The sequence below is a fragment of the Mytilus californianus genome, unplaced genomic scaffold (genome assembly GCF_021869535.1).
Source record: "Mytilus californianus isolate M0D057914Y unplaced genomic scaffold, xbMytCali1.0.p SCAF_6, whole genome shotgun sequence".
Lineage (NCBI taxonomy): Eukaryota > Metazoa > Mollusca > Bivalvia > Mytilida > Mytilidae > Mytilus > Mytilus californianus.
The window spans coordinates 94614971-95191686 of record NW_026262712.1 but is presented as its reverse complement, the minus strand read 5'-3'; the positions used below and the strand labels follow the sequence as shown (position 1 = coordinate 95191686).

Here is a 576716-nt window from a genome sequence, read left to right as displayed (position 1 = left end):
TGTCGGTTTTTGAGGGCGTTAGCCTGAATGGCTGTATCTGAATGAATGAATATTTTATTGCAGAAGCAAGCATAATGCTATAGCAAAATAACATAATATATAATGACAATAATGACAGTAAACAGAGAACAACACAATAAAGTCATAGCAAGCACAGAACTACAACTGTTATGCAATTATAATTTGTAATCTTAACTTCCATGCCGCATTAAGAAATTTACACAATTTGTCGGTTAAATTCTTTGAGCTAGCTTGCAAACGAAATGCAAGCTTTATATTATTTGGTCATGAACAATTATACTTAGGTAAAAAATTGTAGCCTCAATGATCTAACGACAGGACATGCTAATATAAAATGATACTCATTTTCTATACAATTCATATAACAACATGTACATATACGATTTACTCTTGCAATATTGTCAAAACGACCAACTTATATATTCAGTTTTAATGTTTCGTAGTTTAGTGAGTAAATTACTATTAAAATCATAATTTAAGCCGTAATCCTCTACACAAAAATCAGTTTTCAATGTTCTATATAAACACAGTTTTCACAATCGTTCAAAATAGCAAACCAGTTCTGGTAGTATATTGATCGTTTAAACGACATTTCATATATTCAAATGTTACATTAATGTTCTCTTGATCAATCCATACATTGTTTAGACTAATCTAAAAAGTAAATCGCGCACATTTGAAACCCAGTAGGAGGTTATAAATATCATATACAATATTAGGTTCATCATATATTATATGCAACCAAAACTTTATAATTCTATGTTTCCTTAAAATGAACATAGGTAAACGACCAAGTTCACAACATAAAAAAATGCGATTGGTACATTTTGACCAAGCTTTAATACAAAACGACAGAAACGATTATGAACGATGAAATCCCCAAATTTCAGACGCATAGTAAAGTATAGAGGCCACCATGCTGTTAAACAAAAAAAATGCTTAACTATGTTTAATATAAACTCGCTCGAGAGTGCCGAATAAGAAAGAAAGTGCCCTTGCTCCTTGCTGAGAAATCCTCTTCTGTGAGTGCAAGAACTTTCCATTGAAATGTAGCAACATGACTAACTATACATATGAATTTACAATTTCTAGCTCCTGGTTGTCAAAGAAAAAGCGGTTAATAACTAATTTACACCATGATATTATTAATTGTAACTGCAGAATGATAGTTTTCGATAATTTAGGAGGAGGTATTTCAGTAATTTGACCCTATGCTATTGAAAAGCATGATAAATGCAAGGTGTCCAATTTCATTTAACAAAATCATGGTGTAAATAGACTTGCGAGTTTTAAAAGTCATCTGTATCAGTGTGGCGCATTGTAAGAAGGGGATGACCATTTGATACTCTGGGAGGACAGATTTTTTTGCCGATTGAATATTTATTTTCAATTATTGTTGTTTGGACAAAAATATCAAACGAAATTAGAACAAAATACTTCACTTTGTCAAAATCTATTAAAATTACAGATTTGCACCATCTTTTAAACTGATCATATAGTTAAATCCTTAGAAATACACAAAATTTGTTACAAACATGAACCGTGATCCAATGAATTTTAGTAAAGATGGGGAAACTGTTAACAAATGTCCTAACGTGAAATAAATTTAAGTAAACATTGTATATCCCTTTCTGTATTTACTAAATATAATAACATATCGGCTTTCCAGTCGCACTCCCGAAATTTGACTCCCGTCATCACTTGCGACTACATTGCAGTCATTACAGTTAGATTTGTTCTCGTGCTGAATATTCAAGTATTATTTGCCAATCGACGTTTAAGCAACTAACCAGTCAATTATGTTTAAAAGTATAAGATCATGATTGCCATACGACCTTCAACAATGAGCAAAATAGTCAGCTATAAAAGACCCCGTCGTGACAAAATGTGATCCCATCAACAAAGAAACCATTGTTCTGACTTATAACAAAATAAAATGCAAAAAACAATGTAATGCAGGCAACAACCATGACAACCACTGAATAACAGGATCCTGATTTAGAATAGACTGGTCTAAACAGTACAATTCAATTTTTTATTACTTTGAACAGTACAGTTCATTAGTATAGTATGCATAAATATACAATTGACAAGTTAACAAAAAAAATAGTGAGTTCAAAAAACATATGATACATATGTCTTAAATATTTTTTCAACACTTACTCATTAAATAAGTACTTTTCAAAATTACAAAGTTCCTTATTGTTTTCAACAGAAAGTAATTGTACAGTATTAATATTTCCTTATTAACTTCTTACGTATATCAGTATATTTTTTGACATCGTAAAATAAAATGAAATTCTTCCTCTACTAAATTTAGATCACACATAATACACATTCTTCTATTTCTACTAATTCTATAAAAAACGATAAGTTTCTATACATAGATTGTGTGAGGACAGACGAATTTTCGTCACCCATCAAGCAGACATTAAAGGAATACATTTTCGTAAATAAAATTTTAATTTGACACAACCTATACTTATATATTCTATACTTTGACGTTGGTCATATAACGTTGTTTGGTTAATTGTAACTATCCAAACTAAGAAACCATTGGTTATCCCAGTAATCATTCATACCAAGATCATATAACAGTTGTTTGATACAATTTGCCCAATAAGTACATTTTTTTACTATTTTCTACTAATTCTTTGAAGCACGACTTCATAATACAAGTTACACTGCCATGAATTTTAAACCATAATTAGAGCATCCTAAAACTTTGTTTATATCACAATGGAAGTCTTCCTTATTCATAACATACCATTACATAAGCAGTCGGCCTCTTAAATCCTAGTAATGTTTTACAATAGTCCAAGTCAACCTTTTCTTCATTTGGTGCTCCTTTTTCTTTTCTTTTTTTTTTCATTAAACTGGACATAATTATAAATCACTTTGTTGGCTTGGATGACATAATCATCTACTAAATAGAACTGATTCACAATCATTAAATTGTTTGACATAATTAATTAGCGTCACTCATTTAACTAATTATCTTAGAAGTGTTAATTGTAATCGACTGGATTCAAATCAGTGAAGCGTGGGTTGCCTTTGAATGACAGTCACTGATTCCACAAGCTGACCACTGAATTGTTTTGATAAGAACCGTTATGGCTCATTATGAGTAATCACCTTGAGTAGGTATAAAACAGACAAACTGACTAGAGCAGCTCATTGTCAAAGTGTCTTCCAGCAGTTAACTACTAATATACACAAATGGCTTATCGACAGAACGTACCATCCAAGATGTCTTTCAGCATTGAAGAACTGTCAAAGAGTAGCAGGGTCATGAATCCCGTCCGCACTGATGCAGTTGTCAATCATATTCACGATATAAATCTACCAAACAACAGCCAGTCATGTACAGCAGATATGATGCTTTCACTTACCAATTCTGTTCAGCGTACTCAATGCAAGAGGAAACGACAAGACTCATTACATTCTGATGACAACAGCTTTAGCTCTACAGACTCTACATCAAGAGATTGTACTTCACCTGGTTCATGCTCAGATAACTCTGATAAGTCCGACCAACAAACAAAGAGAGCCAGAACTACCTACACAAACTCACAACTGGATGAATTAGAACAATACTACAGTAACAGCAAATACCTCCAGATTCGACCAGTGCTTGCCAAGAAACTCAAACTCAGTCAACATAAGATTAAATGGTGGTTCCAGAATCGAAGAATGAAAGAAAAGCGTCACATCAAGAGTACAGGCTACAACGGTTCACCAGAGTTGTCACAATTCGTTGGTGTAGGTAAACCTGGTTCCCGAATGATCACAACAATGGAATCCAATGGTTACAATAGTCAGCAGTTATACTCACCCTTCACTATGTTCTCGCCGTATATGAGTGGTATGTCACCGTTTATGTATCCTGGTTATAGTCAGCAGTTCTACAGCAGTGTATTACCACAGTCAGTGCAACATAACAGGACTTGAGGACTTGAAATTAGCTTTTGACACAATATGTGCTTCAACTTTGTTAAAAATATGTATTTGTATTTGCTTGTTACATTTGTTTTGTTAACGATGTAAATAAATGTAAAATAGTTTATTTATTGCTTATCTTGTCTTATTTTTGTTTGTTTTGTCAAGGAAATAATGGAAATAAATATGTCCTTAATTTTCTGATTAAAACATGAAAATGTAGTTACCTCTTTTCAGTACTGAAGCATGCTTGGAGGTGCAATTATGGTGACTTTTTGTTTGCTAAAAGAAGTTAAAAGGTTATTAGATATAAAAAGGAGATATATTTTGTATCCTTCAACAAAACAGCAACCCAAATCAAATAACAACCAGTGGCGTAGCTAGGCCATTTTTATGTGTACGCCCGAATTTCATCAAGGGGCTTGAGGTCTGGGACAGAAGATCTCCTGGTAGGGAACGAAACCCCCCCCCCTGGACGTTCACGCGTTATTGAGAAAGAGATATTGGTCAATATCTGTTATTAAAAACCCATCAATAGCAACATACTTGGTCGGTTAAGAACAAAACTTTACGACAAAGGAGATGATTTCAGCCTCAAATTGTGAACTTTTCTTTTCTATGTAGCAACATTCCAGCAGCACCTGCATATGGAGTATATACCTGCCAGTTGATAAGATATTCAAGAGCTTGCATTTCCTATCATCATTTCCTTGATAAATAGTTGCTGCTTACAAGGAAGCTACTGAACCAAGAGTTCCAAGTGGTGAAGTTGAAATCATCCCTTCGAAAATTTTACGGTCGGCATAACGATCTTTTCCTCTAATGTCATCTACCGAATTAGACTGATCACTGATTCATCACAGGGTTTGCACACGTGGAGCAGAATTTGCTTAGCCTTCCGGAGCACCTGAGATCACCACGAGTTTTTGGTGGGGTCCGTGTTGTTAAGTCTTATGTTTCTTTATGTTGTGTTTTGTATACTGGTGTTTGCCTTTTCGTAGTTTTTCGTTTTTTGCCATGGTATTGTCAGTTTGTTTTCAACTAATGAGTTTGAATATCCCTATGGTATCTTTCGCGTCTCTTTTAGAGTCTAATCTGGGTTTTTTTTAAAGTTATATTAACTCGCATGCTCGTATCTTAAGAGTATAACGAAATCAGAGATATATATTTAATTAGATTGGTTTAAAAGGAGGTGTGGGGTAAACAATCAATCGACAAAAAATCAAAACTTTATAGAGATAGTAAAAAAGCAAGTCTCCATTTCAATGTTGTCGTTCTATTAATTTGTTTTACCTTGTCTAGTTTACTCACCTTTTTACACTCAAATTTCATTAATGAACACATGTCTTATTAATTTTCATATATGGTCAGGTGTAACGTTAAAATAAATATTGAACTGTAACATAAAAATGCAAGCCACATCGTATCTCAGCAGATAATGAATTGCTTTAAACAATAGTAAACTGAGTAGAATTCACAGTAGATTCAGATTTTGACAAAAAATGAAAAAATATTTAATATAAAATATGAAAACAACACGTTATTAATTTCATGCGTTCGAAGCGCTTTTCTGGATTTACCTTCATCAGGAACGCTCAAAGCCGAATATTTCAAAGCCGAGGATGTATAAGAACCGAAACAGTTGCAGAGCTACATGTATATGACCTAAAAGTACATAAAAATAATATGATACCATTTGATTAAAAAGTATATTTCGTCACTTTGTCTTTTATCTCCAATTACAAGTCATTGAAGAAAAAAAATTCAAGGCTCGTGTGCTTTTAATTAGTTCTTATAATTTATTTGGGTTCAAATATTTTTTTTCTTTAAAATTTATGTGCACGCCCGGGCGTTTTGACGTAAACGTAGCTACGCGCATGACAACAACTAACATCTAGAGGTCAATATACAGTCTTCAACACTAGGTGTTTTCACAATATGTCAATCTCCAAATTTCATACAGCAACATCACAGACAGTACAAAAATCCCCATATTGTGCAATCCTCAGAAAAAAACCAAGAAGAAACATATTATTCTTGTATCAAATTATAAATTATTGAATTGGCTTACATTTGAAAATAATCATGATTTTAAAAATAACGGATTGAGCAATAGCAGCACTTAATTTATTACATTTATCAGTCAGTCTTTTAAGTCAAAAGATGTGATTTAAAGGACAACTCTTAAACTTGTTAGCTTTTTAAATTATATTTCCATTAAATTGATTTATTTAATGTTTGCTTTAGGTCCCGTGGCAAATATTTCATGTATGTTCTGCATGGTCGAGAGCAAATTAACAATCAATATATAATAAGTAGGTCCTGCAATAGCGATTGACCGGGATGAAAGGTTGAAAAGTTGAAATGCTACTGTAAAAAGAGGGTATATTGGATAGAGAAAGACATTTAGCTTTGCGACAGGCCACCTTCATCCTGTCAAATAGTTGTTGCAAAGGTTCTTAACGTACAATAGATAATGAGTCAGTCCTTTTATACGTGGCATCATATTTAACGCCTCCATTCTGATCGGACGTTGCACAGCCAAACGGACGTCCCAGTTTGACAAGTGGTATATTTATACTGACAGTCGGAAGAAGACCAAGGGATGACCATATTTCTATATCCCAGTCAACCCTTGAAGTTTATTTCCATCAAAAGCTGTATTGATAATACTTTAAGGTGAAATTATACTACCACAATTATATCACTATTATTCTGATTCAATCTACTACAACCCAAAATCCTCCTAATACAAATTGAAATTCCAATATCTACAAGTAGAACTTAGAATTTTGATTTATGCTAATTAAAATCCAGTACAAATCAGAATACCAATATCAACTAATAGACATTGGGATATTTAGGTTTGTACTAGGAGGATTCTGTGTTGTACTATATTCCTAGTAGGATACAGGATGTTACTAAAAACAAAAAGTGAGTTTGAATCTGGAATCTACTAGATTTTTTGTTTCGCCTTGACGGAGTCAAAACAGCGAGACTTAGGTATCAACAATTTGTTCAAGTTTGTGATTAGGTCTGTTTAAGGGGAAACACTTTTAAAAGTTAAGTCAATGATATTTGGTATGCAGTTGTATAAGCATTGGTACATCTCATTTCCATGGAGATTATTTGGCCCTGCCTCCTCAGTCATGGTCTATTGACTTTGAAACTTTTGCATAGTTAATTACAAGTTAAAATTTGTGATTAGGCCAGTTTAAGGGAAATCACTTATGATAAGTCAACGATTTGGTATGCAGTTGTATAAGCATTGGTTCATCTCATTTCCATGGAGTTTATTTGGCCCCGTCCCTTCAGTCGTGGCATATTTCATAGTTTACATGTTAAAGTCTATGATTAGGTCAGTTTAAGGGAAACGAAGTCAATAATATTTTGTTTGCAGTTGTTTCAGCATTGGCATATCTTATATCCCAGAAATTATTTGGCCCTTTTCCATCAGTCATGGTTCATTGACTTTAAGTATTTTGCATAATTTACATATTAGAGTATTGCTATTTTAATTTCAACATTTGCATTTTACTATTAAAAGAGAGGCGAAAGATAAAAAGACCAACAGACAAACAACAATACACAAAACACAACACAGAAAACTAAAGACTGAGCAACACGAACCCCACCATAAATTGGGGGTGATCTCATGTGCTTCGCAAGGGTAGGCAGATTCTGCTTCACATGTGGCACCCGTCGTGTTGCTCATGTTAGTACAGACCCGGTAATAAGTCTAATTCGGTAGGTCTCATTCGGAGAAAGGGAGACGGGATTGTAATTACTACAATTGGAACATATCCGCTATCTTCTGTTGAATTATATACAGACGAGACATATCTCTGTGTCTACAGTTTATTTTTATTGCTTTTTATGTTAACTGATACACATTTGATATTAAATGAAAAAAAAACATAGATATTAATACAATGCCATTTTCAATACTTTATTACAAACAAAAATACATAAATTTTCGTAAAATTCTTTTTTATCTATGATTTTCAATAAACAAATTGACTGCATGCGAGAACGAGGTAATACACATAAGAGAAGTGATCTCAAGAGAACTATGCCATTACTTTAAAAAATAATAGAAGAGCAAACAACTCAAGTATTGGGGACTTTTTACAGACGGCACACAACAAGAGAGAACAACTATGTTGATAAGATAAAAAAGAAAGTTCATGGCGTAATAATCATGACCCAAAATCACTACACGAACATGAAAAAACAAAACAAAGCAAACCGGCTTGAAAAGCTGTTCTTCGTCTCAAAGCCACAATGAGGCTTTCGGCTTGGTGCAAAAATTCTCACCCCATTGCAATATAAAAAATAAATAAAACTGATATGATTTGCAATGTGACAAATATCCATATAGATCAAAGGACAAATATGTGAAGAATTACTGATCAATCTAAGTAAAAAAATGAGAAGATGTGGTATGATTGTTAGTGATACAACTCTCCATCAGAAACCAAATGACATAGAAGTTAACTATGGCCTATAAGATCGTTAATTATTCATAACGATACAGGAACAATTCTGCTATAACAGGCCCGATACCACAGTCATATTGTAGTGAATTTCTCTGTAACAATTAATGCTAAAAGTTCAGTTAGATTTTTGCAAAAATATTTTGGGTGTCAAACAATGTACCACGAATGTAATGATGTATTATGAGCTCGGTAGATATCCTTTGATATATCTTAGATTGTATAATATTATAAAATACTGGTTTAAACTTTTATCAACGAATAATTGTATTCTTAAAAATTGTTATCAAGAACAGGTACGGAATCAATGTAGCAACTAACAGAAATAGATGGATTCATCAACTGAGGTATTTATTGTTTAATTTGGATCTAAATGACTTTTGGTATAACCCGACATACTTACGAGTGTCATTTACAACATAATTTAGTTGTAAATGACACTCGTAAGTATTTTACCAAAACTAGAATATTTGATCAGGCTAAACAATATTTGAATAATTATTGGACAGCTCGCCAAAGTGGTTTGTATCAATTCTGTGTTTTACCTTACTAAACATGTGAATTTTAGAGTGTATCTAACGAGAATAAGATTGTCTTCACATCATTTATTTGTTGAAACAGGCCGATACCACGGTGTTAATAGATCATCAAGAAAATGCACTCTCTGTACTTTAAAAACAATAGAAGACGAATTTCATTTCATTCTACAGTGTGATTGTTATAATGCAATGAGGAGACAGTACATTAAGCCATATTATTATATGCGTCCATCGTCATTTAAGCTTGTACTGTTGTTGAGCATAGAAAATGTAAAAGACATATGTAACCTTTGTAAATTTGTAGAAAATGTAAAAGACATATGTAACCTTTGTAAATTTCTTTTCCATGCATTTCTCGTTTTTTATATAGATTAGACCGTTGGTTTTCTTGTTTGAATTGTGTAACACTAGTCATTTTGGGGCCCTTTATAGCTTGCTGTTCGGTGTGAGCCAAGGCTCCGTGTTGAAGGCCGTACTACTTTGACCTATAATTGTTTACTTTTTACACATTGTGACTTGGATGGAGAGTTGTCTCATTGGCACTCATACCACATCTTCGTATTTATATTTAAACTTAGAACAGACTTGTTAGTATCCAATACTTCATATAGGTCATTATTCTTCTCGGATGTATTCATTTGTCAGTTATGTATGCATAAGGTATTTATTCGTCAGTTATTGTATTTGCATATACATATATATTACATGTCATTGTGTCGATGAGCATTGTTTGCTTAAAGTAATAAAAGAATTGACATAATTAATAAACAAAATTCTCAATGAGATTTTTACAGTCTAGTGTGAAATTATTTTAGAACAAATTTTATAAAAATTATAGTAAGATCTACAAGCTCCAACTCAAAATATGAAAATTTTATGATAAGGGGGTCTTCAAATCAGTCGGATAGCTTTGCAATTTAATCAGTCTACTTAATATTTTATGCATAAAATCTATTTTTTTCAACATCTTTTATTCTTTTTTAATATATCGATAGAAACAGAAACATTTATACAAACTTATAAATCACTGTTTTGGCTTGGATAAAATAATCATCTATTTAATAGAATGATTTAAAGTCGTAAAATTGTTTGACATAATTAATCAGTGTCACTAATTAAACAAATTAACTTGGAATTGTTAACTGAATGAATGGATTTAAATCAGTGAAGCGTGGGTTCCCTTTGAATGCATATAAGCTTGCCACTGAACTGTTTTGATAAGAACCGTCATGGCTCATTGTGAGTCATCAACTCGAGAGAGTATAAAACAGGCAAAATGACTAGAGCTGCACATTGTCAAAGCGTCTTCAAAGAGTTAACTACTAGAGTGAGTAGATTTTCACCTGGACGGACGTGTTTGCTATATGTCCTGTAGACCAAGGTGAATAAAATGTCGAATACTTAAATCATAAACTGATGAGTTGAGAATGGAAACTTCCGACCAACTACCAGAGGAGATTACTGCAGTTCTATCACTCGTAGAGAATCAACCCGCCGATTGGACTTTAACTAAACGGAATGGAAGATACTCCATGCAGATAAAACGGCGACAAACATCACAAACGCCTACAATCACGAAAAAGATGTCATCAAAAGCGCGTCAAGACAGGAATCGCCGTCGACGACAAGCCTTCCTCCTTCGAAAACAACAGGAGTCTGGTGAACCGACAATAAACACCGAGGAGCAGGTACATACCGCACCACCCCCAGTTGTCGAGACAAAGGAGTTACCTACACCAGCCATCAATGATGATATGGATACCGGTACACCTATCTCGCAAATAGACAGTAATCTATCAGCAAAACAGACTATAGCTGAAGAGAAAAAGAAAAGAACGACTACAGAAGTAGATCCCGCCCGACAGGGTGTCGAGGGTCGATCTGAAGTGGATAAAACTCTACAGAAAGAGAAAAAAAAGAGACAACTAGACGCTCGAAGCTACACCAAAGGACTAAAGGTGAAGAAAGTATGCTTGGATCTTCCACAAACTATGTATGTGATGGATATTGTCGACAACGACTTGTATCTGCTCGTCAATAGCGTTACTTTGGAGTTGCACGACTTCATCTACAAAGACCAGAACAAAGACACGTACCAATACATCAAAAGAAGTTTTGACACTTGGCTTGATGTTAGGAACAGCAAGAACTTTCTATTCAGTCAAGAAAGGATGCAAGCAATAGTGACAATTGAAGGTCTTTCCACCCATAAAGATCTATTTTGATATAAAAATATTAAAATTCGGTTTAAAATATTATTTCCAGCGTCAAATGATAGCTTATTGTACACTGATTCCAAAAATATATGGTTTCTATACATTTTTTTTTAAATAAGGGAGATAATTTGTTACTTCCGGTTTGAAAAATGTTACTTTTGGTATAATTTGAATGTTTACTTGACACTGATTCCAAAAATATATGGTTCTATATACTTTTATATTAAATAAGTACAAACAATAGCTACTTCCGGTTTACACAAGGTCACTTCCGGTTGGATTTTTCAAGGTCAAATGGCTTGTAACCTAATGCAAAGAGTCCCATGGCTTTATCATGTATACATATGAGGTAAAAGCAAAGGTCAAAATCTAGAACGTCAAATTTACCTATGACCTTGAGCTCAATTTCAAGGTCATAAACCAAGGACCTCAAATCAAAAGACCCTAGGTCTTACTTATATATGGTTAATAAGTTATATCACCATACGCGTATTTTTAAATACAAGAGGGGAGAAAACTCTAATTTAATGTTAGCGCACCCTTTAACCAAAATGTATGTGTTACGACATGTCGCAACTAACAATTTAGTAATAATATGTTGCCGATATCTTATACGGAGTGAAAATAAGCCAAAATCAAAATTCAGAATATGACCTTGACCTTTGACCTTGACCAAATTTTCTTTTTTTTTTTTGGACCAAGGACCTCAAATCAAAAGACCCTAGGTCTCAATCACTTATGGTTTACCAGTTAGAAATGCATATCACTTATATCAAATGCATAAGGGGAAATAACTCTCATATGGAGTCTCCGGAACGCTTCGGTGAAAACCAAACTCAACATCCTGAAGATATAGTGAGCAATTTGGTAAAATAAATTTGTCGTAATCTTTTACGGTTGCGAAGGAGTAGTGGCCACAAGAAAAACAGTGTTTGGGGAGATAACTCTTACAACGTAAAGTATTCGGTTAAGCGGTTGTCAGTTTCAAAAGCGTATAAACTGTTCGATATCACATACCAAATATCTAAGCGACATCTTATGAAACAACAATACTACGCAAGAAAAAAAATAGGCGGAAGAAAAAAAAAAAATAATAATAATCAGAACAAAATCAATAGGTCTTTCCACGGAAAAGTGGAAAGACCTAATTAGTTTAGAATAAAGGGCGAGATAAGCCCCAAGACCTGTTAAATTCCCGTTTGTTATACTTTGTGTTAAAGGGGCGAAATAAGCTCAATCCCCTTTTTTGCCCTAAAAAAAGAAAAAAAAAAAAAAGTTAACTACTAATGAACTGATGAAATTAATCATTTGACTAATCGAATACTAATAGTTAAATATGTCAGGAAACTCTCATAATGTCTGATGATGGCAGTGAAACACACCAACAACAGCCCGTATTATCTGGTGATATCTTTACCATTTCGCATTTGTTAGAACACCAAACCGCCGACTGGGTTTTATCAGCTCGGAATGGAAGTTACAAACTTATAGTAAAATGGACACCCGGGAAGATAGCGGAAAGAGAGGGGTCGACATTACCACCAAAAAAGAAGTCATCAAAGTCCCGTTCTGAAAGGAATAACCGCAAACTGAGGGCATTTTTGGCCAAAAAGTCCGAGTCAACTGCAGAGATTGGAAATCCAGCTCTATTTTTAGACACAGACTTCTCAAAACCTGATGAGCTAGGCATTACCGCTCAACCAATAGAGACAGATTCAGCAACGGACGCACAGATTGAGTCAGTTTCTAAGAAAGATGAAGCTCCTCCACCACCAACAGCCACATCATCGCCAAAAGGTCCCGCTTCCTCTGGAGGTGCCGAGGGTCAATCGACAACTGGTAGAGAAAGAAAGGAACGCCGCAAACACAAAAAGGGGGAGATAAGAATACAACACATCACACTAGACCTTCCACAAAAGACTTACTTACTTGAAGTGGAAGGAGAAACAACGATACTAAAAGCCAATTGTGACACCTTAAAAGAACAAGGGCTGATAGAGAAACACGAGAATGAAGCCTTTTACAAGGAGGTCAAGAGAAGCCATGACCATTGGTTAGATGTCAGAGATAAGAGGAACTTTCTCTACTCAGAACAGCGAGTGAAAGACATCGAAAAGATAGCAGAACAGAATAATTTGTATCTGTATTTATTTAAATAAAGGGCGAGATAAGCCCAGGCCCTATTAGATTGTTATACATTTTTTTGTTAAGGGGGCAACAAATGCCTACCCCCCCCCCCCCCCACCCCCCCCCCCCCCCCCCCAAAAAAAAGAAAAAAAAAAGTTAACTACTAATGAACACAAATGGCTTATCGACCGAACGTTACAACCAAAATGTCCTTCAGCATTGAAGAACTATCAAAGAGCAGCAGGATTCTGTAACCGTCTGTACTGAGGTAATTGTTAACAATATCCACGACAAATATCTACCAAACAGAAGTCAGTCATTAACAGCCCACATGATCCTTCCACTTACCATCTCAACTCAACGTCCGCAATACAAGAGGAAACTACTAGACGACTCATTGCATTCTGATGACAACAGCTTTAGTTCTACAGACTCGACATTAAGAGATTGTACTTCATCTGGTTCATGTTCAGACGACTCAGCCAAGTCCGACCAACAAACGAAGAGAACCAGAACTGCCTACACAAACTCTCAATTGAATGAACTAGAACAATACTACAGTAACAGCAAATACCTCCAAATTGAAGATCGTCAAGTGCTCGCCAAGAAACTCAAACTCAGTCAACATAAGATTAAATGGTGGTTCCAGAATCGAAGAACGAAAGAAAAGCGTCACATCAAGAGTACATGCTATAACGGTTCACCAGAGTTGTCACAGTTCGTTGGTGTAGGTAAACCTGGTTCCCGAATGATAACAACAATGGAATCCAATGGTTACAATAGTCAGCAGTTACACCCACCATTCCCTATGTTCTCGCTGTATATGTGTGGTATGTCACCGTTTATGTATCCTGGTTATAGTCAGCAGTTCTACAGCAGTGTTTAACCACAGGCAGTGCAACATAACATAACTTGATGATTTGAAATCAGCATTAACACTACATGTGCTGCAACTTAGTTAGAAAAGATTTATTTTGTTTGTTATATTTGTTTTGTTAATGATGTAAATAAATGTACAATAATTTGTCTATTGCCTAACTTGTCTTGTTTATGTTTATTTTATCAAGGAAATTGTGGAAACAAAATGATTAGGCTGTTTTGCTTCTCCGATGTATTATGTCATGTTGTGTTATAAAAAATGTATTTGTATTTATTGCACTGATAAGCATAATGTGCTTAAAGTAATAAAGAATTGTATTCAAATTCCTTTATATGTCCCCAACATACAGCTAGAGTTCAATAAACGGTCTTCAAACAATATGTCAAGCTCCAACTCGCACCCGAGTTTAAAACGTAAATGAAATTTAGAAAGACAGTAAATATCTGCTTCACTCAAAATTCTAATACAAAAAAAGAAAGAGAAAATATAATAAAAGCCCACAAATGACTAAGGACAGGCACATGGACAATTTCTTTTCTTTTTCTTGTTTTATTTTGTTGATCTCGGAACTCTACACTTAATCTCGATTACTTGGATAAGTAAATGTAAATAAAATAATGAACAGATAAAGCAATTATTTTTATTTTAAATAAGTATATATACTTTGAAAAAAAAAAATGAAAATATTGTATATAATAATTCTTGTAAAATGATGTTACATAAAAATACTGAACAACAACGAGAAAAATAGTTTATTGTGAATTGTATGAAATGCCTAGATTTATGAATGACAGATCATTTACATCAAAGAATGAAACGTCAGATTTTGATAAATAATATATCTGTACCTAAATGAATACAAGGCTCGTTCGAAAGCACGGTTGAGCCAGAAAGCAAGCCTTATGATTTTTGGGTCGACTTGAACTAGAAGGTCTAAAATTGAAGCCAAAATGTATTGCCTTAAATTTGTATATAGTGGACAAGATAACAGAAAGTACGAATAAGTTTTTTAGTCACCACAACTTTTAATCTTTAATGCTCCTATGTACTTTTGAAATCTAGCTTAACATAAAAGGGGTTGAAGTTACATAGAGGACATTCAAATTCATAAGTCGAAGAGAAATGATAACGCCATGGCAAAAAACCGACCAACAAGTCCACAAAACACAACATAGAAAACTAAAGACTGAGAAACATGAACCTCACGAAAAAACCCGAGGACGATCTCAGGTGCTCCGGAAGGGAAGGCAAATATAGTTCTACATATGACAGCCGCCGTGTTGCTCCTGATTCGGTAATACATCTCACTTGTAAATGTCTCAATCGAGTAGTCCGAGATTACTCTGACGTCCAACGGCTGTTTTGTCAGACAAGCTGGGGCCGTGGGACCACGGCCCCAGCTTGTCTGGCAAAACAGCCGTTGGACGCCAGAGTAATCTCGGACTACAATCGAGGGACTTCTAGAAGTATGATTCACCCAACTGGGATCGTACAGAATATTTAGAATAAAATACATCAATTTCTGTTTATAATTTCACTTATCTATTTTGGTTTTTAAGATAACAATCAGAAAAAAAAATAATGTGTATAAAATCTTATATGGTGTGGATTAATAGATTTTGACATGTTTAACCTTTGTAGATCTTGTTTATTGGTCATTTTTACTAATAACATTTGTCATGGTCTATTTATTATACTATTCAAGATAAAAACTAAATATGGGAAAATTATCATTTAAGAGAAATTTTGCGTTGATGGTTATTTTTTGCTGTTAAAAGTTTCAGTCTTTTTATTATGGATAACAAGTTATATAAGTAAAGACACTGGAAAACTGTTAAACAAACCATAATTTGAGGCAATAACTTCTATAAGCAGCATACTGATGATTCTCTCTATCTACTATAGTTTTTGTCAAAAACGTGGCAACTGATTTTTGTTTTGTTTTGTTAAATTGTCTAGCGGATCATTTTTGCTGTTTAATTCGACTGATGATTTTGGTCGTTTGGCTTAATGTCGATCTGATTTTGCTGATATTTTTTGCTGGTAACAAATTCTTTCTATCTGCTATAGTTTCTGTCCAAAATACAAAATTGGGTAAAATTTGTATTAAAGGAGTCAATGATGTTTTAAGATATTTACATTATTTGTAGGTTATAATCAAAACACAAAAAAAATATTTCACCATTTAAGGGAAATTACTGATATAAGGAGTAGTCTGACAATTTAATCAAAATAGACCTTAAGCAGATCTTGACATTTTACCATTTGTGCCCTGTCAAATTTTCTGTCTATAACAGTTTTCAAGATATTAGACAATACTTGCATTTTAACCCTTCTGTTCTATTCTTAACCGTGAAAGTCAATGCTGACTATGCGGTATGGGCTTTGCTCATTGTTGAAGGCCTTATGGTGACCTATAGTTGTTAATTTCTGTGTCATTTGGTCTCTTGTGGAGAGTTGTCTCATTGGCAACCATACCACATCTTCTTTTTTATATCAAAGATCAGCTATCAACATCCATTTGACACAAATATTAAAATACAGTAAAAGACAATCATTATTACTTTGGACTGACACAGTCATGAACATATGGCGGGCTTTAACTTGGTATTGCACGTTTATATGCCGAGCAGTGGGGTAACAGAATGTAAATTAGAGAACACACAAGAGACATCAGTCCAATAAAAATACTTATCACTATAATAACGGTGTACTAGTAATTCATGTTAAAATACAAGAATGTGAAAAAATAATTATGTACACGCTATACCGGTGCTGCAAGCAACTGCTTCTAGAGAAATATTCTATTGTCTTCAAGTCCATCAAACTCATTACAGAATGGTACTGAAAAAATGAAAACATACCAGTGACAATATATTACGATATTTTGTTCTTCCTAAATTCAAAAAGGGGCTTTTTGTATACTAGTATCTTATCTGAAGCTTCTCTTAAACCATCTACACAAGAATAGAATTTTCAACATAAAAAAAAAGTGTAGAATTTTGATAACTGTTTTCATATATAATGGAATTGGGTACATGGTTCCAAATAAAAAAAAAATCTCAGATTTTCCCTAATGTTTATCGCACCAAAAACATTGATTTCAGACATACAATTTTTTTTATTCTCGTTCTGCATGAAATTGGTTGTCAATTTTTTCATCATTTTCCACAAAATATATTTGATCCCTTTTTTCAATACAAAAGGCATTTTCTCTTTTTCCGACTTGGTCAGTTATATTTAATCATATTCACTTGCTTTTATTCGTTATATTTGTTGACTAGTATATATATATTGATCACATTTACTGTTGTGATGGTGGTGGCTGTTTGACGTCAAGAGGCAAATGCGATGCAAATTTAGAACGAGAACATGTAAATGCCTGTTTTGTACTAGACATACACACTCAGTCGGATTTTTAACGTGCTGGTTCAATATGAATTAGTCCGTAATAAGATATGGCAACCTAACTGGACAATTATTCTGACTCTGTGCCAACCAGCCATTGTTCTTAATTCTTAATGCTGTAGCAGAACAGCATGGATCAAACTCACGACCTCTCACTTTCAAGGCGAGCACGCTACTACGAGACAACCATGTCGAATACATTTACTTTTGAGTGTCAGATTCCTACCTGAAACACACTCTTTTTAGGCTGGTAGGTATTACAGTGCATTATTTGTCACCTTGATTAGTGTTTGTCCTTTGCTAATTCGTTTTCAGTAATATCTAATTAATTAAATTTTCAAGCGATTCAAGAATTAGCGGGAAACATTAATTTTGTATTAACGATGCGAATGATCTAATTTAGTTGCTTGAATATTTTCATGTGCGGGGAAATATTTTGAAAGACATCACTTTCTATCCAACAGTCGTAATGTCAAGTGTCTTTTTACATTTTTTTAAAAAGATATGAAATGTTTTTTGCATATTCTCAAGTATTTTGTTTGAATCATTATAGATTTATTTACATACTGGCCGAAGTGTACCTCCCCAGTGAAACAGTCTTACGAGCATTGGATTTTGGACACAGGTTTTCAACTTTTCAGCAATATATATTCAGTTTTTATTGTAGTTTGACCGAGATAACTCGTTTTAGTTGATTGCTCCTGGCTGACAGGATCGTCAATTATAGAGATTTTGTCATTAGATGGTATTTGACTTAAAATACAGTATACAGTATACGAGCATTAATTATGATAATATATTATTGTTATGATTTATTGTACGTAAATATGCGTTGTATTCATGTATATTGTTTAAATCATTTATAAAATCCGGCGTCCTTCTAGCTGTTTGGGTAATCGGCAATATGAGTATATATATTAGACTCGTATGGGATTGCTACGTTCAAACTTCATTGTTCAACATGCAAGTTATTGTTCAGGTACTTTTCAATTTTATGTGAATCTTGAGGGTACAAAGTCACTTATCATAAATTTAATGTTACCTACCATGTACTATCCTTATCAGAAATCTGTTTTCTGATATCATCACGGACTTTCTCTAATTTTTTCTCGTATTCTTTTTTCATTTCCTTAAGTTCTGTTTCCCTTTCCTTTCGCATCTGATCTTCCAGTTGCATTTTCGTCGTTTTCTCGAATTCTGCTTGCTTTTCCATGTATTCTTGTTGGATTTTAAATTCGATTTCCCTTTCTCGTACCTGTATTCTTTCTTCTGCTTTCATAAATAGAGCATCAGAGTAATATGCTAATTCGTTAGATCTTTTAAGTGCTTCGATCATTGTTAAAAGACCATTAATTTGCTCATAGCTCTCTTCTTTATCGAATTCATTGTTGAAAAGTATAACACGGTTTTGACAGTCTTCCAGGAAAATTTGGAGACCCATTGGAGATTTTTGTAGATGGTCTTCAAGCTTTAACCCTTTTTTCTGTAATTTATCACCATGAGTGAAAACAACAATCACTCGGTCCTTCATTTCACCTTCGAAAAATCTCAGAAAAGCCTTTATTGCGTTTGTATCTTCGTCTCTAAATCTACCTATTTCCATTACATAAAGAACAGCATGTAAACCTGGCGCCCCAATATGGACGCATCTTTTTATTTCATTTTCAACGCCAGTTGGATCAGTTTCTGTGTCAAATATACCCGGAGTGTCAATAATTAAAACATCTCTTCCAAGTATCCTAGCCTTCTTTTGTTGACATATTTGTGTCAAACTGACAGCTTGCACACCAGATTCGAAAAATTCTTCCCCGCACAAGGTATTTGCAGTTGCACTTTTTCCAACGCCCGTTTTCCCCACTAAAGCAATCCGCAGCTCAGTTTCTAAAAGTATAGATTTTTCCTGATGTTATTTACAGTTGAAATATATGCTTAAATCCACTTTGGGTTCTAATGGACCATTGTCTTTTTGTTGTACATAAAGACTATCAAAATGGGACGTTTACCGAACTGTTTTAGATTTCATTTAACGTAATTTAGGGAAAGCTGATAAATTATTAAGTCAGGGATTTCGTTACCACAAATTAATTAAACCATTTACCAAATTCTTTCATAGATACAAAGATTTGGTTAGGAGGTTTGGCTGTACATATCGCATCCTATTTTTTACGGCGTTGTTGTTTATAAATTCTAAATATTTTTTTTGTCATGCATCCGATTTCACCTTGAGAGATGCACACGCCTGATGAAGCTAGTTTGTCTAGAGAAATATTGCGTATGTCTATTCAAAATCTAATAGAACTTTTTAATGTATCAATTAGCGTGTTTAAGTTATATTCTTAGACATATATATTTGTTGTTTGCATTTTTTCTTTCGAAACAACTTGTACTGATAGAAGAAACCAACTTGAATGACAGTCCATGCTGGTTAGTAAATCTTATACAACTGAGGTAACCAAAAAATACATGTGGCTTTATTAGCGTCGGATTAGTTGCTGAACTTACAGAAAAAAAAACATTTCCTTTTTTGCTGTAATTATTGTTTTTTTATTATTATTGTTGCAGGTGAAAAAATTCGGCTAAGGCAATCTTTGTCTGGGGTACAATATGCAACGTCGACTACATAAAACTACAAAGCTTGGGTTCGCAATGTTGATTGTACCATTAGAATTCTTATTCAAAATCTCTAAGTAAAATAAGGAGATGTTGTATGATTACCAATGAGACAACTATTCAGCACAGTCCAAATGAAGCGGTTTGAGCAAATATCGGTCACCATATACGGCCTTTAACAACTTAGAAAGACTCAAGCCGTAAAGTCAGCTATAAAAGGCCACGACATGACTAAAAAGGAAACAATTCAAACTAAAAAACAATAGCTTATTAATGACAAAATGATAAACGAAAAACAAATATAACAGACAGCAACCAACGACAACCATTGATTTGCAGGCTCCTGACATGGGACAGGCACATATTGAATGTGGCATGGTTAAACATGTTTATGACCGCTCAATCCTCTCCCTAAGAACGAACTATAAAAAAACAGTTGGAAATTGCTGGACTCATCAGATTGGTACGAAACATATAAAACAACTTACATAAAGACAAAAGACCCAAAGTATCTATTAAAGAGTACTCGCAGATACCGAAAGCTAGTTCAAAGCCAATAACAACTAAAAATAATGTTATCCCAGACTAACGTATCAATCAGTAAACGCCCATGGATTAAGTGTAAAGATGTCATAAACAGTCAATGAAAAGCATGACCTTGTACAATCCCAAAATATAAGTGCATAATATCGACAGGATTTTGGACCATAAGTATTCATAAATGTATAGCAATTTCTATTTAGTTATGCTTGAATATATCAAAATCAATTTTAGTACCAATAAAAACAATATTCAAAGATCTCACTTCGGTGTTAAATTTATATCCTTTAAGAATAAATTTATAACCTAAATTATGGGGCTTTATAAACAACCATACCTTCAAGATTAGGACGTGATATTATCGAATGCTAGTTCAAGGCCAATAACAACTAAGAAATAAACCACGTGCTCCTAGTCTAAAGTGCCAACCAATACACATCCAACGGATTTAGTGTAAAGATGTCATAAACATTTCTTATGGATGTTCGCTCCTCTTGTTTTTTAATTTTTGTCAGATATTCAGAATCCTCTGGTTTTATCCATGTAGTGCCAATAAAAAATTTTCTCGCTTACCTCTACTTTTCTTTGCTTTTCATTATTTTATTACATATAGTTTGAAAAGCAATATTTCAAAATCTTATAAAATCCTTGTTATTTTTTTATTAGTTTTTGAAAGAAAAAAGGTGTCAATGCTAAACGTATGAAAAATCTAAAGAGAATCATTTTCAATGACTTATATCTCGAAAACAAGGACATGGACCCGTCATTTTTTTCTGCTTATTTCCTTCCATTATTTACATACTATCAATTTATAACAGTCTTTTCAAAATCTTGTTATTTTGAAAAAGAGGAGCGAACATCCTTAAACATTAAAATTTGAAATAAAATAAAAATGATTTGTTTATGCAATATGTTGAAGAAAAACATAAAGGAAACATTGGAAAGAATAGTTGTGTTTCATTAGTTTAGGTAAATGATATTTTGCAAATAATTCCTTAACACAGCCTAAACCTTTATGAACCATTCAACTATATACCAAAATACATATATTCAAACACATAATTTAAGGTTTGCCGGTTCGCATTAAAAAAAACGGACTCGATCGAAGCATTTTTTTTTTCAAAATCGGAATAATTGCTTTCTTTTTTAATATAGTTTCTGTTGTATTTCACAGGCGATTGATTTGGATAATTTTGCACTGAATATTCAATTTTCTATTTTTACACCACATACGGAACACTACTAAGATTGCCTTTCCTTGTTTCGGACGAATTTATCCACTCTGAAAATATTCCTTATTTTACTATCTAAACTAGTGTAATTACATTATTATTTAGGGGCCAGTTGAAGCAGATACTTATAAAATGCATTTGATAGATATCTTTCTAACTTTTTTATTTAAAGTATAATATATCGTAAAAATTGTTTAGTAAGATTTCCAGGTTTGATGATGACTTAAATTGCTTAAATACAACACAGGCGCTTGGGTACAATATTTAAATATCTTTTTTTCATTGTTTGCACTGAGTATTCAATTTTCTAATTTTCAACAACATACTGAACACTATCAATCTTGCCTTAACTTGTTTTGGACACATTTATCCATTCTAAAAATATTCCTTATTTTACTATCCATACTAAAAGACAAGTTGTTTTTTTAATAGAATAGAGAATGGAAACAAGGAATGTGTCAAAGAGACAACAAACCGTCCAAATAGCATAACACAGCCAAAGACCATCAATTGGTCTTCAATGCAGCGAGAAAATCTCTCATCCGGAAGGGGGCTTTAGCTGGCATAAATAATAATGTAAAACTTATATATTTCATTTGTGTATACGGAATACAGTTAAGTTTTAAGAAATGTCAATGCAGCAATTTTAAAACTTTTATTGCTTTTCAATTTTTAGTTATATATCTATATATATATATCACTATTTACGTATTATTAAGAAACTGAGGTTCTACTCCGTTAGGCAAAGTTGACCTTAGACGCATTTGACTATTCTCTTTATGTCTTTTGTTTATACAGTTCCGTATTATCCGTATGATCCTACGTAATTATACATACCTGACTATCATATGTTGAGATTTGAGCGTTGCTGTTGAAGGTTAACCAAGAAAGGCGCTTTAATAAGCAAAATATTCTCAAGAGTCTGAAATATCTCAACCTACACGTCTATTTATGCATTTGTACTCCAAAATAATGCAGTTTATATAATTTTTTTGACAAGCTTTTAACCTAAGAAGTACCTGTTGAATGTTGTGGCAGAGCAGTGCAGTTACATAAGGATAAACAATACTATTGTCTACTCAATAAAGTGTAGAATGAATACTATTAGAACGAGATACTTAAAACAGCTCTGAATATCTTGTGTTTTATGCTTTACGTGTTTTGATTAATTAAACAAAAATGAAACGAGATAGACATAAGAAAGAGTGAATAAACAATTCTTGTTTAACAAAAGTCAGTTGTCAAACAATAAAAAGTACGAATCATTCTTTTATTTGTTAGGTGACGTATATCCCACAGGCACATTCCCTTTTATGCATAGCAATTGGATGCTTTTTATGTAAATGTTGCTGTTCAGTTAATATGTTAACAATTAACATAAAAATTAAAAAATATAGATATATAAATATTCATCAATAAACAATAAGGAAAAGAAGTGTACATTGTCAATGATACATGAATACTTAAGATTGAAGAATTAAAAATATAGGATATGAAATATATATATGAGGTTTTAGTGAATTATCTATTTTTCCATATTTATTTTGTTACCTTTGGGTAATTTCTGTTAGTCTTGATTCAGTTGGATGAGTTGACATATAATTATACTAATACATAATTTAAAATCATATAACCTACCGATCGCAAATTTGCTTTTCTGTTTAGCCTTTACAGCTTCCAGAGGCCCCAGTACAACCTGGGCACCATACATTATCAATTTCAATCACCAACGCTTTAACTTGACAGTACAGGTATATCAAGAAAATCCCTATTTGGAAGAAAAATCGATTTAAGAATTGTATTGATAAGTTGTTATAGCTGGATATACTTCAGACAGGAAACGAAATATATTGTCAGGAAACTCGGGATAAGAAAAGTAACAAGTTGGAAAATAATTTAGAAAGAAAACAAATATAAATCTAAATACGAAGACAATTATTCAAACAAAATTCCTCTAATATTCCTCTAAATTTTATTTACACTTCTTTTGTCTCTGATTTAAAAACCAATATTTCATAATATTAATTATATCAGAGACATATAATACAATATTGTATTATATGTCTCTGATTATATACACAGAAATTTGCATTACAATCTGAAATATTTTTACACGCTTGGTTTTAAACTGCCAGATCAATCAATAGAATACAAAAATAAAATTGAATGCGCAGAGCTCACAACAGTCTAATAATCATGAGTGGAAGTCATCCACTCATAAATTTTCTCAGCCATACCCTTAAATTTTCTCTTCCACCCTTGGGGTTTTCAGCCACACTCTTAAATTGTCTCCTCCACTCTTGAGTTTCTCATCCACACTCTTAAATTTTCTCCCCCACCCTTGAGTTTCTCATCCACACTCTTAAATTTTCTCCTCCACCCTTGAATTTCTCATCCAGACTCTTAGATTTTCTCTATCAGTATTATGCAGATAACCTGGGACAATGGTGCAACGAAACAACACAAGAACAAACTATTCAAAACAAAACAAATATGAGAAACAGTAATAAACGACAACCTGTTATCAGATTGACCCATTTAATTATATTCTTATCCTTTTTTGAAGATTTTCATTGATATAACTAACCCCTTTACATCTGATAGGACATCATTTTAAATAAGATTGATGTTTTATTTTAGTTGTGATGCTTACAGCAAGATTAAACATTTTTTTCAAGAATGTGAATATAAATATCTATTCATAGTCGTAAATGATTTCTATATATTAAACAAAAAATGTAAAAACCGTATGAGAACTTTACAGACAGAAAATCATCCAGGTAAATGAGAAAACGAAAATAGCATTCACAAAATTACCAAGTTAAGTTAACATTAACTAGAGAAATAAGTTTTCAAAATGATAAAAGTATCTGCCTTATATCGTTTGAAGAAACGACGGACCGATAAAAACATACCTCATATGATAGATAGTTCGACTGATATGCTTTTACTTCCCTGTCTTCTTCTTCTTTAAGTAAACCCCTCCAGCGTTGGAGCACACGCAGCTAGCTGTGTTTCCTTAACGGATCAGTTTAAAAAATGTTCAATGTTCAATGTTCTATATTTATCGTCCAATCAAATATTAAAAATCCTGCAAGTTTCTCAACTGTTTCATAACAGTGGGAAATCTGCAGACCATTTGATTTGGTGAATGTTTCTTGGTGTACAAGTATGTAAATTCTTGTATGTAGTTTAAAATCGTCGAACAAGCAGTACTACTTCTTTAACTGGAAATAAATTGAGTTATTAATAAGTTAATAAAACAATCATTTTAAAAAACCTGACAAATTTTGTTAAGGACCCATTCATACCAAATTTACTTTGCAATAGTGATACATTTGTTTGATCCCCATGAAGTATCCGACATGGCTAAATGTAAAACGTAACTTACTTACATTTAATTAAGGAATGACTGTAATATTTTTTCTGTCTATTCGAAATAACATCAAAAATGTGGTGCACACTGAATAACAAGCTTAGCGGGTTATTTTAAAGTGTGCACCGCATTTTTTATGTTATTTCGAATAGACAGAAAAAATATTACAGTCATTTCTTATAATTTAATTCTAAATTCCATTTAAACCGTAGTAAACCATGAAAAAAACGTTGATGACGTCACGGTCACATGACAAAGTTATGTCTATGAGCTGATGAACAAAACAACGTCAGCCAATCAGAAGACGCGTTACATCCAAAATTAAATTATAAAGAAATGAAAAAAAATCATTTAAAAGATCGGTAATGGGCTAATTTTATTAGATAACTTAGGAGAATGTATGATCCTCTTTACGAATCTCACAGTTATAGTCCCAGACATATATGGCGCAGCTTACTGGCTTAGTGCTTCTAATAAACATTCTTCTAAAACAATTTATGATTAATGTGGTGGAAACTTACCAGACTTTAGCGACATCATTATATCAGAGACTTTTCGCTTCAAATCGAACGCAAAACAAACAAACAAACAAACAAATACTTTATTAGAGTCTCACCTGTTTAAAACATTTGATATAAAACATGATATAATGATAACAGATCAATTGATAAAATAACCACTCTAAAAAGAGTTAGGAGAGACTGTAAAACACACATTAAAAATACATTTATATTACATATATAACATATATCAATATATCTTAGCATAAAACACTATAATATTAAAAAGCAATTCTTTTATAATCCTAATCAGAAGATAAAAAAAACAAAACACCATATACAGTTATTACGAGTATAAAATACACTTTCTCTTAAAAAAGTACTTCATGGCAAATTTTGGCTGTGAAATAGCAATTCTGTCGTTGTGAAACATAAATACAAACTATTCCTCATTACACAAATCATTAAAACTACTTTCTATAATACATACATTGTTAAAAGGTCGTTCGCAAATCTGCGTATTCTAGGCATTCTAACAACACATGTTTTTCATCTTCAATCACATCTAAATCATTTTTTCTACAATTCAAACAAAACCTTGCATTTACACCTATACTTTCAGATCTGCCAGTTTCCATTCTAATTGGAGCAACACCTGCTCTAAATTTAGCATATGCAAACCATATAATAAAATAAATTATTATGACCTAGATTCTGCGCCATAGTATCCAATACAGTGAAGGATGATCCAGTCCTTCATCTTCTGTTGAAATTCCAAAGGCACATAGAACATACCTATGATTATTCAGGATTTTCTTATTGGTAAGTGTCGTGGAAGTATATGTTAAGTTCCAAGTGAATTATCAATACCTAATTCCCTTATGAAGCAGTTTATGTAATGTGATTTACACATAAAAACGGAGACTATAACAATATTCTAGATATACTTACTGAAGGTATGAAAAGATGATTGAAGCTTTTATTTTTCTCTTGACAACATTTATTTACAATACAGTGTATCAAGGTGTATATAGTTTGTAGGTATTCCTATGGGCACCAATTGCGCCCCTGTAATAGCAGATTTGTTCTTGTACTGTTATGAATCACAGTTTATGGACAAACTCAGTAAAGACCCCTCTAAATTGCATTCAATTGATAGATCCAACAACACTTATCGTTATCTTGATGATATATTTCGTTAAATAATCAAGAATTTTCTAAATACACTGCCAAAATATTACCCAAAAGGAACTTACTTTAAATAAATCTAATATAAACGGTAATAACTGTACTTTCCTTGTTTTATATATTTCAGTTTTACACGGGAAATTCTACACAAAAATTCACGACAAAAGGGACGATTTTTCTTTCCCTATTGTTAATATTCCTTTTTGTCGAGCCTTCGACTTTTGTCGAAAAAGCGAGACATAGCGATCCTACATTCCGTCGTCGTCGTCGGCGGCGTCCACAAATATTCACTCTGTGGTTAAAGTTTTTGAAATTTTAATAACTTTCTTAAACTATCCTGGATTTCTACCAAACTTGGACAGAAGCTTGTTTATGATCATAAGATAATATTCAAAAGCAAATTTTGTAAAAAAAAAATTCCATTTTTTCCGTATTTTACTTATAAATGGACTTAGTTTTTCTGCCAGGAAACATTACATTCACTCTGTGGTTAAAAGTTTTTGAAATTTTAATAACTTTCTTAAACTATCCTGGATTTGTACCAAACTTGGACAGAAGCTTGTTTATGATCATAAGATAGTATCCAGAAGTAAATTTTGTAAAATAAAAAAATCCATTTTTTCCGTATTTTACTTATAAACGGACTTAGTTTTTTCTGCCAGTTAACATTACATTCACTCTGTGGTTAGAGTTTTTAAAATTTTAACAACTTTTTTAAACTATCCAGGATTTGTACCAAACTTGGACAGAAGCTTGTTTATGATTAAAAGCTAGTATCTAGAAGGAAATTTTGTTAAAATTTTGTTCCATTTTTTCTGTATTTTACTTATAAATGGACTTAGTTTTTCTTCCAGTTAACATTACATACAGTCTGCAGTTTAAGTTTTTAAAACATTTATTAGATTCATAAACTATCCTGGATTTTTACCAAACTTGGACAGAAGCTACTTACAATCAAAAGATAGTATAGAGAGGAATATTTTTATTATTTTTTTTCGTCATTTTTGTTGAGACTGCGATTAACAGCAAAAGTAAGCGAGACACTGGGTTCCGCGGAACCCTTACGAATTTTTTATGGTGATGTTCCTTTGGCACCATCTAACGGTGTTTATATATCACAACTCGTTCGCTATGCCCGTGTCTGTAGTGACGTTTGGATTTCAGTGAACATAATCTATGTATTACTGGTAAATTAATTCAGGGAATGCGTTACCACAAAGTACTTGGAACCTTTACTGAATTCTTATTTCAAACGGGAGAGCACATCCTAATTTTTACGGAAATGTTTTTTACCGAGCCCGGAAATTTAGATACGATCCAGGTTAATTTATCGATCCTTTAAATAAACTTATTCTAAAAAGTTACCAATTCAACACTGTAATTGGATCTTTCAATATTGTTTTCATTGGTATAAATATTGATTTTATTATCAGTAAATTAAAACCAAACTAATGTTATTCTTATATGCATATACATATTCACATTGACGGTTCTGCATTCTGTCGATACCTTGATTTTGGCATTGCACAAAATCAGGTGTTCTCGGATTGTTAATGGCGTCTTTACACTAAATCCATTGGATGTTCGATGTGTATTTGTAAGCGTACTTTCATTCCGCCGTGTATTTATTCCGGGTAACTGTTTTTCACTAGAGAATATTGGATGTAAATAGTGTGAAAGCGTCGATCTTGATATTGTTGTTTTGTTTATATTAGACCGGTTTATTGTTTACATAAATAAATGGGTTAAAATTAAAATAATTTTCAAGGAACCAGTTTAATTAATCTGAGTCAATCTAGTTAATAATATTGATGATTACGAGGAGGATATTTTTATAACTCAAAATACTTTATCAATGATCAGGACATTGAACTTGATATAAACCAAATTTAAAGAGCAGATTTGTTCTTACATAAAGTTTCAATTATAGAAGCATCCTTTGATATTGACAAAGAAGATATGATTTTATATCCAAGTCGACCGAAGAGCAAATACACAGAAAAACTTCGGCAATCCAATAAATATAAATATTACAATTAGTGACAATTTAAAAGCATATGCTTTTATAGATTTGCATAGAAAAATTATTTAAATCTTATTCGTTAATAAGCATTATTGTGTTATCGTATGTTCAAAATGAGTACTAATCACTTCATCAATGTATGGATCTAAAGCACTAGTGTAATTAATCCCGGTATAAAATAACTAGTGTAATCATTCCTGGTTTAAAAACGCTAGTGTGAACATTCCTTGGATGAAAACTCTCCACTTTTTATATAAATCAGCTATGCAAGTTTCAAATACACTAAAAACTATTAAGCCACGTTTTATATATATTTCCACTTCAAAAAACCTTTTTTAGAACCTTATAATGACTGGTGGATGTTTTACACTGGACCCGGATAGAAAAACCTAGTGAATTTTTGTTGGAGGATAAAAATCACTGGGGATTTTCTTCCTCAGGGTAAAGTACACTGGCGGAATCAAACCACTGTTACATATTCATTGATATTTTAGTCTAAGATACATGCTTTTTTATTAGTTGTTAGTTGCTTTGAACTAGCTGTCAGTATCTGCGAGTATTCTCAGATCTGTATTTAGTGTCTTTTTTTGTTGTTGTGGGGATGTATAAACACCCTGTCACGTCCGGTCTGTGTTTTTTGTTTCTTTGTTTCTGCTTTGTATCGATTTGATGAGTTAAGCCCTTTTCAACTGATTTTTATAGTTTGTTCATATGTTGTGCTGTCACACCACTGTCCCAGGTTAGGGGGAGGGTTGGACGCCTGCAAACATGTTAAACCCCGCACATTATGTATGTGTCTGTCCCAAGTCGGGAGCCAGTAATTCAGTGGTTGTCGTTTGTTGTTGTATATCGTAAATCAATTGTTTTTCGTTCTGACATTGTTGTGTACATTAATCAGGCCGTTAGTTTTCTAGTTTGAATTGTTTTACATTTGTCTTTTCTGGGCCTTTTATAGCCGACTATACGGTATGGTTTTGCTAATTGTTGAAGGCCGTACGGTGTCTCTGGTCTCTGGTCGAGAGTAGTCCCATTGGCAATCATACCACATTTTATTATTTATATTTATTTTTATATTGTCATGGAGGTAGGAAAAGTGCTTAGCAACATTTCGGTCAGGCAATTACAGATAATTTTAAGGGAAATATTACGAAGTCAATTCCATTCTTTATAATATACTTCCAAGAAAATTGGATATGCAAAAAACAATATTCGCGGATTAGTCCATTGGCCATTAAGGATTGAAGAGGTATGGTTGTTAATTCTAGATCATTTTTAGCAATAAAGCTATTACTTTTATTGTCAGATCAATAGTTTAATCATAGAATTAAAAAGACTATGAATTATTTAGTGTTTAATCAAATAGTGAGGTCTACTTCATGGTGTAAATTTAATAAACTATTGTCATCGATAAAGACACATGCATATTAAAATGAAAGGGACGTCCCCTTGTCAATCTAAATATAAGGTAACATTGACTTATAATGCATGTTCCATGGATATTATGGTAAACCTTAAAATCTAGAAGAGTTTGGTAATAAGAATTTTAACCATTTAATGCCTTAGTACTTGATATGACGTATAACGCACTTATCAATATAATTTATACTGGCATACGATGGATGTCACACGTGGAAGAGGAACCGCAAAATCTTCCGAAGCACTTTAGATCACGCAATGTTTTAGAATGGGTTCGTGTTTCTCAAGCTGATGTGTGTTATTTCTTCCTTTTTGTTATGAGTTTGTCCGTCTATCTTTTATGAGTTTTGATTCTTCCGTTGGTGTCTTCTGCCTTTTTGCAAAGCATTGTCGGATGTGGCGCTACGGATTTCCTCTGCAGACCAACAGTATACATTTGCTTGTATGTCATTTTGTTTCTGGTGGGGAGTTTTCCCTTCGGCAATCATACCACATCTTTTAAGTTTAATATGGACTTCAGGAGCCTGTAGTTCAGTGGTTGTCGTTGGTTCATGTCTGTCATATTTGTTTTTCATTAATTGTTTTGTTATAAATTAGGCCGTTAGTTTTCTCAATTGAATTGTTTCATATTTTTTATGTCGGGGCCTTTTATAGCCGACTATACGGTATGGGTTTTTCTCATTGTTGAAGGCCGTACGGTTGCCTATAATTGCTTACAGCCACTTTATTTGAACTTTGGTGGATAGTTGTCTCATTGCAGAGCTCCAGATAAGAATTCACAAATTGGGGTTTTTACCCACCATTTTGTTTATGTAATTGGGTGATAAAGTTTTTAAATTGCATTATCAATTCCAATTCACCCCTCAAGCAAATATCAAATTGGGTTTTTCACCACCAAGCTCCTTAATGTATTGGGTTTTTCATCAACACAATATTGAATATTTAGGCATGTTATAATCACATTATATCAACCCCAGATAGGTTTCCATCTTAAATGTGTTTCTTTCTTTGTAGAATATGTGCTAGCTGTTTTATTTGGTTTATTCACTGACGAGCAATTGTACATTTAATTTGTGTACCGTTTTAAACGTTCTGTCAGTTTTGTATTTTCTCAAAACTTATGTAAACTGCAGCTGGTGTCACTAGTTGGACAGGAACTAATTGCCTTTCTAGATCCCATATGATCACCCTACAGTTTAATTATAGTTGGGGTAGGTGTGACTAAGTGTTTAGATTTTTGTGTAATATAAGCGAAATTTAGGTGCTGTAAGAAAGTTTTGCCAGTCCTTTCACCTATTTGCCAGATCTACTTTTTAATAAAAATGAAAAGTAGTTTCCAGATTTAAGATATACCCCCAAAACCTTGAGGTTTATAGGGTGGTTTATATAATGACGGGAGACCACATTCAACTTAAATTTACAAATAATTCTGCAACATCAAGTAAATAAATGACAATGTTATACTGCACTTGCCAATAAGACAACTATCTTAAGCATCTAGAACAATAAGACCAAAAACAAAGAAAGTGTCAAGCTGCATTGACGTAAAAAACGGATATGTGTATTCACTCATCAACTAAAATGAAAAAAATAATATATAAACTGTTTTCGTTTAATTCAATTTACATAAATCTGAGTTAAGTTGTCCCTTATCAGAACTTGTGGTTTCCGATGCTTTCAAACTACATATCATGTCATAATTGATTTGGCCTTTCACTTTTTCCAACTGATTTCTTTTTTGACGGAACCCCGTGTTTATCGCTCTAGCAATGTTCTCGTTATGGTACGCAAACACGCCCGTGCGTTCAATTGCCGCTTCCTAAAATCACTAGCTGAGTCTTGTTATCATCATAACTTTCCCTCAGCTATCAAAAAGAAGCCGAAAACATGCTTCTATTCAATATTTTCACCGGACATTTACTTTCGTTTTAATTCATTGTATGTTATGATAATGCCCGAGCAATTCGAAAAAATATGACAGCATGTCATACGCTAATTGGATAAACGCCGAGAAGATCGAAATGTTTTCATAAACACGTGTACCTTTTGAGCAACGGAAAATTCCAACAGGGACCCATTACAGCTACTTGATGCAGGGCTCTATTTTTAGAACGAAAGGACATTTCCAATTATAAATATTATAAAAATAGATTTACGCGACGACTGTAATCAAGTAAGGGTAAATAACGCAAACGATAGCGAATAAAAACGTTAAGAACCCATGTTTTTGGCATATAATTGGGTTTTCCTTTGAATTAATTGGGTTATTGAACCCTGCAATTGGCAATTGCATTGGGTTTTTAATTATTTTTATTGCGTGATTACGCAAATACGCTGCTTATCTGGAGCTCTGCTCATTGGCAATCATACCTCAAGCAATGTTAAATTAGTAAAAAAGATCAAATGGAAAGTATGATTTCTTTTAAAAAGCTAAAGGGAAAGCCAGTCCCTATTTTTTCCTAGCTACTTCGCAGTCAATTTAAGCAACAAAAAAAAATTAAATTATTCCATCTATTTACTTGATATACGAAAAGCCTCTTGATGTTCAAACAGAGTTAATACTATTTATTTTCTTTTAACAGTACAACCATCTTTGGCACTGTTGTGGTAAAATCCTCTATTTCTTATTACATGTTCCATCCCCTTTTCATTTTGTATATATACTACTTTATTCTACTTACTTTTTTTTCTCAGTCATCCACATCCTACTATTTTTATCAGTTGTTGACAGTCACTGTTGCCTCCCACACACATCATGTTAATAGCCATTATTATATTATGAGCCCTCTTAGTCCCCAAAGCGTGTCCTATATTACACAAAGTAGCTACTTTAATAATACCGTTATGTCAAACGTTCACCTAAATACATATAGGGCACGCGTTGGGTCAAATTACTCGCGATCTACTCGATTGCCTAAGCATCTACGCCTAACTCTAGATCAACTTGTAGTAATACTGATTATAACAAATTATGAATCTCTTGGTGTACATTTATATGTCTTATGTCGAATAATATGCAATATTGAAATTGCAAAGTTATTTCATGCTTTACTGAATGTAAGATTGAACTATTACTCAAAACAAGAACATAAACGTGATGATTTTCAGAACATGAATTTGAGCGTATTGTCGTTGTTGGTGATTTTACTGACCATCACAAAGGCAATCAATATTGCCACGTGCTTATGGTTATTTAATCTTATATATAGAGCTGGTGATATATAAAAAAATCCCGGTCCAACTGTAAATTCTACAAGTAGTTGTAGTAGCTGTTCAACACATACCGACTCCTTGCTCACTGGTAGTCAGTTTCTAACCTTTACATGTTTAAATACACAAAGTTTCCAAGCGAAACGAGACATAATTCAAGCTGAGTTTAGCGACAGAGATATTTTATTATTTAACGAAACCTGGTTCAATCAACATACTGATGACAGCGATATTAAATTGGAATCTTTTAATAAACCATACAGAACTGATAGAAATCATAAAGTAGGAGGGGGTGTGGCTATTTATGTGAAAGAAAATATTTTTAGTGAAGTAAAACCTGAATTTAAAATAAACGGATTGGAATGTGTATGGGTCAAAATTCATGTTAAAGGAATAGATATATTGTTTGGGAATTTTTATAGACCGCCAGATTCAGATAACCAAATCTGGGGAAAAATAAATTATTCAATAGATCTCGCCATAAATTCGAATGCAGATAAAATTATAATTTGCGGTGATTTTAACGATGACCAACTTAATCATAGCAAACAAAAGTTAAGAGAAATATGTAACCAAAATAGCTTATATCAAATAATAACTGATGCTACATATGTTTGTGAAAGGTCAGTGTCGTTACTAGATCTAATTATGGTAAATGATCCGGATATAATACTGTACTCAGAAGTTGGTGAAAACATCCTTGAAAATTCTGTACGCTATCATTGTCCTAGAAGTGCAGTAATAAATATCGAAAAACAATTAACAAAATCCTTTAAAAGGAAAATTTGGCAATATCACTTAGGCGATTATGATTTGTTTAAAAACGAACTCCTTAAAATTAACTGGGATACTCTAATTGATAATCAAAACATAAATACCGCGGCAGTAAATATTACGGAAAAAATTCTTGAAGCGGCAGAAAAATCAATCCCAAACAAACTGGTTCAGGTTAGGAAACATGATCCACCTTGGATGAATTCGAATATAAGAAAAATGATTCAAAAGCGTAAGAGATTACATAAAAAAGCAAAAATAACAAACAATGAAATTGATTGGACAAATTTTCGACGAATAAGAAATAAATGCATAAGCTACGTTCGATCAAGTAAAACAATTCTTGGAAAGCAAGTCAATAAAGTTGATAGTATACACACAATAAGCACAAAACAATGGTGGAAAACCATTAAAAATTTGATCGGGCTACCAAATAAAAAATCAGTCTATCCTACTTTAATTTTCAATAACCAATATATAGAAAGTGATTACGACAAAGCTAATTATTTTAACGATTATTTCTGCGCACAGTCTTCTGTTGATGATTCAAATACTGTATTACCAATATTAGAATATGATGAAATTAAAAAACTAGAGGAACTATAACTATAAGTGTTGAAGATATGCTTGTAAATCTTGATATTTCAAAAGCTACAGGGCCTGATTTAATCAGTCCAAGACTCCTGAGGTCGGCAGCAACTGTCTTGAACTATCCGTTTACAAAACTTTTTATTTTATCCCTTCTAACAGGGAGATTTCCAGATGTGTGGAAACTAGCAAATGTTATCCCTGTCTATAAAAACAAAGGTGGCCCAGAATTTTTACTTAATTATAGACCAATATCTTTGCTGTCTAACATTGGTAAGACAATAGAGAGATGCATTTTTAAATACCTTTTTAACTTTATTATTACAAATTCTTTATTAACAAAATTCCAGTCTGGTTTTATTCCTGGTGATTCGACGGTAAACCAACTGCTATGTATAATTAACGATTTTGGTAAAGCATTAGATGCAGGGAAAGAGGTAAGGGTAATTTTCTGTGACATAAGACGAGCTTTCGACCGAGTCTGGCATAAAGGCTTACTCAGTAAGCTTAAAAAAAAAGGAATTAATGGAAAATTGCTACTTTGGTTTGAAAGCTATTTAAACTCAAGAAGGCAATAGGTTGTCATTTGAGGAGAAACGTCCAACAACGAGCATGTCTCAGCTGGGGTACCCCAAAGTTTCTTGGGTCCTATTTTATTTCTTATTTATATAAATGACATAGTTAATGATATAGAATGTGATATTAAACTTTCTGCTGACGACACTTCAATTTATATAGTGGTTGATAACGAATATGAAGCGGCAGAAAAGCTAAATAAAGATATTGAGAAGATACATAATTGGTCTAAGCAATGGCTTGTCAATTTCAACCCAAACAAAACAGAAATAATGACCATTTAAAAAAAGCACCATGCATAAACCTCATCACCCACCAGTGTATATGAATAATAATATCATAAAAGAAGTTGAGTCGCATGTAAGCATTTAGGGGTTATTATAAATGAAGATGGAAGCTGGAATAATCATGTAAAAATGATTATTGATAAAGCTATTCCAAGATTAGCATTATTCCGAAAGCTAAAGTTTAAACTTAAAAGGAAAAATTTAGAAACTATTTATTTATCTTTTATACGCCCAGTCTTAGAATATGGGGACATTGTCTGGGATAACATACCTGATTATTTAAAAATATCTCTGGAAAACTTACAAAAAGAAGCAACAAGAATTGTTACAGGTGGTACTAAGATAACATCGAGACAGTTGCTGTACGATGAAACCGTTTGGAAAACTCTCCAGTCTCGGCGTAATAAACATAAGTTATTAAAATTCCACCAAATGTTTCACGGAGATTGTCCTGGTTATCTTTCTGTATTAGTTCCAAACCAGAGCTAGATCTACACGACCACAGGACTAGGGGGTCTTCAAATTTACAAACTATATTATGCAGAACAAGCTATTACCAAAAGTCATTTCTACCAGCCGTTATAAACCTTTGGAATGATATTCCAGACGACATTCGTTTAAATCAATCAAAATCGGGTTTTAAGACGTATCTCTCTCAAAATATTAATAAAATACCTTTGTATTTTCACTTAGGCTGTAGAAGAGAACAGATATGTTTAGCAAGACTCAGACTCCAGAGTAGTGTTCTAGGGGACCATCTATTTAAAAAAAAATCTTATCAAAAACGCACTGTGTTCCTGTGGTCGTGTAGAAACTACCTCTCATTACTTCCTCAAATGTCCAAAATATAATGAAATTCGAAGGGGTACTATCGGGACGGTCTCTTGTTTTAATCTTAAGATTATCTTATATGGGGACTGTTTAAAGTCTGACGAGGACAATATGCAAATATTTCATAAATTTTTTGAATACATAAATAAAACAAAACGTTTTGAAAGTTGATCTTGTATATGTATATAAAAAAACGATGTAAAATCGAGTGGATTGTCCGTCGTAAATGACTATAGTCGGACATGTGTGTTGGTTTCAGTGACTGTCTATCAAGAAAGTAAAGTAGAGTTGACTGTTTCACATTTTGGAGCAGAGATACATAAATGTTCCTAATATTATAAATGTGTTATAGACTCAGGCTTTTATAAGTTCTAGGCTACATTGCAGAAATATTCTAGTTCCAAAACATTAAAAAAAGTTATTTATTTATTTAATTTTTATACACATATATATAGTCTTTCTAGACAATGACTAAAATTATATTCCAAATTAACATTGACGAATGTAGAAAATGAGGGCTTAAACTTGGGAACATAGCTAACTAAACCTCTCTAAGCTTCTTGAAACTAATTTATGAACTAAACAATTGACAAACGGATGAAAAATGTTTGACATCACTTGTATGAGCATGTATTATGACAGTGATAATAACCCCTGTTGATAGATGCGCATTTTCTTCATTCAGTGATTTGTCCGTTACCAGTATATTTTTTGTCATTCATTTCCGTCTTGTTTGTTCGGCGGTTCAAAAATCTTTTGATCGAAATTAAATTCTGTCATTTTCTTCATTTGTACGTTTTTGTCCTGTTCCTTGTATCTGCTTCATCTTAATTCCAAATGTACGACTGTGTAACGGATTCGTGTCTTTTGCATCGGTATCTCTGTATCTGTTTTCCTGTGTAGAGTTCACTTATATCTAATGGAAATAGCATTTAATAACATTTGTGCGTCCAAAGCGCCCATATATCGCAATTTCTGGTTCCTTGTGCCAGATTTATTCCAATCTTATTCGTACGACAGTTTCCTGTTTTATGTTTCTAATTACTTTCTATTTCTTTTGTTCTGCTCAGTGTTTCCAGCTCCGTCTACTACTATCTGATTGACTTCTCTCTCATATGCACAGCAGTTAAACATTTTTTTGAAAAGCAAAATGATTTCGTTCCTCAGTTTGGTTGACATTACGACATAGATAAAGAAGTTTGACATACATCCTACAATTGTAAGAAGTTTTATACTTTCGACGAGGAAAACAAGGACGGTCAATCTATAGTCCTCATCACCACTGACCATATCTGTATATACTATCAGTAACCATGGCATCATGCCCTCATAACGTCGTACCAACCACACATTAAGAGACCCACCACAATTATAGAAATTACATGCGATGAAATTGTAACACCACCACAAGTACAGATTTACTTTTGGAACTTCTGTGATGAGGAATACGACCAAAATTATAATAACCATTATAACCGATCTTCTTTCCTGTTTTCTTTGTTCTGTCATCCGTCCCCGGAACTTGTTAGTGAGTAACTTGTAGATAATAAATGCTGAAGACATCAGCATGACAAGGCAACAACATGTCATCATAACAGTCTGGATTATCAGGTAATATAAAGAGGAATACTCTAGTAATCCTTTATCTTTGATAGAACCATAACATACATGTGGGTTCCTTTCATTATTTGATTGCTCAAGCTGATAGCTAAAATGTCGTGGAATGCTGATTGTAATGGACAATAGAAAGCACATTGTACAACACATTACGGATTTCTTGTTGGTCAGTTGAAATTTTGTCCAGATTGGAAACCTGATGGCTATGACTTTCTGTATCCCGAGACATGTAGTGATCATGTATGATACATTGTGGAATGTGAAGGACAATATCGACAGATGATGAGACAGAGAGCAATATGGATATGGTAAAGAACATAACGGTACAATTATTTTCCTGCAATGATATTGTGACTGGAACAATGGTTCAAGTCCGTAGGTTGAAAACGCCGTCAGAAAGTCAGCTGTAGCTAGACCTTGCATCAGTATTGTTGCAGGTGAAAGCAACATTTTACGGCACATTAAACCAAATACGACAATGTTCATTAGCATTGATATATAAGATATAATAGAACCTGCTGTGCCAACATATAGTAAATATTTATCTTTGTCAATAATAATGAAATCATAAAACGACATCGTAATTTATATCACGTCACTTTGGCTTCAAATCGGTCCATAAACATACGGGAATGTAGTAATTATCACCGCTATCAGCTTTATCTTCCAAACGTTTTGTGGAATTTAATTGCACATTTATCAATAATGATGGAAAAGTAAATTATCTAACTTCTAAACTATTTAAATCCTAATTATTCAGCCTGACGTGGTTCTCAGGGAAAAGTGCAAAAGTTCAGACATGTGACTTCTAGACTCATGTAATCCTGATAATTCAGGACTTGTGTAGTTATCGTGGAAAGTCAGTTTTGTAACTCCTAAATCCGCTTAATCTTGACTATTCAAGACTTGCGTGATTCTCATGGAAAAGCAAGATATATAATTCCTATACTCATTATATCCGTATTTGTACTTACTGGTGTGGTTTTCTACATGAATGAACTCACAGAAAACTGAAACGTGGATCTATACTTAGTATTCCAACTTGTTTAATATCATTATTGCTACATATACATATGTAATGGAGAGAGCATATAATATTTTATTGTCCTATCAAGGGCACCCGGGGCATACAACATAGCTGATCGTCATAACTGGAATACAATAAAGTTTATTAAACGATAGAAATGTTAATGATAAATAGAAATTTATGGTATTTTCGTTTACCAGTTTCATCAGTCATTTTAAAGGTTGCCAATGAGAAGTAGAAACTATGGATGGATAGTGAAACGTAAGCGACCATGTAATAATTCCCAGATAAACTACTATACCATATGAAGTTCAAGATTTATCATTATTTCTACTTATGTACGCTGATGACATGATTTATCTGATTCAGTTATTATATACTTGTAAATGGGGTCTAACTGTAAATCTTTCCCAAAACAAAAATTATGTTATTTAGAAACGGAGAATCCTCAGAGACATTTGGCTGAGCAAGGTAGAAAAGTCGTATTTGGTTTAAATGGTTTCATCATTGTATTTAAATGTTTTTATATATTTGAATTTGTTTGATACTTATGAGAGTAGCATATTATGTTATGGAAGTGAAATATGGGGCTTTCATAAAGCTCCAAATATTGAAAAAATACAACTAGATTTTTGCAAAAAGATTGTAGGTGTCAGTGTACAACAAATGTAAGGTCTGTTATGAACTTGGTCGATATCCTTAAATTTGATATATTCTAGAGTGAATAAAATAGTGGAGTACTGGTTTAATTATTATCTACAAGCAACTGTATTCTTAAAACTGCTATAGGGAACAACTGCATAACTTTTATAACAATAGGAGCAGTTAGATTTATCAACATCAACAATTATTATTCAACTTAAGTTTAAATGAGTTTCGGTATAATCACGACATTTTGATTATAAGATGCAGACATCTTATACGTTCAGGTATCCAATCTTTTATGGTAATATTCTTTACATGCAAACCACAAAAATATCTACATTCACCTCAAAAGCTAACCAAACCTTTAAACAGACTTATTCAGAAGGGATATAGTTACGATACTTTTGTCAGGTCATTAAAGATGGCATATTTTGGTATTAATATTGATTCACTCATAGGGTCTTTGTATCGGAAATGGACACATTTATTCCAAAACCAGTTGTTGGCATGATACGGGTTATGTTCTTCTCATATATTTTATGATGGTATGATACTAAACCCCTAACGGGAGGGATTATGCTTGATTTTCATATGATCAAGACATAATCTTTCAATCAGTTTAATTGAGGTCTTGAGCTGGCATGTCATTTACTGCTAGTAGTCCTTTGTTAATTTATGTATCATTGTCATTTTGCTTAGTTTCTTTTGTTACCTATTCAGACATCGGACTCGGACTTCTTTTAAACTGAGTTTTACTGTGCGTATTGCTGTGTGTTTGTTTTTTCTACATTGGCTAGAGGTATAGCGGGAGGGTTGAGATCTCACTAAACATGTTTAACCCCGCCACATTTTTGCGCCTGTCCCAAGTCAGGAGCCTCTGGCATTTGTTAGTCTTGTATGTTTTTTAATTTTAGCTCATTTATATGTTTTGGAGTTTAGTATGGCATCCATTATCACTGAACTAGTACACATTTTCGTTTAGGGGCCAGCTGAAGCCCGCCGCCGGGTGCGGGATTTTCTCGCTGTGTTGAAGAGCCGTTGGTGGCCTTCGGCTGTTTTCTGCTCTTTTGTCGGGTTTTTGTCTCTTTGACACATTCCCCATTTCCATTCTCAATTTTATTGATAGAAATGTATTATTGATTGTAAAAACAAGAATATATGATCAAGCAAAACATGCAAACTTTAAATGATCAAAAGAACAGTTCATCTAAGTGTAATTTATATAAATATATTGTCAATATGTAAGCTTACAGAATTATCTCACTAAACATATGAATTTCAGAGTGTATTTATCTCGTCTGAGCTTGTCCTCTCATAATTTGTTTGTTGAAGTAGGACGTTATCATGGAGTAAAAAGATTTGACAGAAAATGTGTTTTATGTACTTTGAATACCATTGAAGATGAATTTCATTCTGTATTACAATGTAAATGCTATAGAGATTAAAGGAGTCAGTTTATTAAAACTTATTATTATAGGCGTCAATCGTCGTTCAAATTGTTCATTTTATCGGCACTGAAAATGTTAAAGATTTGCGTAATTTGTGAAAATTCTCATATAACGCACTTAATCATAGGAATGAACTGTTAGTGGACAAATATATAAAAGTAATAAAGAATTGAATTATACCAATACGAGCACAGCAAGGGTTTTATCATTAGTAATCCACTTGAGATACTGTAAAACAGACATCATGACAAGAGCAGCTTATTGTCAACGAGTTTCAAACAGTACACTACTGATATACTGTATCAAATAGCTTATCAACAGAACTCACCAACCAAGATGTCCTACAGCACCGAAGAACTGTCAAAGAGCAGCAGAATTGCAGAGTCCATCTGTATTGACGCAGTTGTCTACCACATCCACGACATATATCTACCAAATAGCAGCCAGTCGTGTGCAACAGATATTATGTAATCACTGACCAACTCAGCTCAACGTACCAAGGAAACGGTTAGACGACTCATTGCATTCTGATGACAACAGCTTCAGCTCTACAGACTCTACATCAAGAAATTGTACTTCACCTCGTTCCGGCTCCGAAGAGATTGTACTTCACCTCGTTCCTGCTCCGACGACTCGGTCACGCCCGATCAACCAATTCAGAGTCATAAAACTAGCTCACAACTGCTGGAATTAGAACGATACTACAGTTGCAGCCAATACCCCGAGCTTGAAAATCGTTAATTGCTCGCCAAGAAACTCAAACTCAGTCAACATGAGATTAAATAATGGTTCCAGAATAAGTGAATGAAAGATAAGCGTTACATCAACAACAGTCAAAGCTACAACATTCGTTGGTGTAGGTAGACCTGGTACCCGAATATTTAAAACAAAGTAATTCATTGGCAATATCATCAGCAGCTATACTCAAAAATGTTCGCTGTTTGTGTATCCTAGTTTTAACCAGCAGTTCTTCGGCAGTGTATCATCTTAGACAGTGTAACACAAAATGTCAGGACTTGAAATAAGATTTTGACAATATATGCATGTGCTTCAACTTTGCTAAAAGTTGTTTGTTTTTGAATTCTTTCCTTGTTTGTTTAGTTATTGATGTAATTAGAAATATAAAAAAAAAACAATGTATATTTTAATACTGCATTTACGTGTGTCTTGCCCATGCAGTTTTTGTTTTGTTTATTCGGAGAATAATGTAAATCAACTATTGATACAAAGATATGTCTTGCCTGTCGCCAGAACAGTCAGAAAAAGACAATCCGATGGACAGCAATATTGATAATTACTAGTAAATTGCTGAAATGTTAAGTGAATCTGAAACTATGAAAGTCTATTAGTAACAGGAATTACCTTTACAAAGAATATGTAGAATCATCATGACAAGCTGAGGTGTACTGACAGTAATACAACTTTGTAGAAAATAGAATTGTCTATTGTAAGTAGTTCCTATCAAACTAACTTTTAAAAGCAGAAAATTTAACATTGAAAATTGGTAATTAATTGAAAGTCACTGGACTATGACCTAGGGGACAGGGCCTCGAAAAGAGTCGTCAAACTTATATGTACTGATAGTAAGGCAACTCTATATAAAATATTATAGATCCATCACAAGTAGTTCCTATCAAACTAACTTAAGCAGAAAACTTAACAATTGTTGACGCCGCCGCCAGAAAACCAACCCATGTGTCTCGCCTCCCGCGACTTTCGTCGCTAGCGAGACAAAAAGGGAGTAATTAATCAGTGTTCAGTTATTACGTGTTTTAATTAAATCAAATATTATATTTTAGTGTATCCGTACCGATTCCTTGTAGTGGTAAAGAGAGATATCAATTCGATGCCTTCTTGTGTCTAAAATGAATAGTTTTGTTGTGCTTCAGAGAGGTAGGACAGTTTCCTCTCTGAATATTTTTTTGTAGTACAGAGAGGTAGGACAGTTTCCTCTTGGAATTTTCTTGTTGTTCGGAGAGGCATGTCACACAACAATAACATATAAAACGAGGAGATATGGTATGATTGCCAATGAGACAACTATCCACCAGAGTTGAAATAAAGAGGCAGTAAGCAATTACTAACCACCGTACGACCTTGAACAATGAGAAATCCCCATACCGTATAGTCACTTTATTATCATCACCGTAAACATTAGGATGTGATATCCCGTTATTCCGTTTTAAATACGAATTCAACTGTACAGCCAAACCTTCTAACAAAATCTTATAAGCTCTTTGAAAATGTAAAAGGTGCTGCCCAATAGTTTTACTTCTTTTTCAAATTTTTGTTTTAGTTTTGTTCATTTATCCAAAAGGATATTACCAAAAAAATGGACTAAACAGTAAAGGTTAATAATTTACAAAGACAAATAGAAGACAATAATATATGATTAAACTTATATTTTCTAAATTGAACTGTCATTATTTTGATGAAAACTCTTTGATAGTTTTTTCATCCGACCTTTTTATCTTTGATTGAGGTTTCATCATTTTAAGAGTTGTTCCGTTAGTACTCTGTTGTTTTTATCTTGGTATACATACACGTTGTTATATATCTCAGATTACGGGCATTTCTCTAACATTTCTTTATTTTCTTATGTTCTGTCATCTGTGGTATATATATTTGATATGAGAAAAAGAATAACAAAAGAAATGTTTAACTGTTTATTTATTTACATTAAATATCATTAACAAACAAACAAAATAACAAAGGTTTCAATACTTTAAACTTAATAACTTTTTAAGGACAATAAATTGTCTATGAACAGAATGGTATCCGTTATATAATACTGACTTGTATACCACTGTTGGTGACGAAAAAGACGGGAACATTGAGAATGTCGAGTACTACTGACTGTAGAGCTGATTACTGTAACCCAATGTTGGCGACGGGACCACTGAGAAGGAGTACTTCTGGTGTTGGAATCCTGTTGTGGTTGTTCTTGGACAAGGTTTACCTACACCAACAAACTGTGTCAAGTCAGACGAACTGTTATAGCTTGTACTCTTGATGTGACGCTTTTCTTTCATTCTTCGATTCTGGAACCACCATTTAACTTTATGTTGGCTGAGTTTCAGTTTCTTGGCAAGCATTGGACGATGTTCAATCTGGAGGTATTTACTGTTACTATAGTATCGTTCTAATTCCAACAGTTGCGAGTTTGTAAAGGTAGTTCTGGCTTTCTTCTTTGGCGGGTTAATAGACGTCTCGGAATCATCGGAGCACGAACCCGATGAATTACAGTCTCTAGATGTTGAGTTAGAAGAGCTTATGCTCTCATCCGAGAAAACTGAGTCGTCGAGCCATTTTCTCTTATTCTGTGTACGTTGGCCAACAGTATATTTTGGCATTGATAGTCGGAGAGTTATATCTTCTGTCGGTGATTGGCTGTTGTATGGTAGAACCACTTCGTGAATGTGGCTGACAATGGCATTGGTATGGAGAGATTCGGGTAACCTGCTACTCTTGGCTAGTTCTTCGATGCTAAAGGACATCTTAGTTTGTGCGTTTTGCTGGGTAATTTCCATCGCAGTTGGGCTAGTAGTTTAGTTGTTTGAAGACAATGTGACAATGAGCTAATTTTTCCATCTGGAAGCTTTATACTTTCTTATCGTGATTACTCGTAACGAGTCAAAACTATCCTTATCAAAACAGTTCACTCTTCAGCTTATGATTTCAATAGCTGCCAATCAGCTCAATCATACAAGCTAATTAGATTAGAACAAAACTAATCTAAATTCACTATTAAGTTATAAATACAATGATTATAAAACAAAGACGACCAACGACTATTCTGGATGTCACATGATTACTGGAACAAAGCTTTTATGGCACAATTAATAATAATAATAATAATAATAATAATAATAATAATAATAATAATAATAATAATAATAATAAAAATAATAATAATAATAATAATAATAATAATTTCCATTAAGGTCTTTAACAGCAAAATACAACATACATATAAAGTAAATTCATACATCAAAATACAACATACATACAGATAAGTCATTCATACATCAAAATAGCAACAATAATTCAAGTTTTTATATCCTAACCAAAAAAGTAATTTAGTATCATTTGATCATTACAGGGACTTAGTTATAGAAAGTCCCTGATCATTATTTGACCTACATAGTATTTCCAAAAAATATTTGTAAACTGAATTCTACATTACGACAATGTTTTTTTTATTGTTAATAGTTAATCATTACATACCTTGATTGCAAAATAATGAAAAGATTTCTTATAAAAATTAGTATAATTTGGTCTCGGAACAAATAGATCGTTATTAGAGACGGATCGTAAGTTTGATGAACGTTGATAAAAGAAGTCATTTTGTACCTTTTTTTGCTTAATTTTATCTGGGATTATTATACTTCAATATATTAGGTACCAGATTTTATTTATAATTCTTTTATGCATTGGTTTCCCCTTCCAGACTATGGTGATGCAATCACACGAAATAGTTGTCCGTTTCAGTAATCTGCTTTATACGAGGAATGAGTCGGTAATCGGATAGAAATTTTACATTCGGTACATCTTCGTTTGTTTTACTATACGTATGGAGAACTCTAGACAATCCCTGTGACCGGAAGTTGTTAAATATATGTGAACGTTTTGACTAGTGGAAAAGTGATTTGAATGTATTCGCACCCTTTTCATGGTTTACAACATCAAATGAACGAAAATTGATAACTTTATTTCACGGTATGAATATATTAAAAGAAGAATAATGAATCTACTTCAAACACGTAGGGATAATTTCTGTTGTGCTCGATTCGGCCAGCGAAAAACACCAGATATAATTTCACCAATTCACTACAATATCAAACATCAGCACCACAACAGATTACTTTACGTACAGCTTTTTTCCCTTTCACAGTTGTACTGTGGAATTCACTTCCACAAAACATCATCAGCGTTAAATCTTTGAATCAGTTTAAAATACTGATCCAAAGTTCGTACATTTAGCAGTACATTTCGTCTTTAATATTACAAACTAAACCTTTAAAACAAGCATGCTTAAACAAAGCAGCTATTATGTAAAACACCTGAGAACTGCATAACCAAAGCAAATCATTACAGTTACATGAAAAAGTTGATTTTGTTATATATAGTAGTAGTTTGTTTATATTCGAGTTTGAAACAATGGAAGTGGTTGAAGAAGTAGCAGACAGGGACACGTTTTTATAGCAAGTAGACCTGAAAATCATGATTTTCTCAGAGAAATATTTCTAAATGATAAATCGGATGAAGAATTTTTAGGTTTTGATGAGGGTGATCTAGAAAATGATTGAATAATTAGGGCTGTTTTAGTGTTTAAGATACGTGGAAACCTGGATACATGTGGTCTTGCTTTTGATGCTGAAAAGATATTAAATTCTGATGTTTGAAAAAATCCAGAGATGATAGATTTCTTTCGTTTAATTATTAATTAAGATTTCATAATTAAAAAAGTTGAAGAAACAAACCAATACACACCAGACTTTTTATTTGAACCACTTACTATCGTACAGAACTGAAGAAAAAAAGGTGTCATATGCAAGGAAACAGGTACAACAATTATTGTAAAGTGCTTTTTGTCAAGCCTGCGACTTTTGTCACAAAAACAAGACATAGCGATCCTTCCTTTTGTCGTTGTCGGCGGCGGCTTCCACAAATATATTCACTCTGTGGTTAAAGTTTTTGAAATTTTAATAACTTTCTTAAACTATCGTCGATTTGTACCAAACTTGGACAGAAGCTTGTTTATGATCATAAGATAGTATCCAGAAGTAAATTTTGTAAAAAAAAAATCATGTTTATCCGTATTTTACTTATAAATGGACTTAGTTTTTTCTGCCAGTTAACATTACATTCACTCTGTGGTTAAAGTTTTAAAAATTTTGATAACTTTCTTAAACTATCCTGGATTTGTACCAAACTTGGACAGAAGCTTGTTTATGATCAAAAGCTAGTATCTAGAAGGAAATTTTGTAAAAATTTATTTCCTGTTTTTCCGTATATTACTTATATTAATATAAATGGACTTAGTTTTTCTTCCAGTTAACATTACATACAATCTGCAGTTAAAGTTTTTAAAACATTTATTAGATTCATAAACCATCCTGGATTTTTACCAATCTTGGACAGAAGCTTCTTACAATCAAAAGATAGTATCTAGAGGAACATTTTTGATAACTTTTCCCCCATTCAATAAATTTATGTTTCAACTCTTTTATAAATCTATAGATTTGATTGCATACTGTATTCATTTTTTACAAGCATAACTTTTTTCATACATTAAACTCCGTTTGGTGAACCAACGCCTGTGTGAATCATTTCGATAGATTTCACTTTTCATTGTTTCTCTCACCATGACAACGTCAAATTCAATGTACCACTTTGAGTACTTCAGTAATTAATTTCTGTATGAAAATTGTCCTGATGACGCCTGCCCTGCAGGTGAAACATGTAGACCATAGCAAATAAAATTGCAGACCATTTGAAGTGTTGTTGTCAATTTTGAGTAGTATTTTTTCATACATTTCAAACATTTTATTTCATTAACTGTAAATCTATTATGTGCATTCCCCTATCACACAGAAAACATAGAAAGCAGCAAAAGTAGGCAAGACACTGGGTTTCGTGGAACCCTTACAAATTTTTATACAGGTTTAGTGAACTCTTTATAATGGACTTCAACTTTTATGTACATAGCTCATTACATTTCACTTCCTTCAAACAGGCCGTTAGACCAGGACCATAACTACAACACATTTTGCACATTTTTGTCGAGCCTGCGACTTTTGTCGCAAAAGCTAGACATAGCAATCCTACATTCTGTCATCGTCGGTGGCGGCATCCACAAATATTCACTCTGTGGTCAAAGTTTTTGAAATTTTAATAAAAAAAAGATTTTTACAGTGTTGTGTACTACTTTTGGGACAAATTATATCAAAATTATAGAAAAGTCTATCTGTTCTAACTCAAAATATGGATAATTTTATGTTAAGGAGGTCTGTAATTCAGTTTGACAGCTTCAGACATACTAATTTTTGATCTTTTCAAACTGGAACAAATCACTAGTTTACCTAAAAATTCATGCCCCAAATGTTTTTTATGCCCCGCCGTAGCGGAGGAGGCATTTTGAAAGTTTTACCCTTGTCCGTCCGTACGTCCAAAAAATTGGTTTCCATTCTCTAACTTTAGTTTGCCTCAACCAAATGATATGAAACCTATACACAATGCTTATTACCACAAAACACAGATCAAGTTTTAATTCGGGTTGCGTCACTTTTACCGTTCTAGAGTTATGACTTTTACAAATGGAAAAATTGCTGAATTTTTCGTTTCCGTTCTCTAACTTTAGTTTGCCTCCACCAAACTTTATGAAACTTATACACAATGCTTATTACCACAAAACAGATCAAGTTTGAATTTTGGTGGCGTCTCTTTTACCATTCTAGAGTTATGCCCCTTAACAGATCGAAAAATTGCTGAATTTTTCATTTCCGTTCTCTAACTTTAGTTTGCCGCAACCAAATGTTATAAAACTTATACACAATGCTTATTACCACAAAACACAGATCAGGTTTGATTTTTTCTTGCGTCACTTGAACCGTTCTAGAGTTTTGCCCCTTTACAAATGGAAAAATTGCTGAATTTTTCGTTTCCATTCTCTAACTTCAGTTTACCTCAACTAAATGTTATGAAAAGTATACACAATGCTTATTACCACAAAACTCAGATCAAGTACAAATTCGGTAGCGTCACTTTTACAGTTCTTGAGTTATGTCCCTTTATAACATTTTATGCTAGCTGGGGCATCATCTGTGTCCCATGGACACATTCCCCATTTATTTACATGTAATTTCATCCCCCTACTTACTATTTTAGGCATAAAATTTAAAGAAATTTTTATGCCACACTGTGGTGGAGGTGGCATTAAGTGTTACCTTTGTATGTACGTCGCAAAATTAGTTTCCCTTCTCTTACTTTAGTTTGCCTCAACCAAATGTTATGAAACTTATTCACAATGCTTATTGCCATAAAACACTGATCAAGTTCGAATTTGGGTGTTGTCACTTTTACACTTCTCTAGTTACATGTGTTATGTCCCTTCAAAACGTTATATGCAAGTGGGGGCATCATCTGTGTGACATGAATTAATTCACAATAATGACCAGGTATTGTTATTTAATTTATAAGTGCATGAGATGATTTTTATACGACCGCAAAAAAATTTTTGTGGTCATATATTGGTATGACGTTGGCGTCGTTGTCGTCGTCTGAAGACACATTAGTTTTCGCACTCTAACTTTAGTTTAAGTGAATGGATCTCAATGAAATTTTACCATAAGGTTCAATACCTCAAAAGGAAGGTGGGGATTGATTTTGGCGGTTATGGTACCCACAGTTAAAGAATTAGGGGCCAAAAAGGGGCCAAAAATAAGCATTTTTGTAACTTCCAGACATAACTTGTGTGTAAGTGTATGGATCTCTCTGACATTGTACCACAAGGTTCCATATCACAAAGGGAATGCTGGGATTGATTTTGGGGGTAATTGCCTCCAAACTTAAGGAATAAGGGGCCAAAAAGGGGCAAAAAACAAGCGTTTTTCTAGTTTCATGACAATAACTTGTGTGTAAGTGTATGGATCTCTCTGACATTGTATCACAAGGTTCCATATCATAAAGGGAATGCTGGGATTGATTTTGGGGGTAATTGCCTCCAAATTTTAGGAATTAGGGGCCAAAAAGGGGAAAAAAACAAGCATTTTTCTAGTTTCCAGACAATAACTTGTGTTCAAATGTATGGATCTCTCTGAAATTGTACTGCAAGGTACCATACCACAAAGGGAAGGCTGGGATTGATTTTGGGGGTAATTCCTTCAAAATTTTAGTAATTAAGGGCCATAAAAGGGCAAAAAAACAAGCGTTTTCCTAGTTTCAGGACAATAACTTGTGTGTAAGTGTATGGATCTTTATGAAATTGTACTGCAAGGTTCCATATCACAAAGGGAAAGCTGGGTTTGAGTTAGGGGGTAATTGCCCTAAATGTTTAGGAATTAGGGGCCAAAAAGGGGCCAAAAAACAAGCATTTTTCTAGTTTCCAGACAATAACTTGTGTTCAAGTGTATGGATATCTCTGAAATTGTACTGCAAGGTACATTACCACAAAGGGAAAGCTGGGATTGAGTTTGGGGGTGATGAATCATAAGGGGGTTAAAAAAATTGGGGGGGATTTTTTTTTCCTTTTTTTTCTTTAAAATTTTCCATTTTAAATTGGTTATTTCTGATTTATATATAAAAGCAAATAATAATGATATGGTTTGAATAGGTAAATTAAAATTTTTTAAGTTCTTAGACCACTTTCATTCTGTGTGAGAAACCTATGCTGTGTCAAATATTTAATTACAATCCAAATTCAGTGCTGTATCAAGCTTGAATGTTGTGTCCATACTTGCCCCAACTGTTCAGGGTTCGACCTCTGCGGTCGTATCAAGCTGCGCCCCAGCGGAGCATTTTATTTACAGATGATAATGTACATATTTTCAGATTTTAAGAGATAAATGGCAACCAGAAGATCTAGAATTCAGATTAAACCAAATATTGGTGGCAAAACCTCTTCTGGTTTAAAACGTGGACAGGCTAATGAAGAGAAGGGAACCAGTGTTCAAATAAGTGCTGAGCTTGCAGCAGGAGCTGCAACAGCTGTTGGTTTAAAAAAAAGTATCAGTCCAACAAAAGACCTAGAAAGGTTAACAGAAGTTCCTCGAAGTTCAACAGGCAAAGTTGGTATAGTGGTATCATCTCCAAGTAGAAAGGGAGATAACAAAGGAAACACAAATCAAGAGGATAACAAAAACTCTGCACAAAGAACAACTTCTGGTGTGACAAAAGCAGCCTTTACAAGACTGAAAACTCTAGGATTGAATGTAGGATCACGTGATATTGTACACAGGCGTGAATCTAAAGAGGATGCAAATGACAGCTCAGCTGAAAGTACAGATGTTAGGCCAAAGATAGTTGTAAACAGTCCTTCAACCAATCAAGTCATAAATATTTCTGAGCAAAATAAGGATAAAAGTGCAAGTATTAAAAGTTCACAAAGCTCTGTACTAAGTAAACCTGGTACTTTTACAAAGAACAGTAATGTCCCTAGACCTAAAACACAATTACCATGTTCTAGTCCTCCTGTACAGAACATAAATCACAATAAAAGTTTGATCCTTTCCTCACACATAGAAACATCAGTTCAAGATAAAATTGTTGAGAAAAAGATAGTTGATCCTCAGGAGCCAGAGAAAAATATAGAAAATGTTAACAACCATATCCAAGATGGTTTAGAATCTAGTCCAAAACCTTCAGTCATACAACGCCTGCCTTTTAGATCAAGATTTCCTAAAGCAAAACCAAACATTGAAGCTCTCAAACTTAGAAAGTAAGTATACTATGACATTTTTTATCCACCTTTTGACTGGACAGGATTGGCATGTGCATCTGTCCATTCTTATGTCTCATTGTCCATCTGTTTATCATATATAGACATGTTAAGCAATGGCTTAGATATACCTTGTTCGACTTACTTCATTATTATGATAAGATGATCCAACGGTTCAGAATAATTTGCTATTGCAATATTAGTGTCATTGGAAGTTAATGCTAGGAATGTTTCACAGATAGGTTGAATAATTCAGCATTGATACATGTATATTTGTAAATATTGTAGAAATACATATCGATTTCATTTAAATGACTGCAGCGTTTGTGTAGAATTATGAGAGTTTATTACATGAATATTCGAATGTAAAATATTATAAATGATCAAGATACTGTAAATTCAGAAATTATTACGTGAATTTATTATTGCGATTTTTTTAAAGAATGAACAAAAATGCGAGATTAATATTGTGATTTCATGAAATTTGCATGTTGAAAAATGTATCAGATATCAAAATGCGAGTTCCTATTATTGGGATTCTCACCCAGTCGCATTTCTCACATTAATAAAAATCTTGCAATAATTTCTGAATTTACAGAATATGATATATGATAATACTCCAACTTTCAGGAATATTAGTTTTTGAAAATAATGCATAAAAAAGAAAGACTTCTCAAGATATTTTCCCTTTATTTTCTTTATTTTCATGACAGCTTGGAGATTTTTTATTTCTAGTGAGCCTTGATGTCTTCTAAATTTAATTTGCCATATTCATGTTTGATTTTCACAATCATCAATTTAACATCTAACTTCTATTACCAATAACCCCACTAACCATCTATTGAAATAGAAAAAATCAAACTCAGTTATTCACTTGCAAGTTAAATTAGACAAATGATATTATTGAAATCTATATTTGTTTCAGTAAAAATATAAATCTGTCTGGAAGTAAAGAAGATATCTCAACTAGACCCTCATCACCACTTAAATCACCAAGACTGGGAAAAGGGTAAGTTAACACATTTGTAAACTTGAATATTGGTAGATATTATTTATGTGTTTGTTCTAATTTAGAATGCCAAGAATTAATATGAATATATATTTTTTTATATTTAAATATCACAAGAGTTGAGGTTGGAAACCTGTTGATACATGCACCAATGCTATTATAGTCATTTCATTTTTTTTTCTATTCCCTTGGGATCTATTGCCGAACTTGAACTAATGAGATGCTTTCACAGGAAAAAATTGTTATGCTGCCCCAATCTCAAAGCTTAATTTTGGTTTTATAAATAGTTAATTAGTATGTGCAAAAATCATTATTATAAAAGTTAAAACAAAAATAAAAGAGCAGATTTAAGAAGAGAGTTGAGATGAAAGAAGTGTAAAAAAATAAGGGTCGTTAATATGATTTATTCAATACCATAAATATCAAATTTGATGTACAAAGCTTCTTTACTTGTTTAAAAAAGTAATTGATTAGCCAGGCAGTATCAGAAATTTTACACTAAATTGAGTGAAGACATTATATGCATGGTACCTATGGAAGACTAAAAGCAACTATTGAACCAACAAGAACTACTGAATGACAGGCTCCTGACTTGGGACAGACTCATAAAGAATGTGAAAGGTTAAAACATATTAGTGTGTGTCAACCCTCCCTCTACGCTCAGCCTCTAACAGAGGACAGTGGTGTCACAGCGCAACATAAGAACAAACTGTAAAAATTAGTTAGAAATGGCTTGACTTGTCAGATTAACACAAAGCACAAAAACACCTAGCATAAAGACAAAAAACACAAAGTAATTACTTAAAGCAAGTTCAGATCCAATAACAACCAATGAAAAATTCATGTTCTCCCAGACTAAATTATCAGTCAGTACATATCCAACAGATTTAGTGTAAAATCATCATAAACAGTCTGAGAAAAGCACATCATAATGTAAATATGAGCATTAATGTAATGATTTTATTTCAGTATGCCTCAGATTAAGTTTATAAATCACCATGCTCAGAAACCAGTCAGTCCTGTTGAAGTAGACAGATCTCAGGATACCAGTCCAGAAACCAGTGTTCATTCAGATGGAGCTACAGAGGCTAGGAAAAGACATTATAGTAACAGTTCTATCAGTACTGTACACAGTGACCAACAGGTTTGTTAGTATAGATCATCAGGTTTTATACTCAGTAAAATACTAGCCACAATCACCAAATGAATGCTCTACTAGAAAGTATAGTAAGGTGTCATGAAACATCACATCTGACAGGATGATTTGTCAATATTATCTAATTTTATAAATTTTCAAGTTTTCAAAAATCACATTAAAGAAAAATAATCATTCAATTTCAATGGATTCTAACATCATTTATCTACAATTACATTGAAGATTTAGCAGATTCTATAGAGAAAATAAAGAAAGAATGATTTTATCCCCCAATTTATAGTTAACTTAACCATTCACTTAAATTTTAATCCAATTTATCTGACAGGGATCATTGAAGAATAACAAACAGAAGAATGGATATACTGATGAGGATGCACCAATAAATAAAAATACTATGACTATGGGAGATCTGATATACTGGAATCCTGCCAAAAATCCTATGGCGTAAGTAAAAGTTATAAAAAATGCTACGACTGGGGGATCTCATATACTGTACTCCTGCCAAAAGTCCTATGGGGTAAGTAACAAGACTGACTGAGCTTTATTAACATTATCCAATCAAAAACATTGCAGGAGAAAAAAACAGGGGATCAAGAACACGTAAATCTGATAACATCTTTTTAAGTTATTTAAAAAAACTGTATCTGTGTGCTTTAAATTAAAATGATTATTTTAGTATGCCATTTTTATGCAAGGATATCACAGAATTATTTCAGCAGTAAAAGAGAGGCGAAAGATACCAAAGGGACATTCAAACTCATAAGTCAAAAACAAACTGAAACGCCAAGACAAAAAACGAAAAACAACCAAAAGAGTAACAATAGTATACAATTCACAACATAGAAAACTAAAGAGTGAGCAACATGAGAGCCACAAAAAAAAAGGGGAGGTCTCAGGTGCTCTGGAAAGGTAAGCAGATACTGCTTCACATGTGGCACCTATCGTGTTGCTCAAGTTATTACAAAGCTGGTGGTATGTCTCATTTGAGGAAACGAAGACAGATTGTGGTTGCGACAATTGAAACATATTCGTCATCATCTGTGACACAGATATTACAATACACTGTCAACCAACTCATGATGGTGTTCGTAAAATATTCATAGGGATAATTTCAACTTCACAACTTCCTTGTGAGCAGAAAAACCCTCTATCAAGGAAATCATGATAGGAAATGCAAGCTCTGGCCCTGGAATATTGTATTAACAGGGAGATATATACTCCATATGCAGGTGATGCTGGAATGTTGCTACATAGAAATAGAAAGTTCGCAATCGGGAAGCTAAAAACATCTCTTATGTCGTATAGTTTTTTTCTCAAGTTTTTGTCTCTCCTTGACAAAGCAGTGGCAGGAACAATGTATTAGTTTGTGATTAGGTCAGTTTATGGGAAACCGCTAGTGGTAGGTCAATGATATTTGGTATGCAGTTGTATTAGCATTGGCACATCTCATTTCCATGGAAATTATTTTCCCCCCTTCTCCACCCAGTCATGGTCTATTGACTTTGAAACTTTTGCTGATTTTACATGTATAAGTTTGGGATTATGTCAGTTTAAGGGGAACCACTTGGTAGGTCAATGATATTTGGTATGCAGTTGTATTAGCATTGGCACATCTCAATACCATGAAAATTATTTGCCCCCCTTTTCCACCCAGTCATGGTCTATTGACTTTGAAACTTTTGCTAAGTATACATGTATAAGTTTGTGATTAGTTCAGTTCAAGGACAACCACTACTGGTAGGTCAATGATATTTGGTATGCAGTTGTACAGTTAACTCTCGTTGTCTCGAACTCGGTTGACTCGAAATTTAGGATGAGTCAAAGTTTTCCCGTGGTCCCAAACTTTGTTCCATATAAATATATGTATTTCGACTCCTGATGAGTCGAAATTGGATGAGTCGCAATTTCGGTTGACTCGAACTAAATTTATGATCCCAAGGTTAACAAAACCATTCAAAATTCATTATTTATCTCGAACCAAAACACATATGTCTAAACATGACCTCGGGGATTTAAATGGATTGAAGAGTTAATCTGACAATACACGATTTATGGCATGCTTTTTCCACAAGTGTTTACCTAACATTCTTTGATCACCATGATAAATAATTAGTGATACATTGTTATAGTTTATGAAAAATTATTTTTAATGTTTTAAAAACAATTAATCGTAATCATACACTAATGAGCTTGGCTGTGTATAAAGTGGGGATTAAGACTTCCGTTGGTGATCAACTAAAAACTACTCAATCGGCATCTTTATTTTTTTTTTGTATTTTCTCTTGCAGAAAAATATTTCAATGAAAGAAAATTAAAAGAAATCTAAATTTTCTAAAATCTCTTGTATACAAGAATGAACAATTTTGTCAACTTTAAATAACGCTAAGATCGATTGGAAATGACTCTCGGCTAAAAGCCACAGGAACAAATTGTAACTGTACAAAGAAATAAATAAGAGACATAAAATGTTATTACAATAATAAAAGACCATAACATACAAAAACATCGATCTGAGTCCAGAATATCGATCCCCTTCCCATCTGGATTTATTTTAGCCTTACCAAGCTAAGCAAGAGTTATGTCCTTTGGACTGTCAAACTTCCGGTTTTCGTTTGAGTCGAACTATGGGTTTCTCGAAATATTTCTCTGGTCCGGATGACTTCGAGATAACGAGAGTCGACTGTATTAGCATTGGCACATTTCATTTCCATGGAGATTGTTTGGCCCTGTACCTTCAGTCATGGTTCATTGACTTTGGATATTTTGCATAAATTACATGTTAAAGTATTGCTATTTTGATTTCAACATTTGCATTTTACTATCAAAATAACAAAAAAGGTGAGACATACAAAAGGTGAGACATACCTCTGTGTTAACAGTTCATGCTTTTATCAGTTATTTCTTTTAAAGAATTATAACATGGGGATACTAGATCTAAAGAAAAGTTTGAATAATAGAAGTTCCTCTTAACATGGTGATACTAGATCTAAAGAAAGGTTTGAATAATAGAAGTTCCTCATAACATGGGTATACTAGATCTAAAGAAAAGTTTGAATAATAGAAGTTCCTCTTAACATGGTGATACTAGATCTAAAGAATTATAACATGGGTATACTAGATCTAAAGAATTATAACATGGGGATATTAGATCTAAAGAAAAGTTTGAATAATAGAAGTTCCTCATAACATGGGGATACTAGATCTAAAGAAAGGTTTGAATAATAGAAGTTCCTCATAACATGGGTATACTAGATCTAAAGAAAAGTTTGAATAATAGAAGTTCCTCATAACATGGGTATACTAGATCTAAAGAAAAGTTTGAATAATAGAAGTTCCTCATAACATGGGTATACTAGATCTAAAGAAAAGTTTGAATAATAGAAGTTCCTCATAACATGGGGATACTAGATCTAAAGAAAAGTTTGAATAATAGAAGTTTCTCATAACATGGGTATACTAGATCTAAAGAAAGGTTTGAATAATAGAAGTTCCTCATAACATGGGTATACTAGATCTAAAGAAAAGTTTGAATAATAGAAAGTCCTCATAACATGGGTATACTAGATCTAAAGAAAGGTTTGAATAATAGAAGTTCCTCATAACATGGGTATACTAGATCTAAAGAAAAGTTTGAATAATAGAAGTTCCTCATAACATGGGGATACTAGATCTAAAGAAAAGTTTGAATAATAGAAGTTCCTCATAACATGGGTATACTAGATCTAAAGAAAGGTTTGAATAATAGAAGTTCTTCATAACATGGGTATACTAGATCTAAACAAAAGTTTGAATAATAGAAGTTCCTCATAACATGGGGATACTAGATCTAAAGAAAGGTTTGAATAATAGAAGTTCCTCATAACATGGGTATACTAGATCTAAAGAAAGGTTTGAATAATAGAAGTTCCTCATAACATGGGGATACTAGATCTAAAGAAAAGTTTGAATAATAGAAGTTCCTCATAACATGGGTATACTAGATCTAAAGAAAAGTTTGAATAATAGAAGTCCCTCATAACATGGGGATACTAGATCTAAAGAAAAGTTTGAATAATAGAAGTTCCTCATAACATGGGGATACTAGATCTAAAGAAAAGTTTGAATAATAGAAGTTCCTCATAACATGGGTATACTAGATCTAAAGAAAGGTTTGAATAATAGAAGTTCCTCATAACATGGGGATACTAGATCTAAAGAAAAGTTTGAATAAGAGAAGTTCCTCTTAACATGGTGATACTAGATCTAAAGAAAGGTTTGAATAATAGAAGTTCCTCATAACATGGGTATACTAGATCTAAAGAAAAGTTTGAATAATAGAAGTTCCTCTTAACATGGTGATACTAGATCTAAAGAATTATAACATGGGTATACTAGATCTAAAGAATTATAACATGGGGATACTAGATCTAAAGAAAAGTTTGAATAATAGAAGTTCCTCATAACATGGGGATACTAGATCTAGAGAAAGGTTTGAATAATAGAAGTTCCTCATAACATGGGTATACTAGATCTAAAGAAGAGTTTGAATAATAGAAGTTCCTCATAACATGGGGATACTAGATCTAAAGAAAAGTTTGAATAATAGAAGTTCCTCATAACATGGGTATACTAGATCTAAAGAAAGGTTTGAATAATAGAAGTTCCTCATAACATGGGTATACTAGATCTAAAGAAAAGTTTGAATAATAGAAGTTCCTCATAACATGGGTATACTAGATCTAAAGAAAGGTTTGAATAATAGAAGTTCCTCATAACATGGATATACTAGATCTAAAGAAAAGTTTGAATAATAGAAGTTCCTCATAACATGGGGATACTAGATCTAAAGAAAAGTTTGAATAATAGAAGTTCCTCATAACATGGGTATACTAGATCTAAAGAAAGGTTTGAATAATAGAAGTTCCTCATAACATGGGTATACTAGATCTAAACAAAAGTTTGAATAATAGAAGTTCCTCATAACATGGGGATACTAGATCTAAAGAAAGGTTTGAATAATAGAAGTTCCTCATAACATGGGTATACTAGATCTAAAGAAAGGTTTGAATAATAGAAGTTCCTCATAACATGGGGATACTAGATCTAAAGAAAAGTTTGAATAATAGAAGTTCCTCATAACATGGGGATACTAGATCTAAAGAAAGGTTTGAATAATAGAAGTTCCTCATAACTTGAATAATAGAAGTTCCTCATAACATGGGTATACTAGATCTAAAGAAAGGTTTGAATAATAGAAGTTCCTCATAACATGGGTATACTAGATCTAAAGAAAAGTTTGAATAATAGAAGTTTCTCATAACATGGGGATACTAGATCTAAAGAAAAGTTTGAATAATAGAAGTTCCTCATAACATGGGGATACTAGATCTAAAGAAAAGTTTGAATAATAGAAGTTCCTCATAACATGGGGATACTAGATCTAAAGAAAGGTTTGAATAATAGAAGTTCCTCATAACATGGGGATACTAGATCTAAAGAAAAGTTTGAATAATAGAAGTTCCTCATAACATGGGTATACTAGATCTAAAGAAAGGTTTGAATAATAGAAGTTCCTCATAACATGGGTATACTAGATCTAAAGAAAGGTTTGAATAATAGAAGTTCCTCATAACATGGGTATACTAGATCTAAAGAAAGGTTTGAATAATAGAAGTTCCTCATAACATGGGTATACTAGATCTAAAGAAAAGTTTGAATAATAGAAGTTCCTCATAACATGGGGATACTAGATCTAAAGAAAAGTTTGAGTAATAGAAGTTCCTCATAACATGGGTATACTAGATCTAAAGAAAGGTTTGAATAATAGAAGTTCCTCATAACATGGGTATACTAGATCTAAAGAAAAGTTTGAATAATAGAAGTTCCTCATAACATGGGGATACTAGATCTAAAGAAAGGTTTGAATAATAGAAGTTCCTCATAACATGGGGATACTAGATCTAAAGAAAGGTTTGAATAATAGAAGTTCCTCATAACATGGGGATACTAGATCAAAAGAAAAGTTTGAATAATAGAAGTTCCTCATAACATGGGTATACTAGATCTAAAGAAAGGTTTGAATAATAGAAGTTCCTCATAACATGGGGATACTAGATCTAAAGAAAAGTTTGAATAATAGAAGTTCCTCATAACATGGGTATACTAGATCTAAAGAAAAGTTTGAATAATAGAAGTTCCTCATAACACGGGTATACTAGATCTAAAGAAAAGTTTGAATAATAGAAGTTCCTCTTACTTCTAAATTCCATTCAGGCAAGTATTCAAAATTTATATCAGTAGTTTTGTCTTACTGTTGGATTTCCATGCATGATTGTATGTCAAGTCAGTTTTCTCAAGTTAATTGACCCTTACTCAATACAATATGTCTCGGTATAATTGACTTTAAAACATATAAAATTGTATATACTATCAAGTGTTTATTTTCTTCATAGAACCATTATTGAAACACCAAAGAAGAAAGCAAAAGTAATAATAGAGAAAGAAAATGTCAATATTGAAGAAGAAGAAACTCAAGAATTACAAGAAACTGATGTCACAGATAGTAAAGACCCTGATATGCCTGTACCTCAAGTGAAGATAGGACCTGATGGCAGCATTATAATAAATGAAGAAAGGTATCAATCAATTTGACTTTTTGTACAGTTTTGTGATAAGATTGAAAAACACCCAATAATATAACAGTACCATCAGGTAATTGACTCTTACAAATTAGGAACAGCATAACTAAAGTACAATATTTTCCATGAGAAACATATTCTTAAGAAAATATATTCAAAGAAAATAATAGATTTTTAGAAAAGATATTCTAAGAACTAAATTCTTTATGTCTTAATTTGTTATGTAGAATGTTTAAATAATTGTGCTAGTTTAGGAGAGTGACAGAGAAATAGTGAATTTGACAATTAGAACACTGACCTGACCTACATGTTGCCCGTGCTACATTCAAAAGAGGAGGACAATAAGCCTGTTTAAAAAAAATCTGACTCAAATTTAATTAAAAAAATAAAAGTAAAGTATGACAGATACCATTTAGTGCAATGCCAGCACTAATTAGAAATAAGAAATAGTCCTTGAAAGTCTATGCCAATAGTGATAGTAATAGGGCACTGGTATAATGATGTTATTACTAATAAAGCCATACATATATGTAAAATGATGCTATTAATAAAAATACCATGCATATGTAAAATGATGCTATTAATAAAAATACCATGCATATGTAAAATGATGCTATAAATAAAATACCCATAAATACAATATCCCTTTTTCTAAGGGGATGTTTTTAAATGGAATAGCAATAGTAACACAATTTAAAAACAATACAGAAATTACACACAATTAATGTTGTATTACTTTCAGTTTAATTATAAAGAAAAAAGATGAATCACCTGTGTCTGAAGTGATTGAAGAAACTGGGAGTACAGCTACATATCGTAGCTTCAGAAAACCGCTCAGCAGAATTGCCTGGTCTGAATGGGGTATGTCTAAATTATCTCTACATCTACATATGGTAGCTTCAGAAAACCCTTTGTATAACTCCTTGGTCTTATAAGGGTACAATAATGTATTTATACATGTATGTACAGTTATTATTGCTTCTGGAAAAGCCACTCAGTAGTATTGTCGTCTGACTTTGATAAAAAAAAACAAAAAGTTGGAAGATAGCAAGGAGACATTCAAAAGTTAAAAAGAAATTGACAATACAATTTCAAAAATAAGAAAAACATAACTGACTTCATAAAACACTACATCACGAACCACTTCATAAAAAAACTGGGTGTGATCTCAGATGCTCCAGGAGGGTAAGCAGATCCAGCTCCACATATGGCACCTGTCATATTGCTCAATTGGTGATAAGTTTCATTCTTACGATCATTACTTACCTATCTGTCAAACTGAATTTTGTAGCTTGAGAAAACTACTCAAGTGGCTCCTTAATTGGCAATGTTTAACTTGTTTATTTGTAAAGCTACATTTGATAACTTTGGAAAATCATGTAGTTGAATTGTTTGGTCTTATTAGCGTACAGTAACATATTTATATGTACATCTTTTACTTCTGGAACATTGAGACGGACTACAATGTATTTTTAAAGGAAAGCTAAGATGTGAGACAAACTTCAACTTGAGAGAACCAGTTTGTGGAATTGCTTTGGTTATGTTTTGAACTAGATCTAAGCAATTACACATCATAGAGGAATAATCTTTTGATAGCTGTCATTTATAACTGCTCCATTTCTTCATTTAGGGTTTTATTATATTATTTGTGCTTTACAAAATAACAAATAGGCGAGACATATCTCTGTGATAACAGTTTATATTATATTATTTGATGTATTAAGAGCCTTCCATATTTAAAGTCAAGTAACAATAATTATTTATGTTTTATGCAACTATTGATTTGTTTAACAGAGACAGAGAAGTTTTATAGAGCATTGAGTTATATAGGGACAGATTTCTCATTGATGGTCAAACTTTTCAAAAGAAGAACAAGATATGACATCAAGGTGACTTATATGTTAATTCTGAGAATGATAATAATGAAAATCTTTATTACATAACCATACACAGTCAATGCTTTACCATTCAAAACATGTCTACATAAATAAGAGATATAGTGTAGTTCCAAATTATACAGCCATCTACTTAACGCCACTGGAAAGTAATTCCATTTAATTTATTTTAGTTTATTTCATTAATAACATAAGTAATAAAAGTTATATTTAAAGAATGTTTTGATATGTCAACTCAGCCTTTCACTTACATACTTAACATAATGTACTTTGTTTAGTTTGTGATTGAAACTGCTCCTTCAAACTAACCTTTTGTTACTGTTCCCTATGTTACAGACCAAGTTTAAAAGAGAAGATAAGCTAAACAGAAACAAAGTGGAAATGGCTCTCAGTAAGTAGAAATTATAGTAAATTGTTAGATGATTGATTGTTGTTTGCTGAATGTCCAGTGGCAAATATTTCATGCATGTTCAGAACAGGGCTTCCAAACAAAATTTGAGCCAGTAGGACTTTTTTTTCAATCCCATTTTTAGCTCACCTGGCCCAAAGGGCCAAGTGAGCTTTTCTCATCACTTGGCGTCCGTTGTCGTCCGTCGTCGTCCGTTAACTTTTACAAAAATCTTCTGCTCTGAAACTACTTGGCCAAATTTAACCAAACTTGGCCACAATCATTATTGGGGTATCTAGTTTAAAAAATGTGTCCGGTGACTCGGCCAATCAACCAAGATGGTCGCCATGGCTAAAAATAGAACATAGGGGTAAAATGTAGATTTTGGCTTATATCTCTGAAACCAAAGCATTTAGAGCAAATCTGACATGGGGTAAAATGGTTTATCAGGTCAAGATCTATCTGCCCTGAAATTTTCAGATGAATCGGAAAACCCTTTGTTGGGTTGCTGCCCCTGAATTGGTAATTTAAAGGAAATTTTGCCTTTTCTGGTTATTATCTTGAATATTATTATAGATAGAGATAAACTGTAAACAGCAATAATGTTCAGCAAAGTAAGATCTACAAATAAGTCAACTTGACCAAAATGGTCAGTTGACCCCTTAAGGAGTTATTGCCTTTTATAGTCAATTTTTAACCATTTTTCATAAATTTTTGTAATCTTTTACAAAAATCTTCTACTCTGAAACTACTTGGCCAAATTTAACCAAACTTGGCCACAATCATCATTGGGTTATGTAGTTTAAAAAATATGTCCGATGACCCAGCCAACCAACCAAGATGGCTGCCATGGCTAAAAATAGAACATAGGGGTAAAATGTAGATTTTGGCTTATATCTCTGAAACCAAAGCATTTAGAGCAAATGTTAAAGAGGTAAAATTGTTTATCAAGTCAAGATCTATCTGCCCTGAAATTTTCAGATGAATCGGAAAACCCTTTGTTGGGTTGCTGCCCCTGAATTGGTAATTTAAAGGAAATTTTGCCTTTTCTGGTTATTATCTTGAATATTATTATAGATAGAGATAAACTGTAAACAGCAATAATGTTCAGCAAAGTAAGATCTACAAATAAGTCAACTTGACCAAAATGGTCAGTTGACCCCTTAAGGAGTTATTGCCTTTTATAGTCAATTTCTAACCATTTTTCATAAATTTTTGTAATCTTTTACAAAAATCTTCTACTCTGAAACTACTTGGCCAAATTTAACCAAACTTGGCCACAATCATCATTGGGTTATGTAGTTTAAAAAATATGTCCGATGACCCAGCCAACCAACCAAGATGGCTGCCATGGCTAAAAATAGAACATAGGGGTAAAATGTAGATTTTGGCTTATATCTCTGAAACCAAAGCATTTAGAGCAAATCTTAAAGAGGTAAAATTGTTTATCAAGTCAAGATCTATCTGCCCTGAAATTTTCAGATGAATCGGACAACCCGTTGTTGGGTTGCTGCCCTTGAATTGGTAATTTTAAGGAAATTTTGCCGTTTTTGGTTATTATCTTGAATATTATTATAGATAGAGATAAACTGTAAACAGCAATAATGTTCAGCAAAGTAAGATCTACAAATAAGTCAATTGACCCCTTAAGGAGTTATTGCCCTTTATTGTCAATTTTTCAACCATTTTTCGTAAATTTTTGTAATCTTTTACAAAAATCTTCTCCTCTGAAACTACTAACACAAATTTAACCAAACGTTGTCCACAATCATCATTAGGGTATCTAGTTTAAAAAATGTGTCCGATGACCCCGCCCGCGAACCAAGATGGACGACATGGCTAAAAAATAGTACATAGGGTAAAATGCAGTTTTTGGCTCATATCTCTGAAACCAAATCATTTAGAGCAAATCTGACGAGATAAAATTGTTCATTAGGTCAAGATCTATCTGCCCTGAAATTTTCATACCAATCAGGCAACACGTTGTTGGGTTGCTGCCCCTGAATTGGTAATTTTAAGAAAATTTTGCAGCTTTTGTTTATTATCTTGAATATTATTATAGATAGAGATAAACTGTAAAAAGCAATAATGTACAGCAAAGTAAGATCTACAAATAAGTCAACATGACGAAAATTGTCAATTGACCCCTTAAGGAGTTATTGCCCTTTATAGTCAGTTTTTTACAATTTTCATAAATTTTTGTAAATTTTTACAAAATATTTTCCACTGTAACTACTGGGCCAAGTTCATTATAGATAGAGATAATTGTAAGCAGCAAGAATGTTCAGTAAAGTAAGATCTACAAACACATCACCATCACCAAAACACAATTTTGTCATGAATCCATCTATGTCCTTTGTTTAATATGCACATAGACCAAGGTGAGCGACACAGGCTCTTTAGAGCCTCTAGTTAATCTCTAACGACAGTCAGGGTAATCATTGGGGAATCAAGGACTTTCAGACAATTACTTTGTACTTCCGATATGGATTCCGTAAACTGACACTAGTGCGTACATTGATTGTTCTGTCAATTGACAGTGCATCGTTTGAAGTGTTGAACATCAGTGGATTTTCATTTGTGCTTTACTCTTTATTATCGCAATAACATACTGAAAGATTCTAATGTTTTAACAAATGTTTTCTAAAACCAGATGTTGACTTGACAGCAGTAAAGATCGGAACAGAGACAAAAAACCTAAATCTGTGTTAATTTTGTCAAGCATCATCAAGTTTAAGTCGTTCTCAACGTTATTTCTTCAAGTAAATACTTGAAGTGAACATAAAATACATTGTATGAAATATCTAAAATTATATTTATCATCATTTTGAAAGCTTTCGAACGCAAAATTAAATTTCACACCTGTGCACATGTGAGACTTGTACTTGTGTAGACATGATTTTTTTTTCCACTTGCATTCTTAACCTTTTAAATTTTATTATTCAATCACTTTAAATAATGTTTTGATAAAATGAATTATTCATTGATAAAATTATTTAGATGCAAACCAGTTAAGTATGAGAAACAATTTCAGAAAGGTGGATTGATGATTGGTACTTTATAGTTTACCTGTCAGGTCAACAAGTTAATCTTACCTGTCAATCAACCAATAAACCTTCGTAATATAACTATTTTGGTAAGGTGGTATTCAATTAGGGCATGTTTTCATAGTAATGATTCTTTGACTTTGTGTCATTTTTATGACTGGAAAAGTAAATTTGTGATAGGGAAAATGTCAAGTAATGGCCTAAATCTCAAATTTTTTTCTCTGAATTAGATTAAGTGACAAATCTACATTTGATGTCTGCTTCAGCTGTACACCAGTTGGACAAAAATAAATTTTATAAGTCATGACCAGAAAATATAACTGTTTTGGAAACCATGGTTCAGGACGATAAATTGTTAGAATAATTTATCAGAATTCATTAACATTTTGATTAATTTTCAGTGACTCTTTATTGTAATTTCTTTAAATGCAGAATTTAAAAAGAAATTTGTATGTGTTTTGGATTTGTGAAAAAAGTTTAAAAACATTTTTTTTAAGGGAGGAGGAATGTGACAGTTGTGGTTTTGCCATCGATATAGTTTTCGTAATAAATTTCAATTTAACTTAGTTTCTGTGCTCAAAGTTAACCAAATTTTCTCAGAACTCTTAACAGTATTTATTTTTTTTTATCTCCTTTCACAAGAAAGGTTTCGAAAACTATAAAGCTTGCATTTTTAATTTTGACAGCATTTCTTGAAATTGTCCGTTGGGCAACAATTGCAATAATAAATGTGCACAAAAATGTCTAAATTACAGTTATAAGTTGAGGATGGGGTGAAGTAGCCATGGTAACAAAAGTTCACTCTTAATTACAGGGATTTCTGTTTAGGAAATGAATTAAGTGATTTTATTGAGTTTGACCCAGAAATCAGCTATATTAGCTTTTGTTAGCACATATTTTTTAATTTATTTGACAGAGAACAAAAGTCAGCACATATGTTTTAATTTATTTGACAGAGAACAAAAAACCATTCGATATGTCATTCTTTGTAAAAGAAGAAAAACTTGAGGCGATAGAAACAGAAAGGAAGAAGAAAGAAGATGAAGAAAAATTGAAGAAAACTAAAGAAATGAGACAGGAGAAGAAGAGAGAGAAAAATGCACAGAAAGAGAAACATAAAGAGAAAGAAGGTAAAATTACGAGGAGTTTTTGTGCTGAAAGAACTGTACATTTATATTAATTGAATTTAAAGGATAAATAAAATGCAAAACAAAAGAAATCTTAGAAAGAAACATATTACGGAAAATGTCATACAGAGTCTTTAAAAGCATCCAAACATACTGATTTTCTCCAGGATGTTAAAGTTGTAAAGATTTTAGAGCTTTTTCTGGTAAACATAAGAGAATATGTCGCTTTATTAGGCTATTAGCAATGGTATGTGTATTTCATGTTTAAAGATTTATCTTTGAGGGATTGCTTTTCATTTCTATCTTAACATTTTATATTTCATTTGTTATTATTCTTAACATTCTTCTCTTATACATACTTACCAATTTATACACCTCACATTTTTATGCCCCTGCCGCGGCAGAGAGGGCTTTAAGTGTTACCCTTTTATGTATGTCCGACCATACATCCTAAAATTAGTTTCAGTTCTCTAACTTTAGTTTGCCTCAACCAAATGTTATGAAACTTATACCGTGGCGGAGGGGGCATTAAGTGTTGCCCTTGTCCATCCGTATGTACGTCCCAAAATTAGTTTCCCTTCTCTAACTTTAGTTTGCCTCAACCAAATGTTATGAAACTTATACGCAGTGCTTATTGCCATAAACACAGATCAAGTTCGAATTTGAGTTGTGCCACTTTTACAGTTCTTGAGTTATGTCCCTTTATAACATTATATGCAAGCGGGGGCATCATCTGTGTCCCATTGACACATTCTCCATTTATTTAGTAGAAATGTTTCATTAAAATAATAATAATCTCCTTCATTCATGTTATAACCTGAAAATATAAATTTCCAGAAAAACAAGCAACAAGGAAAAGTACAAGACCAAGAAAAAATGTTTTCTATGATGACGATGATGCTACAGAGGGGGATGTGTCAGAAATAGAATCAACACCACCCACACCTGTAAAGACACCTATACGGTAGGTATAGTTTACCTGAACATCAGTCTTGTGTCAAAAATACAACAACCACTTGACCTACATGTAAAGACACCTTTAGTTTAACATCATTATCTGAATACCCACAGGATAAGTAGAAAATATGTAAATAGCAAAACCAGAAGATCAGAAAGTATGGAAACTATATACATGAACCCAATGATTGGTTGTTGACACTTTAGAATTGTTTAAGTGGCAAGCCGCAAGAAGAAATTTCAAGGTCCAGAGGGTTGAAAGTCAGGGTGTTTAAATTTAAAGTAGAAAAGTGGGTTCTTGTACTATAAACACAGGACTATAATATTTAACAAATAGATGTCAGGGGTACACATGTTAATTTGGATTATTGTCAAAACATGGTTTCTATCTTATATTACCTGCAGCCAAATTTTTAAGAAATAGAAAATATGCTTGGTTTTTAAGTCTCAAATTTCATTCTGGGTTTCCTCTGTTCTGCCAATAGCAGTTATTGCATTGGGGATCATACCACATCTGCTTATATTGGATTTTTTTCTCCATTTTTTAATGCTTGTTATTTTACGGTAATGCATATTTTTTTTGGGTCAAATGTTTTACATATATAATTTTACTGCATATTGTGCATGACCTACATGATAAAATTTTAGATAAGTGGTTGAGGTACTGTATACATCTACAATTTTTACCAGCATTATATCAGATTTAATGCCTCCCTTTAATATGTGTTTTCAAATGTCACACAGAAACTCTAGCTAAGACTGTTGGGAATGATGGCCTGTCTAAGGGTCATCACAGATTGTAATGATTTAGAATTTTGTCATTGCTGGATTGTATTACTTTTGATACTGTAAAATATATTTTATAAAATGTCAGCTTATTAGGAAGAATCATTGTATATGTAATAACTATTGTAGATGCTTATTTTTGGGACTTGATTTGCTTAAAAAGTCAATATAGAAGAAATTGAATTTCAATTTTTATCTTAACCTTTGCAGGAGACTGGCATATCATGTGGTTATGAGTAGCTTATATATGTATTATGTCTCCCTATTACTATCAACAAAAGGAGACATATTGTTTATCCTAATTACAATAAATGTTACAGACATTTTTTTTCTCTTTGCAGAATTCCATTCAAGCGATATGAAAATGCTCCCTTTGTTCCACCATTTTGTTTATCACAAGATGAAGATGATGACAGTGACATCATGGAACTACAGGTCAATATGAGCGATTCAGAAATCTTGTCACCACAGAAACAAACAAGGTCAGAGGCCAGTTCTCAAATGGAGAGATCTGTTGGTATTAATCCTGCTACATTTGCTTCCAAAATCAACTCTGAGATGGAGGGATCGATAGCTATTAATCCTGCTGAATTCCCACCAAATGCCAATGTGCAGATTACCCATGATGCAAATAATTCACCTTTGGTTCTTGTTTATCACACACCTGAGGATGGCAAAGGAGAGACTGTAATTCATGTGTACCAACTTCAGAATCAACCAATCGGAAATTTACAAATTCCATTAGAGGGAGCATCAAATATTGTAGAATTGCCAAGCAATCTGCAGTCAACTGCTGGAACTAGCTCAGCCAATGGCAAGTCATTTTGTATTCAGGCACAAACAGATGAGCCAATGGAAGAACTAGAGACTGGTGACAATCTTCCCTTTATAATTGCTACAGGGGAAGATAACCCACAATCATTACTTCTACCTCCAGGAATGAACCGGGAACAACTATCACAACATGAACATGATGATTATATAAATGTTATTGACATAAATGCCAGTAAAATTCCAACACCAGGGAAGAATTTAGAGGCTACAGAACAGAATGTTTCAGACAAATCTATGTATCAGGTGGTCACGGTAAATCAAGACAATGATCTTGACAATGACAATTCAAGGTCATCACCAGATGTTAGTATTGACAATGAATTTGTGACCACTGATGTTGATGAGAAATACATTGAACATGAAGACAAAGGAACAAGGAAAGGAAAGAGATGATGTTATATCTAAATTATTATTACATTAAGCATTGAGATTTTTTAACTGCTATTACTTTCAAAAAAGTTTGGAATATTGATGAAAGCTTTGGCATATAGAAAAAGCAATGTATTGAAAATAAAGCATTTATAAATTTAACACTTAAAAGAAGAATCTTAAATCAGGGGCGTAGCTTCCGGAGGCACGGCAGCACGTGCATCCACGTCGTTTTCACAAAAAAAAAAAAAAAAAAAAAACTGAGAGAGAGAGAGAGAGAGGGAACATATAGGAATTGGTCTTTCTATGTATGCATTTTAAAAACTAAACAAAGAATAAAAGCAAGAGGAATACACGTGCAGCGGAATTTTTAATCCTGTAAGACATGTATGTGTACGATAAATACATACAACTGGTGTAAACTTGGGGGAACTTTTTATATTACGGGCATTGTTTAGAAAATACCAGCTACATAGTTGTTGGTACCACAACCATACCGTATACTCGCTTTGAGTGTAAAAAAAAACATAATCCCTCTAGGGTTAACAAAAAAACTTGAAAATTATTATTTTCCGCTTTGCCCCAAAGCACACTTCTTACTAGAATGAAGACTCTTAAACTCGTATCGATCCGGGAATAATGACTGTAACCTTGTGAACTAGTTCAATATTGACTAAGAATGGAGGTCTTGACAACACGAATAGTTCATTTTCACATCACGTCAACGTATCTTGTCCTGTGTGCATGTAATATTTGCTACCGAACATTAATAACCATTCAATCAATCAGTAGTTTCCGTATACTAGTAGATGAGAAGTTGGAACTGTTATTATAAAAAAAAAGTACACATTTTCCAGTACATGTTTTACGTTTTTATTTATTTTACAAAAAAAAATCTTTTATATAGATTCGATAATTCGAAGTCGTTTCTATATGGGCCGGCTATACGAATGGTTGATTGTAAAACCATTTAAATAAATTGTTAATTCTAACTCGTTTTACTGGACTATTAGGTCATTCAATTTTAAAAAGAACTGTCTGTCAGAGTAGGACACTAAACTACTGATTCTTCAGTGTTTGAAAGATACACCAAACTTTTATTACACGTATCTTCACTGTTATCTAGATATTGCCATACAACTGGTCGAATGCATATGCATTTGTTAATTAGCTGGCTAATTAAAAACGCAGATCATGAAAAAGATCGTGATCAAAGTACCATTTACTCTGAAAAAGTTCATTAATTCAACTTCGAATATTCCTAACTACGTAAAATTGGAAATCCATCTCTCTCTTGTAGAGTTTACCCACAAAATTTTTAAACATCTAAATACATATGTTAAGCAAAATATATGAGAATGTGTGCACCAAGTATTTGGTATCCATGATGTTTTGCTAACAGAAACTCCACATATAGTATTGTGTTTATGTTTATTGTTTGTTTTTTTAAATCTACTTTGCTCAATACAAATACTAGCATATGGAACAAATCTCTGTGATTCTAAAAGCTTTCACGTACAAAAACGCAAGCGACAATGTAAAGTCTTCATTCGACTCGAAGTTAAACAAATAGTTGACCAAAAAACCACAACAAAAATGTCCAAGTTTTATTTCGGTTGTGATTGTTTTGAAACGCTATATATGCGGAGCTTCCGGGGGGCTTTGCCCCCCTGGCCTCCCTACCAGGGCTTTGCCCTGGACATACTGGGGGCCTTAGGCAGCCCCAGACCCCTCGCCCTATAGTTTGTGATTCCACTTCATTAAGAAGGTAGCTACGCCCCTGTAAATAATCACCACACAGAATTGTAACCACTTGAGCTTCGTTATCCTGTATTCATATTGCTCAAACATATACATTTAAAATCTCTCTTGAATATCCTGGCATTATCCTACATGCTAGAATGTAATGGAAACCTAATCTATAACTACCTAATATACAAAATATATATACCAAAGTCAGCTATTTCAAAATTCCTGTATTTACTAGCTGCTATTTAAAATGAAAGGAATTTGTTCATAAGGGAAGCTTATATCCTTGTAAACATGAATGATTACCATTTAGGATTTCTCCCTTTATTTTGATTTTTTTTGTATTTTTTCATCCTGTATACAGTAACTAGTACCGTGACTTAGAATAAGAGGAATGAAATTGTGACATTAGAGATGCTTACCAGTTTATTCTAATTGATATCAATTATATAGATATATGGATTGTTATCTTTTAAGATTTCTCTATGTAATTTTTTATGTTGTTTTAATAATTTCTATGCAGTTGATAGTTAAGGATGTACTTAGGTGAAATAAAAAAAACTAGAATTTGAAATTGATACTATAAGTCAGACAAGCATTAGTTGAGAAACAAAATAAGCTAAAAATATTGATAGGTTATGGAGCTCCTTTTTGAGATATTCAATTATTAAAAAATGGTGTGAAAAGGCTGAATCAGACTTTTACCTTATATTTGCATTGGTATTATTTGGGTCTCAAATCGAAAGACAAATAATATAGAATCTGCTTAAATTTTGGTAAATGACCTTTTATGAGCTATTGAAGTCTTTATGAAAAGAAAAATTTGTGTTATGGGGCAAAATATTTTATCCTGTATCGTAGGAAAAAACCAAGGAGTTTCAAGAACATTTGACAAAAATTCCTTACCCTCACCTAAGTACATCCTTAAGTAACAAAATCAATGATTTTAAATAGAATTTTCTTTTAATTTTGTTTTCGTCTTAAAATTGTTAAATTTGTATTTCATAATTGAATTATGGTGATACATGTTATACATGTATTGATATTAAGTGTTGTTAGTGTCATTATCAGTTACCTAGATAAATAATGAATAAACATAAAATATTATTGATTTAGTTTTACACCATACAATCATACCATACACCAAATATAGTTAGCCTATTGCTAAAAGCATCTGCGAAACAGACCTAGTTTCCCATGCCCGTGCTTATGGTGTATGCCCTTATATTTTACAATTATAAGGCCATACTTTGACCTGTAATGGTTTACTTTTTCAAATTGTGACTTGGATGGAGAGTTGTCTCATTGGCATTCATACCACATCTTATATCTATTTACTGCAAGGTTTGTTTGCTCGTGCTGTGTGGATGCAGTAGAATATGTCCCCGTGCTTGTGGTGTATGCCCTTATATTTTACAATTATAAGGCCGTACTTTGACTTTTAATGGTTTACTTTTACAAATTGTGACTTGGATGGAGAGTTGTCTCATTGGCACTCATACCACATCTTCTTATATCTACTAATTATGAAAACTGAACATTGACAAATGAATCATAAAAATGAGGTCACGGTCAGATAAACCCTGCCAACAACATGTACACCATACAATCATTCCATACACCTTCATAACATCTATGAGTTCTACACCTTACAATCATTTCATACAGCGATTATAGTTGACCAATTGCTTAAAGTATCTGACAAAACCACGAAAACTTAACATTGATCAATGAACCATGAAAATGAGGTCAAGGTCATATGAAACATGCCAGACAGACATGTTCACCTTACAATCATTTCATACACCAAATATAGTCGACCCATAGCATACAGTATTTGAGATACAGACTTGACCACGAAAATAAACCTTGATCACTGATCCATGAAATGAGGTCATGGACAGATGAACCCCATCTGACAGACATGTAGACCTTGAAAGGACCCCATGTACCAAATATAGTTATCTTAATACTCATAATAAGTGAGTATTTTTACATGAAAAAAAAAACTAATTTTTGTCTCGCCTGCGATGAAAGTTGCACAAAGCGAGACATAGGGATTGCTTTTCCAGCGACAGCAGTGGCATCAACAATGGTTAAGTTTTCTGCTTAAGTTAGTTTGTTAGGAACTACTTGTGATAAATCATTGATATTTAATAAGAAGTTGCATTACTATCAGTACATATCAGTTTGACGACTATTTTGAGGCCCTGGCACCTAGGACATGGTCCAGTGACTTTGAATTAATAAGCAATTTTCAATGTTAAGTTTTCTGCTTAAGTCAGTTTCATAAGAACTACTTGTGACATATCAATGATATTTTGTATAAAGTTGCATTGCTATCAGTACATCTCAGTTTGTTGACCATTTCTAGGCCCTGCCCACAAGATCATGGTCCAGCGACTTTGAATTAATAAGCTATGTTGCTGTCTATCAGATTTATTTTTTTGAATTTGATGTGGATAGGCAAGACATATCTATGTCAACAGTTTATTTTCAAGTAGTCGCTAGACACAAGAAGTTTGGCGCTTTCAAACCTGTTTAACCCTGCCTCATTCTTATGTGCCTGTCCCAAGTTAAGAGCCTGTAGTTCTGTAGTTGTCACTGGGTTCATGGCTATCATATTTGATTTCGTAAATTGTTTTTTTATAAATAAGGCCTTTAGTTTTCTCAACTGAATTGTTTCATATTTTTCATGTCGGGGCCTTTTATAGCTGAATATTAGGTATGGGTTTTTCTTATGGTTGCCTATAATTGCTTACAAACACTTCATTTGAACTTTTGTGGATAGTTGTCTCATTGGCAATCGTACCACATCTCCTTATTTTTATACTGAGCCATGAAAATGAGGTCAAGGATTACAGACATTATGACAGATGAAAACTTCAGAACATAAGGCATCTGCATACAATTTTTGAAGCATCCAGGTCTTCTACCTTCTAAAATATAAAGCTTTTAACAAAAAGTTAACACCGCCAGATAGTAAACCCTATGTGTTCAATCTGTGACTTGTGTCACAGGCCAGACTAAATTTAGCATTTGTTTTTATCTTTAAGTAATATATACACTCTTCAATATTCAAATTCAAGCATTATCATTTTGACCATGCGAGTCAAACAAACACAGAATTGACCCTACTACCTCTGTGTGTCTCTAAAATAGAAATATTGTACAGTAAAAGGTGCTTTGTTAGAAATTATACACCAGTATATCAAAAACGTTTTTTTATTATGGTAGGTTTCATAGTACTATTGTATTACAAGATATATCCATCATATGAAGTGTACATGGATGTCCTGGTTTTTGTGTAGTTGGGTTGCTGCCTCAATGACTTGTATCCCACATCTCCATTTATTCATATTAGCTTAAAATATAACAGTAAAATAAAATTCCAATGTCTGTATTTATTTATTCTTTCAATATTTGACAACAATATCATATTTGTCTTTTTTAAATAATAAGCACATCAGATGGTATTCTTATGTTTCTCAAACAGTTCTCCTTACTGAGCCCCAACCTGTTGAGCATGCAGCATATCCAGCTGCTTCAAACTGGTTTGAACTAGATCCAAGTTGTCCCTCCAGTGCAACAGACTTTGTTGAATCATCTGCCAGTGTTGTCTGCCAAACTGTCGATGGATCGATGAATGGATCACTACCTTCTTCTGCATCTGATCGATCTTCACTCTCACTGACTTAGTTCTTAAAACTACAAAGATAAAAAAATACCAGATGGTTGAAAAAAAATTAGTTCATAAAAGTGAAAAACTAAAATGTTTAATGAAAAATGATACTGTAAACCAACCAATTTTCACTAGCCATTTATTTTCGTGACTTTTGCAAGTAGAAAAAGAACGTGAACATAAATTGTCGCGAATATGTAAAACTTGGATGTTTTCTTATTTATTGACATCAAGTAAATTTTTAGAAACTCAAAATTGAAATGGGCTAGAAAAGGCTAAAAGCCAAATAAAGTATTCGCAAAAATAAGTTGGTTTACTGTAATCAAAACCTGGGATCCTTATGTTAAAAGTTCCAATGCATATGATTTTTTGCAAATGACTATTAGTATATTAAGTTACACCAGTCTTCCCGGATGAAGAATTCCATAGTTTAGTTATGTTGTAGTTCTATAAAAATGTCATTTTCCATGTATATTTTTCTTGTGTTTAAACATTGCTCCTGGTAAGTAATTTAAAATTTTGAAAACAGACTTAGATGAAGACAACAATAGATACATTCAGTAATCAGTGTTTATTGAATTCATGTTCTATATAATTCAGTGTATTATATAGAACATGAAACTGTAAGAACTTTTCTAAATATATAATGGGAAATATAATCTTATGAAATGTTATTGAGAACTTACTATCAATAATAAACTCTTCAATATCTGACTCCTGAAGTTCTAACTCTTGTTGGATGACACTATAATCTAACTCCTTTTTATTTTCTGACATCTGCATAAACGTCAACATTCTCATCTTCCGTAAATTCTGGTCATGTGATAAGCCTGCAAATAATTAGTCAAGAAAAGCATTAGCAAGTTCAGATAACATGGTGCAAGTCAACTGCTGTAAACACATGTCAAGGCTATAATTTGCAAAAACTGCAATGCTGACAAATTCTATGATTCTAATTATGAGATAAACACTTCAAATACAGATATCTTACTTCAGTTATTATGCAAAAGTCATAATTGTTGTTCATATTACAAATTTACAAAAACTCCATAATGTTCATGGATTTGTACGAAATGTTGCTACTTGATGATGAGACCTGACATTTGGTCCAATGTTTCATCAGAAGTGCAAGTGATATTGCATAAATATTCCTGTAATGTGCTTACAAAAACATTGAAGCTTTAAGTTTAATAAATTTTTACATTCCTATTTATCAATGACCAACTTTATTTTGAGCTACAGATCAGTTTTATGGTCTGTGGATACTCTATCATTTCATTTGCTTGTACTTGAAACATCAGTTATATTTGACAAAGTGAGATTTGTTTTCTAGAACTAATGGTACTATATTAGTAATATTTACCTACATATTTGAAAGTAGGTACTAGTTTTATAGAAATGTTGGTACTATATCAATTATATTTATCTATATATTTGAACAACTTAGAACTAGTTTTATAGAACTGTTGGTGCTATATCAGTTATATTTACTTAAAGATTGGACAAAGTCAGTATTTGTCTTTAAGAAACTGTTGGTACTATATCAGTTATATTTACTTAAAGATTGGACAAAGTCAGTATTTGTTTTTAAGAAACTGTTGGTACTATATCAGTTATATTTACCTAATGACTTGACAAAGTCAGTATTAGTCTTATAAAACTGTTGGTACTGTGTTATTGTCCCTGACACAAAAATGGATAATAACTGAAAAAAAAGACAAAAGTTTGTGAACAGCTGACAAAATGATAACGCTATAAAAACCCAGTTTAATGGTAAATACCTGACTTTATGATAACTATATGATTTCATAGCATTATCAAGGATAAGGCATGCAACAGGCATTATATTATCATTATCAAGGATAAAGCATGCATCAGGCATTATATTAGCATTATCAAGGATAACGCATGCATCAGGCATTATATTATCATTATCAAGGATAAAGCGTGCATCAGGCATTAGATTAGCATTATCAAGAATAGCACATGCATCAGGCATTATATTATCATTATCAAGGATAAAGCATGCATCAGGCATTATATTAGCATTATCAAGGATAACACATGCATCAGGCATTATATTATCATTATCAAGGATAAATCATGCATCAAGCATTATATTAGCATTATCAAGGATAACACTTGCATCAGGCATTATATTAGCATTATCAAGGATAACACATGCATCAAGCATTATTTTAGCATTATCAAGGATAACACATGCATCAGGTATTATATTATCATTATCAAGGATAAAGCATGCATCAGGCATTATATTAGCATTATCAAGGATAACACATGCATCAGGCATTATATTATCATTATCAAGGATGAAGCATGCATCAGGCATTATATTAGCATTATCAAGGATAACGCATGCATCAGGCATTATATTATCATTATCAAGGATAAAGCGTGCATCAGGCATTATATCATCATTATCAAGGATAACACATGCATCAGGCATTATATTATCATTATCAAGGATAAAGCATGCATCAGGCATTATATTATCATTATCAAGGATAAAGCATGCATCAGACATTATATTAGCATTATCAAGGATAATGCATGCATCAGGCATTATATTATCATTATCAAGGATAAAGTGTGCATCAGGCATTATATTAGCATTAACAAAGATAACGCATGCATCAGGCATTATATTATCATTATCAAGGATAAAGCATGCATCAGGCATTATATTAGCATTATCAAGGATAAAGCGTGCATCAGGCATTATATTATCATTATAAAGGATTAAACCTGCATCAGGCATTATATTAGCATTATCAAGGATAAAGCATGCATCAGGCATTATATAAGCATTATCAAGGATAAAACGTGCATCAACATCATATTAGCTTTATCAAGGATAACTCATGCATCAGGCATTATATTAGCATTATCAAGGATAAAGTGTGCATCAGGCATCATATTAGCATTATCAAGGATAAAGCATGCATCAGGCATTATATTAGCATTATCAGGTATAAAACGTGCATCAGGCATCATATTAGCTTTATCAAGGATAACTCATGCATCAGGCATTATATTAGCATTATCAAGGATAAAACGTGCATCAGGCATCATATTAGCTTTATCAAGGATAACTCAAGCATCAGGCATTATATTAGCATTATCAAGGATAAAACGTGCATCAACATCATATTAGCTTTATCAAGGATAACTCATGCATCAGGCATTATATTAGCATTATCAAGGATAAGGCATGCATCAGACATTATATTAGCATTATCAAGGATAAAGCGTGCATCAGGCATTATATTAGCATTATCAAGGATAAAGCGTGCATCAGGCATTATATTACTGTGTATTTATTATTATTTGTTTAATATAAATTTTGTGGATTTAGTAGGTAAAGGTGAACGACTTATTTCAGTGTTCAATAAAATACAAAGTTTCAATAGATGGTTTTGTAAAACCATTCACAGGGGACACAGCTTGTTGCCAAATCCTGTTAATTTATTTCATGTGTTGTATATAAAGCTCATAAACCAACAACTTTGACATAAAAGAGAGACAATTTGCATTTGGTAGAGAACTAAAATCACTTACCATAAAGTTGAATGTTTCCTTATACATGTATATATATCACCCTTCTATTACCCTATATACTTACATCATGTATCAGTTCTCCTTCCAGGAATTTTACAGGCTTCAGTAACAACAGGTGGTCCATGAGAAATGTGTTTGGGTCTGCTAAATGTGTTACTATACATCTATAATAATACAATATAATTATTTCATTTGTTCTACATTTAATATTCTATAATAAGATGACGAATGTGTTGTTGTCTGTGTTAATGAGTGTGTAAAAAGAAACTGTCAGTAAACCGTATTAAAGAGTCTGGGGCTCTTCACAAAAAATCTTACGATAGAAGATGATCATTAGTTATACTGGAAGGTTCATGAATTTCAAGATTTTTTAGAAATGAGTCGCTGCTGTGTGTAGATCAGAACCTGTGGATATGAAATCATGCTGGCCTACATCTCTAATATCTGTGGTTCTACTTCATAGTAGATTTCATTTAGCATAGTTTTTAAAGTACACAATGACACATCCTTCTGCAATGCCTATAACAAACTATAGAATATCAATTTAGCAAAACAATAGAAGCATTTTAGTTTTACTTCAATGAGGGAATTGATGTTTATACCAAAAAGGACAAGTGACAGTGATTGAAAAACGACAGGGTAATTATAACCCATATCAATACTTTTAAGTCTACATGTAAAAAAAAAAGATTTACAGGACAATTCCTAAACTTGTTAGCTTTATAAAGGATAAAACATTCATACCTGTGAGCATCATTTTTAGCCTGTGAAGCATTGTCTTCTGTGTATGTACCAAGAAGGTCTATCATTACTTTTGTTGCTGCTTCACTGAAAAAATGCATTAAATAGTTCAATACAACCCAAAAATACTATACATCCAGCAAAAATACATTAAGTGATTCATTTCTTTATCTATAAACATGAAAAGGTTGTCCCTTTTCAGACAAGAAACTGTGTTAACAATAAAATTGTGCCTCTTTGTTCTCATATCCTTGCTAGAACACTGAAAAATATATACTAGTATATCTTCACCAAAATTACTTAAGGGCATACAATAGTTTTGATCCCACGGTGAATTTTTGACAACAATGTGCATACAAGCTATTTTTCACCTTGTCAATTCAAATATGTAGTAAAAAAACATATCTTCATTTGCTACTTTTACAGATAAATGGGGTCATTTACTCTAAATTTCGGTTTCTTGGACATTTCTATCCTATGGACAGAGACATACCTGACTTATTTGATTCAAAAGATAAACATAAGAGTATTTTTGTAAAAACATTTGGAAAATCTTCTTTACATAAAAATGCTCTAAATTTGTATAACAATTCCATGAAAATAATTCATTTTTTATCAAAGCTTCATGATTTTAGAAAAAATGGCATTTTTTTGCTGTATATGTACCTATTTTAAAAAAAATTTCATCAGCGATTTGTTCATAAAAATTGGTACAAATTATCTTCATACATCATTTACATAATCAAACTAAATGTCATTTAAAAAAAAAAAGAGGCAAAAGTACTGGTTTTCAAGCTTATTATTAAAACCAGTCGAAAAATGCATCCTTTCCCGATATGTTAGTTTGATGTGAAAAATAACATTTTCCGTTAACAACGTCATCATCTCCTGTAACTGTATCATATATAAGAGTGCCTTTCAATGACATCACAACTACACTTATTGTGACACCTTTGCTACTGAACATTGTTATTCATGTCGGGGCCTTTTATAGCAATCTATACAGTATGGGTTTTTTCCCATTGTTGTCAGAAGGCTATACAGTGACCTATTATTGCTTATATCCACGTCATCTGAACTTTAAATCTAGGAAAATAAGGCCCTTATCACATCATGTATTCTCTTACAATCTCAATACTTCATTTTTGTTTTACACTGAAGTTTCCATATATATAACCTCTGTAAAGTGATTACCTTGTTTTAGTATCTAACAAAGCATCGTGTAAACTTCTCAGTATATTCTGTACTTTGTAAAGTGATTACATTGTTTTAGTATCTAACAAAGCATCGTGTAAACTTCTCAGTATATTCTGTACTTTGTAAAGTGATTACCTTGTTTTAGTATCTAACAAAGCATCGTGTAAACTTCTCAGTATATTCTGGTACTTTGTAGACGATATATCCCACTGTTTGGCCCATTTCTTTACCTACAAATTGAAGAACCACAGTCAGTAAGCTGAAATATTCCAAACTCTCATTAGTCTCCTTAGACACACTTCAGGGTAACCTGTCTACAGTTTACCTCATCCCAATATGACTGTACTTGGACATAACACAGAATTAATATGAAAACACCCAATTAATAACACTCTAATATAAACAGAACCCTAGTCTGAACAGAAACAAATTCTTCAGTCCTTACTGGGTTCGTTACAGACAGGTTTCACTTTATATTAATTATATTAATATTTTTGTGATATTCAAGCTATTATCATTAAAATATTTACTAAAGGAACTAAATTCCAGGACATCTCTTATTTTTCATTGTCGAGATCTTGTGTAACTACATGCAATATAGTAATACAGGGTAAGTCTGAGTTATGACTTAAACTTTAATTCCCTTAATAATGTATACTTACACTGGATAGATTTGTGTTTACTAAATACAGGAGATCTGTTTGGTGGGCTAATTTGACTAAACATAAGTATACATCAGCTCTTGAGGAACTCTTCTCATCCAAACCAGAAAACAAGTTTGATAATCTGTCAGAAAGATAAAACATTGTGTTATCAGAAGAAAATTAGATCAGAAAAAATTTGAATAATGAAAAATCAAGTCAATGAAGCACAACTCTGTGTATGTTGCCTAATATTCAGAGACATTCTTGTCATTGGAAAATTTGACCAAATAACTGCTTCTAATTACTATGGCAAGTTGTGGAAGATTATTAAATGCTGATCAGGACTGAATAAATGCACATGTGAAAATGTAAACAACAAGTATATTATAATTGCAAGTTGATCAATGATGAAACTCAACAAGGTCTGGCTATCATGTCAAAGACTTTTAACTTACAGTATTTTCTTATAAAGTTATTTCAAAAAAATTGTGGCAGGCTTAATAATTCCTGCCACATTATTGCTATCACATAATGTATCAGTCTTACATCCCCTCAATGTAAACATATTGTATTCCATCTGGTTCTACTCTCTAGTAGTGAACCAGGAACCCAGGCTAGTCATTGAGTTCTGAGAAGCTTAATTGTTGATGACGACACCAAAAAAAGAATATCCCCAAATCAATAACCGATTTTCGAAAATCCGGTTAAAAATTCTATCGATGGCATCCTGTGAATCTTTGCTGACAAAACAAAACCCCTAAGTTCAGTTACTGCTAACTTACAATTTTATTCTCAAACTAGCTCTTTTGTCTCCACTGCTTGATTTAGCAACTGCTTCACAAAACTGGAGTACTGGTTCTTGTATCTGATCAGGTGGCAGCACTAATACAAGGGAGATAATACTGTTCAAAGTCATCTCCAAATCTATAAAATAAAGGGAGATAACATTTGAGGACCTTGCAGCACATATAAGGAAATAAAAGGGAGATAACTGTGGAGTAAGGGACAGCACTTATATAAGGGAGATAACTGCTTAAAGTCATCTCCTTTGTCGAATAAAGGAAAGAAACAGCTCATTAGTAACGGTTACCATAGATATTATGCTGATTATTGACAAAATCTTAATGTGTTTTGTTCTTTTTCAAAACTGGTGTTCATCACTGATTGTTATGACAATTTATTTACAACTTTGCTTAATAAGAGGGGATTAGACATTGCCACTTGTCTACTGTTAATAAAAGAGTCATACAAAGTTTAAAATTTATGTTGGTTCTCAGGCATGCAGTATTTACTCTTAGTCTTTGAAATCATGGAATAGGCCAGAATTTCCATAAAATTGAACTTTCAATAGAATGAATTAGAAATTTGGGATACACAAGATAATCATTTTTCAATATTAAAAGAGTATCATAAATTACACTACAATCTCCAATTTTTCTAATGTATACTGTAATTATAAAACTTCATGAAAAAAACCAAACAGGTGAAAACATTTCTTTGTAAAACTTCATGAAAACAAACAGGTGAAAACCTTTATTTGCAAATACCTTCTCTGACTTGAAGAAGTCAAACAATACCATTATTTATTACATGCTTTCGTTAAATGTTATTTTAAATTTTGAAGTGTATTTTACAGTTACAAATAAACTACCAGTAATTCATTATAGTTAGATGTACCACAGTTGAATTGTATATTCAATGCTTTGATATTTAAGTTTCTGTGACTTATCTTTTGATAAATTTTATTTTACCTTTATTCATACAAAATTTCATGATTAAATAACTATATACATAAGAAGACGGTACAAAAATTTAAATCTTTTTTAAGTAACACAGGTAAACTATAAATAGTCACAAAAGATGGTATTATGAGCTCAGACATTTTGCTTTTCAATAATGGCATTCAAACAGTCTACATTAAAGGCCCAGATACCTATAGGATGTCAGTTTTGTGAAGGAGAAACGAAGATCGAATGGAAATGTCTGGATTGTTCATTATTGATGTGTACTAGATGTAAAGAAAAAGTCCATCTAAAAATTAAAAGTGCCAGTGATCACAGAATTATAAATATAAAAGATGTAGGGTTTTGTCAAGAATCAAAGGAACATTTCAAACTCAGTGACATTAAATGTCAAGAACATGCTGGACAGGTCTGTTGTTTGTTTTGTCAAACTTGTAAACAATTTATCTGTCTGAAGTGTCTGACTAAATTTCACAGGGGTCATGAAGTATTGGAAGAAGAGGAGTATAATTCAGAAATGATCAGACAGGAACTAAGCAAGCTAACTGTCTTAAGTAAACCTCAAGTAATGAAAACTGATAAAGCTAATATCAAAATTAAAGTTGACACAAAATTTGTTACAGATCTTAGTCGTATTTATTCTCTGGTTTACTGCCAGGATGATTCAGTTTGGATAGCAGACAACAGAAATACAGTTCAACATATCAAAATTGAACAAAACAAAATTGACGTTATATCACGATTTAATATGATTGTATGGGACATGGCAATTACTTCTACTAATGATATCCTTATATCAGACGGAGGAACACTGCTGAAGATGATGAATGCAGGAACTGGACAGATAACTCACACAATATACGACATTGCACCACTAACAACATGCAGAATACATATAACCAGAGATGATAGAGTCATTATTGGAGCTATACCTTCAGGGAAAATATTCCCTGCTAAAGGAAAACGTGTAGTCATAATGATGGATTTAAGAGGAAATCATCTGACCGAATTTGAATACGACAAGACCAACAAACCATTGTTTACTTATCCTTATAGGATTACCACTACCAGTCACGGTAATATATGTGTGGTGGATAAGTTAGATGAAACACGCAGAGGTAGAGTGATAATACTGGGACAATCAGGACAAGTGGTACAAATATACACTGGTCATCCTGATGTAAACACTGAAGATAGACCATTTAAACCTTCTGATATACTTACAACACCCTTAGATAATGTTATTGTGGCTGATAGCAAGAACCATGCACTACATATCTTACAGAGTGATGGACAAATCATAACTTACTACAGGGTTAATCATATAGGAATACGAGGACTATATTCTCTTGCTCTATCTACACCAGGACATTTTTATATAGGGAATTATACATCAGATGGGAGTCAGGAAAACAAAGCTAAACTTTATGAATTAAAGTACTCTGGATTTTAATGATAAAACTGGTTAATTAACAAAATTGTACAAGGGTAATGGCATTAAAAAGACGTGTTTGCAAGCAAGACTTGTCTCAAACACTTGGATAAGTGTCACAGAATCACGATAAGAGATAAGGTCAATTTGAGATCGATATATTCACTGAGATATCTTTTTGGAACACTAGGATTAAATAATAACAAAACATGACATTAAACAATGTAAAATAAAGATTTATTGATTGTTAAACAAATGTTCACTGGTGTTAAACTGATCGTGGTAACTGCAATTACCAAGATCCCAACATGGCGGAGGTAGAAATAGTTAAAATTGTTTTCTGCTAATTTCTCCGTGTAAACATGTTGTTTTCAAAAATTACTCAGCCGCCCGGTTGATCTGTATGGTTTTTGTTGTATGTGTGTGTGTTCTTAATATCAATAAAATGCTTCGCTGAGCACAGCCTGATACGACCGCAGAGGTCGAACCCTGAACAGTTGGGGCAAATTTGGACACAATATTCAAGCTTTATACTGTCTGAATTTGGATTCTGATCAAATTTTTGACATAATATAGGTTTCTGACACAAAATAAATGTGATCAAAGATCTTATAAATCCATTGCGCAATACTGTCCCAAGAGAAAATGAAACCCCGGTGAAATTGGCGGGATAAGCCGGGATAAGCATCTGAAGTCGGGATCCCATTCAGGATAAATATCTGAAACTGGGATCCCATTCAGGAATACTGTCTGAAGCCAGGATCCCATTCTAGTTGAAACGGGAAAACATAAACCAGAATTTTGTGTGGAATTTTTAAAAAAAATAATCCTGGAAACATAAAATATATCCTGGATATAAAGTACTGTGAAAAACCTGAATTTTGTGTATTTTTCTTCTTTAATCCATGAATATATAAAATATATCTTGGAGTACACAATTAAAGCAATAAAAATAATGCATGATATAAAGATTTGTTTATTTCATGTCCTTTTTTAAAATGCTGTGTAGTAATAATTTATTCTCTTTTGAATGACAATTAACATATTTCAAACATCAAAACATCAGAGTAAATAATTATTACAAACGTCATCTTCTTTCTGTCAAGAATCAAAGGAACATTTCAAACTCAGTGAGATTAAGTGCCAAGAACATGCTGGACAGGTCTGTTGTTTGTATTGTCAAACTTGTAAACAATTTATCTGTCTGAAGTGTCTGACTAAATTTCACAGGGGTCATGAAGTATTGGAAGAAGAGGAGTATAATTCAGAAATGATCAGACAGGAACTAAGCAAGCTAACTGTCTTAAGTAAACCTCAAGTAAGGAAAACTGATAAAGCTAATATCAAAATTAAAGTTGACACAAAATTTGTTACAGATCTTAGTCGTATTTATTCTCTGGTTTACTGCCAGGATGATTCAGTTTGGATAGCAGACAACAGAAATACAGTTCAACATATCAAAATTGAACAAAACAAAATTGACGTTATATCACGATTTAATATGATTGTATGGGACATGGCAATTACTTCTACTAATGATATCCTTATATCAGACGGAGGAACACTGCTGAAGATGATGAATGCAGGAACTGGACAGATAACTCACACAATATACGACATTGCACCACTAACAACATGCAGAATACATATAACCAGAGATGATAGAGTCATTATTGGAGCTATACCTTCAGGGAAAATATTCCCTGCTAAAGGAAAACGTGTAGTCATAATGATGGATTTAAGAGGAAATCATCTGACCGAATTTGAATACGACAAGACCAACAAACCATTGTTTACTTATCCTTATAGGATTACCACTACCAGTCACGGTAATATATGTGTGGTGGATAAGTTAGATGAAACACGCAGAGGTAGAGTGATAATACTGGGACAATCAGGACAAGTGGTACAAATATACACTGGTCATCCTGATGTAAACACTGAAGATAGACCATTTAAACCTTCTGATATACTTACAACACCCTTAGATAATGTTATTGTGGCTGATAGCAAGAACCATGCACTACATATCTTACAGAGTGATGGACAAATCATAACTTACTACAGGGTTAATCATATAGGAATACGAGGACTATATTCTCTTGCTCTATCTACACCAGGACATTTTTATATAGGGAATTATACATCAGATGGGAGTCAGGAAAACAAAGCTAAACTTTATGAATTAAAGTACTCTGGATTTTAATGATAAAACTGGTTAATTAACAAAATTGTACAAGGGTAATGGCATTAAAAAGACGTGTTTGCAAGCAAGACTTGTCTCAAACACTTGGATAAGTGTCACAGAATCACGATAAGAGATAAGGTCAATTTGAGATCGATATATTCACTGAGATATCTTTTTGGAACACTAGGATTAAATAATAACAAAACATGACATTAAACAATGTAAAATAAAGATTTATTGATTGTTAAACAAATGTTCACTGGTGTTAAACTGATCGTGGTAACTGCAATTACCAAGATCCCAACATGGCGGAGGTAGAAATAGTTAAAATTGTTTTCTGCTAATTTCTCCGTGTAAACATGTTGTTTTCAAAAATTACTCAGCCGCCCGGTTGATCTGTATGGTTTTTGTTGTATGTGTGTGTGTTCTTAATATCAATAAAATGCTTCGCTGAGCACAGCCTGATACGACCGCAGAGGTCGAACCCTGAACAGTTGGGGCAAATTTGGACACAATATTCAAGCTTTATACTGTCTGAATTTGGATTCTGATCAAATTTTTGACATAATATAGGTTTCTGACACAAAATAAATGTGATCAAAGATCTTATAAATCCATTGCGCAATACTGTCCCAAGAGAAAATGAAACCCCGGTGAAATTGGCGGGATAAGCCGGGATAAGCATCTGAAGTCGGGATCCCATTCAGGATAAATATCTGAAACTGGGATCCCATTCAGGAATACTGTCTGAAGCCAGGATCCCATTCTAGTTGAAACGGGAAAACATAAACCAGAATTTTGTGTGGAATTTTTAAAAAAAATAATCCTGGAAACATAAAATATATCCTGGATATAAAGTACTGTGAAAAACCTGAATTTTGTGTATTTTTCTTCTTTAATCCATGAATATATAAAATATATCTTGGAGTACACAATTAAAGCAATAAAAATAATGCATGATATAAAGATTTGTTTATTTCATGTCCTTTTTTAAAATGCTGTGTAGTAATAATTTATTCTCTTTTGAATGACAATTAACATATTTCAAACATCAAAACATCAGAGTAAATAATTATTACAAACGTCATCTTCTTTCTGTCAAGAATCAAAGGAACATTTCAAACTCAGTGAGATTAAGTGCCAAGAACATGCTGGACAGGTCTGTTGTTTGTATTGTCAAACTTGTAAACAATTTATCTGTCTGAAGTGTCTGACTAAAGTTCACATGCTCTCATCAACCGTGGTTGACCATGGTCAATTTGACAACCACGGTTTACTGCCTTTGTGACCATGGTCAACTTCAGACAACCTGAACCATGGTGAATTAAAAAACGATCTGGTTTATAACCATGGGAAATTATAAAAAACTGTAAATTACTTTGAGACTTTTAACATTCAAATTGTGATCGTTTTTCAGTGGTACACTGTTTTTGACAATTTTTAATACACCTTATCCCTATTCCCGCTTGACCCGAGAATCTGTCCCGCTTTAACTTTTGAAATCATACAACAATCACTTTTCCATTGTGGCGTCAGATATTTTCTATTTTGACGTCAAAATTTTATGGGAACTTTTGTGATGTCCAGTAATGGTGGACAAATAGCGATAAGGTGTATTTCTTTCTTCCCAAGATGTAAATTCTGGCTCTCTGACCTTTCATGTTTATGTTTAATAAAAATATATTCTCTTTACATTTGAAAACACATATAAACTGAGCAGTTAAGCTACAGTAGCAGAGAAAGATATATAGTGACAGTGGGGTCAAATTTGGAACTTTTACAAACTGGAAGTTGGAACTTACTTTCAGTATTCAATTTCTACTCGTTTTTTAACAGTGGTACACTGTCAAACTATTTTTCATTTCTTCCAAGTTTATAAATCTGCCTTTCTTTATCATTATACGGCATATTTTAAGAACTTGAAAACATTTCAGATTAATGATAATGATCGTGTTGTTGTTTTGTCACCAGAACACATGCAATGTCATGGTCAATTATTTTTCAAAAATTCATAATTTTCAAAATTTTGAAAAAGAAATATGAATCCCTTAAAAAACTTGGGAAAACCCCCCCCCCCTCAACTTCTCAACTTTTTGAAACCCCCTTGGAGCAATAACCCCAAAACTCAATCCGAACCTTTCCTTTGTAGTATGGAACCTTGTAGTACCATGAATTCAAGAGATCCATACACTTACACACAAGTTATTGTCTGGAAACTAGAAAAATGCTTGTTTTTGGCCCTTTTTTGGCCCCTAATTCCTACATGTTTGGGGCAATTAACCCCAAACTCAATCCCAGCCTTCCCTTTGTTATATGGAACCTTGTGGTACAATGTCAGAGAGATCCATACACTTACACACAAGTCATTGTCTGGAAACAAGAAAAATGCTTGTTTTTGGCCCTTAATTCCTAAACTGTTGGCCCCCATTACCCCTATAATGAATCCCAACCTTCTACTTGTGGTATTAAACATTGTGGTACAATTTCAGAGCAATCGAAATACTTATACACAAGTTATTATCCTGAAACTAGAAAAATGCTTGTTTTGGGCCCCTTTTTGGACCCCTTTTTGGGCCGCTAATTCCTAAACGGTTGGAACCATCATCCCCAAAATCAATCCCAACCTTCCTTTTGTGGTATTGAACCTTCTTAAAAATTTCATAGAGATCCATTCACTTAAACTAAAGTTATTGTCCGGAAACCAATGTGTCTTCGGACGACGACGTATACGACGACATCATACCATTATACGATCCCAAAAATTTTTTTTGCTGTCGTATAAAAATGGCTTCTTTACCAAAATAAAAAATAGCCATAGAAAATTTAAGGAAGATAATCGTAACTCCATGAAATTTATTTGATAGGATAATCGAAACTGGATAGTCGTAATTTGGAAATTATAATGATAACTTATCAGTGATAATCTTAACTGTATATGTTGATGGGGACAGCGACTACGATATATATATATTTTTTTTTTTCAATTTGAAAAAAAAAGATAGTGTGATAAGAATTCATAAATAATTGGTTTAAATATCTAAAACTAATTTATTTTTTGCTTTCTTCTTTTTTGAGTATACAATAAACCATCAAGCAGGCTTATGATTATTAACTGTTGCATTTACAAAAATTAATCAACAAAATAAATAAGGAAATTCAGTGCTATATTATTCAAATTGTTTGGTAGTGCAGATGGACGAACTTAAGTGGTTTAAAATTATGTACAAAAGGTTTAATATCTAAATGAGAGTATATAGAATAGCAGTAGAGCTGTTCTCTAAAGCTGTCTACTGACTGAGACTGAACTAATGATATTGGTAATGTGTTCCATTGCAGTATTGTAAACGGAAAGAATGAGTGCCTGTATGTATCTTATAAGATGTATATATATGTGCCTAAAAGAGAGTTGATAAAATTTTCTAGTTCTAGGATCTGCAGGTATAAGGATGGTGTGAGATCATATGAAAAGTATAGTGCACAGACTATGGACTGATAGTGGTGGCCAATTAATTGTGTTCAGCATCTCAGATACACTAATTGTATTGTGGTACCTATTGCATACATACCGGGCAGCTTGCCTTTGGACCATCTCAATCTATGAAATTGATTCTGTGGTGTGTGGATCCCAGACTGAGCAAGACTACACAAGTTTAGGGTGGATAAGTACTTGGTATTCCAGACTCTTGATATGTTGGTTTGATGTTTTGAGGTTACGTTTTAGGAAGCCAAGAGTTTTGTTACTTTAAGATGTTATATCATTTAAGTGTTTGTCCCACTTTAGATTTGATTTAAGTGAAGTGTAATACCAAGGTATTTAGCAGATGATACAGATTCTAATGTATAAGTATGAAGGGTGTACTTATGTTTAAATAGTTGATATTTCTGTGTGACAGATAGGACTGTGCATTTATCGGGACGAAAAGCCACCAACCAGTCATGTTCCCACTTTGCTGCTGCATCAAGATCAGCCCTAAAGTTTGTTACAGTCACTTTGGGTTCAGCTCAGATCGGCCTGTATATAATACTGTTGTCTGCAAATAATCTAAGTTTGCTATGATTTAGGTAGTCTGGAAGGTCATTCATATTGACCAAAAATAAGACTTGGCCTAAGACAGTAACTTGAGGCACCTATGATGTGACTGGGGTGGTGTTTGATGACTTTCCATCCATGACAACTGTTTGCGTGTGATTTGAAAGGAATGCAGCGATCCAATTTAATGTGAGTCCAGAAATGCCATAATAATTTAATTTGTATAAAAGTCTTTGATCTGGTACCTTATTGAATGCTTTAGTAAAGTCCCTTATAATGTGATCAGGTTGTGTGGTTGTTTGTAACAGATAGTTCTTTAATAAATAAATGTGGATAGTGTCCACATGTGGACACAGATGATGCCCCCGCTTGCATATCATATAGTTATAAAGGGACATAACTGAAGAACAGTAAAAGTGACGCTACCCAAATTTGAACTTGATCTGAGTTTTGTGTGTAAGTCTCATAACATTTGGTTGAGGCTAACTTAAGTAGAGAACAGAAACTAAAAATTCAGCAATTTTTCTATTTTTAAAGGGGCATAACTCAATAATGGTTAAAGTGACACTACCCAAATTCAACTTGATCTGTGTTTTATCAGTGGAAGTCAAAATTAAACATTGCATTGTATAAAGCATTGATTGTAGTTGATTCAACTATAATCATGGACAAAGGAAGATAACTCCAATTTAAAAAAAAATAACTTGATATTTAGAAGAAAATAAAAATTTTGCAATTTTTTCCATTTATAAAGGGGCATAACTCTAGAACGGTTGAAGTGACGCCACCAAAATTCAAACTTGATCTGTGTTTTGTGGTAATAAGCATTGTGTATAAGTTTCATAACATTTGGTTGAGACAAACTTAAGTTAGAGAACAGAAACTAAAAATTTTGCAATTTTTCCATTTATAAAGGGGCATAACTCTAGAACGGTTGAAGTGACGCCACCAAAATTCAAACTTGATCTGTGTTTTGTGATAATAAGCATTGTATATAAGTTTCATAACATTTGGTTGAGGCAAACTGAAGTTAGAGGACGGAAACTAAAAATTTTGCAATTTTTCCATTTATAAAGGGGCATAACTCTAGAACGGTTAAAGTGACGCCACCAAAATTCAAACTTCATCTGTGTTTTGTGGCAATAAGCCTTGTGTATAAGTTTCATAACATTTGGTTGAGGCAAACTTAAGTTAGAGAACGGAAACTAAACATTTTGCAATTTTTCCATTTATAAAGGGGCATAACTCTAGAACGGTTAAAGTGACGCCGCCAAAATTCAAACTTGATCTGTGTTTTGTGGTAATAAGCATTGTGTATAAGTTTCATAATATTTGGTTGAGGCAAACTCAAGTTAGAGAACAGAAACAAATTTTGGGACGTACGTACGTACGTACAGACGGACAAGGGTAAAACTTAATGCCCCCACCGCTACGGCGGGGGCATAAAAATAGTAGTTGTGGTTTGCATGATCGTGAATGTCTAAAGCCATGTTGGAGATGGTACAGGATGCTATTATTCTCAATACGGTTAATGATGTGTTTTGTGACAATATGTTCCACTAACTTGCAGCAGATGCAAGTCAATGAAACTGTCCTGTAGTTGACAGCTTTATGTTTGTCACCCATTTAGAAGACTGGTACAACATTAGCATGCTTCCAGTCCTGTGGTGTTTGTCCAATTTCAAGTGATTTCTTAAATATTATTGTTAAAATTGTTGCTATATGTTTCTTGCATTTCTTTTAAGATATGGCCACTGATATTGTCTGGGCCAATGGCTTTATGAGGGTTGATTTTGTTAAGGAGTTTTGTTATGCTTTGTGGATATATATATTTTACAAATTAAAATTTTCATCATGATGATAAGGCAAGGCAAAAATTTATCATGTTCAAACATTGTTATAGGGAACTATAATGTATAAAATTACGTTCGTTTTCAAGTAAATATACAAATTAGTTCACGGTATCTTATTTTTCTTTGGACTATTAATCGGCTCATTCCCTTTTGTACAAGGTTCACTTGAACAAATGTCCATGACTATGCATTTTATAAAATGTAATTAGATACGTTTGGATAACAGTTATTATTGTTAAATTTTAATATTTGCAGAGGTTACTGATAAAAATCAGTTACTATTATCATTAAAATATTCTACAGTTACGATTATCTTCCCAGTTATATGTCCACAAGTTACAAGTATCTTCTTTTGGAGTTATGATTATCTTCCTTATTCTCCGCCATGTTGGGATTGTGGTAATTGCAGTTACCATGATCAGTTTAACACCAGTGAATGTTTCATGCATGATAAGAATGATCAATTGACATGTATACATTGAATGTGAAAAATGGATGGACAGGGAGAATTGTAGACACTTTAGAGTGCCACTGAGAAACAAAAGTCTTCTTTATATCAACTCATGCACAACCTCTTAAAGGCCCAATTTCATGTGAAGAGTTTATGATTAGCTCCCATTATGTGCCTTTAACATGTTTATTATGATAGTCCAATATCCCATTCTATTTAAAATCATAAAAATCCATAAAAGCAAACTTGAACTAATATATAAAGTAGACAGATTTTTAAGCTTTTTCTATTTTAAATTTCCAATAACTCTAATATACATTTCATTTATGCACTTCTAACATTGTCCATAAAATCATGAAAATATGTACAAGCAAACATGAGTTGTTGTGCAACTAAATAAAAATTGAAAGATGGAATAATTACTTAAAGCAGCAGTCAGTACTAATTATCACACATGGGTTTTTTTTAAAACCAGAAAGAGAACTTATGTGCATTGTCTATGAAGTAGATAGTTAGTTACCTGCATCATTATTTAGATTTTCCCACAAATATTTGCTGGCTTCTATGATCTGACGTAAATCTCCCAAGCTATTCCCTTCAAGAGCCTCAGCAGATATATCTGCTCCCACTTCCTTGAGGTAGCCCCTCAGCTCGAGGACCTAAAAATAAAAGACAAATAAATGAAGATGTTCTGTGAGCTAAGTTTTTAGCTAACAGTAATAAGAATATAAAAGGAACTAAAAACCAACATATGACATAGCAGGTTGAAGCTTGATGCCATCTTTCAAGAGAAGCTATGACTTGTAGTTGCTGAGAAAACTGCAACAGAAATGTGTTATAGATAGATATAAAGAGGCAATTCAGGATACCACCTCCCCCTTTGGAAAGGTAGTTTAATCAACTGACTGAATTACCTTCCCTGTAACTGTATTGTGTGCCCTTAAGAAAATAAATATCTGTATACAAGATACATGTATACCATAGGTATCAATTTTTACTACCTTCTGAAATATAAAGCTTTAAAAATAGTTGCTGTTGCCGAAAGATTAGCACAACTGTATTGCATTCAGCGACATTTGTCCAGGTTACAAAAAAAATAACCTCATTTAATGACCCCTAATGTCCTAATTATCTGGGTTGCTCACATGTCAATTAAGGTTAAATGACATTAAAGTTTTAAGTGTTGATTAAAACTGTTTTATAGGTAAATGATTTAATTAACACCTTCAATTTATCAACAACTATGTAAGGCTGATCATATCTATTTGACCTAAATGGCTCTGTAAACACCAAAATTTTTACCCAGTCTTCTGATAAAACTGTGTATGTATTAGATGTAAGCCTCTCATATCTGATTTACATAGAAGTAATAAATAAGTATTTTATTCTTTCTCTTGTTCTTTAAAGAGAAATTAGTTTTGATAAAACAGGAAACGTGTCATTATCTCAAATTATCCAGATGCAGTAACACAGTTACACTTTCAGATGATGTTTTGTAGTAATGGATTTTGAATCAAATCTTAATTGTGTCTATTTTTCTGTCATCATATTGATACCTTATCACTGCTTTTGTATTGCAATATGAATTGCTGTACTATCTGATCTTTTTCTGGTTTAATTGCCAAAATCTGAACTTTTTGCTGAATGATGACACTTCTATGTAAATGGAAAGGTTTTAAGACCTATCAGCATTGCTTCACATTTTACTCAGTTGTGTTGAACATTATCATTATACTTGACTTTTATACTAATGTATGCCATGTATATGTTTGCATTTTTGTTTATGCTTTTTCAATGACGAGGGCCTCAGGGAAGAATAGTTATATAGCTAACTGTGTAACCCTCATAAAATAAGTATTGTTGTTGTTGTTGTTGTTGCTTACATTCATATACTTGTGCTTCTACTAATGCTTTATTTTATTGTTTTTGCATGCGTGATATGTGTTTATATCATATGTCTTCTTGCTTGTATGTGTTTTATGTGAATATGCTTATCTGCTCTTTACATTGCATGTGCTTTGTCTGTATTGATATATTATGCTTTTAATGCCTGTGTGTGTTTTATATATATGTTGCATGTGTTCTTTATTTATTCATACATGCTACTTGAATTGATTGTAGGAAATGTAGGAACTGGCTACGATTACGATGAAACATAACAATAACAAATAAAATGCTTCGCTGAGCGCAGCTAGATACGACCGCAGAGGTCCAACCCTGAACAGTTGGGGCAAAAATGGACACAATATTCGCGCTTGATACAGGTCTGAATTTGGATTGTAATTAAATATTTGACACATAATAGGTTTCTGACACAGAATAACTGTAGTCAAAGAACTTAGAATTGGTTATATGATTTGAATTTATATTCAATTTTTTGCTTTTGTGCAATACATTGTGCCTGTGCGAATTGACACCCCCCCTCCCAAAAAAATAAAAATAAAAATTAACCCCCTTTTTTGTTTGCTTTTGTGCAATACACTATGCTGTTGCGTATTGAACCCCCCAACCCCAACCCCCCCCAAAAAAACCCCAAATATGTGAAGAAATTTTGTTTAATTTCTGAAATCTGAAATGAGAAAAAATTGCCCCCCCCAGGTAATCCAACATTGTACAACATTGTACAATTTTGTTTTTGGATTACCTCCCTTACACTGCTTTTAAATTGTCCATTAACCAGGAAACCCTTGTTTTTTCCCCTTTTTTGCCCCTAATTCCTAAACGGTTTGAGCCATAACCCCCCAAAGCCAATCCTATACATCCCTTTGTGGTATGGAAACTTGTGGTATAATTTCAGAGAGATCAATACACTTAAACACAATTTTTGTGATTTTACTTTTTAAACACAAGTTATTGTCTGGAAACTAAAAAAATGCCTTTTTGGGCCTCTTTTTTACCCCTAATTCCTATACTGTTAGGACCATAACCCCCAAAATCAATCCCAACCTTCCTTTTGTGGTATTGAACCTTATGGTAAAATTTCATAGAGATCCATTCATTTAAACTAAAGTTATTGTGCGAAAACCTATGTGTCTTCGGACGACGCCAACGTCATACCAATATAAGACCGCAAAATAACAATAATATTTGTGTCTACGGTTCATTGCGTTATTGTTACATTAAATTTATTAAACTTTTAATTGACTTTAATTTTGTTGCTGGAATCTCAGATATGCTTGATTATTATTCAACAAATAATATTTAAATAGTTTTTAAGTGTTAATTGTATAAATGTTCTTCAAGATAATACTACTGTAACAGTTTAGAAGTGTCAAAGGTGAAGAATATAGTTCAATGTTGCGATGTTTAGAAGAAAAGTATTCACTTCTATGTATTTAACTGCACACTTAAATCCTTATAACTGTCATTATACATGTACTTTGAACAATGGACATTACCAAATTTTCTTTGGGTGAAAAATTAAAAACTTTAGATGCATTTGAATAAAAAAAAATGTGGAAAGTGTCCATGGGACACAGATGATGGCCCTCGCTTGCATATCATATAATTATAAAACGGACATAACTGAAGAACGGTAAAAGTGACCCTACCCAAATCTGAACTTGATCTGAGTTTTGTGGTAATAAGTATTGTGTATAAGTTTCATAAAATTTGGTTGAGGCAAACTTAAGTTAGAGAATGGAAACGAAAAATGCGGCAATTTTTCCATTTGTAAAAGGGGCATAACTCTAGAACGGTTAAAGTGACACCACCATTATTCAAACTTGATCTGTATTTTGTATAAGTTTCATAACATTTGGTTGAGGCAAACTAAAGTTAAAGAACGTAAACCAACTTTGGGACGTACGGACGGACGTACGTACAGGCAAGGGTAAAACTTAATGCCCCCTCCGCTATGACGTACTTACAGACGGACAATGGTAAAACTTAATGCCCCCTCCGCTATGACGCATGTACAGACGGACAAGGGTAAAACTTAATGCCCCCTCCGCTATGACGTATGTACAGACGGACAAGGGTAAAACTTAATGCCCCCTCCGCTACCGTCCGTCCGTCCCAAAGTTGGTTTCCGTTCTCTAACTTTAGTTTGCCTCAACCAAATGTTATGAAACTTATACATACGCTACGGCGGGGGCATAAAAAAAAATCTAATTTTAAACAGGTATATAAATGAAGTTTGGGAATAACTGACACATCAAAAGCAAAGTTTGACAGCAGTGGACTTGTGTATGCATGTATCCATGGAGGACGTAATTTCATTTCAAAATCAGACCGGGATACGTCCAAACCAAAGGTAGGTTTTTTCTTCCTATATAAATATCAATTGGTCACAAAATCAATATGAATGGTATAACTTCAACACACATGTGGAGCAGCATCTGCTTACCCTTCCAGAGCACCCTTTGTTTTTGGTGGGGTTCATGTTGCTCAGTCTTTAGGTTTCTATGTTCATACCTGCCAACTTTTGAAAATGCCCATGGGGGTTTTTGTGCACGACACCATTTTTAAGGGTCAAATTTGTTTGTGGCATTTTTTGGTGTGTGTTGATTTGCTCAAGAAATAGTGGCATACTTTTTTTTTTTGGGGTGATGATGGAAGATGAGGTTATAACCCTTCTTTTTTATTTTTATGATTGTTGTACTCTATTTATCAGTGATCTGGAAGGATTTTTTCTCTATGGGCCCAGGGCCCCCCAAAAATAAATTCAATGGGCCATTTTTAGAATTAATGGGCCATGTTGTCAAATGAGTGGGCCATTCGTTTACAATAAAAAAAAAATTAAAAAAGTGTATATTTCACTGTACTTACAAGTATGATTCTAATTAATATCATGGATATTGTTCCTGTGATTTTGTAATTTCAATTTCAATGAATATACAATAACTTCTTCCAAACGGGCAATATTTACTCAAGAACAGTAAAAGTGACACCACCCAATTTCTAACTAGATCTGTGTTAAAAGGTACATGTAATAAGCATTGTGTGTAAGTTTCATAACATTTGGTTGAGGCAAACTAAAGTTAGAGAACGGAAACGGAAAATTCAGCAATTTTTATGTTTATAAAGGGGCATAATTAAAGAACGGTAAAAGTGACACCACCCAATGCAATTTCAAACTTGATCTGTATTATGTGGTAATAAGCATTGTGTATAAGTCTCATAACATTTGGTTGAGGCAAACTAAAGTTAGAGAACGGAAACAAATTAAACTGAGTTTTGTGGTAAAAAGCATTATATATAGATATAGGAAGATGTGGTATGAGTGCCAATGAGACAACTCTCCATCCAAGTTACAATTTATAAAAGTAAACCATTATAGGTCAAGGTACGGCCTTCAACACGGAGCATTGGCTCACACCGAACAGCAAGCTATAAAGGGCCCCAAAAAATTACTAGTGTAAAACCATTCAAACGGAAATTTATATACATTTCATTACATTAATTTAAGACAAACTCAAGTTAGAGAACAGAAACGAAAAATTCAGCAATTTTTTCATTTGTAAATGGGCATAACTCTAGAACAGTAATCAAAGTACTTGTAAGCACTGAATGGTAAAGATTGCTTTACTTTATCAGTAGGACGTAAAATTGAATATTGCATTGTATAAAGCATTGGTTGTAGTTGATTTAACTACCATTATGCACAAAGAAAGATAACTCCAATTTTCAAAGAAGACTTTAAAATATTTTTAGAAATGAAGGGTAAAAAATTGCTTTAATTTATCAGTGGAAGGTAAAATTAAACATTGCATTGTATAAAGCATTGATTGTAGTTGATTCAACTATAATCATGGACAAAGAAAGATAACTCCAATTTTAAAAATACTTGATATTTAGAAAAAAAAAATGAAAAATTCAGCAATTTTTCCATTTGTAAAGGGCATAACTCTAGAACAGTAAAAGTGACGACAACAAAATTCAAACTTGATCTGTATATTGTGGTAATAAGCATTGTGTATAAGTTTCATAACATTTGGTTGAGGCAAACTTAAGTTAGAGAACAGAAACGGAAAATTTAGCAATTTTTCTATTTGTAAAGGGGCATAACTCTAGAACGGTAAAAGTGATGCCACCAAAGTGCAAACTTGATCTGTATTTAGTGGTAATACGCATTGTGTATAAGTTTCATAACATTTGGTTGAGGCAAACTAAAGTTAGAGAATGGAAACCAATGTTGGGACGTACGTACGGACGGACGTACGTACGTACAGACAAGGGTAAAACTTAATGCCCCCTCTGCTACAGCGGGGGCATAAAAAGGCCACACTTAAAAATATTTTGGTTTGCCCAAACCCTACCCAAAGGTAGAGACAGTGGGTAGGTAGGTAGGTATTTTCTTCTTTTTTCTGCAGAGAGAAATTAAAGTGTCAGATGTTTTATTATATATTGTTGCTTTTTTGTTATTAAATTATCAAAATGATTAGGCCATAAAACAGAATATGTTTGTTTGCCCTAACCCTTCCTACCCAGAAAACAGCTGACTACTCAAAATCTTTTATTGTCCTGATGTGAAAAAGTTTTTTTTAATCAGATAGGCATGAAGACTACATACTTGGAGAAATGGGAGACCGATGTAAAGTTCAGTGGCTGGTTGTTAAAATCAACATTAGGGTTGTCACATGTACATGCCTTTTGTAAAGTTTACAACGGAAACTTTAAAATTGACCATGGTGGCCTCAATGACGTCTCCAAACATGCTAGTACTGCTCTTCACCAGAAGTCATTCCACGCACCTTTAAATAGTACCTTTTGTATTTGACATTACAACTGTTGATATACGCCTAAATCGTGAAAGTTGGCAGGTATAGTAGTGTTCGGTAATTCCGTCCGTCCGGTAAACACTCCCATTTACTTCCGTGAATATTTTTTCTGCTATTTTATTCATAGGAACTGTACTTATCATTACTGCGTGTCAAATGTTAAAGAAAAATCCTTTATTACGAAAATATCTAGTGATATATATAGTACAGTTCCTAATAACGATAATCTATTATTGCTTACAAAACTCGTTTCTGCCTTGAATTTTATTTTTTATTTTCGATTGTCTGGAATCCCTTCATAAGTGGTCTATTAATAGATTACCTTTTCCTTTCATAAATATATGATCAACTGCAGGCCCTCCATACATATTTACTGCCCATGGGCGGATTTATCGGACAAACACATTTCCGATAAAAACACAGATGACCCACTTGTTTTGTTTCAGATATTTTTTGGGAAATGAGATAAACTACTCAAAATTGATTTGTCAGTGTATCGATTTATATTAAATTTGATACAATTTGTATATAATTAAGCAGAATTACATACGGTCAAAGCCTTATGTGGGCAGATTTACCGGACTGCATCGTATGTATGTTGTCTTTGTATACTGTTGTTTGGCTTTCAGTCCTTCTTTTTTGCCATGACGCTGTCAGTTTATTTTCGACTTATGAGTTTGAATGTCCCTTTGGTATCTTTGCCTCGGAAATTGCAGCGTGGAACTGTGCAGTGTGCAAAACCAACGTGCACATTGCAGCATCACTCATTTGTGATGGTCTATCCAAAATGTGTCAGACTAACTGTTATGCTTTTATATATATCAGTCGGTTAAAAAGCTCTAGAGAGCTTATGTTCTATGCTGATCGTATATATTAAAACCCGACTTTAAATAAAGATAACTGTACTTTACTTAGACGCATTTTGTGTTTTACACGGCTGGTGTAAATGTGTGACTCGTGGCTTTGATTAAGAGAACGACTGGGTTCTATCAAAGAGAAATCATAAATCCCAACACTTGACTGTTATTCATATGTAATAGATCTGGCATTTTTACCTGCTCATTGATAGGTAAATCTATGAATACCGGTATGCTCATTTTTTCTGATGGCTTGTTGTCATTTCACACTAACGTGTTCATTACGTGTTCATCAGTGGCAACATTATAACAGGTGATCAGGGAAAAATAGTCATAGTGAGAAACCGATTATTTTACAATCAAAACGAAAACTGGACAACACTATATTTTTTGTTGTTATATCCTCCGAAGTATGTACGAATGTAAGAATGTAATCATCGGATGTCGATGGAATATTGTATATTTAACGAAGAAGAAGTATATTTGTTGGAAAAAATCTCTTTTATTTATTTATTTATTTATTTATTTATTTATTTATTTATTTATTTATTTATTTATTTATCTATTATTCTTATCATATCATATTATATCATATCATATCATATCATATCATATCATATCATATCATATCATATCATATCATATCATATCATATCATATCATATCATATCATATCATATCATATCATATCATATCATATCATATCATATCATATCATATCATGTACTGTACTGTATTGTATTGTATTGTATTGTATTGTATTGTATTGTATTGTATTGTATTGTATTGTATTATTGTATTGTATTGTATTCGGAGGACATCTCGATGGATATTTAGATGGCGTCTACTCTAAAATAAACACGCAATGCTGTTTTGTAACGCGTCTATCCATTGTTAATTGTTTCTTTTTGAACTTTTTGTAATTTGGGTATTCGTTTTAGTATGTTATAAATCAAATATGAGATTTTGGGTAAAATCGGTAAATATGGATTTGACAGCTAATGCCCCTTTAATTTAAAAGGCATACTTCTACCAATACGATACAGTTTTGATTCCACGGTGATGTTTTTACGTAAATTTGCATACAAGCTATTTTTCACCCAGCCAATTCTAATGTGTGATAAAAATATACTTTCATGTGCTAAATCTAGAGATAAATGGGGTCGAAATTTAAGACATTTACCTAAAATTTCGTGTTCTTGGACATTTCTATCCTTTGGACAGACATCCTTGACGTTTTTGTTTCTAAAAGATAAACACATGTGGATTTTTGTAAAAAAAAACATTTGAAATATCTTCTTTACAAAAGTATATGTATACTCTTAATTTTTGTAACAATTCTTTCGAAATAATTCATTTTTATTAAATCATGATTTTAGAAAAAAAACGGCAATTTTTTATGTATATTTATCTAAATTAAATAAAAAAATCATCGGTGATTTCTTCTTAAAAATTGGAATGAATAATCTTCATACAGTATTAAGTCAAATGTCATTTTAAAAAAGAGGGGTCACGGCCATGTACTCGTTTTCAAGTAAATGATTAAAATCACTCGAAAAATGCCGGCGTTTTGTATTTGCGCCGATCTGCATTTCACTTGCGCCGATTGTGTACAGGTAAATAATAGATGAATTGTCAATTATAACATGTATATAACTATTGTCTCTTGCTAACCACGGGGAGGGGGGAAGTAGAATTTTGAGCAGGATAAGTCAATTGAAAAGATAAAAGCACTATGTTTACATCCACTAAAATCACGGAATAAAAATCTATCTACAGCATTCAAAAGCACAACATTAAAATCCATAAAAACGGAATGCAATGAATTATACATCTGTTCTTGCCGAGTATTTATATGCTACACAACTGATGAATTCCTTTCTTGTAATTTCATCTCTTCTGAACTTGTTGTACTTGCCAACAACGAAGTCCATCTTTTCTTTCTCCGACTTGCGTACAGAGGCGGGCATTTCAAGAGTTCTCATTTTGACATAAGTAACGGCCTGGATTTTCTTGATGACATCCATAAAGACATATATGTTAGGGTGGTGCGAATAGAACTGTTCATTATAATGCGAATGAAACGATTCTGGACCGTTTTCGTCCTCTTACAGTTTTCAAAGGGTGCAGCAGCCCAGAAATAGGAGCAAATATAGAATCGGCGCTAATGAAAGAATCAAATCGGCGAAAATGAAATATCGAAAATTTAAAAAATCGGCGCAAATGTCATACGCCCGAAAAATGCATCTTTGCTGTCCAATGTATTTGATGAGATCGAACCTAGGACATCACCTTACAGAGGCTAATAAAGACATGTCTGGTGATCGAAACTAGTGGCATGCTCGTGACAGACTGGGCAATAAAGCTTTTTTGATGAGGCCGTTAATAAATATATATATATAGCTTATGTTACTGTTATTCATGAGAAACTTTTATTTAATAGTACACGAATTCAAGAGAACGAAGATGAGAAGCCTGACGTAAAACAAATTCAAGGCGGGAAATATGCCCCATCTCCTTTAGTGACGTCTTCAGTTTAGAAAATAAAACTAGCAACACAAATATCGCACCACCTCTTTCTCACAGTCAGTCTCGTGTTTTTGCTAAAAAGTTGCAAAACTCTGCTATATTTCAAATATAACATCGAAGTAGTGGCAAAAATTACGATTTCATCCAAAAAGGTTGAAAATAAAAAGTCTGGGATTAGTCAATTTCAAATTGTTATTAATAAAAAACCAATTGAAAGAAATGTTCGTTGATTTCGGGAGTAAAGACACGCGGAAATTTAATTATCACATATTTTATCAATGTTTTTCGTTTTTGGGTTGAAAATACGGATTTTTTTAGTCAAAAATAAAAATTCAGAAAATTTGAAGTATTTTACTCAAAATATTTTTCAAAATTTTGGCTCATTTCATTTCATTGACAGCAAATTTGTTGAATTTGGAGGTAGAATTTTCTAGGAGGTTGTCAGCAAGAACCCTAGACTTGTCGTTTAAACTAAGACTATTATATTCATATATGGACTGCACCTCTCCTGGTCGACCTTTTCGTATTTTCATATGAGTCGAAGTTCTTTTAGACACTTGTAAAACAATAAGATCAAAGAAGATAGATCATTTTATTTCACATACAGATATATTGATGATGTTCTTCACATCAACAATCCAAACTTTTCTGATTGGGTCCCCCTGGACTAGAGATTAAAGAAACCACAGATACAGCCCAACCAGCCTAATTTCTAGACATATATCTCGAATTTGACTACAGCGGTCATCTCAGTACCATAATCTATGACAAACGAGACGATTTCAATTCTAATTTATAAATTTTCCTCACCTTGGCAACAAATATATCAACTTCACCCGCGTATAGAGTATCATGAACACTTAACATAGTCACCAAACCTCTTCAGTGAGAGCACATCATCTATATAGTGGAACGTGAAGTTAAAAGGATAATGCTGATATGTATTGTTTTCATTTCATAATAAATATTGTTTACACTAAAAGTTAAGATACCAGTCAAGATCTGCTAACAACTTACCAAGTAGAAGACAATTATAGGCACACTATAATCATGCGAAAGTGCTGAACTATATAGCTTTGTTAGTACTCAAACGTCTTCTTGATTAATTATAACTGGGTAGAGTAAGACATCTCTCAATATTATAACTGTCACCCCTTTATTTATTGAGCTCCTCGACCTCGTTTTGAAAACGAAAAAAATGAAGATTAAAAAAAGTACACAATGTGAAAAATACTATATTCACCTGTTTCGGTTCTTATGCATACTTGGCTTTCAAATATTCGGCTTTGAGTGTTCCTGATAAAGGTTAATTCAAAGCATGAAATTTATAAAGTGCTGTTATCATTTTTTACAGCACTGGGTCGAATACCATCAGTCCCCTAGGGTATCATTAGCTCAGTAGTCAGTACCTCGGTACTGACATGATTTATAACCAACCTTTCTTAAATTGTATATAAATTATTAAAAACTAAGGTTTCAACTCCCTCGAGCAAAGTTGACCTTATATGGATTTGGCTATTATGTTAGGTCCCTTTTTGGTTATATAGGTCATCAACTGTTTCGGTTCTTATACATCATTGGCTTTCAAATATTCGGCTATGATTGTTCCTAATGAAGGTAAAAGCTCTTCGGACGAATGAAATTTTTTTAAAGTGTTGTTTTCATTTTTATTTTTTTAAAACATGCTTCCAGTTCCTGGAAGCGAACTCATGTAGTAATTTAATCTCACACTCATTTATAAGCTTTTAAAATTGCTGTTTGGATTAATCTAAATTTGAACTAGCTTCCACTGCAAAAGAAATATAAAATTTATTTAGTTTTGCTATCAAGGATTACATTGTTAAATTCGAGTTCAAGATTCCTTGGGCCATTTAATCTCTAAGCATTTTTCAAATTGTAGGATTTATTTATAGACCCCTAGCTTGTTCTGTGAACGGTGGAACAAATTTCACATATTTGATAGTTGAAATCTAACAGCCCATCTTCTGGCCAATGCTCCAAGTCTGTCCATATCGTTTTTTAGGTACAAACAATATTCGATGGTAATGATAAACCTGTCACAGACACTATCGTCCTCAAATAGATGAATTTCTTTCAAAATATCGTTGATATGCACACTAAATAACACGTGGTACACCTAATTCTTAATTTGCAAGTTCTTTCAATATATTTCAGAGTAATTCAAATAGTTATGAAATATTTACTCTACAAGTGTTTCCGATTTAATCTAAATAAATGACAAAATATTTCAGCTCATCTAAATATCCCTAATGTCAGCAGTCGCGAATCCAGGATGTTCAAACAAGGGTCCAGGATGGTTTTGCCCGAAAAATAGCGGCGGCGCCATTACCTCTATAAGTTCCCTGGACCCGCCTGGTCAGGACAGGAGAACAGTTACACAATGTTGGAACAAAAGACAATTGGTCCTTCTCGAGAGTTGTCAGTCCATCTTCAGCGATGTCTTTTATTATATCGTTTTTAATTCATAATCTAAACATGCTTAAACTAATAAGTGGGTAGACGAAAAACTACGGAAGCCTAGTTAGCACCACACAATGTTTTTTTTTTTATATTTCTGCTTATGTTTGCGTTATAACGAAAACTGTTGCGAAATAACGCAAACCTTTGCAAAATAACACAAACACTTGCGAAATAACGCAAACATTTGTTTTATTTTAGTTCTTATCTAAGTTTCAAGGGAAGCAGCTGTTATAAATGGAGGTGGTTGCATGTATTAAAATTTATCACCCTTTTGTACTTATTGCAGAGTAATATGCTTGAAATATATATATATATATATATAAGTCTAAATTGAAAACAACGTTCAAACCTATGATTGCGTTGGATAAAAACCGCAATTTTTATACGTGTGCATGTAAAACAAATTGCTTGGTAGAGGGGTCTAAATACAGCACAAACAACAATTTCCAAAAGACCAAAAAAAGTGAAAAAGTCTATTTTAACAAAACGCATTTGACTAACAGGTCGAACAACTGATGTTCTTAAACCCTGCTGACTGCCATTTGCGATTGCCAAATAAAATGATCACCAGATCTAACAAAATGGATCTTAATATTAATTTAATACCAAACAGAAAACAATAAACTTGTGGAAAAGATGGTATACCACAAACATGAGGTGCAAAAATTTGTACACCATATCCGGATTTCGACAATTAATGTCTCTTCAGTGATGTTAGGAATCGAAACGGGATTTGGAAGGCCATATAATTATATATATATTACAAAGAAAATTGAGTAAATCGAAGTTATACCGAAGAAAATAAAAAATTAACCCTGTTAATGTAGCCGAATTTAAATATACTTCCAAAGTAAGCGCTCGTTTGAGCATTGTGTAAGATTGGTTAGATCCAAACAAGCTATACCCTATTAAAATAAATTTATAAGATATGACGATCTTTTTTTTTTATAATTATGTACTCTACATTCAAATTGCTACCCAAGCATCTTATGCTTCGTTCACACGTACATTTAATTCGATTGAATTTTCGATTCGAAAATCGCGTTCACACACTTTTCTTACTTTAATTCGAATTGGATAATTCGCATTATCAAATTCGCATTAGAAATGCGTTTTCGTCAATGTGGTCATGACGTCATATACGTATATGCCGACAAGGCCGACATGTCCGACAATAATTTACAAAGGGTAACACTTGGTAGTTAATGGAGACATTATGTCTTAATGGAGACATTATGTCTTATCGAGTGTTGGGCGGATGATGCTTTTGAGGCCGAGTTACCTAGAACTCACAGAAACTGACACGTTTACGAAAAAATTTCGTATAAAATGACTGAGGTGCATGAATATGTAAGATCCTGGGATGCATGCAGAACAAAAATAAAAGCTGAAAGAATCGCAGAGTTAAGAATATTACAACCTTTTTACACACTTTAAGTGTCTACATCTTCAAGATAAACCAGACACAAATGATCTTAACTAGATTTTAACTAAAAATCTTTGATTTTATCAGATCAATCAAACAGAAAAATTGTGTTAAGATTGGTTCATCTCTGAGTATCTTGTAACAAATTTATAAAGGGGTTTCGGCATGATTCAATTCTAGGTCAAAATTTTTATTTAATACCTCTATAAACGACGTCTCATATTTCACTAAAGGCAGCTCTCTTTATAAATATACAAATATGTAGAAAAAACTTATTTCAAGGAAATGACAGTTTACAGTCCTTTAAACAAATGAAAGCAAATCCAAACACATTTCAGGCAATAGCAGTAATAACTAAAACCCATGCAAAAAATATCTTTCAAAATAAAAGACAATGTTATTAAATGTTAGGATGAGGTTAAACTTCTAGGGGCACGTTTGTCAATATCTTTTTTTATAAACATGTCCGACTTTAAATCAGTAAAGCCTTTTTTTGTATTTTGTATACATATATTAACAGAGACATATTATATGTCTCTGATATTAATAAATTTCGAGACACCAGCAAAATTGTTGTTATGAAAATCTTATTAACAATGGATTTGAATTATTCAAAATTATCTTTATTCACGAATATTTACATAAAAGATAATTTCAAATAAATATCGTTACAAGAAGTTCTATATACCAGCAACAGTGTCATCCTGCACCGCTCTAGAATGAACACTATACTGCACATAAGTGGTTCCTACATGCTGCTTCCGGTTCTAATCTGTCCATATTTTCATGCTTTATAGATTAAAAAAATGTGTTTGGTTTAGTTGATGCCTTTATTAGTAAAAATTGAATGATTCTTATATTCAAACTGTTCAAAATAGCCATTTGCTCTCTACATAGAACGAGTTGAACTGATATAGAATTAGGGGCGCGTCAATTAGGTTTGTCTACTCGACTTCCGCTATTTCATCACGTTTCGGCAGCTTCGTTGCCGGTATATAAGCTCCGTTTGTGATCTATTTACACACAGACAGCTACGACTGGTATGAAAGGTAAGAACTTTGGGGTTCAATATTTACAATTTCAGTGGTCTGCTATATTTTGAATTATGTTTGTAATATTGGTGACAGTTTTAAAGTTGCTGTTTAGCAGACGATTTCTCGATTTTTTTACACGTATGATTTCTTTAAAGGTAACACCAGTATGCTTAAAACCTGCAATATTGGTATTTGAAAGTACAAACATGTAAGCGATCTACTGTAGAAATAAATAACTAAAGCAGTATATTTTCTATTGCACAGAGCCCCAATCTGCAGCATGTACATGTTGTGACTTATAAACTACTGGATTAGAAAGATAATTATATCCCCGCTTTAAAGAAGGGGGGGGGTATACTGTTTTACCTCTGTCTGTCCTGTCAGTCCATCCGTCAGTCCGTCAGTCCATCCGTCCGTCCCATGAATATTTTTCGTCGCATTTTTCTCAGGAACTACTTGACAAGGATTTCTGAAATTTGGTTTCAGGGTTTATATAAGTAAGTTACACCGTGTGATGCGTTTTCAGATTCATCACTCAACAACTTCCTGTTAACCGAACACTTGTATTATTTTACACATGATAGCCAAGTTGAAAATTTTCGTCACATTTTTCTCAGGAACTACTTGACAAGGATTTCTGAAATTTGGTTTCAGGGTTTATATAAGTCAGCTATACCGTGTGATGCGTTTTCAGAAACAACTTCTTGTTTACCGAAATATTACGGCGGGGGTATCATCAGTGAGCAGTAGCTCACAGTTTTACTTGTTATCTCTTCACTAACAAACTTTTAACTGGTTACCAGTAATTGACTTCTAAGAGACAACACACACTTCAAATTTAAAGTCATTTGATCCTTTAAATTTAAAAAAAACAAAAAAGAATATGTTTTATATGTTTTACTATAAAACTATATTCTTTTGAAAACAAAACACCCTATAATATCAAACTCTTTAGAAATGTGCTCCTATTGTATTATCATACATGCCAACCCTCCGGTTTTGAGAGGGAGTATCTTGCACAAACAACTAAATTCCAGAAATCTCATCTCATCGGTCTGCTCTGAATATAGAATCTCCCGCATTCGGATATTTTAACCTGGAATGACCCATGTTTGTATATCTAGGGATTTTTCATTACTGTCAATAGAAATAAACAAACAGTCAACAATCATTTGAAAACTTTAATGTTTGATTTATAAGAAATCATTTCTGCCATGTAAACTCCAACAAGAAAGAGGTATTTGTCTGGACCAAGCAACAGTGTAAAAAAGAAGAAATATAACTGCAATATAAGAAGATTGGATATAAGATTTTCACGATCAAGTTCTCTCAGCAATGAATCTTCATTTTGCACATTATGTTCAGTCAACTTTTCAGTAGCTTTTTGTGGTCTGTACGATGTTAAAAAGCATGCTAAGTGTGAGACTCACAATAAGGCAGTGGAGGCTAAAAAAAAAAAAAAAAAAATCAATGGGGTTTTTCTGCTTGAAACCAAACAATAAATTTGACAGTCAACTTAGTAATGTTAGTTATGGCTGAAACTTATTTTGTAGTTTTGTCCAAAATCAGAGGTATTTACTGAAAAAGGCAAAAACAGCTTGTATAGATTACAACACTGAATTAAAGAAATAAAGTATATATTTATTAACTCTTATTGGCATTTTGTACTTGTATATATTGTACATTACTGGTCATATATTTACCGCCTTGAAAATGTCGTTCGCACAAAATCCCCCCTCAGCTGTCAAAGCTGAGAGGGAGATCTCCCTCATTGAAGGTTTCAGAGGTTGGCAGGTATGTATTATTGTCTTCCTGTACTCAAACTCGCTGACATCTTATCTGTATGCAGTGACCTTAACCATGACACGTCCTTAGAAATTGGACATCACACAGCACAAGTGCAAAGATGGGAGAATAAGTAAACAAACATGGAAGGAAGATACATGTAGGATTAACCAATTCTGAAAGAAAAATTTTAATAGACCAAATCATTTAAGAACTGTTATGGCAAAGTTTAATTTACCAATGAGAATGTGTGGAAAATATAAAAAAAATAAACAAATAAACATTGCTCTTTCATTTCACTTTATTTATACATGTGCTGCATGATTCTGAGTTAATGGTTTATCAAGGTCACAATTGGTTAACTTCTGCAGCCAATCTTGAAAATTGATAAGTAATAAGTCAAAGCTTTCTATCACCAATTACAGAATGAAATATTTTTTGTTGTTTATACATTTTATATTCATGATAAATGTAAAAAACATCACCATCATGTTAATTTCTCTTCATGTTAGCTGTGTCAGAGATGTGCTTTGTAATATTCCTATGCGAGTTACTTACTGATATGAAATAAGAAGATAAGATATGATTGCCAATGAGATAACTATCATCTAGAGACCAAATGCCGTAGATCTTAGCAATTATAGGTCACCCTACGGTCTTCAACAATGAACAAAACTTACGCCACATAGCCAGCTATAAAAGAGCATGGTTAAAATTATTATCATGATAGTCTGATAGTGTTTCTGATTATTGTAATTCATTTTGGTGCATGAAAAATCTAACTTTCACAGAAAATATTCTAATGCAAAGAAGAAGAAAAAACCAAAGAGTTCAGTTAAGTACCACCAACACTAGTTTAGCCATGTCACATTTTATCTGTCTGTCTTACTGAAGTACTAAATGTAATGCACCGATGTTAGCATAAAAAGTCTAAGAGGTAAACCACAATTTTGGAACTCTTAAATTAATATTAAGCACGTAAATATTTGAGACCTACTGAATCACAAATATAAGAGTTAATATGGATATATATGTCAAAGCATTTCATGAGAACATTTAGAAATATAAGGGACGATAACTTAAATAAAAGTAAAGCATGCTTTATTAATTTATATTTCAGAATAACAAAGTTTGTACCATTGAATGGCATTACGTGGACTGAAAGTAATAAGTGAATTTCAGTTGACTTTTGGATTATTTAAATCAGTTACTACAGTACAGATATTACAGAAATCTATGATGGCTAGTAAGTTACAATGGAGAGGTATAGATTTATATAGACAGAAATCTATGATGGCTAGTAAGTTACAATGGAGAGGTATAGATTTATATAGAATTGCAGCAAAATTCAACTAAAGATACAAATAGGAACAATAATGAATAGTGATGGCAATCAGTTCTCAAGTGCAATTTCAAACTTGATACTCAAATTAATTATTTTTTAAAAAGTTTTCTGCTTAACATGGAAAGAACGATTATTGGCACATTAAAACTACAGTAGAAATACCGCAACATTATTGGCTGTCTGGACCTATTGATGATGTTTATATAGTAATTGTCAGTTCACCAGTGCTTTGTAACTCCTTTGAGTGCTTAAGTAATGAAATGTCTTTTATATTGCACACATTTAATTTTTACATGATTTGACGGTATTAAAAGCAACAACACAATAGCAAAGAAACTTGACACTTCAAACTTTTATTACCAATATTATCTGAGTAATCAAGCACTTCCCAGTATTTGAACCAAGTACTCAAGTATTGATTCAACAAAAAATTGTCATCCCTTGTAATGTATACTGATGATATCCTGCTAGTTCAAGACATACTAGGATTTTCTCGCTGTGTTGAAGACCCATTGGTGGCCTTGGGCTATTTTCTGCTCTTTGGTCGGGTTGTTGTCTCTTTGACACATTCCCCATTTCCATTCTCAATTTTATACTAGTAAAGCAGGAACAGCTTACTTTTCTGGGACACCTGAGTTTACTCCCAGTTTTTTGGTGGGGTTCATGTTGCTTGAGATGAAATCTTCAGTTTTCTGTGTACTGTCTTGAGAACTGTTGTTTTAACTTTTTAGTTTTGACCATTATTTTGTCTGTTTTTCACCAACTTATGGTTTTTGAGTGCATTCTTTGGTATCTTCTTAACCCCTTTGATTTTTGCATACCAATGAGAAAGCAAAACATCATACTTGGACATCAATAGGTCAGCATATACACTTGTTTGTCCTGATTTACAACAGGTTATGAATGTAAAATCCTCAATTTAATTTGTTCATCTTCAATTTGAAAGAAACATTTAAAAGGATTTACAAACACCTGCATGACCACTGATTTTGTGCAGACAAATAAACTTGACTGCCAGTCCTTGAGTTACTGTCCTGTGGAAGCACTACAAAGTTCTTACCAATGAATGGTTTCCTACTATAACTTTCATAAGTTGATCCAAGAGCTCCTGCATATGGAGTATATATCTCCTAGTTGATCCAATATTCTGAAGCTTGCGTTTTCTATCATGATTTCCTTGTTAGAAGGTTGCTGCTTTTAGATCAAAGCTATGAAACTAAGGGTTCCAATTACTAAGGTTGAAGCCATTGATTTGAAAGTTTTATGGAGGCCATCATGATTAAGTTGATGTTTTTGTCTTGGCTGCGACTTTTGTATTACAAGCCGGCAGCGGCGGCGTAAACTATTTGTATAAAGCTTTATATTTCAAAGGTAGAAGACCTGGATGCTTCATATCTTGTATGCAGATACCTTATGTTACAAAGTGTCCGTCAATCATAAGTCCATTGTCCTTAACCTCATTTTCATGGTTCAGTGACTGCTTGAAAAAAAAATTGAGTTTTTTTGTCATGTCAATTTCTCACTTATTATGAGTAATAAGATAACTATATTTGGTATATGGGTTCCTTGCAACGTCTATATGTCCATCAGACAGAGTTCACCTGACCTCGACCTCATTTCATGGATCAGTGATCAAGGTTAAAGTTACGTGACTAGGTCAGTTTCTCAAATACTATACGCATTAGGTCAACTACATTTGGTGTATGGATGATTTTAATGGGTACATGTCAGTCTGGCAGGTTTCATCTGACCTTGACCTCATTTTCATGGTTCATTGGTCAATGTTAAGTTTTTTTGTTTGTTTGTGTTTTGGTGTGTTTTTCAAGTACTATAAGCAATAGGTCAATTATATTTGGTGTATGGAATGATTGTAAGGTGTACTTGTCTGTCTGGCAGGTATCATCTAACCTTGACCTCATTTTCATGGTTCATTGGTCAATGTTAAGTTTTTGTGTTTTTGTCCGTTTTTCAAGTACTATAAGCAATAGGTCAACTATATTTGGTGTATGGAATAATTGTAAGGTGTACATGTCTGTCTGGCAAGTATCATCTGACCTTGACCTCATTTTTATGGTTCAATGGTCAATGTTATTTTTTTTTGTGTTTTGGTCTGTCTTTCAAATACTAATAGCAATAGGTCAGCTATATTTAGTTTATGGAATAATTATAAGGTGCACCTGTCTGTCTGGCAGGTATAATCTGACCTTGACCTCATTTTCATGGTTCATTGGTCAATGTTAAGTTTTTGTGTTTTGGTCTTTTCAATTAGCATACACAATAGGTCAACTATATTTGGTGTATAAAAAATTGTAAGGTGTATATGTCTGTCTGACACCATTTATCTGACCTTGACCTCATTGTCATAGATCTTTAAAAATGTTAAGATATCTGTTATGCTTTTAGTAAAACCTTTATCTTTAAGACTTTCAACATAAAATCAATGGTCAGTAAATCAGGCGAGACATTTCAGGTGTGCACTCTTGTTTATAATATCTGTCACAGATTACCATGGATGTAGCATCAATCCTGTCCTCTTTTCTGTTATTGTGACATGACTGAAGTTTTACTTGCAATGAGTAACATGATGGTAGCCATTACTGGAGCAGAAACTGTTTACCCATCAGGAACACCTGAGTTCACCTCCAGTTTTTGGTGAAGTTCATGTTAATCTTGAGTTTTGTGTATAGTGTTTTGTTATCTCTTTTTTGTCTGTTCGTTGTTTTTCAGGTTAATGTTGCGGCAGTTGGAGGCATGTTGTAAACATCAAATCTCTCTGTTGGTCTATTCAGTTGTTTGTTTGTTTGTAAAATTTAACAGTTGACTTCCAACTCCTTAACAACAGAATGAATTTGAGCAAAACATGTGCAAGTTTATTTCTATGAAGTGTAATTGTGTATCCTCATGTTGTGTCTGCATGCATACAGTGTTACTAACATTATATTTAAGTAGGGATATATTTTCAGAATTCCCTTGTCACTAGATGAGGGTACGAAATATTCATATATATCTTTACAGCCAAAGTAAAGAAGACACAGCCAAAGTGGACCCCTCCAAAGGGCACAGAAGTCCCACAGCTCAAGTTATATAACAGTTTAACAAGACAAAAGGTAGGACACTGTTTGACACTAACAGTATCTGGTTTTGATAAAAACTAACCTATTTTAAGTGAAAAAGCAAGATCACTTTCGGGGTTTATTCTGAAATTAAATCTATTGGTTCATGTTCTATTAAAACATAGGTGTTACACACTAACTAACCTATTTTTAGAAAAGTCTGGCTGGTTTTTTTTTAGGTGAACTAAAACATCTTTTTAGCTCACGTCAACCATAGGTGACTCTCACCTGTATGGAACAAAAAAATGTCACATTTAAGTGTAGTAGTATTTTTATGTTGAATAACTCCTGATTATTTTATGGATAGATATCAGTTACTATTATGCAGTTTATTTATTATAATTAATGCATAACAGCCAGTAATTTTCCTGTGGTACTGTAAAAGGTCCTACATTTAAACAAATAAATCAAATGCAAATGATGATGACATGTAATTTTTATAGTTTTTTCCCCCTGGCCATTAGATTATCACCAAATATATTTCAGATTCAATCAAAACTTGATTCTTCCAGTAATACCTGTAAGAGAAATGTAAAACAAAATTTAGTATACATGGTATATGGTAAATTTCCCCTGAAAATGTACCTTAAAAAGAAAAAAACTAATTGTATTTTGAAACACAGTATTTAGTTTCAATGGCCTGGTCTATTTATTTGTCTATGGAATAAATCTTTTTTTTTTATATAAAAGGGAGAGTTAAACAGAGTTAATATGTTTTATACAGAAAGTGTAAATATGAAGAATTTATATTGAATAGACTATAGGGAACAGAAATAACGTTTATATTTTTGTACAAAGACATTTTTCTACAACTTAATGGAGTTATCTCCATAGAGATTTAGTAAAATTACTTTGTAGGGAAAATTTAGAAATGATTTGTCTTTTAAATGAGAAAATATTTTTAATATATATATCAAATATGTATGAGAGACTGTTTGTTGTGGAAATAAAGTACATTTTATGTATAGAAAGAAATGAATTATTCAATTGTTATTGACAGTGAATTTATATTTTGTCAGTTTAATGGAAAATAATGGTTTTGTGAATTTAAATAGATTATGTAATAGACAAATGAAGATGTGTCCAATGCATAACCTAGATTCTGTGTGAGAGAGAAAAAAAAATCAGTCAAATTAGGATTATAAAGGATAAAACCATGTTAGAACTTAACTTTTGATTATAACAAAGATGAAAATAAATTAACAGCATTCAGGGTTGATAAAGATATGTACCATAGTTAGAAATTACTTATATCACATCTTTATCAGTGCCTTTTACATATGGCTAAAAAGTATGCACACCTACAAAATAGCATACAATATATAGTCATTTTCATTGTCAGTTGATGTTCTGTTTGTCAGATATCTCATTAGCTTTTCCTTGTAACTGTATTTATCGCTATTTTCTACAATTTTGTTTTCTTTCTTGTTTTGTTATGATTTTTCATATCATGCTACTTTAGTGATATAGGTTTTTCTCAGTATTGTAGAGAGAGAATGTTTGACGTCATTAGCGTATGTCATTGATGTTGCCTAGGAAAACAATGATAAACAGATTATCAATGGTCCAAACTTGAAGATGTTTCTGGCTACGTCTAATCTCAGGGCTGTCACCTTTCAATGAGATTGTAGCTGCAAAACATCCTCTCATTTGAAAAGCCATAGAAAATCTATAAATATTTATTTCATATTAACAGTACTACTGTTAAAGGAAGTTCATAAATTGAAGGAAAAGGAAAAATATCAGAATACTTAATCTTCATACAGTAAGGAAAACTTAATCTAGACACATTGAAATTCACAGACAGCCCTCTAAGAATATCTAATCAAACAGACAATAATATACTCATTTGCAGTTTTGTGATAATTTCTGTCAGACTTGGTCAGATGCATTGCAAAAGCCTATCTGACCGCTCAAAAATTTGCCTGAAATGTCAGATAGATTTTGAGACCTTTGATAATAAGATTTGGTGTGTAAACCTGGTAACTTTCTGCACCAACAATATTGGTCAGTCTTACCTACTCTCCTAAGTCTTTTGACCCAACAATATTGGTCAGTCTTACCTACCCTCCTAAGTCTTTTGACCCAACAATATTGGTCAGTCTTACCTACCCTCCTAAGTCTTTTGACCCAACAATATTGGTCAGTCTTACCTACTCTCCTAAGTCTTTTGACCCAACAATATTGGTCAGTCTTACCTACTCTCCTAAGTCTTTTGCACCAACAATATTGGTCAGTCTTACCTACTCTCCTAAGTCTTTTGACCCAACAATATTGGTCAGTCTTACCTACCCTCCTAAGTCTTTTGACCCAACAATATTGGTCAGTCTTACCTACTCTCCTAAGTCTTTTGACCCAACAATATTGGTCAGTCTTACCTACTCTCCTAAGTCTTTTGACATATTATACTATTAAATGTGCCTTGTGGACGTCCATTTTAATGTTCACCCACGCCATGATATCAGTAGGTATATATACTGAAACGTTTATTGTAAATTGATGTTGTGTAATAAGCTTTCATAGTCTCTATGCATTGCACAAGATGTACCAACAAAAATGACTGGAACTTGTAAAATGTTTGAGATCAGTCTCAAAATGATTACTTAAAAGTCAGGAGATGGCTAAAAATGGTTATTTTGTTTTACAGTTGTTATTGAGATATAATGTTAATTTGCTGTTTCTTTTGGTGTACTTAGCCTGGTAGGATGAGGTCTCTTGGTTGTGTCTCTGTACAGTTCTGTCAAGTACAACTTCGATTATATGTCATGTTTAGCTTATAAGTCAAGCTTCAACTGTAGGTCATATACTTTCAGTAAGTCAAACTCTGGGTGAAGAAAACATACTGGTGTATAAAGTCTTTGTGTAAGACAAATACTGTTTGTGATTCAGTCCCAGACTGTAGGTTCTATACACTTTATTTAGTCATTTTTTCCCACTGTTTTCTTGTAATTTGCATTGAAAGTAAAGAACTTGTCTAAATGGGGTTTATTCAGTTAATTGGTTTTGAAGTGAAAATAGGACAGATTCATGTCAATAGTAAGAAATAAGCAGCATAACAATAATGCATGTTTTTAATCTGTAAAGGCAGCTAGAATAACCAGAAAACATATTTAAGATTTTATGATATAATTTTATTTGAATCTTTTATCATTTACAACATTTTTTCCACAATTTGTGTACAAATTTCAAACAAATATACATTAACAAAGTTGTACACTCAACCTATGTATTCACACACCTCCCATGTACACAATTACACATCACACACCATTAACCATTCCCATACCACACACCAACAAGCACACATATAAAACAAGAAGTGTATTTACTCTATTAAGCTTGAGCAACACACATAACAAAATATAAAACAAGAAATGTCAACTATATTTATTGAAAAGATATCATATTTAAAGCTTTGTGATCTTATAAGCTACTAAAAGGATTTGTTGTTGCAACTGTTTTATTATAAAAAAAAGCTTTCAAAGTTTGTTCAACTCTGTTATTAAATACAACTCTACAAATTGCTACAGAAAGAGTATTTTTACAAAGACTATTTCAGTTTTGGAGAAAGGCGTCTTAGACTTAATACTTGTATCACAAAATCTGAATCGAAAAAGTCTTTAACATATAATGTGTGTCCCAATATTTGCATGCTTCGAGAAGACAGATTTGAATAATGATGTACTGTTTTTCAGAAAAAAATACCCCTGTCATCACATTACCAATTTCAAATTAAGATTTTACTTTGAACAATTTTGATTGGCTCTAATGGACAAAATGGTAGCCAGCCAATTGAAATATGAAAAGCTTACATTTAAAAAGTATGACAACATTGGCAGGTAAATTTGATGAGGATGATATGTATATTTTCTTCTTCTAATATGAAAAAAAAATTCTCAATTTTCTGAAGTCCTGTCTCATCTGAAATGTTGATAAGCATGCAAAAACTGGGAAACAAGGACACAATATTACACATACCATAGTTCACACTCTCTGTTGTTGATTTTTGGACAATAAGTTAAGGCATGTATAAATCACCAAATAAAAGATCGCACACAAAAGATGACTACAGACATTTTAATGAGATGTTGTATCACAAATCTATGCTTTAATGAGAGGAATGATTATTAATGTCCTAAAAATATCAAGAAAACTACCTAAAAAAATGATAACATTCACTTTGACCTGATTTCTTTTACATGTCTGTTGTCCTCTATGTAGATATTTTCATTGGACTTAACTATGGTATATGAGTGATATAAATGACAACAAACATTATCAGGGACTCTTAAACTCTTGATACAAGAATTTTGCCTCACTTGTTGACTGCATAGAACAATCATGTTTGAAAGAGGGTTTATACCTTTCCCATTATGCACAAAAGCTTACAGGAACATTCATTTTTGGTTATTGCAAATTAATAACAATTAGGTTGTATTACTTGAAAGTCTTTGTTTTTTGGAGAACTCTAAATAAATATGCAAAACAATATTTTAATCTTGAAAGAATAAAGATCTAGAAAAAACCCAGCACCCAAACAAGCTTGAAACAATTTTGGGGTCTATTCACAAAAACAATATGGATTCATTTATTTTCGTGAGTACCAATTTTCGTGGATTGAGGAAAACTTACATTTTCGTGGATATTTAATTTTGTGGTTTTTCCAAAGTCGGCATACAAGCCTATAGAAAATTTGTAATTTGTTGAACATTTAAATTTGTGGTTCACCTGTTCCCACGAAATCAAAGAAAATTGGTATTCAACGAATAATAATGAATCAACAGTAAAAAATACAGCATGATTAAAAATTTTTAATCCATTATTGATAACAAATGTTTTTGCTATAAACTAATGACATCATTTATTCAGAGTTGCTCATGTATGTAGAAATGGGGGAATAACACTTTTGTACCACATAAGATGATTTGAACAAAATCATGCATAGGATTAGAAACCATGTATCATTTAATAATTATAAAAAGTGAGCACAAACAAACATTATAGGGCACTTGAGGAGTACAAAATACATGTTAAAAAAAGTTGCACCATACTATGATAAAATTTTACACAGAACAGAAATTGTACAGTAGTTAGATCATCTCCCTGAATATTTTCTATGAATTCAATGATCTATGGGAGATAACTCTTTGAAATGGTATCATGTAAAGGGAGATAACTCTGTGAAATGATATCATGTAAAGGGAGATAACTCTGTGAAATGATATCATGTAAAGGGAGATAACTTAACATAATTAAACAGACATTGACAGTGAATGGATGAAAATGATGTGCAACAGTTATGAAAATACATTTAGAAGCACCATGTTATCTTTATGAAATGAAGGTTAAAGCTCAAACAGTATGTTAGATTATGTCTCAGTTTTTGTGGATGGTTAATATAGAAGCTTACTTTTAGTGACAAACTTCTAGATATTAGAGATTATTTTTCCTTGTGTGGCTTATTATATAAGAAATAATCAGATGGAAAATGAGAAAAAGTTACTTTAAAAACTGTCAACAAATTTAAACACACAGTATGTGCATTGAAAAATATAATGAATGAAGTAAATGAGAAAAAATTATAATGAAAATGTAGGTTTCATTTTTATAAACAACAGATAGGGGAAATTCTGTAAAATTTACTGGTAAATTGCAGCAGGTAATGGATTAAGCAATTCATAAGATATCCCCTTTCCAGAATAAGTTTTTTGAAAATTGCACACAACTTAAAAAACATTTTGGACCAAAATCTTTTAAGAACCAACCCATTGAAATGAGTTTAAAAGATATTTAAAAACATTCAGTGAGACTGTGATGGTTGTTAAGTAGAATAATCACTGGGAAATTCACAGTTTTGACTTGTTATGTTAAGAAAATGAAAAATGCATTTTGATACTTGCTAGTTTATTAAGTATAAATTTTACATCTTGAAAACTGAGTTTTCTTCTCTCTGTCAGAAATGGAATTCATAATGGTAAGGGGAAATCACTCTAAATGGAACCTGACAATGATTTTTTTCAATTCAGAGTTACTCCCCCTCTGTCATCAATAAAAATATAATTTTTTAACAAAGAAAACAGCGATAAAAAGTGGCTTATATGGTCACAGTTGTAAAATATGATAGCAAGATAAAATAATTAAAACAATAAGAGTGTAATGTAAGGTGTTTCGACTGGAAACATTGTCAGTATTTCTATCAGCGTTTATAATATGATTGTCTCTGTAACCAGTTTTATAAGTTATTTTATCTGGCTTTCTTGTTGAAGTTAGTCTTTGCTGTGGCCTTTGTATAATTTTACACAACATTGTATCAGAATTTGGATCTTTTAACCAAATATGAATTCCAAAAACTTGGAAATTTTCGTTAAACATACACGGTGGTAACTTGTTTGTGTCGAAGGTAAACTGAAAAGGAAAAAAACGTTGTTAGATATAGAAAGCTAGTAACTGAGTATAACTGATATTCTCTTGTGTTAATCTGAAGTCATAGTTTGTATCACTCTTGTGTTAATCTGAAGTCATAGTTTGTATCACTCTTGTGTTAATCTGAAGTCATAGTTTGTATCACTCTTGTGTTAATCTGAAGTCATAGTTTGTATCACTCTTGTGTTAATCTGAAGTAATAGTTTGTATCAAAATACTTTAATCTTATACTGATACATGTTTTCTTACCACTTATCAGATGTATTCTAAATTAAAAAAAAAGAATTTTGAATATTTGATAGCTCTTAAAATAAAATATTGCTGACAAAAAGCACAGAAAATCAGCGACTTACAACATGTACAAAGTAAACTTTCCAAAAAATTTGAACACAAAGTTTCAGTAGATTTCAATTTTTTACACTGCTGTTGGGTTGCTGTCTTTATAACATATACCACATATATTTTTATATTATATAATCAACTCTGAAATTAAAGGCAGTTTGAAATATCTTAGGAAAAAACTATATATACCTGATATGTCTCAGGACGTAGTTTAAACCAAGACAAATCTGATTGGCTACTGTCTAGGGCAAATCCTTGGAATGACCAACCAAAAGCTCCCAGTTTGCCCTCACTGTCGTACATTAGGAATACCGGGTAAATTTTCTCACATGGTAAACTTCTTGATAAGTTATAGAAATAGTGAGTACCTGAAAAAAAAAAAGAAGATAAAAAATAGTTTTAGAGAGAGAAAGAAAAGAAGACCTTTAAACAAACATATTAGAGAGTGTTGAGAAAACATCATTAATCTCTTTTTAAGATCATTAAGGATGAGTTATTGTTCTTAAAAATGTTTACATCACAAATAGAGTATTATCAACAAGTTAAATGATCTTAAACGTAGTTACAATCCCCACCCACAAAAAAAACAACAACTGAAAATGTACAGAATGAAAAAAATCTTTGTGAATTGTTTTTGTTGATGATACAGTATAATTATTGAGCCAATGTTTGGATAAGTTTCTTTAAGGGAAAGATGTACTTTACACTGCTTCTATTGACATCAGAATATCCAATGTTAACGGCTTTACACAAGTCCTTGGGGAAAAATGTGATGGCATAGAAAATTAGTTATGAAATATTGAAAAATTATGGATCACTTACATTTTCATTAGATAATGTAAATTTTTATTTCGAAACATTGTCAAATAATTCATTAGTTGTCAAAGGCAAATGGGTAAAAACAATTTATTCCATACTTATAGAAAGATTTATGACTTGTAGTGGAAGGTACAAGATTTTATATTACAAATTCCCTAAACATCTATAGATTATATATAGAAAACAATGCATTTATTGAAATTATCAACAAAATTGCTTCTAGGCAGCTTTTCCAGCTTTCCTTAATTACAATGACAATTGCTAAAACTACTTGTATTGTAATATTTCATCGGGAACATAATTGAAAAAATCACTTCAAACGAAAAAATATCACACATATTGTAATAAATATGTTAAACATTATACTGTTACAAATGCTTTTGGCTTTTTAATGATAGAATAATTTAATCCGTTTGACTTTTTAAGTACTGCATAAATACTAAATATATTAATTCTCTAAAATTGCTTCTGTGATTAGGTTTTAAATGTGAAAATGATCTATTTAAATTCTACATATACATAGCCAGCAGCTCAACTGATTTGAAAATGATCACATTATTTTTTTGAATTTTTGATTTTACATAACTTGAGGCCGTATGGATGAATCAAGAGTGAAAACATATGGTAATTCTGTCATTTGTGGGTTTGAATTATTTATTTATGGCCTTTGGCTGAAAGCTTTTAAAAATGATTAAACTGTATTTTTCATTTTATGATTTTCTGCCATTTTTTTCTGCCTTTCCTGATAATTATTCTACAGAGAATAAGGAATTGAAAATATAAAATAAACAAAATGAACAGGTCTATTTTATCTCAAAAGCTTGTAGTTAACAAATTCTCATGTGTGATTGGTTGAACTCGCACAATATATGAACATAATAAACTGAACACTGGAAATGTCTATTGAAGATTTGAAGATGCACAATAAATTTTCCATGTAGAATTATACAAAAATGTAACTTAAATTAAGCTTAAAATGACCTTTTGTATAGTTTTTTTACTACATAGATTTGTCCTTTAAAGACTCAATTTAATACTTCCTTCAGAAATTATAAAAAATGTTTTGCACTGTAGACTGATTAATAAGTATGGTAACAAAAGTATGAGTCTGTGCAATATATCATTGTGTATAAATATTAAACAAAAACGATATATATGTGGAGCCAAAACTTATTTCATACCATTTGAGTTTTACTCGTTAGTATGATGTTTGTTCTATATTAAAGTTATACCGTTTCAAAATGGAGACAGGAAATAAAAGTTTTATTACTCTTTTTAGTTGTACCATGAAATATTTTGTCTCCTGGTTGAAGAACAAACTTTAGAAACATAATTTTTCATTCCTTTTCATTTAATTAGTACTATCGGGTTCCATATATTGGTATATGATTTTTCATAATAGACAATTTGTTCTCTAATGAGAAGTCAATTATGGAACTTACTATTCAAGTATTTATTAAACTGTAAATTACAAATTTGATATAGACATAATCCACAATATTAAAGTTATACGTTTCATATATGTAGGTGTTCTAAAATGAAGTGATACTAAAATGATCTGTATTAGGTCTAAATTAGATATAGCCTAACAATGAAATATCATGTCTAACCGTGTTAGACTAAAGACATCTATATTAAATATATATGGTATTCCTCTAAAATGTCACATCTAATTAACAATCTTAGAAATCATAATGAAATCTTTGTACTTTATATGACTCATCTTTGTCATTAAGATGCTTATTACTTATTGATGAAGACATATAGATGAAAACTTTTATCTGATGATGATTACAGTCTACTTTTTCATATGTTGAAAAGTTTATTTCTTTGTGTCGTGGCTGTAAAAATAGGTGAAATTAAGGAAGTTATGATGTTCAAATCTCATTTGATTTCGTATTGTCTTGCTTTTATGAGAAATCTGAGAAATTTTTAATGATTTTTCATGTAATCTGAATTTTATGATAGAGTTTCATATTGCGGCAAATAATTGATGGTTAATAAGCATCATCTTTATGATTTTTACAAAATAAGTCTACCAATCAGAGACATTTATGGTCGCTGAAGAAAGGTTAATGTCAGTTAAAAGGACTGAGGTAAAATCTTTCAGAGAGAAGTACATGATTAGAATTTGTGACATTATCATCCCTTGATAGTTATAAACTGTCCAAAATCTACCTAGAGATTTATATTGGAATATTCTTTAATCCACTACACTGCTGAAATCTGGATTTTAATAGCTGCATTTATATAAATAAAATCATCAAAACTTGAAGAAATAACAAATGCCTTCTAGAAAGTGTTGTAAAATAATGGGCACTGAGGGACAAGACTTCTAGTAGCCTCAGGTGTTTTATATCTAATTAGTCCCTCACTGTGCAGATAATCTTTAGATGTCAAGAATGGGTTTTTGATAAGTCTCTTATGTATGGAGATTATCTTTACTTAAGGAATGACTGTAATATTTTTTCTGTCTATGAAGAAATAACATAAAAATGTGGTGCATACTGAATAACCCACGTAGCGAGTTATTTAAAAGTGTGCACCACATTTTTTAGGTTATTTCGAATAGACAGAAAAAATATTACAGTCATTCCTTATAATTTAATTCTAAATTCCATTTTTTAGGGGTAAATTTTGAAAAAAATGTTGGTGACGTCACAGTTACATGACAAAATTATGTCTATGAGCTGATAGACAAAACACTTTCAGCCAATCAGAAGAAGTGTTACAACCAAAATTAAATTATAAGTAAATGGAGAAAAACGGTTTCAAGACAAATTTGAAATATGTGTAGCACCTTTTTAATATAGAAATGTGCTGCTATTTTGAAATTTTTATATCACCTGTCAACTGTCTGCATTATTGTAATATACATAAAAAAGATAATCTTAGGAGGCAAATATCTCTCTAGTTCAAACTGGGTAGGCAAATCTCTCTAGTTCAAACTGGGTAGGCAAATATATGTCTAGTTCAAACTGGGTAGACAAATATCTGTCTAATTCAAACTGGGTAGACAAATATCTCTCTAGTTCAAACTTGGTAGACAAATATCTGTCTAGTTCAAACTGGGTAGGCAAATATCTGTCTAGTTCAAACTGGGTAGACAAATATCTCTCTAGTTCAAACTGGGTAGGCAAATATCTCTCTAGTTCAAATTGGGTAGGCAAATATCTGTAGTTCAAACAGGGTAGACAAATATCTCTCTCAGTTCAAACTGGGTAGAAAAATATCTCTTTAGTTCAAACTGGGTAGGCAAATATCTCTCTAGTTCAAATTGGGTAGGCAAATATCTCTCTAGTTCAAATTGGGTAGGCAAATATCTCTCTAGTTCAAATTGGGTAGGCAAATATCTGTAGTTCAAACTGGGGTAGACAAATATCTCTCTAGTTCAAACTGGGTAGACAAATATCTCTCTCAGTTCAAACTGGGTAGAAAAATATCTCTTTAGTTCAAACTGGGTAGGCAAATATCGCTCTAGTTCAAATTGGGTAGGCAAATATCACTCTAGTTCAAATTGGGTAGGCAAATCTCACTCTAGTCAGCAAAACCCCATTGTTCAGTTCTGCCAAAAAAATGAAAATTTCATGTGTAAATGTCGGAAGTGCTTTTCTGGATTTACCTTCATCAGATACACTCAATGCTGATGGACAGGGATGACGTGCAGGAAATTTTAACTGCCTGTGGATAAAATGATCAGCTTGAGATGGCCTTATGGGCAAAAATTTTGCCATGCAACACACTACTAATGCCTAATTTTGAAACTAAGTAAGAAATATATTGACAGATATTTACATGCACTTATCATGATAAATCCCCCTTCAAGTGTTAGAATCTTAAAGTTCCTATTTAAAAAGCAAGAATTGAATTTATAGTCAAGGTTCTGTTTTTCTATATAAATCTGTATTAGCATGGGACCAATTTCAACGAAAGTTATTCACATTCAAAGCTGAGTATGAAAAGATTTTTATATTGCTATTTTCAACCTCTAAATATCTACTGATTTATTGTGGTCTGCTGGGTCCCAGTTTTAATGATCTAGAAAAAAGTCATCATGATACTAAATTAGTTTTTTCGAATAATTAGCTTCATGAAATATTAAAATTAATTTCTGAAATTCATCCTAGGAATTGTTTATACATCGTTTTGGTATTTGCTTTTGAAGTCATTATCCACAAAACTATTTACATAGCTTTGTTAATCTTTTTACCCTCAAAAGTAAAAAAGAAAAGAAACGGAAAACAGCAGGTCTCTAAAATGATCAATAATTTTACTTTGTTTAAACATTATACCAGACTGTATGTTGTAAGATCAGTACTAGGAGTCTACAAAAAATTCATCACAGGAAACACATTTACAGAACGAAGATGTCTGCTTTGTCTAATGTGTAAAGACAGATAAATGATTTGTGATGAAATTTGATATTATTACATCATTTCATAAAAAGTATTTTGACATTTTCTTCCTTTCTATTAATAAATGATTCTCTAATTGTTGTCAAAACAATGAAATATTTAGACAATTTTTTCAAAGATCTTTATGATTTGGGAACACTTGATAACATTATAAAGGTCTTTATGCATCTCACATTCAGCGATTGTAGAAAATGAAAAATTATGTGGAGGAATATGATTTCTGAATTGCGGCTGATTACATTGGGCAGATGGTTTGCCCCGTAATTGGATGAGGCTAATTAATTTAAGTCTTAGTATGACCAACGTCGAAAAAGATGACTTTAAAAAATGGTAATGGTGAACCAGCTGTACTGTTTGTAATTGATACATCGTTCCATTTTTGATTGGGTGAGAAATGTTGATAATTGGTTTTAAGGTGTTATCAGGTCTAATAACTGTTATTAAAACATTGATAGAAGTCATTCATATCACTTTTCTATTCTTTTCATCAAGTTTGTGTTTTGAGGGCACATTTATTAAACCTTTTGTTCCACGAAACTTTTGAATTAATTTTTGTAAAGTGACCACCCCAATCGGTTTGTAAATTAGATTTAACATCATATTGGTATTCATCAATGTCTATTTGACGTCGAGTGTTTAGTAGCGATATATAATTTGCTGTTGGGCATTGGACGTATCTTGTCAACTCGCCATTCATTTAAGTATCATAGGCACACTTTCTTTCATTAAGGTTATTAATTATGGGTCTAATAATTTTTGAAAAGTCAATTTAGTGTTGGATGAATGTAAACAAGGAAGGAAAAACATATGTTAATAGTGAGGAATATGACAAGTGTTGACCAAGATTTTTATAATTATTATGATTTTAGGCCAAATTTGTTATCTTTACCTGGATAAGCAAATTCTAATTCAACTTTTATAAAATCAGCTAAATTTATTTAATCTTAGAATACAATTTAAGCTGAACTTTTGTTTTTGAGTTGCTTTCTCATTAACTTTTGCTTTGTAGTTCCCTTATATTAGTATTATATTTTTCTTTCCCTGTAAAAAAAAAGGCTTGTGCAATTAACTTATTTAAAGTTTTGTTGTTGTATGCAAGAATAAATGGAGATTAACTGCGAATTATGTTGTCATCGTCAAGACTGCTGTAAAACTAATGGGCTCTTCTTTAATTAAATTTCAGAATAAGTTGTAAATCTTAGTTAATAAAGTTTGACTAATGGTGATTAAATTTTACTTAGAAAAATGAAGTGTTACCTAAAGGCAACAGTTGAATTTTCAGTTTAAAGTGTTAATTTCATGTAAAAGTGTCATTACCATGATTTTTAATTTGATTAACACTATGATCATGTGTTTTGTACTTTTAACATGCTTCAGTTTACATCAGAATTTCACACTTTCTTTGATGAAAGATTTTCAAGTAAATTTAGCATGCAACAAATGCAGATTTAGTTGGCTTTTGTACTATATAATTAGTTCATGCATTGCATCATCTGTTTAAAAGAATCAAGTACCATAGATTTAAGAACTTTATTGGGTACTGAGAAGATGTTGTGAAATTTAATTTTTGCAAATATTTTTTATATAAAAATAAAGAGATATGGTATGATGGCCAATGAGACAACTCTCCACCTGAGACCAAATAATGTAGAAGTTAGCAACTATAGGTCACTGTAGGGCCTTCAATAATGAGCATAACCCATATAATATAGTCCCCTATAAAAGGCCCTAATATGACAAAATGTGAAACAATTGAAATGAGAAAACCAATAGACTTACTACTTAATAACTGAATGTTTATATGAAAACTACAGACAAATATCAGGGTGGTCTGGAGCTTCAAGTTGAATGTTTTATATATTTTTTATTAAGTCTGTGCATGATACATGATAAATTGCTGCAAGGTCCCAGTAAATCAACATCTGAGATTGTCAACATGTTTCTTCAAATCAGTAAATAATCATATCTTTTTAAACCAGATATTCAGTTGATGACATCACTTGAGATATTAATCAATTTATTCTAAGTTACATCAGGTCATCTTGTATCAACTGAATCAATTTATTTTCTGCATAGTGACTTTTGTCAATCATAACTACACACTAATCACTTCAATTTGTGTACTTTTGCATGAGTTATTTTAGAGACTGATTACCTAGGCTCTCTAACGATGTTATACAGGTAAAGCCTATCAGGAGCAAGTCAATAGAAAGTCAATATAATTATCTTACAACAAAGGAGATAATGGGCACCCCTGGTGTTCATCTACTGCTATTTCAATATTCATTTTCTGCACCGCAGTGAATACATTTTCATATTTTGGCATATTCTTATTCAATTAGTACTTAAGTAGGTTGTAGTCATGTTTAACTAAATAATGTAGATTGGTGTGGATTGTAAAGGATGTTTCTATTTATTGAGTAAGAGACCTATAACAGATGGTCTTAAACTGTCCTTATTTGCAGATGGCTGAAAAAAGCATTTGTGGTTTTCTTCTTTCAGTAGAAATTTGACTTCAATCAACTAGTCCTAATGGATATAAATGTTTCCCATTCTTAATGTATTTTAAATTTTCTTAAGGAACAAAAAAGCTGTCACCAACCAAAACCAGTCATTATTTTATTTTTGATAATTAAATTTTAAGAAGAGTAAGAATTATATGCAGGCTTTGTCTAGACATAGGATTACATTGTGCTGTTAAAGCTATTGATTAAGGTAAAACAAAGTTCATAGAATATGTGGGTTGTAAAGCATCTATTTGAAGGTTGTGATTAACCTGTGTAACTACATTCCATGCTAATTAATGTCATGATGTTTATTATACTTTATTATACATTTTACTGTTAGAAAATGAAAATGCATGAATATACATGATTCCTTACTCTAAATAACAGAATGCTTGCTGGTTATTTTGTTTCACATCAAGGAAATGCAATGACTGACTGGATTAACAAAATAATAGGACCTGACTGTATACCAGTAAATATAAAACAAGGATGGTCAGAAATTATACTTTGTGCACAATGACAACTCACAGGTGCTGTTTTAGACATATTTTATCCACATAGATACAATATTGTTATTGTTTATAAAATATTAACTTACCCATCCTAGGTACACATGGACCCTGGACCCACATTGGACCAAGTTGTTTTGATTCTAATGGTATAGACATATGACTAATTATTGGGTCAATTCCTGTTTGTATATAAAGCCCTTTCCCTGTCTGTATATGGTGTTTTGCTATTGGATTGCACACTAATTGGGGATGTTTGAAATAAGCTGGAAAAAAAATACAATATTAAAGTTAGTCTGTATTGGTATTTAACAAATAGGTAAATTGAAATACATTGAACTACCCTAAGTTTTGTCAAAATCTCATTTACTAAAAGTGAATCTTTTGATGAAACTAAAGAAAAATATAATGTTTAAAGATGAATTACTGGTGCTAATAAAGAAAAAAATAAACACAATTTATAGATGAAAGATATCACTACTTAAAAAAAGAAAGATAACTCTAGGATAAAAGGTAGATAACTTACCTGTTATTGTATAAAATGTTCTACCAGGTTCATGTGGGTCACGACCATATAACAACGGAGGCATAATATCATACGGTGGTAAAGCTATTGTTTCATTTAGTGAGTTATAACCTTTCATATAAGCTGGAATCTGAAATTATACACAAATTGTCAAAAATATGTTAATATAGAAATAAAGTCTAATATGTTATCACAGAGGGATGTTGGAGCCAGTCTGGTTTAGACAGGTTTCTGGTTTAGTCAGAGTTTGATTTACACAGGTTTCTGGTTAAGTCAGGGTTTCATTTAGACAGGTTTCTGTTTAATCAGGGTCTGATTTAGACAGGTTTCTGGTTCAGTCAGGGTTTAATTTTGACAGGTTTCTGGTTTAGTCAGAGTCTGATTTTGACAGGTTTCTGGTTTAGACAGGGTCTGATTTAGACAGGTTACTGGTTTAGTCAGGGTCTGATTTAGACAGGTTACTGGTTTAGTCAGGGTTGGATTTAGACAGGTTTCTGGTTTAGTCAGGGTTTGAATTAGACAGGTTTCTTGTTTAGTCAGGGTTTGATTAAAATGTGGTTCCCTATATTTTGTTTCAATGTATTCATTTCATTGTTGAGCAAACTATCTTTTACATTTTTTGTCTAAAATTAACATGCACAGTAAATACACACTTTGACACTACTGAACTAACATTCCACTAGTATTATGTGGCATTTTACAAATGTAGAAAACTTTCTACCTTTGAAAATACATTTGATGATGATTAAATGTGTAGTGGTACATGACAAGTGAAAAATGTATTACTATGATTATTGCTATAGTTAATATGAGAAAAAGGTCATGGTATGATGAGTATGACCTTAGGGACTGGTTTCCATTCAAATTATGTGTTACCCTTGATAAAAACCTTGTCCCTATAAGTACATCTTGGGATACCAGTTATTGATTCTAGATAGGCTTTTAAGTAATTACAGTTAATGATGGATGTCAAAAGTTACCAAAGTTCACCATAAATCATTAATATTTTTTTATTAATTTTTTTACTAATTTTAGATGAAAATAGGAATTTATAGGAACAATACAAACATTTTTATAATGCATTTGATACTGATTTGAAATTATACATACTAGTTATGAATTAATGCATCATACTTAGAAGTCACATTCAAGTCACATGACCTTTCATGGTCTTTTGCTTATATTTAAATTTTGCCAGTTTCAAGCTATATGAATATAATGTTCTGATAAATAGTATTATCTAGCATGGTCCAAATCAGATTTAGTATAACGTTTTGTTGATAATGAGAGCAAGAATATAACATTTTTAACCTTAATTTTAAGGTTGGACATATATGCCACAATAATGAAGAAAGAAAGTACATGTAAAAGAGAATAATCAAATGTCAGTAGTGTGAGAAACGCATAAAATTTAAGATGAAATCATAAAACTGTGATCTTTTAAATCCTACATTGATTCTGACTTTGAACACATTGATATTCTGAGTGTAAAGCTGTAAAACAGCCAGTAAATGTCAGGCAGAGAGTGTCTTAATATGGAGAAATCTTTTCCATATCAAAGTATGTATAAAAAGAAATAAGTGATTAGAGAGATTCTGTAGAAAGGAAGTGTCCCCAAGGGGAGATAAATGCATTTAATGAGACAAACTAATTTCTGATTAGCACTTTTTAAAAGTTTATCCCTTGAAAGGTTAAACTCTGAATATCTGTTTCTATCATAAAATCATGTAAAGAAATGATCTATCCAGAAAATGCCGGCAGCTGAATTGAGTAAAAGGCTCCTTTGCTGTATGAACAACCTTTCTGTGGACTTAACATAGATATTTAAAGTTACTGTTAGTATATTGTTTAATTTAAATATTGACAGTGTATGCAGAAGCAAAGTCCTTCTATTTGTACTTTTTGTTGTATAAATATTTAAAATGTGCCAAAAGTACATATAGTATTCTGTACAAATTTACATAAAAATATAGCCATTCATAACAACAATGTTGTGCTCTTATTTTTTATCAAATATTTACTTGGGTAAATAAAAAAATTGGAAGACTTGATCAATTAATAGAAATTTAATAAATTTTACAGGACAGACTGACTTTTTAAAGTCAACAACATTGCTATGAGAAATGGATAGAGCATGTTGATGCCTTTGTATGTTAACTATTCTTCAATTGTATTCCAGGGAATCAGAAAAAAAAGTCATTGGTATTGTTTTAAGTTAGTTTTCAAATCCTTTAACCAAGCACATGGTTGTTTCTATTTCACTGATTCTAAATGAACATGAACAATGTCTTATTGCAGTGTCCCAGTCTAACTTAACAAATGACCGTCTGTCTCATTACTGTGTCTGAGTCCAAATGAGCAATTGTCTAATAGCAGTGACTAAGTCTATGTGAACAATTGACTGTTTTTTTGCTCATAACAGAAACTAAGTCTTAATGAACAATTGACTGTTTATTGCCCATAGCAGTGACTAACTCTAAGTATATATTGACTGTTTGTGGCTAATGTGAGTGACTAAGTCTAAGTGAACAGTTGACTGTTTGTGTCTCATAGCAGTATCTACATTCTACAGCTAAATAAACAGTTGACTGTCTGTCTCAAACAATGCCTGATGCAGCCCTTTTTGGCATCTTTATTAGTTTGCAGGAGTTAAGAAAAATTTACATTAGAATTAATTTTGCAATGCAATTTTAAAATTTCCAATAAATAATGAATAAATTTCCAGAAAAGATCTTGAACATATATATTGGTTATAAATATTTCAGAAGATAATTATTATTTTATTTTATAGGACTGTATATTAATGAAGAAGAACATTCATGAAGTTAACACACAATTAAAATGCATCTACTTTGCAAACATTGAATTGAGAATATATATTTCAATAATTTCTCTAAGGATATTTTAAATGTGATAGATTTTTCATTTTATCCCACTCAACTTCTGGTGTAAATTTAATGAACAACATTTTAAAGCTTTTAAAATTAAACAAATTCTGTCATGAATCGGTTTTCATTCAATTTTCACAAACCATCAGTAAACAGGATTGCATGTCTCTCTCGTCATCTGTCGAACGTTCATTTAAGAAATCAATCCAAGAAATTGCTGCTTTTTGTTTTAAAGCATATTTTTATAAATGTCAGTTGATTGTTTTAAGTTTGCATGCAACAGATATTCATTACGATTTCTTCATTAGATTAGGAGTTTCTTCCTCTGCTGATTATAGTGAGGAGAGGATTTGATATTTATAAACTGCTAATAGAAATGAATTAAATTTGTGGCCTGATTTAGGAGTGATATGTCTTTACATGGAAGAATAAAGTTAAGTGCGAAGGAATTCGTTTGTGAGTTGAAAGTAAAATGTTTTTTTTGGGGGGGAAAAAGAAAATGCAGTGAATAAGAAATAAAATATACTCATGTTTTAAAAGCTTTTCATTGAGGTTTTGTTGATTTTAAATTTAGAATGAATTCTGACAGATTTTGATGCTTAATAATGTCATCTTCACAATCTCTACCAATCACTTACACTTCAGTTTTGCTTCTTTTAACTTAAGGCTTTAAAAGAATAAGGGGTAAACCAGTCATCATTGTGTAAGGTCCCTATTCTAAAAGTTATTATTCCACTGTTTAAACATATTGATAGTTTAATCAATATTTGATTGGTTGAGACTATCCCACATGTCATTGAACAAATCTTCATATTCCATTCTGAGGATCATATTCCCCTCTGAAATGTCGCGATTACTTCGTGCGACGTTACGCGCGGCTAATGTACATAACGTTTTGAACTTCTTATTCTTCTTAAAATAGCGATAGCAAAAATCATTATCATGTTCAAATTTATTTCATACGATAAAACAAAAAGACTTATAATTAAATTTTGATCCTTACTGTTTTTCAATGGGTATGTCGTGTTTAGTTTGACTTACAAAAACAAGCGGATAAGAAAAAAAAATGTATGCAAAAATAATATTTAATGTATTGATAGTAAACAAAGCATAGGCAGTGGAATAAAACATTCATTTCCCTTTGCCTCGGGAGATATGAAGATTTGCTCACCCTCGAAAAAATCATATTTCCCTCGGGCAGAGCCCTCGTGAAATATGAATATTCTTGGGTGAACAAATCTTCATATCTCCCTCCGGCACGGGAAATAAATGTACAGTGTTCCCTGTAACACTTATCTGTACCTTTGTGACTATGACTATGAAATGCATTACTACGGCCTGTTTATTAACACTTCCTGTTGTCTTTATCTTCCAAATATAGTAACAAAGTGGTATTTCGTGCAGTGTTGATTTTATACCACACCACTTTTCTTCACAACTTGAGGTTCGTTTTGGGATGAAAAATATGATTTAAATTTGTGTTGACATTTGCATAATTATAATTGTAGCCATTTTAAGCTGCAGTAAAAAACAATATTAGGTCAATGTCAGAAAAATGTCAACTTTTTTATATTCGGCATGAAACAGTGGAAGAGCTCGGTAAACCTCACCCTTCCCCAGTTTCTAAGCCTGATACAAAAAAAGTACATTGACCTAATATTGAATATCTATGAGCATTTCTTTCAAAACCAAGAAATAATTTCAAAGCATGTTTTGAAAAATGTTATGTATACCCCACATCTTCTTTTATCCATGTCTTTAAATGGAAAAAAAACCTTATCAGTCACATCTGTCGGTATGTCTGAAAACCAGTCACTATTATATTACGTACTACTTCAAATCTATAAGGAGTGTTTCATATAATAGAGTAATTATATCTTAAGTACATGTATGTCTATTTCCAGAGAAGCCATAGGCAGCACAAATTAGGATATATTTAGATGTTTAATTGATACATTACAAAGAATTGTCTGCTTTATTGAGATCCGTAACAAAACATCAAATCCTAATGACAAAAAATCAATGTCATATGATATCAAATTAAATGCTTTATTTATTTAATGAGTATTGTTATCATACAGCATGTGTATTTATTAAAAAGCAGATTTCAGGAAAAATTCTGTTATTACCAGACAATGCTTGATAGAAATAAGAAGATGTGGTATGAGTTGAGTTTAGTTTCTGCAATGTGAACCTGTTTATTTTTTATCTGAATAACAGAAGAGACAATTATTGTAGACGATCCTCTGTATTACAGGGGTTTATTGTGGAGATTTTATGCCGATCTTCAGATCTGTAGAATATAGAATGATTATGTAAAAACTTTTATTGATAGTGTTTTTTTGTTTGTTTTTTTTGGTGCTGTATTTCTGGTCTTTGCATGGCATATTTTTCTCTGAGACTTTATTCCTTTCTTACAATGAATTTGTTAAATAAATCATACTTGTGGATCACACATTTAACTTAGAAACCAAATATAGAAGATAATCATTCCATTTTGGGTAGTCAAGAACATTGATCACTCTCATTAAATGGTACACATTTCATTACGTGTAGTTACATGTAATACTAAAAAAATAAATAATATTACTAGTCAATCACTGATATTTGTATCCCAAAATATGTCTAGTTTATATTTATTTAAATATATATATAAAAAGCTGTCACTTTGAAACCAAGTAAATGATTTTTTCCTTCCTTTTGACCTTAAGTATACGAGTGTTTCAGTGTTTTGAGTCTATGGTTGTGACAGTATAGGGATGAAGATTTTATCTATAATGGTCTATCTAATACTGTATTACAAACCCTGATAAATCTTGTAAACCTATCAGTCTTCATTTTTAAACTGACCAGTTGAATTATGGATTGATAGAATTTGATGAACTCTCAAGTATGTGGTAAAAATGAACCTAAGATATGACATATTAAATAGATACAATCTTGTTTACTCAGCTTTTTATCTGCTGCTAAACTGACCAATTGATATATCAGATGAACATCAACATTAATTCATATTTATCAAAATAAAAATCAGTTTTTTTTTTCCTTTCTCATGTTTAAAGTGCAGAAGATAAGGACAATTTATGTCAGGGGGATTGATAAACTCAATGGGGAATCAAAGATAAAATGACCAATAATGTAAGATTTATGTTTCTTTAAGTTTCTTCAGAAATTATTCAATTATAAACAGATGCTCCACCATTAGCTGCTGTCCCTATAGTTCCTATCTAACGGTCAAGAATTCATCATAATGACCAAGAAGTGGACAAGATTTGGTATCATGGGTCGTATTATCACATCAAACACAGAATTGTCATCTCATTCTAAAAGATTCTGAGGTCGGTGCTCACAATGTGCTGTTGTTTAGATTCCTAATGATTTGTTTAGGTTTCTTTTATTCAGTGACAATGGTCTAATGGTGTCAATGTTTCTTAAGAAATTTTTACATTAAAATGTCCCCAAGCATCATTTTTTGGTTTGTACTGCTGAGCTGCCATTTTGATAATTAGTTTAATGGATGCAAAATGCATTTAGAAAATGATGATGACTTTAGCATCATTTCTCAGAGGGACGTTGAGGCTAACGTGACATTTTGACAGTGAATCAACACAAAGTCCACATTTTTTCATACTTGCTTTCATCTAAATGAGCAAAACGTTAAAGTTTTTCTTTGTTCTTCTTAAAGTTTTCTGCAAGTTTGATAGAATCCATATTATATAAATAGCCTTCAGTTTTTGTTTGTGGTTGAATGTGTTCATCAGATAGGAATGATATCAGATATGTTGTATAGCTAAAAGCTTTTTACACAAGGCTTCCTATCAGTAATAGTTTGTAGGGTAAAAATTTATTCTCTGTTTTTTTTTGTTTTTTTTTTTTAAATAAATGGATTTATGGGGCATTCAGTGTCTTGAAAAGTGTGACTGTTACCCTCATTTTCTGTAATAAGAATGTTCATATGGTTTTCAACTTTTATATGACTTCAATAGCTAAAATTTAGAAATTAGAAAATTTTGATGTTGAAAAAATTGATGAGCAGGTCCACAATAGGTGTTAAACTTATAAAGAAATTTTTATCTGAAATATTTATATTTTTCATAAGGTCAGAGTTTAAAAGGACCAAATATATGAACACATGTATCCTGTTTTATCTGATGGTGAGACAATTTTTCTCTATTGTAGATTCAATCTTTTGTACAATTTTCACAATTGAAATTGCCAACATTCACATTACTTTCAAGTGCTATAGAAACAATAAACGCATAAAGTAGTAGCCACCTATATAACCATACAGTAAAAATAACATGGCTTTATAGTTCAATATATTAATGTTTATTAAATTTGGAATTTAATTTGAAAAAAATAAGTGTTTTGATATAATGATAAGAAAGTAAAACAAAGCTGTTAAAGGGGATTCCTTTATTTGATGTGGTGTTATATTCTCACATTGTATGTTTTAAATGAGTTTGTAACTTCCTAGGGACTTGAACATTCCATTTAAACTATCTCATATATTCTGTTTCATGACAATTAATTGAAGTTATGACTTGATTCTTCCACAAATCATCCTTATGGTGCAGAATCCCTTTACAACTGAAGTTTTTTAATTCATAATATGTTTAATTCATCTGCTGTATATGGTTTCATTATAAATCCTAGAAGATTAACAATGTGCCACCTTTCCTTTACATAAAGAGTGTTGTACAATGAAATTTTAGTTTCAATAAAACTCAAAAGGCATTCAAAATTTCACATTGAATATCACTAATTTCAAGTTTTAGTCTGGATCTTAGGATGTTCAGTTGTATTTTGTCCAAATAAGGAGACAGATAAAAATCATCAAAGAAGCCTCCACGATTTGACAATTGTTTTGACTATAAATTCCTAGAGTGTATGATATTTGACTTTAATCTTAACAAAATAATGTACAAAGATATGGAGTCAGTATGATACTCCAACACTTTTAGTTTTTGCATACATGGAATTTCCATATTTCTTACAAAATAACAGTTGAATTATTAAGTATTAGATTTAAGATCAAGTGGTCAAGGCTAATTTCTGTGAAAAATATAAAATTTGTATCTATTATTAAGCTATAACTCATTCCATGATGTACATTAGGATTATTGATTCATTGTTTTTTGTTTGCTTCCAACATAAAATGACAAGAATATTGAAAATTTCACTTCAGTGTCAGACTCTCTGGAATCAAACTTCTCAAATATCCTGGTATTTGTATTTTGTAAAAAAAAAAATGTAGAAAAAAAAAACACATGCATAAAAAAACCCTCATAGAAATCCTTTTCTATCCAGGGGATAAGTTTTAATTTTGTGACTAATAAAGAAATATTTGTCTAATAAATTAAGAAAATTTCAAAAAATTGATATAAAAGGGTATAAAAATGACAAAAAGTTAACGGTAATTTTATTAATGCTACAATTGATGGTTCTAGTAATTATCTTTACATTGACTTTTATGACTTCGCATGATGGGTAACAAAATAGGGGTTAATAAAATATTTAAATATTATTTCTGATTTGATCAATGATATAGTGCTATCAAAGAGAATATATATCAACCATTCAATAATGATTATGAAAATTTCAAAGAATCTGAAAATATATATTCTATGTTATCATCTTGAAAATGACTATAATTAGTTTTAATTAGCTTTATCTATGGTCTTTATCTGTATCTTTATATATGGGTTTCCTTCTCAAGTCGATATCTTCTATCAAGATTCAAAGATTGAATTTACATAAAGTATAGAAAATTGAGCTGATATTAGAAAACATTAAAGGTTCCAGTATTGGTTCTCTAAGATACTATGTCTCACAATCTGATCAAAATGACTGTATCTGTATAATTTGTTGTATTAAAGAATAAAAGGAGGTGACTGGAGTATATGTCGATCAGACAGCAACACATGAATTCAAAATCCAAAACAAGAAAAGCATAGGATATATTTTACTCTCCCCCCAGAGTAAAAAAATGAGTAATAAATATATGTATAAAAGGAGACTTGGAGTATATGTATAAAAGGAGACTTTGAGTATATGTATATAAGGAGACTTGAGTATATGTATAAAAGGAGACTTTGAGTATATGTATAAAAGGAGACTTGAGTATATGTATAAAAGGAGACTTTGAGTATATGTATATAAGGAGACTTGAGTATATGTATATAAGGAGACTTGAGTATATGTATAAAAGGAGACTTTGAGTATATGTAAGACAGAAACTGTATTTCTATTTCTATTTCAGTCAGCACTATGAAGATTTCATTTTATTTACTCTTTTGTCAAATTATTTGATGCAACTTTTTCATGGTTTAAGTTATGGATCTTTTTATTATGTTAAAGCTATTTCTGTTTTTTTTTTAAATTCATATTTATAGATTTGAAAAAAGTGTAAAAGAGGCCTCTTTGTCTATTTTTTTGGAAGCTGTTTTGTAGTGATAAGAGTTAAAATACACTGTACCAAAAGGTAAATCTGTTCTTGTTATGGTAAACTGTTACATCTTTGGATTCATTATTTTTCTTAGAATTATAGTTTTTGTGGATTTAGATGGATTGATTGATTGGTATTTAACACCAGTTTCAGCACTGTTGGCTATTTTGTGGTGGCCAGTTTTATTGGTGGAAAAAGCTGCAGTTCCCGGTGGATTTAGAGGGTATAGGCCAATATTAGCAAGTTTTTCCTCATCCCATGAAAATTGGTCCACATGAAAATATATGAATCCACAGTATCCTTTATGACTTCCCTAAGATTTTATAGCATACAAGTGAGATAAACAAGAGTCTTTCCATTGCCTAATTTCTCACAACCCATCCATTCTAATTTTAAAATGTGTACTAACCATAGCTTGAATTCCAGCTATCCAGCCATTTAAATCATATATTGGTATATCTTTTGTATCTCCTAATCTTCTATACAAAAACCCATGGTATTGGTTAGCTGCAAGAAAGAAAATATTGATATAAGTGTTATATTCTTCATTAAAGTGGATTTAATTTGCTTTGTTTTTTTGTAATTTTAGACTTCAATAGACACTGTATGTTTTGTTATTTTACTGGGAAACTGCATGGAAGATAAACCCTTGAACTTAAATGCTCTGAGAAAAGTTATTAATCTAATGAAACAAATTTTTCAATTTCTGTATACATTTCTGAAAACTTTAACATTTTAGGAAAATTATCTTTATTAATAAAAACAGTGAAGAGTTTTGTAATAAAATGTTACACTTCCTTTAAACTTCATATTGATTTTTGTCCTCATTCTTTCAATCAACCTTTACAATGATGACAACTTTGACAGTGCTGCAATTATAGTGGGATAGTAAAAACGTAAACTTAGGAAATGAATGAAACCCTTCTCTTATGTAATTTGGTTGTAAAATACAGAAACTTTTAAATCTGTTGTGGAAAACATGAAGTTTTCCATGAATGATTTCATCTTCTAATAATCATAGCAAACCAAATGAACAGAAAGAGGAATTTAAAAAAAGTAGCTTTTATATTGACATGTTTATCAACGGGAGCTGAACATCCTTCTGTTGTAATGTAAATCACACCCCAAACAATTCCGCTATGTCTGATTACGGAATTATTCTTAACAACAATTTCAATGACAGGGACAAGAAATTGTTCTGCTGCTCTACGGCATTGGGAGATCATAGATTATGTTGTATTGAATTGTATATTACATAGAGTTTGTACTTAGTAGATATACAAAAAGAGCAGAGCTTCATGCATTAATCAACTTGTCTGGTATTCTCTGGAGGTTGTATAAGCTATTTACGTCAACTTAAGCAATTGTGGACAATTTATTCCATTATCATGTGGAAGTCCTATCATTGCTCTCGCAGGATTTCCCCTGGATTTTACATAATGCATAGATCGGATTGCACATCATTTTGAGTATTATCAAAAAATCATTTTTTATAAATTCATAGACATTGCTTCTCCGTACTCTTGACTCTTTTCCAAACTTGTGACATTTTGGTGCTTCCTGCATTAGATATTTAATATGTTCTGTCTGGGTACTTCCATCAACAGACTTTGTGAAGTGACCACCTTTAATGTCCAGACAAGATATAAATAAATAAATAGAAATTAGTCTGCTGGACATACTAAAACACATTTAAGTATTGTCCCAGGATAAAAGATTCTTTGTAGTAATTAAGTAAGGAGTCGCTCAAAGTGATTGTCTTTTAAAAAAAATCAGCCAAAACATGTCTGCTCTATCATTTTTATGTGCAAATATGTGTTTAGCTTAAGTGAAATGTGACTTTGAAAGTTATTTACTTAATAATACATGTATATGGTTTATAATAACATTTATCACATATTTGTTATGAAAACATTGGGTTTTGCATATGTAATAACCGCAAAATTGTCCTACTCATATTGCTACCCGGGGCAAAAAAGTGGTTATTGGTTATTGTGTCCCGATTCCAAATGATGTGACGTCATTGCACCCTTAACGACAATGACGGTGTTTGTATTGAAAATTATGAGAATTCTACTACAATGGCCATTAGTAACAATGTCCAACCAACTATTGTCGATTTAGCCCTAGCTATGGCAAATTATCACTTTTGTATATCACCATATTCATAAATAATGGGAATGTTACAATAAATTTGTACGCAGTAAATGAAAAAAAAAAATAATGGAAAATGTGATAATCTTTTTTAGATTTTACCTGTTGTGGTTAATCAAGTAGTTATAATTGAACGTTTTTCTCTTTTCTGCAGAAATTAAATATGTGATAAATAGATTATAACATATCTTTTCCATATTGGCCCTGGTATCATCCCTCGACCCATATCGACCCTCGGCTAAAGCCTCAGGCAGATATGGGAGTCTGGGGATGATACCAGGGCCAATATGGAAAAGGGCATGTTATAATCTATAAGTATTCTTCTAATAGCTGTAGACCAATCATTCTAATTAAAGCATCAAAAGGCTGTAAAGCACTCAGATGTTATATGGTCATCTCTATCATATTATAAGCCAAAAAAGGATGTTTATATGTATATTTTGGTTTTTAAAATACAGCAGTCTGTTTGGTGCCACTGTCATGATGTTGTCAATGTTGGTTCTAAGGTAAACCTGGATTTTACCCTCATTAAAATTTTGATTTTTATCCAATCAGAATCAATGTTACAAAGAACATGCAATTTGACTCCTGCCAGTCAGAATGATATCATTGATAAAGGCCCTTGTGTTTTCAGATTGATACAAGTTTCTTTATGAAATATTTAGTGACCACTATACTTGTCCAAATATTTCACAGCCAATTTGTCAATTGTTTTAATAATGGTTTATCAGCATCAATCATTCCTGCAATCCCTGGAGATTAATGTGTCTGACTATTTAATCCTACACTTAATGTCTGGAACCATGACTTTTGATTGACAGGTTCCATGGTGTCTTTCAGTTGTTCTGTATCCCTGTCTGTCAACCAGAATGCAAAATAACCAGTACTTTGAAGAGTTTTGAAGCTGTTTGCATATTGAATGTGATTTCATATTTATTTTTGAAAGAAATTTTCGATTGTCTGAGAATGAGCTTGTACATGGTGTTTGTTATTTTCTAGAACCAATCAGTTACAATTTGAATAGTAGTATGCAACAAGTCCAGGGGTAAAGACAACCACCTTTTCATGGTGTCGTTAATGTAAACATGTCAGCCTGTCTGTTTTGAAAACAATCTTTTTGAGGTGAAGAAATGTAGAATATTAAAAAATATCAATTAGGATATTGATTTATTTGGATATAAAATGATAACGAGATTGTTTATGTTATTTGATGTGAAATGATTGACATAATCCCTTCTAATCTCTTTTTCCATATTTTAGAGGTCTTCAAAAGAAAAATGGGTTTTTGGATTTAATCTTGCATAATGCATTACAGAAATAAAAGAGCCAACCATTACTTAAATAATTGGCTTTTTAACCGTATGTTGAATCTTGTGTTTAATAATTTTCATGTGCGTAATGAGTCACGATGCACGTCTTCGTGATACAGACAGGTTACACAGGTGCGACAGACATCAGGTAGCTAATTACTTCTCTTGCAGTGACAACACTTCTCAGTTTTGTCATCTCAGGTGTATAAAAAAGCAATTGCAATTAAAGATAGGATTATGTCATTAGAAAGAAAAGTAGCGCCAGAGCACAGTCTGATGGAAACTAAGCTTGGGAACAATAAACATTGATCCTTCATTATATAAGTCCCCATTGTTGTAATTAATTCATGCGGGATACCTTTCAGAACAAACAAAACGAATCAGATTGTAAAAATTATAGAAAATTAAGACAAAAGGCACTATGAATCATTGAATGGGTATTTTTTATATTGGTTCAGAAATTGAAAATGGCTTTGAATTGGTTTGCAGCCATTTGCTAATTGGAGATTGTGACATATTGAATTATGTGGAAGAAATGAATTTTGATGTCATATTTTGATATTTATGATACAGTCCCATTGATATTTTAGTGCATGAACAATTTGTCTTCTACATTTAGTGAAGAATAGTCAAATAGGCAATGTTGTTTATGGATGAAGGTTCAAACTCCAGTGTGTAATCTTTCAACCATATTTAGGTCCAATAATCTTTTTACTATTTGCAGGATAATACTTTAATGCCACTTGCTACAAAAAAAATCTACAGAACATGACCGAGAGACAGAGATGTATCATAACCCACATCCCAACATTATGTTTACCCATACTCTAAGCTAACCACTCTTACTTTGGCCCTACTCCTAAATGATCTATGTTCCTGACTCCTAAATGTTGTGTAACTAGCTAAAGTGCTGAAGTGTTTTGTCTTTATACTTTGAAAAAGATTACCATAAGTTAATTGAATATATTTGCTCATTGTAGCTACAAGATAAATAATCATTGTATAAATAAAAGATATCAGTAATATAGCAAATATTTGATAAATGCCTTTTGCAAAAAAAATGAAATAAAAAAATTAGATTGAATATTGAATATTTTTTCAGTAAATATTATCAGGTTTTATTTTATTGTGAGAATTTTTCCATCAATTTTATCCATTGATGAGAACAAAGAAGAGTTAATCAACAATAATTTAGATCAAATAAGTCCATTTCACAATACAACATGCCCCATTAGATATGGAATCAATTTGTCAACGAGAGACTGTCATCATTGTCTCCCATCTCCGAAGTCTGTCCGAGAACAATGGGGGAAATCACAGTAAAGGAAAGATTACGGATTAGGCCTAGTTACCATTGTTTTAATGACTGTAATGGTGTTTTATGTGGTTCAGTATTATTAACTTTTGGTAATAAGGATTCAGGTAAAAAGGAAGAGATTTTTACACTTTATTACTCCCCCTGTCAATCAAGTGGCACGACAGTGTGATGCAATCACAGTTCTTAACTTCTAGTTTTTTTTATTATTGTTTTATCACAGCCATTTAAGCAAATTAGTATTTTTTTAATGAAAAAAATGTGAACGAGTTTTTGATTTCCTTTTTGTCAAATGAATCAAAAATAGATTTTATAAAATTTTATATATAATAGAAAGCAATGGGTATTGACGATGAATATAAGGAGATATAAAATATATATATAATGTCAAAGAGACAGCAATCGTAAAGACATAAGTAAATTAAAAGACATCAAGAGATCAACATTCATGGTCTTCTACAATTAAGCCAAGCGTGTTAAAATGTATAATCATTATAAATATCCTATCAAAATTTAGAGACGTAAAATTTTGTACTGGTATATTTTAAAAATTTGTGTTCCCTTATACTATATATTCCTGAATATATTAATAGCGATTATGAGTAAATTATACCTTGATATCAATTGGCAATATACATCCCAATCAAAGCTCTGTCATTTACAGATATTTTGGTAGACATGTTTTTTTTTATAGAACGGATATTACATTCCCAAACAAAAATATGTTAATTTACCAAAATCATTTACCAATTAATAGGACATTGTCAACAATACACAGAGGAGTAATTATAATGGGGGCCAGTCATCGAGTGTGTCCTAACGCTACTTCAAGTAAATAGGATCTTTCTTTTTTGTAATTGAGTCATCAACTTTTTCATATTAAATGTAATTTGCACAATTTTTTTGTCTGTCAGAAACATCTTGAAGCATTGAAGAGTTCCTGCATAACTTTTTTGGATTTCGTGCAGACCTTTGATTAATGGGTGTTTAATTAAGAGAAGAAACCCTCGAAGTCAATGATTTTAATTTGTAACCAGGAAACACAAAAGAAAAGGTTAAATTGAAACCATTATCACTTTCATATAATGTATTAAGCCTTTTGTCTTTTTCTCTAGATTTTTTTGTGATTTCCTTTTTAATTACAATATGTCATTTTCGTTTGGGTTTTTTCTTGCAGAATCTTGTTTACTGATAGAAAAAGTTCTACATACAAAATTCAGAAAATTGGATCACCTAATATTATTAAACAGTGAATTTTGAAGTTAAAAAGGCACTTGATTTTGACACCATATTGGGTTTTAATAGACCTCCATGCATTAATAGCAGATGGAGATCTAGCTTTAATCAGATTTTAACAGGATAAAAAAAAATGGCATCATGGGTAAAAATGAAAGAAATCCCCTTTAAAAAATTTTAATATCACTGATTGCAAAAATGTTTGCAACTTTCCAATGTGATACCAAAACCATGAAGGTTTTTAACTTCAGTCTGCACCGTTAGCCACTTAAGTATTTGCAAAACTTTGTTAAGACACATAAGGAAAATGTTGGGATATTGGTCTTCGGACTACTGAGTAGTTGGAAAAGATTTTGGTGCAGACTGTAACTTGGGTCTTAAATTCATTTTAAGATCTATTTTTTACCATCCATCTGTTGCCAATAGTATGTTTATCCCCTGGCTTTTAACTCATTTAGCTTATGCTACATATGACATTACATGTCTCGAAAATAAATGTGTTGATTTTATGGAAAAAATTTATTCCTCATGTTGTACTAATTTTAAACTTATCCCCTTGTATTATCCCAGAGTAAATTTAAAGCTTTTATATGAAAAGGAGAATGCTAATTGTAGGGAAAATTTAATCACTCATCTGTTGTCAATTGTAATTTATCCCAGATAACTTAAAGTTTGTGAACATGAACATGGTGTTTTTGAAGAAAGTTTTATCCCTCATCTGTAGCCTATTTCCTAACTAATGCCAAGGAGATCATGGACGCTGATTGTAGCGATGATATATTTGTAATTAATTAACTCACACTTAGAGGGAGCAGTCATTAAATCATAGCAGGGATCATTTGTTTCACATTAAAATGAGATCTGTCCAGCTTCTGGTTACAATAAATAATAATACTTAAAAGTAGTGCTTCATTAGAGCTACAGAATGGACGATGTCCAGTGAGCTATAAATCTGAAGATCAATTGGAGAAGGCTGATCTTATACCTTGATGATCCCTATCATAGATACTGTTAATATGCAGTAAATAATGATCTTTACCAGCTGGTCAAGCTTGTTTGGAGAGTAGAATAGAAGGTGACCAGACTGTCAAAACTGGTGGTCAGTGTAAAACTATTGATTATGAGTGTGAGATGTTGGTGATTAACATTAGGAATGTTCTCTATACCAAACATGATTAGGAGAACAACAACTTTATGATATGGCTGTGTAAAGGCTTAGAGTTTCAATTCTAATATAGTTTTATATTCAAGATTTTGCTACATTACAATGGAAGATTCAGTAAGCATGGATTCCTGAGATCATGACACCCCCCCCCCCCCCCCCCCCCTCCAAGGCATTTTTCTGATTTTTTAGGGGGAATCATGTAAAAGTGGACAAGAATTAGAGGGAACCCCCAAGAATCTCCCATTTTTTTCCTGAAAAGAAATTTCTAGATCTGCTGAAGTCTTTTCTAAATCAACCTTCATTGAAAAGCTCAACAGTTAGCTGAAATTTTTGAATGAATTAGAGATGTAAACTTCCTTTACATTAAGAAATCCTCAAAAGATGTTAGACAATGGTTGACTAACTCGTTCTAGTAGTACTAATATAAATGTTATTCAGTGATTTAAAATGCAAAATATGAATGCTCAATTACACTTCACCTCAAAAAGGTTCACAGAAATTGGTTGAAGATATGATTAGAAAACTGACAAGTAGTATACCAAAGGAGTAAATAATTAATATCTTGTATTGTATAGAAACCTGTCGTTAGTAACAGCATGATCTCCCTGATACAGGTCGGCTTTGACTGATAGTGGAGATTTTTTATGCATTGATTGATAAAACATGCAGTAAATTATGTATTGGATTGGAAAAAAAAGCAATTGAATGGATTGTACAGTATTAGAGGTAGACAGTATTGAGCTATTCTGACAATTGTGACAAGGACAGACTTACAGTCATATTTTTGTAGTTAGATTTATTCATGAAGTAGTCAGAAAAAATATCTTCGTGTCTGCAGATAAATATGCACAAATATCAAACTGTAATTTTACTGCAAGTCAAACAAACTTATTGTTTTTGTTGTATCTTGCAGCAGATTTATGAAAAAATATCAATGAAAACGAATTCCAAAGAAAAAAAATCGCACAATTTAATATTAGTTAAAAGAGATGTGGGTGTAAATACCTCATTAAGAAAGCAAGCTAAAAAAATAAGAAAAACCAATAATTATATAAGCCATCTTGATTTTATCATTGTTTTCCAAATATTCCTAAAAAAAAAAGAAGAAATATAAAGAAAAAAAACAACCAAAACATGAGGCTGGAGTTCTAAGATTGTATATCAGAGTGAGTTACAAACGAGTTATTTCAGTCATGTCATGCCTCATTACAGAAGATGGCATCAAAGAATTCTCTGCTCCATTGTACAGATTACTAATATTACCTAATAAAATTACAAAAAACAGAGAATAGCAAGTTAAAGTTATTGTGTATAGTCTTTGATGTAAGAACAGATGTCTTAGAGAACCTGTCTTAATGGTTTACCTATTGCAGGTGATTGATTTCAAGCACTTGTAATTATTTAAACAACATTTTGAAAATAAATGGTTTCTCCATCATGGTCTAATTAGATACAATTGTTTCTGCCTTTGTCCTGGTAATGATGGATGGAATCTCTTTACATTTTCTGGCTCATAAGATAAACAGGCATAGTTCAGTTCTGACATTCGAATTTCATCAGGACCTAATAACAGTTTTGAATAGAGTATTTGAGCATGAATCTAAATTTTTAAATGGTCCAGTAAATTTTGAAATAGTTTGAGTCAAGAAAGTTTATAGAGAGGAATTTTATTACTATTTGTCTACCCCAACTTTTAGATCTGAGTTTTCATGATAAAGGTTTATCCAGATATTTACATGAAATGCAGGAAAATGATGAACTTACATGTATATATATAGGATTAGAAAATAAAATATTCATCTTATTAAATATTGGTGTAGTCAATATGGGAATAGATATGAGACAAATATGCATAGACAATGCCTTGTTTCATGAATATCAAGATTAAAATTACAATCTTACTAATCTGTTTGTAGGTGGAAATTAAGGGAGATAACTCTAAATGACTGAACTTTTACATAACGTGGGAAGTCACGGATTACCAAAGAAAATCTGCACTCGTTCACCTTGTTATGTCAATGAAAATGCCTGTAAACATTATTTCTAAGATATACCCAGTTGTGTACTTATTAACCTTAATCAATATTTACAGTTCCGTAATTGCATAAAAGTTTGTACTTAAATAGTAAATACAAATAGAAATTGTTTGTTCTAGAAAATCCTGTGTTTTTATATTGGAACCGTGGAGTTCTTCCGATACTGACTATATACAAAAGCTTTATTATCTGAAGTCTGTACCAATATCCGTCCTGAGTAGAATGATTATATTTTAGGAGTTAAGACTTGTAGTATTGATTGGAAGAAATATGTTTTATGAGAAGTCTTCTGTCATATTTCAATATAAAATATTTCTTTGTCTAAATCGTTCAGTGTCGTGCTAATGAAAATTACTTACATTTAGATAGAAAAAGGAACAAAAGCAATAGATTTAGGTTGATATAATGATTATTCCTATTATTTCAGGGAATTTTTGTGTCACTGTACATGTACCCCAGCAGACTATCTTTCCCAATACATTTGGTCAAATAGGCTGATTTAGCAAAAGATGGAAATGGTTCAATGAAAATATTTTAAGTCAAAACAATGTTGACTTGTTGGTGAATGGAATGAAACTGAACCATTAAGTGACTATGAATGATGAACCATTTCATTACCAAACTTTGGACTAAAACTTTTATATTATATACCTATTTGCATTTAATCTGGTCCCCTGAGTGGTGAGGTTCAAACATGATGGGAAAAAATCGTTCTCTTACAAAAAAATCTGTCAAATGAAAACTTAATTCGTAAATTGACACTTCATTAAAAGTTAAACAACTTAATATTGAATTTCATTACGGAAACTTTGCATCATTTGCGTGTTAGATTAAAAATTGTTACTTTCGCTCTTAGTGAACTTATAGATTGAAATGCGAAAGTTCTGTCTGATTATCAATTCTAAAAGTTGACACCAATTAATTCATTATTTAAAGATTAACACCTCATTTAATTTAAATCGCTACTATGGATCATTACGACTTGACAATTACAGTCTTAGTAAGATATTCTATATACGTTAAACTAGGAGGAGGGTTTACAGCTAGCTTCCATTGTTATACAGCAGAACTTCCTAGCAGGGTTCTGTTTTATAAATGGTAAAAACGTGATAATTTGAGAAGACGGAAGTCATTGACAATCACCAGTTGGATATGAGATTGATGAGTTCCTACCCAGTCTAGGGGTCTGGGCTGATTTTTTCTATGAGTTTATTACTAAATTAAACACATTTTTCTGGTGAATACATGAGAGATTTTTCAGGTGAATTATGTGACTAACAAGGGTATTGATTCATTGTCCATTTAATCCTTGATAATCAAGGTGAGCAGTACGTTTATTGATTAAAGAATATGTCTCTCCTTAGCAACATTTTATAAGAACTACAAAGATGTTTAATCAGTATGATGAAATGTTATATGCAAGGTTTGATACAAGGAGACATGACAAAATGTCATATTTGAGGCTCTGAAGCTCTAGAATATAAGGCTATCAAGTCTTGATGTCAGGAGACTGGCATTGCTGTATACTGAAATGCTGTAGAGTTTAACTGATACAGACACTTCTGAAGGTTTTAGATACAAGGGAATTAACCCCCATCCCCTTGTCTTGCATCTTCCATCTACTCAACATATTCTGCAATTTCTTCAAAACTCATGACTAATCTAAGTTATAGCTATAGATATATATAGAATAATCAGGGACGGATCCAGGATTTTAGGTTAGGGGGGGTGCAAACTTAAATTTTCGCGAGCGGAGCGATGCAAAAATTTATCTGAGGTAAAATTAATGAAATATTCTTTAGCTGAGGACAATGCATGCTTTGCAAATTTTAGGAGGGGAGGGGCGCACGCCCGCCATTCCCACGCCTGAATTCGCCCCTGCTTATGGCATTTTTATTTTTGATACTGACTTTATCAGCAAGAATATCAAGTGAGCTTGCTAGGTTTGACAATATGAAATAAAATGAATTTTTTAGTATAACTTCTTTTATGCGTACAAAACGTTGAGATAATTGTTCGGTTGTATGAATGAAGTCACGTGCATTTCATTGATATATTTACGCGGGTGGACATTTACACGTGACGTTGCTGCACTGTTATGTGACCTCATTTCCTAATATTTTTGAGTATCAGGTCCTATCCATGATATAGAAAAGTGTTAGGCAGTAAGATCATAGGGAAAATGTACAAATTGCTGATAAAGGTTTTTATAAGTATTTTTATAAAGAATGACTTTTTACCTAGAACTAGTAATGTAAGAAGGTCATGAGAGTCATCAGTATGTCATACTTATGGATCAGTGATTCACAAATGCTTATTAATCATATATTTAATATATTCAAATTATAGATTATACTGGACAAGCTGTTTATACAAGTTAGAATATATAATTGATATCAGTAATTACTCATATAGGTATGATATGGACAACATTGAATTGCTTTTGGTTTAACTATGACTTGCTCAGTGGACTAAACCAACCATGCCCTCTGCAGAAATTCTCCAATATGTTGTTCCATATATATATATACATGTCTGTCAAACTAGGATTGCTTGGCATGGTGCTGTATGAAGTTACATAATGAATTGTAAAAAAATGGACTTATCTTAAACCCTTAAATGAAACAAGTTTTTGAAAACTAACTAATTTAGTCATTCTGATTTTAAAAAAAATCAATGATACTTTTGAATGAAATCATTTGGCTTTGAGGCAAAAGTAAATACTTTGGAGATAGAATTTCTTTTATTTGTGGGTAAAATAAATCTGTTTATAAAGCGATTTGCTGCATATGGCACATAAAGAATAATCATCAATGTTCCATAGTTATACTGTGTGTGTGACCACCCCTTTAAATATCAGATATTCTTTCTCAATTTTCTGCCTTAGGATTAAAACTTTTTTTATTTCTGCGTTCATGGAGATAATCTGTAACAGTAATCTTGTCTGATTTGGCCATATATTTGTCAGTCAGATGGTGGTTTTTTAGACTTCTATTGTATGCAAATTTGCATTGTTGTGTTGCAAACATCTAATCTCGGTAGGTTGAAATATCAGCGTCTCACACTTTGTTATAAGATCAAAGCTTTGATATAATCGTATTACGACATACGGTCTATTGAGTCGAATGCTGTTCTTCAGACTAATAGAGATACTTTTCAATTGCTTTTTCATATTTTTGTCATTGACAACATTTTCTATTGTAATTATTTTGTGATATTTTAGGGTTAACTTGATCATACTCCAAATAAAAATTATTTTTCAATGGAAAAATTATACAAGAAATTTCTTAAACATTCTATTAAGCCTGGCTGTTATTCTTCCGATATTTTCCTAAATATAGAACATTTACATTAATGTCATTTCTATGATAGTTTATTTTTCATGTTATTGGGTAATCGTCATACTCACTCACAGTAGGGTCAATTTGTAATCAATTTTTTATTTAAATTTTTTAATAAATTTCACAAATATAATAATGTGGGATGGGTATATTACTTTTTGATGAAAGGTTAAACTACTGTAGAATAATAAAAGTGTGGAACTGATAAATGTCACTTAAAGATTCTACCAAAACATATCACATGTGAATATGAATAAAAAGGTATGGGATATACATCACTAATAACACAGGTTTACTATTTATAGATACTGTGTAAATTCATGAAAAAACCCCACTGAAAATCAGAAAATTTGGCCTGTGATTTCTTAGTTCTCTGTGGTAGCTAAATTAGTTTTTTAGAAGAATAAGAATATTTTAAACATTAGAGTAAATTCCAGCAATTTGTTTCCATGTTTCTTCTTATTGGATGATAATTTTGATTTAACCAGAAGGTTTTCTGCCTGATGTTGCCTGCTTTTCTTATAGTAATAAACTAGATTAGGTTACCAGATGTTGAAAGTTATCCGTTTGTTGGATTTTTTCTTGCAATAAAATTGTGTAATATTAGTTCAATTAGGTGTCAACCTTAACCCTCTTAGATGTTCATGGTGACATCCTCATTGGAATTCATTTGCATAATCACGTTTAATATTAGCCTTTTTTTGACGAGCGGTTGACATTTTTTTCATGTCAACTTTCAGAAGCTCAATTTGCTTTTATTATTGGTTTGGTCTGATTGTAACATCTCAGAAAAAAATTAGAAAAATCCCTACTATTGTTTGATCATTTTCCTCAAGCGCAGGAGAAATGATTCTGGTGTTTTAGAAAATTTGACTTTTCACTTCAAGTGCACCAGATGTTATTGTAAAAGCCAAAGACTACCAGAATGGTTTTGATATTATGAATCAAACTTTTGGCTAATGAGAATCGATAAAGATTATCAAAAGTTTTAATTGTTTTACAAGAAGTGTTTTAATGGTATCAGCAGATTGAGTAATTTTATCAATGTTTGGCACTGGCTGTTGAAAAGATGGAACATGTTGTTGTGGCTTAACTGGAGAAGTAATTAGTTCCCCTAACTACATAAGAACACATGTTTTCTGATGATTCCATAGGTAAAAAACATAGTTAGGACATCACTCACTTGTAACCACCAATGTACTACAAGCCTTAAATAACCACCATCATGAAACTGAAGAACCAAAAATGAAGACTGTGTGGTTGGGGAAATGACAAATTGGAGATTGTTTAAAGGAGGGAGTGAGTTGAAATTTTGAGATGAAAGATTTTAAAGGCCAAAACAATCTGAAGAAAAAAACGGTCATCCTTAAAATAAGTCAAAAGCAACCCCCCCCCCCCCCCCCCAAAAAAAAAAAAAAATTCAGTTTAGTAAATGTAACTATGAATATGTTAAGCTTATTCTTCTCTTACATTCAAGGTTTTAAAATCGTCCAGAAATAAACTAGAATAATGGTTTTATTGGAAAAAAAATATCCATGAAAATAACTTGTTTAACAGTATCAGAATAAAGTTTAAAATTTAAGAAACATATATATAATATAGCTTTACCTTTTTGTGATTAATAAATTGGTTGGTTTTCTATGTTATATTTAAAAAGAAAAATACTGGTTAAACCCTGATTTCTTTTGCTGTGATAACTGAGGGCAGTTTAATTTTTGTCTTGGTGAAAAATCTTGTCATTTTGATAAAGTATTGAAAAAAGCCAGACATGATAGAGTTGCCATTTGTACTTCAATCTAAGTGGATGTTTTACATCATGTGTGTGGTTCTGAAAAGTACTTGTGAGAGGTTTTTATATAATTGTGGATCCCCTTGTGTACATTTGTTCTTTATACCTCATGTTTGTTTTTTAGATTTAAAAAATGTATTTTTTGACAGCATATGTTAGATGCAAATATACAGGCAATTCATACTGCTACAATTAGTGTCATGAGGAAAAAAGGTTTTTGTTGGTGAAGGTTTATAGGTACTTGATAATGATATTTAATATAACATTGAAAAGTGCACTTCAGTAGATGGGTCTTTTAATTACATTTTTTAGACAGATGACTATTAATATTATTATTTGTGACTGATACAGAACACAATAATACAGCAGTGTTATACTGTCAAATTATACATAATAATACAGCAGTGTTATACTGTCAAATTATACATAATAATACAGCAGTGTTATACTGTCAGATTATACATAATAATACAGCAGTGTTCATACTGTCAGATTATACATAATAATACAGCAGTGTTATACTGTCAAATTATACATAAAAATACAGCAGTGTTATACTGTCAAATTATACATAATAATACAGCAGTGTTATACTGTCAAATTATACATAATAATACAGCAGTGTTATACTGTCAGATTATACATAATAATACAGCAGTGTTATACTGTCAGATTATACATACTAATACAGCAGTGTTATACTGTCAGATTATACATACTAATACAACAGTGTTATACTGTCAAATTATACATAATAATACAGCAGTGTTATACTGTCAGATTATACATAATAATACAGCAGTGTTATACTGTCAGATTATACACACTAATACAGCAGTGTTATACTGTCAAATTATACATAATAATACAGCAGTGTTATACTGTCAGATTATGAGTTACAAGTATTTCCAGTTTATTTTTAATGATTAGTAAATAAATGAACACCTAACATAAGTATAGTACTTTGTGTAGGGTTACATTTGGGAATATTTGGATAGGGCCTATAGGCTTTCCATTAGGGCACATTTAATGAAGCTAGATGATTATTTAACTGAAAATTACAATATCTTATCCAGTATCAACCAAAGTCAAAAAGTGTGTGCAGTCTGTTCACATGTTTAAGTTAGTAAACAAAAATAAAATCTATGAAGACAAGTCCCATCAGATCCCTTTAATACTTAGAACTGACATTATGCAACAAAAAAACTTATAATGTTATGGAATCATTTCATCTGAGAGCTGACAAACCGTTTGCAGTGTGTAAACAAGTTTACAGTAGATGAAGTTTTATCAGCAGAGAGCTGGCATTATTTAGCTTGTTAACAACCTGTATAAGTCAATTAACAAAATTACATGTACACCAGACAGTATTTAGTCTGTGTATAAGTCAGTAAACAAGATTATAGCACATGGAGTGGTAAACACTTGATAACTTCTACAGTAATCTGTTTGTTCTGAAGGTTTTTGATCTTTAGTCTAAGTATCAATTAACTTGGAATGCTAAGTTAACTTCAAATAGATATTGATAAAGGTATTGACAGTTATTAAAACAGACTGATGCAGGTTCACTTCTGTACAATTGTTTGGATTCAGTTTACTTTGATGACACTATATAGTTTTATATACAGTTGGATTTTCTAGATGATGTTGGGGATGCTTTGAAGTTAAGGCAGATAAATTGCTGATTAGAAAAGCTTCGGCTTTGATAGGTGCAATCTGCTGGGGGTAGCAGCCATGATTTAATAAAGTGACAAAATTGGGGCATAAATTAAATTAGTATGGTTTCCTATTGGCACATATTCTTGCTTCTTAATAAGTCCTGTTCATTGACCAAAGATCAGATTTAACAGGGAGAGTGAGGAACTGACTGAGAGGATTAGATTCATTCTCCTAAAAATGTTAGAAAGTAGAGTTTCTCCTGTATTGAGGTTCACTTTCCTGTATATCAGTTTGTAATTGCATTAGAACACACCTAGGGTTGCATGGTCCCACGGTCAAGACTAGACATAATTGATCACTGACCCATGACAAAAGTCTGGCATAAATGTTTGCTCAGTGCTTTGATTTCCATATAAGAAAAAATGATAAAGTATCTATGATAGACTGTATTAATCTTGGAAATACACTTTATTAGGATGAATATGATTTCTCAGTGAAATTGGAAATAAGCTTGTTGGAATATTAGTCCAGATACCTTATGAACATGATCAGATATCATGCTATTACTAAATTTATAATCATGTTGTAAAGTTACAAGTTATGGTTTTGTACATAAAATGTTGTTACATAGTGTAAAGACATTCTGTATTGATTGGTGGTTTCTCTCATTCCGGAAATGATTTTTAATGCTGTAATCACCGGTAGCAGAGTTTGTATATTGTTCCTAGCAGGTAATGATAAGTTTAATCACTGTGATTACAGCTTATTTTATGGACATCTTTCATTTAAAACTCACCTAATTCAGAAATAAATACAACGCGACGTGAAAATTACAAATCAATATGTTTTTGTAGAAAATTTTGCCTGTGGTGTTTAACAAGTGATTGTGTCAGGCTTATATAAAATCTTATTTCGTTAATATTTCCTTAATTATATTTTTTTTAGAAAAGAAAGGATTTGAAATAGGATTTCGTAATCCATTCGTTTCCAACAGTCAACCTTAATATAGTAAAATGGTTTTGTTACTAAGCTGCATGTTTCATTGAACAAATCTAAATTCAAAAGAAGTGGAAATGAAGCTTTGAAGTTTGAAAAAGAAAAGACAGAATATAAAACAAATGTAAATATAAGTTTCTGTTAAACATTATGTAAGAGTGAAATCCCTTTTACTCACTTTTGCAGATATCATTAACTCTGTTGTAGCCTTTTCGCTCAGCTTCATGGGATGTACGAGGTAGCTCCTTCCATACTCCAAATCTTACTGGAAAATACAAAAAGAAATGATTAAATGGTGCCATAGACTATATATGTATGTTATACAATCGTGTTTTGATGACATGTTGCCTCATGTTTGTGTGTGTGTATCTTATGGAATTGGTTGTATGCTGGTCTTTGTCATTTTGGGTAGTAAACTTTTCATGTAGAACATGCTTTGAAATTTCCAGTCAAACTGTAAGAAAAAAACTACCCAGGTCAAATCAACTACGCATCCACTCAATGATTTAGCCTCTTTTGAAAAAAAATAAGAAATTTTCATCATTGTAGAATTAGATACAAGAAAAATCACAAGCGAAGCAAAAAGATATAAACTAAAGTGCGAAATTACAAATAACATTTTCTCCATACCGGTAAGTTAAACAGCCACTGCAGCAAAAAGTATTTCAGATCAAACAAATGTACTATAAAACAATAAAAACATAGAAGAACATTTTATATCATTGCCCTTGTGTATGTATGCTATTACTCGTGCAAATAAATTACGTTACTTTGGTCCTTCCCAGGTTAAAACAGTATAATATACCATAATAATTGTCACAATAGTAATAACAAAGTTGCTGATGTGACTGTTAAGTCATGTGATGCATGTTTGATAATTACGAATAATGATTTATATCTACCATTGATGAAACTGATACTGTCCTTAAATTGATGTTTACAAACTTTTAACATCTAGATTGTCTCTGTTTGCGGAAACGGTTGTGTGTGACTAACGATATGATAGTGTCACGTTATACTTGTTTGTCTAACTTATATTTTCCATTCCACTTTATAAAGTATACATTGTAAAACAGCAATTTACGGAGTCTGCATTAGAATTTATCCCAGATAAAATTTCAAAATATAAGCATTTTATTATTAATTTTTTCAATGTCTTGTGTATACAGTAAATAAAGGATAATATTGAATATATGAAGCATCAGTGATACCAATTTATTGAAGGTGAGTAAAAAATTCACAAAAAATCAAGCACGAGATTAGTGAGGAAGCAATCCTACCAATTTTTGACCTGTTTTATGCCCAAAATTCCCCCCCCCCTCCATTTTTAGAGGAAAAATTGAGGCAAAAATGATGATGAAAGATATACTATATGTAAATCATTACTTGTAATTTTTGTCTCAATTTGACCTGCTTATTCCAGACCTGGAAAGAATTTAAAAAGGCTGTGTTAAAAAAACCCAAACACAACCAAGTATTGACCTATGCTTGCTTTATAAACACTAAATGATCTTGACAATGGTATCAAAATAATATGATAATACATGTAATTACTGGTCTATCTTTGTCCTCTACAACCTAATTCATGCTAAAAATTTGGAAGTTTTGAGCTTCTGCTGAGGCTCTGCTCTAATTTTTAAGTCCAAACATTGAGCTTGATTTACTTTTCTACACTGTAATTGGTTGATAGCTATTTAACACGACATCACATTTAATTTGTTACTGTTTGTGTTCAATGCCACATCATTGCCCAACATTAGCATGGTAATTCGTTTTAATTATTTATTTTAATGCTTCATTATTTATGTGAAAATATTGACTGCCATAATGATATTATAGTAAATAAATAAGCTTAATTATCACCTCAGTTTCCTAATTCTAGAAAATTATACTTTGTTCTAAAATAATTGGTCAAATTTAGAAGTCATGTTTGTGTAAATAATAAAACTTATGAGGTGTGGAAATTACCTTTACTAGGATTAAGTCAAACTATCTCTGATCACAATGTAATAGTTTATTGTAACTGCATATTTATAATTGGTATCGATCATATAAACTATAAATTTACGTAATGGCATAGAGTAAGGAAGGAAGCAGTGTTTGTTTTCTAAAATTCTCTGTTTGTTTAGCATCCGAAACTATTTAACTTAAGAATAGATTTATGTCCCAATGACGAGTCGGTAAATAGATCAAGTGTTGTTGTAAATATCATGACTCGTTGTTCAACTGTTGAGTAAAGATGAACAAATATTAATCTGTGAGCTGAGTTATCACGTTTCTTTAGAGTAAGGACAAATCATTGTTTGTAAGGATATCATGTTTCTATCTCAATCAACAGCAGCACAATATTTCTGATGGTGGAGTCAACATGTTTATTTCTGAGTCCACAGCAGCAGAATTACTCTGATGGCCCAGTCGACATGTTTCTTTCTGAGTCCACAGCAGTGGATTTACTCTTGATGGCCGAGTTGACATGTTTATTTCTGAGTCCACAGCAGCAGAATTACTCTGATGGCCCAGTCAACATGTTTATTTCTGAGTCCACAGCAGCAGAATTACTCTGATGACCCAGTCGACATGTTTCTTTCTGAGTCCACAGCAGCAGAATTACTCTGATGACCCAGTCAACATGTTTATTTCTGAGTCCACAGCAGCAGAATTACTCTGATGGCCCAGTCGACATGTTTATTTCTGAGTCCACAGCAGCAGAATTACTCTGATGACCCAGTCGACATGTTTCTTTCTGAGTCCACAGCAGTGGATTTACTCTTGATAGCCGAGTTGACATGTTTATTTCTGAGTCCACAGCAGCAGAATTACTCTGATGACCCAGTCAACATGTTTATTTCTGAGTCCACAGCAGCAGAACTACTCTGATGGCCCAGTCGACATGTTTATTTCTGAGTCCACAGCAGCAGAATTACTCTGATGACCCAGTCGACATGTTTCTTTCTGAGTCCACAGCAGTGGATTTACTCTTGATGGCCGAGTTGACATGTTTATTTCTGAGTCCACAGCAGTAGAATTACTCTGATGGCCGAGTTGACATATTTATTTCTGAGTCCACTGCAGTAGAATTACTCTGATGGCCCAGTCGACATGTTTCTTTCTGAGTCCACAGCAGTAGAATTACTCTGATGGCCCAGTCGACATGTTATTTTCTGAGTCCACAGCAGTAGAATAACTCTGATGGGCCAGTCGACATGTTTCTTTCTGAGTCCACATCAGTAGAATTACTCTGATGGTGGAGTCGACATGTTTATTTCTGAGTCCACAACAGTAGAATTACTCTGATGGTCCAGTCTACATGTTTCTTTCTGAGTCCACAGCAGTAGAATTACTCTAATGGCCCAGTCAACATATTTCTTTCTGAGTCCACAGCAGTGGATTTACTGTAAATTCAGAAATTATTGCGATGTTTTTATTATTGCGAAAAATGCGACAGGGTTATAATCGCAATAATTTAAACTCGCATTTTGAAATCTTTTATATGAATTAAACAGGATTTTTCTCAATATCGCAAAAAATTAAAATCGCATTTTAGTCTAAAATGACAAAATCGCAATAATAAATGCACGCAATAATATCTGAATTTACAGTACTCTTGATGGCCGAGTTGACATATTTATTTCAGAGGCAATGTAAGAGCACCAAGTTTTTCCTCTGATAGTACTATTATGTTTGTGAGGACTCTTATTGGCAAGTTATCATGTGTTACAGTTTTCTACAAATATCAACAGGTTATCTACATATGTCATTACTAATTGTAAACCACAATATAGCAGAAAGCATATCTATAGACACGTTAATGGCTTAAAATCAAGCATTGTTGAATCAACTTGGAAAACGGTTTAAAAAAAACATTTTAAACTTAGTTTTGGTTGATTGTAGGGGAGGGGTGATTTTCTTGTTTTTAATGCCTTTTCTGAAGTGTTTGATTATGTGAGACTTGTTCATTTAATCCCACAGCTTAATGATTTATTTCTTCAACACTGAGAGACATCACTTTGAGTTTAAAAAAAATGAATAATCCATGCAAACCTATGGAAAGGATAAACATTTTTTCATGAAAGTGACTGTACTCTGAGAAAGTCATTTTATATAACTAAAGTGTGTAAGTATATAATTTAATCACAGGTACTTAACATACAAACACATCTCTAAGTAGAATCATTGCACATACCTACAATAAAGCATCAAATAAAAAGAGCAATTCTCACAATTACATCTTAATAATGAAACTCAGATGAAAATACAAAGTGTTCAGCAATGATTTCTTATGTTGTTGTTATTGCCACAAAGAAAGTAAAAAGAGAAAACTTTTGATTTATTTTGAAGTGGAGTTGTTTTAATTAATTGATTTTTTCCATAAATTTTTGATTTTTTTCATATCTTAATTGACAAAATACAAAGTGAAAGTGTAAATTTAGTGATCAAAACTATGGACAAGTTGGCAGTAAAATCCAAGTATGAATAAGGCATAAAGACCTCATTTTCAGGTGACCTTAAGAGTTAAAAGTTTGTTACCAGTCCAACCCATAGTTATCAATAACTCTGTAGTAAGTATACTATCTAGTGAGTAGTTACTGAGATGTTAAAAGTAGCTAACAGACTGTTACAAACATCTCATCAATCTAGACTCATTATTATATGTAACTCTCATGAATGTTTTAATCCAAACCATTATGTAAATATGTTCCAGTTTATGTATTGTTATATTTTACGAGCATCTTGGGAAATAAGTCTTTGGCTCCAGACAGCTTCTTCCCTTAAGCCATCCAGGAAGAAAGCCATCATGATTTGTGACATATTTACAGCATATTAAAAATTGGACATAAAGATCACATCTGATTAATTTTGATTTAATGACTCTCTGTGTCCACATCAATACATAACGGGATTGTATGTCTATAAAGGTACGGCTGGATGGCCACTGATATGATCTCCTGATTCTCCCTATATGGCCTGTTAATATTTACCGTGTCCCTGCTTTTATCAAATGTATAAAAGGTACAAATTTTATGTCTTTTGCCTTTTATCATCTCACGGTCCAATGAAGAATTACATGTACACTAAAACCAGACTATATCTTCCTGGCCACATGTCAAACGGATGTCAACTGTATCAAATGGACAAACAACTTTCACATGTCTACAGTCTTAACAGAACATTTTAACATTGATTTACAAATGTGCATTTCAATTTATAGGCTGAAATTTAGAAAAAATTGAACAGTGATTATTTAATTGTTTAAGAATTTAAATTAATCAATGAACAAAATATATTACAAAAGCAATTTAATTAAATAATGTTTATAAACATCTTTGCAGGAAGACAAATTTCAATAGTAATACTTTTTTTAGGATAAGATTCAATATTTTCAATCTGGTTCTTGACTTCATTTGGAACTGCAATGTTATATTTTTAATGACATTTATTTTACAATTCTATCATATTAATCTGTGATTAATACCTATGTAAAAATAAGCAGATGCATGAGGTATGCTTGTCAATGAGACAACTATTCACCAAAGTTCAAATGAAGTGGATGTAAGCAATTATAGGCAACATTACGGCCTTCCACAATGAGAAAAACCGATACCTTATAGTTGGCTATAACAGGCCCCGACATGAAAAATATGAATCAATTCAACAGTGAAAACTAACGGGCTAATTTATAACAAAACAATTACGTAAACCAAATGGATTCATGAGTTTGAAACTTTTCATTGTGCACAATATAACTTCATCAGGTATGCTGAAGATGTCTTTCATTTCTAAAGTATTATTAGACAACTTGCAATATGAATGAAGGAATTGAGTCCAGTTGCAAGTATTTCATGCATATTCAGGATGATTATAATGAATGGAGATTTGGGGTATAAATAAGACAGCATGCCAACAGCATAAACAGACCCCCCTCCCCCCCAAAAAAAACCCAAAAAACAGAGTTATTTAAAAAGGAATAAATACTACATGAAAATACGGAAATAAAATGACTCCTGTCCTTCATCATAATACTGTATGTAAAACAAGTTGTTTGGCCTATTTTTGATGTTTTTGGTTCTGGTAATTGTTACAGACTTTAGAAGTTTTTGGTCCTGGTAATTGTTATGGACTTTAAATCTAATCTCACATTTTCTTCAAAGTACATTGTATTTGTCCTGAATTTGTTGATGTAATGAACAACTTCCCTTTTGTTACAGCCTGTGACATTCACATTTAACTTAACGCCTACTCAATAATGAGTTTGTGTAAGTTCATTCTGTTGTTTATAATTTGTATAATTGAAGTTTTAATTTTACTCATCATGAGTTACATAAACTAAGCTTGCATGATCTCCTATGAATCATATTTTAATGTTGGCTGGGATAGCATTGTCTAAAACTCATGCAGGCATACCGATTAATGTTTCTTCCTATTAAATAAGTATATATGTGAATTTACGTGTAAAGGCAAACTTGCATCCAATAAGCAATCATTATCTAACAGTTACCCTTCATTAACTACGTTATTGACCTGGAAATTAGAAAATTTAATGAAAAATCCGACAGCTTCCAATTTCTACATAGCAATCACTTGCACTGTATGATACTGGTACCTAAACGATTATTGGTGAACATGATACCAGTACTATGATCCTTATTGGTATATTAACAATGTTATGTTTCAGTTAATGTCTGTTTTTGGCAACAAGTAATTACAAACATTTCAGTGATTTAGATATTGGTCATTCAGATGTTTAAATTAACAGGTTCCTAATGGGGAATAGGAATCAATTGCATATTTCACTGACGTTCTGTGAAGGGTTGATGTTAGGCTATCACTGCAACTCATGCATTATTCAGTTTGGTCATTAGTCTTAGAACAGAACACATATTTACAAAATGATAGAGAGTGTACTTTGAGTTGTTTGTATGATCATTTACATTAAGTCATAGAACTTGAAGAATCGGTAGAAATTTTACCGATTAAGGCATCGGCAGTGATTTTATCATGCAATATTGAGATCATTAGCCATGACAATTGATGATTGAATAAAATATTGTATAATGCTTCGTCAAACTTCTTATGATGATATGTTTATAGTGAATTTAAGTCAAAGAGCACAGTTCATAAAACTATCAAAATTTGAATCTTTAACAGTAATTTCCACTCATTTCAAAGAATTTATTTTCAACCAAATTGAACTGGCATACAAATATGGATGTCATAAATAGAGTTATAAGATACCAGATTTACAGGGCGAATATTTAACATTATCATGGATGGCAGAAGTTTTGGTTGAGGTTGTCCCGCATTAATATGAAAAAGTCACTAATAGACCCCCCTAAATAAAAAAACCCAAACAAACTAAAGCTTATAACTAAATGCATACTGTAAATTCAGAAATTATTGCTTGCATTTATTATTGCTATTTTTCAAGAATGGACAAAAATGCGAGATTAATTATTGCAATATCATGAAAATCTGCATACAGATATATGTAACAGACATCAGAATGCAAGTTCTTATTATTGCGATAGTCACCCCAGTCACATTATTCGCATTAATAAAAACCTTGCAATAATTTCTGAATTTACAGTATATGTTAGAATTTTCAGTTTGTTAGACCTTGACTATAGATGAGACTCTATGTTTATTTCGGTAATCATGTCATGAGAAGTAATTATCTTGATACAGACTGCTTCAATTTTAAAATATTAAAAAAAAAATAGCAATTCAGTTCAGAAACCTTAGAAACTGTTGCCAGCTCATCCTACATTTTCTTTATCGGGCTTCGTTCTGTTGTATTTAGTAATAATGAATATTATTTATTTGTCGCCAAGTTATAATATACTAGTTCTCTGACATTTTAAAATTTAAAGGAAAAAAAAATTGTCTCGACTAGGAAGAATAATGACAATGGTGTTTTTAGTGGAGAACTCCGGTAATTGAAAAAATGATTGTCTCGGGAGTGATAGAACAGTTTATATTATAAACTAGATCAGATTTAACTAAGATTTGTGTACAATAACAAACCTTATACTCGGTAGATTTTGATACCTAGAATCCTGATCTGAAAGTCGATTCATTGGTTCATTTTAATGATCGACTGATTGATGAATTTACTTTAATGCCACTTTCAACAAACATTGATATTCTCAGGTTAGAAAGGATAGTGTTCACTAATCTAAACAAACAAATTTACCCAATAATTTAGTATATTTGATATAAATGAATAGGATTTTATATGAATGATTTCCCTTTGACATCACATGACTTAAATTTCTCCTCTATATATTAATAAGAAATGTACTAATAACTAAGTAAGATGGTTTTAATGAAGATGTTTGAATATGTTCTGTAGTCTGGTATGTAAATGAAGACGATATTATTCGTGTGTTGAGATGCACGGATTATCTAGGATCAGTCCGGATAGGAAACAGTATATCCTCAACCAACGTCTTGATTGACATATGTTAATATACATTGATTTATCTACTTCGTTCAAATTAAGAGAAAGATAATCAAAGAAATCATTGAAGAAAACTGAAACATATAGGGAATTAAGATTCTCCTGAGATGACACCATTCCTCAGTCAGATTTATAAGAGTCATTTGTACTGTGTTTATTGCTTATGAAACATAAACTAATTCTATTATAAAGCTTTCTATAGATTAGGATTAAAAAAACAGTAACTATTTTCCACCAAAATGTATCTTTATCATAAACCTGGGAATTTCCATTTACTCGGCTAAGTGAATCTAATGGAAAACCATGATACAGATATATCTATTAAGACTTCAAAGATGGACTAATATTATATGTTTACTGCATATTTTTCTCTATTCGTATTACATGTTTATGTAACAAGTTAATTCTTATGTATCTTCCAGGCACTTTTTGCCTGATAAATATTTCATATCAAGTGTAAATTATTTCGGGAGACAGATTGATAAAAGTTTTTCCAAACTTGTTTCCGAATCCCATATTTGAATTTCATGTAACATTGTACTGCTTCATTGTTATAATTTTTCATTAATAAATACTCTTTAAACTAAATGTAAATTATTTAAAGCGAGGAAATTGTGTTCATTGAAATCATTAAAAAACCATGTTAATTTAACATTAAAGTTAATTTCTCAAATGCAGAAGACAGCAGTTGTAAGCTGATGACACTTTAGCGACTTATAGAGCTTTTGTATATCAGCAGAATAACATTTACCAGTGAGGTTCAGCAATGAAAATTTTATTTGCTCCCTCAGAATCTGAAGAGACAAGTACTTTCATGCACTGTTTATGAAGTTCAATGTCGCCAAATGAAGTTAAAAATGCTGTTCTTCCTGTGTATATTAAAGACCCGTGTTTTTTGCTCTGAGTGACCAAGATCTTCATTTTAGATTATCTAATATTTAAATTCCAATAATTTTCTAGGAATTTGAACACATTTGTAATGACTAACTCTCTTTGGTACCATTCAAATTTAAACAAACGAAAAAAAATTGCACAGGTCAGACTCATCTAAAATCTATAATTTATAGTCCACCATTTAAAATTTCATAGTATAAATTGTGATCACCAAGTCAAAACATATCATATACTAAAATATGATATACTGCTCAATTTGTTATATCTATTGATTTCTAAGCATGGTTTTGGGTCACTATGATAGATCTTTATAGATATCAGACATTATAGACTGCCCTTGTGATAAATCAAAAGAGGTTGCAAAGTACAAAATGGACACATGAGATCTTTATCAACACTTTATAAACATCTTGTTGTGATAAAAGTGTAACATAAAATAGATAGTTTTACAGGATTTCTATGTGTTTATTATGATTTGACATGCCTTGGTGTCTCTAGCACCTGACCATCTGTTCATCACACCTGGAAGTACAACAGAATTATGGGTAATTGATTTCACCATTACATTGGTATGATGGGTATTGTTGGCCACCCTGACTTTATCTATCTCGGGCTTTGACCTTTGTGAATACCTTTGCAATGTTGGTATAATTACAGGGGTGTTTTTTTTTATAGGAAATAAAAATAAATAATGACTTACTGTGCTCTCCTTGAAGTAAATGATTTATTTTTTCTACTTAGGAAAAAAATCTTACATAATACTTAGTAACATAATCAGACAGTTTAAATTTGTGCATGTACTGGCTCTTTAACTCTTGGCATTGATATATTTTATCTGATGAGAATATCCCAGGCATCACTGTACTTACTGTCATTAACCAGACACCCATATTTTGTAACTGAGTGAAGTATTTTGAAAGCATGTAAATTTTTTTATGATAAGAAGTTGATGTTGCTTTAAACAAGTACAAATTAAAAATGATAACCCAAACAATAAGTCAATAAATTATCTGGTCAGGAGATTTGGGATACTATTATGAATCAGTATGAATATAAGGAGATGTGGAGGAAACGTCAATGATTCATAAAACCAGTTTAGGACATTATACTGACCAACAAACTCTTCAAAAATTAAAAATAGGACCATATTTGTGTCTCAAATCAACGACGAGGCAAAAAAAAATATACAGTTGTTTGTTTAAATCTGGCCTCCTAGCAGAAAAGAATAGGGTAGGTAGGCTATGAAGGTTAAGGTACATTTTTTTCATGAAAATGTGTTAGGGTAAATCGTAACTATATTTTTTTGTGGCTTGATCAGAATGGACCCAACCATTAATCTGTGGACCAATAAAAATCAGAAAATTCTTGAGATAGCTTTCAATTTTAGAAGATTGTAGTGTCTGTTAAAGACATATCGTTGAAGCAATAGTATTGGACAGAGAATCAATAGAATACACTGTTTATATAATGATGACAGAGTTTTACTAGTGATGCAATTGACTTATGATACAATTAAATCTGCTAAAGTATCATCAAGGAAAAACCTACATTTGAGCATTACATAATATCTACGATTCTAAAGCTGTCAAGTTTTTGATGGCAATGAAAACAAACTGCCATTTATTTCAGATCTTTGTAAATTAAGTGACTCTGTACTTTAAAGTAAAAACGTTTAAGTGACTGTTACTTAAAATGTGAATCGAATCTGTCAAAAAAAGGAATATTTGTTGTGTAAGTGAAAAAGAGAATTGGCATTGACATCAAAGAAGCAGCAATCCTAAAAAAACATGAAATCCAGAAATGAACATGTGCATATCACCAAATGACCTTTAACAATGAGCCAGTATATTACACTGTAGAGTACATAAGCTCTTAAAATGGTCCTGAGAATTTTCATGTTTGTATGACATGTCAATTAAACACTGAATAAATGAAACACTAAATTTATTCAAGTACAAAACCCAGATATTGATTACAAAGTATAGACTTTTGGCCTGAAACAAATTTATGTGTTTTGTTCATTGTTGAAGGCTGTACTATAAACTATAGTTGCTTAAGTTCATGTCATTTGGACTTTATTGGATAGTTGTATGATTGGCAATCATACCACATCTACATATAATCCAAACAAGTTTAAAATTATCCATTCCTTGATAACCATAAGTTTTCTTTTAGCAAGTATATTGCAGATATAATGTTTCCCTTTAAACATAATTGTAATTCTTCAAATTAATTGTGGGGACTTAAATTTTAACCAGTAAATCATTAGAAACTTAACTGTTATTTAAATTGTATCCTTAAGGTATCATCTTTATAGTACCTCGACACAGTTGGAGAGCAAACAAAGAAAATAAAAAACTGAATGACAAAAAACGTTAGATGACAACTTTAGAATAAAAAGTGATTTGCTGTCTATTTTATGTTACTTTAAATGACTGTATCATATGGTAACTGTTTGTGACATGTTTTCAGATTGTTGATTAATGAAAAATAAATGGTTAGTATCCTCATTTGCATACTTCATTTTTTTTCTTTGTTTAAAAAAGAAATGGAATGAAGCATGAAAGTATTATTCCCTCTGGGACTTGTGCAACTGTGATACTTGTTTTCAAATTTGCTAACTTTTCCATTATGACATTGTTCTTCATAACGTTTTCTGACCTTTCTGGTTATATCACTGAATCCAAGATCTGATAAAGTAATTTTTGCCCGATTGATAAATTAACACAGATCGACTTCTTCAAGAGTTCAGTAATTTATCATGTAGCTAAATTAAGAAGTATCCAGAGTTGTACCACTGAACCAGATTTTATATTAATTCTACATTGGTAATTTTTTTATGGCGAGGATTTGGTATCATGTGAAATCATATTGTTCCTGACTCCATTATATAAAATTAAGATTTAGCAAGGATGGGGTCGCAATAATTATGTAATTTGATGAAGTATATGAAATTGGAATCTCAGTAACATCCATGATAACACCGTAGGAATGCTTTTTCATTTCTTTGTATATTACATAAAAGCAACATTAAGATGAAGGGCACCATAAACACATGTAGTTAGGAGAAAGTGTAAAGTGCAATAAAACAAGGGACTATTCTTTTATAGAATTAAGTCGCAGACATAGAAACTGAGTGCTAGACAGTGAAACGACTATCCTGGCATGTTCCTGCTATAGGGGTAGATTCTTCCTGTCTCATTATGTAACCAAATCTTAATGGTCGGGGTTAGGGGGTAATTATAAATACATTTGATATCAAATATAGCAGTAGGAAAAAGAGCTGTTAAGTCATAGGCGGTTCTGAGATCTAATTAAACATGACAACAGTCATACATATTTCCATGTAAAAATCTCATGCACAGGATCTGGCCTCTGCAGCGACAATTAACGTATTACATAGTCGTTCACATCCCACTGGTTGACATCACATCAAACTTTCATGTTATATAAAGATGTTACCCATAATATAGTAGCATGCTCACGCCCACCCCTTTTAACTGTAAAATTGCATTTTATGCTAGCGTTATAAGTCTGCTTATTACAAACAACTAATATCAACAACATCAGAAAGCCATTCCAGTTGAATGTTTAGGTTAACACTTTTATTAATCTAAACCTTTAGATAAACCTTTAAAGCAAAATTGTCATAGTTATTTCATAAAAATTCAATTTTCCAGAAAAGCATGGTACTGTGTATGAATTCAATAAGAAATTTTAATAATGAATGAAATAAACTTAAGACTATGTTTTGGAAATAAAAAGTGCAATTTATGGAATAAAGAAGCCATATATTTCTTCAGTTTTCCACATAGCTAGAATGGTATTATATTGCATTTAATGAAACATTTTGCAGGTGACCCTAAGCCAAAAGAAAAAAAATCTGTCATGTGTTTTAAATTATACTTGTCTGGACAATTAATAAATAATTCTTTTTTTGGTTCCACAATATAAATTGATTTGTACGGAATGCATGTCTAGAAATTTGTTTATTAATTGATAGGATATAGCTTTACATGATCCACTTGAGATCCTCTGTGGGTTTTGTCGTGTTTTGTCAGAGAATGGTACCAGTTTGACTAGTAATTTCCCTGATAATTCTTTTTGAATATAATAAATTGATTGTCTGAAATATTATCAATTTCCCCTTGAGAGAAAATTTTAAGATATGTTATTGAGACATGATGTAAACAGTTTGTTCAACTGAAAATTTGAATTGGAAAAAAATGAATATATGGTTACAGGTATATTAATTTTGATCATAAAATCCCTATGTGCATACAACAAAACCCAAAGCAAAGGAATGTGAAGCTCTTTTTTAGCTGTTCTTCATCAGAAAGTCAGAATCATTCATTGAGCTGTCAACTATCTATGCAGTTAACATTTTTTGCCCTTATATGATATTTGGGAACATCATGCTGAGGGATTTGGTTGAACCTCTCTTAATAATGTGAATGACTCTCTTTTAATTTCTAAAATGAAACCCATTTCATAATTGAACAGAGCAGATTCAAGCTTATTACTGACGAGGATTAAACAAGATATCATAAACAAACCTTGTTATATTTACATCAGAATCATATTAGTGTTTTAACCAAATGTTTGATGTCTTGTTAGAGGGTAACAAATCATTATTCACAGTCACATGACTGTAACGGAGATAACTATGGCTGATGCTGGGAAAGTTTGTCATTTTTGAGGTGATATGATTGTTTTTCCATACTAATGTCTGATCAGTTTACAACCTGATCAGTGTAGTTAATGATAGAAATCAGACAAGATATGATAAACTGATGACTAAGACTTCTAATGAGGCAGGTATACAGTTAAACTACTGTAGCCCTGTATCTGGTCCCTTAAAGTTGTACAACGTTTTGGCTTTATTCTCCCTATTGTGGTCTTATTTAGGAGTGTTTGGACTTGTTTAATGACCTCTTTATGTCTGGAATAGTTTTGGCTTATTTTTGTTGTTTAAGGATGCTGTCTTATTTCCTTATTTAGTGGGGTACAAACTTTTGGCGGTGTAGGCGAACCACAAAACAAAGAACAAATTCTGTTAGGCTCGTATGCAGACTTTGGCAAATCCACAAAAAGGTATACATTCACAAAAATAAATGAATTAATAGTAGTATATTTGTCCTCAGATCTTGGCTGAATATTCACTGTATCAGCTGTAAGAGGGTTTACATATTTGCAGATTATCATACCTTTAGACCCCAGTGAAATACAAATGTAGTATCTCACAGATTATCATTTCCAGGAAGTCTATAAACTACATTGACAAAATAAGATAACCCTTTCAACATATATCCAGAGATTCCAGACATTAAAAACAAGTTTCTTTGCAAATTTACTTCAGTCATCAGGCATGGGTGAGATGGTGGTGATTTATTTCAAGATTTGAGAATTTACAACTCAAAAGAATTGGTGTCACCAGCATGTTTTTAATGGATCCATATTATATAACTGAGTTTGATTTCAGAATATTTATGTAACAAAGAAGTAGAGAAAGCTATGAACACATTTCTGATTCTTTATATTGGTATTAATGCTTCAATCCATCTCTAATTACATTCTAATTTTCAATGTTTTTTTGGGAATCATGTCTTGTATTGTGGTATGAGAGAAATAAATGTCAATTTTGTTTTAGATTTGGTAGCTTCTTCCTTGACAGTTTAATGCAAGATATTATCAAACATTTTCTCCAAGTGTTTTGTAAGATGGAGAAATTTCGGAAAAGTTGATAATTTTTTGCGGTAATTGCAATTAACAAATGTGTTTGTAGTACAGAATGGACACACTATTTTTCGTATGGAATGATTTTTAGATGATTGGTATTTATTGTGGTGTTATCTCACACTTTCAAAAGTGCTTTTAGAAAAAAGGAAAGATTTATTTTGAAGAGAAGATAGATTGCTAAATAATAGTTAGTCATTATTGCTTATGCTGTGTGGAGGAAAATTATAGTATTATCCTATATTAAAGCGTATGGAATCAGAGGAGTTATGTTTTATTGATTATAAGCTTATGTGTAGGATGGCAAATTTGAAAACAAATTATTTATATAAAGGTATGATGGAAATGATTATTTGTCTCTAAGACATCATATGTGAAATTTGAGAATTTTGTAGTTTATATTCCCATTAGGCTGTAAGACCTGAGTTTGAATTTAAATTGTTGCCATTACTGTCATCACAGTTGTTTTCATTTCGTTGGCATGGACTTTCATTATACCCCAGTTTACAAAATAGCACTGGGTATATTGCTCAATAACTGTCCTTCAGTCTAATAGTCATTTTGTTTGTGGATGCTTACTCAAATACTTTATATTGGATTGCAACCTTACTTGGATATAAGGTCAAATATAATGAGAAGAAGATCCCCACTGATTTTGAGGTAACCATGTCAAAGTTACTATAAGTAGAACAAACTTCGTTTTTTTTATCAAGAATTAAGCGCTTTTTGGATGGCACCTTCAGTAGGAAATCTCAAACCCCAAAATTTATAAGCCAAGGAATTGTTGTACTTAAGTACATGATGAGATATATGACCAAAAGGGACCTAATTAGAATCAAGCAGCTATTGCAATATATATAGAACACAACTTAAATCTATTGCCAGACAGAAGAAACTAAATATATCTAAATGTCTCTATGTAACTGATATGTTATATAGAATCAATGTGATCTTGTATTGTGATCAGCCTTCAGAATATTCTGTAACATTTATAGTACAGATTTGTCATCATGATTTATTTATAGTTCTTATAACATACATGTACATTTAACTGACTTGTTTTTGGGGATATAGATTTATTGTGGATTTTGGATAGCTAAATTATCGTACTGCATGAGGTCAATTTAAAAAAAAAATTTTGTAGCTGTTGAGAAAAGCTATTAAAATTTTCCACAGAAAAGAAAACTTAAATCTGAAACTGAAATTTCAAACTGTTATCTTTATGCAAAATTACCCATTTATATTTAACTATGTTACATCTTCATATAGAATCCCTCTATCTAAGTTTATTTACATTCCAATCCAGAATATCTCCATCTACATATAAGTCATATCTCCATACAGAATACCTCTTTCTTAAGGTTTATGTCAGATCTCCATTCTACATTGGCTAGAGGTATAGGGGGAGGGTTGAGATCTCTCAAAACATGTTTAACCCTGGCACATTTTTGCGCCTGTCCCAAGTCAGGATCCTCTGGCCTTTGTTAGTCTTGTATGTTTTTTTAATTTTAGTTCATTTATATGTTTCCGAATATATTGTGACATCCATTTTCACTGAACTTAATAAGTACACATTTTTGTTTAGGGGCCAGCTGAAGCCCGCCTTCCGGGTGAGGGATTTTCTCGCTGTGTTGAAGACCCATTGGTGGCCTAATGGGCTGTTTTCTGCTCTTTGGTCGGGTTGTTGTCTCTTTGACACATTCCCCATGTCCCTGCTCAATTTTATTATGCCCCCGCTGTAGCGGAGGGGGCATTAAGTTTTACCCTTGTCCGTCCGTACGAACAAATGGAAAAATTGCTGAATATTTTGTTTCCGTTCTCTAACTTATATTAGCCTCTACCAAATGTTATGAATCTTATACACAATTCTTATTACCACAAAATACAGATCAAGTTTGAATTTTGGTGGTGTCACTTTAACCGTTCTATAGAGTTATGCCCCTTTACAAATGGAAAAATTGCTGAATATTTTGTTTCCGTTCTCTTACTTATATAAGCCTCAACCAAATGTTATGAAACTTATACACAATGCTTATTACCACAAAATACAGATCAAGTTTGAATTTTGGGGGTGTCACTTATATTGTTCTAGAGTTATGCCCCTTTACAAATGGAAAAATTGCTGAATTTTTCATTTCCGTTCTCTAACTTAAGTTTGCTTCAACCAAATGCAATGAAACTTATACACAATGCTTAACACCACAAAATACAGATCAAGTTGGAATTTTGGTGGTGTGACTTTAACCGATATAGAGTTATGCCCCTTTACAAATGGAAAAATTGCTGAATTTTTCGTTTCCTTTCTCTAACTTATTTTTTTTAGTTTGCCTCAACCAGATGTTATGAAACTTATACACAATTGTTATTACCATAACACTCAGATCAAGTACAAATTTGGGAAGCGTCACATTTACTGTTCTTGAGTTATGTCCCCTTATAACTTTATATGATAGACAAGCGGGGGCATCATCTGTGTCCCATGGACACATTCCCCATTTATTTATCTAAACTTCGATACAACCTCTATGTCTATGTCTTAATCTAAAGGATGTATGTCGTGCAGCCCCTTTGTCAAATTTTAAACTCAATAACTAGGGATAATTTGTAACTCTATGGAGTCCCATAAAAAATACAGTTTTTAAATCATTACCGCACGCCTCGTCTCCCCGCCTTCCCAATATGTTTTTTATTTCTAAAGTTCATTTTTTAGCAGAATTTAAGAAGATAAAGAAAATAAATGTTAATAGATAAAATCATTATGTAAAGTTAGAAATGACATTTGGGAAGTTTTTATCTGTTATTTTCAATTCTGATAGTGCCAAAACTTCACATGATTAATATAGGAAATGTTAAGTTTTTGATAAAAAAAGTGTTAAATAGGTGTTACATTTAAGTTTTAAAATATAATTTTTAGTTATAACAGAAAGTTGAGACAATAACAAATGGCAAATTAGAATACTAATGATTAATTTTGTGTAATACCAGCCTCACAAATCATTGAATTAATGGTCTTTATATTTTGATGTGTTTGGTAGACATTTATATAATAAAACATGAAAATCATAATCCGAAGTAATTATAACTATGAAATCAGAGAAATATGTTTATGATTTTATGATGATCAAATGCACAAAATTAAATTTCCTTTGCACTCTTCCGTCAAATTTGGGTCATTGATAAAACAGTGTTAATTTATCTATTGTCTTCTTTATACAGATATTGAAATCCACTTTGATTAGTAGAAATGGGTGTTGAGTATTTTCTGAGCTAGTTATGTCTTTTTTATAACTTGTAGGATCAATATCCCGTGATGTAACAGTTAGTTAGAGATGGAACGCATGCCATTTTAATTGAAACTATTCCTATATTTCATTTCTACAAATGTGATCGGCAGTGTTCCAATCATTAAAATGGGAAATGTCAAAATATTTATGTCTTAAATATTCAAATGGAGAATAATTTGGATTATTTTTTTTGAAGACAGACTATAGCATTGCTTTTAAGGTCTGACTAATTCTTTGTTTGAAATTAGCTATAGATTTTTTTCAACATGTTGCAGTGCTATTATTTGACACAATGTCAGAAGAGTGTCAGTAGTGTATCCACTCTCTAAAATACAACACCCCTACTATAAAGTATGCATTGTATATATATATGTGTTTTATCATTTTATTGTTAAGTCTATTTGTCAAGTGTAGTTAAGTCATAGATATTTTAAGTGTGTTGTCAGTTGTACAGTCTTTAACCAGACTCAGTCTGACAGCTTTGTTGCCTTAACAGTTTTCACTCCATAAGATGTAAATTGTTTGCTATTCAGGGGTTATGAAGGTACCAAAATCTTTAAGAAGCTTAATATCCCAATTGTAGAAGAAAAAGTTTAAACAAGCTGCAATTTTTATTCATCATATGATGTTTAACAATGATTACCGTCTATAAGAAGAAACACCAGATGCTTTATCCCCCCTTTTCTTGGTTACTACTGTTGAGTTAGTGTACTTTAATTAATAGAACACACCCCTATAATCCAGTTAGGAAATCTGACATAAGTTAGATTTTTGTTTATTTTGAAACAGTTTTCTTTCATCTCCAGTCGACCATAAGTTACAGTACTAGATGAAAAGCCAGACTGTTATGGTTTATAAGTATAAACAAACAGAAGAAAATACATGTTAATCTGTTAAATACGTGGAAATCTGTCAAAACTCACATCAGTCTCAGATCAATAACACTTCCTCACTAACACACTCTCGGCACCAATTTTTACTTAGTTTTTTGTTTCATTGAGGTAGGTTGGATTTAACATTATAAGTATTTGAAAGTGCTTCAAAATGGCTGCCCTGAGACTTTGTGAATTTTAATTGTCGATGTTTACGCCAAATCTTAATACATGTATATAGATGTGAGATTTACATCAAACAAACAGAAACCTATCAATACCAACAACATTTTAAAAATCTGTAAGTGAACATATAGTTTTCAGTGATAGACAGGTTCCCAAAACACATTTGAAATGCCATGTCTGATGCTTCTAGTGGGTTGCTGTACAATAATGAATTCCACCCTATCCATTATATTATCAAAGAAAAACTCGGGAGCAAAACATATAGATTAAGAATCCAATAAGACAAATCAGAGAAACAGTTAAACAGAAACTGTGATTTAATATAAAAAAGTTTGATGAGAATCTCATAATATGAGTAAACCAAATCACTCTAAGAGTGCAACTGTGTACAATCTGCAATTTCAATCTCATAATGAGCTAAAAGAAAATGTATAAAATATAATTAACACCTTGTATGATCTTGTCTTATCTAAGGGCTACAAAAACTTTGGCAGAAAATTGTTTTTGTAGCAAAAAATCACGATGTCCGACTGTCAAACATCTGTGATACGATAGAACGGATTTACACAAACATTCAGCAAAACATTGATTCTCAATAAACCATATGGCAGCCTAGACAAATAATAACACAGAAAACTTCTTTCAGCTTAGAAGATATGATATAATGTTATGACAAAATAATACATTCGATACATTCAGTTCTTATTTTGACGAAAATAAATGGTGAATGAAATTGTTTAATGAATGATTTTAACAAGCAGAACATCAGAAAGTCTCATCTTTATTCAGTTCAATGAATTGAAAATATTTATAGAGGAAAACTTAGTTTATATATGTGATTAAAAGCCACAAATATTATTATATTTGTTGCTCATTAATGTGTGTTGATGATGTAACAGAACTATTGCTCCTAGGAATTCTCTCTTGCTTTTATTAAAAAATTGAAATTAGGAAAATTGAATATTTGATGGGTATTATAAAACTTAGGAACTTTAATCAGTAGCCCATTGGTAAAATAACCCCCAATGTGGTCCTAATAACCAAATATTGTGTTACAAAACATATCTATGGAGTATTGATCTATTGACTTGTAAGTCCAGTTTTTGCCATGAGTAAAGTTCCAAACATAAGAGTAGTCTTAATGTTCATGTATTTTTAACCAGTTCCATTATATGATACGGCATACAGCACAGTTAAGTAATGATTGCAGCAGAAATCGTATTGTTTAATGTTCTGCGATCATTGATCGTCTCTCGTTTCTATCCAGGCAATTAACAGACTTATGATGTCATGGTTATATTTCTTCCTTAACATTTTTCTAGTCATCAATTTTTCATGAAACTTGTAATAAAAGCAGAAATATATTGTGGAAGATACTAAGATAAAATAATCAAGGTTATCATGTGGTTTTAAAACTTTTATCTATAAAGAATGAGAACTGCCTGAGAATTTTCACCCCTTTCATGACTAATTATGATTTATAGTTATTTTGCATGTCAATATGGAAGTAGTTCACACATTAGAAAAAAAATAGAATAAAAAAAGTACTGGTATGAATTTTTCCTGTGAAATGAAAAGATTAAGAGTTGATATATTAAAATCTTAACAAATTTTTCATCAAAAGAAGTAGCAACAATGTATTGAAGATTAGAAATTTAAATGTGTGACAGCTTTACATGTTATAAATATTTCCATTGTCCCACGTACATCAATCAGACCACCTTTATGCAATCTTGAACCCTCTTACTTACTCTCTACTCTCTGCATCTGCATCGAGTGAACTAAAATAGCCCATAGCAGAACTAGATCAATGGCAGAGACTCAAACGCACCTTATGCAAGCACAATCTAAGTCATTGACTACGACTCAAACATAACCCTTATTCTTGCTAAATCTAAGTCCTTGAGGTCCACTGTGTGATTGCACATAACAAAACATTTTTACAATTAAAACATGCTCTTCCTAATTATTGGTAAATCTTAAACAGACAACTTTTAAACACAACACTTTCTTATGATAGAGAGCACAAAACATAACTTAAAAAGGACATTGACCACAAGTGAAAAGTCAAGTGCACCTTTTATTTTTGGTTATTATACTCTTGTTTATCAAGGATCAAGATTAATCATTAAAATTAAGATAGATTGATCCAAACATGATTAATTGTAATAATGATAAAGTAATTAATCAAACAGTTTATGATGTCAATCTGATAAATAGGTTATACTTATGATTATAGATGGGGAATTAAAACCCTATCATGTGTGAGACAGTAAAGGACTCTTCATTTGACTAATGGAATTTTCAATAAAATTTTGATGAGTTAGCAGGTATATATTGAGCACTTGGAGGAGATTAAATTGAATTCTTATCTTTTTAGTTGATTAAAGTTCAGTTCATCCTAATTGTACAAATTGGAGTATAAAATATTTACAAAGATAATTATCTGATATGTGACTGTACATTTTAATGACATTTTCCATAAAAAGTAATAAAAATGTCTTATTTATCTTATCATGGTAAGTTACATAAGTATATCATGTGATTTCAGATAGAATGGTGAAATTTCAAATTCTTAAGTTTTATTCTAAATCAACAGTGTGGTTGTACTTATCAGATGGAGTTCAGTTTTCATGTCTACTGCACTTAAAAACTGATGATAGCTTTGAAATAAATTGTCATGACAAAAACCAAAAAACATGCCTTGCAGATATTTGGGATTCTTTCTGTGAATGATATGGTCCAAGTTTATAGTATGCTCCTGTAGTAACTTATTTTATATTTATCTGCAAGACAATTAAAACCAAACTTAAAACTTAAAAGAATATCAACAGCCATTGATTTTAAAGTGACGAACCTCTCCACATTCTCTATGTTATGTGCCTGTCTCAAGACAGCAGCCATTGATTTCAAAGTGATGAACCCCTCCACATTCTGTATGAGTCTGTCTAAAGACAGCAGCCTGTAATTTAGTAGATGTCGTGTTGCTGTTTGTCACGAATTGTTTTTTTAATGTCAGGGCCTTATATGGGTTTTGCTCATTTTTTGAAGGCCGTACAATAACCTATAGCTGCTAACTTCTAAGTCATTTAGTCTCAGGTGGAAAGATGAGCAATCATATCACATCTGCTTATTTTTATATTATGTTAAAAAAAGAAAACTTCATTAAGTGTTAATTAACAAAGTGATTTTAAGGCCCCTTCCCATCAAGATCTAAATGGTTCACATTATCCTTTATTTTCCATAAAAACATTTTCTAAACAAAAAAATGTTTTATTTAGAGGAATGTTGATGTATATTTGTGTAATATCATTAGAGACAGACAGCTTAATTGAATTAATTATTTTCCATGACTTTATCCTGTACACAAGTGTTTCATCTTCATGAATTTTCAACTGACCAATAACCATTATACTGCCATGATTACTGTCGAATTTAGAACCACAGTCAACTGTACCTGTAAAATGTTGTCTTAAATACTAAAACCAATTATCAATATTTTTTTTCTGAACGTTTTGTTTTATAAATGTACTCTGAAACTTGAAATATTTCCTGAATGATAAAAAGTTATATTTGAAAAGGAGATGAAAATAATGAGGTGTGTTTGATTGTTCCTGGAAGGAATATTGTCATCAAATGTGAAGGTCATATAAAAGGTTCTAATAAGGACATAGTAGCAACTGTTGGGGTAAAATTTTAATCCCTCGAAAGAATTCAGCCTGTACCAATTCCATGTACGGAATTGTAGAATGACCATGACCCTATTAACCCAAAAATACCTATACAAGTTTTCACTAATTAACAAATTGCATAAACACATTAAATTGAGCTTAAACGTTTATGGTTGCCATTTTGTAAACGTGCACGATTGGAATGCTTTTAGATACAAGTTTGTAAATTGAATCTATGGATTGAAGCTGGTAAAATATAAGACAGACAGACGACTCTTTTGTTGCTGTAATACAATAACGATCGTCAAAACTCTGTAGGATAATTCTATTACTGTCAAATTCTATTATGTCTACCTTGACTTTAATTTAGCTGGATTGTCTCTAACTTGGGTAAAATTGGCCTCATCAAGTTACCATAATATTAATTATTGTACAACTTTATTTATTTATCCTCTGTATGTATTGTATTAACAGGAAAGAGAGAATACAAAAATTTCGCTTTATCAATGAGTCATTTGAGAACAAAATTTAAATGTTAGAATGAGTTGCAATGATAGTGGTATTAGGAACATGGACTATATTCCTTTGGGACGTTTGCTGAGATTTGATATCAGATTATACCCTGTATTATTGAATTTGGACATTGACTGTGTATTGGAATGTAAAATTTTTTGTATTATCTGTATGCTTTTTGGATGAGATTATCTTACTTGGTATTTTACCAGGGGAAATAGACCAGCAGATAAACTACAGCATTAGTCAGTCAATAAACTCTCTTTACTCCAGTTGGGGAATTCTGACATATTTAGTTTGTCAAAATGTAATATATTAAGGAAATTCTCATCCTGGTTTTAAAAATGTTTGATTCTGATGGAAGCCATGCATCATTCTAAACTCTGAGATGTTTCAGAAAGACTGACCTTGTTCTGTTTAATTGTTATCTAGAAGTTGTTTGGTTATTTGTTATTTCATTCATATCCATAATGTTTGATGTACAATTATTAATTTTTCTGGAATAGAATATTTGCCGTTGGTACAAACCTTTATTAGTCAGTAACATAACTTCTCTCATTTAGAGGACTGTTTTGTAGCATGAGATTAATTATTTTTTCTATTCAATAGAAGTTTTATGAATTCAATGGAAGATTAATGTTTTGTTGTTTGACCTTATCACTTGAGAATAGGTGAGCTAATAGATATTATTCCATTGTCCCAGGTTTTACAATATCAATCCCTAGCACAATGTACAATCTGCTGCCATGGAAATGCATGTCTGATGATTTAATATGCACCATGTTTTATTATCTCAAAGTTACGGTGACCTGGTCATATTAAAAACCTTAATTTTCTACCATATAAAGTAGAGTGGGAATGGGGTACATCACAAGATGATTTACAGTATAATTTAAGTTAAAATAACGTTATATCGTGAAGGCTAGATATTTTTTCTGTTTGCTGCTATCTATTAGTATTCAAAAATACTATGTAATGTCAATGTCAATAAATTTTTAGGCTCATTTGATTCTTGTAGTAGTGAAAAGAAGTTGTATGGAGCTTGATGATAACTCCCATTCCTACCCTCCTTTAAGGGGCCTTTCTTTTGGCCTGCTGTTACTTATAGAGTTGAAAATAATAGTCTATTGTGTCAGACCTAATCAAATCAATTTCATAAGTCAGCTGTCTTATGGCTTTAAATCATTTATCAAAAATATAAATGATCTTACAAATCCTGTTTCACGGTTACATGTCATTGTTTTCCAGTAAATAATTCTCTCTGACCTAAATAAAACTTGACTGTTTGGTATAAGACCCATTCAAGTGCACCTTTCCTTCGTTTCCTTTAATAAATGACCAAATCATTATGGCCAGTAGATTTGTTGAACAATTTTAATGTCCCTTTAATATTTTCTGCACTAGAATTCTATGTTCCAATCATATATAGACAACTTCGATAGAATTTAAAGTTCATTATACACAAACATCACCGATATATTTGACTTGGGTAAATCAGCCAGAAGAGATTTTCATCCTATTCGATAAAAGCACTTTCATACAGGATTTAGTTACGTTCAATCAGAGTTAACAAACAACAACACAGAGATATTAGTTCTCAGCTTCTTTATTAATAGATTTCTATGGCCTTTTGTAAAGCTAGAATATATCTACATAGAAACAAATTTGATCACAGATGAGCACTAGTAGTCATTATCCTTATCCGTAGATTTTTATATCCTTCCATAAATTGACTTTGACTGAGACTATCTATCTACTGAAATAACTGTTCTGAATGTTAGAGTACTACAAAAGGCCCAGGAGGATACGATTGGCTCTGTTTGTTTGAGATCATGTTGGTTTTCCCTGTGTTCAACATTTCATTACCACCACTGGAAACATTGGACATTTTTAAGTTTACTGCAGAAAACTTAAAAGTGTTCTGCTTTTACTTGACCAAATTTTGTCATGTGGTGAATTTAATAGCTATAAATTTATATTGTTAAGTTGTTTTTCCCTATTAGTTGATTACAATATCACCAAATTTAAAGACAAAACGGTTGTTTCTTTCATTTTGAGTTCTAATAGGTTTCACATTTGACTTTTTGTTATCATTAGAGTAATGTAAGCTTTTCATCTAGAATACCGCCTCACTCACTCACAGTGTCAAAGATACAAAAAGGGATTTTAGGTTGTCATTACAAGGATGTTATTTCAGCTATTAATACAGAATTTCACATATATGTAGTAATTAAGATTAGAACAACACAACCAATTTCAAAATTAATGTTGATTATGATAATTCTGCAACGTATATATAACCTTTTGGAAACAGATGTCATAAAGGTTTTGTCCCTTTTAGATTAAGAATTAAATGGAAAACAATAATAAGTTACCTTATCTGACAGCATTAAATGACAACAAATCAGGTTTGAGTTTTGTAAACTATTGTGGTGAAGATTTTTTTCTTTGCTTTAAAAGGTGACTGTTACATGATGAAATGTTGATAATTGTTGGATTTTCCTTTCAGAGCTGCATGTGATAAATAACCAGTTTCTTTGTGAATTTCTGACTTCCACAGTAAGTGAAGTCTATTTTTCACTTTAAAGAGTAAATATTTGTGGTCTGAATGAGAATGGTCATTAAAAGAGAACACCATCATTTCTATGAATGTTGCGGAATGTCTGACAGTGAGAGATAATGATGGACTGTCAGTTAATTAAAGCTCTCTGCTTTGTTCCTAACATACACTATGATTCTTTTGTTGATCATAGTTTCTAGTTGCAGTGGAAATGAAATATTTCCATTAATGGCTAAGGGCTGTGTTTTAAAGTTATTTTGATATTTTCTTTGTGTTTGATGATGTTAATGTCATTACCAAATAAATGTTATATCTACGGAGATCAAAGCATGATTAATTCTCCTCTTCTTTATGATTTTGTTAATCTTTAAGAAAATTTGAAACTGCACGATGCTTATTAGGAAAATTATCAATTAAAGGTCAACCCTAGTTCTTTTCTAATTATAAAGTTTGGTGGATTAAATTCTTAATGGAGAAAAATTATATCTCCCCTTGAGATGAGGAAATTAGGCAGATTAAAATATTGGATAAAATTATAAGAAATTCATCATGGCATGTTCTCACCACACTTAAAGAAGCTCGCTTGATTATACCCTCTAAAAATGATCTATTTTGCCACAAATTTGAAATTAATAACTCCTTTTGTCCATCCCACTTCACTATCATTACCATATTTGGTCAAAACTGTGTTAAAATTCATTGAGTTTGTAAATGACATTTACAAATTAGTAATTAGCATAAATTGTATTAATTAAAATAGATTAGCCAATCATGTTTGATAAAGATCAATACAGTAGCCTGCTGGCTAAGGACTGCATCTTGTGTAATCAGTTAAATCCTTGCTCTCCTAATGTAAATAGAGTATGATTGAATTATACAGCACAAATCACTACCATCTTAAAGGAAAGAAACAAAAAACAGTATCATTCAAATAAAGTTAAGAATTGGAATTGCCCTGACTTTGCTGTAAAATGGTAGCAGTCTAATAGGAGATATTGGACAAGCATGATGTTTAAGAATATAAGCTTGACTTAGCTTTGGAATGATAGCACAAAGGTATATGGTACCAGCAATATATCAGAATTAGCTTGACTTAGCTGTAGTACTAACTCCTTCAGGTATCAGTTATTATCACCACTTATAACAGTTTGACAACTGTCACTGGACTTATTTGTTTTCTTCCATCTCAATTTTCAAGGTTTGTGAAAAATATTCAATTTTGAAGGTACCCTAAACTTCATGATGTGTTCATTATTGCTTATCGTTACCAAAGAAACTGGAAATTAGTATTTCTTGGAGTATTAAGATTTTTTGTTTCCCCTTCCAGCGAAAATCAACAAAAATTGGTATCCCACAAAAAAAATGAATCCACAATATTCTAGTGGAGAACTGACTATTTTTTGCAATCCTATACAAAGTATGAAAAATATGTTCAAACTAAGGTATGATTAAAAAAACCATGTGTTTTGTTAAAGACAGTATAAACGTTGACCTCCAGAATGTTGATTTGTTTTTTGTGTTGTTGTGTTGATGTTGTAAAGTCATTGGACCCACATCTCCTTGAATTCATCATCCTTGATCATCCTATGAACTCAATGACAGAAAGTCCAATAATGAAGGATGAACAAACTATCTTTGATCGTCCTATGAACAATGACAGAAAGTCCCGTAATGAAGGATGAACAAACTATGTTTGATCGTCCTATGAACAATGACAGAAAGTCCCGTAATGAAGGATGAACAAACTATCTTTGATCGTCCTATGAATAAGGACAGAAAGTCCCGTAATGAAGGATGAACAAACTATCTTTGATCGTCCTATGAACAATGACAGAAAGTCCCGTAATTAAGGATGAACAAACTATTTTTGATCGTCCTATGAACAATGACTGAGAAAGTCCCATAATGAAGGATGAACAAACTATCTTTGATCGTCCTATGAACAATGATAGAAAGTCCCGTAATGAAGGATGAACAAACTATCTTTTAATATAATAAATTTTTTTTTTGTAATATAAGAATGTAGTGATTTGTCATAGATCAGAATTAGGCAAGCAAACATATGAGTGGCTAGTTTAACAGTGCTAGTTTGTATTTGACCTTAGTCAGTAGAATGAAGCCCTAACTAGAATATTGACCATTATATTAACAATACTATGGGGATAAGACTTAAGAAATTAGAGTTGATTATGTCTACAGTCCAAGTTCTGTTGTATATATATGATTAGCTCGATTGATAGCACTAATGTGTTTTCCATTAAAAAGCATTAATAACCAATTAGATTTTCATTTTCTTTTTCAAATTAGAATTAGAGTATCTAGAGCTGAAAAATAGCAGGCTTGCTTAGTTGATGAAACAACAAAGTACAAAGGGATGAATCTCCCCCGGTTGATTGATTGTGTTATTTGATGATTTTATTGGAAGCTGAACTCATCGATTCCTACCTTAATGTAGACATTTTATTATGAATTTTCACTGATCAATAGAGAGATGTATGTATTTTGTAGAGAAGTCATTTACGGTATCAAAGAAGATCTTGAAAAGAGTATAAATATTTGATATCTATGTGAGATATTTGTCTTCTAGATATATTGGCTTGTAGATTGTCTATTGTGACAATGTAATATCAGCTAGGCTCTCATAGTTCAAAAGATGCTGCTGATTAACAGAAAAAATGGCATTTGTAAAGAACCAAAAAAATCAAAAGGTTCATTCAATGATTGTCCAAGTACTAATGACTTTCGGCACCATGTTTTCGTTTATCAGTAGTACGTATCTAAAGGCCATCAAAATGTATATGCTTTAGGTAAAAAATAGTGAAATGTTTTCAGTGAGATTGTATTCCCATTATAATGATCTAGAGATAGATAAGCTGCTTTCGTAAAAAAAAAAAAGAAAGTCATTTGTCAAAAAGGCCATAAACATCAGACATTTCTTTTGACAAAAACAAATTTTAAAATGTATTTGAGTAAAACTGAAGATAAAATGTACTTTGGTTATGGTTTTTGAAATAACAATTATCCATTATTCATCTTTAACAAATCTTTATCTCACACTTGAGAATATTCAGTCTTTCTGTCATTAAAAGTAAAACGTTTTCAAATATGCATTAGTTTTATTTTGACTAGAAACAAGAGGAAATGGAATTTTGCATATAGTATAGATCAATAGTAGGATTGATGTTCCTAAGTTTGTATGTATGTAAGTAGATTTTGATGACTGTAGCACTTGTTCCATCAACTGGTACATTATTTATTTACTAAAAGGTCATTAAAGCTTTTGAATATTTTTTTTTCAAAATGACTGTTGTGTAAAATGTTACCCAGTGCCATTGATTGTTGCTATGGATATTTTACTGTATAAATGAGGTTGACTTGTTTAGGATGCATTGACATTTAGGTTTCTTTAATAGTTTAAATATTTCCAATCCATGACAACTGCTTCTGTGATCTTATGGTGACTTGCTTGCCTCAAAGCAGGAGGCCTTGTGTTCAATTATCAGGGTGGGTCAAACTTAAAGACATTTACATTAGCTCTGATTAAATTAAAGAATCAGTCTTTGATAAATGTTAATATGGAATTGTAATATGATTGAAGAATATATAAAAGATTTGCAATAGACAAAAATTATGATGAAAAATGCTGAAGAAGTCAGATGCACAATATGTTACTAATATTAATCTATAGAATAGCAAAACCCCACATTATACAGCAACTTCAAAGTGGAAGACTGAGTTAAAATATACAGCAACTTCAAAGTAAAAGACTGAGTTAAAACCCACATTATACAGCAACTTCAAAGTATAAGATTGAGTTAAAACCCACATTATACAGCAACTTCAAAGTAAAAGACTGAGTTAAAACCCACATTATACAGCAACTTCAAAGTGGAAGACTGAGTTAAAACCCACATTATACAGCAACTTCAAAGTAAAAGACTGAGTTAAAACCCACATTATACAGCAACTTCAAAGTGGAAGACTGAGTTAAAACCCACATTATACAGCAACTTCAAAGTAAAAGACTGAGTTAAAACCCACATTATACAGCAACTTCAAAGTGGAAGACTGAGTTAAAACCCACATTATACAGCAACTTCAAAGTAAAAGACTGAGTTAAAACCCACATTATACAGCAACTTCAAAGTGGAAGACTGAGTTAAAACCTGCATAAAACAGTAAGCAGAAAAGTGACATGTACTGAACAAATACCCACTAAACACACCTGAAGCTCAAAGGTTACAGATACTTAGCAAAAACCAACATATTACATAGGAAGCTCAAAAAACAAAAACCAACATGACACAGCATGCTCAAAAGTTAAAAGTAAATTCAACCAAAACTCACATGACCCAACCAGTCTAAGTTTGGTGATTGTGATTCAGAAAGCTACGTACATAATAGACTTAAGCTGATGTTCATTGATTCTAATGTCCATTGTCTGCAAAAAGTCATAAATTTAACGCACAGTTTTGTGGATTTTCCTTTTTGAGGAATACAAGTTTTAATTGAATTCATTTCAATGCTCAATAATAGATGGTGTTTTCTTGGCATTTATCATTAATTACAATTTCAGTGGCACATGTTTAAAATTGGAAGAAATAAATGTATTATTGACCAAAATGACAGATACGATTCAAATTGTAACCTCACAAATTAGCATAGTGACCGTTTGACTCTGATGGTTATCTGAGTGGCTCAAGTGTTTAATCAAGCTGCCTTTGAAAATAGCATAAGTAAACATCTCTGATGCATTGTCATCTGGACAGTTGTCACTTTGTCGGAGGGTTTGACAGGCACCCATCGTCCGTTGATGTAGTGACAATGAATGCAGTATGGATAGTGGGTCTTTCCTAGACAATAGTTTTATTGTGTCTGAGGAAGATTGGTGATTATCTACAGAGTACAACGATAAAACTCAAACTTTACTTGTAAATCAAGCAATTCGTAGAACCGTTTAGGAATATAAAGTTGACCTAAAAGAGGCCACAAATAGCATGCTGGGAGGAAAATTATAGTGTTTAGGATAATATTGTCTATAAAATGGAAATTTTTATTGCGTTTTTTTAGCTAATAATAAGGGAATCTTGAATTGTTTGTTAATAGGAAATTACAACTGGGGATTTACTGAATATAACATATAAATGCCGGAAACTGGTCAAGGTTTCTGGTATTCTGTTCATCTCAGATCTCAGGGGAAAAACCATTTCAGAATAGTTAGTATATACATGAGGTTTTGTTTGTATAAATGTTCGGAATAATTGTTTCCACAAAGAAATTTTAAAAACAAGTATATTAATAAATTGCTGGTACAATGTACCTTCTTTTTTAACTTAAAGCTTGGAAATAAGCTTATAAAAGTTATTATGGGTACAATCCATTTTACTGGTTATGTCAGACAACTGGAAAATTTCATTTTAGTATTATTTCTAGAGAATGATTTTCCCACATAAATCAGTTGTTCATCTTGATAAATACAACATAACTTATCCTAGGATCAAATATGCTGTAATCCTTAACTAAATTTTATAGAGTTGTTTCCAATCAAATTTCAGATTTCTGATTCAACTCATCAAAAAGTCAGTGATACTTGTAAAGTATAATTTCTTGATGTATTTTATACTAATACTCTATGCTGATTTCTCCAACATCAAAAATCACCATCGTTTAAAAAAAATGGGTGAATAATCTCTAAAGAAGTTGTCAATAACAATCAACTATTAGTGTATCAAGGTGGGATTTCTGTCCTTAGACATCCTGACCATCAGAGAGTTGTCATAGATGGTTATCAAAGTTCACTTTGAACAATTTTCCATATGGCCAGGGCATATGACACATGATATTAGTGTTTTCTGCTTTCGGCCAATCAGATAATGTATTTTATGTTCTTGATATCTTGCATAATTATGTCAAGTTTTCCGACTGATTGAAAAAGTAATGTTTTGAAATTTGATATTATCCCGGAGAATAATCGCTATTGGCTTTGAACATTGATACAAAAAGAAAAGAACAGATAAACTTTATGTAAAATATGAAAGGGGGATGTTAATGTGAAATTTGAGTCCATTTTGTTGAACTTTTCCTCTCATCATACAGATGGTCAGTAATGATTTCAATTTTTAGCCAACAAAGAATTGGAAATTAAAAGAAATGTATTCTGGTATGAGCATATGTGAATGTAAAAAACAAGTATTAATCGTTGCCACAGAATGCCAATTTCACTACATACAAATGGTTAAACCGTCAGAGAAAAAATAATTTTCTGTCAAAATCAAAATAAAAAATTTAAGTAAGCTGATCTGGCAGATGTTAGTTTCTAAAAATGGAAATGAAATTACAGATAAACATGATATGGAAATGTACAAAGGACAGATCATTTTCTCTGTTTGCCCTCTAGCTCAAGTAATTTCTTCAGTTATATACAATTACAGCTTCTACAAATATAAAATGTTGTCACTTTAAATTTTATAATAAAAGATGAATTAGATGATTTTGGATAAAAGGTGTTAGACCAGAGTGTTCAGGTGCTACCCTGTAATTTGTGATTTAGGTCAATATTTATTGGCAAAGAAACATTAGACCAACACAGTTTATACTACCCTATAATTTGGAATAGTGTAAAAGTTTTAACCTAACACTTAAAGGACGGTAGTTTCGATAAAGAATTACCGCAACTTTTTTTACAAAACATTTCTTACAATCAAAATTAAAATGTTTATGTAATTTAACTGTTTTGTGAAAAGAGCTTCGTAAGGTAACATTTAAAACATCTGATCATAAATACATTAACAAGAAATCTTTGAATAATAATTCAACACTGCTGTAGCTTTAAACGATCTTTAACCTTTTGATGGTGTAGGTCATGTATTTAACTATATAAACCTTATTTAGAAATAATCTTTTGCTAATTTGTGGTTCAGTTGGAATCCCAATAAAATTCTTTTATTTTCACACTATAACTTTAAAAGTCATTTGTAAGAAGATGTTTACTTTTGAAGACTGTAATTTCCCGGGCCTAGATTGACACAGACCTGAAGTTGTCCTGTATTGTGGTACAATAATAATATATGTGAAGAGTTTAATGGTCCATTTATATACAATTACAAGCTAAAATGTTACCCAGCTTTTATAGTAATTTTTTAATCGGATTTGAAATATTTTCTCATATTAAACTGAGAAATAAATAATTTGTTATGATGTGAAAAAGGAATGTACAAGGAATTAAATAGGTATTAAAAAAATATAACTTGTTTTTTTTTCTTCTCACTAAATATAGGAGAAAATTGAGTGTCCCAAACTTCTGTAATTAACAAATTATAAAAATCCAGAAGTTCAAAGACCAAGATGACTCAAAACATACAAAGACAAGAAGACTGAAAATTATACAAAATACTCCATACCGTAAACCAAATAAAGGTACATAAAGTCCCTAGGATAAGACCCAAAACAGGAAAAGACTGGCATACAAATTAAACAAATCTTAAAACTTATGATAGTTGTAAAAACAAACTTTCCAAATTCTTTCTGGGAAGACAAAACTTTTTTTCGGTCGAATTTTGTATAAAAAGAAAAAAATTTGTATAAAAGGAAACTACATTTGCATGAATAAATCGGTTTCATAAACACAGTGTCAAGAATGGAGTCAGGGATGACATATTTTTTACAGATACCTGTCTATTGTTACTAAGACTTGGTTCATTAGCTGATCCTTTACATATCTTTTAAAAGAAGATGTGGTAGGATTGCTAATGAGACAACTCTCAGCCAGAAGTTGCAACTATAAGTCACCATAGGGTCTACAAAAATTAGGAAACCCATACCCACACAGCAAGCTATAAAAGGCTTTGAAATGACAAATGTAAAACAATTCATACGAGAAAACTAACAGCTATATGTACAAAACAGTTTGGTTTTTTGTGTTGGTGGATTGCTGTCTCATTGACCTTTACCCACATTAGCTTTGATTCAGTGAGATACCTGTATGTGAATGTTATCCATCATGACTTACAACCTTTCATTATCTTACACAATGTTCTGTATAATTGACATATTTTCCAGAAGAATAGATCCCATTACAACGGAATGACATATTTCGTAACATTTTGTTCAGAAATGCAGGAAGTTTTCTTTTTTATGACAAATTTTGTGTCAATTATAGCACAAAATAGATGAGAGAAAAAGTCTTTTATAATGATAATAGTTTCCTTTTGTCTCCGGAAAGGGAATGGTATATCCTGTCAATCTATAAAAACCTGCTTTGTCCTCATTATGACAACTTACTATAGGCTTACATGTTATGCCCAGTAATTCTTTAAAAGCTTCCTTTCTTAGGGAAAAATGATTTATAATGTGTTAAAACAAAAAGCAGTAAATTACATAGCTTCAGTGTACTTTAAATATAGAGACAGAATTATTGGGAATTAAATTCACTAGCATGCATATGACAGTGAGACAGTAACCCAACAAAAAGGTCACTTAATTGACATGGTGTGTTCTAACTAAACATTTCAACTTCTATATAACTTTTAACAATGAACAAGTACCTATACACCCTATAACAAGCTGACTAGATAACCCTTACAATTGAATGGTTGCTACGTTTACATTGGCTGCTTGTTACATTCTTATGCTGTTTTTTTTTTTTACTTTAGAATTGTTTAATATTTAGAATGTTGCGTTTGAATTGTTTCACGCATTCCGGTCCGCAATGTTATGTTTCACTTTAGAATGACTTTAAATTCTATCCTGCATTGTTGTGTTTTAATTTTGAATAATCTTTGAATTGTTTTAGTTTCCGTTTATATTTTTTTGGTTCTTTACTGATAAATTTAAAGAAACGTAATTTGAAGACAATTATCTGATTGATAAAATCTATTTTCTATCTTGTCCCTTTCATAAAGCTCGTATGCTACATATAATTAAATAAAGAAAATGACATTTTCTTCAAATTACACCAATTTACTGAAGAAAGAAAATTGATACACTTGATTTGGTTGGTATTAAAGTTGTAATCTTCCTGAAGGAATGCTCAGTATCTCGGCAATCGATGTTCGGCAGCGCTACGGAGAATTGATCTCTGTGATGATCAAAGCGTTATACTCGTCTAACATTATTGTATGTCATGCAACGGTAAAAGACTTGTTACAATGATCTGTATCTTGTCCTGTTATATAAACGGGTATTTTTAATGACGTCGGCAATAAAGTCCAATTGTTTTCAGCCAAGGTAAAATATTTACTAAAGAAAACATTGTTGTGAATAATGGATTGTTTGTTTTGTGTTAAGTAGTGTATTATTAGATATTCATCCTCAAAGAGCATTAGAAATACCATCAGAGACATTTACAATCCATTTTGATTCCAGGTCAGAACATGGTCTTAGATCTTTGTTATGAAATTTTTTTCATGTTGCCAACCACGATATAATTTACTGTAGATTCTCTTTTCCAAGAATAATGACAGTATATTTAGTCTACTGCAAAAGAAAATCCTTCTGCAAATGTCAAAATTAATGAAGTTACATAATTAGATTTTACATTAGAATTGATTTATATAACTGACGAAATTTAAAGCGTTTTACTGTGACAGTTTATAAGTTCAATATTTGAATTTCAGAATTAACCGTTATAATTAAATTTATATAAATACACTTACACCTTAACAATTTGCTTCTCAAAATTTGGCAGAAACAAATTCAGAGTTTACTAACAAGAAAATGTTCTCAAACCAAGCAAGCATATCATGTTTTCTTCACATGTTTTGTGCTCTCTCAATAAGTTAAAGAATATGACCTAATATTCTGCAATATTGAACACATGCTTGCTTTCCTTTTTTTTCTGTCTTAATGAGAATTTTTAGATAAATGGCTGAAAAATTAACATTTGTTTACATATGCTAACCAAATTGGTAACAATTCTGGGCTTTGAAATTCTTGTTTCCCAGACTCCATTTCACAGGTGACCTGTTTCAGAAAAGTTTAATGCTCTTTGATAATTTTAATGCATACGATGCAATGACATTTTTTTGTTCTTATTTTTTTTGCAGTCATGCTTGGATTGTTACCATTAGTCTTTTGAAATGAATATTAAAATTTCCTGATATTTCTACTGAAGCTGTGTAATAGTTCCACAACAGAATTGATGTCTACTATCACAACATCTAATGAAGATCATTGACGGAATAAATCTCTTTTGATCTGGAAAATGCATCAATTATGAAACAATATTTTTCTATTTTCAATAATTTAATTGGTCATCAAAACACTTCATAATTTTTTTTTTTTTTTATCAAAATGAGAGTTTTATTAGAACATGGTAATGTAGTTATTATTAAGTCAAGTTATGTGATTCAGTTATTACAAAGCTTTGTTTACTGAAAACTTCAAGCATGTTATTACCAAATTACTTAATTTCTAAATATGGATCCAATGTTATTTATTATGTCCAAATTACATTAAAATGGCAAGTATTGTTTTATCTAATTTAAAGGGTTTGTTCTAAAGAGCTAATATGGTTTTAAAAGTCTGATGTATTCAAAGATTAGTAGTACCCTGAATGCCCAATACACAGGACAGGTATAAAACAAAAACATTCAGGTCTTCAGCATTGAACCCAATATAATTCACACAGCTATCCCTGGTCCTAAATTATAAGACACCTAACCAAAAGATTTGAACCAGCATTTAAGCAATAATCTTTCTAAAGTATATACATGTATATAAACAACCCATAACCTTGAAGTCAAACTCCCATCTAAAGGGACAATCTCATCATTTACAGTTAAACCTGCATTTTTTTGTTTACGCTTATCACTTTCAAAAATGTTAACCCCCCCTTTATCAAGCGCACTCCTACGTCACTGTAAAAGCTTTGGCCCAAACCAATCTAAGCAGTGAGTGTTGTATAAAACCTACTGATTTGTGAATCTGTTAAGATGGACAGTTCATACAAAATGTAAAGTGTTGAAATGTTCTTCTACAGACTTCTGAACAAGATCTTTATTTATACAGACCTCTTTATATTTGTTTATTTTGTATAATTATTTGATATAATATAATAGATCTGACCTAGATATAACCTCTGCCCAGTAATATGATTGGCAGACAGTGTACTAATTAGTCCAATAAAATAATCACATAACATTGAACTCTATTTGACTTGTAAGAATTTTGTTTAATTCTATATATTTTTCTCTGACAAAATTTAGGGAACATTATCAACACAACAATAACCTGTTTTCCTGGAAAAAATGGAGTGGCTTCCCCTGGAAATAATTAGCCTGTAAATGCACTCCTACTGCCATAAATATAAGTACAAATGATAATACATAATAAAATTGAGAATGGAAACAGGGAATTTGTCAAAAAGACAACAACCCGACCAAAGAGCAGAAAACATAAGACTGCCTTATTATATTTTAAGAAAAACAAAAGAAGACATAATAATAAACCTAGTTTAACAAAGAGATAGTACTCCGTGACTTTAAAGCCCTTATTTACAATTCCCCCAAAGTTTTCCTTCAGTCATGTTAGATATGAGCAGTTGATAATTGAATTAAATGGTTGGTTATTTTATACAAAGTAAATAATTGATATTTAATAATTTTATCTTTACCTTGATCTTGATTGATAGCTGAGATAGACAGATTTTATAACAGATAAACAAGATTGACAGACAGATAATTAGCTAATGAGTTAGTATAAACATATTACAACACAGTTTAAAAAGATATCTTCTTTGTCACTGGGTGTCCTCATAAATTAGCAGAGTAGACACCCATATCAAGATAAATCTTTTATTTACCTGATTCCTAAAGGAAGACCAGAAATTATATAAACCCACCAAATAAAAGATCGAAAAGACATTAGAGTGCTTTCTGTGACTGCTTGACCAGAATTTTTTTTTTGGATGATCTAAAGTGTTAATTACCAAACCAAAAGTATAATACATGATGTCTTTCATTATTATTCTAAGAACATAAATTTTATTCAAGATAGACAGATTGACAAATAGATAAACAAGGTAGAACCCAAGTACAAAAGGATTATCAACATATGTATCTACAGATATATCACATGATCAGACTTAATACAGAGTTAGTTCCCATCAATCATTTCTGAACAGGTGCTTGTTATTAGATTAAAATTAATGGCTATGTCAAGTGCATATGTCAAGATTTAATTTTTTTCTGGTAGCTTACTGTAGAGATCAGTTTAGAAGAACACTCATTTCAAATTTAATGAATGGTAAAATAAAAAAAAAATTCTGGCAGAGATAACATTAAACTGTTCATGAGTACTGAAAATGTTACCTTATGCATTAGATTTCCAATATTTGTTTTCATTTTCAAATGTTGATGTTTGTCATAATGCATTAACTTCAAATTATATGAGCTGATGTATTGAAATTTTTATTCCCCCATAGATTTAAGTATTTTGAAGAAGGTTTGTGCCATTAAATCAAATAAATATTTAAATAATTTGCAGCGATTTTTCAGAGATATATATATATATATATATATACTGTCAGAATAACAGAGTCATTTATGATTTTTTTCATAACAGTTTACATAATGAAGTAATAAATATGTACTTAATAATGTTTCACTTGAATAAACATATGAATTTTGCAATATAAATTAGAGACTGTTGACTTTTATTACAAGTTGCCTCCCTTTGATATATAATATACTTATATCAACAATGTAATGTTATGTAATTTATTGTATATGTTTTAATCCAGACAAATCTATTACAGTGTTATTGGCATTCTATTCCATTGTATTAGACATAAGCTATTTATTCACTTCTAATCTTGCAGTTTTTTTGCTTTGTTGTACAACTTACTTTTGTATAAACTTTCTCCTCTATTTATATATCTGATTTCTATCCTGAAGATAAAATTGTTTTGAATAATCCTAAATTGATAAGATTTTGTCAATAACTGATGCACATCTTTCTGATTGGTTGATCAAAGAAATTTGTAATTGTTAATCAACAGGTTGATGTAATTGTTTGCTAATTGGAATAAACTGGATATAATTCTTCAAGTACATGAGGTCTAGACATTTATAAAACAGACCTAAGGAAACTCTTGCAGGATCATACAATATCTTCTAGAAATTCATTGAAATTTTATCTTAAGGAGTGAAGAAGCAAACCACACAAATGAAATGGAAAAAGGGGGGATAAAATCTTTAAAAAAAAAGAAAAAAAGAGACTTTTACCGTAAACTTAATTTGACAAACTTATGTGTTATATCAAGACATTTTTTTTCAACAAGTACAAAAATCCAAACCCCTAAAAGATTTTGTTCTGCCTAATAAAGACCAGGCATACAATTGAATCACTATAGAAAGAATTTAGCCTCTTATTTAAGGTATATATAGAAAAAATAATAAAACTGCCTATCAAAATTTACTATTTTTTTTTTTTTTTGCAAGAGGTTGATCGATGAATGATGAGGAAACAACTTTATTATAATTGTCGAACTGTTTGTAATAGGCATGTCCTCAGTAATACCTACAAGGGGTAAAGTACATAGGTATATTGGTACATGTACCGGTAGCTTATTTTGTTGTTTTTTTTTCAACCAGAAATAATAATATTCTCTACAACACATTGATACAATATAAGAATACAGAATAATATCAAATGTATTCCCCGCCATTTGACATTGAAAAGAAGTAGTATCTAATACAAATTATATTTTATATTTGGAAACAAATTGTTATATCCATAACATGTAATGAAGCTATAACTACAGTTTTCAAATATTTATGGTGCATACTTCTAGAACAATCAATCTTATAGTTACATTGTATCTATATGTTATTGGTCAAGGAGGGAAATCAATGAGAAATATAACATGGTTTGATTGATGCTAATATCAAAATCAGAACCTTTTGAAAATTTACATTTCAAAAATGATTTGGGAAATATTGCATTAAGCCTGAGGTTGTGATGTAATCGAAAATCTTACGCCTATCTATCTTAACCAATTTCTTGTATGTCAAAAACAAACTTTTCAATTAATGGGCTCTCTTTATTTTCTCATTTCAGTCCACAGAATGATCAGTACACATTGTAATTTGGAAGGTTTTCTAAACATATTGATACATGTTCATCTTTAAACTTTCATAAAAATATCTTACTTGATAGAGGATCTTTATTGGCCAGATATTGTAAACAGATTTGGAAAAGAAAGCTATTAAACTTTTACCTTTCAATGAGATGGAGATCATTTTGTATCTATTTGAGAATTCATAAATTCATCCACGGCTCTCTAAGAAATAGTTTTGATTAATCGTAGCTCTTTATTTGTCCATTTTTTGTCATCAAACTGACGTTAAGACGAGAGATAACATCCGACTTTTTCTGAGGTAGATTAGGTCAAATTGATTTAGAATAGTGTCTAGGAACAGGGATACTTTTTCATCTATTGTAAAGACTTGTATGCCTGATTACAGATGGTAATGTCGCAGAAAATAGATTACACGCTTTATTGTCTTAATCAGAACATTTATATACAGTTGTCTTGTTGGACATTTGCTTTTGACATCTAATCAGTTAACTTGTAACAACAAAAAATTTAGTTCCTCTTTGGATTCCTTATTCTACTGTTTACCACAATGGATATAACACTACAGGGAACCAGATAGTCACACTCCTCCCTGATTTTGATGTACATTCATTATTGACTTTTATGTTTTATTATACTTCAAGCTTAAGAGTTGCAGTGTGGAATAGAATAGTTTGATACTCATTTCTGTGTGTTATAGAATATATGACAAGAATAAAATATCTACATGCACTTGTATACAGCTACCAAGGAAGTATCCAAGGATATTGCAGTAGAAAAAATTGTTATTGTATTTTATGTTGTTTTATAGATTATATGACAAGACTAAAATATCTACATGCACTTGGATACAGTTACCAAGGATATTGCAGTAGAAAAAAATTGTTATTGAATTTTATGTTGTTTTATAGAATATATGACAAGACCAGAATATCTACATGCACTTGGATACAGTTACCAAGGAAGTATCCAAGGATATTGCAGTAGAAATAAAATGCATCGCTGGGGCGCAGCTTGATACGACCGCAGAGGTCGAACCCTGAACAGTTGGGGCAAGTATGGACACAACATTCAAGCTTGATACAGCTCTGAATTTGGATTGTTATTAAATATTTGACACAGCATAGGTTTCTGACACAGAAAGAATGTGGTCTAAGAACTTGAATTTTTTTAATTTACCTATAATGGTCCAATGTCCAAAATCAAAATACATGGTTAGATTCAGCATATCAAAGAACCCCATATATTCAATTTTTGTTAAAATCAAACAAAGTTTAATTTTGGACCCCAACTTGGACAAACTTGAAAACTGGGCCCATAATCAAAAATCTAAACACATGTTTAGATTCAGCATATCAAAGAACCCCAAGAATTCAATTTTTGCTAAAATCAAACTAAGTTTAATTTTGGACCCTTTGGACCTTAATGTAGACCAATTTAAAAAACGGGACTTAAAATTAAAAATCTAAATACACGGTTAGATTTGGAATATCAAAGAATCCCAATAATTCAATTTTTGATGAAATCAAACAAAGTTTAATTTTGGACCCTTTTGACCTCAATATGAACCAATTTGATAGCGGGGCCCACAAATAAAAAATCTAAATCCATGGTTAGATTCAGCATATCAAAGAACCCCATATATTCAATTTTTGTTGAAATCAAAAAAAGTTTAATTTTGGACCCCAACTTGGACCAACTTGAAAACAGGGCCCATAATCAAAAATCTAAACACATGTTTAGATTCAGCATATCAAAGAACCCCAAGAATTCAATTTTTGTTAAAATCAAACTAAGTTTAATTTTGGACCCTTTGGACCTCAATGAAGACCAATTTAAAAAACGGGACCCAAATTAAAAATCTTAAAACACGGTTAGATTTGGCATATCAAAGAACCCCAATAATTCAATTTTCGATGAAATCAAACAAAGTTTAATTTTGGACCCTTTTGACCTCAATATGAACCAATTTGATAGCAGGGCCTACAAATAAAAAATCTAAATACATGGTTAGATTCAGCATATCAAAGAACCTCATATATTCAATTTTTGTTGAAATCAAACAAAGTTTAATTTTGGACCCCAATTTGGACCAACTTGAAAACTGGGCCCATAATCAAAAATCTAAATACATGTTTAGATTCAGCATATCAAAGAACCCCATATATTCAATTTTTGTTGAAATCAAACAAAGTTTAAATACTGGACCCTATCTTGGACCAACTTGAAAACTGGGCCCATAATCAAAAATCTAAACACATGTTTAGATTCAGCAAATCAAAGAACCCCAAGAATTCAATTTTTGTTAAAATCAAACTAAGTTTAATTTTGGACCCTTTGGACCTCAATGTAGACCAATTTAAAAAACAGGACCCAAAATTAAAAACCTAAAGACACGGTTAGATTTGGAATATCAAAGAACCCCAATAATTCAATTTTAGATGAAATCAAACAAAGTTTAATTTTGGACCCTTTTGACCTCAATATGAACCAATTAGATAACGGGGTCCACAAATAAAAAATCTAAATACATGGTTAGATTCAGCATATCAAAGAACCCCATATATTCAATTTTTGTTGAAATCAAACAAAGTTTAATTTTGGACCCCAATTTGGACCAACTTGAAAACTGGGCCAAAAATCAAAAATCTAAATACATGTTTAGATTCAGCATATCAAAGAACCTCATATATTCAATTTTTGCTAAAATCAAACAAAGTTTAATTTTGGACCCTTTGGACATTAATGCAATTTGAAAACTGGACCCAAAATTAAAAATCTAAATACACTGTTAGATTCGGCATAACAAATAAATAAATGTGATCAAAGATTTTACAAATCTAATGCGCCATACTGTGCAAATAAAGATTACTTCTTGAAATTTTTCAATATTTGAAATTTGAAAAAAAAAAAATATTTGAAGAATAATTCTTTTTAATTTCTGAAATCTGAAATGAGAAAAAATTGGCCCCCCACAATTTCTTTTTATCCCCCCCCCCCCCCTTTTTCCCCCCAAAAAATTCTTTCCCTCAAGATATGGTCATAATCTCAATTCAAATTTCCAATGGAGTTGGCAACCATAATTACCCATTTAAATTTACCATAGTGCTAACTTAATCTATTTTATAATAGAATTAATAAAAATATAGTGTCAAATCTTTCATATGGATTTTTTTGTTAAAAAAAAAAGATGAAAACATTTGCAGATATTTTTACTGGTCTTCCTTTATAAATATGCATTTCTTTAAACATAATTTAAAAGCAGTGTAAGGGAAGTAACCAAAACGTTGTATTTGGATTACCTCCCTTACACTGTTTTAGATTATCTTTATTGTTCATTAACCATTACTTTATACATCATTTAAAAGCAGTGTAAGGGAGATAATTTCAATGATGTATTTGATTTATCTCCCTTACACTGCTTTAAATTATGTTTTGTACTAAAGTATTTGTCCATTAACCAGGACAACCTTGTTTTTCCCCCTTTTTTGCCCCTAATTCCTAAACGGTTTGAGCCATAACCCCCCAAAGCAAATCCTAACCATCCCTTTGTGGTATGGAAACTTGTAGTATAATTTCAGAGAGATCCATACACCGTTCCACAGTTATTGTCTGGAAACTAGAAAATGCTCATTTTTGGCCCCTTTTTGGCCCCTAATTCCTTAACTGTTGGTACCATAACCCCCAAAATCAATCCCAACCTTCCTTTTGTGGTATTTAACCTTATGGTCAAATTTCAAAAAGATCCATTCACTTAAACTAAAGTTAGAGTGCGAAAACCAATATGTATTCGGACGACGACGCCGGACGACGACGACGCCGACGCCGGACGACGACGACGACGACGACGACGACGACGCCAACGTCATACCAATATACGACCACAAAATTTTTTTGCGGTCGTATAAAAATTGTTATTGTATTTTATGTATATGATTTAATTTTACGATACTTGAGAAAGATTATTCTTAGCATTAAACGTATCAATCCATTCATGTCATCATCTAAATAACATGGAGCACTTTGTTACCAATAGTTTTATCCCTATATACAACATCTTATTTTACATTGCTGGATAACATGCAATGTCACACACAATTCATGCAACATAAACTTTTTATTTCATTGAATTTTTCTGTCAAAACAATTCCCAAAATAGCAACAAATGTCAGGAGATAGCGTGCATTTTCTATATGCAACGAAAAAAAGCAAAAACATCAACAGATCGGATGTAAAATTGCCACTGGAAAATAATTTCTCTGACCTGGAGGTAGAACCATCATGTGGCTGTCGTCTTTCTCTCTAATTAAAACTTATTTCTTCCTTACTGTTAATCTATAAATTGACTGAAGGAAAGGAAAGTAATTATTTCCTCAGTGATTAGAACGGAGAGTGTATCACCTGGGTCGCTGTATTTTGTAAAGGAAGTTTGGCACAAACACACGGTTTAATCACAAAATAATAAGTCAAATGACCATCAGGCTGTCTCCGCTATTTCCCACTAAGGAAATAAACTAAGTATTGATAAATAGAAGATTGACTGACCATTCTTGATATAGGAAGGGTATTCCTTGTAGCTACTAGAATATTAAGTAAAATAATGACTGCTTTCTTTGTTTGTATTTCCTGCTGTAGGCAGGGTGTTCCTGTGTTACAACTCATCAAAAGTTACCCATAGTACAAGTCATTATAGAGATACCAAAAGAACACAACAAAATACCACAGTTTATACCATGTTGGTGCCATAAGGACATGTGGGTGCCATAGGGACCTGGGGTATGCACCAATGAGACAGCAACCTAACAACACAAAAGACAATTTATGGCCTGTTTCTGTATAATAGCCAAAACTCTTAATTATCCTGTGACGTAAGGAAGATGAATACTCAGGATATTATAGTTTTAACATTTTTATGTAATGTATTGTAACAATTAATACCCCTTTTTTATCCATTCTTTGAAAGTTACAATAGTAAATGCATGCAATAATTTCTGAATTTACTGTACTTTACAATGTTTGTATCTATTTTTTGATAAAAATAATAATTGTTTGTGTGGATAGAGTGACACATGGCGCAAATCACTTAATCAAAACCTTTCAGTTCAACAATAGTATGTATCAATATAGTTACATTAGTACGACAACAATTGTTAATAGTATTTGTAATAGTATCTCAGTATTTTAATGCATCTGGTATCCAAAAAATCAAAAAGATATATAAATTCAACCATGTACATTTCTGTGATCTTTGGTCGAACTTTTATAAGTATATAGTATTGAATGAGAATTTAAATTATACTTAGATCCCCCGTTATTTGGTTTGTATTTTACAGAACTCACATACATACAATCAATCATTGAGTCCTATAACATTAACCAAGTTTTTCCCAAAGTAAAGTTTGGAATGACGGGAGATTTCTCTTAATTGTCACTAGTCACAGAAGCTGACGTTGATTGTAGCATAGATCAACGTAGATAATCAGCCGATAGAATCGGTCGGAAGGTTATATACAACAATAACAGGAAGATAACGGAATGAATTAAAACACATTGATGATTGTTGGGAGGCTTGATTCAGGATATTACAAGTTTTCATCACACTGCATTTCTTTACCACTGACGTTCTGATTCTTTAAAATAAAGATTAAACTTAAAATACAAATCACTTTTGGTAACAATGTATTTCACTGTTGTCTTATGAAGCAAATATTGAGATTATTATCTTAATTATGAAACATGTAAATTTACAAATATAATGAGTACTTTGTTATTATATGTATACCGTGTGCACCTAATAATATGAAATCTGCACTTTTTTTAAAGGCAGCTTTATTTATTCAAAAACTCCACCCTGGGAAATGTCACTGTTAAAACACCCGCGAGTGTACTTCACGTTTCATGTTGCAAATTTTCCATAGAATTTCCCACAGCATGTAGCTTAGTGCTGTAAACTTGATACTATTGTATAAAACAATTTGTTTAAAAATCACGACCTGTACTCTTGATGTAAAAATGTGGATCAGATATTTTAATGTTGACATAAGAAGTCTGAAACACATAATAATAATGCTGTATTATAACCACTGAGTTTGGCGTTACTACTAGTGACACAATGGACCATTAACTCATGTTAAGTGTCGATGTCTCTAGTTACCCAGTGTTAATGGTGCAGTGTACGATATCTGTGTAAATTTCCAAGTCCTAATTGTCAGGAGATTCCAATAGTTTTCACAGAATCGTCGTGACGTGTGAACAAAGATTATTTTTTTATTCAGATAATTCTCTCAATGTATTTGTATGAACAGAAATGAATTTCTAATCCATTTAGATGGACAACAAGGGACTGAAGGTCTTCTCTTTGTTCTACAGACTGATATTAATTACGTTTCCATTCCATATTTTTTCATTTAGAGTTGACATGGAGATAAAAATATCATTTTTTTTGTTGGATGTGTAACAGTATGATGCAGTCATTATTCTATTGAATTTGTAAAGGAGGTCATGCAGATTTCATATCTTTATTTCTGCAGGTTTCATGTCTGGGTTATTTTTGGACTATAGATCTATATAATCCTCTAAGGCCAAATACTTAAATATGTGATTCTTGTTACCAAATCATCCTAAATCTGTGTGCCTATCCTAAATCTGTGTGCCTATCCTAAATGTGTGTGCCTATCCTAAATCTGTGTGCCTATCCTAAATCTGTGTGCCTATCCTAAATCTGTGTGCCTATCCTAAATCTGTGTGCCTATCCTAAATCTGTGTGCCTATCCTAAATGTGTGTGCCTATCCTAAATGTGTGTGCCTATCCTAAATGTGTGTGCCTATCCTAAATCTGTGTGCCTATCCTAAATCTGTGTGCCTATCCTAAATCTGTGTGCCTATCCTAAATGTGTGTGCCTATCCTAAATGTGTGTGCCTATCCTAAATCTGTGTGCCTATCCTAAATGTTTACTGGGAAGTGTTAGTTAGATACCTAACTATCTTTGTCTCAATTAACATACCCCCACCCCCCACAACAAAATACCTAACTATCTTTGTCTCAATTAACATACCCCCACCCCCCACAACAAAAAACAGAAAAAAAATAAAATAAAATAAAATAAAAATCCCAATTATCACGATATATATATATTATAGTATAAAATCATCCAAAATTTATTTCGACTCTTATATATTCAATTATTGGGAATTACAACCCCCTTGCGAAAGTCCTGGATCTGCTCCTGCATTAAAGGCACTAATGGTTCAAATATTAAAGATTAAACACAAGTAAAAATAATTGTGGTGTGTGTTCTTCAATATGATATATGACACTAAACCATATCAAAGGTTAAGATAACTAAATTGTAACCTTATACCACACACATATCTTTCAGACAGACTTTAAAATAATTGTAAAGATATCAGTAGATCAGCTAAATAATACCATTGTATTTCAAACCTAGTAATATTTTAGTGAAGTTTATCTTGACGGCTGTACTTGAGATGAACTTCATTTAACACCCATTAGAAAAATATAATCCAAAAATGGTTTAAGAAATTTCCAATGTAATATTACATTTAAAGATAATGTGTCTCTTAGGAAATGTTGATTGATATACTGATTGGATGGAACTTCAGTTAGCAGTGCATATTTTACTTTGTTATAAATGCACACTAAATTAGGCCGTTAGTTTTCTCGTTTGAATTGTTTTACATTTGTCATTTCGGGGGATTTTATAACTGACTATGCGGTATGGGTTTTGCTCATTGTTGAAGGCTGTACGGTGACCTAAAGTTGTTAATTTCTATGTCATTTGGTCTCTTGTGGAGAGTTGTCTAATTGGCAACCATACCACATCTTCTTATTTTTATAATACTGTTTAACACCTTCCATGAATAAGAAAAAAAATGTTTATGTTTATTTATAAAAAAGATGGAATATGTAAAAACAAATTCACTGAAGCAATCAATAAGACAAAAGACAATTGTTTATGAATTAAGGTGTGTTTGGTTTTACATCAATAAAGATCTGTTTGTTTTCTTATTTTTAGAGGCATGCCAGCTAACTAAGGACACTCACGGATGTCATAGCCATTAGATGAAATTTTATTACAAACATCTGTGCTAAATTTTCCTTATGAAAATAAATTAATCTGGTAGTCACTGAGATAGAACCTGCTTTTTCTATCAAAACTTTACAAAATTTGATTATTTCCTCATTTTGCCTGGATCCAGCTGTATTTACTCTTACATAACCAAGGAATACAAAGTAATGTTACATTATTTATACACAATCTTTATGTAATTTTATCCAGATTATTTATAAAGGTTTACACAATTAAATGAGAATTATTGGGTGTGATTGTAATGTTTAGAAATATTGATTAAGGGGAGGGATAAACAAACAGACATTATAATCTGTCATTTCTGTAAAATCACAAAATTTTAGAAAGGAAATTTGAGAGTAATGTTGAATGTTGTCCTTAAATTGTTTTTCTTCAGTTATGTTTAAGAACTATATACTTAATTACTTTATTTAGATTGCTTCAATCAGCACTTCACCATACCAAATGGAACAAAATATTCAGCTTTTAGTTCATTCATTTGACTGTTATAAAACACACTTTAAACCAACAAGATATAAAAAGTATATGTGATTGAATAACAGGATAGCAGGTGCCCCTTTTAAATTAAATTTAAATGTGTAGATTTATTCACTTGCCTGACAATAGAAAACCATTAAAAAGGAACATATTTTAATAATTGATCATAATTGTCTAATTTGATTAGTGAATATTAGTAACAGAGAGAGATTGGTACTCTAGGAATACTTAAGTCACTTCAGAATCACATCAAATACTCCTCTTATCACTGATAACAAACGTATACTTCTTATTATTATTTTCATGGCTAATATAAAGTATAATTTTCTTTTATCTATGTAAGTGGTTTGGTAGATAATTGTACTTATGTCATAACAATTCTTATTTATTTTGCAACTGCTTTTAATCGTTTTAATGTGTTGTTGATTAAGTCAAATTATATATACTTGCTTCATGAATATCTTCTATTCCTTTATTGTTTTTTTCGGGGGGGGGGGGGGGGGGGGGGGGGGCTAGGGGGGGGATAAGTCTTAAAAATCAAGTATTTTAATATTTATTGGTCTTTCAATTATATGTCAAAAACTATAACTCAGATTATATTATTTCATTTACAGACCAGTTATTTTAAGAATGAAAGTATCTATTTTCTGAATGTGCTATCAAACTGAAATTACATATCGTTAAGGAGAAGTAAATGAAGTTATACTTCTATCATGTCTATATGGATATCTATTGTAATAATTTGTTTACAGGAATCAGTAGACTGTAAAAAGAATAAAAGTGAGATGATCAAATAATTGAATCTGTTATTACAATAATCTGAAGGGGCACCTGTTTCTTCAGTAACTGCTCCACTGGATCAAACATATCTATACCTTCTTTATTTTCCTAATATATCTTTTACTAGATGTGTTTATAACAGATCTTGGAAGAAAATTCTTAAGTAAATTTTTCCTATCCTATTAACAAAGCTTACTTAATATGTACTGATCGCTGTTACAGATATATACTTTGATACAATGAATTAAATTTGGAAAATACATTTTTTTTTTTCAAATAGATTTAGAATCTTTTAAAGTTATTATAAATTGCATTTACTCTGTACAAAGTGAGATTTGATTCCAAGTTTATAAAACTAGTAATATAACATCCATTTGTGTACTGCATTACTCTGTAAGAAAGTGTAAATGACCAGAAAATAGAGATACTGGTAGATAATCAGCAAATTTACGGTATTAGTTGGAACATTGAATTAGATTGCTTAATAAATCATATTTGTTGCTGAGTAAATATCAGTCTAATGTTTAGCTATAGTAGCCACAGATAAATCCAGGATATCTATGTTTAGTTATAGTAGCCACAGATAAATCCAGGATATCTATGTTTAGTTATAGTAGCCACAGATTAATCCAGGACATCTATGTTTAGTTATAGTAGCCACAGATTAATCCAGGACATCTATGTTTAGTTATAGTAGCCACAGATAAATCCAGAATATCTATGTTTAGTTATAGTAGCCACAGATAAATCCAGGATATCTATGTTTAGTTATAGCTAGCCACAGATAAATCCAGGATATCTATGTTTAGTTATAGTAGCCACAGATGAATCCAGGATATCTATGTTTAGTTATAGTAGCCACAGATAAATCCAGGATATCTATGTTTAGTTATAGTTAGCCACAGATAAATCCAGGATATCTATGTTTAGTTATAGTAGCCACAGATGAATCCAGGATATCTATGTTTAGTTATAGTAGCCACAGATAAATCCAGGATATCTATGTTTAGTTATAGTTAGCCACAGATAAATCCAGGATATCTATGTTTGTTCCTATTAAAGGCAACTGTTTTTCTGAGATTTCTTGTAATCTATAAAGTAAAAAAATATTAAAGATATTTTTTATCTGCTTAGTTTCTTTTTCAATTTCCTAAAGAGAGGTGTTTAAAAAAAAATAGTGTTCTATCTTGAACTGTGAAAAACAACAGTGATGTACCAACAAGGGAAACAATTTTTTAGATAAGGTTTGATGAAGTCTTACATATATCTTGATTCTGACAAGTCCCCCAACGACCATGAACATTTTCAATGATTGAAAAAGATCCAGTTTGTATCTCTAATAAAAAGTTATTTTAGGAAAAATAAAATGTGTTTTTTAACACTAAATGATTTCTGAAACCTTTAAAGACTGGTTACTGTCACAACTTTGAAGTTACTTTCTTAGAGCTGAAAATGCTTTACAATGTATTCTTACTTTTTTATATGGAAAAAAAAAACATTAATATAATGAAGAAGTGGATTAAAAATAAAGATAACATATGAATTAAGTTTTCAGTCAGGAAGGCTGAATTATTCCTTCTCTTTTGACTTATTTAAATACATACAGAACTTGTAACTATAAGATCACTAGGGTCTGGCATTTTGTACTTCAGGTCTTTCTGGGAATTAATAGGCCTGATAAAGTTCTATAAAAATTATAACAAATTAGCACTACCTAAGATGTAACAATTTGTGTGGTCTGGTTCAGTTAATAACCACAAAATTATTGTATTTTTATAACATAAAACAAAATCTCCCAATTTTATCTGTGAATCCCCTAAGATAACTTTTACTATCTTAACTGATATATACATATGTATAGGTAAACGTACTGATGATGTTCTAAACCTGTGTGCTTTTTTGTAACAAAGCTAATTTAACTTAACAGACATTAAAAAAAATGTAAACTTTATATGACACGACAGAATTTTTACACACCAAGCAAAAACGAAGCTAATTTTGTAAAAGATAAAAAAGAATCTGTCTGATACAGTATTATTAAAATCGGTAAATTTTTTATCATATTGTTACAGTTAGCAATTGAATGTTCATGTAAAAATTTAGTTTGCTTTGCAAGATGTTTATATGGTATTGCAACAATTTTGCTTATTGGTACAGGCACAACCACAAATAATAGATGTGGTATGATTGCCAATGAAACAACTATCCACCAAAGTTCAAATAAAGTGGATGTAAACAATGATAGGCAACCGTACAACCTTCAACAATGAGAAAACAACCCTTTAACGTATAGTATATAAATATGAAACAATTCAGTTGAGAAAACTTAAAGCCTAATCTATAACAAAACAATTTACAAAAAACAAATATGACAGACTTGAACCAACGACAACCACTGAACTACAGGCTCTTGACTTAGGACAGGCACATAAAGAATGTGGTGGGGTTGAACTCACAGTTTTAAAGTTTTATATGTTCATAGTGATTTATTTAAAGTTAATTGCTTGTAGATCTGAGTATTCATTTAGAGTTTTCCATGCATACTCATTCATTAGTGCCTTAATTTTTATACTTGGAAAAGAAACTGAAATAGTTTATACAGTTTTCATGCATTTGAATTTTTTCATAAATATTAGATTGGATGTAAAAATAAATTGGTTTATTGTCAGGCAAGTTGTATATAGATTTATACATGCAAATTCATCTCAAGAACAAAAGAACAAAAAACAAAGGCAAAGAAAGTCCCATTGATTTGACGGAAGCTTTCACAAAAAGATTGGTTTTGTGTTATTTTCTTTGTATGATTTAAACACCAAGAAGACAAGGACGTACAACAGTTTTTGATTAGTATGTTTTGAAGTCTCAGTTCCCAATTAAAGTCCGCCACACCAGTGTGTAAAACGGAAATGAAGAGTCCTAATGCTGTTACCTTTAATCAAGTCAAACGTTAAAGTTAACTCTAAATTGATCGACGATCCTCAAGTATTTTCCCATTTATTTATCGATTGAGAATTTAATCTATTTTCTCTATACAATACAAGGGATATGATCGGGTTGTTTGGTGTCCTACAGCAAGACTCATGCTACACTCCGGATGCTAAATTGAAATTTTACCGTACAAATTCATACATTTACAACCAACAGGAAGCTAATTTTTTAGGACCAGGTGGTTGCGTTATGTGGATTTATTTTCAGTATGACTATAATTAGGTTGATTTTAGCCATTGATTTTTCATTCAATTTAGAGAGAAAAACAAATAAAACTATGACATTCGTTATATAGCTATGATGGATGAATGTAGATGAATTTTCCCCTTGTTACTTGTAATTTGACTTCCTGAGTAGCATATTTACATATGGTCAGGTTTGAAACCAATAATCGGCATGGTGCTGTGTATTTAAAATTGGTAAGTTTTACTCTTTCAGGATAGCAAAAATCATAAAAAAATCTGCCATTAGCTATTTAGGAAAGGAATACATTATGGGTGTTTATTTTTTAATTCAAAAATAAAATCAAACAGTTCTGCTGTTCTGAATTAACCTTCACTCCTTCATTAGAAATGCTCAGAGCCAAAAGTTCCAGCAGCAAATATTTGAATAAATGGGTAGATAAAAATAAAAGGAAGCTAAACCTCTTCCTAAAATTATTTTAAATAAAATTGTCAATCTATTAAATATACATTTCTATCTATATCTGCTGGGTATAAGTAGAGACAAAGAAATGAATTATGTTATACTTGTTAGTATATATTTGTTAATTTAATGTTTCGAGAATGGTCATTTTAATTTGATATTAACATTTTGATTTACTGATATTTGATTAATGAATAAATTAATAAACCATATCCTTTCTTTTACATTTAAGAAAAATACCTTAATGATTTCCAGCTTGTAAATTCAAGTTTACTGGAAATTTGCACTTCGGTTACTATTTTTATTTCTCTTTTTTTTTGTGTATGACTTCATATGAATTTATCATTAATATTTCATTGAAAAAAAATGGTATATTTTTATATGCTGTCAATAGAGACAGTGTGAGATAAAAAAAAGACAGATAAGATTTCAGTTTTTACTTGATGATAAAATAAATAACACAAGACACCCTAAGTTTTAAGATAGAGAGAATGTTGTATTCCTGTTACAGCTAATGACTTAGAATTATATTTTTCATTATTTTATGTTTTTAACCTTGTTTTTATGTTCTATTATAGGTAAGTTAAATGGACAGTCAGAAAGTGGGAGGATGAGAATGGCTTGCTAATAGGTTTGTACTAAGAATTGTCCAGTAGTACCAAAGATGACAAAGTATTTGACAATTTGCTAAAGGCCTGCAAACAAATCTAAAAAATCTAAATAAGTGGAACCAAAAGTATGAAAACCAAGGTAAATTAAAAAAAGGTGGAAGTTCAGAGACACAGATAATCATCCAGTAAGTATTGATACCCTGAAATGTAACCATGCACTATCTTAGTGATATGTCAACAATAAGCAAACCCCATACCATGTAGTAAGCTATGAAAAGGCCCTGATATGACAAAATGTGAAACAATCCAAAAGAGAATTGACTAGACGTTTCCTTAAGTCTTTAGTAAGGCAAATTAAACGGTTACGTGGTAGTAACCTTAGTCCCGTCATTTTTTTTCATATTTTTTTACTTCTAGATTGCTTCATTTTTTTCTATTTACATCCAGAAAACATGAAACTGTTAATCAATTGAGAAACCTATTTTTTGGTTTGTCATGTTGTTGTGTCATTTATAACGGTTCTATCCTAACACTAGCCAGAAACTGAGCGTTTGATCAGCACTCTTGAGACTCGGCAGTCCTTATGTGGAATAAAATTACTATAAAATACATATTTAATCAATAGTCTGCTAACTAATAACAGGTGTAATATTATATTTATGGTTTCCATGGTAATAATTTGTAATTTTTCTAAATATGGATATTATACTTTTATTTTTCTGTTGATTATCAGTTATAGATCCTTAAATATCACCTGCCATTATTTTCATTCTTTTGATTCGTTTTTTAACTTAAAATTCGCTGTCATGATAAGTGAACAGTTTTCAGTTTAAATTGTCTGTCTTTTGAAGTAAAACAAATATTTAAATGTAAATAGATCTAACTATTTGATTAAACCATGTTGATAAACATTCAGAAGTGTTTGTCAATATTTAAAACTTTTACACGTTTTTTTACCCAAAACAAATACCTAGTGGCAACTTATCCTCTTTTTATGAGAAATATTAAGGAAGAGAACATATTAAGATTTGATTGTTTCAGTTTAGTGACTTTGATGAAATGTTTTCAAATAATTAATGTCATTTGTCATTGACTTGATTGTCTTTTTTTCTGAATTTTATTTTTATTTTATTGCGGACAGAATCACAAAAAAGTAGTAAAAATTTCCTGATGTAAATAGATTGACAATTGTATTTAATGGTTTTAATTGATCCAATTAAATTCCAATTGATCATGTTGTACTTACACGACAGTGCTTCCCACATGTCATCATTCCTATTGGGAGTCGTAAAGTCCACAAAACAAAGAATAAACACAAAAAATAATGTGATTAAATCCATCTAGGTAAGATTTGCCATGTGTATACTACTCTGACATTACAGCATGTGCTTTGTGGATAATTATAGGACAGATTTATACATGCAAACATCTACAGCCAATCAGATCGCTTCATATTGTTGACACCTTTAAACACAATGAAAAACCTTTAAGCCAGATAGAGTTGTCTCCCATTCCATAACTTCAGGCTGTAACTAATAGGATTAAGATTTACTCAAATTTAGATTAGGCATTTTCAATGATGTAGATTGAAAATTTGTGTTATGTTAAAATAATTTGAGACAATGCTTATTAGAAATTTCTTTTGCATGATCTTTTTTACATGAAGGAAACATATATATATATAGGGCTAGTCAGTAGTATGAACTAATTAATAAGTGGAAATAAAATAATATGTTTCCTACTAGAAAATGAAATCTGATGCTTTGTTTTGTTACTGAACAAATTTTATCCAAATGGATCATGTGCTTATACTTTATGCATGATATCTTTTTCTGCATCTAATCATTATACAAAGAGGGACAATTCAAATGTAACTAGTTTCATATTCTTTGAATAAATAAAATAATTGGTTTGAATTTATGAAAAAAAAATTGATTACTGACTGCACCATCTATATACAATATATGTTCAATGTTGGAAAATATTAAATTTATCTTTAGAAACAGGACGAAAAAAGCCAGGCTTTTCTCCTGTTTTGTAGCAAGTACAAATACATTTGATATTTGATAATTTCAGACAATGTACATATATAGTTTTATCCTATAATCTACACCAGGCACTTTAATAAGGTTTAGTTGTTTTGATCCAATGTTTTCATCGAATGTAACTAGTTTTATATTCTTTAAGTTGTACAGTAGTTGGCTGACTGCAGGATGAAAGAATATTATTTCCTGCAGTTTTTTGAAGAAAATGTATAAAAAAATTTTATGCCCCCGCCGTAGCTGTGGGGGCATTAAGTTTAAATGTTATGAAACTTATACACAATGCTTATTACCACAAAACACAGACCAAGTTTGAATTTTGGTGGCATCACTTTAACCGTTCTAGAGTTATGCCCCTTTATAAATGGAAAAATTGCAAAATTTTTAGTTTCCGTTCTCTAACTTAAGTTTGCCGCAACCAAATGTTATGAAACTTATAAACAATGCTTATTACCACAAAACACAGATCAAATTTGAATTTTGGTGGTGTCACTTTAACTGTTCTAGAGTTATGGCCCTTTATAAATGGAAAAATTGCAAAATTTTTATTTTCTTCTAAATGTCAAGTAATTTTAGAATTGGAGTTATCTTCCTTTGTCCATGATTACAGTTGAATCAACTACAATCAATGCTTTATACTATGCAATGTTAAATTATGACTTCCAGTTATAAAACACAGATCAAGTTGAATTTGGGTAGTGTCACTTTAACCATTATTGAGTTCTGCCCCTTTATAATTTGAAAGATTGCAAAATTTTAAGTTTCCATTCTGTTACTTAAGTTTGCCCCAACCAAACATTATGAAACCTATACACAATATTCATTACCACAAAACTAAGATCAAGTACAAATTTTTTGTTTTCCGTTTTCTAACTTTATTTTGCCTCAACCAAATGTTATGAAACTTATACACAATGCTTATTACTACAAAATACAGATTAAGTACGAAATTTGGTGGCGACACTTTTACCATTCTTGAGTTATGTCCCTTTATAAACATAAAAATTGCTGAATTTTTTAGTTTGTCTCAACCAAATGTTATAAATTTTTCACACAACCGTTCTAGAGTTATGCGTGTTTACAAATAGAAAAATGGCTGAATTTTTAGTTTCTGTTTTCAACTTAAGTTAGCCTCAACCAAATGTTATGAGACTTACACACAATGCTTATTACCACAAAACTCAGATCAAGTTCAAATTTGGGTAGCGTCACTTTTATTGTTCTTCAGTTATGTCCCTTTATAACTATATGATATGCAAGTGGGGCATCATCTGTGTCCACATGTGGACACTATCCACATTTTTTTGTTATTCTGTAAGCCAGAATTTTGTTTTGAAGGTATTTTTTCTTTAAAGAGAAAAAAAGCAAAAAAAGAAAATATAATATTTATAGTCCTCTATTTCTTGATATACAAGTTCAAAAGATTAGATGGATAAGTATGGTTTTTCAAAATATCTTGTTGGACATGGTGTGTATTCTTGACTGAATATTAATTTATAAAAGTAAATAAAATATTAGATATATAATATAAAAGCAGTGCTGTTATTTTCTACAGATAGGACATGTACGTCCAAAATCATTAAAACACTCGGAACAGTAAGTTGCGGTGCAGTTTGTTTTTTTACATTCTTGTAATGTATGACTAGATCCTTGGTTAGCTCCACAGTTCATACAGAATTTTAGATCTGTTTGTTCCACTTTTAAGCAAGGACATATTGCGGATAATACTTGTTTTACAGACATTCTTTGTTCAGCAATTTTTTGTTTCTTTAATGAGTTAACATGTTGTTTAATGAAAGTGTCTCTTCTCTTGCGGATGTAGAGAATTTTCTTCTGCAGAAACATGGTACGTTCCTTTTCCTGTTCAGGGTAGTAGAAGGCACATATCTTGCGATTGTATCTTGCTCCGTAGGCTTGCATGAAAACCAGGAGTAGAGCAGCAATGTATGCTGAAGAAAGAACTGGAATGTCGGTAGCATCAGGTGCTGTTGGATTTGGCAGGCATATAGTTGTATTATAACTAGCTTCATATGTGTTTTGAATGTTAATGTTATTTATAAAAGTGTTTATAAAGGCAGCCATTTGTCCTCCCTTGACCTTTAGGTTTATTTTACTTTGTCCAGTGACCTCTACATTTACCTGGCCATACCTGTTTACAAGGTACAGTATATAGAACAGTACATAATTAAGGAACACTATCAGAGCACTCAGTAACATGTGTAGTAGGAGCTGGGAAATACCAATTAAACTCTGACTTTTCTCTTTTGGAGACATCCTCAAGGAGGTGCTATCTGTGTATAGTTTCTTTTCCTTCTTTTGTAGAGGTAACACACCGCGTTGTCCTTTCTCTTGTGTTTCAGAATCATAACCCTTAAACTGTGTAGTAATGTAAATGTTGTCAAATTCGTCCTTGGCGAGATAATTTTTCAGATAAAAAAATGATTGCGTTAGGAGCAACAGAAGCGACAGAGCTAAGAGTTTGCTCATAATCTCAATGATGTAAGTAAATGTGATTTTCTTTTCGGTCAGGGCCGCCTCAACCTCAGCTATCAATTCTTTAGCTGTTTTAGAAGCATTATAAACCTTGTCAAGCTGAGACTGGTTAATGATGTTGAATTGAAACCATTTATTGACTTCTTTGACCAGATTGACAGCAGATTCTGCAAGTTTCTCGGCTGCATTATCAAGTGTTTTGACTGGTGAACATAGGAAAGATGGTTTGACTACAACACAAACCTGTTCTATATCTAGAACTTTACAGATAGCTGTTAAATCAAATCCTGGAACATACCTGCAAAAATTGTACTAGTTACTGTTCTTGTTGATACTTTTGGTGATTGTTATTTTCACAAAATCAATGCAGAAACTTTTCATGCAGGGTAATTAAATTTGTTTTTGAAATTTTGAGGTGCTAGTAAGAACAATATTATTGTTTTCTACAAACCATTTGTATGGGGGGGGAGGGGGGGGGGGTGATTTATTTTAAGCATTAGCAACAAAAATTTTCCTTTCACAGTTTTGCCTATTTATTTTATGACTTAGGAGTACATAAATTTCACCCCTTTACTAATTACATAGACAAAGGCCACAAAGGCAACATCATTTTAGGTCAGTTTCATGAAAATTAACTTAGTTATTTGTATTTTTTCTGAAGACCATGAAATGTTCTGATCAGTTGAAAATAATTGAACTTGGACCAATTAAGAGATGATAAAGGAGGGACGAAAGATAGTCAAACTCTTAGATCGAAAACAAACTGACAACGCCATGGCCAAAAACAAAAAGACAAACAGACAAATAATAGTACAGATGACACAACATAGAAAACCAAAGACCAAGCAACATGAACCCCACCAAAAACTGGGGGTGATCTCAGGTGCTCCGGAAGGGTAAGCAGATCCTGCTCCACATGTGGCACCCGACGTGTTGCTTATGTTATTATAAATCCGGTAAATAGTCCAACTCGGTAGGTCACATTCGTGAAAAGTGAAGGGTATTGTAGTTACGACATAAGGAGCATATCCGATATCATCTATGAAACGGTAATTCCATAACGGTCAACCAACTCGTGATGGCGTCCGTAAAATTTACAAAGGGATGATTTCAACTTCACCATTTGGAACTCTTGGTTTAATAGCTTCCTTGTGAGCAGTAATCCTCTATCAAGGAAATCATGATAGGAAATACAAGCCCGGGAATACCGTATCAATTGGGAGATATATACTCCGTATGCAGGCGCTGCTGGAATGTTGCTACATAGAAATGGAAAGTTCACAATTGGGAAGCTGAAATCATCTCTTTTGTCGTAAAGTTTTGTTTTCAACCGACCCTCATTGTCAATTTCTAGATGTAAGTCAAGATATGAGGCAGACTTACATTCCATTAAAGTGTTATTACTTCAATTTAATCCATTAGATTCAGAATATGTTAATAATCTTAACTGTTTGTTTATTCTCAAACATGACATAATTTGAGAAAGAGAGGTATCTTTCACTAATTATTTTAAGCCAAAAACATCTTTTCTGATGCAAATGTAGCTACTGAAAATGTTAAAAAGATGAAAGCTTGGTCAAATAAAATGTAAATTTTGCAAGAAAATATATTCAAACAACAACTTAAAGAAGTAGAATCATAGTTCAATAAAGTTTGAAAATGACCTCAGTTTAAACCTCAACAATTTATAAACAAATCAAAGCTCTGTGAGAGATGAATGACTACTTATGATACTTACTTCTTAACATCATTAAGTGTGTTAGTACAAGCACTGTAGGCTTTGTTGAGATCTCTTACACAGTCTGAATACACACCGTTCATCACTCTATCACACTCCTGTAAATATATAAAGTATGACTACATACATATGTGATCTCTTACACAATGTTATTTACACTACAGAATAAGTGTACAATATATTGACATTAAATGAGGGCTGTAGTGAGAGACAATTTTCTTCAAAATACACACTGTAGAAGTAATGTTCCTATAAAAACACTGCTTAACACACTACTTCATTAGTGTTTTAACCTGTGAAGCTGCATCAAGTTTACCACTGACTTACTGTTTACCTGTGAAGCTGTTACCAGTTTACCTCTGACTTACTGTTTACCTGTGAAGCTGCATCAAGTTTACCACTGACTTACTGTTTACCTATGAAGCTGTTACCAGTTTACCTCTGACTTACTGTTTAGCTGTGAAGCTGTTACCAGTTTAACTCTGACTTACTGTTTACCTGTGAAGCTGTTACCAGTTTAACTCTGACTTACTGTTTACCTGTGAAGCTGTTACCAGTTTAACTCTGACTTACTGTTTACCTGTGAAGCTGTTACCAGTTTAACTCTGACTTACTGTTTACCTGTGAAGCTGTTACCAGTTTAACTCTGACTTACTGTTTACCTGTGAAGCTGTTACCAGTTTAACTCTGACTTACTGTTTACCTGTGAAGCTGTTACCAGTTTACCACTGATTTGCTGTTTACCTGTGAAGCTGTTACCAGTTTACCTCTGACTTACTGTTTACCTGTGAAGCTGTTACCAGTTTACCTCTGACTTACTGTTTACCTGTGAAGCTGTTACCAGTTTAACTCTGACTTACTGTTTACCTGTGAAGCTGTTACCAGTTTAACTCTGACTTGCTGTTTACCTGTGAAGCTGTTACCAGTTTAACTCTGACTTACTGTTTACCTGTGAAGCTGTTACCAGTTTACCTCTGACTTGCTGTTTACCTGTGAAGCTGTTACCAGTTTACCACTGACTTACTGTTTACCTCTGAAACTTTTACCATTTTACCACTAACTTACTGTTTACCTGTGAAGCTATCATTTTACTACTGACATACTGTTTACCTGTGAGGCTATCAGTTTACCACTGACATTATGTTTACCTGTTTAGCTGTATCCAGTTTACCACTGACTGACCATTCTACCTGTATAGATATCAGATTACCTTTGAATAACTATTCAACATTTGAAGCTATCAGTTTATCACTAACTTTCTAGTCTACTTGTGAAGGAGAGGTTGAAAGATACCAAAAGGATATTCAAACTAATAAGTCGAAAATAAAATAACGCCATGGCAAAAAAAAAGGAAAGGACCAAAGACAAACAACAGTACACAAAACACAACATAGAAAACTAAAGACTGAGCAACACAAACCCCACCAGAAACCGGGGGGATTTCAGGTGCTCTGGTAGGGGTAAGCAGATCCTGCTGCAATCGTGGCACCCGTTGTGTTGCTCTCAGATTACCACTGAATTACTATTCAACATGTAAAGCTATCAGTTTACCACTGAGTTACCATTCTACCTGTATAGCTATTAGGCTACCCCTGAATTACTTTTCAACATGTGGAGCTATCGGTTTACCACTGACTAGCTATGTTCTACATGTGAATCTATCAGTTTACCACTGACTATATATCTACCTGTGAATCTATCAGTTTAACAGTGACTTACTGTTAACTTGTGAAGTTATCCGTTTACCACTGACTTGCCATTTTAGCTTTACCCACTGACTTTCCATTCTACCTGTATAGCATTTCTGGAGGCTATCACTGATTTACTATTCTACATGTGAAGCTATCAGTTTACCACTGACTTTTTGTTTTACTTGTGAAGCTGAATTCACTGCACCACTGGCTTATTATTTTACCTCTGAAACTGAATACAACTGCATCACTGATTTACTATTTTACCTGTGAAGCTGAATACATTGCATATTTGACTGATTATTTCTATCTGTAAAGCTGAATACACTGCACCACTTACATACTAGTTTATCTGTAAAGCTGTTTATTATGCTCCACTAGTATCCACTGCATCACTGGACACTGACTTTCAATTTAACATGTAAAGCAATATCAACTTCATCACTGACTTACTATTTTACCTGTGAAGCAATATCAACTTCATCACTGACTTACTATTTTACCTGTGAAGCAATATCATCTTCATCACTGACTTACTATTTTATCTTTAAAGCCATATCCAGTTGCTAACTGACTTATTTTTCATGTATCCGGTGCACCACTTACCTGTGAAGCAATATCAACTTCATCACTGACTTACTATTTTATCTTTAAAGCCATATCCAGTTGCTAACTGACTTACTTTTCATGTATCCAGTGCACCACTGACTTACTATTTTATCTTTAAAGCCATATCCAGTTGCTAACTGACTTACTTTTCATGTATCCAGTGCACCACTGACTTACTATTTTACCTGTGAAGCAATATCAACTTCATCACTGACTTACTATTTTATCTTTAAAGCCATATCCAGTTGCTAACTGACTTACTTTTCATGTATCCAGTGCACCACTGACTTACTTTTTTATCTTTAAAGCCATATCCAGTTGCTAACTGACTTACTTTTCATGTATCCAGTGCACCACTGACTTACTATTTTACCTGTGAAGCAATATCAACTTCATCACTGACTTACTATTTTATCTTTAAAGCCATATCCAGTTGCTAACTGACTTACTTTTCATGTATCCAGTGCACCACTGACTTACTATTTTACCTGTGAAGCTGTATCCAATGCACCACTAACTAACTTGACACCATTTTTAACAGCAACAAGAGCATCATAAATTGGTCCTATGGCATTCTCTATTGCTGTTCCTAACTTCTTAATATCCTCAGCCTGTTTACCCAAGGCTTCTTTAATCTGCTCTATTGGTACCTGGAGCTGTTGTCTGAGAGAGTAAGACTGATTATGAAAGAGTTCAGTACTACAGGCCATACTTCTTGACACTTCTGAAGTATTTATAGAGATGTTTTTGATTGGTCTTGATAACAGGAGTCCAAATATAACTGCCAGGATGGCTACCCTTCCTCTACCAGTAAACAGACTAGGAATCATCAGTACGATTATACAGCGGACATGGACAGACAGTGCTAGACCTAGACATGCCAGTGCTGTCACTCCAATAGATATATAGCCAGCTATGTCCAAGGCAAAACCAAAACTGAACACTAGCAGAACAAACAGTATTCCACCAGTCAAAATTCCACTGATGATACCAAATATAGCCTTCAGACAGGTGAATGTATGGCGTTCACTTTTAAAGAGTTTGTCAGGAAATGTAACAGCATCATGGTACGAGGGTGGGTCATCAGATTTTGTCTCTTTGAATGGATGTTTCAATTTCCTCGGTGTTTTGTCCACATATGTCATTCTGAGTCTTCTATCTGTACCAAAATAATCAAGGTTTCTATACTCTCTGTCAACTCTAACCAACTTTAGCTATCATTTATTGCTTAAGGATATCCACTGATTATGTCCGCCAACCTGTCTTTTCATTATTTTTAGCTTTTCTGGCTTTTTGAAATGTTAAGCATTAGAAAATGTTGCCCAGTAACCTCCAAACTAGGAATTGTTTGAATCTGGAATACTTTTGAATTCTGCAAAATTAACAGAAAAGTATGATGAAAACTAACCTAACTAAATAGTTGTTGTCTCTTTAACACATTCCCGGTTTCCATTCTGAATGTTATTAGCCATGCATGCATGGCTAAGGTTAATTTTACTTTCACTGATATTTCAGTATGAACTAACTAACCCACCTTAGCCATGTGCGCATGGCTAAGTCTATTTAGTTGGGTTAGTTTTTAGTCATACATTTCTCAGCAATTTTCCAGAATTCAAAATTATTCCAGATTCAAATAATTCCTTGTTCCCACTTCATTCATAATTTCTTTCTAAATTTTTTGATGCTTTTACTGCCAATAAGAGTGCACTGACATATAATTTTGTAAACATAGTAAACATCTTTCTATATAAAACAACTAAAACTTTTATTTGTTATTTTAAAACTCTCTAGAAACCTTCTTTAAGGTTGCACTTTGTAAATACAGCTGTTTCTGAAACCACGCCTCTTTTGGGGAGATATATAATATTCATAGATATGTTAATTTGTTAATGTACTGGTTCCCATTTATGATCTCTGTGTTTCCTCTCATAGAGACATCACTTGGGAATGTAACCAGTATAGAAAAACATGGTAGCGCCTAAATTTTAATTCTTAGGAGGTCCAAATATGAAGGTAAGGGTAGTATAGAATTTTAGTCTAAGTTTAAACTCTTAGAAGTTCAGGGCATATAAATGTTGAAAATATGCCGCACAGCCCTATATTTTGACCTTTGAATAAAATAGTAGTGCATATAAACTTTCCGTTCTGGGATATAATTTTTCACGAAACTTCATAATAAAAGTGTCACAGTTTTAGCCGCAAAGGGAGTTCCTATGGGAAATTGCATTGTCTATATTTACAGAATTGCAACCTTAAGCAGTTACTTTTTTAAGATCTTTTAGGTTATTTATTGTATTATATTGTATTTCTTTTAAAATCTCTTTGGTTGATCATTGTATATTGTATTTCTTTTAAAATCTCTTTGGTTGATCATTGTATATTGTATTTCTTTTAAAATCTCTTTGGTTGATCATTGTATATTGTATTTCTTTTAAAATCTCTTTGGTTGATCATTGTATATTGTATTTCTTTTAAAATCTCTTTGGTTGATCATTGTATATTGTATTTCTTTTAAGATCTCTTAGGTTGTTCATTGAATATTGTATTGAATTGAATTAATGAAGTAGTAATAAATACAAATATTATTAAATATAATTGAATAAAAAGTATTTAGAATGAAGAAACTATTTAGAAGAATAGAATTTATATTTCCAGCACTGATTTGTTTTCATTGGAGGATATAGAACTTTTACATACCATTCTAAAATGAGTCATGTCAGTACAAGAATGACTTATTTCTGTCATATGTGTGAAGTTTATCCACAAATTTTCTCTACTTATTCTAGCTTTCATTAGCAAGTGAAAGTTAAGCTAGCAACAATCGTTTAATCAATTTTTAGAGCTTTCCATATGGTATTGTCACTTATATATGAATGAAGATTTGTATAACTGTCCCTATATGTATATTTCTACTAAACTTTTGTTGTATGGTTGCTATCTTATCTTGTTTAAAGTTAACTTTCTCTTTTTGATAAGGTAAAATAGACTAAATTGGAATAAAAAATGGAATAAAAAGAGAATCAACTTACCCTATGTCAAGCAGATTAAACAACAGGAAAAAGTTTAATTTAATATATGAATATTCATTTTTAATCAAAAATTTTATGCATATTTATGATCATTGAAATTCAGGAAATAAACAATTATCTTAATGACAATGTTAGATTAAGGTGATGTAGTATGATTAACAATATTGTAATTATCATCAAATTAATTGTCATTCCAAATGAAGCATTTAGAAATAGTTGACTCATTGGCACTCATACCCCATCTCCTTATTTTTATAATGAAATCATATGCTGATTTCTTTTTGCATAACCTAATATGTACTCTGCAAAAACAGTCAGATCGTTATATGTTATTGGATGATATCACAGAATTAAAATAAACAGTGTATGTGTAATGAATTATCACCAGGAAAAAATATATGATACTTTATTTGACTAGATTATGTTAACATCAGACACATATATATTACAACAGTTAAACATTAACCTAATTTGTTAAAACAATGACCAGGATTAATATAATGTATTGGGTCAATCTTTAAACCATTGCTGTGACTTCAGCCTATTCATTAACTATAATTTCTAGAAATCCTTTGAATTCTGTCTGACAATCATGTAGAGTCTACATGCTTGTCAGACAGAATTCACCGGATCGGATCGCTAACTCAATTTATAGATCAGTGATCAAGATTAACTTTTTGTGGCCAAATCAGTTTCTTAGATACTATCAATAAGTTAACTTTATTTGGTGTATGGAATGATTATGTAAGGTGTAGAAGAGAGGTGAAAGATACCAAAGGGACATTCAAACTCATAAGTTGAAAATAAACTGACAACGCCATGGCTAAAAATGAAAAAGACCAACAGACAAACAACAGTACACAAAAATACATAGAAAACTAAAGACTCCACAACAAGAACCCCACCGAAAACTGGGAGTGATCTCAGGTGCTTCAGAAGGGTAAGTAGATCCTGCTCCACATGTGGCAACTGTCATGTTGCTCATGTTAGTACAAACCCGGTGATAAGTCTAATTCTGTAGGTCACATTCAGTGAAAAGGGGACAATTGGAACATATCTGTTGTCATCTGTGAAACAGATATTCCATAACGGTCAACCAACTAATAATGGCGTTCGTAAAATAACGAAGGGATGATTTCAATTTCACCAATTGGAACTCTTAGCTTCCTTGTGAGCAGCAACTCTCTATCAAGGAATCATGATAGGAAATACGAGCCCTGGAATATCGTATCAACTGGGAGATATATACTCCGTATGCAGGCGCTGCTGGAATTTTGCTACAAAGAAATGGAAAGTTCTCATTTGGGAAGCTGAAATCATCATGTTTTTTTTTTTGTAATTTTGTTTTCAACCGACCCTCATTGTCAATTTCTAGATGTAAGTCAAGATATAAGGCAGGCTTAACTGTATCTGCTGAATCCTTTATCTTAAGTTCAATATTGAATAAATACATGCAGTTTTGTGAGTAATAAAACATGAATTTTCATGTCTTTAGAAGATAATTTGTTTACTGAGGTAAATTAATCAAAGAGTGATTGATTTCTCTTTTACACCCCAGTTCTATTGTTATACTTCATAGTTTCTATTTCTGAAACAAGTGTAAATTGAATAGATCTATTGTTACGAATAACAATGGATTTTGACTACAGGATGTGACGAGCGGGGTTTCTGGAAACCCCTGCTTCTACATTCCGCAAACAAAGTCCATTGTTATTCGTAACAATAGAAATTGATTATTTTTTAAATAGCATGAAGATAAGAAATTACTGATAGAGTTCACTACAAATTGTTTCATGATATTAAAAAAAAAAACACATTTTAGGAAATTCCAATAAGCATCTATATGGAATACAAAAATAATCCTTTAAATACTCTTTTGCTTGAAGGTAATTTTTTTTACCCCAGTCATATGTCTCTATTCTAAAGCATTGATCTTTAAAAAAAAATGGGGATTCTAACTCCCCCCCCCCCCCCACAGTTACCCAGTGGCTGATCTGGGGTTGGGTGTTCCGCGGGTTGGACCCCCTCCCCCTTTTTCTCTTGAGTTGGGAACCCCCGGCTGGATCAGCCCCTGATTGCCCCCCAAAAAAGGGTTCCTCAATATTAAATATTGTATGTTGAGCGTGTCTGGTAGTCGGGTTTCTAATGCAGACACACATATCCCATAGTATGTTAGAATATGAATGTTTGTTTATTCTTGAGAAGGGGGGGCTTTTGTTTTTGATAAAATCTTAAGATATAAAATACAGTTATGATTACCTTTATTAAACTGATACAGGTAAGTACTTTGGGTTATAATATTGCCTTTATCTTTTAATTAGTCTCTTCTACCAAACCCAACGCTTGCCACAAAATGTCGTCCGTCTTATACCCGTCCATATTGACAACTGTATACCAGGAGCATGATGTATTTTTTGTTTGTAATAAGAATACACGAAACAGTCGACCTTGACCTGCTGATCCATATTAGCACATGGATTTAATGGGAATATGCAAAACAGCAACTTTGACATTTGTAAAATATACTCACTTGTCAAAGTTTGAACGAAGATAACCAAAGAAAGGTTACTAGTGGGGTTTCATGTAATAAAACAAACATTCTTATAAATCATGGTTTGATATTGTCAATAAATATGCTATCGTTTTGTATTTTTTTTCATTTAATAATCAATGTTAACAAATATAGGGTTTAGAATGGGGTGTAAGTTAGTTATACACCTTGGGATACGGCGTGTCTGGATAAGAAACCCCTCCGGCCTCCGGCTGACAGGGTTTCTTATCCAGACACACCTATCCCTCGGTGTATAACTATTACAGAAAAAAAATTAAAGGTCCCAGTGAATAAACTACACAGAGAACAAAGCTATTGTATTTATTCCATGGGACAATAGAACTGACAAAAGTTTAAATAGATTGACCTATAGCAGATGAATCTGTGGAAAAGTTTCATTTGGTTGGCAAATAATATATAGAATTTATTTGTCATACTAAAATCAGAAATTGTGAATAAAGTTCATTTAACTAATATAATGAAAAATTCAAATAAAAGTTCACAAAAAACACCATGCTTATAATTTGGTACACCATGTGACAGAATATAAGTTCCCTCCTAATATTTGTTCCAAAGAACTTTTAGCATATAACAAAAGTTCCATTAGGAACTTTCCTTATATAATATTTTATCCAATGCTATAAGAAAATTTCCTTCACAAAGGATAAAATATTACATAAGGAAAGTTCCCAATGGAACTTCTGTTATATGCTAAAAGTTCTTTGGAATAAATAGTATGGACAATGTTTTATATAATAAAAGTTTCAGGAATATTTGTTATATTATAAAAGTTCTGAGGAAAATTTGTTATATTATAAAAAGTTCCAGGAATATTTGTTATATCATAAAAGTTCTAGGAATATTTCCTATATTATAAAAGTTTCAGGCATATTGGAATATTGGCTATATTATAAATGTTCCAGGAATAGTTATCATGGTTATAAGATAATTAAAGTTCTAGAAATATTTATTATATGATCAAAGTTCTAGGAATATATACTACAATACCCATAATTATTTTTAGCTACAAATGTATGGAAGTAAATTTCCAATAATAAAGTACAGTCATTTTCATCTGAAATTTGTGGCTGACTTCATGCTTGACTAAAGTATAAGCATAACTTTCTTCATTGGTACAGACTAACGGACCTTTAGTTAAGTAAGTCACAGTGGAGCATGTAGTAATAAAATATTAATTATATATATTCTTACCTTGTTTAGAATAAGAGACATCGTTTAAATATGTATAAATTTTGTTGTATTCCTCAGATTCCATTCTTCATGTTCTTTGTATGTACTACATGTACAGGTAAATGTCATGTGAGGTGAACATTAATTAAGATGTAATCAGGTGTAAAAAATCAAATGACACTCTTTCTTTAGAGGAACACATATTATGAAACCATATGATGTTTTAGTTCCAGGAAAAAAACTGATGAAGGTGGAAATAATATTATGTAATGTTTGTTCCCAAGAACTTTTATTATCCATAGTTTTGTTCCAGGGGGAACAAGTATTATGCGGAACAAATATATGTTCACACACCAGATGCGCTTTTCATCTACAAAAACTCGTCAGTGGAGCTCTGATAAACATAGTTGGAAAGCCAAATCAAATGCAAAGTTGAAGAGCATTAATAACTGAAAACTCTAAAAAAAAAAAAAAGACCAACAGACAAACAACAGTACAAAAAAAACATAGAAAACTAAAGTTAAATATGGCTAAGGCAATCTATGCTTGGTGGTAGAAAAACATAAGTGTTTTGAATATTTCAAGTTTTTATACGACCGCAAAAAAATTTTGTGGTCGTATATTGGTATGACGATGGCGTCGTCATCGTCGTCGTCGTCGTCGTCGTCGTCCGGCGTCGTCGTCGTCGTCCGGCGTCGTCGTCCGAATACATATTGGTTTTCGCACTCTAACTTTAGTTTAAGTGAATGGATCTTTTTGAAATTTGACCATAAGGTTAAATACCACAAAAGGAAGGTTGGGATTGATTTTGGGGGTTATGGTACCAACAGTTAAGGAATTAGGGGCCAAAAAGGGGCCAAAAATGAGCATTTTCTAGTTTCCAGACAATAACTGTGGAACGGTGTATGGATCTCTCTGAAATTATACTACAAGTTTCCATACCACAAAGGGATGGTTAGGATTTGCTTTGGGGGGTTATGGCTCAAACCGTTTAGGAATTAGGGGCAAAAAAGGGGGAAAAACAAGGTTGTCCTGGTTAATGGACAAATACTTTAGTACAAAACATAATTTAAAGCAGTGTAAGGGAGATAAATCAAATACATCATTGAAATTATCTCCCTTACACTGCTTTTAAATTATGTATAAAGTAATGGTTAATGAACAATAAAGATAATCTAAAACAGTGTAAGGGAGGTAATCCAAATACAACGTTTTGGTTACTTCCCTTACACTGCTTTTAAATTATGTTTAAAGAAATGCATATTTATAAAGGAAGACCAGTAAAAATATCTGCAAATGTTTTCATCTTTTTTTTTTACAAAAAAATCCATATGAAAGATTTGACACTATATTTTTATTAATTCTATTATAAAATAGATTAAGTTAGCACTATGGTAAATTTAAATGGGTAATTATGGTTGCCAACTCCATTGGAAATTTGAATTGAGATTATGACCATATCTTGAGGGAAAGAATTTTTTGGGGGGAAAAAGGGGGGGGGATAAAAAGAAATTGTGGGGGGCCAATTTTTTCTCATTTCAGATTTCAGAAATTAAAAAGAATTATTCTTCAAATATTATTTTTTTTTCAAATTTCAAATATTTATTTGTTATGCCGAATCTAACAGTGTATTTAGATTTTTAATTTTGGGTCCAGTTTTCAAATTGGTCTACATTAATGTCCAAAGGGTCCAAAATTAAACTTTGTTTGATTTTAGCAAAAATTGAATATATGAGGTTCTTTGATATGCTGAATCTAAACATGTATTTAGATTTTTGATTTTTGGCCCAGTTTTCAAGTTGGTCCAAATTGGGGTCCAAAATTAAACTTTGTTTGATTTCAACAAAAATTGAATATATGGGGTTCTTTGATATGCTGAATCTTACCATGTATTTAGATTTTTTATTTGTGGACCCCGTTATCTAATTGGTTCATATTGAGGTCAAAAGGGTCCAAAATTAAACTTTGTTTGATTTCATCTAAAATTGAATTATTGGGGTTCTTTGATATTCCAAATCTAACCGTGTATTTAGGTTTTTAATTTTGGGTCCTGTTTTTTAAATTGGTCTACATTGAGGTCCAAAGGGTCCAAATTAAACTTAGTTTGATTTTAACAAAAATTGAATTCTTGGGGTTCTTTGATTTGCTGAATCTAAACATGTGTTTAGATTTTTGATTATGGGCCCAGTTTTCAAGTTGGTCCAAGATAGGTTCCAGTATTTAAACTTTGTTTGATTTCAACAAAAATTGAATATATGGGGTTCTTTGATATGCTGAATCTAAACATGTATTTAGATTTTTGATTATGGGCCCAGTTTTCAAGTTGGTCCAAATTGGGGTCCAAAATTAAACTTTGTTTGATTTCAACAAAAATTGAATATATGAGGTTCTTTGATATGCTGAATCTAACCATGTATTTAGATTTTTTATTTGTAGGCCCCACTATCAAATTGGTTCATATTGAGGTCAAAAGGGTTCAAAATTAAACTTTGTTTGATTTCATCGAAAATTGAATTATTGGGGTTCTTTGATATGCCAGATCTAACCGTGTTTTTAGATTTTTAATTTGGGTCCCGTTTTTTAAATTGGTCTTCATTGAGGTCCAAAGGGTCCAAAATTAAACTTAGTTTGATTTTAACAAAAATTGAATTCTTGGGGTTCTTTGATATGCTGAATCTAAACATGTGTTTAGATTTTTGATTATGGGCCCAGTTTTCAAGTTGGTCCAAGTTGGGGTCCAAAATTATATTTTTTTTTGATTTCAACAAAAATTGAATATATGGGGTTCTTTGATATGCTGAATCTAACCATGAACTTAGATTTTTTATTTGTGGGCCCCGCTATCAAATTGGTTCATATTGAGGTCAAAAGGGTCCAAAATTAAACTTCGTTTGATTTCATCAAAAATTGAATTATTGGGGTTTTTTGATATTCCAAATCTAACTGTGTATTTAGATTTTTAATTTTAAGTCCCGTTTTTTAAATTGGTCTACATTAAGGTCCAAAGGGTCCAAAATTAAACTTTGTTTGATTTTAACAAAAATTGAATATATGGGGTTCTTTGATATGCTGAATCTAACCATGTATTTTGATTTTGGACATTGGACCATAATAGGTAAATTCTGTGTCAGAAACCTATGCTGTGTCAAATATTTAATAACAATCCAAATTCAGAGCTGTATCAAGCTTGAATGTTGTGTCCATAATTGCCCCAACTGTTCAGGGTTCGACCTCTGCGGTCGTATCAAGCTGCGCCCCAGCGAAGCATTTTATTATAAACATTAGATTTACAGAACATGAAAATAAATATCAGTGATATTTCATCAGCACAAAAGTGCAAACTAGTGGGCTGGTGATACTCTCGGTGGACATAACATCCACCAGCATTGGCATACAAGAAGATAACTCTCAGGGATGTAACATCCACCAGCATTGGCATACATAAGATAACTCTCGGGGGACATAACATCCACCAGCATTGGCATACAAGAAGATAACTCTCAGGGACGTAACATCCACCAGCATTGGCATACAAGAAGATAACTCTCAGGGATGTAACATCCACCATCATTGGCATATAAGAAGATAACTCTGGGGGACGTAACATCCACCAGCATTGGAATATAAGAAGATAACTCTCGGGGACGTAACATCCACCAGCATTGGCATATAAGAAGATAACTCTGGGGGACGTAACATCCACCAGCAGTGTCATATAAGAAGATAACTCACAGGGACGTAACATCTACCAGTAGTGGCATATAAGAAAATAACTCTTGGGGATGTAACATCCACCAGCAGTGTCATATAAGAAGATAACTCACGGGGACGTAACATCTACCAGTAGTGGCATATAAGAAAATAACTCTTGGGGATGTAACATCCACCAGCAGTGTCATATAAGAAGATAACTCACGGGGACGTAACATCTACCAGTAGTGGCATATAAGAAGATAACTCTTGGGGATGTAACATCCACCAGCATTGGAATATAAGAAGATAACTCTCGGGGACGTAACATCCACCAGCATTGGCATATAAGAAGATAACTCTGGGGGACGTAACATCCACCAGCATTGGCATATAAGAAGATAACTCTCGGGGACATAACATCCACCAGTTATGAAACTTATACACAGTGCTTTTTACGACAAAACACAGATCAAGTTTGAATTTTGTTGGGGTCACTTTAACCATTCTCGAGTTATGCCCCTTTATAAATGGAAAAAAAAATGCAAAATTTTTAGTTTCTGTTCTCTAACTTAAGTTGCCTCAACCAAATGTTATAAAACTTATACACAATGCTCATTACCACAAGACACAGATCAAGGTGAATTTTAGTGGCGTCACTTTAACCATTACCGAGTAATGCCCCTTTATAAATCGAAAAATTGCAAAATTTTTAGTTTCCGTTCTGTAACTTAAGTTTGCCCCAACCAAACATTATGAAACCTATTCACAATACTTATTACCACAAAACTCAGATCTAGTACAAATTTGGGAAGCGTCACTTTTATTGTTTTTGAGTTATGTCCCTTTTATAATGTTGTATGCAAGCGGGGGCATTATCTGTGTCCATGGGGACTCATTTTCCATTTATTTTTTTTCTTACCTCAGATTTACATATTTGATGTATAACATACTAAAATACAAAAAGTCTAAAATAAACAATTAACAATACATGGACTCGATAAAATATCAGCATTTCATGTGTATTTTAGTCTAGACGCCATCTAATTAACCATTGAGATGACCTCGGAAGACTGCCGACGGTCATTTAACCCGATATGAACATAAATAGAAATAGAAATAGAAAGCGACCACATGCAATTGAATTTTCTAGGTCTGTTTGATTTCATGTTATAGGTTAAAACGATATGTTAATCATCGTTTTTTTACCTGTATAAGAAGGATTTTTTTTTTGGGATTGAATCAGTCAACAAAATGGTTCACCCTTGTTTCACTTTCAATGTATACATTCTTTTCCTTTTAATAGTCGAACACGCCTATTACATGCGTACCCCATCTCTGGCTAAGCGGTTAAATTGAAGTTCACATGAATACAGATTCACATGAGGTCGAATTATTCACTTGCAAGTGAAGTATATAATACATCAGCAATGTTTATAAGCTTATTTTGACAAATTTGGGCCAAACTAACTGCTTGTAACTAAATATTATTTCAAAATTTCGCTTCTATTGATACTTGAAACAAAAAGAATCATATTTTAAATTTTTGTACAACTCTTAGCTAATGCCCCTTTAAAGGAAATGTTAAATTTACTTGAACTGTATAATCATTTCCTGGGGAACCCTTTAAAGGAAAAGAGACATTTCCTATGAACAAAGATGTTAATTTTATTTCCTTGTCAATTAATTGTTGTTTTCTTTTTTGTTTTTGTTTCCTGTGACACAGAAAATTTATGAAATCTTGTATTTGTCTTTTTCTAAATAAGATTGAGTGCTGACTAATTAAAAAAAACATGCTATTAAATGTCCTTCATTGCCATAGCTTATGTTTTAATGTAATATTGATTGATTGATTGTTTCTTACTTGCTTGATGAACAGTGGCAAATAGTTCATGCATATTTTAGAAGTAGATCAAATTAACAATTAATATAATTCACAGTTTAATTCAGAATCTAATGCATTTTGGGTAATATTTTCAAAACCTTGCACCGATTTTTTGCCATTGGCTAACAACATCCTAAACAATGGAAATTCAACCACTGACAATGGAGTTATTTTCATTTTGGGGTATGAACAATGAAATTACCCATAATCCTTTAGATTCTGAAAAAGCGAATAAGATTTTTTAATTAATTGACCAGGAAGATTCACAGTAACTTTAGATTGCCACTAGATAATGAGGATATGTTTGATAGTGGCAACAATTTTTGTCTTGGACAGGCCAGATACAGATCCCACAGGAGTTCTTGCTAGGGTTCTTTGACATACAGAGAGCATATCACTCACCCTTCATGGGGCATAAGATTTAATGTCGCCATTTTGACTTGAAATGACTGTATTTATACACTATGCGATGACAAATTGAAGCCCAACACAAGGGTTTTAGTGCTATAGGGGAGAAGTAAAGGTATGATCATATTCTATACAATAGTCAACCCTTGGGGTCTCATTAGAGGGCATGATTTCATTGCCATAAAATGAAGTACTTGAGCTAACTTTAAATTACAGAGAAAATGAAAAAAACAAGTCTCCATGTTGCAGTGTTTTTAACTGAAGTATCATTTGAATCTATTTTTATGACACATTGTACGATCGAAGCCTGTCTGAATTATATGCAAGGCTTTTTGATGACAGGATAATGTTTCTGGTGATTACTGTGGATTGATTTATTTTCATGAGTACCAATTTTTGTGGATTGTGGAAAACTTTTTGTGAATATTTAATATAATGATTTTGCCAACGTCGGCATACAAGCCTATAGAAAATTTGTAAATTGTTGTTCACCTGTTCCCAAATAAATCAAGGAAATTTGGTATCTGACGAATAATAATGAATCCACAGAACATTAAGAATGCATTTTGTCTTTGTTTCCAGAAATTAATAAGTAGGGTTCATTAATTTTAAAAGGGTACTTATAATCAGATACAAATAATTCAACACTTATCTTGTATAGTACAATACTGTTAAATACTTAATTTGTGTCACCAAGACATATATTTCATGGTTGAGTGACAAAATTATGCTGTAAATAAAGGCAACAGTAGTATACCGCTGTTCGAAAGTCATAAATCGATTGAGACAAAAACAGTAATGTTGTGTTTATGTCTCTTTCTCGTGATTATCTTATTCTGTGAATTACACTGTATGTGTATTGTTTTGCTTTTTGTTTGGGGGTAGGGGTGAACTGAAGTGTCCAGTTAGATGAGTTGCACTGTCTACAGTTAGGTGAATTGCACTTTCTGTTTTGAGCGAATTGCAATGTCTGTTATCTGTTATTGGGTGGAATGCACTGTCTGATTTTGGGTAGATTGCATTATCTGTTGTTGTCTGTTATTGAATGAACTGCAATGTCTGTTGTTTGGATAATTGCTCTGTCTTTTGTTTCTTATTCAAAAGGAAGAGAGAATTTATCCACAAATATTTATTGATTCATAGTATATTTTTCGGTTAAAGTAGATATATATATATATATATATGTATATGTATGATATTAAATGTACACACTCCACTTTTGTGAAGAATCCATGTTCAGGACAGAATGTTGCTATAGGTAAGCATGAGGTTTTTACATGTTTGATTTAGTATTACAAATGAGACAACTGTACTTCATGTCTCCAAAACATTCCTCACAATAATTAGACTGACATTTCTCACATTGATGGAATTGAATTGTACCATTGTGCTTATTTTCACAACTTATGCATATCTTGTATTTCGGTAGACAAGGGCAAAAATATCTAGCAAATATTGGACAGCGGTATTCCATCCATCCACGGAAAGTTATACGATTTTCCATATGGAATTGCTTGTTACGAGATATGACATGCTGGGTCAGCCAATTCAACAGGGATTTTCTCTGGTGTCGTATTTTCTCATGAAGAAATTTTATCCTCTCAATATCTCGTTCTGGATAGAAGAATGTGACAATTTTCCTTCTTAAACGTAAACCATAAGCCTGCATTATAAGGAATACAAATGCAAAGAAGTAAAGAAAACTAAACTTGTAGATATTATTGTCATCTGGTTTACTGGGATTAGGGATACAAGTTGTTAGGTTAAACTCTACACCAAAGTCAGAATTCAATTCAACAGTGGTTAGGAAAGCTCTCAAAAATGCTGAAATAAATCCACTGCCTTCTACTGATACATTCAGATAACTGTTGCCACCAATATTTATATTCAGGTTACCATAGCGATCAATGAGCATCAGAACAAAGTAAAGGACATAGTCAAAGACAATGATAACAGTAGCTATCAAGAGATGAATTCCAATTTTAGTAATACCAGTTTTAGCATGAGCTATTTCTTTTGATGACAGCCATGGTGACCGAGTGTCTGCATAGTTTCTGCGTTCCTTTCTCTTCAGTGGCAAAACTGATGGTTTTCCCTGTGCTTTGCATTGCTGGTCATAAATCTTGAAAGCCTTTGTAATGTAGATATTGTCATAGCGATCCTTACTGAGGAACTTCTTAAGATAGAAGATTGACTTGAGAAATAATAACAATAGAGTGATGATGAGAATGTTACTGACTATACCAGATACTGTTAGAATCCATTTAGTTCTAGACTGTATGTCAGCTTTCACTTCGGAAATGATTTGTGCTGCTGTTTTTGAGGAATTGATATTTCCAGTTGCACTGATACCTCCATCAAAGTCAAAATAAAAGAAGGAGATGACAGTGTTAAGGACGGAATTAACCGCATTATTCGCACCTTCTATGACAGTTGATATGAATTTAATAGGCTTACAGACGAGAACATTGGCTACTTGGACAACTTTACAAACATCGCCAATGTCAAGAACGACACATATCTTATCCAAAACCCCTCTCTTTGACCTACAAAGGAAATTAAATGTTCATGATTGATAAACTGAAATACTGTAATTCGACTTATACTTTGAGGCACATTTTTGTGTTAAGCAGACTTTGTAGCAATTTATTTTTTGATTTTCTTTTTAGTTACCAAAATGTCCAGTTTGAAAAATAATATCAATAATGCCATTGATATCATTCCTCTGAAAAATACTTAAACCAAACAAAGAAGGTGCAAAATAAATACAATAAAGGCAACAAATAAATGTCTTAATCCTTGAAACACATGTTTTAATATAGCACAGTTAGTTTGTTCATTTTTGCATCATGTCAAGACAACTTTTGTTGGTATGTACCGTATGTGTTCTAAGCAGTAAGAATGTCCGGATCATAAAATGCCATATGTATTTGACTAAATGTTGGAAGAATTTTTTGTATGTATCATTTGAATTGCAATCTTCATGATTTATGTTTATTCTCTAACCTACCATTTCAGTGAATGTGGTTTATGTTTATTCTCTAACCTACCATTTCAGTGAATGTGGTTTATGTTTATTCTCTAACCTACCATTTCTGTACATGTGGTTTATGTTTATTCTCTAACCTACCATTTCTGTACATGTGGTTTATGTTTATTCTCTAACCTACCATTTCTGTACATGTGGTTTATGTTTATTCTCTAACCTACCATTTCAGTACATGTGGTTGATGTTTATTCTGTAACCTACCATTTCAGTACATGTGGTTTATGTTTATTCTCTAACCTACCATTTCTGTACATGTGGTTTATGTTTATTCTGTAACCTACCATTTCAGTACATGTGGTTTATGTTTATTCTCTAACTTTCTATTTCAGTACATGTGGTTTATGTTTATTCTCTAACCTACCATTTCTGTACTTGTGGTTTATGTTTATTCTCTAACCTACCATTCCAGTACTTGTGGTTTATGTTTATTCTGTAACCTACCATTTCAGTACATGTGGTTTATGTTTATTCTCTAACCTACCATTTCTGTACATGTGGTTTATGTTTATTCTGTAACCTACCATTTCAGTACATGTGGTTTATGTTTATTCTCTAACCTTCTATTTCAGTACATGTGGTTTATGTTTATTCTCTAACCTACCATTTCTGTACTTGTGGTTTATGTTTATTCTCTAACCTACCATTCCAGTACTTGTGGTTTATGTTTATTCTGTAACCTACCATTTCAGTACATGTGGTTTATGTTTATTCTCTAACCTACCATTTCTGTACATGTGTATTATGTTTATTCTGTAACCTACCATTTCAGTACATGTGGTTTATGTTTATTCTCTAACCTTCTATTTCAGTACATGTGGTTTATGTTTATTCTCAACCTACCATTTCTGTACTTGTGGTTTATGTTTATTCTCTAACCTACCATTCCAGTACTTGTGGTTTATGTTTATTCTGTAACCTACCATTTCAGTACCTGTGGTTTATGTTTATTCTGTAACCTACCATTTCTGTACATGTGGTTTATGTTTATTCTGTAACCTACCATTTCAGTACATGTGGTTTATGTTTATTCTCTAACCTACCTTTTCAGTACATGTGGTTTATGTTTATTCTCTAACCTACCATTTCTGTACATGTGGTTTATGTTTATTCTGTAACCTACCATTTCAGTACATGTGGTTTATGTTTATTCTCTAACTTTCTATTTCAGTACATGTGGTTTATGTTTATTCTGTAACCTACCATTTCAGTACATGTGGTTTATGTTTATTCTGTAACCTACCATTCCAGTACATGTGGTTTATGTTTATTCTGTAACCTACCATTTCTGTACATGTGGTTTATGTTTATTCTCTAACCTACCATTCCAGTACTTGTGGTTTATGTTTATTCTGTAACCTACCATTTCAGTACATGTGGTTTATGTTTATTCTGTAACCTACCATTTCTGTACATGTGGTTTATGTTTATTCTGTAACCTACCATTTCAGTACATGTGGTTTATGTTTATTCTCTAACCTACCTTTTCAGTACATGTGGTTTATGTTTATTCTCTAACCTACCATTTCAGTACATGTGGTTTATGTTTATTCTCTAACCTACCTTTTCAGTGAATGCTGTTTATGCAGTCGGGTGTCATTGGTTATCTTCTCAGCATTCCTAGATTTTAGGTAGATACCATATCTTTGTAATGGTGTGTCTTGCCCAATCAGCTGTTTAGCTAACTCTATTGCATTTTTCTCTTCCTCTGTCATAGCTCTCCTTCTTTTCCTTTTTTTCCCAAACACCCTACGGAAACCATTTCCAATTGACCTCACTACTGAATCCCCAGTATTAGCCACGTCTTTCCCAAAGTTGATAATATCGTCTGTAGGGTCAACAGAATTAAGTGCTTTTTCACACTCGGATTTAGCACTGTTGATTCCCTGCTCACATTTAGACTGAGCTGTGTTAATACCATTACTACACTCCTAGGAAAATAAAAAGTACAGTGATACAGGGAGAAAAAAAGAAATGTGTGGAAACGTATTTAAAAGGAGAAAAACTAGAAATCAAAGAAAACAGGTAAAAGGGAGGAAATAATAGAAAAGCAGAGAAAGTTACTAATAATGTTTGAGTCATATCAAATAACATTTAGCTTTAGATAGGAAGATATAACAAAGTAAACAAATATGACTAGATTCTCTTTATATTTTATTGTCTGTGGCTTACCTTGTGTTTTATATAAGTAACACTTAAGTTATTTTGTGGTTCCTGTGACATACATTGTATATGTGATTTTTATACGACAGCAAAAATTAAAAATTTGTTGGTCGTATATTGGTATGACGTTGGCGTCGTCGTCGTTGTCGTCGTCCGAAGACACATTGGATTTTGCACTCTAACTATAGTTTAAGTGAATGGATCTCCATGAAATTTTACCATAAGGTTCAATACCACAAAAGGAAGGTTGGGATTGATTTTGGGGGTTATGGTACCAACAGTTAAGGAATTAGGGGCCAAAAATAAGCATTTTTGTAACTTCCAGACATAACTTGTGTGTTAGTGTATGGATCTCTCTGACATTGTACCACAAGGTTCCATATCGCAAAGGGAATGCTGGGATTGATTTTGGGGGTAATTGCCTGAAAATTTTAGGAATTAGGGGCCAAAAAAGAAGCATTTTTCTAGTTTCATGATAATAACTTGTGTGTAAGTGTATGGATCTTTCTGAAATTGAACTACAAGGTTCCATATCACAAAGGGAAAGCTGGAATTGAGTTTGGGGGTAATTGCCCATAACGTTTAGGAATAAGGGGCCAAAAATAGCACTTTTCTAGTTTCCAGACAATAACTTGTGTTCAAGTGTATGGATCTCTCTGAAATTGTACTGCAAGGTACTATACCACATAGGGAAGGCTGGGATTGATTTTTGGGGTAATTGCCTCAAAATTTTAGGAATTAGGGGCCAAAAAGGGGCAAAAAACAAGCATTTTTCTAGTTTCAGGACAATAACTTGTGTGTAAGTGTATGGATCTTTATGAAATTGTACTACAAGGTTCCATATCACAAAAGGAAAGCTGGGTTTGAGTTTGGGGGTAATTGCCCGAAATGTTTTGGAATTTGGGGCCAAAAACGGGCCTAAAAACAAGCATTTTTCTAGTTTCCAGACAATAACTTGTGTTCAAGTGTATGGATCTCTCTGAAATTGTACTGCAAGGTACCATACCACAAAGGGAAGGCTGGGATTGAGTTTGGGGGTGATGAATCATAAGGGGGTTAAAAAAATTTAGGGGAGGGATTTTTTTTTTCTTTAAAATTTTCTATTTTAAATTGGTTATTTCTGATTTATATATAAAAGCAAATAATAATGATATGGTTTGAATAGGTAAATTAAAAAATTTTAAGTTCTTAGACCACATTCATTCTGTGTCAGAAACCTATGCTGTGTCAAATATAATTATTTTTAACGAGTTATGCCCCTTGGAAATATTAGTTGTAATGGAAATCGCATTGTAATTGCTCCAAAGCCTTCATTTTTCTAAGATATTTATAAAAAGTTTTTAAAGAACAAAAAAAAGTGTTTTTTTTTAGTAATGGCCCTTGTACCTTGGATAGAAAAAATATGTGCAACACAGAGGACACTGGAACTCTGTTCTTTTATTCTCTTGAATTAAGTTCTGATATCAGCATCTTATAATAAGTACTGATATTTTCATATCTTATCATAATGATTTATTACTGTCTAATCATGAAGATATCTTGGTATGTTATAATTTTAACTGATATATTGGTATCTTATAACTAGTTCTGATATATTTGTATCTAATTATTAAGACTGATATATTGAAAACTTATTATTAGTTTTGATGGTGTCTTAAAAATAGTACTTATATCTTTGTTCTTATAAATTATAGATATTTTGGGATCTTACAATTAATACTGATATTTTGGGATCTTACAATTAGTACTGATATTTTGGGATCTTACAATTAGTACTGATATTTTGGGATCTTACAATTATTACTGATATTTTTGGATCTTACAATTAGCACTGATATTTTGGGATCTTACAATTAGCACTGATATTTTGGGATCTTGCAATTAGCCCTGATATTTTGGGATCTTACAATTAGTACTCATATATCTTATATATAGTTACTACATGTATTGGTATTTGTTATCTTATATATAGTTACTATTGGTATTTGTTATCTTATATATAGTTACTATTGGTATTTGTTATCTTATATATAGTTACTACATGTATTGGTATTTGTTATCTTATATATAGTTACTAATGGTATTTGTTATCTTATATATAGTTACTATTGGTATTTGTTATCTTGGTATGGTATAATTAAAATTGTTATCTCTGTTAATCGCTATTTGGTATATTTTTCTTTGATCTTTCGATGATAATTTTTCATATCATGCAACCTGCTTGAGATATATAATAACCGCTAGTATCTGAGGTCCATTAGCAACTGCTAATTTCTTCTCAGTCCAGAGAAAGAATGTATGACATCATGGATTGACAAATTTCGAACAGTGTCAGTCCAATTAATGTCCCATAATACAAAATTCCTTTGAAGAACTCTAAATAAATAGCAATTAAAATATACATGTTACATTTATTTGTTCTGCTTCCTAACAAGCTACTTGTGAAAAAAGCACGGATAAATTCTATTTCATATCTTTTTTTCTTAAACTGCAAATATGATACCATAACTGTTTCACTAAAGTAAATTAAACTAATACCTTAGCTGCATTTTCTAGTGCATTCTTAGCTGCATTGAGACCATTCACAAAAGCATCAACTGCATTAGTAACTGGTGCAATAGCACTTTTAATAGAATTTGCAATGTTCTTCAACTTGTCAAGGCCTTCATAAATTGTCCGTTCTATTCTTCTGATTGGTTCTTCAAGCTGACTTCTGAGGATAGAAGTCTGGTTGTAGATCAGTTCCTGGGTGCAGGCCATTGATTCAGATGCTTGCTCTGCATTGTATACAATGTTGACTACAGGACCAGCAAGTAACATGGCAAAAATAATGGACATAAATACAGCTCGTCCTTTTCCAGTGAACAGGTTTGGAACCATCAGTAAAAAGATGCATCTCATGTGCGTAGACAGGGCTAATGCTACACATATAGGAAGGGATAATCCAAGTGTTATGTAGCAAGAGTTTTGTAGAGAATAATCATAACTGTATCGTAAAAGAACAAACAGGATTCCACAGGCAATAAAACCTCCAAATATCCCAAAGATGGCTTTCAGGATCCTATATTCACCACGACTACTTTGGACCAGGTTGTTTCCAAAGGATTTGACTGGCTTTGGAACCATTTTAGGAAGTTTGACACCTATAATATTTGAATGTCCAGGAACACGAGTTAGTCTTCTTTGTAAGACATGATCAGGAATTTCTGCCTTATTCCGAGGAACCAAAGTTTCTGTACTTTCGCTGTTGTTTTTGGACATCAGGACTAATTCATCAGTCATCTTCTTTGCCAATGACATTCTTTTGACCTTGTCTTTGAATGACAATTTCTTGACAATGAAATTAGTTGGAAATGTTCCAGTTTTACCAGTTGATATATTTAGCCCCATAGACCAGCCATTACTGACATCCTCGACATTGGATATAATATCCCCGACACAAAGGTTGATGTCTGTATCTACGGAGGCTTGGTATGTAAATCTGACTTTAAACATGATTGCAGACCTGGAATTTAAAACAAACAGAAAAATTATCTCTTAAAATATATATTTATTTATTCTTAAAGTTGATATTTAATAATGAAACAAATAGGACATTGCTTTATTATATGTGACTGTCATACAAGTGAGAGGTTTAGCTAGCTATAAAACCAGGTTTAATCCATCATTTTCTACATAAGGAAATGCCAGGACGTACCAAGTCAGGAATATGATAGTTGTTTTCCATTCGTTTGATGTGTTTGAGCTTTTGATTTTGCCATTTGATAAGGGACTTTCCGTTTTGAGTTTTCCTTGGAGTTCGGTATTTTTGTTATTTTACTTTTTAATGTATCATTGGGTTGCTGTTTCATTGACATATAACCAACTTCTCAGTTATCTATAATTGTTCTACTATATATGGAAGTTTATACCAGGTACTTGTTGGATTTGGTTTCCTTGACATTTACCAATCTAAGGGACATTTACACCTTAATCCAGAAAAGCGCTTCATACGCATGAAATTATTACACATGTTGTTTTCAATTTTTTAACTTGCCACAGTCATATGTTTTTATGTAAATTTGATCTACTTGTCAACTTATAAACTTTAAGATAAAAGAAATAAAACTTTGAAGTATTCTAATCATTATGCTATTATGTACAAATAGCTATTTCATTACATGAGTGTGTCCACTTCATGATATTCATGATATATATATATGTATATAGTCATGTTTTTTACATTCTTTTTTACATCTCATCTGTTAGTGACACTTGTTTATACTGTGAGGGAGGCATAATGTTCTGTTTTATGGACGTCCAAAGTGGTACATATATAATTGAAATTTGCCACTACATTTGAAAAAATTTAAGTTATAAGAACTTGAAATTTACAACTTACACATTTTAAATGTCATGGTATGACCTTTGCAGGTAATGCTGTTTTATTTATTTTTATAAAAATATTATTTATTTATTTTATTATTTTATTTTTTATAGAAGGGGATGGGTTTAAAATTATACTGTACAATCATTATGAATTTACATAATGTTGAATAAAAATTATTATCATAAAAAAGATTAAAACCACTATGATCCATCTAAACATGAATGATTAGTTGTATTTACTGATATTCAAAACTTGAAACATTTCATTCTTTTAATTATGAGTAGCAGTTTTGGTTATGCATTTAAATAAAATGCAGATATAATAGAGATTAAATTTATTTGAATTAAGAAATTCATTTTAAAAAAGATAATGTAAAGAATGTAACTTACCTTAGTTTCTACAGCTTTGAATGAATGTAAAGAATCTAACTTAATCTAACCTTTGAATGGATATCACTGCTGATAAATACATGCATATTCATTTGACCTCTGAACTCATTTGTCATATCCATGTTTATTGGTTTGACCCATCATTGACAAATTAAGTATCAAATTGTTAAAAACAATTAGTAAATTAGTTTAGTATTCATCAGATACAAAATTCTATAATTAGTAATTATACTAATGTCATAAATTTTAAGAGGGGAGTCTGACATAGTAGGTACTCAGTGCTGTGTTTAATTTTGTTGGCCAAATAAAGGTATTATTTCTCATTGTCCATTTGAGGTTTATGGATAATAAATGATACTTTAAAATTTTAATACAATGAAATGAGCCACTAAAAACAATGTCAATTTAAATTTGCCAATCTGCATAAGGATTATTTAGTGGTTGATGTTTAGAGCCAGACTCAATCTTTGATCAGGTGAATCTAGTTGACCCTTCATTATTGTTTGGTGTCTGTGATCATAAAACTCTAGTTTACCCTCCCTCATTGTCTGGTTTCTGTGATCACCAAACTCTAGTTTACCCTCCCTCATTGTCTGGTTTCCGTGATCACCTAACTATAGTTTACCCTCTGTTTTTGTCTGGTTTCTGTGATCAACTAATTCTAGTTTACCCTCTGTTATTGTCTGGTTTCTGTGATCACCAAACTCTTGTTTACCATCCGTTATATTCTGGTGTCTGGGATCCCCTAACTCTAGTTTATCTTCTGTTATTGTCAGGTTTCTGTGATTACCTAACTCTAGTTTATCCTCTGTTATTGTCAGGTTTCTGTGATTACCTTATATTGTCTGGTTTCTGTGATCACCAAACTTTTGTTTACCCTCCGTCATTGTCTGGTTTCTGTGATCAACTAATTCTAGTTTACCCTCTGTTATTGTCTGGTTCTGTGATCAACTAATTCTAGTTTACCCTCTATTATTGTCTGGTTTCTGTGATCACCAAACTTTTGTTTACCCTCCGTTATTGTCTGGTTTCTGTGATCAACTAATTCTAGTTTACCCTCCGTTATTGTCTGGTTTCTGTGATCAACTAATTCTAGTTTACCCTCTGTTATTGTCTGGTTTCTGTGATCAACTAATTCTAGTTTACCCTCTGTTATTGTCTGGTTTCTGTGATCACTAAACTCTTGTTGACCATCCATTATTTTCTGGTGTCTGTGATCACCTAACTCTAGTTTATCCTCTGTTATTGTCAGGTTTCTGTGATCACATAACTGTAGTTTACCTTCTGCTATTGTCTGGTTTTTGAGATCACCTAATTCTAGTTAACCCTCTTTAATTGTCTGTTTTTGATGATGACTTAATTTTAGTTTACCCTCCATTTTTTGTGGAGCCTGCGACTTTTGTCGCAGAAAGCTCGACATAGGGATAGTGATCTTGCAGCAGCGGTGGCGGTGTTAACTAACTTCTTAAAAGCTTAATATTTCAGAAGGTAGAAGACCTAGATGAATCATACTTTGTATATAGATGCCTTATGTTATGAAGTTTCCGTCTGTCATATGTCCTTTGTCCTTGACCTCATTTTCATGGTTCAGTGACTATTTGAAAAAAAAGTTAAGATTTTTTGACATGTTAATTTCTCTCTTATTATGAGTAATAGGATGATTATATTTGGTATTTGACTACCTTGCACAGTCCTCATGCCTGTCAGACAGTTTTCACTTGACTATTACCTCATTTCATGGATCAGTGAACAATGTTCAAGTTTTTCGTTGTCAAGTCCATATCTCAGATACTATAAGCAATAGGTCTACTATATTTGGTGTATGGAATGATTGTGAGGTGTACATGTCCAACTGGCAGGTATCATCTGACCTTGACCTCATTATCATAGTTCATTGGTCAATGATAAGTTTTTGTGGTTAAGTTTGTTTCTTCGATACTATATTTGATACGTCAACTATATTTGATCCATGGAATAATTGTAAAGTGTACATGTCTGTCTGGCAGGGTTCATCTGGCCTTGACCTCATATTCATGGTTCATTGGTCAATATAAAGTTTTCATGGTTTGGTCTGTTTCTTGTATACTATAAGCAATAGGTCAACTATATTCAATGTATGGAATGATTGTAAGGTGTACCTGTATTTCTGGCTTGGTTTATCTGACCTTGACCTCATATTATTGGATCATGATAAGTTAATGTGATACTTGTAGTAAAGCTTTATATTCAGGGCTATAAACATAAAATCAATGGTAGTAAAGCAGGCGAGACATTTCAGTGTGTGCACTCTTGTGTTTGTATTGATGTTGGAAATTATTTGACAGCTGGTTATTAGGTGAAGTTTTCAGGAGTAAATTTGTTGAGTTGTTATTCAAGAGATATGTCTCGCATGCTTAACTAATATATTTTCAAATTTCTGTTGAAAATCTTTATAATACTTATTTCTTACTATAGGTATCACTATCATATGAATTTTACATAATCAATGATCTATCAGTATGTCGGAAATTCCAGAAGAACTCTGTCACACAGACTTGTACACCTTACGGTTTGTTGACCGTTATGGAATATCTGTTTCACAGATGACGATGGATATGTTCCAATTGTCGTAATTACAATCCTGTCCCCTTGTCTCCGAATGTGACCTACGGAATTAGACTTATCACCTAGTTTGTCTTACATGGGCAACAGGACAGGTGCCACATGTGGAGCAGGATCTGCTTACCCTTCTTTAGCACCTGAGATCACCCCCAGTTTTTGGTGGGGTTCGTGTTGCTTAGTTTTTAGTTTTCTATGTTGTGTTTTGTGTACTGTTGTTTGTCTGTTGGTCTTTTTCTTTTTTAGCCATGGCGTTGTCAGTTTATTTTTCGACTTATGAGTTTGAATGTCCCTTTGGTATCTTTCAACTCTCTTTTAGAATAATTCTATGCACTGAATAAAATGGACCAATTACTTAAAGTATCAAAGACAAAGGACTTTATCACAAAAACTTACCATAAAATGAGTTTAAATCTGAGGAACCTTCAGACATACAAGCACCATAAAATGAGTTTAAATCTGAGGAACCTTCAGACATACAAGCACCATAAAATGAGTTTAAATCTGAGGAACCTTCAGACATACAAGCACCATAAAATGAGTTTAAATCTGAGGAACCTTCAGACATACAAGCACCATAAAGTTAGTTTAAATCTGAGGAACCTTCAGACATACAAGCGCCATAAAATGAGTTTAAATCTGAGGAACCTTCAGACATACAAGCACCATAAAATGAGTTTAAATCTGAGGAACCTTCAGACATACAAGCACCATAAAATGAGTTTAAATCTGAGGAACCTTCAGACATACAAGCACCATAAAATGAGTTTAAATCTGAGGAACCTTCAGACATACAAGCACCATAAAATGAGTTTAAATCTGAGGAACCTTCAGACATACAAGCACCATAAAATGAGTTTAAATCTGAGGAACCTTCAGACATACAAGCACCATAAAGTGAGTTTAAATCTGAGGAACCTTCAGACATACAAGCACCATAAAGTGAGTTTAAATCTGAGGAACCTTCAGACATACAAGCACCATAAAATGAGTTTAGATCTGAGGAACCTTCAGACATAACAAGCACCATAAAATGAGTTTAAATCTGAGGAACCTTCAGACATACAAGCACCATAAAATGAGTTTAAATTGGAGGAACCTTCAGACATTACAAGCACCATAAAATGAGTGTAAATCTGAGGAACCGTCAGACATACAAGCACCATAAAATGAGTTTAAATCTGAGGAACCTTCAGACATACAAGCACCATAAAATGAGTTTAAATCTGAGGAACCTTCAGACATACAAGCACCATAAAATGAGTTTAAATCTGAGGAACCTTCAGACATTACAAGCACCATAAAATGAGTTTAAATCTGAGGAACCTTCAGACATTACAAGCACCATAAAATGAGTTTAAATCTGAGGAACCTTCAGACATACAATAAAATGAGTTTAAATCTGAGGAACCTTCAGACATACAAGCACCATAACATGAGTTTAAATCTGAGGAACCTTCAGACATACAAGCACCATAAAATGAGTTTAAATCTGAGGAACCTTCAGACATACAAGCATCATAAAATGAGTTTAAATCTGAGGAACCTTCAGACATTACAAGCACCATAAAATGAGTTTAAATCTGAGGAACCTTCAGACATTACAAGCACCATAAAATGAGTTTAAATCTGAGGAACCTTCAGACATACAATAAAATGAGTTTAAATCTGAGGAACCTTCAGACATACAATAAAATGAGTTTAAATCTGAGGAACCTTCAGACATACAAGCACCATAAAATGAGTTTAAATCTGAGGAACCTTCAGACATACAAGCATCATAAAATGAGTTTAAATCTGAGGAACCTTCAGACATTACAAGCACCATAAAATGAGTTTAAATCTGAGGAACCTTCAGACATTACAAGCACCATAAAATGAGTTTAAATCTGAGGAACCTTCAGACATACAATAAAATGAGTTTAAATCTGAGGAACCTTCAGACATACAATAAAATGAGTTTAAATCTGAGGAACCTTCAGACATACAAGCACCATAAAATGAGTTTAAATCTGAGGAACCTTCAGACATACAAGCACACTTTGGTTTTTAATGCTCTTCTACTTCATAATTGTTTTGGCTTTGGTCTGTTTTGATTGAAGTGCCACTTATGAGTTTATTGTTGACAAAACATGTGTCTTGGGGTCCTTAATGAACGTACTGGGTATCTGTGATGACATTTTACAATCATTTTATACAAAGAATATTGTTGAATATACTTACAGTACCTCAGCAACAGACCCAATCACAAAAATTTAGGTTGATCCCTGCGACATGCATATTAGACATTTGAGACAAGATATATGCCTGTCTTTTCTTTGATGAGATTTTCATAAAAATAGCCAGTATCTTTAAGCATTTCAGTCTTCACGATAAACTTTTGAATCTACAGGCCCAAAGCTGAATTATACAAAATTTTTAGTTAGATTCTATTGGCCTGTAGAGATGATTTTTACAGGCCCAACCACATTTTTACAAGCCTGGGCTGGTGGGCCTGTGGTTGAACGTGATGACTGGCATTTGCTTCAGCTCTCACTTTATGTTCCAATCGACGTAACCACAACCCCATTCGCCTTTTCCCCTTCTCGTAGGAATTAAACAAGGACATCTAGACACAATACACAAAGTATTTTTAAGTGTACAGAAATGATCATCTACTCATCTCTTTAGTTATATATATATAGGGCTAGTCAGTAGTATGAACTAGTTAATAAGTGGAAGTAAAATAATATGTGTTCCTATTAGAAAAATAAAATCTGATGCTTTGTTTTGTTACAGAACAAATTTTATCCAAATGGATCATGTGCTTATACTTTATGCATGATATCTTTCTCTGCAACTAATCATTATACAAAGAGAGGCAATTCAAATGTAACTAGTTTCATATTCTTTAAGTAAATAAAATAATTGTCTTGAATTATGAAAAACAATATCTTTTTTTTACATCTAATCATCTGAAGGATTATACAAAGAATCATCTGAAGGCTTATACAAAGAGATGCAAAATCAAATTTAACTAGTTTCATATTCTTTAAGTAAATAAAATAATTGGTTTGAATTTATGAAAAAAAATTGATTACTGACTGCACCATCTATATACAATATATATTCATTGTTGGAAAATATTAAATTTATCTTTAGAAACAGGACGAAAAAGCCAGGCTAGCTTAGCTTTTCTCCTGTTATGTAGCAAGTACAAATAATTTTGATATTTGATAATTTCCGACAATGTACAAATATAGTTTTATCCTATAATCTACACCAGGCACTTTAATAAGGTTTAGTTGTTTTGATCCAATGCTTTCATCAAATGTAACTTGTTTCGTTTTCTGTAAGTTGTACAGTAGTTGGCTGACTGCAGGATGAAAGAATATTATTTCCTGCAGTTTTTTGAAAAAATTGTATAAAATTTTTTTGAATATTCTGTAAGCCAAAATTTTGTTTTGAAGGTATTTAAAGAGAAAAAAAGCAACAAAAAAAAATAATATTTATAGTCCTCTATTTCTTGATATACGAGTTCAAAAGATTGGATGGATAAGTACGGTTTTTCAACATATCTTGTTGGACATGGTGTGTATTCTTGACTGAATATTAATTTATAAAAGTAAATTAAATATCAGATATATAATATAAAATCAGTGTTGTTATTTTCTACAGATAGGACATGTACGTCCAAAATAATTAAAACACTCAGAACAGTAAGTCCCGGCGCAGTTTGTTTTTTTACATTCTTGTAATGTATGACTAGATCCTTGGTTAGCTCCACAGTTCATACAGAATTTTAGATCCATTTGTTCCACTTTTAAGCAAGGACATATTGCGGATAACATTTGTTTTACAGACATTCTTTGTTCAGCAATTTTTTGTTTCTTTAATGAGTTAACATGTTGTTTAATGAAAGTGTCTCTTCTCTTGCGGATGTAGAGGATTTTCTTCTGCAGAAACATGGTACATTCCTTTTCCTGTTCAGGGTAGTAGAAGGCACATATTCTGCGATTGTATCTTGCTCCGTAGGCTTGCATGAAAACCAGGAGTATAGCAGCAATGTATGCTGAACCAAGAACTGGAATGTCGGTAGCATCAGGTGCTGTTGGATTTGGCAGGCATATTGTTGTATTATAACTAGCTTCATATGTGTTTTGAATGTTAATGTTATTTATAAAAGTGTTTATAAAGGCAGCCATTTGTCCTCCCTTGACCTTTAGGTTTATTTTACTTTGTCCAGTGACCTCTACATTTATCTGGCCATACCTGTATACAAGGTACAGTATATAGAAGAGTACGTAATTAAGGAACACTATCAGAGCACTCAGTAACATGTGTAGTAGGAGCTGGGAAATACCAATTAAACTCTGAATTTTCTCTTTTGGAGACATTCTCAAGGAGGTTCTATCTGTGTATAGTTTCTTTTCCTTCTTTTGTAGAGGTAACACGCCGCATTGTCCTTTCTCTCATGTTTCAGGATCATAACCCTTAAACTGTGTAGTAATGTAAATGTTAACAAATTCATTCTTGGCGAGATAATTTTTCAGATAAAAAAATGATTGTGATAGGAGCAACAGAAGCGACAGAGCTGAAAGTTTGCTCATAATCTCAATGATGTAATTAAATGTGATTTTCTTTTCTGTTAGGGCCGCCTCAACCTCCGCTATCAATTCTTTAGCTGTTTTAGAAGCATTATAAACCTTGTCAAGCTGAGACTGGTTGATGATGTTGAATTGAAACCATTTTTTGACTTCTTTGACCAGATTGACAGCAGATTCCGCGAGTTTCTCGGCTGCATTATCAAGTGTTTTGACTGGTGAACATAGGAAAGATGGTTTGACTACAACACAAACCTGTTCTATATCTAAAACTTTACAGATAGCTGTTAAATCAAATCCTGGAACATACCTGCAAAAATTGTACTAGTTACTGTTCTTATTGTCTGGTGTCTGTTATTGTAACAGTGGTATGATTTCGCCAGTGTACTTTATCCGGAGGAAGAAATCCCCAGTGATTTTTATCCACCAACAAAAAATCACCTTATAATGACTGGTGGATGTTTAACACAGGACCCGGATAGAAAACCCTAGTGATTTTTATCCACCAACAAAAAATCACTAGGGTTTTCTATCCGGGTCCAGTGTAAAACATCCACCAGTCATTATAAGGTTCTAAAAAGGTTTTTTTGAAGGGGAAATATATATAAAATGTGGCTTAATAGTTTTTAGTGTATTTGAAAATTGCGCAATAGTTGATTTATGTAAAAAGTGGAGAGTTTTCATCCAAGGAATGTTCACACTAGTGTTTTTGAACCAGGAATGATTACACTAGTGATTTTGTACCAGAATGATTGCACTAGTTATTTTATACCCGGCGGGATTAATTACAGTAGTGCTTTAGATTCATTCATTGATGAAGTGATTAGTACTCATTTTGAACACACGATAACACAATAATGCTTATTAATGAATGAGTTTTAAATAATTTTTCTATGCAAATCTATAAAGTCATATGCTTTTAAATTGTCACCAATTGTAATATTTATATTTATTGGATTGCCGAAGTTTTTCTATGTATTTACTTTTCGGTCGACTAGGATATTAAATCATATCTTCTATGTCAATATCAAAAGATGCTTCTGTAATTGAAACTTTATGTAATAACAAATCTGCTCTTTAAATATGGTTTGTATCAAGTTCAATGTCCTGATCATTGATAAATTATTTTGAGTTATAAAAATATCCTCCTCATCATCATCAATATTATTTACTAGATTGACTCAGATTAATTAAACTGGTTCCTTGAAAATCATTTTAATTTTAACCCATTTATTTATGTAAACAATAAACCGATCTAATATAAACAAAACAACAATATCAAGATCGACGCTTTCACAATATTTACATCCTATATTCTCTAGTGAAAAAAAGTTCCCCAGAATAAATACTCAGCGGAATGAAAGTTTGCTTACATTATCACCTAACTCTAGTTTACCCACTGTTATTGTCTGGTGTCTGTGATCACCTAACTCTAGTTAACCCTCCATTATTGTCTTGGTTCTGTGCTCACCTAACTCTAGTTTACCCTCTGTAATTGTCTGGTTTCTGTGAACTTAACTCTAGTTTACCCTCTGTTATTGTCTGGGTTCTGTGATCACCTAACTCTAGTTTACCCTCCGTTATTGTCTGGTGTCTGTTATCACCTAACTCTAGTTTACACTCTGTAATTGTCTGGTTTCTATGATCACTTAACTCAAGTTAACCCTCCGTTATTGTCTTGGTTCTGTGATCACCTAACTCTAGTTAACCCTCCATTATTGTCTGGGTTTTGTGATCACTTAACTCTAGTTTACCCTCCATTATTGTCTGGTTTTGTGACCACCTAACTCTAGTTTACCCTCCATTATTGTCTGGTTTCTGTGATCACCTAACTCTAGTTTACCCTCCATTATTGTCTTGGTTCTGTGCTCACCTAACTCTAGTTTACCCTCCACTATTGTCTGGTTTCTGTGATCACCTAACTCTAGTTTACCCTCCATTATTGTCTGGTTTCTGTGATCACCTAACTCTAGTTTACCCTCCATTATTGTCTGGGTTCTGTGATCACCTAACTCTAGTTTACCCTCTGTTATTGGTTAGTGTCTGTGATCACCTATCTCTAGTTTACCCTCTGTAATTGTCTGGTTTCTGTGACCACCTAACTCTAGTTTACCCACTGTTATTGTCTTGGTTCTGTGCTCACCTAACTCTAGTTTACCCTCCTTTATTGTCTGGGTTCTGTGATCACTTAACTCTAGTTTACCCTCCATTATTGTCTGGTTTCTGTGATCACCTAACTCTAGTTTACCCTCCATTATTGTCTGGGTTCTGTGATCACCTAACTCTAGTTTACCCTCCATTATTGTCTGGGTTCTGTGATCACCTAACTCTAGTTTACCCTCTGTTATTGTCTTGGTTCTGTGATCACCTAACTCTAGTTTACCCTCTGTTATTGTCTTGGTTCTGTGATCACCTAACTCTAGTTTACCCTCTGTTATTGTCTTGGTTCTGTGCTTACCTAACTCTAGTTTACCCTCTGTAATTGTCTGGTTTCTGTGATCACCTAACTCTAGTTTACCCACTGTTATTGTCTTGGTTCTGTGCTCACCTAACTCTAGTTTACCCTCCATTATTGTCTTGGTTCTGTGCTCACCTAACTCTAGTTTACCCTCCTTTATTGTCTGGGTTCTGTGATCACTTAACTCTAGTTTACCCTCCATTATTGCCTGGGTTCTGTGATCACTTAACTCTAGTTTACCCTCCATTATTGTCTTGGTTCTGTGCTCACCTAACTCTAGTTTACCCTCTGTTATTGTCTTGGTTCTGTGATCTCCTAACTCTAGTTTACCCTCCGTTATTGTCTTGGTTCTGTGCTCACCTAACTCTAGTTTACCCTCTGTTATTGTCTTGGTTCTGTGCTCACCTAACTCTAGTTTACCCTCTGTTATTGTCTTGGTTCTGTGATCACCTAACTCTAGTTTACCCTATGTTATTGTTTTGGTTCTGTGATCACCTAACTCTAGTTTACCCTCCATTATTGTCTGGTTTTGTGACCACCTAACTCTAGTTTACCCTCCATTATTGTCTGGTTTCTGTGATCACTTAACTCTAGTTTACCCTCCATTATTGTCTGGGTTCTGTGATCACCTAACTCTAGTTTACCCTCTGTTATTGTCTTGGTTCTGTGCTCACCTAACTCTAGTTTACCCACTGTTATTGTCTGGTTCTGTGATCACCTAACTCTAGTTTACCCTCCGTATTTGTCTGGGTTCTGTGATCACTTAACTCTAGTTTACCCTCCATTATTGTCTTGGTTCTGTGCTCACCTAACTGTAGTTTACCCTCTGTTATTGTCTTGGTTCTGTGATCACCTAACTCTAGTTTACCCTCCTTTATTGTCTGGGTTCTATGATCACTTAACTCTAGTTTACCCTCCATTATTGCTTGGTTTCTGTGATCACTTAACTCTAGTTTACCCTCCATTATTGTCTTGGTTCTGTGCTCACCTAACTCTAGTTTACCCTCTGTTATTGTCTTGGTTCTGTGATCTCCTAACTCTAGTTTACCCTCCGTTATTGTCTTGGTTCTGTGCTCACCTAACTCTAGTTTACCCTCTGTTATTGTCTTGGTTCTGTGCTCACCTAACTCTAGTTTACCCTCTGTTATTGTCTTGGTTCTGTGATCACCTAACTCTAGTTTACCCTCTGTTATTGTCTTGGTTCTGTGCTCACCTAACTCTAGTTTACCCTCTGTTATTGTCTGGTTCTGTGATCACCTAACTCTAGTTTACCCTCCATTATTGTTTTGGTTCTGTGATCACCTAACTCTAGTTTACCCTCCATTATTGTCTGGTTTTGTGACCACCTAACTCTAGTTTACCCTCCATTATTGTCTGGTTTCTGTGATCACTTAACTCTAGTTTACCCTCCATTATTGTCTGGGTTCTGTGATCACCTAACTCTAGTTTACCCTCTGTTATTTTCTTGGTTCTGTGCTCACCTAACTCTAGTTTACCCACTGTTATTGTCTGGTTCTGTGATCACCTAACTCTAGTTTACCCTCCGTTATTGTCTGGGTTCTGTGATCACTTAACTCTAGTTTACCCTCCATTATTATCTTGGTTCTGTGCTCACCTAACTGTAGTTTACCCTCTGTTATTGTCTTGGTTCTGTGATCACCTAACTCTAGTTTACCCTCCGTTATTGTCTTGGTTCTGTGCTCACCTAACTCTAGTTTACCCTCTGTTATTGTCTTGGTTCTGTGCTCACCTAACTCTAGTTTACCCTGTTATTGTCTTGGTTCTGTGATCACCTAACTCTAGTTTACCCTCTGTTATTGTCTTGGTTCTGTGCTCACCTAGCTCTAGTTTACCCTCTGTTATTGTCTTGGTTCTGTGATCACCTAACTCTAGTTTACCCTCCATTATTGTCTTGGTTCTGTGATCACCTAACTCTAGTTTACCCTCTGTTATTGTCTTGGTTCTGTGCTCACCTAACTCTAGTTTACCCTCCATTATTGTCTTGGTTCTGTGCTCACCTAACTCTAGTTTACCCTCCATTATTGTCTTGGTTCTGTGCTCACCTAACTCTAGTTTACCCTCTGTTATTGTCTGGTTCTGTGATCACCTAACTCTAGTTTACCCTCCATTATTGTCTTGGTTCTGTGCTCACCTAACTCTAGTTTACCCTCTGTTATTGTCTTTGTTCTGTGCTCACCTAACTCTAGTTTACCCTCTGTTATTGTCTGGTTCTGTGATCACCTAACTCTAGTTTACCCTCCATTATTGTCTTGGTTCTGTGATCACCTAACTCTAGTTTACCCTCCATTATTGTCTTGGTTCTGTGACCACCTAACTCTAGTTTACCCTCCATTATTGTCTGGGTTCTGTGACCACCTAACTCTAGTTTACCCTCTGTTATTGTCTGGGTTCTGTGATCACCTAACTCTAGTTTACCCTCCATTATTGTCTTGGTTCTGTGCTCACCTAACCCTAATTTACCCTCCATTATTGTCTGGTTTCTGTAATCAACTAACTCTAGTTATACCCCCGCTTTAAAAAAGTGGGGGTATACTGTTTTACCTCTGTTTGTTCATCCGTTTGTCCGTCCATCCGTCAGTCCATCATTCCATTCAACCATCTGTCCGTCCGTCCGTCCGTCCCATGAATATTTTTCGTCGCATCTTTCTCAGAATTACATTACAAGGAATTCTGAAATTTGGTTTCAGGGTTTATATAAGTCAGCTTTACCGTGTGATGCGTTTTCAGATTTATCACTCAACAACTTCCTGTTTACCGTTAAGTATTTGGGCAGGGGTATCATCAGTGAGCAATAGCTCACAGTTTCACTTGTTTATCCTCTGTTATTGGTTAGTGTCTGTGATCACCTTACTCTAGTTTACCCACTGTTATTGTCTGAGTTATGTGATCACCAAATCTAGTTTACCCTCCATTATTGTCTGGGTTCTGTAATCACCTAACTCTAGTTTACCCTCTGTTATTGGTTAGTGTCTGTGATCACCTAACTCTAGTTTACCTTCTGTAATTGTCTGGTTTCTGTGATCACCTAACTCTAGTTTACCTTCTGTAATTGTCTGGTTTCTGTGTTCACCTAACTCTAGTTTACCCTCTGTTATTGTCTGGTTGCTGTGATCACCTATCTCTAGTTTACCCTCTGTAATTGTCTGGTTTCTATGATCACCTAACTCTAGTTTACCCACTGTTATTGTCTGGTGTCTGTGATCACCTAACTCTAGTTTTCCCTCTGTTATTGTCTGGTTGCTGTGATCACCTATCTCTAGTTTACCCTCTGTAATTGTCTGGTTTCTATGATCACCTAACTCTAGTTTACCCACTGTTATTGTCTGGTGTCTGTGATCACCTAACTCTAGTTTTCCCTCCGTTATTGTCTGGGTTCTGTGATCACCTAACTCTAGTTTACCCTCCATTATTGTCTGGTGTCTGTGATCACCTAACTCTAGTTTACCCTCCATTATTGTCTAGGTTCTGTGCTCACCTAACTCTAGTTTACCCTCTGTTATTGTCTGGTGTCTGTGATCACCTAACTCTAGTTTACCCTCCATTATTGTCTGGGTTCTGTGATCACCTAAGTCTAGTTTACCCTCCATTATTGTCTGGTGTCTGTGATCACCTAACTCTAGTTTACCCTCCGTTATTGTATGGTGTCTGTTATCACCTAACTCTAGTTTACACTCTGTAATTGTCTGGTTTCTATGATCACTTAACTCAAGTTAACCCTCCGTTATTGTCTTGGTTCTGTGATCACCTAACTCTAGGTGTAATACCACCATTGATTTTCCCCTATTAGTCTTTGTTAAATTTGCACTTTTCAAAAAATTGTGCAGAATTTATCTTTGTTTCAAATACAGAAACACTTGGCATGAGTAAAGTTTTATCCTGTCCAGTACTATAGAAAAAATTTCACATAACATTTCATTGCATATAAGAAAATAACCATCACTGGAAGTTAACCAATCAAATTTTCCCCCTTTTTTAACCTGTGTACAAGCTTTAGTAACCATGTAACCTCAAGTTTCCAAAATATTCTGTAGAAACCCCAAATAAAGAAATAATGGTGCTTTGAAATACCCAAGATATATGTTTATGACTCAGAAATGTTTTACTGCAATGAAATGTAGGATCAATTACCTACAACTGTCAAATTCAAGGGAATATTTTTTTTCGACCTATTTTCGTATGCAACCGGATGTGACGTACTATGATTTGGTGGTATTACACCTAAAGAAGACTTTTTCGTTAAATAAACTGAATGTGACTTTTTTCCTTTGTAATACTGGTTATTTCAAGCATTCCTGTCAAGTTTTGTCATAATCAGTTCAATAGTTTGAGAAAAATCTAGTATAATGTAAGACGACATCTACAGCGATTCGAGCAAAATTTCTTCGAAAAATCCAAACCAAGCCGCATCATGATAGAATATAGTGTGGACCAATAAATGATCAAATATTTATCTCATCTGCCTACAAACAGTTGAATATGATACAAAAGATGACTTTAGGATGATAAATACTGCTAATGGATCTCTTTGTCTTCCTTATAAGGTCTCTTTTGGTCCATTTATACCTCTCATTTCCTCAAAATTTCTACTTTTTAGGCCAATAAATAAAAATTTTTGGGTAACTTTCACTCATTTATGATAGAAATGTTATTTTAAATGATAAATTGAAGTATTCAAGCTGAATGAACTATCCGTATAAAAGTTTAATGTCTCCAAGGAGGTTTCAATAAGTCCTTACGTAAAACTTAAATTTACGCCGCGTTCCAGAGAGGGACATAAAAAACTTCTCTTTTGGTGAATAATTTGTTGTTACTGCTTTAAAAATAATTTCATTTACTTAAAACTATATACTTATTAAAGTATTTCTTAGTAAAAATTTTCTAGTATAGCAGAATATAAGAAATAAGGAGAAAAAGCTCCCCAAAACTCTAAGTATGGCTTGTTCTGTCAACTAATATTCATGGTAAAGTCCTATTTCAAGGAAATTTTCTCATAAAATGTATTTTGGAGACTCAATCCACTCAGAATATTTCATTATTTGTAATATTTCACTTAAATAGCAAGAAATTTTAACACATGAGAGTACTCACAAGGTCAAAGGTGCATATACAGCTTCCCATATTAGGTGTAATACCACCATTGATTTTCCCCTATTAGTCTTTGTTAAATTTGCACTTTTCAAAAAATTGTGCAGAATTTATCTTTGTTTCAAATACAGAAACACTTGGCATGAGTAAAGTTTTATCCTGTCCAGTACTATAGAAAAAATTTCACATAACATTTCATTGCATATAAGAAAATAATCATCACTGGAAGTTAACCAATCAAATTTTCCCCCTTTTTTAACCTGTGTACAAGCTTTAGTAACCATGTAACCTCAAGTTTCCAAAATATTCTGTAGAAACCCCAAATAAAGAAATAATGGTGCTTTGAAATACCCAAGATATATGTTTATGACTCAGAAATGTTTTACTGCAATGAAATGTAGGATCAATTACCTACAACTGTCAAATTCAAGGGAATATTTTTTTTCGACCTATTTTCGTATGCAACCGGATGTGACGTACTATGATTTGGTGGTATTACACCTCTAGTTAACCCTCCATTATTGTCTGGGTTTTGTGATCACTTAACTCTAGTTTACCCTCCATTATTGTCTGGTTTTGTGATCACCTCATTCTAGTTTACCCTCCATTATTGTCTGGTTTCTGTGATCAGCTAACTCTAGTTTACCATCCATTATTGTCTGGGTTTTGTGATCACCTAACTCTAGTTTACCCACTGTTATTGTCTGGATTCTGTGATCACCTAACTCTAGTTGACCCTCCATTATTGTCTGGTTTCTGTAATCAACTAACTCTAGTTATACCCCCGCTTTAAAAAAGTGGGGGTATACTGTTTTACCTCTGTTTGTCCATCCGTTTGTCCATCCATCCATCAGTCCACCCATTCGTCAGTCCATCATTCCATTTGTCCATCTGTCCGTCCGTCCATCCCATGAATATTTTTCGTCGCATCTTTTTCAGAACGACATTACAAGGATTTCTGAAATTTGGTTTCAGGGTTTATATAAGTCAGCTTTACCGTGTGATGCGTTTTCAGATTTATCACTCAACAACTTCTTGTTTACCGCCAAGTATTTTTGGCAGGGGTATCATCAGTGAGCAGTAGCTCACAGTTTCACTTGTTTACCCTCTGTTATTGGTTAGTGCCTGTGATCACCTTACTCTAGTTTACCCACTGTTATTGTCTGAGTTATGTGATCACCAAATCTAGTTTACCCTTCATTATTGTCTGGGTTCTGTAATCACCTAAATCTAGTTTACCCTCTGTTATTGGTTAGTGTCTGTGATCACCTAACTCTAGTTTACCCTCTGTTATTGGTTAGTGTCTGTGATCACCTAACTCTAGTTTACCCTCCGTTATTGTCTGGTGTCTGTTATCACCTAACTCTAGTTTACCCTCTGTAATTGTCTGGTTTCTGTGATCACCTAACTCTAGTTTACCCTCCGTTGTCTGGTTGCTGTGATCACCTTACTCTAGTTTACCCTCTGTTATTATCTGGTTTCTGTGATCACCTAACTCTAGTTTACCCTCCATTATTGTCTGGTTGCTGTGATCACCTAACTCTAGTTTACCCTCTGTAATTGTCTGGTTTCTATGATCACCTAACTCTAGTTTACCCTCCGTTATTGTCTGGTGTCTGTTATCACCTAACTCTAGTTTACCCTCTGTAATTGTCTGGTTTCTGTGATCACCTAACTCTAGTTTACCCTCCGTTGTCTGGTTGCTGTGATCACCTTACTCTAGTTTACCCTCCGTTATTATCTGGTTTCTGTGATCACCTAACTCTAGTTTACCCTCCATTATTGTCTGGTTGCTGTGATCACCTAACTCTAGTTTACCCTCTGTAATTGTCTGGTTTCTGTGATCACCTAACTCTAGTTTACCCTCCGTTATTGTCTGGTTTCTGTGACCACCTAACTCTAGTTTACCCACGATTATTGTCTGGTTTCTGTGACCACCTAACTCAAGTTTCCTATCCATTATTGTCTGGTTTCTGTGATCACCTAACTCTAGTTTATCCTCCGTTATTGTCTGGTTTCTTTCATTACCGAACTTTAGTTTACCCTTCATTTTTGTCTTGCTTCTGAACAATGTCACAGAAGATGAGGTTATGGTATGACTATTCTGAGATGCTGTTATCAGTTTTCATATACTTTGCAAATTGGATTGAGGTTGTAAATTATTTGACCTTATCAGCTGGTTATAACCGCCATATCTTGACCTTGTTTTCATGCTCCATTGTTTAGGTGAAGTTTTCAGGATTAAGTTTGTTCTTATACAACAGTGCACATGCTGAAATATTTCCCCTGATTAACTGAATAATATTGAATTTTCTGTTCAAAGCCTTTATAATAATAAGGTCTTACTAGAGGTATGAGGATCACACGAACTTTACATAATCAATGATTACCACAGGTATGGGTATCACATGAACTTTACATAATCAATGATTACCACAGGTATGTTGATCACATGAACTTTACTTAATCAATGATAACCACAGGTATGGGGATCACATGAACTTTACATAATCAATGATTACAACAGGTATGGGGATCACATGAACTTTACATAATCAATGATTACCACAGGTATGAGGACTTTACTTAATCAATGATTACTACAGGTATGAGGATCACACAAACTTTACATAATCAATGATAACCACAGGTATGGGGATCACATGAACTTTACATAATCAATGATTACAACAGGTATGGGGATCACATGAACTTTACATAATCAATGATTACCACAGGTATGAGGACTTTACTTAATCAATGATTACTACAGGTATGAGGATCACAGGAATTTTACATAATCAATGATTACCACAGGTATGGGGATCACATGAACTTTACATAATCAATGATTACCACAGGTATGAGGATCACATGAACTTTACATAATCAATGATTACAACAGGTATGGGGATCACATGAACTTTACATATTCAATGATTACCACAGGTATGAGGATCACATGAACTTTACATAATCAATGATTACCACAGGTATGAGGATCACACGAAATTTACATAATCAATGATTACCACAAGTATGGGGATCACATGAACTTTACATAATCAATGATTACCACAGGTATGAGGATCACATGAACTTTAAATAATCAATGATTATCACAGGTATGGGGATCACATGAACTTTACACAACCAATGATCTATCAATATGTTGGAAACACCATATGAACTCTGTTAAACAGAAATTTACACCTGAAAATAAGTCTATACACTGAATAAAGTTGACCAATTGCTTAAAGTTTCAAAGACAAAGGACCTTATTGCAATAACTTACCATAAAATGAAGGAACCTTCAATTGGTTCTCAATGCTATTCAACTTACCATAAAATGAAGGAACCTTCAATTGGTTATCAATGCTCTTCAACTTACCATAAAATGAAGGAACCTTCAATTGGTTCTCAATGCTCTTCAACTTACCATAAAATGAAGGAACCTTCAATTGGTTCTCAATGCTCTTCAACTTACCATAAAATGAAGGAACCTTCAATTGGTTCTCAATGCTCTTCAACTTACCATAAAATGAGCCTAAGGAACCTTTAATTGGTTCTCAATGCTCTTCAGCTTACCATAAAATGAAGGAACCTTCAATTGGTTCTTAATGCCCTTCATCTTACCATAAAATGAGCCCGTCAGAACCTTCAATTGGTTCTCAATGCTCTTCAACTTACCATCAAATGAGCCTAAGGAACCTTCAATTGGTTCTTAATGTCCTTCAACTTACCATAAAATGAAGGAACCTTCAATTGGTTCTCAATGCTCTTCAATAATTGATTTGGCTTTCATTTGTTTTGTTTGAAGTGCCACTGTGGTGAAATGGAAGTTCTTTCATAATATTAGTTTGAAATAGATGTCTGTTGATTATTTTTGTTGTTGGGTTGTTGTCTGATAGACCTATACCCTGTATCTCCTTTTGTTTATCCTAAAACCTTTTTGACTGTGTTGCTTATGCCTTGTTGGGTTAATATGCTCAAAACAAGTAATAGTTTTACCAAATTTTGGGTCTCTAATTTTCTAATGAAGATTATCTCAGAAACTTGTGTAAAGCCAAAGGATATCAGTATTTATATATATTTATTTCAAAGAAGAATAAGAGTAGAGATTTACATCTTTTTATTAGTTGTATCATCATCATATGGATTAATTTTGTATTTTTAGGAAGTATTTACCCCACAGAATGGGAGACATGTTCTATGGTACAGCTGTGGACCAACAGTATATGATGCTTCTCATATGGGACATGCCAGGTTTTATATTGTTTATAGATTAATAGCTTTAATATTTTTTTATGAATTTTGATTATTTTATTGCTAACCAAAATCATCTTACAGTTTCCTTCATAACATTTGATAAGTTTTTCATAAGATGAGCTGCCAAGCTTTGAAAATCATCACTATCTCTTCCCAGTGAAGATGCATTGTAGATATAGTAAATAAACTCATCACAGATACCAGGATTAAAGTTGATACCAGGGTTAAAGTTTTATATATGAGATGCTGTTTTTGTCTACAAAAGACTCATCAGTGACACTCAAATCAAGCCATAAAGTTGAAGAGCATTGAGGACCCAAAATAAGCAAAGATTTTGCCAAATGCAGCTACGGTAATCTATTCCTGTGGTAGCAAATCCTTAATATTTCAAAAAGATTTTAAGTTTATTATATATACTGGACAGTACAACAGACCACATCAACAAAATATGACAGTATGAGTGCTCTGAAAAATAGACATACAAACTACCCTGTCCACATTCTGTATGTGTCTGTCCCAAGTCAGGAGTCTGTAATTCAGTGGTTGTCGTTTGTTGCTGTATATCATAATTGTTTTTCGTTCATTATTTTTAGAAATATCACATAATGTACATAAATCAGGCCGTTAGTTTTCTCGTTTAAATTGTTTAACATTTGTTGTTTCTAGGCCTCTTATAGCTGACTATGCTGTATGGGTTTTGCTCATTGTTGAAGGCCATATGGTGGCCTATAGTTGTTAACTTCTATGTCATTTGGTCTCTTGTGGAGAGTTGTCTCATTGGCAATCATACCACATCTTCTTATTTTTAAACAAAGACAAAAAAAACAACATTAGATAGATTTCTATATGAAGTAGTTTGAGTTATTTCCCTTGGCCACCATTTTGGATAGGGTAAATGGTTGATTTTCTTATTTGACTAACCAAATCAAAACATGTGGTACAATCAAGTTTTATTAGAGATCTTTACTAAATTATAGTGATGAATCGCCGTTCCTTTGCTTTATTGTGTGTATTTTGTTGTGCATGTACTGATTTGTATCAGTACCCCATATCCTTTGTTTTTATTCTATTATATATACGGAGTTTGTCTCTCGTGCTGTGTGGAGGCCTTATAAAGTTTCCCCTTGCTTGATATGTATGTTCCTTTGTATATTTAAAGTTATGGTGTATTTATTCTTGAGATAACTTTTCTTATTTGTGCCACATCATTCTCTCAATTTTAGGCCAGTTTTTGTACTAAATTTTTAATAAGACGCACACCACCTATTCTTGGCCCTCATTCCTATCCACGTTAAATTTTTCACTTCCAAACATTTTACAGGGGCAGGATCAATATATTGTTATTTATACATCAGACTGTACTGGTTACTGGAGTTTTGGATACACCAAACCAGGTACATATCTGAGAAACAGGCAATATATGCCCCCAATTTTAGAATTCATTCATACATTTTTGTACTGTAAATTCAGAAATTATTGCGTGCATTTATTAATGCGATTTTGGAATAATTATCACAAATGCGAGATTAATTATTGCGATTTTCGGAAAAGCTGAATACATTATATGTCTCAGATATCAGAATGCGAGTTCTTATTATTGCGATACTCGCCCAGTCGTATTATTCGCATTAATAAAAACCTCGCAATAATTTCTGAATTTACAGTATTATTCAAAATTATAAGTCAATATGTGTTCTACAAGGATCACCAGTCCTTCACCTTTCATCTGATACCTCAATTACTTAAATATATTCTACATAGTTTTATATTTACACATATGCGTAGGAACTATTTTGTTTTAAATATGTACAACTTTTCAGTATGTTCTTTTTTGACCGGGCCCGATTTGGTGGTGTTACATCTTACATAGTCTATCCAAATTATTTTTGCAAAGAATTACGCTCAGCCAGTGCTAGGGGCCATCTTAAACTTGCAGTGAGGTGAAAGTTTTTTTGTTTTTGATTTTGTTTTTTTTGTTTTTTTTTTGCTCCTTGTAAGGGCCTCATTGTGACTTTGAGATGAAGAACAGCAATAAAAGCGCTGTTCCTTTGCTTTGTTTGTGTGTTTTGCTGTGCATGTAATGATTTTTTGTCATGTCATGGATGGATACCCCATATCCTTTGTTTTTCTATCAAACAAGGCTAAAAGAAATTAAAATTTTTCAGATGACTTTTTCTGAAGACTAGTGGTCAGTATAATAAGTTGAATTTGGCCTATTTATACATTTGTCTAGATAGTCTGGTTTGGTACATGCACACACATAATGTACTAGTGTATATTTTTCTAGGTAATTGCCAAACATCTCACAATGGTGAGGGATCAAAAAGTCTTTTTGAAACATTACAGAATAAATTTGTAGAATAGTCTTCATCAATTTTGGTAAAAATAATTGTCAAAAAATAAAATTATCTCATTAGTTCTGTACAGTCAAACATTATATATGCCATTCAACCTGTCAGGTTGTGATGGTATAGTATACAGTTTGAACTTATTTTATCTGATGAAAGTTTAATAATCCCCCCAAAAATTGAAATGCAATCTTATATTTGGTTGTATTATTTGTTTGTAGAAATTTCTTGTATAGTATATATAGTTTTTAAAAGGCTTGATTTGTTATATATTTAATTATAGCGTAATCAATGAAAAATTGCATGAGACATGACTTAATGAACTTAGACTTTTAACCAGTATCCAAGTAGTCAACACAAGTATGAATAAAAAGTTATAATTGGGTTGTGAACCATTAACTATCAACCATTAAAGCTTTTACCACTTCGATCAATTCAATCTAATCAAAGACTCTAAGGTTATATACTTTTAATTATATGAGCCATATTTAAACATATTTTTTGCACTTGTAAATGCAACACCAGATAATGAAAATGTTAAAGCAAGGAACTACTAATATGAATCTATTTGAACGGAGTAAGTTCATATATATATAAGGGTCATATTTGGCCCGATTGTTAAGTCCATAGTTATGTTTCAATATGAAGAAAAGACACATTAGAAAGTGAAAAAAAATATTTTTGTGCAATTTTTTTTATAAAGCATTAACATTTACAAGCAAATTAGCCAAAAGTAGAGATTTTGATGAAATTTGACAAAATAGTCAAATTTAGTCCTAGGAAACAGAGTGCAGGCTTCGACAACCTTAATATTCAAATCAGATATTTAAAATGTTATATCAAACATTATATTAAAAGGTCTTTCTTGTCAATGCATGCACTCTATGTTTCCAGTTCAAAAAAATCAATGGAAGTTTTCTTGTTTTTTTGAATTTTCATGGAAAATCAAAATATGTCCTTTTTTTGATATCATGAAAAGAACGTGAATACGTAAATTTTGAACAAAAAGTGTATATTTTCTACCTATAGTCATTGTTTTAACTATGGATCATTGTTATTGTGGTCAATAAATCCTAGCTTCAAAATGTAACTAGAAATAGGGGCCAATTTAGGGCCTTATTGAACCTACTCCTTTATTAATGCAGGTAGCACAAAAGTAACTTTTATAAGATAAAGATTTTATGCATTACTGGTACCGGTACATGTATTTTCCAACTCAGGAAGAGTTCTTCTTAATTAATTGATTTATATTACAGGTCCTATATATCATTTGACATCTTGAGAAGAGTTCTGCAGGATTACTTTAAATATGAAGTGTTTTACTGTATGAATATCACAGATATTGATGATAAGGTTAGTACTGTATAGAGAGGGAAGGGATGGTAAAGTATGTTCCAGAGAGGGAGGGGATGATAAGGTTAGTACTGTATAGAGAGGGAGGGGATGGTAAGGTATGTTCCAGAGAGGGAGGGGATGATAAGGTTTGTACTGTATAGAGAGGGGGGATGATAAGGTTTGTACTGTATAGAGAGGTGGGGATGATAAGGCTAGTACTGTATAGAGAGGTGGGGATGATAACGTTAGTACTGTATAGAGAGGTGGGGATGATAAGGTTTGTACTGTATAGAGAGGGAGGGGATGATAAGGTTAGTACTGTATACAGAGGAGGGGATGATAAGGTTTGTACTGTATAGAGAGGAGGGGATGATAAGGTTAGGTAGCACTCCACAGTTAGGTGTGTAGTTTCGCATTTTGGCCCCTGTGGATTTTTCAAATATGATAGCTAGTGTAGAATAAAATTCATTTTTGGATAGCTGAAGATTAAAATAGCCTTCATAGTGGGTTTATAGGAACATCAAGATTATGTAATGTATGTAATATGGGCTGTTTTCTGTATGACAGTCCGTATTTTCATATCCATACCAAATATTGGTCCGGCAATTATTGTAATGTTTTTTTCCGACTTTTTGTCGCACGAACTTTGCAATTAAATTTTATGAAAAAATGAGGCGAAAGACACCCATTTTTATTTGATCATTTGGTAGATTTATATCAACAGTCTCTGAAAAGGTATCACTGAAAGGCATTGAAATTCTAGTTTGAACCAAATTTTGGGGGAATATGTGACATTTTTGCCCCCCTTTTTGCAATATTTTATGGTAAATAAATGCAGAATGTTGCCATGGATACACAAAAAAGGAATTATTTTTCACCATTTTAACTTTTAAAAATCAAATCTATGGAAGATACTGATAACATACATATGCACATGTATAACACAAACAGTTAGGTTAATGTATTAGAAAGCCAGGAATAGAAGATGATAAAACATTTTGTGGTTCAATTTTAATGTTTTTTTCTAACTGTGGAGTGCTACCTTAGTACTGTATAGAGAGGAGGGGATGATAAGGTTTGAACTGTATAGAGAGGAGGGATGATAAGATTTGTACTGTATAGAGAGGAGGGGATGATAAGGTTATTACTGTATAGAGAGGTGGGGATGATAAGGTTTGTACTGTATAGAGAGGTGGGGATGATAAGTTTAGTACTGTATAGAGAGGTGGGGATGAAAAGGTTAGTACTGTATAGAGAGGAGGGGATGGTAAGGTTTGTACTGTAAAGAGAGGAGGGGATGATAAGGTTAGTACTGCATAGAGAGGAGGGGATGATAAGGTTTGTACTGTATAGAGAGGAGGGGATGATAAGGTTTGTACTGTATAGAGAGGTGGGGATGATAAGGTTTGTACTGTATAGAGAGGTGGGGATGATAAGGTTAGTACTGTATAGAGAGGAGGGGATGATAAGGTTTGTACTGTATACAGAGGATGGGATGGTAAGGTTTGTACTGTATAGAGAGGATGGGATGGTAAGGTTTGAACTGTATAGAGAGATGGGGATGATAAGGTTTGTTCTGAATAGAGAGATGGGGATGATAAGGTTTGTACTGTATAGAGAGGTGGGGATGATAAGGTTTGTACTGTATAGAGAGGTGGGGATGATAAGGTTAGTACTGTATAGAGAGGTAGGGATGATAAGGTTTGAACTGTATTGAGAGGAGGGGATGGTAAGGTTTGTACTGTATAGAGAGGAGGGGATGATAAGGTTAGTACTGTATAGAGAGGAGGGGATGATAAGGTTTGAACTGTATTGAGAGGAGGGGATGGTAAGGTTTGTACTGTATAGAGAGGTGGGGATGATAAGGTTTGTACCATATACAGAGGAGGGGATGATAAGGTTAGTACTGTATAGAGAGGTGGGGATGATAAGGTTTGTACTGTATAGAGAGGAGGGGATGGTAAGGTTTGTACTGTATAGAGAGGTCAGGATGATAAGGTTTGTACTGTATACAGAGGAGGGGATGATAAGGTTAGTACTGTATAGAGAGGTGGGGATGATAAGGTTTGTACTGTATAGAGAGGAGGGGATGATAAGGTTAGTACTGTATAGAGAGGAGAGGATGATAAGGTTTGAACTGTATAGAGAGATGGGGATGATAAGGTTTGTTCTGTATAGAGAGGTGGTGATGATAATGTTTGAACTGTATAGAGAGGAGGGGATGATAAGGTTTGAACTGTATTGAGAGGAGGGGATGGTCAGATTTGTACTGTATAGAGAGGTGGGGATGATAAGGTTAGTACTGTATAGAGAGGAGGGGATGATAAGGTTTGAACTGTATTGAGAGGAGGGGATGGTAAGGTTTGTTCTGTATAGAGAGGTGGGGATGATAAGGTTTGTACCATATACAGAGGAGGGGATGATAAGGTTAGTACTGTATAGAGAGGTGGGGATGATAAGGTTTGTACTGTATAGAGAGGAGGGGATGGTAAGGTTTGTACTGTATAGAGAGGTGGGGATGATAAGGTTTGTACTGTATAGAGAGGTGGGGATGAAAAGGTTAGTACTGTATATAGGAGGGGATGGTAAGGTTTGTACTGTAAAGAGAGGAGGGGATGATAAGATTAGTACTGCATAGAGAGGAGGGGATGATAAGGTTTATACTGTATAGAGAGGAGGGTATGATAAGGTTTGTACTGTATAGAGAGGAGGGGATTATAAGGTTAGTACTGTATAGAGAGGTCGGGATGATAAGGTTAGTATGGTATATAGAGGAGGGGATGATAAGGTTTGTACTGTATAGAGAGGAGGGGATGATAAGGTTTGTACTGTATAGAGAGGTGGGGATGATAAGGTTTGTACTGTATAGAGAGGTGGGGATGATAAGGTTAGTACGGTATAGAGAGGAGGGGATGATAAGGTTTGTACTGTATAGAGAGGAGGGGATGATAAGGTTTGTACTGTATACAGAGGAGGGGATGATAAGGTTTGTACTGTATAGAGAGGTGGGGATGATAAGGTTTGTACTGTATAGAGAGGTGGGGATGATAAGGTTTGTACTGTATAGAGAGGTGGGGATGATAAGGTTTGAACTGTATTGAGAGGAGGGGATGGTAAGGTTTGTACTGTATAGAGAGGTGGGGATGATAAGGTTAGTACTGTATAGAGAGGAGGGGATGATAAGGTTTGAACTGTATTGAGAGGAGGGGATGGTAAGGTTTGTTCTGTATAGAGAGGTGGGGATGATAAGGTTTGTACCATATACAGAGGAGGGGATGATAAGGTTAGTACTGTATAGAGAGGTGGGGATGATAAGGTTTGTACTGTATAGAGAGGAGGGGATGGTAAGGTTTGTACTGTATAGAGAGGTGGGGATGAAAAGGTTAGTACTGTATATAGGAGGGGATGGTAAGGTTTGTACTGTAAAGATAGGAGGGGATGATAAGATTAGTACTGCATAGAGAGGAGGGGATGATAAGGTTTATACTGTATAGAGAGGAGGGTATGATAAGGTTTGTACTGTATAGAGAGGAGGGGATTATAAGGTTAGTACTGTATAGAGAGGTCGGGATGATAAGGTTAGTATGGTATATAGAGGAGGGGATGATAAGGTTTGTACTGTATAGAGAGGAGGGGATGATAAGGTTTGTACTGTATAGAGAGGTGGGGATGATAAGGTTTGTACTGTATAGAGAGGTGGGGATGATAAGGTTAGTACGGTATAGAGAGGAGGGGATGATAAGGTTTGTACTGTATAGCGAGGAGGGGATGATAAGGTTTGTACTGTATACAGAGGAGGGGATGATAAGGTTTGTACTGTATAGAGAGGTGGGGATGATAAGGTTTGTACTGTATAGAGAGGTGGGGATGATAAGGTTTGTACTGTATAGAGAGGTGGGGATGATAAGGTTTGAACTGTATTGAGAGGAGGGGATGGTAAGGTTTGTACTGTATAGAGAGGTGGGGATGATAAGGTTAGTACTGTATAGAGAGGAGGGGATGATAAGGTTTGAACTGTATTGAGAGGAGGGGATGATAAGGTTTGTTCTGTATAGAGAGGTGGGGATGATAAGGTTTGTACCATATACAGAGGAGGGGATGATAAGGTTAGTACTGTATAGAGAGGTGGGGATGATAAGGTTTGTACTGTATAGAGAGGAGGGGATGGTAAGGTTTGTACTGTATAGAGAGGTGGGGATGATAAGGTTTGTACTGTATAGAGAGGTGGGGATGAAAAGGTTAGTACTGTATAGAGGAGGGGATGGTAAGGTTTGTACTGTAAAGAGAGGAGGGGATGATAAGGTTAGTACTGCATAGAGAGGAGGGGATGATAAGGTTTATACTGTATAGAGAGGAGGGTATGATAAGGTTTGTACTGTATAGAGAGGAGGGGATTATAAGGTTAGTACTGTATAGAGAGGTCAGGATGATAAGGTTAGTATGGTATATAGAGGAGGGGATGATAAGGTTTGTACTGTATAGAGAGGAGGGGATGATAAGGTTTGTACTGTATAGAGAGGTGGGGATGATAAGGTTTGTACTGTATAGAGAGGTGGGGATGATAAGGTTAGTACGGTATAGAGAGGAGGGGATGATAAGGTTTGTACTGTATAGAGAGGAGGGGATGATAAGGTTTGTACTGTATACAGAGGAGGGGATGATAAGGTTTGTACTGTATAGAGAGGTGGGGATGATAAGGTTTGTACTGTATAAAGAGGTGGGGATGATAAGGTTTGTACTGTATAGAGATGTGGGGATGATAAGGTTTGTACTGTATAGAGAGGAGGGGATGATAAGGTTAGTACTGTATAAAGAGGAGGGGATGATAAGGTTAGTACTGTATAAAGAGGAGGGGATGGTAAGGCTAGTACTGTATATGTAAATGCTCTTTTGTTCCAACGTTGGAAAGTTCCGGGTGGAAAGAACTAACTAGCCGAAAAGTTCCGGAGGAACTTATTAACTAAGTACTTTGTTCTTCATCTGGTTTAAAAGTTCCACCGGAACAAAGTGACTAGTTGAAAAGTTCCAACGGAACATATCAACTAGTTAGAAAGTTCCTTTTTGCCAAATTAGTCAAAACCGGAACTAATAAACTAGCCCAAAAGTTCCAACGGAACTTATCAACCAGGCAGAAAGTTCCATTTGGAGAATTGATGCAAAGTAAAAGCGCAACATATTATATTTGAACCTTTCAAAGGGAAACCAAGATACTGATTACAAAAGTCAAAAGGAACTTATCAAGCAGTCACAAAGTTCCATTTGGAGAATTGATGCAAAGAACCACATGAGGAGGGAGTATTCTTGAGGGTACTATGAATACTAAATTTGCATGATAATGCAACTTACTCCATTTTATGTGAGCTATGAAATACAACTTAAATTTTGCATATTTGTCCCCAAAGAAACCCCTTCAGGTGCGTTGGGTATTCTTGTAAATTAATGATTTGCTCTTATATATACTGATACTCATTCTTCCCCCTCTTTCTACAAAAAAGACGAAATATGGTATATTCTGAACGATGTAACTAGTTGTTCTGGTCCGCCAGAACTATTCAACTAGCTACTTTTTTCCGGAACTTTTCGACTGCACTCGGAATAAAACAACTAGTTGGAAAGTTCCATCGGAAAGAAATAACTAGTTGAAAAGTTCCGCCGGAAACCAAGTAACTGACGGAACATAGTGGCTGTTACATATACAGAGGAGGGGATGGTGAGGTAAGTACTGTATAAAGAGGAGGGGATGGTAAGGTATGTACTGTATAGAGAGGAGAGGATGGTAAGGTTTGTACTGTATAGAGAGGAGGGGATGGTAAGGTTTGTACTGTATAAAGAGGAGGGGATGGTAAGGTATGTACTGTATAGACAGGAGGGGATGGTAAGGTTTGTACTGTATAGAGAGGAGGGGATGGTAAGGTTTGTACTGTATAGAAAGGAGGGGATGATAAGGTTAGTACTGTATAGAGAGGAGGGGGTGATAAGGTATGTTCCAGAGAGGGAGGGGATGGTAATGTTTGTACTGTATAGAGAGGAGGGGATGGTAAAGTATGTTCCAGAGAGGGAGGGGATGGTAAGGTATGTTCCAGAGAGGGAGGGGTGATAAGGTATGTTCCAGAGAGGGGGTATGGTAAGGTATGTTCCAGAGAGGGAAAGGATGGTAAGGTATGTTCCAGAGAGGGAGGTATGGTAAGGTATGTTCCAGAGAGGGAGGGGATGGAAAGGTATGTTCCAGAGAGGGAGGGGATGGTAAGGTATGTTCCAGAGAGGGAGGGGATGGTAAGGTATGTTCCAGAGAGGGAGGGATGATAAGAGAATTATTGGGTGATTTAATTGACAAATTTGGTGAAGGTTAGTGAATGTGGTGGTTAGGAATTGGGACCTTTAAATTTCTTCTAAGAGAAATCCATCATTCATTGATTAATTTACTTGAAGAAAAAAAATATCTTCCAAGTAGATGAAAATACATGTATTAACTCACAAAAGTGCATGTGATGTTGTATTTATTTAATATCAATAATATATTTTCAGTCTGTTTTACATAAACACTGATATTAACATTAAAAGTTGATTCCAAATTATCCATAAGGATACCTGAATTTCTATTTTTAGACTATCGCAATCAAGAGTGCAATATGCATGTTTTACGACTCTTAACGTAAAATAGCAATTTAAGAAATAAAATAATAAAACTATCAAAATGTTGGCAATATGTGTGAATTTTTGAAGCGTAGGTGGAAAATTAATCCTCACAACTAAAAACATGGCGGACGAAAAAGATTTCGTTAAACAACAAAAATTGTTCCCTAAGAACTTTATGAAATATTTTAGTTTAGTCCATCAATTTTCAATTGTTTGTATGGTGTTTCATCGCCTCAAAATGAATTAAAAAATAAGTTTCTAGTATTGAGTTGAATGTCATTAAATATCTGTGATTCTCAAGATAATTTTCAATTGTTTTGTTAGTGTCATCATCCTGTGTTATTATTTTAAGAGTAATAAAACCAACAAGCTAAAAATAGAAAGCTGGAAATTGATGTTGTTATGGTAAATATGAAAACAATATGGTGGAACCATGGTGACATAACTTAACTATCCTTGTAAACCCACTTGGAGAACTGGTCCTACATGAATCATGCCTCAGGATAATATTATGGTCTATTTCCATCGAAGAACCCTTGCCCTTTGACCAAAAAAAATTTCATATAATAAAAATAAGTATATGGGTGGGATGCACATTCTAACAAAATATTATGGTGGCCCATGCATGTGGCCAATGTTTTCTGATGCAAAAACTTTCAAATTTAGCAAAATGGATTGTCGAGGCAAGATATACAAACAAAAGCCTCATAGCTGAAACTGTAGATTAAGTGTATGTTGGAGTTATTGCCCTTTAAACTTGATATTTGTTTTGCCTTTGACAAAAGTCTCATTGAGCACTTAGCCATCCTACATTCCATTGAAACTGTAAAGTACAAAAATTAGAAGAAATAAAAGACCTACAAAAATGCCTCTACGACCAAAACCATTGTATGATTCCTTATAGGAATAAGTGCCCTTAAATAACATGTTTAACTTATTTTCAATTTATTGCCCATTATCTCAAAAACTAAAAATTGGTAAACAGCAAAACTGATCAACAATACAATATCTACAAAATGCAGATTGGACTAAAACCGTTGGTGACCATATATAACTAGAGTCTAAAATAGATATGTAGGAACTGTAAACACAAAATTTATCAGCAATACATAATCTATATAAAATTCCAATATGAGGGAAACCATTTACCTGATATTTTAGATGGTGTAGCGCCCTTAAATGACAATTTTTATACCCAGCTTTAAAAAAGTAGGGGTATGCTGTTTTTATTATACCCCCGCTTTAAAAAAGTGGGGGTATACTGTTTTACCTCTCTCTGTCCGTCCATCCATCCGTCTATCCGTCAGTCCATCCGTCCATCCGTCAGTCTGTCCATCCGTCTATCCGTCAGTCCATCCGTCCATCCGTCAGTCTGTCCATCCGTCCCATGAATATTTTTCGTCGCATCTTTCTCAGGAACTCCATTACAAGGATTTCTGAAATCAGGGTTTATATGAGTCAGCTATACCGTGTGATGCGTTTTCAGATTCATCACTCAACAACTCCTTGTTTACCTTATACTTTTAGCAGGGCAGGGGTATCAATAGTGAGCAGTAGCTCACAGATTCACTTATTTTTACTAATTGGGAGTTTTTGACTTTTAATTTAAAAACTGTAATGGCTTGGTAAAAATTGTAGAAGCAAAAATGATCAGCAATGCAAGAAAAAGGAAAGAATCAAAAGTTACGTATCATTATGTGTTACGTGTCCAATCACAACAAATGTTCATATGTTACAGATTATCAAAAGAGCAAGACAGAATTATCTGTTTGAGAAATATGTACAAGAGAATCACCCATGGAAAAGAATTATGGATGATACAGTAGAGGCCATGAAGGTAATTAACTAGAGATTGAATTATAAACTATAGAACACAAGACAGTAGAGGTCATGAAGGTAATTAACTAGAGATTGAATTATAAACTATAGAACACAAGACAGTAGAGGTCATGAAGGTAATTAACTAGAGATTGAATTATAAACTATAGAACACATGAAGGTAATTAACTAGAGATTGAATTATAAACTATAGAACACAAGATAGTAGAGGTCATGAAGGTAATTAACTAGAGATTGAATTATAAACTATAGAACACAAGATAGTAGAGGCCATGAAGGTAATTAACTAGAGATTGAATTATAAACTATAGAACCGAGACAACAAAGGTCACGTAAATGAATTAGATATAAGCTATGAATTTGTATGATGCTGTATACCATGTTATTCTACAGAAGAAGTCTCTGCAATATATTCTCTCTTCTCATATGCATCCTACTGTCATGAATGTAAGTTTATATTGAAAACCTTTTCTGATCTTTTTCAAGCCATTTGCAGAGAAAGTGAGAACAGAAACTGACCCAGATAAGAAAGCCATGTATGATAGAATGTCTGAGAAGGTCAACAAAGCACTCAAAGCATTGGAGGCTGTTGTCAATAACAGCAAAGGTCAAGATGAAATTCAGCAAGCTAGAAAAGTAAGGTTATATATATGACATCAGAACTATAATGGTTGTAAATACAAAAATAGAGTATGGTCAAATGTAACCAGCAAGAGGCCTTAAGTTATTTATAATCATCAGAAATATAAATTTATATCAACTAAATTATGAAATTCTCAAAAGTCAGAAAAATTAAGGTTTCAGGACAGGAATTATTGTCAATAAAAAACTGGTCTAGATGAAATCAGCAGCACAGAAGGATAAGGTCAAAATAAATATAGACAGAGATGTGGTATGATTGCCAATGAGACGACTATCTACCAAAGACCATAGGACATAGATATAAGCAAAGGGCCTTCAAAAATGAATAAAACCTATACCATATAGTAAGCTATGAAAGGCTTAACAAAGTGTGAAACAAGTCAAAAGAGTAAACAAAGCCTGATTTAAACTATCGATAATAACATTAAACAAAATACAGATATGGCAGACTAAAGGTCATTCAAGATGAAATCTTCCAACCGAAAACGTTAAGGTCAAAGGCTATAAGGACAATGATGGTTATAAGCACCTAACAGCATACCTAAAACTAACAGTGTAAATTAAAAGGCCAGACTTGATATAAGAAGCTTTTAACTTTGGATGTCCCTTTGGTATCTTTCTCCTCTCTTTCAAGAAAGACACCCATTAAAAAAAAAAACAGGCTAAAAGGTAGTATGTATGGTAAGAAATATAAAATTTTACAGTTGGTACCAAATCAAAGACAATAAACTCAATAATCTGTTTTCCATAATGCAAAAGTTAGTTTGGGGCTTTCATACTGTTATGCTACTAATTATAGAATAAACATACAATATTCAGAAAATATAAAATTCATTGGTACATGATTTAGAAACAGAAACTTGAAGAAATGAGAGGTTTGTCAAGCTTTAATTCTGTTTCATAGTGTGTTAATTATAGTTTCCAGCTCAGTAAGTACAGTTTTTATCCTGTAATTTGATATTGTTCAATATTCAGTTTGATGATTTTCAGCATTTGTCTCTGTTTTTTATTAAAATTGACATATAGCTATGTACCACAAAGAAGGTACAAAAATGAACTATTTGAATTTTACCTGTCACTCTCAATACAAGGAGGATACCAGGAGACGACATCTGTATACTATATGAATATAATTACAACTGTATTTGTATAGTAAATGGTCAACTGCAGAATGAATTTAATGAAGTACCTTAGCACTTTGATTATTTTTAATGAGCTTTGTATATTCTAGGCCTTATTAGAAGCATCCAGAGATATTGTTGCTGATTGGTTGGATAGTTTACATGGTTCGGAGGTCACAGATAACTCTATATTCACGAGCCTGCCAAGATTTTTTGAAGAACAGTTCCATGAAGACATGAAAGCTTTAAATGTAAGATTTAATAATGTACAAAGCTTGCCCCTTTGTTTCATAGATATTCAAGGCAATGCCCTTGTGTCATAAATTTTCAAGGCAATGCCCTTGTGTCGTAAATATTCAAGACAATGCCCTTGTGTCATAAATAATCAAGGCAATGTATGATATGCTTCAATGAGACAGCAATCCAACAACAAATGAAACCCCAGATGACATTTAGAGGACTCAACACATGGTCTTAAACAATAGACATTTGTCCATACAATATGCCAAGCTGTAAAAACTCATAAATCTGCTCTATTTACTAACATGACACAGCTACCACATAAATCTGCTCTATTTACTGACGTGACACAGCTACCACATAAATCTGCTCTATTTACTGACATGACACAGCTACCACATAAATCTGCTCTATTTACTAACATGACACAGCTACCACATAAATCGACACAGCAACCACATAAATCTGCTCTATTTATTAACATGACACAGCAACTACATAAATCTGCTCTATTTACTGACATGATACAGCTACCATTTGGAGACATCAGTTCCAAGAAGGGGATTAAAGAAGGTCACATGGTCTCTTCTGAAATTTATCACTCCAACAATTATGCTGATGAATTTGGCATTTGTTTTGTATTTTTGATTGAATGTATTGCAACAGTCAAATAAATGATATACCTGCCTAACTTTGTGCATGATCATTAAGGAAGATAAGTGTATTCTAATGCATTAAATATTTTACAATATTTTATAATCATATTGTTTTGTTCTGTAGGTTTTACCAGCAGACGTGTTAACAAGAGTTAGCGAATACATACCAGAAATTATAACTTTTGTACAGAAAATTATAAATAATGGCTTTGGGTAAATATCATAACTGGTTTTAGGACATTGTTTGATGATTAATTGTTGTTTTTTTAATGTTCCTTGGCTAATATTTCATTCATATTCAGGGGAAAACAGATTACCAATATCAAATGGGTTGGTTTTGGAAAGTGGGTGGAAGGGTGGGCATTTCAGGTGCCACTGGAAAATGAGAGAATGTTGGGATAGGAACAAAAATTGTCCCTTGCAATGGACCCCTCAAACAGCTACTACAAGGATTCTCAAACATGCAGATAACATGGCATTCTCCCTACAACAGGGAAACATGGACTTATTTCTATACGAGGGGGTACCTTCAGGGGGTTGGGTAGTTAAATTATTTTATAAATAAATTAATTTAGAATTTGGAAATACTGGAGAAAAAATGATGTTATTGTAGATAATCTTAATTTTATGATGTAATAGGTTTGCTGATCCTGGATTTTATTAATTCATTTTTGTAAAAATATCTATCATTCCAATGCATTATAGACTATTGAAAATTTTTAAGGGTGAAAAGACTTAATGTTTGTCATTAAATGTCACCAGGAATACAGACATTGAAGTTCTATAAAATTGAGAATGGAAATGGGGAATGTGTCAAAGAGACAACAACCCGACCATAGAACAGACAACAATTATAGCATATTTGTGTTTTAAAATGAAGAATGATTCAATTTTTGTATTCCTCATTTCAGATATGAATCAAATGGCTCTGTATATTTTGATACTCCTACTTTTGATCAGAGTGAGGGACATTTTTATGCCAAACTTGTACCAGAATCTGTTGGGGATTCCAAGGCTCTGGCAGAAGGAGAAGGTATGGATTTTATTAGATACATGTGAACAACAAATTTGAATATTCAACAAAGTACAAATTTTTCTATAAGCTTGTATGTAGACCTTTGTAAAACAATGAAATCATATATCCACAAAAATTACCATTTATCCTTATGCCTAAAACATTGGTACACACAAAATTAAAGGAATCCACAGTGTAATGGTGTCTTTATTCTACAGGTGACCTGTCTAAGGATAAAGTAACAGAGAAGAAAAGTCCAATAGATTTTGCTCTGTGGAAGGCATCCAAACCTGGGGAGCCGTCCTGGGATTCCCCATGGGGAAAGGTAAGGCATATGGCTTTTTATTCACAATAATTGTGTTTTGTCCAAACTCATCTACTAGGCCTCAGACCACAATTATTCTTCCCATTGGTTACAATGCATTTTTTGGTAAAAGTCAAATTGAATTAAAAAATTTGCACCGCATCAAACATGAAATAAATTTAACTGCTTATAGACCATTATTATTAGAATAAAATATGCTTGTCCCAGGACAATCCATCAGTGCTTTTTCTTTTGAGAGCCCTATTAACATGCCAACGGTAGGATTTGAATCTTGAATAAATGACGAAGACTAATTTCTACCCTACTTTCATTTTGGCCAAATCACTACTTTCACTTTCAACAATAATTTTTGTCCACATGTTTTACTTATTTCAATATATATGCAACTAATAGGACCACTTAAATAGTAAACATTTCAAAGAAAACAGTAGTCAGAATACTTAGGAAGAAATACCCCATATAATAATTGGGAACTATATTCCTAGACCACGAACAAAGGGAATTAATTGTGGTCTGAAGCCTATTAGACCTCAAAAATTTAAAGTATTCTTATGAAACTTCACAGTTACTTAGCATGATATCTAAGTAGTATAAATGCCAAATTTTATTACATTCTGACAATTATTAAAAATGTTTGGAATGCTTTTATATTAGCATATCTGTCTGCGGAACATGCTTTTTGCAAAGTATTAAGAAATCAGTCAAAATTTTATTCAGAAAATATTTTTTTGGTAATTTTTTACCAAAATATGCCTTGATCCAGTAAACATAACTTGTATTTAGTTGAAATGAGACAACTGTTAAAGCAAACTGCCACTTATGTGCCAGTTTTTTTCATATTTATATTTCTCTGGTTCTTAAGTCAGAATTGGTCAATATGATAAGGGCACAGACATAAAGAGCATAATTGCGGGTAAATAAAAACTGAAAAGTTGATTTATTTTCATCATTCTATCCTCTCTATTGGTTATTTACTTCTAAACAACTAAAAGTAATTTAGACTTGATACTTTTGAATTTTTAAGACATTTTGCTTTTCATATTTTTAAGTGTGTTTGTATGTCATGTTATGTCCCAGGATCAACTAAGTTTTGTAAAAACTAATTGAAATTGCATTTATAAGGTACCCTCATTGATTCAATGAAGTAATGTGGTGCATTCGCACAAATTTTTTTCTTTAATTTTCATTAGAAATCATGTAAACTGTAAAAAATGCCATTACCTGCCTCATATGCCCAAATATGGTCAAAATGTCTTATTTTGATAGATTTTGTGTAATTTCTATTTTCTTTCTTGAAAAGTAATATGACAAAGATCATTTTGTACCTGTAAGACTTTTTATTCACAATAATTGTGTTTTGTCCAAACTCATCTCCTAGGCCTCAGACCACAATTATTCTTCCCATTGGTTACAATGCACTTTTTGGTAAAAGTCAAATTGAATTAAAAAATTTGCACCGCATCAAACATGAGATAAATTTAACTGCTTATAGACCATTATTATTGGAATAAAATATGCTTGTCCCAGGACAATCCATCAGTGCTTTTTCTTTTGAGAGCCCTATTAACATGCCAACGGTAGGATTTGAATATTGAATAAATGACGAAGACTAATTTCTACCCTACTTTCATTTTGGCCAAATCACTACTTTCACTTTCAACAATAAATTTTGTCCACATGTTTTACTTATTTCAATATATATGCAACTGATAGGACCACTTAAATAGTAAACATTTCAAAGAAAATAGTAGTCAGAATACTTAGGAAGAAATACCCCATATAATAATTGGGAACTATATTCCTAGACCACGAACAAAGGGAATTAATTGTGGTCTGAAGCCATATATTTGAGAGTCGTCCGTGAAATCCAAATGGAGGGGGGTAAAAAATTCATTTGTTGGGAGCTGTCAATCAATTCCCCATAAGGAAAGACAAGTTATCAAAAATGGGAGCCATAACGTATTCGCAAGTAAGAAAGGTCTGGCATTTATATGTTGTTAGCTATCAGTGGATTCTCCATATGGAAAGGTATGGCATTAAAACCTGCTGAGCCATCAACTTTTTATACGACCGCAAAAAAAATTTTGTGGTCGTATATTGGTATGACGTTGGCGTCGTCGTCATCGTCGTCGTCGTCGTCCGAAGACACATTAGTTTTCGCACTCTAACTTTAGTTTAAGTGAATGGATCTCTATGAAATTTTACCATAAGGTTCAATACCACAAAAGGAATAAGGGGCCAAAAGGGCCAAAAATAAGCATTTTTGTAACTTCCGGACATAACTTGTGTGTGAGTGTATGGATCTCTCTGACATTGTACCACAAGGTTCCATATCACAAAGGGAATGCTGGGATTGATTTTGGGGGTAATTGTCTCCAAATTTTAGGAATAAGGGGCCAAAAAGGGGCATAAAACAAGCATTTTTCTAGTTTCATGACAATAACTTGTGTGTAAGTGTATGGATCTTTCTGACATTGTATCACAAGGTTCCATATCACAAAGGGAATGCTGGGATTGATTTTGGGGGTAATTGCCTCAAAATTTTAGGAATAAGGGGGCAAAAAAGGGGCAAAAAACAAGCATTTTTCTAGTTTCATGACAATAACTTGTGTGTAAGTGTATGGATCTTTATGAAATTGTACTGCAAGGTTCCATATCACAAAGGGAAAGCTGGGTTTGAGTTTGGGGGTAATTGCCCAAAATGTTAGGAATAAGGGGCCAAAAAGGGGCCAAAAATAAGCATTTTTCTAGTTTCCAGACAATAACTTGTGTTCAAGTGTATGGATCTCTCTGAAATTGTACTGGAAGGTACCATACCACAAAAGGAAGGCTGGGCTTGATTTTGGGGGTAATTCCCTCAAAATTTTAGGAATTAGGGGCCATAAAAGGGCAAAAAAACAAGCATTTTTCTAGTTTCAGGACAATAACTTGTGTGTAAGTTTATGGATCTTTATGAAATTTTACTGCAAGGTTCCATATCACAAAGGGAAAGCTGGGTTTGAGTTTGGAGGTAATTGCCCTAAACGTTTAGGAATTTGGGGCAAAAAAGGGGCCAAAAAACAAGCATTTTTCTAGTTTCCAGACAATAACTTGTGTTCAAGTGTATGGATCTCTCTGAAATTGTACTGCAAGGTACCATACCACAAAGGGAAGGCTGGGATTGAGTTTGGGGATGATGAATCATAAGGGGGTTCAAAAAATTTGGGGGGGATTTTTTTTTCCTTTTTTTTTCTTTAAAATTTTCCATTTTAAATTGGTTATTTCTGATTTATATATAAAAGCAAATAATAATGATATGGTTTGAATAGGTAAATTAAAAATTTTTAAGTTCTTAGACCACTTTCATTCTGTGTCAGAAACCTATGCTGTGTCAAATATTTAATTACAATCCAAATTCATTGCTGTATCAAGCTTGAATGTTGTGTCCATACTTGCCCCAACTGTTCAGGGTTCGACCTCTGCGGTCGTATCAAGCTGCGCCCCAGCGAAGCATTTTATTCTATAGGTGGAAAGTCAAGGTGTTCTTATTAGTCATTTATGGATTCCTAAGGGGAAAAGGTAAGGTAAGTTGGATAGTCATTATAGGATACCACAAGGGAAAGATGAAGCATTCATACCAGCTGAGTTTGACTGATTGTTTCTAGCTTAATGTCTAGTAGCAAATATTTCATGAATATTCATGACAAGAACAATTAAACATTAATACAATATACATATGTACCTGTTTTCTGATGGGAAAGGTAAGGGATTCAAACCTGCATAACTTTTAGATTCATTGTGGAATTCACCACAAGGTAAGTAAGGCGTTTCTCTAATTTTTTCATTATTTTCACATTCCCCAACCGATTGTGAAAAAATTGTTCTCCCTACTAGTGAAATATCTGTTCTCACTAAATGATTGGTTGCAAATTTAATGATGACGTCTTGGTTTCTTCTGAATTTCCTATTGTGATGTCACGAAATAAGGCGACCATGCCTGATGACGTCGCATATAAAGAACACAACTTTCTGAAAATCTTTGAAAAGGAAGGATAAAAATCATTAGAGAAACAGATTCCACCACTATAACTCGTGTATTACGATATTTCTCATCTCTGAACAGTTAAATTTTAATTATTTAAAAAGCTCGGCAAGACTCTCGCTTTAAATATCAAAATTTAACTGTCTTGAGTGGAGAAATATCGTAACACGCTTGTTGCAGTTGTAGAATCTATATTTCTCAGATAGCCATTATATGGTTTATTGTAGGATATGGTAAGTCAGTCTGCATTTAAACTTAAGAGTTGTGTATGATTAACCTTGGGATAAGGTCAGACTTATAACCAGATGAGTTTTAATAATATTGTCATGTTGAAAGGTAAGAAGATATCTAACCTTAAGGTAGATCGGGTGTCTTTTTCTGAGCATCCCTTCTGGGCATGTTCCAAAAATACTTTTTTGGTTTAAAATTTTTTTCCAATTATTATTCAATATACAAAAAAAACTTCTGATATTTGAAATAAAAGCTTAAACTACCAAAGTGTCCTTATTGCGAACCAAATGAAACTTTTCCATAGAGTCATCTCCTATTGTTCAATCTATTTAAAATTTTGTCAGTTCTATTGTGCTATTGAATAAATATAAAAGCTATTGCTCTCTGTGTAGTTTATTCACTGGGACCTTTAAATTTCTTCTAAGAGAAATCCATCACTCATTGATTAATTTACCTGAGTAAGAAAAATATCTTCTAAAAGATGAAAATACATGTTTTAACTCACAAAACTGCATGTGATGTTTATTTATTCAATATCAATAATATATTTTCAATCCGTTCAATATAAACACTGATTTAATCATAAAAAAGTTGATTTTTGACAAAATGTTCAGAATTTTTCTTATTGAAATTTGCATTTTTTTGTTTTTGTTTAGTTATAGAATATATTTAGGAAGGCCTTAATTTAAACATCGTCATTTTCCAGTTTTTATTTGTAAAACACTAAGAAAAAAAAATTTAATAGGAACAATGTTGAAAATGTTGTCAGAAATCAACTTTTAATGGTGACACTGATGGTAAAGTTAGGGAATCTACACTTCACAAATTCAAGAATTTAAGAAGTGGTTCATCTGATAAAGGTGGAATATACAGAATAGGTAACAAGTAACATAAAATGGGATAACAGCAATGAAATATTATCTAGATACATTGTATCCTGACTTTGTACAGACACAAGATATGGTGGTTTGAAAAATCAATGTCAATCCTAATAGAAGTATAGAGCAGGAAGAAGGAAATATTATAGTCCATTATTAATTAACTACTCTGTTATTGGACTTAATATGATGAAAACTGCCTATGCAATATAAAAGTGTCAACTCGGGCAATACAGAATAACTCGGCCAATATTGACTTTTTTTCTGTATTGGCCGAGTTCTGAACCGGCCAATACAGGATTTCGAAGCGTCTCTAGTTTTTAGATCGAAAATAATGATAAACACAAACTTAAAGTAAACAGTCGTAAGGTAGATGCAGTTTTCATTTACTCACCATGAACATGCCGAAACGATCAGTGTGGCATATATTTCAGGTTAAAGACGGTCACATTCATTTAAAAAGCATTTTGTAAGCAGACAATTGAATCATTTCAGGTTTGGGCAACTGACCGAAGATTTGAACAATTACAAGTCACCCTTTCGGGTTGAAAAATAAATGACAGTTTACAAAACATGAGAAGCGAAAGTAAACAGTAAATCGGTTGTACCTGAGGTCGACAAGAAATGAACCCGAACCAGGCATATGCATTGTGGAAGGGTGACTTGTAATTGTTCAAATCTTCGGTCAGTTGCCTAATGGATAGTTGTATCATTTTCAATCATATTCAACTCCTACAATTTTTTTAAATAATTTGTTTCTGCATTACACATGCAATGGCAGTACCTTTCCAATTACTATTTATATGTTGCGTCTAAATATGAACTGTAACACTTTATAGTGACTGGTAAGGGTAGAAATATTCATCAGATGAGAAAATGTAGAAGACGCCTGGAAACAGCACCAGATCATTTGATATTGTAGCTTATAAAGTAAAACATGATAAATGGGAACTCAGATTTGGATAGTTCCACTTCAACGTAAAAAATGTTTATCTCTTGTGGTATATAAAACAATGTTAACACTGTAGTTAATTAATAAAGGTATCATTACGTGTATTTCTGTATTGGCCTTGTTATTGGTCCTTGGCCAGCTGTATTGGCCTTCGGCTTCGCCTCAGGCCAATACAGCAAGCCTCTGACCAATAACAAGGCCAATACAGAAATACTCATGTAATAGTACCATAGTATAATCTGATCAGATAAGTTGACCAAGGTCCATTCTTATAGAAGTATAGAGCAGGAAGAAGGAAATTTTAAAGTCCAGTATAATCTGATCAGATAGGTTGACCAAGGTCCATTCTTATAGAGGTAAAGAGCAGGAAGAAGGAAATTTTAAAGTCCAGTATAATCTGATCAGATAGGTTGACCAAGGTCCATTCTTATAGAAGGAAGTAGAAAAATAATCCTTTGATGAAAGCACTCAGATACTGGTCAGTGTTTCCCTGATTAAAGATCAACATTTGAACTAACTTTAATGTTAGATATTACTTTGACAAGCATTAAGAAATCTGTTATGACACAATGAATCATATCTTTAGGGTTTCTTAGAAAATATTTTGACAAAATTAAAAATATTTTATTGTTTTCCTCCAACTTTATTGGTTCATTTACTTATGTATGAATTAAAAATCCAGAAAACATACTCCAACTGTTGTTACCATGTACAAGACATAATCTTTCAATCAGTTTAATTAAGGTCTGGAGCTGGCATGTCAGTAACTGCTAGTAGTCTGTTGTTATACCCTACGCAACGAGTTGCAGAGGGTATAATGTTTTTGACCCGTCCGTCTGTCCGTCCGTCTGTCCGGGCGTCTGTCCATCCATCAGTCCGTCAGTCCTGTTTCTTGTCATCGCAACTCCTCTCAAACCACACAAGAGAATTTCACGAAACCTTTTTAGATAATAAGGACATACTATGTAGTTGTGCATATCGATAGGAAATTACGATTCAATTTTTATACGACCGCAAAAAAATTTTTGCGATCGTATATTGGTATGATGTTGGCGTCGTCGTCGTCGTCCGAAGACACAATGGTTTTCGCACTCTAACTTTAGTTCAAGTGAATGGATCTCTATGAAATTTTAACATAAGGTTCAATACCACAAAAGGAAGGTTGGGATTAATTTTGGGGGTTATGGTACCAACAATTAAGATATTAGGGGCCAAAAATAAGCACTTTTGTAACTTCCAGACATAACTTGTGTGTTAGTGTATGGATCTCTCTGACATTGTACCACAAGGTTCCATATCACAAAGGGAATGCTGGGATTGATTTTGGGGTAATTGCCTCAAAATTTTGGAATTAGGGGCCAAAAAAGGGGCAAAAAACAAGCATATTTATATGGACAAATATTTTAGTACAAAACATGATTTAAAGCAGTCTAAGGGAGATAAATCAAATACATCATTTGAATTACCTCCCTTACACTGCTTTTAAATTATGTATAAAGTAATGGTTAATGAACAATTTATACAATTTAAAACAGTGTAAGGGAGGTAATCCACATACAACGTTTTGATTACTTCCCTTACACTGCTTTTAAATTATGTTTAAAGAAATGCATATTTATAAAGGAAGACAAGTAAAAAAAATCCATACGAAAGATTTGACACCATATTTTAAATTCTATTATAAAATAGATTAAGTTAGCACTATGGTAAATTTAAATGGGTAATTATGGTTGCAAATTCCATTGGAAATTTGAATTGAGATTATGACCATATCTTGAGGGAAAGTATTTTTTGGAGGAAAAAGGGAGGGTGGGGGTAAAAAGAAATTGTGGGGGGATCAATTTTCTCTCATTTCAGATTTCAGAAATTAAAAAGAATTATTCTTCAAATACTATTTTTTTTTCAAATTTCAAGTATTGAAAAATTTCAAGAAGTAATCTTTAATTGCACAGTATGGCGCATTAGATTTGTAAAATCTTTGACCACATTTATTTATTTGTTATGCCAAATCTGACCGTGTATTTAGATTTTTAATTTTGGGTTTAGTTTTCAAATTGGTCTACATTAAGGTCCAAAGGGTCCAAAATTAAACTTAGTTTGATTTTAACAAAAATTGAATATATGGGGTTCTTTGATATGCTGAATCTAAACATGTATTTAGATTTTTGATTTCGGGCCCAGTATTCAAGTTGGTCCAAATTGGGGTCCAAAATTAAACTTTGTTTGATTAATTTAACAAAAATTGAATATATGGGGTTCTTTGATATGCTGAATCTAACCATGTATTAAGATTTTTTATTTGTGGGCCCTGCTATCAAATTGGTTCATATTGAGGTCAAAAGGGTCCAAAATTAAACTTTGTTTTATTTCATCAAAAATTGAATTATTTGGGTTCTTTGATATGCCAAATCTAATCATGTATTTAGATTTTTAATTTTGGGTCCAGTTTTCAAATTGGTCTACATTAAGGTCCAAAGGGTCCAAAATTAAACTTAGGTTGATTTTAACAAAAATTGAATATATGGGGTTCTTTGATATGCTGAATCTAAACATGTATTTAGATTTTTGATTTCAGGCCCAGTTTTCAAGTTGGTTCAAATTGGGGTCCAAAATCAAACTTTGTTTGATTTCAACAAAAATTGAAAATATGAGGTTCTTTGATATGCTGAATCTAACCATGTATTTAGATTTTTTATTTGTGGGCCCCGCTATCAAATTGGTTCATATTGAGGTCAAAAGGGTCCAAAATTAAACTTTGTTTTATTTCATCAAAAATTGAATTATTTGGGTTCTTTGATATGCCAAATCTAATCGTGTATTTAGGTTTTTAATTTTGGGTCCCTTTTTTTAAATTGGTCTACATTAAGGTCCAAAGGGTCCAAAATTAAACTTAGTTTGATTTTAACAAAATTGAATTCTTGGGGTTCTTTGATATGCTGAATCTAAACATGTGTTTAGATTTTTGATTATGGGCCCAGTTTTCAAGTTTGTCCAAGTTGGGGTCCAAGTTAAACTTTGTTTGATTTCAACAAAAATTGAATATATGGGGTTCTTTGATATGCTGAATCTAACCATGTATTTTGATTTTTGGGCCCCGTTATCAAATTGGTCCACATTGAGGTCAAAAGGGTCCAAAATTAAACTTTGTTTGATTTCATCAAAAATTGAATTCTTTGGATTCTTTGATATGCTGAATCTAACCATGTATTTAGATTTTGGATATTGGACCATAATAGGTAAATTAAAAAAATTTAAGTTCTTAGACCACATTCATTCTGTGTCAGAAACCTATGCTGTGTCAAATATTTAATCACAATCCAAATTCAGAGCTGTATCAAGCTTGAATGTTGTGTCCATACTTGCCCCAACTGTTCAGGGTTCGACCTCTGCGGTCGTATCAAGCTGCGCCCAGCGGAGCATTTTATTTTTCTATGAGTTACGCCCCTTTGAACTTATTTACTTTAATGTACTACTGCAACAGTTTGTCATCTCAACTCCTCTAAAACCACACAACAAAATTTCACGCAACGAGTTGCGGAGGGTATAATGTTTTTGACCCGTCCGTCTGTCTGTCCGTCTGTCCGTCCGTCAGTCCTGTTTCTTGTCATCGCAACTCCTCTCAAACCACACAACAGAATTTCACGAAACCTTTTTAGATAATAAGGACATACTATGTAGTTGTGCATATCGATAGGAAATTACGATTCAATTTTTTTTCTAGGAGTTACGCCCCTTTGAACTTATTTACTTTAATGTACTACTGCAACAGTTTGTCATCTCAACTCCTCTGAAACCACACAACAAAATTTCATGAAACTTTGTAGATAATAAGGACATACTATGTAGATGTGCATATCGACAGGAAATTACGATTCAATTTTTTTTCCAGGAGTGACGCCCCTTTGAACTTATTTGTCCAATATACTACTGCAACCTTTTGTCATCGCAACTCCTCTCAAACCACACGACAGAATTTCATGAAACCTTTTCAGATAATAAGGACATACTACGTAGATGTGCATATCGACAGGAAATTACGATTCAATTTTTTTTCTAGGAGTTACGCCCCTTTGAACTTATTTGCTTCAATATACCTCTGCAACAGTTTGTCATCGCAACTCGTCTGAAACCACACAACAGAATTTCATGAAACTTTGTAGATAATAAGGACATACTAGGTAGATGTGCATATTGACAGGAAATTATGATTCAATTTTTTTTCTAGGAGTTACGCCCCTTTGAACTTATTTGTCCAATATACCTCTGCAACAGTTTGTCATCGCAACTCCTCTGAAACCACACAACAGAATTTCATGAAACTTTGTAGATAATAAGGACATACTATGTAGATGTGCATATTGACAGGAAATTATGATTCATTTTTTTTTTCTTATACAATTTTTTTTTCTTACAATTATTTTATTTCTCCAGTGACAATGTGGGGACGTGGGGTATGTGAGCGCGCTCATTAAGGTTCTTTAATTATTTATGTATTATTGTCATTTTGTTTATTTTCTTTTGTTTCCTATTCTGACATCAGACTCAGACTTCTGTTAAACTGAGTTTTACTGTGCGTACTGTTGTGCGTTTGTTTTTTCTACATTGGCTAGAGGTATAGGGGGAGGGTTGAGATCTCAAAAAACATGTTTAACCCCGCCGCATTTTTGCGCCTGTCCCAAGTCAGGAGCCTCTGGCCTTTGTTAGTCTTGTATCATTTTTAATTTTAGTTTCTTGTGTATAATTTGGAGTTTAGTATGACGTCCATTATCACTGAACTAGTATACATATTTGTTTAGGGGCCAGCTGAAGGACGCCTCCGGGTGCAGGAGTTTCTCGCTGCATTGACTACCCATTGGTGGCATTCAGCTGTTGTCTGCTCTATGGTCGGGTTGTTGTCTCTTTGACACATTCCCCATTTCCATTCTCAATTTTACATGGCTTTCGTCCACAACTTCTATTTTTAGTCATCATAACGATCTCCTTTCTTTAGTCTTAGGACAACAGAGTTTGATGCACTGTTATAACCATTCCCGCCTACAGGGTACACACACATGATATAATTCTTGTGGTTCACTTTTAAGCAAACTAAAAAAACAGAACCAGCTTTAGTTAGAACTGTACATGTGAACATATAAGTTCCTTTTATTGGTACCACAATTGATTACATTGAATTTTACTGTTTAGATTTTTTATTAATATTTAATCACAATTCAAATTCAGAACTGTATTGCACAATTAATAGAAATTGTAAGTAGAGTCATAATTAAAAATAGATACAGCATTAAATCTGTTAGAGAAGAAATTATGTACTAATATAGTTTGAAATTTACTGTTCGTTATTGGATATTATTAAAAATAACTACAGGTAAATTATAGATTTTATAAAGATATGTATTAATGATGAATGATTTTTTTTTTTTGGGATGAAGCAAACCCCTTTAAAATCTTATAAGCTAATATTGTTCATTAATAGGTCCGAGTACACAGTTATTTCGTAGTGCATTTCTTTTAGACAATAAATGAAAATAAAAAAAATCCCACCTGCGCTTTCTCAATAATATTTTTACAGTGTGTTGTACTACTTTTGGGACAAATTATATCAAAATTATAGAAAACTTCATCGGCTCTAACTCAAAATATGGACAATTCTATATTAAGGGGGTCTTGAAATCTTTTGACAGCTTCCGAAGTGCTAATTTTTAACCTTTTTCAGCTGGACCAAATCACTACTTTACTTTACAATTCATGACCCAAATTTTTTTACAGTGTAATTTCATCCCCCTACTTGCTATTTGAGGCATAAAACATGAAGGAATACATTTGGAAGGGGTACTAAAAAAATTGGCAAGCAACACACTGTCCACACTAGGGACTTTATTCGTGGACAACGAAAATCAAAGGACGATAACTGTGTACTCGGACCTAATAGGATAGAAAAATTTGACCAATCTTAATAAAACTTGGTATGACTAAAGCTTAATAAATTATGAGACTGCTGACAAAGTTTCATGGCAATAGGATATATATTATAGACAATATGATAAATTCTATATTCAACTTCGCGTGTTAAATTTTGACGTTTAAATTGAAAAATTTCAACTATCGACATTTGGGGCTTTAAAAATTAAAATATTGCAAAAAATTACATTTTAAAGGGCTTTATATATGACATATTATGTATTTAAAGCAATAGAATACTCATTTGATTTATCAGACTTATCACAATTATTTAAAAGTCAAATTTATATGAGCCTGTGCCAAAAAATGGAGGTTTTCCAATGAAGGGGGGCCTTACATGAAGATGTATTATTTTCCAGCAATTTTAAATTTGTGGAGTTTTTTGGTTATAAATAATCCTTACATATGTATTAAATGTACTTTAAATGGAAAGAAAAATTACAAATAGCATACCATATTAGTATAAAAGGGTCTTAAGCCAAGTAAGACTGAAAATAATTTAGGGTCAATTTAGGCCGTAGCACATATTTACATTTAAAAATGCATACTGAAGCTATAGGAAATAAAAATTTGTGTCTCTTTTATAATTTCTATACTCAGGTTACATGATACAATAAATCTGAGAATAAAGGGACTCTTGCATTCTACTTTTTTTGCAGACAGTATGGTCTGATACAAAGATTTTTCACTTTTTAGTGAAAAACTTGCATGCAATTTTAGCCTCAGCAGGCTTATATTTGAACCACTTGCTATTTAACATAAGAAAAGAAAGATACTATGTGAAATGAAACAGGTACAAAAGACATTGTGAAGTGCTTTTAATACAAATTTAGTGAAATCTTTATTATGGACTTCAACTTTTATGTACCTAGGTCCTCACATTTAACTTGATCCAAACAGGCCGTTACACGAGGGTCATTTATACAACACATTTTGCACATATTGTCTGAGATAATCTTATTTTCTGTAGATTCAGAGTTCACAAATGAGTAATACAACTGGGTTAAAGCATAGAAACACAAATATTGACACAGGAAAACCTGTCACATAGAAAGTCAGAATGCCATTTATGCATCAAAATTGAAAAAGCTTTGAAATGCTTATTTTGACCATATAATGCCAAAATGGGTAATTTTTGCAGAATTTCTATCAAATAAAAGTTTAAATCCTTTAGTTTCATGCTATCTGACAAATTGACACCATTAAATCATTCAGGGAAGTTGCCAAAGTACAGATTCTATATTTACTGATTTCGCCTCTTAGGTCCGAGTACACAGTTATTTCGTAGTGCATTTCTTTTAGACAATAAATGAAAATAAAAAAAATCCCACCTGCGCTTTCTCAATAATATTTTTACAGTGTGTTGTACTACTTTTGGGACAAATTATATCAAAATTATAGAAAACTTCATCGGCTCTAACTCAAAATATGGACAATTCTATATTAAGGGGGTCTTGAAATCTTTTGACAGCTTCCGAAGTGCTAATTTTTAACCTTTTTCAGCTGGACCAAATCACTACTTTACTTTACAATTCATGACCCAAATTTTTTTACAGTGTAATTTCATCCCCCTACTTGCTATTTGAGGCATAAAACATGAAGGAATACATTTGGAAGGGGTACTAAAAAAATTGGCAAGCAACACACTGTCCACACTAGGGACTTTATTCGTGGACAAAGAAAATCAAAGGACGATAACTGTGTACTCGGACCTAATAGATAATACAACATTTTGATTACCTCCCTTACACTGCTTTTAAATTATGTTTAAAGAAATGCATATTTATAAACAAAGACCAGTAAAAATATCTGCAAATGTTGCATCTTTTTTTTTCTTTTACAAAAATATCCACATGAAAGATTTGACACCATATTTTAAATTCTATTATAAAATAGATTAAGTTAGCACTATGGTAAATTTAAATGGGTAATTATGGTTGTAAACTTGAGATTATGACCATATCTTGAGGGAAAGAATTTTTTTGGGGAAAAAGGAGGGGGGTGGGGGGGTTAAAAGAAATTGTTGGGGGTTAATACGCAAGAGCATAGTATATTGCACAAAAGCAAAAAAAAAAGGGGGGTAAATTTTTTTTTTTTTTTTTGTGGGGGGAAGGGGGGGGGGGGGTCAATTCGCAACAGCAAAGTGTATTGCACAAAAGCAAAAAATTAAATATAAATTCAAATCATATAACCAATTCTAAGTTCTTTGGCTACATTTATTCTGCATCAGAAACCTTTTATGTGTCAAATATTTAATTACAATCCAAATTCAGACCTGTATCAAGCGCGAATATTGCGTCCATTTTTGCCCCAACTGTTCAGGGTTGGATCTCTGCGGTCGTATCCAGCTGTGCTTGGCGAAGCAATTTATTCTCATTGTTAAAGGCTGTACAGTGACCCATGATTGCTTTTATCTCCTTCATTTAAACTCTGGTGGATAGTTGTCTAAATGGCAATCATACCACATCTTCCTATTTTTATATGGAAGTAGGAAATACCCATTACAAAGTCAAAATATCCTTGTAGCAAGTAAAACAGATGACCTGACTTGATTGAGTTGAATGTCAATTAAAGTTAGACAAGAAAGTAGGAAATAACCATTATAAAGTCTTGTTTGATTCAAGCTGGCTGAGCAGGTGACCTGACTTTCTGATGGTCAATACCAATTAAGGTTAGACAACAATGTAGGAAATACCCATGATAAAGTCTTGTTTAATTAAAGTGGGTAACACTTTACTTTGATTAAAAATCAACACTTTAACTTACTAAGATGTCTAACTTTGACAAGCATTAAGCAATCTGTTGTGAGAAAACAATCAAATCTTTCAGGTATTTTTCAGAAAATATTTTGAGTCGATTGTTTTACAAAAATGAAAAACATACTAGTGCTTTCCTTTATCTTTATTGGTTCATTTTTCTTATGCATGGATTAAAAATCCAGAAAACATGCTCCAACTGCTGTTACCATGTACATAGAATGGCTTTCGTCCAGAACTTCCAAATTTAGTCATCATAACATGATCTCCTTTCTTTTGTCTTAGGACAACAGAGTTTGTTGCACTGTTATAACCATTCACAGCTACAGGGTACACACACATGATATAATTCTGGTGGTTAACTTTTAAGCAAACTTCCAAAATAGAGCCAGTCTTAGTTAGAACAGTACTTGTGAACATATAAGTTCCTTTTATTGGTACCACAAATATCCCTGGAGGATTGTATGCGTTTCCTTCATTTGATTTGATTACATTGAATTTAACAATTTCATCAGGTTTAAGTGTTACATGGGTCCTAACTCCAGCTGAAAATCTTATGCTTTTAGACTTCTCATTGCGTTTGAATGAAGCAATATCTTTAGCCAGGGTATCATATTTCTGGTCCAGGTTTTTTTTTCCAATTGTCAGTTTTTCTATCCTTTCATTTTGTTGTTGAATTTGGGCTTCTAAGTGACAAGTTTTGATTTCATACACTTCTTTCTGAGAGTTCATGATAAGTTCAATAGTTTTACACAAATTGAGACTTTGCTCTCGTTTTGTTCAACCGAGTTTTTCTTCTGACATTGCAGTGTTCTTTTTCTGTTGTCCACTGTTTATGAATACCAGAGGGGAAAACAAAAACACAAGAAGTAAATATGTGCTGTACACAATGGTTGATATGATACAGTTATTAAATGATGTCTACTATATAAAACTTTTGGATTTCAGTTCCAAGAATTTTATAGATTTTTCTCCAGATGTTGCAATGTATTATATTACAATAATTATCTTAAAAATCTATTAAATTTCTTGTTTTATATTTAATATTGATAATTTTTATTATTTTTTTACGGCAAAAAATTTGTATTAAATGCTCCAAAATATTGTGAAAACTTATTGTGTGCATGGTACAATTGATAGAACAATTTATGGAACTATTTTATTTAAATAGAGTATTAATACATAATACGTTTTGGAATGCTGGTCAGTAGTTACTTGGGGACACTCGCATGTCTAGGTTTTTAACTAATCAGCAATGGGGTTTCCCAGTCACTGCCGCATGTGCTTCTCGTTTACTAATTGTTTTTCGAGATCATACTAATTAACCAATGAGATTCATAGCTAATTTTGAATTAACCAATCAGCGCTTAATTAGCCGGGCTTTTGTTTTATGCACACAGGCTCAACTATTCCTAAAGCAACGCTTGCTTGCAGCAGCCATTATTATTTTACTGGGAAAATATTTTCTTATAACCCGAATGCAGTTTCTATGAACACTGTCAATTCTAATATATCTTGGCAAGACCCTCAAATTTATTTAAAATCTGCTAACATAGACTGTAAAATAGTGTACAATGACATTTCAGACTTTGTTTCCTATGATATAGGGGGGACCAGCATGTCTGAGGAGCGCCTTATTTCAGATACTTCAGGGGGGCAACTGGTTTTTAAATCTGGCCCTTTAAGGCCAAAACTTGAGTCCCTGTCTTTGTGTCAGTGGTCGAGGGCAAATTTATCTATCATGTACAAGTTATTAAGCACAGGAGAACTGACACAGACACAGGTTCTTGACTATCTATCCTATACCATGAGATTTTATCATTTAGTTTCATCATGTGAATTTGTGTCGGTGCTGTTTTTTTGATAGGGAATACCGCAGACTCCAAAAACAGCACAATTTTAGATGGGGCACTGACATCCCTCATTTACAGTCAGTTTATCTTCGGCCAAAAGCCATATACACTAAACCTCAGGCATCTGGTCCATCTGTTAAGTTTGCACCTAAGCAACAACAGGATAATTCTAAATATGCATCTCATTCTGCAGAAGGTGTTGAAATTTGTAGGAAGTTCAACAGTAGGAAAGGTTGCTTGTTACAACACTGTCGCTATGCACAAATTTGTGCTATCCAGGGGTGTGGTGCTGAACACCAAGCATTCACTCATTCAAAAAACTGGGTATAATGGTAAAGCCAGTGCGTGACCTTGTTTATACTGTTTGGCAAGAGGAACTTAAAAATGATTCTGATAAAGAATTTCTTTTAAATGGCATAAAAAATGGGTTTGACATTGTTCAGGATATAAATTTGGCCCCACTTAACATTTCAGCAAAAAATCATCCTTCGGCACATATTTCAAGTCCTTTATACGATAAAGCTCATCAACAAATTTTAATTGAAATTGAAAATGGGAATTATGAGTTGGCAACATCCACACCAAAAATTATCAGTCCTTTAGGTGTCATTTCAAAACCAGATGGGGGTGTAAGGATAATTCATGATTGCAGTAGACCCATAGGGTCAGCTGTTAATGATTTTGCAGGGGATATGGATAAGCAAAAATTTCAATCTGTTGATGATGCAGCAAAATTAGTGACAAAAAATTGTTTCATGTCCAAAGTTGATTTAAAATCGGCCTACAGATCTGTGGGTATCAGTCGCAGTAGTCAACAGGTAACAGGTTTACAGTGGACTTTCCCTGACGGTCAGACACATATTTTTATAGATAAAAAATTACCTTTTGGCTCTAAATTAGCACCTGGTATTTTCCATAGACTTTCACAGGCTATTCGCCGCATGATGTCACGCAGAGGCTTTACCATTATAGCATATTTAGATGATTTTTTCATTTGCGAAAGCACTAAGCAGCGCTGCGCACATGGCCTAAGGGTTTTAATTTACTTGCTGCGCAAGTTAGGCTTTGCAATAAGTTGGTCCAAGGTCTTGGACCCATGCCAGAAATTAGTATTTTTAGGTGTGGAGATAGACTCCACAACATTCGAATTAAGATTACCTAGTACAAAACTAGAGCAGTTAAGGCAAGATTTGGCAGATTTTCAGCAGCGCAAGCATGTTTCTAAGAAACAACTGCAGTCCCTGGCGGGAAAACTAAACTGGGCTTCTTCAGTGGTTCGCGGCGGAAGAGTTTTTCTTCGGAGAATCATTGATGGCATTACGAAGCTTAAGCATGATTGGCACAAAATGCGCTTATGCGGGGATATTTTGCATGATATTCATTGGTGGTACAATTTCATGTCCACTTTTAATGGGAAATCCTTCTTACTTAACACTGATCCTGTCACCTCAGTTTATACTGATGCTTGCAAAACAGGTGCAGGTGGAGTTTTTGGTACTGATTGGTTTTATGTAAATTGGAAAGAGGATTTCCCATTTGCGCAAACTTTGCATATTAATGAGCAAGAAGCATTTGCAGTGGCTTTGGCGGCCAAGCGTTGGGCTAAATGTTGGCAAAATAAGCGTGTATATATTTATTGTGATAATTCATCAACTGTTGGTTGTATCAATAAGTGTACCTCTAAGAACAAACTTTTGATGTCATTTTTGCGCGAATCGTTTTGGCTGTCTGCTACTAACAATTTTCAACTTGTTGCAATTCATCTGCCAGGGAAGCAGAATGATATGGCTGATGCCGTTTCACGGTTGCATGAGTTAAAGCACTGTCAATTTTTTCTGAAAGAATGCCTACCTACTCCTTTGTTTGTGCATCACCTTGTTTCTCATATGTCATGTCACTCTCTTCGTTTTCTTTTATTTAAGCTCACAGGCACATTTTGATATAGTGTTACTTTTCAGAAGTAACTTGTGCTGAATTCAGGCTCATGAATTCTTGCAACACTTTTCTTTGTCTTAGAATAAGTGTTATATACCATAAAAAAAAACTTTGTTTATTGAATAGGGTACCATGCCTGTCTTTCTATATTCAGCATGTCATGCATGTATTTGTTATTACCAGGCTTCCAATTGCATGAACCTAATCTCCTACTGTATCACAGGTTTGGATTATTTTGGAGTACCACAGTTTTTCAACTTGATTTTGCTTTCTTTGTAAATATGTTTATTGCTTTATTGATATGCAAAGAAAATATTAAACTGTGATTCTTTCTCCCAACCTGTGTCTGTTTACTTTATTCTTTATACTATAACCAGTTGGCATTTCTTGGTCCCTTTACTGAACTCTGATAAGTGTAAATCAGGTGCCTTTATCTGCACTGTATCTCTTCAGCATTCGGTCAGGGCACCAAAGACATAGCAGACTGGTTATTGGTACAACTGACATATACACAGCATAATAAGGGAGGATCTGGGTGGGACAGTGTTATGAATTAATCATTCAATTATGAATGTGCTATGGCACCATACTGCTTAAGATTGGAACCCTGAAATTTAAGAAACCACATTCTTTTTAACAAATGCTGTTTTTTAAAGTTTTCTAATGAACTATCTCCATTATTTTTGTTGCCGTTAAGTTATATATATATATTGATACAGATTGTCACCACTGCCACAAAGTATTTTCTTAGTACCTTATGGTACCGGTACTTTTTTTGCAGACCAATGAAAATAAAATTCTCCATTTTAGGTTTTAGAGAGAAAACAATTTTTTTAAGAATAACCTCTAATTTTAATAGTAAAGGAGGAAGATACCAAGGGGACAATAAAAAAACATTAGTCAAATAAGACAGATCTATGACCAAAAAGAAAAAAATAGTCTAATAAGACAGAACTATGGCCAAAAAGAAAAACATTAGTCAAATAAGACAGAACTGTGGCCAAAAAGAAAAACATTAGTCAAATAAGACAGATCTATGACCAAAAAGAAAAAAATAGTCCAATAAGACAGAACTATGTCCAAAAATAAAACATTACCAGTAGTCAAATAAGACAGAACTATGGCCAAAAATAAAAACATTACCGTTAGTCAAATAAGACAGAACTATGGCCAATAATAAAAACATTACCGGTAGTCAAATAAGACAGAATTATGGCCAAAAAAAAAACATTAGTCAAATAAGACAGAACCATGGCCAAAAAGAAAAACATTAGTCAAATAAGACAGAACTGTGGCCAAAAAGAAAACATTAGTCATATAAGACAGAACTGTGGCCAAAAAGAAAACGTTAGTCAAATAAGACAGAACTATGGCCAAAAAGAAAAACATTAGTCAAAAAGACAGAACTATGGCTAAAATGAAAAACAATATTTAAAAAGACAAAACTATGGCCAAAAATAAAAACATTAGTCAAATAAGACAGAATTATGGCCAAAAAGAAAACATTACTCAAATAAGACAGAACTATGGCAAAAAATAAAAACATTACTGGTAGTCAAATCAGACAGAACTATGGCTTAAAAGAAAAACATTATTCAAAAAGACAGAATTATGGCCAAAAAGAAAACATTAGTCAAATAAGACAGAACTATGGCCAAAAAGTAAAACATAAGTCAAATAAGACAGAACTATGGCCAAAAAATAAAACACTGGCCAAATAAGACAGAACTTTGGCCAAAAAGTAAAACATTAGTCAAATAAGACAGAACTATGGCCAAAAAGTAAAACATTAGTCAAATAAGACAGAACTATGGCTAAAAAGTAAAACATTAGTCAAATAAGACAGAACTATGGCCCAAAAAAAAAACATAGTCAAAAAGCCATAAAAGAATAATAAACTGTTTATACAGAGATATGTCTTGTTTTTTTGATATTTTGATAGTAAAATGCAAATGTTGAAATTAAAGTAGTAATACTTTAACATGTAAGTTATGCAAAATATTCAAAGTGAATGAACCATGACTAAAGGTACAGGGCCAAACAATCTCATGGAAATGAGGTTTACCAATGTTAATACAACTGCATACCAAATATTGACCTACCACTAGTGGTTCCCCATAAACTACTAATCACAAACTAATACATGTAAACTAAGCAAAAGTTTCAAAGTCAATATACCATGACTGAAGGGTTGGGGACAGATAATCCTCATGAAAATGAGATGTGCCAATGCTAATACAACTGCATACCAAATATCATTGACCTACCACTAGTGGTTTCCCATAAACCGACCTTATCACAAACTAATACATAGTTGACGACGACATCGCCGCCGCCAAAGCCCGAAACAGCATACCTTTGTCATGCTTTTTTACTCTGTCAAGGAGAGACAAAAACGGTGCAAGACAAATAAATAGAAAACTACAGACTGAGCTACACAAACCCTACCAGTGGCACTCCTCCTTTTGCTCATGAGAAGTAAAAAATTGGTAAAATAAAGTCACAATCCTAATTTCATAATGGAGGGAAAAAGCATGGGATTTTGGCTATGACAATTGACACAGATCTTTCCAAATCTTGATCTTGTCTGGAAACATTACCAATAGGAATGATTGATTGTTGATGTTAAACTGCACTTTCAGCTCTTTTGCTATATCTTGGCATCTAGTTTTTATTACATGAGGAATTCAGGGTACCCAATGAAAACTACATACCTTTTACAGGAAAACTGACAATCCCGGTCAGTTAAGATCAGAGTCAAAACCACCTTGCCATGAGAGTAGTTCTAACTACTTAGACCACTAAGCCACCAAGACCTCTTACAATAGAAACCCTTCGTTGAGTAGCTTTCTTGTAAGCAGCAGCCCTCTATTAAGGAAATTATGATAGGAATTACAAGTCTGAAATATTACATCTACTTGGATATATATACTCCATATGCAGATGTTACTATCTCTTTTGTTATAAAGTTCTCAACCAAACCTCTTTATCCATTTCTGTGATGTAATTCAAGATATAAAGCAGATTTAAATATGTCTGTTGTCCTTTCAAATCTTTATTACAAGATATTTAAAAAGGTCCTGAATTCTGTAAATACAACTAAAAAATCTAATACATGGCTAAAATGTTTGTAAAAGTTAAGTGTAAAATCACAGGAATTTTCTGAAATTTTTCACTTTATGAATTGCAATGTGACAGTTATATTCTTTGAAACACTTGTTTGTAGGTAATGGATATTAGGAGTGACCTCCTGTACCCTGTATTTACTACTTCAGTTTCAAATAAGTGAGAGTTTTTTCATTCAAAGTTAAATATTTCAACATTGACAAAGTTGAAGTTTAAATTCACACATGAATTTAAACTTAAATCTACTATTTAAAGAATTAAGAAAAAAGGGGGATATTTAGTTATGGGACAGGTAAATTAAATTGAATTGTCTCCCTTTAATGATATGTTGAGTCAAATCAAATTTATTAATAAGCTTGAATAACAAAATAATAAATGAAAAACAGGTCAGTTCAATCCATATTACAGAGGTATAAAACAGATTTCATCATAGATTTAACTGAAATAAAAAAAAAGGTGAAACGCCTATAAAGTGAAACTTGAAGTCATGGCTAGAAGAATAGTGGATAGTTTTGGGTTTTTTTAATAGAAAGTAAGACCGGCAACTCTTATGACAAAAAATCTTAATAATGAAAAAAACATGTAAGTTATAGACAATATAGTAAAATTTCCGATCAATTTTGGTCACATGATGTTTATTGGTGCAAAGATCCACAAGCAGAAATATTGCTTAGTAAATAGCTGTTAGTATAGTTGTCTATTGTCATCTATGTCACACATTGTTAATCCAAAACTCCTTAGAAATGGCTTGAAAGAATTCTACCAAACTTTTATAGATTTTTTCTAAAGGACATGAAGTCATGCACCTTTAATTTTTGATCTGAGTGATGTTTTGGTTTCCTATAATAATACATGGACTTCAGTATTTCTGTTTATATTATTGGAAGACTCACACAATTTATTAAAGGGAAGGTCAGGTTGGCACATTGAATGTTGGGTAATACACAACAGTAATGGCAAGCAGTATTTTGGATATTCAATGCTAACTACTAGTAGCCCTTGGGTTTTTGGCAATCTTCCTTGAATTTAAAAAGCAAAAAATAGATAGTATGCTTTATTATTTTAGGGTAGACCAGGATGGCATATTGAATGCTCAGTAATGGCCAGCAGTATTTTAGGAGAGTCCATGGAGATCCACACAGGAGGATGTGATCTGAAGTTTCCACATCATGATAATGAACTGGCCCAGGCAGAGGTATGTGTAACCATGTGGAAGTAAAATGAAGCTTCTATAAAATGATCCTTGTGGCTAGTTATTGATTCATCTCTTAGTTTATTTAAACAAATCCTGCTCAACCAGTATCTGATCTTTAATAAAAACTTTTAGAGAATCTAAAGCATCTAATGGCAATGTAAACCTTTTCTATTTTTTTTATCCAAATGAATTTTGGAGATTGACTTTGCCATAGCTGTGAACACAATGTATACAAATTGACAGGAGCATACATATATATGTAATACCATTGGCCAAAAAGGGATGAGAATCTAGATGTAACAATTTCCATATAAGGTCTATAACAAAAAGACACAAGGATCACTTTATAACCCCTTTAGTAATATGGGTATGGTGAGGAGGGTGGGAGGATCCCCCTGCAAACAAATTTTTGTAGAGTATATAGAAATCATTCTGTTCCTCCCTTCGTCCCTCTGTCCATGTGCTTGTAAGCCTAACTCCTAAGATAGATAATATGGATGAAACTATACCCAGTCATATAACTAACTCTAACCTGGATGTGCATACAGGAATATAATCCAGGACTGACATGTTAAAGGGAAGATAATTCAGCTTACTTCAATGTTGCAATATGTAGTAATAGTCTAAAATGGCAAATCCTCTGAAACAGCATGACAGATATACTTTACACATTGTAAAGTGATATCTGAAGATATGCGTAAAGGACCATATGATATAGAGGAGATAATCAAACTTACTTCAATATTGCAATAGATGGTAATAATCTCTTGTAATGGCAAATCTTCCTTGAAGCTAGATAAGATTCATAAAACTTAAAGCAGTTGTAGAACACCACCTGAGGACGGGCATAAAGGAATATAATCAAGGTCCAGCAGGATAATCAAATGTGTGGGTCAGGGAGTTTTTGTGATTTCACTCACATTTCTATTTTTTTTTAAGTAGATAAAAAAAACTGCTCAGTATGACTTTAAAATAAATAAAGTGTTGACTGACAGATATTTCTTCATTAGTTCTATTTAACAAGTAAACTATGCAAAAGTTACAAAGTTAATAGACAAAATAATCTCCATGGCAATTAGATGTGCCAATGCTAATGCAACTGCATACCAGATTGACCTTCCTAGTGGTTCCCAATAAACTGATCTAATCACAAACTTATACATTGTAGATGCCACTGCCGGAAACAATCTCACTTTTTTAACTTTGTTAAGGCAAGACAAAAATAAAGATTTGAGTCTGTTTTATTTGTAAAGAATATTAAAAATAGATGTAAAAAGAGAGTGTTGTGGATGAATTTGACTTTCCATAATGTAGTAGTAAATTCTTCTTCTACATTTTTTTGTAGGCATACTTCCAAAATGACCAATGGGTGAAGTACTTCCTTCATTCAGGACACTTAACAATAGAAGGCTGCAAGATGTCAAAATCACTGAAAAATTTTATTTCCATAACTGATGCTTTAAAACAGCACACGGCCAGACAGCTACGACTATTGTTTTTACTACACTCCTGGAATGATACATTAGATTATGGGTCAAACAGCATGGAAGGAGCATTGAAATATGAAAAACTTTTACAGGTAATGATTTAATGTTTTCTTCTATATTTGTATACCAGTAATGATATTTGTGTGGCTTTTTTTTTTACAAATTTATTATAACTACTGTATATTGATTGTAAGTTAAACAGAAATGTTTGTGATTTAAAATATTATTACACAGCACAATGGACCACACTGTGTCAATGTTTGTGATTTACAATATTATTACAGCACAATGGACCACACTGTGACATTGTTTGTGATTTACAATGTTATTACAGCACAATGGACCACACTGTGTCAATGTTTGTGATTTACAATATTATTACAGCACAATGGACCACACTGTGTCAATGTTTGTGATTTACAATATTATTACAGCACAATGGACCACACTGTGTCATTGTTTGTGATTTACAATATTATTACAGCACAATGGACCACACTGTGTCAATGTTTGTGATTTACAATGTTATTACAGCACAATGGACCACACTGTGTCAATGTTTGTGATTTACAATGTTATTACAGCACAATGGACCACACTGTGTCAACTATACTTTCCATTTTCTAAGTTTCAATGTGACAAACAGTATCAATTACACAGTGTTGAGGGCCGGTAGGAGGGGATGTCTTCCCGAATTCTGAAAATATAAAGCATTCTGTCCAAGATCACCAATTAAAAATAATTCATTCCTGAGTTCCTTAAGGGTAAATCCTGAATTCCTGCAAAAATTTAGGCCCAACCCGATTTCCTGCAATAATAAAGTCTTAATCCCAACACCCCGAAAAAAAGGTCCCTTTTCCCACAGTGTTGGCTACAGTAGAATGACTACATCCTTGGATAGTACTTGTAAAATGGAAATGCTGGAACAATCAAAGCTTTTTATTTCATTAACATTTCCAATGAGGTATACATCATCAGAACTAAAATCCCCTCTTTTTTTATTTAATATTGTATTTATATTGTGTCATAGATCAAATTTATTCGTTCAGTGTATGTTTACTTGTTTTTATACGACCGCAAAAATTGAAAATTTTTTGGTCGTATATTGGTATGACGTTGGCGTCGTCGTCGTCGTCGTCGTCTTGCGTCGTCCGGCGTCGTCCGAAGACACATTGGTTTTCGCACTCTAACTTTAGTTTAAGTGAATGGATCTCCATGAAATTTTACCATAAGGTTCAATACCTTGAAAGGAAGGTTGGGATTGATTTTGGGGGTTATGGTACCAACAGTTAAGGAATTAGGGGCCAAAAAGGGGCCAAAAATAAGCATTTTTGTAACTTCCAGACAATAACTTGTGTGTAAGTGTATGGATCTCTCTGACATTGTACCACAAGGTTCCATATCACAAAGGGAAGGCTGTAATTGATTTTGGGGGTAATTGCCTCAAAATTTTAGGAATTAGGGGCCAAAAAAGGGGCAAAAAACAAGCATTTTTCTAGTTTCATGACAATAACTTGTGTGTAAATGTTTGGATATTTCTGAAATTGTACTACAAGGTTCCATATCACAAAGGGAAAGCTGGAATTGAGTTTGGGGGTAATTGCCCGAAACGTTTAGGAATTGGGGGCCAAAAAGGGGCCAAAAATAAGCATTTTTCTAGTTTCCAGACAATAACTTGTGTTCAAGTGTATGCATCTCTCTGAAATTGTACTGCAAGGTACCATACCACAAAGGGAAGGCTGGGATTGAGTTTGGGGGTGATGAATCATAAGGGGGTTCAAAAAATTTGGGGGGAGGGATTTTTTTTTTTTCTTTTTTTTTCTTTTTTTCCTTTTTTTTTTCTTTTAAAATTTTCCATTTTAAGTTGGTTATTTCTGATTAATATTTAAAAGCAAATAATAATGATATGGTAGGAGATACACACCAAACAGGATGTGTAAATTATTATATAATAAGTATTGTGCAATAGCAAGAAATTTTCAATTGCACAGTATTGCACAATTGCAAGAAATCTTCAATTGCATAGTATTGCGCAATAGCAAGAAATCTTCAATTGCACAGTATTGCGCAATAGCAAGAAATATCCAATAGCACAATATTGCGCAATAGCAAGAAATTGTCAATTGTACAGTATTGCACAATAGCAAGAAATATTCAATTGCACAGTATTGTGCAAAAGAAGATACTTCGTATAAATTGCTTATTTCTTGATCAATTTCAATGGGGTTTTATTCTTGAATTCTTGGGGTTCTTTAATATGCTGAATCTAACCGTGTATTAAGTTTTTGGATTTTGGGCCCCGTTTTTAAATTGGTCCACATTGAGGTCCAAAGGGTCCAAAATTTAACTTTGTTTGATTTCATCAAAAATTGAATTATTGGGGTTCTTTGATATGCCGAATCTAACCGTGTATTTAGATTCTTAATTTTTGGTTCCGTTTTCAAATTGGTCTACATTAAGGTCAAAAGGGTCCAAAATTAAACTTAGTTTGATTTTAACAAAAATTGAATTCTTAGGGTTCTTTGATATGCTGAATCTAAACATGTATTTAGATTTTTGATTATGGGCCCAGTTTTCAAGTTGGTCCAAATCGGGGTCCTAAATTAAACTTTGTTTGATTTCAACAAAAATTGAATATATGGGGTTCTTTGATATGCTGAATCTAACCATGTATTTAGATTTTTGATTTTTGGGCCCCGTTATCAACTTTGTCCACATTGAGGTCAAAAGGGTCCAAAATTAAACTTTGTTTGATTTCATAAAAAATTGAATTCTTGGGGTTCTTTGATATGCTGAATCTAACCATGTATTTAGATTTTTTATTTGTGGACCCGCTATCAAATTGGTTCATATTGAGGTGAAAAGGGTTCAAAATTAAACTTTGTTTGATTTCATCAAAAATTGAATTATTGGGGTTCTTTGATATGCCAAATCTAACCGTGTATTTAGATTTTTAATTTTGGGTCCCATTTTTAAATTGGTGTACATTAAGGTCCAAAGGGTCCAAAATTAGACTTAGTTTGATTTTAACAAAAATTGAATTCTTGGGGTTCTTTGATATGCTGAATCTAAACATGTGTTTAGATTTTTGATTATGGGCCCAGTTTTCAAGTTGGTCCAAGTTGGGGTCCAAAATTAAACTTTGTTTGATTTCAACAAAAATTGAATATATGGGGTTCTTTGATATGCTGAATCTGAACATGTATTTAGATTTTTGATTATGGGCCCAGTTTTCAAGTTGGTCCAAATCGGGGTCCAAAATTAAACTTTGTTTGATTTCAACAAAAATTGAATATATGGGGTTCTTTGATATGCTGAATCTTACCATGTATTTAGATTTTTGATTTTGTGGGCCCGCTATCAAATTGGTTCATATTGAGGTCAAAAGGGTCCAAAATTAAACTTTGTTTGATTTCATCAAAAATTGAATTATTGGGGTTCTTTGATATGCCAAATCTAACCGTGTTTTTAGATTTTTAATTTTGGGTCCCGTTTTTTAAATTGGTCTACATTAAGGTCCAAAGGGTCCAAAATTAAACTTAGTTTGATTTTAACAAAAATTGAATTCTTGGGGTACTTTGATATGCTGAATCTAAACATGTGTTTAGATTTTTTGATTATGGGACCAGTTTTCAAGTTTGTCCAAGTTGGGGTCCAAAATTAAACTTTGTTTGATTTCAACAAAAATTGAATATATGGGGTTCTTTGATATGCTGAATCTAGCCATGTATTTTGATTTTGGACATTGGACCATAATAGGTAAATTAAAAAAAATTGAAGTTCTTAGACCACATTCTTTCTGTGTCAGAAACCTATGCTGTGTCAAATATTTAATCACAATCCAAATTCAGAGCTGTATCAAGCTTGAAGGTTGTGTCCAGACTTGCCCCAACTGTTCAGGGTTCGACCTCTGCGGTCGTATCAAGCTGCGCCCAGCGAAGCATTTTATTGTTAATATGTCTTTTTGATTGAGTTAATCCATTTCAATTGATATCTTATAGTTTGTCTTTCTATGTTGTAATGTTACACTACTATTTCAGGTTAGGGTGAAGGTTGGCGCCTGTTAAAATGTTTAAACCCGCTGCATTTGTTTGCACCTGTCCTAAGTCAGGAGCCTGTTGTTCAGCGGTTGTCGCTTGTTGATGTGGTTCTTAAGTGTTTCTCGTTTCTTATATAGATTAGACCGTTGGTTTTCCTGTTTGAATTGTTTTACACTAGTCATCTTGGGGCCCTTTATAGCTTGCTGTTCAGTGTGAGCCAAGGCTCTGTGTTGAAGGCCGTACTTTGACCTATAATTGTTTACTTTTCACACATTGTGACTTGGATGGAGAGCTGTATCATTGGCACTCATACCACATCTTCTTATTTCTATAGAAGATGAACAGCAGATGAAAGCCCTCACTAAGTTCAGATGATTTAGACAATGTAGAGAGATAGTCCAGAAATACAGCATAAGCAGAATTAACTTAACCCAAAAGATTGGGCTATTGCTCTTCCCAGTACTGAACGTTGAAGGGGGTTGTACAAGGTTATTTTTTGTTTCAAATGTTTTCCTGTTTTCTCAAAAATCACTGTGTTTTGTGTAAATTGGTAAGAAAGCAATGTTTATCATGAAATGGCCTTTATTGCCTGCTCATCCATGCACATACTCTCCTTAATGACCCTCATTATAGCTGCATACCCATGCTAGTGAAAGGAAATAATGTTTTTACCCTGAACTATTCAGAAAAATTAGAATCATGTAAATAATAGGGAATATTGATGGCTTTTGACATTACTATTATGTCAAATCAAGGGTATATGCAGACAGTCTATATGAAAATAGGATGTCTGTTTCCAAAGATTGTCAATGAAATGGAGGGTTAACAGAATCGGAGATTGTATATTAACATCCTGATGTTTTAGCAGTCACATGGTCAATAAGCATAATGATTCCTTATGCATTACTTGATGAGTTGGGCCTTACAACTTTAAATGATGAGAAAAAAATTAATGAACCAATCAAGTTTTCTTTTGCCTTTATAAGCCCAATAAAAAGTACTGATGTCAGGTTAATTAAGACCTGAAAAGAAGTATTTTGTAAACCTTCATTTTTGTTGTTTCAGGTGAAAAAAGCTTTGAATTACATAATGTTTTTTTTTTAATTTTTAATGACAGCAAATATCTACTACAATTTATTACAATTTTAATTTTGTGATATATATTTTACATCATGTAAGTGGCATTTACTTGTTTATATGTACATGATTATGACAATGATGATGATGATGACAATTATGAAAATGACGATTATGACAATGATGATGACAATTATGACAATGATGATGATAATGATGGTTATGACAATGATTGTAATATCATTAATGGATACCACAAATCAATGGTGATGACAGTGATCTTATTTATGGCACATGAATGGTTATGATAATGATCTATGTCAAAGGAATGGTGGTACAATAATATATGTCTGATGAATGGTGATGATGATCTATAGCATACGAAAATGATGATGAAAATGATCTATGGCAGATGAATGGTGATCTACATGTATGACAGATGAATGGTGATGATGGTGATCTTTGACAGATGAATGAAGATGAAAATGATATATGGCAGATGAATGGTGATGGCTGTGATCTATGACATAATGAATGTGATGAAAATGGTCAATATCAAATGAATAAAGATGGAAATATCTATGCTGGATGGATGGTGAGGATAATAATACTTGGCATATGATGGTGATACAAATAATCCATAATAATTATCAATGTCAAATGAATGAAGATGAATGATCCGTTTTTGGATAATGGAAGATAATGATGAACTTGGCAAATAAAAGGATCTGTCTTGAATGAATGATTATTTTTACAGTCACTGGTAGCTTGTGTCAGAAGATTGTGATGACTGATGAATATTTAGAGTCATTGAACTGTTTTATTTTCCTCCTGTTTGTGACTGAAACACGTCTATGGAGTCCCCATCTTCCATATCTAACTCTGTTGGTGTGTCTGTTTCATTAATTGGGTTACCATCAAACCTGAACCGTACCATAGATGATGTTAACCCAGCTCTGTCACAGTATGCATTCATCAATTTACGTAACGGTGTTTTACGTTTGATTTTGAAGTGAACCGTGTTACCATCTTGTCCTGTTACTTTGATGTTTATATGTTCTATACCAGAACTTTCTGCTTTGACATCTTCTTGTGGCTGTTGTGTAGATGTTTCTTCAGGCATTGTGGATTAATTAGTGATCTTATCAAAGACTTCAGGTCTGAAAAAAAAGAAAAAAATCTTTTATTTTCTTGCCTTAAAGTTGCTCTTTGGTTTATAAGGGAAAGTTATTCATTGTTGTAACTATCAAAGCTAAAGCTTAAAATTTGCCAAGCTTAAATTTAGTAAGTGTATCAATCTTAAAAGAAAGATATATGGGTTATTTCATATACTTGTTTGCTTTTAAGGTAATATTTTACATAGAAGTACCAATTCTTGAAAACAAACTAAGCAGTATCAACTTAAAAGACGATTATACGTTCAAGTGGATTGACTACTGGTATCTTAAATTGTTTTTTTTTATTCTGGACTTAGCTATGTTTGGACTCTGACAGCAATGCCATTAGATGTAAATCAATTGAATTTTACAGTCTAAATGTTCAAAACAATATCTGGTTTAGAAAAGAAGCTTAGACAATTATCACCCATTGAACATGAATCTATATTTCTAAATTAAGATGTTGTAATGTGAAAATTCTAGTAGAGCTGTGTAGGGGTACACTATTCCTAAAAAGAGAGTGTATGTAATATTTGTGTTGGAATGATATTAGTAATGATACAAATACTTATTCGAATGTAATTCTATCCAAGTAAAAAATATCAAAAATCAACACAAGTTCCAGAATACTATGTAAAACATCCCAACACAGTAAAAATGAAAAGTTACTTTCATAGTGTAATATAAAGGTAAACACTATTTTATTTAGGGGCCAGTTGAGGACATCCTCCGGGTGCAGGATTTTCTAGCTGCGTTGAAGACCAATTGGTGGCCTTCGGCTGTTGTCTGCTTTTGGTTGGGTTGTTGTCTCTTTGTCATATTCCCTATTTCCATTCTCAATTTTATGTACTATAAAATGTATCTTTATTTGTTTCAAAGTTATTAAAGTTAAAGTATGATTTATCAGGTATGTGTGTGATTATATTTTGTATATGTTAACCTCTTGTTTCACATGTGTATGTGACAGAGTGTTTTTAATTTAAACATTATTGTATTGTTTATTAAAGAATTTGTGCATGTGGAATCATACTATACAATAATATACTTTATATGTGATGACATCTGGTTTTGAACAGTATGTTGTTCTACCCCAGACATAGATAGCCTTAGTGCTCTTGCATAAAACATATAAAACATACATGGGAAGACAACTTTAGTTAACCACTATTAATAGTTAGATAGAATAATGGTCGAGATCTTCAGTTGACTCGTCTTGGAGTAATTGACCTTTAATGATAATTTTTTACATTTGTTTGCCTATTATCTTGAAAACTATAATAGATAGATAGAAAATTAAAAAGGAAAAATTATCAGCAGGATAAGATCTACAAATAAGTCAACATTACTGAAGTTGGTGGTTTTAAAACCCTTAATAGAATTGTTCCCCTTTCATGCTGATTTTTACTAAAAGTGGCCATTATTGAAGATGCAGGTGAGCGACACAGGCTCCTTAGAGCCTCTTGTTAAACATTGTCAACAATTTCTAACCAAAAGCAAGTTGTTTCAGTTGGTATATATAGATGAAATAGCCACCAAGACACAAAACTCTTTATAACTCATTAATTTGATTTTTCATTGTAACTTATTAGTTAAAATGGGAAATAATTTTATAATTAATAAATATGGTTTCAAAACCAAATTAAAAGAAATAAATATTATGCTAACCAAATAAATTATATTGATTATTACCTCTCAAAAGCTTGTCTGTTATTTCAAAAAAGTGGATGATCTAGTTCAGCCTTCTTGCAAGGACAACCTTGTAATGTAGGAAATTGAACAAAGTTTACCTAGATGGAATGAAGGTAATGATGAGTGATTAAACCTCACAGCATAATTTATAGAATTACCCAATCAAATCTGCTCATCTTGACTGACAGGTTTATAACAATACTCACTATTGTCATTATTAGAATAACTCCTGCCAGGCATTTCATTGTCACTAATTAGTTAATTATCACAGGAAATATAATTGTTCTATTGTCAATAAATTAATTAGGATGACTCCTTCCAAGGGGTTTTACACACAAAGAAAATGTTTTATATCAATAATCAATTTAATATTTGTCTTATTTTGAATTTATTTGGGAACAGTATACCTAATATACATTAATATATATGTTCCTGAATTTACTGAGCAATTTAAAAACTAAGGTTATTATAATAACCTGTTCTTTCTATCTTAAAAAGGGAAAATGCCCCCTTAAAATAAATGAAAATAATTTCATAGTTAAAAAAAACTAATTATATATATCAAAGTCTACAACGATTTCTAAAGCAGTAATTTAAACTAAAATACAATTCTTTTTTCTAGAGGGTATAGTCACTATAGGACAGGATGTTAAATTTCTTTCTCATTATAATAATTTCAATATTTGTCATGTATTAAATTTTAAATTTGCTGCACAATTAAAAACCTAAGCCATAACTTATTGTTTTTTTCTGATAAAAAAGTAGGTGAACAGGACATAGTTTTTCTTTTGCGGCTTTCTCCATTAAGCATGATACACAGATTTTACCTAATTTATCATGATACCACAGACATATAATACATGTTCTTTGCAGTGTTTTTAGAGACCGGTTTTCTATTGCTAAATACTTATAGTCCTTGAAATATTGAAACCAGCAAACAGAATGAATAGTGTTGTAGATCAAGATTTCATCTTGCTTGGTCATATGCCTTAAAATATTAACACTTCACTTACAGCCTTCGATTACAAGTGAGGTTAATTCTTTCCAAATGAAAGTAATGCTTTCTGGATTTGTGTTTAGCTAATTAAGTGAAAAGGTCTGTATGATCCATGAATAATATTTTGGCAAACTCTTTACTTCTCTTTGTAGACAATTTTGTTAAAAATTTAGAATTTGATTTTAGGAGTTTTTCCTGACAATACAGAGTATATTAAGAAACACTGCCTCTACAGGTATAGCAGCTTTCCATAAATGGAACCCAGAGGAAGTCAGTCTCAATAAAAGGTACAGATACAGGATTAATATATTTTCTCATTTATACACACCAAAATTTGAATGTAGAAATTATTTAGCTAATATTGTCCATTTATAAATAAATAAATTAAATTCTTGGTGTACTTGGATATGCTAAATCTAACTGTTTTTAGATATTGGATATTGGACCATAATTGGTAAAAGTCCAATTTCCTATTTTTCAGTTTTTTGACCACATTCATTCTGTGTCGTAAACCTATGCTGTGTCAAATATTTAAACACAATCCAAATTCAGATCTATATCAAGCTTGAATGTAGTGTCCATACTTGCCCCAACTGTTCAGGGTTCTACCTCTGTGGTTGAATCAAGCTGCAACCTGCGAAGCATTTTATTAAGTATATATTGGATTGGAAAAGTATGTGCACACCCAAGAAACAACTTTATATTTGGTGAGATTATGTCAATAGTTATAATCAAGCAACTCTTAAATTATTTTGTTGTTTCTTGGCTACCATAATGTTTCCACAAAAGAAATAACAATGGAAAAGTGCATAAATTCTGCAGTTTTCTTTGTTTTCATGAAAACAGTGCATATTATATTTGACTTAACTGAGATGTTATTACATCAAAAACAAATTTCCATAGGGTATAATGTTTTTGACCCGTCTGTCTGTCCCTCCGTCAGTCCGTCAATTCTGTTCTTTGTCATCACAACTTCTCTGAAACTGCAAGAGAATTTCATGAAACTTTGTAGATAATAAAAACATATTATGTAGATGTGCATATCGACAGGAATTTATGATTCAACTTTTTATACGACCGCAAAAATTAAAAATTTTTTGGTCGTATATTGGTATGACGTTGGCGTCGTCGTCGTCCGGCGTCGTCGTCGTCGTCGTCGTCGTCGTCGTCTGGCGTCGTCCGGCGTCGTCCGAAGACACATTGGTTTTCGCACTCTAACTTTAGTTTAAGTGAATGGATCTCCATGAAATTTTACCATAAGGTTCAATACCACGAAAGGAAGGTTGGGATTGATTTTGGGGGTTATGGTACCAACAGTTAAGGAATTAGGGGCCAAAAAGGGGCCAAAAATAAGCATTTTTGTAACTTCCAGACAATAACTTGTGTGTAAGTGTATGGATCTCTCTGACATTGTACCACAAGGTTCCATATCACAAAGGAAAGGCTGTAATTGATTTTGGGGGTAATTGCCTCAAAATTTTAGGAATTAGGGGCCAAAAAAGGGGCAAAAACAAGCATTTTTCTAGTTTCATGACAATAACTTGTGTGTAAGTGTTTGGATATTTCTGAAATTGTACTACAAGGTTCCATATCACAAAGGGAAAGCTGGAATTGAGTTTGGGGGTAATTGCCCGAAACGTTTAGGAATTGGGGGCCAAAAAGGGGCCAAAAATAAGCATTTTTCTAGTTTCCAGACAATAACTTGTGTTCAAGTGTAAGCATCTCTCTGAAATTGTACTGCAAGGTACCATACCACAAAGGGAAGGCTGGGATTGAGTTTGGGGGTGATGAATCATAAGGGGGTTCAAAAAATTTGGGGGGGGATTTTTTTTTTTTCTTTTTTTTTCTTTTTTTCCTTTTTTTTTTCTTTTAAAATTTTCCATTTTAAGTTGGTTATTTCTGATTAATATTTAAAAGCAAATAATAATGATATGGTAGGAGATACACACCAAACAGGATGTGTAAATTATTATCTAATAAGTATTGTGCAATAGCAAGAAATTTTCAATTGCACAGTATTGCACAATAACAAGAAATCTTCAATTGCACAGTATTGCGCAATAGCAAGAAATCTTCAATTGCACAGTATTGCGCAATAGCAAGAAATATCCAATAGCACAATATTGCGCAATAGCAAGAAATTGTCAATTGTACAGTATTGCGCAATAGCAAGAAATATTCAATTGCACAGTATTGTGCAAAAGAAGATACTTCGTATAAATTGCTTATTTCTTGATCAATTTCAATGGGGTTTTATTCTTGAATTCTTGGGGTTCTTTAATATGCTGAATCTAACCGTGTATTAAGTTTTTGGATTTTGGGCCCCGTTTTTAAATTGGTCCACATTGAGGTCCAAAGGGTCCAAAATTTAACTTTGTTTGATTTCATCAAAAATTGAATTATTGGGGTTCTTTGATATGCTGAATCTAACCGTGTATTTAGATTCTTAATTTTTGGTTCCGTTTTCAAATTGGTCTACATTAAGGTCCAAAGGGTCCAAAATTAAACTTAGTTTGATTTTAACAAAAATTGAATTTTTAGGGTTCTTTGATATGCTGAATCTAAACATGTATTTAGATTTTTGATTATGGGCCCAGTTTTCAAGTTGGTCCAAATCGGGGTCCAAAATTAAACTTTGTTTGATTTCAACAAAAATTGAATATATGGGGTTCTTTGATATGCTGAATCTAACCATGTATTTAGATTTTTGATTTTTGGGCCCCGTTATCAACTTTTTCCACATTGAGGTCAAAAGGGTCCAAAATTTAACTTTGTTTGATTTCATCAAAAATTGAATTATTGGGGTTCTTTGATATGCCGAATCTAACCGTGTATTTAGATTCTTAATTTTTGGTTCCGTTTTCAAATTGGTCTACATTAAGGTCCAAAGGGTCCAAAATTAAACTTAGTTTGATTTTAACAAAAATTGAATTTTTAGGGTTCTTTGATATGCTGAATCTAAACATGTATTTAGATTTTTGATTATGGGCCCAGTTTTCAAGTTGGTCCAAATCGGGGTCCAAAATTAAACTTTGTTTGATTTCAACAAAAATTGAATATATGGGGTTCTTTGATATGCTGAATCTAACCATGTATTTAGATTTTTGATTTTTGGGCCCCGTTATCAACTTTTTCCACATTGAGGTCAAAAGGGTCCAAAATTTAACTTTGTTTGATTTCATCAAAAATTGAATTTTTGGGGTTCTTTGATATGCCGAATCTAACCGTGTATTTAGATTCTTAATTTTTGGTTCCATTTTCAAATTGGTCTACATTAAGGTCCAAAGGGTCCAAAATTAAACTTAGTTTGATTTTAACAAAAATTGAATTTTTAGGGTTCTTTGATATGCTGAATCTAAACATGTATTTAGATTTTTGATTATGGGCCCAGTTTTCAAGTTGGTCCAAATCGGGGTCCAAAATTAAACTTTGTTTGATTTCATCAAAAATTGAATTCTTGGGGATCTTTGATATGCTGAATCTAACCATGTATTTAGATTTTGGATATTGGACCATAATAGGTGAATGTCCAATTTAAAAATTTTAAGTTCTTAGACCACATTCATTCTGTGTCAGAAACCTATGCTGTGTCAAATATTTAATCACAATCCAAATTCAGAGCTGTATCAAGCTTGAATATTGTGTCCATACTTGCCCCAACTGTTCAGGGTTCGACCTCTGCGGTCGTATCAAGCTGCGCCCTGCGGAGCATTTTATTTCTAGGAGTTATGCCCCTTTGAACTTAGAATTTTGTTCTAAATATACTATAGCAACAGATTGTCATCGCAACTCCTCTAAAACCACACAACAGAATTTCATGTAATTTTGTAGATCATAAGGACATACTATGTAAATTTGCATATCAACAGGAAATTATAATTCAATTTTTATACGACCGCAAAAAATATTTTTTGCGGTCGTATATTGGTATGTCGTCGTCGTCGTCCGAAGACACATTGGTTTTCGCACAATAACTTTAGTTAAAGTGAATGGATCTCTTTGAAATTTTACCATAAGGTTCAATACCACAAAAGGAAGGTTGGGATTGATTTTGGGGGTTATGGTACCAACAGTTTAGGAAATAGGGGCCAAAAAGGGGCCCAAATAAGCATTTTTCTAGTTTCATGACAATAACTTGTGGAACAGTGTATGGATCTCTCTGAAATTATACCACAAGTTTCCATACCACAAAGGGATGGTCAGGATTGGCTTTGGGGGGCTCAAACCGTTTAGGAATTGGGGGCAAAAAAGTGAGAAAAAACAAGGGTTTCCTGGTTAATGGACAATTACTAAAGTACAAATTACAGTGTAAGGGAGGTAATTCAAACACAACTTTGAATTACCTCCCTTACACTGCTTTTAAATTATGGATAAAGAATTTTTGTATTGTCTTGAGGTGATTAGCTGTCAATTCATTTTTAGAAGTTACTATTTTAATAATTTAAAAAATGCTGATTAAGGTAAATTAATTTTAGCTATGATTATGCATGTCATTTTCTATTTTAAGACTTTTATGATGTATTTAAATGGGTTACCGGTATTATGGTTGCAAACTCCATTGGAAATTTGAATTGAAATTATGACCACGACTGAGGGAAAATGATAAGGCCATACTATGTAGATTTGCATATCCACAAGAAATTTTTTATCAGTTGATTATTGTAGGTTGCACTTTGGAAATACAGCTGTTTCTCAAACCACGCCTCTTTTGGGGAGATATATAATATTCATAGATATGTTAATTGGCTAACGTACTGGTTCCCATTTATGATCTCTGTGTTTCATCTCGTAGAGACATCATTTGGGAATGTAACCAGTATAGAAAAACATGGTAGCGCCTAAATTTTAATTCTTAGGAGGTCCAAATATGGAGGTAAGGGTAGTATAGAATTTTAGTACAAGTTTTAACTCTTAGAAGTTCAGGGCATATAAATGTTGAAAATATGCCGCACAGCCCTATATTTTGACCTTTGAATAAAATAGTAGTGCATATAAACTTTCCGTTCTGGGATATTATTTTTCACGAAACTTCATAGTAAAAGTGTCACAGTTTCAGCCGCAAAGGGAGTTCCTATGGGAAATTGCATTGTCTATATTTACAGAATTGCAACCTGTAGGAGTTGCGAGTCATTTAACATAGAAATGTGGTGAGATTTTGTTTTCCCAGTGACAATGTGGGGGCGTGGGGTATGTGAGCGTGCTCACAAAATTTCTTTAATTCATTTATATTTCTTGATTTTATGCATTTCCAAACATTATGTGCAAATTTGAAAAATAGTTCTCAAAAACTTAATTTTCCTGTACCAAAATTGGGCCTTAATACCCATACTAATTTTTCGTATACACTCCGTGCAGTGTGATACAAGAAATATCTCCTCATGCGAGAAATAGCTAACAGGCCACAACCATAAGAGAATAATGTTTTCTGCATACAGATAAATCATATAGATATATTAAAATGACATGCTACGTTTGATTTATTTCAGATTGATGGACACAAGAACTAATGTCCATGCTGCTCTTTGTGGTAAGTCTGATACAAACCAATTGTCAAAGCTTAAACCAGACAGTGATATATTTGTCTCCTGTGGAAACATTATTAGTATGATTAGGTACTGGATAACTTGATTAGGTCTCTCCTGTGTACATACTGAGTTCTTTTAAGTGGTTTTAAAAGGTTTCTTCAGTTTTTATGCAGGTATAAAATTTAGTAGTTTAGAGTTGTCTTAAAGTATATGAAAAATTTGGGCATTTTATATTTCGCAAATTGTAATCATCTAAATTTATATTTCAGTGAATGCTGAATTGACAATTTATATGCCCCCGCCTTAAGTTTTACCCTTGTCTGTCTGTACGTACGTACGTCCCAAATTGGTTTCCGTTCTCTAACTTGAGTTTGCCTCAACCAAATGTTATGAAACTTATACACAATGCTTATTACCACAAAACACAGATCAAGTTTGAATTTTGGTGGCGTCAGTTTAACCGTTCTAGAGTTATGCCCCTTTATAAATGGAAAAATTGCAAAATTTTTAGTTTCCGTTCTCTAACTTAAGTTTGTCTCAACCAAATGTAATGAAACTTATACACAATGCTTATTACTACAAAACAACGATCAAATTTGAATTTTGGTGGCGTCACTTTAACCGTTCTAGAGTTATGCCCCTTTATAAATGGAAAAAATTGCAAAATTTTTAGTTTCCGTTCTCTAACTTAAGTTTGCCTCAACTAAATGTTATGAAACTTATACACAATGCTTATTACCACAAAACACAGATCAAGTTTGAATGTTGGTGGCGTCACTTTAACCGTTCTAGAGTTATGCCCCTTTATAAATGGAAAAATTGCAAACTTTTTATTTTCTTCTAAATATCAAATAATTTTTAAAATTGGAGTTATCTTCCTTTGTCCATGATTATAGTTGAATCAACTACAATCAATGCTTTATACAATGCAATGTTTAATTTTGACTTCCACTGATAAAACACAGATCAAGATTAACTTTGTGATTTATATATTTTATTTGAAACTTGGCGGAAAAAAAAAGAACTGGCTAGCTTTATTCCATCTGCAAAAAATTTAAAGGATTAAATAGTTTTTGATAGTATACCTTATAGTATTGGTTTCTGTTTTATGATTACAAAAAAAACATTCAGATTAAAGTCACACTTATGCCATAGTAATTCAATGTTAATTTGGTATCAACAGGCATTTTGCTGACTTTACAGTTTTCTTTATTTACAGATAATGTTGACACAAAGACAGCATTAGATGAGGTTAGAGAGCTGATAAAGGCCAGCAATATATACATCAACAAACACAAGACTGACAAAACTCTGCCCAACAGAATGTTACTGCAAAATATAGCTACATATATTACTAATCTACTCAAAGTAAGGCATTACTACAAAATATAGTTAATATATTACCCTTTAATTAGATATAAACCTTTTATACCTCCACTCCAAGGGGGTATACTGCATTATCTCTAACTGTTACCAAATTTCAAGCGAGCGTGCTATACCATGTGATGGGTTTTCACATCAGCCACTCATCAACTTTCTGACTTTTATATACCCCTACTTTAGTAAAAGTTGGGGCTATAATTGCAATCACCTTGTCTGTTCATCCATCTGCTCTTCAACAAATATTTTTGTCAAACTTTTAATCAGAAACTACTGAACAGAACAATTTTGTATTTGGTTAGCAGCTTGACAGTAATGAGTTGTAAAGTGTGGGCACTTATTTGAATCTGTCAGATACCAACTTCCTGTTTGCAGATAGTTTCAATTGTTTAGTTTACGTATTACACTTTTTCCTCAGAAACTATTGAACTGAATCTCTATCTGAGGAAATATATAGTGACATTGATAACAGCCTGTAAGCTTGTACCTCCCTAGTCAAATTGGAAGGGATTTTTTTTTTTTTATCTTTTTGTCTTGAATATACATGTATATATATATTATAATACTAACAATGATTGTCTTGTTCTGTGTTTGATAACACTTCTTGACTTTGACCTATCAATAATCAACAATATACTTTACTTACTCCAACCATTATGACTACCAATATGACAAATAATATTTTTTAGCCGTTGCTGAAAATAAAAAAATAATCAAGTGACAACCTTACAGTAAATGCACACATCACCAATATTCAGTTGTAATTAAGGGTCAAAATATTGTATGCACACTTGGCTATGTGTAGTGCAGATATGAAGAATCAAGCGAAAGTAATATATATATTTCTCTAATTCTTCGTCAATTTATCCCTTTCTGCACCCATTGTATAAAAAAAATTTAATCAACATGTGGTTCGTTTGATCTCAGTTCTTCATTGGTTAAAATCCGATTATGACGTCGAATTTTCTTGCTTTCCTCTGAATTTCCTATTGTGACGGCATGAAAAAAGGCGACCATGCCTGATGACGTCACGTAGAAAGAACACATCTTTTTGCAGATCATTCGAAAAGAAGGAATAAATTTGCCTGCGTATTGTTTGAAAATCATTAGAGAAACAGATTCCACCACCAAATCTCGTGTAATACGATATTTATCCACTCTCGACAGTTAAATTTTAAATATTTAAAACGCTCGGCGAGCCTCGCGTTTTAAATTTGAAAATTTAACTGTCTCGAGTGGATAAATATCGTATCACACTCGATGCAGTGGTAGAATCTATATATAGCATGTCTTTTATGAATTAAAGTACTAGTAGATTTTATCATTGAATTTCCTTAGATTTTAGTTTTCTCAGAGAGTTATTTCTACACCATATATCAAGGACTATTTGATTTTAAATTTTGGAAGGTACTCAAGTGATATGACTTGGGTTGATAGAAAGGATGGCGAAATATAGGTTAACAATTATATACACATGGTCATTTATTTATACTTTCTCCAAATATAACATTGATTTGTACAAGAATTAGAAACTGGTAGAAATGTGAGGTAAGTTGACCAGTTTCATCTTTCCGTTTGAGTAGACATAAATGTATATTTTTGACAGTTCTTTTATAACTTTTATAATGCATACCTGAAACTATTCAAACAATACAATTTTGGTGAAAATTTTGGAAGTTTGAATGTGAAGCTAACAAAACCACAATTCTGTGAGCATGCACTCCTTCTTAACATCATAAATAATGTTTTACAGAAACATATTGCTAACATACAGTGATTGTTTATCGAAAATATATATTCAGTTTTCCTACAGAAAGTTGCACCATAATATGAAATAAGTTCTATTTTTAGAGTTTTTTTTTTATTTCAGATGTTTGGTGCAATAGAAACAGATGATAGTATAGGATTCCCTATAGCTGGAACTCAGTCTGTTAATGTAAGTAGGATACCCTATAGCTGGAACTCAGTCTGTTAATGTAAGTAGGATTCCCTAGAGCTGGTACTCAGTCTGTTAATGTAAGTAGGATTCCCTATAGCTTGTACTCAGTCTGTTAATGTAAGTAGGATTCCCTATAGCTGGACCTCAGTCTGTTAATGTAAGTAGGATTCCCTATAGCTGGAACTCAGTCTGTTAATGTAATTAGGATTCCCTGTAGCTAGTACTCAGTCTGTTAGTGTAAGTAGGATTCCCTATAGCTAGTACTAGTCTGTTAATGTAAGTAGGATTCCCTATAGCTTGTACTCAGTCTGTTGATGTAAGTAGGATTCCCTATAGCTGGACCTCAGTCTGTTAATGTAAGTAGAATTCCCTATAGCTGGAACTCAGTCTGTAAATGTAATTAGGATTCCCTATAGCTGGTTCTCAGTCTGTTAATGTAAGTATAATTCCCAATAGATATGGTACTCAGTGTGTTAATGTTAGTATTATTCCCTATAGCTGATACTCAGTCTGTTAATGTTAGTAAGATTCCCAATAGCTGGTACTCAGTCTGTTCATGTAAATAGAATTCCCTATAGCTGGTACTCAATCTGTTGATGTAAGTAGGATTCCCTATAGCTGGTACTCAGTCTGTTAATGCAAGTAGGATTCCCTACAACTGATACTCAGTCTGTTGATGTAAGTAGAATTCCCGATAGCTGGTACTCAGTCTGTTAATGCAAGTAGGATTCCCTATAGCTGATACTCAGTCTGTTGATGTTAGTAAGATTCCCAATTTCTGGTACTCAGTCTGTTAATTAAGTAGGATTCCCTATAGCTGGTACTCACTCTGTTAATGCAAGTAGGATTCCCTTTAGCTAGTACGCACTCTGTTAATGTAAGTAGGATTCCCTATAGCTGGTACTCACTCTGTTTATGTAAGAAGGATTCCCTATAGCTGGTACTCACTCTGTTAATGTAAGTAGGATTCCCTTTAGCTGGTACTCACTCTGTTAATATAAGTAGGTAATATAAGTAGGGTTCACTATAGCTGGTACTCACTCTGTTTATGTAGGTAGGAGCGAGAGAAAATTGTATGGGTATAGGAAAGGGAGCTTGCTACAGAAAACACAACAGAATTCCCCTTAGCTAATGTTCAGTTTGCAAGACTATGTTATATTTTAAAAGAGGGAAGTATTACAAGTAGTTGAAAACCATAACCATACATTCATGTTAGGGCCTTTTATAGCTGACTATAGGTTATAGGTTTGACCTATAATTGCTTACATGCAAGTCATTTGGACTCTGTTAGGTAGTTGTTACATTGGCAATCATACCACATCTCCTTATTTCATATTGTACCACAATGGTTGTAGGAGAGCAAGTTTCCATAAAAAGAAACAAAGGTAGAGTAAAATTAAAGTATATGAATATTGTGAAATTTTGTAAAAAGGAAGTAGAGTGGACAATACACATGAAGTATAAAAACAAGGCAATAAGGTCATGTGAAGAAAGAAGGTATATTGTGTAGGGACAGAAAGTGTGTAACATGTCACCTATGGACTTCTTAAAGAGTTATTGCAAAGATTACTTATTATGTAGACATTATTAAATTCTACCAGCACTGGGCATTTTATCTGATGTCCCCATTTTGACATTGTACATGGCTGCATATTCATCTAAGTTAGCTATACAGCCTCCTCAGGTATTGACTTATGAACAAAGAAGTCCTGGTGACTCATATTTCTTTACAAGAGTCAACACTTTGGATGGGCATAACATTTTTTATAATATTATAGGATTAAACACTTTTTTCTAGAGGTTGTTGATGTGTAAACTTGGGCAATTAACCTTTAGAAAAAATGTGTTTTGTCCTTATAATTCTTAACCCAACCATTTGCAATTTTATAGTAACAACTTTTCTGTTCATTGGCTATTATTTACAGTCAAATCCACAATGGATATGTCGTAACTAAGGAGTTAGCCTTTATATTGACTTACTAAAATCCATAAATGTTCGAAAAATGTAAAAGAATCTAAAATGAAATAACACCTACTTTAAAAACTACATTTTAATGAGATACTATCCTTATTTGAAGTGACAAGTAACAGAATAACCTTCAGCTTGAGTTTTCATTCCTATAACATCATGTTAAGTCATGGTGTTAATATGCCAAGATCAGTAATGGAATTTCGTGGAATTTTATTCAATTTTAATTTTAACATTTTTTATTTCTTTTAGTTATGTATTAGAATAAGAATAACAGTTCTCTAGTTTTTTTTCAATCTCAGTCTGCTTGGGACCCTAGATCCCACACCCTGTGTATTGCACATGAATAGATTACAGTGAAATCGACATTGTGTACAAAGGTTACAAAAGTAGTTTCAGCAACATGGTCTATCAAAGTGTAAACCAAGGGAAAAATGTCTAATGGACCAATCAAATTCAAGTACTTGTATGTATGCAAATCAATTATATCTGTATATTTGTATCATTGTAAGGACAACTAATATAGACGGATGGATGGATAGGGGTAAGAGCTTATAACAAGCACAGAACATGTAATGGGTAGATGGATGGATAGGGGTAACAGCTTGTAACAAGTACAGAACATGTAATGGGTAGATGAAGGATAGGGGTAACAGCTTGTAACAAGTACAGAACATGTAATGGGTAGATGGATGGATAGGGGTAACAGCTTGTAACAAGTACAGAACATGTAATGGGTAGATGAAGGATAGGGGTAACAGCTTGTAACAAGTACAGAACATATAATGGGTAGGTGGATGGATGGGGGTAACAGCTTGTAATAAGTACAGAACATGTAATGGGTAGATGAAGGATAGGGGTAACAGCTTTTAACAAGTACAGAACATGTAATGGGTAGATGAAGGATAGGGGTAACAGCTTGTAACAAGGACAGAACATGTAATGGGTAGATGGATGGATGGGGGTAACAGCTTGTAACAAGCACAGAACATTCAATGGGTAAAAAACGGATTGGAGCGGAGAAACTGATTTATTTTCTTTTGAATATAGAAAATTTACATATTTTTAAGATATTTTTGTTTTGTATTTATAGATAGAAGAAACTGTGATGCCATACCTTCAAGCCTTTGCACAGTTCAGAGATACTGTTAGGCAGGTTGCAATAGAACAGAAAAGTAAGCTTTGTTATTACACTTATACCTTCAAGCCTTTGCACAGTTCAGAGATACTGTTAGGCAGGTTGCAATAGAACAGAAAAGTAAGCTTTGTTATTTGACCTGGGATGAAGGTGTACTGTGAGTCATTACTTGGCCTCTGTTGTCTATTCATCATTTGTAGTTGTCCATATGTTATCTGTTTCAAATATCTCCTTTGAAAACATGGGGCTAATTGAAAGGAGATCCTACAATCATATGGGGGGTCCTAGTTTTATACAAGAGCCTTATTTAGCCTAACTTTTAACTAAAATTTGATATTGAATTTGCAGGAACTCCAATAATACTTAGAAATATGGATGTCAAGCTGTTCTTATAATGCAGTATTAGTTGTAACATCCACTTCAATGTTAAGAGTATTATCCATTTTGATTTGTTTCATATCCAGAGTTGATGGTAGGAAAGTCTTGCCTAAATCAAAATTACTGGGTGAATGAAATTCCCCCCCCCCTCCCCCACTGCAACATAAGGCAGAGGACATAGACATACCAGGTGTTTGGTGGTGCATCTGTCTGTCCATCCAGTCTCTTAAGTGCTGTCATGCCTATACATTTCTTCTCAGATTTTCATAATATTTATATCAAAGGGAGTTATTTCCTTTAGGGATGTAAATTATATGGAAAATTGAATTGTCAGCATTTGAATGCCTTCATTTCTGTCAGATTTTTAAGTATTGGAGTATGCTGTGGTGAGAGACATTAGGAGCTGTTTTTTTTTAAATTTTTTTAATTCTTTTCTCTGTTGCATTAAATTAAGTAATTTTGTCATCTATTTTATATCTAAAGTCACAAAATTCTGTTATACTGGTATACAATTATTAAATTCCTAACTGATGTAAAATGTTACTATAACTGCATTTTTTATTTCAGTCAAACCTGTTTTGATACAGTGTGACGAAGTTAGAAACCGAGTCTTGCCAGATCTTGGAGTGCGATTAGAGGACCAGGATAATGCTCCAGCAGTCATCAAGTTTATGGACCCAGAGACCATAAGAAAAGAAAGAGAGGTAAGTCTCATTAGAATACACCAGTTACCATAAAAAGATGCTAAAATCAATAACTATTAAAAACCAATTGTTCAGAGAACAATTGAAGGTCTTTCTTCCTCAACTTTCGATAATAAAGGATTAGATTAAAAAACCTTGTGAGAAGATATCACTTCAGATTCATATGATTGGTGACTACAAACTGATTAAAAAAAAAATAAGGTTTCTAGGTTCTTTTTCATTAAATTATTGTGAAAATGGCTCCTTCCGGTAAAAATAATGTCACTTCCGGTTGACATTTTTTGAAGGTCATGTCTACCAACCTAATGCAAAAGACCTAATGGTTTTATAATATGACCAGTATGAATTTTTAACAAAAGGTCAAAATATAGAACGTCAAATTGACCTTTGACCTTGAGCTCAATTTCAAGGTCACAGGTAAATGATCTCATATCGAAAGGCCCCAGGTCATTCACTTGTACGGTTGAGGAGTTCTACTGGTTTCTAATATATAAGGGGAGAAAACTCCTATAATGGGTCACCAAAACACTCCGACTCAAATGCATTGAAGCTTCTCCATGTCGTAAACAATTATTTGGCAAACGCATTGTATCATTAACTGTTACGGTTTCTTTGGAATAAAGATAACAAGCAAAGTACAAAATTAAGAACATGACCTTGACCTTTGAACTTGACCTCAATTTTCTCCAAATGGACCAAGAACTTCATATCAAAAGACTTTAGGTCTCTATGACTTATGGTGTATGAATTTATTAAACATATCACCTATGTTAAATTTCTGAAGGGAAATAACTCCCATAAGATGACATTGAATCACTTCAGTTTAACTTAACCAAAACATTCTTAACAGTATACGAACAATTTGGAAAACAAAGTTTGTTGATATCTTTTACAGTTTCAGAGAAATAAAGATAACAAGAAAAAAGGGACGCAGGGAGAATGGGAAAACCCTCATCACTGTACGACATCATGGGCCAAAAATCCTTTCGATAAGTCTTGAAACAAAAAAACATCTCAGACGGCAAAAGAAAAAAAAATATAATCAGAACAAAAATAAAAGGTCACGAAAAGTGGAAAGACCTAATTAGAAAAGAAAGAGTTAGGAAGTTTAGAGTTGAGACTCATTTTTAGAAAAGTCCAATGTTCAATGGACCAAGAAACCATTAGACTTATTAGAATTAAAAAGGATGTAAGCAGAGCTTCATTTACAGGGTTCCTTCAAACTAAGTTAGGATTTTTATTTTGAGTCCTTCCAGCCTTGGAAATGCCTGTTGAAATTCGTGAAAATTAGGAGATATCTAGGGAAAACCTTTGTATTTCTAAAATTCATTAATGTGTTTCAAAATGCAAGTTATTTCCCTTTTTAGCTCACATGGCCTAAAGGGCCAGTGTGTGCTTTTCTAATTAATTGGCGTCCATCGTCTGTCGTTGTTGCTGTCATGCGTTAACTTTTATAAAAGTCTTCTCCTCTGAAACTGCTGGACACATTGCAACCAAACTTGGTCATAATTATTGGGGTATCTAGTTTTAAAAAATTGTCATATGATCCCACCTGCCAACCATCATGGCCGACATGTCTAAAAATTGATCATGAGGGTAAAATACAAGTTTTGTCTATTATCTTAAAAACTGCTATGGATACGGAAAATTTAACATGGGCAGAAATGTTCATAATGTTGAGATCTACCTACTGTTCATTTATATCATTGCCCTTAAATGATGAAGTTAATCCTTTTTTAGCTCACCTGGCCCAAAGGGCCAAGTGAGCTTTTCTCATCACTTGGCGTTTGTCGTCATCTGTTAATTTTTCGAAAAATCTTCTCCTCTGAAACTACTGGGGGCTTACATGCAAAACAGCTGATCTTTGAAAATAAAAAAAATAAAAAATGCTACATAGAACATTTTTTTCATGTTCATATCATGTATGCACAAATGTGAAATTGTGATTTAATCGAAAAAAAAGTGGGTCATGCCACAAGGAATAAAATGTTATGTAACCCTGAAGTCAAAACTGTTTTTTTCTACTTTCTGTTTGCTGTTTTTACTAGGCCGCACCACTTCCAGTAAACATGATATCCTTCCACTTTCCTGGATTGATATCCCCAAAAAGATGCAAGATTTTTTTTAAATCTATATATATGTTTCAATTCAGCATAAACTTTTAATCAAACAGAAAAAAATTGAGTCCAGAAAAAAATTCAGAAAAAATGGACTATTTTATTTCCCTCCATGTTTTGACATGCACCAGAAACTGGAGTTGTAATACAAGACTGGTACCTACAATTAAGATAACATGGAGGAAATCGTCCAACGACTCCTTATTGGAGTTATTGCCCTTTAATGAAGATTTTTCTCTTAAATTTTTTTTCGCGTTTTGTCTTATATGATATATGACACTTTAAATCACAAAAATGATCAGAAAGTCAAGATCTACTAACAAGACAAATTTCGCTGATAAAGCTAGTAGACTGTCACTCTTTATAGGAGTGATTGCCCTTAAATGAGGATTTTTTTACCCTCTTTTGTGTTTTGAGCAAAAGCTAAAGAAGATAGATAGAAAGTATACAGAATAAATGATCAGCAATACAAGATCATCAAAACAGAGATTTTTGTCATGAATTCTATTTTCATCAACAATGTTGCAGAGTGTCCTTTGTTGAATATGCACATAGACCAATGTGAGCGAAACAGGCTCTTTAGAGCCTCTGGTTTCATTTTTATACGACCGCAAAAATTGAAAATTTTTTGGTCGTATATTGGTATGACGTTGGCGTCGTCGTCGTCTGGCGTCGTCCGGCGTCGTCCGAAGACACATTGGTTTTCGCACTCTAACTTTAGTTTAAGTGAATGGATCTCCATGAAATTTTACCATAAGGTTCAATACCACGAAAGGAAGGTTGGGATTGATTTTGGGGGTTATGGTACCAACAGTTAAGGAATTAGGGGCCAAAAAGGGGCCAAAAATAAGCATTTTTGTAACTTCCAGACAATAACTTGTGTGTAAGTGTATGGATCTCTCTGACATTGTACCTCAAGGTTCCATATCACAAAGGGAGGCTGTAATTGATTTTGGGGGTAATTGCCTCAAAATTTTAGGAATTAGGGGCCAAAAAAGGGGCAAAAAACAAGCATTTTTCTAGTTTCATGACAATAACTTGTGTGTAAGTGTTTGGATATTTCTGAAATTGTACTACAAGGTTCCATATCACAAAGGGAAAGCTGGAATTGAGTTTGTGGGTAATTGCCCGAAACGTTTAGGAATAGGGGGCCAAAAAGGGGCCAAAAATAAGCATTTTTCTAGTTTCCAGACAATAACTTGTGTTCAAGTGTATGGATCTCTGTGAAATTGTACTGCAAGGTACCATACCACAAGGGAAGGCTGGGATTGAGTTTGGGGGTGATGAATCATAAGGGGGTTCCAAAAATTGGGGGGGGGGGGATTTTTTTTCTTTCTTTTTTTTTCTTTTTTTCCTTTTTTTTTTCTTTTAAAATTTTCCATTTTAAGTTGGTTATTTCTGATTAATATTTAAAAGCAAATAATAATGATATGGTAGGAGATACACACCAAACAGGATGTGTAAATTATTATATAATAAGTATTGTGCAATAGCAAGAAATTTTCAATTGCACAGTATTGCACAATTGCAAGAAATCTTCAATTGCACAGTATTGCGCAATAGCAAGAAATCTTCAATTGCACAGTATTGCGCAATAGCAAGAAATATCCAATAGCACAATATTGCGCAATAGCAAGAAATTGTCAATTGTACAGTATTGCACAATAGCAAGAAATATTCAATTGCACAGTATTGTGCAAAAGAAGATACTTCGTATAAATTGCTTATTTCTTGATCAATTTCAATGGGGTTTTATTCTTGAATTCTTGGGGTTCTTTAATATGCTGAATCTAACCGTGTATTAAGTGTTTGGATTTTGGGCCCCGTTTTTAAATTGGTCCACATTGAGGTCCAAAGGGTCCAAATTTTAACTTTGTTTGATTTCATCAAAAATTGAATTATTGGGGTTCTTTGATATGCCAAATCTAACCGTGTATTTAGATTTTTAATTTTGGGTCCCGTTTTTTAAATTGGTCTACATTAAGGTCCAAAGGGTCCAAAATTAAACTTAGTTTGATTTTAACAAAAATTGAATTTTTGGGGTTCTTTGATATGCTGAATCTAAACATGTGTTTAGATTTTTGATTATGGGACCAGTTTTCAAGTTGGTCCAAATTTGGGTCCAAAATTAAACTTTGTTTGATTTCAACAAAAATTGAATATATGGGGTTCTTTGATATGCTGAATCTTACCATGTATTTAGATTTTTTATTTTGAGGGCCCGCTATCAAATTGGTTCATATTCAGGTCAAAAGGGTCCAAAATTAAACTTTGTTTGATTTCATCAAAAATTGAATTATTGGGGTTCTTTGATATGCCAAATCTAACCGTGTTTTTAGATTTTTAATTTTGGGTCCCGTTTTTTAAATTGGTCTACATTAAGGTCCAAAGGGTCCAAAATTAAACTTAGTTTGATTTTAACAGAAATTGAATTCTTGGGGTACTTTGATATTTTTGATTATGGGACCAGTTTACAAGTTTGTCCAAGTTGGGGTCCAAAATTAAACTTTGTTTGATTTCTACAAAAATTGAATATATGGGGTTCTTTGATATGCTGAATCTAACCATGTATTTTGATTTTGGACATTGGACCATAATAGGTAAATTAAAAAAATTGAAGTTCTTAGACCACATTCTTTCTGTGTCAGAAACCTATGCTGTGTCAAATATTTAATCACAATCCAAATTCAGAGCTGTATCAAGCTTAAATGTTGTGTCCATACTTGCCCCAACTGTTCAGGGTTCGACCTCTGCGGTCGTATCAAGCTGCGCTCAGCGAAGCATTTTATTGCGTATTATCTTGAAAACTATAATAGGTAGAGAGAAATTTTATATTGCAAAAATCGTCAGTCAACTCCTTATCAGAGTTATTGCCCTTTGATGACAATTTTTACCAAGTTTTTGCGTTTTTATACGACTACAAAAAAATTTTGGGGTCGTATATTGCTATCACGTCGTCGTTGTTGTCCCATGACATTTGGTTTCTGGACAATAACTTTAGTTTAAGTGTATGGTTCTCTATGAAATTTAAGCAAAAGGTTCAATTCCACAAAAGGAAGGTTGGAATTGTTTTTGGGGGTGATGGTCCCAACTGTTTAGGAATTAGGGCCCAAAAAGGGGCCCAAAACGCATATTTCTAGTTTCAGGACAATAACTTGTGTAAAAGTATTTTGATTGCTCTGAAATTGTATCACAAGGTTCAATGCCCAAGCCTTCCAGGAATTAAGGGCCAAAAAGGGTCTCAAACAATCATTTTTCTAGTTTTCAGACAATAACTTGTGTTTAATTGTATGGATGTCTCTTAAATTGTACTACATTTTACAAAAAGAAAATTTCTTCAAATGTTATTTTTTTTGGAGAGGGGAGGGGGGGGGCAATTTTTTTCCCTCAAGATTTAAGAAATTAAAAAGAAAATTTTCTTCAAAATAATTTTTTTTGGAAAGGGAGGGGGGGGATGGGTAAATTTTTTCGGGGGGGAGGGGTGTCAATTTTTTTCCCTCAAGATTTAAAAAATAGTCAATTTTCCAAAGAAAACAATTTATTTTGCTAATTCTTTGTATATAATCTGAAAACAGTTTATTAAGTATTGCGCAACAGCACAGTGTATTGCACAACAGCAAGAAATCTTCAATTGAATATAAATTCAAATCATATAACCAATTTCAAGTTCTTTGACTACATTTATTCTGTGTCAGAAACCTATAATGTGTCAAATATTTAATTACAATCAAAATTCAGACCTGTATCAAGCTTGAATATTGTGTCCATTTTTGTCCAAACTGTTCAGGGTTGGACCTCTGCGGTCGTATCCAGCTGCGCTCGGCGAAGCAGTTTATTGCCTTATATCTTAAAAATTATAATAGATAGATAGAACCTTAAATAAGCAAAAATGATCAGCAAGACAAGATCTACAATTAAGACAAATGGAGGAAATCATCAGACGACTCCTTATTGGAGTAATTGCCCTTTAATAACAATTTTCACCATTATTTTTGCGTTTTATCTTATATGATAAAAATTATAATAGATGAATAGACACTTTAAATCACAAAAATGATCAGCAATTCAAGATCTACTAACAAGTCAAATTTTGCCGATATAGTTAGTAGACTGTCACTCTTTATAGGAGTGATTGCCCTTAATTGAGGATTTTTTTTACCCTCTTTTGTGTTTTGAGCAAAAACTAAAGAAGATAGAGAGAATCTAAACAGACTAAATGATCAGCAATACATGATCAACAAAACAGAGATTTTTGTCATGAATTCTATTCTCGTCTACAATGTTGGAAAGTGTCCTTTGTTGAATATGTACATAGACCAAGGTGAGCGACACATCTAGTTTCCTTTTTGCCTATTATCTTGAAAACTATAATAGATAGAAAGAAAATTGTATGAGCAAAAATGATCAGCAGGACAAGATCTACAAATAAGTCAATATGGCCGAAATTGTCAGTCCACTCTTTATTGAAGTTATTGCCCTAATGATGATTTGACTAAACTATGATAGATAGCTGTAAACTTAAGAGTTTTATACAATATGATGATAAATATTTTGAACTTAAAGTTTTATATCTTTTTTTTCCTGTTTTTTATTTCTAGTTTGAAGAGCAGAGGAAACAAGAGAAAGAGAAAAAGAAAAAAGATCAAGAGGCTGTGAAGGTCAGTTTAATCACAAAGGAAACAAAATTGGATATTTTAAATATTAAAGTCAGATATGTAATTGTTAAAGGAAACAAAATTGGATATTTTAAATATTAAAGTCAGATATGTAATTGTTATAACAAACATAATGTTACAAGATCTTATTTTGTAGACTTATGCTCTATATGTTTCTGGTCCTGAAAACCAATGAAATAGGATCAAAATAGGACTTTTTTCATTAAAGTGATGTTAACCTTTGTAGAGGGAATGGACAGGGGTAAAGAACATGATAATGAGGGGGCATGAAGTGGGAGTGGGGGAGGGAAGTGGTAGTCTGAGGCCAGGGAAGAGGGGAGTAAAAATGGGGATATTTAGGGAAAATATTTTTGGCTGATTTTCGTCTGGGAGTAAGGGTGGGGGGAAAAAGAGGGGAAGCGGTGAGGGGAGTGGGAATCAGGGACCCTGGCTCTTTGTAGTAGATCTAGCATCACAGTCATGTTAATCTACGTAGACATAAATTGTCCTTATAGATGTCAATTAGTTGTCTCATAAGTGTCCAAGTTGTCTCAGAACAATTTTTATCCAAGGTTGACTTGTCCCTTAATCATCTGATGAGGGACTTAGGTGGCCGAGTGGTCTGTGTAGTCAAACTACTGTATCACTATCCTGTCAACATTGAGGTTGTGAGTTTGAATCCCCCACATGGCAGGTGCGCTTGACTCCAATTTTAATTGACTAGGATTGTCATTTTTCCAACCGAAGTTAGTGATTCTCTCTGGACACTCCATCTTCCTCCACCAATAAAAAAGGACACCAGGACATAGCACAATAGTGCTGAAAGTGGTGTTAAACACCAATCCATCAATCAATCAATAATCATTTGATGTAATATTTATATTCTAGGCAGCAAAAGAAGCTTTGGACAGAATACCACCATGGGAACTCTTCAAAAAAGAGACAGATAAATATTCAAAGTTTGATGAAAGGGTAATTATATGTCTTAAACTTACCAGTGGCAAATTTATATTTGAGACTTTTTTTTAAAGGAAAAATCAACTTTACCAATATTCATTTAAAATAAACTATTTTACAGAATTTATTCAAGATATTAAATTAAATTCCTTCTTAGACGGTTAAAACATGTTGCTTAAAAGATCTTTTTTTAAATCCCAACAAACATATGTGTTGAGTCACCAGCATAGCAAAGTATAGACACACATGGAAAACTATTCATAGTCCTGCATCTCCACAACAATTTCTCTTAACTTCAGATCCTCTGAAACTGCTCCTTGATATTACTTCATCTCTACCTAATGCATGTATTTGGATTATAGTCTTTTTAAAATAGCATTTAAGTTTGAGAAAGATTGGGTGCCCCTGTATAGTGGCTCATATGCAAATCATTATGGAATTCATCAAAATTGCAATACATTGTTGTAAAGTGTGGTTATTACTTGACGGAAATGATATTTTTGGAGGAGTCAATTGCATTTCCATTTATAATATGCTGGTGCCCTGACTTAGTATTATAGATATCCTATCATTCCTGTACATTTTCAGGTGGATTTATAGAATAACCAGCAGCCATACAATTTGAATGAAAATGCCTCCCAATTCCTAATACAAATCTTTCCCAGGGAAATACCTTTACCACAACACAGAACCAATTAGGTTAATTACATAGAATGATATCTATTTTCAGGGTATACCAACACATGATGCTGAAGGTAATGAATTAACCAAATCTGCTCTCAAGAAATTGACCAAACAATATGAAACGCAGGAGAAGAAGTATAATAAACTAATGGCTACACAAAAACCAGGAGATGGTGATGGACAGTAATATTACAAGCCTCGCGGGCAAGCCTCGCGGGCTGGACTCTGATCTGATGTTGTTTTATCACTTATTTATTAAATGTAGTCGTAAACAATATTTTGTCTGTAATTATGTAAGTTTTCTTGTGATTGTTGTACACTGCAAATAAATCAAAAGTCTTCACAGATATAGAATTAACAATAACTGGATTATTTAAGAGTAAAGAGGTGAGGTTTCAGTGCATAGGTCTGCGTAAAAAAAGTTGACCCTTGACCGTATTCAGTTGCAGTGAAATTTTTTCTTTACTTCAGGAATCCAAATAAACTTTATTTTTGTATGATAATAAACTAAAAGTTTTACACACAACAATTGAAGAAAAGGATTAATTGGTTGGTTGATACCCACCAAACAGCAAAGTAACAAGAAAACAAATCTAACATTTCTGCTTATTATCCTGAAGCTTATGATGAAGAACCTCAATTTATGCTGTACATGTATAAAGACAGGACCACCATGCCTTAAACAAGATGGAGAAGATTACAAATTTAATTGTGAATGGTTTTCCTACTTAACAACCACTAGATTATGGGAGGGTTTGGCACTCACAAACATGTTTAACTCCGCCACATTCTTTATAAGTGCCTGTACCAAGTCAGGAGCAGGTAGTTCGGTGGTAGTCTTTGGTTCATGTCTTGTCATATATGTTTTTCATAAATTGTTTTTTATGAATGAGGCCTTTTTCTCATTTGAATTCTTCATATTGGGGCTTTTTATAGCCGACTATAAGGTATTGGTTTAATCATTGTTTAAGGCAGTACAGTCACCTATTATTGCACTACATTTGAACTCTGGTGGATACTTGTCTAAATGGCAATCTTATCACATTTCCTTATTTCTATACTTAGGAATAAAGGAATATGTTGTGAACAAGAAAATTGTCATCATGACTTTATTGAGCCGAATTCAAATACAAACTCCAATAGTTCATCTATGAAGGTCAAATATCAGCATGACATAAAGGTATAATGTAATAAATGAAAAAAAAAAACATGCACTAAATGTGAGAGAGCAAATATCAACAAAACATGTATCTATTTTGCTTTTTATTCTTTACATGAAATAATTCTATTTTGATATGTAGTATCCTGAAAAGTAGCAGTAGCCATATCCATGAATAACCTCTGACCTTGACATGTAATGTTTCACACAAACTTTGTCACCCTTGGTTAGTTCTAGAACAATGTTTGTACTCTCATTGTCTCCATTTATTTTTGTTCCATACATCAACACTATATCCTGACCATTTTTGTCAAGACTGGCATGAAAAGTAGCCCCATTTCTAGACATGATTGTAGCTGAGATATGATAGAGTCCTGTCTGTGGTACTGTGAAGTATCCTGTACTGGGATCATATCCACCTCCACAATTTAGGATTACATGGTTAAACTTGATAGGTACTTTTCCTGTTATTGTCGGCTCCTTTGTTGTAAGACTCACTGTAAATGCTGGTCTATCTTTTCCCGTATTGTCATCTGCAAGAAATATGCTTTTATTTCTATGTTCTTTGATGTTTTTATAATATACAGTAAATACTTTATATACTTTAGTAACAAAAATTATAATGTCTTTATGTGTCTTCCTAATATCAGAAAGGTGTGCAAAAACACCAGGCAACTTTCATCTGCTAAAATAATTTGAAAATTCATCAAATAATAATATAAAATATATGAGTAATCTGTATTATTTACCCAGAGGAATTGAATTTAAATAAATCTATTATATATCTAGATTTGGATATTTCAGTTTCACATGGAAAACTCTATACCAAAAAAATTGTATATTTTCCTTTATTTAGACGCTGATGTTCCTAGGATTCCCTCTAACTGTGTGTATATTTACAAACTTGTCTGCTTTGTCTATCTCTATAGTGAGATTAATATTGCAATAAATGTAATTTATGTATAACTGGTAAATTATTAAGTCAGGGATATTGTTACCTTAAATTGCTGTTCGGTGTGACATATAGTTGCTTACTTTCCTTTCCTTGCTTAGGTCATTTAGACTCTGGTGTGGATAGTATGGCATTCATACCACATTTCCCTAATTTTATATTAACAAATCACTATACTAAAATATAGCAGAGAAAAAAGGGAATTTTATGATCTTTTAACGTTAAAATAGAAATAAAAAAATGCATTTCAACCCTTATAAAAATACTTTCAATTGAATTTCATGTATATAGGTATAAGAAGATGTGGTATGAGTGCCAATGAGACAACTCTCCATCCAAGTCAAAATTTATTAAAGTAAACCATTATAGGTCAAAGTACGGTTTTCAACACGGAGCCTTGGCTCACACCGAAGAGCAAGCTATAAAGAGCTCCAAAAATTACTAGTGTAAAACCATTCAAACAGGAAAACCAACGGTCTAATCTATATAAAAAACGATATCTACATGCGGATAAACAGAATCATCAGTTGACTCTGTATTTATCAACTAAAGTCCTTAAAAACATTATCTTTGAATATGTTATCGTAACCAAATGGTACAGCAATGTTCTAAAACCAACTGCTTTCAAAGTTTTTTAGGTTGCTAGATGAAATTTTACTGATGACAGCTTACCTCTACATTGCATGGTCACTATTTTGTCAATCATGTTGTCAAAAATCTGGTTCTCTAAAATTGAAAAAAGGAAAAATGTTAAATGTGATCCATGTCTAAATTAATTATGTGTTGGTATTATTGTCTATCCGTTAGCAGCTATGTATGGATGGAGGCTTTTACTCTTACCCTCAGTCGGCATTGCAATGGTACATCAGTTCTATGCATCTAATGGCCAAAATACCCCAATTTTAGGTTTCCTCAATTTTTTTAGGATTCTTCAATGATGAGATTTGAAATTTTTAACACTTAAGAAACATGACACTCACTTTGAGCTTAAACTTGACATTCTCACATTGATATGTAATAGTTATGTCCTTAACAATGACAAATGGAGACATTTTGAATCAAAATGCATTGAACCAATAAACACAGGTTGACTTCATATTTTTCACAATTCACTTGTCAATCTGCAGTTTTGACACTTAATGGACTTAGATCATTTAAATCTGACCTTCTTATTTTATTTTTGCTGTAAAGTATTCTATTTGCTTATCATCGTCGTCTCCTAACACTTAAAAAAGCACAACTCTCATATTTGTAAAAATGTAACCAGTTATGTCTGAGTAATGCTGCTTTTCTTAAGATCATTATTTTTTCTAAAACTGATAAAAAATATAACACTACACTTTTTTTTTAAATTGTGGTTGCTTCAACCAACCTCAACACATGTTTACAAACCTTGAAAAATTTAAGTAATATTAATATAAGAAGATGTGGTATGATTGCCAATGAGACATTTACAAGTCTTCATACAGCCCTCAATTCAACAATACATGATACAGCATTTAACACGAAGAATGCTTCTTTTTGCAAGCAATATATAGGGAAAACTTCAATCAATTTACCTATTCAGGCGTAAGAATACAATAAAATGTTATCATAATTTCCAATCAAAGAACAATATTGCTGGTGAAGGTGTACTCCCCCAGGGCATCACCAGCCCAGTAGTCAACACTTCTGTGTTGACATGACATATGGTTGATATGGTCATGTTTATAAATTAACTGTTTATAAAATCTTTAAATTTTTCGGTAACTAAGAATTTTCTACCCAAGGCATTACCCATTACCTTAGCAGTATTTGGCAAAAGATTCTGTCCCATCTTAAAATTTTTGTGGTGACAAACGGTTAGTTTGACACGATGAGAAAACCTAATTACGCCCAGATATAACTCTATCAAGAATATAGTTTCATTTTGTATTCTAATAGTTTTTGACATAATGATTTAACATACATAATGTACTTACCACACGAGCCTCTAGGATCAACAACACTCATTTGTACCACAAACATAAAAATGGATACTACTACATAAATCATACTGGTTCTTGTCATAAGTTCAGAAAATTGAGAACGTTATGGAAACGTTTTATATTTACACTGTATGGATTCATAATTACTGGTTTGCATGTCTGTCAACAGATACCATGAGGTCATTTAAATGAAATGAGATACTGCATTCAAAATAAACCAAAAGTTAATAGGAGTTTGGGACTGTAGAACTTTTTACATGCCATAAAAAAAACTATAGGCTCATTTGATATTGACACTAGTTGGAACTTGCCTTTTCAAGAATAAATTGTCTTCATGTTATGTATCACAGTATGATGTACACTTACACCAATAATTGTCCATGTTATGTATGATGTACACATACACCAATAATTGTCCATGTTATGTATGATGTACACATACATCAATAATTGTCCATGTTATATCAATAATTGTCCATGTTATGCATGCTGTACACTTACACCAATAATTGTCCATGTTATGTATGATGTACACTTACACCAATAATTGTCCATGTTATGTATGATGTACACTTACACCAATAATTGTCCATGTTATGTATGCTGTACACTTACACCAATAATTGTCCATGTTATGTATGCTGTACACTTACACCAATAATTGTCCATGTTATGTATGCTGTACACTTACACCAATAATTGTCCATGTTATGTATGATGTACACTTACACCAATAATTGTCCCTGTTATGTATGCTGTACACTTACACCAATAATTGTCCATGTTATGTATGCTGTACACTTACACCAATAATTGTCCATGTTATGTATGATGTACACTTACACCAATAATTGTCCATGTTATGTATGATGTACACTTACACCAATAATTGTCCATGTTATGTATGCTGTACACTTACACCAATAATTGTCCATGTTATGTATGCTGTACACTTACACCAATAATTGTCCATGTTATGTATGATGTACACTTACACCAATAATTGTCCATGTTATGTATGATGTACACTTACACCAATAATTGTCCCTGTTATGTATGCTGTACACTTACACCAATAATTGTCCATGTTAGAGTTTTATTCACCATACTGTAGATTCTTATTAGATTATTATCTGTGGGATACCAATTTTTGTGGATTTCGTTGGTATAGATGAAACAGGAATTTTCTTATGCCTTGTATGATAATTTGGCCAAGAAATCAAATATCCACGAAAACTAAATATTTTGTCAATCTACGAACATTTGTACCCACACAGTATTATATAATCATTGTAAGTTGTACATGTATAACAGGGTTCATCTGATCTTCAACTTTGTTTTCAGGGACTATGGATAATGGACAATGTAAAGATTTTTATTATCCTTGTAGTAACTAGTAAGACCTTGATCTCGAAAAAAAATTCAGTCTAAATCAGTAAAGCATTTGAGACATGTCACTGTGTCCATAAGTGTTATATATATGTATTAGTGACTGTGCTAAAGTTACTGTATAGATACAGCTTTGTTTCGATTTCTATCGATAATACTTGGGTTTTGTCCACCTCTGACTGCTTGTGTCTGTAAGGTTTACATTCCACCATTATCTATGGTCAAATGTTCAATATGGCATGTTGTTTTCCTGCCTGACTGATAATTTTAGAATGTTATCATTTTGTGAGTGCTAATAAGGGAGCTACCATTTGATTTTTATGGGGGCTAGGATGAAATTTGAAGAAAAAAAAGGCAGGATAAGCAAATTGGCAAAAAAAAAAGGCAGGATGAACACTACTACAAGACATACGAGTCAACTATAGCATATCACGACAATTACTATATATCAAAATTACCATGTAAAGAGAATTTGCCTGTTCTACCTAGGAACTATAACGTAACCAAGAACAGAACATCGAGAATTATCAGTAGACTGAGCAGGGAACCAGAAATACAGAAATTATATAGTAACCGATCAAGGAAAAAACGGATTTACTAATCGTCGGATTGATCAAATATACTCATTGACTTGAAGTTTCTAATGAACATGTGCAAATCGGAAAGGCTACCAAATTTCGTCAATCAAAGGAAGATAAATGGACATTGTAATTTCATGTTTGTGATTTACAGAGACTGTTCAGTAAATTTAATTTCTTTATATATGAACTTTAAAGAAGTTATTTGTTTTACTACATGGACTTTAAAGTGATTTAAATTTAATGTGAATGTTTGAAATTTTCGATTTTATTTAAGTTTTTTCTTTTTCACTTTCCTGCGGCCGGAGTATTACGAATTGGCCGCAAAACAGAGACACTAACTTATGCAACTCTTATTGTTAACGTCAAAGACTAACGTAACTAAAGTAACGTATTGTAACGTCATATCATTATTATGCTTATTGTATGCATAACGTCTCTAGTCAGTATAGTAAACAGAGTTTGAAATATATCATGTCTTTCTATAATTTACACGAGCGAAGTACTACCACTAAACCCAAACAGTTACAGTTTGATTTGATAAAACAAATTGCAATTGAGTCAGAATTTTGAATGAACTGTATTATAGATGGTGGGTAAGACTTATAAGGGTCACAGTACAACTTTCTTATTGGTTGCTGTTTCATTGATGTTTGCACAGTCCTGTCTATCCTGTTTTCATAAGACATTGCAAAGTTGAATTAACTGTGCTTTATAATGATAGGACTATCTAAGGATGGGATTTCTTCAAGTTTCTGATGAGACTGGTCCTGTTCTCTTGAATTCTTTGATATGACCTGTTTTTTGTTAGATTGAATATTGGTTGATTTTTTAGTACCCCTCTATGTAAAAACAAAAAACAACATTTCAAGCAAATTCTTTATTAAAATGAAACACTTTGTGGCAATTCATTGTTTGTTCATCAATTCCATTTATTTAAAAGCAAGGAAAATATGATTTGTGCAATAAAATAGCTGCCAAAGGCTGTATTGGAAAAAAATAAGTATTTCAAAAGTAATACAGTAAAGCAATGACAACATGTAATTAATTTGTACAGAATCATTTTTACCACTTTTATACAACAAAGTATAATTTAATAACCACACTGAATAAAAAAAAAAACAACAAAGAATTTGATTAAATAAAATGTATACCCTATACTTAAAAACATTCAATGTATGCAAAAAGGTCACTCAAAAATCTAAGCCTAATATTAACTTTACTACATATAATTATAGATATTCAAATAATTTCTGATGGTTACAAAAAAAAAAAAAAAAGCAACAAAAACCTTGGATTTTGTTTTATGTAAGGAATTTAATTTACCAGTCAAAATAATATTCAAATTGTATTTATGGAAATGTTTGTCATTAATTTTTCTTCATACAGTTTTATGAATCAGTGGAAATTCTAAAGAAATAAAAATGTATCAGCCTTTAACTTTCATGTGATTGTTTTATGGGAAAATGCTTTACAACTGTTGAAAATCTCAATCACATGATTACAATGGTAACATGATGGTGATAAAAAATATTCAGTCTTCAAACCAAAATGCCCGTTAATTTTGACTTTACAAAGAAAACACCCAAGATTCACATTCTAAATTAACATCTTATAATGCATCAACAATGTAGCTTTTGGTAAAAGTGATTAGTTGTAACTATTAATTAGGATTCAGTTTTGGTAAATTGAAATGAGTATTTATATGGTCAGTCAGAAAAATAATGCTTTATAGATATTAAAGAAAGCTTTATTAGTTGGTATCTTACATTGTTTTACTTTCTACAGTAGGTATCACAGCAAAAATTGAGGTTGTCCCATTCTTTTATTGATTGAACCATTACATCATAAAGATTATGTATAAAGGTAGCACTAAGACATTCCGTAAAATAAATTTAGAAATTTGATTTTAGCACTTAGGTTGTAAACAAATAGTAAAATGTGAGCACTATGGTATTCAAACAACACTAAGGAGAGAGCACTTGATCAATTCAACAGTCAAAGTCGTACATAACAAACAAAATAAAGGCACAGTAGCAAAAAAATACAACAAAACTTGTGGTACAAGGTAAGAGATTCAGTGCAAAGCAGTAATATGTAGCAAGAGATTGAGTACAAAGCTGTAATATGTAGCACTAGATTCAGCCCAAAGCACTAGATTCGGAACAAAACTGTTCACAGAAAAACTTGACATTTAAAAGTACATGTACTTTACTTTAACAAGCAGAAGATCAGTTTTTAATTTAGATTAACAATGGTATTCTTAGGCATCATTGGTACCCCTAATATATAATACCTTGAAAAATTGGCACAGGTAAAACTTCTGGTCATGATTTAGTAAATAATTTGCCCATAGTATAGAGATTCACTTTTATGCTATTTTTTTTTTAAAAAGTCAGCAATATCGGCACTTATATCTTACTTTTAAGGATTACACTGGGAAGTTCCAGTACAGACAGAGCCTTCTAAACTTATTTTCTGTTGCTGAAAACATTCACCCAGACAGGGATATTGTAAGTATGCCTCAAGATTGATTATCAATTACATTTTACAGATCTTGAATTCATCCTATTTTCACTTGCATTTCTATGAGTTACTAGCCAAAATAAAAATTATACAGTAAACTGGTATAAAGTAAACACTGAATTCAAATTTCTTTAATTTACTTTGGTTTAGCTATAGATTACTAGGTGTTCATTGTACTTACGAAGCTGAGATAATATTTTTGACACCTATGGAAATGCATGTTATGCGGACTACAATATATGTAATAAATGTATATTGATTGCTAATAAAATGTTTGATATGCAAAGATACCGATCTTATTTTGAGCAAACTTCACAAAAACTGTACAACATTTGATCACACGAGTAAAGCTTTTAACATGAGATTCATAGGAACTAAATATATAAGTAAACTTTGATCATTGATTATATTATGCAAAATATAAAGTAAAACAATCCATTCCAAATTATAATAGGATAAAATCACTTTGTTTCAGGTTATCAAGTTTTAAAGCTAACTAAAAATTGTACAAAAGGTACAAGCAAAAATAATGTCAATAAGCTACATGGAAAGCAAAAACAAAAACATTTAAAATTACATCAAATTCATAAACAAATAATAAAATATGGACAAGTGAACATCTTAATTTACACTCATACATTGTGAAATAAAGCTCAAGTGTTGACTTGTTATATCAAATAGAAGCCTTAGTTCTAATGTCATAGCAAATCCATATGATCATATATGGATGATAAACAGGTGGGTGACAAGAGAATAGAAGATTTAAAGGGGGATAACTGCTTGTAATCTACAGGTGAGTTTTAAAATTAAGTCATTCAGGGATGTGAAAATTGTAAATGACCTACAACTATTTATATTATCATTGATTACGGTATCCTAAATAATAAGATGCAAGTAAATTTCAACAAGTTTTGTTGTACCTTTCAATGAATATATGTAGTAAAGATGAAGTAAAGGTATACACATTTTATATAGAGAGTTATTAGAGTTTGACCACTCTTTAGATATCTCAAGACTACAATAACGGTTTGTGTAATTTCTGGATGTATTATGCTACATATGAGCAAGGTTCATTTTTATTATATTGGAGAAATTTCAATTCAGAAAATGGAAGAAAAAATTATATATAAGGTAGAATTAAATATAACATGTTACTTACACTATAAAACCAGTCACCAATCATTAACTATTTACATTTTATATTATTTACAAAACAATCTTTTCTACTTAAAGTTGACTTGAAAAATAAAATCATAAATAAATGTGATGAACAAATGAATTAATTCATAATAGTAACATTTATTTCACACGTCAAACCTAAGAAATTTTCAAACAATGTATTCTGGAAAAAGATCATGCACATTATGGTATGTATATTCTCCAGGAATTTGCTTATAACGAAAATGCTGGCAGCCTTTATCAATAAGCATGACTCTTGAACAACAACAGAGAACATTATAATCCCAACTGAATAATGCCTCTTTGGTTCTGACATATAAAGAAAAGCACTTCTTCGTGCCAAATTTTAAAATGCTCACAAAAGTATCTGAAAAATGAAAAGTATGACAGCTTTCAAACAAACATTAATGATTTTTGAACCAGCATTATATAATCAAATAACAAACCCTGGATTAATGTCAATTTACAACAATGAAGCCATCCTTCTATATACAATAAACGCAGACAGATATTAAAGAAAGGGAAAAAAACTACTCAAGTTAAAACAAAATGAAATTTGAATTGATGAGACTGAACAAAATCAGTAACCTGTTAGGTTAAGTTTCACACTCTTTCACTAGGAGTGCTAAAGTTGAAAAAAAAAAACAAGGGTCACAGAATAACCAAAAGCATGTTATACCGAGGATCATTTTAGTTTGGAAATGTACATTTAAGATGTTAGTAATTTTGAACCTGAGATCAACAGTATCAGTATTATCACAGAGGACTATAGAGATCAGGATTACCCTAACAGTGTCATTATCAGAGGTTATAGAGATCAGGATTACCCTAACAGTTTAATTGTATTAATTATGTCAAAACGATTGTTTTCTCCTGTACTTTAACTGATTATAAATTAGGGATCATCAATGTTTCCAATTATCAAATATAAGTTTTGAACTACTATACAGTGAGTATTCAACTTCCAGGGAATGAAACAAGCAGTGCTTTATCCTTCAGAATTTTCAAATGTCCAATGAGATTACTTGGTTTGTGAAAATACCTATGGAAAAAAAAAGAGTATTTATATAAAATAAGTGATCATTATGAGCATGTTGGATTTATAATAAGTTTAACATGATATTGTGTATAATTCATTCTGATTATTAAATATGTCAAATAATTATTGTTCTTAGATGATTAATGGCAAAGTATGTCTAGCATGGTTTTTAATAACGTTTAACTAAAAGTACCCAAATTTTACATTAATTTGGGCAAGAGAATTCAAATTTAGTGGGAGATGTGATTTCATAGTTAAGAAGCCCAAAAGTTTGGCAAAATTTTATTGTTTACCATTCAGACCATTCCAAGTCAAAAGTCTTAATTCATTGGGTTAAATTCAATTATGTAACTTGCTCCTTGAGAAATTACTAAAAATAGACAAAAATTAATCAGCGTTTAAAGAGACATGGAAATGAATTGCTATTGAATACTTGCAGAAATCAACTTTAATTCTACTTTTGCACATCGCACTCCCAAAAAAATCAATTTCAGATGGTTAAATAATACACTAACATTTTAGAGTATTAAAAAATGTAGTTATTCCTTTACCAATATCTCAAGTCTGATAATTTTATGTTATTTTAGATTTTTTGCATAAAGTTTTAAAAAAAATTATTATGATTTTTGTTTCTTTGACAATAGACACTTATTTATGACAATTAGAATAATATTCTTCATTAAAAATTCAAGAAATAAATCATAAACAAAATCACATTAAACCTTGATTCCTTATTTAAACTGCACAATTGCTTCCTTCTCATCTGTTATCGAAACATTAATGGACTAAAACAAAAATCAGCAAAACTCATTCTAGCAATGTTTGGACAGTCTTACATAGCCCTATCAAAATCACATTTCATAAAACTCATACATTTTAAAAGCTATTAAATAATTCATTTTTACATTTGGCATCAGATAAAAACCGTATTGATGTAGTAAAACAGACTACACTCTCACTGAAGTATAACTTTTAATCCTGATTCTTAGAAGTTTGATCTTCTAAATTTAAATCTAAACAATCATTGAAAAATAATCATTATTCAAAATTGACAATAAATATGAAAAAATATAAACAAGATATTAAATAACAAGAAATCAACTTTTTTTTCCATAAATTCATTTAAAGGGTAAAATTCTTGTAGATTTTATAGTCTGTTCAAAGACATTATTTCTGCCAATAAAACTGAAAACAGTGCACCAGCTAAAATAGCCTTTTCAATTAGTTTTAATTACAGCACTATGGTGAAAATCTCAAGTAAATAAATATGTAAAATTAAAAAAATATTTGTTTAAATAATAACAGATAAAACTTTCAATACAAGTCAATAAACCAAAATATAAGTTAGTTTGTACCTTATAAAGCAATTCTGTGAAATGTCTTTCAATTTCTATGTAACCAAAGGAGATATTTTGTGTTGAAATATTTTATGACAGACAGACAGACATTATGACACATCTTCCTACATTTTATATGTAGAAAACCAGAGAAAGTAAATTTCAGAAGTATCAAAATGAATAATTTGACTTACAGGTAAGATACAACGACTAAAAGGATTTATACTGACTTAATAACTGAGATAAAGGAGAGTAAAACTGATTTTCTATTAAAACTGAAATATGTAACAAATAACAATATAAATATAACAAGTGTAAAATATTTAAAAACATGTGATCCTATTCATAAAGAAATCTGACATGTAAAAATAGTCATCAATGGATATTTGGGATAAATTCTATTTTACAAATTTGATTTTTTTAAGAATATGAACATTTTTCACAATGTATTTAAAATGAAGATAATAGGTCTGAACTCTGTACCCAGGTGTTGAACAAAGTTTAAATCATGCAATCACTCTGAAAGGCATTGATGTTTGAGATTTGAAAAATAATAAAATATTTATAGAATAAATAATCCAAGAAATCAAATATATAGAAAAATATTCAACAAGTGACCGAACAACACATTAATTCACGAACGCGCATAGGGCATGAGTTAAGTATCAGTGTTGCTCAGTCACGAGTTGAATATTTTTTCGATATTTTAATTCTTGGATTAGTTATTATTTTTATTACATTGACCATGGACTTTTTAATTGAAATAAAGTAAAAAATGAAAGGAACTATATCCGATTTATTTCACTGGGAAATCATGATAATTTATTGCAACCAATGTAATAAGTAATTTATAATTAATGTGATCAAATGTATAAATATTGTCTCTTGGTGTATTACAGTCCAGAATCTATATTATTACTTTTAAAGTAGTCAAAAGAAATAAATTGTTTGAGAAGAATATAGATGAATAACATCCCATTCTTACAATGCTTCAGGTTATGATCATAGCTATCAACATGACAAACTATATATAGTCTACAGTACACGTTTACTGACTTTGTTTCTATGTATACATCCAACTGTCATAATATTTGCATTGTTTATGCTAAGAAAGGCTTTGGTATGTTTTTAAAAACATGAAAATGTTTGAAAATACAACATAAAAATACCAAACAAAAATATCAAAATGTCAATGAACTACAACTTAGCCAACTTTTCATCCTGAACTATAACAGTAGAGCTCTGTCAAGTAAGACCCTGATCAGTTTATCACAAACATTATCAAATTGATAGTATTACATAATAGCAATTCCAGAAAGGATCAACTGTCTACGTAGTCTCATGCTCATCAGTGAACTGAGTAGGAATAATGTGTCCAAGGGTGAAAGGTTACATGTCTTCCTGGCTGGTTATTGCGCTAGTTGAAACATACAAAAAACCAGCTACATGTGTAATCTAGCTGATTTTCATATCTATGTGTTCTGATCCTGATTTTTGATAAACAATTGCTCACAAGATATTATACATTCATCAAATGAGCTGTGTCAGATAGAAATTGACCTTATGCAAGTGCACGTATACACGTACATGTATAAGACTTTGATTGATTTTTGAACATTCAATTATGAAATAAAAGATGAATTTTGGTCTGTTTTGTAGGGTTCTTGTAGCGACTCAATTTTCAAACAGTTGCAGACTTTGCAAAGAGATTTTTTTAACTGGAAATAAGTTAACAGATATATTGATATTCATTTGCATACTGCCGATTTCTGTCTGACGCATCTCATATAAAGACCAATTTTACTTAAAGCTGATAGTTCTGAATTCATTTTCAACACAAATAAACAATCAAATTGTCAACAATTTCATTCATAATACATGTATAATACTTAATTAACAATGAAATAAGACTTCAAAAATGACATACTTTTAACAACTGTTCATAAAATAACATTTTAAAATATATCATTCAGAGATTCTTTACCTGGAGAAATCTTCAAAACTGATACAAAACTATCAAAAATAACAAATTTTACAACACATTTCAATAATAAGATATTTCCTCATGAGATTCAAATACTTTAACATAAAAACTTCAAACTTTTTATCATTGTTGATGTACAAGAATTAACTTTTGAACATGATGCTGAAGTCCTTGAGCTTGATAACCTTATAAATACATGTATTAATATTTGGTTGGACTTAACCATAAACAATATGTACATAAGGACATTAATGCTTAAATCAGAAACATTCACATTGGCTGAAAATATCTGAACATAAATGCTGCTTAGCCATATAAAAACAAGGCAATAATTTATTTTTCTTGTTATTGAGCATTACACACAAGGTGCTGTATCAAACAGAAAAACCCCTGACCCAGAACTAAGCTGAGATTTCACGTATATTGGTAATAGTGAAGTTTGGATTAGATACAACTCCATCATCTTCATCATCATCATCCTCCATTTTAAAGTGTGGAACTTTATGTGCAGGTCCCCAAGCTGGTGATGGCTTCAATAAAAATTTGATTTTCTGCAAAACAAAATGTAATATACTTAGAAACTTCATATGAATATGAAACTTTAAAGATGTTTTAGACAAATTATATTAGAATGGTTTGTTTTTTTCGTTTTATTTTTAGTTTCAAATTTAAGCAACCAAAAATAAATTGTTCTCCATATTTTTTTTTTTATCCAGATTTTGGGCTTTCACTTTTATATCAATAAATAAATTTAGTGTTTCCTTTTATTCTAGTACTTCGTTTTATACTTATAAACTAAATACCACTTAAAATATAGAAAGCATATCAAATTTATATATTCAAAATTCTGAACTAACGTGTAATATTACTGTTCTAACTTTAAGGAATAAATATTGATTTTTAGTTGAGTTTTGATAAACATATTAGTCTGATCTGTAAGAAGGCATCATAGTGACTGAATAAATCAAAATATTTGGCCCTTATCTAAATACTCAATAAACAAACAAAATAATTTTTTTCACATTTATATTTAGCATTTTGAATTTAAGTTTTTTGCCCTTTTGCCTGGCATTTTTGAACAATGAAAAATTCATAAAATCAGAAGATAAAAGCAATAAAGAGCACTCTATTTTGTGTAAGTTGATATAACTAGTTCATACGAGGAACAACTGAATATAGCTAACATGCCTTCAATGCAGATCAGAAGAATGAGAACTATGCTTTTAATATAAATAAAATACACAATTCACTACATATCAAAAATTCAAAATGTTCTTTCTGATATTCATATATACTAGCTTAGATGTGCCTCAAGTAAAAACCTCAAGTTACAGTAAAAACTATTCTAATTTGCAACAGCTACACTGTGGAACAGTTTTGCAAATTATTTTACAACTGAAACAGTTTTTCATATTTGATGAATTTTATTTAATCATGGAAAATTTTGAAATGTTGCTGTTATGCAATTGGTATTTTTGATGCTTTGAATATGTTGTTTGCATGTTTAAATATTGGAAATTCAATAAAGCTTGTGTTTTATTGTTCTAACACCCGGAATCAAAATTAAATTCTCTTATCTTACTTCTTATACCATCTTTTTATTTTATGATTTTCATTCTTCTTTTTGTTTGTGGTAAGTTTTTTTTTAAAGCATCTACTATAAATTTGATGACTGCCAAATGAAAACATTACGTAGATACTAAATCTTCAGTAAACTCTATTTTGTCGTTTAAAAGGTCACCCCTCTCTTGAGCGGTCACTTTCAATACTTCCCAAGAGTGACTGCTTAATACAGGTTTGTATATAAATTTATGTTTATTTACATGTCACTATAATAAACAATTTACTTACTTATTGGTGTTACTATCACAATCAAAATTCAAATGCAATTCTCTTTATCACAACTTACCTGAAAAAGTGACATGTTGCCAGAGGGAGTATAGTAAATTTTCTTTATGGCGAGAACAGTAATAATAATCATAGGTACGAGTGACAAGACCCATCCTAGTCCATTGGCCCAGCCTGGATAGGTATAATTTCCATAAGCCAGAGGTTTGTACTGGATCAGGTTAAACAACAGCACAGACTGAAACAAAAAAAACAATATATATAAAAGTACAATATTTCATATATCTGAACCATAAGCTTTTCTTTTTTTCATTAAAACAATTAATTGGACATCTTTGCTATTGGAAAACTGAAATGTTGTATATAAATAGGTCATTTATTTTCATGGTAAAAATTACAAAATAAAGACCCTTAGACTATCAAGACCTTTTCTTTTCACAACAGACATCTGTGGTGATGCAGGGTAAAACAGACATCACAACCCCGCCACATTCTATATGTGCCTGTATCAGTGGTTGAAGTATTTTGCTGTTTCTCATATTTGTTTTTCATTCATTATTTTGTACATAGATTAGGCTGTTAATTTTTCTCGTTTGATATTTGTCATTTTGTGCCTTTTATAGCTGACTATGCGGTATGGGTTTTGCTCATGGTTGAAGGCCGTACGGTGTTCTCTAGTTGTTAATTTCTGTGTCATTTGGTCTCTTGTGGAGAGTTGTCTCATTGGCAATCATACCACATCTTCTTATTTTTATATCAATCATCCCATTAACCAGGACAGGAAATCTCGTTTGTTTAAATTTTCAGTCTATCAAGTAAGGAAATCAATGTTAACCGTCTTTGATCAAAAGAAATGAAAGGAATACTATAAACAGAATCATAATCCAGGGGTTAGTTCAGGTGCTCACGGAGATAGGCAGTTCCTTTGCCATGAGCAGAAAATTATTTGTTGCTAATCATTACATCAATTAATAACAATAAATACACAACTGCAAAGGAGATAAAAATATTAAAATCACTTACAAGTGTAATGGGAGATAAAAATATCAAAATCACTTACAAGTGTAATGGGCGATAAACAAAATTACTTACAAGTGTAATGGGCGATAAAAATATCAAAATCACTTACAAGTGTAATGGGCGATAAAAATATCAAAATCACTTACAAGTGTAATGGGCAATAAAAATATCAAAATTGCTTGAAAATGTAATGGGAGATAAAAATATCAAAATTACTTACAAGTGTAATCGGAGATAAAAATATCATAATTACTCAGAAGTGAAAGGGAAGATAAAAATATTAAAATCACTTACAAGTGTAATGGGCGATAAAAATATCAAAATTACTTACAAGTGTAATGGGCGATAAAAATATCAAAATCACTTACAAGTGTAATGGGCGATAAAAATATCAAAATCACTTACAAGTGTAATGGGCGATAAAAATATCAAAATTGCTTGAAAATGTAATGGGAGATAAAAATATCAAAATTACTTACAAGTGTAATCGGCGATAAAAATATCATAATTACTCAGAAGTGAAAGGGAAGATAAAAATATCAAATTTACTTACAACAAGTGTAAGGGGAGATAAGAACTTCCAGAAGATTGTAAAGAATATTTGTGTTTTTCTTGACATTGGACCAATCATCATCTGTACGTCTTGTAAGAATCTGTCTGCTCCTGTTAACAAATAAATAAAAGCTAATTATCATCAGTCTGTTTAATTTGTCAGCCAGAAAATTATAAAGTTAGAATATCCCTCTCATTTAAAGCAGTTGTATCAAATATGAAGCTAATTCAAATTATGAAAATAATTCATGTAGTTTTTTTTACTGCATCCACTATTATTATTCATGGGGTACCAATGATCATGGATTTCGTGGGTAAGGGTGAATCACAAATTGAATTGTTTGATGAGGTACACATCTTTTATAGGCTTGTATGCAGACTGTCAAAACCCCAAAATTAATTATCCACAAAAATAAATGAATAAATGAATCAATTATTTTAAATTTTGTATTATCTGTGCAATATCTGATGGAATTCATAAAGGAGTAGGGCATTAAGGCCCGGTTTTGGCCCAAGAAAATAAAATGTTTGACAACCATTCCAAATTGGCACATAATGTTTGAAAATACATAGAGTCAAGAAATATAAATGAAAAACATCAGATTTTTTATCTGATGACGTTATATTTACGTCATAATATGTACCGTTTTCATGAAAACGATGAAAAATACAGAACTTGTGCAGTTTTCCATCGTTATTTCCATTGCGGAAACATCGTGAGCAGCCAAGAAACAACAAAATAATTTAAGAGAAGATTTTTTATAATTATTGACATAATTTCACCAAATATAAAGTTGTTTCTTGGGTGCGCACATACTGTGTTAATCTAAAATATACTTAAAATTTGACAAAAAAACAAAGAAAATACAGAAATTTTACAAAATATACAAATTTCGTCATGTCATGGTAACTCGTGAAATTTAGAATTTGCTTTTATTTTCTGAATACCTTGTAGCTTAGTCTAGTTAGGACAAATTTAAGAATAGGTATGATAACTTTTTAATTTGAAGTAATATTTGGGCCATATTGCCCCTACTCCTTTAAGAAGAATTTTCTACCTGTATTAGAGTATGTGTTTCTTAATTTTACAAAATAAAGCAATTAAGAATATTTTTCAGCAGGTCTTTCATCAAATAAAAAATAGTAGATCATTAAAAGTACAGACCATTGGTCATAGACTGATTTCCATGAAAGAAGACTACAATGGTAAATCTGTCTCTTCATTTTATCCACTACTACTTTCTTCTAAAAGTAATTGTGTGACATATGGTTTTTTGTATTGTTTAGCTCATTGGGTCCGAGTACACAGTTATTTCGTAGTGCATTTCTTTTAGACAATAAATGGAAATAAAAAAAATCCCACCTATGTTTCTCAATAATATTTTTACAGTGTGTTGTACTACTTTTGGGACAAATTATATCAAAATTATAGAAAACTTCATCGGCTCTAACTCAAAATATGGATAATTTTATGTTAAGGGGGTCTTGAAATCTTTTGACAGCTTCCGAAATGCTAATTTTTAACCTTTTCCAGCTGGACCAAATCACTACTTTATTTTAAAATTCATAAATCAAATTTTTTTACAGTGTAATTTTATCCCCCTACTTGCTATTTGAGGCATAAAACATGAAGAAATAAATTTGGAAGGGGTATAAAAAAAATTGGCAAGTAACACACTGTCCACACTAGGGACTATATTAGTGGACAACGAAAATCAAAGGACGACAACTGTGTACTCGGACCTAATAGGATAGAAAAAGTTGACCAATCTTAATAAAACTTGGTATGACCTAAGCTTAATAAATTATGAGACTGCTTACAAAGTTTCATGGCAATAGGATATATATTATAGACAGTATGATAAATTCTATATTCAACATTGCTTGTTAAAATTTGACGTTAAAATTGAAAAATTTCAACTATCAACATTTGGGGCTTTAAAAATCAAAATATTGCAAAAAAATACTTTTTAAATGCCTTTATATATAATATATCATGTATTGAAAGCAATAGAATACTCATTTGATTTATCAAACTTAGCATAATTATTCAAAAGTCAAATTTATATAACCCTGTGCCTAAAAATGGAGGTTTTCCAATGAAGGGGGGGCTTACATGAAGATGTAATATTTTCCAGCAATTTTAAATTTGTGAATTTTTTTGGTTATAAATAATCCTTACATATGTATTTAATGTACTTTAAATGGAAAGAAAAACTACAAATAGCTTATCATATTAGTTTAAAAGGGTCTTAGGCCAAGTAAGACTGAAAATAATTAAGGGTCAATTTAGGTCGTAGCACATATTTACATTAAAAAATGCATACTGAAGCTATAGGAAATAAACATTTGTGTCTTTTTCATCATTTCTATACTCAGGTGACATGATACAATAAATCTGAGCACTCTTGCATTCAACATTTTTTGCAGACAGTATGGTCTGATTCAAAGATTTTTCACTTTTTAGTGAAAAACTTGCATGCAATTTTAGTCTCAACAGGCTTATATTTGAACCACTTTCTATCCTACAGAAGAAAAGAAAGATATTATGTGAAATGAAACAGGTACAAAAGACATTGTAAAGTGTTTTTTATACAAATTTAGTGAGGTCTTTATTATGGACTTCAACTTTTATATACCAAGCTCCTCACATTTAACTTGATCCAAACAGGGCGTTAGACGAGGGTCATTTATACAACACATTTTGCACATATTGTCTGAGATAATCTTCTTTTCTGTAGATTCAGAGTCCACAAATGAGTAAAACAACTGGATTAAAGCATAGCAACACAAATATTGACACATGAAAACCTGTCAGATAAAAAGTCAGAATGCCACTTTAGCATCAAAATTGAAAAAGCTATGAAATACTTATTTTGACCATATAATGCCAAAATTGGTCATTTTTGCAGAATTTCTATCAAATAAAAGTTAACATCCTTTAGTTTCATGCTATTTGACAAATTGACACCATTAAATCATTCAGGGAAGTTGCCAAAGTACAGATTCTATATTTACTGATTTCACCTCTTAGGTCCGAGTACACAGTTATTTCGTAGTGCATTTCTTTTAGACAATAAATGAAAATAAAAAAAATCCCACCTGCGCTTTCTCAATAATATTTTTACAGTGTGTTGTACTACTTTTGGGACAAATTGTATCAAAATTATAGAAAACTTCATCGGCTCTAACTCAAAATATGGATAATTTTATGTTAAGGGGGTCTTGAAATCTTTTGACAGCTTCCGAAATGCTAATTTTTAACCTTTTCCAGCTGAACCAAATCACTACTTTATTTTAAAATTCATAAATCAAATTTTTTACAGTGTAATTTTATCCCCCTACTTGCTATTTGAGGCATAAAACATGAAGAAATAAATTTGGAAGGGGTATAAAAAAAATTGGCAAGTAACACACTGTCCACACTAGGGACTATATTCGTGGACAAAGAAAATCAAAGGACGATAACTGTGTACTCGGACCATTGACATAATTCCACATCTCCTTCATATTCTGTCTGATAAAATCCCACATCTCCTTCATATTCAGTCTGATAACTAAAGTGGTTCCACTGCTAGACTGACGGATGGGTTGATGATTTAGATCCAGTGGATATGAATACTTCTCTGTACTGGTCCAATATCCTAAGCTGGATTTTAAATGTGCTACATCACAAGTCTTTGGGAAACATACCCAAACACATTAATCTGACTCTAAGTTTGAATACATACCATAAACCCAGCCAATCAGGGCACTTTCTCCGGCAGCCATGATAAACACCGACCAACTAGAAACGTAATTGTCCATCAATTGTAACACAAACATACCACCCTGAAAAATTATTTAGAAGTTGTCCATCAACGATTTTACATAGCAACATACAACTGTGAAATATTACACATAATTAATTAATGCCTTATTGTCAATTAATTGTTGAAAATAAATATTCAATAGTGAAAAATACAAAATATCAATTTTTTAAAATATATTAGTGTAACATATAGAGAAACTAGATGTGTTGGAATGACAAGAATGACCCCGCTTGCAAAAAAAGCCTTGAAGCCATTTTTAGGAGTGGAAATTTGAGAATGAAAGTCTGAATAACTGTTATTTTCACGAAAGTTTCAAAGTCCAAAGCCTGTAATTTCGGCACAAATCAGCGGAGCTCGCTCTGTAACTCATCATAGTAGACTTGCAAAAAATCAGCTCAATATGTGAAGGCATTTAGAAAAAAGTCTGTTTTAACTGTTATTTTCAAAATCCAAAGCCTGTAATTTTGGCAAAATTCTGCGGAGCAGTACAAAACGTAAACTCTTCATCATAGAAGACTCACATACTAAAAATCAGCTAAGTATGTGAAGGCGTTTAGAAAAAAAAGTCTGTTTGTTGCGGAATGATGAAATGACTGATAAGGGTAAACCTTTACGGCCCAAATGAACATATCTGTTTGGAAATTTTTTCCAGAATTTATAGTTTAAAAGAAGGAAAGAATATGTGAATTATTATAATTTTGGGAAATTTTTTGTAACATGAACAAACAAGAACCATTATCAAGCTGTATCAAATAAGGAGATATGATTGCCAGTGCGACAACAATTCAAAACAATTCAGTCACATGAAGAAACTAGTTTAGAACATCAGTATGCATCAAGCAGACCATTGCAACATCCTTTACAAGTTGTGACAAAATGTATACTCAAACTGAAGTTGTGCAAACATTGACCCCAAAATTTAGAGCTGGTAGCAGAAGCAATCTGTACATATGGGGTAGTCCCTGTCAACATCTCTGTGGCTAACTAATAACTTTCTAGTAGTAATAAATTAACCCTATAAAAAATTAAATTAGTAGGCAAAATAAGTGCGCATTTACCTGAGTTGTAACAATGATGCCACCACAGAATCCAATGATACAGGTGACCAGAACTACACAGACTTATTTACCTGATTTGTAACAATGATGCCACCACAGAATCCTATGATACAGGTGACCAGAACTACACAGACTTATTTACCTGATTTGTAACAATGATGCCACCACAGAATCCTATGATACAGGTGACCAGAATTACCCAGACTTATTTACTTGAGTTGTAACAATGATGCCACCACAGAATCCAATGATACAGGTGACCAGAACTACACAGACTTATTTACCTGATTTGTAACAATGATGCCACCACAGAATCCTATGATACAGGTGACCAGAACTACCCAGACTTATTTACCCGTGTTGTAACAATGATACAGGTGCCCAGAACTACCAAGACTTATTTACCTGAGTTGTAACAATGATGCCACCACAGAATCCAATGATACAGGTGACCAGAACTACCCAGACTTATTTACCTGTGTTGTAACAATGATACAGGTGACCAGAACTACCCAGACTTATTTACCGGAGTTGTAACAATGATGCCACCACAGAATCCAATGATACAGGTGACCAGAACTACCCAGACTTATTTACCTGAGTTGTAACAATGATGCCACCACAGAATCCAAAGATACAGGTGACCAGAACTACCCAGACTTATTTACCTGTGTTGTAACAATGATGCCACCACAGAATCCAAAGATACAGGTGACCAGAACTACCCAGACTTATTTACCTGAGTTGTAACAATGATGCCACCACAGAATCCAAAGATACAGGTGATCAGAACTACCCAGACTTATTTACCTGTGTTGTAAGAATGATACAGGTGACCAGAACTACCCAGACTTATTTACCTGAGTTGTAACAATGATGCCACCACAGAATCCTATGATAAAGGTGACCAGAACTACCCAGACTTATTTACCTGTGTTGTAACAATGATAAAGGTGACTAGAACTACCCAGACTTATTTACCTGAGTTGTAACAATGATGCCACCACAGAATCCTATGATACAGGTGACCAGAACTACCCAGACTTATTTACCTGAGTTGTAACAATGATGCCACCACAGAATCCTATGATACAGGTGACCAGAACTACCCAGACTTATTTACCTGTGTTGTAACAATGATGCCACCACAGAATCCTATGATACAGGTGACTAGAACTACCCAGACTTATTTACCTGAGTTGTAACAATGATGCCACCACAGAATCCTATGATACAGGTGACCAGAACTACCCAGACTTTCTTCTTCCTCAATGACGGGTATGTATCCTGAATGGCTGTCAGACAGGTCTCTAACAGAGCAAACTGGAAATAAATTCATCAATTATCAACTTCCTTAACCTTACTTTAATCAAATTTTATTACTAAATAAAATGCTTCGCTGGGGCGCAGCTTGATACGACCGCAGAGGTCGAACCCTGAACAGTTGGGGCAAGTATGGACACAAAATTCAAGCTTGATACAGCTATGACTTTGGATTGTCATTAAATATTTGACACAGCATAGGTTTCTGACACAGGATGAATGTGGTGTAAGAACTGGAAAAAATTTAATTTACCTATTATGGTGGAATATCCATAAACTTAATTGTTTGTTAATTTCAATATATCAAAGAATATGTAGAATTCAATGTTTGATGTAATGTAATAAAGTTGAAATTTGGACCGTTTTTGTTCAATGTGGACCAATTTGGTAACATGTATAAATAATCAAAAATCTAAATACATGGGAGCCCATTTAAATACATCATAAAGGTATTAAAATAGAAAGTGACATCATAGTCATGGCTAAAAATAAACAAAAATCCTTAATCAGCAACATTTAAAGTAATATCTAAAAATAAAATTCCTTTGTAACCATAAAAGCCCATTTAAATACATCATAAAGATATTAAAATAGAAAATGACATCATAGTCATGGCTAAACATAGCAAAAAACCCTTAATCAGCATCATTTAACAGTAATATCTAAAAATGGAAATTACATCATAAAGGTATTGAAATAGAAAATGACATCATAGTCATGGCTAAAAATAAACAAATCCTTAATCAGCATCAGCAACATTTTATAGTAATATCTAAAAATAAAATTCCTTTGTAACCATAAAAGCCCATTTAAATACATCATAACAGATATTAAAATAGAAAATGACATCATAGTCATGGCTAAACATAGCAAAAACCTTAATCAGCATCATTTAACAGTAATATCTAAAAATAAAAATTTCTTTGCAACCATAAAAGTAAAATAGAAAATGACATCATAATCATAGCTAAAAATAAACAAAAATTTTTTTTATTGGCAAATTTCCAATGAAGTTTATTACACTAAAATTGTTGGCAAATTTCCAATGCATTTATTAACAATAAAGTTATTGGCAAATTTCCAATTTACATAATTTAAAAGCAGTGTAGATGAGATATTTAAATGAGTTTGAATTACCAACCTTACACTGCTTTTAAATAATGTTCTTTACTCAATTATTTGTCTATTAAAATGGAAACCCTTGTTTTTTAAACTTTTTTCCCCTTATTCCTTAAACATTAGAGCCCCATAACCCCCCCCCCAAAGCCAATTATTACTTTCCAATGTAACCTAAATTTCCAATATACATAATTTTAAATTTCAATTCCTCATGATATATAACCGTATCATTATTATTTTCTTTCATATATAAATCTGAAACAACCATCTTTAAATGGAAAATTTTAAAGAAAAAAAAGGAAAAAAAAAAATCCTACCCCCCACACATTTTTTCAACCCCTTTTGATTCATCATCCCCCACCTCAATCACAACCTTCAATTTGTGGTATGGTACATTGCAATACAATTTCACAGAGATCCATACACTTGAACACAAGTTTTTGTTGCAAACTAAAAAAATCCTTATTTTTGACCAATATTTGGCCCCTTATTCATAAATGTTTGAGCAATTAACCCCAAAACTCAATTCCTACTTTCTCTTCGTGATAAAAAATAACTAACTTAAAATGTAAATTTTAAGCAAAAAAAAAAGGAAAAAAAAAAATTACCCCTTTTTTGACCCCCGCCCCCCTTATGATTCATCACCCCCACCCCCCTTTCCCCCCAAACCAAGCTCAATAACAGCCTTGCCTTTGTGGTATGGTACCTTGTAATACAATTTTAGAGAGATCCATACACTTGAACACAAGTTATTGTCTAGAAACTAAAAAATGCTTATTTTAAACCCCTTTTTAGGCCCCTTATTACTAAACGTTTTGGGCAATTACCACAATACTCAATTCCAGCTTTCCCTTTGTGAAATGGAACCTTGTAGTAAAATTTCAGAAAGATCCATACACTTACACACAAGTTATTGTCATGAAACTAGAAAAATGCTTGTTTTTTGCCCCCTTTTGGCCCCTTATTCCTAAAATTTTGAGGCAATTAACCCCAAAATCAATCCCAGCATTGACCCTTTGTGATATGGAATCTTGTGGTACAATGTCAAAGAGATCCATATGCTAACACACAAGTTATGTCTGGAAGTTACAAAAATGCTTATTTTCGGCCCCTTTTTGGCCCCTAATTCCTTAACTGTTGGTACCATAACCCCCAAAATCAATCCCCACCTTCCTATTGTGGTATTGAACCTTATGGTAAAATTTCATAGAGATCCATTCACTTAAACTAAAGTTAGAGTGCGAAAACCATTGTGTATTCGGACGACGACGACGACGCCAACGTCATACCAATATACGACCTCAAAATTTTTTTGCGGTCGTATAAAAATAGTTCTAAAAATAAAATATTGTTCTATATTTACACATGCAGCAAGAAAAAAGTTAATTTTGAACCACTTTATCTGCAGTATGCTATTAAATAGTTTTTAGTGCTCTTTTGATATCATCAATATCTATGCAATTATTGTTTTTTCACTATTCAAGGTTATGGGAGGGTAGATTTTATGCCAACTCCATAACTTTTCCATATATTGAATTTTTTAGTCCCTATATTTGTACTCATGGGTTTGTACTGATTGGTTTTAGTCCATATATTTGTAATAATATGTTTGTACTTATTATTATAGTCCCTATATTTGTGCAAATGGATTCATACTTGATTATAGTCTTTATATTTGTACTAATCGGTTTGTGCATTTTGGTTATAGTACATGTAATCACATGTTAACTGTTAACTCACCTCACTACCCATTCCCAGTGTAATCATCATAATAAAAAATAAAATAGACCACAGTGGAGATATTGGTAATCTGGTAACTACATCTGGATATACTACGAAGGCTAAACCAGCACCTGAAAAAGTAGTGAACCATTCAGAGTTATTTCCCTTATATAGGTGCACTGACAATTAAGTCTGAATGAAAAACCTTCTTAATATCCATGATATTGTGTTACAGTATAATAGTAAAAGGAACTAATTGAGCATCTTTAAAAAGACATAAGTCCAAAAGCCTATTTCATAAAACTTCTGTGAAATATTTATAAAGCTTAAATGATGACAAATATGATCACATGACTTATGGAATTGACTCTTGTCTGAGCCATTTTACAAGCTTTAAACTTGTAGAAATTGATTTTTACCGTGATTTTTAAAAAAATTTCATCTGTTATACCTTGTGTAAAATCATGTCTTGGTTTTATTTTGGTGTCAGATTAAGATACCTTTGAATTTGGAAAATTTACATATTTTCTGTATCAAATTATGCAATTTATTAAAATAAAAATGTTAAGTGTTGTTTATAATAGACAGAAATAAAATGCTTCGCTGAGCACAGCCTGATACGACCGTAGAGGTCTAACCCTGAACAGTTGGGGCAAGTTTGGACACAACATTCAAGCTTGATACTGTCTGAATTTGGAATGTGATCAAATTTTTGACATAATATAGGTTTCTGACACAAAATAAATGTGGTCAAAGATCTTAAAAATTTGAAATGGGACATTTAATTCAACTAAGTGGTCTGATATCCAAAATCTAACATGGTTAGATTCAGCATATAAAATAAACAGCTGCGCCATGAGCGCATGATACACCTGTCGCATTTTCAAAGAATAAAGTTCAATCACTTCTCAATGTCATATCAGAAATTTAATTCATGTCAATAGATATAAACAATTCACCAAAATTTCTTGCAAATTGGTGAAAGAATTTTAGAGTTATTGTCTGAAAACTGGAAAATTCCTCTTTTTTTAATGAATAAAACCTCATAACTCTGAAATGTAAAATCTGAAATTTATAAAAAAGGAAAGGGAGCTCACATCAATAGATATAAACAATTCACCAAAGTTTTATGCAAATTGGTAAAAGCGTTTTTGAGTTAATGTCCCACATGTTGTCGACGGACTGACGTACAGACGGACAATGGTATACCATAATACGTCCCGTAAAGGGGCGTATAAAAACACCAAAAATTTAATTTTAGTTGAAATCAAGCAAAGTTTAATTTTAAACCTTAATATGGACTAATTTGAAAACAGGGCCCAAAATAAATAAAATGCTCAGCTGGGGCGCAGCTTGATACGACCGCAGAGGTCTAACCCTGAACAGTTGGGGCAAGTATGGAAACAACATTCAAGCTAGATACAGCACTGAATTTGGATTGTAATTAAATATTTGACACAGCATAGGTTTCTGACACAAAATGAATGTGGTCTAAGAACTTAAATTATGATTCATCACCCCCAAACTCAATCCCTGCCTTCCCTTTGTGGTATGGTACCTTGCAGTACAATTTCAGAGAGATCCATACACTTAAACACAAGTTATTGTCTAGAAACTATAAAAATGCTTGTTTTTTTACCCCAAATTCCTAAACATTTAGGGCAATTACCCCCAAACTCAAACCCAGTTTTCCCTTTGTGATATGGAACCTTGCAGTACAATTTCATAAAGATCTATACACTTACACACAAGTTATTGTCCTGAAACTAGAAAAATGCTTGTTTTTTTGCCCCTTTATGGCCCCTAATTCCTAAAATTTTGAAGGAATTACCCCAAAAATCAATCCCAGCCTTCCCTTTGTGGTATGGTACCTTGCAGTACAATTTCAGAGAGATCCATACACTTGAACACAAGTTATTGTCTGGAAACTAGAAAAGTGCTTGTTTTTTGGCCCCTAATTCCTAAACGTTTAGGGCAATTACCCCCAAACTCAATTCCAGCTTTCCCTTTGTGATATGGAACCTTGTAGTACAATTTCATAAAGATCTATACACTTACACACAAGTTATTGTCATGAAACTAGAAAAATGCTTGTTTTTTGCCCCTTTTGGCCCCTAATTCCTAAAATTTGGAGACAATTACCCCCAAAATCAATCCCAGCATTCCCTTTGTGATATGGAACCTTGTGGTACAATGTCAGAGAGATCCATACGCTTACACACAAGTTATTGTCATGAAACTAGAAAAATGCTTGTTTTTTGCCCCTTTTTGGCCCCTAATTCCAAACATTTGGAGGCAATTACCCCCAAAATCAATCCCAGCATTCCCTTTGTGATATGGAACCTTGTGGTACAATGTCAGAGAGATCCATACACTAGCTCACAAGTTATGTCTGGAAGTTACAAAAATGCTTATTTTTGGCCCCTAATTCCTTAACTGTTGGTACCATAACCCCCAAAATCAATCCCCACCTTCCTTTTGTGGTATTGAACCTTATGGTAAAATTTCATAGAGATCCATTCACTTAAACTAAAGTTAGAGTGGGAAAACCAATGTGTCTTCGTCATACCAATATACGACCACAAAATTTTTTTGCGGTCGTATAAAAAATCACAGGTCTGAAATTTCTATATTTCAAAACTGTGATTTAATTTATTTTTTGGTGTTTTGATTCATTGCTGTCAGTCCATAAATCATATTTTATGTATTAAATAAATGGAGAATGTGTCCCATGGACACAGATACAGATGATGCCCTCCCCCTCCCCCTCTTTTGCATATAACGTTATAAAGGGACATAACTCCAAATTGGTAAAAGTGACGCCACCTAAATTCAACTTGATCTGTGTTTTGTGGGAATATGCATTGTGTATAAGTTTCATAACATTTGGTTGAGGCAAACTAATTTTGAAAAGGACAAGGGTAACACTTAATGCCCCCTCCACCACAGCAGGGGCATAAAAATATGTTTTTTTTTTATATCTGTCAGCATGTATTCTTTGTCTCAGGGGTTTCTATATTACGTCTATTTGATCTATTTACCTTCATCTGTGACTTTATCTATAGGCTATCCAATGATATTTACCTTCATCTACGACTTTATCTATAGGCATGTCTAATTCTTTGGCCAGGTATCCAATGATACAGAATATCACAAAGCCAGCAAATAAACTTGTACAAATATTGCCAAACGATACTATTAACGAGTCTCTGGAAAATAAAATAAAAAAATCTGAAATCAATCTGTGCCTTCAACCAATAAGAAACTATGAATATTTTAGTTGAATTTAATTTTAGTTATTCCAGGGAAAAGGTATTGGGTGGTTGAACACCACATGATATTTTTCTGTGGGTAATTTTAGACCACATATATGGTAAAAGACTGTGTGTACACGCACAGACATTCTTTACTTAATATAATTCTTCATTATATTCTTGTAACTCCCCATTTCCCATTATAGGCATTCTTTTAGTTTTATTTATGATAAAAAGATTTTTTTTTTTAAATTTGGCTGTCATAGTAATAAAATCTGGTCCCAATTCAATCAATACATTTAAAACATCTGTTGATTAGATCTTGTGATAGACACAGAAGATACTTACTTTAAACAATTATTGTGAAATTTATTGTAACTTGAAAGTGTGATCAATCCACCCCAAGCTGGACTCAGTGCAAAGAAAATCTGGGCTGCTGCATCTGACCATACCTGTAAAATTAGAAATACATTATTGACTTTTAAGTGATATTCTTGTAAAATCAATATCTAGTGTTAAGCATTGTACTATATTCCAATTAAAACTCCCAAATAATTTAATCTCTCAGACTTATTGGTCTACCAAATAGGATTTTTCTGTAACATAAGAAATAGAGATTTTGATATTTTTTTAGACAGAATTGTTTCCCTTTGTACATGTACAGTTATTGAAATTACATTTATAAATTATCTTTACTCTTAAAAATTACTGTTTAGTGATTTTAGATATTCAAAAAGTATATAAATAAGAAAATAATAACAAAAATAAATACATTTTGATTTTATTGGCATATTTTTGCTTTTTAAATAAAAAGAAATAATGACCAAAAAAATAAAAGTAGATGGTTTGTATACTTACAATCGTAACAATTTTGATATCAATTGGGCTGAATAGTTGTCTTTGTAAATGTATACACCAGTAATTTCATTATTTATCTGGACAGTTTACTAGGCAGGTTTGTTTTCTATTAAATTTTTCTTAATTGTATATCAATTTTTAAATTTCATTCTCTAAATTTGGAGATATGTAGTTGAAGCATCAATCAACTTTGTTTTGCACCTCGTCAAGTGCATTTTATTTTTTTTAAAGAATTGTGAAAATTCAAATATTTCAAGTTGAATTATGAATATTATGAACTATTTTTATTGTTTTAAACAAGTTGTAATCATAGTGAACTTGCGAGTGAAAAGCGTACCATGTGTAACATGTTGTTTAGATGAAACAAGATAATTCATAGTTTATATAGTTATTACACATTCAAGACAGTTTAATGTAAAGATATAGGAGCTATATGAGTAATTATTTATTCATAAGTTATAAGTTTAGTTATGAAGTAAGTGTTTAGGTTTTTTATAATAAGTCTGGAATAAGGTGTGTTTCATATTGGGAATGTTATAAATTTTTCAAGAAGAATCTTGATCAGTTGCGTGTTTTAATGAAATGATGTAATAAAATGAGAGCGAGCAAACATAAGAGAATTGTTGAAAATCAGAAATAATAAGTTTATTACTATACGTTTCATTTCCATGAGAGTTTTTATCGTCAAACAACTTTCAAATATATATTTCCAAAAATAAAATATAGACATGACAATGACCACCAGGGATAAAAACATGTAATGCTCATACCTGCCAACCTCTGAAACCTTCAAAGAGGGACATCTCCCCCTCAGCTATGACAGCTGAGGGGGAGAATTTGTGCAAACGACATTTTCAAGTTAAATATATGACCTGTTTACGTATTCATCTACAAAATACCAAAAAGAGTTAATATATATACTTTATTTCTTCAATTCATGGTTATAATCTATACAAGGTGGGGTTTTATTTAGCCTTTTTCAATACCATTACATTCCATAACATTCAATATTTTGATTTTGTTGTAAGTCTCACAATAAGCATGCTTTCAAACATCGTACAGACCACCAGAAGAAATCGAAAAGTTGATAGAACATGATGTGCAAAAAGACTCATTGCCAAGTGAACTTGGTCGTAAAAATTCAAAATTTTTCATTCAAATCTGCTTGACATTTCGATTTGCAGTTATCTATTTCTTCCTTTTACATTGCCGCTTGGTTCAGACAAAGACCTCTATCTTCTTGGAGTTGGCATAGCAGAAATGAATTTCGATTACTCATATATCGAACATAAAAACTACTGTGATCAAAGTTTTCAAATGATCACTGATTGTTTATTTATTTCTATTGAAAGTAATGAAAATGCCAGAGAATTACGAACACGGGTTATTCCAGGTAAAATTGTCCAAGAGCGGGAGATTCTATACTCCCGCGCGGGAGGGGACCGGCAAGCGGGAGATTTCTGGAATTTCGTTGTTTGCGTCTCCCACTCAAAACGGGAGGGTTGGCAGGTATGATTGCTAATCTTCTTTCTAATACAGAAGTGAGTGTGCATATGTATTTTTCTACATTTTCATGTAATCACATTTCATAAATCATGTGAACAGTAATTAACACACGACTTTACAGTGAAACCATCAGGACATCCCATTTAGATAGAATTTTACACAAGATGAACATAAAATTTATTAACAATTTTTTCCAATGAAGTTCACCAAACTTCAAGTGAAAATGTAATTATTTTTTACTTGTATTTCAAAATATTAAACACGGAATTTCCATATGAAACAAATCTATTTGATTTTATTTCAAATGAAATTCATGAACAAATTAATTATCAATAGAAATGCAATTAATCTTTAATATAATTCACTGGTTCTTTTCAATTTTCAATAAAATGCTCCGCTGGGCGCAATATGACCACAGAGGTCGAACCTTGAACAGTTGGGGCAAGTATGGACACAACATTCAAGCTTGATACAGCTCTGAATTTGGACTGTGATTAAATATTTGACACAGCATAGGTTTCTGACACAGAATGAATGTGGTCTAAGAACTTAAAAAAATTTAATTTACCTATTATGGTTCAATATCCAAAATCTAAATACATGGTTAGATTCAGCATATCAAAGAATCCAAAGAATTCAATTTTTGATGAAATCAAACAAAGTTGAATTTTGGACCCTTTTGACCTCAATGTAGACCAATTTGATAACGGGGCCCAAAAATCAAAATACATGGTTAGATTCAGCATATCAAAGAACCCCATATATTCAATTTTTGTTGAAATCAAACAAAAAAAGTTTAATTTTGGACCCCAACATGGACCAACTTGAAAACTGGGCCCATAATCAAAATTATAAACACATGTTAAGATTCAGCATATCAAAGAACCCCAAGAATTCAATTTTTGTTAAAATCAAACTAGGTTTAATTTTGGACCCTTTGGACCTTAATGTAGACCAATTTATAAAACGGGACCCAAAATTAAAATTTAAATACACAGTTAGATTTGGCATATCAAAGAGCCCCAATAATTCAATTTATGATGAAATCAAACAAAGTTTAATTTTGGACCCTTTTGACCTCAATATGAACCAATTTGATAGCAGGGCCCACAAATAAAAAATCTAAATACATGGTTAGATTCAGCATATCAAAGAACACCATATATTCATTTTTTGTTGAAATCAAACAAAGTTTCATTTTGGACCCCAATTTGAACCAACTTGAAAACTAGGCCCAAAATCAAAAATCTAAATACATGTTTAGATTCAGCATATCAAAGAACCCCATATATTCAATTTTTGTTAAAATCAAACTAAGTTAGATTTTGGACCCTTTGGACCTTAATGTAGACCAATTTGAAAACTGGACCCAAAACTAAAAATCTAAATACATGGTTAGATTCGGCATAACAAAGAAATAAATGTGGTCAAAGATTTTACAAATCTAATGCGCCATACTGTGCAATCAAAGATTACTTCTTGAAATTTTTCAATATTTGAAATTTGAAAAAAAAAAAATATTTGAAGAATAATTCTTTTTAATTTCTGAAATCTGAAATGAGAAAAAATTTACCCCCACAATTTCTTTTTACCCCCGCCCTTTTTCCCCTAAAAAATTCTTTCCCTCAAGATATGGTCATAGTCTCGATTCAAATTTCCAATGGAGTTTGCAACCATAATTAACCATTTAAATTTACCATAGTGCTAACTTAATCTATTTTATAATAGAATTTAAAATATGGTGTCAAATCTTTCATATGGATTTTTTAGCCAAAAAAAAAAAGATGCAACATTTGCAGATATTTTTACTGGTCTTCCTTTGTAAATATGCATTTCTTTAAACATAATTTAAAAGCAGTGTAAGGGAAGTAATCAAAACGTTGTATTTGGATTACCTCCCTTACACTGCTTTTAAATTGTCTTAATTGTTCATTAACCATTACTTTATACATAATTTAAAAGCAGTATAAGGGAGGTAATTTAAATGATGTATTTGATTTATCTCCCTTACACTGCTTTAAATTATGTTTTGTACTTAACTATTTATTTGTCCATTAACCAGGACAACCTTGTTTTTCCCCCTTTTTTGCCCCTAATTCTAAAACGGTTTGAGCCATAACCCCCTAAAGCAAATCCTAACCATCCCTTTGTGGTATGGAAACTTGTGGTATAATTTCAGAGATCCATACACCGTTCCACAAGTTATTGACTGGAAACTAGAAAATGCTTATTTTTGGCCCCTAATTCCTTAACTGTTGGTACCATAACCCCCAAAATCAATCCCAACCTTCCTTTTGTGGTATTTAACCTTATGGTAAAATTTCATAGAGATCCATTCACTTAAACTAAAGTTATAGTGCGAAAACCAATGTGTCTTCTAACATACCACGACGACGCCGCCAACATACCAATATACGACCGCAAAATTTTGCGGTCGTATAAAAAGTGCTGATGATGATTATGTATGAAGGAACATGAACCACTATATGAAGTATCTACGTACCTTAGCATCAGTTAACTTCTCAAATCTTGGTGTGATATAATATAGGACGCCGTCCATAGCACCAGGGAGGGTTACCCCACGGAAAAACAAAATACACAATACCAAGTAAGGAAATAAAGCTGTGAAATATACCACCTGAAAAATAATATGTTCAATACACAATACTGAAAAGCATTTCAATGATTTTCTAGAAATACCTTTATATGTTTCATATGCTTCTTGAGTTCTCTTCAGAAGTTTTTTTTATTTAAATCTTAATTGATAACACTTATAAATTTATTGCATCCTAAGTAAGCTCTTTCTAAATAGTGCCATATTTGAGCATGCTTGTGCTAGAATGAACACAAAATCTGAATGAAAAACTGATTATGTTTTGTTCCAAGCTTATAGTACTCTCTAATCAGCACCCTGCCTGGCAATTTTGATTTTGGAGTAAAAGACTATGGACAAATCACAGCTGAATTGATAGTTACCAATTTTTAGACTCTTTTTGCTTAAGTTTTAACAAATATTGTGTATTACAAACCTTTCCAGTGGACTTGACACCTTTTCCTAATGCTAAGAAAGTTAGTGTCCAGGCAGCTGCCAAACACAAAATAACTTTCCAACGTACATTGCCAATTACTTCAATACCAGGTGACAAACCCAAAATTTCAACCCTGAAATATAACATTATTTAGTCATGAAACATTTAATATACAAAATTGCATTGTCTATGACTTTTATACCAGGAGAGAGACCTAAAAGTTCTTCTGAAATAAAATAACAGCTATCCAACTTATTGTCAAAACCTCATCCTGAACGTGCATGAAATATTTGCCACTGGACAATATGCAACCAACAATCAATCAAGTCAAAACCATCAGGAAATATAAGAGTGAAATGCATGATAATTATTCACATATATATTTCAATGAGTGAAAATGCACATAAGTTTAATCGATCTCTACTAACTTTCAAACTCGAACAAGATATTGTTGATATAAATTTTTCATATAAACTTATATACATCAAGGTGTGATAGCACTTACAAGGCAATTTTTCATATAGCTTTTCTTACAAAGGGCCTAAATACTATAAATATATTTTTGTTCAAAATTATTATCTTTAATAAGAATCTGAAAATGATTTTAAGGGTACAGGGACAATTAATGAACCTCAGTTCAAATGAGAAATGACAATGCTAATAAACACCACTGCATACCAAATACCCTTGACTCATCATAAGTGGTTCCTTTAAACTGACCTAAACACAAACTTAAAACGTCAATTGTGCAATAGTTTCAAACAACAATGTATCAGGATGAGGGGATGAACATCATGCCTAAGATTAGCTATTTCAACATCTTTAAGGGGAGACAATTATATTATTATTGAAAGAACTTTATTCCTTGGCAGCAAAGTCTAATGAGCCATGTGTCCAGAAATAAAGCTGCCAAGATTATTCACAAAACTGGTTTCATATGAAACATTGTTATAATTATGAGCTATACTATAAACAGTTATCTGAATACAAGAAAGCCACAAAAAAGAACAAAACCAACACAAACTTTTAGTTAAACATCAAAACTGCAAGTACAATCTAAATTGACAGACCTACTAGATTGTTAGCTGTCAAGATCAACGTTTTTCAAGAGCACTGCTTATACAATTTGGCTTCCAGTAACTTGTTTATCAAATTTTTTAATTTTTTTTTAGATTAGACTTTTACTTGTGATATTCATAAGTCTCAGCTGAATCTCTGTATTGCAAACTCTGTAAATCTCATCGTCACTTGATATTCTTACCTGTAACAACTATAAAACATCATTCATAGCAATATTCAACAAGCATATAATTGATTTGTTAACATACTCAAAATAATCTTGAGCAGGAGCATGTCTTTCTGTATGGTTAAGTTTCATAGGATTAAGGCCTATTTCATTAGCCATGGAAGCATTATAACAAGTCTGATTGAAGTATATACTTCCATTTACAGCTGAACAAGCATCTGCAGCACCGTAAGAGTAACAGTCTAAAAATATAAACAATAATAGTGTTAACATGGAGCATCAGCAGCACTATAAGAGCAACAGTCTGAAAATACAAACAATAAAAGTGTTAACATGGAGCATCAGCAGCACTGTAAGAGTAACAGTTTGTAAATACAAACAATAATAGTGTTAACATGGAGCATCAGCAGCACTGTAAGAGCAATAGTCTGAAAATACAAACAATAAAAGTGTTAACATGGAGCATCAGCAGCACTGTAAGAGCAAGTCTAAAAATACAAACAATAATAGTGTTAACATGGAGCATCAGCAGCACTGTAAGAGCAACAGTCTGAAAATACAAACAATAATAGTGTTAACATGGAGCATCAGCAGCACTGTAAGAGCAACAGTCTGAAAATATAAACAATAATAGTGTTAACATGGAGCATCAGCAGCACTGTAAGAGCAATAGTCTGAAAATACAAACAATAAAAGTGTTAACATGGAGCATCAGCAGCACTGTAAGAGCAACAGTCTGAAAATATAAACAATAAAAGTGTTAACATGGAGCATCAGCAGCACTGTAAGAGTAACAGTTTGTAAATATAAACAATAATAGTGTTAACATGGAGCATCGGCAGCACTGAATCTGAAGCAGCATGGACTTCAACTGAATTGACAGAGGGAAATGACCTTTTACTGGAGCAGAACCAGTAAAACAGATATTTGCAACTGTAATAATCCAATTGAAGCGACAATGTTGGCAACAGTCCAGTTTATTTCATTCTATTGCAGTAATAATAAAATGCTTCGCTGGGCACAGCTTGATACGACCGCAGAGGTCGAACCCTGAACAGTTGGGGCAAGTATGGACACAACATTCAAGCTTGATACAGCTCTGAATTTGGATTGTGATTAAATATTTGACACAGCATAGGTTTCTGACACAGAAAGAATGTGGTCTAAGAACTTCAATTTTTTTAATTTACCTATTATGGTCCAATGTCCAAAATCAAAATACATGGTTAGATTCAGCATATCAAAGAACCCCATATATTCAATTTTTGTTGAAATCAAACAAAGTTTAATTTTGGACCCCAACTTGGACAAACTTGAAAACTGGGCCCATAATCAAAAATCTAAACACATGTTTAGATTCAGCATATCAAAGTACCCCAAGAATTCAATTTTTGTTAAAATCAAACTAAGTTTAATTTTGGACCCTTTGGACCTTAATGTAGACCAATTTAAAAAACGGGACCCAAAATTAAAAATCTAATTACACGGTTAGATTTGGCATATCAAAGAACCCCAATAATTCAATTTTTGATGAAATCAAACAAAGTTTAATTTTGGACCCTTTTGACCTCAATATGAACCAATTTGATAGCGGGGTCCACAAATAAAAAATCTAAATACATGGTTAGATTCAGCATATCAAAGAACCCCATATATTCAATTTTTGTTGAAATCAAACAAAGTTTAATTTTGGACCCCAATTTGGACCAACTTGAAAACTGGGCCAAAAATCAAAAATCTAAATACATGTTTAGATTCAGCATATCAAAGAACCCCATATATTCAATTTTTGTTAAAATCAAACAAAGTTTAATTTTGGACCCTTTGGACCTTAATGTAGACCAATTTGAAAACTGGACCCAAAATTAAAAATCTAAATACACGGTTAGATTCGGCATAACAAATAAATAAATGTGGTCAAAGATTTTACAAATCTAATGTGCCATACTGGTCTTCCTTTATAAATATGCATTTCTTTAAACATAATTTAAAAGCAGTGTAAGGGAAGTAACCAAAACGTTGTATTTGGATTACCTCCCTTACACTGTTCTAAATTATCTTAATTGTTCATTAACCATTACTTTATACATAATTTAAAAGCAGTGTAAGGGAGATAATTTCAATGATGTATTTGATTTATCTCCCTTACACTGCTTTAAATTATGTTTTGTACTAAAGTATTTGTCCATTAATGAGGACAACCTTGTTTTTCCCCCTTTTTTGCCCCTAATTCTTAAACGGTTTGAGCAATAACCCCCCAAAGCAAATCCTAACCATCCCTTTGTGGTATGGAAACTTGTAGTATAATTTCAGAGAGATCCATACACCGTTCCACAGTTATTGTCTGGAAACTAGAAAATGCTTATTTTTGGCCCCTTTTTGGCCCCTAATTCCTTAACTGTTGGTACCATAACCCCCAAAATCAATCCCCACCTTCCTTTTGTGGTATTGAACCTTATGGTAAAATTTCATAGAGATCCATTCACTTAAACTAAAATTAGAGTGCGAAAACTAATGCGTCTTCGGACGACGACGACGCCAAGGTCATACCAATATACGACCACAAAAATTTTTTTGCGGTCGTATAAAAAGATGGTTTAAAATAACAGATCTGAAATATTCCTGAAATGTGACGATAATTACACAACATTGTGTTCAATTGACTATCAATGTTTGAATTGACAGCAGACATCATCCAATCAAAGATGTATTAGAACAGAGCATTTAAGTTGGCATTATATGAAGGTCTATTTACATGTTTAAGAGAAAGAATTGAGGCTACTTACACGGTGTAGCCCAGTCTTGATGGCAATCTTCCCATGGCAACACAGATGTAAAGGATATAAACAGATAGAGTATACACCATCCTATAATTACTGTGTAATACAATGCAACCATTCCAGATATGGCTATCATACCATAGCCAAGTCCTGCAAAACAAAGTCATACATTAATACTGTCTTTGTACAATTCATAGTTAGAAAAGCAAGTTTTAGCCTCTCTGGCACTCATTCAAAAATAGATGTATGTGTATTAATGTGTGTAAAAATGGGTTCAGTCATTTCCATAATATTCTATCAGAAAAAATTTTATAGTCAACAAGTATCAAAACACAAATGCAAATTACTAAAATATATATACCTAAAAATCAAACATTTGTACTTTTTAAAATAAAGTATTGGTGTTAATGAAATGACATGCATGTGGAAATTTTGTGTCAAGATTTTTTTTTATTTAGGTTCATATAAAATCTGTAGCTCAGCAGCAAAACTTGGAATTGGTTTGGTAACCATAGGCACACCCATATTTTTGTTTGGGCTTCAATATAATTGATAAGGATAAAATCACATGTATATTTACCTACATTATTACTCTCTCTTATAAACTGGCAGAGCAAAAAGTTTCATTATTTTCTTCAAGACAACACAATAAAATGGTCTAAAATTTACTAAATGGACCTCACCCATATTTGATTTATAAGGATAATTATCAAACATTTAAAAAACGGATCTTTAAGTAACTTACCAGTAAATAAAGGACAAAATCTGTCAAAGATGGCAGCAGGTCCTAAGGCAGCATATTGTCCAAACGCCAACTCCAGGAACATCAACGGTATACCCAGTAAAAACAACATCAGAATAAAAGGAAATACAAAGGCACCTGAAATTATACAAATACATGTATGTTAATATATAATACAATGACACAGAACATGCAGATGAGGATTTTAAATTATTTCAGCTTTTCCAGGACATCTTGTGCAGTTTATGAAGTGGTCTTTCACAGAAATAACTCCAAATTTTCACTGGAAATTTGGTATGGTAAAACAAGAAACCAGCAAAGCAATTTTAACTAGAATTACTCCAAGTCTGATTTACCTGAAGATTGATGTTCGTTTGTGATTTCATGTGGTCAGTGGTCCCCAAGAAAGACATACCAGTATCTGACCTTTGGTTTATTCAAATACTAAACACCATAAAATATTCTGCACTGATTTTTATTGTACATTCTTTTTGTATCTTTTGTTGAAGCATTGATTGGGATTAGATACCTGGGACACCTTTAAAAACTTGCTTAACCCAGTAACAAACATGTGCTAGTGTCTGTCAATTCAGGCCCCTTGCCATGTATAGACTGTCTTATTTTGATGCTTTTTGTTATTGGGAATATTTTGAGTTGATGACAGATCTGTGATCATCTGTTTAATTCATTCTGAACTCTTTGATCCCCTGGCTTGTTAAGCTTGACAAACTGTAAAGACACCAGTCTATTGTTAAAGACCCCTGACTTGTTAAGCTTGACAAACTGTAAAGACACCAGTCTATTGTTAAAGACTCCTGGCTTGTTAAGCTTGACAAGCTGTAAAGACACCAGTCTATTGTTAAAGACCCCTGGCTTGTTAAGCTTGACAAACTGTAAAGACACCAGTCTATTGTTATTGTCTGTTTAATTAATTCTGAACTCTTTAGTCCCCTGGCTTGTTAAGCTTGGCAAACTGTAAAGACACCAGTCTATTGTTAAAGACTCCTGGCTTGTTAAGCTTGACAAACTGTAAAGACACCAGTCTCTGTAAAGACAGCAGTCTCTGTAAAGACAGCAGTCTCTGTAAAGACACCAGTCTATTGTAAAAGACTATGTTGACCTCAATGTCTTTTAGATGTCTGTGATTTTGGGTTGCTGTCTCATTGACATATACCCTTCATCTCCTTTTGTTCATATAAATGGTACTTCCCTGCAATACATAATGGTCAATCCTCACCCATATACAATAGTCCATCTTTTGCAAGGCCAAATTTCCAGCACTGATAATAAATTTGTACCCAATAAGCTATTTTTCCAAAACAACAGACCAATTTTACAAGTACACAGTTAAGTCTGAAAATGACAAGAATTGCCACAAATGACCACCTCATAGTTGTTCTTTGATTTAAATCATTAAAAAGACATCATACTTACTCTCGACACACTGGCTAAGAGTGATAACTACAAGAAAATAAACTTGACAGTCCTCGTCATAAAGTACATTTTACTTGAACTATATTTCTTTTTTTTAATCAGAAGTACATCTTTAAGAAATATTTCATTTTTTAACCCTTTTTTTACTACCTAACGTCCATTCTATAAAATGAGCTTTATTATATCTAACCTATATATATAATGTGCCTATTGACCTTATACTGTCAAGAGAAATTACTTTTGCCTTTGTGTCCATTGGCCTTATGTTGTTAGAAAAACAATTATCTTTATTCTGTGACAATAAATGTCTTCTCTAGTAACAGAGGAAATACAGAAAAAATGTCCTTTCCTTTACCACATTGTTTTACGGTGTGTATATTAACTTTTAAGCAATATGTGTGTCAGTTTTCTGCCACTAAACAGCAAAGGGGATTTAGAACAATTACATCCCTTTTTATCATGTAGGACTGAGAGATATTTTAAATTAAAGCAATATTCCAATAAATTCAGGACAGTTTCAGGCAAATACACATAACAGAGTAAATATGACTTTAAAACATTTTACCCCTATGATAAATGCATGATATATTTGCCACTGGACATTAACCAAACAACAATCAATTGATTAAAATATGTTATGCTATGGCCAACAACTGATGACAAATTATAGATAACTAACAAATAAAGAGCGATTTATAATTCACATTTCCTTCCTTAACTTCTTTGAGTAAAAATAGTGCATTGCGATTAAGTATAAAATACATTATATTGTCACTTTGTACAATATTTATCAGACTGCATTTAGTGACTGCATGTTATAACATAAATTTTATATGAATTTTTCAGACAAAAGTCCTTCCATATGTATTTGTTGGAATAATATCCCTTGCTCCCAACGATTAAAAATGCATGGTGTTTCAGACATAAAACTTCCATTCCACAATATTTTTTAGCACCCTGAAGGTCGGTTATATTATGTAATATAATTATCTGATAATAATCACTAGACTGTACTGTTATCTTTCATCTCATAACAAGGCAAAGTCAAACTAATTATCTAATTATATCCAATGAGGAATAACAACATGAAAAGAAATGTACTTATCACATGACCTACTACAAACTTCCCGTCACAATATTTCGTAGTTGTTTGTAACCAACAACTGTATGAAGCACCAATAAAAAAATAATGAAAATGTGGCTTTATAGAGGAAGATTTCTAATAAAACCTGGTTAGATTCTAATCTATTTTTTTCCAAACAACCTATACACAACTAATAATTCAAATATTACAAAACATCAAACATTCAACGAATACCAATCAACAAACATTCAACTCATACCAAACAACAAATATTGAATATGTACCAAACAACCATTCATCAACTAATACCAAATAACCAATACTCAACTAATACCAAACAACCAATACTCAACTAATACCAAACAACCAATACTCAACTAATCTCAAACAACCAATACTCAACTAATATCAAATAAGAAATACTCAACTAATACCAAACAACAAATACTCAACTAATACCAAACAAGAAAATCTCAACTAATACCAAACAAGAAATACTCAACTAATACCAAACAACCAATACTCAACTAATATCAAACAAGAAATACTCAACTGATGCCGAACAAGAAATACTCAACTAATATCAAACAAAAATACTCAAATAATGCCGAACAAGAAATACTAAACTAATACCAAACAACCAATACTCAACTAATATCAAACAAGAAATATTCAACTAATGCCGAACAAGAAATACTCAACTAATATCAAATAAGAAATACTCAACTTATACCAAACAACCAATGCTAGACTTAATATAAATAAATGGGGAATGTGTTCATGGGACACAGATGATGCTCCAGCTTGCATATCATATAAAGTTATAAAGGGACATAATTGAAGAACGGTAAAAGTGACGCTACCCAAATTTTTACATGATCTGAGTTTTGTGGTAATAAGTATTGTGTATAAGTTTCATAACATTTGGTAGAGGCAAACTTAAGTTTAAGAACGGAAACGAAAAATTCAGCAATTTTTCCATTTGTAAAGGGCCATGACTCTAGAACAGTTAAAGTGACGCTAACCAAATTCAAACTTGATCTGGATTTTGTGGTAATACACATTGTGAATAAGTTTCATAACATTTGGTTGAAGCTAACTTAAGTTAGAGAACGGAAACGAAAAATTCAGCAATTTTTCCACTTGTAAAGGGGCATAACTTTAGAACGGTTAAAGTGACCCCACCAAAATTCAAACTTGATCTGTGTTTTGTGGTAATAAGCATTTAGTATAAGTTTCATAACATTTGGTTGAGGCAAACTAAAGTTAGAGAACGGAAACCAACTTTGGGATGTACGTACGGACGGACGGACGTACAAGGGTAAAACTTAATGCTCTTCTGCTATGGCGGGGGCATAAAAACTTACACTCCACCAATATCAGTCAACTAAAACATAACTAATACCAAAAACAAGAATGTGTCCATAGTACATGGATGCCCTACTCTCACTATCATTTTCTATGTTCAGTATACCGTGAAATTGGGGTCAAAACTCTAATTTGGCATTAAAATTAGAAAGATCATATCATAGGGAACATGTGTAATAAGTTTCAAGTTGACTGGACATCAACTTCATCAAAAACTACCTTGACCAAAAACTTTAACCTGAAGCGGACAGACGAACAGACTGAAAAACATAATGCCCCTAGGTGGGGCAAAAAAACCATTCAACAAATACTACAATCTAATTAAAATACATATTCTGTGTCCACACTTCGCCTACAAGGATCTGACAATGCTCCGTTTTACTTTCTGTTTTTTAGACCTTATGGGATCCTTGGATTTTGTCCTAATGACACACGCCTCCAAATTTCTGGAGGCAGCCATTTGATTGGCTGATATAAAGAGAACAAGAAAAGAAAATGGAACCAAGTGTTTTCAGATCCTTGTGAGCAAAGCTTGGACACAGGATCTGTATTTTAATCAGATTTCAAACAACCAATGAGTAGACATGAAGAGGTCTACAGAACCTGATTACACAACTTATATACCAAGTAACATGACCATACACATCCATCATGTTCTTTAAGTCTTATGATCTTAACCAATGAAATAACAATTATATGAAATATCAAATGTAACTTCTTTTTTAATGTGGCCTTAGAACTAATAAGATATCTACACGGTACAGAACTGGGTCAATTAAGTAGCAAAGACGTTTTCTGTTTTGTATTGGTAATTGACTTGCATGCATTAGAATAGCAAAAACTGCACTTTTAATCGGTTGACAGACACCTTGGGTATGATAAATTTTCTAATATGTATATACTATATTTGTGGATTTAATTTTGACAAAATTTGCATTATGACTTTACAAGTTTCCCCCTGATGTAAAAAATTAATTTCACTAGAACGTCCAGGAACAAAATGTACAAATAAAGTCATAAAGTTTATTATATAACTGTAGTGACAATATCAATACCGTAACATAAGAAACATTATAACATGCAAAATAAAACAATAAACACTGTTATGTTACCCAATAATGTGCATTAAACATTTATATTTTGTCTGCAAAATAATCATGGTTTAATAGTCTTATGTCCTGAGTTTTAATTGTATTTCTATGTATATTTATTGGAATTTAATGTCAAAAGAAATTAAATTTTTATAGTTAAAATGTTTTATGTGGTAATTGAGTCTTTGTTGTATTTCTATATAAAAATAAGAAGATGTGGTATGATTGCCAATGAGAAAACTCTCCACTAGAGACCAAGTGACTGCAGAAATTAATAACTACAGGTCTATGTACAGGATGTTTATTTGGGATTTGATGACGAAAATTTGCATATGTTATACAATGTCCAGTAACAGGAAGATTATCCAATGATCTTCACTGATTATATTTATTTACTTCTCTACAAATGTCAGGGAGGTCTGGTGAATTTACGATTCAAATTTCAATTTCTGGCTGAGAGTTAAAAAGCAAATCAATTCTTAATAGATGAAAAGTGTGTTTCTATATCAAATAACCACAACTTCTGCAAATACTACTGTAATTTGTTTTGATATAAATGTATACCAAATATCTTAAGATATTAATTGATCCAGGCATTACAGATAAATAGTGCAGAAATGGTCTTTCAAAACAATTTCCTACTGTTAAAGGGTTACAGCTCCTGCAGGAATAGCTCAGCCAGTAGGAAATTCTAACTTTACCACCATAGATATGACTAAATATGTCATGAAGCAATACAGAAATAAAAGAAGAATGTGTCCATATGACACAGATGCCCCTGCTTGTTGGGCAAATAATTTGAGAACCGTGAAAGTGACGCCCCCCTGATTTGAACTTGATGTGTGATTGGAGGTAATAAGCATTGTGTACAAGTTTCATAACATTTGGTTGACATGGTTGAGGCAAAGTAAAGTTAGTGTGGAAACTCCAAATTTAGCAATTTTTCCATTTATAAAGGAACATAACTCGAGAACAGTGATGAAAGAAAAAGTAAACAAACTTGAAAGGAAAATACTATTGACAGATTCTAAAAGACCAATATTAATACACCAAATTATATGACAAAGTTTAGTTAACAAATAAGAACAAATGGATTATATAAATAAAAAATAAACATAGCTCTATCATTTCACTTATTTTTAATGTGCTCAATGATTCTATGTTGTTTGTTTTTTAAGGTCACTTCGCTTTTTTATCAACATTCACCGAATGAAATATTTATTGTCGGATTAAGAGTTAATGATTCGTAATAAATGTAAAAAATTTGTAAGGGGTCGAGGAACCCTGTGTCTCGCCTACAATTGCTGCTGTCGGTGTAAAAGTGTAATGTTGATTTAAAATGTGAGTCCATTTATCCGTAAAATACAGAATTCCAAAAAAAATTCAAATTTTTTCTTTAGATGCTATTTCTTGGGTCTTGAAGATTAGCTTCTGTCTAAGTTTTATAACAATCCATGCAGGTTTACAAACTTATCATGTCAAAAAAATTTAATCCCAGACTGTCTGTAAATGTTAACTGTAAAAAACTAAGTCCATTTATCAGGAAAAAGTAAAAATGAATATATATTTTCAAAATTTTGCTTCAGACATTATCTTTTAATCATAAAAAAGCTTCTGCCAAGTTTCATAAAATTCTATGAAGGTTTTTAAAAATTATTTGATGTGTAACAAACTTTAACCCCAGACTGTATCTTCTTGTTAACTGTAAACTAAGTCTATCTATCAGTAAAATATGGAAAAGTGAAAATAAATATTTTCAAAATTTTGCTCTGGATACTGCTTTTTGGTCATAAACAAGCTTCTGTCCAAATTTCATTAAATTCCATGAAGGTTTGACAGAGTTATTGATGTCTAAAAAAACTTTAACCACAGACTGAATCTAAATGTTGATGTGGCTGACACCGACATCTAGGATCGCTATGTCTCGCTTTCGCGACATTTATTTTGCAACATAAATGTCGAAGGCTTGACAAAAACATGCAGAGGACTTATTTTAGTATGTGTGAATGAACTGGTTCATTAATTTCCTTAACATTATAACAAGAAATTTGTTTCATATGACTTTAACCATAGTCTGAACTTTACATATACCAGAGGATACCAGTTTGTTCCAGTACAGTCAAGACAACAAAATCAATTACATACAAGTTGAGGACTAGTAGATACAAGATTATTCCACCAAAATGTAGACAACAATATAAGTCAACAAAGAGGCATAAAAATACTTTTTATTTTTCACTTGAGCTGGAAAACCTTTATCAAATTCTTATTATTAGATGAACATTTCTTTTTAATTACATATACATGTAATATCTTGGCTTTATCGATGAGTTTACCCAAGGCTTCTAGCCAAAAATTAAAGTTTTTCTTCAAGTAAAACTTTTTTTCTTCAATTCAGTGCAGGCCTAAAATATCTACCCAAATACATTCTGCATCAGATTACATATCATAAATTACTAACTGAACAGAAAGTGTTGTAACCAAAGGCATGCATGGTATTGATATAATTTATATTGAAAAACTGATCCAGCTCATACATGACTGAGTTAAAAAAATTCAAGTGTAAATTCTTAAGCTATGATTTGTTTAAATGTAATCAGATTTTCTAGATCAGTGACTGATTAGTTTTAACAGTAAAATTTTGTACTAAAGCCAAACTCCATTAATTAATAATACCATTTGTGATATATTGCCATATTAATAACTACAACGTAAAATTATGATAAAAATAGCATTCGACCATATAAATATCAATAATTAATCATTTAGGTATTTAGTGTCAGTAACAATAGTCATTTGTCATTAATTACAACTCCGTTTAATTCAGCATAAGGACAAAACATTAACTGCCTCCTCTAGACGCAAGTCAAAAATCAAAACAAAACACCACATAAAATATGATTCTACAAGAATAAAGATTGATTATTGATTGATTGGTGTTTAATGCCACTTTCAGCACTATTATCTATTTTGTTAGGTAAGTTTTTATTGATGGAGGAAGACACAGTGCCCAGAGAGAGAACCACCGGCACTAATAATCCTAGTCAATTAAGACTGGAGTCGAACGTACCTGCCACTTAAAGATTTACCAGATACAAAAAAAGTAGGATTCCAAAGGTTAACAAATGTGACCAATATACCTCTTAAGAACCTGAAACCAGTCATTACCAATGTACAGATATGGCATACAAATATGTCTCTTCATAAAATGTGGACTGAAACTCAAAAGATAAAAAAAGTGGACTTCTATATAAAATTGCAAAAAATAAGTTAACAAGACCTCACAGGGTTTCTGATTCTTACAAGACATATAGTGCTGAAAACATTCAGTCTTCACTGGACAAGTACAGCAGTACTGACAATATTAATAAGTTTTTTCTCATTAATTCCAGAAGTTTGATCTAGGAAAGAACCAAAACCAACCAACTGAACTTTCATATTGAACTAGTGCAAGAATCATAAATCAATCTGTTTTATCTTTTATTCTATATACTGTGATGTGTCTTTTATATTATTTATAAACACTTAGTTAGTTTATCGAACAGTTTTATAATAAATATCCATGCCAAATAATTAGTGATTATCTTGATTTAAATGGACATAAATTTTTCAATTTCACTTTCGAAAATTTTAAAGATTATTCAGAAACAAACCAAAAATAAAATTTAATAGGTTACGTCTATTGAATTGAAATCAACCTTAAAGTAGACCAAACAATATTTCCCAATTGAGCGGGCAGAAAAAGCCCGCCAAAGTAAAGAATGACAGTTAAACGCTATTGGTATCTAAGTACACTCCTTTCTTTAAAAGAATGTTTTACCTTATATCAATGGCATTGAGTTTTATGAATGAAAATATAGTAAACAGGAGTTACTATTGATTCGGGAGATAAACGTCGTAAAAAGTTTAAATCCATAAATATCTTTTGTGGTTTAAATCAACATTACCGTATCTATTTACAATGTTTTATGGGAAAATTATGTTTATAAACATTACAAGAGGTAAACAACTATCCATATGTTCCAGGATATACCATCGGTCACTAGGTAGTACCAGTTCTGTTTATTTTTGCAATCAATAAATAAAAGTTTGGGTTTTTTGAGGGGTTACTTGGTCGGCATACATTTCAACGGAAGTTTAAAATTGCAAGAAAGCAAGGAGAGGCTATGAAAACAAACAGATTACCATTTCTTTTTTTCCCTTATTTTTTTTTTGGGGGGGGGGGGGGGGGAAGAGTTGTTCCCATTCAATAGTAACCATGACCATATAATGGCTCAACATGTTTTACATGAAAACATGACGTCTCTGTACCTCACTGAATTATGTTTAGTTAATCATAATAGATTATTAGAACATTTGGAACATTTGGAACATTCTCGAACCCTGATGATTCTAAAATTAAATAAACCATTTAATGACTTTCAACTTGAAACAAAATCTGGTTTGTTAGGCCATAGGGATCAATTCTAAATTTTTCAAATGTTTAAAAAGGACCTGACATTTGTAACATGTTTGCACACAGATGTTTCTACATGTACGTCATGTATTGTCTACATAAACCCATACATCATCACATGTTACATTATTAACATATTTTATTCGATGTTTACTATGGTGATCCTAGATCATATACTGCTAAATAGAATTTTTATAAAGTATTATGAACTGGAAAATCCTTATATTTCTTCTTTTTTGAAAGAAAAAAAAATATCCGGTTATATACTGTGCTTAAATGAATGGCAACTACATATCTTAATAACATAAGGCTCTTAAAGCCAGTGTTGCTCACCTGGTGCATGACTAGAAAATAATTCACGACTAAAATCTATTTTTTGTTAATCTTGTAATGCTGATCTCTTTTTCTGTTTATTTTCTCTCTTTATCCAAGTATAGGTTTTGCCAAAGACACAAAATGGGTAAAAATCATAAAAGTATAAAATATAAGTAAAAATAATCATTTAGCAGCAATAACTCCTATAAGTTGTCATCTGATTATTTTGGTCAAGGTGACTTATTTGTAGATCTTGTCTTACTGATCATTATAAGTATTTTGTAACTTTTAAAGTTTCTCTCTATCTATTATAGTTTTCAAAAAATCGGTAAAAGTTGTCATTTAAGGACAATAACTCCTATAAGAAGTTATCTGACAAGTTTATGTAAATTGACTGTAGGTCTCAACAATCTGAACATGTTGGCCTAGTCAATTTTGCTTTGTAGTTTCAGAGGAGAAGACTTTTGTAAAAGTTAACAGTGGATGACGGATGTGGGACGCCAAGTGAAGAAAAAAGTTTACTTGACCCTTTTGCTCAGGCAAGTTAAAAATAAGGTATGACACCAGTCTCAATGACATAGAAGTAAGCAACTATGGGTCACCTTTGTTTTCCTCTTCCTATGTTTGTAAACATTATTTGCCCATAAAACGTAGTAACATTGTTCATTCATTATAAACAATACAACCTTGAGCAGTAATACTACACAATATGTATTCTATTCACTGAGTTTGTACCTGGTACTGATTAATTAATTCATGACGTAAATGCTTCATTTAATGTCTTCATATTAATATTATTTTGGGCATATACCTATACAATTGTGACGTCAGTATGTTAAGGTCACCCTAGAAATATGATGTAATTCTAGAAGTTATCTTTGAAAAAAACGCAAATAATTATGTAACCCGAAGATAGTTTTTATTGGTAAAATCTGTACAACTTCAATTTTTCGTTTAAATAACAACAAAATATATATCCGTCTTTGAAAGAACATAATCCAATTTTTCCATTTAAACCACAAAACTATAGCCTACTATCAGTTTATTAAAGGTGACTCTTTAGTCCTCTAGAAAACCTAATAAAATTGACAAAATATACAAAATGCATGAAAACTATTTAAAGTGTTATTGTTAATATTTCATTAATAATTAAATTCATAATTTTTTTGACTATGTATACTGATGAATGAAAAAGCATATATATATCAACATGAGTTCTAATGACTGAAAGCCACATTTATCTTTAATTTATTTTTTTTGTTGCTACATGTACACAAACATTAAAAGACAAATAAATGGTGAAAATATCATCAATCAAATGTGTGGTCCTATTTGACTTTGTGAACAGTACGAAGTAATTCTACAAGCTTTGATGTAAATAATGTTTAACCCTGCCTTATGATTGTAAGTGGCCATTGCTGTCACTCTATACTTTCTGTCAACAGTGAATATTATACCAATGTTTGTGGGTTACAGCCACTTGACTTGATTTAAAAGTCAATCACAGTAGAACACTGAATATATAATCATGACCTTACTTTAGTTTGTTTACACAAGATTGCAATGCTTTTTGGGAAATCATAAAATTCAATTTTGTCTTTTTTCTTTATTCAATATAAAATTGTTAGCCTATGAAATAAATTTTGCATTTAAATCTAAGCCCTTGGTCAAAAAACTTCTCTTAGTTCTTGGAGTAAAAAAATTGTGCTCAAAGCAACAAATCCAGTAATTTGATTGGTTGAATTCTGGGTCTGAGTTCGATAATCTTACTCCAAAGTTTTAGGACCACAACATTTTACAATGTGATAAATTCATTTATGGGGTACACTAGAACTATCTTAAAATTTTCCCCATGGCTTTAATTTATTAATTATTTAATTTAATATTTAAAGAACAATTCATTACTGGATATTTTTTTCCAACATACAATGTACATTAAGAGTACAATGACAATGTTTATTTGGCTTTAAATCATAACAATATGGGTTGGAACTAGCCCAATTATCACCTGACTTATAGAACAACACCTGCTTAATTATCTAAGTTACTGTGTCACTTAATAATTAACATGACATACTTTGTCAGATGTCCAAGATGGTTGGACATCAAATTAACACATACATAAATATAAACTCAACCTGTCATGTAAACATTGCATCATTCTTAAAATAAAACTTTAAATATATAAACCCTAATTGTGGTGAAAAATTGCGTTAAGTAAATTACTTTAAGTAAATTATATTAACTATTTATTTTTGGTAGTTCATAGTCATCAAGCCCTTTCACAATACAATTGTGTCTACAGTTCCTTTCCATTGGGAGGGCCTCGATGGCTGAGTGGTCTGAGAAGTCGAACTACTGTATCACTAGCTTGTCAACACTGAGACTGTTGGTGGCAGGTTGCGCTTGACTCTAATCTTAATTGACTAGGATTGTCAGTTTTCCTACCCAAGATCAGTGGTCACTCCGGGGACTCTAGCTTCCTCTACCAATAAAAACTAACCACCACAGGGCTCGACAATAACGCTTGTCCGATTGTCCGGTACCAGAGGAAACAAAGGTCGGACAAGTTAAAGCTATATCAAGCTTGTCCGACGGGACAAGTAAAATTATTCTGCAGAAAATAAATGTAATCCAACTTTGATGAACAAAGTAATTATAAAGAAAAAACAAGAAAAGAACATAAAAACAAGTATTAATTTGACATGTTTACTTGCAATCGATAATTTAAAACTGGTTCTTTGTCAGGTACTTTTTAACAGGTTCTCGGAAACCAGTCTTACTGATCCAATATGCTGCGCTTTGTAGATAAGGTAACTTTACAAGACAGTTCATCACCAGCTCGGAAGCGATTCGGCTCCAAGTTTAATAGACAGTTTGGCACCGTAGGAGACATATTCAATAAACATAATTAATAGACAGTTTGGTAACGCAGGAGACATTTCAGGACCAAGACAAATCAGTACCTCGTTTTCCAACCTTATTCTGTTGCTTTATAACAAATACCATACCGGTAATTTTTTTAGCAAAAATATTTTTAAAATAAAAATGACCATAACATTCACAAAATCATATTTGATCATATGTCATGTATGTAGAAAAAAACAATACTTGCAATACGGTGACCTATAGTTGTTAATTTCTGTGTCATTTGATCTCTTGCAGAGAGTTGTCTCATTGGCAATCATACCTCATCTCCTTTTTTTTATTGATTGCATTAAATAAACTTTTTTCAAATTAAAAAACCAGGATACAAATCCAATGAGTGTACATTGGCAATCCTATCAGACGGTGCCTCATGTGCAGAGTCTGATGAGACTTTGGCATTGATGAAAACTAGAACCTTAGTCCTTTGACATGACTAGATTCAGTTGTTCTCGACTCATATTTTTGTAAAGTATTGCAAAAGATATGTTAAAATCAAATTCTGTTCTATTGTTTTAATTCAATCAACTTAAAATGCAAAAAAGGTTATTATTAAGATTTTTTTTGGACAAGTTACAATTTCATTCGGACAAGTAAGTCTTGGTATGTACTTGTCCTACTGGACAAGTTGAAAAAAAAGTTATTGTAGAGGCCTGCACCACCAAATAGCACAATAGTGCTGAAAGTGGCGTTAAACACCAATCAATCAATCAATCCTTTCCATTGGGAAATATTATAGCTACAATGTCATAATTCTCTATTAACAAACAATTTTCAATTTAGTTTGATGCAAATTAGAATTGTGTTAATAGTCTATCCTTGTAACAACAGGAAATTCATTATCTTTCATGTGGACTGGTACTTTTTTTATTCGTAAAAGTACTTTTCTATAGTTTCAATGAATACTATAGTTATAAAAATTCCTCAATTCAGGTGGTATTAATGAGAAGGGTAGAATAGTAAAACTATCAAGTACACATCTTAATGAAAGGCCCGTAAAATAACTTACTTTTAAACGTATATATGATGATATACTTAAAATTGTTTTATAAAAAGTTCATTTTCAAATAATTCTTAATAATATTTAATGAAGCTTAAGACTAAACTACAGCTGCCGCACCATATGTAAGTATTATTCAATTCTAACTTGAAGAACACATAAAATGACATTCAAAGTTTCCCATATTCTGCCAATGCAATTGTTAGCCTCAAACAACATTATAAAAAGAATTAAACTCTCAAAATCAAGGAGTAACAACACTTCAAACAAATTTCAGTCTATATTTAATGCCATATTTGTTCTTCATTGTGCAAATATGACCCATGAACTGAATAACTCCTGACCACAACAGAATACAAACAAAAATTGTCCCTACAAGTTGACCACTGTATTGAATACACACAAAAGAGAATTAATCCATTATTTTAAGTAATATAAATAGTCTTTTGTTCAATTTAAATCTAACTTCACTAACACCATACTTAAACATTTACAAAAGTGTTAAGCTGTAGAATTCATACAACTACGGCTGAAATATAGTGAGTTAGTATGTTAATATCTCAAATTTTCCAAATCTAAATGAGCAAGTGTTATATTGTTTTCAAAAAACAATCCTCCGCAAGATATAAAACAAGAGTGCACACGCTGAAATGTCTCGCCTTCTATACTGACCATAGATTTTATGTTGATAGTCCTACATATAAAGTTTTACTACAAGTATCACATTAACATTTATGATCCAAGAAAATGAGGTAAAGGTCAGATAAACCAAGGCGGAAATACATGTACACCTTTAATACAATCATTCCATACACAGAATATAGATGACATATTGCTTATAGTATAAAAGAAACAGACCAAATCATGCAAATTCTATATTGACCAATGATCCATGAAAATGAAGTCAAGGTCAAATGAACCCTGCCAGACAGACATGTACACCTTAAAATCATTCCATGCATCAAATATATTGGACCTATTGCTTACAGTATCTAAGAAACAAAGCTAACCAGGAAAACTGAATATAAGCAATGAACCATGAAAATGAGGTCAAAGTCAAATAAAACCTGCCAGACTGACATGTTACTTTGTACATTGTAAAATATTTCTATACATCAAATATAGTTGACCCACTGCAAACAGTATTAGAATAACAGACCAAAACACAAAAACTTAACTATTACCACTGAACCATGAAAATGAGGTCAAGGTCAGATGACACCTGCCAGTTGGACATGTACACCTTACAATCATTACATACACCAAATATAGTATTGCTTATAGTATATGAGATATGGACTTGACCACGAAAACTTAACCTTGTTCACTAATCCATGAAATGAGGTCGAGGTCAAGTGAAAACTGTCTGACAGACATGAGGACTTTGCAAGGTACGCACATACCAAATACAGTTATCCTATTACTCATAATAAGAGAGAAATTAACATTACAAAAAATCTTAACTTCTTTTCAAGTAGTCTCTGAACCATGAAAATAAGGTCAAGGACAATGGACATATGACAGACAGCAACTTCATAACATAAGGCATCTATATACAAAGTATGAAGCATCCAGGTCTTCTACCTTTTGAAATATCAAGCTTTTAAGAAGTTAGTTAATGCTGCCGGATCACTATCCCTATGTCGAGCTTTCTGAGACAAAAGTCGCAGGCTCGACAACTAGACCATCAGACCTTATATGTGTTCCACACTGACTGATAAACCAACTGTTATGTGTACCACACTGACTAATAAACCAACTTTTATGTGTTCCACACTGACTGATAAACCAACTTTTACGTGTACCACACTGACTGATAAACCAACTTTTACTTGTACCACACTGACTTACCAGAAGTGATTTTAAATGAAAAGTAATACACAGTTCAGTAAAATGATAACCTTAGTTTTAGTACAAACAAATTGCTAGATTTATAACAGATGATTTGTAAAATTTTCATCATTTTTTCTTAAACAGTATACTCATTACTGAATTTTATTACTGAAAAAATATTTTCAAAAACAAATCATGATCTAGACCTCGCTATTCGGTTGGAGATTCTTACCCCCACCATTACTGTATGCCAAGTACGGAAATCTCCAAACATTTCCCAATCCAACAGAGTATCCCAGGAGGTACATCAAGAAGTCCAACCTTCCTGACCAATTGTCTCTCTCAACTTCCTCCCCAACAAGGTCATCATCAAGAGGGGTCAGGACAGCCGTACTGGAAACCTCCTGCACCAACGATTCATTGGGATTCTGAAATTTTTTTTTAGCAATTTTAATGAAAATGAATTACTGTTCCTTCAAGGAATATTTTTAACAAGGAAAATTCTTATATTCTTTAATTCTATAAATCATATATTTACAAACCATTTCCATCAATAATATTTTGGCAGATGTGAATTAATCTTCTTTTTTTTCAGTTAAGGCATATAAAAAAAATAATTCTTAACTATCTAACATTTCTTGAAATGTATTACCAATTATGATAATATAACCTTAACAGTTAACTGAAAGATCTACCATTACAGATCTTCATGTATATGAATTAAAAATAATTTAGAAAGGCTCTTTCATGATTTTTTCAAATTTGTTTCTTTTTTTAGTTGTTTAAGTGATTGTGCAAATCAGTCTTATCACAGACGATTATCTGATTTCCCTTTAACAAAGGTGTGGGGGGGGGGGGGGGGGGGGGCTTCTGAAAATCAAAATAAAAAGGTGAGGGAGTTAATACAAAAAGAAAAGAGAAAAGAAAATGAACTCCTCAAATATCTTGAACCTATTCATAATGTTAAAATATATGTTTCCAAGCAACTAATCAGACTGAAAAAATATAATTGTAAACACAATATTAAGTCCAAAAAAAATATAACTATTTACCTTAATTTTGCCAACTGTCATTTTGATGCATAAACCAACCAGTAGCCAAAGTTAGGAGAAAAGTAACTTAATTTCATTTTTGTCTTTTGTAATTTATATCTGTCTAGACAAAACATGACAAAATAGATAAAAATTGAGGAATGTTGGACAAATTAAAAAATAACAAAAGTCAGCATAACTGTTGTCTTTTAAAAAAAGATCTGAAATTGAATATAAGGCAATAGATATAACTAGATCCCTACTCCTTACAAATTATGTGTCTAGTAACAGTTGGGGGTCATACTTTTACCGGACATTCAACTACAATGACCTGTCCATTTGTGAAGGTCTATGTCCAGGTTATTGATTCTTAAATCCTTCATTGGGAAAATAACATTTTTTTCTTCTTTTTCAATATATATCAATTCCTGAACAATTAATTATAGCAGCAGTACTTTGTCCCTTTTTTTAAAATAAATAGAAGACAAGGTGAAAACACTAGTGTAGATACACTGAAAGGCCTGGAGTTTTAGAAATCCAAAATCTCCTCAAAGTTAGATGATCCAACCTCTGTGCTTAAGCTAACATGTTTTGCAGGGTAGTGTAACCTATAAAATTTACTCTGACAATGTAGAGCCCTGTACATTGTTTTATAAAATGTGACCTGAGAGTTAGAATCAAATCCATTGATTGACAGTGGAATGGTCTCTAGTGGTCTCATGAAAGCATGCTCACCTAGAGTGCTTACAAAAATATTTGAAGTTTTTACATGTTTCATTATCAACCTAAGTAACCCAAAAGAATTAAATTAATTACTATATCATCATCCTGTGGTCCAGTATAGTCATTGTCTTTATACCATGCCACGCCCCATTTGTTCTTGTTCTTTTCTGAATCTGACTCATGGTGGTATTTTTCTGTTCCTCTCTGCAAAAAAAAATTGAAATCTGACAAATTCTGAGAAATATGAATCTAATGCAATGTTTTATACTCCTAGGAAGTCAGTTGATAGAAATTTGAGAACCTTACCATGGTAATACTGCTCATCTGTCAAAACCTCAAATTAATCAATCCAATGTAAAAAAAAATGCTTCGCCAAGCACAGCTGGATACGACCGCAGAGGTCCAACCATGAACAGTTGGGGCAAAAATGGACACAATATTCAAGCTTGATACAGGTCTGAATTTGGATTGTAATTAAATATTTGACACATTATAGGTTTCTGACACAGAATAAATGTAGTCAAAGAACTTGAAATTGGTTATATGATTTGAATTTATATTCAATTGAAGATTTCTTGCTGTTGTGCAATACTTTGTAAATCTGTTCTCAGACTATATACAAAGAATTAGCAAAATAAATTGTGACCCCTAACTTTTCTTGGGAAAATTGACAATTTCTTAAATCTTGAGGGAAAAAAAATTTACCCCCTCCCCCCAAAAAAAAAATTTTGTTTACCTCCCCCTCCCCTCCTTTTCCCAAAAAAATAATATTTGAAGAAATTTTCTTTTTAATTTCTTAAATCTTGAGGGAAAAAGATGCCTCCCCTTCCCTCCAAAAAAAATAACATTTGAAGAAATTTTCTTTTTGTAAAATGTGGTACAATTTAAGAGACATCCATACACTTAAACACAAGCTATTGTCTGAAAACTAGAAAAATGCTTGTTTTAGACCTTTTTGGCCTCTAATTCCTGAACAGTTTGAGCAATTACCCCCAAATTGAATCCCAACCTTCTACTTGTGGTTTTGAACCATTCGGTTTTCATTCGGGTCCTCTCTAATTTTTCCTCATATGAATCGAGGATTAACAAGGTCCCGTTTGCGCTTGAAATCGCGGGAATTTTAATGGTAAAAGCATGCAGAAGAAGAAAAATAAAAAAAATTATTTTGACAAATTTTTATGCAAATGGCGGAAATCGAAAAAGACGCTGTATATATGGAAATATTTCAGCATTTCTATGGCGAAACTGACAACAAGGAATAGTTAAAAGGTTTCTTGTTTTTCCTGTTATCTCAATGTGTTAATTACATTCAATTCGTGTGGGAAATATGATTTGGTCGATCTTTACGAGATGTAGAAAAAGGGGGGGGAAACGGAGGTTGACTGAAAATTTTGAGGACAGAGCCACTTAAATGCGCCACATTTACATTATCCGCTGTATATGGTGCAAATACGCTACGGAATCTAGCAACTGGTGTCTTCTTTGTTATATGGCAGATAAAACAACAAAATAAATGAAGATTAAAAGTTGTTTTTATTCAAAATTCAACACAAATACAATAATTTACACCTTTTACCTGTTAATTACCTGAAAATGCAGGTAGCTTGATGAAAATTTTACTAAAATAATTGCATAACATTACAGTTCATGCTCTCCTGAGCATTTTTCATGCACTAACTTTGTCTGTATCTCTAATAATAAAAAAGATACAGCAGTCTGAAAAGGAATATACTGTTCTAACAAATGAACACAAAAAAAATGCAGCAGCAGCAGCCATTTTTCTATTTTTTTGTGTAGTGTTGAAAGGGTTAAGTGCTCCCAAAGGGTATACAGATCCAGCTCCACAAGTGGCACTCACGTTCTCAACATAAACATTTGCCACATAAGAGTTAAAATCAACAGCCTAAAACAACTATAAAGTCAGTAGGATGTCAGACTTTTTAGAATGGACAGCAACCTGGCTACATACACTCAGACAGTTGGTTGTCAAAAGAATGGACAAACTCAGCAACCTGGCTACATATATACACTCAGACAGTTGGTTGTCAAAAGAATGGACAAACTCAGCAACCTGGTTACATACATACACTCAGACAGTTGGTTGTCAAAAGAATGGACAAGCTCAGCAACCTGGCTACATACATACACTCAGACAGTTGGTTGTCAAAAGAATGGACAAGCTCAGCAACCTGGCTACATACATACACTCAGACAGTTGGTTGTCAAAAGAATGGACAAACTCAGCAACCTGGCTACATATATACACTCAGACAGTTGGTTGTCAAAAGAATGGACAAGCTCAGCAACCTGGCTACATACATACACTCAGACAGTTGGTTGTCAAAATAACGGACTAACTCAGCAACCTTGCTACATACACTCAGACAGTTGGTCGTCAGAAGAATGGACAAACTCAGCAACCAGCTGGCTACATACACTCAGACAGGGTTGTTAGAATAATGGACAAACTCAGCAAACTGGCTACATAAACTCATAGAGTTGGTTGTCAGAAGAATGGACTAACTCAGCCATCTGCCATGATCTGGTTGCATACACTCAGACAGCTGGTTGTCAGAAGAATGAACAAACTCAGTAACCTGGCTACATACACTCAGACAGCTGGTTGTCAGAAGAATGGACAAACTCAGAAATCTATTTACATACACTCAGACAGCTGGTTGTCAGAAGAATGAACAAACTCAGTAACCTGGCTACATACACTCAGACAGCTGGTTGTCAGAAGAATGAACAAACTCAGTAACCTGGCTACATACACTCAGACAGCTGGTTGTCAGAAGAATGAACAAACTGAGCAACCTGGATACATACACTCAGACAGTTGGTTGTCAGAAGAATGGACAAACTCAGAAATCTACACTAAGACAGCTGGTTGTCAGAAGAATGGAAAAAAAAAGCAGAGTATTGACATTTTGATAATTTTACCACATAAAAGATGTATTCAACAGATTGACTGGTACATTAAAATTCCACAAAGATCATTTCTAAACCAACTGAACATAAAGATGAGAAAACAGAAAATTGATGAGAGAAAATTTGTCATACATTGTCACTGCAGTTCATTGTTTCACTCTAGTCTCAGAAAAGTGAGTGTACAAACTTATCATTATGTATATTCCCTTAAAAGATCCCTGGAAAAAAAGACAATAAAATAGCCTGTGCCAAATAAAAACAATCCCAACTGATCAGTTTAAAAACATTTGATATCGTGTAAATAAAATGTCTAAATATGGTTGAACACCCCTAAAATAGCTACATTTATATGCCATATTTTTCCCCTTTGTATGACAAAACATCATGGGAGATTTACGTTAATACAGATAGTCTAGACACAGTAAACCATCACTCAAAGTACATACTTGATTCTCACAGCTACAATTGGAAACTAATAAGAATGCAGTGTAATCAGTTGTTTTATTATTTTCCTCAAGTAACATCTGAAAATAATCATTGCACACCAACTGGAAACAGATCAATATTTTATGTACAACAGATTTAATTTTTGACATATCTAAAAAAATCTTTCCAGCATTTATAAGAAACTGGAGAACTTTAATTCATAAGTATCAGCATTAGTCTAAAAAATTATCTGAATATGCAAAATATTCAGAAACTTTTTCATATCTTCTGTTCAGGGACATTTGAGGAATGTATACAATAAAAATAATATGACATTTTATAAAGACATGAATAAAAGGTAAATGTACCATACTAATATTAACATGCCAATTATGTGATATCTCTCTCAATCTAATGTCACCATTATCATACTCACAAGTTTATATTTGATTAGAAGACCATTTAATTTTTACCAGAATTAAATTTATACATACTACATGTACTATATCCTTTACCATATGCATGATTCTGAAAAATTCTGTGAATTAGAATATGATACTTTGCCATTTTATATATATATGTACTTCCAACACAAAGTCATTTGAGGACAAATGTTCTAGTTTCTGACATTAAAGGTATGAAATAAGATTTTTTTTGAAGAAATTAGATATACATTGTAAATATATATATAGAGAAATTTCCGGAATATTGTATGTAGGAGGGTAAAGAAGAGGGATTAACGATTGTACTAATCTTCAAGGTATTTTCTACAAACAAAAATTTAAAGTTAAATACTGACTAGTTAGAGGATTATCTCTTCAATGAATCCTCATGGGGACAAAGATTGGTGATCAAGTCTTTCATTTAGTCCTGAGAAGGTATAGCCACTTCCTAATGAAAGTGGTAGTGGGTAAACTGTCATTAATGTACATTCCTACAGCCAAACAGACATGGTTGTGCATTCTCACAGCCAAATGGACATGGTCCTATATTCCCACAGCTAAACACATTTGACATGGTTGTGTATTCCCAAAGCCAAACAAACATAATAATTGTGTATTCCCAAAGCCAAACAGACATGATTGTGTATTCCCAAAACCAAACAGAAATTATTGTGTATTCCCAAAGCCTACAGACATAATTGTGCATTCGCAACATAATTGTGTATTCCCAAAGCCAAACAGACATTCTTGTGCATTCTCACAGCCAAACAGACATAATAAGCCAGACATAGATGTGTATTCCCAAAGCCAAACAGACATGGTTGTGCATTCTCACAGCCAAATGGACATGGTTGAACATGTGTATACAAACTGTCAGCATAAGTACCTGAAAGGGTTTTGTGCATTCAGAGAGCAAAACATATTCTATCAAGTATTTTTATAAAAGATGAGCCAGGCCTGTGAGTCAAAACCTATTTCATGAATATGAAATGGAATAATAAGATAATCTACATCATCTTACACACTACACAAGTTCAAGTCTCAACAGGCTGAATTCAGAGGTCAAATAAAGTTCACTTTTCAGCTACAACACAAGTTTGTTACATTTGAATTCAAACAAAAGGTTGATTTATGTGAATTTAAAAGGTTAGAATTTCTTTGGATTCATTCATTAATTTCTGGAGGAGTGTGTAACATGTCTAACCATATATATATTTACTATAAACTAGACCTCCACGTAAAATGTCACATTTTCTCATTATGGACTTGTCTAAACATCTGACATATACCATTACATTTATAGCCTTTTTTTATATTTTCATGTACATGTACTTGGAGATTAATTAAATAAATAGAGAATGGGACAATGTCTATATAGTTTTTTTTGTGTTCTTTAGTTCCTATCTCGTTTTCCCCTCACCCCCTTTACAACCCCAATCCTTTTGTTCCTATACTGATTTAGGAGTGTAACATTCAACTGTTTTCCTGAATTCAACTTGCCATATGTTGCCTTTTCTAACACTATTTCTCTACAGTGGCCGATATAAATATATAGTGATGGGCAAGGGGAGTCTGTCCATCTGTCCATCCCTTCAACTTTTGTATCTGTAACTGATCCTGAACATCTAGACAGAATTTTGTGACACTTTTACTAACATATCTTTTAAATGTTTTTGCACATTCGTTTTAATATTCATCAGAATTATTTTTGGGGTTTACTTTGGGATGACATGGACTCTGTCATATTTGCACCCTATAGAACACATTTGTATCTGTTTCTCCTGAACCTCCAATCATAATTTATCAAAACTTTTTCAGAATCTTAACCATATATGCCGTAGTGCAAATCCTACTTAGTTTTTTGGTCTAAATAATTTTGGCTGTTTCCCTTACCAAAGCATGGATATTGAAAGTAGGGGTATCATTTTGTGAGCTTTACTCCGAGAACTTATAGTTTAAGGCTGTCACTAAATAATTAAATAGATCTCCTTCAAGAAAACTAAATATAATAAAATGCTCCGCAGGGCGCAGCTTGATACGACCGCAGAGGTCGAACCCTGAACAGTTGGGGCAAGTATGGACACAACATTCAAGCTTGATACAGCTCTGAATTTGGATTGTGATTAAATATTTGACACAGCATAGGTTTCTGACACAGAATGAATGTGGTCTAAGAACTTAAAAATTTTAAATTGGACATTCACCTATTATGGTCCAATATCCAAAATCTAAATACATGGTTAGATTCAGCATATCAAAGAACCCCAAGAATTCAATTTTTGATGAAATCAAACAAAGTTTAATTTTGGACCCTTTTGATCTCAATGTGGACAAAAATGATAACAGGGCCCAAAAATCAAAAATCTAAATACATGGTTAGATTCAGCATATCAAAGAACCCCATATATTCAATTTTTGTTGAAATCAAACAAAGTTTAATTTTGGACCCTGATTTGGACCAACTTGAAAACTGGGCCCATAATCAAAAATCTAAATACATGTTTAGATTCAGCATATCAAAGAACCCTAAAAATTCAATTTTTGTTAAAATCAAACTAAGTTTAATTTTGGACCCTTTGGACCTTTATGTAGACCAATTTGAAAACGGAACCAAAAATTAAGAATCTAAATACACGGTTAGATTTGGCATATCAAAGAACCCCAATAATTCAATTTTTGATGAAATCAAACAAAGTTAAATTTTGAACCCTTTGGACTTCAATGTGGACCAATTTAAAAACGGGGCCCAAAATCCAAAAACTTAATACACGGTTAGATTCAGCATATTACAGAACCCCATATATTCAATTTTTGTTGAAATCAAACAAAGTTTAATTTTGGACCCCGATTTGGACCAACTTGAAAACTGGGCCCATAATCAAAAATCTAAATACATGGTTAGATTCAGCATATCAAAGAACCCCATATATTCAATTTTTGTTGAAATCAAACAAAGTTTAATTTTGGACCCCGATTTGGACCAACTTGAAAACTGGGCCCATAATCAAAAATCTAAATACATGGTTAGATTCAGCATATCAAAGAACCCCATATATTCAATTTTTGATGAAATCAAACAAAGTTTAATTTTGGACCCTTTTGATCTCAATGTGGACAAAGTTGATAACGGGGCCCAACAATCAAAAATCTAAATACATGGTTAGATTCAGCATATCAAAGAACCCCATATATTCAATTTTTGTTGAAATCAAACAAAGTTTAATTTTGGACCCCGATTTGGACCAACTTGAAAACTGGGCCCATAATCAAAAATCTAAATACATGGTTAGATTCAGCATATCAAAGAACCCCATATATTCAATTTTTGTTGAAATCAAACAAAGTTTAATTTTGGACCCCGATTTGGACCAACTTGAAAACTGGGCCCATAATCAAAAATCTAAATACATGGTTAGATTCAGCATATCAAAGAACCCCATATATTCAATTTTTGTTGAAATCAAACTAAGTTTAATTTTGGACCCTTTGGACCTTTATGTAGACCAATTTGAAAACAGAACCAAAAATTAAGAATCTAAATACACGGTTAGATTCGGCATATCAAAGAACCCCAATAATTCAATTTTTGATGAAATCAAACAAAGTTAAATTTTGGACCCTTTGGACCTCAATGTGGACCAATTTAAAAACGGGGCCCAAAATCCAAAAACTTAATACACGGTTAGATTCAGCATATTAAAGAACCCCAAGAATTCAAGAATAAAACCCCATTGAAATTGATCAAGAAATAAGCAATTTATACGAAGTATCTTCTTTTGCACAATACTGTGCAATTGATTATTTCTTGCTATTGCGCAATACAGTACAATTGACAATTTCTTGCTATTGCGCAATATTGTGCTATTGGATATTTCTTGCTATTGCGCAATACTGTGCAATTGAAGATTTCTTGCTATTGCGCAATACTGTGCAATTGAAGATTTCTTGCTATTGTGCAATACTGTGCAATTGAAAATTTCTTGCTATTGCACAATACTTATTATATAATAATTTACACATCCTGTTTGGTGTGTATCTCCTAACATATCATTATTATTTGCTTTTAAATATAAATCAGAAATAACCAACTTAAAATGGAAAATTTTAAAAGAAAAAAAAAAGGAAAAAAAGAAAAAAAAAAGAAAAAAAAAAATCCCCCCCCCAAATTTTTTGAACCCCCTTATGATTCATCACCCCCAAACTCAATCTCAGCCTTCCCTTTGTGGTATGGTACCTTGCAGTACAATTTCAGAGAGATCCATACACTTGAACACAAGTTATTGTCTGGAAACTAGAAAAATGCTTATTTTTGGCCCCTTTTTGGCCCCCAATTCCTAAACATTTCGGGCAATTACCCCCAAACTCAATTCCAGCTTTCCCTCTGTGATATGGAACCTTGTAGTACAATTTCAGAAATATCCAAACACTTACACACAAGTTATTGTCATGAAACTAGAAAAATGCTTGTTTTTTGCCCCTTTTTTGGCCCCTAATTCCTAACATTTTGAGGCAATTACCCCCAAAATCAATTACAGCCTTCCCTTTGTGATATGGAACCTTGTGGTACAATGTCAGAGAGATCCATACACTTACACACAAGTTATTGTCTGGAAGTTACAAAAATGCTTATTGTTGGCCCCTTTTTGGCCCCTAATTCCTTAACTGTTGGTACCATAACCCCCAAAATCAATCCCAACCTTCCTTTCATGGTATTGAACCTTATGGTAAAATTTCATGGAGATCCATTCACTTAAACTAAAGTTAGAGTGCGAAAACCAATGTGTCTTCGGACGACGCCAGACGACGCCGGACGACGACGACGACGACGACGACGCCAACGTCATACCAATATACGACCAAAAAATTTTCAATTTTTGCGGTCGTATAAAAAATATTGTTGTGATCAAATGAAAAAACTGCGGAAATTATGTATAACCTCCCTCATGTGTAGCTTTTGTTTTCTTACAAGGGTTAATTCTGTTCAAGACAGATCCATTTAGCTTGCCTTATTCATCTCTAGACTTTCTTGACTTCAACATTTTATTAGGTTTTAGATTTCTAAATATTTTGGCATCATTCATCCCTGAGATCGTTTTGCTTAATTGTACATTCATTTTTGTACATATGAATAATCAAAATGCATAAGCCTTTTAAAGCAATGAAGGTCAAAATGTATTACACAGAATTCAAATATTTTCTTTGTGTGACACCAACTTAATAAGAAAATGAAAACGTATAGTGCAATTTATATATAAAAATTAGTCAATTAATTCTAGCAGAAATAACTTCCTCTGACCTTGAACTTTCCATACAATGTTACACACAGCAACCAGACCATCTAAAAGTTATTTCCCCTTACCTCACCCTGGTTTTCTTGTGAACTACCTTGAATGTCCTCCATCAGAGGAGTTCCAGCGGCAATATCAGGTATACTGCGATTTGTGTTTTCGTTTTTGTAAAATCTATCAATTTTTACGTGTCCATCACTTCTTGAACGATTCTGTTTAAAATCTGCCATTAATCAAAGCTTACAACAAAGTTTATTCCGCTTACTTCATGCATTTGCTTGAGTCCATATACATGTAAACTTTTAAAAAAAAACCTGGAATCTGTTCAACTAATGATGTAAACAAAGAATGATGCAATGTTAAAATTATTCCACCTTAGCTGAAACTCTTCCAAAAAATCCTATCAAAAAAGGTTCCCATTCTGGCATTCAATTCAAGATTAATAACTATTGATTAATTATTGACCCTTGACTAAAATTGTAGAGGGGCTTTTTGAAGGGGTCATCCAAATTATAACATCTTAAATACATATCAACCTAACACCAAAATGTATTTTAATGTAGTATACATGTATATATTGAAAAATTAAGGCATTATTGTGTGTGTATATATATGTCAAGACGTCATACCTATTTTTCTATTATGACATTTTTCTAAAATGAAACGATGCTTATCAAGCTTGAATAGAATTAAAACTAAACTTATCATTTTTAAAATTTGACTGTAAATAGGACTTATGTCCAGTTAAACACAAAAGGCTAATCTTTGGACATTTAACTGTATATTTCATACAAAGATTTATGTTATAATCAGATTGAAGTTTTCAAGTTTTTCAATAGAATAACCTCAAACCCAAATCAAATATATGTTTCTTACTATCATGACTATCTACTACATGTAAATAGCATATTATTTTTCTGCAATACCTTACTTGTTTTATATCATGAAAACATATTGGCTACTAGTTTGAAATCTGCAATAAAACATGATCAGTAGAGGACAAAAATCAGGCCCTGTGAGATATTTTGAACAGCAGGTATACATTTTATTTATTTTGGCCTAACAATAACTTAAACAATTATCACTACCCTATGTATGAGCCACTACCAACACACACAAAAATAAACAAACATGACCCAAAGTTTACCCCTAAGAATTATAATGCTGTACATTATTATGTTATATTCAGTATATAACCTACATCTGTTACACCCATTGATTATTCAAGTTTTCCAATAAATAATAAAAATTTATATTTTCTGCCAGTTTTTCATATATTTACAAATGTAGGTCTAAGAATTAAGTAAACACTGAAATGTAAATGTCAACAAAGGATAGTGATTAAAACAAAGCTACAGTTGACTGATCTAGGTACATATTTCTGAGACAAATCTGTATCATTTACTTTTTAACAATTATATGTATAAAATCTATGTAGTTCTTAGCCTGTTTATACATCCATGATTGATTGATGTTTGCTTGTTTATTTGTGACTATTCTATAAAAGTTGTTTATCTTTAATAGACAGAAATCCAACAAAAAATAAAACAGAAGAAACAATTTCTAGGTCAGCATATCACACTTCAGCACTTCTCTTCAGGGGTTAAAAAATCCACTAGCCCGACGCCCGGGACTAGACTTTTACACTTCGGGCAATTAAAACTTGTAACCGAATATGCCCGACGGACTAGTAACAAACAATTCTTGGCATTTCCAAAATAGTAAGTGGAAAATCCCCTCATCACTATTCTATCTTAGCCAATTAGATTCAATTACGTACGTCATCCAGGATTCCAAGAATTTGAACCGATTTTGTACATGTTTTAAAAATAGAACAACTAACTCTGGGTGGACCGGTATCATGTATTGATCGCAATTCACGTACTTTCAATATCAATTTCTCAGTACAGGGGGTATTGTACATTGCTTATGCAGAGATTTTCAATTAATGGTACTTGGGTGTATGATGTAATGATCGATATTGACCTGTCTTGTCGGACAGCTGTTAATTTGAGCTTGAAACCATGCACAAATTATTTCTAAGCATTTTAGTACGGCCACCACAGGAACTTTGTCAGTTTTAAAACGAAAAACGGTAGATGAAGGGGGTAATGAGGCTGACAATTTATCCCAAAAAATGCCAAATACTACCAGGAAAAGCGGAAAAAAACATTTATAGTGTCATGGACAGAAAGATTCCCCATGGGCAAGGTCGACTGTTACTGATGATAAACAAGAGATGATGTTTTGTGAATATTGCCGTTATTTTCCCGATCTCGCTGATAAAAAGTCTGCTTTGTATGTGGGAACAACAAATATACGAATTGAACCACTGGTTTAACATGACAATATCAATGAACATGTTTTCTGTGCCCGAAAATATTTAACAACCCATAGTATAAGGGATATCCAAAAAAGATGTCTAGAGATCCTTGTTATAATTAATAAAACAAAAATTTATTTGATTTATTTTATCAAATACCGTGTATAATGCCGCATTCAAAACAAGGGACACCCACTCTAAATTTGAAAGGTATACTCGGGCTAGCAGGTCAGTTTTGATGGGCTAGCAGCTCTTTCAACAGGGCTAGTAAAATCCTGCTACCAATAAGTCCTGGGCTAGTGAGCTGTAACAAATTTTTTTAACCCCTGCTCTTAAAAGGATAGAAGAAATGGGAAACAAAAGTCCTGTTTATCAAGGCTTCAATTTTCTTTTTTTTCATGTTAATATGTTGCTAGATTTTCTAATAATAAATTTAAAGTATATACTGTAAATTCAGAAATTATTGCGTGCATTTATTATTACGTTTTTGTCATTTTAGACTAAAATGCGATTTTAATTTTTGCGATATTGAGAAAAATCCCGTTTAATTCATATAAAAAAATTTCAAAATGCAAGTTTAAATTATTGCGATTATAATTCTGTCGCATTTTTCACAATAATAAAAACATCGCAATAATTTCTGAATTTACAGTAAATGAAAGATATCTTCAATTGTCATCACTATCAAGCATATTTTTTAAAATCTGATTTACAACATGAATATCTCCCATCATCCATGTCATGTGATTTGACTTTTTAACCTCCATGCTGACCTGACCATTATCTTGGAAACTTGTCATGTCATAAAATCTGCTTTTTCCCTAAAAATTTCATGCATATAAACATACCAGACAGAAATATGATAATGACTATATTTTTAATTTTTGTTTCAACTGATAAGAATAAGTGTTTCTTCTAGTACATTTACATTCTAATTTAACACTGTTGATACATTTGTTATCAAATATTCAGGCCAAAGTTAACTGGGGTACAGAAATATGGTCATTTGCAGTCATAGAAATTGGGGTTTGGCATTTACAGGACCGAATTGATGATTCTTCAAATTTTTCTTAGGAATGTATTACAAAATTAACAAAAATTGACAGGACCAAATATATTTTTACAGGACATGTCCTGTTAGTCCTGTGCTAATTTCGAGGACTGCATTTGGTCTTCTCTTGCCCAGCAGTACAGCCTATGACCAAGGGGATATGTTTGAATGTGTAGGATGCATAAATATGCTGTCCCATATGCTCAAAAGAGACTTTAAATTTTATGCAACGTGTAGGGAGAGTGCCATTTTCTCTCCGGCTGAATCAACAAGACCTCAGTCTTCACGCTGTACCACAGGCCTGTAGATTTAAAAGTTAATCGTGAAGACTAAGACCTGTACCGATTCGTTAAAATTGGTGCAGTCAAGCTAGTAAAATTCATTGTTTACACTTTACAGGCAAATATAATGTCTCTTAGTTTGGGCCTTTCAAGTTAGTCAATTTATTTTGAAACAGACTGCCCTTTGCACATTAATGAACCCTTGCAACAGCACCACTTATTTCTGTAGGTGGCATGTACATGTAACAAGGCAAAACTTTAATTATTGTAGGTGGCAATTTACAAGACAAAACATTTATTTCTGTAGCCAGTGTAGGTGGCATGTTACAAGACAAAACTTTTTATTTCTGTAGGTGGCATGTTACCAGACAAAACTTTTATTTCTGTAGGTAGCACGTTACAAGACAAAACTTTTATTTCCTTTTTATATAAAGTGCCAGTCCATATTTCTCACCTTTCAATCTGGTCAACCAATATTGCAGAATATAACTATTGAATTTCATGTTAATTTTGATCTCATCCTGAATACTGTAAAATCAGAAATTACTGAGAGGTTTTTATTAATGTGAATAACGCAACTGGGTGTGTATCGCAATAATATGAACTCGCATCATGATATCTGATGCATATATATGTATGCAGATTTCTCTGAAATCGCAATAATTAATCTTGCATTAGTGTCCTTACTTCAAAAACGCAATAATAAATGCACGCAACAATTTCTGAATTTACAGTATTCTGTACCAAATTATTCTAATTTCCCATTTTTCTTTTTATTAAAAAAAAAAAAAAGGATTTTTGCAGTTTGCACCAAAATCTTTTCGAACTACTAGTGCGAAGACCAATATTCCAACACTTTTCTTATGTGTCTAAACAAATATTAGCAAAAAGTTACTAGTCCGATTACAATTTTACTAGTCTGGGGCATGGGACTAGTTGCTAATGGTGCAGACTGCTTTTGCAATGTAGATTTATATCAAATTTGGGGAATCCACATATCTACCTCCAAACATAAATAAAATAATCAAAACACTTGTCTCAAAAAGATACTAAAAATATTTAAATTCCCATGACTTGTAACAATTCTCTTATTTATACAAGCACTATATAACCTGTGTTTAAAAGTCATTTCAAGAACAGTAACCCTATAACAGCATTAATCATTTTTGTATATTATAATTTAAATATTATATGGGCTGTATTCAATAAAATATTTGATTTGATTAAAGCCCAGTGTTTTTGGGACTACCCTCCTAAGAAATACTTTACAACACATATGTTTGTACAAATATAAATCTGTATTGTTGGGTATTTTCTTTTGTTTTTGGATATATTTCCTTTTCCTTATACTTGTATGTTTATTGATATATTTTTGTAAATCTACACTAAATTATCTACAAAACGGTGTATAACATGCCTATCTATATTGTCTGAATCATTTGTAGCATGCCTTAACTTCCAAGTAGGGTCAACTGTAAATCATTTCATCTTCTCACAGTGAAATGCTAATGTTAGATTCATGTAATTGTTAGAAAATAGTTATATTGTTAACAATGTTTTTTTTGTTTTATTGTATCTGTAATGATTGATCGTGTTAAATTTTGTAATGCACAAAAGGCCCGGTAATTAGGAAATAAAAAATTTGATTTGATTTTGTAATTCATTAATTGGTATATGTACATGAAATCAACATTTATAAAAGTAAAATTAAAATATTTAATAGTCTCTCATACAAGGACTGTAATTCTGTATAGAGTAGCTCTTGTTAATTTAATCTGTACCAACTAACAAGTGATAAGACTTAATTAAGTATTTAAATTTGTCTTGTCTTGAATTTGAGATTCAGGCACACATCACTTGGTGTGAAAATGGCTGAATTATGGTTTTTCTATCTAAATCTCTTCACAAATTTGAAATAATTGAAAGACCCATGCATGTAATAGATTTCCAGTAGTGTATACATATATACTGGTAATGGTAATACATGTTTTTGTAGCGTTGTTTCATCTTCAAATGTATCTGAAAAGATGCTATATAACATTTTTTTGTTATTAACTTTAACATTTGAGTTCATGATACTTATTTATTAATTCAAACAATAAAGAAAAAACAGGGATAAATTGTGTAGACAGACAGAATCAGATACATGTAACAGTCATCAATCAAATCAATAGGTACATGTGTGTACACACTGTGTACATACCAGCCACTGTACACTCCAGTCAATGAAAATACAATGGAATTCCAAAATAAATGTATTGACAGACTGATAAATTGTGTTCAATAAAAATACTATGGATACAAGGGTGATGCAATGACTGTTCGGTCTGTTTACTCTTTATGAATGGAATCGTGACAACAGCTTGATATCAAACAAAATAAACAAGAAATCAACAATAACAATACATGTACACTTTAAATCACATAACCGATATAATAAATACTTAGTTATACATTAAATTTTGATAAATTATTACGTATTGACATTCTTTACTGCAATTTTTTAATGTAAACACGTGGCCACGTTTTTGTTTTGGTCTTCCATGGTTGAGAGCACATAAATAGAAAACCATGTTTCGTGAATTTCTTCCCTATACATAAAAAGTTCAGTTTTAAAATTTTGGTTCTACTTACTAAAAGATCTACTTGAGCTTCATTGTCATCTATAATTTCATCTCCGTTCCTTTCTTCTTGTGTACGTCTGCTGTTAGAATCGTTGGTGCCGTGAGACGACATGATGTTTTTACCGCGAAATCGGACCTTTTACGGACTTTGCCGAACACATGCGTGCATGTATGCTCTGCATACGCCTCCAATTTTAGGAGCACCAACATCTGCTCGGTTGATAATACAGTTCTTGTTTGTAATTGAGCTCAGGAAACTGTTTCTTTATAAATGAATTGATTAATGAAATAGACATTTCTATTACATTTGCATACAAATCTATGAGGTAGTATTTATTTGTACAAACAGATTCGCTTTAAATGGTTATGGCAGTATGATGATCAAAATATTGTTACTTGGGAATAATATTAAAGTGTAATGGCAACTTTAATTTAGCTGCATCCTTACTTATGGAAAAAGCTAGAGATAATCCTTGTAAACTTTTAGAAAAGCTATTTGATTCATTAGTAAGTCCGATCTTGCTGTATTCAGTAGTGAGGTTTTGGGCGTTTTTGATAATTCAGAAGACAATTCCATTTTCGAAAAATTCCATATGAAGTTCATAAAAGAAATTTTTTGTGTTCATTGCAAATCAATTATTGATGCCTGTAGAGCTGAACTTGGCAGGCTACCATTGTGGTCAAAAATCTCATTTTCTTACCTTAAATTTTTTGAACATATTTTAAGGTCTGAAATCTATGGTGGCCGGTTTAATAAGGCCATTTCACGTTTTCGTCCTTCATATTCTATAGGGCGAAAACGCGAAATCGCGAAGTCGAAAAGGCGAAAAGGCGAAAAAAGAAAACACGAAATCGGAAAGAAAAAATATTTCGCGTTTTCACCTACGCGTTTCGCGTTTTCGCCCCGCTATAGAATATGATGGTCGAAAACGCGAAAACGCGAAAACGCGAAATTGCCTTAACCGGCCACCATAGAAAACACCCTCGTATCAAAAATTTTCTGGCAACTGATAAAAACTCCTGGACAGAACCCGAATAATTACAGCGCCCCCAACGGTCATAGTCCTCCAGAGGGTTTGAAGACAAAGTGATCATTAATGTAGCGATCGAAGTGAGTGAAATATAACGACTGGATTATTCGGGTTACCCTGGACAAAGAAACTTTTTTTCTATTTTAAACAATCTAGGATTTTGATAATATCTTGATAATGAATGGCAAACTGCTGCTCAACAATGTGGACATATTCGTCAGTGACATTACAGAAAATAATTTTTTTAATTACAATTTAAATATGTGTTTATTTTTTTTAATATATGTATTTCTCAATAAGGCATAATTAGCATAGACAGACCGAAAAGAAATGGTATTCATCTTCAATTTCTTCCCTGTTTTGAAGACAGACAAAAGCGTTAATTTCTTTCAATTTCTACGTCATGGGCACCGACTCTTAATTTACTGAGAACTGATCTGTCAAATTTTGTTTTACAAATATGTATGATATTATGGTAAGCCGAAATAGTCTTAGCTTCTTAAATCTTCTTAAACTATACTGTATGCTTATCATTTTTTGTTGCTTATCCATTTGAGATCTGTTGAAGAGATTCTACGTGATTTTTATCTCATGTAAAGGATTGATGATTAAAATCTCATGTAAAGAAATAAAATGTATTTCTATTTCGGACTATATAGTAGTCTCAGATCTATGTATATGGAATTAGAAAGTTTTATGTCTTTGTAAAGGAATCGAGTGATTTAAGGGTCATGTAAGAAATTCAGAGTGATTTGTAACTAATGGATGGAAATTATGTATGTACAATATAATAAGATAATACACGTCTATTCGAACCCTTGCTTCTGTGACATCGTGGCAACACCGCCTGCACCGTATCAAGCGCCCTAGCCCACTCAACCACGTAGGTTACATAAACTATAACTTTCGGTGGTCGATGTAATGCCTTTCCTCGTCGGCTTTATCTAGGGTTGTAACACACATATGACACAGTACATGCATGATGTATATATGGTGGCAGGTAGATGGTGTCCCTTTCAGATCAGCTAATTTGTCTGTTGTAAAGGATGATAATGTTTATTACCATGCCGCCACATACGAAAATATGGACGGGAATATCCGCCATAATTATACATTTCTTAATTTGTAAAATGCAATTTCTTAATTTGTAACATGCAATTTTTTAATTTGCAAAATGTAATTTCTAAATTTGTAACATGTATTTTTTCCATCCGTTACATGAATTTCTACAAATTCTTGATTTGTCAAATGTAACTTCTTCAAAATTGTGTAAATGCAATTTCTTAATTTGTAAACGTATTTTCTTCGTTCGTATATACAATATATATGTCTCTGGTAACATGAAATTCTATATTTCTTAATTTGTGAAATGTAATTTCTTTGTTTGAGTCACGTTTTGGGTTAATGGTTTTAAAAGCTGTGCTGAGCTTATGTTGTACTGTTTCGTATTGTACCGACTTTGATAAATCTTTTGGTTTGATTTGATGTGACCTATAGCAGTATTCTCTTTCATTTGTCCTGAGAAACCGTGTTTTCATTTCAAAAAGTCACATAAGGTCATGTTTTAGAATTGTAGAAATAATATATATTGGTTTATTGATTTGGCGATGCCCAACTATGGTGAACAAAATACAATTTCCAATACTATAGTAAGTTCATTGTGTGATGCCTTATCACCAATTTCAAAATAAAAATAAGTAGATGTGGTATGATTGCCAATGAGACAACTATCCACCAACGTTCAAATGAAGTGATTCAAATGAAGTGGATGTAAGGGAGCTACCATTTGGTTTTTGTGGGGGGGGGGGGGGGGGGGGGACTAGGATGAAATTTGAAAAAAGGCAGGACAGGAATTTTGAGTAAAAAAAAAAAGGCAGGATGAGCAACTTGGCAAAAAAAAAAAAGGCAGGATGACAATTTATGTAGCTCCCTAAGCAATTATAGGCCACCGTACGGCTTTCCAAGCAACAATGAGAAAACCCCATTTGTTGAATTTGCCTCTGTTTGGTAATTAAGTCTCTGGTAGAATCAATCTTTAAATAACATAAAAATTTCAAATGATAATTCTTCATTTCAGGGATGACAAAATAAGTATGGTAGTATCTTTGACGCATTCCTCGTTTCAATTCTCAATTTTATTTATACATTTTACCGTCAACTTTCTTTTACATATATAACCCTGATAATTTAATCAACGATTTTAATGATTATCAAAATCATGACCATTTCTACAGCATAAATGATTGTAACACTGTTCCAATGCTCTCTGGCTGAACCCGAACGCCATGTAGATGCATGCACTTTCACCGACGGCCTTCGCTTTCCATCGTAACTTCTTTCAAATTCACACGACATAAGATATTTTCCCGCGAATCTCTTGAACTCATAAGTGGCTAAGTCTCGAAAACAGCACGTGAATATTTATGTGTTACCCAAAGCATTTTTTCTTAGAAGTTTTATTTTAGTTTCTTTGTTTGGAGAGATTTTTAAAGGGAAAATGACTGTAGCGTATACAACGTTATCAAAGAAAGCCAATACTTAGTGTTATGAGTGGAATTCCTTTGAAATGACTAAAGACAGACGGATGCTTGAATGTGAGAAGCGTTATATAAAATATGTGTATGCATTAAGAGCAATTAGTTCATGCTAATGGATGAAAACAACCTTGAAACAACTCTATGAACGTTTGTTTGACAAAGTCAAGGTTTTGTGTCATGTACGTGACATAAACTGAATGTCAAAGTTATCAAAACAGTATACGAATCATTCAAATTAATCTTTTTTGACAGACGGTACTATCTATCCAGTAATTAATTTCCCAAAGCCAGCATTACTATCTTTTGGTAATCAAAAGTATGTAAATATGCCGAAACTAAGTTTTTAAAAGATCTGAAAAATCAGAAAAGTTGGAAGAAACACCGACCAACATCGTCATGTCCAACCATCGTGGTCCAACCATCGTCATGTTCAATTATCTTGCCATGAAGTCATACAGTCTTGTGATATATTGCCCAGAAAAAGTCTTTTGTACTAAAATAGTTTGGTTGTGTGATGATTTGTAGCTGTGTAATAGAATAAAGACAAGCGAAATTAAGTACTCTTTTCAATAGAGGAAGGTTAATATAGAAATTATAATAGCAATGTGAATCGATCAATCAATCAATCAGTCAAGTCCAAGTTAGGAAAATGACAGTTGTTTTCCATCCGTTTGATGTGCCTGAGCTTTTGATTTTGCCATTTGCTAACAGTGGGAAATCTAGTGATAAAATATTACCTCCCCTGTAAATACTTAAACTAGATCCTCTCAATGTTTGTCCCATTTACAGCAGGGACGCTATCGATTATGGATTCACGTGAAAACGTTCTGGTAAATAGTAGTTGAATAAAAACAAAACTTCTATTCAATGTTTTCATTTCCCTCCTTACGTAACAAACGACGAGTACAGCAGGCTATAGAAGCTTGATGTAAAATTGGTTTAAAATGTTGCTATGCGAATAAATTCCTAGAGTACCAACTTCAATTTATTTTTCTACTGGCTGTAAACCTTTCTGGAACATGCTAATTATCCGTATATATATACAACTAGATCAGAGAAAGTCAGAGACAAAATTCCAAAGGAATCGATTGATATGCAGCAAAGATTGGCACTTTTGAAATTAAGTTACTAAGCAAATTCAAACGGACCTTATCTCGTGTAAATACTAAATGTGAATAGATCGAGAAGACCGCAAATATATGTACAAAAATCGAGACGACCTTTTCTTAAAATTGTATAAAAAATAGTAGAAAGATACCTACTTGATAAAAATAGTTATCTTTAATTTTTTAACATGCACAGACAGGCTTTTAAATTTTTATATTCTCGAAAAGACAATATTTCTCTATTGAATGTACATATGACAAGAGCAGACCGGTGTGCTCGATAACTTAGGTGTGAAAAAATAAGTATACTTTGGGAACTTGTAACATGCTAAGGATTTTGTGGAACACTCCGAAAATTGGTGACCCGAAAGATCTTTAGATTTTGTATGCTCATGATATTTTTCCATTTTTTTTTTATCAATATGCAAAGATTGGCATTTTTTAAATTTCATTTTTAAGCTTCTAATGCAATTATCTCGATAAATACTGAACATAAAACATCGTGTATTTGCATGCATATTTCTAATTGATAACACAGTTTAACAAATAATTTCTTTAAAATAAACCATTATTATTTGGAAATAACTTTTGATCAGTATCGTCACCGGCATTGATTTATTATTGACTTTCTCGACTCTATCATAGATCATCATAAGAAGAGTAAATTTTCTTTTGTTTTCGTTCACTGGATATCCCACTGCTAAAGGACTTTCCGTTTTGAATTTTCATTGAAGTTCGGTATTTTTGTTATTTTACTTTTTTCAGTCAATCAAATGAAATGTCACCACAGTATGCAAGATTTCGGCTACAATAAATTTGTCGATTGTAGTAACTTTAAATTGAATACCGGTAATTTGATACACAAAAGGAAGAGAAAACTGTCAATGATTTTTCTCGGAAGATAAACACCACTGTTGTAATAATGTTAAGTTGGCTTAAAATCTGAGGAGTACTGGCGAGGGGTAGTGAACATTGAATTTGTATACAACGAATAGATCGTCAATTTATTTTATTTAGCCGCCTTTCATATAAGAATTACACAGTTTAATGCAGAACGAAAAATAAAACATGAAAACAACACGTTATAAATTTCTTGCGTCCGAAGCGCTTTTCTGGATTTACCATCATCATGAACGCTCAAAGCCGAATATTTGAAAGCCAAGGATGTATCCTGAGAACCAAAACAGTTGAAGAGTTATATAATAAAAAGGACCTAAAGTAATAGCTAAATCCTCTTAGGTCAACTTTGTCTTAGGGAGTTGAAACCTTAGTTTCTTTATAATTTCGAAATTTATAAACGGACAATTTTGGAAAGGTTTGTAATTAGTCATGTCAGTACCAAAGTACTGACTACTGAGCTGATGATACCCTCGGGGACTGATAGTCCACTAGCAGAGGTATCAACCCAGTGCTGTAATGTTTGCCGGTCTTAATTCAGATTTTTCAGTATATTAATAACGAATAGAAAGAAATGTAGAAATATACACTTTAACATGTTAATAAGAAATCTCTAAAAAATGTGTTTTCTTTAAAAAATTAAACATGAATGTATATTAAAATTGATATATAAAAAATATCCAATAAATTTTGAAATTAAAAGTTGCTTTACGTACGAAAAAAATATGTCTTTTTTAAAAATATAATGCATCATCAAAGCATGCATGCATATTAAGATTGATATTCTGATTAAAAATGTTAATAAAAACATCCCGTAATTTTTGAAATTAAAAGTAAAATGCAACAACTTCAAATTGCTTGCAAGTATTACAATAGCAGTGCCTTGCTTTTGGTGAATTGTTTAGTCTGGCACAAGAAAGATGCTGCCACTGCAGACATGTACTGCAAACAAAAAACTTGATAGATAGGGTTTTTAGAATAGTTTGTTTAAGCTTTGTTGTTTAGCGAGAATAATACAATTATGTTTTATTTGTTATTTTAGGTTAATTTGTAATATTATGCACTAAATAAGAACTCCCTTGTTAGTGCAAAGTGTATACCAAGTTTGGTTAAAATCGATTGAAAGATGTTGAATGACGGATAATTTCGCAAGTTTTAACAAAGTTAGTTTCTGTGCTGGTTGTTATCTCAATTGCGTGCCGCCATTCGTAAATGTATATAGTTAAAAAATAAAAACGAAGACACATGTACATGAATACAACTTGACTAACCAGTGGGTGAAGATGTGTGGTCTTTGTGCCATGAATACAACAGTACTTGATTGCGCCATAAAATAAAAGGTTTTGTTTGGTGCTCTAGTTTTCATAAATTTTATAGTCCTTGAATCACGTTTCCACAGTTGCACATAGTTGTCCTTTCAAAGTGCTCCAAAACCTAATTCAGCTCTTCTATTAGTCGAACATAGCGTTTATTTCAAGTTTTTTTTACAACGAAGTGTAGTCTTCCATTTTCGAACGCGAGGATTTCAATAAAAAAAAAAATATTTCATTTAGTCTAAAAAATACACTACTTAAGGAGGCTATTTTGCCGGAGCCGGTAAAATTGCACCGAAGAGGCTTTTTTTCCGGAAAATTGTCTTTTCTTGTCTTAACTTATTTCCTAGGGAAACGGTATTTGAGGTATTTCCAAGGAAACTTACAGTTTTGGTGTGTAGTTTCATTTGGGAAACTGACCAGATACAATAGTGTTTGTAGAAATATTTAATGTTTCATTTTTTTTCTAAAAACCCAGCATTAATAACAAATGAGCTTAATACTAGAAAAAGCTGCAAGATGCAAGAATTGGTATTTTAAAGTTTCTAAAAAAACTCCTTGGCATCCTAAATTGATTCCTAGGGAAACAAGCTATGCGCCGTCAATTTGACTGGATCCAAAACGTTCCTCAGGGAAAAAAAATTTAATACGAATTCGTATCACACAAAAGAAGAATGTTTTTGAGGGCATGATAATATTGAGTTTGATGAATTCAATTTATAAATAATTGTATTTTTCAAACTAAACTTTGCAAGGATATTTTTTCGATTTTTTGCGATCCCAGCTATTTTTATCTTGGTATTTTGATACATTATTATTATTTCAGGCAATAGAAGATACAAAGAGAGGAAAATGATACCAACGGAACAATTTTGAATCATAAATTGAAGAAAACTCGACAACACCATAACAGTCTGAATTGACAAATAAAAAATGAGCAACACGAATACCACCAAAAGGGTTAGCAGATGTCCAACTCCACAAAGGTTTTACTAAATGAAATATTTCCCGGGGAAACTGACAGAAAATAGTGTTTGTCGTAACATCTACTATTTCAAACGTTATTTCCTCAAAGGTTTACTTGGAAACTTCGTCATAAGCGGTTTACTGGGGGAAACTGACAGAATACAATAGTGTTTGTAGAACGGTTTACTGAGGGAAACTGGCAGAATACAATAGTGTTTGTAGAACGGTTTACTGGGGAAAACTGGTAGAATACAATAATGTTTGTAGAACAGTTTACGGTTTCAAACGTTGTTTCCTAAAACGTTCTTTCTCAAGGATTTCCTTTCGAAAATGACAGGATAAAATAGTGTATGTTGAAATGGTTTCTGCTTTAAACGTCATTTCCTCGATTGTATTTGGAAAGTTCTTAAGAAAAAGCATTTCCTGGACAAACTGACAGTATAAAAAAATTGACTGTTTCAAATGCCATTTCGTAAAAACCTTCCCTTCGCAACTTCGGTTTCCCATGGAAACTGACAGTGTAAACCTGATATATTGTTTTCCTTTGAAACCTGTAAATAAAGAGTTTCCTGGGGGTAACTGATAGACTAAGTTTCAAACGTGTGCTTGATGTAGAGCAGGGTCTGCACATACCTGCAGGAGCACATAAGATCACCCCGGTTTTTTGAAGGGTTCGTGTTGCTCAGTTTGTAGTTTTCTATGTTGTGTTTTGTACACTGTTGTTAAGTCTTTTGATCTTTTTTCGTCTTTTTGTCATGATATTGTCAGTTTGTTTTCGACTTAGGAGTTTGTGAATATCCCTTTATTATCTTTCATCTCTCCTTGAATGTTATTGCCAAGCGTAATTTCCTAAAAAATTTACCTTGGAAACTTCTTATTTGGGAAACTGTTGAAATGTTTTACTGTTTTAAATGCCATTCCATAAAATCTTTCCCATCGAAACTTTTAAATGAAGGGTATCAAACGTAATTTTATATTATTGGCAAACGTCATTCCCTCAAAATTGTGCCTTGCAGACTTCTAAATAAAGTGTTTCATGTAGAAACTATTGAAATGGTTACTCAAATGTAATTTCCTCAAAACTATCCCTTGCAAACTTCTTCGGTTAAAAATTTTCCTGCGGAAACACCGAGGATACAATAGTCACGTGTATTTGAATGTTTGCTTGAAGGCTTGTCCACAAAAACTCCTAAATAAAGTGCTTCCTCCGGGGACTCGCAGGCCACATGAATGTTTGTCCAAATATTACCCGTTTTAACTTGATTTACTTGGAATTTTCTCTACATCATTGGCTTCCTGGGGAAACTGACAGGAAACACTAGTGTTTGTCAAAATGTTTTTCTGTTTCAAACATCAATTCTCCCCAAAAAATAAGTGTGGGAGGGGGGGGGGGGGGGGAGGTTATAGTTTTTTGTCCGAGTCAGAAAAGACTTTGCGCGAACATTTTTTTTAGTTTTTCGACGCCTTAAGGTATGGGGTAAATCTGGATTCAGAATTTTTTTTGTCATCTGCTTGACCACAATTTTTTTTCATCAAATTGGGGATCAGAATTTTTTTTAGGAAAAAACCATAACCCCCCACCCCCCTTGAAGTTAAATGGTCGTTCCCTAAATGTTTCTGTCACGTTCAAATGTCATTTCCTAAAGTATTTCCCGTGGATACCTCTTCATCAAGGGTTTCATGGTGGAAAACTGTAACTGTCAAACGTTACTTCATTTTATTGCCAAATTTTATTTCCTATAAATTTTACCTTAGAATCTTCAAAATGAATGGTTTCCTGGCGAAACTGATAGTATAAAATATAAATCATTTTCAAATGATATTTTCTTAAAAACAATTTCCTAGGAATACTTCTGAATAACGTCTTCCCTGCGGAAACTAACAGGTAACATGAGTGTTTATTAAAAAGTTTCTGGCGAAACTGATAGTGTCAAATGTTATGATATTGAAATAGGCTGGGATACCATTTATTGAATAGTATACTAATCCCAGGTATAGGTCATGTTCTTAAGAAATGTCCTAGGGAAACTTCTGACTAATGTGTTCCCTCATGAAACTCTCAGGAAACATGAGTGTTTGTTGAAAAGTTATCGGTTTCTAATGTTATTTCCTCGAAAGTTCCTCTAAAAGAAGGGTGTTCAGGGGAAACCGACAAGATACATAACAGTTTGTTTGAAATGTTTTCCGTTTCATTTCCTCCAAGGATGGCTTGGAGACATATTCCTGAAGGATTTGACAGGATATATAAGTGTTCGTTTAAATGTTAAAATCATTCCGTTCACCAAATATAATTTGCTTATACCTTGTAGTACCTGAGAAATAGACCAAACCGGAAAAACTCAACACTGTCCAATGAACCTGGAAAAAGGTCAAGTGCAAATGAAACAAGCCAGGCATGTACATCTTACACAAAATACAGCTGATATATCAATTATAGTATCCGAGTAACAGATTAAACCCGAGAAACTGAATATTGACCAATGAACTATGAAAATGAGGTCAAGGTCTGATGAAACCTACCTGTCGGACATGTACGTCTTACAATCATTCGACATACCAATACAGTTGATCTATTGCTTATAATATCTGAGATACAGACTTGACCATGAAAACTTTACCTTAAACACTGATCTATGAAATGAGGTTGGGGTCAGGTAAACCCTTGCAAGGTTCCCATGTAGGATACCAAATATAATTATCCTATTACTCATATTAAGGGAGTATTTCACATGACAAAAGTTTCGTTTAAAGCAGAAACTAACCATGAAATAAGGCCAGGGACAATGAACATATGACAGACTGAAAATTCATAACATATGGCATCTACAAACAATGTATGAAGCAACCAGGTCTTCTATCTTATGAAATATCTTTATATAAATAGTTTGTGCTGTCGCTGACTTGTAATCCCCAAGTCTCGCATTCTGCGCCTTTTGCCCCAGGCTAGTAAAAAATGTCTGCCTTTTTATTTTAAATTTCTTCATATCCTTACATACAGAAGAATATTTCCACCAAAATATGCAAGAACACGATAACTGTTGGGTAACTACTATCTTAGCCTAAACTGGTATTTTTACAGCCACAACCACAAGCATTTCACAAATGTTCATATACTTATCTTCCAAAGTGATCTGTGTTCATTTATTGATTTGGACCATCTTGACTTTTGAGTTCACATAACCACTGGTGTTGCAAGTGTAACAAGATGCAATTTACCTTTCTTATCACTACTGGTTTGATGGAAGCTATTACTACATAAGCTCTAGTGTTAGTCTTCATTGTATGTACCAATAAATAAATATAAATATACTGGTATATCTTTTTTGGTTTGTCCATACACCTGCCTCCTTTGTGTCTTGTTTTCTGGACACAATCTATTTGGTAGTACTCATTACCAAACCCACATGTATATATATCAGTGTTATAGGCAGAGGGGAACAATTTAAGATGAAGGACACATTGAAGTGGTTTCTCGTGTGAAAAGGGACAAGTCTGATCATGATTATAAATGAAAAATTGAAATTATTACATAAATTAATGTATTTTTGTAAATTCAAGCAAATGTACAGCACCAAATTATGCTACTTATGAACTTAGAACCAAACATAGGATTCTTTTTGAGTGCAATTATTATATTCTTTTCACAGTAAAGATTCAATTTTGTATTGACAGAAATTCAAGCTAAATTTGTTTGCGTGGACTTAAGGATCCTTAATAATTATCTGTAAAGGATGTATATCCACTACTTAGAATAGTATACTGTTTTAGTCATATAGCTCCTCATGTGTTTGGGTATTAATATATGCCTGACTTTCAAATTTTTGGGTTTAAGCGTTCCTAGTTTATGTAAATTCAGAAAAGTGCTTCAAATACATTAAATTTATAAAAGTGTTCATTTCATTAAGCAACAGATCCAAGGCTGGATAAAAATTTGTCAACTTTCTTGGTTTTGGATTAATTTGAAATAAAGCATGGATCTACTTGGTGCTGTAAACAGCTATTATTTCTAATTAGTTTGTGCTTAGTTGTCTTAAAAGAGAGGCGACAATCAAATTCATAAGTCGAAAATAAACTGACAACGCCATGGCCAAAAAAAGAAAAAGACCAACAGACAAACAACAGTACACAAACACAAAACATAGAAAACTAAAGACTGAGCAACACAAACCCCACCTAAACTGGGGGTGATCTCAGGTGCTCCAGAAGGGTAAGCAGATCCTGCTCCACATGTGGCACCTGTAGTGTTGCTCATGTTAATACAAACTCGTTTTATAAGTCTGAATCAGTAGGTCACATTCCGGAAAAAGGGGACAGGATTGTAGTTACAACATTTGGAACATATCCGCTATCATCTGTGAAACGGATATTCCATAACGATCAACCAACTCATGATGGCGTCTGTAAAATTTACGAAGGGATGATTTCAACTTCACCACTTGGAACTCATGGTTTAAAAGCTTCCATGTGAGCAGCAACCCTCTGTCAAGGAAATCAATTAGATAATGATATATGTTTAGTTATGATAGTTTGTCCACCTTACCTTGGATGAGGATCTAATCAACCTTGGTTTGTGAAATTGACAATATATTAAAGATTTGAAAGAGGGCAATTCAAAAGGGCAGACAATCCAAGCTTTAAGACAGAAACAACAAAAGAAAAAATCCTGTTAACAGTCATTATAATAACAATGTAATAAATAGAGAATGTGTCCATGGGACACAGATAATGCCCCCACTTGCATATAACTTTATAAAGGGACATAACAAGAAAACTGGAAAAGTACGTGACACCACCCAAATTCGAACTTGATCTGTGTTTTATGGTAATAAACATTGTGTATAAGTTTCATAACATTTGGTTGAGGCAAACTATAGTTTGAGAACAGAAACGAATAATTCAGCAATTTTTCCATTTATAAAGGAGCATAACTCAGGAACAGTAAAAGTGAGGCCAACCACATTCTAGCTTGATCTGTGTTTTGTGGTAATAAGCTATGTGTATAAGTTTCATAACATTTGGTCAAGGGAAACTAAAGTTAGAGAATGGAAACCAATTTAGGGACATACGGACGTACGGACAGATGGACAGACGGATGGACAGACAGACATGGGTAAACCTTAATGTCCCCTCCGCTACAGCGGGGGCCTAAAAATATTACAATGTATATTTTTGTAAAAAAAAACTCTTCAAAGTTTGTTTGAGGGGGTTTTACATCACTTTTTTACACATTCATACTGTTTTAAGACAGTCCATTCTATCAATAGAGGGAATGTTCAAAATAAACCACCAACCCTTGATAAGGAACAGCTAAACTCTTATTACATACCATTTTGCAAATGACCAGGGAGTCTCAACCCTGTCATATATTGGTGGGAAGCTAAAGATGCAGGTAGATTTGCTGCACTTTTTAGACAACTTGACAATCAGGGCACAATACAAACATAAAGTTCTAAGAGCCTTGCAATTTTTTATAATTAAGAAATAACTGGCTGCAGAATTGATACTTGAAGGTTGAATGTACAAAATGTAGAAATTCTGTAAATGCTTTCCAACCATTTTTTTTGTCAAACTGCCCAACAAGAAAAACTGGAAATGTAAATAAAAGAATGATAAACACAAAGTGTTGGAAAAGATCTGCTTCTTGGGGTCAGGATTTTGATGATGAAAATTAAAGTAACAGGTTGTACAAACTAAAGAATCTAGAGAGCCTGTGTAGCTCACCTTGGTCTATGTGCATATTCAACAAAGGACACTCTCCAACATTGTAGACATGAATAGAATTCAGGACAAAAACCTCAGTTTTGTTGATCTTGTATTGCTGATCATTTAGTCTGTTTAGTTTCTCTGTATCTTATTTAGTTTTTGCTCAAAACACAAAAGAGGGTAAAACAAAATCCCCATTTAAGGGCAATCACTCTTAAAAGAGTGACAGTCTACTAACTATATTGGCAAATTTTGATTGTTAGTAGATCTTGCCTTGCTGATAATTTTTGTGATTTAAAGTGTCTATTTATCTATTATAATTTTTATCATATAAGGCAAAACGCAAAAAAAAGTTAAAAATTGTCATTAAAAGGCAATAACTCCAATAGTGAGATGTCGGAAGATTCCTCCATATTGTCTTAATTGTATATCTTGTCTTGCTGATCATTTTGCTTATTTAAGTTTCTATCTATCTACTATAATTTTTAAGATATAAGGCAATAACGCAAAACATTGGTAAAAATCGTCATCAAAAGGCAATAACTCTTGACAAGGAGCTGACTGAAGATTTTGACTATGTCGACTTATTTGTTGAACAGTCTTGCAGATCATTGTTGCAATTTAAAGTTTATCTCCATCTAATATAGTTTTCAAGATAATAGGCAAAAATAAAAAAAATCAAAGCACCAAGGGCGCTATAGGCAGTTAATTAAAAAACCCCAAGGCAAACGTGGCAGAAGCTTAAGTTAAGATGAATATTCTGGAAGAATTGGTTTAATTATTTATCTCAGCTATTTCAAGTTAAAAAAATGTTTGTACCTTAATGTTTCCGCTATCCAATCCTACCATTTTCAAAAGTTATTTCTAATTTATCTTAAATATGTTTCCTTTAAAATGAGCCTTAAATGAAAATTTTTATAGGCCCAGAAATAACTAAAAAAATAATTAAAGTAAGTTCAACCTAGACTTATTTCTTGCATCAATTAAATTCTATAATAAACAAGAAATAATTGTAACAGGATACTGTTACGAAGTCTCCCAAACAAAGCTCCTATAATTCGTCATTCCGGCCGGCCCATGGTCGCCTACAAATTGGTTTGGTCAAGTAAAGTGATATGCATATGTGACGCCTAGGAGATTGACCCTGTATGTCATTCAAACATTCTTGAGTTGACGAACAGGAATATATATGGTTTAGGGGTGGAGATCTCGACCGTTTTCAAGTTCTCAAAAGGTGGGGGTTGATCCCCAGGGGACTCTCCCTTTATTTCATTTGATTTGTTTTAATGTCCCATACAAGAATACTATATATGGTTTTGGGGTGGGGATCTCGACCGTTTGCAAATTTTCAAAAAGAAGAGGGCTGGGGTGACCCCCATGGACTAATCCCCTATATTTTATTTTATTTGTTTTATTGTCCCATACAAGAATATATATGGTGTAGGGGTGGGGATCTCAACCGTTTACAAGTTCTCAAACAGGAGGGATGAGGTGAAACCCCCAGGGCTCCCCTATATTTAATTTTGTTTTATTGTTCCATACAAGAATATGTATGGTTTAGGGGTGGGGATTTCGACCGTTAACAAGTTCTCAAACAGGAGGGGGTGGGGTTGACCCCCGTGGACTCCCCCTATATTTCATTTTATTTGTTTTATTGTACCATACAAGAATATGTATGGTTTAGGGTTGGGGATCTCGACCATTAAGTTCTCAAACAGGGGGTGGGGGGGTTGGCCCCCAGGGACTCCCCCTATATTTTATTTGATTTGTTCTATTGTCCTGTTATCATTACTGAAGATCGTGTGTGTCTTTCACTTACTGTTTTCAAGTAATAGTCATTTGAAAATTGAAATAAATAAAATCCCATAGTGTTCCATAGTAAACCCCTCCCTTATTTAGGCCCCTCAAAATACCCCTAAATAGACCCCAATGCACAAACGAAAGATTGATAACTCCGCTAGACATTTTAGTCTAACATTTTATGAAACCCTAAGTAAATCTGACAAGCGGTCCGAGTTGTCTTCTAAGACGGTCAGAGTGGACTCGGTCCGACTTGTCTCGGGGACGAGTTGTCCACATTTCTTAAAACATCCCATCAACGTCGATTTTCGGATCTTTTTCATTCATAAGAACAACATTCATAAAAACAACAACAACTGCTAAGGTCAGTGATAAACGGGATAATATAATAAAAGAAAGGAATTTAAATGTGCATACATTTAATTGAAATAAATAAAATAATCACAATCTTCTTAAACGAAAAGAACATCATTATTAACAAAACTTATTTTAAAACATCAGAATACTTACCTTACGTTTTGTGTAAGTTAAAATTACCGCCAACTTAGACTACTACATATAACTTTATTTCCTCTATCATAGAGATCGGTGTACATGAACAATATTCCTGCGCCTTTGGCCATTTGGGAAATGTAAACGACTTGTAATTAGAGATTTTCGGCGATGAAATATTTCATACAATTGTTCTTTGACATCTTAGCCAAAAGCACATGGGATGATAAACTACGTACGGATTTCTATTGAGCACTACTTCCTATGTGCAACTTCAAATGTTTTGGGTAGTTCGACGATCATTTAAGGTTTTTCTGGTCATATTTTTTGTATTCCAGAATTGAAAGTATGAAAAAAGTGCCCAATTAGTTATTAATAACATATAAGCCAGCTAGATAATAACAATAGCACTTTTTACACCATTTAGTGGGAAGAACACAAATCTAGGGTGGTAGCATAAGGCAGCTTAACTGCCTAAAAATGGTAAAATTTGTCATTTAAGGGCAATAACTCCAATAAGAAGCTGTCTGACAGTTTTGACGTACATGGACAATTGGTAGAGCTCAACATTCTGAACATTTTTGCTCAGCCAGATTTTCTCTATTAATAATGATTTTCAAAATAATAGACAAATAAAATTGAGAATGGAAACAGGGAATGTGTCAGAGAGACAACAACCCGACCAAAAGGCATAAAACAGCCCAAGGCCACCAATGGGTCTTCAACACAGCGAAAAAATACTGCACCCAGAGGCGGGCCTCAGCTGGCCCCTAAACAAAAAATGTGTACCTGTTCAGTGAAAATGGATGTCACATTAAACTATGCATGCATTTTACCCCTATGTTCTATTTTAGCCATGTCGGCCATCTTGGTTGGCAGGCAGAGTCATCAGACATATTTTCCAAATGGTTAAATTTGGTCAAGTAGTTTCCGAGGAGAAAATTTTTGGAAAAGTTAAGGGATGACGGATAACAGACGCCAAGTGATGAGAAAAGATCACTTGGCCCTTTGGGCCAGGTGAGCTAAAAAAGATTATTTTAGAAACATAGATAATATGAAGTAGCCAAATCCATTAGGTGTTAATTTTCAGTAATGCTATCATATATATAAAGATGTTACAAATAAAACTCTAAAGCTATAAAATCTTATTATCAATAAACAAATTGATTTTTCCATAAAATAAAGGAAAACATGTATCAACATATAAAGGCATACCTGTCAACCTATGAAAATGAAAATGCAGGTCATGACCCGCATTGAAGAAAAAAATCTCAGGTCATAACGCGTATGAACTTTTTTCCAGCTGAATTTAAGTATTTAGGGGACATTTTTTTTATATTTGTTTTTATATTTTAAAACAAACAGTTTCCAAAACATGTTTCAATGGTTAAGTATTCACTGAAAATATTTTAAACCTATCATTGTTGCTATGCACTTACGATTTTGATAGATTAATGTTTAATACTTTAACAATTCAAGCCAAGCCATAACCCCTTTTCATTATTATATTCAATTCACCAGTCACAAAACGTTCAGTGTGCATCTATCTGTACAGCTTTATACATTATTCCAAATACTCAATTAGGGGGTGTATAAAGTATAATAAAAAAAAGTTAAACATTTAAATAAGGTAGATATGAAAAAATAATTTTCAACTATTAATTTTCTAATTGTTCTAAGGTAGAAAAATAATAAAAAGTAATATTCTAATATTTTTTTGCATTCAATTTGTTTTAGATTTAATCTTTTCACAAAAATAAACATAAATTTAACGAGTATATTTTGAAAAAAGACAAAAAAGGGGAAGTAACTCACATTTTTTGTGAAACAACTTTGAAATACACAAATTATTTATGACCTAAAGCTAAGGTATTTGGTGTTAATTAAGAGTGTGTTTGACACCAAAGCTGTCATGTGAGGCCATGCACTGAAATGGGTCACTTAATTTGAGGTTACACAGTTAGTTGAACTTCTTGTCCAGGAAGAATTACGAATTTGCCGGTATTTCAAAGGAAAATCACATATGAAATCAGTCTGAAAGCTTAAGAATCCAGGTGAAAACAGGTCATGTTCGGAACTCCCGGGTTATTTAAACGACCTGGCGGGTATTTTAAATAAAAAACCCAGGTGACCCCTCAGAGGGGTGGAAATCTCAGGTCACACCCGCAGGAAACGGGTCAGTCGACAGGTATGATAAAGGCCTTAAATAGTGGTATACATTCACTATTGATATTGATTCAAACTAAACGATTTTAATTCATTTTTTATATAAATTAATTAATAATTAGATATACAAAAGTCTAACAACATTACCTTTCACTGTGAATGAAAAGTAATGTGGTCATAAAGACTCGATTTCTGATCAAATATAAATAACCTATTACCATTAGGATATATATCTATGAGTCATCACATTAAATTGAATGAGAATCACCTCACTCAATTAGTTCTGACTTTCCTGGATATTTCCTTACATTAAACACGTCTATATTTTCTCTAAGTTTTCTGATTATATAATATATGTGTATTCCCAAGGATTTGTGTTTGTTGCCACTTATATCTTCACTTGTCCATTTGTCATAATTTACTGGTCTCAGGTTTATTTAATTCTACCACTATTTTTCCTATGCTCTTTTGAGAATATAAATACTGAAAAAGAGAAGCAGAAATAAAAATCAGGCTAAAATCACTCAAAATTATTAAATGTGTTTCTTCATCAGTTATGTCCAAAGCCAAAATTTGGATAGTAAAGATATTCAAAGGAACCAATATAACCAAAACTGATCTGAAAAGACTCTAAAAAACTTTTCTTAGGTAAAAATGATAAGAGGGAGTCATAGAAACTTACAAAACTACAAACTATAAATGAATCCAAATTATATATAAAAATCAGGGTAATTCTTTCAGCATAAATTACACCTTAAGAATGAGCATCAACCAGGCCTTGTGGTCATAAACTTTAATCAGTACATGGAGAACAAAATTTCTGCTGAAGACCAAATCCAGTATTTTGATTGGTCGATTTCCAATTCTGAGTAAGATAATCATACTCAAAATTTTAATGACCGCAAGGCCAGAAGTTGTATCAACCAATCAATCAAATATATCATAATAATTCAATCAAGTCCATAGGGAGAGTTGCCTTCACATTAACTCATATTTCATCATAATGATTCATGATTCTTAATGATAATTTCTAAAATTTCTGACTTTAACATGATTTTATAAATACGAATACCAAGTTAAGATGCCCCAATATTGTCCTTATTTTAATCTATCTCCCACGTCTAACTTCAACATCAAAGATCTACTGTTTCTTTGATAGCTTTATGTCTCACCCAAACAATTGATCATTTCCTTGATTAAAAACCTCAACAACATCATCTATTTTATTTATTTTTGTGAGATTTTTCAACAGTTTAAACTCAAAATCAGCACAATATTATCATTATTGGAGAAGATTATCTTATCAATGTTGGAGACAGTATTTCTAGTCTTACCTTAACAGCATTCACTATTCTTTCAATGTTGAAGAAGATTATTTTATCAACGTTGGAGAAGGTATTTCTAATCTTACCTTAACAGCATTCACTATTTAATCAATGTTGGAGAAGATTATTTTATCAACATTGGAGACAGTATTTCTAGTCTTACCTTAACAGCATTCACTATTCTATCAATGTTGGAGAAGATTATTTTAATGCTTTGGAGAAGGTATTTCAAGACTTTCCTCAACAGCATCAACTAATTCATCAAATTTGCAGAAGATTACTTATCAACATTGGAGAAGGTATTCCTAATCTTACCTTAACAGCATTCACTATTCTTTCAATGTTGGAGAAGATTATTTTATCAAAGTTGGAGAAGGTATTTCTAATCTTACCTTAACTGCATTCACTATTTAATCAATGTTGTTGAAGATTATCTTATCAAAGTTGGAGACGGTATTTCTAGTCTTACCTGAACAGCATTCACTATTCTTTCAATGTTGGAGAAGATTATTTTATCGCTTTGGAGAAGGTATTTCAAGACTTTCCTCAACAGCATCAACTAATTCATCAAATTTGCAGAAGATTACTTATCAACGTTGGAGAAGGTATTCCTAATCTTACCTTTACAGCATTCATGATTTTATCAACATTGGAGAAAATTATTTTATCAACATTGGAGAAGGTATTTCTAATCTAACCTCAACAGCATTCACTATTTTATCAATGTTGGAGAAGGTATTTCTAATCTTACCTTTACAGCATTCACTATTTTATTAACGTTGGAGAAAATTATTTTATCAACATTGGAGAAGGTATTTCTAGTCTTACCTCAACAGCATCAACTATTGTATCAATGTTAGTGACAGTATTTCCACAGACTTACCTCAACAGCATCAACTATTGTGTCAAAGTTGGAGAAAGTATTTCCACAGCCTTACCTTAACAGCATCAACTATTGTATCAATGTTAGTGACAGTATTTCCACAGACTTACCTCAACAGCATCAACTATTTTATCAATGCCAATAAAAGGTCCCTTTGGAGAGTTTTCCCCCATATCAATAAAACTTTGTATTTCTTTTTTGTCTATCATGTCAGCCATTTTGGAAACATATGGTATCCAGTCCCTGATAAAGTGGTTTAAGAAGAATCCTCTAATACTTGCTGACTTGGTCAGTAACTAAAATAAAACACTCAAAATGAGGTTTGTTTATTTAAAGCACTTATTGGCCGTATATATATCTCATTGGCTGAGTCCATTCTGTACACATACATAAACTCTTCTTTATAGTTTAATGGAAATACAAGGGGAATTCCATACAACTGGTATTATCTCAGTTGCAGATATTCAAATACAATAATACATGCTGAAGCAATATCATAAATATTGTAATATTATAACAAGAAATTATATTTTGATAACCAAGTTTTCAATTTAGCCAGAGTACATGTGCAATGTGTATGCTTTATATCAGCAGTAACTTCCCCTTAATGTCATCTAAAAAATAATAAGAAATTTACTAAAAAAAATCTTTATATGTAAAAGAAATATGCATTTGATTGAAATTATAAGAATAAATTGAAATTTTCTACATAATTGAAGTGTAAAAACATCACAATAATTTCTGAATTTACAGTAACTTTTGTTTTTAATTTTCATTTTAATAATAATAGCATTTTTTTGTTAAACTGGGGACCCAACAAATTTGACAGGAGGGAATTTAGATGTTCTATTACATGTACAAATTCACTTCCAAAACTTCCAACAGACAATTACTGGCATTCAAAAAAAATTTCACATTACAGAAACACTTCATATCTGGAAAATTTAAGTAGATTTTTTTGTTTTTTGTCTTATAGGGAATTTTTCATACTCAGTGCTGAAGATTATCTTTATTTAAGGAATGACAGTAATATTTTTTCTGTCTATGAGGAAATAACATCAAAAAGTTGGTGCACACTAAATTATCCGTTTAAAAGTGTGCACCACATTTTTGAGGTTATTTCGAATAGACAGAAAAAATATTACAGTCAATCCTTATATATTAACTCTAAATTCCATTTTTAAGGAGTAAATCATGAAAAAACTTTGATGATGTCATAGTCACATGACAAAATTATGTCCATGAGCTGATAGACAAAAAGCTTTCAGCCAAAATTAAATTATTTAAATATAACTACAAAAATACAAAATAGGAGAACATTATAACATTACAGATAATTAGGTGCAGGAAGAATGATCTTTGACCTTACCCTGACTGGTATTGTTGCTAAGGTTCGGGTAGGTTTAAATCCAAGGTCAGACTCATAATCTGTTATATATCCTATTACTATCAATCGACCTTTGGTCTTTAATCTATTTAAAATAAAAAAAGAATCAAAACATTTATTATGTTAATCTGATGTTTCTAATCCAAATAGCCTGATTTTGAATGTGTCTCAGGATTCTCTTATAAGTTAAATATTTCAGAAGTCTACAGAGTTTGCGGTCTTTCTAAATGTCCCCTCCAAAGATACATTATTATTTTAAGTGATTTGATGGTTTTTTCTAAACAAGCAATGCTTTACCAAAATCATTAATGTGAAAGACCATCAGATGTGTAGATAAATGGAGAATGTGTCCTAAATGCCCCTGCTTGCATATAATGATATAAAGGAACATAACCAGAGAACTGTAAATGTGACGCTACCCAAATTCGAACTTCATCTGTGTTTTATGGTAATAAGCATTGTGTATAAGTTTCATAACATTTGGTTGAGGCAAACTAAAGTTAGAGAATGGAAACCAATTTTGGTTTGGTACATACACACGGACGGACAAGGGTAACACATAATGCCCCTTCCGCCATGGCAGGGGCATAAATTCGTCGTGATAAATATTTGAAGTCAATTCAACATGACGTGAAACAACACATACAATAAATTATAGGCATATACCAATCTGTTTCTAATTAGGTAGTTGTTAATCAAAATAATAATCTTTTTCAACATCATCAATTCTAACATTTTTAAAAATAATTCAACAACTGCCAAAAACTAGAGGCTCTCAAGAGCCTGTGTCGCTCACCTGACTCTACTTTGGTTTTAGAAATCATGTAAAGATAGAAAAAAATCATAACAGATACCCAAATAATGATTGAGGCCAAATTTTGATTAATATTGGTCCCGTTATTTAATAAAATATCCTGGTGGCCATCGTGAACAGTAAATCGGCAACAAAGTAGCAACACTTGGTCAGCACTTCATAAGGAACATTCATGCCATGTTTGGTTTCATTCCATTCAGTGGTACTCTAAAAAAAGACATTTGTATGTATTTCCCATAGGGTCCTATGTTAAACTAAACCCCTCCCCCTAGTGGCCATCTTGGATGATGGATCGACTGCAAAGTAACAACACTTGGTCAGCAACTCATAAGGAACATTCATGCCATGTTTGGTTCAATTCCATTCAGTGGTTCTCTAAAAGAAGACAATTGTATGTATTTCCCATAGGGTCCTATGTTAAACTAAGTCCCCCGCTGTCGGCCATCTTGGATGATGGATTGGCTGCAAAGTAACAACACTTGGTCAACATCTCATAAGGAACATTCATGCCATGTTTGGTTCCATTCCATTTATTGGTTCTCCAACGAAGACATTTTCATGTATTTCCCAAAGGGTCCTATGTAAAACTAAGTCCCCCGCTGGCGGCCATCTTGGATGATGGATCAGCTACAAAGTAACAACACTTGGTCAGCATCTCATAAGGAAGATTCATGCCATGTTTGGTTTCATTCCATTCAGTGGTTCTCTAAAAGAAGACATTTGTATGTATTTCCCATAGGTCCTTTGTTAAACTAAGTCCCCTGCTGTCGGCCATCTTGGATGATGGACCGACTGCAAAGTAACAACACTTGGTCAGCACCTCATAAGGAACATTCATGCCATGTTTGGTTTCATTCCATTCAGTGGTTCTCTAAAAGAAGACATTTGTATGTATTTCCCATAGGGTCCTATGTTAAACTAAGTCCCCCGCTGGCAGCCATCTTGGATGATGGATCTGCTACAAAGTAACAACACTTGGTCAGAACCTCATAAGGAACATTCATGCCATGTTTGGTTTCATTCCATTCAGTGGTTCTCTAAAAGAAGACATTTGTATGTATTTCCCATAGGGTCTTATGTTAAACTAAGTCCCTCGCTGGCGGCCATCTTGGATGATGGATCGGCTACAAAGTAACAACACTTGGTCAGAACCTCATAAGGAACATTCATGCCATGTTTGGTTTCATTCCATTCAGTGGTTCTATAAAAGAAGACATTTGTATGTATTTCCCATAGGGTCCTATGTTAAACTAAGTCCCCCGCTGGCGGCCATCTTGGATGATGGACCGACAGCAAAGTCACAACACTTGGTCAGCATCTCATAAGGAACATTCATGCCATGTTTGGTTCCATTCCATTCAGTGGTTCTCTAAAAGAAGACATTTTTATGTATTTCCCATAGGGTCCTATGTTAAACTAAGTCCCCCGCTGGTGGCCATCTTGGATGATGGATCGGCTACAAAGTAACAACACTTAGTCAGCACCTCATAAGGAACATTCATGCCATGTTTGGTTTCATTCCATTCAGTGGTTCTCTAAAAGAAGTCATTTGTATGCATTTCCCATAGGGTCCTATGTTAAACTAAGTTCCCCGATGGCGGCCATCTTGGATGATGGATCGGCTACAAAGTAACAACACATGGTCAGCACCTCATGAGGAACATTCATGCCATGTTTGGTTTTATTCCATTCAGTGGTTCTCTAAAAGAAGTCATTTGTATGCATTTCCAATAGGGTCCTATGTTAAATTAAGTCCCCCGCTGGCGGCCATCTTGGATGATGGATCGGCTACAAAGTAACAACACTTGGTGAGCACCTAATAAGGAACATTCATGCCATGTTTGGTTTCATTCCATTCAGTGGTTCTCTAAAAGAAGTCATTTGTATGCATTTCCCATAGGGTCCTATGTTAAACTAAGTCCCCCGCTGGCGGCCATCTTGGATGATGGATCGGCTACAAAGTAACAACACTTGGTCAGCACCTCATAAGGAACATTCATGCCATGTTTGGTTTCATTCCATTCAGTGGTTCTCTAAAAGAAGACATTTGTATGTATTTCCCATAGGGTCCTATGTTAAACTAAGTTCCCCGATGGCGGCCATCTTGGATGATGGATCGGCTACAAAGTAACAACACTTGGTCAGCACCTCATAAGGAACATTCATGCCATGTTTGGTTTCATTCCATTCAGTGGTTCTCTAAAAGAAGTCATTTGTATGCATTTCCCATAGGGTCCTATGTTAAACTAAGTCCCCCGCTGGCGGCCATCTTGGATGATGGATCGGCTACAAAGTAACAACACTTGGTCAGCACCTCATAAGGAACATTCATGCCATGTTTGGTTTCATTCCATTCAGTGGTTCTCTAGAAGAAGTTCAAAATGTAAAAAGTTAACGCCGACGACGGACGACGACGGACGACGCCGGACGACGGACGCCAAGTGATGAGAAAAGCTCACTTGGCCCTTCGGGCCAGGTGAGCTAAAAAAGTGGTGCAAAAAGAGATTACTTTTCTTCTTATCATTTGGTATCTAAAAAGGACAATGAAGGCAAGTTAAATTAGTCCATTTCAAATCCGTTAAAGGGGCATTAGCTACGAGATATATAAAAAAATTAATATATTATTTTTTTGTTCAATCATTATCGAAAGTGAAATAGTGAAATAATAATTGGCTTTTAGCAACCAGTTTGGTTCAATTTTGTCAAAATAAGCTAAGAAACATCGCTGATGAATTATTCACTTGCAAGTGAATAATTCGACCTCATTGATTCCGTATTCATGTGACCTTCAATTTAACCCCTTAGCAAGAAATGGGTTATGCATGAATTATGCGTGTTCAGTTATAAAAGGAGAAAAGAATGTCAACAATGAAAGTGAAACAAGGGTAAACCATGTGATTGACTGATTTGATCCACAAAAACTCATTCTTATACAGGTAAAAACGATGAATAACATATATTTTTAACCTATAATATGAAATCAAAAAGACCTATAAAAATCCAATTGCACGAGTTCGCTATCTATCTATATCTATATTTATGTTTATATCGGGTTATATGACCGTCGGCAGTCTTCAGAGGTCACCTCAATAGTTAATTAGATGGCGTCTAGACTAAAATACACACGAAAGTCTGATCCATATTATCGAGCCCATGCATTGTAAATTGTTTATTTTAGACTTTCTATAATTTGGATATATGTTTTAGTATGTTATAAATCAAATATGAGAATTTGAGTCAAATCGGTGAACATGAATTTGACAGCTAATGCCCCTTTAAGTATAGTCAACAATACATCAATAATGCAGGGGCGGATCGAGCCATTTTTAAAAGGGGGGTTCCAATCCAGGATAAAGGGGGTTCCAACCATATGTCCCCATTCAAAAGCATTGATCGTCAAAAAAAAAGGGGGGGGGGATGTTCCAACCCCTGACCCCCCCCACCTGGATCTACCACTGTAATGTATGGAAACATGGAAACATTTCAATGTAATCAAAATTTAGAAATATATCTTTATTCTCATAAACCAAAATTCATGGTACAGAGATATTATAAACATTAATAATATAACAAATAGTCAGAATTAATACAAATGTATGATCTACAATTGTAGAAAAAAGAAATTCCAGCTTATATTAAAAAAAACATGTATGTATACAATATGATATAAATGTTATTAAACAATGTTACCCCTTAGAGTCCAGCCTTTTGTTAATCAGTTTGATAAATTTGCACAAAAGGTTCAGCATACTGATGTTTCTAGTATTCGTTAAATTATAAAATTTCAATATGTTTGGTCTATTGGTTTTCTAAATTTCATATTTCCAATACTTTTTCCTTATTTCTGGTCTCAAATTAAAGTCACATAAATTTCTGTAATATTGATCCCATCTAATGTTTTCTTAATAAACTGTTAAATGACCAGAGGAAAATCCTCACTCTCCCACTTTAAATTGAAGCAGTCTATCTTATTTATCAAGTGACAACTGATAACTAGTATCTTTCCCAAACTTATGCATACTTAATGTGAAAATATTCTATATCTTTACCCATTTAAACAAGTTTCAAACATTTCTCCTCCTATTGACTCATACACAACATCTACTCCATTCTAAAATAGAAATGTGACATTAAAATTCCACCCTAAAATAGAGCATTGAACATTTTAATTCTGCAACAGCATTGTTTAGTTACAAGTGCTAAATTTCCAATTTGAGTCAATAATTTCAGTTACCACATTGCTTATATTTAGGTCTTTCCACTTTTCTGTGGAAAGACCTATTGGTTTTCTTCTGATTATTATTTTTTTCTTCTTCCGCCACTTTTTTATGTCTCCAATTTGTTTGTTATATCCTCAGGATCTTAAGAATAATTTTGACCGAAGCGGTCCAGAAACTCCATATGAGAGTTATTTCCCCTTCTGTATTAAGATTAAGTAAAATGTAATTGTAATTGGTAAACCATAAGTGATAGGGACCTATGGTCTTTTGATTTGAGGTCCTTGGTCCAAAAAAAAAGAAAATAGGGTCAAGGTCAAAGATCAAGGTCATTTTTAAATTTGGATTTTGGCTTATTTTCACCTCTTTTCAAACACGATATATGATATCGACAACATATTTTGACTTAATTGTTAGTTGCGACATGTCGTAACACATATATATCTGTTTAAAGGGTACGCTAACATCAAATTAGAGTTTTCTCCCCTCTTTTATTTAAAAATATGCATATGGTGATATAACTCATGAACCAAATATAATTAAGTCCTAGGGTCTTTGATTTTAGGTCCTTGGTTGATGACCTTGAAATTGAGCTCAAGGTCATAGGTTAAATTGACGTTCTAGATTTTGACCTTTGCTTTTACCTCATATGTATACATGATAAATCCATGGGACATTTTGCATTAGGTTTCAAGCCATTTAACCTTAGAAAAGCCAACCGGAAGTGACCTTGTGTAAACTTTTTTTTGTACTTAATTAATGTAAAAGTTTATAGAACCAGATATTTTTGGTATCAGTGTCAATTAAACGTTTGAATAATACCGGAAGTAACATTTTTCAAACCGGAAGTAACAAATTATCTCCCTTATTTAAAAAGTATTGTATAGAAACCATATATTTTTGGAATCAGCGTACAATAAGCTATCATTTGAAGCTGGAAATGACATTTTAAAACGAATTTTACTATTTTCATATTAAAAATACATGTTTTTTTGTGGAAAGACCTTAATTATTATTATTTTTTTCCTTTTCCGCCACTTTTTTCTGACGGTGCTTTTTTGTTTCGCAAGATGTCGCTTAGATTTTTTGTGTATGATATCGAACAGTAATTGCGATTTTGAAACTGACCCTGTTTAGCCGAATACTTTTTATTGTAAGAGTTATCTCCCCAAACACTGTTTTTCTTGTGTACGCATCTCCTTCGCAACCGTAAAAGATTATGACAAATTTATGTCTCCAATTTGTTCATTATATCCTCAGGATCTTAAGAATAATTTTGACCGAAGCTGTCCAGAAACTCCATATGAGTGTTATTTCCCCTTCTGTATTAAGATTAAGTAAAATGTAATTGTAATTGGTAAACCATAAGTGATAGGGACCTATGGTCTTTTGATTTGAGGTCCTTGGTCCAAAAAAAAAGAAAATAGGGTCAAGGTCAAAGATCAAGGTCATTTTTAAATTTGGATTTTGGCTTATTTTCACCTCTTTTCAAACACCATATAAGATATCGACAACATATTTTGACTTAATTGTTAGTTGCGACATGTGGTAACACATATATATCGGTTTAAAGGGTACGCTAACATCAAATTAGAGTTTTCTCCCCTCTTTTATTTAAAAATATGCATATGGTGATATAACTCATGAACCAAATATAATTAAGTCCTAGGGTCTTTGATTTTAGGTACTTGGTTGATGACCTTGAAATTGAGCTCAAGGTCATAGGTTAAATTGACGTTCTAGATTTTGACCTTTGCTTTTACCTCATATGTATACATGATAAATCCATGGGACTTTTTGCATTAGGTTTCAAGCCATTTAACCTTAGAAAAGCCAACCGGAAGTGACCTTGTGTAAACTTTTTTTTGTACTTAATTAATGTAAAAGTTTATAAAACCAGATATTTTTGGTATCAGTGTCAATTAAACGTTTAAATAATACCGGAAGTAACATTTTGCAAACCGGAAGTAACAAATTATCTCCCTTATTTAAAAAGTATTGTATAGAAACCATATATTTTTGGAATCAGCGTACAATAAGCTATCATTTGAAGCTGGAAATGACATTTTAAAACGAATTTTACTATTTTCATATTAAAAATACATGTTTTTTTGTGGAAAGACCTTCAATTGTTCTCTGAACAATTGGTTTTTAATTATTCTTCAATTTCTTCATGACCTTTACTGCAGTGTGATTTAAAACTTTGTAAACTAATAGCTATTCCACTGATGTGAAGCAAATATGAAAAATCATCTACCAAAGGGACTAATTCATTGTCTTCAGGTTTGACATCAGCTATATTGAGCGCTTATAATTTAAACTTCAAAGACACTATAAAAGGAAGAGTAATAAAATGTTCTTTTGCAGGGGTTACCCAAAATAATCAAAAGTTTACGGAAAGCAATAGTAATTGTCCATGCTGCTGATGACTTTGATTCTGAGAGAGACACGCGTATTCTTAAAACATCTAATTTGAGAAATATTACAATTATCTTGTAAAAATTCATTTTGACAGGACAGTAAATGAGCTTTTTTTTTTTTTACTTAATTTTTTTCAAATAACATCAACATATGAATAATAATGAGAGTATTTTCTTTACCTTATATTCTGTTTTCAGCACTTGTTTTAGATTTTCCTTTTTATAATTCACAGGTCTATCACAACCAATTTTCTGAAATATTCATCATAAAATGTTGATAAAAAAGAGTGAGCATAACAGCACTTTCAAGATGATTTTCCAGGTACTTTACATTTCCAAGAGACATTTCTTCCACAAAATAATCAAGCAGTACTCATTTTTGAACTTGTCCTGAGATATTGGTTATAAAAGGCAAAGTATATGTACTAGTAATTGGGATATATTTCGTCTTTTGATAAAATTTGTTTGCATTTAGAACTTGTTGAACTGCATATGCCTATTAAAAAAATAACTCCAGAGATGCAGTAAATCATAAATTTATGAAATAGGTCTATAAATGTATAGAACGTATGTAAAAAGTGGCAAAAATGTTCAGTTTTTCAATTTAATTGATATGTCTTACAGGATAAATTGAAATGGTTTATATGGCCTTGACATAAAAATAGCACAGGAAGAGCAAGGGAGCAGCCTAGAGTTAACAAGCAGAAAAATAAACAAAAAGATTCCTGCATGTATGTAATGATGGACTTTCGCATTTACCAGAAATTTAAAATATCATCTTTCTTTTGATTTATCGACATGAATAATCATTTCACATTAATGGTACTATTTTGTTCAATACTGTACATTTTCTGCAAAAAAGGTTAATAATATACACTTATTGATTGGTTATGAGGATAATAGCAAGTTTGTTGTCAATGAGATACCAACTACTGCTCAGGAGAAGCCTAGCACAATAGTTAGTATCTCATGGACAACAAACTTGATATTACCCTTATAACCAGTCATTAAGTTTTTTATTGTATGGAACAAAATAACTTTTTAAAAAATCTACTCACACCACCTGCCAAAAACAAATAGTTTATATAAATAAGAAGATGTGGTATATGTGCCAATGAGACAACTCTCCATCCAAGTAACATACATGTTTTGGCCCATGAGGTATTTGTAAATATTTGATTTACTGTAATTAAATTGTGTATAAATCCCCATGCATATATTTACCACTTACTAAAAATATTACTGTACACGAGAGCAATCACAGATTCATTAATGAAAACTACGACAGACCCATACATTTGATATTTAGAATTTCTTTTTCTTTCTTAATTGCTCCATTGTAAGTAATATATCAATTTGAAATTATGACGACAGACACAAACAGATTATACCGTTTTCAATACTTCAAAGTTTTATGCTACCATGCGAAAAAGTTCAAGAAACAAGAATAGTCAATGACGTCATTGTTGTCCAATGAAAAATAAGTATGAAAAAGTCCGGGAAATATGATTATAAAACTATTGACTGGGGTAATTGTCTTTGAAACTATTGACCGGCAAATAGTATGTGGAATGAAAAAGCACAAATATTTCATTCTTTTTTTATATAGAAAAAACATAATAAGGTATAATAACCATAGTCAACATAAATTAATGTGAAAAATATTAAGCTAAATTGAGCTGAAATCAAAATTTCATGTGCAAGTTTTAGGAAATATTGTTTTCCTGTTTATCTTTGATATTGAAACCTCATTTAATACCTTTAAAAATTGCACTTTATCGTCTGTAGAACATGTTCCTATGACATGACATCCAGCTCTCTTTGCCCATTGTACCTGCAAAGGGAAATAATCCTGGTAACAATCAAAATATATCTATATCTCAATGTACATCTATAACAAAGTATAACAAAGTCCTGCACAATATTATATTTACATGTGTAAATGTATTTCCAACAAAGTAAATATAGCTTTTCTATTACCAGCCTCAGGGGTGGGGAGGACACTTACTATGCATTGAGTGGTAGGAATGAGCTTCTAGGATAGGTCAATATTTTAAGCTTCATAATATATGATAAGGGCAAGAAAGGTTGCTGATTATATCATAAGTATCTGAAACTACTGAATCAGATGTTAGTATTTTTAAAGATGTAATTAAAACCAGTCAAAAATACATCAGACATTTGTCAAATCTATTTGTAGATTTATAGTAATATAGCTCTAGGTATATTTTTTGACAAATATATGATAGGGTATTTTTTTTTTACATTTGAAATATATGAAAGGTTGGTGTACTGAATGCCTTAAAAGCTCACCCCTACAAAAAAGATTTTAGTAATAGCAACTACCTGATTGGTCTTTGTATTATGTTTTTGGACTTAATATGATCATGACTGCCTGTGCTATACAAAAATGTCAACTCGGCCAATACAGAATAACTCGGCCAATACTGATTTTTTTCGTATTGGCAAAGTTCTGACCTGGCTAATACAAGATTTGGGATTCGTCTTGGAATTTTAGATCCATATTCATGATAAACACCAACTTAATGTAAACTGTCGTTTGGAAGACGCTGTTTTATTTACACACCATAAACATGCCGAAACGTTCAGTGTGGCAAATACTTCAGGCTGAAGACCTTCAGATTCATTTAACAAAAAGCCTTTTGTAAGTGGACAATTTAATTATTTCAGGTTTGGGCAACGAGTCTGAAGATTATCACAAAGCTCATTTCTTGTCGACCTCATAACTATTTAAAACATTTAATCAGTTTAATGGGTACAAATCTATTTACTGTTTACTTTCGCTTCTCATGTTTTTGAAAGTGTCATTTATTTTTCAACCCGAACCAGGTATAAGAATTGTTGAAGGGTGACCTGTAATTGTTCAAGTCTTTGTTTTTTGGTCTATGGATAGCTGTCTCATTGTCAATCATATTCAACTCTTATTTTTATTTAAAAAATAATCCTTTTGTTTCTGCATTACTCATGCAATGGCAGTACCTTTCCAATTACTATTTATGTGTTGCGTCTAAATATGAATTGTAACACTTAATAGTGACTGGAAAGGGTAAAAAAATCAGAAAATGTACAAGACACCTCGGAACAGCACCAGATCATTTGACATTGCAGCTTATAAAAGGAAACTCAGATTTGGTTAGTTCCATAGGTAAAAAATGTTTATCTATTGTGAAATGAAATAAAAAATATGTAAACACTGAAGTTAATTAATAAAAGATATCATTACTTGAGTATTTCTGTATTGGCCTTGTTATTGGTCCTCAGCCAGCTGTATTGGCCTTCGGCTTCGCCAAAGTCCAATACAGCAAGCCTCGGACCAATAACAAGGTCAATACAGAAATAATCATGTAATAATATCATATTATTCATTATCAAGGACCATAACCATTCAAATTTAGACTAAAATATATAAAGTAGTTTCTATTAAAGTATATTGTAGGACCATTATGGATTTGGACAAGGTTTGTTGACTGGCCATATGATAAACAGGGTTACTTATAGGATTATTGAGTATGAATAAAAGGAAATGTCATCATTCATCCAAGTATTCTAAAGTTTCTTTTCCTAAATATAATGGTGACAAATAATCAGTCCAGTTTTAATTTCAATCTGAACAAACACAATGTCTTCTGATAAATTCAGTTAAAATCATACTTTTTCTATATAAAACCATGAAATAAACATCTTCAACAGATATTTCAACATTTTTTGTATGTATATGAATAACATCAAACAATTGTTTTTCTTTACATACACTTATAAAAATATTTCAGTTAAATTTATTTGTTTTTGTTCTCAATAGTGTCATGCTTTCAGTTTCTGCTTTCAAAAGCTCTGAATGCACCTCAAATAATTTTCACACAGAAATATGAGTCATGCACATAAAATGTTTGTGTACTAAACTACTCACAGCAAACTGGCCAGTGCCTCCAGCAGCAGCTGAAATAGAAGATATATTATCTATTATAAATCATTTTCAATACAGTTTCTTCTGATACTTCTCATGTAAGTATTATTAATACAGAATTTAATGTTGGAAAAAAATGCAAGTAAAGCATTATAGTTATTCTAAATATTTTTGATGATAAGGGCTAATGTAACTTCAGAACATATGCATAATAAGAAAAAAATATTTGGTTACAATCAATAGGAATGAAAGGAGATGATTTTCAAAATAGTTTACATTATTAGGAAATTCTGTATTTCAACAATTCTTTGATAGGAAATTTCTTTATGGTAAATATGACTGATTAATTGATCATTGTTCTCGTAACGTCCACTGGCATACGAAAATATGATATTTTATCCAGTTAGTCTGTATCATGTACTATAAATTCAGGAATTATTGTGAGGTTTTTATCAATGCAAATAATGTGACTGGGTTAGTATCACAATAATACTTGCATTCTGATATAATTACATTACATGTATGTTTCATAAAGATCTGTACTTTTGATTGGCTGAAAGCAATAGCAATGCATTCCAAAATCAAATTAAATTTCTGAAATAAATGCAACATTATTGACTGCGATTGCATCCCATGACAACTTAACTACAACAAATAGGAAAACAAACAAAAATCTAAATATAACTAGTAATTTCATAGTTGAAGCATATAAATGTAAGTATAATAAGCTCAGAAGTGCTTCATATAAAATGTTGTTTAGTCAACACTTTTACAACCCAATAAAATTACCATAAAAGCAGTCAATTCTTAATTCTAATGCAATTATTTTGTATCAATGGTTCTGATTGGATGACAGTAAGCGTAAAATTCTCTATCTCCTTGTCTGTAACTAGGAAGCCGACATTTTGAATTGCGGAATGTATTGACATGTAATTTCTACAATAATAAGCAAATAAACTCACATGTTGCACCTAGAAATCTTCTTTTTAAAAAATTTTATTACATTCTGAAGCGGCCAAGAAGCCAGAAAACGCCCGGTGTTTATGTTTGACACCGGAAGCATACCTATGCATCACCTAGTTTAGGGGCCAAAGAAGATAACATCTTTTCTTGGAATTTTCTTTAATAAAAATTTTACACTGAAATAATGATTGAAACTGAATTGTATACTTGTTTTGCATTAGAATAGAGATAACTGTATTGTATTTGAAGCTTTGCGGACGTCCATCAGTAGTTTTACTGTCGCAAATACCCGTTTACGCGTCGCCAGGTAAACTAAATTTGCGACAGTAAAACTACCAATGGACGTCCGCAAAGCTTCAAATATAATACAGTTATCTCTATTCTAATATCTCTTAAATCTGAAACATATATCTGTCTTCAGCTTTTCCTGAAATCCCAATAATCATTCTCGGATTTTGATTGTCCTGTTAAGGGCATATGATACAGTTTTGATCCTATGGTCAATTTTTGACGAAAATTTGCATTCAAGATATTTTTCACCTAGTCAATTCAAATATGTAATAAAAAATATATCTGCAAGTGCTATTTTTAGAGAAAAATGGGGTCGAAATCTTAGATATTTACTGGACATTTCGGTTTCTTGGACATTTCTATCTAATGGAAAAACATACTTAACTTTTTTGTTTCAAAAGATAAATGCAAGTGGAGTTTTGTAAAAACATCTGGAACATCTTCTCTACATAAGTGTGTTTTGAGTTTGTGTCACAATTCTTTGGAAGTAATTCATTTTTATCATATTTTTTTTGCTGTATATTTATCTAATTTAAAAAAATTTCATCTGATTTTTTCATAAAAATAGGCAAAAATAATCTTCATACATTATCAAGCCTAATGTCATTTTTAAAAACAGGGTTCCATGAACTCATTTTCAAATTAAATCAGTCTGAATGATAAAAATCAGTGGAAAAATGCATCTTTTCTCGATATGTTACAGTTTGAAGTCCCAAAAAATAACATTTTACATTAGCAATGTCATTACCTCCCCTGTAACTGTATCGTATGCCCTTAAAATTGCAATAATAAATGCTCACAACAATTTTTTAATCTACAATACTTAAATACCTGTAACAAGAACTGTTTCTCCAGCTTTTAAGTCTCCATACTGGAATTAAAGAAAATATTTCAGTTAATCCTGATAAAAGATTGGAATGCCATGTTTAAAACTGATTTTTCAATTGCACATTTGACTTTATTTTAAATGTTGTTCAAGATTATTAATTTTCAAATTAAATGTTTAAACATTTGTTGATAATTGGTACACTTCAATTCTCCCTAGAATAATTTTTTTTTTTTCTATATGAGAATGCAAATCTGACATACTTTCTCAGCTCACTTGTATTTGTCCTCTGTGTTTCCCAGACTAGTCTACCAGCGATCCAAGTCTTGTGGATTGATTTATTGTGGGTACCAGTTTTTCGTGAATTTATGAAAAATTGTATTATTGTTGTAAATTAAATTAAGGATTTTGCCAAAGTCTCCTTACTGACCTGTAGAAAATTTATACTTTGTTAAAAATCTAAGTTTACTGTTTACCTAGACCAACAATTTAAAAAAAATTGGTACCTTACGAATAATAATGAATCCACAGTAAGTGTTTTAGCTTTGGTATCTTGCACTTCACTGTGCGTGCATATCCAGAAAATATAACTGATTGGTCACTCATTTCATATTTCCCTCAACACTTACACAAATTTCATAGCAATTAATCTCACTACAGTTTACTCTTCCCTAGTTTATTAATTCCACGGATTTGTAAATGGTGGAAATGCTTAAATATCATTGATATGATATATGATACATAACAATAGCACCACACTGTCCATGTAAGGGGGCAAAGCTTAAAGTGACTTAATGGACTAGTTTTTTTCAGTTTATTTATGATATGATCTATTTTGGTTATGATTTTAGACAGTAATATTGACTTACACAATCCGTTTTTAAACATTGACATTGACCTTTAACCAAGTGACTTCAAAATCAATAAGGATCTTCCTCCTGTCATATGTGACCACATATCAAAGTAAGGTTGTAGTCCCATAAGTATTATTTGATTTAGAACCATGGAACCACTGTTCTGCAAACATTTTGGTCTATTTTTAGTACATTTTAACATGAACTTAGACAGTGACCTCAAATCAATAGGGATCTTCCTCTGATAATATGTGACCATATTTCAAAGTAAGGTTGCATTCCCATATGTAGTATTCAATTTAGCATCCTGAAAAACTTTTCTACACAAATTGAGGTATATTTTAGGAAACTATGACCTTTACCTTATACATAGTGACATCAAAATGAAAAGGGAACTTCCTCTCATTATATCTGACCATATATCTAGGTAAGGTTGCAATCTGATACAAGTATTTGAGTTAGCATCCAGATAATAACATTAATATGACTGACAAATGGACTAACTGACATCCAGACATACATCCAGACAAACTAATTATCCCTCCTACCCCCACCACCCTCCATCCCAGCTACTTTGAAGTGTTTGTAGTGTTGGGTATAATTCGTCTGACTAAGTTTACCTTATCTAAAGCAATGGCAGCTGTTGCTCCACTAACTTGTAAAGGGAGATAATCAGCTGACACTCTTGGTAATTTGAGCAAACTTTTCTCTGGGATATTCTGAAAAAAATGTAAATTAAACAAAATGAATATTACTTTCACTCAAAATTGTTTGCCAAAAGATTTCAAGGTAGAAAATTTACATAAATCACTTTCATAAACTTTAAAATGTAAATGCTAATTTGACTTCCTAGAAAAAAATGAGTTGTACATTTAAATCTTACATTCAGCAACAGCAAACATATTTTAGCAAAACAGTATCTACCAATCTAAACAAGCTTCTTGTCTTGTTATCTTAAAAAACAATAACCTATTTTCTTAGCTAATAAAATAACTTAGCATGCTTTTGTTCTGTTTTAAAAATGCATAATTTAATTTTATTTAAGCTTCAACACATATTTTCTTTCAAAATTATGTAATTGCAATTGCATACATTAATACTATAAATGAAATAACCATTTTACTTTGTATTCACTAAAAGCACCAAATTGTGAATAAGTAACTGGCTGGCCAACTCTGAGAGAACCTCCAGGTCCAACAGCTGCCACCTCACCTACAGCCTGGAAGAAAAGGATTATAGTAAAATATAGTCATCACCTATGGCCTAGGAAAATTAATATTTAAAGCTAATATTATTATAATAAACTGTTATCACAGAGATATGTCGCACCTTTTTGTAATTTTGATAATGCAAATGTTGAAATTAAAATAGCAATACTTTAACATGTAAGTTATGCAAATATTCAAAGTTGATGAACCATGACTGAAGGTACATGGCTAAACAATCTCCATGGAATGAGATGTGCTAATGCTAATATAACTGCATACCAAATACCATTGACTTATTATAAGTCACTCCCTTTAAACAAACCTTAACACAATCATTAACTTGTAAACTATGTAAAAGTTTTAAAGTCAATGAACCATGATCAGGGGTGGGGCTATATAATCTCCATGGAAATGATACTTGCAAATGCCAAGAAATTTGCATACCAAATATCATTGACTTAACATTAGCAGTTCATCTTAAACTGATCTAATCACAAACTAATACATGTAAACTAAGCAAAAGTTTCAAAGTAAATAGACCATGACTGAGGAGGCGGGGCCAAATATTCTCCATGGAAATGAGATGTGCTAATGCTTATACAACTGAACACCAATTAACATTGGCCTACAATTAACATTGGCCTACCACTAAAGGTTCCCCTTGAACTGACCTAATCACAAACTAATACATGTTAACTTAGCAAGATTTTCAAAGTCTAAAGACCATGACTAAGGGGGCGGAGCCAAATTATCTCCATGGAAATGAGATATGCCAATGCTTATACAACTGCATACCAAATATCATTGACCTACCACTAGTGGTTCCCCTTAAATTGACCTAATCACAAACTAATACATGTAAACTATGAAAAGTTTCAAAGTCAATAGACATTGACTGAGGGGGCGGGGCCAAATAATCTCCATGGTAATGAGATGTGCCAATGCAAATAGAACTGCATACCAAATATCATTGACCTACCACTAGTGGTTCACCATGAACTAGACCTAATAACAAACTAATACATTGTTGACGCCGCCACTACTGCCGCCGGAAACGCATACCTATGTCTCGCTTTTTTCCTCTGTCAAGGCTAGACAAAAATCAAATCAAAGAGCTGAAAGCTCTGAGGAAAAATGACGCCACTGTCTCTAATATTGTGATATTTTTTATGCAAGTCTTGATTTTCACAAACCGTAATTAGTTTAACATTCCAACATGTCTCATAAGCATATAATTGATATTCGTATATGTGTGTGTTATGTGACGATGACAACTGGCTGTTTTTTAGTACAAATGTATAGGTCAAGACTACATGAATGATCTACAGTATCCAATGACTACTGGCTGTTTTTTTCTATAAATAAATAGGTCAAGACTACCACAATGATCTACAATATCCAATGACTACTGGCTGTTCTTTTGTACTAATAAATAGGTCAAGACTATTTGAATGATCTACAATATCCAATGACTACTGGCTGTTCTTTTGTACATATAAATAAAGACTACCTGAATGATCTAAAGTATTCTAAGTAATGTGATTTTTGTCTTGCAATTACATTTTTCTAAATCAAGAATATAGACTACTAGTATCCTTTTCAAACCAAATGATTATGAAGAGCCTGTTGTTATCAAGCTCTTATACCCCACATACTCATTAAATAAGTTACTAGTGACCTAGTTATTTCTGTTACTTGAAGCAAATTATATTTCTGTAGATTTAGACAATAGTATAATATTGTTTTACTAGTTTTATTTCACCTTGAAGATTAGACAAATAAGGATACTCCTTTGATTTTTTATTTCATGTCAGTCAGGTCGCTTTATATGAAACCTGAAACCACTTCTCTGCCATATTGTTATTTCATAACAACTCTGCCCTTGACCATGTTGACCCATGTAATTGATATTCATTCTTTAACCATATATCATAGTCAGTTAGTTTTTGATTTTGCACTCCCACACCACCTTTCAGGTCAAATGTCTGTCTCCATTTAAGTTAATGACATTGAACAATCATGGTATTAAACACAATTCCAATAGTGATAATGCTGTTCTAGTAGGTCACCATATATTCAACTCGGTAGCATTCCAGTTATTGAAATTTGTGTCAGATTAGAACAATGATCTAGACCTTTAGGAATGGATCTTACAATTTAATATGGAGCCATAGTATGGGACCCCTACACGGTAACAAAAAAAAACAAGCTCTGAAAGATACAATGTCAAGCGGCAAAATCTATCACCAGAAATTACAAGTCAAGAGAGGATGGACGGGATACGTCTCTAAAATGCTTGCCTAACTGGAACTACAACAAGATCTCCAGACAAGACGAACAAGGAGTTGAAGCCAGAAGTTAATATTTATGTAAAAAGTAGTTGAGGGGCTGATTCCCGCTATTGAACCATACTGTCATTCTATAATATTATTGCGTAAGTATTTCTGTATTGTCCTTGTTATTGGTCCATGTCTTGGTGTATTGGTCTGAGGCGAAGCCGAAGGCCAATACTGCTGGCCGAGGACCAACAATAAGGCCAATACAGAAATACATGTAATAGTATCTTTATTAATTAACTACAGTGTTACAATATTTTTTTATTTCATTTCACAAGAGATAAACATTTTTACCTTGAAGTGGAACTATCCAAATCTCAGTTTCTTTTTATAAGATGCAATATCTAATGATTTGGTGCCGTTTCCATGCATCTTCAGCCTTTTCTCATCTGATGAATTTTTCTACCCTTTCCAGTCACTATAAAGTGTTACAACTTTAATTTAGACACAACACATAAATAGTAATTGGAAAGGTACTGCCATTGCATGTGTAACGCAAATATATTTAAAAAAAAAATAATGTAAGAGTTGAAATTGATACTACTATCCATAAGCCAATTGACCAAAGAACGAAGATTTGCGCAATTACAGAATGCATATGCCTGGTTCGGGTTTAAAAATAAAAGACCGTTTACAAAACATGAGAAGCGAAAGTGAACAGTAAAAATCGACATGATGAAATTATGAGGTCGTCAAGAAATGAACTTTGTGATAATTTACTCGTTCCCTAAACCTGAAATAATTCCATCGTCTACTTTCAAAATGCTTTTCAAATGAATGGGACCGTCTTTAACCTAAAATATATGCCATACTGAACGTTTCAGCTTGTTTATGGTGAGTAAATAAAAACTGCGTCGTACAAACAACTGTTTACTTTCAGTTTGAGTTTATCGTGACTTACGATCTAAAAACTAGAGACGTTCCGAAATCCTGTTTTGGCCGGATCAGAACTCGGCCAATACGGAAAAAAAATCTGTATTGGCCGAGTTGACATCTTATATTGCATATGCAGTTTTCATCATTTTAAGTACAATAACAGTGTAGTTAATTAATAATGATACAGTTACAGTCTCTGCTGCTATAACTTTGTGAACAAAGATTCATACGCACCGCGTGGGTATAACCGTATTACTAATTTCCGATTATTAAAATCTTCGTAAATCTTGATAAAGACCAATTTCTATCCAATGGATATCAAAACGATTGTAAGACATGTGCATAAAAGTGAAAGCTCGAATAAATATGAAAAATATAACAAAGGATAGCTCCAAATACCATTTAATAACAAAAAACATATGGACAGGTCAAGATATCTTTTTGGTAAATAAAATAACGTATGTAAACTGGTTCCCGTCCGCCTACAACACTTTAACAAAGACTTTGTTCGAGTGTAGCGTAATACAAGCAGATTCCAGTTAGTATGTAAAATAGTAAATATGAAACCGAGTGCGGTAGGCGGAGGCATAATCAACTTCCGTTAGTTCTGGTCAATGGTATCGGAAACATGCCGCTGATAGCGTCATTTTCCAATAAAATAAGTTATTTACAGTAATAAAAAACAAGCAAAGGAGTTTACTTATTGTTGTGTAGTAAATAGATATTATACTAGTGAACAGTACAGAATAAAATAAAATAACGTTCATCCAAGGTTTTGATTAAAGTTACTCTTCATAGGAAATAACTAAATTCTTAGCTCATTATATACTTCAACATATAATCAATGTTCTATGAAAAAATATCTAACGATTGTCTTAAAACTGATAATTAATATTTACTGTATTCTATAAACCTGCTCAACTCTTTTCTATCTATCATCGTTTTTGATACAAAATGTTTTGATTTAAAGAATTACAAGTAATGATCTAGATTTGTAAAAAAACCTTGACCCAATGTTGTTGCTTGTAACTACACTGAACTCTCAAGACTTCTAATCCGCATAACAATTAAGTTATAATTCACAGAAGTTAACCCAGAAATAATTAAGTGTAGGACAAAAAAATTTTGATCAGCAGCTGAAGTAATTTAAGCTAGTTTACAGTAACTGTTGTCATTCTTCAATACATAGAATTAAAAATAAAATAGTTTAACCCTGCCTGCCCTTTCTTGTCTCTGTTACGAAGTCGAGAACATTCATAAGCTACCAATAATCATGTATTATCCTGAAAAAAGATATGCTCATTATAACAACAGTGAAAAAACTTTTACTTCATCATAATACATCTAACAAACCTCAAATCCACAATCAAAAGGAGGTTTCACAGTTGTATCATATCTGCCTGCAGTGTAATTTATATCTGATGCATTTATACCAACATATCTGTACAAAAAAAATATATATATGAACACAAGAGGCTCCAGGAACGCAAATTTTTGACTTAAATAAATTTATTGATAACAGTTTAGGGTTTACATAATATTTGTTACAATTCTGATCCATTTACCTGTCTTAAATCAGTTTTTAAAGTTTTTTTATTTGGAGAATTAGACTTTGATAGCAGATCTTTGACAGTTTTTGTGCATAAAAATTTATTCATAACTGTTTTTTTTTTAAACCAGGCTGATTTAAAGCTTCACAAATAGTATAGACAGTGATAGACACCTTCTTTTGTTGAAGAATGTATGTTGACCATTATTTGTCACTTGGTTGCTGTCTAATTGACATACAACCCACACCTCTTCGCATTTATATTGCTATACAGTCTTAATGCATTGCCACACACCGGACTAACCATGCCAGGCTTATAAAATTTCTATTGACCATATGAAAATGTCTACTACAGACAAATAGAGTCTATAAAAAAAAAGAAGATTCAAGAGCTATGGGCCTGTGGCTGCAAAAGTTAATTGTGGAGACTGGGTATATTGAACTTGACCTTATTTCTTACTTCTTATTTCTTGTCATTTATTGTCATAGATCATTAGAAGTTACAACATTTCATCCAACAGGCTTTAATAGCCTTCCAAAACATTTAGTAAAAAGGAAAGTGTTAGATATATATCTTAGAATATGGGACTTATCAAGTAAATCTGTATTGATATGCTTGGAATATGACTGTTTGACAAATATGGGTACTTTTTGGCAATTGTTTGCACCTGTCCTAAGTCAGGAATCTGATGTTCAGTAGTTGTCGTTTGTTGATGTGGTTCATAAGTGTTTCTTGTTTCTCGTTTTTTATATAGATTAGACTGTTGGTTTTCCCGTTTGAATGGTTTTACCCTAGTAATTTTTGGGGCCCTTTATAGCTGGCTGTTCAGTGTGAGCCAAGGCTCCGTGTTGAAGACTGTACTTTGACATATAATGGTTTACTTTTATAAATTTTGACTTGAATGGAGAGTCGTCTCATTGGCACTCATACCACATCTTCTTATATCTATATCAAGAAAAGCACGTCAAATACACAAAGTTTATTATATGTAATTTTTATTTGAAAGTTTTCTACTACAAAAAAGAAGTTTAACACATTTTCTTCAACAATAAAGGCTAGCATGTTATAAATAAGCAAGTAATTTACTTTTAGTCAAATTTCAAAGGCAAAAGTTAAGTATCATTAATAACTGCCTGGTTTTTTTATGAATTCTTGTCTAACATTGACAAATAAGAGCAAATGGCAAAAGGATTTAAAAATATATATATTTTCTGTAGTAAATACAACAGACTGACTTAACAAGCCATCAAATGAAAGATATATGCAATTCCCATTATGACGGATAGATTTCCTTGATTTTTTATTAAATTTTTTAAAAGGAGGATCATGATTTTTCATTTAAATAGAGGCAAATATATTCATGTATATTTTTATAATTATCTTATATACTAATATATGTATCTTATATAATCAAATATTATGTGTCTCTCTTAGAAAAACTTTTGAAACTACATATAGACATGCATCATCTCAGTCAGATAACATGGTTAAGGTAAATACATTTTTATTGAAAAGTTACAATTCAAAAACTAATATTTTTTATGCTTGAAATAAATATCTCATAAAGGAATAGTTTATCCCTTTGAGACTCGTCTGAGAATTTGTTCCCATCCAGCTTAATTTCTTAGCACTCCAAAACCAATGTATGTTTCTTCAGGAGGGAGACAAACTCTCCCTATATTCAGCCTGCTTTTGTCGATCTTGTTAAAAATTCAAATCTTCTGCTTTTTGAAAATATTAAACCCCTGAAAATTTGTCAGTCTTTATTTTTTGCTTATACCATTGATGTTATCATTTGACAATTCCTTTAACTACTTTTCTGTCACAGACATTTAGGGTTAAGGTTTATTACTGAAGGTGTTATAAATATACCGCAAATTAAAAATGATAGGCAATTTACTCATAACTGGCCATATTTGATGCTATTAAAAATTTAAAAGGCAGCCATAAGTAATTTGTACAGTTAAATGGCTTCCAAGGTCCAGGATTTTATTTTGAAGTTGAGGGGGGGGGGGGGGTGCTTGATGATCAGGGGAGGATCCAGCCATTTTTAAATGGGGGGGTCCCAACCCAGGATAAAGGGTGGGTTTCGAACTATATGTCCCCATTCAAATGCATTGATCGTAAAAAAAAGGGGGGGTTCCAACCCCCGGAACCCCCCCCCCCCCCCCCCCCCACTGGATCTGCCACTGATGATAGGAATGAATTAGAGGATCATATATATTTGGACGCAAAATTGGCTGAAATTTTTAGGGGGCTGTATATATACTATAATTAAATATAAAGCTGTTTAATGTCTATATCTATCATGTTTATAATGATTTTAACAATTTAATCTTTGCACATATTGAAAATTATTTACATATTTAATTTTAAATTTTAATTTCTTGAAAGAGGCACATAATCCTTTATAAGTGTTTTCGTGTGAAGTTTATACAGAAAAGCCCAGACACATTTTCATTGACAGTTGAGCTTTTTCTTTATTTGAATAGGGAAGAAACGTTTTAACCACCTGTTTTTCACAAGAACTTCACCAGCTCCAGGATTTGGCAAACTTTCTTGCGTAATTTTAACTACATCACGGAATTTCTGACTTATTTTTGTCACAACGAGTTTTCTCATTGAAGAAGGTAACTGTCTGGATGCCATTTCTTTAATGTCGAGCTTGCATTATGACCTTATAATATATGTGTCTTTTTTGCAAAGTTCAGGTTCAAAGTCCGTCTGCAAATTTTGCAGTTATCTACCCTTGTCTTAGTCGCTTACGTTTAAAAAAAGTTCGACCAAAATCTTAATCATTATTATTTGATAATGTATTAATTCAAAACTTTATTTTAAATAAGTGAGTTACTTGAATGATAATTCTAATAGTTGTATTTTCAAATTTTAAATATGAGTTGAATAAAAAATTAGTGATGATATAGGAGGCTTTTTTTTCACAAAATCTCCAAAATGTTGCAGACAGTTGTATTTTTTCTGTTTGGTATTTTCTCCATTTCACTGTTAGCAGGCACAACTTTCAAGCTTGTCAGGTTTCTTTCCACACAACCTGATCAAGAATATGTTATTAAAGGTACATTCAATAGGTTCTAACCGGAGAGAGTCTCAGACTGTCTGACTCTGTAAGTTAGTAAGAAAGGGATAGTCTATGACTTGCAAAACAACAAATTAGTTGTCAGCTCTTTTTCTGTTTGGTGTCAATCTTAATGCAATTTTGGTTGTATCTAGAGGTCCAAGCCATTTCCATCATTTTTATAACATCATAGTCTCAATATCTTGGATATCAGATAATAACAGATTCTTGAGTAGATTTTGTTTGTTACTAAATTTGCCTAGTATGCATGTATGCAAGGTCCTGTGTTATTCAAAGCACCCCTCAAGATTTGCAAGAGTAAAGTGTAATCTTTGTACACTCCCTGTGTAGCAGGCACAATTTTTAAGCTTGTCGGGTTCTTTTCCACACAACCTATCAAGAATATGTTATTAAATGTACATTAAATATGTCTAATTGGACAGAGTCTGATAGAAAGGGATAGTCTTGACTTGCAACAAATATTGTACGGTACGGGACGTATTATGGTATACCGTTGTCTGTCCGTCTGTCCGTCCGTTGTCAACATGTCGGACAATAACTCAAAAACGCTTTAACCAATCTGCATGAAACTTTGGCGAATTGTTTATATCTATTGACGTGAGCTCCCTTTAGTTTTTTATAAATTTTAGATTTTAAGTCTCCGAGTCATGGGGTTTTGTTCATTAAAAAAGGGGGATTTTCCAATTTTTCGGACAATAACTCAAAAATGCTTTCAGCAGTTTTCATGAAAGTTTGGTGAATTGTTTATATCTATTAACATAAGATCCCTTTGATTTTTATAAATTTGAGATTTTATGTTTCCGAGTTATGGGATTTTGTTCATAAAAAGGGGGTGATTTTCCAGTTTTTGGACAATATTTTTAAAGTGCTTTGAGCAGTTTTCATGAAACTTTGGTGACTGGTTTATATCTATTAAGATAACCTCCCTTTTGTACATGTATTTCATAAGTTTCTGAAATGACAGTGAGAAGTTATTGAAATTTATTCTTTAAAAAAGCGACGGGCGTATCATGCGCTCATGGCGCAGCTGTTTATTAACTTTTTGGTGCTGTCAATCCTTTGTTAAAATTAATAATTTACAGTATTTAATAATAAATAATATATCTTTAAATATCGTATTTCATATCTATAAATGTTGTATAATCATTTTTAGGTATTTTCTTTTCCGAATTTACTTTTGTCTATTTCCACTATAACTTTGTTACCAATCTATTTCCAAAATTTTGATACAGACTTCTGGACAATAATTTTATCAATCTATGACTGTTTGATTATTTTGATCATTGTTAATCTAGCTTTATTATTTCAGAAGATATTATTATTACTACTGTAGTATTATAGTTATAACCTTAAGTTTATTGCATGGTTAAACTATAACGAGTGTAAATTTCAGGTTTGCTCAGGTGTGACATTATCAGGTGTTTCAATTATATGTTATTGGTATTGATTAGTTCTCAATTCTTTGGCAGGAAGTTTTTATTCTAGATGGTCACTTTGTGATGATGGACACTATTTTCTATTCATAGTAAACATGGTAAATTGATGATTATATTCAGTTTTGGAGTTTGGTCTTCATGTTTCTAAGGTATTCACTATTTTGATGATGCACAATATTGGCATCAACCTGATTTGATTTTTTTTATTACTGTATCGTATTTCAAGCCTTGTGTTTTATATTGTCAATTTATACGGTATACGGTTTATCTACAAATTTCTTTCAAGGCATTTTAAATGAAACTGGTGGCAGTTTGATGTTTTTTTTAATCATTGCTTGGTCAATATGTGCCACACAGTTATACTGCTAGTACACAGTATGTTTATATAATTTTTATTTGAACAGAATGCAAATAAGAGATACTTGTATTATTAAAAAAAAGTAAACGCCAAGAGACTTGGGTTGGAATGCAAACAATCATACCATTTAGGGGAGGGGTGGGGTACTTCATGTGCATCGAAGTCATGGCAGTTTAATCAGTTTGTTCATTGTGGTCATTACATGACAGAAGCAGTAGCCTATCAGCAAGCTTAATGTATCTCTAGTATTGAAGACATGACTGATATTAAATTATGGTCTATTAAGGATTGATAAGATGTAAATGCTTCATGTCTTCTTCACTTCTTCCTGAGGTGTCTCTAAAGTGTCCCTCTTTGCCTGCTTAAAGGAGAAATTTTAATCTATTATTATGTTGAAGTGTGATGACCCCAGCAAAGTCCTTTATATTCCTCCTAGTCCCTGAAATTGTTGTAACTTCTTATAATAGGTGTTACAATGTATGTCTTAAATTCTTAAACAATAAGAGTGTCAGGGGATAATTATGAAAGCTTCAAAGTGGGATGGTAATGTAATGTTTGGTGTCCTTGCTCTGCTGTGTATGTTAGGCACAGGGGCATTTCTTTACAATATAGCAATTTTTATGGGGATTAAGAATGAAAACAATGGAAGATTACTGTTGCCACAAAATGACATGATAGAAATGAACATAAGAGGGTGAATCTACTCCCCTTTCAAAAGAACAAAAGATTTTCATTATACAGGTAATTTATATGCAATTTTAATTAAAGCTTTGTCCACAGTGTTTTTTTATATTCAGACAAATTTGTTTATTTTAATTTTAGATTCATCAAACCTAGTTTTGATAGTGGTAGACTTTTGTCTTTTACTGTTGTTCATGGTACAACATAGTGTGATGACATCAAAATCATTAAAGAAAGAGTTATGGCCCTTCTGTAAACCTCTCTACAGAACGTTATATACTATATCCACGTGTGTAGCTCTCCAGGTTCGTACATTATAAGGCATTATGGTCATTTTTCATCATCTATATACAAAACATTATGCAATATTCTAATTTCTTACAATTCAAGTAATGACATCTTCTGCTCCTTAAAATCCGGAACAAAAAATTGAAGCCACATACATTTTTATACGACCGCAAAAAAATTTTGTGGTCGTATATTGGTATGACGTCGGCGTCGTCGTCTTTGTCCGGTGTCGTCGTCCGAAGACACATTGGTTTTCGCACTCTAACTTTAGTTTAAGTGAATGCATCTTTTTGAAATTTGACCATAAGGTTAAATACCACAAAAGGAAGGTTGGGATTGATTTTGGGGGTTATGGTACCAACAGCTATGTTATTAATAGGCTGGGGCGTGTTGGGTTAAACATGTTTTCGTAGGTAACTTTTTTTCATGAAAGTGTAATAGAGTATTACTTTCTGTTGGGTGGAATTGTGAAATAGAAGTCAATAAATACGTTCTTGCTCAATCCTTTGTCGCTTTGAAGGTGTCATGCTTGTCATCCTCAGCCTAAGCAATGTGTTACTGTAATTTGAATTTCAAAATGACTGAGTGACGTTTTTTGGACCCACTGGTCAACTCCACAGTAGCGAATCACATGATTTTGACATAATCAATAATATATTACAGTAAATACGAGCAAAACATATCTTTATAAGTAAAGAATTGCCGCATAAAAATAAAATACGCGGAAAATGGCAAAGTTCACGAAGTCTAGTCTGATAAATCATTTTACAAAAAAAAAAAAAAAGTGCAAGCAAAGGGGGGGCGTACGCCCTCTACGCCCCCCTCTGGATCCGCCATGGATAAAAATAAATATCAAAAGGTAACCTTATTACCTTTAATCTGAGGCAACATTGGATTTACCAAACACAAATTTTTGATATTTGTGCTTTACATTTCATCTCATCTCATCCATTTAGTTTTCAAGATATCAGTTTTTTTTTGCTCTAACAAGCCTTGATTAGATAGCTGTGCATACCATTTTCATCTTAGTTAGCAGGGATTTCTCCAGAATAATGAAAAGGTAATTAGAAGTGGATTAATGTTTAAAAACAAGAAGTCCTTAGAATCAAAACATTGACCTGGAATAACTTTACCTATAAAAGATGCCTGTCTTACTGCTCTATCATTTACATTAGATGTATTTTTCAGACATTGATGTATTTCTGGCAGAGAACAGACATTAGTTTATGGCTGATTAATACAGAAGATGCTCCTCTTACTTCTCTATCATTTACATTAGATGTATTTTTCAGACATTGATGTATTTCTGGCAGAGAACAGACATTAGTTTATGGTTGATTAATACAGAAGATGCCTGTCTTACTTCTCTATCATTTACATTAGATGTATTTTTCAGACATTGATGTATTTCTGGCAGAGAACAGACATTAGTTTATGGTTGATTAATACAGAAGATGCCTGTCTTACTTCTCTATCATTAACATTAGATGTATTTTTCAGACATTGATGTATTTCTGGCAGAGAACAGACATTAGTTTATGGTTGATTAATACAGAAGATGCTCCTCTTACTTCCCTGTTCTTCACATTAGTACAGATATTTAGTTGGATGATTCTGTTTCTAGAGAATACATTGACAGAGCCATTCTTCTTGGTTGGAATCAAGCAGGTTAGTAAAGTGGTTTATGGATAAAGCTATCCATTCTTGAAATACAAAAAACTTAGATTTTTGATAGAATATAAGGGTACAACTGTCAAAATAGTATGGTAATTTTTCTTTTCTTTTAAGATTTAGCTAATATCTTGTATTTAGTTGGGTAATTAGAAGTAACAAATTACAATAACTTTTATTGCAAATAGCTGTTTTGAAAAGCTATTAATGTAATATTGCATTTAAAAGGGGGTATCTCAGATGATTTAATTAGGGCCCAGCATATAGAATGCAGTTGATTTATGGTTTTAACTTTGTCTGTCTGTCTGTTCACATGATTTGAATCAATGTACACTAGTACAATGTACAATCAGGTCAACCTGATACACATATGGGATTTACCTCTTGCAAATTCAAGTTGTCTCCCCTTAATTGGTATCGGGTCAGCTCCCCTTAAGTTAAACTTCGGTTAACTCAAAATTTTATCACTGTCCCTTTGGTATTAAGAAAAAGGGAATCATCAGTATATATATCTTTTTAGGCAATCCCACACAAAATTGATACCCCTGGAACATGTACTGCTTTGATTGCATCAGGATTAGATATTTGTTTTGGTACCCCACACAAATATGTGCAAGCTGACAAGACAGTTTTCTAGTTTTTTAAAGATTGTTCTGTAGTCTAACACATTTATTGATATTATACATTACAAGAGAATGAGAAATATGACCTGTATTTCTCTCTTTATTTTCTATTGTTTTAATCTATAAAAAAAAATTAAAATTTTATTATCAAGATTTATTTCTTTTCACATATTTATGCTTTTTATTATATAGATTATAGTCGTGAAATTCCTTAGAAAATAAAAAATTTTGCATCCCATTTAACATAAAAACTACAAAATGTAGCTTGGTGGGACCCAGGATTATTGAAAGGGGAGGGTACTTACAGAACACACAATATATGCTGCCAAGCGGATGGATGTGATTTTTTTTTGGGACAATTTGTGCTTAAATTATATATTTTCCCTCCACATCCCTACCCCTGAATGTACCCCTGTATTTCTACTTTAAAAGGAAAATATTTCTTGGCTTATTCAGCTCTGTAAATTCTCTAAAAATGAAAGTTAATATGATACCTGCAGATATTTTTGAAAGTTTTGAATATGGTATATAGATAAATATATATATATATATATATAGAAATAATGTAAATATAAGCTTAGGTGTGATGTTACAATTTTACCTTGACTTTATTATAGTGAGATTTTGTAAGACAAAATGAAAAGATAAGACCCTTTCAGCTAAATTCTGTAATTTTTAGTGTAGTCCCCTGCCTTTACAATTTATATAAACGAAAACAGTTTGGCAGTACTGTTTTATTGTATCTTGCCAATCAACAGAAATAATGCATAATATTTTTGCATATGAGTTTCAGGGTAAGAGTTCCATATGGTACCCCCACCATACTAAAAGAACACAAAAATGTATTGCAGTTTATTCTGTAGGGGTGCCATATGGAACTCTTTCCAGTTTCAGCTGCAAAGCGGTATATAAGATTATATGTTTTACCAATTTTATTTTTTTACTGCTGTTTTAACTGTTACGTAAGGTCACAGTTTTTGTTGCACCTGGGACATATAGATGCTTATCATCTGGTAGAACATAGCTTTAACTATTTGTATAAAGCTTTATATTTTAGAAAGTACAAAAAGAAGCAAATTTCTGATGAATTATATTTGAACTGTTTATCTACTGTAATCCCTTTTGAGAATATATTCAGTTCCATATTCATTTATAGTTCATCATTATGTGAACAATAATGTAATGAAGTTATGATAACATAGCATTTTTAATATCAGATCCTTCATCAGCTCTTGTTTGTGGTTTAATCTATGTTGGTTGTCATAATGATCACATGACCTCAGATTGACCTTGATAGTGAATGTGATACGGAAATGCTTTTTGCTCAGAACCTGTTAATTCATGTGACAGATTATCTATTTATTTATTCTATCTAGATGTTTATATTAACAGTGAAAAACACAAAGTCCTCATAACTGTACATGTATATCAGTAAAGGGTCATTATATCTAACACACTTATCAATATACATTTATCTCTGTTTTAGGGATATTCAAATAAAGACCTTCATAATTTTATAAACAGATATACAATGGCATAGGGTCATTCAAATAATCTTTGGTCCTTGGTTATTGAGATAAATGTAGTTTTAAATGATATTATGTCAAAATTAAGTTTTAATTTTCTGTGGTGTAAAGGGAAATGGCTTCCTCATCAAGTCTGGCTGCTTAAATTCAAATCTGTACATTTTGTAAAGTGGAAAAACTAACTGAATAGACATGTTCTGACTGTAACCAACATATGTGCTTTGAATGTAAAAAATATCATTTTTGGGGTTTGGAAAAGAGAGATCATAAAATTGTGAGGACTGTTCAAACGGAAAGTAGGCCAAAGATGAAACCAAATCTGGAAGACATTAGTTGTGAAGATCATGTGAACAACGTCTGTACTAATTTTTGTGTTGAATGCGAAATACTTGTATGTCTGGAATGTTTGTCTCTTAGTTCTTGTCATATGGAACATAGCAAATAAACTATTGATAAAATACACGAGGAATCCCTGGAAGAGCTTGTGTCATTAGAGAATCACATAAAAAAAAAACTACTTTTCTCTGTCAAAGGAAAACTTGATTCGTTGGATGCATGGAATTATCTTCATAAAATGAAGTTTCAAGAAGAAAAGAAGAAAACTGAAGAACATGCAAATGAGTTGAGGAAGCTGATAACAAAGTTTGAAGGTCTATTGATCGATGAGTTGAGAAAAACTTTTGATGGAAATGCAGATGGTTATTTCCAGGGAAAAGAAAAAACTAGAACAGCTTCAGCAGGAATTAATTGAAAAAATTGAACTCATAAAGCAGTCGAAGGTCAAAGACAATATACTACAGATCCAAAAGGATGTTAGGGATTTGTCTCCCAATCCTGAAGAATATGACCAACCTTTATTGATACCAAAGGAGACAAAACAGTTCTCTAAAAGTCAATTGATTTCAATTGAATGTGACTTTGGACATTTACATAAAGTTCCTTTGAAAGGAGAAAATCGTGCCATCCAAGTAAAAAATGAACATGATGAAATCCAAACACTTTACACATTACCAGAGATGAAAAACTTTGTTCTAGCAGTCTGTGGGAGAAGAGATGAACATATTATGATTCTTTATTTGAAATCTGTCCCACTGTCAAAAAGTGAAAGTTCAAAGCTGCGTATCAAAGTTTTATCTCAAGACAGAGTTTTATTGAATACTATAAAATATGAAGACATATTTTTATTGAAAAAAGATTTTCTATACAAATTCTAAATAACAGAGAACATTAAAAGAAATATTTGTATACCTAGTTTTTTTCCAAAATAAAGTTAAAGTTTTTAGCCAGGATGGGAAGTTAATTCGTTAATTCGAAAGGAAAATGTTGGTCAACCTATTGATGTAGAGTCCACATCAGTAGGCAGTATTATTGTATTAAGTTTAACAGGACAGGTTGTTATTCTGAGTTTTGATGGAAAGTTTGTGAAACACTTTGACCTGAAAGATACTCTGCATTGCCCACCTATGAACTTCTACAGGTTTTGCCTAAAAAATCAAGAACTTGTCTCTGTTAGTGAGGGTAAAATGCATATTGTTCAGTTTAATAATGAACATTGATTTTGATCAGTACAAATAATATATTATTGGTGATGATAGTACAGAAATATTATCACATTTAAACATGAATTAATTTTTCTGTGAATATAGCTCATTTGTATAAATATAAATGTTGTAGACAATGAATTCTGATGTTAAAGTAGATTTGATGTGATTGAAAATGAAAAAAAAAAACATAAACAACAGATGGTTTGGACCTTTATGTTTTAATGCATGTTGTTTAACCAAACATAAAGTATTTATGTGCTAAAATGCTCCATCTATTTTGAACATATGTGTACATAATTGAGCACATGCAATTATGTACACTTCAACATTAGCCTTTACTTTCTAAATACAATAGAACAAACACAAGGTTGGATACTGAATGGCGCAGTGACCACCTTAAATTTTATTTTCCTAATACAATATGCATCTGATCTGGTTAAGTCCATCAAACTAAAATAATAAAGTCCATCAAAAACACAAGATACACTGCCTGACAGAATCTTGGACAATATCAGGTTCTGCAACAAAATAATCTACAAAATGAATACAACACATTTAAATACTGTGTATATAAAACTTGAATACAAATATTTTGTATACAAAAAAAAAAAAAACACTTCTACCTATATATATGACGTGCGATTGTGTGGTCACTACCCAGTCCTCGATAACTAAAAACCCGTGCAATTATGTTTTATACTGACTCTTTTCTTATTAACTTTGAAGAAATATTAAATAAAATAAATCAATTAAATGAATTGTACATTGTTGGTGATATAAATATATGTTTATTACATAACAGGTCATCTTTATATAAAAACTATATGAATATTTTACAAATGTCAAATTTGAAGCAATTGTTATGTGAACCAACCAGAATAACTGAAAACAGTAAAACATTATTAGATCATGTAATTGTAAATTCTGAAGACAGAGTCAGTCAGTCAGGTGTTATTCCATATGGTCTAAGTGACCATTTTATGACATATTTTACTAGAAAATTTGAGAGAAAAACAAACTCAGAAGATGCTGGAGAAAATTTAATCAAAATAAGATCTACCAAAAATTACACTAAAGAAGATTTCTGTCAAAAACTAAATGATGTTGATTGGTCTGAATTATATTTATGTAGAGAAGTAAATGGAACTTGGGTAAAATTCAAAGATATTTTTACTTCAATTTTAAATGAAGTAGCTCCTAAAAGAGATATCAAGGTAAAAAAAAAATACAGAGCCTTGGATGACTTCTGAAATTATTGAACTAATTCAAAAAAGAGATCAGCTTTTGAATATGTATAAAAAACAAATAATAAACATGTTTATAATGATTATTGTAAATGTAGAAATAAAACCCAAAGGGAGGTAAACAAAGCTAAGTCTTCATATTTTGAAAATGAAATAGAAGAAAATATAAATAATCCTAAAAATATCTGGAAACAGTTTAAAAGTATGGGTTATAGTACTAAACAGAAAGAGAAAAGTAAAGTTGTACTTAATATAGATAATGAAAACTGTCATGACTCAAATACAGTGGCTAACTATTTTAATAACTTTTTTACAACTATAGCAGATAATTTAGTATCAAAATTACCACCAGTTCCAAAAGTGTTTGATATCAAAACAGACTTATTTAAATTTTTTTATAACACTGTTAAGTGTAACGATTTGAGTTTTAAATTAAAACCTGTGACTGAAGAATATATTTTTATACAGTTACAACAACTCAATCCAAGTAAAAGTACTGGATTAGATGGAATACCATCAAGGTTTTTAAGAGATGGCTCGAGTATTTTAGCAAAGCCAATTACATATATAGTTAATTTGTTGATAACTTCAGGCATAGTACCTGATGAGATGAAAACAGCTAGAGTGTGTCCTATATATAAGAAAAATAGTAGGTTGGATGTCGGAAATTATCAGACTTCTTTTTATATTATTAAACTCATTTTTTATTCAAATTATTCTTATATGAATTTTTTATGTCATATTAATTTGTGTGATATCTTTTTTGTATGTCGAAACTATAAGCCGTTTACATGAAGGGACCCCATTGGAAACAAGCTTTAAAGCTTTCATGGGTTATCCCTGATAAAATATCAGCAAATTTTTTCCATGCAGTTAAAGATTATCTACACTCATAAAATGCCATTATATTTTACAAAGTATGTGTCAGTAATGTCTTTATGTATCGTATATATTGAGTATTGTATTAACTCATATGCTTGATATTTTATTGAATAAAATATTATTATTATTATTATAACAGCAATAGGTATACAACTTATACAAAATCCCCATTATATGTTGAGTATATGTCAATGACATAGCAACTTAACGACAGTCCTCAACTAAAGGCAGAGTCTAAAAATTTGTGAATACATTTAACTGAGATTTTCAAAGATTTGTCATCACATACAAATATGGCAAAACACAACCACTGAAGTTGTTCTTCCTGAGACAGGCACATGGACATGTGGCAGGGTTAAACTAGTTTATAGCTTGCCTGGTTCAATGAGCCATCATAATCAATTGTCGTTTGGCCTTCATTTGCTTGTGGGTCTTCCATATGTAATTTTTATAAAAATGTTCTCAGAAAACACCAGGCTAGTTCAAACCTTTCTTGGTTATAATCATCCTTAGGGGTTGGTGTTTCAGTATAAAAATAAGGAGATATGGTATGACTGCAAATAAGACAGTTATAACTCAGATATCATCCTAATGTTTTTGCTGATCAAGCATCACTGCCATTGTTAAAAATATACCATAATAGTAAACTGCAATGAAAAGAGAAAATCTGATGGGGTTAAAAAGTCTCAGAATGTCAAGATCGTTCTGCTTTCCAGTTTTGCCAAGCTATCAGATGATTTCTTTTTGGAGTAATTGGCCTTAGATGTCATTTTTCTGCAAGTTTAGTGTTTTTGCTTTTTTTAATAACTATAATAAACCAACTGAAACAGTAAACAGCAAAATGGATAATCAATGCAAGATCTACAGATATGCCACAGACCACTATGACTGAAACCTTTAAGTGACTCATTATGAGTTTTTAGCAACTTTAGCATTTTTGTCCCGCCTTGACGGAGTCAAAAAGCAAGACATAGGTACGCTTTTTCCACGGCGTCAACAATGTATTAGTTTGTGATTAGGTCTAGTTTATGGTGAACCACTAGTGGTAGGTCAATGATATTTGGTATGCAGTTGTATTAACATTGGCACATCTCATTACCATGGAGATTATTTGGCCCCGCCCCCTCAGTCATGGTCTATTGACTTTGAAACTTTTGCTTAGTTTATATGGATTAGTTTGTGATTAGGTCAGTTTATGGGGAACCACTAGTGGTAGGTCAATGATATTTGGTATGCAGTTGTATAAGCATTGGCATATCTCATTTCCGTGGAGATTATTTGGCCCCGCCCCTTCAGTCATGGTCTATTGACTTTGAAACTTTTGCTTAGTTTACAAGTTAATGTTTGTGTTTCGGTTTCATTAAAGGGAACATCTTATGAAAAGTCAATGGTATTTGGTATGCAGTTGTATTAGCATTGGCACATCTCATTTCCATTGAGATTGTTTAGCCCTGTACCTTTAGTCATGGTTCATTGACTTTGAATATTTGCATAACTTACATGTTAAAGTATTGTTATTTTAATTTCAACATTTGCATTATCAAAATAACAAATAGGTGAGACATATCTCTGTGTTAACAGTTTATTATTTAATTATTTTGAAAACTCTAATGGATAGACATAACTACAAATGTCATGTGTCTGAAACGAATATCATTACAGAGTTATAATTGGATATATTTTAACAATTTTTATGGTTTTTGCATGTCATCTTGAAAAAAAGTAGGAATATTGCAGTATTCAGAAGTACATGTACTATATAAGTATTAAGTAACAAACATATTTAACATTAAATTCATGTGACAGTAGCACCCCCCCCCCCCCCCCCCCCAAAGAAAATAAAAAACACACACAAAAATCCAAAACACCAACATATGACCAAAACAGACAGATGATTGTCAAAATATTGCAGGTTCTCTTTTTTAGCTCACCTGACCTGAAAGGTCAAGTGAGCTTTTCTCATCACTTGGCGTCCGTCGTCCGTCGTCCGTAAACTTTTACAAAAATCTTCTCCTCTGAAACTACTGGGCCAAATTTGACCAAACTTGGCCACAATCATCATTGGGGTATCTAGTTTAAAAAATGTGTCCGGTGACCCGGCCAACCAACCAAGATGGCCACCATGGCTAAAAATAGAACATAGGGGTAAAATGTAAATTTTGGCTTATATCTCTGAAACCAAAGCATTTAGAGCAAATCTGACATGGGTAAAATTGTTTATCAGGTCAAGATCTATCTGCCCTGAAATTTTCAGATGAATCGGACAACCCGTTGTTGGGTTGCTGCCCCTGAATTGGTAATTTTAAGGAAATTTTGCCGTTTTTGGTTATTATCTTGAACATTATTATAGATAGAGATAAACTGTAAACAGCAATAATGTTCAGCAAAGTAAGATCTACAAATAAGTCAACTTGACCAAAATGTTCAGTTGACCCCTTAAGGAGTTATTGCCCTTTGTAGTCAATTTTTAACCATTTTTCGTAATTTTTTGTAATTTTTTACAAAAATCTTCTCCTCTGAAACTACTAAGACAAATTTAACCAAACTTGTCCACAATCATCATTAGGGTATCTAGTTTAAAAAATGTGTCCGATGACCCCGCCCACGAACCAAGATGGCTGACATGGCTAAAAAATAGTACATAGGGTAAAATGCAGTTTTTGGCTCATATCTCTGAAACCAAAGCATTTAGAGCAAATCTGATGAGGAAAAAATTGTTCATTAGGTCAAGATCTATCTGCCCTGAAATTTTCAGACCAATCAGGCAACCCGTTGTTGGGTTGCTGCCCCTGAATTGGTAATTTTAAGAAAATTTTGCAGCTTTTGGTTATTATCTTGAATATTGTTATAGATAGAGATAAACTGTTAACAGCAATAATGTACAGCAAAGTTAGATCTACAAATAAGGCAACATGACCAAAATTGTCAATTGACCCCTTAAGGAGTTATTGCCCTTTATAGTCAATTTTTTACAATTTTCATAAATTTTGTAAATTTTTGTAAATTTTTACAAAGTATTTTCCACTGTAACTACCTGGCCAAGTTCATTATAGATAGAGATAATAGTAAGGAGCAAGAATGTTGAGTAAAGTAAGATCTACAAACACATCACCATCACCAAAACACAATTTTGTCATGAATCCATCTGTGTCCTTTGTTTAATATGCACATAGACCAAGGTGAGCGACACAGGCTCTTTAGAGCCTCTAGTTTTTTAATTTGCTCTTAATTTATATTTTAATTGATAAATATTGGAGTATAAAAAATAGAAAAAAAGTAACACTAAATAATCTATTTTCAAGCCTATGCTTGCAATAAACAGGGTTTTATTACCACAGTTTGAGGTAACAGATTGATTGATTGTTGGTTGCTTAATGTCCAGTGGGAAATATTTCATGCATATTCAGGACGATGAGGTAACAAAAGTTAATGAACAGTTTTACCTTGTTTGCCAGCAAGGCTGTGAATTGAAGCCAATTAATTATCCAAATTTATTTTCACCATCCTTTGAATTTGCTTACAAACTGGAAACAATCAACAGTAAAAAATGAAAAATTTTGCTGTAGTTAAATGGGAACTGCAGCCAAATGAAAAGGACATGGTGGCCAAAAAAAAAGCGGAGTGCAAAGTATAAGATAACAAAGAAAAGTGAGAATGCTCCAGATAAAAAAGGTGTGTGTTGCACCCTCTGAAAATGGTCTTGAGCCGAATTTTTATATAGCAGAAGATCTGAATTTTTAACGGGAGAAACAGAAGAGCATCTAAAAATATTTTGTCTCCTGAAAAACAAAAAAAACCCAATACTATATCAAAAAAGGCTTGCAAATCCTTCAAGATGTCTATTTTGATTATGATTTATTTTTGCTGTCTCATCAGCATTTACCCCAAATAATTATTTTAGTCAAATAAAGGAAAAAAAATATTTGGAATCCCTCAGTCTTTTAAGATCAGCAGTTTAGATGATCACTCAAATAAGTTTTTATCTTTTGTTACAAATTTGTCTTGCCTGTGATGACTGTGGCAGTATGTGAGACATAGGTATGACAATCCAGCAGCAATGACAATTGCATTAGTTTTTTGTCGAGCCTGCGACTTTTGTCGCAGAAAGCTCGACATAGGGATAGTGATCCGGCGGCGGCGTTAGCTAACTTCTTAAAAGCTTTATATTTTAGAAGGTGGAAGACCTGGATGCTTCATACTTTGTATATGGATGCCTCATGTTACGAAGTTTCCGTCAGTCACATGTCCAATGTCCTTGACCTCATTTTCATGGTTCAGTGACTACTTGAAAAAAAAGTTAACATTTTTTGTAATGTTAAATTCTCTCTTATTATAAGTAGTAGGATAACTATATTTGGTATGTGCGTACCTTGCAAGGTCCTCATGCCCGTCAGACAGTTTTCACTTGACCTCGACCTCATTTCATGGATCAGTGAACAAGGTTAAGTTTTGGTGGTCAAGTCCATATCTCAGATACTATAAGCAATAGGTCTAGTATATTTGGTGTATGGGAGGACTGTGAGGTGTACATGTCCAACTGGCAGGTGTCATCTGATCTTGACCTCATTTTCATGGTTCAGTGGTTATAGTTAAGTTTTTGTGTTTTAGTCTGTTTTTCTTATACTGTATGCAATAGGTCTACTATATTGGGTGTATGGAATGATTGTAAGGTGTACATGTCTAGCTGGCAGGTGTCATCTGACCTTGACCTCGTTTTCATGGTTCAGTGGTCAAAGTTAAGTTTTTGAGTTTTGGTCTTTTTTTCTTATACTATATGCAATAGGTCAACTATATTTGGTGTATGGAAATATTTTATGATCTATATGTCAGTTGCGCAGGCTTTATATGACCTTGACCTCATTTTCACGGTTCATTGCTCAGTATTAAGTTTTTGTGTTTTGGTCTGTTTTTCTTAAACTATAAGCAATAGGTCAACTATATTTGTTATATGGAAGAATTGTTAACTGTACATGTCTGCCTGGCATGGTTCATCTGACCTTGACCTCATTTTCATGGTTCATTGGTCAATGTTTAGTTTTCTTGGTTAATGTTAAGTTTATGTGACAGTTGTAATAAAGCTTTATATTTAGGACTATAAACATAATATCAATGATTAGTAAAGAAGGCGAGACATTTCAGCGTGTGCACTCTTGTTGCATAAAGGATAATATTTCAGAAATGAAAGAGCGAATGATTCAAAGATGGTTTTCAGATACGATATGGTATGAAATTTCCGTCTGGTATATGTCCATTGTCTTTGACCTCATTTTAATGATTCAATGACCTCTTAAAAAAACGTATTGTTTTGTCATACCATGCCAGACATAGGATAAGCAACTGTGTACACTATTTGTATAAGCCTCGATAATGAAGAAGATAGATGACTTTGATAATTTATATTTTGTATACAGATGTCTTATTGTCGGATGTTTCTGTCTGGCATATGTTGGTTGTCCTTGACCTTTTTTTAGCTCACCTGGCCCAAAGGGCCAAGTAAGCTTTTCTCATCACTTGGCGTCCGTCGTCCGTCGTCGTTAACTTTTACAAAAATCTTCTCCTCTGAAACTACTTGGCCAAATTTAACCAAACTTGGCCACAATCATCATTGGGGTATCTAGTTTAAAAGATGTGTCCGGTGACCCAGCCAACCAACTAAGATGGCCGCCATGGCTAAAAATAGAACATAGGGGTAAAATGTAGATTTTGGCTTATATCTCTGAAACCAAAGCATTTAGAGCAAATCTGACATGGGTAAAATTGTTTATCAGGTCAAGATCTATCTGCCCTGAAATTTTCAGATGAATCGGACAAACCGTTGTTGGGTTGCTGCCCCTGAATTGGTAATTTTAAGGAAATTTTGCCGTTTTGGGTTATTATCTTGAATATTATTATAGATAGAGATAAACTGTAAACAGCAATAATGTTCAGCAAAATAAGATCTACAAATAAGTCATCTTGACCAAAATGGTCAGTTGACCCCTTAAGGAGTTATTGCCCTTTATAGTCAATTTTTAACCATTTTTCATAAATTTTTGTAATCTTTTACAAAAATCTTCTCCTCTGAAACTACTGGGCCAAATTTAACCAAACTTGGCCACAATCATCATTGGGGTATCTAGTTTAAAAAATGTGTCCGGTGACCTGGCCAACCAACCAAGATGGCCACCATGGCTAAAAATAGAACATAGGGGTAAAATGTAAATTTTGGCTTATATCTCTGAAACCAAAGCATTTAGAGCAAATCTGACATGGGTAAAATTGTTTATCAGGTCAAGATCTATCTGCCCTGAAATTTTCAGATGAATCGGACAACCAGTTGTTGGGTTGCTGCCCCTGAATTGGTAAGTTTAAGGAAATTTTGCCGTTTTTGGTTTTTATCTTGAATATTATTATAGATAGAGATAAACTGTAAACAGCAATAATGTTCAACAAAGTAAGGTCTACAAATAAGTCAACTTGACCAAAATGGTCAGTTGACCCCTTAAGGAGTTATTGCCCTTAATAGTCAATTTTTAACTATTTTTCGTAAATTTTTGTAATCTTTTACAAAAATCTTTTCCTCTGAAACTACTTGGCCAAATTTAACCAAACTTGGCCACAATCATCATTGGGGTATCTAGTTTAAAAATTGTGTCCGATGACCCCGCCCGCAAACCAAGATGGCCGACATGGCTAAAAAATAGTACATAGGGTAAAAAGCATTTTTTGGCTCATATCTCTGAAACCAAAGCATTTAGAGCAAATCTGACGGGATAAAATTGTTCATTAGGTCAAGATCTATCTGCCCTGAAATTTTCAGACCAATCAGGCAACACGTTGTTGGGTTGCTGCCCCTGAATTGGTCATTTTAAGAAAATTTTGCAGCTTTTGGTTATTATCTTGAATATTATTATAGATAGAGATAAACTGTAAACGGCAATAATGTACAGCAAAGTAAGAGCTACAAATAAGTCAACATGATCAAAATTGTCAATTGTCCCCTTAAGGAGTTATTGCCCTTTACAGTCAATTTTTTACAATTTTCATAAATTTTGTAAATTTTTGTAAATTTTTACATAATATTTTCCACTGTAACTACTGGGCCAAGTTCATTATAGATAGAGATAATAGTAAGGAGCAAGAATGTTCAGTAAAGTAAGATCTACAAACACATCACCATCACCTAAACACAATTTTGTCATGAATCCATCTGTGTCCTTTGTTTGATATGCACATAGACCAAGGTGAGCGACACAGGCTCTTTAGAGCCTCTAGTTTCATGACTCAGCAACTGCTTAAAAAAACTGTAGAGTTTTTTAATCACTGTATTGTTCTTGTTATAATGAGATAAAAAAATAACTATATTTGGTATATAGAATCATTGCAAGGTATACATATCTGTCAGAAAGGGTTCACCAAACCTTGACCCTATTTTTATGGTTTTTTCGTCAATGTTAAGATTTCATGATAAGGTCGATACTTTAAGAAATAAGTTAACTGTATTTGGTGTATAGAATGATTGTAATGTGTACATATCCATCTAGGAGGGGCTTATTTGACCTTAACCTTATTTTCATGGTTCATTGGTCAATGTTAAGTCTTTGATTTACTAAATTTAATATATAGAATGTCATTATAATGTGTTCATTTCTATCTGAAAGACACAGACCTTGACCTCATTTTGATTGATCATTGAAAATGTAAAGTTTATATGTTGCCTATAGTAACTTTTGATCTCTATCAAAATCAATAAAGCAGGCAAGACAATTGTGTGCACTCTTGTTCCTGTTAAAATAAATAATACTTATTATCATTTCACTTATATTTTCAGCTGTATAACTATATACAAGGATACAGATCACCCAAGAGATTCTTTAGTCGTCAGTTCCAGGAACTTCTCTCTCACATGCCCCACCCTGGAACAACCTGTTTTATACTGATCTTGTGGGTGTTTCCAATAATGACCCTGGATCGATGGTTGTTAGCTACGGTGCTTACGATGTACATGTGTAAATCTTACAGTGTGACACATCAAGATTACCTGTACACGGAACAACAGATTCAAACAGCCGAGTATGTTACTATGTCAACATCTACTACCATTACAGAATAGAATGATGCAACCCATGTCAGACAGGAGGAACAGTCCATTATTCTGTTAAAACAATACTCACAGGGCTGTTCTGAGATATTAGAAATCACTGCCACAAGTAATATTTATTAGATGCTTTTAACACAAGTTAGATGTTGCTGTAGTAGTAAGGTTTAAATAAAGTGTTATATACATGTTATTGTCTGGATAAAGGTTATTTTAGTTAGAACAAATCAAGTTGCTTAGGAGATTTTATTATGTTAGCTTTGTACAAATAGTAAATAATATTATTTTAAGTAGCTAATAAGTTGGGTTGACCACTTTAAATTACAGGTTTTTGTCTCGCCTTGATGGAGTCAAAAAGCGAGACATATGTATGCTGTTTCCGGTGGCGGCGGTGTCAACAATGTATAAGTTTGTGATTAGGTCTAGTTTATGGTGAACCACTAGTGGTAGGTCAATGATATTTGGTATACAGTTGTATAAGCATTGGCAAATCTCATTTCTATGGAGATTATTTGGTCTATTGACTTTGAAACTTTTGCTTAGTTTTCATGTATTAGTTTGTGATTAGGTCATTTTAAGGGGAACTGTTAGTTTTATGTCAATGATAATTGGTATGCAGTTGTATAAGCATTGGCACATCTCAGTTCCATGGGGAATATTAGGTCCTTACCCCTCAGTCATGGTCTTTTGACTTTGAAACTTTTGCTTAGTTTACATGTATTAGTTTGTGATTAGGTCAGTTTTAAGATGAACCACTAATGATAAGTCAATGATATTTGGTATGCAAATGTATTGGCATTTGCAAATTTCATTTCAATGGAGATTATATAACCCCACCCCTCATTATGTTTCATTGACTTTGAAACTTTTACATAGTTTACAAGTTAATGTTTGTGTTTAGGTTTGTTTAAAGGGAATGACTTACGAAATGTCAATGGTATTTGGTATGCACATCTCACTTCCATGGAGATTGTTTAGCCCTATACCTTCAGTCATGGTTCATTGACTTTGAATATTTGCATAACTTACATGTTAAAGTATTGCTATTTTAATTTCAACATTTGCATTATCAAAAGAACAAATAGGCGAGACATATCTCTGTGTTAACAGTTTATTATTAACTATAACATTTTACGGTCATATTTAGGGCATTACAACCATAAATCATAGCACTTTTATGTATCTTAGAAAGTTACAAATTAGCAGAACAATTGTATGATGCAAAAGCTTCAATATTTCCACACATACAGTAATTAATGATGTGACATTGTCAGAGAAATTGAAATAATTATTAAGCCACATATACAGACTAGATAACAGTAATTCAATAAGATGGGTAGACCCTGATATTTTCATTAGATTTTTCACTTTCATATGAAGATTTATTTAAGAAGAAAGTACATGTAGCTGATAAATTTGGGTTATCAAACAATTGAGATGCATTAAATATAAGTATATTATTATTTTGTCCATTTATATTAAGTTTTCCCATGTAACTAACTCACTGCATGACCATGTTGACATAGTTATATGACGTCTTATGGCACTGCATGACCATGTTGACATAGTTATATGACATCTTATGGCACTGCATGACCATGTTGACATAGTTATATGACATCTTATGGCACTGCATGACCATGTTGACAATAGTTTTATGACATCTTATGGCACTGCATGACCATGTTGACATAGTTATATGACATCTTATGGCACTGCATGACCATGTTGACAATAGTTATATGACATCTTATGGCAGGTTGATTTAAAAAAATACCAATTTTTGGAATGCAGCAATATCTAAGTGACAACTTATTTAAATATTGTTATATTATACTTTAACCAACATGAATTCTGATGTTTTGTTTTTATGTTCTAACAGGAAATATATTAGATCATCATGTATTCTCACATCAATATTTAAATGAAAGAATACGATTCTTTTTTACAATTCAGGAAGAATATAAATTTGTTGCTCTTAATTTTTTAAATTCTATTATTGTTTTGGACATGAAGGACCTGAAATTGATAATATATTTTGTCAAGTATTGTTAAACTTTATATATTTTGTTTCAGTTTTGTTATATTATATTAAACGCTCATTAGTTTTACAAGTTATTATTTTATATTGCTTAAATGTTTAGTTTATTAAGTGAAAGAAGTATGTGTTCATATCTTATTTTATTGTTATACATGTTTTTTTTTATATATATAATTTTTAATAAAATCAATAGTAAGGTATTTTTGTTGTCTTTGTTTTACATGTATTACTATAACAATCATTGGGAGGTATTTTGGAAAGGGAAACCATTTATTTCCCCCATTTTTTAAATGCAATTTCATCATAATTGAGGCGCAGATTTTTTATTCCCTATATTAGACCTCAAAATTTCAATTGCTTTTCATATTAGTAGTCTTGGAGAATTCTTAGATTGACATTTAAGAGAGCAATACTGTTTTGAGTATTAATAGGGTCAATTTATTAACTTCCTTGTTAAATAAAAAAAAAAGTATTTGGACCATTTATTCAGACAATCATCCACCCTTCACATTTCAGAATCACTTTTAATGAATACCCATTGGATATACTGCAAATTTAAGCATCTTTACATAATTTTCATCTCGGTACAATCTCCCATTTATAAGATGGTATATTTATTAAGGGATTCATATGTGGGTACTGGACTGGTATCCTGAAACTGGGATCCTATTCCATTTCCATCCAGTTTTGTCTGCAATTTGTGTGTTAACTTCTAAAGATCTGTAAAATTTCTGTTAAATTTGGCTGGATGACTCAGGTTATCTTTGGTATTGTGTCCTGTGATGCTGCTGACTGACATAACATTTAACACACATGTAAAATACAAATATTGATATTTCCTTCTAAAATACTGATAAAAGATAATTTATGGTACCATGCTGAAAACTTGAACCACAGTATGATTCACAGTCAACATCTTCTATCATCCGCTCTCATTACAAATAAGAAAATAATTCCTGTGAATGATAGATTCCAATACTAAAGTCCAGTTCAGTGTACCGAAATAGCTGAAGGAGATTTTGAAATAATTCAAAACATCATCTTTGATAGACTAACAAATTTATACACAACTTTCCTGGAATTTGACATTAATTCAGTACTTGACATGTTTTAAAGAGTATTGCATTGTTAACCTCTTTATTTCTTTTATGCCCCTATTCAGAGGTTAGGGGACATAAACTTTCATATTTACGTGTAAAAATTGCTTTTCACATGCAACTTGAGGACTGGGTAAGGCTCCACCAAATCAATTGAAATTTGGAAATATTGTTATGAACTTTGAACAATTCATATTTTTCTTTTTGATAAGGGGGAAATAAAGTCATAGATGCAAAGGATTAAAATTTTGTACAGCAGACTTGTTTTTCGCTTACAAAAGACGCATCAGTGACGCTTGAATTAATAAAGTTATAAAGGCCAAACTAATTACGAAGTTGTAGAGCACTGAGGACCCAAAATTCAGAAATGTTTTGTCGAATACAGCTTAGGCAATGTATTCCTGGGGTAGAAACTTCTTAGTATAAATAGCCTTATTTTTGGTCTTCTGCTGATAGGAAAACAAAGATATCAGAAGTTGCTAGTTACATACAAGTTTTATTGCAAATGACTGTTTTAAAAAGCTATTAACATAGTATTGGCTATAATGGGAGGTATCTCAGATGATTTAATTAGAGCCCAACATATAGAATGCAGGAGCCCTATGGTTTTCACTTTGTCTGTCTGTTTGTTCAACATGATTTGAACCAATGTGCACTAGTACAATGTTCAATCAAGCCAACCTGATACACATAATGGGTTTACCATTTGCAAGTTCATGTTGTCTTCCCTTGATTGATATAAGGTCTGCTACACTTAAGTTAAACTTCGATTAACTCATAAATTTAAAAATGTCACGTCGGGTTTGAAGAAAAAGGAATTCACTGCATATATTTTGTTATGCACTCAATATCATGTTTCACTTGAAACAAGAAATTCACACACAATTGATACTCCAGGAACATCTGTTGCTTTGATTGCACCAGGATTGAATATTTGTTTTGTTACCTCACATAAATATGTACAAGCAGGGCCCTTGCTGAAAAGTCCGTTTTTTAATTTTTAAAGATTGTGCTGCAATCTTACACATTTATTATACAAAGCAAGAAAATGAGAATGATGTTTTCTCTACTTCAATAATGATTTTTTTCTTTTCATATATTTATGCTTTTCATTATGTAGTCCTTAGAAAATAAGAAAATTTTGCACAACATCTACATTTTTGTAACATAAACATTACAAAATGTGTCATATTTCTACTTTCAAAGGAAAAGATTTCTGGGCTAATAAACCCCTGTACATTCTCTAAAAATGAAGGTAAATATGATACCCGTAGTTATTTTTGATAATTTTCAAACATTTGAATAAAGGCTATATATAGAGAAATGATTTTATTATAATGCTTAGGTTTGATGTTTCAGTTTCACTGTGACTTCATTACAGTGATGTTGTACGACAGAATGAAAAGATATTTTTTTTTTGTCAGGACCCTTTAAGCTAAATTCTGTAATTTTTAGTGAAGTGCCCTGTCTTTACAATATGTAAACAAAATACAGTTTGGCAGTACTGTTTAATTGTATCTTGCCCATCAACAAAAATTATGTAGATTATTTTTATATACATGTATGTGTATCAGCTGTATAACTGTTTACAAGATTATGTTGGTTTTCTTAACCAATATCATTTTTGCCTCAATTTTAACTCTTACGTTTGTGTTGCACCTGGGACAAATGTAGCAGATTGGAAGACAGATAGATGCTTATCCTCTGGTAGAACATAGCTCTTACTATTTATATAAAGCTATATATTTCAGAAGGTACAAATACAATCAAATATCTACCTTTTTCATCTGATGAATTATATTTGAACTGTTATTCTTAAGTATTTTCTTTTGATACATTTATTCAGTTCCATTTATAGTTTGTCATTATGTAAACTATATGATGAAATATGAAAATATAACTTTTTTCATATCAGATCCTTCGTCAGCCCTTGTTCTATTTTGTCTATGTCGGTTTTGGTGCTGATATCATGACCTAAAATGACCTTGATAGGGAATATGATATGAAAAAATTGATGGTATAGTCTACAGTTGCTATAATATTTATACGTGTATCAGGACTGTGATTCATGTAACAGATAATTTTATTTATTTATTCTATCTTAATGTTCATATTGACAATAAAACATACAATGTCCTCAGTTACTGTACATGTATATCTGTTTAGGGACATTAAGTCTGACACATTTATCGAAATATATATAAAGTTAATCTTGTAGTAAAATTGAGAATGGAAATGGGGAATGTGTCAAAGAGACAACAACCCGACCAAAGAGCAGAAAACAGCCGAAGGCCACCAATGGGTCTTCAACACAGCGAGAAAATCCCGCACCCGGAGGCGTGCTTCAGCTGGCCCCTAAACAAAAATGTGTACTAGTTCAGTTATTTTGGACGTCATACTAAACTTCAAAACATATAAATGAACTAAAATTAAAAATAATACAAGACTAACAAAGGCCTGAGGCTCCTGACTTGGGACAGGCGCAAAAAAGCGGCGGGATTAAACATGCTTTGTGAGATCTCAACCCTCCCCCTATACCTCTAGCCAATGTAGAAAAAAGAAACACACAGCAATACGCACAGTTAAACTCAGTTTGAAAGAAGCCCGAGTCCGATGTCAGAATAGGTAATGCATTTCTGAAGAACAATAAATGCTAATTCCATATAAAAAATATTCAATTTGACAGCTTCAAACATTTTCATTTTTGACCCTTTTCGAACTAACCATATCACTAGTTTGCATTTTAATTCATGACCCAAACAAAGTTTTTATAGTGCGATTTCCCCCATCCCCTTTCCCTTGTACTCTTAGCTTCTATTTTGTACATGGAGCATGAGATGAATTGGTAAGGTGCATGGGGTAAAATTTACAAGTAATGCACTGTCCATACTACTGTGGACTATATTTGTAAACAACAAATCGAATAGCGATTCCTTTGCCAGTATTGTGATGTCAAAGATACCCATACACGTCCATTTAGTATGGGGATGAAAACATAGTTTGTCTTTCAATGTTGTGATGTTACACTATTATTTCAGGTTAGGGTGAAGGTTGGCGCCTGTTAAAACGTTTAAACCCGCTGCATTTGTTTGCACCTGTTTTAAGTCGGGAACCTGTTGTTCAGGTTGTCGTTTGTTGATGTGGTTCAAAAGTGTTTCTCGTATCTTTTTTTTTATATAGATTAGAGCGTTGGTTTTACTGTTTGAATGGTTTTACACTAGTCATTTTTGGGGCCCTTTATAACTTGCTGTTCGGTGTGACCCAAGGCTCCGTATTGAAGGCCGTACTTTGACCTATAATGGTTTACTTTTACAAATTATGACTTGGATGGAGAGTTGTATCATTGGCACTCATACCACATCTTCTTATATCTAGCAACCACGCCTGCTAAACATTGGATAATGTACAAGATTACTCGTATGAATGAGTGATCTCGTTTAACACACAAAACACTACGAGAAGGTAACACCTCCCGAAACAAAAGCTGATTTTTATCAGCTATAGTTAGAGGCAGGTATTAGGCGTCTGCGCAATGCTAGGCGGTGTTGTCGTAGAGGTATGAAGTGAAAAGTATAGGTTCCAGCACCGGTCGGGGAGAAAGTAAAGAATCAGATCTACTCTAACATTGTTAGGTTGATTTTCAAGGCACTTTATACATATTCTAATCCCTGGTATTCTTAATCCTAAGAAATCCGATGCACAAGGTATAATTTTCAGTTGCCACTACACATAGGCAGACACTATATATGTATATTTATCTCCGTCTAGAGACATCCAAATATAAAAGACTTTGATATTTTTATAAATAGTTATGCCGATATCTTTGTTTACAATAGTATAGGGCATTTCAAATAGACTTTATTCTGATTAATTTAGATAACAGTAGTTAAATAATATCGTGTCAAAATAAAATTTTATTTTTTTCTGGTGTAAAGTAAAATGGCTTCATCATCAAGTCTGGATGCACAAATTCACATCTGTGCATTTTCCGTATCAACTTCACAAACAATACATGATGGTCTTGAAGTATAGATTCTGCATACTGACGTTGTTTATCATCTTAACAACGTGTAATATTGTTCTTTCATTTGTCTTTGTTCTATTATTAATATTACTTTTACTGTTTGGTTTGTTTTCTGTGATATCCATTTGACGTGGCTAGGTACTTATACATCCCGTCAATGTGTTTGTATTATCTTTAATTTTTACTGGTGTGTTTTATATATGCGACTTTTTGTGTTTCTGTGGTTCTTATAACGTGACTCTGTACTTTAAAAGATCCCGTCATTATGTTATTGTTCTATTATATGTCATTATGTTATTGTTCTATTATAAATTTGAAAATACTTTGAACGACAAACGACAAATTTATTTTACTCGCGTAGTGGTATTTACCATATGTGGATTCTTAAGGGTTCTGAAGAACTTCTGGACAATTATAAATCTCGGTCTATTTCTGAAATTAATTCTAACATAACTTTTGATTTTTTAACCCTGTATACCAACATTCCCCATGTGAAATTATAAAATTGTTTTGAATAGACATTGAATGACAAACTTTTTTCTTATGTGACGTTTACATTTTCTGACGTCAGACACGCGAAGCAATGAATGTGGGTCTTAATTTGATAGATGCTTTTGTGCTTTTTTTGTAAATAATTGTTTGTTTTGATATTGTAACACAGTGATGACTGCTGTACCCATATTTTGACTATTTTATTTATAATGTCTGTTTTGTTCACGCATCGTTGTAAATATAACGAAATTTGATAAGACTGTCGTACAAGTGAGAGGTTTAGCGCTATAAAACCAGGTTCAATCCACCATTTTCTACATTTGAAAATGCCTGTACCAAGTCAGGAATATGACAGTTGTTGTCCATTCGTTTGATGTGTTTTGTCATTTGATTTTGCCATGTGATTAGGGACTTTCCGATTGAATTTTCCTCGGAGTTCAGTATTTTTGTGATTTTACTTTTTTTTTGTAAAGTTGAAAAAATAACTGAATGGACATGTTCTGACTGTGACCAACAGATATGTTATGAATGTAAAAGATATCATTTATGGGATTTGGAAAAGAAACATCATAAAATTGTGAGGACTGTTCAAACGGGAAGTAGTCCCAAGACAAAATCAAATCTGGAAGACATCAGTTGTAAAGATCATGTTGACCGCATTTGTACTAACTATTGTATTGAATGCAAAAAACTTGTATGTCCGGAATGTTTGTCTCTAAGCTCTTGTCATATGGCACATAGGAATAAAACTATTGATACAATACATGAGGAATCCCTGGAAGAGCTTGTGACATTAGAGAATCACATAAAACAAAACATGCTGCCCTGTGTCAAAGGAAAACTTGATTCGTTAGATGCCTGGAATAGTCTTCATAATATGAAGTTTCAAGAAGAAAAGAATAAAACTGAAGAACATGCAAATGAGTTGAGGAAGCTAGTAACAAAGTTTAAAGGTCTATTGCTCGATGAGTTGCGAAAAACTCTTGATGGAAATGCAGATGTTATTTCCAGAGAAAAGGAAAAGCTAAAACAGCTTCAGAAGGAATTGAATGAAAAAATTGAACTGATAAACCAGTCGAAGGTCAAAGACAATATACTACAGATCCAAAAGGATGTTCTGGATTTGTCTCCTAATCCTGAAGAATATGACCAACCTTTATTGATACCAAAGGAGACAAAACAATTCTCCAAAAGTCAAATGATTTCAAAAGAATATGACTTTGGACATTTACATAAAGTTCCTTTGAAAGGAGAACGAGACACTGAAATTAAAGCTTGGAAATCATATGATTTTAAGAAAACCCTTTTTGTTAACCACAGCTCATTGGCCATATGCAAGGATGGTACAATTTTAGCTTCAGATGAAAATTGTTGTTATGAACTGAAACCAGATAAAAGCCCAAGATTGATAGATGGGTTGAAAAAAGTTATTGACATGTTTTTTTTAGAGTTAAAAAAGCTTGTCTTTGCTGTTGCAGAAAATCGTGCCATCCAGGTCAAAAATGAACATGATGAAATCAAAACTCTGTACACATTACCAGATAGCAAAAACTTTGTTCTAGCACTCTGTGGGAGTAGAGATGGACATATCATGATTCTTTATTTGAAATCAGCCCCACTATTTTTGTCAAAGATTCAATGTTCAAAGCTGCACATCAAAGTTGTATCTCAAGATGGAGTTTTATTGAAAACTATAAAATGTGAAGACGAATTTTTATTGAAAAAAGATTCTTTATTATCTGGTTTTCTGTACAAATTCAAAATAGCAGAGAACATAAATAGAAATATTTGTGTACCTAGTTTTTTCCAAAATGAAGTTAAAGTTTTTAGCCAGGATGGGAAGTTAATTCGGAAGGAACATGTTGGTGAACCGATTGATGTAGAGTCCACACCATTAGGCAGCATTATTATATTAAGTTTAACAGGACAGGTTGTCATTCTGAGTTCTGATGGAAAGTTTGTGAAACACTTTGACCTGAAAGATACTCTGCATTGCCCACATATGAACTTCTACAGTTTTTGCCTAAAAAACCAAGAACTTGTCTTTGTTAGTGAGGGTAAAATGCATATTGTTCAGTTTTATAATGAACATTGATACTAATCAGTAGAAGTAATATATTATAGGTGATGATAGAATATTATCACATTTAATCATGAATAAATTTTTCCTTGAATATTGCTGATTTGTAAAATAAATATTGTAGACAATGAATTCTGATATTAAAGCAAATTTGATGTGATTGAAAATGAAAAAGAAAAAACACAAACAAAATTTTTTTTGGACCTTGTCATTTGATTTTTTTGTTTTGTTTTCTATAATCTCAGGTGTTATATAATGAACTTAACATGCTTAAGATATGAATAAAAGGAGATGTGGAGTATATGTCAATGAGATAGCAACTTAACGACAGTTTTCAACTATAGGCAGAGTTTAAAATGTTGTGAATAGAATTGACATAGACTTTCATAGACCTACAAATATGGCAAAGCACAACCACTGACGATGTTCCTGAGACAGGCACATGGAAATTTGGCATGATCCAACTAGTTTATAGCTCACCTGCGACTCTTTTCAACAAAAAACTTAAGAGTAAAAATACTCGTAAGTCATACACATTTCAGTATAACTTACGATCAATTTTAATCGTAAGATTTTTTGTGAAAAGAGTCGCTGGTCCGATGAGTCTCCTCCTTTTGCTTCTCGGTTGTCTTCTAAATGTGAACTTTTACAAAAATCTTCTCATAAACTACCTGGCCAATTCAAGCCGTACTTGGTTATAATCATCATTAGGGGTTTGTGTTTTAGTAAAACAAAAAGAGGAGATATGGTATGACTACTAATGAGACAATTATAACTCAGTTATCATCCTAAAGTTTCTGCTGATCTAGCATCACTCCCATTACCAAGAATATACCATAATAGTAAACTGCAATAAAAGACTTCTATCTTGAAAAAAAATTTAATTGAGAAAATCTAATGGGATTAAAAAGTCTCAGAATGACAAGATCGTTCCACTTTCCAGTTTTGCGAAGCTATCATATAATTTTTTTTTGAGTTATTTGCCTTATATGTCATTTTTCTGCAAGTTTAGTGTTTCCTTTTATCTTTAAAACTATAATAAACCAACTGAAACAGTAAACAGCAAAATGGATAATCAATGCCAAGGCTCCGTGTTGAAGGCCTTACTTTGACCTGTAATTGTTAACTTTTTATACATTGTGACTTGGATGGAGAGTTGTCTCATTGACACTAATACCACATCTTCTTATTTATAAGATCTACAAATATGCCATAGACCACTATGACGGAAACCGTCAAGGAACTCATTGTTAGTTTTTACCAACTTTAGCATTTTTGCTTAATTATCTTGAAAACTGTAATGGATTAATGGATAGTCTGAAGCCAATATCATTAAAGAGGTATTACTCTTAAATGAATATAGTTTATCAATTTTTATGGTTTTTGCATGTTATCTTGAAAATTATGATAAATAGTATAAATTCAAGTACAAATAAAGAAACTATTAAAAAAAGTATGAATACTGCAGTATGCAGAAGTACATGTACGATACAAGTAACAAACATATTTAAAGGGTCACTAGCTACGAGATATATAAAAAATTGAAAATATAATTTTTTTTGTTCAATCATTAATGAAAGTGAAATAGTGAAATAAGAATTCGCTTTTAGCAGCCAGTATGGTTCAATTTTGTCAAAATAAGCTAAGAAACATCGATGATGAATTATTCACTTGCAAGTGAATAATTCGACCTCATTGAATCCGTATTCATGTGACCTTCAATTTAACCCCTTAGCTAGGGATGGATTACGTATGAATTATGCGTGTTAAGTTATCAAATGGAAAAGAATGTCAACATTGCAAGTGAAACAAAGGTAAATCATTTGATTGTCTGATTCGATCTACAAAAACTCATTCTTATACAGGTAATTACGATAATCAACATATATTTTTAACCTATAATATGAAATTAAATAGACCTAGAAAAATCATATTGCGCGAGTTCGCTATCTGTTTATATCTATATTTATGTTTATATCACTTATATGACCGTCTGCAGTCTCCAGAGGTCAACTGGATAATTAATTATATGGCGTAAAGACTAAATTACACACAAAACGATGATACATATTATCGAGCCAATGCCTTGTAAATTGTTTATTTTAGACTTTTTATAATTTGGATATACGTTTTAGTATGTTATAAATCAAACATGAGAATTTGAGTCAAATCGGTGAACATGAATTTGACAGCCAATGCCCCTTTAACATTTATGTTCATGTGAAAGCAGCACCCTCACCCCCCTCCAAAAAAAATATCCCCAAATTAGACAGGTGAATGTCAAAATATTGCAGGTGTTCTTTTTGAATTTGCTCTTAATTTATATTTCAATTTATCAAAATTGGAGTATAAAAAAAAAAGAAAAACAGTAACTCTAAATTATCTATTTGCAAGCCTATGCTTGCAATGAACATGGTTGAGGTAGCAGATTGATTGATTGTTGGTTGCTTAACGTCTAGTGGGAAATATTTCATGCATGTTCGGGACGATGAGGTAACAAAAGTTAATGAACAGTTAAACTTTGTTTGACGCCAAGGCTGTGAATTGAAGCCAATTAATTGTCCTAATTTATTTTCACCACCCTTTGAATTTGCTTACAAACTGGAAAAAATTGACAGCAAGGAATAAAAAAAAATGCTGTAGTATAATGGGAACTGCAGCCATATAAAAAGGACATGGTGGCAAAAAAAAAAGCAGAGTGCAAAGTCTAACCAAGAAAAATGACAATGCTCCAGACGAAAAAGGTGTGTTGTACCCTTTGAAAAGGGTCTAGCCCAAACACTGTTACACATTTTTTTGATAGTCAGTATCCAAATTTTAAGCAACATCAAAGATCACTGAGTTGTTGATTACAGAACTATCTATGTTATCATTTTTTTCACTTTTGATAATCCTTGAATGGACCATAAACTACCTTGTTTATTACCAATTAATTGCAGAACAATCATAAATACCATTAATAATTATCTCTAATGACCAATTGATCTCCGACACAAAGTGGATAATATGAAACGATGACATTTGACTGTAACAAAAACAAGGCTACTGACAATTTTTTAGCATAATTTTTATATATAGTATTACAGAAAATCTTCATTTTTAACAGGAGAAACAGAGGAGTATCGAAAAATATGTTGTCTCATGAAAAATAAAAATTCACAATCCTAGTACTATATAAAAAAATGAGAATCCTTCAAGATGTCTATTTAGATTATAATTTATTTTCCTGCCTCATCAGCATTTACCCCAAATATTTTTTTTTAAGTCAAATAAAGGAAAAATAAATGTTAGGAATCCCTCAGACATTTAAGATCATCAGTTTAGATGATCGCTCAAAGAAGGTTTTATCTTTTGTTACAAATTTGTCTTGCCTGTGATGACTGTCACAGTATGAATGACATAGGTATGACAATCCAGCAGCAATGACAGTCTATTGCATTAGTTTTTTGTATAAAAGGATAATATTTCAGAAGGTGAAAGAGCGTGATGATTTCAAAGATGGTTTACAGATACCACATGGTATGAAGTTTCCGTCTGGTGTATGTCCATTGTTTTTTATCTCATTTTAATGATTATATGACCTCTTAAAAAAAAACGTATTGTTTTGTCCTACCATGACAGACATAGAATAAGCAACTGTGTACACTATTTGTATAAGCCTCGATAATGAAGAAGATAGATGACTTTGATAATTTATATCTTGTATACAGATGTCTTATTGTCTGATGTTTCTGTCTGGCATATGTCGGTTGTCCTTGACCTTTTTTTCATGACTCAGCAATTGCTTGAAAAAAAAACTGCAAAGTTTTAAATCACTGACACTGTATTGTTCTTGTTTTAATGAGATATAAAATAGCTATATTTGGTATATAGAATCATTGCAAGGTATACATACCTGTCAGAAAGGGTTCACCACACTTTGACCCTATTTTCACAGTTTATTAGTCAATGTTAAGATTTCATGATTAGGTCGATACTTTAAGAAATAAGTTAACTGTATTTGGTATATAGAATGATTGTAGAGTGTACTTATCCATTTAGGAGGGGCTTATTTGACGTTAACTTTATTTTCATGGTTCATTGGTCAATGTTAAGTTTGTGTCTAAGTCCTTTTCTTTGAAACTACAACCAATTTGATTAATAAATTTAATATATAGAATGTGATTATAATGTGTTCATTTCTATCTGACAGACGTTAACTTGACCTCATTTTGATGGATCATTGAAAATGTAAAGTTTATATGTTGCCTATAGTAAATTGTTGATCTCTATCAAAATCAATAAAGCAGGCAAAACAATTGTGTGCACTCTTGTTCCTGTTAACATAAATGATACTTATTTTCATTTCACTTATATTTTCAGCTGTATAACTATATACAAGGATACAGATCACCCAAGAGATTCTTTAGTCGTCAGTTCCAGGAACTTCTCTCTCACATGCCCCACCCTGGTACAACCTGTTTTATACTGATCTTGTGGGTGTTTCCAATAATAACCCTGGATCGATGGTTGTTAGCTACGGTGCTGACGATGTATATTTGTAAGTCTTACAGTGTGACACAACAGGATTACATGTACACAGAACAACAGATACAAACAGCCGAGTATGTTACCATGTCAACATCTACTACCATTACAGAATAGAATGATGCAACCCATGTCAGATTCGTTATTCTGTTAAAACAAAACTTTTAACACAAGTCAGATGTTGCTGTAGTAGTAAGGTTTATATAAAGTGTTATATACGTGTTTATTTATTGTCTGGATAAAGGTTATTTTAGTTAGAGCAAATCAAGTGGCCTAGGAGATTATATATTATGTTAGCTTTGTACAAATAGTAAATGATATCATTCAGGTAGCTAATAAGAAAATATGGATTGACCACTTTAAATTACAGATTTTTATTAACTTCAACATTTTATGGTCATATTTAAGAGGTTTACAACCATAAAATACAGTATAGCATGTTAAATAGCATCATAGAACTTGAAGGTTCAGAAAATATACATCTTATAAAGTTACAAATTATCAGAACTAATGTATGATGCAAAAGCGTCAATATTTCCACTCATACAGTAATTAATGATACGACATTGTCAGGGAAATTGAAATAATTATTAAGCATATACAGACTAGATAAAAGTAATTTTATATAAGACAGGTAGATCCTAATATTTTCATCCGTATTTATTCCCTCATATGAAGATTTTTTCAAGAAGTAAGGACATGTAGCTGATGAATTTAGGTTATCAAATAATTAAGATGCATTAAATATAGGTTTATTATTATTTTGTCCATTAATATTAAGTAATCCCAGGTAACTGACTCACTGCATGTTGAAATAATCATATGACGTCATATATATGACAGTTTAATTACCAAAAATTTCAATTTTTGGAAGGCAGCAAGATCTAAATTGCAAGTCATTTAGATATTGTTATATTATACTTTAACCAACAGGAATTATGTTTTTTGGTTTTTATGTTCTATCAAGAAACATATCAGATCATCATGTATACTCACGTCAATATTTAAATGAAAGAAAGCGATTCTTTTTTACAATTAGAAAGAATTCAATTTGTAGCTCTTATTTTGTATGCCCCTGCCGTAGTGGAGGGGGCATTAAGTATTGCCCTTGTCCGTCCGTACCTCCATCCGTTCATACGTCCCAAATTTAGTTTCTGTTCTCTAACTTTAGTTTGCCTCAATCAAATATTTGAAACTTATACACAATGCTTATTACCACAAAACAAGTTTGAATTTGGGTTGCGTCACTTTTACTGTTCTTGAGTTATTCCCCTTTATATTGTTATATGCAAGCAGGAGCATCATCTGTGTCCCATGGACATATTCTCCAATTATTCAAATTTTTATCAATAGATATAAGAAGATGTGGTATGAGTGCCAATGAGACAACTCTCCATCCGAGTCACAATTTGTAAAAGTAAACCATTTTAGGTCAAAGTACGGCCTTCAACACGGAGCCTTGGCTCACACCGAACAGAAAGCTATAACGGCTCCAAAATTGACTAATGTAAAACCATTCACACAGGAAAACCAACGGTCTAATCTATATAAAAAACGAGAAACGAGAAACACTTATGAACCACATTAACAAACGACAACCACTGAACATCAGGTACCTGACTTGGGACAGGTGCAAACAAATGCAGCGGGTTTAAATGTTTTAATAATGTTTATAATATGAAAGACATAAAATTGGTAATATATTTTGTCAGGTATTGTTAAACATAATGTATTTTGTTTCAGTTTTGTTATATTATGATCAATGCTCATTAGTTTTACAAGTTATTATTTCATATTGCTTAAATGTTTAGTTTATGAAGTGAAAGTATGTGTTCATATCTTATTTCATTGCTATTCATGCTTTTTTATATATTTTAAATGAAACCAATAGTAAGGTATTTGTGTTGTCTTTGTTTTGCAGGTATAACCTTTAGAATTATTAACGGCGATCATAAAATCAACTTGTATAATATCACATGGAATTGCCGTAGGGGCTCAATGGGCCAGTGTGAGATATTTCCATTATGTATTGTCTGCCATTTGTGAGTTAATTTCTATTAAGATCTGTTAAATTTGACTGCATGACTAAGGTTATTCTTGGTTAGTATTGTGTCTTGTGATGCTGCTGATTGACATAACATTTAACACACAGGTAAAACACAAATATTGATCTTTCCTCCTAAAATACTGAGGCCATTTGGGTCATTTATAGATGAAAGGGCAATGATTGGGGAAAAAAAAATGTTTGTACCATACTGAAAACTCGAACAGTGTAACACATCAGAATTACCAGTACATATATAAAAAAATACAACCCGGTATGATACACTGTCAACATCTTCTATCATCTGCTCTCATTACAAAATAGAAAACAATTAAAAACCAATTGTTCAGAGAACAATTGACGGTCTTTCCACCCGAATTCACTTAAGATAAGAAAATTTTGATAAAAAAACAGTATGTTCGATCTTAAATGATAGATTATCATACACTGATTTTAAAAATAGAATGTTTAAGGCACTTTTTTCATCAATTAAGGGAGATAATAAGCCACTTACGGTTAAATAAAAGTCACTTCTGGTGTCAAATAATAGCATACTTTACGCTGATTCTCAAAATATATAGTTTCTATATACTTTTGCTTTAAATAAGGGAGATAAGTTGCTACTTCCGGTTGACATTTTCAAGGCCATATGTCTACTAACCTAATGCAAAAAATACCATGGCTTTATCATGTATAATTATGAATCGATCTATATCAAAGGTCAAAATCTAGAACGTCAATTTTACCTTCGACCTTGAACTAAATTTCAAGGTCTTAAAGCAACGACCTCAAATCAAATGACTCTTAGTGGCGGAAGAAGAAAAAAATAATAATCAGAACAAAATCAATAGGTCTTTCCACAGAAAAGTGGAAAGACCTTATTACTGTGAATGATAGAACCCAATACTAAAGTCCAGTTCATTGTACCGAAATAGCTGAAGGAGGTTTTGAAATAATGCATTGATAGACTGATAGATTTATTCACAACTTTCTAGGACTATGACATATTAATTCAGTGCTTGACATATTTTAAAGATTATTGCATTGTTAGCCTCTTCATTTCTTGTATGCCCTTACTGAGAGGTTACGGGGCATAAACTTTAATATTTACATGTAAAAAATTGCTTTTCAGATGCAACTTGAGTACTGGGTAAGCCTCCACCAAATCAATTGAAAATTGGAAATATTGTTATTAACCACTAACCACAAATCAAGTTCAATTTTGACCAATTCACATTTGTCTTTTTGATAAAGAAGAAATAAATTCATAGATACCAGGATTAAAATTTTGTACAGCAGACATGCGTTTCCTCTTCAAAAGACTCATCACTGACGCTTAAATTAAAAAAGATATAAAGGCCAAAATAATTACGAAATTGAAGAGCATTGAGGACCTAAAATTCAGAAATGTTTTGTCAAGTACAGCTAAGGCAATCTCTTCCTAAGGTAGAAAATCCTTAGTACATATAGCCTTATTTTTGGTCTTCTGTTGATAGAAAAACAAAGGATTAGGGGTATCCATCCATGACACAAAATTAGTACATGCACAGCAAAAAAAGCAGAAAAACAAAGGATATTCATCATCCCTGGGATGTGTTTTAGTTGATTTTTGTCTCGGATGCATGATTTTTTTTTATTAATTGTTTTGGCTTTTAACGAGCTGTCAGTAACTGCGAGTACTCTCAAATCGTACTTTCTTGTTTATTTGACCTGTTGATACTAATTGTATTGCTTTTTTGTTATTTAATGTTATTCAGGGTTATATCTGGTCTATATACCAGCTTTGATAAGTGTTTGGTTTTACTATTAATTTTCACTTCGTACTATGAACATCAAAATTATTTATTTTGTAAAAATATTTCCTTTCTCTATTGGTACTGTACACGTATACCTGACAACAAAATTATTTTCATTTACCTGTGTTTAAAGTTATTGCATATGGCTGATATTTTTGTTCGAGCATATTGTTTTTCTTTAATTGTTTAACATTTCATTCCGATATAACATGTTACTTTTATTATTCTTCCCTTAGTTTATTTATTTTGTATTTACATTGTATCATAGGTCAAATTTATGTGTTCAGTGTATGTTCAATGGTGTTAATATGTCCTTTGATTGAGTTAAGCTATTTCAGTTGATATTTTATAGTGTGTCTTTCTATGTTGTGATGTTACACTATTGTTTCAGAAAAGGGGTGAAGGTTTGGTACCATTAAAACGTTTAAACCCGCTGCATTTGTTTGCACCTGTCCTAAGTCAGGAATCTGATGTTCAGTAATTGTCGTTTGTTGATGTGGTTCATAAGTGTTTCTCGTTTCTCGTTTTTTATATAGATTAGACCGTTGGTTTTCCCGTTTGAATAGTTTTACACTAGTAATTTTTGGGGCCCTTTATCGCTTACTGTTCGGTGTGAGCCAAGGCTCCGTGTTGAAGACCGTACTGTGACCTATAATGGTTTACTTTTATAAATTTTGACTTGGATGGAAATTTGTCTCATTGGCACTCACACCACATCTTCTTATATCTATCACACAAAATCAGTACATGCAGAGCAAAAAACATAGAAAAAAGCAAAGGAACAGCGCATTTATTGCAGTTCTTCATAGTAAATACTATAATTACATCACTGCCCAAAACCATGGTATATTAAGTCCCCACACTTTATTTCACAGATAACTGACGATACTCATGCCTACATTATGTGTCAGATGTGTATATGAGGTTAATATCCCTTAGGTATCTTCTGCCTCTGTTTTATACAGGTGTAGGCGTCTAGTATGGCTGTGTCACATTCTGTTTTCTATAGGTGTAGGCTTCTAGTATGGCTGTGTCACATTCTGTTTTCTATAGGTGTAGGCGTCTAGTATGGCTGTGTCACATTCTGTTTTCTATAGGTGTAGGCGTCTAGTATGTCTGTGTCACATTCTGTTTTATATAGGTGTAGGCGTCTAGTATGGCTGTGTCACATTCTGTTTTCTATAGGTGTAGGCGTCTAGAATGGCTGTGTCACATTCTGTTTTATATAGGTGTAGGCGTCTAGTATGTCTGTGTCACATTCTGTTTTCTATAGGTGTAGGCGTCTATTATGGCTGTGTCACATTCTGTTTTCTATAGGTGTAGGCGTCTAGTATGGCTGTGTCACATTCTGTTTTCTATAGGTGTAGGCGTCTAGTATGTCTGTGTCACATTCTGTTTTATATAGGTGTAGGCGTCTAGTATGGCTGTGTCACATTCTGTTTTCTATAGGTGTAGGCGTCTAGAATGGCTGTGTCACATTCTGTTTTATATAGGTGTAGGCGTCTAGTATGTCTGTGTCACATTCTGTTTTCTATAGGTGTAGGCGTCTATTATGGCTGTGTCACATTCTGTTTTCTATAGGTGTAGGCGTCTAGTATGGCTGTGTCACATTCTGTTTTATATAGGTGTAGGCGTCTAGTATGTCTGTGTCACATTCTGTTTTCTATAGGTGTAGGCGTCTAGTATGTCTGTGTCACATTCTGTTTTCTATAGGTGTAGGCGTCTAGTATGGCTGTGTCACATTCTGTTTTCTATAGGTGTAGGCGTCTAGTATGGCTGTGTCACATTCTGTTTTATATAGGTGTAGGCGTCTAGTATGGCTGTGTCACATTCTGTTTTATATAGGTGGAGGCGTCTAGTATGGCTATGTCACATTCTGTTTTTAAAACTTTTTATTGCTTTTGTGTATCTGATTTGGTGTTTCATTGATGAATACGTCACATCTTCATTAATTCACACTCATAGGGGAAAATAGGATTTCATGAAATATTCTACACTTACAGGGGAAAATAGGATTTCATGAATTATTCTACACTTACAGGGGAAAATAGGATTTCATGAATTATTCTACACTTACAGGGGAAAATAGGATTTCATGAATTATTCTACACTTACAGGGGAAAATAGGATTTCATGAAATAGTCTACACTTACAGGGGAAAATAGGAATTCATGAATAATGACAGACAACTAATGTTATAAAGTTAGAAATGTAATTCCAATTGATACAGTTATTTTTAGATTTTGGCAAAAACAGGGAGTGTATTTTCCCATAGAACACACATATGACCGGTTTAAAGAATGATTGTCCAACATCATGAAACTCTCAGATATACTATCAGTTTCTTGAAAGTATTTGTTAAGATTTGAGGTCAAAGATCAAGGTCAACGATCACTTGTATTTCAAAACTAGATAAGTGTTTAATTGTTCAGAATAATAATTAGTGATGAACATTGAACATAGATGTCGTTGGTTCATACCTGTCATATTTGTTTTTAGTAAACTTTTTAGTTACAAATTAGGCTGACTATACAGTATGGGTTTCCTGATTGTTGAAGACGTATGGTGGCATACTATTGCTTACATCCACTTCATTTGAACTCTGGTGAATAGTTGTCTCGTTTGCAATCATACCACATCTCCTTATTTTTATATAAGAGGTATGCAAGTAAGGACATCATGGACTTTTTACCAGTAAAGAATTAAGGTCTAACATCTTGTCATTGACCTTGGACAATAAAGGAATTCCACAAATTTATTAGATTTAAAGAATTTTATTAAGGATTAAAGGCCCTTGTTAATTAAAAAATAGTATTGAGTTGAATTTACAACTGAATACATATTTTGCAACAAACTTGTGTAAATGTACTAAATCTTATTTTTCTGGTTAGTATCTAAGCAAATCTAACTTTTGGTGTTCATCGTTGTTATATATATTTTGATCAAGTTTTAAAGAGATGACACAGTCTCGACAGTTTGGATTTTTTGGGTATAATTTGACTGGAGTACATCACATCTGTACGGAGGACATACTTTCTACCAGACAGAATCTTGGATCCCTCATGTAGGATATCATGCTCAAATATCAGCATTGAACCTAGAAATATAAAAAGTATAATATTGACACTTTTTTGGAGAAATTACATTGTAAATGTTTACTTCCCGTGTTAAACTTTTTGGAGTTTTTTTTTTGCCTTTTCAAATTCATCATTCAGGTTGCCAACAGGTTTCTAATCAAACTTAAATGAATTATCCAATATTCAGAAAAATAAATTGTGAAGTAGTGCATGCATGCCTTTTATGAAAGTAAAAACATATGTAATGTAAGGGGACAACCATTTGGTATTCTGATAGGGGATATAAACTTTTTTCTGCACACCATTTATTTTTAAATTTTGAGAGAAAGATCATTTTAGTAGACAATCTTATATGAATATTTCTTTTCATTTTTCATGCAAAACTATTTGCAATATTTTGTTGGTCAGGAGATTTATTTTTTAAGGAATTTAAAAATTGTGCCCTGTATTTGACCGATAAATCCTCGTGTAAAGTAAAGTGTTATTCCCATTGATTATTACCTGTTTGTGGGATAATTTCTGTTTTATCTTCCTCTAACATGCACAGAAATGTAGTGTTGCCACCCTCAAAATTCTACAACAGTAATTATTCACAAAATTTATTACAATAAATCCTTTCCAGACTTAAACACCTATGATCCAAACAAATGTTGTCTCCTCATGCTTTCTGTATAAAGTCACCATTGTTCTCAAGTATCGGCTTTTATGAATTAGAAACTGTTATATTGGACTAATATCATTTTAATATCTCACAAAACATGAGGTTAGTATATCATAGATGGCCCCCAAAAAAATAACTTTTACTGAAAAGATAATTTATAGTAATTCAGAGTACACATTTGATCTAATGCATTCTATTTTCCGTTTTTTAAGCAATTCATTAGATCTTCGTAAATTGTCTTTGCTCTCGTTCAAAGCAACTACATTATATTTTATTTGCGAAGTTTTCACACAATTTCAGTTTCTCCAGATTGAACAGTTTATTAAATATTTGTAAATAACATTGTACACGTATCCCCAATAAAAAATAAGAACATATTTTTTTTTATTAATGACTAATGTAAACAGAAATATATATGTCTCTGATGTAAATATCACAATCAATATATAAAGATCTCCAAAACAAAAATGTTTCTTTGATAGATGTTGTTTTTGCAAGTGATAAACTGGGATTTCTCACAAGTATCATTTCCCAGTAAGAAAAAAATTACTTTAAAAATTGGAAATGCCTACAACAAAAACATTAGCAAACGAAAAGTAATGATCGAACAAATTTCCTCAGTGTAAAAAGGATAAATTGCACAAAATGTATTTTAAAGTATAATCTTTACCATCTGCATCTTAATATATTACATAATTTTCTTTATAGATTACATGCAACAATACTTGCAACCAATGTTCAAGCAATATATGTACATATATTTGCATTCTAATACCTGTTTCATTGTAGTTCGATTTTAATCAATCTATATTCACTTAATTAAGAAATAAATTTATTTTATTTGGAAACCAAATTATATTATATATTATAACTTACTTGATTGAGATAAACCTGTACTGACATGTAACTTCTGTCTCCATCCTCACTGACGTAAGATCCATCTAAATGGGGATGAAAATTGTCACCCGGATTATACCTCAACACTCTTATTCTGTAAATATATATATGTGTTCACCCGATTATACCTCAACACTTTTATTCTGTAAATATATATATGTGTTCACCCGATTATACCTCAACACTCTTATTCTGTAAATATATATATGTGTATATATATGTGTTCACCCGATTATACCTCAACACTCTTATTTTGTAAATATATATATACACCCGATTATACCTCAACACTCTTATTCTGTAAATATATATATGTGTTCACCCGATTATACCTCAACACTCTTATTCTGTAAATATATATATGTGTTCACCCGATTATACCTCAACACTCTTATTCTGTAAATATATATGTTTACCCGATTATACCTCAACACTCTTATTCCGTAAATATATATATGTGTTCACCCGATTATACCTCAACACTCTTATTCTGTAAATATATATGTATACCCGATTATACCTTAACACTCTTATTCCGTAAATATATATATGAGTTCACCCGATTATACCTCAACACTCTTATTCTGTAAATATATATATGTGTTCGCCCGATTATACCTCAACACTCTTGTTCTGTAAATATAAATATGTGTTCACTCGATTATACTTCAACACTCTTATTATGTAAATATATATATGTACACCCGATTATTACTCAACACTCTTATTTTGTAAATATATACATACACCCGATTATACCTCAACACTCTTATGTCGTAAATATATATGTATACCCGATTATACCTCAACACTCTTATTCTGTAAATATATATATGTGTTCACCCGATTATACCTCAACACTCTTATTCTGTAAATATATATATGTGTTCACCCGATTATATCTCAACACTCTTATTTTGTAAATATATATATACACCCGATTATACCTCAACACTCTTATTCTGTAAATATATATATACACCCGATTATACCTCAACACTCTTATTCTGTAAATATATATATACACCCGATTATACCTCAACACTCTTATTCTGTAAATATATATATACACCCGATTATACCTCAACACTCTTATTCTGTAAATATATATATACACCCGATTATACCTCAACACTCTTATTCTGTAAATATATATATATATATATGTGTTCACCCGATTATACCTCAACACTCTTATTCTGTAAATATATATATATGTGTTCACCCGAGTATACCTCAACACTCTTATTCTGTAAATATATATATACACCCGATTACACCTTAACACTCTTATTCTGTAAATATATATGTACACCCGATTATACCTCAACGATCTTATTCTGTAAATATATATGTGCAACGTTACACCCGATTATACCTCAACACTCCTATTCTATAAATATATATGTACACGTTTTAAGTATAATCCAAATTAGAAATTTTTATATAATTTGAATTATTTGTTAAGCATGTGACATTCTAGTCACTCATGGTATTTTACCATTGCTAAACATTTATTGAACTACGTCTATCAATAAATAACTTTTCATAGAATCCACAATATTGGTTGCAATTATGAATAAAGGTGCATGTCTAGTTGAGGATGTTATAAATTAAGAATTTATAACGTTATAGTGGATTCTGGGTGGGTCTGTGGGCTGTTACCTGGCTCGTGGAAAATGTTATTCAAATAAGGTATGATTTCCTCATTTTGTTCACAATTTATGCTTTCAGCCAACACAAAAGCTACCATGGGCCAATTACCTCAAATTTCTGGTTATGCTTCTGCAAACATACCTTTCAGTCAAACCCACAACTTTTCTGTTATTCCATATTTCTGGAATTAGATTACCAACTCGTCTCCACATCGTGTCTGCAACTTCTTTTGATTCCAGAGTACAACGTGAACAATTTCCATACTCATCTATTTTATAGCTTCCACTTAAAAATAGATATTAAATATTCACTGATATAAAGTGAGCTTACTGATCTCTAACAGAAATTATGGGTATTCTGATCGTTTAATATGAAACTTCATCACATATTTATATGTTTCCATTTTATTTCAACGTCAAAAGCTTATCTTATATTTTCTTGCTAATTCTCACACCAACTATTCACAGGTCTAAACATCATGTGTTACCATATTATTTGTTTGTTTGATTTGTTCTGCGTTTATTTTTGTTTTGTAACTATTATTTATTTATTTTTGGGAGAGGAAATCAGCAATTCAAAAAAAAAAAGAAACAAAAATACATGAAACAGTTTGTGTGTTACTTAATTATTTCCATGTTTATAGGACGCTAATCTGGAGTACAGTTCTAAAAACAATCTTATACTTTATTTCTTTCCACCAAGATCCAATTAAGGTATGAGCGAATTTCGCATAGTTTTACTCCCAACTTTAAATCACACCTATATGCACTTTAGAAATCTGTGTAAAGTCGCACAATAATTATGTTGATAACTTTCTTTTCTTGACAGACATTTTATAAAAACAAGATTAATGAATATGTGGATATTGATCCCTAAACTTAATGTCCGTATCCCCGTTCTTTTGTATGTATGACACTTTCATTGGTCATCTCAATAAAAACGGATTAGGAAATATACACGAAAGAACAAGATCGGCTAGACATTGTTTACATCAGTTCAAAATCCTCAAAACCCTGGAAAAGTTATATAAAGTAGAAACAATTCATTTTTACCTATGGAAAGAGGTAGGAATACCGTCCTATAACAAGTATTTGACAACAAAGGCTATTCATTACGTTAACTGTAATTACTGGCCGTATTTTGGTAATTTGAACTTCTGTGACGTAATGGTTTAAAACACAAAAGTTTAAATGATAATTTTAGTAAAACTACATGAACTTAAATAATACAATAATGAAAATGTCTATGTGCACATCGGTGCGAGTACAAGATATTTCTCCTCAAACTACAAAATGCCTATCAATTAATAGAATCATAGGATTATCTGGTGATCGTATAGTGTGGTCCATAAACGGTAATGTTAATACGAGTGGTTCTGTAATACAGTCACATGGTAAATATTTTGAAACGTTTGGGAACTTATTTGAACAAGCTAAGTAAGCTAACTATTTTCCATACATTTATTCAAGTTGATCAATTTCAATTTCTGCCTTTTGGAATGGCATGTTTGTACCGAGAAAAATTCAAAAAAATTAGAAAAAGTGCAAGAAAGAGCACTAAGATTTGTGTATGAAGATTATTCAAGCTCAAATAAACAGTTGCTGGAAAAGGCTAAGATGCCTTCACTGCATATTAAAAGACAAAGATCAATGGCAATTGAAACTTTTAATATAGTTAATAAATTAGCACCTGTCTGTTTACATGATCTATTAAATGTAAAAGATTGTAAATATTCTTTCAGATATAGTAATATACTGGATATTCTACATGTAAAACTACACAGTTTGGTAAGAAAAGTTTTAGATTTGCAGCTGCTACTCTGTGGTACAGCCTACCTGACCATTTCAGGACTGAAAATAGTTTTTCTCAATTTAAGAGCCTTAATTATACAGTCCTGGAATGGATCAAAATGCTGTTGTTCTGCATGTAGATAAGCTTTTTCATATTTTTAGTAATTGCTAAATGATTGCATTATGCCTTAATTTTTGCATGTGTGCTATATTTTTATTTGTGTATAATTTTTAGTTGTGCTTCAATTTTTAGTTTTGCTTCAGTTTTGGCATGTTTAGATGTGTAGCTTAGTAATACTTTACATGTATTTCAATATGCCTGTGCTGTTTCTATGCATTTGAAATAATAATTGCTGCTGATATATCTTATCTGCTTGTTCTGTGTTTTAATGTTATGTATATGTTATTTATATTCGGTAAAAAGCTATCAAAAGCTTATATGTGTATTGTTATATGTGAACCGAATCAAAATAAAACTTTCGTACTCGTATTCGTATGGTGAGGTACTGATGTTCTAAATCATAAATTTATTGAAAGTCAGTTAATGTTCTGGATACTAAGGTATACATCATCATTAGGTTCCTGGCTTCTTAATTAGTATTAATAAAGGACAATTGGTTTGTATATCACCAAGGCTAGGTAAATGGTCATCTGGCATATTGGTTTGTCTGATATCGGGGTTATAACATTTATATATTATTAGGTGCAACATAGGTATATATTCAACTATGTTACACTTCTTATGTATGAACCTTACGATTTGGATAAATTAAATTATTTTGATTTTAAGAAATAAATAAAAGGTTTGTTAAAGCCAAAATAAAACGGTCGAAATTTGAGTGAAAGTACATTAAGATATTGTTTTAACTCGAGCAAGAAAATTTGGCTCTGAATGTGGCCACAATGGCAAAATATGTACATACCATAATCATGTCAGGAATCTCGATAGGTTTCTTATGTTATATCTTTAATCATTAATGTGTTTTTTTTGTTTTTTTTTGTTATTTGGAGTGTGTTGATGTTGGTTTGCAGATAATTTCCTGTTTAGTTCATTTACAACTTGTATAGACTCGGGACGAGATAGACATATTGTATAAATAGACACCCGTCTATTACTGGAGACTGTATTTGGCCCAATAGAGGTCTTCTGTGTATATTTTACTTATTTTTGTCGTTGTGTTGCTGTTCCATTGACGTCTATCCTACATCTAATTTTATTCATACAGTTTGAAATATTCTATTTTGTATATAAATAATGTCTTCAACAGCATTTTGAAGGAATAAATAATCTATTAATCCTCTGAAAATGTCGAAAACAACTTGGTTACCAGCGCACATATAATAGTATCATTGAGAATGTATACAGTATAATAAGTTTACAAAAAGGAGTACTGGTGCCGAATATGTAATGGTTATTTTAAAACTTTAAAGAAAGGAAATTAACAAAACACGTCTATAATATGAATGTAAGTTCCTAAATGTTTAAGCCATGTATAGTTGGTTGAATAACAATGATAAATACTGAGATTCCTACCGTCTTCCTTTACAGTTTAAAAATGTTGGTTCAAATCCTTTATCCTCCGCCTTTTTGATTAGAGCGTCACATTCCTAATAATATAAAGAAAATACCGTCCTGAATATGCATATAACATTTCTTACTGGATGTTAACGTAGCTGACAAAGGAGCAACATGTTTGCTACTAAATGTTAAAGAAGTTGGCAAAGGAGCAACCGGTTTGCTATTGAATGTGTACGTAGCTGACAACGGAGGTACAGGCTTGCTATTAGATGTTTACGGTGCTGATATAGAAACATAACATTCTGAATATGCATATAGATTTTGCAACTGGTTGTTAGTGTAGCTGATGAAGAAGAACAGGCTTGCTATTGGGTGTTAAAGTAGCTGACAACGGAGGTACAGATTTGCTACTAGATGTTTACGTAGCTGATAAGAACATGACATCTTGGATATGCATATAACATTTGCATCTGGTTGTTAACGTAGCTGAAAAAGGAGAACATGTTTTCTTCTTGCGTTGGCTGAAAAGGTGTAACAGTTTTGACACTGGATACTAATTTAGCTGACAAAGGAGAACAGGTTTTTCTTCTGCATGGTGTTAGCTAACAAAGGAGGTACAGGTTTGTTATTGGATGTTAACAAAGCTGACAAAGGAGGTACAAGTTTGTTATTGGATGTTAGCGAAGCTAACAAAGGAGGCACATGTTTGTTATTGGATGTTAGCGAAGCTGACAAAGGAGGTACAGGTTTGCTATTGGGTGTTAGCGAACTGCTGACAAAGAAGGTACATATTCGCTACTATATGTTTACGTAGCAGATAAGAAAATAACATGCATAATGTTGGATGTTAACTGAACCGATAAAGGAGGTACAGGCTTGTTACTGGGTGTCAAAGACCAAACAAGGAGATTCATAATTGCTATGGTATGTTAAAATAGCTGACAAAGGAGATACAGGTTTGTTACTGGATGTCAAAGACCCAACAAGGAGATTCATATTTGCTATGGTATGTTAAAATAGCTGACAAAGGAGGTACAGGTTTCAATGACAAAACATGTCAGTAGGAAGACAGAAATCATAATTTGGTCAAATCATTTAGTTTTCACTAATTTTGTAAGGATTTAATTATCTTTTAATATTCAGTTATACTGTATTAAAAGCATGCTTATATAGTCTTATGTAAGCGGTTGTACTTCGGAGCAGATTTCATATATTTTTGTATATTACTGATATTTAACTATGAATAAACCATTATCCTTTGACATTTTCTTTATCTTATCCAGTTGTTGTAGTCCCTACCTTCCTAGAATAAATAAGCAATTTTCCATTCCATCGTCTTTGAAAATCTAATGAAAATTGTTAGTCCCCACATTCCTGGACAAAACTTTGTAATAATTTAGCCAGTTTCCCTTCCCATTGTGGTGGTAAATCTATAATGTTAAGTGTTAGTTCCTACCTTTTTGGATAAAACTTTATGTAATAAATACGCCAGTTTTCCTTCCCATTGTTTGGGTAAATCAATTTGTTCCCTGGTTATGTCTTCGCTATCCATTATACACTGTTGCACTGGAAATAAAACAAGGTCATATCTTATAAGAAGGACAACACCCAAACGCAAACGCAAGCATAAATCTTAGAAATGTCATGTTTTAGCTTATTCTTTGTTCATCTGACAGTGTGAAAAAAAAAACAACCCACAAGACTGTGTCATACACTTCAGTTTTCTAAGTCCTTTGGTTTATGGTAGAAAGTCGTTTCATAGGAAATCCTACATCTTCCCAATTTCGATAGCTATACGAACAGCATCTTGATCATCAAAAAACATTTCATATAAGAGCAAACAAAGTCAAGACAGTTTTAAATCAACGTACCGAAATATTTCTCATGCTCTTTACTTTTCTTGCCGTTTGGATATTTCGGCAAAGGTCGTTGTATCGTTAACGGCGACTTGTGAACTTTAAATGACTGTCTTATTAAATGACTGTCTCATTAAAGTAATTCTTCCAAATCTTTCCTATCCAGTAAAATTGCATGAAATAATATCTTGCTGATGAATTCGTAGTCCTTTGGTGATGGAATAATATATACAACATTTTAAACTTGCAAAGCAGATTTGGCGCATTTACCGAAAGGATTTTATAAAAAGATATATACAGTTATATCAATAAAAACGGCAGTATAGGAAAAATGGTCGAGTACAATATTAAAAATAAATCAGTAGTTTTTTTTTTAATTTTTATTCCGATAATAGTTCGTATCCTAGTCTTACGGTTAACAGATTACCAGGAATGCCAAAAGATACATTTTTCATTAACCTAACTTAAGACAGTATCGAAAAGTTGGTAAAACCTATAAATTTTTCGAATTTTCTTGCTTGGCATCTACAGAAATGGGATTATTATACCCTACCTTAGAGGTAAAATGCATACAAAATATCCACAAATTCATACACGTTATATTCCGAGGAGTTTTATAGCTTCAGAATATATTTACGCATTAAAACAGTCATGAATTCGTTTAATCGGGCTAATCCATTTTTATGAATGACAAGATACGAACAAGAGAAATAACTTGTAAGTTATTGTTGTGTGTAATGCAACATGTTGGTTTTCTATTGAACAATAAGTAATGTATTGTCATAATCTACACTGATTTTCTTTTATTTCCCTCTTTTTGATTTATATTCATTTATAATCTACAGTCAGATGCATTTTGGATGACGTTCACAACGCCCACGAATAAAATTAATATAACGAATAAACCAATAAGTTGATATTCTTTATCAACAGACTGTTAATCACGTAGACACAGGTCATGTGTCCAAAAGATTTCTACAACCTTTAATACAGAAAGAAACAGGCGATGTGTCCAATAATATTCTACTACCTTCAATACAGAAACAGGCGATGTGTCCAATAATATTGTACTACCTTCAATACAGAAACAGGTCAAGTGTCCAATAATATTCTACTACCTTCAATACAGAAACAGGCGATGTGTCCAATAATATTGTACTACCTTCAATACAGAAACAGGTCAAGTGTCCAATAATATTGTACTACCTTTAATACAGAAACAGGTAATGTGTCCAATAATATTGTACTACCTTCAATACAGAAACAGGTCAAGTGTCCAATAATATTGTACTACCTTCAATACAGAAACAGGTCAAGTGTCAAATAATATTCTACTACCTTCAATACAGAAACAGGCGATGTGTCCAATAATATTGTACTACCTTCTATACAGAAATAGGCGATGTGTCCAATAATATTGTACTACCTTCAATACAAAAACAGGCGATGTGTTCAATAATATTGTACTACCTTTAATACAAAAACAGGAACAGGTCAAGTGTCCAATAATATTCTACTACCTTCAATACAGAAACAGGCGATGTTTCCAATAATATTCTACTACCTTCAATACAGAAACAGGTAATGTGTCCAATAATATTGTACTACCTTCAATACAGAAACAGGTCAAGTGTCAAATAATATTGTACTACCTCCAATACAGAAACAGGTCAAGTGTCCAATAATATTGTACTACCTTCAATACAGAAACAGGCGATGTGTCCAATAATATTGTACTACCTTCTATACAGAAATAGGCGATGTGTCCAATAATATTGTACTACCTTCAATACAAAAACAGGCGATGTGTTCAATAATATTGTACTACCTTTAATACAAAAACAGGAACAGGTCAAGTGTCCAATAATATTCTACTACCTTCAATACAGAAACAGGCGATGTGTCCAATAATATTGTACTACCTTCAATACAGAAACAGGTCAAGTGTCAAATAATATTGTACTACCTCCAATACAGAAACAGGTCAAGTGTCCAATAATATTGTACTACCTTCAATACAGAAACAGGCGATGTGTCCAATAATATTGTACTACCTTCTATTCAGAAACAGGCGATGTGTCCAATAATATTGTACTACCTTTAATACAGAAACAGGTAATGTGTCCAATAATATTCTACTACCTCCAATACAGAAACAGGTCAAGTGTCCAATAATATTGTACTACCTTCTATACAAAAACAGGCGATGTGTCTAATAATATTCTACTACCTTCAATACAGAAACAGGTCAAGTGTCCAATAATATTGTACTACCTTCAATAGAGAAACAGGCGATGTGTCTAATAATATTGTACTACCTTCAATACAGAAACAGGCGAAATGTTCAATAATATTGTACTGCCTTTAATACAGAAACAGGTCAAGTGTCCAATAATAGTGTACTACCTTCAATACAGAAACAGGCGATGTGTCCAATAATATTCTACTACCTTCAATACAGAAACAGGCGATGTGTCTAATAATATTGTACTACCTTCTATACAGAAACAGGCGATGTGTCTAATAATATTCTACTACCTTCAATACAGAAACAGGTCAAGTGTCCAATAATATTGAACTACCTTTAATACAGAAACAGGCGATGTGTCTAATAATATTGTACTACCTTCAATACAGAAACAGGCGATATGTTCAATAATATTGTACTACCTTTAATACAGAAACAGGTCATGTGTCCAATAATATTGTACTACCTTCAATACAGAAACAGGTAATGTGTCCAATAATATTGTACTACCTTCAATACAGAAACAGGTCAAGTGTCCAATAATATTGTACTACCTTCAATACAGAAACAGGCGATATGTCCAATAATATTGTACTACCTTCAATACAAAAACAGGCGATGTGTCTAATAATATTGTACTACCTTCAATACAGAAACATGTCAAGTGTCCAATAATATTGTACTACCTTCAATACAGAAACAGGCGATGTGTCTAATAATATTGTAGTACCTTCAATACAGAAACAGGTCAAGTGTCCAATTATATTGTACTACCTTCAATACAGAAACAGGGGATGTGTCCAATAATATTCTACTACCTTCAATACAGAAACAGGTAATGTGTCCAATAATATTGTACTACCTTCAAAACAGAAACAGGCGATGTGTCCACAAGTATTCTGCCTTCAAAACAGAAACAGGTAATGTGTCAAATATTATTCCACGTTCAATACAAAAACAGGTCATGTGTCCAATAACATTGTACTACCTTCAATACAGAAACAGGCGATGTGTCCAATAATATTGTACTACCTTCAATACAGAAACAGGTCATGTGTCTACAAGTATTCGACCTTCAAAACAGGGTTGTTGTCTCTTTGACGCATTCCCCGTTTCCATTCTCAATTTTATAGAAGTTTTTTCTTAAGTTGCGTACATAATAATTCTAAAGTCCCGTGAAGGATGAAATCGCTAGACTTTCAACATATAAGTTAGTTATAAATATAATCAGTATTGTTTTTAGCTAAAAAAAATTTAAAGGTTTTATAGAAAGATAGGTGGAAGTCGATTACCAATTACGACAGCAAAAAAATCACACTCTTCAATCTATTAAAGTACGTCAATTAGTAAAAGAAATCTAATTTTCTAATGATTAATATGAAAATTAGATGTGGTATGATTGCCAATGAGACAACTATCCATCAGAGACCAATTGCAAATAACGTAGATGTAAGCAACTATAGATAACCATATGACATTCATTCATGAGCAAAATCTAAACAATCTGGTCTGGTCACGCAATGTTTTCACGATCAAAATAACGCGTTGTCTCATCTTTCTCATCATTTTTGAATAAAAATCAACAAAATCCTTCTTTTTGAAAAATAATTTTAACATTTTCAAGGAAAACATTAATTTCATTTACTGTACTATCTGACCCACAAAATAGTTTGATTTAAATATATCATGATTTGTTGCAATGTGACCACTATAGATCCAAAACGTGTTTTTGTCTTCATGATTATGTGTCGCCTTTTGCGTTTTTCTTAAAATGTACTGCATTTTTCTTTTAATTGCCTTAGTATACAGTATTGTTCAGAAAGTTTACCCATTTTGACAGACATTTTTCTTTTTTCTCATTTCAAGTTTCCGCGTTTTGATAATACAAAGGATATTTTCACAGATTTTGTGTTAGTTGTGTTTTGGGCTTCGTACCGATCTATTCGGTTAAACCACTTACAACTAATTTTTACAGATAGTTCTTATGTTGTGCTTTTACACCTCTGTCCCACGATAGGGAAGTGTTGAGCACTCTCAAACATATCACATTTTCTTAATTTCATATTAACATTCTGTATATGCCTGTTCCAAGTCAGAAGCCTTTTATTTGTTGCTGTGTATCATATATGAATTTCGTTTCTAGAATCAACGCTTCCTAAATCTTTCGCTGAAATGGCCTCACCAAATTATATTCAATTGTTTCCTTCGTGTGCCTAATTTCATTTAACTTGAATCGGCTAATTTACTGATTTCTGTTCCCTAATGAAATTCATTTAAAAACTTACCTTTCACTTTTGTATTTTTTATATATATGCCTTCAATGGGAATCGAAACCCTCCCTGCAATTTGTTATGTGTGACTCATACCAACCTCCGGGCTCGTGTTTTCTTTTTCAAGAATCAGCGCTTATCCATTGTGTCTACCATAAATACGGAAATAAAACATACATTTGTTTGGATGTACTCCATCAGATTTTTAAACGAAATAACGTTTTCCATAGATACACGTATATACCAGTTCCGACAATATTTTAAATCACTGCTGAGATCACAACTGCCAAACTTCGCTTTTGATGCATCTATTTTTTATTTTTTTTGCGAACTTCATTATACAACTGTACAAAATTAGAATCTTGAAATTTTTGGAGTTATGAGTCAAACGCATCCAAAGTTTTAGAATTTTCACCCCTACCTATGTCTGTAAACCATGTTATACTCCCAAGTATATCATAGAACTACTATTTGCGTTACATTTTTTAGTATCCTGTATCGCTTTGGTATACTCTATTACATGCATGTACATTTAGATTTGTTTAATTCGTGTGTCGTAGCTTTACGATATCAAAAAGATGGAGTAATCCTTAGAGATAAGATAAGATATTGTATAAGTATAAAATCCAAACAATCGGGTTGCTACTAAATACAAGAGAAATACCCCCTTTTCAAAAAAAATATGAATAAGAAAAATCTTCTTTAAAACACATCAAACGAAAAATTCGAAATATAAATCTTCCATATGAATTCGTTACTTCATCATCAAAGATATCTAAGCTGAATTCCAAACAAAATCATGATCACTAGATCAGAGCCATGTATACTATCAGAGACATATAATACATGTATTACATGTCTCTGATACTATTAAAAAAATATATATAATTCTAATTAATTGATACATAACAATGCTACCAAAATGGGTATACGAGTTGGTAAAAGGGAATTTACTGCAGCTCAGAATGGACTGTACTAGCAAGGACATAAACTGTTACTCAACTGTGTATGAAAACATTGAAACTCTGGCTAGAAATATGTGCTACGAGATGCACATGCTGCGCACAAAAATGATAAAAAACTTGAACACAAGTACAGTATAAGTAAACTTTTTTAAAATAAAATAGTTCCCTACTTTACCATCTTACTATTTTATGACGTATTAGGACCTAAATTAAATAATTTTTTTTTGCAAAGTTTTAAGATATCCAGTTACCTTTAAAGAATAATGATAAGATCCGAAATAAGGTAACTTTAAACTGTGAAGGTAAACTTATGTATATATGATGAATTGTTCTAAACCCCAACCCTTTTACATAAGTCTTATAAAATAACCTTCTCATTATAAATTCTGATGTACGTATAGCACCTTTAACTAACAATTATAAGAAAGTTTAATTTAAGACCACTTAAATTCTAAATTCTTATTTGTAAATATGTATCCAGTTCTTACTTAACTTATTCTTACACTTCAGTACATTATGAATATTATTTTTAAAATTTTATGATGACAATCCTATGAATTAGTTATAATATTAATTATTTAGTAATTATTATTACCTAAATTCAGTCATCTGTACATAATTAAATGTTTCCTTATGTTCTAAGGTGTATATAGTTGCTACAATTATACCCTATGGGTAGTGCTCCACAATTAATGGAGGAATATACAAGAAACTGAACTGAACTGGTAAAAGTACGAGTTTGAGTAAGAGATGGCAAAGGTATTCACGAGTTGTCGTACACTTGTTACCTGTTTATACCTGTCTGGTAGGTTCATCCTTTCTAAGGGTCACTCCCAATGGGATTAATTTAGGTTAAACAATATGTGCATTATATATACATTATATACGTATACCTCAACTAAAAGCCTCGTGGTTCGTATCATTCCCCTTTTTCAAACGACTCCTTCTAAACAAGTTCTTTGTTCTGCTGAAGTGTTTCCGTTAGCGGATTGACAATGCCACAACAAGCACCAGTTTTACCCTTGGGTAACATTAATAATGGTATTTTAAACTTAGATCCGACGTACGATCTTCCATGTCCATCTTGCCAGCCGAATAGCCTTGAAGCATTTGAGATTGAGCTGGTGAAATGGCAAGATTTTGAAAGCCACTTGTGCAAACCTGTAATTATGGAAGCAATCGGAAACGATCCGTATTATACCGATTATGAACATTTCTATAAAAGTGCGATAGTATCTAGCTATCATGCTTATCTTCATATGAATAATGAATCTGTGAAAATTGGCCTTTCCTGTTTTCGAATTATGCAGATAAAATTAATTGCTCTTCTTGCCACAATTGACAAGGTTGTAGAAGAGGCTCCAGTGGATGGACCATATGCTGAAGCTGGGAAACGATTACAGGATTTATTTATGGAAGAAGATGAAGTTCAGCCTTTGTAAGTTGTGGAGCAATACAATCTTACTTGAAGAAATAACTTTCCTTTAAAATATTAAAGTTTAAAAAAAATATTGATCAGCATAATTCTGATTTACATGCCTCAGTTTTCAGGATTAGCTGACTCCTCCAGATCTTCTGAGTTCATCCCTTGTTTTCACATGCATTTTCCTCAGAAAAAAATACCTATACCTAAATGTTAAATTAAGTTTATATCTGTTTATATGTATTTTTTTCAGAGACAAATGCTGGAGACTGAATTCTTCTGTTTTTATATAGCATATATTTTCTGATCTTCATTTGCTCTGGTATACTAGTTCCAGAATTGCTTCTTATTTTAAATTTTTTAATTTTTTGATATGCCTCAAAAAAAAATATGGTAAAATAAGAAAATGAAGATCAAGAAATAGTCATGAATATGTTATATATATATAGAGAGAGACAGGAGAATTAGGTTTACAAATGCCTGTTTTTGTTTATTCGGGGATGTAATCATTATTATTTTGCTATGGACCATAATGGTGTTGTTAGTTTCTATTCCATGTAAATAAAATGTATTTATTAATTACTCTATCACATGTTTCATGTGTATGATTTTAATTTCCCATGCTTTTTTTCAAAACATATACAAAGGGAGACAATTCAATCTCAGTTATCCGATATTCTTTTTTCTGAAAAACAGATACATACAATTTTACTTGAATGACTTTTATTATGTAACTGTTGAATTGATTCGGCTGGAATATTGATGAAGATCTACAGAATAAACAGTCTTTTTGCCAAAGTTGCAAGTTTATCCCTTTCAATTCAAAAGAGAGCTTCCAATTATGGCTAATCGTTTTATTAATTAAGGCCCCCCATCAAGGTGCCCTATAGTTTTCACTTTGTCTGTCTGTCTGTTCACAATATTTGTAAATTCAAAAACTCCAAAAGTACATGTAGGTAGGAGGCCAATGAAATTGTGCACAGTTGTTGTATGTAATATGTAGATGTGCATATTATATTTTAGTGAAACTAAGCTCATTAATTTGGGGAAAAACTTTTTTTTTTAAATCACAAATTTTGAGCAATGTCTTCTAATGTAAATAGGATTTTAACAAAAACTGATTTATGTGAATGTGTAAGGAGTTATATCTTGTATATCAAATTGATTGACAAATTCAGAAAAATTGGTAAAAACTTACTTTTTGTTAAAACATCACAAATTTTGAGAAGCATCTTATTGTAGTAGGATTTCGATAAAAATTGAAAAATATAATATAGGCATAATATGCATCCCAAATTTTTTCCTCAATTAAAAAGTGTAACAAACATCTAAATTCTGAGAATCATAACATCAGTCTCGTTGCAATTGCCTCACATAAAAATGTACAAGAGGGGTCCTTTTTGACATGTCAGTTTTCTCTAGTTCAAATATATAATCCTACAATTTGACAAATTTTCAAACAAAACCTGAATAAAGTTGTAAAACTTGATAATTCTGTCTTATATTACATACAGATATACATGATATATGGGTCAGAAGTCTGGCTATCAGGCTTAATATACATGTACACTGACATGTTGGATTGATTACCATTTCAAAGGATGTACACCATGATAATTGAAAAAAAACTCTGTGTACCTGCATGTGATATCTTCCAATTAGTCTATAACACAAAAAAGACCTTAAAAAATAGCCAAATCCTCCTAAGGTCAACTTTGCCAGAGGAAGTTGGAACCTTAGTTTATTAATAATTTCTTAATTTATATAATATTTATATGTGATACATGTACATATATATAGTTTAATTGATATTTCAGGATTTTGGATCCAGGAATGAGGGAAGCCCTTGGACTGAATTGATAGGTAAGGATTTAATAACTTTGAGTATTATTATTTTCTTGCATTTCAATGATGATATTGTACTTGTACGAAAATATTTTCCAGCCTGCAAAACGTTCAGAAAATGTATGACAACTTCAAATTTTAGTTTTAGTTAGCTAAAGGTTGATAATTGTTGTTTGCTTAATTTCCAGTGCAATCTATGTCCAAGCTTTGCTTACAAGAATTTTAAAACGCTCTGTCCTACTTTCTGCTTTAAAGACAGTTCCTGGTCCTCTGGTTTTGTCAAATTAAAACACACCTTTGAAAATTTAAAGGCTCAAAGGGTGTTGTCAGATCCTTGTAAGCAAAGCTTGGACACAGGATCTGTATTTAATCAGATTGTGTCCAGTATGAAAGTATTTCATTCTCGTTCAGGATGAAAACAAATGAGAACTTATAACAGGTTAAGTTTTTGGTCAATTGAATTTGAGAATCACAAGTATTATAAATCTGTTAAATGAAATAATGTTCACACGATATTGTAACATATAAGTTATTACATTATTCAATTTTTATACATCCATTCTATGAGGGGGGCTTTATTACAATTTCTTCCAACAAATATTTTCGTTACACTTTTCTCAGAGACCACTAAACAGAATGACTTCATATATGGCCAGCAGGTTGACAATGATGATTTTTTATGTGTGTGCACTAACAAAAGTCCTTTCAGATCTGTTAGATACCAATTTCCTGTTTACAATAACCATGATAACATTCATTTACATTGAATATTTCAATATGTTGAATGAACTTAAAAACAATTGTCACATATTTCTCCAATACTACTTTACAGAATTACTTCATATTTGGTCAACAGTGATGAGTTGTAAAGTTTATCAGACACCTACTTTCTATTTTCCAATACTTTGAATGACTTGTGGGAGTATCTTAGCACAACAATACATGCATTCTTGTTTAACCATATTTACTGTCCTTACATTTAGGGCAAACTATAAAATCTGTCAAGTTGTCTTATATTTACATCACCCTTTTGAAATTAAGACATGAGCCTCATGATCAGGAACAACCTAACACATTAATAGATATTTAGCCACAAAATGTTTTAAACCTAGATGCTGATGTGGATAAAATATTTTATTCAGTAAGAATGTTATTCATATTCAATACTTAAAATCTCTGTGTAAATTGAAAAATGACCATTTGGGTCAGAAATCACAATCATTACATAACGTGTATGTGTCAGAGTTTCAGCATAAATGACATTTTTGCACTTAAGTGACATAAATATAGAATTTCAAAGTATTATTGACAATAGATACTATTAAAGTTCTACCACTAGGACCAGAAGTCTAAACTTATTGTTTATAATTCCAACATACACAGGAACAGGTGTTACACAACAGAAAATACAATTAATTTATAGCATCATAGGAATAATTTGCATAAATCTAACCACATGAATATCTCCCATAAATCTAACCACATGAATATCTCTCATAAATCTAACCACATGAAAACTCCCATAAATCTAACCACATGAATATCTCTCAAAAAATCTAACCACATGAAAACTCTCATAAATCTAACCACATGAATAACTCCCATAAATCTAACCACATGAACAACTCCCATAAATCTAACCACAGGAATAACTCCCATAAATCAAACCACATGAACAACTTCCATAAATCTAACCACATAACAACTCAATTAGATTTAACCACATGAACAACTCCCATAAATCTAACCACATGAACAACTCAATTAAATTTAACCACATGAACAACTCCCATAAATCTAACCAAATGAATAACTTCCATAAATCTAACCACATGAACAACTCCCATAAATCTAACCACAGGAATAACTCACATAAATCTAACCACATGAACAACTCCCATAAATCTAACCACATGAACAACTCAATTAGATTTAACCACATGAACAACTCCCATAAATCTAACCACATGAACAACTCAATTAAATTTAACCACATGAACAACTTCCATAAATCTAACCACATTAATACTTCCATAAATCTAACCACATGAATAAATCCCATAAATCAAACCACATGAATAACTCCCATAAATTTAACCACATGAACAACTCACATAAATCTAACCACATGAACAACTCAATTAAATTTAACCACATGAACAACTCAATTAAATTTAACCGCATGAACAACTCCCATAAATGTACCCACATGAACAACTCCCATAAATCTTACCACATGAAAAACTCCCATAAATCTAACCACATGAATAACTTCCATAAATCTAACCACATGAATAAATCCCATAAATCTAACCACATGAATAACTCCCATAAATTTAACCACATGAACAACTCACATAAATCTAACCACATGAACAACTCACATAAATCTAACCACATGAACAACTCACAGAAATCTAACCACATGAATAACTCCCATAAATCTAACCATATGAATAACTCCCATCAATCTAACCACATGAACAACTCACATAAATCTAACACCATGAATAACTCCCATAAATCTATCCACATGAATAACTCCCATAAATCTAACCACATGAACAACTCAATTAAATCTGACCGCATGAACAACTCACATAAATCTAACCACATGAATATTTCCCTTAAATCTAACAACATGAATATCTCACATAAATCTAACCACATGAACAACTCCCATAAATCTAACCACATGAACAACTCAATTAAGTCTAACCACATGAATAACTCCTATAAATCTAACCACATGAATATCTCACATAAATCTAACCACATGAACAACTCCCATAAATCTAACCACATGAAGAACTCAATTAAATCTAACCACAGGAATATCTCGCATAAATCTAACCACATGAATAACTTCCATAAATCTAACCACATGAATATCTCACATAAATCTATCCACACAAACAATTCCCATAAATCTAACCACATGAACAACTCCCATAAATCTTACCACATGAATAACTTCCATAAATCTAACCACATGAACAACTCAATTAAATTTAACCACATGAACAACTCCCATAAATCTAACCACATGAATAACTTCCATAAATCTAACCACATGAATAAATCCCATAAATCTAACCACATGAATAACTCCATAAATTTAACCACATGAACAACTCACATTAATCTAACCACATGAACAACTCACACAAATCTAACCACATGAATAACTCCCATAAATCTGACCACATGAACAACTCCCATAAATCTAACCACATGAACAACTCAATTAAATCTAACCACATGAACAACTCGCATACATCTAACCACATGAATAACTCCCATAAATCTAACCACATGAATAACTCCCATAAATCTAACCACATGAATAACTCCAATAAATCTAACCACATGAATATCTCACATAATTCTAACCACACGAACAACTCCCAAAAATCTAACCACATGAACAACTCATTTAAATTTAACTGCATGAACAACTCACATAAATCTAACCACATGAATATCTCACATAAATCTTACCACATGAATATCTCACATAAATCTAACCACTTGAACAACTGCCATAAATCTAACCACATGAACAACCCAATTAAATTTAACCACATGAACAACTCCCATAAATCTAACCAAATGAATAACTTCCATAAATCTAACCACATGAACAACTCCCATAAATCTAACCACAGGAATAACTCACATAAATCTAACCACATGAACAACTCCCATAAATCTAACCACATGAACAACTCAATTAGATTTAACCACATGAACAACTCCCATAAATCTAACCACATGAACAACTCAATTAAATTTAACCACATGAACAACTTCCATAAATCTAACCACATTAATACTTCCATAAATCTAACCACATGAATAAATCCCATAAATCAAACCACATGAATAACTCCCATAAATTTAACCACATGAACAACTCACATAAATCTAACCACATGAACAACTCAATTAAATTTAACCACATGAACAACTCAATTAAATTTAACCACATGAACAACTCCCATAAATGTACCCACATGAACAACTCCCATAAATCTTACCACATGAAAAACTCCCATAAATCTAACCACATGAATAACTTCCATAAATCTAACCACATGAATAAATCCCATAAATCTAACCACATGAATAACTCCCATAAATTTAACCACATGAACAACTCACATAAATCTAACCACATGAACAACTCACATAAATCTAACCACATGAATAACTCCCATAAATCTAACCATATGAATAACTCCCATCAATCTAACCACATGAACAACTCACATAAATCTAACACCATGAATAACTCCCATAAATCTATCCACATGAATAACTCCCATAAATCTAACCACATGAACAACTCAATTAAATCTGACCGCATGAACAACTCACATAAATCTAACCACATGAATATTTCCCTTAAATCTAACAACATGAATATCTCACATAAATCTAACCACATGAACAACTCCCATAAATCTAACCACATGAACAACTCAATTAAGTCTAACCACATGAACAACTCAATTAAGTCTAACCACATGAATAACTCCTATAAATCTAACCACATGAATATCTCACATAAATCTAACCACATGAACAACTCCCATAAATCTAACCACATGAAGAACTCAATTAAATCTAACCACAGGAATATCTTGCATAAATCTAACCACATGAATAACTTCCATAAATCTAACCACATGAATATCTCACATAAATCTATCCACACAAACAATTCCCATAAATCTAACCACATGAACAACTCCCATAAATCTTACCACATGAATAACTTCCATAAATCTAACCACATGAACAACTCAATTAAATTTAACCACATGAACAACTCCCATAAATCTAACCACATGAATAACTTCCATAAATCTAACCACTTGAACAATTCCCATAAATCTAACCACATGAACAACTGCCATAAATCTAACCACATAAACAACTCACATAAATCTAACCACATGAATATCTCACATAAATCTAACCACACGAACAACTCCCATAAATCTAACCACAGGAATTACTCGTAAAATCTAACCACATGAACAACTTCCATAAATCTTACCACATGAAGAACTCCCATAAATCTAACCAAATGAACAACTCCCATAAATCTAGCCATATGAACAACTCAATTAAATCTAACCACATGAATATCTCACATAAATCTAACCACATGAATAACTCCCATAAATCTAACCACATGAATATCTCACATAAATCTAACCACATGAAAAACTCATTTAAATCTAACCGCATGAACAACTCCCATAAATCTAACCACACAAACAACTCCCATAAATCTAACCACACGAAGAACTCCCATAAATCTAACCACATGAAGAACTCCCATACATCTAACCACATGAATAACTCCCATAAATCTAACCACATGAATAACTCCCATAAATCTAACCACATGAATAACTCCAATAAATCTAACCACATGAATATCTCACATAATTCTAACCACACGAACAACTCCCAAAAATCTAACCACATGAACAACTCATTTAAATTTAACTGCATGAACAACTCACATAAATCTAACCACTTGAATATCTCACATAAATCTTACCACATGAATATCTCACATAAATCTAACCACATGAACAACTGCCATAAATCTAACCACATGAACAACTCGCATAAATCTAACCACATGAATAACTCCCATAAATCTATCCACATGAATAACTCCCATAAATCTAACTACATGAACAACTCAATTAAATCTAACCGCATGAACAACTCACATAAATCTAACCACATGAATATTTCCCTTAAATCTAACAACATGAATATCTCACATAAATCTAACCACATGAACAACTCCCATAAATCTAACCACATGAACAATTCCCATAAATCTAACCACATGAATAACTCCCATAAATCTAACCACATGAATAACTCCCATAAATCTACCCACATGAACAACTCAATTAAATCGTATCACATAAACAACTCAATTAAGTCTAACCACATGAATAACTCCTATAAATCTAACCACATGAATATCTCACATAAGTCTAACCACACAAACAATTCCCATAAATCTAAGCACATGAATAACTCCCATAAATCTAACCACATGAACAACTCAATTAAATCTAACCGCATGAACAACTCACATAAATCTAACCACATGAATATTTCCCTTAAATCTAACAACATGAATATCTCACATAAATCTAACCACATGAACAACTCCCATAAATCTAACCACATGAACAATTCCCATAAATCTAACCACATGAATAACTCCCATAAATCTAACCACATGAACAACTCAATTAAATCTAACCACATGAACAACTCGCATACATCTAACCACATGAATAACTCCCATAAATCTAACCACATGAATAACTCCCATAAATCTAACCACATGAATAACTTCCATAAATCTAACCACATGAATAATTCCCATAAATCTAACCACATGAATATCTCACATAAATCTAACCACACGAACAACTCCCATTAATCTAACCACATGAACAACTCATTTAAATTTAACTGCATGAACAACTCACATAAATCTAACCACTTGAATATCTCACATAAATCTTACCACATGAATTTCTCCCATAAATCTAACCACATGAACAACTGCCATAAATCTAACCACATGAACAACTCATATAAATCTAACCACTTGATATCTCACATAAATCTAACCACACGAACAACTCCCATAAATCTAACCACAGGAATGCCTTGCATAAATCTAACCACATGAACAACTCCCATAAATGTACCCACATGAACAACTCCCATAAATCTTACCACACGAAAAACTCCCATAAATCTAACCACATGAAGAACTCCCATAAATCTAACCACATGCACAACTCCCATCAATCTAACCACAGGAATAACTTGCATAAATCTAACCAAATGAACAATTCCCATCAATTTAACCACATGAATATCTCATAAATCTAACCACACGAACAACTCCCATAAATCTAACCACAGGAATTACTCGTAAAATCTAACCACATGAGCAACTCCCATAAATCTAACCACATGAACAACTCCCATCAATTTAACCACATGAATATCTCACATAAATCTAACCACACGAACAACTCCCATAAATCTAACCACCTGAACAACTTAATTAAATCTAACCACATGAATATCTCACATAAATCTAACCACATGAACAACTCAATTAAATCTAACCACATGAACAATTCCCATAAATCTAACCACATGAACAACTCACATAAATCTAACCACATGAATAACTCCCATAAATCTAACCACTTGAACAATTCCCATAAATCTAACCACATGAACAACTGCCATAAATCTAACCACATAAACAACTCACATAAATCTAACCACATGAATATCTCACATAAATCTAACCACACGAACAACTCCCATAAATCTAACCACAGGAATTACTCGTAAAATCTAACCACATGAACAACTTCCATAAATCTTACCACATGAAGAACTCCCATAAATCTAACCAAATGAACAACTCCCATAAATCTAGCCATATGAACAACTCAATTAAATCTAACCACATGAATATCTCACATAAATCTAACCACATGAATAACTCCCATAAATCTAACCACATGAATATCTCACATAAATCTAACCACATGAACAACTCATTTAAATCTAACCGCATGAACAACTCCCATAAATCTAACCACACAAACAACTCCCATAAATCTAACCACACGAAGAACTCCCATAAATCTAACCACATGAAGAACTCCCATAAATCTAACCACATGAAGAACTCCCATAAATCTAACCACATGAACAACTCACATAAATCTAACCACATGAATATCTCACATAAATCTTACCACATGAATATCTCCCATAAATCTATCCACATGAATAACTCCCATAAATCTAACCACATGAACAACTCAATTAAATCTAACCGCATGAACAACTCACATAAATCTAACCACATGAATATTTCCCTTAAATCTAACAGCATGAATATCTCACATAAATCTAACCACATGAACAACTCCCATAAATCTAACCACATGAACAATGCCCATAAATCTAACCATATGAATAACTCCCATAAATCTAACCACCTGAATAACTCCCATAAATCTACCCACATGAACAACTCAATTAAATCGTATCACATGAACAACTCAATTGAGTCTAACCACATGAATAACTCCTATAAATCTAACCACATGAATATCTCACATAAATCTAACCACAAGAACAACTCCCATAAATCTAACCACATGAAGAACTCAATTAAATCTAACCACATGAATATCTCACATAAATCTAACCACATGAAGAACTCAATTAAATCTAACCACATGAATATCTCACATAAATCTAACCACATGAATAACTTCCATAAATCTAACCACATGAATATCTCACATAAATCTAACCACACAAACAATTCCCATAAATCTAACCACATGAACAACTCCCATAAATCTTACCACATGAATAACTTCCATAAATCTAACCACATGAACAACTCAATTAAATTTAACCACATGAACAACTCCCATAAATCTAACCACATGAATAACTTCCATAAATCTAACCACATGAATAAATCCCATAAATCTAACCACATGAATAACTCCCATAAATTTAACCACATGAACAACTCACATTAATCTAACCACATGAACAACTCACATAAATCTAACCACATGAATAACTCCCATAAATCTAACCACATGAACAACTCAATTAAATCTAACCACATGAACAACTCGCATACATCTAACCACATGAATAACTCCCATAAATCTAACCACATGAATAACTCCCATAAATCTAACCACATGAATAACTCCCATAAATCTAACCACATGAATATCTCACATAAATCTAACCACACGAACAACTCCCATAAATCTAACCACATGAACAACTCATTTAAATTTAACTGCATGAACAACTCACATAAATCTAACCACATGAATATCTCACATCAATCTGTCCACAAGAATATCTCCCATAAATCTAACCATATGAACAACTGCCATAAATCTAACCACATGAACAACTCATATAAATCTAACCACTTGATATCTCACATAAATCTAACCACACGAACAACTTCCATAAATCTAACCACAGGAATGCCTTGCATAAATCTAACCACATGAACAACTCCCATAAATGTACCCACATGAACAACTCCCATAAATCTTACCACATGAAAAACTCCCATAAATCTAACCGCATGAAGAACTCCCATAAATCTAACCACATGCACAACTCCCATCAATCTAACCACAGGAATAACTTGCATAAATCTAACCACATGAACAACTCCCATCAATTTAACCACATGAATATCTCATAAATCTAACCACATGAACAACTCCCATAAATCTAACCACAGGAATTACTCGTAAAATCTAACCACATGAGCAACTCCCATAAATCTAACCACATGAACAACTCCCATCAATTTAACCACATGAATATCTCACATAAATCTAACCACACGAACAACTCCCATAAATCTAACCACCTGAACAACTTAATTAAATCTAACCACATGAATATCTCACATAAATCTAACCACATGAACAACTCAATTAAATCTGACCACATGAACAATTCCCATAAATCTAACCACATGAACAACTCACATAAATCTAACCACATGAATAACTCCCATAAATCTAACCACATGAATATCTCACATAAATCTAACCACATGAATAACTCCCATAAATCTAACCACATGAATAACTCCCATAAATCTAACCACATGAATATCTCACATAAATCTAACCACACGAACAACTCCCATAAATCTAACCACATGAACAACTCATTTAAATTTAACTGCATGAACAACTCACATAAATCTAACCACATGAATATCTCACATCAATCTGTCCACAAGAATATCTCCCATAAATCTAACCATATGAACAACTGCCATAAATCTAACCACATGAACAACTCATATAAATCTAACCACTTGATATCTCACATAAATCTAACCACACGAACAACTTCCATAAATCTAACCACAGGAATGCCTTGCATAAATCTAACCACATGAACAACTCCCATAAATGTACCCACATGAACAACTCCCATAAATCTTACCACATGAAAAACTCCCATAAATCTAACCGCATGAAGAACTCCCATAAATCTAACCACATGCACAACTCCCATCAATCTAACCACAGGAATAACTTGCATAAATCTAACCACATGAACAATTCCCATCAATTTAACCACATGAATATCTCATAAATCTAACCACATGAACAACTCCCATAAATCTAACCACAGGAATTACTCGTAAAATCTAACCACATGAGCAACTCCCATAAATCTAACCACATGAACAACTCCCATCAATTTAACCACATGAATATCTCACATAAATCTAACCACACGAACAACTCCCATAAATCTAACCACCTGAACAACTTAATTAAATCTAACCACATGAATATCTCACATAAATCTAACCACATGAACAACTCAATTAAATCTGACCACATGAACAATTCCCATAAATCTAACCACATGAACAACTCACATAAATCTAACCACATGAATAACTCCCATAAATCTAACCACTTGAACAATTCCCATAAATCTAACCACATGAACAACTGCCATAAATCTAACCACATGAACAACTCACATAAATCTAACCACATGAATATCTCACATAAATCTAACCACACGAACAACTCCCATAAATCTAACCACAGGAATTACTCGTAAAATCTAACCACATGAACAACTTCCATAAATCTTACCACATGAAGAACCCCCATAAATCTAACCAAATGAACAACTCCCATAAATCTAGCCATATGAACAACTCAATTAAATCTAACCACATGAATATCTCACATAAATCTAACCACATGAATAACTCCCATAAATCTAACCACATGAATATCTCACATAAATCTAACCACACGAACAACTCCCATAAATCTAACCACATGAACAACTCATTTAAATCTAACCGCATGAACAACTCCCATAAATCTAACCACACAAACAACTCCCATAAATCTAAGCACATGAAGAACTCCCATAAATCTAACCACATGAAGAACTCCCATAAATCTAACCACATGAAGAACTCCCATAAATCTAACCACATGAACAACTCACATAAATCTAACCACATGAATATCTCACATAAATCTAACCACACGAACAACTCCCATAAATCTAACCACATGAACAACTCCCATAAATCTAACCACACAAACAACTCCCATAAATCTAACTACAGGAATAACTCACATAAATCTAACCACATGAACAACTCCCAAAAATCTAACAACATGAACAACTCAATTAAATCTAACCACATGAATATCTCACATAAATCTAACAACATGAATATCTCACATAAATCTAACCACACGAACAACTCCCAAAAATCTAACCACATGAACAACTCATTTAAATTTAACTGCATGAAGAACTCACATAAATCTAACCACATGAATATCTCACATAAATCTTACCACATGAATATCTCCCATAAATCTAACCACATGAACAACTGCCATAAATCTAACCACATGAACAACTCACATAAATCTAACCACATGAAAACTCCCATAAATCTATCCACATGAATAACTCCCATAAATCTAACCACATGAACAACTCAATAAAATCTAACCGCATGAACAACTCACATAAATCTAACCACATGAATATTTCCCTTAAATCTAACAGCATGAATATCTCACATAAATCTAACCACATGAACAACTCCCATAAATCTAATCACATGAACAATGCCCATAAATCTAACCACATGAATAACTCCCATGAATCTTACCACATGAATAACTCCCATAAATCTACCCACATGAACAACTCAATTAAATCGTATCACATGAACAACTCAATTAAGTCTAACCACATGAATAACTCCTATAAATCTAACCACATGAATATCTCACATAAATCTAACCACATGAACAACTCCCATAAATCTAACCACATGAAGAACTCAATTAAATCTAACCACATGAATATCTCACATAAATCTAACCACATGAAGAACTCAATTAAATCTAACCACATGAATATCTCACATAAATCTAACCACATGAATAACTTCCATAAATCAAACCACATGAATATCTCACGTAAATCTAACCACATGAAGAACTTCCATAAACCTTACCACATGAAGAACTTCCATAAATCTAACCACATGAACAACTCAATTAAATTTAACCACATGAACAACTCCCATAAATCTAACCACATGAATAAATCCCATAAATCTAACCACATGAATAACTCCCATAAATTTAACCACACGAACAACTCACATTAATCTAACCACATGAACAACTCGCATAAATCTAACCACATGAATAACTCCCATAAATCTTACCACATGAACAACTCCCATAAATCTAACCACATGAACAACTCAATTAAATCTAACCACATGAACAACTCCCATAAATCTAACCACATGAATAACTCCCATAAATCTAACCACATGAATAACTCCCATAAATCTAACCACATGAATATCTTACATAAATCTAACCACACGAACAACTCCCATAAATCTAACCACATGAACAACTCATTTAAATTTAACTGCATGAACAACTCACATAAATCTAACCACATGAATATCTCACATAAATCTTACCACAAGAATATCTCCCATAAATCTAACCACATGAACAACTGCCATAAATCTAACCACATGAACAACTCATATAAATCTAACCACTTGATATCTCACATAAATCTAACCACACGAACAACTCCCATAAATCTAACCACAGGAATGCCTTGCATAAATCTAACCACATGAACAACTCCCATAAATGTACCCACATGAACAATTCCCATAAATCTTACCACATTAAAAACTCCCATAAATCTAACCGCATGAAGAACTCCCATAAATCTAACCACATGCACAACTCCCATCAATCTAACCACAGGAATAACTTGCATAAATCTAACCACATGAACAACTCCCATCAATTTAACCACATGAATATCTCATAAATCTAACCACACGAACAACTCCCATAAATCTAACCACAGGAATTACTCGTAAAATCTAACCACATGAGCAACTCCCATAAATCTAACCACATGAACAACTCCCATCAATTTAACCACATGAATATCTCACATAAATCTAACCACACGAACAACTCCCATAAATCTAACCACCTGAACAACTTAATTAAATCTAACCACATGAATATCTCACATAAATCTAACAACATGAATATCTCACATAAATCTAACCACACGAACAACTCCCATAAATCTAACCACATGAACAAGTCCCATAAATCTAACCACATGAACAACTCACATAAATCTAACCACATGAATATCTCACATAAATCTATCCACACGAACAACTCCCAAAAATCTAACTACATGAACAACTCCCATAAATCTAACCACACAAACAACTCCCATAAATCTAACCACAGGAATAACTCACATAAATCTAACCACATGAACAACTCCCATAAATCTAATAACATGAACAACTCAATAAAATCTAACCACATGAATATCTCACATAAATCTAACCACATGAATAACTCCCATAAATCTAACCACATGAATATCTCACATAAATCTAACCACACGAACAACTCCCATAAATCTAACCACATGAACAACTCATTTAAATCTAACCGCATGAACAACTCCCATAAATCTAACCACACAAACAACTCCCATAAATCTAACCACATGAAGAACTCCCATAAATCTAACCACATGAAGAACTCTCATAAATCTAACCACATGAACAACTCCCATAAATCTAACCACATGAACAACTCCCATAAATCTAACCACACAAACAACTCCCATAAATCTAACCACAGGAATAACTCACATAAATCTAACCACATGAACAACTCCCATAAATCTAACAAGATGAAGAACTCAATTAAATCTACCCACATGAATATCTCACATAAATCTAACCACATGAATACGCTTATCCATTGTATCTATAACTTAAACTATTGTGTTAATTTCTTTTCAAAATTAAAGCCTTTTCTTAATTAGAAGGTATTGTAAGTGAGTTTAAATAACCATGTTATCGTGTCCAACGATGCATTGATAAATCTCAGATCACAAATAATTGGTTAACAAAATACAAATATAACACTTCTACCTTTAAAGATCTTTATATTACCAGGCATATGAATATTATCTGTTTATACAAAATAAGACATATTCGAAATTATTTCTAATAAAATTGAAAATGGAAATGGGGAACGTGTCAAAGAGACAACAACCCGAACAAAAAGCATATATAAAGTATATATAATAAGTATGTTATCTAAATTTTTCGAGCACACTAGGCACATCACGATTTTCTCGCATAGGAGTTTGCGAACAAACCTTTGTAAAATTATGAAGTAAAACAGATGAAATCATACTATATTTATAAAACAAAAATTGACAAATAGAATGTAATCATTTTTGTTTCAAACATGTGAAATAGCCAATAATAATAAAACTCGCTATTATTACAAAAATATCCACTATAACATGCAAATTTAGAAAAAAAAACAGGATAACTTAAGAATTGGAACAACAGAGAGAATACAGGGATTCGAACCTAAACCGACTAATCCCTATCTTTAACTCATTGATTTTAACCATGCTAACCTCGCGGCTACCAACTCATACTATACGACAGCCTATTTTGTCTATATAAAGGTACAAGCCCTGTGTGTCCGATGAACCGATGTATATCAGATGTTCATTTAAATACATAAAATAGACATCTATGGTGTAACCCATTGGTAGCCGAGAGGTTTCGTCGATGTGTTGATGTCAGTCACACATAACAGATTTCAAGGAAGGGTTCGATTCCCAGTGAAGGCATATAAAAATTACAAAAAATAAGGTAAGTTTTGAAATTAATTCCATTAGTGAACAGAAATCAGTAAATTAGCCAATTTAAACTTAATGAAATTAGGCACACAAAGGAAACAATTGAATATAATTTGGTGATTCAATTTCAGCGGCAGATTTAGGAAGCGTTGATTCTAGAAAAAGAATCCACGGTAAATGAATAGGCTGACGTCACCACAATGGTTTAATATACTAATATGTTTCCATTATAGGATAAAGAAACTTAAGGACAGATACATTGTATATAGATGCCCTGATTACAGATTACAGAATATGGAAATTGGAAGGCAGATGTTTATAGATAGTCAGTGAAAAGATGTTTACACATGCTAGTGAAACAGTAAAAATAAACATAGTATACATGTAGATGTAGGCAGATGTGACTGGATTGTGTGGGAAAATGGAAACAGAAAAAGAAAGAAAATGTGGATAATTTTAAAACCATAATATTGATAGAAGGAGGAACAATTTTTTGTATTCTTATTAAAATTTTGACCTATTACCTTTATTTTAAAGGTGATACAGTTGATTACAGTTTTGATATTTGCAGATTAATTTATTTAAAATCTCCAACAAAGGTTAGATAGACACACTTGTAGACCTAGAGAAATGATGTTGAAGAATTAATGATTAATTGATCAATTTCTTTTTGGATTGAAAAGCTAGTAAAAAATAAAATAGCCTGCCTTCTAATCAGCATGCTTCATTCTTATTAACAGTATAATGCTGTTACATGTCAATGGTTTGTGGTTTTATTGCAATACTGTTACCATGTTTTTTTAAAACATCATGTTGTAAATATATGAACACACTTTTAATTTTATGATCACACCTGTAATTTTATAAACATCATGGTGTAAATATATGTCCACACCTGTAATTTTATAAACATCATGGTGTAAATATATGAACACACTTGTAAGTTTATAAAACTATTGATATTATAGATTTTCACAGTACAGTGATACAGAAATTATGTATGAGAGTGAACATGGTGACTAAATTGTTTATGCAATGACTGTTAACACCTGTCAATATACAGTACTTCTTTATTATTTTCATGTAGTATGGTACTTTTTTTATGGATAAGATTTTTATGTTATAATTGATGTCTTTTGATTTGAGACAGTTTAAAATGTTTTAATGTTACACCAGTTGTGTTCAGATATATTCATTTATTAAAGTGTTGTAGGCTCAAAATTTTTTCGGTGCAATATGCTATGTTTTATAATTATTTTCCATAAGCTTGTCTAATGTGTATGTAACATAATCGTGTTTCATTGAACAAATGATCTACATAGCATCTATTTTAAATAAATAATGACACTGCAATAAGACCTGACAGGTTTTTTATATCCATTAATTTTATCAAATCTTGCCATCCACATCATGTGTTCATTTTAAAAAAAATACAGATCTTACTACCTTATGTTTACACTTTTTTTTATTCTTATTTTTATTAGATATAATACTTGTATGACTTGTTTTAACAAGTATATTTATGTTATTTATTATATATAAAAAACAAAAAAATACTCATTTTAGTACAAAACATAAAAAAATATATATATATATTTGGTAAAATATTGATATTATTCATTTAGATTTAAATAAAAGATGTATACATATACACTATTTTTTTTATACTTTATACAGATACAACACTCACTCCTTTCAAACTGCTTTTATGTATAGAATAAGTATCATCATATAGATTTTGTTGAGTTTTAAAACTGATAGATTCCCCAAGCAGTTTTATTGTCGAACCTGCGACTTTTGTCGCAGAAAGCTCGACAAAGGATAGTGATCAGGCAGCGGCAGCATTAACTTACTTCTTAAAGGCTTAATATTTCAGAAGGTAGAAGACCTAGATGCTTCATACTTTGTATATGGATGCATTATGATATGAAGTTTCCGTCTGTCATATGTCCATTGTCCTTGACCTCATTTTCATGGTTCAGTGACTACTTGAAAAAAAAGTTAAGATTTTTTGTAATGTTAATTTCTCTCTTATTATGAGTAATAGGATAACTATATTAGGTATGTGCGTACCTTGCAAGGTCCTCATGCCTGTCAGACAGTTTTTACTTGACCTCTACCTCATTTCATGGATCAGTGAACAAGGTTAAGTTTTCTTGGTCAAGTCCATATCTCAGATACTATAAGCAATAGGTCTACTATATTTGGTGTATGTAATGATTGTAAGGTGTACATGTCCAACTGGCAAGTGTCATCTGACCTTGACCTCATTTTCACGGTTCATTGCTAAATGTTAAGTTTTTGTGTTATGGTCTGTTTTTCTAAAAAACTTTAAGCAATAGGTCAACTTTATTTGGTGTATGGAATGATTGTAAGGTGTATATGTCTGTCTGGCAGGTATCATCTGACCTTGACCTCATTTTCATGGTTCATTGGTCAATGTTCAGTTTTCCTGGTTAACTTTGTTTCTTAGATACTATAAGCAATAGGTCAACAATATTTGATGCATGGAATGATTTTAAGGTGTACATGTCTGTCTGGCAGGGTTCATCTGACCTTAACTTCATTTTCATGGTTCATCTTCAATATAGAATTTCCAGGGTTTGGTCTGTTTCTTTTATACAATAAGCAATAGGTCATCTATATTCTGTGTATGGAATGATTGTATTAAAGGTGTACATGTATTTCTGGCTTGGTTTATCTGACCTCATTTTCTTAGATCATAAATGTTATGTGATACTTGTAGTAAAACTTTATATGTAGGACTATCAACATAAAATCAATGGTCAGTATAGTAGGCGAGACATTTCAGTGTGTGCACTCTTGTCTTGTTTTGGGCTGAAAAAATGTCATAAATAAAATTTCTTTGGAAAGATAGAAACATTGAGAACAAGTCTTTATACAGCTAGGGACTGGTTTTACCTGTTATGAGAGTTGCAGATTGTAAAATCATGGATGTTAATGCAGTGGTGACACCAATGGTGTCAAATATATGTATGCTGTGAAGAGGAGAAAGAGCTAAAAATCTACATATAAAAGGTCTGAAGTTTATGTCTGTGTCTGGCATATGTAAGTTTTATGTGACTCCTTTTCATGGTTTAATGATTGAAATCAGTTTTTTTGTTCTTTTAAGATTAGATCAGTTTCTCAGTTACCATGAGTAACAAGTCAACTATATTTGGTGTATAGAACCAATGTCAGATTTACATGTCATTCTGACATTATACTTATTATCTTTATATCTTTATTCAATGATCAATGGTAAGTTTTACAGATTGTATCATAATTTGTCAAGTATACTTGGTGTATGGAATAGTAGTTTACATTGTTGCCAGTCAGGGTAAGTCTGACTCTCACCTCATTTTCATAGTACGTTTTCTTCACTTTGACCTGATATTCATTGTACAGCCACCTTACTTTGACCTCATATTCAGTGTACAGCTACCTAACTTTGATCTCATTTTCATTGTATATGATCATAGTTAAGTATTCATGACAGGTGTATCATATATATAGTAAGCTTTTGATATTAAGACTTTAATCATATTATTCAGTCATAAAAATGAAAGCAGGTGTGTCAACTCTTGTTTACAAATGTTAAAAAAAAGAGATATTAACATCATTAGATGGAAACACAAAAGAAAATATGACAACAGTATTAAAGTACCAAAGTAATAGATCTTATTGCTTCCAGAAAAAAAACAGTTACTTAGAAAACTTTCTGTTGGGGTCAAGTATTTTTCAAAACAAAGGTCATCTGTATTGAGCTCGGGGAGGAAAAAGATTAGAAAGGGGACATTTTAAAATTTGAAATCATGACGGTTTATGAACAATTTTTTTTAAAGAAAGTTTGAAGTGTTTACAATACTTTAAACACGTCTCTTTTAAAAGTTTTATGCACAATACATAGTTAAAACAGGGCCCCAGTTTCAACTGGTTTGTGATGTCATGAAAAAGTTGTGTAATTTCAGAACTTATTTGGACTGGAAAAAATGTTGATAAGGTCTATGTAAAATAGTTATATGTCTAGTCTTTGTGACAGACTGAGAACTATTATCTAATTTAATGTTCAGTGGTTTTCTTTTACTGAAACATGGTGTTTAAATGTCTATTTGATAGAGTTGAGCCATTTCAAATAATATTTTATAGTGTGTCTTTTTATGTTGTAATGTTACACTACTGTCAGGTTAGGGTGAAGGTTGGCGCCTGTTAAAACGTTTAAAACCCGCTGCATTTTTATGCATCTGTCCTAAGTCAGGAGCCTGTTCAGTGGTTGTCGTTTGTTGGTGTTGTTCGTTTTTTATATAGATTAGACCGTTGGTTTTCCTGTTTGAATTGTTTTACACTAGTCATTTTGGGGCCCGTTATAGCTTGCTGTTTAGTGTGAGCCAAGGCTCCGTGTTGAAGGCCGTACTTTGACCTATAATTGTTAACTTTTTATACATTGGGACTTGGATGGAGAGTTGTCTCATTGGCACTCATACCACATCTTCTTATTTATATTGTTGGATTTTTCGTATTATTTGTTTCACATTTTGTTGTGTTGGGGCCTTTAATAGCTGACTATATGGTATTGGGTTTTCTCATTTTTATTTAAGACGTTAGAGTAACCTATAATTGCTTATTTTCACATCATTTGAATTCTGTTTGATATTTGTCTCATTGGCAATCATACCACATCTCCTAATTCTATATTATTTATCAGTATTTTTGGCAAAATTTTGATTTTGATTTCAAGCGTAAAACCTAATCCCAATGTTTTAATTTTGTTTAATTCTCATTTTCCATCAGAATCATAATTAATATTATTATAAGTGTCAGAAATGAATTAGAATAGAGAATGGAAACGGAAACGGAAAATGTGTCAAAGAGACAACAAACCTACCATAGAGCAGAAAACAGCCTACAACCAACAGTGGGTCTTCAACGCAGCAAGAAATCCTGCACCTGGAGGCGGCCACCAACTGGCCCCTTAACAATAATGTATACTAGTTCAGCGAAATGAACACCACACTAAACTCCGAAACATACAAATAAACCAGAATTTAAAAAAAACCCACACATATTGTATATATAACTTTATGGCTACCATCTCTTATTTTATATAATGATTAAGGAAGAAATTATCAGAGAAGACAAATGCTTATAATCTGTATTGTTATTTGGAGCAAGAAATTTAAGTAGAATACTAATAATTATCTCCCAGAAAAAAAGTAGAATTATATCTGCTTTAGTTTTACACTGATCATTATCTGTTGCAAAGATTGGGAGGAATTCTGGTATTAAATTAATAGTTATCTCCCTTGTCACAACGATGGAGTTACAAATTCAAGCTTGACTCTGAACATTTATTCCCTTTTCACAGTGACTGCAAATGGAATTCAAGTTAACATTGATACTTTTTATTTTTCATAGTAATTATCTCCAGTGGAAGGCTGGAATTCAACTTTAGACATGGATAACTATCTCCTTTGTCACAATAAAAAATGGATTTCAAGCTCAATGTCGATTGGTATCTCCCCTGTTACACTGTTTCAGGGGGGCACGTGCACCCCCCCCCTCCCCCCTCCACAGTCGGGGTCACCAAAAAATTTTCTAACATAATTATATTGACACTGAATCTGCTTATCTAGAGCGGAAATTAAGTCAACTGGCCGTTAATTAACCCCGAGCTTCAACATGTGTGATTTATGAATTTATGACAACTTATCGATGGGTGTGTAAATATTGACACCTAGCTATGTGTAATGTCTATATCCAGCAGCATTTATGTAAACTACATGTACATGCTGATTGGAATACGAATATATTTGTTGGTTTCTAATACAATATTACAGGATTAAGATCTATTAACAAGTGAAATCTTCTGATGAGGAAAGAAATTACCAACCAAAACCGGTCTTTAACGAATATGTACAAATAGATGTTTAGTGTCAAGAATGTTATTATCGATATGAGATATGTCTTTAATTCTAATTCCAAACTCTCATATAGTAGACGTTTACTGGGGAATATATCTTTCTCGGAACAGTCTTTATCCAGCGGACTTTATTTAACAACAAACGACTTTTATTAATAACATACAAGAACATTAAAAAAAACTGAATGTCGTGACTCTTCTCCCCTTATTTTTTAATGGAAACCAACAATTAGTTAAAAAAAAACCTTCCTCCCTCCACAAAACATGAATAGGCAGTGCCCTATATATAATCATTAATAAAATGCTATTGTATTTTTAGAAGACATACTTTATAATATAATACAGTAGTAAATGTATATTTTTCTAGTTTCATGAGGGTATGACTGGGTTACCGTAAATGGGGGTATGAATGGGGTTATAGAGTAGAGAATAATGGACAAAAATGTAAAGATTAGTCTCCGAAAAAAAAATAGGCCCCTAAAAATATAGAAAACAGATTAAAGGTGTGATGAAATATAAAGAATAGAGAACAATTGGCAGAAAATCAAAGAGTAGAACAAAAAGGTAAAAAAAAATGAAAAGATATAGAAACGAAGACCCGGACCCCCCCCCCCCCCTTTCCCACACCACCATCCCGAACACACGCCACCACCACCACCCACACTCGCATATATACAAATCTAAACAAATATTTAATTTTGGTTTCATCATGGGTGCCCCCCCCCCCCCCCCCCCCCCAAGGACACCGAGGTTCTGGATCCGCCCCTGGTAGTTATCTCCCATGTTGCACTGAAAAACAAAGAAACCCAATTTCAGCATTTATAATTATCTCCCTTGTCACAATGATAGAAAACAGACATTTATATTCAATTTGTATTAAGCTTTCTATTTCAGAGGGTAGTAGACCTGAAGGCTCTATACCCTGTATACAGATGCCATATGTTATGAAGTATCCATCTGTCATATGTCCGTTGTCTTTGACCTCATTTTCATGGCTTGAAGTGACTGCTTGAAAAAAGTTTTTTTGTTTTGTTATGTGAATTTCTCACTTATTATGAGTAATAGGATAATTATATTTAGTATATGGGTTAACATGATGTAAATGTTCGTCAAACAGGGTACATCAGACCTCGACCTCATTACATGGATCAGTGATCAAGGTTAAAGTTACATGATTCGGTCCGTTTCTCAGATACTGTAAGCAGAAGGTCAACTATTATCGGTGTTATGAATGATTGTAAGGTGTACATGTTAGTGTGGCATGTTTCGTGAGGCCAAAAAAAATAATACATGTGTTTCCGCTAACCCTACCTACCCTAATTTTTAGTGCCTACCTTAACACTTTTTATGTCATTTTGGAACAAGCACTGTTAAAGTCAGACTGATTCCCTAATAGTAACCGGCTAAAAAATGTGTGTAAAATAAAATGATATTGCCTACCTACCTACCTTATTTTTTTTCAGCAAGTTAGCGGAAACACGTGTATTATTTTTTTTGGCCTGACCTCATTTTCACGGTTTAATGTTCAATGTTAAGTTTTTGTGTTTTGGTCTGTTTTTTGTCGAGCCTTCGACTTTAGTCGAAAAAGCGAGACATAGCGATCCTACATTCCGTCGGCGTCGTCGTCGTCGTCGTCGGCGGAGTCCACAAATATTCACTCTGTGGTTAAAGTTTTTGAAATTTTAATAACTTTCTTAAACTATCCTGGAATTCTACCAAACTTGGACAGAAGCTTGTTTATGATCATAAGATAGTATCCAGAAGTAAATTTTGTAAAAATAAAATTCCATTTTTTCCGTATTTTACTTATAAATGGACTTAGTTTTTCTGCCGGGAAATATTACATTCACTCTGTGGTTAAAGTTTTTAAAATTTTAATAACTTTCTTAAACTATCCTGGGTTTGTACCAAACTTGGACAGAAGCTTGTTTATGATCATAAGATAGTATCCATAGTATATTTTGTAAAAAAATAAATCCATTTTTTCCTTATTTTACTTTTAAATGGACTTAGATTTTCTGCCAGGAAACAACACTTTCACTCTGTGGTTAAAGTTTTTAAAATTTTAATAACTTTCTTATACTATTTTGGATGTGAACCAAACTTGGACAGAAGCTTGTTTATGATCAAAAGCTAGTATCTAGAAGGAAATTTTGTAAAAAAATGAATCCATTTTTTCCGTATTTTACTTTTAAATGGACTTAGATTTTCTGCCAGGAAACAACACATTCACTCTGGATTTGTACCAAACTTGGACAGAAGCTTGTTTATGATCAAATGCTAGAATCTAGAAGGAATTTTTGTTTTCTTCCAGTTAACATTACATTCAGTCTGCAGTTAAAGTTTTTAAACATTTATTAGATTCATAAACTATCCTGGATTTTTACCAAACATGGACAGAAGCTTCTTACAATCAAAAGATAGTATCAAGAGGAATATTTTTATTGATTTACTTTCTCATTTTTGTTGAGCCTGCGATTAACAGAAAAAGTAGGCGAGACACTGGGTTCCGCGGAACCCTAACGAATTTTCTAATACTATAATCAATAAGGTCAACTATATTTGGTGTATTGCTTGATTGCTCGATGCACACGTCTAGGGTAGGGTGGCATGTTTTTTCCCCGCGGACTGTTACCTTGTGAGCTAGGAAGTTATATATCCGGCTCAACGTATTGGTCTAGTACAAATCAGGGTTCAAATACATATCGCGTTAACAAAGTTACATTTTCTCATCCTGAATATACAAAAAAGTACTATGTAAATTTTATTGGGGGTATAAAATGATTATAAAGTGCACACGTACGTTTGACAGGGTTCATCTGACTGTCACCTTATTTTTCATGGATTTCTGAAAATTTATTTTCTGCTTAATCAACGTTTAAACATTGATCTCAAAACTAAAAAAAAGGTAATCATAATCAGTAAAGCACCTATTCTCTTTCACTGGCGTAGGATTGGGGCCGGGGGGGGGCAATTTGCCGCCCCCACCTTTTGGCTTATTCTGCCGGTTCGTAACGCCACGATATCCAATATGGGGAGGGGGGAATTATTTTGTTTATATTAAGATTCTCAATTAAGCAATCTTTTTTAAAAACATGACATATATATATATATATATATATAGATTAAAATTTCACCAGAATCTTGGTTTCTTGATGAAATCTCTTGAAATAGAACTATTTTTTTTAAACTTTTCACCAATGTTACTGTGCATGTGACTATAGACCTGTCGGGTTTGCCAGAGTAATGATAACACCTATCAAAATTTAGAAATAAGGTTTATCTGTATATTCGGACTTTGTAGAGAGTATTTACACCAAATTTCAGTGGTGTCTAGATTATTATGACTTTTTTACTTATATTTTTCAGCAATATTATTGGGTATGTTGCAATGTGGTTCGGGAGTATAGGTTGACCGTGCTAAGTGTCTTCTTGTTATAATAGGGAACATCTGCTTCCATTTATGCATGGTGATGCCACTGACATGTCTACAGTGAAAGTTCACTTAATCATGAATGACAAACTTAGTTCACACAGTTCAACAAGTCTCATAATCCTAATAAACCTAACTTTGAAAATGTTGACTGATCAGTACAACTAAGGAAGAAGGAAGGAATAAATGCTATATGAATTAAACATCCAAGAAATTAGATATTTTTTCAACCTCATTATTTTCTGCACACATTGAACGAATTACCACAGACACTTTGGACATGGACCTTATATCATTTTCTGTGCAACACATTACAGTTTTAACATCACCTGGACCTATTCTCAGAATGTCAAGAGTACCCGTATTTGATTTCTACCATAATGCGTATGTGAATTATTAAAGGAGTTATTGTCCCTTATCGTCGATTTTTCACCACCTTTAGAAGGTATTTTTTTTATAGAAATTCTCATGAAAAATATAGTTATAGAACGAGGGAAACTGTTCGAAGCAAAAATTATCAGTGAACCTAGATCTACAAAAAGTCAAACATTACCGAACTTTGAATCGACTTTTCGTGCCCATTTTTAGCTCACCTGGCCAAAAGGCCAAGTTAACATGTCTCGCCACTTGGCGTCCGTCGTCCGTTAACTATTTATATAATAGTTATTGAAGAACTGGTCATAATCGAGATATATGGACTGCCCGTAGGACAGTGGTATTGACTGCTACAGCGATAATGACCTCGCCTACGGCTCAGTCACTATCGCTGTCTTAGTCAATACCACTGTCCTGTGGGCAGTCCATATATCACGATTATGACCAGTTCTTCAATAACTATTATGTTTATTTCATTGGGGAACCATGTTTTTAAAAATTCTCATAAATTCAAATTGTTCAAAGGAAACTCGAGTTATTGTACGATTTCTATATGAAAGAGTGAAGACCAGTCATAGTGATAACTATAAGTCACTGCCATTCATTTAAGTGCAATTTTTCAGTATATGAATGCTTTCATGCCTTCCAGTTCAGCCATTCCAAACGTCTGAATCGCGATTGCGTTATGTTAAAGGGAAATCACTCTAAACAGAGAAACCACGCCCCACTGGTCATTAACATGTAAAAGTCCGTTAACGACCGGTTTTCTGGTCCGTTTTTTTCTGTTAAAGACCGATGGAGTTTTTTGCTGAAGAATAAAGAATGTCATGTGGCCCCTTGTTATCCAATAAGAGAAGTTAATTCTTAACCGATATGAAATAATACACAATTCTTCTCCTCTGAAACTACCAGGTTAATTTAACCAAACTTGGCCACACTGATCACCATTGGGGTATCTTGTTTTAAAAATGTGTCCGATGACCACGCCTGCTAATCAAGATGGCCGTCATGCCTAAAAATAGAACAAAGGGGTAAAATGCAAGTTTTGTCTATTATTTTGAAAACCGCTTAAACAGAGAAAATCAAAATGTTGAACATTAACTAATTGTCTATTTACGTCAAAACTGTTAGACGACTTCTTGTAGAGCTTTCTTACAATTTGACGAAAGGTGCGTACGCTTGACGAATCATACGAAAGGACAGTTTGGGGGATCCTTTATTTTGAATTTTTCTTAAAATTTAACAAATTCATGTAATCTTTATCAGTCAAGGCTGTCATAGGACTAAGATGGCGTTTCGACCCAACGTTTGCCAATCAAAGACCTAAACACTGCAAACAAAATGTCAAACTTGATATTCATGCAACATAGGAATTTCGTGACGTACAATATAAAAATATAAAAAAAACAGGATGAAGGAGATAACTCAACAAAATTTGCTTAACACAGACTTACAGTAGGAAAAAATCCTTTACAAAAATTGTGCTCAACTACCCTCACCTAAAAATAAAATGAGTAACAAAAATTACTTCTCTTCATTAACTAATCTAAGAAAACACCAATGCAAATAGTCCACCCCCCCCCCCCGGGCCAACCTTGATTGTAAATTTTAAAACCACCAAAAAATAATAAAATTGAAAAAATGACACCCAAAATATATTACGGGGCTCGTTTAATCATCCAGATGTTCAAATGTGTGTGTAAATGAACAAAACACGATCCATAATTGTTTGATCTGTAAGTACACACATATTCCTAGCCTTGGTCTATTATATGCACAACTATACCAGAGACAGACGTTTTAACTTTCTGTGATACCTAGGTTTTCCGGTTTCTTCCAGCATAACTTGTTGCTTGTTTGTCTTTTTTGTTTTGAACCACTTAACGTTTATTATACAGTGTGGACTATATAACGTTCTTATTGAACTCTATTTACATTGAGTTGATGATCATATATATTTGTTGGTTGGCTGTCATCTCGTAAATATTTATCCTATGTCTAAATCAAAGCTGTTTAATTGTGAGGGTGTGTGTGTGTCTGTGTTAATTAATTCCCTGAAATTGACATGGGATTTCACATGTTCGCTCGTGTTAACATCTTCTGTAAATGCTATAAATGCACCACTGGATGGTCCACAATTGGTCTACAAGAAATAAATGATTTTAAACTAATTATCGACCTTTGAGAGAATAACATCGAAGAAGTCGTGCATCTAGCACTAACTGAATTTTGAGTATCATACTGCAAGAATTTCATATAAATATTAATGGTTTAAACCAGAGACGTATTATATGTTTCTGTTTTAACATTTTAAAAACGCATGTTTGAACAATTCCCGCGCAAACGTGTGTAATCGTGGTTAACATAAGCAACGTATTGGACGTATTTAAACTATTTGTCTTTATTTTCAGATATTAAATGTGTGTTTTATATGCAATATGCTTAAATTTTAAAAGATACATCTGATTCAGAATAGAAGACCGTTTTATCGGATATAACATAGACTCTAAGTGTTATCGTGGGAACGGTAATACATACTCCCTCTACGTTCGTTCGTACCCGGCTTTCGTCAAAATGTAAGAAAGCTCTTGTAGGAGTTATTGCCCTTAAATGACAAATTTTAATATGCCAGCTTTAGCTGGCACTTATGGTAGAAGCATCGAATTGGAATAAAAAATGATAACTCTCTCTACATGATCAATCTAAAAAGTTTCGTCACTCTCGTTAAATCTCGTACGATTTTTTTTTTAAATTTTCGAAGTTGATCAAGTCAAGTTATCTAACTCTTAAAATTTATTTTTTCTTTTTTTTTCATTATATTTATTAAATAAATATTGTATTCTTGCTTGGCTACAAATATAAAGTCAATTCTTCAAATAATGAAAACGAAATTAGCATTGGAATATCAGTCAGGACATTTTCAGGACATTAGTTTAACCCTTATATTTTTAATGGCTGTCAGATTCTCGTTTAATCGATCAGGGTACGGCAGCGGTGCACTTCCCCAGAACCATTACTTGTGCAGAACCGGAGTACGTTCTCAGAACCAATATAAGTCTTGCGCAGATATGTCTTTGATTGACATCTCACTCCCGTAAAATTAAGACAGATAACAACGACCCTGAAATAAAACATTAAAGTTGTTTGCATTAACAGAGCCGGCGTAATAAAAATGTCTACGTGGTGATTACTTTACCATGTGAGGTTATATAAGCTATATATTAAAATTTTATATGAATTACAAATTAGTATTTAAGTGAAATAAGCAGCCGATAATCTATTGTAATTTTACAAATATAGATTTAAGTTAATTAGAAAAACAGGAGACATGTAAAAACATCAAAGATAGATAATCCCAACATTAAATAGCTCAATTTCAATATGATATAGCTCTCTTATTTTTATCAAAATACATAATATGTATTTATACCCCACACTAGCTGACACGGATGATACATGAAACACCCGTTCGATATCGTTGTCACTGCTCCCTAGGGAACCTTAATTGGAACAAACACACATTGTATTGTATTGTATAATGTATTGTGTAGTGTATAGTTTGTAATTTACTCAGTACAAGATTTAGAGTATTCTTCAACAGTTTGCGAATTTGCGAGCGATGCCCCCGGAAATGAAAGTAGTGATTTTTATTTCATTTTTTTCAAATTGCCATTGCGTCACTTCCAAATATTCATTTCATGAATATGTTTCTTTTGAATTTCTTTCAGTATCTTCTCACCTTCTCTTCCAATTCCTTTCAGGGGCTTTTCCGTGTTGTCCCCTGAACTAACAGTAGAAAATATTTTGTTTTTAAATTTTAATGTCAATGGATACCACAGCTAGGTGACATTGAGTTTTACCCCAATCACAATAAAAGTGTGCATTATTCAATCAATGAAAATTATTCAAACAACATTTTGTGTAGCCGAGCTAACATATAATTCATTAATATATCAAACGGTAATAAAAGAAGCGATATAACGTATAAATATAATTTTAGTTATACTGATCATATGTGTAAAACAGTTGCTTGGATTAGAATACTTTTATCTATTTGTGAGAAAAAAATGTTGGTTCTGACAAGGCATACTTGTTTTTACCGAATATAACGAAAAGTTGTACATGTAGCAGGTCACTACCTAAAGTCTGCATTAAAAGACAACTATTCAAAAAAAGTATTAAAATATTTACTTAAAATAACGGTTTTTTCCTGAGGAGGAAACGACCAAAAGTCTACATAGAAATTTTGGTTCTGACACGGTATTCTTGGTTTTCAAAGTTATTCTGAAAAGGTATATGAGAAAGTCTGCACAGAAAAAAAATTATCCCAAAAAAGGTATTGTTATATTTACTGGAACAAACGGTCTCTTCCGAGAAGGTAACGATCTTAAGTATAAATAAAAAAAAAATGGTTTTGATAAGGTATTGTTTTTAGTTTAAATAAAGTTGGTTTTGAGGAGGTTACACTTTAAACATTAGTTAATAACATTTGGTTCTGACAACTGACAAGGTACTGAGGAGGTAACGATATTAAGTCTACATAGAAATTTTGGTTTTTACTGTAAATAACGGTTGTTTCTGAGGAGGCACCGACATAAAGTTTACTTAGAAAATTTGGTTCTGACAAGGTACTTATGTTTTTACTGTAAATTAAGGTTGGTTCTTAGGAGGTACCGACATAAAGTTTACTTATAAAAATTAGTTCTGACCTGGTATTGTTGTATTTACTGTAAATGAAGGTTGGTTCTGAGGAAGTACCAACATAAAGTTTACTTATAAAATTTGGTTCTGACAAGGTACTTATGTTTTTACTGTAAATTAAGGTTGGTTCTGAGGAGGTCCCGTCATTAAGTTTACTTATAAAAATTAGTTCTGACCGGGTATTGTTTTTTGTTACTGTAAAGAAAGGTTGGTTCTGAGGAGGTACCGACATATGTTTATTGAGAAAATTAAGTTCTGACCAGGTATGGTTGTTTTTACTGTAAATAAAGGTTGGTTATGAGGAGGTACCAAGTTGAACCTAAAATTTACTTAGAAAATTTAGTTCTGACAAGGTATTGTTGTTTTTACTGTAAATTAAGGTTGGTTCTGAGGAGGTACCGACATAAAGTTTACTTAATACGAAATTTGGTTCTGACAAGGCTTTGTTTTTTGTACTGTAAATAACTGTTGGTTCTGAGGAGGTACCAACATAAAGTTTACTTATAAAATTTGATTCTGACAAGGTACTTATGTTTTTACTGTAAATTAAGGTTGGTTCTGAGGAGGTACCGACATAAAGTTAACTTTTAAAAATTAATTCTGACCAGGTATTGTTGTTTTACTGTAAATAAAGGTTGGTTCTGAGGAGGTAACGACATAAAGTTTACTTATTAAAAATAATTCTGACCAGGTATTGTTGTTTTACTGTAAATAAAGGATGGTTCTGAGGAGGAACCGACATAAAGTTTATTGAGAAAATTTAGTTCTGACCAGGTAATTTTTTTTTACTGTAAATAAAGGATGGTTCTGAGGAGGTACCGTCGTAAAGTTTACTTAGGAAATTTGATTCTGACAAGGTATTGGTTTTTTTTAACTGTAAATGAAGGTTGGTTCTGAAGAGGTACCGTCGTAAAGTTTACTGAGGAAATTTGGTTCTGACAAGGTATGGTTGTTTTTACTATAAATAAAGATTGGTTCTGAGGAGGTACCAACATAAATTTTACTTAGAAATTTGATTCTGACAAGGTATTATTGTTTTACTGTAAATAACTGTTGGTTCTGAGGAAGTACTAACATAAAGTTTACTTATAAAATTTGATTCTGACAAGGTACTTATGTTTTTACTGTAAATTAAGGTTGGTTCTGAGGAGGTACCGACATAAAGTTTACTTATAAAAATTAGTTCTGACCAGGTATTGTTGTTTGTACTGTAAATAAAAGTTGGTTCTGAGGAGGTACCGACATAAAGCTTAGTTATAAAATTTGGTCCTGACAAGGTATTGTTGTTTTATTGTAAATAACGGTTGGTTCTGAGGAAGTACCGACATATAAAGTTTACTTATAAAATTTGGTTCTGACAAGATTTTATTGTTTTTACTGTAAATAAAGGTTGGTTATGAGGAGGTACCAACATAAAATTTACTTAATAAGAAATTTGATTCTGACAAAATTTGGTTTTTTGTACTGTAAATTAAGGTTGGTTCTGAGGAGGTACCGACATAAAGTTTATTGAGAAAATTTAGTTCTGACAAGGTATTGTTGTTTTTACTGTAAATAAAGGTATGTTCTCATGAGGTACCGACATCAAATTTATTGAGAAAATTTAGTTCTGACCAGGTAATTTTTTTTACTATAAATTAAAGATGGTTCTGAGGAGGTACCGTCGTAAAGTTTACTTAGGAATTTGGTTCTGACAAGGTATGGTTGTTTTACTATCAATAAAGATTGGTTCTGAGGAGGTACCAACATAAATTTTACTTAGAAATTTAAGTTCTGACCTGGTATGGTTGTTTTTACTGTAGATAACGGTTGGTTCTGAGGAGGTACCGTCATAAAGTTAAGTTAGAAAATTTGGTTCTGACAAGGTACTTAAGTTTTTACTGTAAATTAAGGTTGGTTCTGAGGAGGTAACGACATAAAGTTTACTTATAAAAATTAATTCTGACCAAGTATTGTTGTTTTTGCTGTTAATAAAGGTTGGTTCTGAGGAGGTACCGACATTAAGCTTAGTTATAAAATATGGTTCTGACAAGGTATTATTGTTTTACTGTTAATAACTGTTGGTTATGAGGAAGTACCAACATAAAGTTTACTTATAAAATTTGGTTCTGACAAGGTACTTATGTTTTTACTGTAAATTAAGGTTGGTTCTGAGGAGGTACCGACATAAAGTTAACTTATAAAAATTAGTTCTTACCAGGTATTGTTTTTTAACTGTAAATAAAGGTTGGTTCTGAGGAGGTACCGACATACAGTTTATTGAGAAAATTTAGTTGTGACCAGGAATGGTTGTTTTTACTGTAAATAAAGGTTGGTTCTGAGGAGGTACCGACATAAAGCTTAGTTATAAAATTTGGTTCTGACAAGGTATTGTTGTTTTACTGTAAATAACGGTTGGTTCTGAGGAAGTACCGACATAAAGTTTACTTATAAAATTTGGTTCTGACAAGATTTTAATATTTATACTGTAAATGAAGGTTGGTTATGAGAAGGTAACAACACAAAATTTACTTAATAAGAAATTTGGTTCTGACAAGGTTTTTTTTTGTACTGTAAAGAAAGGTTGGTTCTGAGGAGGTACCGACATAAAGTTTATTGAGAAATTTTAGTTCTGACCTGGTATGGTTGTTTTTACTGTAAACAACGGTTGGTTCTGAGGAGGTACCGACATAAGGTTTACTTAGAAAATTTGGTTCTGACAAGGAACTTATGTTTTACTGTAAATTAAGGTTGTTCTGAAGAGGTACTGACATAAAGTTTACTCATAAAAGTTAGTTCTGACCAGGTTTTGTTTTTTGTACTGTAAATAAAAGTTGGTTCTGAGGAGGTACTGACATAAAGATTATTGAGAAAATTTAGTTCTGACCAGGTATGATTGTTTTTACTGTAAATAAAGGTTGGTTCTGAGGAGGTACCGACATAAAGCTTAGTTATAAAATTTGGTTCTAACAAGGTATTGTTGTTTTACTGTTAATAACGGTTGGTTCTGAGGAAGTACCGACATATACAGTTTACCTTTAAAATTTGGTTCTGACAAGATTTTATTGTTTTTACTGTAAATAAAGGTTGGTTATGAGGAGGTACCAACATAAAATTTACTTAATAAGAAATTTGATTATGACAAAATTTTGTTTTTTGTACTGTAAATTAAGGTTGGTTCTGAGGAGGTACCGACATAAAGTTTATTGAGACAATTTAGTTCTGACAAGGTATTGTTGTTTTTACTGTAAATAAAGGTATGTTCTTATGAGGTACCGACATCAAATTTATTGAGAAAATTTAGTTCTGACCAGGTAATTTTTTTTACTATAAATAAAGGATGGTTCTGAGGAGGTACCGTCGTAAAGTTTACTTAGGAAATTTGGTTCTGACAAGGTATGGTTGTTTTTACTATCAATAAAGATTGGTTCTGAGGAGGTACCAACATAAATTTTACTTAGAAATTTTAGTTCTGACCTGGTATGGTTGTTTTTACTGTAGATAACGGTTGGTTCTGAGGAGGTACCGACATAAAGTTTATTGAGAAAAGTTAGTTCTGACAAGATATTGTTGTTTTTACTGTAAATAAAGGTGAGTTCTGAGGAGGTACCGACATAAAATTTATTGAGAAAATTTAGTTCTGACCAGGTAATTTTTTTTAACTGTAAATAAAGGATGGTTCTGAGGAGGTACCGTCGTAAAGTTTACTTAAGAAATTTGGTTCTGACAAGGTATGGTTGTTTTTACTATCAATAAAGATTGGTTCTGAGGAGGTACCAACATAAATTTTACTTAGAAATTTTAGTTCTGACCTGGTATGCATGGTTGATTTTACTGTAGATAACGGTTGGTTCTGAGGAGGTACCGTCATAAAGTTAAGTTAGAAAATTTGGTTCTGACAAGGTACTTAAGTTTTTACTGTAAATTAAGGTTGGTTCTGAGGAGGTAACGACATAAAGTTTACTTATAAAAATTAATTCTGACCAAGTATTGTTGTTTTTGCTGTTAATAAAGGTTGGTTCTGAGGAGGTACCGACATTAAGCTTAGTTATAAAATATGGTTCTGACAAGGTATTATTGTTTTACTGTAAATAACTGTTGGTTCTGAGGAAGTACCAACATAAAGTTTACTTATAAAATTTGGTTCTGACAAGGTACTTATGTTTTTACTGTAAATTAAGGTTGGTTCTGAGGAGGTACCGACATAAAGTTAACTTATAAAAATTAGTTCTTACCAGGTATTGTTTTTTAACTGTAAATAAAGGTTGGTTCTGAGGAGGTACCGACATACAGTTTATTGAGAAAATTTAGTTGTGACCAGGAATGGTTGTTTTTACTGTAAATAAAGGTTGGTTCTGAGGAGGTACCGACATAAAGCTTAGTTATAAAATTTGGTTCTAACAAGGTATTGTTGTTTTACTGTTAATAACGGTTGGTTCTGAGGAAGTACCGACATAAAGTTTACTTAAAAAATTTGGTTCTGACAAGATTTTAATATTTTTACTGTAAATGAAGATTGGTTATGAGAAGGTAACAACACAAAATTTACTTAATAAGAAATTTGGTTCTGACAAGGTTTTTTTTTGTACTGTAAAGAAAGGTTGGTTCTGAGGAGGTACCGACATAAAGTTTATTGAGAAAAGTTAGTTCTGACAAGATATTGTTGTTTTTACTGTAAATAAAGGTGAGTTCTGAGGAGGTACCGACATAAAATTTATTGAGAAAATTTAGTTCTGACCAGGTAATTTTTTTTAACTGTAAATAAAGGATGGTTCTGAGGAGGTACCGTCGTAAAGTTTACTTAAGAAATTTGGTTCTGACAAGGTATGGTTGTTTTTACTATCAATAAAGATTGGTTCTGAGGAGGTACCAACATAAATTTTACTTAGAAATTTTAGTTCTGACCTGGTATGCATGGTTGATTTTACTGTAGATAACGGTTGGTTCTGAGGAGGTACCGTCATAAAGTTAAGTTAGAAAATTTGGTTCTGACAAGGTACTTAAGTTTTTACTGTAAATTAAGGTTGGTTCTGAGGAGGTAACGACATAAAGTTTACTTATAAAAATTAATTCTGACCAAGTATTGTTGTTTTTGCTGTTAATAAAGGTTGGTTCTGAGGAGGTACCGACATTAAGCTTAGTTATAAAATATGGTTCTGACAAGGTATTATTGTTTTACTGTAAATAACTGTTGGTTCTGAGGAAGTACCAACATAAAGTTTACTTATAAAATTTGGTTCTGACAAGGTACTTATGTTTTTACTGTAAATTAAGGTTGGTTCTGAGGAGGTACCGACATAAAGTTAACTTATAAAAATTAGTTCTTACCAGGTATTGTTTTTTAACTGTAAATAAAGGTTGGTTCTGAGGAGGTACCGACATACAGTTTATTGAGAAAATTTAGTTGTGACCAGGAATGGTTGTTTTTACTGTAAATAAAGGTTGGTTCTGAGGAGGTACCGACATAAAGCTTAGTTATAAAATTTGGTTCTAACAAGGTATTGTTGTTTTACTGTTAATAACGGTTGGTTCTGAGGAAGTACCGACATAAAGTTTACTTAAAAAATTTGGTTCTGACAAGATTTTAATATTTTTACTGTAAATGAAGATTGGTTATGAGAAGGTAACAACACAAAATTTACTTAATAAGAAATTTGGTTCTGACAAGGTTTTTTTTTGTACTGTAAAGAAAGGTTGGTTCTGAGGAGGTACCGACATAAAGTTTATTGAGAAATTTTAGTTCTGACCTGGTATGGTTGTTTTTACTGTAAACAACGGTTGGTTCTGAGGAGGTACCGACATAAGGTTTACTTAGAATATTTGGTTCTGAGAAGGTACTTATGTTTTTATTGTAAATTAAGGTTGTTCTGAAGAGGTACTGACATAAAGTTTACTCATAAAAGTTAGTTCTGACCAGGTATTGTTGTTTGTACTGTAAATAAAAGTTGGTTCTGAGGAGGTACTGACATAAAGATTATTGAGAAAATTTAGTTCTGACCAGGTATGATTGTTTTTACTGTAAATAAAGGTTGGTTCTGAGGAGGTACCGACATAAAGCTTAGTTATAAAATTTGGTTCTAACAAGGTATTGTTGTTTTACTGTTAATAACGGTTGGTTCTGAGGAAGTACCGACATATACAGTTTACCCTTAAAATTTGGTTGTGACAAGATTTTATTGTTTTTACTGTAAATAAAGGTTGGTTATGAGGAGGTTCAAACATAAAATTTAATTAATAAGAAATTTGGTTCTGACAAAGTTTTGTTTTTTGTACTGTAAATAAAGGTTGGTTCTGAGGAGGTACCGACATAAAGTTTATTGAGAAAATTTAGTTCTGACAAGGTATTGTTGTTTTTACTGTGAATAAAGGTATGTTCCGAGGAGGTACCGACATAAAATTTATTGAGAAAATTTAGTTCTGACCAGGTAATTTTTTTTTACTGTAAATAAAGGATGGTTCTGAGGAGTTACCGTCGTAAAGTTTACTTAAGAAATTTGATTCTGACAAGGTATTGTTGTTTTTACTATCAATAAAGATTGGTTCTGAGGAGGTACCAACATAAATTCTACTTAGAAATTTGATTCTGACAAGGTATTATTGTTTTACTGTAAATAACTGTTGGTTCTGAGGAAGTACCAACATAAAGTTTACTTATAAAATTTGATTCTGACAAGGTACTTATGTTTTTACTGTAAATTAAGGTTGGTTCTGAGGAGGTACCGACATAAAGTTTACTTATAAAAATTAGTTCTGACCAGGTATGGTTGTTTTTACTATCAATAAAGATAGGTTCTGAGGAGGTACCGACATAAAGCTTAGTTATAAAATTTGGTCCTGACAAGGTATTGTTGTTTTACTGTAAATAACGGTTGGTTCTGAGGAAGTACCGACACATAAAGTTTACTTATAAAATTTGGTTCTGACAAGATTTTATTGTTTTTACTGTAAATAAAGGTTGGTTATGAGGAGGTACCAACATAAAATTTACTTAATAAGAAATTTGATTATGACAAAATTATGTTTTTTGTACTGTAAATTAAGGTTGGTTCTGAGGAGGTACCGACATAAAGTTTATTGAAAAAATTTAGTTCTGACAAGGTTTTGTTGTTTTTACTGTAAATAATGGTATGTTCTTAGGAGGTACCGACATCAAATTTATTGAGAAAATTTAGTTCTGACCAGGTAATTTTTTTTACTATAAATAAAGGATGGTTCTGAGGAGGTACCGTCGTAAAGTTTACTTAGGAAATTTGGTTCTGACAAGGTATGGTTGTTTTTACTATCAATAAAGATTGGTTCTGAGGAGGTACCAACATAAATTTTACTAAGAAATTTTAGTTCTGACCTGGTATGGTTGTTTTTACTGTAGATAACGGTTGGTTCTGAGGAGGTATCGTCATAAAGTTAAGTTAGAAAATTTGGTTCTGACAAGGTACTTAAGTTTTTACTGTAAATTAAGGTTAGTTCTGAGGAGGTAACGACATAAAGTTTACTTATAAAAATTAATTTTTGACCAAGTATTGTTGTTTTTGCTGTTAATAAAGGTTGGTTCTGAGAAGGTACCGACATTAAGCTTAGTTATAAAATATGGTTCTGACAAGGTATTATTGTTTTACTGTAAATAACTGTTGGTTCTGAGCAAGTACCAACATAAAGTTTACTTATAAAATTTGGTTCTGACAAGGTACTTATGTTTTTACTGTAAATTAAGGTTGGTTCTGAGGAGGTACCGACATAAAGTTAACTGATAAAAATTAGTTCTTACCAGGTATTGTTTTTTTTACTGTAAATAAAGGTTGGTTCTGAGGAGGTACCGACATAAAGCTTAGTTATAAAATTTGGTTCTGACAAGGTATTGTTGTTTTACTGTAAATAACGGTTGGTTCTGAGGAAGTACCGACATAAAGTTTACTTATAAAATTTGGTTCTGACAAGATTTTAATATTTTTACTGTAAATGAAGGTTGGTTATGAGAAGGTAACAACACAAAATTTACTTAATACGAAATTTGGTTCTGACAAGGTTTTGTTTTTTGTACTGTAAAGAAAGGTTGGTTCTGAGGAGGTACTGACATAAAGATTATTAAGAAAATTTAGTTCTGACCAGGTATGATTGTTTTTACTGTAAATAAAGGTTGGTTCTGAGGAGGTACCGACATAAAGCTTAGTTATAAAATTTGGTTCTGACAAGGTATTGTTGTTTTACTGTAAATAACGGTTGGTTCTGAGGAAGTACCGACATATAGAGTTTACTTATAAAATTTGGTTCTGACAAGATTTTATTGTTTTTACTGTAAATAAAGGTTGGTTATGAGGAGGTACCAACATAAAATTTAATTAATAAGAAATTTGGTTCTGACAAAGTTTTGTTTTTTGTACTGTAAATAAAGGTTGGTTCTGAGGAGGTACCGACATAAAGTTTATTGAGAAAAGTTAGTTCTGACAAGATATTGTTGTTTTTACTGTAATAAAGGTGAGTTCTGAGGAGGTACCGACATAAAATTTATTGAGAAAATTTAGTTCTGACCAGGTAATTTTTTTTAACTGTAAATAAAGGATGGTTCTGAGGAGGTACCGTCGTAAAGTTTACTTAAGAAATTTGGTTCTGACAAGGTATGGTTGTTTTTACTATCAATAAAGATAGGTTCTGAGGAGGTACCAACATAAATTTTACTTAGAAATTTTAGTTCTGACCTGGTATGGTTGTTTTTACTGTAGATAACGGTTGGTTCTGAGGAGGTACCGTCATAAAGTTAAGTTAGAAAATTTGTTCTGACAAGGTACTTAAGTTTTTACTGTAAATTAAGGTTGGTTCTGAGGAGGTACCGACATAAATTTTATTGAGAAAATTTAGTTCTGACAAGGTATGGTTGTTTTTACTATCAATAAAGATAGGTTCTGAGGAGGTATCAACATAAATTTTACTTAGAAATTTTAGTTCTGACCTGGTATGGTTGTTTTTACTGTAGATAACGGTTGGTTCTGAGGAGGTACCGTCATAAAGTTAAGTTAGAAAATTTGTTCTGACAAGGTACTTAAGTTTTTACTGTAAATTAAGGTTGGTTCTGAGGAGGTAACGACATAAAGTTTACTGATAAAAATTAATTCTGACCAAGTATTGTTGTTTTTGCTGTTAATAAAGGTTGGTTCTGAGGAGGTACCGACATAAAGTTTATTGAGAAAATTTAGTTCTGACAAGGTATTGTTGTTTTTACTGTAAATAAAGGTTGGTTCTGAGGAGGTACCGACATAAAGCTTAGTTATAAAATTTGGTTCTGACAAGGTATTGTTGTTTTACTGTAAATAACGGTTGGTTCTGAGGAAGTACCGACATATAGAGTTTACTTATAAAATTTGGTTCTGACAAGATTTTATTGTTTTTACTGTAAATAAAGGTTGGTTATGAGGAGGTACCAACATAAAATTTAATTAATAAGAAATTTGGTTCTGACAAAGTTTTGTTTTTTGTACTGTAAATAAAGGTTGGTTCTGAGGAGGTACCGACATAAAGTTTATTGAGAAAAGTTAGTTCTGACAAGATATTGTTGTTTTTACTGTAATAAAGGTGAGTTCTGAGGAGGTACCGACATAAAATTTATTGAGAAAATTTAGTTCTGACCAGGTAATTTTTTTTAACTGTAAATAAAGGATGGTTCTGAGGAGGTACCGTCGTAAAGTTTACTTAAGAAATTTGGTTCTGACAAGGTATGGTTGTTTTTACTATCAATAAAGATAGGTTCTGAGGAGGTACCAACATAAATTTTACTTAGAAATTTTAGTTCTGACCTGGTATGGTTGTTTTTACTGTAGATAACGGTTGGTTCTGAGGAGGTACCGTCATAAAGTTAAGTTAGAAAATTTGTTCTGACAAGGTACTTAAGTTTTTACTGTAAATTAAGGTTGGTTCTGAGGAGGTACCGACATAAATTTTATTGAGAAAATTTAGTTCTGACAAGGTATGGTTGTTTTTACTATCAATAAAGATAGGTTCTGAGGAGGTATCAACATAAATTTTACTTAGAAATTTTAGTTCTGACCTGGTATGGTTGTTTTTACTGTAGATAACGGTTGGTTCTGAGGAGGTACCGTCATAAAGTTAAGTTAGAAAATTTGTTCTGACAAGGTACTTAAGTTTTTACTGTAAATTAAGGTTGGTTCTGAGGAGGTAACGACATAAAGTTTACTGATAAAAATTAATTCTGACCAAGTATTGTTGTTTTTGCTGTTAATAAAGGTTGGTTCTGAGGAGGTACCGACATAAAGTTTATTGAGAAAATTTAGTTCTGACAAGGTATTGTTGTTTTTACTGTAAATAACTGTTGGTTCTGAGGAAGTAACAACATAAAGTTTACTTATAAAATTTGGTTCTGACAAGGTACTTATGTTTTACTGTAAATTAAGGTTGGTTCTGAGGAGGTACCGACATAAAGTTAACTTATAAAAATTAGTTCTTACCAGGTATTGTTTTTTTACTGTGAATAAAGGTTGGTTCTGAGGAGGTACCGACATACAGTTTATTGAGAAAATTTATTTCTGACCAGGAATGGTTGTTTTTACTGTAAATAAAGGTTGGTTCTGAGGAGGTACCGACATAAATCTTAGTTATAAAATTTGGTTCTGACAAGGTATTGTTGTTTTACTGTAAATAACGGTTGGTTCTGAGGAGGTACCGACATAAGGTTTACTTAAAAAATTTGGTTCTGACAAGATTTTATTGTTTTTACTGTAAATAAAGGTTGGTTATGAGGAGGTACCAACATAAAATTTACTTAATAAGAAATTTGGTTCTGACAAGATTTTATTGTTTTTACTGTAAATAAAGGTTGGTTATGAAGAGATACCAACATAAAATTTACTTAAAAAATTTAATTCTGACAAGGTATTGTTGTTTAACTGAAAATAACGGTTGGATCTGAGGAAGTGCTGTCTATCATTTGTTGTTTAGTTTTATATGTATTGTCTATCATTTGTTGTTTCAAATGTATTGGCCTTTTGTTGGGCAATGTATGACAAATATATGTTGAAAAACCTCGCCCGTACTTATAAATTATGTAATTCATTGACCGCTCCCGACATGTGTAACTTCAAAGCATATTTTAGTGGCGATCGATGTCTTTCAAAATTACTGCACTTTTCTTGTATCCCTGGTGCTTTCGACTGGAGAACCGTCGTACATAAGCATCGCACAAGTTGGCACTCCGAGGCGGGTGGGGAGCAAGAAGGTGAACTGTGGTTTATTTTTATCAATAGGACCGCTTAAGCCGACGGTAGGGTCCGTCTTGACCTTGTTGTTGGGTATGAATGATTCGTTCATTGTTGAAGACCCTACATCAACTGTCATAATGAAGAACGGGAATAAAAGCCCTGTTCATTGATATTTTTTTTATTTTTTCTATGTACTGTGTGCGATTTTGTCCCATGTACATTTACTCCATATCCTTTTATTTTCTATTATCAACGTCATGGTCGTGAATGAATGCACTAGTGCAAATTACATCATTCATATACTCATAGTGTAACGTTTATGTTTGACGACAATTGGGTCGGGATTGTAAACTAGTTTTCAGGTTGTTTGTTCTTTCAATAAAGTTTGAGTTCTGCAGACATCTTTTTGTTGTAGCCTAGCTTTTGTTGATATCTGCGATTTAAGGTGCCAATTAGGACCAAAGAAGTGCTTTATTCATTCATCACAATATCGTATATTTTGATAACTTTTAACGTGTATTCTTTTTTACGATAAAACAAGTCATATGATGATATAGTAAAAGAAAATAACTCTGTCAAAAAGTGCTTGGAAATTTATAAATCCAGCACGACATACCAGCTTCTCCGTGATCAATGGATATAGAATATGGAGAAAATTGTGAAAACATCTTTTTTTTTTGAGTCAACATTTCACTTATGACTGCAACAATCGCAGTCGAGATACGCGGAAGCCTTAGAGAATTTTGAAAAATATTCAATTCTGCAATGAACCTAAGATACTTATTGTATGATTTTACACCTATACTAAATTTGAGCTTAACGGAAATGCAACTTTTTATGTTAACTTCTAAAATCCATTGAAATATTTACTTTGCAGTATGATACTTCCGTGCTCAATCAAAGAAATAAAATAGATAAAATAATTAATTGTGATCTTCACAAACTTTGAATAACAGAAGCTTAATTAGAATGACACTTTTATTAGTCATTAATCCCCCATTTTCAGCTCGTAACGCACTGAGATGGGGCATAAGATAGCAGTAATAAAAATATATATCAATGCAATACTAAAACTACCAATTAAGCAAATTTAAATCGCCATAGATCCTTATCATTGTCATACTAAAATCTCATAAAAGTACTGAAACCGAAAAATAAACACCCCTTTTTCTGTTTTTGTTTTTTCTTCAATTTTTTAAATATATATTCTTTAATATTTGACTTATTTCTGATATTTAATGTGTTCTTACTCTTATCCATACGATTTTACAATAACAGTGGTTTATATAAGGTGCCCAACTGTTCTTATTGAAACAATGGGAGCGGGATCATGTTATTCTTTTTTCTGCGTTAATGTTTGTTCTTTGTTTCCGTCTGGCCCGTATACACGGATGTCATTCAGTTTAAAAGAAAAATGATCGTAAAAGAATACCTAACGGTGGTCAAATACTGCGATTGGATCGTGAAAGTTCTGGTATAGGACCGTGAAGGAAATCTTATCGAGAAGACATATCCAAGGTCAATTACTAATCTTATTTAATGAATTATACGGACAAATTTGCAAAAAATAAAACTGTCTGTCAAAAAGGTTCAACATAATGATCAGTATGTGAGAAAAATCAAGCCTTAAAAGTACATCGTTTTAACATAACAGTTTTACAAAAGGCAGATTGCTCCTCGACATTTCAATGACATTAAATATGTAAACAAACAAGTTGTTTTTCATAATTCAAATGACTAAACAACTTTTCTTTGTAAAATATCATTCCAGTTTAATGATTCAAATGGTTTTTAATAGATATATAAGAAGATGCTGTATGAGTGCCAATGAGACAACTCTCCATCCAAGTCAAAATTTATAAAAGTAAACCATTATAGGTCGCAGTAGTTTAAAGCTACTTTGTGTTAGCATAATAAGAAATTTAGCAAAAAATGAGATATTTACAAAATATTGATTTTTTGGATCGTGAAAGATGGCGTACTGCTTTTTGAAGACCGTGAAAAGGATCATGAAAGATCTAATTCTACGAAAACATTCAAATCATTATTTAATTATAGGATAACTTATATTTTTAATTGGTATAGCAAATATTGGATTTGCATGACTCATTCCGGTTCTCTTTTGTTGGTGAATAGGGCTATAATCATTCAATGCTTTTTGATCTGATAATCTTATAATACCACACCGACTTTAGGTGCCTTATAGCAATATCAGTATATTTGTCCGTTCTCTATAAGTTTTGATTTCATATACAAATTTATGATTGAGAATAGAACTTAATCGGCTGAATTACAGTTCAAGCGTGGCACCATGCACCATCGAGGTACGTGGATTGGTAATTTCCCCACCAAGTTGGGTACAATGCGTACACATGCATATAGTTCAAGGGCCGATACATTAAGCATTATAGATACATATATTCTTTTACTTTTGCTCCTGAAGGTTCTTTCATCGTGTAAATCTACTTATCTTCACACGTTTTTAGTTATTTTAATAACTTTTAAGGAAAAGTGTTGAAATAAAAAAAAAACAAAAAATAGTAACACGCTTCAGGGACTTTCTATACTAACATAGAAAGTCCCTGCACGCTTCAACTAGTTGCAAGTTAATCAATTGGTAAGAGAAATATTTTTCTCTTATTATTAAGTCTGGTCCGTTGCGGGACGTTTGCGCTTTAATTTTTAGGGCATTTGCGCTTTTTTAAAAAAGACATCTGCGCTTTTTCATTAGGACATTTGTGCTTTATCAACATAACATAAAAAAACAAAAAACAAAAAACAAAAAATATTCATATATTTATATACAACTAAAAGCATCAACCTTTCACCATCATACTTGTGTCAGATGAAAACGACTACGCTCCGGGAGGATGGATGGGAGTAAATTCCTTTTAATAAACATGAATCTTTCTAAAAGTGAACATGTACAGCGGGTGATTTAAAAATACAATTTCGGTCTTCATAAAATTGAATTAAGCTTAGATAAACTATGATGAAATTGAGAATGAAAATGGGGAATGTGCCAAAGAGACAACAAACCGCAAAAAACAGCCGAAGGTCACCCATGGGTCTTCAACACAGCAAGAAAATCCCGCACCCGGCGGGCTTTAGCTGACCCCTAAACAAAATGTGTACTAGTTCAATGAAAATGAACGTCACAACAAACTCCAAAACATATAAATGAACTAAAATTAAAAAAAACATACAAGACTAACAAAGACCAGATCGAGGCTCCTGACTTGGGACAGACGCACAAATGCGGCAAGGTTAAACATGTTTTGTGAGATCTCAACCCTCCTCTATACCCCTAGTACAAGAGGAATATAGTTTCAAATTCTAAATCCACTACTAAAATAATTAGAAAGCTAATTGAAAAATTTCGCTCAAAATTCAAATGTTCCATCTATAAAAGTTTCGTTTTCTCTATCGTTTACCAAGAAATTATATTTTTTTTATAATACTACACCATAGTTTACCCGCGACATCGCGGATCCGTGACTGAAATAAAGAACCTACGCCTTATTTTTAGCCTGGATTTTTAGAATTCGTATTGTCATTTGGTAAAGTCACGCTGATTATAAGGTGCACAGTTGTTCCTTGTATAATGACGAAGTTCAGGTGTGATTATTACCCGTTTTTATTATATAGCAAATCTTGAATCATTGACACCGTTTGGTTGTGCGCCTGACAAAGGCGGAACGTACAGATAAGGTAACAGGGATCAGGTAATTTTGTGACATATACTATTGGATTCGACCCGGAACTTGTTAATTATTATGTGGAAAACAAAAGGGCCTGGAATGGTGTAATTTTTAATCTACACCATTGTCCTATATTTTTTATATATAAAGTAAATTCTGCGGGCATTACGTCGACTGAGCATGCGCGAAAGCGTATAAGACACGAATCAATAACGGTCTCCGAATTTGGATATGTTCTCAAAAATTGGCGTTTTCTGTGGAAAAAAGATTGTTTCAAAGACAAATTTAGGAAGTAAAAACACTATATTTATAGGTCATATCACAAATACTTCCGACTTTGTATGGTTTAGAGGATTTGCGCCTCAATGAAATCGGTCTCTTCCATTAGTAGTATAGATGTCTGGTTTACCCGATTAATTTTTTCTGATTTTGTCGTTTGTTCGGAAGAACTTTCAAAGAATTCGTGAACATCTTTCTATGACTTTGGTAAATTTCCTAAAGATTACAGGTAAACTATTATAGGTAAACAAAAGCGCAAACGTCTTGTGTCCGTCTAGTCACGCCCTGTCTTTCACGATCAAGATAATGCGTTGCCCTGTCTTTCACGATCAATTTTGATGAAAAATCAACAAAATTCACTGTTTTCAAAAACAAAATGAACGGTTTCAAGGGGAAAAAACTTTTTATTTTACTGTACTATCTGACACACCAAAGATCCAGTTTCAAATATATCATTATATATTGGAATGTGACCATTAGGCCAAACCAATTTGATTTTTAGTTCTTCGGACAATAGCTCCAAAAAATTTGGGGTGAGCGAGCGAATTTTTTTTTATTGTATTTATTTCTTGAAAATGAGTTTTGTTGAGGCGGGTGCTCTACAAGTGGAGCGAGCGGTATAATTTTTTTTTAATTGTGCGATTTAGAATTTTATGTACATATTACGACTAAGTTACTTCAAAGAAAAGGAGGAGAAACATGCTCATATAAAATTGAGAATGGAAATGGGGAATGTGTCAAAGAGACAACAACCCGACCATAGAACAGACAACAGCAGAAGGTCACCAACAGGTCTTCAATGCAGCGAGAAATTCCCGCACCCGGAGGCGTCCTTCAGCTGGCCCCTAAACAAATATATATGGCCCGAGAACACAGTTATTTCGTAGTGCATTTCTTTTAGACAATAAATTCAAATTAAAAAAATCGCACCTGCTCTATCTCAAAAAGATTTTTACAGTGTAGTGTACTACTATTGATACAAATAATATCAAAATTATAGAAACTTCTACCAGCTCTAACTCAAAATATTGACAGTTCTGTGTTAAGGGGGGCTAAAATTCAGTTTGACAGCTTCAGACATTCTAATTTTTGACCTTTTTTAACTGGACCAAATCACTACTTAACATAAAGATTCAGCACCCAAATTTTTTTAACATGTAATTTCATCCCCTTACTTAATATTTCATGCATAAAATATCAAGAAATAAATTGGGAAAGTGTATCAAAAAAAAATGCAAGTTATACACTGTTCACACTAGTGACTATATTTGTAGACAACGAAAACCAAAGGACGATAACTGTGTCCTTGGACCTAATAGGATAGAAAGACTTGTCCAATTTTAATAAAACTTTGCATGACCTAAGCTTAGGCAATTATAAGATAGTTGGCCAAGTTTCATGGCCATAGGATATATATTATAGAAACTAGGGCCATTTTAATATTGAAATTTGGATGTTTATTTTTGACGTTTAAATCAAATATTTTCAACTGTCAAGATTTTGGCCTAAAAAATTTAAATACTGCAAAAATTTGCTTTTTAAATACTCTTGAATTTAATATAATAAGTATTAAAAGCAACGGAACACTCATTTGATTTATCAGATTTATTACAGTTATTCAAAATTCAAATTTATATGAGCCTGTGCCTGAAAATAAAGATTTTCGAATTAAGGGAAGCCTTACATAAACATGCATTTTTTTCAACCAATTTGAAGTTTTTGAAGTTTTTTAACCATACATTATTCTTCCATATATATTAAATGTACTTTAAATGTAAAGAAAAGTTACAAAAAGCATACCACATGAGTATAAAATGGTCTAAGGCCATGTAAGACTGAGAATTATTTAGAGTCGATTTAGGCCGTAGCCCATATTTACATATAAAAATGCACACAGAGGCTATAAGAAATTGAAATTTGTTACTTTTTGCTCATTTCTATGCTAAGATGTCATGATACAAGAAGTCTAATTGCAAAAGGACTCTTGAATTTAAATTTTTTTGGCAGACAGTATGGTCTGATGACCAGTTTTTCACTTTTCAATGGAAAACTTGCATGTAGTTTTAGTCTCATTTGGCATATATTTGAACCACTTACTATCCTAAAGAAGAAAATTATGGTAGCATATGAAATGAATAGGGTGAACTGATCATTGTAAAGTGCTTTTTTTACAGATTTAGTGAAATATTTGTGATGGACTACAGATTTTATGTACAAAGCTCTTCACATTTCACATACATCAAACAGGCCATTTAACCAGGGACATAAATACAAATATTCTGCACATTTTTTCTGTGATAATCTACTTTTCTCTAGATTCCGAGTTCACAAATGGTTAATTAAATTTGATTTAAGCATAGAAACACAAATATCAGGAACATAAAAAGCTGTCGGATAGAAAGTCAGCATGGCTCTTAGGCATAAAATGGAAACTGCTTTAAAATGCTTATTTTAGCCGTATAATGCCAAAATTGGACATTTTAACAGAATTTCTATCAAACAAAGATGTAAATCCTTTACTTTTATTGAGTTTGACTAATTGAAACCAGCAAACCATTCAGGAAAGTTGCCAAAGTACAGAATCTACATTTACGGAATTCATCTCTTAATAGGATAGAAAGACTTGTCCAATTTTAATAAAACTTTGCATGACCTAAGCTTAGGCAATTATAAGATAGTTGGCCAAGTTTCATGGCCATAGGATATATATTATAGAAACTAGGGCCATTTTAATATTGAAATTTGGATGTTTATTTTTGACGTTTAAATCAAATATTTTCAACTGTCAAGATTTTGGCCTAAAAAATTTAAATACTGCAAAAATTTGCTTTTTAAATACTCTTGAATTTAATATAATAAGTATTAAAAGCAACGGAACACTCATTTGATTTATCAGATTTATTACAGTTATTCAAAATTCAAATTTATATGAGCCTGTGCCTGAAAATAAAGATTTTCGAATTAAGGGAAGCCTTACATAAACATGCATTTTTTTCAACCAATTTGAAGTTTTTGAAGTTTTTTAACCATACATTATTCTTCCATATATATTAAATGTACTTTAAATGTAAAGAAAAGTTACAAAAAGCATACCACATGAGTATAAAATGGTCTAAGGCCATGTAAGACTGAGAATTATTTAGAGTCGATTTAGGCCGTAGCCCATATTTACATATAAAAATGCACACAGAGGCTATAAGAAATTGAAATTTGTTACTTTTTGCTCATTTCTATGCTAAGATGTCATGATACAAGAAGTCTAATTGCAAAAGGACTCTTGAATTTAAATTTTTTTGGCAGACAGTATGGTCTGATGACCAGTTTTTCACTTTTCAATGGAAAACTTGCATGTAGTTTTAGTCTCATTTGGCATATATTTGAACCACTTACTATCCTAAAGAAGAAAATTATGGTAGCATATGAAATGAATAGGGTGAACTGATCATTGTAAAGTGCTTTTTTTACAGATTTAGTGAAATATTTGTGATGGACTACAGATTTTATGTACAAAGCTCTTCACATTTCACATACATCAAACAGGCCGTTTAACCAGGGACATAAATACAAATATTCTGCACATTTTTTCTGTGATAATCTACTTTTCTCTAGATTCCGAGTTCACAAATGGTTAATTAAATTTGATTTAAGCATAGAAACACAAATATCAGGAACATAAAAAGCTGTCGGATAGAAAGTCAGCATGGCTCTTAGGCATAAAATGGAAACTGCTTTAAAATGCTTATTTTAGCCGTATAATGCCAAAATTGGACATTTTAACAGAATTTCTATCAAACAAAGATGTAAATCCTTTACTTTTATTGAGTTTGACTAATTGAAACCAGCAAACCATTCAGGAAAGTTGCCAAAGTACAGAATCTACATTTACGGAATTCATCTCTTAATAGGATAGAAAGACTTGTCCAATTTTAATAAAACTTTGCATGACCTAAGCTTAGGCAATTATAAGATAGTTGGCCAAGTTTCATGGCCATAGGATATATATTATAGAAACTAGGGCCATTTTAATATTGAAATTTGGATGTTTATTTTTGACGTTTAAATCAAATATTTTCAACTGTCAAGATTTTGGCCTAAAAAATTTAAATACTGCAAAAATTTGCTTTTTAAATACTCTTGAATTTAATATAATAAGTATTAAAAGCAACGGAACACTCATTTGATTTATCAGATTTATTACAGTTATTCAAAATTCAAATTTATATGAGCCTGTGCCTGAAAATAAAGATTTTCGAATTAAGGGAAGCCTTACATAAACATGCATTTTTTTCAACCAATTTGAAGTTTTTGAAGTTTTTTAACCATACATTATTCTTCCATATATATTAAATGTACTTTAAATGTAAAGAAAAGTTACAAAAAGCATACCACATGAGTATAAAATGGTCTAAGGCCATGTAAGACTGAGAATTATTTAGAGTCGATTTAGGCCGTAGCCCATATTTACATATAAAAATGCACACAGAGGCTATAAGAAATTGAAATTTGTTACTTTTTGCTCATTTCTATGCTAAGATGTCATGATACAAGAAGTCTAATTGCAAAAGGACTCTTGAATTTAAATTTTTTTGGCAGACAGTATGGTCTGATGACCAGTTTTTCACTTTTCAATGGAAAACTTGCATGTAGTTTTAGTCTCATTTGGCATATATTTGAACCACTTACTATCCTAAAGAAGAAAATTATGGTAGCATATGAAATGAATAGGGTGAACTGATCATTGTAAAGTGCTTTTTTTACAGATTTAGTGAAATATTTGTGATGGACTACAGATTTTATGTACAAAGCTCTTCACATTTCACATACATCAAACAGGCCGTTTAACCAGGGACATAAATACAAATATTCTGCACATTTTTTCTGTGATAATCTACTTTTCTCTAGATTCCGAGTTCACAAATGGTTAATTAAATTTGATTTAAGCATAGAAACACAAATATCAGGAACATAAAAAGCTGTCGGATAGAAAGTCAGCATGGCTCTTAGGCATAAAATGGAAACTGCTTTAAAATGCTTATTTTAGCCGTATAATGCCAAAATTGGACATTTTAACAGAATTTCTATCAAACAAAGATGTAAATCCTTTACTTTTATTGAGTTTGACTAATTGAAACCAGCAAACCATTCAGGAAAGTTGCCAAAGTACAGAATCTACATTTACGGAATTCATCTCTTAATAGGATAGAAAGACTTGTCCAATTTTAATAAAACTTTGCATGACCTAAGCTTAGGCAATTATAAGATAGTTGGCCAAGTTTCATGGCCATAGGATATATATTATAGAAACTAGGGCCATTTTAATATTGAAATTTGGATGTTTATTTTTGACGTTTAAATCAAATATTTTCAACTGTCAAGATTTTGGCCTAAAAAATTTAAATACTGCAAAAATTTGCTTTTTAAATACTCTTGAATTTAATATAATAAGTATTAAAAGCAACGGAACACTCATTTGATTTATCAGATTTATTACAGTTATTCAAAATTCAAATTTATATGAGCCTGTGCCTGAAAATAAAGATTTTCGAATTAAGGGAAGCCTTACATAAACATGCATTTTTTTCAACCAATTTGAAGTTTTTGAAGTTTTTTAACCATACATTATTCTTCCATATATATTAAATGTACTTTAAATGTAAAGAAAAGTTACAAAAAGCATACCACATGAGTATAAAATGGTCTAAGGCCATGTAAGACTGAGAATTATTTAGAGTCGATTTAGGCCGTAGCCCATATTTACATATAAAAATGCACACAGAGGCTATAAGAAATTGAAATTTGTTACTTTTTGCTCATTTCTATGCTAAGATGTCATGATACAAGAAGTCTAATTGCAAAAGGACTCTTGAATTTAAATTTTTTTGGCAGACAGTATGGTCTGATGACCAGTTTTTCACTTTTCAATGGAAAACTTGCATGTAGTTTTAGTCTCATTTGGCATATATTTGAACCACTTACTATCCTAAAGAAGAAAATTATGGTAGCATATGAAATGAATAGGGTGAACTGATCATTGTAAAGTGCTTTTTTTACAGATTTAGTGAAATATTTGTGATGGACTACAGATTTTATGTACAAAGCTCTTCACATTTCACATACATCAAACAGGCCGTTTAACCAGGGACATAAATACAAATATTCTGCACATTTTTTCTGTGATAATCTACTTTTCTCTAGATTCCGAGTTCACAAATGGTTAATTAAATTTGATTTAAGCATAGAAACACAAATATCAGGAACATAAAAAGCTGTCGGATAGAAAGTCAGCATGGCTCTTAGGCATAAAATGGAAACTGCTTTAAAATGCTTATTTTAGCCGTATAATGCCAAAATTGGACATTTTAACAGAATTTCTATCAAACAAAGATGTAAATCCTTTACTTTTATTGAGTTTGACTAATTGAAACCAGCAAACCATTCAGGAAAGTTGCCAAAGTACAGAATCTACATTTACGGAATTCATCTCTTAATAGGATAGAAAGACTTGTCCAATTTTAATAAAACTTTGCATGACCTAAGCTTAGGCAATTATAAGATAGTTGGCCAAGTTTCATGGCCATAGGATATATATTATAGAAACTAGGGCCATTTTAATATTGAAATTTGGATGTTTATTTTTGACGTTTAAATCAAATATTTTCAACTGTCAAGATTTTGGCCTAAAAAATTTAAATACTGCAAAAATTTGCTTTTTAAATACTCTTGAATTTAATATAATAAGTATTAAAAGCAACGGAACACTCATTTGATTTATCAGATTTATTACAGTTATTCAAAATTCAAATTTATATGAGCCTGTGCCTGAAAATAAAGATTTTCGAATTAAGGGAAGCCTTACATAAACATGCATTTTTTTCAACCAATTTGAAGTTTTTGAAGTTTTTTAACCATACATTATTCTTCCATATATATTAAATGTACTTTAAATGTAAAGAAAAGTTACAAAAAGCATACCACATGAGTATAAAATGGTCTAAGGCCATGTAAGACTGAGAATTATTTAGAGTCGATTTAGGCCGTAGCCCATATTTACATATAAAAATGCACACAGAGGCTATAAGAAATTGAAATTTGTTACTTTTTGCTCATTTCTATGCTAAGATGTCATGATACAAGAAGTCTAATTGCAAAAGGACTCTTGAATTTAAATTTTTTTGGCAGACAGTATGGTCTGATGACCAGTTTTTCACTTTTCAATGGAAAACTTGCATGTAGTTTTAGTCTCATTTGGCATATATTTGAACCACTTACTATCCTAAAGAAGAAAATTATGGTAGCATATGAAATGAATAGGGTGAACTGATCATTGTAAAGTGCTTTTTTTACAGATTTAGTGAAATATTTGTGATGGACTACAGATTTTATGTACAAAGCTCTTCACATTTCACATACATCAAACAGGCCGTTTAACCAGGGACATAAATACAAATATTCTGCACATTTTTTCTGTGATAATCTACTTTTCTCTAGATTCCGAGTTCACAAATGGTTAATTAAATTTGATTTAAGCATAGAAACACAAATATCAGGAACATAAAAAGCTGTCGGATAGAAAGTCAGCATGGCTCTTAGGCATAAAATGGAAACTGCTTTAAAATGCTTATTTTAGCCGTATAATGCCAAAATTGGACATTTTAACAGAATTTCTATCAAACAAAGATGTAAATCCTTTACTTTTATTGAGTTTGACTAATTGAAACCAGCAAACCATTCAGGAAAGTTGCCAAAGTACAGAATCTACATTTACGGAATTCATCTCTTAATAGGATAGAAAGACTTGTCCAATTTTAATAAAACTTTGCATGACCTAAGCTTAGGCAATTATAAGATAGTTGGCCAAGTTTCATGGCCATAGGATATATATTATAGAAACTAGGGCCATTTTAATATTGAAATTTGGATGTTTATTTTTGACGTTTAAATCAAATATTTTCAACTGTCAAGATTTTGGCCTAAAAAATTTAAATACTGCAAAAATTTGCTTTTTAAATACTCTTGAATTTAATATAATAAGTATTAAAAGCAACGGAACACTCATTTGATTTATCAGATTTATTACAGTTATTCAAAATTCAAATTTATATGAGCCTGTGCCTGAAAATAAAGATTTTCGAATTAAGGGAAGCCTTACATAAACATGCATTTTTTTCAACCAATTTGAAGTTTTTGAAGTTTTTTAACCATACATTATTCTTCCATATATATTAAATGTACTTTAAATGTAAAGAAAAGTTACAAAAAGCATACCACATGAGTATAAAATGGTCTAAGGCCATGTAAGACTGAGAATTATTTAGAGTCGATTTAGGCCGTAGCCCATATTTACATATAAAAATGCACACAGAGGCTATAAGAAATTGAAATTTGTTACTTTTTGCTCATTTCTATGCTAAGATGTCATGATACAAGAAGTCTAATTGCAAAAGGACTCTTGAATTTAAATTTTTTTGGCAGACAGTATGGTCTGATGACCAGTTTTTCACTTTTCAATGGAAAACTTGCATGTAGTTTTAGTCTCATTTGGCATATATTTGAACCACTTACTATCCTAAAGAAGAAAATTATGGTAGCATATGAAATGAATAGGGTGAACTGATCATTGTAAAGTGCTTTTTTTACAGATTTAGTGAAATATTTGTGATGGACTACAGATTTTATGTACAAAGCTCTTCACATTTCACATACATCAAACAGGCCGTTTAACCAGGGACATAAATACAAATATTCTGCACATTTTTTCTGTGATAATCTACTTTTCTCTAGATTCCGAGTTCACAAATGGTTAATTAAATTTGATTTAAGCATAGAAACACAAATATCAGGAACATAAAAAGCTGTCGGATAGAAAGTCAGCATGGCTCTTAGGCATAAAATGGAAACTGCTTTAAAATGCTTATTTTAGCCGTATAATGCCAAAATTGGACATTTTAACAGAATTTCTATCAAACAAAGATGTAAATCCTTTACTTTTATTGAGTTTGACTAATTGAAACCAGCAAACCATTCAGGAAAGTTGCCAAAGTACAGAATCTACATTTACGGAATTCATCTCTTAGGCCCGAGAACACAGTTATTTCGTAGTGCATTTCTTTTAGACAATAAATTCAAATTAAAAAAATCGCACCTGCTCTATCTCAAAAAGATTTTTACAGTGTAGTGTACTACTATTGATACAAATAATATCAAAATTATAGAAACTTCTACCAGCTCTAACTCAAAATATTGACAGTTCTGTGTTAAGGGGGGCTAAAATTCAGTTTGACAGCTTCAGACATTCTAATTTTTGACCTTTTTTAACTGGACCAAATCACTACTTAACATAAAGATTCAGCACCCAAATTTTTTTAACATGTAATTTCATCCCCTTACTTAATATTTCATGCATAAAATATCAAGAAATAAATTGGGAAAGTGTATCAAAAAAAAATGCAAGTTATACACTGTTCACACTAGTGACTATATTTGTAGACAACGAAAACCAAAGGACGATAACTGTGTCCTTGGACCATATACTAGTTCAGTGATAATGAACGCCATACTAAACTCCAAATTGTACACAAGAAACTAAAATTAAAATGCATATAATATGATGTATTTGTGCCTGTAGTACAGTCTGTACCATATCTTACTTTCTGGTTCGCTTTGGTTTAGTATAATTTTGATTATTTTCGTCAAATAACCTTTGACTGTGTGAATTTTCATTTAAATTCATACATGTTTATATATCAAGGAGGCATAGAAGATGCAGTTTAACAAGAGGAATTATGTTAGTTAGGTAAATGAAATGTGTTGAATACAATTAAAATATGTGTATGTATTCCAAAAAATTTCTTTGAAAAATATTAAACAGCTTTTGATATAGTTGTTTTCATCATAATGATAATGATTGTTTATTGGCTGCTTGACATCCAGTTGGAACTTTTTATCCATAATAGGATCAACATAATGAGTGAGCTGAATATTTCAACAACATCCTGAGTAAGATAGTTATATTGCTATGCAAGTAGATCTCAATGTATTAAAACATTCCCTTAAAATACCTTTAACCACATTCACATGCATTATTCTGACTGAGCAAAATACTTTTTCCTTTTGTCCCTGAAACCTGCAATGTATTTCAAACTGAAAGTAGTTGCACCAATAACTCATCCCTAATTATTATTAGCATTGCAATCACAATACCACCACTTTGGTCTCGAACGTTGGAACTCTTAAAATTTCCCTTACAAAAGAGTTCTAATTGCATGTCAATAGACTAACAAGGGGATATGGGGTTTTCATCTGTCATTATACGACCGCAAAAATTAAAAATTTTTTGGTCGTATATTGGTATCACGTTGTCGTCGTCGTCGTCGTCAGCGTCGTCCGAAGACAGATGGTTTCCGGATAATAACTGTAGTATGAGTAAATAGAAATCTATGAAATTTTAACACAAGGTTTATAACCACTAAAGGAAGGTTGGGATAAATTTTGGGGGTTATAGTCCCAACTGTTTAGGAATTAGGGGCCAAAAAAAGGGCCCAAATAAACATTTTTGTAGTTTCCAGACAATAACTTGTGTTAAAGTGTATGAATCTCTCTGAAATTATACCACAAGTTTCCATACTACAAAGGGATGGTAAGGATTGACTTTGGGGGGTTATGGATCAAACCATTTAGGAATTCGGGGCAAAAAAAGGGGAAAACAAGGGTTTTCCTGGTTAAAGGACAATTGAGACAATTTAAAAGCAGTGTAAGGGAGGTAATCCAAATCAAAATCCAAATCAATTTGAATAACAATGTTTGATTACCTCCCTTACACTGCTTGTAAATTATGTATTAAGAAATGATGATTGTCTGAGATACTGACCATAACTTGAGGGAAAGAATTATTTTTTTGAATAAGGGAAAGGGGGGAGGTGAAAAAAATTGGAGGGGGACAATTTTTCTCATTTCAGATTTCAGAAATTAAAAGAAAATTTCTTCAAATATTTTTTTTTGGGGGGTTAATATTCAACAGCATAGTGTATTGCACAAACGCAAAAAAACGGGGTAATTTTTTTTTTTGGGGGGGGGGGGGGGTCAATTCGCATAGTGTATTGCACAAAAGCAAAAAATATAAATTCAAATCATATATCCAATTTGAAGTTCTTTGACTACAGATATTCTGTGTCAGAAACCTATTATGTGTCAAAAATTTAATTACAATCCAAATTCAGACCTGTGTCAAGCGTGAATATTGTGTCCATTTTGGCCCCAACTTTTCAGGGTTGGACATCTGCGGTCGTATCCAGCTGCGCTCAGCGAAGCAATTTATTTTTTTTTAAATTCATGTGAATTTAATATTAATTTCATCCAAGACAGATAGCTCTATCTATGTCTGTTGTAGTCCGAGATTACTCTGACGTCCAACGGCTGTTTTGCCAGACAAGCTGGGGCCGTGGGACAACAGCGCCCCATCATGTCTGGCAAAACAACCGTTGGACGTCAGAGTAATCTCGGAATATGACATTCTATGTCTGTTGAAACAATGTCAATGATCGGGGATGACAATACACCTTATCGCTATTTGTCCGCCATTACTGGACATCACACAAGTTCCCGTAAAATTTTGACGTCATAATAGAAAATATCTGACGCCACAATGGAAAAGTGATTGTTGTGTGACGTCAAAAGTTCGAGCGGGACAGATTCTCGGGTCAAGCGGGAATAGCGATAAGGTGTATGGTTCTAACAAGTACTGATGTGATCGTGGTCATCTAACGAAATTGTTTTTATTTTTGTCTCCTAGAACAGGTCTTCATAGGTAAAACGAAATGCATTTCAAATAACTGTGTGTTTAATAACTACTTCAACTTGTCCTCGGCAATGATTTGGCACAACTTCATGTTGGCATCCCGATTTTGACCTTTTATTTACAAATCGATTTATCACACGTGCGTTTGAATCAATCGGAGCAAATATTAATATGTGCACAAGAAAAACGTCCTAGAGAAAAACAAATCAAAGATAAACTAATTTTGGAGCGGCATGCGGCCCAAAAAATGGCGGAAGCGGTAATTATTTATTTTTATTGAAAAGTCAATTTCTCAAAAACAGGAGCGAGAAAATCCAAAGAACTATCAACCAAATTGGTGTGGCCTTCTATAGGTACAAAACGTGTTTTGATCTTAATGAATCACATAGACTTGTGTTGCGCCTTTTCAGTGTTTTCTCATAAAATACTGCATATCTGCTTTATCTTATTGCACAGTATATGGGGGGGGGGGGGGGGGGGGGGGGGGGGACCTTTTTCGGGACGTCGGGATCGGGTGTTTTTTAGCTCGTAATTTCGGGGTTGATCCTTTCGGGATCCAGGAATTCTTTGTTCGAATTTCGGGATGTCGGGATTTAAATTTCTTAAAATTCGGGACCTCGGGATTTCATGTTTTTAAGCCCGGGATTTCGGGATCAGGACCCCTCCGAACCCCCTCAGTATTATTAAGAATCATTTTGACAGACACAATTTTTTTTCGGATTTGTTCCGCGTTTTGAAAGTACAGCAGATTTTTCATAGATTTTGAAGTAGAATTACAAATAATTTGATTCACGATCCGATCGCAATGCTTTCGACCACCGTTAGGTATTTTTCACGATCATTTTTCTCAATATAATATATATATATTTATTCAAAATAAAAAGGCATGAATTTGACAGATACAAAATTTTACAAAGACACAGATATAGCACTAGACATAGTTTATAGACACTAAAATGATAGACATGTTTACTAAAAATTTTAAATTAAGAAATAAAAAATAAAATTATGAAAATTTTCAAGATATTTTGATAATATGATTAGACTAGATTAGAAATGAGTGAAATTTAACTTGACTAGATTTTACACTGTAGCCTAATATCTTAGGATGACCCACAAAAGTTAGTAAAACTTATTTCCAGTGGGGTCCTTTTATAACGAGACTTCCAGTTTACACCAAGGGTTGATACATAGAAAATACAAGCACAAATCATTTAGAATTTATCACAGATAAATGGTCAAAGCCCCAGTATAATTAATAAAAATCAAATTCACTATTAAAGATGGATTTAAATTTATCCATCAAAAATTTTTTCACCTGCACTTTAAAATTATATTTTTTAGAGCAACTTTTAATCATGTCTGGTAACGAATTCCAGTCTTTTATTCCATTATAAAAGAAAGTGGTTGATTCACACCCTTTAATTCCTGGTATATAAAAGTTTTTACTACTAGATCTTGTATTGAAAGATGTTTCATTTTTAACAAAATTAGTATGTAAATAATTTGGGCATATATTGTTAAAAATGTTAAAAACATGATTGAGTCTTAGTTGTTTGACTCTATTACTAATATTTAAAAAGCCCAATTTCTTGAATTCAATATATGTCACACTCTTTCTGGGATGTAATTGCAGAATAAATCTCACAATATTATTTTGTGCCACTTGAAGTTTATTCTTCATTTGTTTTGTTATACCTTCATACCAGCATGCACATGCATAGTCAAAATGACATTGAATTAGGGAAGAGCACAATGTTTTCCTAGATTGAAAATTTAGACACTCTTTGTTTCTATATAAAAATTTAAGCCTTTGATTGACTTTTTTCACTATAGAGTTGACAATAAAATCACCAGTTAGAAACTGATCAATTATTATTCCCAAATATTTTACAAAAGTTTTGGATTCAATATTAATACCAATCCAGGAGATAGCAAAATCACCCGGTATTAAAGACCGAAGTTTTCGACCAGGACCAAAAATTATACTCTCCGTCTTTCCCAAATGTAAGGACAATTTATTGTCAGTTAACCAATCATGGCATGATTCCAGCATTCTGGATAATTTATGCGAGATGACCCCAGGGTCTATATGGGAAAATAAAATTGCAGTATCATCTGCATATATCAAAACTTTACAATCTGAGTCGATGCTAGTTTGAACATCATTGACATAGATCAAAAACAAAAGTGGACCCAGTAAGCTACCTTGAGGGACACCACATGTAATATTACACACTTCTGAAATCATTCCATTTACACTTACAACCTGTTTTCTGTTTGTTAAATATGACTCAAACCAAGGTATAGATCTAACCCCAATTACTTCTAATTTGTCACATAATATCTTGTGATCTACTGTGTCAAATGCCTTCTGTAGGTCTAATAGGACCATGCCTGTAAAAAGACCTTTGGCTGTTTGAGCTTTAATGTGATCTATCAAGTGAATGAGACAAGAATCAGTTGAATATGAACTTCAAAATCCTGATTGAAACTCAAATAATAAATTATTTGAAATCAAAAATTTTTCAAGTTGCTTATAGGCAGCTTTTTCTAGAATTTTAGAAACAATACTTAAAATGCTAACAGGCCTGTAATTTTCAGGCTTAAGTCTGTCATTTTTCTTAAATAGGGGCTTGACCTTAGCCATTTTCAGATCGTCAGGTACCGTACCCTCAGAGATAGATAAATTTTTCAAGAAAGTAATGGGTATTTTCAGAATTGGGGCTGCATCCTTAAGAAACCTTGCTGGAATACCATCTAGGCCCATGCTCTTACTTATATTTAAACTGCATAGTTCTTTATACACAAACTCCTCTGCTACATGCTTTAGGTTAAACAAAATATCTGATTTCCTTCTCTGAACATAAAAGGATCTAACAATATTTGTAGTGGCACTATATAAACCCTTTGCAGTTGGTAGTTTTTCTACCAGTTTTGCAGCTATAGTTGTAAAAAACATGTTAAAATTATTTGATATTTTTTTGTTATCGTGACAGTTTTGCCCATCAATATTTAATACTATATTAGGATTTGATTTAGGATCTTTTTGATATCCTAAATTTTTAAAACTTCCAAAGTTGTTTTGGGTTATTTCTATTTTCTTCAATTTCACTGCTGTAATAGTCAGATTTTACAGTTTTGCATGATCGTTGAACATGATTTCTAAGTTTACTAAACTTTTTGAAATCTTCAGGATTTTTAGAAGTCTTAAAATCAGATAAAAATTTGTCTCTCTGCTGAATATCTATCAAAATTTCAGCTGACATCCATGTCCGAATGACAGTCGTGGTATAGGTGAAATAAGCAAATAAAGTTATTATTCATTCCCCAAGTTAATCTCGGAGCAAGTATTTTAAGTCAATTTTATTAAAAAGACACACACACACACAAACCTATATATACACAAATGTCATTATAAAGGTGTGGGGAAAATTTCCCTCGTATATGTACGTATGTTACTAACAGTGTCAAAATCAGAAAGTTGTTAAACCCTATTCAAATATTTATATTAGGAGTCTATTTCATAAACTTAAATATACATAATTATTGAAATTATTTTTAGTGTTACAGGAATACTGCTAGTGAAGACAATATTGCACATTTTTCATTTTTTTTTTGTGTGAAATTTTGCATAAAAAAATATCGTTAACAAAAAATTATTAAATTTGCATCTGAAAGACCATATAGAATTACCGTCCAAATAATTTTGGGCTTGGTTAAATACGATATTCCAATCTTTTAATAACAACGCAAAACTATCAATATTGCTGTTTTGGTGCATCTTCTAGGCATTTACAATTTGGTCACATTTTCGCAAAATACGCCAACAATTTGTTAAAATCTATAAATGTGAATCTATAATACAGCGAATTATAGTATATATTTGAGGACATTTAGAAAATAGTCCTTGTGTGAAAAAAATGAACTAACGGATAAACGAGCAACGGCATACATACATGTACCATTACGAATTATAGAGCGTATAGAAAGTTACCACATACCTATACAAGATTTGAAACAAACTGAAGATGAACATATAGGAAAAGTGCGGACGCATATTAGCGCCGAGTGATTTAACTTAAGATTCATGCTTGAATAAATACCAAAGAGATATAAATTAATTATTATTTTAATTGGCAAAATAAAGGCAACGGCTCACAAATTTATCAAACATTATCATCAATAAAGATGAAACATTATAGCATGACCATGAATCACAAATGATCAAAATTAACACATTAGCGTGGATCACTGTTTATCAGTTATAATATTAGAATGGATCACGATTGATCAATTAAAACCTTAGCATGGATCACGATTGATCAATTATAACATTAGCATGGATCAAGAATGATCAATTAGAACCATCTGTACAAAAAGAGCACTTTATCATTACTGTCCATATATGAATACTGACATTGACTTTAAAAATACTGGCCCTGGGAACAGAAGCTCAGTAACGGATATTATAGTCCATTATGTGAACATGGTGCAAGATTGTTGGCGTTGTGTCGCTTTACCGCCAATCTTCTTCAGATAGTCCTTCAAAAAAATTAGTTGATTTTTAAGAGAATGAAAATGTTCATTGATCCAACGCTTCTGTGTCAAAATATTTCAACATTTGTCCATTAGTTAAGGTGTAGAAAGTTCAATTATAGAATAACGATCAAAATTTGAACGGAATATAGCTAATTAAATCTCTTCTTGAGTCATCTTGGAATTTCTACACTTGGTGAGCCATGACGAATCATCATACAACATTGGGTACACGGAAATAATATATGTCCATAAAAACCTGAAAAATAAATCAAAACAGCAGCAGTATATCGCCAAAATACACATTTTAAAATCAAGAGGTGGGAGGGTGGGTTTTTCTTTTAAATTTTTAACTTTTGCCTTATTTCGAAAAATTTTGCATGATTTCGCAAAGTTTTGTGTTATTTGGCAAACTTCACGAAATTTTACTCTTCGACACATAGTCATGGCATAATAATGAGTAAGAAATTACTACAACGACATTTGAATAAACTGAAGGAAACCAACGAGTTATAAAAAGCTATCTTGTCGTTAATGTAGCCAAATTTATAACTGATTTACAAGCTTCTGAAATAAGTGGAAGCATTTAAAATGCCTTGATCAAAGGTTTAACCGTTGATCAAGAAACTGTTCGATAAATTATGCTTATAAAAGAATCCTAAAGTGCTAGGGGAGAACGCATATGAAGGAGATTGAAATTGAATGGTAGAATGAACTTTAATACTGGACCAAATATTATAAGATAAGTGCTTTTCTTCTGCTAGGTTTTGTTTTTACACCCGTCAAATACATATTATGGTATAACATAGTACGTCCGTCCGTTCGTCGACATTTAGTATCATCACTCAAATTTATGTGAACCTATCAAGAAACTGTTCGATAAATTATGCTTACAAAAGAATCTTAAAGTGCTAAAAACGCATAAGAAGGAGATTGAAATTGAATGGTAGAATGAACTTTAATACTGGACCTTATATTATATGATAAGTGTTTTTCTTCTGCTAGTTTTTTTTTACACCCGTCAATACATATTATAGTATAACATAGTACGTCTGTCCGTTCGTCATTATTTATTACATCCTAGCTCCTTGGTTCTGAGCCGGATCACCCCTGCCATATCACCCTAGCTTGAGTTTCTTTGTTCTACATGCTTTCCTTTGTTCTGTAAACTGAATGTCGGAACCTCCTCAGAACCAACCTTAATTTACGGTAAAAACAACAATACCTTGCCAGAACAAAATTTTCAAAGTAAATTGAATGTCGGTACCTACTCAGAACCAACCGTTATTTACAGTAAAAACAACAATACCTGGTCAAAACTAAGTTTTATAAGTAACCTTTATATTGGTACCGCCTCAGAACCAACCATTATTTACACTAAAAACAACAATACATTGTCAGATACAAATTTCTTAAGTTAATTTTATGTCGGTTACTCCTCAGAACTAATCGTTATTTACAGAAAAAACAAAAACAATACCTGGTCAGAACTAAATTTTCTAGGTAAATTTTATGTTGGTACCTCCTCAGAACCAATCTTATTTACAGTAAAAACAACCAAATTTTGTCAGAACTAAATTTTAAGTAAACTAAATGTCGGTACCTCCTCAGAACCAACCTTTATTTATAGTAAAAACAAACAAACCTTGTCAGAACTAAATTTCCTAAGTAAACTTTATGTCGGTACCTCCTCAGAACCAACCTTCATTTACAGTAAAAAAAAACATGATACCTTGTCAGAATCAAATTTTCTAAGTAAACTTTATGTCAGTCCATCCTCAGAACCAACCTTTATTTTCATTGAAAACAACCTTGTCAATACCAATATTTCTCGGTAAAGTTTATGTCGGTACCTCCTCAGAACCATCCTTAATTTACAGTGAAATCATTAATGCCTTGTCAAAACCAAATTTTAAATGTAACTTTTATGACTGTGCATTCTCAGAACCAGCCGATATATAGAGTTGAAACAACAATACCTTGTCAGAACTAAATTTTCTTAAGTAAATTTTATGTTGGTACCTCCTCAGAACCAACCTTTATTTACAGTAAAAACATTAATACCTTGTCAGAACCTTTGTTTAAGTAAACTTTATGTCGGTACCTCCTCAGAGCCAACCTTTTTTTACAGTAAAAACAACAATACCTAATCAGATCTGATGTTCTAAGTAAACTAAGTGTCGGAACCTCCTCAGAACCAACCGTTATTTACAGTAAAAACAACAATAACTTGCCAGAACCATATTTTCAAAGTAAACTGAATGTCGGTGCATCCTCAGACCCAACCGTTATTTACAGTAAAAACAACAATTCCTTGTCAGAACAAATTTTTTTCAGTAACTTTTATGTCGCTACCTCCTCATAACCACCCTTTTTTTCAAGATAAAAAACCATACCTTGTCAGAACTAAATTTTTAAATGCAACTTTTATGACTGTACATTCTCAGAACCAGCCGTTATATACAGTTGAAACAACAATCCCTTCTCAGAAAAAATTATAAGGAAACCTTATGTCGATACTCCTCAGAACCAACCTTTATATACAGTAAAACAACAATACCTTGCCAAAACTATATTTTTCAAAGTAAACTGAATGTCGGTACCTCCTCAGAATCAACCTTTTTTTACAGTGAAAACAACAATACCTTTTCGTCAGAACAAAATTTTCTCAGTAAACTTTATTTCGGTACCTCCTCCAAACTAATCTTTATTTACAGTAAAAACAACAATACCTTGTCAGAACTAAATTTTCTAAGTAAACTTTATGTCGGTACCTCCTCAGAACCAACGTTTATTTACAGTAAAAACAACAATACCTTGTCAGAATCAAATTTTTTCAGTAAATTTTTTATCGGTACCTCCTCAGAACCATCCGTTATTTACAGTTAAAACAACAATACCTGGTCAGAACTCAATTTTCTAAGTAAACTTATGTTGGAACTTCCTCAGAACCAACCTTTATTTACAGTAAAAACAACCATACCTTGTCAGAACTAAATTTTGAATGTAACTTTTATAACTGTACATTCTCAGAACCAGCCGTTATATACAGTTGAAACAACAATCCCTTCTCAGAAAAAATTTTACAAGTAAAATTTATCTCGGTACCTCCTCAGAACCAACCGTTATTTACAGTAAAAACAACAATACCTTGTCAGAACCAAATTTTCTCGTTAAACTTCATGTCGGTACCTCCTCAGAACCAACCTTTATTTACAGTAAAAAAATACAATACCTTGTCAGAACTAAATTTTATCTAAGTAGTTTAAATGTCGGTACCTCCTCAGAACCATCCGTTATTTACAGTAAAAACAACAATACTTTGTCAGAACTAAATTTTCTAAGTAAACTTTATGTTGGTACCTCCTCAGAACCAATCTTATTTACAATAAAAACAACAATACCTTGTCAGAACCAAATTTTTTAAGTAATTTTTATGTCTGTACCTCCAGACAACCATTCGTTATTTACAGTAAAAACAACAATACCTTGTCAGAACTAACTTTTCTAAGTAAATTTTATGTTGGTACCTCCCCAGAACCAGCCTTTTTTTACAATAAAAACAACCATGCCTTGTCAGAACTAAACTTTCTAAGTAAACTGAATGTCGGTACCTCCTCAGAACCAACCTTTATTTACAGTAAGAACTTCAATACCTTATCAGAACCAAATTTTGTCAGCAAAGTGAATGTCGGTACCTCCTCAGAACCAACCCTTTTTTTTACAGTAAAAACATCAATACCTTGTCAGAACCAAATTTTAAATGTAACTTTTATGGCTGTACATTCTCAGAACCAGCCATTATATACAGTTAAAACAAAAATCCCTTCTTAGAACAAATTTTCAAAGTAAACTGAATGGATGTACCTCCTCAGAATTAACCGTTATTAACAGTTAAAACAACAATACCTTACCAGATCCAAATTTTTAAAGGAAACTGAATGTCGGTCCCTCCACAGAAACCAACAGTTTTTTTTACAGTAAAAACAACAATACCTGGTCAGAACTAAATTTTCTCATTAAACTTTATGTCGGCACCTCTTCAGAACCAAGCTTTTTTCACAGTAAAAACAACAATACCTGGTCAGAACTAAATTTTTTATGTAAACTTTATGGTGGTACCTCATTAGAACCAACCTTTATTTACAGTAAAAAAAAAAATACCTTGTCAGAACCAAATTTTTAAACTAAATTTTTTGTCGGTACCTCCTCAGAACCAACCGTTATTAATAAAAATTTACAGTCAAAACAACAATACCTGGTCATAGCTAAATTGTATGTGTATACTTTATGTTATAGTACCTCCTCAGAACCAACCTTTATTTATAGTAAAAACAACCATATCTTGTCAGAACTCAATTTTGAATGTAAATTTTATGACTGTACATTCTCAGAACCAGCCGTTATATCATACAGTTGAAACAACAATCCCTTCTCTGAACAAATGTTCTCGGTAAACTTTATGTCGATACTTTCTCAGAACCAACCGTTATTTGCAGTAAAGCAACAATACCTTGTCAGAACCGAATTTATATAACTAAACTTTATGTCGGTACCTCCTCAGAACCAACCTTTATTTTTAGTAAAAACAATCATACCTTCATGCCCTTGTCAGAACTAAATTTTAAATGTAGCTTTTATGACTGTACATTCTCAGAACCAGCCGTTATATACAGTAAAACAACCATACCTTGTCAGAACTCAATTTTGAATGTAAATTTTATGACTCGACATTCTCAGAACCAGCCGTTATATACAGTAAAAACAACCATACCTTGTCAGAACTCAATTTTGAATGTAAATTTTATGACTGTACATTCTCAGAACCAGCCTTTATATCATACAGTTGAAACAACAATCCCTTCTCAGAACAAATATTCTCGGTAAACTGTATGTCGATACTTTCTCAGAACCAACCGTTATTTGCAGTAAAGCAACAATACCTTGTCAGAACCGAAATTAAACTTTATATCGGTACCTCCTCAGAACCAACTTTATTTACAGTAAAAACAATCATGCCTTCATGACCTTGTCAGAACTAAATTTTAAATGTAACTTTTCTGACTGTACATTCTCAGAACCAGCCGTTATATAGAGTAAAAACAACCATACCTTGACAGAACTCAATTTTGAATGTAAATTTTATGTCGGACTGTACATTCTCAGACCCAGCCGTTATATCATACAGTTGAAACAACAATCCCTTCTCAGAACAAATGTTCTCGGTAAACTTTATGTCGATACTTTCTCAGAACCAACTGTTATTTACAGTAAAAACAACAATACCTTGTCAGAACCGAATTTATATAACTAAACTTTATATCGGTATCTCCTCAGAACCAACCTTTATTTACAGTAAAAACAACCATACCTGGTCAGAACTAAATTTTCTGAGTAAACTGAATGTTGGTACCGACTATAGGACGGTACCTCCTCAGAACCAACCGTTATATACAGTAAAATAACAATAAATTATCCGAACTAAATTTCCTAGGTAAACTTTAGGCCGGTACATTCTCAGAACCAACCGTTATTTACAGTACAAACACCAATACCTTGTCAGAACTAAATTATCTATGTAGACTCTAGGTCGGTTCCTCCTCACAACCAATCGTTATTTACAGTAAAAACAACAAACTTTGTCAGAACCGATTTTTTTATCGACTTTAGGTCGTTACCTCCTCAGAACCATTTTGTTTATTTGAGACACGAAACGTACCATGCTCAGTACCAACCATTATATACATTAAATTCAACAGTATATACCTTGCAAGAACCAACTTTTGTACTTTTTTAGGATCTCAATGAAAATGAATGGGGAATGTGTCTATGGGACACAGATGATGCCCCCGGCCCGCTTGTATATAGATCTCAAAAACAGTCAAAGTGACGCTACCCAATTTCGTACTTGATCAGAGTTTTGTGGTAATAAGCATTATGTATAAGTTTCATAACATTTGGTTGAGGCAAACTTAAGTTGGAGAACGGAAACGAAAATTTTAACAATTTTCCATTTGTAAAGGGCATAACTCTAGAAAGGTAAAAGTGACGCCACCCAAATTCAATCTTGAAATGTGTTTTGTGGTAATAAGCATTGTGTATAAGTTTCATAACATTTGGTTGGGGGCAAACTAAAGTTAGAGAGCTACTATTTGATTTTTATGGGGGGGGGGGGATTTTTTATTAGTTTATCCTGACATTTTTTACATAAATTGTCATCCTGCCTTTTTTTGCCAAGTTTCTCACCCTGCCTATTTTTTTTACTCAAAACTCTTGTCCTGTCTTCTTTCTTCAAATTTCATCCTATCCCCCCCTCCCCCCCCCCCCCCCCCCATACAAATCAAATGGTAGCTCACTAATAATATAAGTCAAATCCAATCATTATTTACAGTAAATTATACACCCTGTAAGAACCTACTTCTGTATTTAAAATGTAGGACGAAACCTCCTTAGAACCAACTAATATTTCTGGTAATTCAACAAAACCTTCTCAGAACCAAATTGTCTTCATTATTAAAAATTGTTACCTCCTTATAACCAACCATTTTTTTACTTATTTTTGAAGTGAAAATTCAGCGGTTGCGATGCTCTATATTGTCAGTTTTCACATACTCATTTTTCAAGTTATGGAATGAGTTAATGAAAAAATATCTTAATTGTTAAATATACAGCTAAAATTAAGCAAAAATGGATAGACGTACAAATTTATCGAGAAGCAACTGTTTTCCCTTATAACAGCTGTATAATGTGACATAAATGTTTTAATTTGTTTATCTTTCCGACTCCCTATTCCATATTTAAGAAAACAAGTGCATTCGAAGAAAAATTGTACGTGTAAATTCGGACAAAAATATTTAGAAAGAAAATAAACCAAAGATTAAGAAACCAATTGTATAATATTCATATTTTATTGTAGGATACACTATCTAGCACATAAAACCAAATTGAAATATGTCTCTTGGGACCAATAGATCATGAAGTGTAAATAACAGATGTTTCTAATATATAACTGACAAAGATAATAAAATATAAAGTTATCTAATTAAGGACGCATCTCAAAACATTAAATTTTACATACTGAACCCAAAACACCGGCTAACATGCAATTAATGAAGTCTTTAATTTCTATATTTTATCATTAAATCAGAGACATTGTACAAACTAAAAGTGTATATAACCTAAGACTACTGTGTTATAGTAGTCTCAGATATAATATATGTCTCTGATTAGATCAATATATATGTCGTGATTATTGGTGTACATTCAGGTCACAATTGTTTGTCGGTAATTAGATAACAACTGCTGCGCATGACTTTTGAATGGTTCTGGAGACGTATTCCGGTGCTGCATTTGTACGGTTCTGTGCTCGTACCGGCTGCCGTATATTGATGGTTTAATCGCGATCTTGAAAAAACGGGACAAAACGGAATAAATTCGATGTTTAATACGACAAGAATTTTTATTTGTTTACAAAAACAAGAATTTAGAAATTTTAGTAACCTGTGTAGTTTATCTAAATTTTATTGTGCCACGGAAATAACCGAAGTTTAGACAACAACATCTTACGCCATGTTTTATCGTCTGCTTCATCTTTCCATTATCAGTGACAAATTTCCTAAATAACCATAGGTACTTCATTTAAAAGTTACAATATCATAATTTATGATAACATTTGTAGTGTAAAAGTTCCGTCCAGCCATGGGAACACAGAAAAACCCTCTGCAAGCAATAAATTTCGGGAGAAACGTAGCCGGAGGAAGTAAAATCCGGTGCTCTGCCTCTGGTCGACCATGACCACTATTATTCATCTGCTACAGAATTTCCCATATCAAGTTAGAAGTTGGTTATACTGTTGAATGTGATCACGGTTATTCCTGTAGCTCACAGACAAATGCAGGTGAAATTCAAAACTTAACAAAAGTTTTAAACAAAGAAAATTTATTCAAATTCACTATCTGTAGACTGTACTTCCTTTGACAAACTCTCAACAAATCTTGTCATTAATTATGACACATATCTACCTTAAACAGTCCCAGGAGTTTCATCATAAATTAAAACAGCTGTAAAAGGAGACTTGAGTCTGAGTCAAAGTGATACATTTATAGGTACATATATATTGTATGCACCCATATTGTCCAAAAAAGGATTTTATAGGAAGATGGAGTTATAATAACCCATGATAATACCATGACTTTTGATAGGTATAGAGCATGTTACTTGGAAGTATGTGGGCTACATCCTTTGAAATTCAAGCTGCCGACACATTATTTGGATGCAATATAAATAATTGCCTCCAGCAGTCGCCTGTATATTTCATGCGTCAGTTTAAACCTGATCAAAACATTTTCCCTCTACTGAATACTTTTATCAGGTGCACATTTCAACCTATTAAAGCAATAAACACTTATGGCTATAATGTCACAGTTCTCAAATTGCACCGAGTACCCCATTTGCACCTATTCAACAAAAATAACTGCGGAAATCTTACAAGTTTTCTTTGAGACTAAACGATTTGTATTGTTATGATTTGACATTATACATGTCTTTTAACATCGGTTAATATATTTAGATATACCCAAATCGTTCACAATGAGAATATATCAACAGATGAAGCATTCCCAGGAAAAAGTAAATCTACGAAAACGTCAGTGTCGTCACCATGCGAAGTTATCTAATTATCATCTTTTAAAAATGTTAGCAATTTCACAACTACAATTTAATTTTCATGACCAAAATAAAATAAAGTACAAACAAAAAAGCAATAAAATGCTTTGCAAAGCACAGCCTGATACAACCACAGATGTAGATTTAGCATATAGAAAACACCAAAAATTTTATGTTAGTTGAAATCAAACATATTTTAATTTTGGACCCTTCAAACTTTAATATGGACTAATTTGAAAACGGGTATCATGTGAGCCCGAACATTTCTATTCAGCAGCAGTCTCCAAGTACATATCTCCTTAATTTTACATGATAGTCCCACAAAAATGTTGATAATGTGTACATTTAATTTTCTTTCTAGATTCTCTCATGTCATACATGTGAAAGCGGTACCTTTTTGGTCACTATTTATGTGTTGCGTCTAAATATGAATTGTAACACTTTATAGTGACTGACCAGGTCAAACAAATACTTCTCAAGAAACATGCAGAGAAGAAGACAACTTGAACAGCACCAGCCATGCCAGACTATGTATGAATAAAAACTCAGATCGGAATAGCATGGACGATATGTTAGTTATATGTCCTAGTGAATTGTAAGGGAAGCTATCAATAATTCTGCAGATAACGCAATTTTATCACTGAGGTTTATTGTACATTTTCTGTTCAAATTTTCACACAATCAGTGAATCATTCAAAAAGGCTAAACAAACTTTTTATTACCAGCTGATTACTAAAAGTTTCAAACAATGACAAGTGTTTCATTCATGAAATAACTTGTGTGTTTCTGCGAAAAAAATCATGTGCAATTTTATGAATTAAAGGGAAAGAAGATCCTTTTGCGGTGCACTCGTGCATGTCAATTGCGACCTGACCCAATATATTTTCTTTATCATGACCAGTTCACTGATACTGACGTTGACATTATCAAGAAGTACACATCAAAGGAAAAATGCACAGATTACCGTTAGAATAATTTACACACCCTGTTTCGTGTGTATCACCTGCCATATCAGTATTTGTTGCATTTATATATAAATGAGAAATAATCAATGTAAAAATGGTAAATTTTTGGAGAAAAAGACCAAAAATTATGGAAAAAACAACCCAAAAATGTTGTTTTTGACCACTGACTCCTAAACTGTTGGTACAATAATTACGACAACCCTCATAATCAATTCTAACCTTCCTTTTGTGTATTGAAGTTGAACCTTCTGGTACAATTTCATACATGCTAATAAAACAAAATGCAAAAATGACATAAAACTGACTCTGAATA

At 32.5% G+C, this 576716-nt stretch overlaps 13 protein-coding genes and 1 long non-coding RNA gene across 19 annotated transcripts; 5 read left to right on the top strand and 9 right to left on the bottom strand.

The window, feature by feature from the left end:
- Positions 1–15640: 15640 nt before the first annotated feature.
- LOC127705220 (GTPase IMAP family member 7-like) lies at positions 15641–25028 on the bottom strand. The gene is made up of 4 exons (XM_052209535.1): positions 24924–25028; positions 23647–23776; positions 18673–19507; positions 15641–17062 (listed from the first exon to the last, which is right to left on the bottom strand). Exons 2-4 carry the CDS (start codon positions 23717–23719, stop codon positions 17050–17052), a joined length of 921 nt encoding a protein of 306 aa, XP_052065495.1. The 5' UTR covers positions 23720–23776; positions 24924–25028; the 3' UTR covers positions 15641–17049.
- A 21092-nt stretch (positions 25029–46120) lies between these two features.
- LOC127704884 (uncharacterized protein DDB_G0284459-like) lies at positions 46121–72993 on the top strand. Its single transcript, XM_052209115.1, has 12 exons — positions 46121–46233; positions 51067–51952; positions 52878–52961; positions 53931–54105; positions 54443–54561; positions 60549–60731; positions 61477–61595; positions 62529–62623; positions 62966–63020; positions 67021–67194; positions 68029–68155; positions 69276–72993. The coding sequence occupies exons 2-12, from the start codon at positions 51081–51083 to the stop codon at positions 70159–70161; spliced, it is 2889 nt and encodes a 962-aa protein (XP_052065075.1). The 5' UTR covers positions 46121–46233; positions 51067–51080; the 3' UTR covers positions 70162–72993.
- Positions 72994–75275: 2282 nt separating this feature from the next.
- On the bottom strand, positions 75276–101317 carry LOC127704891 (eukaryotic translation initiation factor 3 subunit M-like). Its single transcript, XM_052209126.1, has 10 exons — positions 101203–101317; positions 93946–94084; positions 82512–82653; positions 81748–81871; positions 81221–81315; positions 79892–79975; positions 79212–79311; positions 77192–77273; positions 76255–76398; positions 75276–75594 (listed from the first exon to the last, which is right to left on the bottom strand). The coding sequence occupies exons 1-10, from the start codon at positions 101242–101244 to the stop codon at positions 75389–75391; spliced, it is 1158 nt and encodes a 385-aa protein (XP_052065086.1). The 5' UTR covers positions 101245–101317; the 3' UTR covers positions 75276–75388.
- LOC127704890 (uncharacterized) lies at positions 83578–87344 on the top strand. The gene is made up of 2 exons (XM_052209125.1): positions 83578–84959; positions 87144–87344. The coding sequence occupies exon 1, from the start codon at positions 83626–83628 to the stop codon at positions 84922–84924; it is 1299 nt and encodes a 432-aa protein (XP_052065085.1). The 5' UTR covers positions 83578–83625; the 3' UTR covers positions 84925–84959; positions 87144–87344.
- Positions 101318–108377: 7060 nt separating the features above from the next.
- On the top strand, positions 108378–331998 carry LOC127704886 (cysteine--tRNA ligase, cytoplasmic-like). Of its 2 annotated transcripts, none has more exons than XM_052209120.1 (22): positions 108378–108489; positions 111380–111505; positions 114620–114711; positions 260675–260763; positions 264371–264467; positions 272824–272922; positions 273411–273560; positions 274798–274938; positions 275708–275796; positions 276495–276616; positions 276817–276923; positions 299700–299828; positions 301174–301407; positions 310462–310562; positions 315762–315802; positions 317020–317168; positions 319051–319116; positions 322182–322263; positions 323172–323308; positions 330024–330083; positions 330969–331052; positions 331768–331998. In XM_052209120.1, exons 2-22 carry the CDS (start codon positions 111403–111405, stop codon positions 331906–331908), a joined length of 2313 nt encoding a protein of 770 aa, XP_052065080.1. In that variant the 5' UTR covers positions 108378–108489; positions 111380–111402; the 3' UTR covers positions 331909–331998. The 2 variants fall into 2 exon arrangements, with proteins under 2 accessions (XP_052065080.1, XP_052065079.1); XM_052209119.1 differs by having other exon boundaries at positions 111380–111559.
- Positions 117827–211880, bottom strand: LOC127704892 (uncharacterized). The gene is made up of 7 exons (XM_052209127.1): positions 211705–211880; positions 156774–156860; positions 140004–140101; positions 130259–130388; positions 129822–129998; positions 121672–121850; positions 117827–121122 (listed from the first exon to the last, which is right to left on the bottom strand). The coding sequence occupies exons 1-7, from the start codon at positions 211796–211798 to the stop codon at positions 120820–120822; spliced, it is 1068 nt and encodes a 355-aa protein (XP_052065087.1). The 5' UTR covers positions 211799–211880; the 3' UTR covers positions 117827–120819.
- Positions 213872–222093, bottom strand: LOC127704888 (DC-STAMP domain-containing protein 2-like). Its single transcript, XM_052209124.1, has 4 exons — positions 222061–222093; positions 219520–220190; positions 216732–216829; positions 213872–215291 (listed from the first exon to the last, which is right to left on the bottom strand). The coding sequence occupies exons 2-4, from the start codon at positions 220174–220176 to the stop codon at positions 214043–214045; spliced, it is 2004 nt and encodes a 667-aa protein (XP_052065084.1). The 5' UTR covers positions 220177–220190; positions 222061–222093; the 3' UTR covers positions 213872–214042.
- LOC127704885 (DC-STAMP domain-containing protein 2-like) lies at positions 232912–241808 on the bottom strand. 3 transcript variants are annotated; one of them, XM_052209117.1, is made up of 4 exons: positions 241753–241808; positions 239533–240499; positions 236395–236762; positions 232912–234331 (listed from the first exon to the last, which is right to left on the bottom strand). In XM_052209117.1, the coding sequence occupies exons 2-4, from the start codon at positions 240487–240489 to the stop codon at positions 233059–233061; spliced, it is 2598 nt and encodes an 865-aa protein (XP_052065077.1). In that variant the 5' UTR covers positions 240490–240499; positions 241753–241808; the 3' UTR covers positions 232912–233058. The 3 variants fall into 3 exon arrangements, 2 of the variants coding, with proteins under 2 accessions (XP_052065077.1, XP_052065078.1); XR_007983558.1 differs by lacking the exon at positions 232912–234331 and adding an exon at positions 236048–236070 and having other exon boundaries at positions 236191–236762; XM_052209118.1 differs by lacking the exon at positions 232912–234331 and adding an exon at positions 236092–236190 and having other exon boundaries at positions 236391–236762.
- Positions 331999–332971: 973 nt separating the features above from the next.
- Positions 332972–336093, bottom strand: LOC127704893 (complement C1q-like protein 2). The gene is made up of 3 exons (XM_052209129.1): positions 335794–336093; positions 334505–334558; positions 332972–333413 (listed from the first exon to the last, which is right to left on the bottom strand). Exons 1-3 carry the CDS (start codon positions 335879–335881, stop codon positions 333007–333009), a joined length of 549 nt encoding a protein of 182 aa, XP_052065089.1. The 5' UTR covers positions 335882–336093; the 3' UTR covers positions 332972–333006.
- Positions 336094–338631: 2538 nt separating this feature from the next.
- LOC127704887 (sodium- and chloride-dependent glycine transporter 1-like) lies at positions 338632–404502 on the bottom strand. Of its 3 annotated transcripts, none has more exons than XM_052209122.1 (16): positions 404338–404502; positions 389054–389164; positions 387439–387634; positions 371704–371838; positions 370965–371108; positions 368261–368420; positions 366933–367065; positions 366407–366541; positions 361888–361991; positions 361370–361494; positions 358304–358416; positions 355316–355444; positions 352983–353082; positions 349253–349362; positions 347741–347917; positions 338632–346382 (listed from the first exon to the last, which is right to left on the bottom strand). In XM_052209122.1, exons 1-16 carry the CDS (start codon positions 404437–404439, stop codon positions 346233–346235), a joined length of 2124 nt encoding a protein of 707 aa, XP_052065082.1. In that variant the 5' UTR covers positions 404440–404502; the 3' UTR covers positions 338632–346232. The 3 variants fall into 3 exon arrangements, with proteins under 3 accessions (XP_052065082.1, XP_052065081.1, XP_052065083.1); XM_052209121.1 differs by lacking the exon at positions 404338–404502 and adding an exon at positions 398120–398451; XM_052209123.1 differs by lacking the exon at positions 404338–404502 and adding an exon at positions 392812–392861.
- Positions 404503–421302: 16800 nt separating this feature from the next.
- On the bottom strand, positions 421303–448979 carry LOC127704362 (prostaglandin reductase-3-like). Its single transcript, XM_052208394.1, has 12 exons — positions 448726–448979; positions 446017–446104; positions 441367–441462; positions 440864–440962; positions 439395–439434; positions 437313–437341; positions 435144–435218; positions 433565–433636; positions 430797–430858; positions 425916–426018; positions 424657–424842; positions 421303–422821 (listed from the first exon to the last, which is right to left on the bottom strand). Exons 1-12 carry the CDS (start codon positions 448860–448862, stop codon positions 422750–422752), a joined length of 1059 nt encoding a protein of 352 aa, XP_052064354.1. The 5' UTR covers positions 448863–448979; the 3' UTR covers positions 421303–422749.
- A 171-nt stretch (positions 448980–449150) lies between these two features.
- On the top strand, positions 449151–483657 carry LOC127706674 (nurim-like). Its single transcript, XM_052211332.1, has 5 exons — positions 449151–449286; positions 451924–452087; positions 453571–453738; positions 481734–481846; positions 483642–483657. The coding sequence occupies exons 1-5, from the start codon at positions 449166–449168 to the stop codon at positions 483655–483657; spliced, it is 582 nt and encodes a 193-aa protein (XP_052067292.1). The 5' UTR covers positions 449151–449165.
- A 4877-nt stretch (positions 483658–488534) lies between these two features.
- Positions 488535–497883, bottom strand: LOC127705365 (uncharacterized). Its single transcript, XM_052209671.1, has 7 exons — positions 497748–497883; positions 496795–496904; positions 495354–495427; positions 492171–492314; positions 490353–490467; positions 489317–489389; positions 488535–488835 (listed from the first exon to the last, which is right to left on the bottom strand). The coding sequence occupies exons 2-7, from the start codon at positions 496888–496890 to the stop codon at positions 488681–488683; spliced, it is 657 nt and encodes a 218-aa protein (XP_052065631.1). The 5' UTR covers positions 496891–496904; positions 497748–497883; the 3' UTR covers positions 488535–488680.
- A 5713-nt stretch (positions 497884–503596) lies between these two features.
- Positions 503597–522500, top strand: LOC127705367 (uncharacterized). The gene is made up of 3 exons (XR_007983853.1): positions 503597–504115; positions 505918–505963; positions 521083–522500. It is a non-coding gene; the product is annotated as an uncharacterized LOC127705367 (long non-coding RNA).
- Positions 522501–576716: the final 54216 nt, after the last annotated feature.

Excerpts from the sequence above, each read along its gene's own strand:
- LOC127706674 (XM_052211332.1), top strand. The coding sequence starts at position 449,166 with ATGTTGCAGACAGTTGTATTTTTTCTGTTTGGTATTTTCTCCATTTCA. Across the intron at positions 449,287-451,923 it reads TCAAGAATATGTTATTAAAG|ATTCATCAAACCTAGTTTTG; the intron begins GTACATTCAATA and ends TTTTAATTTTAG. Across the intron at positions 453,739-481,733 it reads TCTTGGTTGGAATCAAGCAG|CTGTATAACTATATACAAGG; the intron begins GTTAGTAAAGTG and ends TTATATTTTCAG.
- LOC127704893 (XM_052209129.1), bottom strand. The coding sequence starts at position 335,881 with ATGACAAGAACCAGTATGATTTATGTAGTAGTATCCATTTTTATGTTT. Across the intron at positions 334,559-335,793 it reads TGATCCTAGAGGCTCGTGTG|AGAACCAGATTTTTGACAAC; the intron begins GTAAGTACATTA and ends TTTCAATTTTAG. Across the intron at positions 333,414-334,504 it reads AGTGACCATGCAATGTAGAG|ATGACAATACGGGAAAAGAT; the intron begins GTAAGCTGTCAT and ends TATTTCTTGCAG.
- LOC127704892 (XM_052209127.1), bottom strand. The coding sequence starts at position 211,798 with ATGGATTTAATCACATTATTTTTTGTGTTTATTCTTTGTTTTGTGGAC. Across the intron at positions 156,861-211,704 it reads CATGTGGGAAGCACTGTCGT|TAAGATTTGGAGTATGGAAG; the intron begins GTAAGTACAACA and ends TGTATTTTCCAG. Across the intron at positions 121,123-121,671 it reads TACGTCCTGAGACATATCAG|TTTACCTTCGACACAAACAA; the intron begins GTATATATAGTT and ends TTTCCTTTTCAG.
- LOC127704885 (XM_052209117.1), bottom strand. The coding sequence starts at position 240,489 with ATGTTTAAAGTCAGATTTACATACCAAGCCTCCGTAGATACAGACATC. Across the intron at positions 236,763-239,532 it reads CACTAGAAAATGCAGCTAAG|GAGTGTAGTAATGGTATTAA; the intron begins GTATTAGTTTAA and ends TTATTTTCCTAG. Across the intron at positions 234,332-236,394 it reads AAACAGCATTCACTGAAAAG|GTCAAAGAGAGGGGTTTTGG; the intron begins GTAGGTTAGAGA and ends TTTCCTTTGTAG.
- LOC127704887 (XM_052209121.1), bottom strand. The coding sequence starts at position 398,278 with ATGGCAGATTTTAAACAGAATCGTTCAAGAAGTGATGGACACGTAAAA. Across the intron at positions 358,417-361,369 it reads AGATAAAGTCGTAGATGAAG|GTGCTGGTTTAGCCTTCGTA; the intron begins GTAAATATCATT and ends CTACTTTTTCAG. Across the intron at positions 347,918-349,252 it reads TATCTCCCCTTACACTTGTT|TCTGTGCTGTTGTTTAACCT; the intron begins GTAAGTAAATTT and ends TTTTTGTTTCAG.
- LOC127704890 (XM_052209125.1), top strand. The coding sequence starts at position 83,626 with ATGGCATTCAAACAGTCTACATTAAAGGCCCAGATACCTATAGGATGT.
- LOC127705365 (XM_052209671.1), bottom strand. The coding sequence starts at position 496,890 with ATGGATAGCGAAGACATAACCAGGGAACAAATTGATTTACCCAAACAA. Across the intron at positions 495,428-496,794 it reads ATAAAGTTTTATCCAAAAAG|GAATGTGACGCTCTAATCAA; the intron begins GTAGGAACTAAC and ends TTATATTATTAG. Across the intron at positions 488,836-489,316 it reads AGAAATTATCCCACAAACAG|GTTCAATGCTGATATTTGAG; the intron begins GTAATAATCAAT and ends TTATATTTCTAG.
- LOC127704886 (XM_052209119.1), top strand. The coding sequence starts at position 111,403 with ATGGCATTACGTGGACTGAAAGTAATAAGTGAATTTCAGTTGACTTTT. Across the intron at positions 299,829-301,173 it reads ATGAACTGGCCCAGGCAGAG|GCATACTTCCAAAATGACCA; the intron begins GTATGTGTAACC and ends ATTTTTTTGTAG. Across the intron at positions 322,264-323,171 it reads GGTTGCAATAGAACAGAAAA|TCAAACCTGTTTTGATACAG; the intron begins GTAAGCTTTGTT and ends TTTTTATTTCAG.
- LOC127704884 (XM_052209115.1), top strand. The coding sequence starts at position 51,081 with ATGGCAACCAGAAGATCTAGAATTCAGATTAAACCAAATATTGGTGGC. Across the intron at positions 51,953-52,877 it reads GAAGCTCTCAAACTTAGAAA|TAAAAATATAAATCTGTCTG; the intron begins GTAAGTATACTA and ends TATTTGTTTCAG. Across the intron at positions 61,596-62,528 it reads AATTGCCTGGTCTGAATGGG|AGACAGAGAAGTTTTATAGA; the intron begins GTATGTCTAAAT and ends TTTGTTTAACAG.
- LOC127704888 (XM_052209124.1), bottom strand. The coding sequence starts at position 220,176 with ATGACATATGTGGACAAAACACCGAGGAAATTGAAACATCCATTCAAA. Across the intron at positions 216,830-219,519 it reads CATTGGATACAGCTTCACAG|GAGTGTGATAGAGTGATGAA; the intron begins GTAAAATAGTAA and ends ATATATTTACAG. Across the intron at positions 215,292-216,731 it reads ACACTTAATGATGTTAAGAA|GTATGTTCCAGGATTTGATT; the intron begins GTAAGTATCATA and ends CAATTTTTGCAG.
- LOC127704891 (XM_052209126.1), bottom strand. The coding sequence starts at position 101,244 with ATGAGCATACCGGTATTCATAGATTTACCTATCAATGAGCAG. Across the intron at positions 81,316-81,747 it reads TAAACACAAATCTATCCAGT|GTAAAGAAATGGGCCAAACA; the intron begins GTAAGTATACAT and ends TTCAATTTGTAG. Across the intron at positions 77,274-79,211 it reads AAGGAGAACTGATACATGAT|TTATTATCCATTTTTGTGTC; the intron begins GTAAGTATATAG and ends CTTTTTTTTCAG.
- LOC127704362 (XM_052208394.1), bottom strand. The coding sequence starts at position 448,862 with ATGGCATCCAGACAGTTACCTTCTTCAATGAGAAAACTCGTTGTGACA. Across the intron at positions 435,219-437,312 it reads GAGGCACTGGCCAGTTTGCT|GTACAATGGGCAAAGAGAGC; the intron begins GTGAGTAGTTTA and ends TTCCCTTTGCAG. Across the intron at positions 422,822-424,656 it reads AAATAGTTGATGCTGTTGAG|TATTTATATTCTCAAAAGAG; the intron begins GTAAGTCTGTGG and ends TCTCTTTTTCAG.
- LOC127705220 (XM_052209535.1), bottom strand. The coding sequence starts at position 23,719 with ATGTATGGTGCCCAGGTTGTACTGGGGCCTCTGGAAGCTGTAAAGGCT. Across the intron at positions 19,508-23,646 it reads GAAAAGCAAATTTGCGATCG|AAACTGAGCTGCGGATTGCT; the intron begins GTAGGTTATATG and ends CTATACTTTTAG.